This window comes from Panthera onca, chromosome A1 (genome assembly GCF_046562875.1).
Source record: "Panthera onca isolate mPanOnc1 chromosome A1, mPanOnc1 haplotype 2, whole genome shotgun sequence".
Classification (NCBI taxonomy): Eukaryota; Metazoa; Chordata; class Mammalia; order Carnivora; family Felidae; genus Panthera; species Panthera onca.
In genome coordinates, this window is record NC_138339.1 from 42,218,051 (window position 1) to 42,632,430 (window position 414,380).

The 414,380-nt window shown below is 47.4% G+C and overlaps 4 protein-coding genes, 1 long non-coding RNA gene and 1 other non-coding gene across 17 annotated transcripts; 2 read left to right on the forward strand and 4 right to left on the reverse strand.

The window, feature by feature from the left end:
• Positions 1–31,849: 31,849 nt before the first annotated feature.
• CSNK1A1 (casein kinase 1 alpha 1) lies at positions 31,850–79,444 on the reverse strand. Of its 6 annotated transcripts, none has more exons than XM_060634662.3 (11): positions 78,744–79,440; positions 78,021–78,127; positions 59,933–60,059; positions 55,346–55,444; positions 52,859–52,942; positions 48,469–48,608; positions 47,025–47,103; positions 45,955–46,029; positions 42,762–42,868; positions 41,652–41,764; positions 31,850–34,396 (listed from the first exon to the last, which is right to left on the reverse strand). In XM_060634662.3, the coding sequence occupies exons 1-11, from the start codon at positions 78,864–78,866 to the stop codon at positions 34,389–34,391; spliced, it is 1,062 nt and encodes a 353-aa protein (XP_060490645.1). In that variant the 5' UTR covers positions 78,867–79,440; the 3' UTR covers positions 31,850–34,388. The 6 variants fall into 6 exon arrangements, with proteins under 6 accessions (XP_060490645.1, XP_060490642.1, XP_078301848.1 ...); XM_060634659.3 differs by having other exon boundaries at positions 41,616–41,764; positions 78,744–79,438; XM_060634661.3 differs by lacking the exon at positions 31,850–34,396 and adding an exon at positions 39,266–39,868 and having other exon boundaries at positions 78,744–79,444.
• On the reverse strand, positions 36,351–38,437 carry LOC144616135 (uncharacterized). Its single transcript, XR_013555126.2, has 2 exons — positions 37,565–38,437; positions 36,351–36,807 (listed from the first exon to the last, which is right to left on the reverse strand). It is a non-coding gene; the product is annotated as an uncharacterized LOC144616135 (long non-coding RNA).
• A 21,645-nt stretch (positions 79,445–101,089) lies between the features above and the next one.
• On the forward strand, positions 101,090–204,275 carry ARHGEF37 (Rho guanine nucleotide exchange factor 37). 3 transcript variants are annotated; one of them, XM_060634669.2, is made up of 13 exons: positions 101,090–101,518; positions 118,048–118,244; positions 119,766–119,889; positions 128,424–128,571; positions 138,167–138,366; positions 139,642–139,772; positions 140,474–140,578; positions 142,547–142,657; positions 143,453–143,782; positions 145,894–146,022; positions 148,336–148,531; positions 150,047–150,204; positions 152,703–154,963. In XM_060634669.2, the coding sequence occupies exons 2-13, from the start codon at positions 118,059–118,061 to the stop codon at positions 152,910–152,912; spliced, it is 2,028 nt and encodes a 675-aa protein (XP_060490652.1). In that variant the 5' UTR covers positions 101,090–101,518; positions 118,048–118,058; the 3' UTR covers positions 152,913–154,963. The 3 variants fall into 3 exon arrangements, with proteins under 3 accessions (XP_060490652.1, XP_060490649.1, XP_060490650.1); XM_060634666.3 differs by lacking the exon at positions 152,703–154,963 and adding an exon at positions 203,982–204,275 and having other exon boundaries at positions 101,102–101,518; XM_060634667.2 differs by lacking the exons at positions 101,090–101,518; positions 152,703–154,963 and adding exons at positions 101,625–101,719; positions 203,982–204,275.
• Positions 204,276–224,009: 19,734 nt separating this feature from the next.
• Positions 224,010–224,117, reverse strand: LOC132682528 (U6 spliceosomal RNA). Its single transcript, XR_009611715.1, has one exon. It is a non-coding gene; the product is annotated as a U6 spliceosomal RNA (small nuclear RNA).
• Positions 224,118–226,316: 2,199 nt separating this feature from the next.
• PPARGC1B (PPARG coactivator 1 beta) lies at positions 226,317–338,722 on the forward strand. 2 transcript variants are annotated; one of them, XM_060634673.3, is made up of 12 exons: positions 226,317–227,259; positions 305,947–306,120; positions 311,711–311,932; positions 315,248–315,364; positions 316,574–317,729; positions 318,960–318,996; positions 319,588–319,652; positions 320,809–321,613; positions 324,727–324,802; positions 327,112–327,236; positions 329,994–330,148; positions 331,124–338,722. In XM_060634673.3, the coding sequence occupies exons 1-12, from the start codon at positions 227,182–227,184 to the stop codon at positions 331,222–331,224; spliced, it is 3,111 nt and encodes a 1,036-aa protein (XP_060490656.3). In that variant the 5' UTR covers positions 226,317–227,181; the 3' UTR covers positions 331,225–338,722. The 2 variants fall into 2 exon arrangements, with proteins under 2 accessions (XP_060490656.3, XP_060490657.3); XM_060634674.3 differs by having other exon boundaries at positions 226,319–227,259; positions 327,115–327,236.
• A 2,539-nt stretch (positions 338,723–341,261) lies between these two features.
• PDE6A (phosphodiesterase 6A) lies at positions 341,262–404,897 on the reverse strand. 4 transcript variants are annotated; one of them, XM_060634675.3, is made up of 22 exons: positions 404,259–404,896; positions 396,441–396,593; positions 395,752–395,841; positions 395,012–395,152; positions 389,607–389,681; positions 383,307–383,371; positions 376,055–376,121; positions 373,330–373,381; positions 369,713–369,858; positions 369,070–369,213; positions 367,362–367,427; positions 367,002–367,148; positions 365,621–365,728; positions 363,845–363,954; positions 362,278–362,365; positions 361,994–362,094; positions 361,467–361,574; positions 347,886–347,949; positions 347,525–347,599; positions 345,402–345,485; positions 343,732–343,879; positions 341,262–342,240 (listed from the first exon to the last, which is right to left on the reverse strand). In XM_060634675.3, exons 1-22 carry the CDS (start codon positions 404,730–404,732, stop codon positions 342,161–342,163), a joined length of 2,586 nt encoding a protein of 861 aa, XP_060490658.3. In that variant the 5' UTR covers positions 404,733–404,896; the 3' UTR covers positions 341,262–342,160. The 4 variants fall into 4 exon arrangements, with proteins under 4 accessions (XP_060490658.3, XP_060490659.3, XP_060490662.1 ...); XM_060634676.3 differs by lacking the exon at positions 365,621–365,728; XM_060634679.3 differs by lacking the exons at positions 341,262–342,240; positions 343,732–343,879; positions 345,402–345,485; positions 347,525–347,599; positions 347,886–347,949 and adding exons at positions 360,588–360,955; positions 361,056–361,114 and having other exon boundaries at positions 404,259–404,897.
• Positions 404,898–414,380: the final 9,483 nt, after the last annotated feature.

A 414,380-nucleotide genomic window follows, 5' to 3' on the forward strand; every position in this document is an offset into this window, starting at 1 on the left:
AATCTACTCCTGAAATCATTGTTGTACTATATGCTAACCAAGTTAGATGTAAATTATACAACAAATAAATTTTTAAAAAAAGTCCCAGGGATGTCATTTAATGGCCCAGACTTCACTATGATCCAATCCAGGAACCAATCTCCATGGCTCCAATTAGCCATGCCTGGGTACTGTGCCCTCCCCCTGGAGGAGAAGAAGGAGTGGACTGAAAGAACGCCAGGGACTGAAAGCACCAGAAGCTTCTGAAAGCACCAGAAGAACGCCATGGACTGAAAGCAACAAAAAAGCAGGTGATGTTACCATAGGGGGAGGAGGAGCTATAATGCCAAGAGGGCAAACAGAGTGCCACTGCATTATGCACTTTGTTAACAGAGAAAGAAAATCATATGAGCTCAGCTGAAGATAAGCATTTTCCTGATTCTGAATTCCAGAATAGATCTCTTTGCAGCAGTTAAATCCAGTGCATTTCCTGACATAGTAGACAACAGCTTCACCTCCATTTTTACATAGATAGGGAAATATCCTTCACGTGTGCATTTCATGAATTGCCCAACCTGTGAAAGTCAAGGACAGAACAATCCATTGCCCCAAGGAAAGGCAATTTTGTAGGCTGCTGAGCTCATGGGCTCCCAGTGAGAAACTTCCAAATAACAGTTGGCGTTCAGTCAGCCTGAAGAACAGAGAGGCTGTCCCCTCTCTCAGGGACATTCTTGCATTTCTGCAAGCCTTCCCTGCCTTCCCTCAGCCATCTCGATGTGTCCTGCACCACCCAGATACCCACTTTGGATCAAGAGCAAGGGTTCAGACTTTGGCTATAGTAATGGAGGGTCAAGAATCACAAACTACTGAACTTTTAGAGCTGAAAAAGATCAGAAATATCATGCTGATGGTTCCATTCTCTCCTTCCGCAGAGATGGACTTATTAGCTTGAACTGTGGCTACCCATAATAAAGACTACGTTTCCCATCATCCTTTGCCACCAGTCATGGCCAGGTGACTTAGTTCTGGCCAATGAGATGCAAGCATAAACATCACCTAGGAGCTTCTGAGGATCTTTTGTCCTTTTCATCCTATTTTCATCCCAGTCCCTTTATCTTTCTTTCCTTTTTTTCTGTTGTTTTTTTTTTTTCAAGTTTCTTTAAGTAATCTGTACACCCAATGTGGGTCTCGAACTCACAACCCCAAGGTCAAGAGTCATACACTCTACCAGCTGAGCCAGTCAGATGTTCCTTCCTTTTCATCTTTCTGATTCTTTCCTTTCTTCCATCTTCCTGGAATGTAGGTATGATGGCCACCATTTTGTACCATGAGGAATAGGACCACACCACAGCGAAGGCCAATGTGAACCAGAAGGATTTAAAGCATAGCCACTGCATCAGCGATAGCCCACCCATCTTTGCACTTTCCTGGAGGGATAAATAAGCATCCATATTCTGTAAGCCATTATTGTTTTTGCACTTATGTTTCCTGTAGTCAAATCTAATCCTAGTTGATGACCTGACCTCTTCTGACTTTCCCATGTCCTTTACCACCAAATATACAGAATCCTCTCCCAACCATTGCTTAACGCGTACTTGTACAACTCACTCAACACTACCCCTCAAGGTCATTTCATCTCTGGAATAGAATGGTTGGGGATGTGTTGGAAAATTCTTACGCATCTTCATTCGTTCCATCTGCATAAAACCAAGTTCTCTCCCTCAGAAGGGCCAACCAGAGTCCTACAGATGGTGCTCACAGACTTCCAGGACTTCTCTTCCCTGGTTCCCTTCCTTCCTCACAGGGCCTACCTGCTTTCAGAGCATCCCTCGTGCCATTCCCCAGAGCCCCATGGGAAAAGATGCCCATGTCCACAGCTCCCTGGCCCATGGGTGAAGTTTTGGGCTTGCAGAGAGCTGTGATGCAATATATTAGAGATCAGTACAGCTGGAGACACTTGGAATGTGTGATAAGAATTCCTCACCTTTGCATAGCAACTTACACTTGAAAGCGTCCTCCCACACTTTCATTTTACTACTATTATTATTAATAATACCAATAGTATAAGGTGCCTGGGTGGCTCGGTCAGTTAAGCGTCCCACTGTTGATTTCAGCTCAGGTCATGATATCATGGTCCGTGGGATCAAGCCCCATATCGGGCTCTGAACTGACTGCACAGAGCCTGCTTGGGATTCTCTCTCTCCCTCCCTGTCTCTGCCCCTCCCCTGCTCATATGCTCTCTCTCTCTCAAACAAACAAACAAATAAATAAATAATTTCTTTAAATCGTAAAATAAATAGAAATACTAACATCCCCTTTACAGAAATTTAAAACAATACATACAATGTGGGAGTGTGTCACCTTCAGTCTCAGGGTTGTGAGTTCAAGCCCACATTGAGTGTAGAGATTACTTAAACATAAAATTTTGGGACGCCTGGGTGGCTCAGTCGGTTGGGCGTCCGACTTCGGCTCAGGTCACGGTCTCACGGTCCGTGAGTTCGAGCCCGGCGTCGGGCTCTGTGCTGACCGCTCAGAGCCTGGAGCCTGCTTCGGATTCTGTGCCTCCCTCTCTCTCTGACCCTCCCCCGTTCATGCTCTGTCTCTCTGTCTCAAAAATAAATAAACGTTAACATAAATAAATAAATAAATAAATAAATAAAATCTAAAAAAAAAAATTAAAAGCAGAAGAATAAAGAAAGAGGACTGCCATAAAATATAATCAGACCGATAGATATCAATCGTATATGCACAGAGCACAGCCTGATACTTTACTGCCATTTATTGAGTGCTTTTTCTTCCCAAGGTCCTGAAATAAACAGGGGGCGCTATGGGATTAAATTCTCACAAGTATCTTGCAAGTTAAATATTACTGCTAATTTGCAGGTGTCGATAAATCTCGGAGAGATTAAGGGCCCTTCCGTGGGTGCCAAAGGAGGAGTCAGCGCCTCGATCTCCGTGCTCCCTACCCAGTCTTCCCTCATCCCTTCAGGCGGACTGGCACCACAGCCCGGAACACTCCTCCCTGCCCCTTTCTGGTTGATACCGGCACCTTCTCCTCCACATCTCACGTCCCGGATGAGTCCTCTCCTGAGCCCTGATCTCTTCCTCTCAGGTAGTTCATTCATCAAAACTCTCCTCGGCACACAGCACGGTTTATAATCACGTGTGTGACACCTATCTCCCCCTCCCGTGAGGTCAGGGATCCCATCTGTCTTGTTTGCTGCTGGGTCGGCAGCATCTAGAACCGAGTTGGCACATTCCGGTGCTGAAACCTTGTTGAATGAACCACAGCCTGTGCTTATGGCCATCACCCTGCCTTTCCAGGAGGCCTCGTGGAGGTTCTGACTCCCAGGACCAAAGGGTCCCTCAGAGCTCACTTCACCCCATCCCTGCATCATAGAAAGGAGAAATGGAAGCCAGAGAAGACAAGGGACTTGTCAGGGCCCCTCAGTGGCTAGACACAGAGCTGGGCGGGGGAGGGGGTGCGGAGATCGGGGTCCAGGCTCCAAGCCGAAGGCCTGACACCAGTGGGTGGCCCTTCCTGGGTCAGGTTTGTATCTGTGAAGGGATGAAGGAAGGTGGGATGCCCCTGAATGTGGCTGGGAGGAAGGGCTGCCGAAAACAATGTGGCCAGCCCAGGAAGGAGGTGGAGAGGCCTGCTGGCCTGGCTGGGAAGGATTCCAACAGGGGGCCTTGCTCGGTTTCCTCCCAGCACAGGGGGAAGTAAACACATTCCTAGGCTGTGCAGGCATTCCCCGGCTCCCACCACCCCACCAGCTGCCAGGGCCTCAGGTCCCTGGCTAGTGGCCTGTCGCCTTTCGGAAGGGAGGGCCCAGAGAGCCAACATGACTCGCTCAGAGTCAGAGCGGCTAATACGCTTTGCTGGGCCGCCTCCTGCCCCAGAGCACAGAAGTGAGAAAGGACATCGTGTCTCCCCTCCCCAGTCCCAGATTGGGCTGCTCAGAGGCCCGGGACAGTTGGGCTAGCTCCCAGCCAGGCTGGGCCTCTCTGAGGATCAGCATCTCGTCTCCTCCACTGGCAAGGACTGTGAGGAGGAGGGCACTGGGGACCCCTTGACAAGGCAGGAATGGCCTATAGCGAGCACCTGGCCATAGCTTCTTACCAGACAGATAAGGAAAACGAGGCCCAGAGGGCAGGGACTTGCCCCAGCTGCACAGCAAGATAGTGACGAAGCAAAGACCAGAACCCGGATCTTGTGGACCATTGGCTTTGTGTGTCCCTGCCACCTCCCATCCCCTTCAGCTCTCATCGCCACCCCCCCCCACCCCCGCCCCTTCTCCCTTCAGCCCTGTCTGGGCCTCTGCACACGCTCATTCTTCTGCCCAGGATTCCCTCCTTGAACTTTCTTGACCAGGCAAACTCCTACCTGTACTTCAAAACCATTCTGAGCTTTGCCACCGAACAGACCAGACAGCCTGGGGGGAGGGTGGGTCCCGCCACCACCCCAGCAGCAGCTGCAGCGTCAGCTGTCCCGGGAGGCCAGTGCCAGCCCCTCCTACAATCACAGCAGCTGCGTAACTTAGCTCTCGGCAGCAGGCAGGACGGCGTGGGTGTCACCCCCTGTGTAAAAAGTCTGTGTGTCATGAAAAGTGCCTAGGATCTGGCCTGGGAGAGCTGGTCCTGACCTGCCTCTCTCCAGGCCGTGGGACCTGGAGGGAGCCCTTCCACCCCTCGGGGAGATATCATCCAGGCACAGAGTCCTGGTGCTAGAAGCTAGAAGCACAGGGCAGTTGTTAACTCTTGGGCCAGCTCCGGCTGATGTGCACCTGTGTGGGGTGCTGTGTTAAGGAGGATTCAGAGGGAGGGAGTCTGGTCATAGACCCACCACTTATTTGGTACCCCGGGACTGGCTGTCTCTGGGGGCCCTCCCTGCCCTGATAAACATACCCCTGTGACCTGAATCAGCAGGGCCCCAGGACGGACAACAGGGCCCCCCGTGCTCCCCCCCACACCCCCAAGCACTGCAGGCCTCTGGTCACCACACACAGGCGAGAGCCCAGCACCTCAGGGGAGATAAGGGCCCTTCCCAGGCAAGTGGGCCTCTGGCTGTGGGCTCCAGTTCTCCCCCCCCCCCCCCACCCCCACCCCGTGTTGGCCCCAGATGAACATTCTTTCCAGCACGTTCCAGCCACTGCTTTTCTTCCCGAGCTGCTGCTGGCTTGTTCTGGCCAGGTCAGCACAGCACAGGCCTCTGCAGAACATTCAGCTAAGCTGCTTCCTGCCTGCCGCTGGGAGGGGCCGAGGGAGAATCGGGCTGGAGGAAGAGGAGGAGGGCTGGGAGGCTGAAGTCCGTCCTGGCCCGATAAGCAGCCTTGGACATTGCCCCCGAGAGGGAATTTCCTGTTTCTGCTCCTTCTCCCTCAGGAGTGCGCCTCCCGGCCCTCCTCCAGCGCCACGTTGTCTGGGCATGCGTCGGAACTCTGAGGCCCTCAGTAGGTCAGAGAGGCCGTTTGAAGTTTCTCATCTGTCAAATGGGAGAAAGAGCACTGAATTCATTCTGATAGGTGATGGCTAAGAAATTTTGCTGGGTTGAATGGTGTCCCCCTGCCCTAAAACTCATATCCACCCGAACTTGTAAATGTGACCCTCTTTGGAAAATAGGGTCTTGGCGGGTGTAATCAAGTTAAGATGGGTCATGGGGGGGCCCTAAATCCAACATGCCTGGTATCCTCATGGGAAATTTGGTCACAGAGACCAAATAGAGACCCCCACAGAGAGAAGCCATGTGAAGACAGAAGCAGACCGGAGTAATGCTGCCACAAGCGAAGGTATGCCGGAAGCCGCCAGAAGCTGGAAGAAGCCAGGAATGATTCTCCTTCACTGGCTTTGGAGGCAGCAGTCCAGCTGGCCTTGATTTTGGACTCTGGTCTCAGGAGTGGCGAGAGAATACATTTCTGTTGTTTTTAGCCACTCAGTTTGTGGGGATTTGCTGCCGCAGACCCGAGAAATGTCTTCCCCCAGGTGGCCACTGGTTTCGTGCCTGGCCTGCCTCCTCCATCCCTGTGCCCCCCTGAGCACAGCGGTCTTCCTGACTCACAGCCCTGACTGTCTCCCCCGCCTTGGGCACAAGCTCTGTCACGGCCACGCCTGGCCGGCACGTGTCAACCTTAGCTGGGCAGAAGGCTTCAGGCAGGTCTAGACGTGTGGCGGCCGATGTCGGTCTGACCGAGGTCGGCTGAGATCGGGTCCAGAAAAGACCAGTTTCCCCACAGCGTGGAAGACAGAGGTGGGCAATGGCCCTCAGTGGTCTCTGAATTCTAGACTCTGCAAGGGCAAGGGCCAGATCCCCTTTGTCCCTTCAGCACCTGGCACCGGGCCTGACGGTAGCACTCACTATATGACGCGCCCCGTTCTAAGTACTTCTATTCATCCCTCACAACAACCCTCTGAGGTGCCGGCATTGCCCCCATCTCACAGCCAAGGCAACTGAGGCACACACAGCTTACGTGACTTGCCCAAAGTCACCCTATTGGTAAATGGCAGAGCCAGGCCTCAAACTCAGGTGGTGTGGCTGGCAAGCCCAGGCTTTTATCTCCTCACCATCGATATTTATTGAAGTAACAAAAAGCTAAAGGCGGCTGCAGCCCCTGATGGATGCACGCTCGTTCTCTGAAGGCCCAGTCCCCAGGGAGGACGCCATGTTCTACCCGAAGGGGCCCAGGAGTGGGCACAGTGCGAGTTCTAGTTGAAGATGGCTCTTGCTTTAATCTGGCTCATGCCACGATCTGGCCAGCAGGCCCCCAGGAGCCCACCCTGACATCCCCAGCTGGTGGCTGAGACCCCTGCAGGGCCTAGAGGGCCCAGGCCCTCAGCGCAGGAAAAATCCCTTTGACCAGAAACCGAATCAGAGGGTCATGGGCACCGATTACTGGTTAAATCAGCAAGCAGGCTTTTGCACTCCCACATCCTGGGCCAAGGCGACTCCTGGGAGGTGCTGTGTTGGGGGCAGGAATTGGCGGTTTTCGCATCATTAACCCCACTCAGCTCCTGTTCTCTCTCTCTCTCTCTCTCTCTCTCTCCTCTTGTTTATTGATCTTATCGCCTCTGTTTTTATGAACAACTGTTCTACTCTTTGCCTTCCATTCTCCTTCCCCAAGAGGATCTGTTAATATTCCCACCAGGTCACCTCAAAGGCTGGTGAATCAGCCTCCGAATTGGGTCCCCACCTACGGTCCATGCAACCAGAGAGGTGGGGGTCACATGGTACCAACATGGCTGCTGCTGAGGGAACCATGACAGCGGGAGGCATGCTGAGGTAGGCTTGGATGGAGCCCAACCAAGATGTCTACTATTTCCTTCATGCCTCAACTCCCTCTACAAACTGCTCCTTCTCATGGGCTCCCCTCAACCCCAGGAAGGGCCTCTGAACCGACCCACCGACTAAAGCCAGGATGTCATTTGGGGACAAACCCACTATTCCTTCCTTTCCAACCATGGCAGCCATTGCCTCGCTCATGTACCATGCCACCCTTTCGTTGCCTGAGCACAGAATCAGACTCAGAATCAGCAGTGTGCTCCAGGGAGCCATTGCCAAGCAATTCCAGCTGACATGAAAGAACTCGACAGGTCTGGTTGATCTCCGGAGCTGTTCCGGGCGTTGGTGTGGCCATCTGAGTCAGCACTCCCGCCCCAGCAGGACACACAGCCTGGGAGGGGCTGGGACCCGTGGTCAGTGGTCCCCAGACAGAGGTTCTAATTACTTAAACCTGAGGACAGGAGCCGCAGCCGGGCTCGTGAGGGGACACCCAGGCGGAGGGCAAGGCTAGGGGCCGGACACTGATTCATGGGCCCTGGTTTGAAGTTCAGCACCTGATCGTCTTCCCTTCTGTGAGTCAAACAGGCAGCTTCCCCCACATCACAGAGGTGTTCCTCAACCAGTTCCCTGAGGCCTGCCCCGTGCTTTGAGATGATCCCAAAGCATCAGCTCAGGAACCGCACCAAAGGCACAGGAACAGCCTGGGGAGGCACCCGCTATATCACATGGGGACCATTTTGCCTCCGGAAATCACTGGACTTCTCAGAGCCTTCATATGGTCTTCATGTGGTTCATGTGGTCTGTGAGTCATGAAGAGCAGGACAGGGACGCCTGGGTGGCATTGGTTGAATGCCAACTGGTTCAGCTGGTTGAACATCCAACTCTTGAATTCGGCTCAGGTCATGATCTCACGGTTTGTGAGTTTGAGCCCCACGTTGGGCTCTGTGCTGACAGCATGGAACCTACTTGGGATTCTCTGTTTCTCTCTCTCTCTCTCTCTCTCTGCCCCTCCCCCACTTGTGTGCGCGTGCTCTCTCTCTCTCTCCCAAAATAAATAAATAAACTTAAAAAAAAAACTACTTTATTAAAAAAAAAATAAGAATGGGACAAGTGTGCAGGCTTTCTCAAATCATAGGACTTATTTTGACCGATGGACTATATAGGCGTAAAAAAACTTCATCCAATAGAATCAATTATTGTACATAAAATAGATTTGCATATATATAATAAAAGAATGTAAGACCAAAAAAAAAACCAACCCAAAAACAAAACCCAAAAAACTTTATCCATCCATGGAAGGGGACAGAAATGAGGGAAGGGAAGGGGCACCTGGATGGCTCAGTCAGTTGAGTGTCCAGCTTCAGCTCAGGTCATGATCTCTCATGGTTTGTGAATTCGAGCCCCACGTCCGGCTCTGCGTTGACAGCTGGGAGCCCGGAGCCTACTTCGGATTCTGTCTCCCTCTCTCTCTGCCCCTCCCCCGCTTGCACTCTGTCTCTCTCTCAAAAATAAGCATTAAAAAAATTATTAACAAGAAATGAGGGAAGGGGGTTGGGCATGAGGAAAATGGGTCATGGTGAAAAGGATCCTGAATGAGGAGCTCAGGGCTAAGTCAGCACGAGGACCCGCAGCTCCTGCCAAATTTTTCCACCCAAGAACACAGGCCCCGGTCCCGCCAGGCTTTCCGATGTTCTCAACAGAAAAATCCAGATTTCTATGTGAAATACTTTTAAATTGTAGCAACTCGGTCAGCGCATTCATTTTTGCTTGAGGCAGGTGATTTGTACACGTGCTTCATATCCTGGGAGGAAGAATCCCAGGCTTTTCCTTCCAGTGTTTTCCATGAGCTTCCCTCACGGTGAGGGCTGAAGCTGTCAGCTCCATGAAACCAAACTGCCAGAGGGTGGCCGATACTCACACCCTTTGCCCAGACCTCCAAGTTGTGCAGGGCATCTGGGCTGCTTGCCATTCCGCTTCCACGGTGAGGACCGGAGAGGTTTTCCTGGAGCCGTGCCCTGCCCGGTACACGCTGTCACAAATACCACCTGTTTATCACCAAAGAAACTGTGTATTTCCCGACCAGCCCAAGGGGCCTCTTCTGTCCTCTGCATTTTCAGAGCCCTGAGTGAGCAGCCAGGATGCCCATACATCCCCTTGTGTCAGTGGCTCCAAGAAGTGACACGGGAAGAGGGTGACACGGGGCCAGCACAGACAGGGCTGGTAAGTTAAAGTATTTCATAGAGTGTTTGCTAAGTCACGGTGTGAGCCAAGCACCCAGGAGCCTGGGGGCGCATGGAGGGCTCAGTCGGTTAAGCCTCCAACTCCTGACTTCAGCTCAGGTCATAATCTCACGGTTCGAGCCCCGCATCAGGCTCCCTGCTGACAGTGCAGAGCATGATTGGGATTCTCCCTCTCTCTCTGCCCCTCCCCTGTTCATGCTCTCTAAATAAAGAAATAAATAAATAAACTTAAAAAAAAAAAAAAAGCTGGCTCTAGACACAGACTGTGGAATCAGCTCTGGCCGACCTGTGGAACCCACTGCCGGAAACCTGCTTCAGACGGACTGACCGGTGCAAGGCCACACACCAGGCACACCCCTGAGCCAGGCGGGCCCTTCCAGAAAGCCCACATCTGATGGCATTAGAGGATATCAGGGGAACCTGGTGGATGAACCTGGCATCAGGCAGCGAAGGTGGCAAGCGGGGGGCTGGGGACCCATCTGGGCCTCATTCCTTGGGCTGCCTGGTCGTGGGAAAATGGAGCATTGGGCTGACCATGGTCCTGGGAGGGCCCCGGGTTACAGCCAGAGATGCGTCCCTTCCCACTGGTCTGGGCTGTGGCCAGGTCCTCACAGCAGGGTGGGGCCGCGGAAGGGAAGGAGGGGGCTGGGGTCTTTGGTGAGGCAGCACGCACCCCCTTGACCACCTTCTTCCATGAGTCTGGCTTTGGCACAAGTTCGCTTTGCTCCCATCGCCGTGTTCAGAAATCAGTTGAATAGGAAGCACTTGTGGAGAATGTGTTCAGGGGAATGACATGGAGGAAGGTGGGAAAGAGAATCCGGAATTTTATCACTGGATGGCCAGAGAGGCAAAGGATCCCCAAGCAAGTCAAGGGTGAGCCAGGCCCAGCGCCCGCGTCGCCTGCCAAGCCCAGCCCCTCCCACCACACCTCATCTGGAGAACAAGCCAAAAGCCCAAACCTTCCGGCACCCAAAGGAAAGCCTCTGCATCACACGAGGCTAGCAGCCGCGTCGCTATTCAGAGCCCCGGGTGCCCACGTAGCCCTGGCACAGGGCGTGCACATTCAAGAAGCAACCGGGGGGCCCTGCCCTTCCACAGATGACGTGTGTATGGTCTCTCGAGGTGGTCATTAGGAGCGAGGCTGGAGTCTGCTTCGGGTTCTGTGTCTCCCTCTCCCTCTGCCCCTGCCCTGCTCACTCTCTGTCTCTCTCTCTCTCAAAACTGAATAAACATTTTTTAAAAATTTTTTAAAAAGAAGGTTAATAGACAAAAACGGCAAGAGGTCAATATGTAGGATTCCCATGAAAGCCCATGAGTAAGACACATCCCTGATCCGCGGTCTCTGGGATCCTGAGCTCAGAGCCCCGAGACCCCTCCCACACCACAGTCCCTGAACCTCAGCAGGTCGGTCCTTACCATTGGTGAATTCCACCTGCAGGTGCAAAGGTGATGCCTGCTTGGCTGTTGGCCCTGCAGACCATGGGAATAAAGGAAAAGTGAGGCTCTTTGAGGGGTGTCTGTCCCCCCCCCAAGACACTCTTGGTGTCTGTCCGGCAACTCCTATGAGAGCGTTAGGGAAAAAAATCGGAGTATGACCTTGGCCACAGACATGAGGAAGCACAGTAGACCCAGAATTGAAGACTCTGCTCCCCTTGGCATCTGACGGGTGCGGAGCAAGCCAAGGGACTCCATCCCTGCCCCGGACACACACTTGCTGGAACACCATCCTTCAGCTCTTGGAAGTCAGTAAGCAAAGGGTGCGTGGTCCAGTTAATAAGCCAGAGGACTACCTCCATCTTTAATTTGTTGACTCCTTCACAGCGGCGTACCCCCAATTCATTTTCACGTGAAAGAGAGGAAGATGGCACCCCTCTCCGTCATATCCACCCCGGGGGCACCCTGACTCCTGGACACAGCAGGCTATGCACACAGTATGCACACAAGGGAAGAGGCAGAACATTGAAACTTCTTTCATGTTGGAAAGGACCAGACAGAAGGCTAATGCATTTCTAGACTGAAGACGGGGCATTAGGATCAGGGGGTCACTCAGTCCATGGGTTGCCCCGAGAAGTCCTGGGGGGCTGTTGAGTGGCAGGCATCGGGGGGGGGGGGGATGCCCGGGAGGGGAGGATTCTGGAGCCCTAGGCCACGTTCCCCTGGCATGCTGCCTGTATCTCTGTCATCTACTGGGTTTCTGCCCAAGATTGTTTTTGGACAAAGAGTTCTGCTGCTGTTAAAAAAAATAACTAAAGGAAAAGAAAAAGTCAAAAGTAAAGCTAAAAAGAAAAAAGAGAGTCACTAATTGGGTCCCCCCACTTGGCTAAAACCACGTCCCCAGTCCAGGCCCCCTTCTTCTCCCAGCCTCCTGCTGCAGAAGCTGCAAAAGGCACACACTGGCTCCCGTGAACTCCCTCAAGTTCACCCAAGGAAGTTGTGCAGAGCCAGGCAGGGACCCGGATGCCTCTCTGTACAGGGCACACAAGACCTTGCTCCCTCCATACCGTGTTTCTTCTCAGGATAGCCCAGGGGCATTCCCATAACTACAATGACAACCAGTGACACATATCGTGTCCTCACTCCACATCAGGGACTGTGCTAAGCGAGGGCTTTTAGAAATTGCCTCTGCTTTCTAAGAGAAGGCCCTATGATTGTTTTCTTTTTTTTTCTTTAATGTTTATTTTTGAGAGAGAGACAGAGCGCTAGTGGGGGGGAGGGCAGAGAGAGAAAGAGGGAGGGACACACAGATTTCAAAGCAGGCTCCAGTCTCTGAGCTGTCAGCACAGAGCCTGACGTGGGCCTCGAACCCAGGAACTGTGAGATCATGACCTGAGCCAAAGTTGGACGCTTAACCGACTGAGCCACCAGGGCGCCCCGCGATTATTTCTGATTTACAGATGGGGAGACTGAGGCCGAGGGAGGACAGACCAAATTCAGCAGCCAGCGAGTGAAGAAAACATAGCGGGAACCCAGGCACACCTGATGTCAGTGCCCCAGCTCTCTCCCCCACGCCACACCCTCTGCCCTGGCCACCCTTTCCTTTCCTGCTGGCCCCCTGCTGACCCACCCTATGGCCTTGGCTGGGTCTGCACCTCTGCCAGGGGTACTGCAGGGCCCATGAGGGAAGGGGGGGCACCACTTCCAGGCTCTTCCATCCTCAAGCTAGCACCCCGCCACTCCCACTCCCCAGCCCTGCGTGTGTGTGCGCGTGAGTGCGTGTGTGTGTGTGTGTGTGTGTGTGTATGTGTGTGTATGTGCACGTTCAGGCGCAGCCCCCTGCCCTCCCCTCTGCAGCCTGGGGCCTGTAGCTGCACCTGCTTTCCTGAGGGGCCACTGACTCAGCACTTAGTTCTCTAGGCCTTTAAGGAAAGGAGGGAGTGGGGGAGGCCGCCAGGCTGCAGCGAGTGGGAGTGGATGTGGACGTCCCCAGCCGTGGAGGGCACCCGCCCACCTGTCAGGGAGCAAGCAGCCTTCTCGGGGACTCTCCTAGGCCCACCTCAGCTACTCCCTCATCCCAGCGGCCCGGGTGCGTGTCTCAGTGTCCAAATCTCCCCTTTCTGTAAGGACACCAGTCCTGCAGGATAAGGGCCCACCCTCACAACCTCATCTGAACTTGATCGTCTGCGGAGACGAGACGGGTTCCAAGAAGGTCACACTCACAGGTCCCGGGGTTGGGACTTCAACTTCTCTCGGGGAGGCATGCAGTTCAACCCCCGAAACCACCCCACGGACCTGCTGAACAGATTAAACAAGCTAATGCATCAAGTGCGGGCCGCAGAGTAATCCCTCGACAGATGTCCTCACAGGCAAAGTGTTATCTCATGGCAAGGTGGTGGCAGTGCGTCCTGTGGGGTGACTGCCGCGAGGACAGGGCATCCCTGCAGTGGGGCCGGGTGGAGGGACGCTGGCACTCACTGCTGGGCCTGACACCTCACCTCACCCATCAACAAAGGCGGCAGTGGCTCCCCAGAGGCACGGAGTCTCACTTAGCGTGGGACCCACAAACTGTCCATCGTCTGCCCATATCCGAAACTCCCGCTGCTGTTATCAATCCTCCGTGACGGTTTGAGGGGAGGTGATGCTTGTCACCGGGGTCGCTAAGTGCTCCCCAGGTGCCCCTTGACACAGTCACCACACCTGACACGTCACTGGGGCCTGGCCGGTAGTCCTGAGGGCTGAGTCATGGGGTGACATTGGTGTTCCCATAACGTGCCCAGGCCCCCGCGGTGGGGCTGTGTCTCGTGCGTGGCCTCATCGTGGGGATGGCAGCTTTCTCGCTGGGAGGCAACAGACCATGAGGAGTGGGTGTGAGTGGCTCAGGCTTCTCCATCTGGGAGAGCAGATTGAATCTCAAATCGGTGCCTGCCTTCTGTGCCTAAGCTACTTCTTCACTCAGCACTTTGTAAAGCTCAAGTTCAAAGTCCCGAACGAAGGTCTCTTAAGGAATCCTCTGCAATGAGGATACAAGACTTTCGTTATGGTGCTTGTAAATGGTCCCTGTGTTCCGTGTATTTCTTCCGTGCTCATTCATAAAATGTTAGGCGAGTTGAGGAAATTGAGGCTTAAGCAGGCAGCACTGTGGGGGTGAGGGGAGATGACCAGGAAAGAGCTATGGGTTGGCCTATTGGGCAAAGATCCCAATAAAGACAATTGTGGAGGCGTGTCTGATGGTCTAAGCTGTCACAAAAATAACCAGCGTTTGTCCAACCTCGGCCAGCCCTGAGTACCAGACTCATAGATCATTTTCTGTGATATTCAGAGCAATGCCATATAGTCAGTAGTATAATTATATCTGCATTCTATAGATGAAGACAAGAAGTAAAGGCTTAGTGACTTGCCCGGTCACCTTCCCAAGAAGTAACAGATGAGCAATTTGAGCCCAAGCCGGATTCTAGGGCCCAGCCCTTGCCCACGATGCTGGTCGGCCTTCCAAGCACTATGATGAGGTACCCAAGTCCGGAGCGGAGCAAATGAGCTCCTCTCCAGCCTGTGCGTCCACAAAACGCCAGAGACCGGAGGGCTGAGCGAGTGTGGGGGCTCCCCCAGGTTCTCCGTTAGGCCTGACGAAAGAACTGGCCTGCATCATGTAATCCTGACTCGAGAAGATGTGAGGAGGAATCTGTACGGCAGTAAAAAAAAAAAAAAAAAAAAAAAAAAAAAGAGCAAACTCCTGTGCTACGTGGAGAAACTTCATGAACACAATTCTGAGCCAAAAAAGCCAGGCACAGGGCCACCTGGGTGGTTCAGTTGGTTGAGCCTCTAATTCTTGATTTCGGCTCCCGTCATGATCCCCGGGGGCGTGGGACCTGAGCTTGGAGCCTGGTTAGGATTCTCCCTCCCTCTCCCTCCGCCCCTCTCCCCTGCTTTTGTCTCTCTAAAATAAAAATAAAAACTAGCCACAAAAGCACACATACTGTGTCAGTCACTTAGGTGAGGTTCTGAAACAGAGATAGCCAATTCTGTGACGATAAAGTCGGGAGCGTAGCTGCCTTTGGGAAGCCCCCCGGGGGGGTGGGGTAGAAATGGCTCACATCTTGGATTGGGTGGTGGTTACCACTATGTAAAAAGTCATCAAGCTGCATGCTTCGGACTTGTGCCTTTTATTGTATCTCATTTATACCTCCAGGGGATCAGACAGATGTGAAGAAACCAGAGGGTTTTTGACTGGGGCAAGACGGGGGGACTCAGTTCTCTGAAAAATAAAAGACGGGATTGGAGGAGGGGGGTGGGGGTGGGGGGTGGGGATGGTGATTGCCTGGCGGCGCCCCCCCCCCCCCCCCACCGTTTGGTCAATTCCCTCTTACAAAGTCTGTAGAGTCCCGCACTTTTCAGGAGTTCCTGAGCGGGGAGGGGGCACACCCTCTGCCCAGGAGAGCAAAGAAGCTTCTGTTGCTCTCTTAATCTATTTAGTCGTTCCCTCATTTATCCACTCAGTGTTCACCAGGGGTTCGTGGGGGGCCTGCTATGTGCCAGGCGCTACGTGACATCCCAAGCACCCAGCAGTGAATGAACAGAGCGACAAAAACATCTGCTCTCATGTTGCTGCCTTCCTGGTGGGGTGGAGATGACGGTTACTTTAAAGTAACAGGTGAAGTATATAGTATGTTAGTTGGAGAAAAATGAAACAGGGAAAGAGGTGAGGACTGAAGGGCAGGTGGCATCTTCAAACAGGGGGATCCAGGAAGCCCTCCCTGAGAGGGGGACATTTCAGCACAGATCAGGAAGACTCTGGGGGACGGCCCCAAGTGCAAATGTCCTGAGACCGGTGGGTGGTCACGTTTGGCAAGAGGGAAGCAGTGAGGGGTCAGGTTGGCCAGAAGGGGTGATTAAGGGAGAGCCACAGAACTGCAGTCTGGGAGGTGATGGGAGGGGGGGCGGTAATGAGAGTCAGAACTTGCTCAGACCTGGGCGTTACTGGACAAGAGGAGGAGTTTGGGACCTGGCTGCATATTTGTGAAGGATGACTCAGCAAGTCCCGTAGCTCACTCAGGGCACTGCGCCTCTGCTCTCCCACCTGAGCACCTCTGCACTGGAGAGAAGGGGAAGGGGCCCAGTGCCCTGGGAGAGGGGGAGGCGCAGCCCCGAGCCTCTCTGGACAGGGCACGCAGGGCCTTTGGAGAATGCAGCTGCAGACAGGGACTGCTTCCTTGCAATGCCTCTGGAGGCTTTCCAAGGAGGCGAAGCCTGCCCAGCCCGGTTCATTAGAAACTCCTGCCCGGAGCCAGGGAGGGAGAGGTGAGGCAGAGACGGGATCATCCCAGGCAGGGCGGTGCCTCCTCTCGCTGCTCCCAGAACTGCTGACCTCATCTCCTCTCCCTGACGTGAGAGCCCACATCTTGGGCCTGGGGGAGGTGAACAGGGCCCTGTTGGGGCACGACCGAGGTGTCCCTCCCTGCCACAAGGCCCTTTCTTCAGGGGGAGGGACGGAGTGAAAGGAGGAGCCCCACATCCGTAGGCCAGCTCTCTCACCACCTGCTGTGTGGCTTGTGCACGTGGAACTCCAGCTCTGGGCTCTTCTCCTCCCTGTGAAATAAGGGGCTGGCCCAGGGGCTCCTGGTTTTCGTTTAAAATTTTATATTTAAGTAATCTCTACACTCAAGCTGGGGCTCCAACCCACACCCTGAAGATCAAGAGTCACATGTTCCAACGACTGACCTCCTGATTTTTCTTTCATTCTACAACGGGAGCCAGAGCGAGTGCTGCACCCTGACCTCTCTCTACACGGGGGCTGGGGCCTCGAGGAGCTCAGATCAAGGGGCTCCTAGAGCTCTGCCTCGGGTCACTCCCTGGCTCCTGAATTCTCTCAGGGTGAAGCACAAGCGTGTCCCAGGCAGGCTGACGTTTTGCCTTGTCCTCATTGCCTATGTCACCTCACCGAGGAAACGTGCCAGGCCTTACGCTGGAAGACACGGTATAGCTCTGCGTTCCAGAGACCTGAAGTCACCCCTCCTCCCGCAGACACAGTCACAGGCCCCCCGTGACTTATGGAGCCAAAGCCTGCCTCCATAATCTGGTCTTCGTGACCCTCACAGTCGAGGAAACTCCCGCCTCGCCGCTCCCCTCTCCTGCCCGCACTGACTACTCAGCAGCCTCCTCAGACCTCAGAAGGACCTCACTTTCTAGTCCCAGACCCTCCTTTTGGCTCTGGCTAGAGTGCCCTCACCTCCTAAGGTGCCCTCACCTCCATCAGCTAGGCCTCTGCTGAGTCCTTCATATGGACCTTTGTTTTAGGAGACATTGAGGTTTCCCGAAAGCCCCGTGGGACAAGCACCCTCGCCTCTTCTGGAGTTGAGGGGAGTCATTGGCCTGGAGTCATAGAGCTGGTGAGTGGCCCGGAAGCCACACCCAGATCCTCTGAGACTCCTGTCCCCCGCTCGGCCTCCCCGAGGACCATGGCTATCTGCCGGCAGGGCCTGGGCCTCCTCCCGGCTGTGGGCCATGGCTGCCTGGTGCAGGCTCTTTCCTTGCTCCCCCGGGAGCCTTTCCTCTTGTCCAGCTCGGGGCTGGGGGAGCCGGCTCCTCCCGGCGGCCGCCACAGGCCAGGGCTGGCCCTCCCAGGTGCCCCAGCACTCCGTCCGCGAGGCAGGTAGGGCCAACTCCTGCCCAGACAGGCAGCTACCATGACTCACCCACCGCCTGGGCGGTGCCCCACTCGCCTTGAGAAGAGCTGTGGAAACCAGCTGGGTGGCTGCGAGCTGGCAGAACGGCCCTTCCGCCCCCTCCCCCTGCCCGCCCCGGCCCTAGGAAGGCCCTGGCTCTTCCTGCCTGGACAGGGGTGGGGGGCGCTTAAGGAGACAACGCTTCAGACCTCCAGATCTGCTCAGCGCCTAGCGTTCTGTCTTCCTCCGTCGGAATCTACTGGATTCACCATGTGCCCTGAGATCACGAGAAAGATTTCCTCCCGAGACAGGCCTCGGATTCTGGGGAATAGCTTCCTCTCGGATATTCACAATGGCCACTAACATTCGTCAACAGCTGACTGTATGCTTGGCACTATCTAGACAGAAAGCTTCTATTGAATTCCCCGTGATCCTGGGTAGGAGGACACGACCGAGAAAACATTCGTATCCAGTCGTTGAGGTGCAGAACTGCGTGTCCCTGGTAGAGAACAGAGCTAACCTGCCTCGCTGTCGGTGACAGAGTGAAGCCTAGTGAACTTGGCGTCTGTCGCCACCAGCTTCCGTGCTATTTCCAAGCCATCAAGCTGCCTTCCAGGAGCAGAGAGGATTCTGTTTCCGTTTCAGAGGAAAGGCTAACGATGCAAGAAGTCACCGATCTACACGGCTCTGAGGTGGCGAGTCCATCCTCATTAGAAACGGGAGCAAGCCGAGGAAGAGGGTCCTGGTGAAACCTGAGATAATTAATGTGGTCAGAAAGAGGCAAGGATCCAAGCAGGCCCAGATCCGAAAGCAAAGTTGATGCCATGAACTAAAATGCTAACGGAGGCGAGTTGGGGCCAGTGCCACACAATTTTCTAGAGTGGTTTAGTGAACTGGGCAGAGCCTGCTCATTCCCTACGTTGTATAAGAGCTGATTGTAAATGGCCCAAAAACATCATTTTAGATCACTGGATTGATTGGCTGATGACACAGGGTGAGTCTTTGTCCTGCGGAGACAAACAGCTCAAGGAGAGGAGTTGACGGAGTGGGAGGCAGAGAACAATCCCGATTTTCAGCTCAAGAGACTCTCCGGCCGGCACCAGATCAGAGATTCCAACCCGGAGAGGGAAAGGGATAGGCCCAAGCTGGCAGAGAATGGAGGCTTCCTGTGGACCTCGGAGCCTGCAGAAGTCGGCTTCTGTTCTCACGGGCCTCCAACCAGGGGTCATATTGTAAACTGCTCCACCTCGTTCTGGAAGTTCCTTCAGGGAAACAGCCTTAGCAAAGAGAGGCTTCCATGGCACAGCACTGAAGGAAGGCCTAATGGAATTGTTCGTTAATTTTTTACAAAAGCTCCCCGAGTAATTCTTGGCATGTATCTTGGAAAGAATTCAGAGAAGCGAGTGGTACTGTAATAACCAAACCCCTTCCAGTCCCATATAATTGTGTGAGCAAAAGGCTTCAAAACTCAGATGTGGATGAAAATGAAAAGCAGGGGGCAGGGCTGGTGGCGACGCCTATCTCAGCCCGGGAATAAATGGCGTTGATCAATGTATATATACGTGAGTACACATTGTAAAAAATCCATCTCATTAAACAAAATTAAATGCTCCATATTCAAATCGCTACCCAAATTTCTAATGCACGTGGGTGGCTCTGATCAAGGAAGTATCATAACCGCAATGGCATCTCTAGCCAGAGGAAATGACACGTCAAGGTTTATAGTCACAAGAAATTACAAATTAAAATTGGAGGGGCGCCTGGGTGGCTCAATCAGTTAAGCGTCCGACTTCGGCTCAGGTCATGATCTCGCGGTCCGTGGGTTCGAGCCCCGCATCGGGCTCTGTGCTGACAGCTCAGAGCCTGGAGCCTGTTTCAGATTCTATGTTTCCTCTTCCTCTGACCCTCCCCTGTTCATGCTCTCTCTCTGTCTCAAAAATAAATAAATGTTAAAAAAAAAAATTTTTTTTTAATAAAATAAAAAAAAATTGGAGGAGGCGCCTGGTGGGCCTCCGTCAGTGCAACTTACAACAGCTCTTGATCTCGGGGTCGTGAGTTTGAGCCCCATGTGGGGCTTAGAGCTTACTTAAAAGACATCAAAATTGGAATTTAAGTGCGTATTTTTGTTTCAAAAAAGGCGCAATAGGGCAGCCATGAAAAGACAGTAGGGCATAAAAATGAAGAGCGTGTATGATAAAGTTCTGTGATGAAGGTGAAATGGAAAAAGAGGAGTTGGAGGGAGAGAAAAGAATGATGTAAACTTTCTGGCCGGAATGTGTCCGTGAACTTTTTTCAGAGGATGAAGGTGGGCAGGGCTGCCCCCAAAAGGTGTGTCTCTAGTTCCTCAACAAGTGCCCCAACCCAACGTAGCTGCTTGGAAAGAGGCCAGGCTGTAGATGCCTTTTATTGACCCCCTTTGGGGATATAGTTGAAGATCAAAATTTCAAAACTGGATTGTAATGGTGTTCAGAAAAGAGGAGCCAATGTGCTGCACCCTGCCAACACCTTCCAAGCATACCCTTTGCAACTACTTAAGGTTATAGGGGAAAAAAAGGGGAAAAAAAATTGACGTCCGCTTAAAAGTATACATTAATATATACCTGAAGGTGGTGCACCACTTTTCAAACGTCTTTTAGCAGACATGGGAGCAAAAGAGTATGAAGATAAAAGTCTAAATCAGCAGTGACAGCCAAGGTGACCATCCACACTCCACTTTTCACAAGAAATTTACCTACAGGGGGCTGTGAGTTTAAGCCCCAGGCTGGGCATACAGATTACCTAAAAAAAAAAAAAAAAGAAAGAAAGAAAAGAAGAGAAGAGAAGAGAAGAGAAAAAGAAAAGAAAAGGAAAGAGAAGAGAAGAGAAGAGAAGAGAAGAGAAGAGAAGAGAAGAAAAGAAAAGAAAAGAAAAGAAAAGAAAAGAAAGAGAAAGAAAGTGGGGCACCTGGGTGGCTCAGACTTTTGGTTTCAGCTCAGGTCATGATCTCAGTTTGTGAGTTTGAGCTCCACATTGGGCTCTGTGCTGACAGCAGGAAGTCTGCTTGGGATTCTGTGTCTCCTTCTCTCTCTGCCTCTCTCCACAAAATAAATACACATAGGCAGAAAGAGGAAGGAAAGAAGGAAGGAAGGAAGGAAGGAAGGAAGGAAGGAAGAAAAGGAAAGAAAGAAGAAAGAAAAGAAAGAAAGAAAGAAAGAAAGAGAAAGAAAGAAAGAAAGAAAGAAAAAGAAAGGGGAAATGTGTGTCTGAATAATTGCAGAAATACAACAGCAAACACAGTTAGGAAAGTGCTGCAGTGAGGGCACCAAGGAGGGAATGGTCAACCTTTCTGCTGGAATTGGTGAAACTTTCTAGAAATACTCGAATTGAATTAGCGGGCAGACTGGAGGGGAATGTGGAAGTCATCTGTAAGCACAGGGAAAGTACATGGAAACACGATGGGACAATGTGTCCTGGGAAATGCGTGCATATCTGGAGGGTAGAGGGTTGGGAAGGAGATTGGGGCCCGGATCGAAGTCAAGAGATTAGCTGGGTTAGGTTGGTAAGCAGGAGACAGATCCTGGAGCTCGGTCAGCATCTTGAAAGGAGGGGGAAAAGGGTGTGGCACATTCAGGAAGAATGATGTGGAGAATGGATTGGAGAGCTTAGACCCAAGGCAAGGAGACTAGAGCAGAGTGTAAGGCAGGAGTTCGGATAAGAGGTGACAAAGGCCCAGAGTAGGCAAAACCAGTGAGGACAGTGAGTAATTGGGCTTGATAAGAGAGCCAAGGAGGCTCTCAGGTGTTCTGCTTACAGTTGCCTTCCATTCCCCAAGAGAGAATCAACTGTAGGAGGAAAAGCAGGTTTGGGGAAGCAAAATAGTAGATTCATTGGGAGACATGGTGAGTCAACTCTGATACTTGGGTGCCGGTTGTAACGCATGGATCTCAAATCCCGGGGTACACAGCATAACCAGCATAACTAGCCACCTCAAGCGTGGGCTCTAGAGCCAGCTAGTAAGCAGATTCAAATACGTGTTCAAGTCAGCTTCCATGGGTTTTTAGGAAGCAGAAGGGATGGCAGGTTCTTAGGCACTAGGGAAGTGTAAGTCTTCTTGAAGGGTCAGCACGGAGGAAGAAGAAAAATTAAAATGGTCAGATTTAGATAGACCTGCAACACTGACCTTTTGAAAGCACGTTGTTGTTTTTTTTTAAAGTTTATTTTTATGTTTGAGAGAAGAGTGTGAGCAGGAGAGGGGCGGGGAGGGGGGGGAATAGAGGATCTGAAGCGGTAAGGAGAGAATTACAATTCTGTTTTCAAAAAGCTGAAAACAGAGCTTTTGCTGATCTCTTTAGGGGGCAGTAACATTGGATGGAGGAGCCATTTAAAAGCTCTGAATCTAGGGGCGCCTGGGTGGCTCAGTCTGTTGAGTGTCTGACTCATGTTCTCTCAGTCATGGGATCGAGTCCGCACTGGGCGTGCAGCCTGCTTAAGACTCGCTTTCTCTCTCCCTCTGCCCCCCACCCCCTGTAAACAAACAAACAAACCCACATTTTGAATCCAAAATCAGCAGGTAGACAAGGCACCCGGCTGGCTCCTTTGGTGGAGCATGTGACTCTTGATCTCTAGGTGTGGGGTTCAAGCCCCAGGCTGGGCGTAAAGCTTACTTAAAAAATACGTATAAAATCAGCACACAGACCCCAAAACGTGTTTATTATTTTATTTATTTATTTGCATAGGTTCAAGATAGACGTGGCCCTGGCAACAGACGTCCGATGAATCAACAGCACGCGAACCACTGCTGAAAGAAAGCGAACGCTATCCTGGATTCGGATTCTAATGGCAGTTTAACCGGTCACCTTCCTGTGTTAGGCTCCCGTATACAAAGGACAAAAATGATTATGCCTTCTGCTTGTAAAGAAACTCTGCTCCCAGCAGGAGAGACACACACTCTTCTCTTCCTTATTCCTATGCCAACACACAGATACAGCCCCCCGAGAAGGTCAAGCAGCTGTGGGGCATCGACGGGCGAGTGGCAACGCTAAGGCCTCGGCAGATAGGCAGATTATTTCTTGCCGTGTTTACGGGTTTCCTAGCAACAGCGACTGCGTGGCTTGTTTTCCTATGTGACAAGCCCTGGAAGAGAGACCAGGAGACTGTGCCAGAGGGCCATGGGAGTTTACTGGCTCCAGGCTTTGCCTTCCTGGAAAACCTAGCCTGGATACGTGAGGGTACAAACAGCCAGGGGCAGTTTTCTGACATCCAGCTTCCTGTACAGCAGCACTTGCCAACAAGCCGTGACCAAGAAAACTAGGTACCTAAATAGCTATCCTCTCCCCTACGTCAGTGAGCCTCCTTTGCAGATAGAATGGGCCTGACTGGTTCTGGCCAACGGTTTATTTAAAAAAAAAAAAAAAAAAAAAAGTGATACATGTTTGTCCCGCTCAGGCAGTTCATTGCTGACACATTTCCCTGCAGCATCAGCCTGGAAGGCCGAGGTGGAAGGCTAATCCCTCACACTAGGGAGAAATACATGTTGCATAAAGCCATTAGTCTCAAGTTTGGCCATTGCAGCAACTGGCATGAAGCGTCTTGACTCATCAACCACTCAGCTTCCTTCTCGACCTCTCCATATGGCACTGCTGAGTTCCCGGACGTCCTTTGTGACAATTCCCGATCTTCTTTGCTGGTTCATTTTGCTTTGCCCTTGTACGTCCCGGGGTTCTGTGTTCAACCTTCTTCACATCCAGCTGGAAATGCAGTCTGGAAAAACTCCCCTCGTCCTGGGATTTCAACTATCACTCCTATGGTGACAGCTTCCAAATCTACATCTCTGGCTTGGGGGCACGTCTGACCCTAAGCATTAGTTATTCAAAATGTGGGGTTTCACAGGGCTCCTAGAAAAGTGGTTTTGATTGAAAACGGAGTCCTGTTAAGATGTACAAATCGGGTTTCCCCCCCTAAATTTAATTTTTTTTAGAGCTAGCAACTTAGGGGTGCCTGGGTGGCTTCAGTCGGTTAAGCGTCAGACTCTTGGTTTTTGGCTCAGGTCACGATCTATTTCGTGAGTTTGAGCCCCTCATGGGCGTCTGTGCTGACAGTGTCCTTGGGATTCTCTATGCCCCTCCCCTACTCACCCTCTGTCTCTGTCAAACTAAATAAATAAGCTTTAAAAAAATAAAATAAAAAACAAAACTTTGCAACTTAAAGGGACTGTATGTCAGTCATTTAATTTTAACTCAAGTTCCGAGGATTACAAACTAGGACAAAGAAACAGGAGTTTTGCAATCTGGAACCACTATATGTTAAAAAACCAATGGGGGTGGTGGTGATGGGAATGGTGTGGGTGTGGGAGGAAAGCCCCAGATGCAAGGTTTTCCCCATTTCCCACTATAGCTAATTTCTACTTACCAACTACTTTTGGCCTCATTCTCTTTTGCCAGTGTTGCTCAAACTTTAGCGAGCATGAGCAGTATTTGAGGGGTGCTAACACACAGATTGCTGGGCTCCATCCTGAGTTCAATTCAGTAGGTCTGGAGCAGGGCGTGAGCTTGTATCTCTAACAAGTTCCCAGGCTATTGGTGCTGGAACTGTACTTAGAATCACTGCCCTGTGCCTAGAGTAGCAGTTTAGTGGCAAAGGGCTCCAGCTGGATTCTTTCCTAGATCTGCCGCTCATCAGCTCTGTGACCTTGAGCAGGCTATTATTCCAAAGGGAGACCACAGCTTCAAGTTTCAATGATCTTATTGTTTACTTTCACGTAATGCTGTTCTCGTGCTTATCCATCTTAGCCTGCTAACGTGCCATATATAGAATTCAAAGACAAAAAAGCAGAGCATTGGGCATCTCCAGATTCTGCAAGCAGCAAAAACCCCCAATGAGGCTTAATATTCTCCTGGGTGACAATACACACCCGGAGTAAAATTAATGTATGATATTGTCCTTCCTGATGTCAATTATTAGGATATTTTTATCTAAAGATAGAAATTGAAGATTGACAAGAGCCATTTAAAAAGACATTGAACACATTTATCCCATAGGGGCACATCATCAGCCTTAAAACCCAACAAAAGACTTGCCTTGATATATGTAATAGAATCCAAGGACTCCTAACTACCGTCCCTAATTTATGAGGTTATGGATGCAACTGTTACCAATCTGTGGACATGCTAGAAAGGGTTGGAATTGGTGCGAGATGAGGATATTCTGCTGTCTGCTCTGATAAGCACCGCTCTGCCACCACCCAGCCCCACCAAAGGTCCAATCCGTTTCATTAGTTTAGGCTTGCTGCTTGGATTTTGTCACACCTTACCATTCCCTCCCCCCCGCCCCGCCCCCACCACTTGTCATTTTATCTCATGACCGTTCTCAGATCTCTTCCTACACTGAAATCCTAGGGCTTGTATTCCAACTAAACTGTCTTTACTTCCAAATTACTTCAGCTTTTTGTAAAAACGTCCGTATGGCTTACATATTATTCACATAATCTCATTATAAGAGGTGTGAACCTCCAGCATTCACTGCCTGAAGCACTCATCTGGCTCTAAGCTGAAGGAGTGGGTATTCTGCCCGATTAAATTCTTCACATGGGTGTGATCTGCTACCATTCCTCCGGGATTAGCATCAAGGTGAGGAGTCTCCTCTGCTCGGTGAAATCTTACTCTTCCTTCAATAGGCAATTCAGAGATTATCTCCTCTGACCTCGGTCTGCTTCACCAGTATTGCACCCATTCTGGTAACATCCCACATTGCATAGTCTCATACGGTCACTCCTGAATTCCCAGGGAGTAGCACAGGGCCTAGCACTTAAGAGACTCAGTAAATGCTCTTTAGCTACTAATCTACTTAACTATAATCTATTCTAACTACTGAACTTGCACTTTTCGTACACAGGCTTAAAAAAATCATGCATGCTTGTCATATGAAATTGAAGACAGAGAAGCAGTAACTTACACATTCTTCATTTTGCAGGGGTTAGGGCGGTCAAGAACATTTTCATAATTTTGGTGTCTTTATTCGCCCTTTTTCTCTCACACACACACAATCTAGAGGCTAGTTTTACTGTGTTTCTAAATCTAGACTAAAACGTTATACTCTTAATGGAGTTGCAATGTTACCACAGTGCAAACCAGCTTTGCAATTAATAAAAAATATTTACTTAGCAACTGTTGAGAGCAGCTTCTAAAAATACCCACCTCCCCTTTCCCAAACCTAAATATCTAATGCAACACTTTATCACCACGATTTGTGTTAACTGTCCACTGGCAGAAAACCAAAGTGTTTGCCCGACAGCCCCCAGAAATTGTTTCCAATGGTTATTCAAACTATTTACTTCCCTGAATCAGTAACGTTGCAGCCTTAATATGGTCATGTTGAGAATGGACTACATTTTTTTCTACCTAACACATTATACTCCTTATATAAATGTTACTCTCGGGCTTGATACTACAGTACAGGGCGGGGGGAAGAAAACCCCTTCAGTGAATGTACTAGCATATCAGAATAACCTACACAAACCTGGCCACATGAATATGCTCCAAAACCGTAAATGAAACATTCCCCCCAAGGAAAAATACCTTGACCAACCATCGAACAGAATGCGATTTTATTAATGCATCTCATTCTTGGATTAGGTATGAATAACTGATCAAGAAACTGATGTCAATGTCTAGTAAGACTGGTTAATAGCAAAATTGGCTGACATTTTCTTTTATTAGCACACAGATGGGTACTTGGTGGTAACTAGGTAAAAGTTGGCTGATAAAATGCATTATATAGAATTCCTCTGGCTTAACAGCAAGTACCACTAGGAAAAGAATGTCTTGGTGTGAGTTCTAGTCTTGGTTGTGGTAATTTCAATACATCTGTACGTCTTTTGGGGCTTCATTTTCTTTTTTAATTTATTATTTTTTTAATTTTTTCAATGTTTTATTTATTTTTGGCAGAGAGACAGAGCATGAGTGGGGAGGGGCAGAGGGAGAGGGAGACACCGAATCTGAAGCGGGCTCCAGGCTCCGAGCTGTCAGCACAGAGACCGACGCGGGGCTCAAACTCACAAACCATGAGATCATGACCTGAGCCGAGTCGGACGCTCAACCGACTGAGCCACCCATGTTGAGCCACCCAGGAGGCCCTTTTGGGGCTTCATTTCAATCATCTTCGAAGAGACTAAAAACAAAAACAAAAACACCAAGATGTAGAATTTGGTCCTAAATGCGGGACTCAAGTATACGAACAGCCAAAATTGAGCTATGTTTATGAGGAACATTTTATGGCATTGTTTTGCACTTGGAAACTCTTAGACTGCCATCCTATTCGATATGCATTTAAAGATACATAGACTAGGGGCACCTGGGTGGCTCAGTTGGTTAAGTGTCCAACTTCGGCTCAGGTCATGATCTTGTGGCTCATGAGTTCGTGCTCCGCGTCGCGCTCTGTGCTGACGGCTTGGAGCCTGGAGCCCGCTTCGGATTCTGTGTCTCCCCCTCTCTCTCTCTGCCCCTACCCCACTTGCACGGTCTTTTTCTCTCAAAAATAAATAAACGTTAAAAAAAAAAGATACATTGACTATGTAAATTAGAGGAGGAAAGCGAAGTTCCTGAGAAACTACGAGAACATAAAGTACCTCCTGCAGCCCTGTGCCTCAGGATCTCCTAAAGTAAACAGGAGACAGGACTTACCTCATGGGAAGCTGTGACAATCAGGCAAATTAGTATCAGAAAGGTGCCTGGCATACAGCATTCAATAAATGGTTAATATTACTAACCTCTGGGTTTCAAATGGTGATAAAATTTTAAAAGGGCACCAGGTCTAACCATATAAAAACTAAAGGAAACCAGGTTTAGGTCTTGGCTTTATAAAACCTAACAGCTGTCACATCTTGGGTAGTCCCACCTTTCTAAATTCTTTTCTATCGGGAACAACAGTAACTGTCATGATTAAGGACTGACATGATGTCTGTTGGACAGCTGTTAAGTTCTAGATGGATTCAAATTCTAATTCTGCAAGATACGCTATGAAACCTAGAATTTGTCTTTAAAATGGAGATGATCGCACCACCCTTCCAATGGAGGATCCGGGCCAGGTATTTTTTAGAATGCTCCTTGGTAAGTAATGCGTATTTCTACTTGGTAAGTAATACTTTTGACAATGTAAATGTTCGTGCTTATCAAACTTGCACTTGCTCCCTTTAGTAAAATATTGACTTTTCAAATGCAACATTACTCTTATCAGCATTCTTTTAAGAGCTTTCCTTTCTCCTCCTTTTATACAAATATGGAAACCATGGGTATTTAAGTTACATTGTCATCAGCATTTTCATATAACTGATACACTTTTGGCCAGTAAGAACCTTTCAAGTGGCTCCAGTGTCCTGACACGTACTCATCATTTTTTTGTGATTTCCTTTCTTTCTGGCACAAGAATATTCCAGGTTCACCTTGTATTTATTTTCTCTACCCCAGCCCTGAAGTCAGACGCTTCTCCAAGAAGCCGTGGTTCCTTAGTATTTAGAAATCAAGACCTGGGCGCCCGGTGTGCTCACTGCTACTTTAGTAGCATGAGTTCCAGACCCTCAGTGAACACAGCTGGAAAATGAAACCATACACATGCACATGTGCACACACACACACACAACATTAAGGTCATGAAAGAGGAAGGGTGAGGAACTGTTCCAAACTTAAAAACGTAAGGTAAATGGCTCTTTTGTTGGACAACACAAATTGTCCTGGACAATTTGAAAGAAGGGTTATGAAAGACACTGGGACTACAGACGGAATTGGACTAGAAAACTGGGTCGATCTTAAAATGTTCTGATTCTGATTAATTGTACCATAATTAATAGTTTATCTTTGTTCTCAGAAAAATTAAAATACTTCCGTAACCTACTCTCAAATGGTTAAAAAGTGTATGTTTAAAGAGCGATGTGCAGGGGCACCTGGGTGGCTCAGTCAGTTGAGCGTCCGACTTCAACTCAGGTCATGATCTTGCAGTTTGTGGATTTGAGTCCTGCATTGGGTTCTCTGCCCCTCCTCCGCTCATGCTCGCTCTCTCTCTCAAAAATAAAGATGAAAAGAAAAATAGATGTGCAGATTGAATGGGCAAAATGTAAACAACTGTTGAATCTCCTGAGCATAAGGAAGAATCATTGCACCATTCTTGTAATTTAAGGTGAACTAACTCTATGCCTGATGTGGGACCCCAACTCATGACCCTGAGATCAAGACTGACATGTTCCACTGACTCAGCCCGCCAGACACTCCTTAAATATCAAAAGAACAAAGCGTAAGAAGCACCTCGCAGACTGAAGGACGTTATTTCCACAGGTATCGGCTCAGTTCAGAGATGACCTAGCTCTGGACTTGTTAAAGTTTGAACTAGGAGATTTAGTAGATAAACGTGCACAAGTCACTGTGTCATCGATGAAAAGGGGGATAAATTTTTTTACCTTAAGAATAAAGCTAAAACAGTCTATGTAACAGATTTTTTAAAGAAGTAAACTCTGCGGGGGGGGGGGGGGGGCACGTGGGTGGCTCAGTAGGTTGAGCATCTGACTTCAGGTCAATTAACTCAGTTTGTGAGTTCGAGCCTGCTTCGGGCCCTCTGTTGTCAGCAGACAGGCCGCTTCAGATCCTGTCCCCCTCTCTGCACTTGCCCCGCTGGTGCTTTCTCAAAAATAAACATCAAAAAACAAAAACAAGTTTTACGTCCAGCATGGGACTTAACTTCACAACCCCAAGATCAAGAGCTTCATGTTCTACCAACTGACCTGACCCGCCCAGGTGGCCCTGTATTAACATCTTTAATGGCATCAAAGAAATGTTATAAACACCTAAATTTTGCTATAGGCCAAGGGATTTTTGAGGGTTAATAAACGAAAGTAGTTTCATACAGCTGTTAAATTTCATCCTAATATGGAATCTCTCCCCACTTCTTCCAAATAAGATACCATGCTGGAAGACTGAGATTTGGACCTGAACCATAAATTCCTCTAAAGTGTCTCCTTCAGTAAATAAGATGCTTCAGTATTTTTCAGGATTTTGACAAATAGGGCATACTCTGCAGATTCCACAGTCCTTTTCCCACTGCCACTGGATGATCTAATCCTTTCCACAGCTTTTGGGTCTATGCTAAAATGTAGAACTGTAAAGGTCTCTTCAGTTGGGAGCCTCAGTCACAAGTTTTCCACACTTTTTTGCTTTCTTGGAATGGCCCTGGTCTCCCTACAACAGCTTCAATGGGCCGCCCATACTTTGTGATCCTTCCAAAGGGCACCTGAATTTTATCCGTACCTTTAATGGTCCTGCAGCTACTTACTACCTTCCATAATTAGTCCCATCTTTATTTCAGATTTTTCATGTGCTGCTCCATTTGTCTACATTTCTTTGCTAAACGCCTTAAAACCCTAAGACAGTTGGATGTCTCTATTAGGTGCTCTCCTAACACCCAAATGCTTCCTCTTTAGCAATGGTTACAGTGATACAAAATTGCTATTTCTTCTCTTATACTGAGCTGTTAAAAAGGGATGGTCTTGGGGCACCGGGGTAGCTCAGTCGTAGCTCAGTCGGTTAAGCGTCCGACTTCGGCTCAGGTCATGCTCTCACTGTTAAGAGTTTGAGCCCCACATCAGGCTCCACACGGACAACTTGGGAGCCTGGAGGGTGTTTCAGATTCTGTGTCTCCCTCTCTCTGCCCCTCCCCTGCTTGCCCGGTCTCTCTCTCCCTAAAATAAACAAACATTTAAAAAAAGGCTTGGGGGGGGGGGGGCATGGTCTTGGTCACTTCTGAATTCCCTGTAGCTGGCATAGTCCCGGACAGTCTAAAATCGACTTGGAATGTGCGCTACAATGCCAAAACAGTCCATTTTTTCAAACCCTTCTGTATCCAAATATTCACCTATAAAAACATGCATGACTGGAGTGATAAATGGCCAAGTAGAGTAAGAAATCCTGAATTTAAACACAAGATGAGTCACTACAACCCCTACATGTCCTGCTTGGCCTCCTCACTATGAAGGACACTGATCTAATCTACTGGCCACTTCAACACTCTCTCCACCTCCACTTTACTGTTCTTCCCATTTAGGGAGTTATTTAGGGAGTCAGAAGTTCTTTAGGGAGTCAGGTGCTGTGGCTCAGGTCTACAGTGGTACGGACACCAATGAACTCAACACTGCCCCAGCACTTCAAATCGCCATTACAAACATTTCTTCGCGATTTTGATCCCGACGGGTGTACACAGTAGCCAATGGTAGCAGTTCCCCAAAACACTTCTTTAAGGGATCTGATCTGGTACAGGCAGAGGTAGAAGGAACCAAGTCACCGTGCCAGGCTGACAAATAGCAGAGACCAAACAACAGAATGAAGTGTGAAGTCCCAGGAGGGCTCTCCCAACTCACAAGGAGGAGGAGAATCTTCCTTCTCATTGTGGACTTCTAGTCACCGTGGGTCCACAGCCTCAAGCAACGGACACAATGCCATCTGACCAACAACGTGACCGCGGCCGTGGACAGCTAGTCTGACAGCTCTCCTACTGTTCAACATTTTCACTACTTTTGCATCATGTCCTCATAACGGGTCTAACAGTCATTTCAGAAATCAAGCCATTTTACTTCAACAAGGTACTGTTTGATGATTCAAAGACCGATGAGATCAACTTACTCTTGATTCATCACCATCTTTGGCCATTTTAAAAGATGAGAAGAGCATGTAAACAACCCTGTCAAGGTACAGTCTCACAAGGTCTCACTTTAAAGGGGACGGCAGATCTGAGATAAATTTTTGTTCATGACGCTTTGCTATATACCTCGTAGAGACCCACTCACATTTTGGTCACATGCTTATCCGTTGAAAAACTAACAAGAAAACGTAAAACATGGCTACATATCCATCTGGCTCAGGAAGAGCCCTGGTCAGACCACTGAATTTTCGGAAGCTGAGATGAAGAAAGTCCAGGGGCACCCTTCTTAGAAGTCCTACAGTTCATTCTACTCAAGTCAGAAGAACCCATTCTCTGTATTTCAGCAAATGGTAGGGAGAACTAGCTTACTGGCTTGGTTTCTAAAATCTTGATTGCTATGTTTATTATAATGGAATTCAGTTTATAGCCATTACAGTATTCTCCGCTTGAAACATTTTAATAGCACTGCGAGCACTAATAGAAATAGGAAAATCTCTTGCTATTTGTTGATGGAAAATAATAGAAAACGCAAACCTCCCAAATTCCATTTGTAGGCCATAGGAGCATGAGCACAACCGTATGGGAGGAGATAACCAGTCTCTCCCTTCATATATATTCTTTTTTATTTTCTTGTTATACCTTCCCAAAACAGAGACATTCAACAGTAGTTAGAATGGCCATCTCCCGACATTTAAAAAAAACTGCACCCCCCAATGGGTGAACAAAGTAGAGTAGTAACCTAGAGTTCAGCTGAGTAAGCCACTGCGGAGCCTTAAGTGGTGAGGTCTTCCAATTTCAGAGTGATGTGTCTTCAACTTGTATCATCATTTTAGTGGAAAAACATAATTAAATTTTGGTGAAATGAGATTCATCTCCCGACAGGATTAGGAACAGCATTCACTGAATTTCACATTCTTCTTTTGTGAACTGTGAAGAAAATGAATGGTAGCTAGAAGATCAATGGGATTCCAGCTCCAGCTGCAGATGGAATGAAGATATACCAGGACAGAAACACCTATATTTTGATTTACAAAGCTAACAGCAGTTTTAAATCTGCAACTTAATTACAGACCAACTACACCACAACCTTTTCAAATGGCAAAAATACAAAAAAGTTAAGTGTTACAAAAATATTTCAGAAAAAGTGCATAGTCTAAGTGCATAGTAAATAAAAGCACTGAAAAATATCTTGCTAGAGGGAGTTCAGCTCGGAAAAGTTATTACCAAAGCTAAACATTTTTATTTTACACAAACTATACTCAAAAATAGCTTTATGAGACTGATTTCTGGCTAAAAGTATCAAAGGGTTTATTAGTCAAGAAACAAATACCTTAACTCACATGGGTGGATAGAAAAGAAACAAGTAAGCTGCCTACCCCAAAAGTTCGCACTCATTAAGATTTCTGCAGTGGGAGGGTGCTAATATATTCTGTAATAGCAGAATGTGGTGATCATGGAATTAATTATTGCTAAAGTAGATTTAAAAAAGAAAGAGAAAAGAAATAAAACAAATTAAACCTGACACAATCCGAACAAACCTGTCAATTTACAGTTTCAAGGTTATTTTACAAAATACCTACATTTACAACAGGCTCCTGGCAGCATTTTCAGACAAAGGTTCTTTTAATTAATCCTGACATGCTATAGATGAATAAATTACGCTATTTAAAGAATTACTGTCAATAAATTTTTCTTTCTATTGGGTCAGAAAGAGGAAAGAGAAGAGCGCATTTAAGATTAAGAGGAAGCGCACAGAGAACTTAGGGGAAAGAATGGGGGCTTAGGGAGGGTCAGGAATCATAGGAACCTCACCTGGCCACCTGGCGGGATGCTCTCCAAAGTTAAGAATCAATCTGCTCAAAGCCAAATTAACCAGGAATTTAAAGAAAAGCTACAAAATGGTAGTTAAACCCTTTAACGCTTTCATTCTTATGCACAATCAGTCCAGCGGTTAGTGCGAGGCCGCAGGAGTTAGAACACGGAGTCCCGGCTGCTGCGGCACTAGGTACTGTGCCTGTAAGTCATTATAAAAGGAAAAATAAAGAATGCCTTTCCCCTTCAGACCAAAAAAAAAAAAAAAAAAAAAAAAAAAATTTTTTTTTTTAAATAAAAAAAATCTGAGGAAAAGTTCTAACACTAAATCTAAAATGATTCGCAAAGGAACTGTATGTAACAAATGGCTTGAAGTAGTCTATTAAAAAATTGGGGAGATTTTGATTTCATAGTGAGTCAGCAAGGCATTTTTGTTGTTTAAAAAAAATCTCATTTCCTTACAGAAACAGTTTTTAGTTTTTAATGAACTTGTAAACAAAAAAGCTCCCATTTCAAAATAAAAACAAAATCCCAGATCATATAGATGTTTACAGTGATTACATTTATCTAAGCAACATACATACATGTTCAGTTGTAAGATGTTAACTAAATTTCTGTGACAAATATGTTTTTTTTTTTTTTTTAATACCAAGAACATTATAGAGTTAATGCAGAGTCCTAAGGATAATCTAGTAGTCACTAAGTTTTTCTTAAGTCTTCACTTTAGATGCTGTTATTTCTAGCACAGGTAAGCAGGCAGTCTTCCGAATGCTCAAACACTGGAATCTTTGGTTGCTACCGTATCAAGCTGGCTTGCAAACAAGAAGCCAACCATTTTAAGAATGTTTTAAGTGAACAACTTGCAAACCCCAGGGGTGGATAAACCCTAAGAACGCACAATTGTGAGCATTTACAACCATCACAACTGTGGCTGAAGACTGTTCATGCCGTTCTTCTGAAATGAGATCTCAAAGCAGTATAGTTCAAAATAAAAGATTTTAACAAAAATTGGCATATGCACAATTTCTCCACCAATTTGTGTGTGTCAACCATTTAGAGTTAACTTTTCCACTTGAAAAAATGCAATAGAAAACTGGACACCATGTTTCACTATCTCAGTTAATATTCACAATTACAGCGGCTACAACTCAGGACACGGCATCACCAATGCTGCCCAGAGCCAGTTTATACTGAAATTAAGTTCTTTACACCAAGTAAATGGTTGTTCACAACCACTGTCTAGTGTACATATGAACTAAAATTCCTAGATTTGGGGAGAAACAAATGCTGCTCCGATCATCTGCTCTGCTTCTTCTGTTCCTTGATTCATGCTTAGAAACCTGTTTAAAAAAAAAAAAATCGAAACAAAAAAAGAATGTTACAATTCCAAGTTACAAAAGATTTTTAAAAACCACACCCAAAACTGGGAAATTGGGTGGAACTGGGCCAACAATTACTTTATTAGAATGGTGACTCAGAATATTTTCATCTATTTGAAAATCACGGCTCATCTTAAAACTACATACAAAAACTTTTCTGTTCTAGGTGCCTTTACGTAGGAGCGGTACACAGTGAATCAAAGCCTTCCCAGTCAGCATACACTTTTCAGGCCCGAGAATTACTGGGAATTCCAATGAGCCTGTTTTATTTATTTCTAGACTTCTAGTACCTAGAGCATAGAATGTGTTCAAATATTTATCAAACGAATGAAAAATAAGACGGGTTTGCCTTAAAAATTACAAACTATAGTCTTAATCATACTATATGCAGGAACTTTTCTGCACATTATTTCTGATCCAAATAAGGAGCAATAAGCTTTAATAATAAATGTATTCAAGACATAATTGAGTTATTCCATAGAACACAAACCTGGTCAGTATGATTTTTATCACAGAAACCTTAAACCTTTAAAAACGTTGTACTTCCACCAATAATACATTAAAAAAGTTTTGCCCTGGATTTGAAAACCCAAACAAGTGACGCTTTTTTGTTTTGGCTTTATTTACTTTGCAAGCCTTCCCACCCTGTAAACACTACCTCCCTCTGCCACAATTAGACTCTTAAGACTTCCACACATAGGCAGGTTTGAATAGAAACCAGCCTCAGGTAGTAATAGCTGCATGTTCCATCTGTGGCAAAAGACCACTAAAGCAAATGCTTTTTTTTGCTCTAACATAAACATAAAAAACATAAAACATAAAAAAATGTTTATGTAACTATTACCTACAAGGCTTTATCTATGGCTCAAGGCAGAAAGGAAGTATGCCCATTCCTCAGCCAAAACACGAAAACCCCATCAGTACCACCTTTTCTCAGCAAAAGCCTTCCCTTGAGGTGACCATGCCCCTTGGTTCATCCCCTTCCAAACCCCTATAGCTGGCCTCATTATAGCTCTTTCTAGCCCACTCTGATCTCTCACTTCTAAATTCAGCATGGAAACCATGTTTTTATTCATCATAAACTTCTCCCTTCTTTGTGCTTCTCAAACATTCGCTGGACCATTTCCAATGGGCTCTGTGGGACAAATAATACGCTTCTAAAATCTATGCCTCCCCACACACCCCTCCCCCCCCCACCCCGCAAAGATAACACCAAACATTTATATATCATTTTTGGGGAAATATGGGCTCACTCGTTAACTAGGAATTTGTTCATTTGAGGACTGAAAGTCATCTTAATTCATTTAAAAACATATTGTGCTAACACTGTGAGGACAGTGCTGTACACATTCTTTCGCTCTCTATGCCGACTAACAGAGTAGACACAAAATAAACCTCTGTTAAAAAAAATAAATAAAATAAACCCCTGTTGCCTGCCCAAGTACTAAATTCATAAAGGAAATGCCAAAATGAAAAATTTTATGAAGCTTTCTGAAAATGAACTTCATCACAAGGAATATTCTATTTGGTATGTATGACTAAAGAGAATTAGCAAAGTAAGCACAAAAAGAAAAGGCTGTCAGATCAAACCTGAATTAAAAACCTTAAAATTAAGACCATATTCTGTAACGTAATTCCAATGTTAAAATACAGAATACTGTGAAGCAAATTAAAACTATGAATTAGCTAATTAGAGATGACCCTTACCCTGATGAGCATTTGATTTCAAGTCCTGCAATTATTCTTAAATATGATAAAGAAAAATGTTTACACAGCTACAAAAACTGTTTACCACACCTTGCTATGTGATTACGTTATACTGAATAATCTAATTACTACGTTGAATATCCCAACAGCTTTAAAATAGAAACCGCTATCACTAACTAAAAAGAAAACGTAAGTTACAATGTCAAAATATTAGAACACTCTTGTGTCTTTAATAGGGATAAAAATTAGATCTAGGTAAGAATTGTATCTGTTCATCTGATATTTGAGAAATTACTGGGTCAGTTAATGATTACAATTGCTTAGGAATCAGACAGAGGCTAGCCTAAAAATATTCCTGGAGGAATAGAGCAGTCAGATCCAGATGTAACTCTTCAGATGGGCCAATGGTAGGATACTCCACCCAGGGATCAATGTTTCTCCAGAGAATTGTCCTAAGATGTTACTCAAGTTTATGTAGGAAAAATCTCAATGGGAGCATTCAGCAAGTATTCAACATTCAATCTTCAAGTGCATTCCTTTTTCCAGTGTGCATTGATTCCTTGGTTTTTATCTTGTAATTTAGGTGGTGTCTCCTGGCTTCTAAAAGTCCAAACACCCATCTTCACTGCAACAACAGTTAAAATAAGGAAGGGATCCCTTTGCTCCTAAAAACAAAAAAAAAACAAAAAAAAACAAAAAAAAGGGAGCAAAAAGCAAAGTCAAAATTGAGTTGGACCATCACTGTAACTACTGAGTTAATAGCTACATTTAAGTTTCTTTTCAAATCTGCAAAAGGAAAAAAATGTTTATGTAACTAGTGAGATTCTACCCCTTAATCCAAAATCTGAAAAGTATACATTGGCTCTTATTTATGAATGCATTTCTGATGTCCCTGATTTTTTTTTTTTTAAATAGAACCACAAATTAGTTCAAAGGGATATTTATATAATAGTAAGGCTTGAAGTTTGTGATGGGCTTTTTACATTTCAGTATCCTTTCCTAGTGGAAGACATAACTTTTTAAAAGTAGTTTGAATGCAGTATTCACATTCATGATGTAATGCCATTTATTATTAGTTAACATGTCTGTGTTTTTTCTTTTTTGGTTTTTTTTGGCTGCACAGAAATCATAATCAAACTTGGAGAATTTTGAATCAGATTGGCACTATAAAAGCTCAAGAATAAAAACACAAACAGCTACAATAACTTTTCCTATGCTAAACTAAAAAAAAATAAAAGTTGGGAAAGATAGATTTTTTATCACTACAAATAAGATAAATGACGACTTAAGTATATAAAGTACACACATTACCCCTTCAACTGCCTTTAAAAAAAAAAAAAAACCAGACTGGTATCTCTCTTTTTTTTTTTTTTTTTTGGTCTTCCCTATTACAGAATTCTGAGGTTGTTGAACTTGAAATACCTGTTACAATTGATTCCTTCCCCAACTGGTAGATGGTCTGCATTATACACCACTGAGTCACAGCAACACTGTACTCCTCTAGATCTTCTGACTGTTGTGGTATCGTCCAGATTTTTGGACAAGTTCATGTTTGGTAAGTCCAGCCAGCCTTGGAGATGTGAGATTCATTCAGATGACCACAAATCAATTCTTGCACACTCGTCTTCGTTTCCTGTTGGGTTACTGAGCTCTTTTCTCTCCAGTGGTAGTGTCCATAATGAAAAAAGCTGACAAAAATTTCAGCAAGTAGATGCAGCTCCCTGGCACTTCTTTAGATTGAGTGTATTCAGAGAAGATCAGTCTCCAGATTATTTCAAGGTCTTCCCCTGTGATTTGGGTTACGTTGCTGAGTGACCAGCCACGTTCCTAGCAGCAATTGGTGAAGTCAGAAAAAGTTAAGCTAGACATAAATGGTAGGTGAATTCCAGTAAACACTGGAAGCTAATTCAAGGAAGACCATGGACATGGTAGGAGAATGTGATAGAAAAATTTTCTATTTTTTGACTGTCAACAATCTGACATCCACGTATGTGATTATGATAAAACTATGCTTAATATCAACGGCTTGGAGTAGTGAACAGAGGGACTAAGATGATAATAGAATTATGTAAGGATCCAACTTTGGCTTCACTACCTTCTGAAATTCTCCCCATCTCTGACCTCAACTAAAGAAATGGTGAACTTAACTGGATTCTGAATGTCCTAAAAAGATTTCCTTCTCCCTTTAGTACTTCTTAAATGTCTTAAAAACTACTTTCCTGATAATCACATTCAGTTGAATAAAAGGAAGCGAAATGAATTTGGAAGTGTCTCAGATGTGAATCTTTTATTTTTCTCTTTTTTTGTTTTTTTTTTTTTTTATTATTTTTCTCTTTGACATGTATAAAAACTAATTATAATCTTGTAGCATAAGAGCACCGAAAATTAGTACACATCATAGTGGGCTTTACAAGAAACGAGAAACGCCTTATTTCTTAGTCTTTTGATGGGCCTTGGAAAGGAGTACTTCAAAAGATCTTTTCTTTAGAAAAGTAATTAGGATAGAAGTCTATTACACATAATAAACCCATCTTAGCTGAGTAAGTCAGACTTTAAAAGACTTTTTGGACATTCACAGTGAACTGCTGAAACAACTTATTACACACACACCTTTCCATGGAAGAAACATCCCATATACAATTTTCAAAAACTAAAACTAATAATGTAAAATATATTAATATGTCAACCAGTTCGGGGGATTTTTCCAGGAATAGATATCCCTGCAGTATACAGTTTCATGTGCTGAAGATACATTTAAGAAACCAAATTCTCTGCTTTGGAAAACCTCAGCGTATAATTCCGTGAACAAAAACTGATAGGATGTATTAGGTAAGTGCCTTCTAAAGTTTTAACCAGAAAAATGTATTATACGATGTTATCGTCACTGAAAGGATTTCTTGGAATTAGTGAAGAGTTGAGCTGCAGGAGAGCTCTTCCTTGAATAAAAAAAATGACTGTAGTGGACCCTAAGAGAATAACATGCTTTTAAACACCCTTATTACATAGAGATTGAAATAAGGAGTAAGTCACCTAAAAGGGACTGTCTTCAAACTCCAGACTTCATAGGAGATTTCTCAATAGATGGTCTGGATAAATACGGCTGGGGTTAGGGAAGTAGGCTCCCCAAACTTATTTCATGCCACCTTCAAACCTGCCGTACACATTCATGGCTTTATACTGAGGGGATTTCACATGAGATCTGCCTGGGGCACTAAGTTCTAGATCCAAGACAAAACAAACGTTTCGAGAAGCCAAAGATCAAACACAATTTTGTTGTTTGTATTCCGGGGCCTGGCATATTTTAGTAGCAAGCAGTATTTTGCTTGGAATCAAAATATACCACCTGAAAATGTCTCTCTGAAAGCAGTCAATGGTAAATGATGCATTTTATGAAAAATCCAATTTTTCAATATTTTACAAGTTGATGTTTATGTAGTAATTTATATAAACCCTGTGTCTATGATTGCTGTGAAAATTTTGTAAGATTTTTTATTTTTTTTAGGTAAACTCTACCCCCAAAGTGGGGCTAAAACTCAGGCCCTGAGATCAAGAGCCATAGGCTCTACTGAGCCAGCCAAGTGCCCCGCAAACTGTGTAAGATATTTAAAGTTGCTTTTATGAAAAATAGTTACAATACAAAATTAAGGATTAAACTTAAGTTTAATTACAATTTTTTTTCCAAGGAAACATACTAACTCACTGGATCCAACTTCTCATCTTTAAGACCTAGATGAGGCAGGACAAAAATTCTGCTTGTTTATTGAGAAAGAGACACACAGTAAACTAACAATGGAACTAACTCAAAATAAGGGAATTCTTTCTGAAGGCTGCTGAATGCCTGAAGTGAAATGTTCTAGGTCAGATGAGATTTCAATCTAATTTTAGTTCTAGAAACTGCAACTCGTGATGATCCTATTATCCCAGCTAGCTTTAGGCAAAAATTGGTTTCATTTTATGAAAAAAAGCAAATACCTTAATAGATGTCAGGCATAACAAGTCCTAAGTTTAGAGACGTTACACTGGTAGGACCGTTTCTCAGTGATACCAGCTAGCTACCTAGCGCATTAAGAGTTTCGCACTCTGATTAGCTATATCATGATTAAAACACTCAAAAGGGACAATTAGGTCCCAAGTGAGATGCAGAAGCAAGCATCGTTGTTTGTTATCCTGAGCGGAAATTTCATCATCTAAGAACCCCCGTTACGCTAAGCTTTCAGCTGTGAATCCTCCCCCAATACAGAAATGTTGAAGAAAAGAATCTCAACTTCATTCCTAACAGATGAGCTGCTGGGATGAGGATGACACCAGTGAATTCTCCTTCTTGAAAAGTAACCTCAGATCGGAATCTGTTTTTAAATTACCAAATTGTTCAGATACAATACTAAAAATATAGCCCAAAGAAGGCTAGGTTCAGACTAGAGCAGTCATTCAGAAATGAAATAATTAGAAACCACAAAAACCAAACCTTACCTGCCCACCCCTTCCAGAAAGTAGGCAGGTATCAGGAGGTAAGCCCCAGAAAGGGAACAACGGGGGTAAAGAAAAGCAAACAAAAACCACGAAACTCGGGAGTCAAACTGTATGGCAACAGTGACAAGAATGTGCCCCAACAGTTCTACTCCTTAGTAGCACCAAGAGTGCCAGAGACAGAAAGGAAAGAGACTAGCAGTTCAGTGGCATTTGCCCCAGTTTTTTCCAATTTGCAAGGCCTAACCACAGAGTTCAATTCCACAACGAATTCCCAGACCCTGAGTATTTGCAAGGTTCCATAAAAGAAAGCCCAAAACAAAACAAGCGTTTTAAAATTAAGAACCTAGGTAGTTAAATAGCAACCAAAAGAGAGATCTGGTTCTCGAGTAGGAAAGATGTGTCGAGCTTTTCAGTTATTTGAGCATTTAAGAATGTAAATGAGATGCTCCGCAACCGAGAAGATAGACACTTTGGGGGCAATGCCAGACGCACCACCTCTGGAAATCGGACCATGTGCACCATTTTTCATTTTAAATGCTACAGCATTAACATGCAGAAAAATTCTTAACACTGTTAGTCTGAAAGTCAAAATACCACGGCTAACCAGATTCATTATTAAAAATCAACAAGTGTTAGGTCTAGGATTTTGGATTGATTGAGTATACCATATTCCCAACACCAAATGTTTATTTTGGAAAGGGTTAATGAATGAGTAAAAAAGATGCAGTTGTTAAAAATGACCCAAAATCCCAAGAGAAATGATATAATATATACACACATATATGTATATACAAATACATATACATATATATATGAACAAGGACATTTGGGTTTAAAGTTAGTAGTCAAATTTTCCAAGGACGTCTCTTTGTAAAAACACAGAGCCAAATTTTTACTTCTTTCAAAACCACTTCCTCGATCTAACACTGTTAGAAATGAAGGAATTACCCAATTTTGTGTTCAATTTGTTCCCTGTCACGTCACTTGGTTCTTGGCTACTAACCTTTCATGTTACTCTTGGTTTTGTCAGTTTGCTTGCCTGTGGGGGTTTGGGCCTGCTGACCCTGCCCACTTGAAGAGGCTGCCTGCTGTGCTGCTTTCTGCTTTAACATTGTCCAATCAAATGTGTAGTCATACTGGTGGTTCAGAGTCCTGGAAAACAGAAAATGATGTGTTAATCCTTTAATAATAGAGTCTGGCTAAACACTCTACTGAACCTGCAAAACAGGGAGGGCACTTTTTAGAAAAATGGTAGTATTTTCTCTAATTATGGTAGCTCCTAAAAGAATTCTTTCCATACACATGACTTTTTAACTCTTCAGTTCCACTTTTTACAAGTCACAACTGAAGGAAAATGATGTCACCACACTTCAGTCTGATGTATTCAATAAGAATAAATCTCCTTTTTCAAAAAGAAACTGACTTTTGAACTTTCTTGAAAGAGGCAGGGGAGTGGTAATGAACAGCGCTCAAGCTGTCAATTATCTAGGGAAACATCCAAATAGGAAGCACCTTCTAAGAACAAATCAGAGTAGGTATGAGAATGTAAGCTTGGGGGGGGGGGGGGGGGGGTGGTGTGTGTGTGTGTGTGTGTGTGTGTGTGATGTGTATGCTGGTGGCTTGGAAAGTAGACTTTCCTGGACTTAGAGAATTACCCCAATTCTTCTTCTCTTCCAACTAAGATTTCCAGCAACATGCACTCTATCTCCCTCCCCCATCCGCTCAAGACCATTTCTGGGTTGCACCAGGGAACCCTAAAGTATGAGGCCTGCTCCCACACCATCATACACCCCATAACTATCTAGTATGTAAATTGCTGTTAATTTTGATATTAAATAGGGTTCCATAGCAAAGTTAGTGTTCCAAGGACCACAAACAGTCACTTGAATTGCAACATCAGTTGCCATTATCATGGAAAGGTTAGATTCTTTGAGTTTGAGTCAACTGTTTCTCCATCCCAAGCTAAAATAATTTCAAGCACGTTTGCATCACAATGGAAACATGCCAAACGAACTCAAATTTCTTAATATTTTATTCATATTGGCTAGAGTCACTTTATTTCGCTACTTGTCAGAACAGATGTCTTGGGTGGATTTGACTAATTTCCTTCCCTGGAGTCTCTAGTCTTAAAAACACCTTAAAAACTGACCTGAAAAGAATGCGGAATAGCTGCCTCAGATACATGTAATCCGGGGCTTCCTCAAAGCGCAGCCCACGACAATAGTTTAAGTACATGGCAAATTCTGCAGGAAACCCCTACAAGTTCAAGAGTTAAAACACAAAGTAAAAAAACAAAACAACTTATTTAAGACAGAAAAATAAATGCATTTAAAAATGCAAGTAAAACTTGTTTTTGAGGACAGTGCTTTATTACTACTTTGCCATAAGATGTGAGAACGCAACTAATATGACTTGGTATCCTCATAAATGTAATAAAGTATCATTGTTCTGACCACTTCATCATGTACAGAGAAAATATGGTTCCTTTCCCTACAGTATTATGTCCTTAAATAACTTGGAGAACCCACTTGTTAATTTATTACTTTATCAACGTCTAACAACTCAATGGAAAACAATTAACAAATGACAAAATCGAGGCCGGTAATGGTATTTGCCACAAAGGCACAGTGAACAGGCACTTTCTCTCAGACTCTGAAATTACTTTCTTTTTTGTAGTAGAATATACTTACATAAACAGAAAAGTAAAATCACCGAGAGTGCAATCATACAAAGCAACTACTATTGTGATACGGATCAATCCAATGCTTTGTCCTACGAAGACTGGGATTGCCTTTTCTTTTTTCCGCAACTGTTATTTTATTTACATAATTTACATATTACTGTTCTGCCACCAACATTATATTCCAAGTATCTTTCTGTGTAATTTTCCAACCTCTTCATAAGCTTCTGAATGGCTGTACAATATCCAAACGAGTGAATACATCATACTTAACTAGTTCCCTGTAACTGGCCATTCAGGCAATTAAAATCTTTCTCTTTTCTAAACAATACTAGTAAGAACACCTGTGGGCATAAACTTTTTCCATTTTCAGTTTCTTAGGAAAGATTCTCAAAAATGTATATCAATATCTCTAAGCCTGTATTTTTTGTTGTTGTTGTTGTTGTTTACTGATTTTTGAGAGGGAGGGAGGGAGGGGCAGAGAGAGAGAGAGAGGGAGGGAGATGCAATCAGAAACAGCTCCAGGCTGTGAGCTATCTGCACAGAGCCCAATGTGGGTCTTGAAGCCACGAACCATGAGATTGTGACCTGGGCTGTAGTCTGATGCTTAACCGACTGAGCCACCCAGGCGTCCCTGAGCCTATAGATATTAATCACCAAAGAGATTTTGCCATCACCAATGTGGAAATGCAAAATACTAAAACAAAAATCCCTGCAGCCTTCCCCTCAAATATAAGTGAAGAGCTTTACGTTAAAAGAGACAGTCTCTTCCCACAACCTTCCAATTTTGAGAAATTTCTCGTATCCAGAAAACTAAGGTAGGATAAAATGGATATACTTGTAACATTCATCTTTATTGACTGCATTTATGTAAACAGCTTTCATTCTTACATTATTTCACTGTTCGAGAATGGACAGCTGAAACTAATCAGTATATTACACATTTTATTTAAATTCTTAACAAGACATTAAACAGCACATACCAGATGAACCTGCATTTATGTATTCCAAATAGAGCTAAACAACCAGAAGTAAAAGTCAAATAGTATACTTCATGCATTGCTATCTTATGACAGCAGGCAAAACCTTCACAAAAGAAAACTACCAATGCCGTAACTAATACAGATATGAAGTAGTTACCACCGTAACGAGACTGAAAACAATCTCACTACTTTTTAATAATACTAATACTCTGTGTTCACTGCACCCTGACAATTATATGTGGCTAATCCAGAAAGTGAGACCTAGTTCACAATTTCTAGATCAAAATTAATACGTAACCCAGAAGCAGACGATGTGCTAACACTCCCTTTCTCTTCCTGAAAAATGGCTGACTTTCCCGGTAAGCCAAACGAATCATTCTGTTGCATAGAAATAGTAGTGTACAGAAAATATGTTTTGCTTCCTGAAGTATACAGATTTTAAAGTTGGGGGGGGGGGTGGGGGAGAGTGCACCTGGGTGACTCAGTAGGTTAAGCATCCATCTGACTCTTGATCTTGGCTTAGGTCATGATCTCATGGTTCGTGAGATCGAGCCCTGCATCAGGCTCTGCCCTGACAGCACGGAGCCTGCTTGGGATTCTTTGTCTCCCTCTCAAAAACAAACTTAAAACAAAAAAAAGTTATCTGGGGGCACCATAAGACAAGAACATTTTATTCATGGACCTACAATGTATTTATTAATTTAAAACAAATCCCGAATCTCAGAAAAGAACATAGTCTCTTACCCACCCCAATCCCTCTTTTAACTGTAGATCTGGAGAAGGAAAAAGGAATTTGCGGATAGGGAGACATAAAAACACCACTTTCCCCCTTCCACAAAGTACTATTTCAACTCCATGCTGACTTCCCAACACCCAACTATATAATTATATACGGTCTTCTAATTATGTCGGTTACACCACTGTTGTCTCAAAGATGACCAGGTGGTTTTCTTTCTATGTAAGAGACCACGGTTATCCAACATGAAACCGACAGCTCTCCATTCTCAACTCCTAGGCTTCTCTACAAAGCTTGAGATTTAAGAGAAATGAGCCTGATTCCAACTGTCGCCTATATTGTCCACCATTGGCTATTTTTGGAATACTGTGATATGCCTTTGTCTCCCTACTCCTTGATATGCCTGCCAACTGCCGATATCCATTATTTTCTGGCACCAGTTTAGGGATGAGAATATTTATTTTCTCATGAACTAGTGAGGTTCCACTAGACAACTTTACATGCCCTTTTTTCCCCTCTAGTTTTTAACAGATTACAGAACCCAAACAAACGAGAAACATAAAATACTTATTTGAAATGATTCCTAAAGGGATGCCTGGATGGCTTAGCTAGTTAAGCTTGGGTATCAGCTTGGGTCGTGATCTTGAGGTTGTGGGATGGAGTCCCGCATAGGGCTCTGTACTTAGTGTGGAGCTTGCATGGGATTCTCCCTCTTCCAATCTCTCAAAATAAGTAGACATTTTAAAAAAATAAAATGGCTCATATATTCAAGCTACTCTTAAAGATACTTAGAATCATCAAAAAGTAAATTAAAAATGGTAGTAGCTAGCTACCTCATAGGATGTTTAAGTTCCAGGACAGGCAAATAAAATGCTCCCTCTTCTTGGATTATTTATTATTTAAAAAAAAAAAAAAAAACAAAAAAGGCCTGAAGCACACTTGCCTTACATAAAACTTCAACAGGAGTGGACATCTTCTTTTCACTTATTTTTTCATATTTTTGCTTTTTTGTCGCAGCCTGTGGAAAATAAGAATCAAACCACATAGACATAGTCAATACTATCGAGAAGAACCATGTTAGTTTAACCCACTAGACATAAATGTAAACATGAGATTCAAGAGAAATCATACCTTAGAATTAAAACCAAATCAAAGTAAATAAAACACACTCAACCCCCACCCAAACTGATAGCTCTTTACAAGTGTTTCTACCTCAAGAATATTTTTAGCTATTTGGAAAGGGTAAGTCTAATAGGAACATGATTTAAGTAAAAATGGGTGAAGTCAAATCTGAAATGTGTTTTCATAATCAATACTCAACACAAGGGCAAAAGTAAAGGCAGCTCAATACCAACAAAAGTGCTCATCATTTAGTAACATTAGTAAGTTACGTTATGTCAAAATATTTCTCCAGTGTAAAAATTACTCATTTTTGATAGAGCTAGTCACACAAGCACTGAGCAATTTATCTAATTCACAGATGCTAAATAAACACAGGGACCATTTTCCTTTAAAGGAACAATAAAGTATCAGAATAGTCATTACATTCTAGGACACAGTGATTTTATCATTAACAGACACAAAAATCAAGGTGAAACTCCTAATTAATAGGAGCAAATGTTAGGATAATTAAATAATATAGCTAGTAGTACTACTAGACGAACCAGTTTTACTACACATAAAAGTCTTCCTTTTCAACACACTGGCAACGCATCAAAATCAGAAAGCCTCCACCTTTAATTAGCCCACGTCAATTTCCATTCAGATAAAGCTACTGGTTACCAGTGGGTATCTGCTTACTGTCCCAAAGGAAATTGTTCTTCAGGCCTGACAATGGGATTCTATTAATTCTTGCTGAAGCGATCAGATTTTATTTTCCCAATAAAAGGTTAAAATAAAGTTAATTCACTCTCAGAAAGCTTTAGGTTTCAAAGGGACCTTAAAGTTCATCTCCAATGTGTATTTTTATTCTTAAAACAAAACAAAAAGACTGGTAATGGAAGTCTGGTTTACCTTTAGTCCTTGCCAGGGCAGGCTGGTTCTATTAAAATACATCAAAACATATCCTAATGATTCCATGTCATCTCGGCGACTAGAAAAGAAAATGTAAATTTACGAGCTGGAATTATTATGGAAAGCATCTGGAAAAAAAAAGCCAGGTACACAAGAAGTTTTCCCAAGCAAAGAGAAAGAGCAATTTGGTGGCTTGTGAAAGAAGATACTTAAAGTAATAAGAAAGTTCGTAACGAGTTACTTCTAAACAAAATTTTCTCACAGAATACAAAATTATAAAATCCAACACAGTCCTGCAATTTAATTTCTAAAGAGCAAAAAGGATTTAGCGAGACAACTTTCTAAATGAGGTTAATGAAGAAGACAGAACAAAGTACAAAGTAGCAGGACACTTTTAAGTTTTGCAGAAGCTCCTAAAAACTAACTTGAGGGATGCTGAAATAAATTAGCATTTCATTTTTTTTTTAAGTTTATTTTTGAGAGAGACACACACACAGAGAGAGAGAGAGAAAGAGAGAGAGAGAGAAAGAGAGAGAGAGAGAGAGAACACAGCAGAGTAGGGGCAAAGAGAGAGGGAATCCCAAACAGGTTCCTTGCGCACCAACAGCGTGGTGATGGGGCTCAAACTTATGAACCATGAGATCATGACCGGGGCCAAAATCAAGAGTCAGATGCTTAACTGACTGAGCCACCCAAGCTCCCCAATTAACATTTTAAAGCCAATTAATGATGCATGTGAATACATATACACATACACACTGAACATTTCCTAAGCTTAAGATCCTTCTCTTGAGGTTCCTGAACCTAGAAGCATATCATTTATCATTTCTATGCTGGTTTTAAGGAATAAAAATTGATCGATAAAAGAGGAAGGGAAGATGAAAGACCAGAAAAAAATAGAAGATAGAAAAAATCGAAAAAGCACCGAGATCATGACAATGTTTACTTCAAATCAGATCCTATTAATTTATGTAGGAGTGAAGAGCAGAACATGAGATGGCCCACCAACCCCCTCTTAGTTCATTAGGACTCAGGTAACATTTTCCTTGTAAAACTAAATAACTAAAACATTATTTTCCAAACTCAACTTGCATCACTAAAATATAAAAATTCAAGATCAGCATGAAGAAAATAAGTACTACTGTCTTCAGTTGCAAGTAAACAAACAAACATCAAGATAAAATTACATTTATGCTTCTAATTTTCCATCACGGAGTATTTTCTCCCCAAGAGACAACCTTCAACAAAGAAACAAAAGGTCTCTCATTTAACTGGCATCACAGCACTGACTAAAGCTCAACAGGTAAAAGAATTAATAAGCGTCCTTCAAATCTTCAGCCAAGAGACATCTTTAGGCATCATAAGAAACTAGTTAAAATATTTCCAAAACCCATTAGTGGCTTTTCCTATGGATCTGAGAAACACATTCATTTCTCAAACTTACCTCTGTTCAATACCGAGATGTGCATTGATGCTAGCATATCGGGCGGTGCCAGTGAGATTTTTATCTTCTCTGTATGGTATGTGTTGCCTTGTCCTGTTGTCTCTGTACTTTTTGGCCAAACCAAAATCAATAAGGAATAACTTTAAAAGAAAATAAAGGGATGTTAGGTTTCCAACCTTGCTCAGTTGAACTGCTGCTTACTCATTCAACAGCATCTATTCTATCTTGTTCAACTATATCAAAATAAAGTATCGTAAGCGAAACAGATAATGAACAAACTTAACATTCCAGTAAGTTTTTACTAGTTCTCGTCAATAAATCAAGTTAAAGCAAATACAGTTAAATGGTTGATCCTTGTCAGCTGAACCAACTTCACAGGCCCAGTTTATTACACACTCGGGAGCCTGTCTTTAGAAAAGTAGTGAAGAAATATATATATACATGCTTCATAGCAGAGTTGAAAAGCGTGCTGTGTGCCATAATGAAACCTGACATCCTGTTACTGTTGGTAAACAAGCATGAGGTTTCAAAAACTGAACGTAAGCTATCTGGAATTCTTCCATTTTGCAAAGGCTATTCTTCCTTCAGTATAGCAACAGAATGTTCATTATCTAAAATAAGACAACTTGGAAAAGTTTGATATTGACAACAAAACCAAGATTTGTATTAACAAAAAAATAAGCATTTTTAAAACAAGCATGCATTACATTCTACTACTTCCCACTGATATTTATCCATTCATCAGGTTAAACTTCTGGGAAATATAAATATGGATCTAAAATCTTAAAAAAAAGCACTTAGTATCTATTTACACCAAGATAACTTACAATTAGCAGTTTAAAGGAGCTAACTAAAAACAAGACTAGTATTTTAGAACAAAATAATGTTTAGTGCTATCATGTTTATATGGGACACATGGGAGTAAGATATGTTTATAATGTAGCTAATTTTTGAAGGAAAAAAACCCCTATTTTTGACAAAAAAGAAAAAAAAATCCAGTATTTATTTACGTACCTTCTAAAGCAAAATAAATAATCTTTATTTCAAATTTTAGTCTTTATCATAAATTCTCTTACTAAAGTTATGTCTACAAAGATTATCCAACAGGCAGGTCTAGGTGCCCTTTTAGTACCTAGCCCTAGACCTTTTGTTCCCTAGTTGTGCCTACGTTTTCTAGTTTTTCTTTCCATTAGGCAGACTTTGGGTCCCTTCTGTCCAGTTTACAATATCCTAAGAAACCCACCACCTAGCCTCTTAGGGTGTGTGTAAGAATAAAGTAATTGAGGGGGGCCTGCATGGCTCAGTTGGTTAAACATCTCACTTCAGCTCAGGTCATGATCTCATGGTTTGTGAGTTGGAGCCCCACATTGGGCTCTGGGTTACAGCTCAGAGCCTGGAGCCTGCTTCAGATTAGATTCTGTCTCCCTCTCATGTTCTGTCTCTCTCTCAAAAATAAATAAACATTAAAAAAAATTAAAAACAAACAAAAAATAAAGTGATTGATTTGGGTGAAAAAAAAATCTGATCAAGTGCCTCTCTTAGGAGGGTAAAAAACACTTCTATGGAAGGGCACCTGGCTGGCTCAGTCGGTGGAGCATGCAACTCGTAATCTTGGGGTTTTGAGTTCGAGCCCCACGTTGGGGGTAGACATTACTTTAAGAAAAATCTTAAAAAAAAAAAAAAAAAAAAAGGCAGGCCTTTTTTATACATTGGATGGGAAAAGACATTGAGGTTTGAGCTTATTGTCACCAAGGTAACAAGGACATACCTATTTTCCCCTGGTCTACTATGAAAGAATGAAGAGCAAATTTTTAGTAAAATTTAACTGGATAATGAGACCTATCTAGTAAGATTAAATTCACTTCCTCGGCAATCGCATTATTATACGATCAAGAGAAAGTCTTAGAACACACAAAGAGAAACAAAGCTCACACTCCTACTTTTCTCTTGATATGAAAATGGGTTCAGTACACAAATATTAAAATAAGCAAAATACATTTCTGTTAAGCAAACCAAAAAGCATGACTTAAGTTCTGCAGATTCACACTGAAAAGAAAACAAGGCAAAAACAAACACAAAAAGACATCCAGCTCCACAGTATTTTTTTAAATGCCCGTAAGAATTACGTGAGTTTTAAACAAAAGGCAATTAAGACAAAGACTCTCCTCTAAAGGACATTTCCTAGGATTGCTTCTTTTAGTACTTCAAAATGGAGGAGAAAATAAGAGTAACTCTGACAAATTAGATCTGATAGTGTCCTTCATGTCCAAGTGTACATTCAGTTGCTCCATTTGCAACTCAATGACCAGACATTTTCTCACAACTTTTTAAAAGATTGTTCCATGAAAGCTCAATGTTCTCTAGTGTTCTTTCTTTCCACAATGCTAAAGGATGAAATGTAGTTTTAGAAAACAAAAAATAAATACAAACACTGTCTTCTCAAATATTTCAATCTTTAATATCAAAACAAAAAACTACAAAGCAAATAAAACAACTTAAATTTTCTCCTCTTATAAAAACTGAAAGTAAGTCAGGAAAAATAATTTCACTGCTAAGCAAAGGTGAAAATAAGAACAAATAACTGAAAAAGAAAGCTACTTAACATAAAAAAATTTTTTTAATCTCTTGGTAGTTCATGATCTTCTGGTACCTATCAAGCTTCTTTAGTAGTTCTCTGCTTTGAATTTAAAAATGAATATACACAAAATGGAAGTGTTTACATGACACCATGTTTCCAAGGATACAACCAAACAGCCGCAAATATGTAAAGGGAGAACCAAACAAGGAAAAGTCAATGTTCAGTAAGTCATAAGATAATATATTTTTATACATTTGCATATGCAAAAGAAGTCTAATTTCTCTGGTGGGTCAAGCTGCTTTTCTGTGAATTTTTGTTTTGTGTGCTAGGTAAAATTTGTGCCTGTTTTACAGAATGCAGTCTATTCTTCAAAGGCATGTGGGAGTGAATTAATGTTGGGCATAGTGGGATAACTTCATTCAGCAGAGGTGCATTTTATTTTAGCAGAGGTGTTTTTAGAAACACTATCGGTAATTTTAGTTTTTAGCTTAATCTGGCAATTTTTCACCTAACGAGGGTCACAGTTCCTTGCCCTTTCAAAACATTCACAGGATCACTTTTCCTCACAACCCAGCTAATCTGTATGTAGAAAATATAATCGATCCAATGTCATTTTATGGAAGTTGCTAAATGATTATGTTACAAAATAGAAGTTGTGTGAATGAATGGATAAGCAAAAATGGGGAACTAGATGCTTTACAAAGTACCTAATTACCCACCATCCTCTCTCTCTCCCCACCTCAGATCTAGTCACAACAATTACTATTTCTCCGTGAATAAAAATAAGTTTGAGTTTCAGAAACCAGTAACAGCAGAAGATGATCCCTGGAATAATGCTGGGCAGTACAGAAAAGGATTAAATGATTACTCAGATGATGCATGTGGTACAAAGTATGGAACATACTTTGAAACTATACCAAATTCAACTTATCTTTTTTGATTACTCATGCCAATACTTCCTTCTCAGTGTATACTAAATTGAATGATTAACATTCACTTCTTTGCTCAAGAGCTTAACAAAGTTGGCCAACTTCTATGAAAAAAAGAAGTGGAGACTTCCACTTACATAAAAAAATTTTTTTAAGAAAAGTACTGGGGTGTTTATTACTTAGCCTGCCAAACACTAAATCATCAGGTTATGCATTAATTTACCTTACATGTCATTAATGGTAATTGTTTGCTAAGTGCTTCAATTATGTTACTGTTACATTGTTAGACTGCAATGTCTCCTAGTTCCAGAGCACATGATGCTCTTGGAGCATTTTATGCCGTTTGGCTGAAGTCGGAGAATTCACATATTGAGGTACAATCAATTCTAGACACACTAGATCTGAAATCTGGTCTACACTTACCTGAAGTTCACTAGGGAAGGGGAAGAGAATTGAGGCAGAATATATTCATCATACAGCACTGATGCAACTGAATTTAGATATATTTCATGCATTAAAAGTTCTGCAACTCCAAATACAGTCTTAAAAACTAAAGTCTAGCTCAAGTTTACCATTAGATAAAGAATTTGAATACTAGACCAACATATCATTTCCTCATGTGGACGTTACAGATCTAAACATAATCCTGTTTTCATTTAGGTTTTCTCTACACTTTACAAGCTTTAAGCAAAAGCCACAAAAAAACATCTTAGTAATGTTATATGTTTGCCAAGTATGTCTGAATAATGCCAACGTAAGAGATGCTTGAGCAAGATCTACATTCTCCAGAATTAAAACAAAACAAAAATAATCAAAAGAAAACAATAAAAAAGAAAAGCACATGAATTTGGGATTGAGGTTGGAATAGGAGACAGTTTCAGACCTGGTTTAATCCTGAGAAAGATGGGTCCTGAGAAGTACTAACAGTCATGCTTCTTTTCCTCTTCCCCACTGGAGATTCTAAACACTAAACAGACAATAGAGGGTGGCAGTGCATCAAACAGTATTGCTTACATTGCAACAATGGCCGGCGCAGACAGGCAACACCGAGGCATTAGAGAAAGAACAGGGTAGCCAAATGCCATCCTTCTTCCACCAAGCACTGTAGCTTCTCAGTTTTCCAAATAAGAATCACATGCTCGAGAACATTTGAATTCTGGAAAATACTCAAGTTTTTAATGCCACTATATTGTGTCACTGCCTGAATCAGGGATAGCAATGGTGACATTTGGCTCTTTAATATTTTCATCAAAAATGGGGAATTTGGCTCTGCAATATTTGGTACCACAATCTGCCCTTCCCCCAAAAAAGATTGTACAGGGGAAAAAAATCTTCAGTAAGGAAGAGGTAGAAGGCATTTAGTCACCTCAAAATTGGTTTTCATAAGCATGCAGGGCTGATTACTGGAAGAGATGAATAAATTCACTAAGATCGGAGTGGTCACTCCTAAATATCAAATTCAGAACAATTTTCCAAGTAAGAAATTTGACTTAAAAAAAAAAAAATCAACCTCAAAAGCCCCCCATTTGTTCCCATGAATGGAAAACTACTAGAACAAACTAACCAAAGACTCCAGTCTCATAAAACTGGCATGTTTTTCAAACTACAATACAGAAAGAAAACACTAAAAACCAACTACAGAAACAAAACACTAATCTAAAATGTTCAAGAACAACATTTAGAATTTGAATCTTAGTTAAGTGAAACACTGCACTTCTACCCTAGGGACTCTCTGAATCTATTAACAGCAAGCAGCTCCACAATATTTTTTAGTATCTCTAAAGAGGACACAAGAGCCTAAAAAGGTTTTCATCATGGGGCAAACTGGACATCCTAACACAACTATGTAATTAACAAAGCTATTTTTAAAAGGGGGGCAGAGAGCAAAGAGTTATTATCTAGGTCATCATTTAATTTTAAGACAAAAACCATGTACTGCAATGTCAACATGCAGAACACAGATCACATGAGGATAGTGGGTCTTTATCAGGAAGAAAATAGGGAAGGGGGGGGGGGCTGGGAAATGGCCAAAGATCAGGGTCAAACTAACAGAATTGCCCCAAAAATTAAGACCAGTAAAATTTTTTTCAATTAAACCACCAGGTTTTACAATAACAATTAAGAACCTGGATGCTTCAGAGAGAGAAGCTACAGAATATTTAAAAATAAACAAAGATGCAATTTGGGAATGGCAAGGTAAGTTATATGTAGATATACACACCTTTCATTATTTAAAGGTTAGCTTACAAAAAAATTTAAATTCCTAAAACTTGGTCAGACCAACATCAATGTCTCACGCATTAGCAAATAACACCAGTTCTAATGGTAATGGCTACAAGTTGGCATTCATACAGGCAAACAAAGGTAAACATTTATAGCCAGACCTAAAAAAACACCAAACACTTCCTAATGACTTAATAAAACAAATGGGAATCTTCCTTCCAAAAACAAAACAAAAAACCCCACAAAAACCAAAAAGCCCCATGTTGTCCTGAAGTTGAGAATTTCTATCAGATCATCAGATCATAACATGCTTAGTGCATTGCCAATGCTGCCTGTCTGCCCGAGCTCAACATTGAATCGATAAATAAAGCAATTCACTCAATAAAACTAATCATTGCAGAAAAATTTCAACACAATTAGTTTCTAACTGCAATCATGCGTCACTAGCTCAAACCCAATCACCCCATACGTTCAACCATTCTGAGACCCCAATGAATACTAATTTTGTTGTATGAACATTCATTTCACTTGACTATATTTTCCTTTAAAAGGGGGAGAAGGGGTAGAGAATCCACCCAGCTTGGCACCCAAGTAAGAAACTGTCAACTACTTTTGAAGCAGGCCCAAAAGTTAACCTTTTGAATACACAAATCCAAGGACTGAAGAATTCTCATTATGATCATGCTCAGTCAGCAAATGTTAACGCCATGGTGACAGATGGGGTCAGTGGTTCCCACGCTGGCACAAGCACATATATTGCAAAAACCCACGCTTCAGTGACAAAGGTTAAAATCTGATTTTAGCATTCAGGAAAAAATGTATATGGGGTTTTTTACTATTTCAACGAATGAAAAATAGATACAACTTTTGAATAGTTAAATAACAGATGATTACATTTCATTAGAAAGCCCTTGGGAATTTTGTATTTCCATACAGATAATTAACCTGGGTTGGGTAAGTTGGAAGAAAATTTATTTCAAGTTGCTAAGTTAATAAGAGTTAGCTGATTACCCTTTAGCACAATCTTTTAAAGCAATCATCAACAGCAAATACAATTTCCTATGACTTTTTAAAGATTCAAAGTTTACCAAAGCAATTTTTGGAGTTTTTACTCTTTGCTCTTTCATGCAGAGAACATTTGACTAACCTTATTACAGTGACGCCCAATACCCATTAGGAAGTTATCTGGTTTAATGTCTCTGTGTATAAAATTCTTTGTATGCACATATTCAATTCTACTGATCATCTGGAAAAAAGGAGGGGGGGGAGGGAGAGATAATCATGTGATTTGAATTGTGAAAAAAGAAAGCAACACATTTCTCAATTATTTCAGTATCTCAATTATTTTTCAAGATCCCAAGTATTAAATTCACAAAAACAGTGCTAGACAAAATTAAATGTAAAGGGCAACCAGGCTCCCCATTTATCTCTAGACTGATGAATATCTAAGCATAAACCCGCCCCATTCTTTGGCATGTTCTAGTATTAATGATTATAAATATGACAATCATCTAACCTAACAGAAAGAACTGATGTTTGCAATTTTTAAATTACAAAATAGTAAGTTTAGGATTGTTTCAGTTAGGAAAAGCTAAATCATCAACTTTCTACCCCAATTCTATGCCACCTGAGGTAACCTGTGTTCGAATAGCCTGGCATTATCCATTTCCGTGCTCTTACATACATACATTCACGAACTCAAGACACACATATAATTGGGAACAGAAGGTGTTGACCAACTGAAAGATAGAAGTTGCTACTGTTTTAAATTGGAATGGAAGCATCCTATTCATTTTATTCTTGTTGGCTTGTTTTTAACTGAACAACCCAAACATTCTCGGAAGTCAGTAGCATATACGACATAAACATAACACATAGGGACATATACATGCTGGGTTTTACTTCTTAGATGCTTTTTGAACTCTCCCATGTTTTTTCTCCACACTTCAGTAATGACATTCAAATCACATTCAAAAACTGAATAGGAAGCCTGTCATTCCAACAACCTCTTCTTAATTGCTTGGACATTCTGCCAAGTTGAATGGTATAGGTGTTTGGTATTAGGTTCTCCCCGATCATCCCAACTTAAATTATTTCCATTGTTCCCAGTATCTTCCCACTGTAAACAATAATGCTATTAATACATTCAAATATATCCTTATCTGGGCATCTGGGTGCCTCCGTCAGTTAAACACCCGACTTCGGCTCAGGTCATGATCTCATGGTTTTTGAGGAGGAGCCCTGTATCGGGGTCACTGCTGTCAGCATGCAGAGCCTGCTTTGGATCCTCTGTCCCCGTCTCTCCCTGCCCCTCCTCTGCTCATTCTCTCTCTCAAACCAATTGATTAAACCAATTGAATTTAAACCAATCAATCAATTCTTATCTACTGGTGCTTTTATTCCTATGGACTATAAACCCCATACAATTAATTGTAGGGAGAGTCGGTTGAAGCAGCTATCATTTTGATAGGTGGCATCAGAATGTCTTTCAACACAGGCTCTAACAATTCATTTCCCAGCAGTACTTAAGAATATTCTTCTTCCCACTGGCAAACTTTAATTCTTTCTAAATTCTGTCAATGGCAGGTACTGACCTCACTTCTACTTCCCTAACACTTGGTTTAAAAGTCTTCTCATTTACTATTTTATGAACTATCAATCTATACTCTGTCCATTATTTTTTTGGCTTGTCCTAGTCTTGTCGATTTTAAGAATTCTTTGCACATAACAATCTTTTTATTTACGTTTGTTATGTAAATAAATTTTAATTTTAAAAAACTGTCTTGTAACTTTATGGCATCACTTTTAATCCCTTCTGTGTTTTAATTTTCAAATTATCAAATATGTCTAAGTGCCTATAAGATACTTAGAAGCATCTGAAAATGTTTTCAATATCCAAAGACTATTACCTTTCTACCCATATGTTCTTGCTCTTCTCAGTAGTATGTGTCAGGATTCTATTTTTTATTTGTCCCCATTTTCCCTAGAGCTTTTATTACCATACAGATTGTGAACCTTGACAAGTGTCTCTTGAAGCCAAATTTGTAATCTCTAGCTTAAACTATTTATACTCAAGGAAGGAGCTGTATACAATGTCCCAACAGTACTTTTAGTTATAGCAGCAACTTGTACTTTATTAACGGAACTAAAACAAAACATTCAGCCCACTTAATGTACTTATTTGTCCTAACTAAGTGATACCCATCATTAAATCAGGATTATTAACTTGTTGGGAAAAGGTTCGGCAAAGATAATAAATGGCACCAACTACTTACCTTCAAGTGTTATTAATGGATCATATACACAGCAAGACTTAGCAGTTACCTCCTTAAACCATTGCTTTCTTGCAACACCCTTCCTTGAATTACTTTTTTTCTATGTTAACAGTGTACCCAATATAGACTTCTATCACAGAAATCTTGAACATCGTATTTTTTGTTTCTCTAACTTCTACACTCCTAGAAGAAAAGGACTAGAGTTCTTATTCTTCTTTGCACCCTCCAGTGCTAAGTAAAGCAGCAGCCCCGAATAAATGTTCTCTGTATGAATACCTCTGTGTTACTGAACCTACAGCATATAAACTCTTTTACTAGGATTCACTCATGTTACTTAAAACATAGAAGGATTTTTACCTTTCAATGTTTGAATTCTTATCGTACCACAAATAAAACAATGTAATTTGCTAATATTGGTTGAGCCCCTCAGTTTTATGTTAACCTTACTGGAAATGTCGATGCTGATTACAGAGACTGAACACTATTTTCTAATCCTTTGGTTTTATACTCTTACCATCTCATTTTACTTTGACATCCAATCTAAATTTTAAAAATATTCTCTTCCACAGCACTGAGTTTAACTTGAAACATTTCCATCATTTTCCTGCCCTTGTTTCTTGACCAAAATTTAGAATCATAAATTCCTTGGGGCGCTTGGGTGGCTCAGTCGGTTGAGCGTCCAACTCTTGATTTCAGCTCAGACCATGATCTTACGGTTCCGTTGAGACTGAGCCCCATGTTGGGCTTTCCCCTGACAGCCTGAAGCCTGCTTTCGGATTCCCTCCCTCTCCCCGCCCCACCCCCACCCCTCCTCTACTTACATGTGTACATGCGCTCTCTCTCAAAAAGATAAACTTAAAAAAAAATACTTAAAATTACAAATTCCTTGACATTTACCTATCATCTTTAACCATATTATCCACTACCTGAAGGCTTGTTCCTGATATCATTCCCCAATCTTAAAACTCTTTAAAATCATTTTTCTTATTTTGTTAAGACAAAAAAATAGAAGTTCTGGCTTTATGTATATTATATATATATTACACACATATAATATATATATACAATATGTAATATATATAATATATATGTGTATGTGTATATATATATTATATATATATATTTTTAACAAAGTTTATGTATTTTGAGAGAAGAGAGAACCAGAGTGGAGGGGCAAACAGAGAGGGAGACAAAGGATCCAAAGCGGGCTCTGCTGACAGCAGAGAGCCCGTTTGGTGGCTCAAACTCCCAGACCACGAGATCATTCATGACCTGAGCTGAAGTCGGACGCTTAACCTACTGAGCTACCCAGGCACCCTGGCTTTAAAACAATTTAATCTTCAGCCAGTGCATGAATTTAATTCATGACATTTTCAAAATTTCCCTGGTTTTGCTTAAATACTAGCAATGGGTGAGAATTCATTATCTCAAGAAACATTTACTTGGTCAAAAATTCTTCCTTAGGGGCGCCTGGGTGGCTCAGTCGGTTGAGCGTCCGACTTCAGCTCAGGTCACGATCTTACGGTCTGTGAGTTCGAGCCCCGCGTCGGGCCCTGGGCTGACAGCTCAGAGCCTGGAGCCTGCTTTGGATTCTGTGTCTCCCTCTCTCTCTGCCCCTCCCCCGTTCATGCTCTGTCTCTCTCTGTCTCAAAAATAAATAAATGTTAAAAAAAAAAAAATTAAAAAAAAAAAAATTCTTCCTTAAATTATTTCAGTACTGTTTTCCTCAAAACTATAGCTTTCAGGGGGCGCCTGGGTGGCTCAGTCGGTTAAGTGTCCAACTTCGGCTTAGGTCATGATCTCACAGGTTTGTGAACAGGCTCTGCCCTTGTCAGCAGAGCCTGTTTCGGATCCTGTTCCCCCTTCTCTGTGTCCCTCCCCCACTCATACTCACTCTCAAAAATAAACATTAAAAAAAAGTATTAAAAATTAAAAAAATATATATGTAGCTTTCCTAAGGGCCCCACACACAATGTACAACATCCAATTCACTTATCCAAAACTTCTACATATTTATATTTCTCTCCATATATACTGAGCCCTTTCAAAAATCTTATAAAGAAACCTGCTATAATCTACACTGAAACAGACTGCATCTGATGTAACAGCTTGAAAAGTACTTTTCTACAGGTGAATAACAAACGAATATAATCCATTTCTATCCTATGACCACAGGAAAACATCTTTAAGTTGTTAGAGAAAAGTATACTTGAGTGAGCACAACCTACGGTTTTATATATATATACATATATATATATACACATATATATATACATACATATATACATACACATATACATACATATATACATACACATATACATACATATACATACATATACATATACATAGAACATAAGATTGACACACAGGATTATACACACTCTGGTTTATGAAAATTTACATTACAGTTAAATAGTAGTATTCTCAATTTTTATTTTCATCTAAATTTCACATACCTGGTCAGCTAACATAAGTACAGTTTTCATTGTGAACCTTCTTGAACAGAAATTGAAGAGGTCTTCGAGGCTGGGTCCGAGAAGATCCATGACTAGCACATTGTAGTCTTTTTCCTGACCATACCACCTAACAAAAGGGGAAAAGAGAGGGCTTTATGAAAAGCTGATTATCATTTAATGTCACTAAATTTTCAAAATTCTTAAGCCCTAATAATAGGATAGTTTTTACTTCTCCGGATGCCCGGGTGACTGATTATGGCTCAGGTCACGATCTTGCAGTTCATGGTTAGAGCCCCACATTGGGGCTGCAGTGCAGAGCCTGCTTGGGTTTCTCTCTCTCCGCCCCTCCCCTTCATGAGCATGCTATCTCTCTCTCAAAATTAAGTAAACATTAAAAAAAAAAAAAAAGATGGCTTTACTTTTCTAGTTAGGTTCCTCAAAAAGTTAAAAATAGAACTGCCCTATGACCCAACAATTGCACAACTAGGTATTTACCCAAAGGACACAAAAATACTGATTCATGGGGGAAACACCTGCACCCCAATGTTTACAGCACCATTATCAACAATAGCCAAATTATGGAAAGAGCCCAAATGTCCACTGACTGATAAAGAAGATGTATGTGTGTATACATATACACACATGCGCACTGTCTCTCACACACAATGGAATATTACTCAGCCATCAAAAATAATGAAAGCTTGCCATTTGCAATGATGTGGACGGAGTTAAGAGTGTACTGTGCTAATAAGCAAATGAGTCAGAGAAAGACAAGTATGATTTCATTCATATGCAGAATTTAAGAAATAAAACAGATGAACATGGGGGAAGGGGGCAAAGAGGGGAGAGGGGAAGACAAGCCATAAGAAACCCTTAACTACATGGGGCGCCTGGGTGGCTCAGTCGGTTGAGCGGCTGACTTCAGCTCAGGTCATGATCTCGCGGTCCAAGAGTTCGAGCCCCGCGTCGGGCTCTGTGCTGACAGCTCAGAGCCTGGAGCCTGCTTCCGATTCTGTGTCTCCCTCTCTCTCTGACCCTCCCCCGTTCATGCTCTGTCTCTCTCTGTCTCAAAAATAAAATAAACATTAAAAAAAAATTTTTTTTTTTAAAAAAAGAAACCCTTAACTACAGATAACTGAGGTTGGATGGGATAAACGGATGATGGGTATTAACAGAGGTCACTTGTAATGAGCACTGGGTATTACATGTAAGTGATGAATCATTAAATTCTACTCCTGAAACCAGTATTATACTATATGTTAACTGAGATTTAATAAAAACTTTGGGGAAAAAAAGAATTTGCAGGTAACCTTAACCATGTGAATTCTATACCTATCTGCCACTGATTCCTATGACCTTTGGCAAATTCCTTAACCTCATCTGATACTACTTCCTATTTGAAGAAATGAAGGAAACTATACTGGTCTTACAAAGCAAAGATCTCTTTTATTTTAGAACTCCTGTCCCATTTACTACCATGTTGTATTTAATCAATAATTACTTGCTCTTTTTTTTAAAAAAGTAGTCACATTTTTGCTTAATTACAGAAAATAACCAGTATTACAACAAAGATGACATTTGCTTTTAATTGGAGCCGTTTTAATTATCCAATGCTTTATTACTGTGGATAAATATACAATTTGTCTCCAAAAACTCCAGGAATATCTACTTTTAATTTTAGAGATTCCAAGGGCTAGGAATCACTATAATAAATGATTTCAAGTTCCTATATGCCTGTATTTCTGGTAAGGGTACCTTCCTAAAAATAAGCACTACCATTTAAATTTTAAACTTCTCTAGATTATTAATTCTGCTTGAAAAGAAAATTGGCCAGTATAAAAGAAAATTTTTTAAGAACAAGTTATTTTACAACTACACTGGAATAATTTGTTAACTCCAATAAAAACTGATACCACACAGATTAGGAGCCAGGAACAGTCTACTACTTATCTAAAGGCTACTTACTCAGTTTCTACTGTCACCTCCATGTTTCCCACTTCTATCTTTTTTTAATGTTTATTTTTGAAAGAAAGAGAGGTTGGGGGGGAGGAGGGGCAGAGAGAGGGAGACAAAGAATCCAAGCAGGCTCCACGCTGTCAGCACAAAGCTTGATGCTGAGCTCAAACTCACGAACCGAACCGAACCATGAGATCATGACCTGAATGGAAGTCGGGACACTTAACCGACTGAGCCACCCAGGCGCCCCTCCACTTCTATTCTAAACTAGCTTCTAACTCTCTACTTTCAATTTCAAAATCTTAATACCCAGATACCAAAGAAGTCTTCCTTAAGTAGTCTGTTCCACACTGGTCTCCTATTTCACAGAATTCCCATAGCCACTGGGATACTACTTATATCCACAATCAAACCCTTCGACAATACAATATCCTGGTGCCTTTTTTATGTGAATATAATATATGTTGCTAGTAAGTACACTATGATAAAGTGATGTACACAAAACAATGTAGGTACTCAAATACCTATTAGATTAAAAAAAAGAACTGATTTGATTTGGACCTTATTCTTACTAAGTTTCAAAACATGAAGAAAAAAAAAAAGCAATAGATGAAAAGTTAAAAAAAAAAAAGTGCAGGAGTCTCATTTTCCATTTGTTTCAAATCAATGCCTTCAGACTCAGTGTTGCCTGAACAATCAATGAAGTAGACTGAAGGAGTTTGAAATTTATATAACCATTTAGAGCACAAAAAAAATCTACCTTAAGGTCTGAAGAAGATGCTTAAAGAAGGCAAAGTCCACCTCTTTGCTCTCATGTCCCTTCCTCCAAAACCAATATCTAAACTAAACCTAGTTAAAAAATTAAGACAATAAAAAGCAGAAATGTAAGAAAATACATGCACAAGTCACTGAGGCTGACAAAAAAAAAAAAAAAAATGCCTAAATAATTCAGAAAACCAAAAGATCAATAAGAATTAAATCCTTCCAAAGAAACCTTGTGAAACAGTCTGTTACCAGTTAGATCCTGACAAAGGGATAATATTTTGATAGGGAAGGTAGAAAAAGGGCATCCTAGGCATGGGCAAGAAGAGAGACAAGGACATGGCGACCAGTTAGAAGTGTTATAGTTGGAGGGTTGAAGCTAGGGTTTTCTTTTCTCTGAGAAATCTCTTTATGAAAATAAAAAAACCCTTAGAAAATAAAATGACGAACATTTTTTTTTTTTAAGTTTATTTAGGGGGGGGGGGGGAGAGGGAGAGAGGGAGAGAGAAAGACAATCCTAAGCAGGCTCTGCACTGTCAGCATGGAACCTGACATGGGGCTCAAACCCACTCAAACCATGAGATCATTACCTGAGCCAAAGTCAAGAGTCTGACGCTTTAACCAACTGAGCCACCCAGGCGCCCCATGAAATAGGTATTGCTACAATACCTAAGGACTTCCAAGAACTATAAATCAGTATAACCATCATAAGTATTCAGTTCAGCTTAAAGCAACCAAATACGTTCTATCTCTACGCCTAGGACAGTTAATAACAGAAAACTTGTTTCATGTAGGTCTTCCCCTTTAGACTATTAGTTTGATTGGTGTGATGGTTAATCTTATGCATCAAACTGACTGGACTAAGGGATGCTGGGATAGCTGGTAAAACATTATTTTGGGGTGTCTGTGAGGGTGTGTCCAGAGATTAGCATCTGAATCAAGATTAGCATTTGAATAATAGAATAAGTAGAGATCACCTTTCCTAAAGTGGAAGGCTTGAATAAAAAAGGGAATAAAACTAAGGCAGAGGAAGGGAAAATTCACTGTCAGAGCTGGGACTTCTTCTACCCTTGGATGTCCATGCCTCTGGTTCTTGGGCCTTTAGGCTTGGGACTAAACTACACCGCTGGTTTTCCTGGGCCTCCCAGCTTGCACACCGCAAACTATGGTACTTCTTTGCTTCCACAGGTGTGAGCCAACGCCTCATAATAAATATTTCTGTATATCTATATATAATCCAGTGGTTCTCTTTTCTGGAGAATCCAGACTAATACATGGGCAGCCACTGTATTTGTCCTGTTCAGAACTCTACATTCCCAGTATCCAGCACAATGCCTTGCCCGCAGGGAATGCTCAGTAACATTTGCTGAACTAAAGAATGAAAAGCCGTATTACAGGCTCTAACAGGCTAAGGAGTGCTTGATGTGGCAGATGAGGAAAACAAAACAAGGAATACAAAAACACTCTGTACTGCAAGTATAAAATCATCAGGAAGACTCTACTCATCTTTGATTCAAATTAACCAAGTAATTACAAAAGTTTAAAAGTTACATTCAGGGCGCCTGGGTGGCTCAGTCAGTTAAGCGTCCAACTCTTGATTCCAGCTCAGGTCATGAACTCAGTTTGGGAGTTCTAGCTGAGCGTGGAGCCTGCTTGGAATTCTCGCTCTCAGGCTTTCTTCGCCCCTCTTCTTCCCCCACTTGGAGGTGGGTCTCTTGCGCACACGTTCTCTCTCCCCACCCCCCACCCCCCAAATAAATAGGGGCCCTGGTGTGGCTCAGTTAAGTTTCCGACTCTTGGTTTCGACCCAGGTCATGATCTCACGGTTCAGGAGTTCAAGCCCCACGTCCGGCTCCACACTAATAATGTTGAAACCTGCATCTCTCTCCCCCTCTCTCCAGCTCTCGCTCTCTCTCCCTCTCTCTCTCAAAATAAATAAACTTAAAAAAAATAAATAAATTAAAAAAAAAAAATATATATATATATATATATAAATAGATATTTAAAGGTGATATTCTTAACTGGTACAGGTCTCTTCCTGTGCCTTTTACCTTCCCATCTTCAGGTCAATAATCTCAAGGTCTCAAAGTCTTTACTGAACACTAAAAAGTATGAGTGTCGAATCAGTGCTGTAAGATAGCATCTCCAGTCTCAAGACATGGTTTATCAAATTTATTTTCTTGCCAACTTACCATCACCCAATCTTTATGTTCCTTTTTGTGAGGGTAGAAAGTAAGATCTAATCTACGGATGGTATACCTGGGTGCTTGCTCAGTTGGTTAAGCATCCAACTTTGGCTCAGGTCATACTTCACGGTTCATGGGTTCCAGCCCCGCATCGGGTTCTGTGCCGTCAGCTCATAGCCTGGTGCCTGCATCAGATTCTGTGTTTCCCTCTCTCTCTGCCCCTTCCCTGCTCATACTCTCTCTCTCGAAAATAAACAAACATGAAAAAAGTTAAGAAAGAAAGAAAGAAAGAAAGAAAGAGAAAGAAAGAAAGAAAAGGAAGGAAGGAAGGAAGGAAGGAAGGATGGATGGATGGATCTGGTCTAGTACAATCTTTCTGATTTCCCTCCCCACAACCCTAAATTACCAGACTCTAACAGAGGGGCACTCTCAACCACAATACAACCCCGCTATTCTCCATTTAAATACAAGAGTCTCAAATCCTTCTGGTAGTGTGTTCATTTGATTACTTCTGGAAGCTGCAGGCATCTGTGAACTTGAGTCAGATGCTGTAACTTCTAACCTAAAACTGTCAGTACTTATTAAGCTCCATCTTATTAATGGCATTCATCACGAAAACAGAACCAATAATGCAAGACAGGTTCGACTACATTCTCATTCATGGTAACTCTTCAGCCCTTTCTGAAACAGAACTAGACACAGAACTAAATATGGGTTACCTCTTGGTTTTCTATTAATTCTCAATAAACAAGATTGCTGTATAATTCTCATTCTCCTTAAGCTTCCCTGGCCATAAATGCTCTGTAGATTTGTAGCCTTTATTTTTCATACAAGACACCTAGAATTTAATGACCTGCCACCAAAAATGTAAGAGCATCCATCTATTCCTTCTCTTGCAATTTCCCATTTAAAATGCAATCCAGATTTTAAAAGGCTAGCAACACGTAATTTTTATCCATAATCCTTTGGATTTATAACTTGCAGAAATACCTCTAAAATGGTTTGAGATCCAGGGCATTTTCACTAGAGAAAAGACACTCAATACCATTTGGCTACTGTAGAAAACTGAAAAATCAGGTTTAATAAAGAAAACACTCGGAATACACAGAACTACAAACACACACAGATTAGATGGATTTCTCCATACTGGCAACTTACTTAGACGTGAAGTAACTAAAGTTTTAGTTGTAGGGATGGCAATCAAAGTAGTAACTGATAATATCATGATCTCAAGAAATTTTAGATATTAATTCAATCTTTCAATTCTTTCTTAGAACTGTTCAACCTTTTTTAACTGGCTGATTTTCCCACCTTTACAGTCTCACAAGCCTGGGGAGGGCATTAATAAACATGGAACTAACTGGGAATTAAACAAGGCTAAAAAGGGAAAAGAAAATAAATATTGGGGGGGAAAAAAGGAAATACTGGAAATCTACCAAATGAATGACCAAACTTGCATTAAATGTTATTTAGCCACAATGACAAAGAACTTGTCCAAACAAGTTGGAGAATGGAGGTGGAACAACTCGTTCTATACCAAAATTTTTAAAACTTTTTGGTGCTGCGGAGCTCCCACCTTTGCTAGTCTGATAGTCTATGGACTCCTCAGAATATTTTAAATGCAGAAAATACACAGCATTAAAAAGGAAAATTACGGAGAAATTTCACTACAATGAAAGTACTTAAATTTGACACAGTAATGTATCTTTATTAATGCATTAAATAATGATATACAGGCAAATCTAATTAATACTATAATTCTGAAGCAGCAATGACTGTAAACAATATTCTGAGATATCTGCAACAATAATGTGTTATGGAAATATGGTGATAAAGCCGTAAGGCACTGCTAAAGATAGTGAAGATTTCTTGCCTACATTTATAATAGAAACAGATCTTCTCCAATTTACCATGGGGTTATGTCCTGATAAACCCATCACAAGTTGAAAATATCCTACGTCAAAAATACACCTAATACACATAATATACCGAATACCATAACTTAGCCTAGCCTACCTTAAACGTACTTAGAATGCTTAAGTTTAGCCTAGAGCTGGGCAAAATCCTCTAACACAAAACCTATTTTACAATAAAGTATTCAACAGTTCATGTAATTTGTTAAGTAATGTATGGAAAGGGGAAACAGAACGGTTGCATGAGTATAAACAGTTGTAAATGTACCAGGTGTTTATCCTCACGAGCACCTAGCTGACTTGGAGCTACCTCATTGCTGCTGCCCAGCAACCTCCTGAGAGAGTCATACCACATACTGCGAGCCTGGGGAAAGATCAAAACTCAAAAATTCAAAGTATGGTTTCTATTGAATGCGTATCACTCTCACACTACCGTAAAGTCTAAAAATCGTAAGTCAGTCAAACGGTCTGAAGTCTGGGACCATCTTACTAGATTCGGTTAGAAGTTCATGAGAATAAAGATGTCATTGTTTCCCCTAGCTACCACTTGAGAGGGTAGAATGAGGAATATCTGTACCAGATTAAGAATCCCTGTTTCAAGACCATTTTGGGTTCTTTTAAATTTTATTAGGTTTTTTATTTTAATTCTCGTATAGTTAACATGCAGTGTTTTAGTTGGTTCAGGTGTACAATACAGTGATTCAACAATTCTATACACTGTCAATGCTCATCGTAAGTGTACTCTTTAATTCCCATCCCTTGTTTCACTTATTCCCCTCTTCCTCAAAACCCAATTTTTAAGGTAAAGACACCGCAGAGTAAGATCTGAAAAGTTGGGCATCAAATGTATGTTGTGCTCAGCAATACTACTGTCAACTAAGACGCTTTTGTTCTCCATCCTAACCCTCCTAACTGCTACTACTAATCCCTTGCAGACAATATCGTCCCCAAGATCCTTGAATTAATGCTATAAAATTTTCATATTTCTCAGTCTCCTTGTTCCCTGCCCTTTGCCTTCAAAGATGCATAAATGTTCCTTAACCCAAAAAATTATAAAAACACAAAACCAAAAAATGTGCTTTGGTACATATCATTACCCAGTACTAAAGGTACCATTTACTGATACAAGCAGTATTTATGGTATCTAACAAGACAAAACCAAGTAATTCCTGCTTTCATAGCTTACAGCAGTGTGTGTATGCAAATAAATAAGTAACACATTTGATGGACAGCCCAGTGCTGAGAGGGCCCCAATTATGGCAACCCAATCTATCTTTTCTGACAAGCATTTTCCGACAAGCATGGTTGATCCCTGAAGTGTAAAATGGCTGATGGCCAGGTAAAGAGATGGATGGGAGTTAGGAGGGTGCCTGAAGTTTGGTATTCACAACAAACTGGAAGTAGCCAGCATGGTCGGGACACAGTGAAACAAGGTCACCTTTTTTCTTGCTTACCAGTTAACTTGTTGAAAACCTAGTTTCCATCTGCCATCTCACTCTCATTTTTTTTCTTGATTCCCAGCAAAATAGTTATCATTCTCACCATACTACCCAGAATTATATTTCAAAGATCACAAATGGGGGTGGCCTGGGTGGCTCAGTTGGTTGAATATCTGACTCTTGGTTTTGGCTCAGGTCATCATCTCATGGGTTCATGGGTTGAAGCCCCACGCTGGGTTCTAGGCTGGCAGAGCCTGCTTGGGATTCCTGGAGCCTGCATGGGATTCTTTCTCTCCCTCTCTCTCTGCCCCTCCCCTACTCATACTTGCTCACTCTCTCTCTCTCACTCTAAATAAATAAATGAACTTAAAGAAAAAATAAGATCACTAATGATCTGATTTCTGTCAGTCCTCACTGTCACTGCTCTAATATCGGTAGTAGTATTACTGGAAGACAGCATGTGGAGAAGTGGACAATATACCTACAGCTTTCATAATACCAATTATAAAGGCTTTATCAAATTTTTAAAAGAGCATTCTAAGTAGAAACAAAGTGGATCAGTGGTTGTCTAGGGCTGACAGGATATGGCCAGTGATTGTTAGTTAATGGGTTCAAGTTTCTTCTGGGGATGATGAAAATATTCTAAAATCAGGTTATGGTGATGGTTGCACAACTCTGTACATACACTAAAAACCAATCAACTGTACACTTGAAATAGGTGATTTATGTATGTAAATTACCTCCTTAAAGGTTCTTTCTCCAGGGGTATCTGGCTGGCTCAGTCAGTAGAGCATGAGACTCTTATCTCCAGGCTGTGGGTTCAGGTCCCCACAATGGGCATAGAAATTACTTAAAATCTTTAAAAAAAAAAGTTTTTCCCCCAAACCTGTTCCTCCAATGTCTGATTCAATACTTATTAAGCACCTACTATGTATCTGAAACTGAAGTGCTACAGGCATCTTTAACAAGCTCTGTAAGTAATAATTATGTATGGTTCAGGGTACTATTGTGGGCTAATACTCAAGATACCATACCTTTGATGTTAAGGAAACATATCCACACTGAGACGTATACATTTCCTCTTAATTTTCAGCAAGAGAGACAAATTCACAACTATATGCCAAATGCATGGCATATGCTCAGGAAGAATGGAAGTCCCACAAAATTTGTCTCTAACTGAAATGTGCCCAGTATTTTAAACTATGCCTGGCACATAGTAGGTACTCATATGTTTCTTGACTGAAAGAAATTCTTGCTTATCCTCTAGAAAATACTGTAGGAGGTGTTGTGAAATTTATTAAGTTCACCAAGACACTTTTGAACATTTGAGCTTTCATTAGAAGAGTAGAAGCTAACCTTACTCTCTTCTTTAAGAGGGATACAATGTTACTCTGTTCTTTAAGAGGGATACAAAGTATTAATATCATGGAGGTTTGAAATGGGAACACCAGAATTTCAGTAAGTGGAACTCTCTGATAAGAATAATTATAACTGGGTGCCTGGGTGACTGAGTCAGTTAAGAGCTGGACTCCCGATTCAGGCTCAGGTCTTGGATCTCATGGTTCGTGGGTTCGAGCCCCACCATCGGGCTCTGCACTTACCGATGCGGAGCCTGCTTGGGATTCTCTCCCCCCTCCCCCCCACCCACCCCCACTCCCCCACTCACTCTCACTCTCTCAAAATAAATAAACTAAAAAGATTCTCTCTCTCTCCCTCTGTCCCCCCCCACATGCTCTTAAACAAACAACGAAAAAGAATAATTGTAATCAAGTGCAAACAGCCAAAAAGGAAACAATCTGACCTCAATACATAACGAACAGCAGAGTAAAGGAAAGGAAAAGAAGGGTATTTATGTAAAGGTATAAACTCCAGTCTGCTTAGGAGAATTTCATTAATTTAGTTGTTACCAAGAACAATGTATTAGACACTTCTAATACAACTAAAAGACCTGGAAATTCACACTTAAAACTTACAATAATTTCATGCTATTACCTTCCAACAAGCAGCTTATAATCAGATCTTACACTCTCCTTTCCGTGAAAGTCACATTAAGGACAGAATAGTCTGGCAGTCTAGGCAAATACAACAGATTAAATACTTAGAGTAGCTTCCAGGTGAGGTGAAATATAGTAAACCTCAATTTCAGGTTAATTTGCACATCTTTCCACTATACACTTAATGAAGGCACAAATGAACAAATGAAACGTATGGATGACCTATATGATGTGTGCTTAGCCACTGTCACCATCTTGTCCCCCTTAAAAATCCTCCAGTACAAAAGTTGCAAAGTCCTTATGTTGATCTAGAACCAAAAGAAGTTGCAAAAGGCCAACACCACTAAGAAATACTAAGAGATGTTAATAGATACTTAACTTGATAAATGTCCACAACAGCAAGACTTCACTGTGAAATTCACGGACATTAGCATTTAATAACATGGTAGTAGTTTTACACACCATTCAAAGCTGAAGGAACTAGTACAATCACATTTCCATTTGTAAATTGGCAGCCAGCTACGGAGTTCAGCTGAATACTTAAGAAATACTAAGTACTACAGAGATAATAAATACTCCCACTAGGAGCTATGCATGCATCAGGTATTCCTGAAGTTTTATAAATGTGTAGAAGCAAACTTTCTACAGGGTTCCATTAAAAAAGGAAATGCACATAAATAAAATAAAAGCAGAATTTCATTATTATGAATCATTAGTGCCTTTTTTACCCAACACTATTCTAAGAAACGTAAAAGATACCTCAGTCAGCGAGACATGGTTCTTTCCCTCCAGAAATTTCTAGAATGCTTTCTTGTGGAATGTATCTGAGACATGTGAGCACAAAAGTGATTTCAAATACTGGTGTTAGATACTTTTCAGAAATCAAAGCATTTGATTGTACAGGATTACAGTGTATTTTCCAGTGCCATGTTTCTTAGTATAGGATTTCCCAAATTAACCCAATTCACAGGAGGAGGTAAATAAGTCTTATCAAATTGTAGTTCTAGAAAGATGGGACTTGGTGGGTTGTGAGCAGGGAAGCACTATAACCTTGAAATATGGTGCAGTAAAATGGTTCCAAAAACTCTGTTGCACATCAGAATTACCTGGGGAGCTTTTATAACTCTTGATGCTTAAGGCATACCCCCAAACCCAATAAATCAAAACATGTAAGTGGTGCCTGGGTGGCTCAGTCCACTAAGCATCGGACTTTTAAGATTTCAGCTCAGGTCATGATTTCACAGTTCAAGAGTGTGAGCCCCGCATTAGGCTCTGCACTGGTAGTATAGAGCCCACTTGGGATTCTCTCTCTCTCAAAATAAATAAACTTAAAAAAAATTTAAAAATAAAGAAATAAAACAAAATATGTAAGGTTAGGAGCCAAATGTCAATTTTTTTTTTTTAAAGCTCTCCATGTAACTCCAATGTGCAGCAAAGTTTGGGAACCAATGGCACAGTCTGAAGAGGCAGTAAGATCTATTTAAACAACACATTAGCTGTGTGACTTTAGGCAAATTAACCCCTCACTCTCACACTTTGTACAAAACCCCCATTACAGGACTGTTGTAATGACACAGACCATGTACAACGTCCAAACAGTCGATTCTACTTTTCTTTCTTGCACACAGATGGAAAAGGAATGTTTAGCCAAACTGAATTCAACAAACTACCCAGTTGTTTCAGTAGTATGTATCAACATCATAAATTAAGACAACTACATATTAAAGTTAGAGAAAATTATTGCATCAGAGAATAGAAGAGCCGTATTTTAGCCTACTGATCCCATCAATTTATACAATGCATTAGAAAACTTCTTAAGACCTAGTTAATCCTACAAAATCCCTTTTATAAATGAAAGCTGACATTACAAATTTTAGAATTCATTCTAGGTTTAAACCTAGATGACATCACAGACAGATCTCTAACTCTTGACTCTCATATAGTGCTCTTTCCATTTCCCTTTACCTTGAGGATCAGAATGTACTCTACATCTAAATCTTTTTGTGCAATACTTCCAAGGTCCCCATTAAAACATATCCCACCGAGGACTTTCAGAAAAGGAAGAGGCAGTATTCTGGTTCCTCTAAGGAGAATAAGGCTAAGATCTCAATTGCCACTCAGTGTTCATCACTCCCACCTGATTATCTCATTAGACAAGTTGTACAGCACACTTCGTGGTGCTAAAAAGATTACTAACCTGTAGTCTTGCATGTGGACAAATCAACATCATATTCAGAAAAAAACTATGTAAAAATAATCCAAAAGACCAACTTAAAAAAAAAAAAAAAAAACCTACCCTGTCACAAAATGTAGTTTACCAAGGATTAGCAGTATTAAAAAAAAAATCAGGGGTGTCTGGGTGACTCAGTGGGTTACGTGTCCAACTCTTGGTTTTGTTGGCTCAAGTCATGATCTCATGGTTTGTGGGATCAAGCCCCGGCTCAGGCTCCATGCTGACAGCACGGAGCCTGCTTGGGATTCTCTCTCTCTCCTCTCTCTGACCTTCCCCCCACTCTCCCTCTCTCAAAATAAATAAACATTAAATAAATGTTTTAAAAAAATCAAATATGTTTTATCTCAATAGGGAGTGTGGGTTATACCAGCGTATACATTTGTCAAAACTCATTTGATGGCACATTAAAAGCTACGCATTTTACTGTATATAAATTACATTTCATTTTCTTAAGTTACATCTCAGTTTTTTAAAAAATCATTAAAACATGCATTAGTCCATGTTATGTGATTACTGATCATTTAAATTTCAAGCCACCTGACATTGTTTTGGAAACAAAAACAGTGACAAAACCCATCATTTTAACTAAGTAGTCATTTTTAGTTTGAAAGCTACTCACCTAACCTCAGAAAAACTGTTAAAGTTAAGGACGGATAATAACATACCAAAATAAGCTTAAATGATTCCATTCGTAACATTTGTTTCAAATTCAATTTATAACATTTATAGACTTCTGGACATTAAATCTTCTTATGGGGCGGGGCGCCTGAGTGGCTCAGTCGGCTATGCGTCCAACTTCAGCTCAGGTCATGATCTTGAGGTTCATGAGTTCAAGCCCTGCATTGGGCTCTGTGCTGACAACTCAGAGCCTGGAGCCTGCTTCCGATTCTGTGACTCCCTCTCTCTGCTCCTCTCCTGCTTGCTCGCTCTCTCTCTCTCTCAAAAAATGAATAAACATAAAAAAAAAAAATTTAAAGTTCCTTACTATACACTGACAAATCAGGAGAAAAACCTCATTAACTGATACTTTAGGTACTCTGAAACAAAATGATCTAGCTCTAAAAATGATTAAAGCCAAGGTAAAGTACATATTCTATACATGGGCTCACAAGTATTTACTCCTATTTAAGCTACAAATCAATACTGTCCAACAAAAGTTCTCATCCTGCAATCCATGAAGCCAAAGAGGGCAATAAAAATTATTAGCATCTAGTTAAATAATACAAACAATAAGTAACCTGTATTTACAGAAAAGATTTTCAGTTTCTCTGAGACCAAATGCCATAAACTGAAGGAGGCAGAGTATGGCTCTGTAGCATCACATGAAAAGGTGTGAATCAAGTATGTGAACAGGCATGATTTGACCTTGACATAAAGGTAAAAATGGCTCAGAAAAATTAGGAGTTAGGAGACTCTAGTCACCTTTCTGAGAATCAGTAGTCTAATTTGCATTGAGATATCAGGCTATATCTCTCAGGTTTCATGCAGCTCACAAATGCTGCTACTTAATGCTACTTAAGCATCATTACATTATTCCATAACTAGAAACCCATTATAAGCCACCATAAAGCATGTTTAGTATATTGTGGATTCAGTTACCTTGAGTTAAAAATCACATTTTTCATGCATCCAGTGATCTGTAACAAATAAAGACCTATCCAGTACAGATGGCATCTTTGTTCTCGGACAACAGCATTAGAACTTATTTGCAAGATATATGCTCAGTGCCAAAAAAGCTAAGATTAAAATTTAAGCTGCTTTTAACACTGAAGAGTAAGGATTAACTAGTATTTTATAAATATCTTCTATAATTCTTAAGATTCAGAGAGAGCAAAAAAACAAAATGGTTAAAAAAATAAGGCAACAATTCTCCCATGCCCCTTCCCATCTTCTTTATTTTCCAAGAAAAAAAAAATATATTCCATTAATTTACTTCCTTCTAAATGGTACTGATAGTTTATCTGATGCAGATGGCATTTTTAATAGTCTTGAGTGGGGTTTCTATACTAAATTAAGATTCAAAGGTAAAACCTACATGACTGAAAAGTCATCGTAAAATTTCAGAGCTGGAAGTTCTGAGATCAACTAGGTCAACAACTTCTATTTAGGTTGGGTACCTTGTTCAAATAAAATCCTACCCAAAAGCTCAATTTGCAAAATTGTTTTTCTAGAAGAGTAGGAAACCCTAAAACTTTCTGTCCACTATTTTCCTTTCCTATTCCAACAGAATTAGAAAATTACTAACTTGGTAAAATCCTCTTTGCATGTCCTAGATGAGGAAACTAACTGGTAGGCCCAAAGAGGTTAAAGGATTGACTGACCCCAGACCACTCTGTCAATATCCCATGACAAATCTAGAGCTTGATAGCATAAATCCTTCTTTAAAGATCATGTTAATTCAATTCAAATTGAGGGGCACAAACAGAAGGTTGTAAAAGAAATGCAGTAATTGTTAAATAATGTTTTAGATGTTTATTTTGAGAGAGGGAGGGGCAGAGACGGAGGGAGAGAAAAATACAGTAATTTTTAACGAGCTTCCAGAAGTCAATTAACGATTTTAGTTTCTCAACTAAAGAATGACCCTAGTTTCTTAAAAATATGGAGAGTGAACACCACCCTCATTCCTGGTCTTTACACCAGCACTGGATGCTATGCTTCGGTAGAACAACAGTTCCCTTACTATTTTTTAATTAGGTCTGCTATGTGGGCCAGGTAATTTTGAGCCCTTGTTTTAGGATATCCCGAAGTATCTTAAAATAAATTGGTGCGGAGGCTGGGAAGAAAATGAGTTAAATGTAATTGCAGCAAATTCCAAATTTTTTAAAAGTAAGCTCTATGTGCAACATGGGACTTGAACTCATGACCTCGAGATCAAGAGTCACATGCTCTACTGACTGAGCCAGCCAGGCACCCAAAATCTAAATGTTTTATATTTATATCCATCTAAAACATAGGATAACACACAGACTACTTTATTTCATCTCAATAAAGTAATGTCAATTTACTTTAATATTTACCAAGTAAATATTTATTGTATATATGCTATATATAGGTAACATGGAAACAGTGGGGAACAAAATGAAGGGGTGGGAAGTTATAACCACCCAGAAAAAGAATTTATGTAAGTCTTTCTTACCCTTTTCACTTCAGCAGAAAAAAATTCTCTTACACTTTATAGCTAATGAACCACTACTGTTCCTATGTACCAGAGTCTACCACTCCTAAAACAAATTTACTCTTTCCCCACCCTCATCCAATTACTACTTTTGCATTAGAGACTACTCCCAGAAGCCACCCGGTATTCTTGGATGCCCTCCCCAACCAGTTCAACCAAGCTTTCTTCCTTAAAGCCAGATCCTGAAATACCATCACCTCTCCCAGGAAGCGTTAATTTGAAAGCCAGGTTAATCTCTCTTTAGCTCCACCCAGTTTATAACTACAACTCTCTCTGCACTCAACATCTTATAATAGATGCCTATTATTTTGCTCACAGTTTCATTTATTCACGTGCTTATTCAGTATATTAAGCATTGCTCTTGTCGGTCTATGTCAGTACTGTTCTTAAAAAAAATTTTTTTACATTTTATTTATTTTTGAGAGAGAGAGAAAGAGAGACAGAGCACACGTTGGGGAGGGGCAGAGAGAGGGAGACACAGAATCCAAAGCAGGCTCCAGGCTCAGCTGTCAGCACAGAGCCCAAAGCAGGGCTCGAACCCATGAACCCTGAGATCATGACCTGAGCCGAAGTCGGACGCTCAGCCGACTGAACCACCCAGGTGCCCCAGCACTGTTCTTAAATAAAGGCTACCAGATAAAAGGGTTTAGCACTGAAAATGCCAGATGCTTAATGCTTTTTGAAAATTATTTTGAATATGTTAAATCCAACCTGATTTGTGAAATTTATAAAACCTCCCAGCATGGATGAATCTGAAGAGCATTATGCTAAATGAGAGATGTCAGACACAAATGACCTCATACTACTGTATGACTACGTGTATGTGAAATTCTAGGTTAAACTACAGGGATGGAAAGCAAATCAGTGGGGGCCATGAGTGGAGAGGTGTGTTTAAAGGCAAAAGGAAAGGAGTTTAAAACTTTGGGGCTAATGCAATTGACTTTTTATTTTGAGGGAGAAAAAAACTAGACGATGTAATAAAATTCTTTAAAAAAAGGAAGGGAGGGTGGGGAATAGGAATCACTTAAAATCTTCCATCATGTTGGATTTCACATTATCTACCTTATAAAATAAATGATTTATCACTTACAACCAAAAATATCTACCAGCATTGGAGATTTTTAAGGATAGTATTACTCTGATTGTTTCCACATCTGAATTAATGTATGCAATCCAGTCCTTAATTCATAAGAAATATAAACTGGGATAGAAAAAAAGGTTACAGTGACTCTGATACCACTCAGCTTTTAGCTCTCTCTGGTTCTTTTTGCAAATGTTATTTTTGAGTAATTGCTGAAAAATGGTTTGGCTTTAAACAATCTGGCCTCTGTTCTAGGTAGATACTCTTTAATCTCAAAGTCAAATTAACAACCTTTAAAGTTAACCATTTTAAAAAACCCCAATGCCTGGTCATCTTGTATCCTGATCACTATTACTATTTGCCTTCGCCAGTATCCTATCCCCCAAAAGACTACAATTTCCTCGATGTGAGGAGTTACCGACCAAGTAACTCAACAGGTTAAAGCTACTTACCGCACTGTGGTTATGTGACTAATGTTCCTTTTAATACAACTGATCTGAGTCAATTTCAATACAGTAGTGCTCAAACTGCCTTTGCCATTACTCATAAAAATCTAGTGCACAAACTGAAACGCGGCTAACATTATCCTTCGTGAAAGAATAATTAACACTTTTAAAGGGACTATGAGGGATTCCGCATAGTATAATTGAACAATTTCACGTCGCATCTGCTGCAGAGATCACAAACAGACTGTCATTATGCCATCCCCTTCCTTGGACCCCACCGCCGCCTGCAGCTTTATTCTTGGCTTTTCAAAGGTTTAATCCACTCAGGGCTGCTAAAGGGGGAATCAAGGAAGGGTCACTTGTGAACCCCAGCATAGAAAAGGGCAGGAATATGTGGTTGAGTCACGTCGTTCCGCCATTTTCTAAGCGGAGGAGGAAGACATGTTGGAACAAAAACACAACAAAAGAGCAGCCATTTCCCAAGCCAGCTCCAATAGCAACCCGAACTGGCCGAACCCGGTCACTTGGCAGCTTCAAATCCACTTCCCTGGATAAACCTAAGAACATCAGAGGTGCCGGCGCAAAGAAAGCGGCAGACAACCCTTCCGCGTAGGGATCAAAGACGACCCGCACACTTAACTGCAAATGAAAGCCTCGGGAAGAATGACGGAAGCTAAATGGAGCACAGTGTAACAAAGTGAAATTCTACGCGAAGTTGGCAAACTAAAAATTTACTCAGTGATTGTGGCGTCTCACGGTTCACAGGAAACCACCGGCTATAGTAAACCCAGGAAACTCAAAGACCAAGGCCCGGATCCAGCCGGTGCTCCTACCTGCCTCTACCCATTTCCCCCATTTCCGTACTTCCCTCCGTGCGCCGCCTGTTTGCTTATGGGTTCTTACCGTATGTGGGGGATGCCCACCCCACCTTGAAGGATCTTATAGAGTTTGCTCTCGTACAGCAACTGGGGATGCCTGGCCTTCTGAGATTCTAGCTTCACTGCCACTTCCTGCAGGGGAGAGAGGGGACGATGGCATCAACATCCCTAAGGATTCAATGTCACTGGGGAAAGGAGGGGACACATTGGGAAAGCTCCGACTCGAGACTACAAGGGGAAGTACGGGGCCCAGAGAGAAAGCTCTCTTTCAAATTATAAAACGAGGCAACCGGCCTCAAAGGCCTCTTCAGGGGATAGTGACGAAATCGGCACGTCCTCGAAGGTGCAGGAAAATGATTCATCCAGAAAACGTAATGAAAGGTTTAGAAGGAAACTGACGATCGCAAGCAAGAACCCCAACAAAATAAATCCATATAGAGAGAAAAACACGGGGATCACAGAAATAGGGTTTTGCCGTTCTCACCTTAAACGACGGCTTAAAAAAGTTCGATTAAGGTGCATTTTCAACAAGCTGGGAAACTTCATAGTTCTCCCAACCTTTCTATCGGGTTCTTTGCCTTTTAGGGAAAGAGAGCGGGGGAGGTTCCTAAGCCGGGAAAACTGGCTCCCTCTGGACTCCCCTCCCCAGTACGTGCGTGCGGTGGGGAAAGGCCCGAGCACTTTGGGGGTTGGGGTGGGGAGTGAGGGCTGGCGCAGCGTGGTCGTGAACCCCACCCCAGGTGATTACCTCGCCGTTGGTAATGTTGATCGCCAGATAAATGTCCCCGAAGGAGCCAGACCCGATCTTCCGTACCAGTTTATATTTCCCTCCGACAATGAATTCGGCCTTGGAGCCGCTGCTGCTCGCCATCCTGAGAGACGAAGATGGAGGCTGGGGCCAAGCCCCGACACCTCTGAGGGGAGAACAGAGGCCTCTGGGGCTCGTCCACTGAGCAGGCTGCGGAGGAGGGCGGCAGGAAACGGCAAGCGCTGGCTCTTTCCAGGCGTTACAGGGCCCAGACTCGGTCAAGGGGACCCTGATCACCGCCGCTCAATCCGGCTTCTTTTTGCCAGGCCGCAGTTTATGAGGGGGTTCTCGCGGTTACCGGGCTGGGCCACTTGTTCCTGGGCGGCCGCCGCTGCCTCGCTTTCACGGCGACGTCGCGGGCTGGAAAAGGGGCGCGGTGGTTTAGGGCGGCGATACCGCTGCCACCACTGCCGCCGGCTCCCGCCCGGAGGGACTCCTGTCACTCCGCCGACGCCGCCATCTTGTTACTCCGGCTCCAGCCAACACAAAATGCCCCCAGTCCCCGGGAGCCGCTTCTTCACAGCGCAGAGCACTCTGGGAAAGGGATCTCAGGCGCTAGCCCCGGAGGGTCGGCAACCAGAGGGAGGGCGGAACCGGATCCGTGAGAGTCGCGGCCCACGCTTCGAGCGTCACCCCGTCACCGCCCAACTGCGCATGCGTAATGCACTCCTGCTGCTTGCGCAGGCGTGCAACGGGCTCTCCTCACCCCCGCCCGGGGCTCACTTCCACTTCCGGTTGTTGGCTCTTCCAACCTTGCTACCTGTTAAACAGTCACGTCGGACCCGCCTGGTGTCTGAAAGGTCCCGTGGCCCGCGGCCTCGAGAGCTTGTTAGGGAGGAGTCACCTTCGTTTTTCGTGGAAGATGGGAACTTCTGGCCTCCTTGGGAGTTGGATGCTGACCTTTGCTCCTTATCTGAGGCCCTTTTTTAACCTTCGATCTTTCCTCCGACCACTCCCTGAGACCGGCTTATTCCAGCCCAGTTCTGTTTTGCGAGAGGCTGTCACCTCTGGTGGAGAAGAAGAGCAAAGCAGACGTAGCTGGGCTGCGTTTGTTCAGGGTTCCCGGTTTTGGCTGAGTCTGTCTAGCTCTTTAGTCTTAAGAATTAGAGTTCTGCGCTTTATGGAGTGTTGGAGAAGTTCACATTACAGAAAGGGAAAAGAAGGAAGCAGGAGTTACCCTGCCGCCCTATGTCTTTGTTTTGTTTCTCCACTGATACAGTTGGTTCCCAGGGAAAAAACCAATACCCGACTCAATTTTAGTGGCAGATCAGTCAACAGAATAAAATTTACAACTGTGGGAAAACTGCATGTAGAAGTTATTATTCCACCGTCCCCCCCCCCCCCCAAAACAACTCCGTAGTGACTGGTCAAATTCAAAACTGCAGTACTGATCCAAAAAATATAGGGTGGAAATAACTATCACAAAAATAAAATTGATAACGTGTAAAACAGCAAACTGTAATGTTACTGTTAACGTTTATAGAGGAAAACCTTTTACTATAAGTTGATTTTAAAAAATGTTGACCACATTTTGGTTTATAAAATTTGACCCGAGAAAACGGCTTAGTTGTAATGATCACAAAAGAAAGCTCCGTAAGCTGATGCTATCAACTGTAATATGAATCAAACCCTGATGAATGAATCCAACCCCACTTGTAAAAGTTTAAGCGAAATCTCTCAAAATAGTTTCATTAAAATGGAAATGGAAAAAAAATGTAGACCCGACTGCAACCTTGAAAGCTGATTAAGTGATTAGTAATGGGGTTCATCCTGAAAGGTAACTAAAATTTCTCCATGTGATTCTGATTCCTACTTAAATACTTGTATTCATAAAGCTCTAGTCCAAATATGTTAAGTGTGGAAACAGATCCCCTAAGGTTTAGAATGAAGTTTTGATGCACTACCTAAACTCACGCTGCCTGTCTCCCAAATCAGCACTATTAGACATTTTCCTTTAGTGACTCTAAAGCGCGGTTGGCCTACTTAAAATTCCTTGCTATTAGATTCTGGTCTTTAAAAAAAAAGAAAAGCCAGGTGTAAGCATCTTGAAATTTCCAGAGATAGCTACTATTCTGCTGATTTTCTACCACAGACATCCAAAATTTAATGGATTCCACACCTTGAGGAGATCCCCACAGGGCAGATGGGGCATACATTTAGAGGGATTTTTTTTTTTTTTGGAGGGGGGAAGGGGTCTGGTGAGGATACAACTCCATTGTGGAATGGGAGATGGGATGGGATGGAGGCAGAGGTGTGCATGGAATGGACTAGATTAGGGATTTCCAAAGGTCGGTGTAGGGACAAGGGCAAGTCTGACAGTTTTCCATAAAGGTATTAGGAAAATAAGAGCAGTATAATGCATTTTTCTTGGATTTTATTTAATTTCAAGTTGTACTTTATTCTTAGATATTTGTCTTCCTACACATGTCATTAAAGTGCCCTGTTAGGTGCCTGGATGGCTCAGTTGGTTAAGCATCCGGCTTCGGCTCACGTGATCTCACCATTCATGGGTTTGAGCCCCACATCAGGCTCTGTGCTGACAGCTCAGAGCCTGGAGCCTGCTTCAGATTCTGTGTCTCCCTCTCTGCCCCTCCTCAGCTTGCACTCTGTCTCTCTCTTTCTCAAAGACAAATAAACATTAAAAATAAATTTTAAAAAAGTGAAGTGCCCTTTTATAGGAGCACGTGGCTGGCTCAGTCATAAGAGCATGCAACTCTTGATCTTGAGCTGGTGAGTTTGAGCCCCACATGGGGTGGGGCTCAATAAATAAAATAGATAAATAGATAAAATGAATAAAACATTAAGAAAAAAAAGCTAACAGTTTTTAAAAAATAAAGTGACCTTTTATAAAATGGCCCTAATAGGGGATGGTTGTTTTGTTCTTTTGTTCATACCCTTATCAAAGCTAAAAGTCAACCTGTTTATGCTTGCCCTCCTTTTCTGTTGTTGCTATTTATTTTGAATTTTTATAGGCTTTCAAAATCAAACACTCTAGTACTCACTAGTCTAAATGACTTTTAGACGACCTTCCAACTCTGAGATGTGATGATGATTTTATGTATATATTTGGTGAGCCTCCTGATTTGTCTCCTGCCTGTCATAGTCACTATTCCAGCACTGACAATTTCCAGCAAAATGCTCTAAAATGCCGTATGCGTAGCTGTAGCCTCTTCAAATGTGATTTCAGTTGATTCCATCTAAAGATTTAAATGTGTCAGATTTAAGAAGGCAAAAGCTGGGGGGGGGGGGGAGTTTAATGTAGAAAATAAAAGCTTTTAGGTGTTGGCTATGACTCAGCCTTTTCCTTAAAATCATGCATCATTTGTGGTAATTTTCAACCTCAGCAATTGAAGAATTACCTGTTTTTAGTGCTACTATTAGAGTTACAAATCATTCTGTACTTACTGAATCAGCAGCAGCTTTGGTATAATGGAGGGAGACTTCCAAAACGTGCCAAAATGCAATTCCTGGATCACATGAATCCACTAAAAATATAACGAAAAATATAGACTAACAAAAAATTTGAGAGCTTCAGAGAAATTTAGAGATCATCTAGTTCAGTAATCATATTGTTAAATGCTTTGCCATGGACTGTAGCTTCACACGTATCACTTGTGTCGCACTAGGACAAAAGTGGCTTGTCCAAGATCACACAGCTCTCAATGGCAAAGAAAGCACTAGAACCCGAACGTCTAACCAAAGGAAAGAGAAAAAGGAGGGGTAGAACGAAAATTGGAACAGTTGTGCCCCAGTGATTACTTTTATGTTCATGGGTCAAGATGAATTGAAAACCTTTTTTTGTAAAGCCCCAGTGTTTACCCAAGGAAAGGGCACTGGTAACCAGAGTGCATTTTGAGTAAAATGTTAAAGACAAGCACAACAATTATAGATGGATGCCGTAGGGAGGAAATTAAAAACAAGAGTGGTCTGCCTATCTCCGGGGTGTTTGGTACAAATACACAGAAAAAAAAAAAAAAAAATGAAATGTCTTAGAAGACGTCAAACACTGTCTCAGGTGTTGTTTAACTGTTAAACTGCCTTGTGCACAATCAGTATCAGATGAGTTAGTGGAGTGATTGAAAAAGAGACCATCAGAAACGTCCTGTTGGGTCAGAGTGATAATCCATTTAGTCTCTTTTCCACTCTTTGACAGTGACAGCAATTTCTGTGTCCCTTTCGTATCTCAGGTCCCGTTTCCCCCCTCTGCATTGTTCAGGAGGCTTTGTAAAAATGGATTGCTGCTTCTATGGTAGCTACTTCAAACACATTCTTATCGTGAACATTTCTTACTTTCTATGGAGTCATTAGCCATAATTTCAATTAATTTCATTCTTTGAGTTCATTTATGCTTTTGACCCATATGGCTTCAAGATTCTGAAGATTGATAAGTTCCTATGTACGCAACCCAATGACTTTTTAATAATCATATACACCTATATAAGTATTTTTGTTTGTTTATTTTTGAGAGAGAGGGAGAGACAGAGCATGAGCAGGGGAGGGGCAGAGAGAGGGGGAGACACGGAATCCGAAGCAGGTTCCAGGCTCTGAGCTGTCAGCACAGAGCCTGACGCGGGACTCAAACTCACGAACTTAGAGATCATGCCCTGAGCCGAAGTCGGACACTCAGCCAACTGAGTCACCCAGGCGCCCCTAATCATATACACCTATAAATGTTCACTGTTCTTTTTCTTATGTCAATATTTATTTGAAAATTTTAGAAAATTTAGATAAATCACAAAAAAAACAAAAATCTCTTAAGAGACAATCACCAAATGTTAACATGTTGCTGTATATAAATGTCCAGTCTTTTTCTATGCATATTGTGTGTTTGCGTGTGTGTGTGTTTTAGGTGTATGTATAGCTATCAAATATGTGCATGTATACGTATATTTAATTTTATTTTTTTGTAAATTTTATCTCTTAATATTTACAAGTAACCATAGGGCACATTCAGTTTTGACACCTATTTTTTTTCACTTCATAATTTATTGGAGACATGTGTCCTTAGGTTAAAAAGAAAACCACAGGCCCAAAGTAGCCTCACTTGAGTTAAGGCCCCAAGTCAGTAGACCAGGGCTTAATACCTAATCTAACTGTAGTTTCAACCTCCCTCAGAAAGGTAAGTCTTAACCCGTCAGTCAGGAATTTTCTGATAAGCACCAATGAGATCATCTGTCTCTTGGACCTCCTCTACCTCCCAAAGGAAGATGAGGTAATCTGTATAATAAGACCCCTTGCCCTTCTCCCTCGGGGAAGGTGATGTTCGCGGAGACAGTCCTTTCTTTGCTCTTGCTTGTAATTTTCTTGCCCCACCCTCCTTCCTATAAAAAACTTCCGTTTTGTACAACTCCTCAGAGCTGCCCTCTACTTGCTACATGAGATGCTGCCCAATTTATGAATCATTTAATAAAGCCAATTAGATCTTCAAATTTACTGGGTGGAATTTTTTTTTTTTTTAACACATAACTAAGTAATCTTCCAAAGAATCATTAAAAACTTTTTTTTAAATGTTTTTATTTATTTTTGAGACACAGAGAGACAGAGCATGAGCAGGGGAGGGGCAGAGAGAGAGGGAGACACAGAATCAGAAGCAGGCTCCAGGCTCTGAGCCGTCAGCACAGAGCCCGGCGCGGGGCTCGAACTCACAGACCGCAAGATCATGACCCGAGCTGAAGTTGGATGCTTAACCAACTGAGCCACCCAGGTGCCCCCAAAGAATCATTTTTATTGTCTACCTATAAGTATGTGTTGTGTTGATGGAACAGCACTTGACCAGACCCAACTGAGTATTTTGGTTATTTCCAAATTTTTGCTAGTATAAACAATGTTTTAATGAGCATTTGTACAGCTATATCTTTGCTCACATCCAAAATTAATTGGTTAGGGTATATTTCCAGAAATGCTATGAGTTTTAAAACCTCTTGAATGAGGGCACCTGGGTGGCTCAGTCGGTTGAGTGTCTGACTCTTGATTTCAGCTCAGGTCATGATCTCGTGATTCGTGGGATCAAGTCCTGTGTCGGGCCTTGTGCTGTTAGGGTGGAGCCTGCTTGGGAATTCTTTGTCTCTCTCCCTCTCTCTCTGCCCGTCTCCTGCTCTCTCTCTCTCTCTCAAAATAAATAAATAAACTTTAAAAAAAACTGTGTCATGAATAACCACTTCTAATTGTTTTAGTACAGTCTGTGATGATTAAACCCATATTCACGGGCTATCCTCACATTTCTTAAATTTATCTACAATTAAATCTTAATTTTTTTCTGTCTACCTTAAGAAAGTTTGTTAGGGTTTTATTTTTCCTGATGACCTGTTGTTGTAAAGCCTAATAAACTTAATTAGAAGATTTCTTTGCAGCTGTCCCATTCGCTTCCCCACCCCTTTCAAAATCTCAAGAATGTTGCAAGTCTGTGGTTTACAAGGATGTACTCATGCAATTGAAAATGACCCTATTATGGACGCAGCTAGCAAGACACTTCTGTTGGCCATTAGTGAAGCAATTGCATTCTACAGATATTTAGATTTAGTGGAAGGAGAGGAGGGGACAATTAATTTCCGGTAAGAAAGAATGAGGTCAAAGGCCTCTCAAAACCAAGACTGCCTGCAGTAAACGAAAGAGGAAAAACAGGATAATCTCATATGTGTTCAAATCTCTCATATTTTGCACGAGCTCAAGTTTTCCCACAAAACTAAGTGTGCAGAGTCTTAGGGATGGGGGAGAATTCGACTTACCAGTGTTCTAAAACTTAGATTGACCCAGAGTTTACTACAGACATTTTTGAATGCTTGAATTAGGCATCTCAGGGTATTTTGTTAAATGAGAACATGTCCTTTTTCACCTATGTGGGTAAATTGTTGCCACCTACATTTAGAGTAGCCGAGGACCTGGAAGTTTTCCTAACTTTAAGCAAAAACCCATGGAAACAATAATAGAGTAATGGAAATTAATTTTATTCTTAAGAAGTAGTTGAGGCTCCTGGGTGGCTCAGTTGGTTGAGCATCCCACTCCGGATTTCCCTTCAGGCCGTGATACCCGTGTCGTGGGATTGAGCCCCTCGTCAGGCTCTGAGCTCAGCACAGAGATCCTGTCCCTCCCTTTCCCCCATTCACAATTGCTGGCTTGCTCGCTCTCTCTCTTTCTCTCTAAATAAAAAAAAAAAAAAAGTTTTAAAGAATTTTAAGAAATAGATAACAAACAAAATATGTTGTCAAAAACCTTGGGGTGGGAGAGGAGAAACAAAGTGCCCTTTTACTTGGGTATTTGAGGACTAGGTTAAATGATGCGGGGAAATGTATCCGGACCTCAGTAGTCATTAAAATCTGAATTTTTGTTGTAACTCTACCTTAAATATTTTCTAGGCTTCAAGGTTGTAATCTTTTAAAAGAGAAGTCAGATTCTAAGGTTTTTTCTAGCTTTAAGCATTGTGCTATATACCGAAAATGCCTTCTATATTTTGAAGTAGAAAAAGGAAATAAACATGCTGTTTCTCTTTTACAACTTCTTAAAATTCAGATAATAGATCAAATTCTCACGGGAAGGTCCTTACCCGTGCCCCTTAACACTTGTCAGGAAAAGCAGACTCTTTAACAGTGAAACACAGCAATCAATATATACAGTAGTTGGAAATTAGAGGAGACTCCCAAATCACGGACTGGGAAATATCTTCTTTTTAAAGTATTTTAAGAAAGGCAATAATTGAATCTTGGGTTTAGGTATGGCTCTTCCTAGAAGTGGGGGCGGGGCCTCAGTGAAATGACCTCTGGCAGTTTTTCTTTTTCTCGTCTGAAAAAATCCTTGCTTAGATTCTCATAGAAGGAAATCATGAAATGATTTGACTCTTCAACATAGTCTTATTCTTGGCAAGGAATGAGATTCACCAGTGAAAATCAAGCAAAGCTTGCTTCCTGTCTTCTTAAAATACTGTTTCCACTAGCCCCTCCCCTTCCTCTCAGAGTTGCTTTGAAATAATGCCTGAGGCTTTAACTCATTTGTCTGCAATGAACATTCTGCAGTGTCATATTTAAATGTTAGAGATATGTCCTGACAGGGAGGAAATTCAAATCAGTGATGTTCCCTGATACTCCTTGAAAACCATACTAGCAGCAGAACTTGAAAAGATGAAATGTCTGAATTTCTCCTGGGTTCCTCCTTGTACACGGGTTATATTGTTTGGGTCAGTTGGTCTGACCTGTCGATATTTTGATAATCAAATTACATTTTACATTTTCTTTTTTAATCACACGCACCATTAATTCCTGGAAATGTGCTGTTATACATCACATTTGGGGATATTTGTGTTAGCCATTTTTATTTGAAAAAATTTTGTGTTTTGGAGTTTCTGCCGTTTGTAGGTCCGTTCCCTTTCTCAGCCCCTCTTCTCTTCCTCTGCGTTGTTCATCGGCAAGGGCATGAAAACTGTGCTCCCAGTGACTCATTATTACTCACTATAGTAATCTACTCTTCTTTGTGAGACTAAATTTGGAAGATGCTTGAGTTGCCATTCCTGAGGAGAGCGGGTCCTGAAACACATCCTGTTAACTCTCAACTCCCCACGCTGATGCCAGGATGTACTGATACCGATCACACAAAATGGGTAGCTGTGCCATTTGATCCTGGCCAAGCTCAATGCTGCCAGGAAAAGTCTTCTTGCAGTGAGCGGAGTCAGGGGCCTGATAGGTGAAAAAAGAACTCCGGATTGTAGGGCCCTAATCCACAAAGCAAAACAAGTCAAAATATCTTTATATAGCCCTTTACAGTTCATCAAGTATTTGGTGATGCATTAACTCGTGCTTTTCATAACCTGTATTAGGGCATCTATTGTTATATTCATCTGGAGAGGTATGGCGACTTATCCAACACCACCAGCCTTTGAGAACTCCTCACAATCAAAACCACCGTTCTGGGATGTAACTGTTCACTCTCACAGTTAGCATGTCCTGTCCAGACCTTGGAGCCTGCTCTACATCTAAATGGGGAGCAGTTAGCAGTCACTACCTCAGTAGATCTAAGTTTGACTTAAATCATCCCCCTGCAGCTGGCCGGCCCCGGGCCATCTGCAGCTCAACTGATCTCGCGCTGAAGTTCTGTAGCTTGGGTCTGGGTTCTGACTTCCAGCTGAGCCCGAACTCCCACACTTTTGAGGACTACACTCATCTCCTCCATGCTTAGTAGTCCCTGGCTCTCTAGCTGATTCCTTGGTCCTAGCTACCTGACCTCAGTTATTTACCTCTATCCTCCTGTCCCCACCAGCGATTCCTCTTAGACAACACTGTTTATTCCTGCCTAGCCAGTGTTAATTTCTTCTGCCTCTTTCCCTTTCAGATTCTCAAGCCAACAAACCTATTTAAATCTTAGCTATCTACCAGACTTTCCAGCCCCTCCTTACTTCCTGTTGGACCCTGAACCTGATCTGAACTCCTATGACTGTTTCTTTTCAGTGTTCTCTATGCTGGGATAGTGATAGATATAAGACCCTTTCTACTCACCTTCTGCCTCCTTCTAACCCACATGAGACTTATATATATGTATATATGCATATATATGTACATGTATATATGTATACGTATGTGTATATATGTATATATATGCATGTACACATACATGTATGTATATATGCATGCATATGTATATATGTATATGTGCACACATAATACATGTGTATATATGTACGACATACATACAATATATGTATATACATGTATGCGTACACATTTATACATATACACATACACATATACACATATATATACACACATATATATGTATATATACATGTGTGTATACATATGTGTGTATATATGTATATACACACACATACGTATATACATATATATATATAGATTTGTTTAAATAATTTCTACACTTGACGTGGGGCTCCAACTCACACCCCCGAGATCAATCGCCATACGCTCTTCCAACTCAGACTCAAATATTTTATATTTTCTTTCACTGCTTAGAATTTCAAATCCTGGGGCACCTGGGTGGGTCAGTTGGTTAAGCGTCTGACTCTCTATTTCAGCTCCGGTCATGATCTCACAGTCTTGAGACTATCTCCTTGCTGAGCGTGGAGCCTACTTGGGATTCTCTCTCTCTCTCTCTCTCTCTCTCTCTCTCTCTCTCTTTCCCTCTCTTTCTGCCCCTCCCCCACCCACTCTCAAAATAATTAAATAAACTTAAAAAAAAAAAGAATTTCAAATCCTATTGACCTTCCTAGCTTATATTTTCTTGTCTCACACTGTATCATTGATTGCCATAGCTTCTGCCCCAGTTGAAATAGGATACGTAAAAGCACTTTGTTTAAGCCATAAACCTCATACAAATATACCCTGCTGCTGTTATTATTAGGTAATTCAAGCCAGAGGTGACTTTTTCTAACCTTCCTGGTGGAAGGAGATAGGCTGTCAGCTGAAATAGGGACTTCACAGTTATAGTCCAAAGCCAAAAATAAGAAAAGTGTAATAACTGTGACAGTACCACAACTGATCTCTTTATGTAGATGATTCCTTCTGACAAGGTCACCATAAGCTAAGATGTGTCACAGGAAACAGAAATCAGATACTCTAGGCTATTCTGAAAGCCTCAGAACCTTTCTTCTAATCAACTTGAAGATACTGAGCTTTCAGATGACATCTACCCTGATTGATTTTCCAATGCTAAGATAATAATTATTTTTAACATTTATAAGAAATGTTATACAGTAGTATTCTTACCTGTATTATCTCACGTCGTAAAAAAGATTTCACGGGGAAAGTAATTTCATTGTTTTAAATTTTTATTTTTTAATTTTAAACATTTTGCATGAGGGTTTTTTTTTTTAAAGGTTTATTTAGGGGCGCCTGGGTGGCTCAGTCGGTTAAGCGTCCGACTTTAGCCCAGGTCATGATCTCACGGTTCGTGGGTTTGAGCCCCGCATTGTGCTCTGTGCTGACAGCTCAGAGCCTGGAACCTGCTTCAGATTCTGTCTCCCTTGCTCTCTGCCCCTCCCCCACTCACGCTCTGTCTCTGTCTCTCTCCCTCTCTGTCTCAAAAATGAACATTAAAAAATAAATAAATAAAATAAAGGTTTATTTCTTTTGAGAGACAGAGAGTGCTTATGTGCACATGTGAGAAAGGGGGAGGGGGAGAGAGAGAGAGAGAGAGAGAGAGAGAGAGAGAGAATCCCAAGCAGGCTCCCCACTGGCAGCACAGAGCCTGACAAGGGGCTCAAACTCACAAACCATGAGATCATGCCCTGAGCTGAAACCAAGAGTCAGATGCTCAACCGACTGAGCAGGTGCCCCTAAATTTTAATTTTTTAAAAATAAGCTCTATGCCCAACATGGGGCCTGAACTAAGGACCCTGAGATCAAGAGTCACATGCTTTACCAACTGAACCAGCCAGGTTCCCCCATGTTTTAAATTTTTATTTTTATGTATTTTCTTAAGTTTATTTGTTTATTTTGAGAGAGAAAGAGCACGAGCAGCTGAGGGGCAGACAGAAGGGGAGAGAGAGAGGATCCTAAGCAGTCTCTGCATGGTGTGTAGCCTGCCATGGGGCTTGAACTCACAAACCCATGAGATCATGACCTAAGCTGAAATCGAGAATTGGAAGGTTAACCAACGGAACCACCCACACACCCCATTTAAAATTTTTAGATAGAGCAGCTGAAGCACAGAAATCTCAGTTAACTTGCCTAAGTTCACGAAGTAAGCCAGGGGTGTATCTTGTACTTGAACTCAGACTTTTCTGATTCCAAGAATCCTGCTTTTTTTTTTCTCCAGTCTAAACATCTAAGAACTATAAAACACCCTAGGAAGGTTTAAAACACTCTGCTCATTTATTTCAAGAATAAGTGAAGTTACAAAAACAGACATTCATTTAATAGATCACATAATATGCCACAGAAGGGTATGTTCAAGAGCCCACGCTGCATCATGGTTTTCAATAGTTATACAATACTGCCACCTTGTGGATTTAGCTATTTTCTGTTACTTTAGCCGACTTCTGTAGCCTAGCATAATGCCTGACCAGAATTACCTGGCAGGATCTGAACAGTCAAATGTTAAATGCCCAGAAAAGAGCTGGAGTCAGGGAACTTAGAAGAACACTTGAGGATCTAAGTATTGCCAGGAGTTTGAGCAAACCTATGGTGCTTTCTAAACAAGATCAAACACTGCATTTTGATTAACAAAACTTGAATATGACAATATAAAGTCAATGTATCTTTTCTTTAATGTTTTTATTTATTTTTGAGAGAGAGACAGAGCCGGGGAGAGGCAGACACAGAATCCGAAGCAGGCTCCAAGCTCTGAGCTGAGCTGCGAGCGCAGAGCCCAATCTGGGGCTTGAACCCACGAACTGTGAGATCATGACCTGAGCTGAAGGCAGCCGCTGAACCAACTGGGCCACCCAGGCGCTCCTAAGTCAATGGATCTTATGTTACATGATAAGGGGATAAGAAAGGGAAGGAAACAAATATACCATAGTAACAAATACCAAATAATAAATAGAAAAAGACTATAGACTGGGTGGCTTAAAAAACAGAAATTGATTTTCTCACAGTTCTGGGAGCTGAGAGTCTGAGATGAGGATGTCAACATGGTCAAGTTCTGGTGAGAACCTTCTTCTGGGTTGCAGTCTTCTTGTATTGTCACATGGCAGACAGCAGTAATTAAGGAGACGTGTCAACATTACCCAAGGACTCTGTATTGTCTTCTGGAGAAAAGAGTGTGTTTTCGTTTTCAGTTGTACACAAGATAGTTGTATCATGTGAGATGGAAGTGTGACCTTGTGACTGTCTATTCAGAGACTAAGTGTGGCTTAAGGAGATGCATTTGGGTGCCAAGTTGACAAGGGATGGACTTGTGATGCTTAATTTTTTAAAGTTCATTTATTTATTTTGGGGCAGGGGGAGGGACAGAGAGAGAGAGGGAGAGAGAATCCCAAGCAGGCTCTGCACGAGCCGCACAGAGCCTGACTTCGGGGCTGGAACTCCCAAACTGTGAGATCATGACCTGAGCCTAAGTCAATAGCCCAACACTTAATTGACTGAGCCACCCAGGCACCCCAGAGATGGTTCGTTGTGTGTGTCAACTCAGCTGGCTGGGCCTTGGTGCCCAGATATTTGCTCAAACATCATTCTGAACGTTTCTGTGAAGATGTTTTTTGCATAAGATTAGCATTTAAATAGGTGAACTTTGCCTAACACAGAATATCTTCCACAATGCGGGTGGGCTTCATCCAATGAACTGAAGGCCTTCATAGAACAAAGACCGACCTCCCCCAAGCAAGAAGGAATTCTGCCAGCAGACAGCCTTTGGTCTCAAACTGCAACTCGTCCCTGGGTCCCCAGCCTGCCACCTCCACTGCAGAATTTGGATTTACTGAGCTTCCACAATCACATAAATCAATTCCTTAAAATAAATCTCTTTATCTACACACATACTTCGTTCAGATCACGGCTGAGAGGTTCTCTCCCGAGCAACACGTTTCCTGACCAAATTATTTAAAATAACCATTTACCCACATCCCCTCACCATACCTAGCTACTCATCAGGTTTTTATTCTACTTTATTTTCTTTCATGGCACTTATTAGCATCTAAATTTATATATTTATGCTTTTACTCTTTTTGACTTAACCTCCTTCCCTAGAACGTTTGCTCATTGAGTCAGGATTTTTTTCTGTCTTGTTCACTAATGTATCCCCAGAACAGTGCCTCACTCAATAGCATTTATTGAATGACTAATGGATTATATATATGCATTATATAGATTTACCTATGGACATGTTAAGCATATGGCTCTGAAACCTGTTTTTTTCTCAGTTAATATAACAACATCTATAACAATATTTATAACACGGACATCTTTACAGGTCCATGCCTATAAATAAAACTTTATTCTTTTTGTATTGGCTGCATAGCAGTACTTGGTGTAGACACTCTGGAATTTATTTAACTATCTCCTGCTGACAGTTATTTGGGCTATTTCTAGCTCTTTATTTTGATTTTTTTTTACTTAAAAATTTTTTTTTTAAATTTTTTAGAGGGAGAAAGAGTGCAAGCAGGGGAAGGGCAAAGGGGGAGAGAGAGAGAGAGAGAGAGAGAGAGAGAGAGAGAATCTTAAGCAGGTTCCACATTCAGCATGGAGCCCTACAGGGCTTGATCCCACAACCCCAGGATCATGACCTGAGCAGAAACCAAGAGGTGGATGCTCAACCGACTAAGCCACCCAGGTGCCCCTACTTTGATTTTTTTTCTTAAGTCACAATAAACAATCTTCCCCATGTGTCTTTGTGCACTGTGTGGATTTCTATAGGAAACAGATGTGAAATTGCTGAGTCACAAAGGTTGTATCAACTTCCAGTCTTACAAATTATTTACACCCTTGGCCACATTATTGCAGATCCTTAAATGTGTAGCAACAAGACCTTGCCAGCTGTATTCCAGGACAGGGAATGCATATTACATTGAGGAAGTTTCCCTTCCTCACCAGACCTTTTTTTTCTCCTGCAGTTTCCAGCAAAGCATTGCATTGATCAAGCGGACTTTCAACTAGAAACCAATAAATAAAAATCAGATACTAAAATAATTCAAACAATACTGGCCAAGAATTTTAACCGTAGTTTGTCTTGGTGGTGTGGGACCAGACTGAAGCACAACAGTTGAAAGAAATTGTCCCTAAGGAAGTTTTATAAAAGGCTGGCTCACCTCCCCACTCTGTCTGACTTCCCCTAGCCTAGCTTTTTAGCCAGCTTCTCCGTCTGTCCCTTGCTTGTGCTCACAGGTCTTTGTCCTTGGTCTTATTTTCTTCATGTCCTTCCCGTTTTCCCAGGCTAATCTCGTTCACTCTTATAGGTTCATGTACAACAGTTTGCCAGTGACTTCCAAAGCTGGATTATCAATTTCCCTCTTCCAGAACCTTACCTCCATCTTCCCACTGGACGTCTTCACTTGGACATGCTCAGGGTGTCAGCTGGTTTAAAAGTGATCTCACTACTTCTCCCACCCCCAACCTTTGCCCCAAACCTGTTCCTTCTCTAGGATGCCCTTTCTTCAGCGAAGTTTCCCACCATGCACCTAGCTGCCCAAGACAAAAATCTCAGAGTAGGCCTAGGCCCTCCATCCCCTCACATCCTGTAGGTCATCAGATATTCCCTCAACATTTTCCTCTTATCCTTTCATTCTCTACTTCACTATTACTGCAGCCTTAACCTGAGGCCTTATTATCTCACCCCAGGCTGAACACCACAACTTTCAAACTAGTCTCTCAGCCTTCAGCTTTATATTTTTCCGGGATCCATTTTTCACTAGGTGATGTTTTTAAAATTCAAATAATATGATGCTGTCTCCATTCTCCGACGACTCCCCCATTGCCTACAGACATAGTTTAAATTCCTTAGCAGGACATATGTGCTTTCCAGAACACGGTGCCTGCCTACAGCTGTCACTGCACACTCCGATGTATAACATTCAATCTAGCTATAATGAAGTGATTGCATTTCCTGAAAACACAAGCTAGTTGCATATTTTTTTAATGTTCATTTATTTTTGTGAGAGGGAGAGAGACAGAGCGTGAGTGGGGGAAGGGCAGAGAGAGAGGGAGACACAGAATCCAAAGCAGGCTCTAGGCTCTGAGTTGTCAGCACAGAGCCCTATGCGGGCATGGGGCTCAAACCCACAACTGCGAGATCATGACCTGAGCTGAAGTCGGACCCTTAACCGACTGAGCCACCCAGGCACCCCTAGGAAGTTGCATAGTGATATGTATGCAGCTTTTTCTACCTGGCATAACTTTCCATGCCTATCTAGTTGGCAAGAACTCTCTCTTTAAGGACTCAGCAGGAAGGGTCACCTTATCTTTGGCTCTCATCTTCCTTGTAGAATTGCCCACTCCCTCCTGCAGCAGACGCTGTTGGATGCCTACCCAAGGGCATTCCCCCTTGTCCTTCCTCCTCCCCAAAAGACTCCAATTGTGTTAAGTCTACATAACTAATGGTTTAGAGGCGGCTGGCCCGGTGTTGGGTCTTCACCCATCTAAGCCAGTCAGCAATTGGTTTAGGTATGGTTTGGTATGGACATGTTATTGTACTCAATGAGATGGGAGGAAAAGTCTGCTGTAGAACTTTTAGGGGGGCTTGTTCTCTTTCTCTCTCTCTTTTCAACGTTTAATTATTTATTTTGATAGAGAGAGAGAGAGAGAGAGATGGAGTGAGTGGGGTAGAGAATCCCAAGCAGTCTCCGCCCTGTCAGCACAGAGCCCAGTGCCAGTAAGGAACCCAACACGGGGCTTTCGATCTCAGCAACTGTGAGATCATGACCTGAGCCAAAATCACGAGTCGGGCACTTACCTGACTGAGCCACCCAGGTGCCCCAGGAGGGCTTGTTCTCTTGAAGAGACACATAGGCAGAGATGGTCTTTTCTCTAGAGATGTCTCTAATGGACATTATGATTTCTAGATGAGTTGGATTTCTGGCACTGGGACCAAAGGAGTACTGACTAATACGAGGAGTAAGGTAGGGTAAACGCAAGTTTCCCAAACCTGGGCTAAAAAATCATGATTGTAATGTGTTAAAGTCAATTTCTAGAACTGAGGCACTTATTCAGGGATGGGATTCCAGCAAAGTAGATTTAGAGGGTATCTCCTAAACTTCAAAACTAAGTTTTCACATCTTTCTGCACATTAAGAACAGGACTATGACAGAGCTCAGGGCTGAGTCTGTGTGAGAAGGTTGTGCCCTTGGGGCGCCTGGGTGGCTCAGTGGGTAAAGCGTTGGACTCTTGATCTCTGCTCAGGTCATGATTTCACGGTTATAGGATGAAGCGCCACCCCACCCCCATCCCACTGGGCTCCTGTGCTGAGCATGGATCCTGCTTGGGATTCTCTCTCCCTCTCCCCCACCCCCCCTGCCCCTCCCCCACATGCTCTCACTCTCTCTCTCTCTCAAAAATAAAGAAATAAACATTAAGAAGGAGAAGGAGAAGGAGAAGGAGAAGGAGAAGGAGAAGGAGAAGGAGAAGGAAAAGGTTGTGCCCTTGACTATGGGAAGAGGGAGCTGGGAAACTTGGAAGGGAACAGGGAAGAGCTCTGTCTTTATATGGTGATTATACCCACGACAAGTTGGGAACACAGATGGAAGCCACTGGAAACCAGGAGGAGAAAGAAACAGAAGAGATGCTAGGTGGTGTTTCTCAGTACAAATTATAGAAGTGGCCCAGAAAGAGTGTGACATCGCGGACCAAAGGAGGCTTCAGAGTCCCGGCTGCTGCGGCTGCGGTCCTAGGTTTGCCCCTTTGGAGCAGCGAGGCCCCTGGCGAGTTTCTGTCGCTGAAAATCTCAGGTTTCTCATTAATAAAAAAGAACATGGTTAAACTCATCTTTTAGGGCTAACTAGCATAGTAACTGGCTTGTAATTTGGGCTGAATAAAGCAGACACTCTTGTTATAAAAATTTTTATACATTAGTAATGAGGTTATTAAACTAGCCTGTTAATGTGATAAAAGCTTAATTCTGCTAAGGACACGCAACCGATAATTTCTTGACTTGTCTTTCTGACGATTTAAGATCTCCGAAGACAGGAAATCATTACATTCAGACTTAGTAGAATTTAAAAAAAAATTTTTTTTAACATTTATTTATTTTTGAGAGAGAGAACATGAATGAAGGAGGGGCAGAGAGAGAGGGAGACACAGAATCTGAAGCAGGATCCAGGCTCTGAACTGTCAGCACAGAGCCTGACGCAGGGCTCGAACCTATGAACTGTAAGATCATGACCTGAGGCGAAGTCAGATGCTTAACCGACTGAGCCACCCAGGTGCTCCTTTAGTATGATTTTTTTTTTTTTTTTTTTTTTTTAAATGGCGATGAGAATCTTTGGAGAAAGCAGCCATCTGAGACACAGAATTGTGTACTGGATAGACCTGGCTACAGATGTCACCTATGAGCCATGTAACCTTGGATGGGTTAATCTTCCTGAGCCTCCATTTCCACAATTATAAAATGCAAATCATATAGGGTGGTGGTCAGGATTAAAGATCATCCATGAGAAATTTCTGACATGTATCAGGCATTCAGTAAACAGCACCTATTTTTTTGCACCTATTTTCTAAATTATTTTTTTAAATGTTTATCTTTGAGAGAGAGAGACAGAGTGCTAGCGGGGGAGGGGCAGAGAGAGAGAGACACACACACAGAATCCAAAGCAGGCTCCAGCCTCTGAGCTGTCAGCACAGAGCCTGACTCGGGGCTCAAACCCGCGAACCACGAGATCACGACCTGAGCCGGAAGTGGATGCTTAACTGACTGAGCCACCGAGGTGTCCTGCACCTATTTGTAGTATCGGTGTAGAAATTAGAGTGGTGGATTTAACGAAGGTGAACGAAAAAATCACTATGGTCTCAAGACCGAGACTCTAAAAAGAGGGAAGCAGTTTGAACGAAAACACAAACTGGTCAGAAAAAACAAATCCGATTCATTAGGCTCATGGCACTGCCTGTGTTGTGCTGCTAAGTACACATTTGGCATAATTTACCTCTTCTCAACCTTTCTTTGCTCAGCCATGCAATTATGAGTGATTCCACAGAGAAAGAGAAGGAAAGGCTTGGGAAGAAAATACTAGTGCTATAAAGAAGTTCTTAGATGGATGAAATTTTAAAAGGTTGGGAAATGGGCACCCGGCTGGCTCGGTCGGTAGAGCATGTGACTCGATCACGGGGTCATGAGTTCAAACTACACATTGGGCGTAGAGCTTACTTTTATAACATTTAAAAAAGATTGAAGGTTCGGTAATAACTGTAATAGCCACCTCGTCTGGTTTTGCGAGTTCAGCTCAGATGCTGTATTATGCAGCCCTTTATACAGATTATACTCTTTAATTCTTTCCCTTTGGGGCCTACGAATTACCAGAACATAACTACATGGTGGACATTTATCATTTTCCTGATTGCCCAGCCTCCAAACTGCCTTTGTAAGTTTGGAGAGCAGGGCCCTGCATCTCACTCAAGGAAGCCAAAAGCATTCCCTGATCGCTGACTGTTTGGGACTCAGGCATGACCGATCAGCCAATCCCACCTGGATCGCGATTCTAGAGGTAGGAGCCAAGAGAAGCAGGCAATGTACAAAACTTATTCCGGTAGTGGTGGCACGCGATATCTGGTGGCAGCAGTGACAGCTGGGTCAGTTGTAGCACCCATCCTCAGTACATTGCCAATGTCCAGAAGCAGCGTTTTTCCTGTCGTGTGGTTTCCTCTGCGGGTCTGGCCCCCCAGCCTCCCTTCACGCCCATCTGGTTCTCCAGCCTGTCCTTTGATTCTTTGAGCTCAGTACTATTCAATAAATTCCTTTGATGCTTCAGTTAACCAGAAGCAGTTGAGTATCGCTTGCAGCAAAAAGACTCTGGCTGGTACGTAATCTTTAGATCGTGCACCATCCAAAAGGGTCTAATGCCGCTGCTTTTTTTTTTTTTTTTTAAAGATTATTCATTTTAGTAGTAAATAATATTTTTTCAAGATTATTTAAAGATTTTTTAAAGATTATTTAAGTAATCTCTGCACTCAACGTGGGGGTTCAATTCATCACCCCAAGACCAAGAGTCACATGCTCATCGAACTAAGCCAGCCAGGCGCCCCTGAGGCCACCGCTTTTAATACAGATCTCTAGATAAAGTCGTGGTCAAATTTGCAACTGGTCTGGGAGTTGTTGCAACTGGCTCCTTTGAAGCCCACGCATCTCAGGCAAAATGTTTGCTGCCCCATCCTAACTAAACCACTTCTTCCTCTGTCTCCCACAACTTCTTCATCACACTCATCCACCCAGTCGATCAACACTTATTCAGCACCTACTGTATGCAAGGCAACACGGCGGGCACTGAGAGGCACCCAAAGATCAATAAGCTGTAGCCCTAACGGTATACTTTTGAATTTTGAGCTAGGTAAATACATTTTCTTTTCAAAAAAGAAATTTGAAAATTGATCACTGTTGAGGATAGAAGAGAAGAGGAACTTTTAATCTTTGAAGTAGTGTCACTGGGAGCAAGGTGATGTCCATTCATTTGTGTATTTTCTAGAAACCAGTCCCAATCCTCCATTCGAGGTTTCCAGTTTGAAAACAAACAAGTAGCTGTCTAGAGCACCGAGAAAAGAATGCCTCCTCCGAAGTTGGCAGTTCTAGATTGCTGCGCATCAAAGTATTTGTGACCTAGGATAAGAAATGGGATATTAGTGTTAGTACCTTAGGAATTTAACTCAAGATAAATCCAGAGTCTTCAAACAGAATCTAAGAAACATCAGTTTCAAATGAAAATACTATCCAGCTTGTCTCCTTTTTCCTTAAATTACCAAATAAGTCCTTCTTGTGGAATTGGGACCCCGCTACACCTGAGACCCCAGTGATACAGCAGTTGCTCGGGGAGTGTTGACACTTGTGTGTGAAATCACAGAATATTCAACACAAGCAAGGAGGAAAGGTGCACATTAATAATATAAAGCGGAACAGAGAGAGCAGCTGATTCCATACTCCCAAGAAAAGACTGGTCACACACACACACACACACACACACACACACACACACACTTTACAGGAGCAGAACTGAGGTGTTGAACATGCAAGACTTTCCCCACAAACAGAAAGTCTGATTTATTTTTTATTTTTTAAAATTTTTTTTTTTAAATTTATTTTTGAGACAGAGAGAGACAGAGCATGAGTGGGGAAGGGGCAGAGAGAGAGGGAGACACAGAATCGGAAGCAGGCTCCAGGCTCCGAGGTGTCAGCACAGAGCCCGACATGGGACTCGAACTCACAGACTGCAAGAGCATGACCTGAGCTGAAGTCGGACGCTCAACCGACTGAGCCACCCAGGCGCCCCAGAAAGTCTGATTTAGAAGTCAGCCTTGCTTTGGGGTCAGGTCTTCACTCCTGGGGGGCTTTGGGTATGTCACTTAAGCACTCTAGGATTCCATTTCCCTCCAGAATTCCTTCAGAATGGGAAGAAAACTTAGAGATTCCTAACCCAGTCTTTAACTTTTACAGGACTCTTCTTTGAAGCATTCCTGATAAGCCTCTCTGCTTGAATGTTGACTATTTTAAAACATTCTTTTTATTACTGAAATATAGTTGACATGCAATTTTATATTTTTTTGTTGTTGTTTTAAAGTTCATGTATTTATTTTTAATAATCTCTACACCCAACGTGGGGCTCAAACTCACAACCCTGAGATCAAGAGTCACATGCTCTTCCAACTGAGCCAGCCAGGTGCCCTACAATGTTATATTTTGAAGGCTGACCCTTATTTATATATATAAGGCACTTTCTCCAGGCACTGATACCACTTGTGAAATGTTCTGTTGGAGAAATTCTGCCTTATGTGTTGCAATGTGTCTGTCCTTCATAGATTTCCCCATGCTAGTGACCTCTCAGGTCATACGCACCAAGTCTAATCCATGGACAGCGCTTTCAGAAAGCTCTCACCTTCCTTTGCTTTTCTTGTCTACAGAATAAACCACCCTCTCCCCTTCCGTTTTTCTCATCCATCACACTGAAGACAACCTCATTTTGGTCTTCATGTTTTTATGGGTGTAGAGTAGAGAGGAAGCACCCTGAGGCCTCAGAGAGTCTGAATTTGAATACTGGTTCTGTTGCTTTGTAGCTATGCCATAGTGGACAAGTTACTTTTCATTTCTGGCCTCAGTTTCTCTCAAAGGAGGATAATATTAACAACAATGAGAAGTATGCCTATTGCATAGAGAAGTTGTGAATGAGGTTAATGAAAAAAATACAAGTAAAATGTTTAGTATAGTGCTGGGCACTTAGTAAGCAATACTACCACTGCTGTCATTAATAATAATAAAAAATAATAAGCCCTAATAACGAGAATAAGAATAAGGATTAGGACCGAGAAGATTTAAGAAAGTTAATCTAGTCGATTCCTAACCCCACAAACAAGGTTTGGTTGTCCTGACGGGAACCTTTTTCAAAGCAATTATTACATTTTTTTTTCTTGCAATTATCATTTCAATGTTCACTGACCACCTTCACCCACCACCCCCCTAAGAGGACGGGGACCTTTTCTGCTCCGTGGACTGCTGAATACTTAGTGCCTAGAACAGCGTCCCATTTCACAGCAGGGAGAGAATGGAGAACACCTTCAGATCACAGAAAAGGAGACTCGGGGGGCAGGGAGACTGGCAGATTTGTCTAACACTGACTTCACGGGAGGCCTGGGTAAGAACCCAGAGGTCCTAGGCAGCGAACTCTCGGAATGAAATCGAGGTCCAGCCCTAATGTCCAGTGCTTCGGGCCGGGGCACAGATAATACAGATATTCAGTGATCCAGGGGTCAACATTCCCACCGGGTGGCCTAAGCGCTGGCCCGGGTGTTGGGGGTGCCGTGCCCCTGGCGAGAAGACGGCTGAACTAGAAGGCAGGGTGGGCGGGCCCCCGGGCGCGCTAGGCGCTCAGCAGCTCTCCGCGCTGGCGGCGGGCCAAGGCCAGGGCCACCCCGGTCCGGCCCGGCCGGGTCCCGGGCGCAGCGAGTGGAAAACAACCTGGCCGCAGACAATTGACAAAGGCGCGAGAGCGGGCCGCCCTTCCGCGGCGCACGCACGCGCGCAGCGTGGGCAGAGCCGCGCCCGCCCGCGCCCTCCGTGGGACCCGCGGCGCCGAGGCCCAGACGCGGCGCCGGGCAGGGGAGCCGGGCGCCCCTGGCGCCCCCGCCGCTGCGTCGCCGGAGGCAGAGATCCGCGAGGTGAGGGCTGCCGGCTATTGGGGCGGGGTGGGCGCGGAGAGGGGGGGCGCTCGGATTCAAGTGGGGAGGTGGGGAGCGCGGAAGCCGCGACGCCCGGTCCCAGGTGGCGCGGTGAGCTTTGTTTGCGTCACGGGTCTTACGGGCATGCTGGCAACCTGATCCATGTGACCTTTTACAGGTGGAAAACTAAGGCCCAGAGAGGTAAGGTGGCCTAAAAAACAAACAAACAAACTTAACCCCTGCCTGCTTCAGTGTAGGATTTGGGGTGACTTTTAATAAGAACCCATAGGTTAAAACAATGGAAAATGCAAACAATATTAAAGAATCTTTGAGAAGGAAAATATAATTGTGACTAGTCAGTCCAGGCCAGGGGAAAAGGGAAAGGAAATTTGCCTCCCTGCGGTGAGCCGCCTTGGCCAAGGAGCCCCAGAAGGTTGTGCCAAAGCTGGGACCGAGAGAGCCCCGGGGCTGTCCCGCTCCCCCTACAGTGCTCCGTGCACAGTGAGCGCTCAAAACTTGGAGGGGAGTAGAGAAACTTGACAGCAGCCTGCCCACATGCTTAACCTTCTGGGGATCCCCGACCCCTTAGAAATCTGAGTCTCTCCCCGCCCCAAGGTTCACACATAACCTTGCACACGGTTTCAGGTCTGAATGAAGCATTCTGCTGTAAGAAGTGACTGAAGGCTGACATTCAGGCTGTGCTGTTCAGAGCATTCTTTTGCTCCTTTAAAGGGAGGCAGCTGGGAAAGAAGTGAGTCCAATTGGACAGTCAGTCCAGTGTCCTGACCCTGCTAGCTGTGTGATCTTGGACCAGTAGTTTAACCTCTCCAGGGCCCAGTTTTACCTGTGAAATAGGGATAAGATTGTCTGCTTCATCCTTCAAGTTGTATTCAGACTTAAGAATGAAGGCTGAGCCCTTCTGTGCTGGTGCACAGAATCCAGTGGCCCGCTGCTGTGCCAGTTAGGAAAGGTGATGCTCTGGGAGAAATTGGGCTGTGTCTGAAATAATTAAAAAAAACTATAAACATGAAACTCTAAAGTGAACCCTGTTATGACTTAGAAGCAGCTGCACATGTTGTAATGACGATAGCCTAAATAAAACCACAGCAATGCCTGGCATCAGTATTTGGCCCAAGGTGAAATGCTGAGAGTAGAAGCTACCAGACATTCTTTTTTTTTTTAATTTTTAATTTTTTAGTGTTTATTTATTTTTGAGAGAGAGAGAGACAGCATGAGCAGGGGAGGGGCAGAGAGAGAGGGAGACACAGAATCCGAAGCAGGCTCCAGGCTCTGAGCCATCAGCCCAGAGCCGGACGTGGGGCTCAAACTCACGGACCGTGAGATCGTGACCTGAGCTGAAGTCCGATGCTCAACCAACTGAGCCACCCAGGTGCCTCTGAGAGAGAGAGAGAGAGAGAGAGCCCCAAGCAGGCTCCACACACAGTGTGGAGCCCAACTCAGGGCTTGATCCCATCAACCCTCAGGGATGATGACCTGAGGCTAAATCAAGAGTTGGACTCTCAACCCACTGAGCCCCTGGGGTCCCCTGAAGCTACCAGACATTCTAACAAGGACGGTTTATTGGGCCTCGCTTGCCTTTTTCGGATGGAGCCAACACCTGTATAGCTTGGTTTTCCATGAGAGGATAGAGGAGGGCATACATGAGGGCCTGGGCAACACACAGTCTTACTAGGTGATGGGGGCTCAGCTGAGTCCCTGCCAGGGGACAGGAGTTGCTGGCAGCTGGCTCTCATCCCTCTTCGATCAGCAGCTTGCCATGGTAAACAGTGCTTCCGTTGAGTCTATTCTAGATCAAATAAATGGCTTTTTATTTAACTCCCGAGGCGGGTGTTTGAGCGCTGTAACTGAAGCAAAATGGCGTTTGTTGAGCTTGATTGTCCAAAGCCTATTGGTTGTTCATTAGGAGTTTTAAAGTCTGTGGATCCAAAATTGTGAGGACAGGGCCTGGGCAGGCCTACTTACCTATAAAAAGAACTGCTCTTACAAAAGGCTGTGTGGTCTCCTTTCTCTACCATTTTAGACCTTGCAAATAGAGTCAGGGAAATATGGCTTAGGGCAAATAGCTGCTATTTAATTTGGATTAAGACACACACTACCTGTCTGGTGGCTTACATTCCTCTCTGGGTATTTATAAAGGAGAGTTTTTCCTCGGAAACAGAGAATGTGTATGTGTGCGTCTGGGATGCCTCTTGCCTCCTCTCTGTCTCAACTTCAGCCAGTCATTTCTCAACCTTTTTTTTTTTTGCAGGCTGGGGGACTTTGGCAAGTTCCTTCCCTTCCCGGCTCCATGGCCTGATTTTGTTTCACAGTAACTCTGTTACAAAGTTGTTTTTTCTCTTAAAGTAAGTGGTACACCCATGGCGAGGCTTGAACTCACAACCCCAAGATCAAGAGTCACCTGTTCTACCAACTGAACTAGCCAGGCGCTCCTACAAAGTTTTTTCTGTAAAAAAAATTTTTTTAATGTTTGTTTATTTTTCGAGAGAGAGAGACAGTGAGCAGGGGCAGGGCAGAGAGAGGGAGACACAGAATCTGAAGCAGGCTCCAGGCTCTGAGCTGTCAGCACAGAGCCCGATGCGGGGCTGGAACTCACGGACTGCGAGATCATGACCTGAGCCGAAGTCGGATGCTCAACCGACTGAACCACCCAGGTGCCCCTAGAGTTTTTTCTAATTTGACCTTTAGGTTCCAAACATTTGGTGCCGCATAGGACGACATCAGGCAAATGTGCTCACTCCCTCAGGCCAAGGTTCTTCCTTATTTGAACACAGCCCACGCAGGCCTTTCCAGACTGGCTGTCTTCATTCTTTAAACAGTTCTTTAGTAGGAAAAGCAGAATTTCTCAAGAAAGGATCTACAGACTACTTGCATCAGAATCACTTAGGGACTTGCTGAAATGAGCCATCCCTGACCTCCTGAATCAGAATCTTCAAGAGTGGGGACAGGGCACCAGGGTGGCTCAGTCAGTTGGGCCCTTGGTTTCGGCGCAGGTCATGATCTCATGGCACAGAGCCTGCTTGGCATTCTTTGTCTCTCTCCTCTCTCTCTGCCTCACCCCCACCCCCGCCCCTGCTCCTGCTCTTTCTCGAATGAACATTAAATACGTACATACATAATAAACTTAAAAAAAAAAATCTTCAAGAATGGGGGCAAGAATTTGCCTGCCTGACCAGTGCTCCTGTTGGTTCTTGTGCACCTTTGGTTATCAGTGTGTGTGTTGGAGGTGGGGATTGGTAATGGGGGACTACATATTCTTTATAACATTCCACATCGTTTGTCTAAATTATGTAAGGAGTGAGAGCCTCTTTTGTAATTTGAACAAAGCGTAATGTCCAAGGAGGACATATGGGTGGCAAGTAAGCACTTGAAAAGATGCTGCAGATAATTCATCATTAGGGAAATGCATGTCAAAACCATAATGAGATATCACTTGCTACCTATTGGGATGGCTAAAAAAGACTGACTAGAGGATAACTGATGAGGATGTGGAGGAACTAGAAGTCACATACACTGTGGGTGGAAATGTAAAGCGGTACCACCACTTTTGAAAAGTTTGACATTTTCTTAAAAAGTTAAAGGGGCGCCTGGGTGGCTCAGTCAGTGAAGCATCCAGCTTCGCTCAGGTCCTGATCTCACAGTTCACGAGTTCGAGCCCCGCATCAGACTCTGTGCTGACAGCTCAGAGCCTGGAGCCTGCCTCAATTCTGTGTCTCCCTCTCTCTCTGCTCCCCACCCCCCTCCTGCCCCCCGCACTCATGTGCACACACACTCTCTCTCTCTCTCTCTCAAAAATAAATAATAAACATTAAAACATTGAAAGGTAAGTCATGTAAGCCAGACAGTACATCTCTCCATCTAGCTCTGTTGTAATAAATGGAAAACAACCATTTGTTTATCCAGTGTGATAAATAGAAAACAACCATTGTGCTATATCCATGCAGTCGAATACCACTCAGCATTTAAAAAGTAATGAACTCTTGATACATGCCACAACATGGATAGATCTCAAAAGAATTTTGCTGAAAAGAGAAGAAAAAGGCCAGACCAAACAGAGCACATAGTCTATAATTCCACTGATATAAAATTCGAGGGGAGTTGCTATCTCTCACCTGACCTTGAGCTTTTTGGTGGCCCCTGAGAGTTGTATATGATTATGCTAGTCTGACTCCACTTGTTACAGTGCCATTGGCAATTTGATCATTATTCTGCTGGTTCATCCGCATCATTCATTCATTCAGTTAATTGAGCACTTACCATATGCTAGATCTGGAGTCGGCACTAGGTGATGTGTTGGAAAACAGATGTGATCCTCCCCCTGGCGGGGCTTACACTTTATTGAATGAACCTGTAAAACAAATAGAATAAGAAAAATAATTACTGGGGGGGAAAGGAGTAGTTTTTTGGAAGGAGGATGGGAATCAAGGGAAAGCTTGTCTGGGTTCCAGGCAGTCAGTTGCATGTTTTTGAAAGACGCTCCACTCTGGTGCTGTGCATCCAGTCAGGAGACTTAGCAGTCGTCCAGGAGAAAGGTGGTAGAGGTTTAGACTTAGGTGGTCTTGGAGATGGAAAGCACTGGAAGGACTGACAGCTGGCCTTAAGCAAACTGAGCAGATCCCAGAGGTTGACACTGATCAACATTTTTGAATTGTGTAGTTTTATCAGTTTTTAGTTCATATTATTGTCCTATGGTTCCCCCCACCCTCAGTCCCAGCCTCCATCACCCTTGTCTTACTCCCTAGAGAGACTCCTTAAAAGGGGCACCTGGGCAGCTCAGTTAGGGAAGCATCTGACTCTTGGTTTCAGCTCAGGTCATGACTGCACAGTTCGTGAGTTCAAGCCCTGAGTTGCTGACAGTGCGGAGCCTGCTTGGGATTCTCTCACTGCCTCTCCCCTGCTCGTGTTCTCTCTCTCTCTCTCTCTCTGTCTCTCTCAAAATAAATAAACTTAAAAAATATATAAATCTTTAAAAAAGAGAGAGAGAGAGATAGACAGACAGACACTCTCTAGAAAGACGTCATCACCTTGTGGGGCCAGTTACCCTAGCTTACAACATTCCTTTGATCCACTGGCCTAGTTGCCTTTCAGTAAGAGAATGAGGATAGTCTGGTATGACCTGTTATTCTGTTTTTGTTTTTTCTTAACCTATGCTGGCTCCCAGTGATCTCGGTTTCCCTTTCTAATGGCTGGCAGGCCATCTGTTTTACTCAAGTGGCAGAAGCCCAGCTCAGAGTGGCCAAGTCTGAAGAGGCATGGGGAAAGAAAATGTACTAGCTCAAAAAAAAATCCAAAGTCAATCAGTGTCCATCACGGCTGGACTGAGTAATGTCATCAAGGCTCAGTCTCACGATCCCTCCATTCTCAGCTCCATTTCTTTGGTGTTAGCTGCATCCTGAGTCAGGCTCTGGTGTATCGTTCCTATTACTTAGTATTGTCATCATAATCAGCTGTTCTTGCCGTCTGCTTGAATGTGACCAGCCAAGTGTCCTTAGACATTTCTTGATCCACTGGATCCATGGTGATGCTATCCTTTACAGTTTGACATTAAGAGTAACAAAAGCAACTGCTACAATTACTGATAACTTACCTTATACCAGGCACTCTGTTGAGACGCTTTACATGGATGATCTTATGAAACCTTATAATCACCCTACAAAGAAGGTTATATCATTATCCCAGAAAAGCCAGCCAGTTGATTGCAGAATCAGAATTTGAAATCAGGTTTCCCCGCTCCAGGGTCTGGGCACCAAGCTTTCACACTGACTGCCTCCTAAGTCCCTCTTTAGGGCTAAGAAGAGGAAAGCAAAGCCATCAAATAGTGTGCCTATTTCTTTCTTTTTCTTTTTTTTTTTTTTTAATTTTTTTTTTTAATGTTTATTTATTTTGAGACAGAGAGAGACAGGGCATGCACGGGGGAGGGGCAGAGAGAGAGGGAGACACAGAACCGGAAGCAGGCTCCAGGCTCTGAGCCATCAGCCCAGAGCCCGACGCGGGGCTCGAACTCACGGAACGTGAGATTGTGACCTGAGCTGAAGTCGGATGCTTAACTGACTGAGCCATCCAGGCGCCCCTATTTCTTACTTTTTCTGAACATGCATCTTAAAATATACGTGGCAGTCATAGTAGGGGCAGAGCTTTGGAAGTTATTCTTATAATTTTATCAATCCCAGCTCCTTCTGGGTGTTTAGAGTTTTGGAAGCTCTTTGTAGAGGACCTTCCTCTCTGACTGTCGTGTATGTCTTTGTAATTTTTTTTAAGTTTTTTTTTTTAATGTTTATTTATTTTAGAGAGAGAGAGAGAGAGCACGTGAGTGGGGGGACAGACAGAGAGGGAGACATAGAATCTGAAGCAGGCTCCAGGATTATCAGCACAGAGCCTGACGCAGGGCTCGAACTCATGAACTGTGAGATCATGACCTGAGCCGAAGTCGGACGCTTAACCGACTGAGCCACCCAGGTGCCCCCCCCCCTTTAAATTTTTATTGTGTGTGTGTGTGTGTGTGTGTGTGTGTGTGTGTGTGTGTGTGTATGTTTTTATAAACCAGGCACCAGGTTAGGCAGGATCCTAGCATGGCTACTCTTGGTTCTATAGGTGTTTCCTTCCTTTGTTTTTCAACAAAGTCTTTTGCTATCATGATGCTCGAACTGCACCTTTGACAATCTTCCATGAACCCTTATCTTTACAGTCTCAGACCAGATGCACACGTCTTACTTTTTTTTTTTAATCTTAAGTATTGAAATTGATCTCTGTCTAAAACCTGGGGTGGGAGGCGCATGGATGTTGGACTTTCTCTTCTGTGACATTTTACCTTCTGAAAGAACTTTAAGGTGACAGTTTCCCTTTCCCCAGGGATCTACTTCTTCTGTTCAGTTCTTTGGACTGGTCTGACTTACATATTCTTTAAATTATTTTTTAAATGATCTCTAAACGTGGGGCTCGAACTCACAGCCCTGGTATCAAGAGTCATATGCTCCACCGACCGAGCCAGCCAGGGGTCCCTGGTTAGAATTAGATTTGATGCATCATTTCCCCTTGTCACTTCTTCTGTCTTGAAAGGGATGAAATAATCAGGATGTCCATAACATTTACCTAGTTAGTCCTTCTGCTTTTAGTGGAAAGAAACTTGGGGCAAATGACCAGATGTTTTATTTTTTTAATTATTTTTTTTAATCAATTTTTTTTGAGTCTGAACATTTAAATTTTTTTTTAATGTTTATTTATTTTTGAGACAGAGAGAGACAGAGCATGAGTGGGGGAGGGTCAGAGAGAGGGAGACACAGAATCTGAAACAGGCTCCAGGCTCTGAGCCGTTAGCACAGAGCCCGATGCGGGGTTCGAACTCACAGACTGTGAGATCATGACCTGAGCCGAAGTCGGAAGCTCAACTGCCTGAGCCACCCAGGCGCCCCAATAACCAGATGTTTTAAATACCTTGTCCTTATTGTAGAGCTGTTTCTTTTCTTGATCTTTATATCCTCAGAATGTAGGAAAGTGCTTGGCATAAGGTAGCTGCTCCAAATATTTATTGAATGAACGTGTGCTGCAGAAAGAGCCGTTTTACACCATCCTGGAGTCTGAAGCTGTGGCTGCAGAACATTCAACAGGCATTTAAAAAAAAATTTGTTTTTTTAGTTTATTTATTTATTTTGAGAGAGAGAGAAAGCGAGCCTGAGTGGGGGAGGGGCACAGAGAGAGGGAGAGAGAGAATCCCAAGCGGGCTCCACGCTGTCAGCACAGAGCCCAATGTGGGGCTCGATCTCACAGACCGTGAGATCATGACCTGAACCAAAATCAAGAGTTGGACGCTTAACCAACTGAGCCACCCAAGTGCCCCATGAACAGACTTTTTTTTTTTTTTTTTTTTTTTTTTTTTTTTAGCACCGCCTGTATGCTAAACTGATGTTAGTTCTTAATTGGCTTTTACAGGGCATGAAAGAGATCTCAGGAGTGAGCATGATTGGACTGTAAGAAAAGCCATGTTTTCTGAGCATGTTCTCTGAGACCAGAGTTCTTATCAGGCCAGACCAGGAAATGGAACAGGGACACCCAGCCTGCTCTCCCAGGCTTTTGAGTTCCACTTGTCCAGAGAGAGTTGTAATGATAGTGGAAAACGTAAGCTATGTAATATTTTGTTTGTTTTTAACTTTTTATTTTGAAATACATCCAGGCAGGAATAAGGCGTACAGGCTTGTTTAACGGCAAGTTGCAAGGACAGTACCAGGGTTTCTGTATGTCCTTGGCCAAGTTCCTCCAGTGGTTCTCTCTTATTGAAATATAGCACACTATCAAAACCAGGAAATTGGCATCGGCACACTATTTGTGAATGCTTGTTTTATGTTCTTATATCACATGGCAAATTTGTGTAACTATCACTTCGATTAAGACACACAGTTCTTCCTCGTGTTCTTTCTTTACAGTAACACCCCCATGCCCTTCCCCCTTGTCCCTAACCAGGTGACCCCTATCTGGCCTCTGTCTTTATAATTTCGTTTGTTACATAAGTGGAATCACACAGTGCGTGACATTTTGAGACACAGTATAATACCTTCAAGAGCCATCCAAGTTATTGCAATGTATCAGTATTTTATTCCCGGTTCCTTCTGGGTGATCAGTGATATTGGATCTGCCACAGTTGTTGTTTTAAAGCATTCACCTATTAAAACAACATTTTGATTGTTTCCAGTTTGGCTATTACAAATAAAACTTCTACGAGCATTTGTGGACAGGTTTTTGTATGGACTTAAGTTTTCTTTCTCTGGAATAGATGCCCTGAGGTATGATTGCTGCTAAGTGTTTCTTTTTCTTTTCTTTTCTTTTCTTTTTTTTAACATTTATTTATTTTTGAGAGACAGAGAGAGACAGAGCACAAGTGGGGGAGGGGAAGAGAGAGAAGGAGACACAGAATCCGAAGCAGGCTCCAGGCTCTGAGCTGTCAGCATAGAGCCTGATGCGGGGCTTGAACCCGTGAACCGTGAGATCATGACCTGAGCCGAAGTTAGACGCTCAGCTGAGCCACCCAGGTGCCCCTGTGTATGTTTCGTGTTTAAAGAAACTGACAAACTATTTTCCAGAGTGGCTGTACCCCTTTATATTCCTGCCAGTAATATATGAGAGACCCAGTTTGCCCACATCCTTGCCAATAGTTAATGTTATTTTGGTGACAGCTTTATTGAGATATAATATGTATCATATAATTCACCCATCGAGGATGCACAAATCAATGGTTTTTAGTATATTCACTGAGTTGTGCAACCATCACCACGATAAATTTAGAACATTTTCATCATCCCTAAAAGAAACCCTGTACCCCATAGCCACCAATATCCCTATCCCTTCAGCCTAGGAAATCAATCATCTGCTTTCTGTTTCTACAGATTCGCCTGTTCTGGACATTTCACATAAACCAAATCATAAAATAGGTGGTCCTTTATGACTGATTTCTTTGACTGACTTCTAGCATAATGTTTTCAAGATTCATCCATGTTGGAGCACGTATCAGGAGTACTTCCTTCCTTTTCATTGCCAAGTAATATATTTTTAAAGAAATAAAAGTGTGTTCCTTTCCATTACACAGACTATAAGAGGTAACAAAATGCTGTTCCAGAGAGGTTTTGCCAGGCCTGCTTGGAGGTCTAGATTTCAATTAACCTAAGTGCAAATTAATGCCATTTTAAATAGTTAGCAGTTCTCTATAAAGTATTATTTGTGCTTTTTGTTTATTTAGCAAGAGTTCTGAGTAGTAGAACCTGAGTAGTTCTCCTGAAATCCTATTGGGATCTTTCTAGAGAACCTATGCTCTGGGTAGTGAGTGTCAGCGGATCAGGCCGGGGACAGGTCAGCAGGCCACAGGCAGTGTTCAGAAGCTGGAACAGAACTGTGCACCAGACAGATGCATTCCGAGAACTTTCTAGGCCCATTGCTCTCTGCAGTCAGTTTACATAATATCTGATGGCCCAGGACAGAAATTTCTGCTGCTACTCATGCCTCCCAAAGGACCACTGACATCCGCAAGTGTCTTCAGTATTGTGAGGCATGGGGGGGGACACGAGGTGAATGGGTGTTTATCTTGTCTCTAAGTGCTTAGTGTCTGGCCAGGAAGATGAGGCCTGGTCCTAAATGACCCTAAATAACCAAGTGCAAGTTTAAATGGGATGTGTGCCATTTTAAATATTAGGAAATATTTTAACCATCCAGAAAAAAAAACAAAGAACAGTGCAACAAATACCATGTTCTTACCATCTATCTATGTTTAATTTTAACATTTTTGCCATATGTGCTTCATTATTTTTAAGCAACTAGAACCTCTCAGGTCCTCAGCAATAAAAAGGAAGGAACTGTTGATACATTCAACGGTTTACAGGAATCTCCAGGGAATTGTGCTGATTGAATAGTCAGTCCTAAAAAGCTTACACGCTATAATGATTTTGTTTACATACATTCTTAAAATGACAGGATTATAGAAATGGAGAACTGATTTCTTTTAATTTTTTTTTTTTGATGTTTATTTTTGACAGAGAGAGAGAGAGGCAGAGCATGAGCGGGGGAGGGCAGAGAGAGAGGGAGACACAGAATCCAAAGCAGGCTCCAGGCTCTGAGCTGTCAGCACAGTGCCCGACGTGGGGCTGGAACTCAAGAACCGTAAGATCATGACCTGAGCCAAAGTTGGACGCTTAACCGACTGAGCCACCCAGGCACCCCAAGAGAACTGATTTCTTGGGGGCCAGGGGTTAAGGATGGGATGGGGTTGGGTGAAAAGGGACCCTTGTATCAATGCCAGTATCCTGGCTATGAGATTGTGTTGCAAAATGTTACCATGGAGGAAACTGGGTAAAGGGTACCTGGAACCAATGTATTACTTATTACAACTGCATGTGAATCTCTATCTCAAAATTAAAAGCTTAACTTAAAAAACCCCAAACCCTCAGATGCCATTAAGTCATTTTGGATACTGTCTTAAATTCTGTTTCTCTGCTTCCCTTTCCAGAGGTTACTACCATTTGAATTTATTGCTAATCACTTCCACAAAAATTTAAAAAAATTTTTTAAATGTTTATTTATTTTTGAGAAATGAGAGAGAATGTGAGCCGAGGAGGAGCAGTGAGAGAGGGAGACAGAGGAGCTGAAGTGGGCTCTGTTCACAGAGAGCCCACTGTGAACCCACGAACTGTGAGATCGTGACCTGATCAGAAGTCGGATGCTTAACCGACTGAGACACGCCGGTGCCCCACTTCCACAAAATTTTTAATAGTGGTGTTCCATATGTATATATCTCTAAACACTATCTAGCATTGTTTTACGTATTTTAAATTTTAGAAAATAGTATTATAATCTATGTGCCCTTCTGGAACTTTCTTTCAACCCCACCCCCCTTCTAGAACTTTCTTTTTTTTTCCATTTCTTTACAGTGTTTGTGAGGCTATCCATGTTGATACATGAATTTATAGTTTGTTCATTTTCACTGTTGTTCAGAATTCCATGATATGTATCTATTACAAGTTATTTACCCACTCTCCTGTTGATGGACATTGAGATAGTTTCTAATTTCCAGTCATTATCAGCAGTGCTAGAGTGAACATTCTTGTGTCCATTTCTTGTGTATATGTGAAGAAGTTTCTTGAAGACAGGATATATCTAGGAGTAGAACTGATTGGCCTGACACTGTGAGCATTTTTAACTTTTCTAGTCATTGCCAAATTGCTCTTTGCAGTGGTTGTAATAATTTACATTACCGTATCAGTACGTGAGACTTCCCCATTCACCTACAGTCTCACCATTTTTATATTTTGCCAATCTGATGAGCATGAAATGGTATCTCATGGCAGTTTTAATTATTCATATTTGCCTAGTTACTAGGGAATCTTTTATTCTTTTTAAAATGTTTATTTATTTATTTTGAGAGAGAGAGAGAAAGAGATTCCCAAGCAGGCTCCACTCTCAGCACAGAGCCCGACTCGGGGATTGATCTCAGGACTGTGAGACCCTGACCTGAGCTGAAATCAAGAGTTGGATGCTTAACTGACTGAGCCACTCAGGCGCCCCACAAGTGAGTCTTTTCATTCGTGTGTTAGGCATTAAAAAAATGTTTTTTTAATGTTTTTTCTTGAGAGAGAAAGAGAGAAAGGGAGAGAGACAGACAGAGCCTGAGTTGGGAGGGGCAGAGAGAGAGGGAGACACAGAATCCGAAGCAGGCTTCGGGCTCTGAGCTGTCAATACAGAGCCTGATGTGGGGCTCAAACTCATGAACTGTGAGATCATGACCTGAGCCACAGTCGGATGCTAAACGACTGAGTGACCCAGTTGCCCCGTGTATTAGGCATTTTAATTTCTTCTTTTGTCAATACCTATTCACACCTCTATCATCCGCAGTTTAGTTGGAGAGAACACAAGTCATTCTGTTTTAACCAGTCGGGTATTTAAGAGTGTATTAGGTGCTTACCATAGCAGCAGAGCGGCTGGACAAGCAGACCACAGAAATAGGCCACTAGGAATGAATCCCAAGGCCATGCTACAGGAACGCCCCTCCAGAGGCATTGCTACCCTCTGCAACAATCAGGAAATTAGAGAATTGGGATGCTGCTGGCCCTACTGCTGGCTTCAGAATTCCATGACTTTAGCCACAATCTTTTGCCAGAATTGATGACTTTAAATCGTGCAGTACCTGCCCCATTAAATGGATATCTCAAGCATCACCTCTCTTCCTGCTTAGCTCAGTTCTAAACTCAGTGCTCACGTGAGACCATCTGATTGGTGGGGCTGAAAACGCGTGTTGGAATGTTAGCTGCAAGGAAGCTGGGGTTTAGCTGTCCAATTTCAGTATTACAGGATGACTTAATAGGAGGAGGTTAACATTGACATTGAATGAACCAATATATTGTATGTGCAACAGTATGCTTTGCTTTTCTTTTAAATTGCCTGGCTTTAGTGATTCATAGAAGGTTCTTTATGTAGTGTAGATAATTCAACTTTTTGCAGGTTACATTCATCACAAATATCTTCTGGTTGGAGGCATCTCTTTTCCTTTTGATTGTAGAATTGTTTGATGAACAGAACATTTCAATATTACTGTCATCAGATTTATCAGTCTTGTCCAATCTTTTCTTTTGGGGTTTCTTTTATGTCTTGTCAAAGAAATCCTCAGCATAAAAATATTTTCCTATGGGAGCGCCTAGGTGGCTCAGTCTGTTAAGTGTCTGACTCTTGATTTCAACTCAGGTCATGGTCCCAGAGTTGTGGGATCCAGCCCCGCACTGGGCTCTAAGCTGAGGTGGAGCCTGCTTGGGATTCTCTCTCTCCCTTTCTCTGTGTCCCTCCCCGCGGGGCACACATGTACTCTCTCCCTCTCTCAAAATAAATAGACAAAAATATAAAAATATTTTTTCTATGTTTTCTTCTAAGAATTTTAGAGTTTCATATTTGACCTTTAGGTCTTTAACCATCTGGAGTTTATTTGAGTGTGATATGGGATTACATTTGTTTATTTTTCTATATGGGAGGCCGCTTATCCTATGACCATCCTTTTCTCAGTGACTTATACTTACGTCATATAAAACGTTTCCATTTTTATTGTGGTCTATTTCTGGGCTGTCTAATCTGTCCTACTAATGTGTTTGCCCTGTATCAACACCATCGTTTTTAATTACTATTGGCTTTCAAGTAGTTCTAGATAGCTCATAGGACAGGTCCCCCACCTTGTTCTTCAGGATTGCCTTAGCCAGTCTTAGCCTTTTACTCTTCCATATATGTTTTAGAATTATCTTGTTGTGTTTTAGCAAAAAAGCAAAAAGTGAAACTCTGTTGGGAGTTTCATTGGAACTGGAATTGAATCTGGTTGGGGAAAATTTTTTTCTTTTCTTTATGATATTGAGTCTTCCTATCTATGAACATAGTGTATCCCTACTTACAATTGTTTCTTCAATTCAGTAAGTTCAATAAAGTTTTATAATTTTTTTCATGAAGATCTTATATATCTTTTGTTAAATTAAGATATTTCAGAAGGAATAAATAATATTTGTCTTTATTATATTATCAAACATTTTTATCTTTAAATTGCATTTAAAATATATTGTTGGCATATACAGTAATATGCTTTATTTTTGAATATTAATGTCCAGCAAAATTGAGGAGCTCTCACTTTTTCTTACATTTAGTTTTTAGTTCATATTAAAGCGATGAAAGCATATAATCTAAAGAGATGGGTGGTTGTATATTTGTTATGAGAAACAGAAACAGATGATTCTCCAATGTTTATTATGAAAAACAGCTTATTCTATTTCCTTCCTGACCCAGGCATGACCAGGCAATTCCTTCTATCATTTTTCACTGATTATTTAAAACTTTATTTCCTTGTTTTTTTGTTTTGTTTTGTTTTGTCTTTTTACTTCCTTGTTTTTAAATAGCATGTATGTACTGTTAATTCTTGAGCTTTTGATTTAGGTATTGTTCTTTGACTTTCTGCTATGGAAGATGAGGATTTAGGTTTTTGGTTTTTGGTTTTACTCCCCTGCCACTACACATGTATACCCCTCCCATTATCGTATTCTCCCAGTATAGTTATACATAATATTAATTACATCACTTGTATTATAATGTGTGTAAATTGTATTTATAACTGAACCAGGCGGTAACATACAATTACTTTATTTTTTCTGCACAGTTTTTTTTTTAACAACTGTGTTGTATTTGTTCTTCGGTTTGCCTCTTAGTTTTGTATGTATGATCTATGTGATTATCCCCTAAAGAAACACCATACTCTCTACCAATTCAATACATCTATTCTAAAGATATTCTATTACTTTCTAAAATACTCTAATTTGAACTGTTTGCCATCTGCCTGTAGCCAACAGTCAATCCTAGGATTTTCCTTCACCTGTCTGCGGATTTCCTTGGCTGCTCTCACATTTGATCACCAGAATATCTTCTTTATCCATTCATCCATCGATGGACATTTGGGCTCTTTCCATACTTTGGCTATTGTTGATAGTACTGCTATAAACATGGGGTGCACGTGTCCCTTCGAAACAGCACACCTGTGTCCCGTGGATAAATGCCTAGTAGTGCAATTGCTGGGTCGTAGGGTAGTTCTATTTTTAATTTTTTGAGGAACCTCCATACTGTTTTCCAGAGTGGCTGCACTAGTTTGCATTCCCATGGAGACATTAACTTTCCATGGGCACTCAGAATAGCATTGGTCTACAACTGTTTCTGTTAATTTCACAGCTTTGGGTTACTTGGACCACATGTGTAATATCACTTTGAACCTAAAGCCCAGTGAAGGCAGGGCTACTTTTACGAATTTTCAGAGGGGATTTTTTTTGGTCTTCTGTTGGACCCAGACCAAGATGACCTCATCTTCTGTGTGAGTGGGAGACTTTTTTTTTTTTTTTTTTTTTTTTTTTTTTTGATGCACCATTTCATTGGAGTCTTTTGGTGTCCCAGTTCTGTGAAGAAGCTTGTCTCCTGCTCCGGCCTGAACACCAGCACCTAAGTCCCTGGTTCACCGAGTTTGGCTATGCCCTCTTCCCTGCCCGCCTCTCCACTTTGGGCCCCAGCTGCTCCTGCTCTGGTTTCTAGTTCCCTCTATTTGGGGGTCCTGCTATTCCCTTTATTCTCTTGCAAGCCCCACCAGGCCATGAAAAGGAAGTTGGTTATACCTGATCCAGCATTTCTGCGTGTTTTGTAGTAGGGGGTTTTCAGGCCGTGTTGTCCACAGTATTGCCATTTGTACTTTTAAACCTAGAGATAAAGGGGTCATGGGAGTTTCAATGAGGGAAATTCCATCTGGCTGGGAGGATCAGGAAAGGCCTTAGGGAGGATGAATGTCCAAGGATAGTGTCCTGGGAGGGGGGCACAGCAGGTGCAAAAGCACAGAGGCAGGAAGTGAGTGTGCACACATGGAGGAAAGCACGTAGCTCTCTTTTGCTGAGAATGTCTGTGAAAGGGAAAAATGAGGTTGGAGCCGGACCCCAGAGCAGCAGGGAGCTGCTAAAGCCTCACAGCATGGAACGCCGTGATCACAAGCTTCGATTCAGGAAGTTTAAACTGGAAGCACATCCAGGATGAATGGGTGTGGGGAGCAGCAGGAGGGAGAGGGGTTTGGACTTGGAAAGGTACTCCTAGAGGCTGTGGAGATAGCCCAGGGGATGGGTTGTGAGGCCTGAATGAGGTAGTGGGGGTAGAAAGGAGGCAATCCCTGGGATAGAGGGTGCGATAGACTTGGCTGAACCAGATAAATAAATCTGGGTCAAGAGCTGGGGGTGGAGGGGGGTGGAATAGAAGAAAAGCTAGGCAAGCACATTATCTGGATCCTGGAAAATGTCAACAATGATCTGAGCTGCGTTCTGCCTTTTAAGATTATTTAGATACTGCCCACAAATGCTAACACATAGTTCATCTTGCAGTATGTAAGCTAGAGATGTTTTTAGGCCACTTGATGAATAGTTGTCTTTGGATTAGAGACAGCATGTTCCAGCAGAGCTCCTGGAAGTGAGTTGGGATATGTTTGCCTTTCCTAGAACCTGCTGACATGGCTGAACATGGGACTGATGAGCCGTCCTCCAGTACAGGGAGTCCCAACGGAGAAGGTCGGGACTCTGGGGACAGATTGTTGCTGCATCAGAGGCTGGCTGTCAGAGAGCTCATTGACACCGAGGCCTCCTACCTGCACATGCTCCAGCTCTGTGCCTCAGACATCAGGAGCCGCCTGCAGCAGGTACCTGGGTGGGGCTGCACACAGCCTCCCTTTACAGGGGCAAACGTGGGTCCTGGCTTCTGAGACCGCACGTCTCTTCCTGGGGCAGGCTTGATGGAGGGGAAGGCGTGGCGGGCGTGAAGTCACCTGGATGTGAGCCCCGGTACTTCCCTTTATGCTGGAGGCCATGCTACCTCCAGCAAAGCCTTTAACACATTGAAGCCTCCGTGTATTCATCTGCTGAACGGAGAGGAGTAATCACCTCAGAGAATTAAGTGAGCTAAGGATAAAATAGCCCTTTATCAGACTTAGAACAGATTGCTTAAAGTGACCTATACTATTTTTAAAAAAATGTTTATGTGTTTATTTTTGAGAGAGAGTGTGTGTGCATGTGAGCAGAGGGGAGAGGGCAGAGAGAGGGGGTGGGGTGCGGGTGGGGGGGAAGGTGGAGTGGCAGAGAGAATCCCAAACAGGCTCCTTGCTGTCAGTGCAGAGCCTGACAACGGGCTCGAACTCATGAACTGTGAGATCATGACCTGAGCTGAAATCAAGAGTTGGATGGTTATCTGACCGAGCCCCACCAGGCGCTCCCAAAACTGACCTATATTCTAATTGTCTCATTTAGGAGATGGTAACCTGGAGAAGTTTTCACTATGATGGGTTTTTACATCTTTTTTTCTCCTGATTTCAGAAATAATACAGGCTCTCTTTATAAGATTTTAAGAATCCTTTAGCATGTAAGCTCAGTTAGGGCAATGCCTGTTTAGTTCAATATATCCCCCAGTTCTGGACACATAAATATTAGGCTTCAGTTCATTTTTTCTTGAATGAATGAAATACTCAAGTAGGAAATATGGAAGGTGAAAAGCCTCTCATATTTTACCCTCCAGAAATGAGGGTTTTTCTCTGTAGGCATTAAACAAAAAATATAGAATGTTACTTACTCTAACAAAAATAAGAGCCTACTCTAGATATTTTTCTACAGTTAGCTTTTCCTCCTTGATTTTGCATTCAGGATAGACACACACATGCACACACACACACACACACACACACACACACACACAATGTCCTGTATGTGCCTGTGCACATATATATATAGATGTTCTGCATTCTGTCTCACGGTGGTACCACCAGTTAATAGTGGCTGGAGTTCAGAATACATCTCAAGGTAACGGTGGTGGGGGCCAAGTATATCAGAGCTGGAAGGAAGTCCAGCTTCCCACCCTTATATGACAGATGGGGAAACTGAGAGCAGAAAAATGATAGCCGCCAGCAAATCTAGGGGGAAAAAACCCAGTTCAGCTTTCATTCCATGCTGAGCACTCCATCCCTTCCTGTTTTCCCAGAGTGATAAGAGGACCTAATTTATACCTAATTTATAAAATTTTTCTAAGCCTTGCAGACATTCCACTGGGGCGGTCTCCCCAAGAGTCGTAGGCCCCTAATGGTGTGAATGTTCTGGACTGCTCTCCAAAGCCCGTGAATAGAGCCACTCAACCCAAATCCCAGAGACTCCTATGGCTCCTTTGTTTCTTCTAGCTGCCCCAGGGAGACCTGGATGTCCTGTTCTCAAACATCGATGATGTCATTGAAGTGAACAGCAGATTTCTTCACGATCTCCAAGAGACAGCATCCAGGGAAGACGAACAAGTGCACTCAATTGGTAAGCAAAAGACAAGGCAGCTGTCAGCCTCAGATTCCCACGGAATTGTCCTCAGCATGTGGGCATTGCTGAACTGCCTCCAGAATTCCAGGGAAATGCAGATCAATGGGAGCTTCTTTTGGGGATTCCTGAGACACAGCGTGTCAGAGCTGGTAGGACTCTCAGATAATATCCAGCCCAGTCCCATCACTTTACAGAAGAGAAGACCGGGGCCCAGAGACAGGGAGGAACTAATGGGTCAGTGGCCTGGCTGAGCTTTTCATTATTTACTAGACGCAGTTATTTACTGAGCACCTGCCAATTCCTGTGCTGTGTGCTGGCATCACAGTATCAACAAGCGAGTCCACGTTCCCACTCTGAAAGGTCTGGCAAGTTAAAGTGACAGACGATAAACAGATAAATAAGAGAATTTTAGGTAACAATTTGTAATTTGAAGAAAAGAAACAGTTGTAGTAACTTTGGGGCATGAGAGCAGTCCTCCTGAGAAGGGGACATTTGAGCTGAGACCTGACTATTGGGAAGGAGACAGCTCTGAGATCTGGGGGGAGAGCAGAGAGAGTGGCTGTGCAAAGGCCCTGAGACAGGGACGAGCCTAGAATGTTTGGAGGACGGACGGAAAGAAGGCTGGTGTGGCTCCAGGGAAATTTGTGAGGAGTGTGTGTTAGGGGATAAGGTGGAAGAGGCAGAGAAGGACCAAATCACGTAGGGCCTTCTAGGCCATGGTAAGGAGTTTGGATTTTACTCCGAGTGTGATGAGAAACCATTGGCCAGTTTTGAGCGAGAAGGTGATATGGTCCGATTCATGCTTTTCAAAGACCTCTTTGGCCCTTGTGGACAGTGGGTTGTGAGGGGGTGGCGACAGTGGAACCATGAGACCAGCGGGAGCCTTCCTGTCGCCCAGCTGAGAGATGGTGGGAGTGTACTCATTCTGGAACGGTTAGGATGACTGTAGGGCATGAAGAAGGAGGGACAAGGGGGTATAAACCTCACACCCGTGTCCCTCATTCTCTTCTCATCTGCTGCCCTGGGGTCACTTGACAAAACTTGTAGGTCAGGGGTTTTTGAGTGGAGTTGGGGGAAGGCAGAGGAGAGGAGGAGGGGGGGGACACCCAGCACCGTGACCACCCTAGTGGCCTTTTACATCCCCAATCTTCTACCCTTTCCTAGACATGATGGGGCTTAAAAATAACAAACATCCAATTTTTTAAAAATGTGTTTATAATTATTTTTGTAAATGTTTATTTTAGAGAGAGAGTGTGAGGGGGGGAGGGGCAGAGAGAGGGTGGTGGGGACTGAGGATCCGAAGCACGGAGAGCCCAGTACGGGGCCCGAACTCACAAACCGCGAGATCATGACCTGAGCCGAAACCAAGAGTCAGATGCTTAGCTGACTGAGCCACCCAGGTGCCCCACAAATATACAAATTTTGTAGAAATCCTACTTTCTGAGTGTTTACTAAATGCTTAGCATTGTCCTGATGTACATGTATTAACTCATTTAATCTTCACAACCACCCCGAAAGGTAGCTGCTGTCATCTCATTGTGCAGTTGAGGAAACAGAGGCACAGAGAGAGGAACTAACCTGCTCAAGGTCATTTGGCTAATGACGGAGCCGCGATTTGAATTCGGGCAGTTGGTCTCCAGAGCCAGCGCTCCCAACTACTGCCCCTAATAGCTTCAATGTAGCAGATATGGGATTAAAGCCTGTGTGTCGCGTGTTTATTCTTCCCTTGAAAATAGAGTTCCTGGGGCGCCTGGGTGGCTCAGTCGGTGAAGCGTCCGACTTCGGCTCAGGTCATGATCTCACGGTCTGTGAGTTCGAGCCTGTGAGTTCGAGCCCTGCGTCGGGCTCTGTGCTGACAGCTCGGAGCCTGGAGCCTGCTTTGGATTCTGTGTCTCTCTCTCTCTGACCCTCCCCGTTCATGCTCTGTCTCTCTCTGTCTCAAAAATAAATAAACATTAAAAAAAAAATTAAAAAAAAAAAGAAAATAAAAAAAAAGAAAATAGAGTTCCTTATTAAAACAGCAAAGTGAATGAGTTACTATTTCCTAAAAAAGAAGGATGAATACAAAATTAAAGAACAAGATTTTTTTTTTTTAAAGTACCTGGGAAGCTATTCTCAACTTTTATCATTTTGTCCTTGTTTCTGTTACTAATCACCACCTGCTTGAGTGGGAATCAGTATAGCCTCAGGCCAAAGACACTCTTAAGGGGCTGCAGACTCTGAGGTTAGGTTCTTCTGTTGCTATGGGCTTGAGGTTTGATGTGGTGCCTTGTTTAAGGGTCCTTGCCTGCCAGTCTCTGCCTTCCTGCTTGACTGGCAGCAAAGAGTCAGAGTCAGGATGTCACTTTGTTTCCCGACCACACCTGGTGACAACTCCATTCCCTGCCTTCCTAGTAGAGTCGCCAGATAAAATACATGTGCCCAATTAACATATCTTTTTTTTATACTTACATATTTATATATTTGAGAAAGAGGGAGAGAGAGAAAGAGAGCACACTCAAGCAAGGGGAGGGGCAGAGAGGGAGGGAGAGAGAGAATCCCATGCAGGCTCCATGCTGCCAGCACAGAGCCTGACGCAGGGCTCGAACCCATGAACCGTGAGACGACCACCCGAGCCGAAATCAAGAGTTGGGCACTCACCCGGCACCCCTACAGGTACCCAATTACATTTGAACTTCAGATAACCAGTGAGTAATTTTTTTTAGTATCAGGATGTCCCATGCAACCTTCGGGATATACTTATACCAAAAATTTATTCATTGTTTACCCGAAATTTAAATTCCACTGAAATGTAGTCCTATATTTTTCCCCCTCTAATTTGGCAGTCCTATTTCCTGACTGTAGAGTCTACACAGAATAGCCTCCTCGTCCGCTGCCCGTTGTGGTTAGCAAAAAAAGAGGCACAAAGAATCCATGTGGCTTTTCTTCTCTTTGGTGCATTATGTGCAGGGTCAAGACTGCCCTGGCTCCTGCCAACTCTTTATTCCCAGTCCAGCCCCCACGCCTTGCTATGCTAGGATCGCCTTTCTCGCAATCCTGTAGCCACAGCATTTTAAGAGAGTTTGGGCCTCAAGCATGACTGTCTTTAACAGGCTTTTTTCCTCGCAGATGACTTAGGTCCCCTGTCATTACGAACGATTCCAACGCAACTCTGACGTTCCCAGGGGGCCCTCCCAGGGTGGTCTCACGACAGGACACCATGCTGTAGCTCAGTGCAGTCCAATAGAAATGTCATTCCAGACACACATTTATTTCAAAACTTTTGAGAAGCTACATTTGAAAAAACTTGAAGAAGCAGGTGCAGTTACTTTTAACGATATATTTGATTTTATCCCAGTATGTCCGCAGACTAACATTTCAACATACGATCAATATAAAAATTATTCATGACATATTTTACTTTTTTTTTTTTGGTCCTAAGCCTTTGAAATCGGTGTCTTTTACGTTGACAGCACATCTCACTTGGGATCCTGAAATTTCAAGTGCCCAAAAGCCACATGTGGATGGTGACTGCTGTATCTGGGCAGTGCAGGTCTAACGGTTTGGAGTCTTGACTGGCAAAGCTGTGTCACCCACAAGTCCCTTCATGTCTCTGAGCCTCGGTTTTTGCCTCTTTGAAATGTGCCAGCCGAGACTCTGATTACCTAACACGTACGAGCTCTTTCATTTCACATTGTTGTTACTTGCTGATGACTATTTTTACTGTCCCCATCTTACTAAAGAAGAACCTGAGACCCAAGTGACAGGGCTTGTCAAGGCAGAACAAGAGTCCTAACTCTTGACCATCCTGCCTCCCTTTTTTTTTTTTTTTTCCTTTCTGACTGATCCTAGGTCTCGGCAGAGTATTCTTTTGATACTGGGAGGAACTTTTTCACTACCGTGACTTCTTTGCAATCTGTGACCACAGGACAAGAGGGAAAGAAGTTAAGTCTTTACTTTCCTATTCCTGGCATTGCTGCTCCTTTGGCTAGCTCTGCTTTCTGGGAGTTTGCCTTCCTCTGCCATTCAGTTACTGGAATGCCCCTGTCCTGGTCACACTGGCTCTGATACGGTTTCTTTGCTCTCAGTCACATGCCTGCCGACGCACCCAGGTTCAGGAGAATGTGGGAACCGCCCTAGATTTTAAGGCTACGCCCAGGCTGTCTCTTTGCAGGGATGATCTCTGCAGTTGGCTGATCTCCTGGCATGCAGATTCTCCCTGGCTGCAGCTTTGTGTACTCTTTCCCCTGTTCCCCCTCCTTCTGGGGGTTCTCCTGAGGGAGTTCTCTCTGGAGATTGGCTGGACCAGCATTGGAGAGGAGGACCGGTCCTGGGTGGCAGTCTCACTGTGGGCGTCTTTGCCGAGGGCTGGACCACGCTGGGCTAGGCACCAGCCCGTGTGTCCCCATGTGACCCCGTGGCGGGCTTGGTCGAGGTCAGGGGCCCAACCTGTACCTTCAGCAGACAGTAGGGTCAGCTGGGCTTCCTGTGGTCCACGGCTCCCCACCCACTTTCGTGGCTAATACATTTGTCTTCGTCCTCGCCACTTCCCCCTAGATGGACAACCAAAGGCTCTTGTGGGTACTTGAGGTAGCTAGCGTTCTCACAGCCATTCCTATCACCGCTTTTAACTCCTAGTTTAGTCTCAACATACTACAGCTAGTATAGATCTTTTTTTTAATGAATAGACTTTACTTTTTAGAGTACTTTCAGGTTTGCAGAAAAATTAAGTGGAACGTACAGAGAATTCTCATATAGTCCCATTCCCCCAGCCCCAGAATTTTGTAGTTTCCCTGCTCTAAAAATCTTCCTATTCATCCCTCTCCCTCCCCTCCCCCCTGGGAAAAACACTGATCTTTTTACTGTCTCCATAGTTTTGCCTTTTCCAGAGTGTCCTATGGCTGGAGTCGTGCAGTACACAGCCTTCACAGAGTGGCTCCTTTCACTTAGCAATGTGCATTTAAGCTTTCTCCTTTTCCTGTTTAGATAGCTCATTTCTTTCCTTTTTCTTTTTTTAATCACTGAATGATATTCCATTGTATGGACATAGCACAGTTTATGCATTTACTTCCTGAAGTACATTTTTAGTAACTTCCAAGTCTAGGCAGTTATAAATAAAACCGTTATAAACCTTTCTGTGCAGGGTTTTTTAAAAATCACTTTTTTATTTTTTATTAAAAAAAATTTTTTTTAACGTTTATTCATTTTTGAGAGACAGAGAGAGAGACAGAGCATGAACAGGGAAGGGGCAGAGAGAGAGGGAGACACAGAATCTGAAACAGGCTCCAGGCTCCGAGCTGTCAGCACAGAGCCTGACGCGGGGCTTGAACTCACGGACCGGGAGATCATGACCTGAGCCGAAGTTGGACGCTCAACCAACTGAGCCACCCAGGTGCCCCATTTTAAAACTCACTTTTAAACTTTTTTCTATAGTGGTAAAATACACACAGCATGAAATGTACCATTTTACGCATATTTGAGTCCAATGGCGTTAAGTACCTTCACATTGTTGTGCCACCATAAGTACTGCCCTTCTCTGGAACTACTTCCTCACCCTGAACTGAAACTCTGTACCCATCAAATAATAACCAGCCCCTGGTCACTTCTAGTTTACTTTCTGTCTCTGTGAATTTGACTACTCTAGGTAACTCACAAAAGGGGGATCCTACAATAATTTGTCCTATCGTGTTTGGCCTTCAGCATAATGTCTTCAAAATTCTTTTTAAACTTTTTAAATCTTAAAAAATGAATCTTAAAATCAGCTTAGACTTACAGAAAAGTGGCAAAAATAATGCAGAGGTCCTAAATAACCCTCGATACAGCGTCCCCTAATTTTAACATCTCAGACAGTTACAGTACAGATGTTGAAACCAGGAAATTAACAGCATTGTAACACTATTGACTCTCCTAACCTCACTCACATTTTGACAGCATACCTATAAACGTCCTTTTTCTGGCCCGGGATCTAACCTAGGGTACCACATTTCATTTTATTGTGATGTTGCCTTAGACTTCTTTAGTCTGTCTGTCTTTTGGGACCATAACACTTCGGAAAGTCCAAGCCAGATTTATAGTATATCCCTCAATTTGAGGTTTTCAGTTGTTAAAATTAAAAAGATTTTATAGATTTTGTAAAATTTTATATATGTATCATTTATATTTTATAAATTATAAATATTTTATAAACACTTTATATTTCATTCTTAAATTGAGGTTGGACATTTTTGGCAATAAGATCATGGTTAACGTCCTGTCCTTCTTAGTGGCTCAGAACAGGGGCACATGATGTTTCTATATGTTATTACTTAAAATATTGTTAATTTTGATCACATGATTGATAGAAGATAGTGTCTTCTGTGTTTTTCCTCTACAAAGTTACTAGTTTTCCCTTACAATTAGTAAATATGGAGAAAAACTTTTATATTATACAAATGTTCTATTTCATTTCAAACTTAATTTTAAGTAAGCATTAATTTTAGCATCCATCAGTGGTTCTGCCCTGCAGTAATTACTACTGGTGTTCTTGTGGTAATTTTCTATTTCCCTTATTCCTTCTACATTTATTAATGGCAATTTTTCTATAAGTACAAACTGTCCTTTCTTGCCCACTCATTTATTCAGTTATTTATATCAGTATGGGCTCTGGGACATTTACTTTATTCCACGAGTCAGAATCCAGCACCATCATGATTTTCTTGCTCAGATTATACCAGTGCTGGCCATTGAGAGCTCCTTCACATTGGCTCCTTTGTCCTTTCTGTATGCCTCCAACAATTTTTGAGTACACCCTTACTTTCGGACACCACAAGACGTTCCAGGTTCACCTTGTACTTCCCTGTCCCATCCTTGGAATCAGCCATTTCTCCTAGGAGCCCTGGTTCCCATTTTGGCGGAATGGTATTTAGACACCAAGTTCTAGGCTCTAGGTATGCTCATTGCCCCTGGGGTGTCATTACCCTCTCAACTAATAGAGCTGGGAAATATAAGTGTGTATACTAATGTGTGCATATGCACTTATCTACATTTCTTTCTATCTCTATCTTTTCTTTCTTTCTATCTATCTATCTATCTTTATATATTTAAGACCATGAGTTCGTACCGATACCTACAATTCCAGTCCATCCAGTCCATGTTCCCTCTCATCCCTACTATCCTATCCTGTTCCCTCATTCTTTCCACCCCATTCCATCCACCTGCTGCAGTAACCAACCTCATAAATTTCTGATTTAAAAATTTGGAATGCTTCACAGACTTGCCTTTTATTCTTGTGCATTAACCTTCTCCATATTATTCCAACTTTGGCATATGTCCTGCTGAAATTGAGCACTATAGTAATCTATTTAAAACAGAAAGCAGATCGCCCCTGTTCAGACCCCTCTGGTTGCTTCTTACCACCATTAGAATTAGAATAAAATCCAAACCCCTTATCCCACCTTACCTACTTACTTTGAGGCCCTCTGGGATCTGACTTGTGTTTTCTGTTTATTTTCTCTGCTTTCTGCTCTCGTTCACTCTGCTCTGGCTATTCTTCCCCCTCTTGCTCTTGCCCTTATGCCAAGTGCTCTCCTGCCTGAAGCCCTTTGGATTTTTTCCCCCTAAACCTGGATTGCTGTTCCCACCACACACTCCCAGGGCCATGTGCTTCTGGTCTCTGATAAGCATGCACATCTTCATGGAGGCCTTCCTTAAATAGCTCTCCTACTACTTTCTAATGTTTTGTTTTGATTCTTGGTAACAAGAATCAGTATAACGTCATATATTCAATGTGACGAATATAATATATTTATTTACTGTCTCTCTTCCCCACTAGAATATAAGCTCCATGAGGCAGGGGCTTTGTTTTGTTCACAGAGCTTAGAAGAGTGCCTGGCATATAGTCCATAAATAAGCAGTCGGTAAATATTTGGTGAGTAAAGTTTGTGTCAGGTGTTTTTACATGTGTTATTTGATTTAATCCTCATAAAAAGACAATTGGAAGTGAATGCTATTTTTATTCCAATCTATCGGTGAAAAAATGGAGGGTCCAGGAGGTCAAGTACTTGCCCTAAGGTATGCCCTTGGGGAAGGGTTGACCGGAGATCTGGCCCTCGTTCTCTCTGACTCCAGAGTCCATGTGTATGCTCTGCTTGCTATAGTGTGTCTTTGTAAACTGGGGGTTTGAAGTTGTACTTGCCACACACAGTAATTGTCAAGATACAATTGTAAAGCTGTAACACGAGTGTGTTTTATGAACTGTAAAGCACTGTACAGATAGGGGAATTATTAATATCGTTGCCATAATTATACCTACCATTTATTAAGACTCACAGTGTACCAGCCTGAGCCCTGTATCACCCTGTCACTTAATCCTTCTAGCAGCCTTTTGAACGTGAGATGAAAAAACGGAAGCTCAGGAAGAAGCGTGAACGTGCCCAAAGTGACAAAGCTGGTTAGGCCTGGCAGCCTCACTCCCGAGCCGAGGGCTTAGCTGTCTCTCTCAACACCTCCGTGTCCCAAGCAAGGGTGCGGACAGACATGCCTCTGAGGGTTTCTTGTCGCTCTTTCATCACCAGGCAACTTATTCCTGGAATTCCAAGAGGAGCTGGAGCGAGTCTATAAGGTCTACTGCGCCAGCTACGACCAGGCCTTGCTGCTGGTGGAGACCTACCGGAAGGAGCCAGAGCTGCAGCGAGAGATCCAGGGCATCATTGAGGCAGTGGTGTAAGTAGCATGACCAGTGAGCACTCGCTTCCGCTGCCATTGACTCCAAGGTCAGGAGCCGTTAAGGTCTCACCCCTCCTTGGTGCCGCTCACGCTGCTTCAGGAGTGTCTCAGTCAGGCGAGGCTGCAGAGACAAACACTCCCACCCCCCCACCCCCCATCCCCCACCCCCGCTCTTGGCGGCTTCAAACAGCAAAGGTTTCTGCCTTCCTTATGCGCCACTGCAGTTGACTTGAGGCCCTTGTTTGTGTCATCCTCACACTGGGGCCCAAGCTTGATGGGAGCCACTCTCTGGATTATTGCCAGTAACTGTGACAAAGGGAAAAGAGCTCTGAAGGGTCTAATGCTGGTAATTAAATGCTCCCGACCAGAAATGGTCTCTATCAGCTCTCGTGATCCGTGGGCCAGAACTAATCACGTGGCTTCATCCGACCACCAGGAGGCCAGGGCTTCTACCCTGCCATGTGTCCAGAGGTGGAAGAACAGAAACATGTGGCGAACAGCACTCGTGTCTACCGTAGGAAGGGCAGTGAGACGGTCGGAATTACGGGCTGTGGGACAGGATGGCAGTGGCATGAAGCTGGTTTGTATCACCCGGGAGGGCCTCTCTCCAGATAGCTGAAGACTGTCCCACGAAACAGGATCAGAACTGCCCTGGGTGGCTTCACTGCCCAGAGCTGGCCCCAGCGGGTGGAAGCTCTAGAAGGAAATATGTAGAGAACAAGTATTTTTTTTTTTAATTAAAATTTTGGATGGATAGCAGTTATGGTTCAGAAACTTAAAAGCATCCACATTTAGGCAGCCAAAAATTCTTCCCAACCCTGTCCCTTCCTCTACCCAAGTCCTACTCCCAGCCCCAGCGTTAAGGTAGCCACTTTGAAATTGCTTATGGATCTTTGCAAAGTTCCTATGTGCGAACACAAGCAAATACAAATATATACTATCATTTTACTGCCTTTTTAAAGAACGTTTGTATTTTTTTTCACTTACACTGTATCTTGGATAGCTTTCCATTTATTTGTTTAATTTTTTTTTAATGTTTATTTATTTTTGAAAGACAGAGAGAGACAGAGTGCAAGTGGGAGAGCAGCAGAGAGCGAGAGGGAGACACAGAATCCGAAGCAGGCTCCAGGCTCTGAGCTGTCAGCACAGAGCCAGACGCGGGGCTCGAACTCACGAACTGTGAGATCATGACCTGAGCCAAAGTCGGATGCTTAACCAAGCGGGCCACCCAGGTGCCCCAATATCTTTCCATTTCAATACATACACGTGTGATCCTGTGAATGGCATATCCTTCACCACATGGCTGTTTCCCAGTTTATTTAACTGGTCTCTGTTTTGTTTTGTTTTTTTTTATGTTTATTTATGTTGAGTGAGAGAGAGAGATGGAGTGAGAGAGCTCTGAGAGGGGGAAAGACAGAGAGAGAGAGAGAAAGAGAGAGAATGAATCCCAGGCAGGCTTTGCTCTGTCAGCACAGAGCCCGACACTGGGCTTGATCTCACAAACTGTGAGATCATGACCTGAGCTGAAATAAAGATTCAGACATTTAACTGACTGAGCCACCCAGGCGCCCCTAACTGGTCTCTTATTAACGGACATTGGTTCACTTCTTTTCTTTTGATGTTACAGGTAGTGTTGAGTAATTATTTATGAGCATATGTCATTTTACTCAGGTACAGGTATTTCTGTGAGGTAAATTCCAGACATGGGTTGCTAGGTCAAAGAAATTATGTATGGATAATTTTGATACTATTGCAAAATTTCCTTCTGTAGAGGCTACACCAAGTTGCATTCCCGTGACCAAGGTAGGGGTGTCTGTTTCCTCATAGCCTCACCAGACTATGTTATTAAACTTTAGAATATTTGCCTCTGAGACAGGTGACAAATGGTGTCTCAGTGTAGTTTCATGTTGCATTTGCTTCTTGTGATTAAAGTTGGTCATCCCTTTGTATATTTCCTTGCCTGGGATTGTCCTGCTTCTTTTCGGTTTTACAAAAGCTTATGTCTTCCCCAGGACAAGCTCACCAAATGGAGAGAGATGAAGGTTATTTTCTGGAAATCAGAATAGTGCAGGAGGAACAAAGGTTATTACCATTTCATCTTGCTTAGATATTCCCTTTACACCCAAGAGAAACACAGTATATAGATTTAGATCTCTCTCTCTCTCTTTTTTTTTTTTTTTTTTTTGAGAGATAGAGAGCAAGCAATAGGGATGGGTAGAGAGAGAGGGAGAGAGAGAATCCCAAGCAGTCTCCACATGGTCAGCGCAGAGCCCAACGCAGCCCTCGAACTCACGGACCATGAGATCATGATCTGAGCCAGAGTCTGGAGTCGGACGCTTATCCGACTGAGCCACCCAGGCGCCTAGATTTAGGTCTTTGAAGATGATGGTATCTCATATGGAACCTCCTGCTACCTCCCCTCCTCCTCTCTCTTACCTTATGCCCTCAACCCCCCTGAAGCCTTCTTTTCAAGTACCCATGTCCTAGCCCCTCTCTGCCCCTCAAAACCTACATTCACTCCCTCCTTTGATCCATCCTTCCACGGGTCTTAACAAATTTAGGCTTTTGTAACGGTCACTAAATACATTTCAGTAGGAGAGAGGCAGATAACAGAAATGAGGGAAGCAAGGTGCCTGGTGCGAGGCAAAAGGGAGCAGCGGAGACTGAGGCCAACCAGAGCCAACAGACCCTGTGGAGAGAGTGGTTGCAGCCCACCTTCCACTGATTGTTGCTCTATCAAGTAGTTTTTGCTATGTAGCAGACCATCCCAGAATGGAATGGCTTAAGACAAACATTTGTTTGGCTCACGTTGCTGCCTGTTAGCAATGTAGCCGGGCTCAGTAAACTGTTCTGCCAGCCCTGGCCGAGCACCTTCACGTGCCTGTGATCGACTGAAGCTCAGCTTTGCTGATCTTGGCGGGGCTCTGTCGTGCATCTGAGACACGTGAGCTGACTCAGCTCTGGCGGTACAGCCTCTCATCATCTGGCAGGTGGCCCAGGCTCGTTCACACGGTGGTCACAGGATAGAGAGAGGGAGAGAGCAGGAGGGAGGGAGAAGGACGGTGAGAGGGCAGGGCAGGCTAAGGCCTTTAGAGGTCTTGGCTGGGCGTTGGCATGCTGCGACAGACCCAAGGGGTGGAAAAATAGAATAGAGGAGCTTCAAGGTCATATTCAGAGGGTGTGGATACAACCACCACCACCACAACAAAGGGTGCAAACACAGAGAGTAGAATGATTACAGCCCTATTTTACAAACCGTCAGCCTCAAATGCCATGTAGGAATGAGATCCTTTGATTTTTCCAGAGAAGTCAGAAACTTTGATATAACGTCTCCCAGGCACCAAATGCTGGCATCTAGCTCTGACATGTTAGAAGCACTGTTGGGGGGCCGTGGTTGGTACAGAGGCTGCTGTTTGTCGTGCCTTCCACACTCTGGTCTTTCCCAGCCAGGCCAGTCCAGACTTTTCTCATGGGCTCCAGTGCCACACTGCCCAGTAGCGGACCTGGCTCTGCTCCTAACTCACCTTGGTGAAGCCATTTCATGAATCAGAACCTAGTTTCCTTACTTAATGGGGGAGTAATAACTACACCTCATGGGGACTCGGACTCATTGTACCCAAGTGACGCTCTATGAACCCCAGCTCTCATCCTTGTCTTGGCTATCCTTGTCCCTTGAAACCACATCATGGCTCTCAGATCTAATGGTTCCAATGCTCCTTTTTTATAACAGACATTAAATTATTATCCTGAGGGGTGCCCGGGTGGCTCAGTCCGTTGAGCATCCAACTCTTGATGTCAGCTCAGGTCATGATCCCAGGGTCGTGGGATCGAGCCCCATGTTGGGTTCCACACTGAGAGTGGAGCCTGCTTAAGATTCTCCCTCTCCCTTTGCCCCTCCCCCCCATTAATATCCTGAAATATATTCTCGAAATCTACATATATATGCTACCTATATACAGAACTTAAAAAAAATCAATATAATGGCTCAAAATAAAAAGGAGAAGTAAAAGGAAAATAATGTCTAATAAAGTTAAATGTATTTCAGTGTGCAAATACTTGGGCACCACTACCCTAGAAAATCTAATGAAGCAATCAGATGCTGGCACCTACTTAAAATAAGTTTGGATTCAAGGAAAGGAAAGTCAGAAGCCATTCTGTATAAGAAAGAAGTATGGGAAAAGGAGAGAGCAGAGAATGTGCGTCCCCTAGAATGACAAGTAGCAACGATAGCAAATTTAACTTCCCTGTGTATGATATGAAAAAGAAGGAAACGACATAGGTGATGTAGGGATAACATCAGATCTGGGAGGGGGTGGGGGGGGCAGTGGAAGTGAGGAAGTAATGATGTTCTTGCAGATAATCTGGGTCTTGTTTATGAAGGGTAGCATCGTAATAATTTCCAGTGTTCTGGTAAGTGACTAGATGGAGTTCAGATCTCAGTTCTTGAAATCACAGCACATTTTGAGGCATTCATTCAGTCTCTGAATGTTCAGAGGGACGTAGGAGACATAGCACTATTCAGCACAGTGTGGGACTGTCGTTGGCAGATGTCCCGCTTCCCTGGTCCCTGCCCACTAAGTGCCTGTAGCTGTCTGGTGCTCGAAGGTTTCCACAGTGCCCCTCGGGGAGAGCCTCTGGTCCAGTATTGCACCAGGGATGCCGTTCTTCCTGTCAGCATTGCTGTCTCCTCTCTCTTGAAACAATAATCCTGGCTTTCTTGTGCTTCTGCAGTCAAATGCTCTACCAATGAGCTATACCTGCTCTTGGCTTTCTTGTGCTTATGATCATGAGACTCTTTCCAGAGCTTAGCCAACCAGAATCCCCACACCGACCATAAGTGGTTCTTTCTCGTCCGGATAGGATGGACCATCTGATCAGATTCTTTGTGATTCCAAAATGCATGCTGTCTCCCGCCCTTTATTTGGGTGGGTGAGTGGGTGAGGTGTTCAGTTTATCCTGTCTCTTAATGCAGCTCCCACCTTGAGGGCCAAGGGGATCAAAGGCTCGCCCTTGCAGTATGCAGGAAGTTCTGCCTCTGACTGTACAGCTGTCAGCCGGGGGAGGCTGCCTTGCAGAGGCACGAAGCACTCAGAATGATGGCGGAGGCAGTTTGCAGAAGGCAGATAAACCTTCTTTGTTTTCCTTTATTGGCAATCTTGGTTTGTTTTATTTTTATTTATTTGTTTGTCTATTTTTATTTTTATTTTAGACAGAGAGAGAGCACGTGAGCTGGGGAGGGGCAGAGGGAAAGAGAGAATCTTAAGCAGGCTCCACACTCAGAGCAGAGCCTGACGCAGGGCTCAATCCCATGACTGTGAAATCATGACCTGAGCTGACAGATGGCTCAGTCAGTGAAGTGCCCAACTTCGACTCAGGTCATGATCCCACAGTTTGTGAGTTCAAGCCCCGGGCTCTCTGCTGACAGCAGGGAGCCCACTTCAGATTTTCTGTCCCCTTCTCTCTCTGCCCCTCCCCTACTCATTTTCTCTCTCTCTCTCTCTCTCTCTCTGCCCCTCCCCTACTCATTCTCTCTCTCTCTCTGTCTCTCTGTCTCTGTCTCTCTCTCTCTCTCTCTGCCCCTCCCTTGCTTGTGGGCACAGGTGCATGCACTCATGCTCTCTCTTTCTCCCTGTAAATAAATAAACTTTAACAAATAAATAAATATAAAAGCAATGTATGCTTACTAAAAAAAAAAAGGAATATTTAAACAATACACAGATATATAAAGTAAAAGGTAAAAGTCCATTCTCCGTTGGTCTCACATTTCCCCATCTCTCCACCTCATAGTTAACCTTTTCTATCCAGGTTTTCTTCTGTTCATTTAAAGACAGGCAGACAGACTTTACACGCAGAAGTCTAAGTGTTGGATGGATGGATGGATGGATGGATGGATGGAAAGAAAAGTAATGAAGGAAGGAGAAATTTAAAGGGGCTCTGACTTACCTGCTTTTCTAGAACTTACTTTTTCACTTAACCACGGTCATGAATATCTTTTCACAACACTAGGAATACTTCTAGCATGTTCTTGTTAATGGCCCCACAGAGTTCCTTTCCAGGGCAGCTCAGACTGTGGTTTATTTAACCAAGCCCCTACTGATGGATATCTGGCTTGTTTCCAATTTTTTACTGCGATAAATAGAGTTGTTGGTAGCTCCCACCTTTATCTTTGCTCGCTTGAGTTGACATTTCTGTGGGCAGGTATCTGGAGTAGGATCGATGGAACAAATATTTGTACATTTCACAAATTGCCAAACTGTTCTTCAAAATAATCTTACAAATGCTGCTACCACCAAGAGAATGTAAGCGGGCCTGTCTCCCCTTCCCACACCCATTTTCTTTTCCTTCCTTCCTTCCTTCCTTCCTTCCTTCCTTCCTTCCTTCCTCCCTCCCTCCCTCCCTCCCTCCCTCCCTTTGGATTATCTTCCAGTTTTTGTTGCCTGTCTGAAAGGCTACTTAAACATTTTCTCCAGATTACCTTAGAAAAGCCATAAACATAAAAGGCTGCTGTGATTCTGTCATGACTGCTTGATAATTCTGGAGAAGAGCTGTGATCATTTCTTTGAAGACCCCCCCCCATCCCCTTATTTGTGGAGTGACAGCTGTCCCCAGGAGGCAGTTGGCCCTTTCCCATGGAAAGTAAGCTCAGAGGATAGAGTATTGCAAATATCTGGTGACTTTCTCCATCTCCCCTGCTCGTGGTCAGCCAAGTGCTAGGAAACCCGTGGCGAGAGCAGATGGTTAGCGTAGGCATGTCCTGACAGGTAATTCTACCCCTACCCACCCCCCCCCCAACCCCCTGCAGCTAATGAAGGGGCACCCACCTGCTCTGCCTATTCTTAGCCTCATGACTGATCTTTGCTGGACATTTGGTCTGGAAATATTTCCTTTGGAGGAAGAGCAAGAGGCACAGGTACCATGGAGAGGGGGGCAGAGAATGGCTGTGAGCAGCGTCTGTGAGTCTTCTTGGAGGAGGCATGCGTAGACACTGAGGCTTGAAATCCTCGCGAACTTCTTGAAAGGCAGGTCTAAAGGCTGCTGGTCACGATCAAGGGAAGACTGTTGGAACCTCTTCCCAGATGCCACTGACTTGAGCATTCTTTCTGCAAATGCCAGACATCATCAAGGAAGGGACTAGAAATGGTCATCCATTCATCAAATAGTGCATCTGGAAGGGGTCTTGACGCCAGTTGTTCATGTGTTTTGTTTTATTTTTTAGCTTTTTAGTGAAAATTTTCACACCTGTAGAAAAATGGAAGAATGTAATAAACGTATGCCACTTCCTAAAATTAACCAGTGTTAACATTTTGTTTCATCTATCTTTATACTAAACTATTTAAAGACAAATGTAGACATTATGACTTTTTACCCTTAAATACTTTAAATGCATCCTAAACATAAAGTGCCTGTGATTTTTTTTAAATCTTTTGACTTTGATTTTTTATTTTTTTAAGTTTTATTTACCAAGTTTTTATTGACAAATTTTGTAACAGCGATAGCATGAGCTTATTTTAGTAAACCTGGGTAGAATAAATATTTCATATTTAATGTTGATGACTGTAGAGATAGGTCTTTTTAAAAAATGTTTATTTATTTTTGAGAGAGAGAGGGAGGGAGGGGCAGACAGAGAGGGAGACACAGAATCTAAAGCAGGCTCCAGGCTCTGAAGTGTCTGCACAGAGCCCGACGTGGGGCTTGAACTCACAAACTGTGAGATCATGACCTGAGCTGAAGTCAGATGCTTAACTGAATGAGCCACCCAGGTGCCCCAAGACAAGCCTGTTTTAACTAAACTGATAAACTAGCTTTATTACCAAATCTTGTCCCAGATCACATAAACCTGAAATTCCCTTTGGTTGTTTTTATTCTATTTTTGAGAAATTTTAAAGAAGTTTTACTTAAGTAATCTCTACACCCAACATGGAGCTGGAACTCATAACCCCAAGATCAACAGTTGCTTGCTTACCAACTGAGCCAGCCAGGCACCCCCATTTTTGAGAATTTTTATGAATACTAGGATTATGTAAGTACTTAATTTTCTTTAAGCTGGTTAAAGAGAATTGTTTTACCAAGTAATTTTAGCAAACCTTAGAGGTAGAAAGTGCCATATATTCAAAATAGATGCAACGTATATAAATATACAGACAGATCCGGAGATTTTGTTGTTATTAGTATTTGTGAAGAAGGTTTTTGAGATTTGTATTTGTCCTTGGAAGAAATCTTGAGGCTGAGGTCTAGAGTTTGGGCAAGCGAGTCTTTTTAGCAGTTCATTTTTAAAAAGTATTTATTTCTTGATTGATTGATTTGATTTGATTTTTTTAAATATAGTTTATTGCCAAGTTAGCTAACATACAGTGTATACAGTGTGCTCTTGACTTCAGAGATCGATTCCCGTGATTCATAGCTTACATACAACACCCGGTGCTCATCCCAAGAACTGCCCTCCTCAATGCCCATCACCCATTTTCCCCAAGTTTTATTTTTTTTGAATTTTCATTTATTCATTTTGAGAGAGAGTGTGTGCATGTGCACAAGCAGGGTTGGGGCAGAAAGAGAGAGAGTCCCAAGCAGTCTCCCCACTGTCAGCGTGGAGCTCGACAAGGGCTCAGATTCACAAACTGTGAGATCATGAGTTGAGCCGAAATCAAGAGTCAGATGCCTAACCGAATGAGCCCCCCAGGCGCCCCTACAACTTTTGATTTAAAAATTGTTTTAAATGTTTTATTTATTTTTGAGAGAGAGAGAGAGAGAGACAGAGTACTGGTGGGGGAGGGGCAGAGAGAGAGGGAGACACAGAAAACTTTTGATTTTTAAAGCAACAGAACCATTTTAATGAATGAAATATAAAATGGATGTCCCGCATACGGAGTTGTGCTTGAGACATTGCCAAGTGGACGTGTCAAGCAGGCAGTTGACTGTGTGAGTCTGGAGCTCTGGACAGAAGCTGGAAATGGAGATCTGGGTTTGGGATGTGCTTAAAGCCACAGGCCAAGAAAATGGCCCATGGAGAAGGAGAAGCAGGACAATGGGCATCTATGGGGCCAAAAGAAGAAACTGTTTTAAGAGCAAGGAGCAGGGGCGCCTGGGTGGCTCAGTCGGTTAAGCGACCGACTTCGGCTCAGGTCATGATCTCACGGTTCGTGAGTTAGAGCCCCTCGTTGGGCTCTGTGCTGACAGCTCGGAGCCTGGAGCCCATTTCTGATTCTGTGTCTCCCTCTCTCTCTCTGCCCCTCCCCCGCTCACGCTCTGTCTCTCTCTCCTTCAAAAATTAATAAACATTTAAAAAATTAAGAGCAGGGAGCAGTGAGCTGTGTCTGCTGCTGAGAGGCCAAGGAAGCTGAGGACAAAGAACTAACCGTTGCATTTAGTACAGATGGGGACTCAGGGCCCAGAAAGAGGTACGGAGAGAAGTAGCACTGCCTATCTAACATCTAGACCTCACGCGTTACAGATGAGGAAACCGAGGGCCATGGAAGGAGGGTGACTTACCTGAGAGCCCACGGCGAGTTAAACGGCAGCTCTGGGACCAGAGCCCAGTCCTCCTGGTGCCTGAAAGGGTGGACTTTACCTACCTAACGCCAGCCTTCTCCCCCAGGCCACAAGCTGGGCCCTCAGGCCTCAGTTTCTTACTGGTAATCCCTCTGCAGAGGATTACCAAGTACCCATTGCTGCTGCAGAAAATCCTGGAGAACACAGATCCTGATGCCAGTGCCTACCCTGTACTTCAGAGGGCTGCCTCTGCCCTCCAAGACGTGAACACCAACATCAATGAGTACAAGAGGCGCAAGGAAGTGGGTAAGGACTGGGGAGATTTAGGGGCTGTTATCAATGAGAATGCTTCCAGATCCAAACCTCATCTCAGACTGTCTTCATTAATAAAGGGAATGTAGCAGCTCACGTAACCACAAGTCCAGAGATAATATGGGCTTTTGGTAGGGTTTAATCAGGGGGCTGGCTCCATTTCCCATAATTCTCTTATCTCCGGTCTTTACTGTGTGTCAGCATCATCTTCAGGCTGGCCTCCCTCATGATAGTAGTTCCAAGACTCACATCTGCACAGCAAAGCCTCTAGGAGAAGACAGGGCCTTTCTCCCCTTAGTCATAAAATTAAATTGGAGCTTCATGCTGATAGGATCCACTTGGGTCATGTGCTCCCCCTGAACCAATCACCATGCTTAGGAGAATGCCATGAGCTGATTGGCTTGGGCCTGGTTTATGTTTCATTCTTGAGACCAATCACTGTGGCCAGGGGTTTGGGATTACATGAACTGGCTTATGCCCGTGAGCCCCCACCCCTTGAACTAAAGTGAGATCAGTCCCATCCGAACCAGGAGGCTGCTCTACTGTGGAGGAGACATGAATAGGGGGAGGCCAGGAGCCGTGTATATATACCTTGGGAAGAGCAGCTAGTGGGTGGGGAACTCTATCTCTCAGGTTGTTGGAACGGAAAGACTTGGAAAAGGAAGCAGTGTCCCAAGCAGGGAGAAAACGCAACCGCACGACCTAGATGGTACAGAGGTGCTAGTTTAGCCAGCTCACGTTTCCCAGGGCTGACCGCGACACGTCTTTCATTCATTATCTGGGCTGAGCCTTACAATCTACACTCCAGGTAAAATGAGAGCGGACAGAGCTGGGAAGAGGCAGAGCTGGGTGTCAAACTCAGGCCCGGGGGCTGGGTGGCAGACCGGTCCTACACCAGGACTGGGGATGTGTGCGCCCCAGCCTGGCCAGGCTAGCACTGGCCACGGGGCCCCAGGCAAATCACCTCCCTCTTCTTTAGAAAGTGCCTTCAGACCCACTATCTTATGTGACCCTCCCAGCATGGTCTCATGTGCAAATGAAGAAATGGGCCCAAGAAGTGGCGACTTGCCAAAGTCCCACAGCTCCTGAGCCGGGGCTCACACCTTGGAGCGAGGGGCGCCGAGCCCTGTGCTCTTCCTCGGCAGCCTGCCATCCTAATGGACGTGATGCTGATGTCTGAGAAGAGGGCTCTGGGTGGGTGCGTCAGGGATGCCTGCTTTCCTGGGTCCGCTTTGGTTCCCATGCCTTCTCTGTCCTCTGTTGGTGCAGCCTCCAAGTATACCAAAGTGGGGCAGCTGACGCTCCGGGAGAGGCTGGCCCGGATCAACACGCACACCCTCTCCAAGAAGACCACCCGGCTGAGCCAGCTGCTGAAGCAGGAAGCTGGGCTTGTGCCCAGGGTGAGCTCCCAGGGCGGGGGCGACGGAGGAAGGGTTGCATCCCAGCCATCCCAAGGAGCAGGACTATGCAGTGGGTGGGGCAGGCTTAGACCCCTTTCGGAGATGAGGAAGCTGAGGCTAAGCGGGTGAAGGGAGTGCCCAACACGGCATAGCCAGGAGGAGGCAAAGGTGGTCCCCTCACGTGATTCTGAAGAGCCAGGGTAGGGCTTTCTCCTCTGCCTCCTGTGCTACTCTTTCTCTGAGTATTTTTTTGTATGCAGACAGGAGAGCTGATCTCTGGGTTTGGGCAAGGAACCAGCTGTGAATAACTATCAGCAGCTCAGGCTGATCGAATACCTCCTCTGAACCAGGCATGGTTTGATCCACCCGGTGAAGTAGGTGTTTTGATTACCCCATTTGCAGATGACAGAACAGGCTCAGAGAGGGTAAAACACTTGCCCAAGGTCCCACAGCTAGGAAGCAAGTGAACCAGGACTCATACGCTCGCTCGTGTATCGGAGTTCATGGTCTGAGTACAAATCCATTAGGCTGCACTCACTGCCTCTAACTGTCCCACTCCACTTTGGGGCTGTAGGAAGTGGCTCTCAGGGGCAGGGCTGGGCGAGGTGGTCCCCCGTGAGGATTTGGGATGCGGTGTGGGTCTACACTGCCTCACTGCCTCCCCCAGGGATGTTCTCAGCTCTCACAAACTCTCCTCTCAGACAGAAGACAAGGAATTCGATTACTTAGAAGAGAGGTTGCACTGGGTGTCGCTGTGTGTGACCGAGACGAAGAACAACGTGGCTGTTTACCTGGCTAATCTGGAGGTGAGGATCTTGCAGTTAATGACGGGTGGGCTGGGCTGGGCCCCCCCCCAGGCAGGAGGCACGCAGGGCTAATCTGACAAGCTGGCAGAGGCGGCAGCTGCAGGAACCAAACGGAAGAGGTCACCTAGTCACTGGCTGTAGGTCAGAAGAAGGCCCTGGGCAAGCACTCCCCAACCCTTAGCTTCCAAGCCCATTGAGCGGCTAGGGAATGAGCTTGGTTAAAATTCACTGGCGTCCGAGCCCTCTAGAGGGACCCTGCCATTCTGGCACCTAGAGCAGGTGACAGACTCAGGTGCCTGAAGGAGTCAGGCAGGTAATATTACCGAGTGAAATGTGCAGGTGTTCAAGGCTTAATATCTAACAGGCTATTTATGAGACTTTTCAGGAGCGTTAAATACATAATAATATTTAGAATTTGACTGACTGACTGGATGGGCGGATGGTTCCAAGCTAAAGGGGTAGCTGTTACTTGGCTCGGGGAAGCTGTTGCTATTTGGGAGTGTGGACCCAGAGTAGCCAGTTCTGATTTTAAGGGGGAAAAAAAGACAACAACTGAAAATTCAGACTTTTAGACGAAATCTCCTGATGTGTCCATGTGAACGACAAATGAAAATTTAAATGCTGTACAGGCCCAAGAAAAAATATTTCTAGAGGCTGAATTCAGCCTGCAGGAACCCCAGTTTGCATGCCTTCCGACACGTCATTTGCCTCGTGCCCAAAGCGTCCTTCACTTTTGTTATCGATGCTGACTCATTCCATCCACTCTGTCCCTTTCCTGTGGTTTCGCTCTCAGTCATGTCCATTGGTGCAAAGCAGTCTGGTCAGATGATCACAGGCTCTTCGTACAGTGGGGTTTGGGGTGGCCTTACGGGAAGTGTGTAAAATGAGGGAGGCCACAGTTCCCTCTGCGTGGGGCAGATCCCCCTGCTCATTCCTGCTCCATCCCGGGCCCCCCGGCGGAAGGATCCGGCAGCAGGATCCTGTCACAGTACAATGAGCTGGGCGCGGAAGGCTCTTAAGAAAAAGGATGGAGAGGCCATGAGAGAGAAACGAGAGGCATATGAGAGACACATGTGGCTCTGCAGGTAGGACAGATATTTGGAAGCATTCGGCTGCATTTCCCCAGACTCAGGCTTATGTGACAGACACAGCATTGACATGCAATCCCATAACAAGCACGTAACTCCCTCTTGTAATCCCCAGTCCAGGAGAACCTTCTTTTGCCTGTGTGTCTTTAACACAGGCAGAGCGAGGGGCACCTGGGTGGCTCAGTCGGTTGGGCGTCCGACTTCGGCTCGGGCCATGATCTTACAGTCTGTGACTTTGAGCCCTGCGTCGGGCTCTGTGCTGAAAGCTCGGAGCCTGGAGCCTGCTTCCGATTCTGTGTCTCCCTCTTTCTCTGCCCCTTCCCCGCTCAAGCTCTGTCTCTGTCTCTCTCAGAAATAAACATTAAAAAAAACAAACAAAGATGGGCAGGGCAAGTCTCGGGCTGGGAGCCTTCTGTAGGCAACGATGTCCAGACAGAACTTAGCGACGTTGTTTTTATTGCAATTACTCTTACATGCCTATTTATGGCAGTGATGGCTGGTTTTCCTCTTATGGTGGTGTCATCAGTGGGTTGTTTTTTTTTTTAAATACTTTGATACAAATAGGCATGGTTAGTTGATTTCAAGTGTTAATAGAATGCGTGGAACATGCACATGGCAGTAAAACCACAAAGGTGATTGGCAAAGGCATGAAGTTTGGAAAGCGCTGGAATAGGGAGAGAGATGTTGGTTCAGTCCAAGGAAGAACTTTCTAATCACCCAAGTTGTGCAAGGATTGACTAGGCTGTGTGCTTCCCTGTCACGGTGGGTGTGCAGAGAGCCTGGACAGTCTCTTTGAGGGTAGAGTTGGGGGGTGGGGATACAGGTGTGAGATGGCTGTGATGGGCCATGACTGACTGTCTCTCCTTTGCTCGGGGTCCAGGCTTTCCTCCGCTTCAGGCCGCAGGAATCCGAGCTGGACATCCCTGGGGGGCCGGTGGTGCAGTACTGCAGCCTGATGGGAGACCTCCAGCTCCAGGCCTTCCCAGACTTTGTGAGTGCAGCCTCTCCTTTCCCCTTGCTTTTCAGGCAGGCGGCAGAGCCTATTAGGAACGATATTTAGGGGGCGCTTCGCAGGCTCCATCGGTAGAACATGCAGCTCTTGATCTCGCGGTTGGGAGTTCGAGCTCCACGTTGGGTGTAGAGATTACTTAAAAAAAAAAAAAAAAAAAAAAAGAAGAAGAAGAAAAAGAAGAATATTTAGAAGTCAGGACCTTTACACGATTGTCACATCCGCAACCGCCCAGAGTTGTCAGCAGGGCAGGGATTATTATTAATGCATTTTACTGATAAAAATAGCCCCCGCTAATGTTTGTTGTGCCTTGCTGTCTGCCAGGCACATAAGCTGCTGAGCCCTTTACAGTCTTCATCGCATTTAATCTTCACAATGTGGCTCACGGGGTCGATGCTATTAAGAGCCCCATTCTGCAGATGAGAGCTGGAGGCTCAGAGAAAGTGACTTCCCGAAGTGACTCAGATGGTCAATGGCAAGTTGGGATCTGAGCCCCCAAAGATTGTGTTTGCGATCACCACTCTATACAAGATCTTTTCAGACCTGTGCACAGATGCTGGGAAGCGCCAGGCACTCTGCTAAGCTCGTATGTGCACCGTCCCCGTTTTTCAGATGGGCACGTGGAGGCCCAGGAAGGTTACATAACACGCAAGAGGTCATGGCTAGTCTGTGGGGGCGGGACTAGAGCCCAGTCCTACCTGCCTCCAAAACCCCTTCTCCCAGGTGCCTGTCCTCTGCCACTTCCTTGCCCAGCCCCCAGCTCACCTCTCCCCACAGAAGCAGCGGCTGGAAGGCCTGGTATGGCAGCCATTGTGCAGCCTCGCTAAAGCCCTGAGTGGCCCTCAGAACCTGGTCAAGAAGCGTCTGGACAAACTACTGGACTTCGAGAGGGTGGAAGAGAAGCTGTTGGAGGTGGGCAGCGTGACGTACGAGGAGCAGGAGGCCAGGCACACGTACCAGGCCCTCAACTCCCTGTTGGTGGCTGAACTCCCCCAGCTTAACCAGCTGGCCATGCGGTGGCTGGGCCAGATCTTGCACACGTTCGTGGACCTCCAGAGGGACCTTGCAAAGCAAGTGCTGCAGAGGGCAGAGGGCAGCTTGGCCCAGGTAAGGCCTCTGTAGGATAGCCAGGCAAGGCCTCTTGGCCCCTTCAGTCAGCTGTTTGCGGGGGCTGGGATGGAATGAGATGGGGCCTTCCAAACAGGCCATCAGGTGCTTGGGAGGAGCCCAGGGGGACCTTCTGGATCTCTCTGATGCCGGTTCTCCTTCCATTAATGGAATCAGATCATGTAAACAAGGGTAGAACTGGGACTTCAGGCCATTCCTGGGCTCTGGGATTCAGAAGTGGAAGAGGCTCTGCTGGGAAAATAGCAGACCTTGGGGCCAGGCCTTGGGGTGTATTAGACTTTGGTGAAAGAGGCCAGGACCCTTCTACACAATCAGGAGTGAATGTCCCAAGCCTCGTTCTGCTGCTACTATCCTTCTAGCAGCCGCCTCCTCGTGAGCACTTAGTGAGTACCTCCCGTGTATTGTCTCACCTAATCCTCACAGTGGCCCTGTAGAGTAGGTGGTGTTATTGTCCTCATTCCAAAAGGAAGCCCCTGGCACGGAGGGGTTAAACGGCTTGCCCAAGGCCACCCCGCTGATAGCAGGATGCAAACCCCCATGCATTTTGTTGCATGAAATTTCCTCTAAATCACACATGCTCCACCTCCGTGGAGGCTCTGTGCCTCACTGCACCCCCGCAGCCCCTTCCAGCACACCTCTTCTGAGTGTGACCACGGCCCTTCGCACCGACTCCTTCCTTGGCCTGGAACACCCCTACCCCATCGTCCCCCATGCCTTCCACAGTGCCTGGCGTATGGCGGGAACTCCCCAAACATGTGAAGGATGAACAAGTCTCTCCATGAAGCCCTCCGAATCCCCTCTCCCAGCTGGGAGAGCCCATCTCACCGTCCTCTGCCCTCCACCAGCCCTTCGGATGTGCTCTGTGAAGCACTTAGCAGAGCCTGCCTTCTGCTGGGCTGCTGGATGAAGCTATTTCCCCTTATTGAGGAGGGCTGGGACTGTAGGCTTTATTCTTTTTGGCCTTCCAAGCATTTAATACAGAGTTCTATCAGACACTCTTTTTGAATTTAATTAAGCCTGAACCATCTGCAAAAAGAAGCATTTCTCTTTCCTGAAGGCAGAGGGTAAATCTGATTAGATGATCTTGTCATTCTCTTCCCGCCCTCTAGTTTTCCCTCCAAGGCTGCCAGGCCCCTGGTGTTCAGACCGGGATGTGTGGGGCTGGGGAGTATTACAGGGTGCCAAGAGCGGGAAGGTCAGCTTTATAAAAGCTGAAAGGGGACATTTCCTGGTTGGGCCTGTCAGTGATTGGTGCCTGCTTCCTGTCTGTGGCCCATGGCCCCTCCTCCTGGACCTGTCCTGTGGAGCCCAAGAAAGGCCTGCACGGTGGAGCCTCAGTCTGTCCGCATCCTGGGGGGCAGGGGGAGGGCTCTAAGTCAGAGCCAAGAGCAGTGAGTTTGGTGACAAGCAGAGAGAGGACATGTCTCTGTTAGCTGTGGGGTCTAACTCATTCCTAGGTCGTGTGGTGAGAATGCTGGAGATGGCTAGCAGGGCCAGGGGCTCAGCGTGGAGCATTACTCAGAACTCCTTGGGCTCCAACCCAGTTTAGGCCTAAAGAACAGCGTCGTGACTTGCATAACTGGGAGGTGCCGGAGGGGATGAGCCCCGGGCAGGCTGCATTCAGTACAGATAGTGTTGTCGGGGCTCTGACTCTCGCTCCCCCTCCTGGCTCTGTGTCCCTCTCCGGGTTGGCTTCATTCTCAGGCAGACCCTTTTTCTGCACGGTGGGAGAGACAGCTTCACATCTCAGAAGCTAGGGGAAACGTTATTCTGTCGTTCTCAGCCTTCACATACTAAATCTGCGGGAGGACTCCTCTGAGCCTTGCGCGGGCTGCTTGTCCAGTCCGTGGGCTGATCACGGTGGATGGGAGAAGGGTGGCCGTGCCTGCCAGCCGTGTGGCTGCAGTACCACGGTGGGCAATCCCGCGAGACCCTCCCAGAGGGATGCTTTCTTGAAGGCAGGCAAAAATGGCAGCTGACAAAGATAGAAACACCCATTGTAACACATCGGGGCTGGAGTGTAGGCTGCCAGAGTCCTTCTGTCCCCTTTCTCCAGAGCGTGCTCTGATGACAGTGTCTGCCCCACCCAGCTGCCTCACCACCACCTCTCCGAGCCAGCCTTCAGGAAGCTGGTGGAGGATGTGCTGGGCCAGACTGGTCACCAGCTTCGCTCCTTTCAAGAGAACTTTGAGAAAGTGCTGCCACCTCCCACCATACAGGTAAGTGTCCCTCCTTGTCCCGTAGACCGTTCGGTCCTTCACCTGCCAGTGGGGTGCAGCTTTTTTTTTTTTTTTTTGTAAAATATTTTTCTCTAAAATATAAGGAAAGGGTACCTTCCAGTCCACTTGAAGGAGATACACAGATAATCTATTTTGTTTAAAAAAAAATTTTTTTTTATGTTTTATACTTGAGAGAGAGAGAGAGACAGAGAGCGAGTAGGGGAGGGGCAGAGAGACAGAGACAGAATCGGAAGCAGGCTCCGTGCTCTGAGCTGTCAGCACAGAGCCCGACGAGGGGCTCGGACTCACAAACCATGAGATCATGACCTGAGCCGAAGTCAGATGCTTAACCGACTAAGCCATCCAGGTGCCCCTAGGTAGTCTGTTTTGTAAACAGAGCTGAAGTAGCTAAAGGAGAAAGAGTCCCCAGAGGAGGACGGGTCTGGATTTGAGGAAATTGAAACTGAGTGCTCAGTCGTACGTGGAATTGTGAAATTAAGGGTCAGGAGACAGTACCAGGATTCCCCAGAAGGGAGAAGGGGACACAGAGGGACAAGTAAAGGAGCCCAGCAGAGCACACCCATACAGGTGGCCTGGGCATGTGGCTGGAGTGCAGAGAAGGTCAAAGACCATCAGAGATGCATGGCTGTTCCGAGGGGTGCTGACTCCTGCTTGGGCCACAGCCGTCCCCACTTCCTCCCCTACGCTGACACTGCCCCAGCAGAGGTCTCAAGGGGGGTGTGGCAGGGGCCCTGCTATTCGGGGAGAGGAAGGTGCAGAAAATCACAGAGCAGGCACTCGTATGGGTCCCGGGGCGTGGGAGCCTCCTCTCTCTTTCTACTTAAGACACAATAACGTTGTTATCGGAAAAGCATCCCAAGCTGATTGTAGAAAGAAGACACAGAGAAACAAAAAAGAGAAAACGAATGGGAACATCATAACCCCAGTATGTGTTGCAAGTCAGTAGAAGAGAAGGGAAGCCCCTTCTTTTCCACCTTTGTTTCTGCCCCACCGCCCACACTCCCCCTATGCATTCCAGACTTCTCTGCCTGAGGGTGCAGAACCCACAGAAGCAAGGTGGTCACCCAGGAGTGCTTCTGTCCCATCACTCCTGGTGATATTTTTCCCTGGCTCCCCTCGGCTCCTCCAGGGAATACTGCTGTTCTCTTCCTAGGGCCTCTCTCAGACTTGAGAAAGGAGGCAAATGTTTCTACACCACTGGCTTTTATAGTCGGGTTAACACCAGCATTCTGGGGCGGGGGTGGGGGGGGGGGGCGCGGCGGGGAAAGCCACCCTGTCTCCACTTCCATTTAAGGGCCTATTTAGAAACACCAGGTCCTCCTGGTTCTCGATCCTGACTAGCGAACCCTCTGGAGTAGGGCTAATGGCAGAGTCTGTGCCCAATGCCCCTGAAGGGCACCTCTGCGTGTTTTCCCTACACCAACACCTCCTCTCCCAGAAATAACCATATAGAATATGATACATAGTCAGAGAGTATATGGTAGACCTATATTGAACACCTTAAACTTCTCCTTTGTTTTTCAAAAAGGGGACAGTCGTCCCTGAGTCCCTTCTTGCTGATACTTCTGGAAACCATGAGCAAGAAAACAAAGGCAATGCCAGGAGGCCGTTGGATGGGCGGACAGTGCCACTGAGTCATTCTTCCCAGCTGGGTGGCAGTTCGCATCAGGGCAGAGCTGTCTTCTGTGTTCCCACTACCCCATTCACAAGGCTTCCTGGGCCTTGGAAACAGTAGGTGCTCAATGAACACTTGTGGAATAAAAGATAGCACTCCCTTCCTTCGCATGTGAGGGAGGGTCTGTGCGTGTCACCCTGTGCTGGCTGTCACAGCAGCCACACGAGGAAGGCCAGGTGGCCGTGGGAAGCTCACAGCCCTGCTAAGAGCCCTGCCGGGCTTTCTCCTGTGGGATGATTCAGCTTGAGGCTGGGGCCAGAGTGTAGGGCCCAGTCCTAGAGTGCTGTAACTGAGAAATTTCAGAACCCGAATTAGGATTTTAGAAAATCCCAGAAGTGTAGACCTAGAGGGGTTTTAGGGGTTAAATTAGAGGGTTTTTTGTTTTGTTTTGTTTTGTTTTTTCTGAGATCCCTTCGGCTGCTAAGAGTGTGTGTTCTTCCTGTGGTCCAGCCATCTGTTGGTGAGGAGACTGTTGCCCGGCTGGGATGCCTGTTGGCAGCAGAGGTTGGATCAGCCCAGGTCCCCTGGCCGTCGGCACGTGGGCAAACACCACACCAGCTTTGACACGCCAACTCAGGCCCCCGTGTCTCTGTCTGTCCCTCCCTCCCTCCCCCCAGCCGCTCCTTCCAGGGGCTGAACGCCAGGTGCAGGCGCTGCTAAGCAGATATGGCCCGGAGAAGCTGTACCAGGTGACAAGCAACATCAGTGGGGCTGGGACTCTGGACCTGACGCTGCTGCGGGGCCAGATTGTGGCTCTCCTTCAAAACAAGGACACCAAAGGCAACAGCAGCCGCTGGCTGGTGGACACTGGGGGTACGTGGGACTTCGTGGGCTCTTCCCCTTCCTCTGGGAAAACCACCCAACAGGAACCAGCGGGGAGATCCGGGCACTAGTGTGGGCCAGAGCCTGGTTGTGCAAACCTAGGATGGGGATTGGCACGGGAAAATGCAGGGCTTGGGGCACAGCCAGCTGGTATGGTAGGTGACATGCCAAGAAGAGGAAGGCAGTCTCATGTTTCTGCGTCCGTTATCAAGCACCTACTGTGTGCTGAGCACTGTGCAGAGAAGATAAGGACCCTGCCTGGAGGCTTCACAGACACCGGGGTAGACAGAGATGTATGGAGAGAACTCCAGCCTCGCTCTGAAAGATGTAGATTCGCAGAGAGGGGACGCTTGGATCCCAGCCACATGGGAGACATCTGACATCCAGAATGAGGGAGATGTTGTCCTGTCTCCTGCGCACTGGTCCCGCCCTCGGGTGTGCTGCTCAGGTCTGGGCGCCCCAGTGTAACTGGGCAGGAGGCGAGGGGCACTTTGAACCCAGGACAGGATGGCCTGCAATGTCTTCCAAAAAGGGGCACGTGACCCACAAGGTGAGGGTTACACAGGACCCGGTGGGGATCCACAGACAGTTTTTCCCCTTCAGACTGTTTATTGTAATTGTTACTGAAATGTTTTTCTGCGTTTGAGAAAAACTAGAACCAGTACAGAAGCCGATATTTTCTTCAAATTATTGATAGAACAGGTCTAAGGTTTAAAAAGTGAGCCTATCAAAAACTTAAGAAAACGATACAATCGAGCAGAAATCGTGAAAGGGCACTCTTCATGACCCAGCCGCCTGGGTGTTCAAGCTGGCCCCTGGGGTCAAGAGGATGGAGCCGGGATCCCAAGCCTGCCACTCTACTAACTGCGTGACCCCAGAGAAGTTACGGAGCCTCTTAAGCTGTGTTGGCTCAGCCATCAGATGGAGACAAGAGTACTGACCCGGAGGGTGGATGTGAAAGCTAGACAATCGAATGCCAGTTCTGGCACCCCGTGGGCCCTTGGGAAGTGCTGACCATGCACAGCCATAGCAGCCAGAATGGCACTGGAGTAGTTGTTCCTGAGCAGGAACTGGGGGCACTTGGAGAAGGGAAAGGCAGTTTCTGCCTCCTGGAAAAGGCCGTCCTGGGGTGAGGAAGCAGCCCTGCTCTGGGCCTCTGCTAGAGGTGGAGGGGACCCGTGGGCCCAGCGCCGGAAAAGCAGTTTTCATACCAGCCCCAGGAAGAACTTTTTAATCTCTGTCAAAGCTGTTCAAAACAGAGTAGGCTGCCTCAGTAGGGAATGAGCTCCCTGTCAGTGAGGGTGTGCAAGTAGAGGCTGGAAACAGTGAGTGGGAGTGGGTTGAGGATGGCTTTGTGAGGTTCCTGCCATGACCTTTTCAGGTCCTCTTTAGGGCTGGAGAGCTGTGTCGGAGGTATTCACTTCCGTGAAATTGTGGTAACTTCCTCTACCCCTGAAGGGTGGGGAGGGCGGTCCGCAGCCCGATAACGTTCTGCATGTCCTGTAGGGCATCGAGGGTACGTGCCAGCTGGGAAGCTGGAGCTGTACCGTGTCATCCCCGGTCAGGAGGAGGTCAAAGAGCAGGTGCAGCCTCCCAAGGACTCCCATCATCTTACACCAGAGCCCAGCCCAGCCCCAGTCCCCTCCGTCCCAACAGTGACCCAGGTGAGTCTGGGAGAGGGGTGGGATCTGTCTCTGCATGGCCACCCAGAATGGGGCTTTCATTTTCCTCCTGTTCCAAGAGGCTACCGTCCCATGAGGCCAGGGCCTTGGTCAGTGGCCACACCGGTGTCCTGGTCAGGAGTGGACCTGGAAGAAGGAAACCCCCATCCCTGCCACATCAGCAACCCCTTGCTCCCTATCAGCAGGACAAGTGGGATTCATTCATTCGTTCGTTCATTCATTCATTCAATATTTGCCAGGCAGTGTGCTAGAGGAGAGACCTAATAATGAGCACAAGTAAATCCTGGTCCTTGCCTTCCTCAGATTTATAATCTGAGCAAGTTAATAAAATAATCATGTGGATAATTGTAAAGTTAGAGCAGTGATACATGCCAGGGCCCCAGGTGTGGGAGAGGTTCAGGAAAGGCTTTTCTCGGAAAAATGATGCTTTTTTTCAGACTTGAAGGGTGAGCGGGGACTGATTGGCTGAAGGGGGTGTGCTGGGATGTGGAGGGGAAGAGCTCCCCAGAAAGCGTGCTCTGGGAATGCAGAGGCCCAGACAGGGGCTCGTGAGGAACTGACTAAAGCAGGTGTGGTCCGGAAAGAGGAGGGCAGGGGTGAGGCGCTGCTAGAGAGGTGGGCAGGGCCAGGCCAGCAGGGCCTGGTGGTCTTGGTGAGGGTGTCAGCCTTTACTTAAAAGCAATGGGAAACGTACATGCACGTTCACTGCAGCACTATCCATAACTGCCAAAAATTAGAAACAAGTGAAATGTCCACCAGTAGATGAATGGGTAAACACAATATGGCATATCCGTCCAGTTAATTATTACTCAGCCATAAAAAAGGAGGTGCCAATACCTGCCACCACATTCAGTGTGATACGAGAGGCCACGTGCTGTGTGATTCCGCTTATATGAAAAGTCCAGAACCGGCAAATGCAGAGACACAAAGTGGATCAGCAGCTGGCAGGGGCTGCGGTTGGGGGATGGGACGTGCTGCTGTCTGGTATGGGGTTTCTTTTTGAGGTGATGAAGATGTTCTGGAATCAGTAGTGAGGGTTGCTCAGCCTCTGAACGTATTAAGAACGATTGCATTGTACGCTTTAGAAAGATGACTGTCACGGTATTTGACTTATATCTCAAAACACAAGACAGTGATGGGAAGCCATGGAAGGGTTTGACTTTGCTGGGACAGAGTTCTGGAGGGAGAGCAGCTCAGTGGGGTCGCCGTGAGGGCTGGATGGGATAGGAAAGCCGGGAGGGCATATGTGAACCTCAGTAAAGGGAGGCCACGCTCCCAGTTAGAAAGGAGGAGCTTCACAGGTGACAGCTGAGCAGCAGAAAGGGCCTGGGGGGACAAGGGGTGGGGACCCAGAGGCTTGCAGTGAATAGCCAGGGGGTGTCTCAGGCCAGAGACGAGCCTGAAGTGGGCCGTGTGGGGGCTGCACGGAAGCCTGTGGAATCTGACGTTTGCGGCTTGTGGCGCGTCCCTGGGAAGGCTCCAAGGGCCAGTGCCTGGAGCACCAGCCAGAATTAGTGCATCAAGCCTGCCTCCTGCAGGACGTTCCCACCTATCAGCAAAGGACCCACAAGGATCTCACGAGAGGGCCTGGCCCCCCAGTTGAGTCCCTGCTCCACCCAGGGTGGGCAGTGTCTCTGGGTCCATCTTCCCAGACACATCAGCTGCCTCCCTGTTCATGGGTCCACACATGTGGGGTCCTCCCAGTCTTCCCTTGCTCCTGATTGTTCTGAGGCTTGGCCACAGTAACAGTAGGAACGGTAAAAATAATCAGAGCAGCCTGCATTTACTGAGCCCTTACTGTGTACCAGGCACGGGCCTTCATCATTCATTAAATTCCCACAGCCACCAGGCGGGGAGGATAATATCACGTCCATTTTGCAGATGATGAAACTGAGGCCAGGGAGGTGAAATATTTGCCTGATAAATGCCCTTCCCTCCAGTTTTTCCTCCAGCTCAGTGCTTTTCCCGAAAACATGACCAAGTCACCCAACCTCTTTTCTGTACTCCAAGCTGGGAAATGGGCCTGAGCAGATGACACCTTTAGACAGGGTGGGGTGGGGGGGAGGTGATGAGGCAGAGAAGGCCATGCCCTCTAGTCAGTGAGATGGCAGCAGTGGGCTGAGGCCAGACAGGCCTGGCTTCATTGCCATGTGATTTCTGAATAAGTTGTTTGACCCCTTGGAGTCTCAACTTCCGTATCTGAAAAATGGGCCAACTGGGATTATATAATTGTGAGCATCAACACGAGGTAAAGTGCTGGGACGGAACCTGCCACATAGTGGGTATTGGTGGCGGAAGTAGCAGAGGTAGCCTTCATCTGTAGCACACAGGATGTCCTTGGGAGGTGGTGACAGCCCAGCAGTGGGGACTGAGTCGGGTGGGAGGGAGCAGGACGAACAGCCTCTCTGGGTGGAGTCTGTCTGTCTCCTCCCCTCCCCCCACCCCCCGACCATTTCTGTGTCACTTTCCATGTGTTTCAGGTGGTGGCAGCGTACCCCTTCGTGGCCAGAAGCAGCCATGAAGTGAGTCTGCAGGCAGGCCAGCTGGTGACTGTCCTGGAGGCCCAGGATAAGAAGGGGAACCCAGAATGGAGCCTCGTGGAAGTGAACGGGCAGAGAGGATATGTGCCTTCCAGCTTCCTGGCCAGGGCCCCAAGCCCAGCTCCGTGGGGCTGGAGTCTGCCCTCTTAGGGTGCCCTCCTTGGAGCCCGTGTTGCCAAGGGATGGGGAGGCTTAGATGCCGTGATCCCGCGAAGGAACAGAAGCCAAGAGAAGGCGGGGCTGGAAGGGGGGGATCAGGCCAAGGTTGGGTGAAGGGCAGCCAGAAGAGGTGGGTGGACCTTGCAGAGTACCCGGCTTGGCTTGGGTGAGCTTGGAAGGCTCCAGGCAGAACCACTGTTATGCCTGCAAAGAAGGTGTTTCCCATCTGAAGTCACAACAGCCTGGATGGCAGGTCAGATTGATAAGGACTTGCTGTAGCTTATGGCCAATCTTACCTGTGCTTTCATCCAGCCCTGCCCATGGGAGTGGGTCACCCAGGTGAAGGGTACCTGCGTGCGATGGGGTTACGGGGACACACTGGAGAGGTCCAGGACGACCTGCCCTGACGGTTCGCTTCCTTCATGTGGCATCAGGAGACACCACAGCTGACCGGTCGTCTTTTATTTCTCCACGCTGGGAGCTGAGCTATCCTGGGCATCAAACCCCTGGGAGCCCTCTCGAGCAGGGAAGCCAGGCCGTGTGGGGCCCGTGGGAAGGTTCTCAGGAGACCGTTGGCCTGGCCTGGGAATGGGCGTGGCCACGTCACAGTTCTGGAATGTGTTTAGGCAAATTGAGAGGCTGTTCCGGGGAAGGGAGGGACTTTGAAAGCGTGTTAGGTGGGGCCTGTGAGACTGTTGCACACTGCCTTGTGTTCGCTGGATTAGGGAGCAAAAGGCTATGCAAATGGCAGAGGCAACTCTATGTAGCAAGTGGTCAAAAGCCTGGTGGGTGGGGGAGCTTAGGCATGGCTTGGTTTCCAGTTTCTGGAAGTTGGGAGCCAGGGGGAATCCCTGGTGGTTTCAGGGCCTGGAGGCAGCAGTGAATGTGAAGTCAGTTGGCCGTGGAGCCTTAGACACAGGACACAACCTGTTTTTCCCTCCCCGCCACGAAGATCCAACTCACAGGGTTGTGGTGAGAATGAGCTGAGGCTAAGGTTGGGAAGCTGCTTGTAAATTGCGAAGTGTGGTATAAATGTAAATTGCCTTTGGTAGCAGGATGTGCCCAGCATCACCTGACCCAGCTGCAGCTAGGAGCGTTCCGCTCCCCATTCCCCGGGCCCGGGCCAGACATTGTGAATCAACGTGGCGGCCTTTTCCATAAACCCAGGGTCTACTTCAGGATCCTTCTCAACACTGCATTCTAGGCAGCCAGTCAGTCTCTTGAACTTGGTGAGATCAAACCCATTGTCAACCCTTTCTTGAACCTGGCAATTGAAAAACAGTTCCTGTTCAAGGAAGACTGGCCCACTGGGGCAATTTGGGGTGCAGCCACTGTTGAATCATCATCTCTGGGTTGTCACTTTGGCTAAGATAAATCTCAAGGTCCAAAGAAGGAGATGGTCCAGCGTGATCTTTAATGCAAATGATCAATTTTGGAACGAACCCAAGTTAGAATGTGTGTAAAAACTGGTGGCAGTTTTGGCTTATTTCCAAGAACATCTCCATGTTATTATAACTGTAGGGCCTAACGCCGTTAGCTCTGGTTTGGGGAGGGCATTTGAGAAATATGCATGCCTGTGTGAGAGTCTGCACCTCACCCCTCAGCTTGTGAAAGCAGAAGATGCATAATGCAAGAGAAACTCAGTCCCCGCTGGCCCTTTCCCAGCACGAAATCCACTCTGTAAGATGCTCTCGGCTCATTTTCCTTTCTCTTTCCTGCTCAGGTTTCTAGTACCAACAGGAAGCCTAGGGGAGCAGATAATAAAATAGAAAATGCATTTGTGTGTTCCTCACTACCGAGAATCTGCCGTGGGCTGGAATCCTAGCTCAGGGCTTCTCAACTTGGCTACTTGCTGTGGTCCCTGGGCAACTTTCAGCTGTGACTGATGCCAGGATCCCACCCAGAGATTCTAATGGAATTCATCTGGGGTGTGGCCAGGGCCTCAGGAACTCAGAAAGCTCCCGAGGTGCTTCTGGTGTGCCATCGGAGCTGGACGAGACACTCAGGGGTGGACGAGAGGGGTGTGCTGTCAGAAGTGGCCAGAGGCGGGGCGCCTGGGTGGCGCAGTCGGTTAAGCGTCCGACTTCAGCCAGGTCACGATCTCGCGGTCTGTGAGTTCGAGCCCCGCGTCAGGCTCTGGGCTGATGGCTCGGAGCCTGGAGCCTGTTTCAGATTCTGTGTCTCCCTCTCTCTGCCCCTCCCCCGTTCATGCTCTGTCTCTCTCTGTCCCAAAAAAAAAATAAAATAAAAAACGTTGAAAAAAAAAAAAAAAAAAAAAAGAAGTGGCCACAGGCTATAAGCTAGGATGTACCCCATCGGAGCTTTGTCCTAGCTCAGATGTTTGGAATGGGCGGCTGTAGAGGTGGCTTGAAATAGGACAGCCTGTTCTGTCGGGTCCCAGAATGTATATTTATTAAGTGCCATTAACAGGGACCTGAACAAAAGTGGATGTTCTTGGAGGCGTAAGGGAGAAACCTGAAATACACTTGGAACCAAATCTATCTCGCGAGGGGAAAATGAAAATGTGTTCAGTAGCACATGGGTTGTGGTGTCTTGTAGATAAGAGGATGAGATTAAAAGTCACTGACAGGTAAGAAATTGCATGTCGAGAGAGAGAGAGAACGGCCTGAGCTTTCTCCAGGGGACTCTGGGTAATGTGCCTTTCCCCCCCCAAATGCCTAGATCCATTACACTGTGTCTTATTTATTTCATGGTGGGCTCTCACCTATTAAACTTGCTAAGGTTACTTGCCTGTGAACCAAACAAGACTGATTCACGAGGGTAGCCCTTGCTCCCTGCGACAGAGTGGATCCTCCTTAACCTTTTGGGCCCAAACCCAGTTTTGAACATGAGGATAAGATTACAATGTCAAGGGAAGATGAATGAATTCTCGCGTACGATATGGAGGTCTGGCTTGGTGAATCAGTGATGTGACCTGCTGAGAATAAAGGACTTCACCGATGAAAATGTCTCTGGGGTTTGTGGGACTCTACCCATTGGATAGTCTGATGCCACAGTGTGACCTGTGCTCACTGGATACCTGCTGTTCATAAAAATGGCGCCTCATCTGCTCCTGGGTTCGTTTAATGAGTGTCTAACACCCACCCCTTGGTGCCTCCAGGAGCTGGCCTCAGCTGCTGGGATCCGGCGAGAAGTCAGACGGATGGGGGCCCTGTCCTCCCGAAGCCCACGGTCTGGGGAGGGAGACAGACAAATCAGTAGTCAGTTACCGTGCAGTGTAAGTGTTCAGGTGGGGCAGTACCAAGTGCCAGCGGAGGGGTCACCCCCGAGACTTGGCAGCTCAGGAAGGCTTCCTGAAAGAGGCGCTGTCCGAGCTGAGGCTTGATGGGTAACTTGGGTGAAGGTGGGAGGGAGGGCACATGCCAAGGCCCAGGGGCAAGCATGAGCACGTTTCATCGGGGACCTGAAAGGCTGTAGAGCTAGGACACAGCGTGTGTGGAGGCGTGGTAGGTGTCGTGGGAGACGGCTGAGAGAGGGCAGCGTGAGAAGGAGCTCTGGGTTGTGTTCTGAAGGCAATGGGGAGCCACCGAAGGGATTGAAGTAGAGGAGTGACATACCCAGGGTTGTATTTAAGGATACAAGCTCTAGTGCATTCTGGAATTTCCCCGAGGTCCTGTCACACTGCTCAAGTAATAGATTTTCCATGCGTACTGCTTACATAAACATCCCAGAGGGGCTGGGAGGCCCTGCCTCCAGGGACTCGATCTCCCGGCCAGCTGGAGAAGCAGGACGTACAGGCATCAGGCTGTTACCTGGTACCACAGGGCAGGATGCCGTCAGAGGGGTCCTATGGACCAGGCTTGCAGGTGCTCAGATAGGAGGGAGTTCTGGGGGAGTGGGGGGCTGAGGTGCCCAGGGAGGCTTCCTGGAGGATGCAGGGCAGGGGCCGGGCTCTGTGGGATAAGTGGGATTGGGGGACGCGAAAGGGAAAGAGAGGCCCTCTCAGGCCTGGGGAGCTAGCGTGGTGGTGTGAAAAGCTCCTGGGCCTGAGAAGGTCTCTCTTTCCCTTTTGCTCGGCCTCAGGACTCCTGAGTTCAAGGTCTCCTTGACCACAGGCAAGTAGCAAGTGCACTTATCATGGTTTCTGCATGTGAAGAAATTTGGTGAGGCCCCCCAGCCAGCTGCCCTGTCCTCTCCACTCAGCCCCAAAAGTACTCATTGTTGAGTCCTGGTTTATCCCAAGGAGTCCCTGGCTCCCTCCACCGGGACCTAGCTTCCAGCATGGAGGTCACTGTAGGGCCTGTCATGACAGGGCAGAGCCTAAAGTACCCTGGACCGGGGTTACGGAAAAAATTGGATTCCACTTTGGCAACATCAATCAGGAAGAGCAGGTAACCCGTCCATTCATCTCACCTTGCTTGTCTGTTTTTGTTTGTTTGTTTGTTTTTTAATTTTTAAACATTTATTTTTGAGAGAGAGAGAGAGAGTGGGGGAGGCGCAGAGGAGACAGAATCCGAAGCGGGCTCCATGCTGTCAACGCAAAGCCTGACATGGGACTTGAACCCACAAACCGTGAGATCATGACCTGAGCGGAAGTTGGACGCTCAACCGACTGAGCCGGCCAGGCGCCCCTCATGTGTTCTTATCGTAATTTCTGAACTTGTCTTTTCTGTCTTCTCATCTGTAAAATGGGCCCAACTCCTGGTCTCACAGGGTGGTGGGTGGGAGTAGTAAATGGAACAGTCAGTGTGACAGCTCATGGGTCACACATCCAGGAGCCTCACTGCTGTGCCCTGAAGGAAATGGTGAGCTCTGGCCACCAGGTGGCAGCAGGGCTCTACCCGTCCGCTGCGGGTCCTCCCGAAATGCCCTCGGGCTGGGCAGATGGCGCCGTTGAGAGGAAGGACCGGGTGAGAGCTTAGGGAGTGGTGGGGACTGTGTTGGACCAGAGCACTCCCCCACGGTCCAGATTTGCTGGCAGCTTCTCGGCTGCAACCAGTGTTCCACAGAATGAGGGCCCAGCGATGCCAGACATTCTGATTCTTCAAGCCAGAAACCAGGGTTGTGTCTGTTTTTATTTTTTGTGTGTGAAATCCATGTGGAGATTGTATGGGCCACAACAAGCCCTGCTTTGCATCTTCTGCCTGAGTGTGGGTGGAGAGTCTCTTCTGGAGAATGAGTGTCATTTCTTTATAGTTCCTCTGAAGTGCCTTCATGTGTCCCCACTTTACCCAGACATTAATCCCCCTTCCTTGGATCTCTGGGAGCGCGGATTCCTTTCATACTCTTGTTACTATTGCCATCTTCAAACTTACTGGATGGTGTCCCATATTTTCTGACCCACCCATGAGGATCTCCACGGTACCTATCCCACAGATTTCTTTTAAGTTTATTTATTTATTTGAGGAAGAGAGAGAAAGACAGTGCCACTGGGAGAGGGGCAGAGAGAGAGAGAGAGAGAGAGGGAGACCGAGAACCAAGCAGGCCCCACACTGCCAGCACAGAGCCCAGCTCGGGGCTTGGAATCACGAAACCGTGAGATCATGACCTGAGTGAAAACCGAGAGTCAGATGCTTAACCGACTGAGCTGGCCAGGCACCCCTCCTGCAAAATTCTTTTAAGGAATAAATGAGATACTGCTATAACACCACTTAGCCCGGCACCCAGCACATTAGTGCTCAACAAACACAGTTATCATCATTATGGGGACCTCAGCAGAGACGGCATGACATGGGGGGACAGGTCCGTAGGGCCTGTCTTTCTCCCTTGTACATGGGAGAGTGATGAGGCCTGCTACTTCCCTACGGGGAGGAAGCCGCTGATCCTGGCTCCTGAGAGCGTGGCTGTAGTTGGACACAGCCCCTCCCTCAGAGGCTGCCGTCACGCCCCGAAGGCATCCCTGGAATCTTCCCTCTTCTGCCCTCTGTGGTGTGGCCAGGGTGGGCAGGTTTCCCGTCCAGGGCCACGCTCGAGGGCACCAGTGGCCCGGATTCTGCTGCTTCTCTCCAACGGTATCCTTTCTGCTGTCCTGCTCCCGGACAAGTGGGACAGGCACCCAGGCAGCAATCAGCATTCTGATTCTGCCGGAGCAGCAACTCCGGTCACAGGCTTGGGGCCTTCTGCACCCGGGGGCGTCTTCTCGGCCTATTCCCTGGAACCAGAGCTTGCTGGGGCTCCCGTAGCAGATTAGGGAGCAAAGGTTTGTCCTCCCGGGCTCTGACTTCCGGCTGGGCTCAGGAGCACCGGCTGCTGCTGTCCGGTCCCTACCGAGGCCCCAGGCGGCCCCTGTGCTTCTAGCACATCTCAGGTGGTTCTGGGTTCCCCGTCTTGGGCCCATCCGCCTGTCCTCAGGGGACGGGGCATCCTTGGAGCCTGTGAGTGGAAAGAGGGCTCTAAACAGTAGCCCCAGATTCGGAACAGCCCTGGGCCGCGGGAAGTTTAAGCCGGAGCGAGTGATGGGGCCGCAGCCATCCCCTCTGGGCAGCTCGCACCTCCAGAGGTTGGCTGTTGGCTTGCTCGCCCTCGCCTTCATCCTCGGCCCTGCTCTGCTCTGTGCTGCGGGGAACTACATTTCCCAGGCCTCCCGCCCTCTGCTTTCCTGGCAGGGGCGAGGTGGGGAGAACCCAAGGTATTTCTCCCTCTCTCTCTCTCCATCGCTCCTTGTGGCTGGTCTTCTCCATGGTTCCAGCCCCTACGGGACAGCCCCTCTCTCCCCGTGGCCTCAAGTCTCGTTGAACAGACCTGGCTATGCTTCCCTGTTTCTGTCAGTAGCTTCCAACACCGGACACTAATAACACTGCCTCTTCCCTGCGTCCCTCCAGCCAAAGGACTGGAGTGTCTTTTTTGCTGTTGTTAACCTCTGGGGTGCTCCTTGGATCTTCTATCCTCTGCGTAACCTCCTCCCTATATTAAGTTTTTCTGTTCAAAATGCATCGGGTGGTTCTCTTTCCGACCAGACAGTGACTGATAGGTTGCTCAGTAGCTAGGGGTGCAGGGAGGGACCGGGCAGTGGAAATATGGGGCTCCCAGGTGCCCCTGCGTGAGGCTGCCCAACCCTCAGGGAAGATTGGGATCATCGCCAGGTCTGCTGCACCTTCCCTGGGGCAGGGGACTGTCCAGCCCTCCCATCTGGAGCTCTTGGAAGTGTCTTCAGCAGCAGATAGCAGCTGAGTGGGTCACACCCCGGGGTCAGTGGCTGTGAGAATCTGAGCGGCCCCTAGTCTTGGCCAGCTGAGGCTGTGCCTGCAGGGCTCTAAGCAGGCAGAGGCCCAAAGGCAGCTGTATGAGAACAAAGCCAGGCTGTGGGCAGGAGACAGGGTCACCTCCTTCCAGCCATAGTGCCTGGAGTCTGGTCCTAGCTCAGGAGGGGCAGTGAGCCCCAGGTCAGGGAGATAGGGAGTGGAGGTGGGGCTTCTGGCCAAGGCGGAGCCTGCTTGTCTTGATTCTGGGGTCTCAGGGTTTCTGGGTGTATCAGCAGAGCCTCTGACCTGGGGAAGGACCAGTGCATTAACAGTGATCACCACAGCGTCTTGTCACAGCTCACAGGGCTGCTTGAGGGTGACATGAGGGAATCCACTTGACATGATTAATTCAGTACCTGGCACATAGCAAGCTCTCAAGAGCTGCAGGCTAAAAAACAAACAAACAAACAAACAAATACAAACACAAACACAAATCTCACCAGCAGCCCAGCACCGTGGAACTCATTCTGCAAGCATTTCACGAGCCATGCCGATGTCCTAGTTAGGATTGAGCCCCAGGCCTCTCCCCTGGGACACAGCCAAGGCTGGGAGCACAGATCCAGCGGCCAGGGCAAGGAAGGGGGTTGGGTCAGGTGAAGGAGTTGTGAGCTTGGGAGGGCACACTCCCTAGGGACGTGGGGGAGGTGGCAGGTGTCCAGCAGGGGGTCAGAGCCCCCGTGGGGCACTTGAGGACAGCTCTCTCCTAGTGTCCAGGAAGGAAGAGATCGAGGCCAGGTCAGAGAGTGAGCAGTAGGGGCCCAGTCTTTGGGTTGAAGTTCAAGTCCCAGGCCCTGAGGACCCGGGGATCAGGCTCAATAAGGACACAGAGATCCTGGCAGGAGGCAGAATTGAGAGCTGGGCACCAGGTTAGGAGGTTCCAGCACAAGGGACTTCATCCAGCACAAGGGACCCATGAGCCCTGGGACCTAGAGCTGCTTGGAACCCACCCACTCCCACCCCGTACGAGGGCAGAGTTGAACCTGGTGGGTACCGTGGACCGGATCAAAGATACAGAGGTGGTGGTAGTCAGGAGCCCAGGCTTCGTGTTGCAAAATGCTCGAGTTCAAACCCCGGCTCGACACTTACCCACTGTGTGACCTCAGCGAGCAAGTTGGTCCATCTCTCTAAAACCTCACTTTCCTCTCTGTGGGCAAATCAGGAAATGGTCCTGCCTCAAAGGGCTGTCGGGATGTCGAAAGGGGATAAGGTAGGGAAGCGCCTGCTGTATCTGGTGATGCACTGTATCGAGTGCTTAATAAATGATTGATCCTTGAGCACGTAAGCCACCCCCTCCACGGGATCCCTTCCAAACGTTGCAGGCAGTGACCCTGCACCCGAGTTTTCTTACCTCTGGGCTAACACTGCCTGCGTCTTCACCATTCCTCCAACGTCTGTGTCCCTGACCCTCGACCACCTCAGACTCTGAAAAAATACCCCCTCACTACAGGGCCTCTTTTCGAAACTGAAGACAAGTAGATATCTTCAGAGGCCAAAGGTTGTTCCCCTGGGAATGTAACTGCGACCACGTCCTCGAAGACTCTCTGGAGATTGGAGTTGGCCATCTTGAATTACTTCACTCTCCGGAGAGGCCTCCCCAGCAGCCGTGGGCCCGGTGGCAGATGGCCTGGCTGATACGGCCAGCGTTCGAGTGTGCCTTCCCCTGACTTTTTCAAATTCCCAAATGTTTCTACCTCAAATTATTTTTCATACCCCCCCACACCCCCAAAATCCATGGGACGGAAGAGCATGCATAAAATAAAAACACAAGCACAAGGATCGCTCCCCCCCCGCCACCTCGCCACCCACACATACCCCTCACGTAACCCCTGCACCTACCCACACACACCCGTAGCCGCACAAACACGCATCCCCAGTGCACACCCCCACCCCCCCCACCCCCCCCCCCACACACATACCCAATTGAAAAAATCTCAACATCCATTTTCTTCTCCTTTATATCACACCCCTGGCCACCTCCCAGGCCAGAGACTCTAAGCTATGGCACGTCCCTTAGGAGTCATGTGTCCCCACCCCCACCTGGAGAATCACAGCCACCAGCTGGAAACTCTGGGCGCAGCGTTCCTTTCTGTAGTCCCACTGGAGTGATACTGTGTTTTTGTTCATGTATTACTATATGCAGGTACCACGTTATGTTTAACAAAATTGAATATGGAATTAGAATTGTGTCACTTGCTCCCCAAGGGACGGTCACACTTCTGTGCCTCCTCACAAGGTACGGCAGCAACCAATACCTACTCGGCAACCGCCACCCCAAAGCCCCCAGCCTTCTCCTCTCCGTAAATGGCGCCAACCGTCCCTTCAGTCATTCAAGCCCCCAACCTGGCATTCGGCCTGCTTCCTCTCTTCCTCTCAGCCCCTCACATTCAACCCCTCAGCGAGGCCAGTCAACCTTCCTGCTGTCACCCCACTCCCTGCCTCCACTGCCTCCTGACGGTCACTCTGTTCCCACCCTCGTCCGTCACCCGCAGCCCACTGGCCACAAAGCGGTCAGAGTGACTCTCCAAACACGCAGAGAATGTCCTGCCCCTGCTCGACACTGAACAAAACCCCAACTCCTCACTCTAACCTAAAAGACCCTGCCTCCTTCCCACCACATCACAGACCTTCCTGACCTTTGATCACCATATGAGGCCACACTGGCTTTCTCTCTTTCTATTCCTCGTGACTCGAAGCTTGTTCCTGACTTCGGGTCTCTGCACTGGCCCTTCCCTTCTCTGGCCGCTCTACCCCCAGATCTGCCCATGGCTTAGCTTCTTGCCAGGAAGGTCAGCTCCTCAGTGATACCTTTGCTGACCACTCCACCTGGGTAGCCTCCAACCCTCCCCACCCCGACCCCAGTCACTCACTATTACATCACCCTACTGTCATTGCAGACTATATCATTTCCTCTTATTTTCTTATTAGTTAGTTTGTTGTCTGATTCTCCCTTTAGAAAGTAAGTTCCTTGGGGCGCCTCGCTGGCTTAGTCTGTAGAGCATACAACTCTTGATCTTGGGGTTATAAGTTCGAGCCCCACATTGGGTGTAGAGATTACTTAAAAATTTTTAAAAATCTTGGAGCGCCTGGGTGGCTCAGTCGGTTAAGCGTCCAACTTTGGCTCATGATCTCGTAGTTTGTGAGTTTGAGCCTCACGTCAGGCTCTGTACTAACAGCTCAGAGCCTGGAGCCTGCTTCGGATTCTGTGTCTGCCCCTCCCATGCTCATGCTCTGTCTCTCTCTCTGTCTCTCAATAATAAATAAACATTAAAAAAAATTTTTTTTTATTTAAAAAAATCTTAAAAAAAGAAGACAGTAGGATCCTCAAAGGTAGAGATTTTATCCATCTTATTCAGTCCTAAATTAAAATATGTGTTAGTATGTCCCCAAATGAGATATCCTTATAGTAAAAAATTATTTATGGTTTATACTCAAATCAGATTTAACTAGGTGCCCTGTATTTTCGCTGGTAACCCTACTTAAGCTCCATGGGTCCACATCTTGGGAACCTGGTCCCGTGAGAATGAAGCTGGCACAGGAAGGGAAGAGAGGAAATGTATAGGGATTTGCCGAGGGCCACATAGATGTTAAGCAGATTAGATAGAACAGGTTCTACACCTAGCTTCGTCTGATGCCCGGTCCAGTCTCTTGTCCCCTGTACTCACCCGCTGACCTACAGAGAATTCCCACAGAGCAGGACATCTCTCAGGTCCTCCAAAGTCACCCACTCCTCTTCATCCCCACTGCCAGTGAACTCGCAGCTTGGGGTTCCCCAAGCGCTCACCTGCCATCTTTTTTTTTTAATTTTTTTTTTCTTTAACCTTATTCACTTTTGAGAGACAGAGACAGAGTGTGAGCGGGGGAGGGGCAGAGAGAGAGGGAGACACAGAATCCGAAGCAAGCTCTGGGCTCCCAGCTGTCAGCACAGAGCCCAACTTGGGGCTTGAACTCATGAACCGTGAGATCATGAGCTTAAGTTAGACACTTAACCAACTGAGCCACCCGGGGGGCCCCATCACCTGTCATCTTACAACAGCCTCCAGCTGTGTCTCCAACTGTGTTCCTCCCGCCTTTCCTCTGTTTTTCACAAGGTCACTGCCAGGGAGAGCTTTCAGAGACACAAATCTGAATCCAGGCTTTGGCAGGACCTTCCGGGGTTCCTGACCGTGGCTTTGTGGTGTGGACCCTGTTTATTCCTTCCCTTCCTTGACCTCTGCACACTGCAATGCTCTCTCTGGCCTCCTTTGCACTCTCTCTTTCATCTGGGTGGTAGGTACACCCTCCCGCAACCTCCTCCCCCTGCTAAATCATCCTTCAAGTCTCAGTGATACATCACTTCCTCCAGGAAGCCTTCCTTGCTTAGTTCAGGTCCTTTTCCTATGTATATCTCTACTTGGGGTCCTTCTCCCTCTTTGAAATTGCCTTTTTACTCGAGGGTCTCTCCATGGAGTTAGCTCCACGAGGGCGGGGGCTGTGTCTGTTTGCACTGCACCCCCGAGCCCGGCAGGGTGTCCGACATGGTTGATGTTCAGTGGAAAAGCTGGGGAAGGAATGAGGGTTCTCTGAGGACATTATGTTTTACTAAACTAAGCACCAAGGTTCAGTTTCCTGGCACACAGTAGGCTCCCAGGACACATCTGTTGAATGGACGGTGGATGAATAAATGAATAAACAACATGGCTCAACCCCTCCCCCGCCAGACACACGCTGGATGCGTTCACCTCTGCGCTTTGCAGTCTCTTGCAAAAGAAAAGGCATCTCGACTCCCGGTTTGGATACTGTGGGGTTTTGAGTAGGAAAAAAAAAAAAATAGTGCTCCTTCCACAAGAAGAGTTTCAGGCCATAGAGGCCTTTCTTCTTGGCAAAGGGAGGGGGGAGGGAAAGGGCCTCAGCCCAGTTTCCGGATGGCCTTAATTGGCCCCAAACAGACTAATAAGGTGTGAAATTGGCTTCATCCTCCACCACATCTCCCCAGCCAGCGTGTCCCTGTAGCGTCTCCCTCTGCTACCACGGATGCAGCACTGTCTCCAGCCTCTCTGTCCCCGGCAGACAGGCGGGTCATGACGCCCACGCAGCCCATGGCACAGGGCTCTGCAGAGCCCATGAGGCCATTTGGCCTCGGGCCAGGATGGGCTTTCAAAGCCAGAAGCATCCGATGTGGCGCGTCTGACGCACCTCCTAAGCCAGCCCCTGGCCTCTCCTGTCCTGATTTGCTCCTCTGGCACTGGCTTCTAACGCAGGTGCGGGGGCTGGAGGGGGGGGCACCGCGTTAGGGGAGCTCTTTGAGACTCTCCCCCGACCCTCCCCCCGCCACCGTTGCACCAAATGCAGGGCTGGAGAATCAGAGCCAAAGGGACCTCAGAGAGCAATGAAATTGGGGAGCTCAGGGGAACCCCTGGGGTGCCTTTAGGGCTGCTCGGGGGATAGCTGGAGGCTTCTGCGCCCCTCCTTCCACTAGGACAGGACCATTTTTGCATCAGTCTTGTTTACTGGCTCCTGTTTAAGAGTTCCTAGGAAGAAAGGGATTCCATGGCTGTAATAAGTCCTAAAACCAGCAGTCATTCCCAAACCTGCCTGTGAATCCGAATCAATGGGTGACTTGGTCAGAAATACAGATTCTGAGCCTTGTAGTGTGTTTGCCCACTCAGCCCCCATTTTCTCTCCCCCCCCCCCAGGAGAGCCCCTATGTTAGGTTACAAAGCTATGCCCCTCCCCACATGCGACCCAGTGTGGTTCGGGTGGAGACCTGCCCCCGGGTCTCTAGGAGTGAACATGTTCCCCAGGCCCGGCCAATCACAGGCATGGTCAGCCCAGGGTCAAAGCTCGCTGCAGTGGCAGCCCCAGGATTTTGGCAGAGCTTTAGGGGAAGAGATGTTCTCTTTTCTCGGAGGCCCTAGGCTGTAGCTGTCAGCTTGTAACTGCTAGCTAAGAATGAAACCGACACAGAGGCCGACCACGACAAGGGATCAGAGAGAGAGAGAGGCAAACGGACATTCCTCGCGACATGTCAAGAGCACCTGGACCCAGCCATGTCTGAGGTTTATCCCCCTGGACTGTTCAGATACACGAGCCGATAAATCCGATAAATTGCCTTTTTTTTTTTTTTTTTTTTTTTTTTTTGGCTTTGGCCAGTTTGATTTGGGGTTTCTGCTACTTGGACGCGAGAGTCCTGACTACTACATAGATCCCCGTCTCAGATCTCCTGAATCGTGGTGTCTGTGGATGGAGTCCAGGAATCTAGAGTTTTCAAAAAGCTTCTGAAGACATTCTGCTCAAGTGTCAGCACCTCGTAAAGTCCTTGTGTGGACATCACCGAGATCCCGGTCCAGCGATGCACAGATAAAAGTGATCCTTCCATAAATAGCCATCATAATCGTCTGTCAGAACGCTATTCGGGATCTCAATCCTCACCACGCCTCAGTGAAGAACGCGTTGTTCTTCCCATTTGACAGAGGAAAACGCTGAGGCCGAGAGAGGTGCGTGCGAGTGTTCAAGGGCACACAGCGAGTAAGTAAGGGATCTGGGAGTGTGAGTCTCTGAATGAAGCTCATCCACTTTCCAGGATTCTGCACTTCCCAGAATAGTCCCTCGGCTTGCCTACAGCCTCAACAGCTGGTGTGGAAAATGTCCTCTGTCTTCAGAGACTCTCAACAAGCCAAGCCTGTCTGAGTCGCTTCGTGTGCTGCGGCTACCGGAAGGGAGGGCTCCAATGCGGCTGACGGAAACAAAAAGGGACATGTATTATATTACCTTCTAAGATGCCCCAAAGTAGGAGGCCTCCAGCATTGGTTAACTCGGAGGCTCGGTTGTCACAATCAAGAGCTCAGGTTCCTTGCATTTTTCGGCTCCGTCCTCTTTGGGTGTCAACTGTCCTTCACGCTGGCTTTCTTCTTGGTCACGAGGTAACTGCTGGACTTTGAGACATGACGACGTCCAGCGAAGGGGAGGCGGTCTGTTTCTTCCGGCGTGTGTCCTCTCATCGGTGAAAACATGGTTCCCCAAAGAGCCTCGCGTCACTGGTCAGAATTGCATCACGTGTGTATTCCTAGTCCAGTGGTTGGCAAGACGGGTCGGAGCCTCACGATGGGTGTGGACCACTCACGATTCACCCTGAGGCTGGGCTGAGTGGACACGTGAGCAGCACAGGGCTCTTCAAGAAGGAAAGAAGGAAGGGGACAAAGGGTGTTGGGTCGTGTCTGCCAACGCAGTTCCTCTCCTGGCCCAGAATACTCTAGAATGCTCCAGAAGCGTCTCTCTTTTCATTAGGCACGATCCTTGCGGGACGGTCCATTTTCAAAGTTCAAAATCCTTCACGTGGCTTCCTCAACCATTTCTCCAGTCCTCTCCCATAGCCACTAAGACGTTCCAAAGAAACACAGGACTTTCCCTCCAATATCCAGAGCTGCTCTACCTGGCTTTAGTTCCCTCACTGTCTGTTGGACTCATACCAGTGGGCTGGGTTGCTGGGAGGACTGATCGGCACGTGGGGCGGCGGGCATGCGGTGTTCCCTGCCCATCCCCTGTTTCCCCTGCTTCTAACTGCAGAATGCACGTTGTTCCTTAGGGACCCACCCCCTCCCACTCTCAAGCCATGTGTCATAAGCGACAATGACCCTCGTGCCAAGCCCAACCCCTACGAGGCCTCTTCCCCTGCATCCTGGGGCATGAGACTTAGGCCGATCCAATCACTGCCTTCGGTGCCTCTTGCCACAGGACGTGGTTTAGGATGGACGATAACCCCAGTCTGCTCCGTGAAAGTCAGTTCCTGGGCCTTGGGCTCAAACTCCTGGGAGGAGACAAATTTTATTTCCACCAGGCTTGTTGCGCTACAGGCTTTCAGCGACCGTTTTTGCAACTTCCCGGGGAAAGCCCGTCTGAGGGCGAAGCTAACACGAAGCCAAGAGACCGAGACCCAGAGACCCTCGGCTGCGGGACCCAATCGGGCCTGGCGCCAGACACGGCGGCACATCTCACTTTCCTTTCTTGGTCAACCTAGTCTCACTGGGCACTCTGCCCCTTGTAATCAAAAAACAACTAATATAGCATGTGTTTTGGAAAAGCTGAACTGTGCTCGCCTTTGGCTGAGTCGTATGTGTGTAAAGGGGAACAACGGGAGATCACATTGGGAAACTTGGCTGGAGACACGTGGCACAGGGCCTTGAGGACTTTGAGACAGCGCCCCCCACCCCCAGCCCCACCCCTCTGTCTCTGAGCCCCCTGGGGTGGGGGTGGGGGTCGTGCAGGATCTCCAGAGGCCAGGTGGGGAGGTCCCAGGAGTTGCCAGGCAGGCTAAGCTTTGCCCTCGGGATCCGGCTAAATGTTTTTGCAGCTGCTGATAAAGTGGGATTCTTGACCTGCAACAGGACTCAACCTCCAGGCATGCTTTCTCCAGGGGACAGTTGGGAGAGTCCTGCAAAGTTGACAATGCTTGGAAGAAAGGAGCTGTGACCATGATCAACTGCTCCGGGAGGTGGGGGCGGTGGGGGGTGGGGGGGCAGGGATGGTGATGGTGAGGAGAAACCCAGTGCAGCTGATGAGAAGGTCTGGGGATGCCACCAATTGTGTCCACATCCCTGTTAAGTCGCCTGGAATGGGACAGTGGGCTGGCCAGAGTAGGGGCAAGGACATCTCCTCCCTCCTTCCACAGACCTGCTTCTATTAATGCAGCCGGAGATGGCACACACTTTGGGGACAGCACATTAGGCTTTGCATTTAAATGGACATCAGCTGCTGCTACCATGTTATATCCCCCCCCCCCCCCCCAGTGGCTCCAAGTCCTCCAAACTGTCTCCCCGCTGAGGAGAACCGCCTCCACCCTCAACTCCTTTTCAAGACTCCTGGAATCAAAAATCTGACCCTCCTGGTGAGGTGGGAGTTCTCTACTACCATCTGCAAGAGCCTGGAAACACCACGGGCCCAGCCCCTGAGGCAGTGCCTACTCCCTAAAGAAACCACTTTCTTGATCAAGGCATATTCCATTCGGCTGGTCCTTCAGGTGTTTCTCGGGAGGATTCGGGGAAGGAAAAAGACAGCTCTCACACAGCTGTGGCCGCTCCATGACAGGTAGGCCCGGACGTGGGTGTTAGAGCTCTTTATCGATACGTGGATACTCAAACACAATTGATTTATTTCCCCAGGTATACCGACAGTGTGCTAGGGGGTGGCTGGGTTGGAACCGGTTTCCAGGCTCCACTACAAACTGTCCCTAGAAGCAGCAGCAGCCCCAGGGGCGCCTGGGTGGCTCAGTCGGTTAGGCGTCTGACTTCGGCTCAGGTCATGATCTCACGGTTCGTGGGTTCGAGCCCACACATCGGGCTCTGTGCTGACAGCTTGGAGCCTGGAGCCTGCGTCAGATTCTGTGTCTCCCTCTCTCTAGCCCTCTCCCCCTCATGCTCTGTGTCTGTCTCTCAAAAATGAATAAACAGTAAAGAAAAAAAAAGAAAAAGAAGAAGCCCCAAGCTCTTGCCCTCTCTAGGCTCACTAGAGGGTAGCTCTGGGTTTATAGCTGTATCTGGAAACTGGGAAACCATTTCCCTCCCCGGTTTCATTAAGGAAGTTGCCTCCCCCTGACCGTCTTGGGCAGGGGTGGGGTAATTTTTGGTTCTATCCTCCTATGCTGGCCTCCTCCAATTAAAGTCAAAGAGGTCATTCACCTGGGTAAATCAGCGGGGGAACATGCTTTCTAAAGTGTTCTTTCTCTGGACTTTGGCTCTGGCAAGGGCAGTGGCAGTGGTAGGGTCATTGACAGCATCTAGTTAAAGGCAATGGTTGCTTTTCCTGCTTCCTGCTTCCTGGCCCTCAGAATTTCCTTAATTCCTGCTGACCCAAGCCTGCTCTTCTAGTCTTTCATCAGTTGTGGAAGCTTCCATTGGCCTTCCCCCCCAAACCCCTGTTCTCTATATTCTGGAGCTTGTACCAATCACCCTGTGTGATACACCCCCCAAGGGTGGAGTATCTTTTTCCCTCTCTTACTTCCAGGACTCACCCGGATTCCTTCCTCAGAGGATACTTTACATTCCCCAGGACAGATCCCCACCTTGCTTCTTATGAATCCTCGCAGAAAAAGCAAAAAATGCAAAAGAATATGCTTCCCGAATGTTGTCACTATTCGTGCAGGGTGGTGAGATACCCGGAGGGCTTCATTTTCCCCTTCTAGTACATCTTTGTCTCCTGAAAAATCGTTCCCTATGTCCATACACTCTATTTATGATCTTTATCATAACAATGATGCAAACGCGTATGCTTGTTGGATTGCAACTGAGATACTGAGCAAAGGGCAATGAAGCCCTTTTTCGTGCTGAAGGAGTGAGCCCCGTCCCTGCATGGGTGTCCTTGAGCGGGGGCTCAGCACTGGCGACTGTTATCATCCCACTGCTATGGGTGAATTTATTAACAGAGTCAAGGGCTGACATCCCATTGGCTTTGTTGTACGCATGACTCAGGACCAGTCCTCGCCCTTCTTGGTCCCCAGGTCACCCCACATGAACAAGGAGAGGATGGGACTAAATGACCCGTTCTGCTGTTCAGTTCCGGGGCCTTTTGGAAGGGCATTGCCAGATGGAAGCAGCAGCCGGGAGAGAAGCTGGAATCCTACTCTGGGCAGAAAGGCTCTTGAGGTGTGCTGTGTTTCAGACCCTTTGAGTTCCACACGGCAAACACCCACCTCCATTAACTCAAGCGAAAAAGAATTGGTTGGCTTATCTAGCTGAAACATTTAGGCCGGGAGTCAGGTGTGGCTAGATCTAGGGTGTAAGAAGGCGTCACAGGACCTGGTCTCTATTGGTCTCTTCTGCTGTCTGTTGCCTGCTTCGCCATCAGACAGGCTCTGCCCCTGCAAAGGCACGGTGTAGCAGCCCCAGGCTTACACCTTGCCAGCCTAGAGCCTCTTCCCAAGCATTCTGGCAAAAGTGATAGGGCTGAGTGTCACTGGGCTCTATTAGGTGACATGCCCGTCACTGAACCACTCACGGAGCCAGGGTATAGATGCTGTGGATTGGCTAGATTTTGTCATGTTCCTGCTCCTAAGATTGACAAGCAAGGTAAGGACCACTCACACCTGTGGCCTAAGCGGTGAAGAGGGGTAGGGTGGTTGACGAAAGACAAGTCAGGAGCTATTACTAGAGGGGAAAGGATGCCGGGAAGGAAAGGCCCTCCCCACTCGGGTGGGAAAAGCCCACTCGGGTTCATCTAGATCAGCTGGTATCAGGGTGTATCCTCCAGATGGGCAGCATCGACGTCACATGGAAACTTGTTAGAAACACAAGTTCCCAGGCCTATGGGCTGGGCGGGGCCTGACCCTCCGGGAGATATGGACACACAGTGAAGTTTGAACACCACTCACATAAACCAGTGGATCTCACGTCTGACTTCAGTTAGAATCCCCTGGGGAGTTTTTAAGCTGCTGACCCCACTCCCAACCAATGTGATCAGGGTCAGGGAGGGCATGGGGTCCAGCCCTTGGCATTTTTTGAAATGTTCCCCCAAGTCATTCTCGTGGCAGCCAAGGCTGGGAAAACTTTGAGCTCAATGGAACTCTTGTTCTCAGCTCCTTCTACCTTACGCAGTGGTGATCAACGAGGGTGTGTGGCCTGTCCCTCGACAGTTTATTGAAGCGGGACTCAGCAGGGGGCAAGTCAAGCCAAGCCACGTGGAAAGACAATATGGAGGCGACACGTGACCCAACCAAGTGCGTGGATTCTGAACCAGGAATCCCCTGCCCGTGATAAATGAATCTTTACCACCCACCCACCCACCACCGAGTCACCCAAGATGGGGAGAACTAACTGGAGGGGAAGAAATAATAGGCACAGTTTACTTACTGGGCGCTCACTACATGCCAGGCAATGTGTTTGGCTCATTTCAATCTGATATAAGCCTGTGAGGTGGGTACGTCAGACTAAATGGGACCATCACCCTGTGAGGTAGGGAAGATTAACTGTCAGAGAAAAAGACCCTGAGGGTCAAAGGGTAAAGTAAGTAGGCCTCAGAGGGCTGAGCTGGGATTGGAATCCAGAACAGTCTGGTTTGAAAGCCAGGGCTCTAACCCCTGCTCTCTATGCTGCCTTCTGGGGAAAGCCGTGGTATCCAGTTAGGAGAATAGGAGCTTGGGTCAGGGTTTTGAGGGGAATCTCAGATTCCACATTTTTGTTTGTTGATTTGTTTGTTCATTTATTTTTCTTGGTTTTAAAATTTTTTAATGTTTATTTCTGAGAGAGACAGAGTACGAGTGGGGGAGGAGCGGAAAAAGAGGGAGGCACAGAATCCGAAGCAGGCTCCAGGCTCTGAGCCATCAGCACAGAGCGTGATGTGGGGCTCGAACCCACAAACCCTGAGATCATGACCTGAGCTGAAGTCAGTCACTCAACTGACTGAGACACCCAGGCGCCCCTAGAAATGAATCCTTAAAACCTCAGAACAGTACATTTGGTTAAAAACACACATGCCCCACTTCTACCCACCGGGATGGCTATAATGAAAACAAACAAACAAACAAACAAAAACCCCACCAGATAATGGCAAAGGTTGGCGAGGCTGTGGAGAAAATAGAACCCTCATGCATCGCTGCTGGGAAAATGAAATGGTGCGGCCACTTTGGAAAACATACGGACAGTTCCTCAAATGGTTAAACGTAGAGTTACCACGTGACCCAGTGCTTCCACTCCTAGATACATAAACAAGAGGAAAGGAACCATATGTTCACACAACAACTTGTGTATGAATGTTCACAGCAGCATTCCTGCTAGCCCCAAAGTGGAAACAATCCAAATGTCCCCCGAGCTGCTGAATGGATACATAAAATGTGGTATCGGCCGCACAGGAGAACATCACTCTGCAGTAAAAAGGAGTGAAGGGCTGACCCACACTGTGGCCTGGATTAACCCTGAAAACCTCACACTAAGTGAAAAAAGCCGGCCACAAAGACGAAATATCTTATGATTCTATATACATATCCAAAATAGGCAAGGGAGATAGAAAATAGGTGAGTAGTTGCCCACGGCCCAGGGGAGTGATGAGGGATGGGGATGAAAGCTAAGTGTGAGGGGTTTATTTTGAGGCAACGACAATGCTCTAAAATTATGCTGCTGTGTCACAGCTCTGTGGATATACGAAAAGCCTTTAATGGGACACCTAGAATGGATAAATTGTATGACATGTGCATTATATCCCAAGAAAGCTCACAACACATACACACAAATAAGTGATTGGCTAAGGAAATTGTGATAAATGTATGTTCACGGGCTGGGGCATCTGGGTGGCTCAGTCGGTTAAGTATCCGACTCGTGGTTTCAGCTCAGGTCATGATCTCACGGTTCGTGAGGAAGAGCCCTGCACTGGGCTTTGTCGGAGCCTCCTTTGGATTCTCTCTCTCCCTCTCTCTGTCCCTCCCCTGCTCGTGCTCTCTCTCTCTCTGTCTCAAAAATAAATAAATAAGATTTTTAAAAAAGGTTTTATTTATTTTTGACACGAGAGAGAGAGAGACAGAGTGTGAGTGGGGGAGGGGCAGAGAGAGAGGGAGACACGGAATCCGAAGCAGACTCCAGGCTCTGAGCTCTCAGCCCAGAGCCCGACGCAGGGCTCGAACTCACGGACCGCGAGATCGTGACCTGAGCTGAAGTCTGACGCTCAACTGACTGAGTCACCCAGGCGTCCCGATAAATAAGCTTTTTTTTTTAAAAAAAGAATGTATGATCATGGAATAAAATATAATATTATGACAAAGGCAAAAATGAAGACGTTCCGTATGAAATGATGTGGCATGATCTCTAAGACATATTGCAAAATGAGAAAAGTAAGGTATAGAACAATGTGTATAGTATGCTCTCCTCATGCAAGAAAAAGGGGAAGCCATATTCGTTCTTTATGTGTGTAGGCCAGGGTTGGCAAACTACGGCCCAAGGGCCAAATCCAGCTAGCTGCCTGTCTTGGTGTAGCCAGCAAGCTGAGATTGGTGTCTAGATTTTTAAATTAGTTGAAAAGCAATCCAAAGAAAATAATATTTCATTGCATGTGAAAATGATGTAAAGTTCACAATGCCACGTCCTTAAATAAAGTTTTATTGGCACACAGCCACGCTCATTCATTTATGTGTGGTCTATGGCTGCATTCTCAGTACAATAGCAGGGTTGACGAGTTGTGACAGAGACCACAAGCCCACAGAGCCTAAAGTATTTGTGATCTGGCCCTTTATAGACAAGGTTTGTTGACTTCTGTCCCAGCTTATCTGGAAGAAAGCACTGGAAGTTGGTGAACCCCACAGGCTGTTCTGGGAAGGCACCGAGAAGCTGGGGGACGGAGTCAGAGGGCGTCTTCACTGCGTCCTCTTTTGGATTTACTTTTTCAATGTCAACAAAGCAAAAGCTGTACGTGTCTGCACGTGAACATATTGGGATGCACATATGCAGAAAATATTTCGCCAGCTGTACATCAAATGAATAATGGAGGTAGCTTTGAGGGAGGACCTGGCTGGGGAAAATCAAGTGGTCACGGTAGTAAATATATTGTTGGACTACCTTCCAAAGAGAACCAGTTCGTGCCTAACTTGTGCAATTAAAAACAAAGAAGGCACACTTTCTAGATCTGCACATTCTGTGAGCTTGTGGGCGATGCCTGCCTGGGGATTCACTGTGGCTCCTGGCACAGGGTGGGGACCATTGTAGATGCTAATCTCGCTATTGAATGAATGAATACAAGCGCCCAAGAGATGTATATCTGGGGCGGAGGAATACATTCAAAGGAGGAACGCATAGTTCAGAGGGTGCTGGGGTGGGGGTGGAGGGTGGTCTGAGAAGAAAGGAGGGGACAGGTAAGGATGGCTGAGCAGGGACATCATCCCCGATGCCACTCCAGCCCGAGGCTGCAGCTTCCCACGGTCTTTGGGCAACCTGGTTGAGGGGTCCTGGCCTTCCGGAGACAGCTGGGGGCATTTTAGCATCTCTCCCCTCCCCTCCTCCGATAACATCCCCCAATCTTTGTCGTTTCCAACCTCTCTTGAAGGACACTAGGAAAATACAGCTGGGGGGCTTGGGCAGACCAGCTGTGCCTGCTGCCTCCTAGAGATGCCCTTTCAGCGAGCACCATCTGTTGTGTAACCACCCGGAGGGGAGAGACTCCTCCCACCTGCCGCCCAGAGCCGCCAGAATCCCCTTGCCCAGGGACCAAGCCCGTGATGGCTGTGGCACACCTACATGGATGGTCAGGTGCCCAGGAACTTGGCCCCAGGGACAACTGGGCCACAGGGATGTCTCACACGGACAGACTGAGGACATCTCTCGTACTGGGTCCCGTCCCTTCTTCCAGAAACAAGGCCCCTATTTTATCCAAGGGACTCCTTATGTTCAGCCCAGGGAGTTTGGATACCAGACTGCACACATGACACAGGTCTGGCCAATCGGAACGTTCCATTTTCCTGGCCACACTGATTGGTTCACTGATGGGCGTGTGATCCAAGCCAAGCCTCAGGATTTTTGCCAGGGCGGGAGCTGCCACAGAAGAGATGCCGCCTCTCTGCTGGGGTTGCCCCATGCACAGCTATGCTTGCAGCGGCTGGTTGCCTTTTCTCCACAACAAGAGCAAGCCTGTCTGAGAACAAAGCCAAGACAGAAGGAAGTCAAGCCGGGAACTGGAGACTGGTTGATGACATTATGTAAACTGGATCCATCTACCTTCCACCCTTTTCAGTTCCGTGAATCAAAAATTCCCTTTCTGGCGGGGGCGGGGCACCTGGGTGGCTCAGTGGGTTGGGCGACCTCCTCTTGGTTTCGGCTCAGGTCACGATCTCCCGGTTTGTGAGTCCAAGTCTTGCGTCAGGTTCCGTGCGGGCAGCGCAGGAGCCTACTTGGGATCCTCTCTCTTCCTCTCTGCCCTTCCCTGGTGCTGTCTCTCTCTCAAATAAACAAAGTTAAAAACAAATCCTTTTTTGTGTTGACGCCAGTTTGGAATGGCAAGAATCATGACTGCTACCCGAAGTTGGCGGAGCCAAGATCCCCATCAGATTCTCCAAACATTTGATGGACATTTCATTTCCACCCCTTTGGGCTGAGATCTTTCCCTCAGCACCAGCCCCCTCTTCTGGGTGTGTGTGTGTGTGTGTGTGTGTGTGTGTGTGTGTTAACGTGTACTCTTCACTGTGTACTCTTTTGGATTGACTTTTTAAATGTCAACAATTTATTTATTTTTTGAGAGAGACAGAGCACGAGCAGGGCAGGGGCAGAGAGGGTGGGGGAGACACAGAATCTGAAGTGGGCTCCGGGGTCCCAGCTATTAGCCCAGAGCCTGATGTGGGGCTCGAATCATGAGATCATGACCTGAGCCGAGGTCGTTTGCTTAACCGACTGAGCCACCCAGGCGCCCCGATCTCTGGGTGTGTTCAATGCTAGACCCCAGCCCTTGATTATCCAGGCCTGTTGCCGTTAGCCCCTATGCCAATTTATGAGTCAAATGGGGTCCAGGACGTGACTGTTTTTGTTCTTTAAACTTTACTGAGCATTCCCCGTATGCCAGACTCTGTGCCAAGTACCTTGCCTGCGTAATCGTGACTACTTCTCTCACCAACCCTAACAGGCAGGCTTTATGATCATTTATCCTCCTTTCTTAAAGTCTATTTACCTATAAATAAAGTCTACTTATTTAAAGTCTATTTTTGTAATCTCTACACCCAATGTGGGACTCGAAGTCACTAACTGTGAGATCGTGACCTGGGCTGAAGTCGGACGCTTCACCCACTGAGCCACCCAGGCGCCCCCACTGCACCTGTACTTCTAACCTGAGTGAGCAGCGGGGTCCCCTGGGACCCTGGTGCCCATTCCAGGGCCACCCTGCTCTGAATGAGGAGAGCGCAGGCCTGACATGGGATCTGGGGATCTACCTCTTTAACAAACGCGCCAGGGGATACCGATGCCAAAGGTACCCAGGACCTCACCCTGAGAGTAGCCACTGTCTTCCCCTCCAGGGCTTTGGCCCTAGAAAGCAATTTGGCATTTCCAGGCCTATTCTTGCCAGGGCTAAAGCTCTGCCCTAGCTTAGGAATGATTACGGGGCAAGACAAACTTCTCTGCTGACGGAAGGAAACAAGAGACCGAGGGCATGCGGGATGAGCAACTCGTGCCTGGGAGGAAAACAAAAAATTAAAGCACAGGGCGTGTGTGGCACAGGAGGTTGGTGCCAGGCTATGGACTTCAAGAGGGAAAGGTGTAAGCCAGGGCCTGGGGGAAATTAAAATTCGAGGGGGTTTCTTAATTTTTCCCCCTGAAAAGAAATGGCTCTCCCTGCTCTTAGCGGGGTGATTCAAAATTCAAACAAAGCTTAAAGCCCAGCGCGAGCTGGTTGCACTCTTTTGACATCCGGCTTTCAGGCACGCTGCCCCTTCTATCTGGAAGGCTATCGCTTCCCTTCCTCTCTGCTTACCAAGTCTCTACTCATCCTACGGGTCCCAAATTTGGTTGCATTTCCTCTGGGAGGTCTTCTCTGACCACCAAATCTAGCTCAGGTGCCCCCCCTTGACAGTGCTCTGTTAGCTCCCTATAGGAGGTCATGATCTTACCCTCGGATTTTATGTGTCCTCTCACTAGACTATGCACGGGTTCCTGAAGGAAACACTGTATCGATACTGTTCCCTATTATATTCTCAGCGTCTGGCACACGGTAACAATGCATTAAATGAATAAGTAAATGAATGAAGACGTAATGAAATCAAAACAGAAAGCTCAGGGGCGCTTGGGTGGCTCAGTCGGTTAAGTGTCAGACTTGATTTCGGCTCAGGTCATGCATGATCTCACGGTTCCATGGGATGGATCCCCCACTTCGGGCTCTGCACTGGTTGTCTCTCTCCCTCACTCTCCGCCCCTCCCTCTCGTGCGCTCTCAAAATAAATCAAGAAACTTAAGAAAAAAAAAAAAGAAAAATTGAAAAAAAAAAAACCCAAACCAGAAAGCTCACCGCAATTACTTGCAGTAATCATTTTGACCACTAGATGGCATGCCACCATGACATCTCAATTGCGCTGGGAAGGGAGTGGGGGTGAAATTGAAGGATGAGCAAGTTGATGGGGGGAGGCCAGACTTCCCAGGGGGCATCCAGTCTCCTGCAGACTAACAGCTGGAGACTTTTGCAAGCCCTGCATTTGTATGTGTGGCGGTCTTTGCTCAGGTATTTGCATGACTCCCCATTTCCATCAGGGTTTCCATCTACACGTCAAATGCTTCTTCCAATTCTCTGCAGTGTCTCCTCTTGCTTACCAAAGAGTTGTTTTGTTAGTGTTGTCATTGTTGTGGCTGGTGATTTCTTGAAATGGTTTTGTAAATTGTTTTTTAAAGCTACCATGTAGAGGGGCGCCTGGGTGGCTCAGCTGGTTAAGTGTCTGACTCTTGATCTCAGCTCAGGTCATGATCTCACCCACCTCAGCCTCTGCTGATGGTGTGAAACCTGCTTGGGATTCTGTCTCTCCTTCTCTGATTCTGTCTCTCCTTCTCTCTGCCCCTCCCCCGCTTGTGCTCTCTCAAAATAAACAAAGAAAAAACCCCACAAAGTTACCACTTAGAGAAGGTGAACTTGGTCACTTTTAGGATCTGAGCCCCCACTGGGTCCAACTTTCCACTCTGCAATTTATCCAGAACTTCTCTTTTCTGGCATAGGGACCAACATGAACTTACACTTCTCTTATTCTTCCGTTCTATCACCAACACAGGTTGGCTTATTTTTCAAGGAACCGTATTTTATAGAAAGTCAAAGATCTCTTTTTTGGTTGCTTTTTTGTTTTGGGGTTGTTGTTTTTCTTGTTGTTGTTGTTGTTGTTGTTGTTGTTGTTTTAACGCTACCTCCTGGGAATTTCAGGAGATGTGACAAGTGACAACAACAAAGCAATGCTGAAATGTAGCCACTGGGCCGCAGGCTGGGCTTACTTACTGGCTGTTAATATTTCCAGTACACCAGCTTCCCAGGGCTGCGACAGAAATTTGGGCTCGAGCAAAATGCCACATCCGTACTTGCCATGAGCGTTCTGGTTCACGCAGTAATTAAAACCAAAAATTTAAACTGAACACTGTCAAGAATCCAGAATACCGAGCTGATGACTACCTGGTCTGATCACAAGCCCTCCGGAAGGTGGTGAAAACCTCAGTTTGGCAGAAATTCAGTAACTTGGAGAGCTGAAGAAGTCAGGGATTCGCTATTGGCCTAATGGGGTTAATTCTTGACTAACCCACTGATGTTCACATGACTATATTAACCTCTCCGTCTTTGCTTCCTTATCTCTCCAGTGGAGGCAGAGAGACGGCCAGCCCTGCCCAGTGAGGTGGGGTTCGAGCCTCCTCTTTGTACATATATTTGACTTGGAGCTGGTTCCAGACCTATAGCCGCAGAAACACAGTCACAGAGTCTGCTGGCAACCTTGCTTTGCCCGCCTGCCCCACCGATGCCAGTCGCTGCCCATTACAACCTTCATATCTCAGCAATTTGGGAATTCTTTAGAAACGGCCTTATTTATACTTTCTGCAGTCCAGCTAGAATGACAGCCATAAAGATTGCTTCTCGGTTCTTTGAGTTGTTGATTGAAGGGTGTGTTAGTTAAAAGCTGACTTAGTTAGTCAAGGGCTTTTCCCCAAGGTTGTTCCAAACACATTGGTAGTGGGGGCCAGGCTAAGGCCCAGGGCCCAGATATGGCTTGCGCCCTCCCCGGGGCTGTTTCCAAGTGGGGGGTGTGGTGGGAGGGAGGTAGATATGAATTACTCAGTCACCATCGTCCCTCAGTGATGATGTCATGAGCTGCCCCCAAAATGGATTCAGTGCTCAGCTCACTGTTATTGGCGGGGAAGTGGGGCGTGAAACAGAAAATGTGAGACCCAGTGTCTACAGTCTAGTCAGGAGTGCAGAGTGTTAGCAAACAAAAAAGATACTATAAAGCAAGGTTCCTCATCATTCTAATGTTAGCTGAGGTCATATGTCCTCTGAAATGAAATAAAATTAGCTGGAGTCCTACCCCTCCTCTGTGAAGAGTGTGATGCCCTCTCAAGGTTTCCACAAATTCCCAGGGGCCTCCGTCACCCCCATGTCCCCAGGCCCCGGGTTCCTGTTCTTTCTGAGGCTGTTTGGATTCCAGGCAATTCAAGCTATCTTTCCTTGTTTGACCCCAAATCTCTCCCTCCAGGGCTTTGAGTGCAGCCAACTCTACTGAAACCTTGGTGTAGCCAGTAAGGCCGATAATAGTAATGTCGATCCTGGCCAGCTCTGGGCCCGGAGGCCCTCAGGCCACCCGGCCCTAAGACCTCCTCTCTGGACACCGCCTTTATGGACCTTGGAACTCCATTCGAGGGCTTGGCTCCTTTGCTCTCAGCGTCTACTTTTCTACCCCCGGGGGCTCCCCCAGGCATGCAGTTTTCCTTACTGTATCATGTGGAGCCAAGGATTCTCCACACTCACGGATCCCTACCTCCTTGCACACTCAAAGATTCATTAATGTGGTGTGCTAAGGAGAAACCATCCGCTTTTGGATCTCATACCATGTGTAGCCGTGATTTATTCCCCCAAACCAAGTACCTTTCCGAAAGAGGCCTTCTTCTCAGGCCTTCACCTTTCTTGCAGAGAAAATACAGCACCACCACCCGAAACCAAAAATGCCGTGTGATTTCAGCCTGTTGTCTCCCCTCTCCACCAGCCTCTCCAAAGAAGTAAATAGTTTCAGGATTTCTTTTTCCACCGATAGGAATTATACTCTCCCTCTTAGAAAACAGAAGTCATGGCAGCGAGCTTGAATTTTAAGTGACGTTGTTTTCTCGCGCCGTTCCATTTATAAGATGTCTCATTCATCCGTCCATTCATTCGTGCAACAACTACACAGATGTTGTGGGGGTTCAACGGAAGAGAATTCTGTCTGGGCTAGAGTGATCAGGGATGACTTCATGGAAGAGGCAGGAACTGACCTAGAATATCAAGGCTGGGAGAGGCAGGATTTAGTCAGATGAAGACAGAGGGGAGAACGGGGGGAAAGTGGAAGCGGAGATTGATATGTGCAGGGGATCAGGAACCCTCCATTCGATCCACGAGTGGTTCCGTGACTCCGCGCACAGTTCTGATCCTGTGCCAGGCATTGCACCACAGCGGCAGGCAGACGTAGGCAGTTCCTACGGAGCGTGAGGGACGGGAGAAACACAGGGCCACCGAGGCCCGGGGTCAGGGTGGGGGGACTGCCTCAAGGGAGACTAGGGGAGGCCGCCCAGAGAGAGTGACATTTGCACGGAGACAGGTCGAATGTGTGGGTAAGCAGAGGGAACACCGGTTATGAAATCGCAAAGTCAAGGGGGGGGCCTGGTAAGGAAATGAAGAAGCCCAAGATGGCGAGCTCCTACGGCTGGAGCTGGAAGCGGTGAGGAATGAGGCTGGGAGATGTGTGGGCAGGCAGGGCCTCGTGGGACCTCGAGGGAGGAGGGACAGGATCCCGAGGGCTGTGGGGGACATGGAGAGGTTTTCGGCAGTGACGTGGCTTTAGAAGGCACCTGGGTGTGGAGGATAGATTGAGGGGGGCCGAATCGGAAGCAGAGGGAGCACTTAGGAGGGGCTGTGGCAATATGGCGGAGCTCTGGGGGGTGCCTGGCTAAGGCAGCGGGTGGGTTAGAAGAGGGGTCTCGTGCTGGGGTGTGAGCGGGCAGTGATGGAGCCTGCGACCTCACGTGAGGAGGCAGAGACCAGAGGACCCGCAAAGGATAGCCTCTGAGACAGCCGGGGGTGACTGTAGGGGTGGTGCTCGGGGGAACAAGCCTGGGGGTCAGCAAGGGTGAGGCCTCTGGTCTGCGCCCAGGTCTTCCCAAGAGCCAGATACACCCTACTGGGGGGCTGCTGCCTATGAGAGAGGAGGGGCATGGCGCTGTCACAGGGAGGAAGTTCAAGTTCTCAATCCTGCCTCAGTCCCTCAAGGAGCAAGCCTCCACTGGGAGGTCTTTAACACCTCTGACACTCGCTACCCTCCCTTTTTACAAAGACAGATCAGGCCTCAGGCTCAGAGCCATGAGCGGGCAACAGTGTCTAACTGGGATGTGATAACATTTCCTTGCCTTTATTTTTACGGCTGCCTTCCATTTATGGTAAGTGACACCAGATTTCCAAGTAGGGCAGTGAAATCAAGTTTCGTTTTGAAGCAAAGGCCTCTAAGCTAAGGAAACAAGATGGGCCACCTTTAAAAGAATACTTCTAATGAACGGTGACGGGTGGCATAGGGACCCGGCGAAAGTCAGGTGGAGGACTTGAAGGATGGGAGGTTGGGAGACCCTGTGACAGCAACGGGAGCACTGGGTTTGGAGTCAAGCAGCTGCACAGTAAACGCCCGGCCCTGCTTCTCAAAATGGGGGTGATGATCTCTGGCCTCTTCCCGGCCGTCATGAGGGCTGGTTGGTATTGTGGACGGGAAACCAGCTTCGGGACTCTGAGGTGCAGCCAGTGACAGACGGCTCGTGGGACAGTCCCTGAGTCAGGCTCACAGAAAGAGGCCGCTGTCCCTGGCCCCGTTCGTCCTGCCAGGTGGTGGTCGGGCAGGTGCAGGTGGGATTAGAGGCCTGGGAGGTGGAGACTAGTGTCATTTTTATTCCGGGGACTTCTTTGGCTCCTTGAAGACGTTTTGCCCCTGAAAACCAAATCTCCCTGGAGATAAAATATTTAAGATAAGTTGTCCAAACACTACCAGGTAGACTTTGCTCTCCCAAAGTCATGTCAAAAATCAAGCCACACGGAGGTTTTGAACGTAAAGCTCTTGCTGGTGTCAACTCAGTACAGTTCCCAGGCACCGAGGGCAGGGTGACCTGTGCGTGGGTCAGCAGGGGAAGCGGTTCCTCTGTGGCTGGGGAATTGCCTTTGTTGCAAGACTGAGCACTCTGTGCCCCCTGGCTTGGGGCCTTCCTCTTCTAAACTTTCAGTTTCAGGCAGGTGGGTGTGTCCCTGCCCACCCCCCAAGCCCCGATGGCCGGGAGCTGTACTGGGCACTGGCATTGCCAGGCTGCAAGATGGGATTTCCTTCTGAGCACTGGTACAGTCCCCATGATTTAATTCTTCTCTCTGTTTCCCGGTTTACTGTCATCACCCCCTGGGGGGTAAGCCCAAGGAGGACGGAGCCTTGCTCTCTCTCTCTCTCTCTCTCTCTCTCTCTCTCTCTCTCTCTCGCCTGAGTTCCCAGCGACTTTCAGGGTCTAGCACTGCATTAGTAAGTGTCACGGCAAATGGGAAGGGCCGGAAACATGATCTGCTCCCTGACAAGGTCCCACGCAGACCAGTTGGAGCATCCTGAGAAATACAGGGCTGGGAGGGGATTAGGACCTGGCCTTTTCTTGTCCCAGGGACCCCGTCATCTATAAAAGGGATTAAAGAAAGAATTCCTTTAAAATGAAATTTCAGGAGCGCCTGGCTGCTTCAGTTGGAAGAGCACGCGACTCTTGGTTTCGGGTTGTGAGTTCGAGCCCCACAGTGGGTGTAGAGATTAGAAAAAATAGAAACAACATAAACAGACTTAACAAAATAAAGTAAACTGAATATCTGAGGAGTGTACAAGTGCTCTGAGCTCAAAATCTAAAGCTGTATTTTAGGAGCGTTGGTGAGCTTTTATCAACCCAAGTCACAAAAGTGTCCCCGTTGTGGTGGGATCTGGGAAGAAGAGGGTGCTGTGTGGCGCGATGGGACGATGGGGCTCGAGAAGGGGAGTTTGCTCTGTTTTACTTAGAGGAGGGAACGTAACTAAGGGCAGGCTGACCGGAGCCTAATTTTCATACCAAACCACCCACTGTTTTGCTCTCAACCTGCGTTCAAATCCTGATTCTGCCAATTTAGTGGCCAGGGGATCTTAGGCGAGTCATTATGCTTCCTTAAACTTAGGTTTTCTCATCTGTAAAATGGGGATAATAATAGTGCCTATGTTATGGGGCTGTTATTGGGATTAAATGAATAAATGAGTGTGAAGCCATTAGAGAAGTGACTAGCTACCACATAGTAGGTGCTCAATAAATGTCAGCTTTTTTTTTTTCCCCTAAAGTGTATTATTATTATTACTATTTTGAGAGAAAAAGAGACAGAGAGAGCGAGTGGCGAGGGGCAGAGGGAGAGAATTCCCCAACTCGGGGCTCAAACTCACGAGCTATGAAATCATGACCTGAGCTGAAACCAAGAGTCGGAGGCTTAACCGACTGAGCCACCCGGGCGCTCCAATGAATGTCAGCTTTAATAATCATTTCTCCAGTTTTCCCTTTCTGTGATCTAGGGAGCCCAATTCCAAGCACCTAAAAGCACTGTAAATTACTCTGAGGGGGAAAAAAACCCTCATGATTTACATTCGCTAGAAAATAAAACATACACTTACAGTGATGAGATAAGTTTCCGAGGTCAAATGTTGTCATCGGTGAGTTGGAGTTTTTCCTCCTACACAGTCTTGGCAAATTTCTTAAAAGATGTGCAGTGTCTCTTTAGAAACCCTGAGCTCCCACACATTAGAGGCTTTATTGGAGTCCGGTGCGAGTTCTCTGCGTCTCCTCAACAGGCAAGCTGAAGAGATTCCGGAAATTTAGCAGCGACACCTCCGTTTTTTAAAAATTCAATGAATTAAAAGTAAATCACAGATTTAGAATTACTGCCTGACAACAGGGATTATTCCTTGACATGTAATATGCTGATTGTGATTGCTTGCGGTGAAATCAGTTTATACATGACATATTTTTTTATGTCCCTAAATTAACGAAATGACTTTTGACCTAAAAAGGGGTGGTAGGTGTTTTGCTGTCCCCCTTTCATTTTCATCCATCCCACCCCATCTCTTCCAAACGCGGCAGAATGCTTTCCCCGCGGCGTCAGTATCAGAGGAAATTTCAACTTCTACACTAGAAGATGTTCCACTCCCTTTGGGATTTGTTTCCCACGGCTACCCCAACATGGGCCCGTCTCCTCTCTAAAATTCAGCTTCCAGCTGCAGAAACCAGGAGAAACCAAGGTCCCAGGATGTGCGGACATTGAGGCTCTGGTCTGGGGATCTTCTAGGAATGAGCTTTAACTCTCTCCCCGGCAGAGGCACTTCCTAGTTTTTCTCCTGCAACGACCAGCTGGGCTCCCCTCTCGGAGGAGGGGGAGAGAACTTGGTACACATACCTCCCTCCCTTTCTGCCCATTTGCAAGAACAAGCCTTACTGTGCAAAATGAATTCTAGAATTTGGATGTCCTGCGTGTGTCGTACAACATCAATCCCCACTCTGCTGGTGAGGAAAGGGTTAAGTGGCCTCCCGTAGAGGATTGCACTGTATAGGCCATTCCTTTAAAAGGGTTTTGCTTTGTTTTGTCTTGAGCCCCTGCTCCATGGGCGGCAGCACAATGGTGAGCAGGACCCATTGTGCTTTTCTGGGACTTGAGGATCTTCATCTGTATAATGGGAATAGTGATCATGTAATCATGACTTGGCCCTTTCCAAGGGGACTGTGTGGGGAATCAGATGAGCTAATGGATGTGAAAGTGCTTTATAAAATATTAAAGCATCCTATAAATATAAGACTGATCAGGTATGGCATGAGAGAAGATGTGAGAAAAGAAGGCGTGGTTTTCGGCCCCACTTCTTTCGTGATAATAGAACAACTACCAAGTATTAAGCACCTACTATGTGGCAGCCGTTTTGCTCGAAGGCTGGCTCGTCATCCCAATGACCCCACTGAGAGCCATACACTCTCTTGCAGGGGCAGACAGGGCATCTTGCCCTGGGTCACAGCCTAGTAGGAGGTGGAGCCAGCTCAGCCAGATGGTTTCCCTCTTGCCAGACTCTCTGTGGGGCAGCGCCTGGGCATCCAGGAACGAAGGGTCAAGGGAAGCGCGAAGGTAGAATCGACAAAGAACGGGTACGTGCATTTCCCCCTGGATCACAGAGGCAAAGTTGAGGCCGAGGGGCTCCAGGCAACTTCTCAGAAAAGAGACGGGAACTAGCAACCAGGGACAATGACCTAAGGGTTTTGTAAGTTTCTAAACCACGATGACTTCCTCTTACTAGTTCTTATATTTTTCAGGGTTTTTGCCCATGGGGAAGAGCAGTGAAATCCATCCTCGGTCCGTGCGTGTTTAGTAAGCGCCTACTCTGGTGCCAGGCAGGCCCAGGGGATGGGCCTGGGACATCTCTTCAGAGGCAGGAAGAAGCGGTGGTGTTGAGGGGTCCTGTTCTGCACTTGCTGTGGTTGAGTTCGCAGAGTGCAGGAGTGGCCAGAAAAGCAGAAAGGCCATGGGTCCCTAGGGTCTTCAGGACAGAAGAAAAGGGGAACACGGGGACATGGGGCCAGGATGGTCCTGAGATGGCCTGGCCCAAGAAGGGAGAGGGACTTGGCCTTGTCCCTACAGGAGGCTGTCACAGGGCTGAGCTCAGGACCTGTGCAGGGCTGTGTCCTCCCTGGCCTTCCAGGCCCCGAGGTTCCTCTTCCTCCTCCCTCCTCCCTTCCCTTGTTCCGAGGGGCCCACCCGCATTCTTGGGGAATCATGGGCTAAAAATAAACAGCTGCCACCAGACTCTGGGCCCAGGGAATAGGTTCAATGGGGATCCTGTGGACAGCGGGTTGGGGCTGGGCCAGAGGGTGGAAGGGAGGGCAGCTGAAGGTCCTGAGCCCCCCATCTGGTGATGCAAGTAATCCCCCGGGCCCCCCCAGCTTGGCCCCTTGAGAGCCAGGCCTTCTAGCCTTCAGCTCCGTGACCTTCTATGGCTGGGGCTATTTGATCCCAAGCAATGTCACTGTGCCTGCCGGAGAGATAGAACATGTGGCAAAAAATAGCTTCACCCCCTTGCAATATTCCTACCCATAACTGGACAGGGTGAGTCTTTATCAGTCCAAAGGCACACTCCCACTGAAGCAAAGGTGCTTTTCTGGGAAGGCAAAACCCGTGACTCCTCAGCCCGGAGAGGACTTCGTGGGGTTCTCATTACTGACAGCATAGTCGGAATCCTTTGGACGGGAGTCCAGCTTTGGGCTGGGAGGCAGGGGTGGGAGTGGGCTGATGTCAACCAGCAGCACCAATCTGTCATCTAAGGAACCTTCATGGGTCTTAGCTGTCCTCTACCCTCCAGCCTGTGGGACAAATGCAAGTCTACTCCCAAAACATACTTGATGTGTTGAAGGATGCATTCAAGGAATGTCATTCCAACGGTGTCATTGCCCAGATTTTTGTGGACAAGAATCCAGAGGCTGGGAAGAGCCTCCCTGGCTCCGTGTGAGCTCCGTATTTAACTCTAGAGAGGCTGCGCTTCCGGGACCAGGCACCCTGGTGCCTCTAATAATACTAACAACCCAAGCTACCAGGAACCAAGTGCTGCTGAAGTCCCATGCACCGTGAGGATGATCTCATTAAAGCGAATGCGTTATCGTTTCATATCCATCCGATAGGCGGGAAAAATGGCCCAGAGAGATTAGGCTGTTGCCCATTTTCGCACCCATAGGGAGCTCATAGGAGCCCAGGTCTGGTGCGTTTGCATCAGTCTGACTTCAGATCCGATACCCTGAGCCTTCCAGGGAGTGTTCGGACTCGAAGGGAGGATATACAGGGCTCGAAGGGAGAGGGGAAAGGAGCCACAACGTGGTGAAAGTCCCCAAGACATTTCCTCGGAGAGCTCTCATCGTGTCCTGTGCACCGCTGTGACCCCAGGACCCGCCAGTCCCCACCATGCGTGTGAGCCCCCCAGGCCCTCGCGGATGCTGTTCCCTCTGCCTGGAATGGGCTTCCCTCTCCTCTGAACCCCGCCGGCTCCTGCTCACGTTGCGGATCTCAGCTTCATCCCTTTCCTTGGGGAAGCTGGCCTGGCCAGCTTTGTTCCCACCACCCCAGGGGCTTCTGTTGTCCAGGCTTCAGCACAGATGCTGTGAATTAAATGCGCGGTAGAATCATTTTGCGGTTCATCGCTATCTCTAGATCGAATGGAAGGGCCGGGAGGGCAGGAACTCTGTGGATCTCGCTCACCAAGGTATTTCTGCGACTTAGCGCAGTGCCTGGCACATACGAGTGAGGAAGCAGGGAACAGACGCGTGAATGATTTGCTGAGTGTCGACTAAGGTGGTCCAAACAGGGGTTGCTAATGGAACCAGCCGAGTGGGAAGCGGCTTCCGGGGGACCCAAAGCCTTGCCGGGCGGGCCGGGTGTCAGAGAGGGACAGGAAGGGCCTGGATGACCTTTGACGAACCAGGCCACTCTAAGGCTTGGCCTAAGGCTGTGAAATGCTTTGACGTGGTGGGAGGCTGGGCTGGCATCCCGGATGTTAACCTTTCAAGGTCATTTTCCCCAGGGCCCTCCTCGTTTCCTTGAACAATCAATCAGAGTAAATCCCACCATATGGGTTCTGAACCTTGTGAGGAAACAACTGTACAAAATTGCTCTGAAATGGTTCTGGTGGAAGCTTCTCTCCGTGTTTAATTCTGGAAGGTGGGATTCCTGAGGACTTTCACGTCTACACACATTTCTTTAATGATTGAATTCTTCCTCCCTCCCTTCCCTACTTTCCAACAGAAATGTGTTATCTTTGTGTGCAGAGCAACAAACCAAGGTTACTAAGGATGCCTTCAAATATTTAGGGGGTGGAAGGTGCCTCCTCTTTTTTTTTTTTTTTTAGTATTTGTTTATTTTTGACAGAGAGAGAGAGAGAGAGAGAGAGAGGGTGGGGGAGGGGCAGAGAGAGAGGGAGACACAGAATCGGAAGCAGGCTCCAGGCTCTGAGCTGTCAGCCCAGAGCCTGACGCGGGGCTCGAACTCACGGACCTTGAGATCGTGACCTGAGCCGAAGCCAGATGCTTAATCGACCGAGCCACCCAGGCGCCCCTATGCAGCTTTCTAATTGAATGGACCTGCCACAGTTTGTTTATCTCTTCACCCCTTGAAGGACATTTGGTAGCTCCTGGTTTTTGGCGATCGTGAACAGAGCTGCTACGCACATTTGCGTACAGGTTTCGTACGACCGTCAGCTTTCATTCCTCTAGGGAAACCACCTAGGAATGGGGTGAAGTCAGATATGAAGTGTAGGCTTAACTCTGTAAGAAGATGCCACACTGTGTTCCAGAGGGCCCGCACCACACTGCACTCTGGCCAGCAGTGTATGAGGACTGCTTTCTCCCATCTTGGTAGCACTTGGGATTGCCACGGTTTTGGGAACCATCCTAATGAGCGTGTCTCAGCGTGCTTTTATTTCATATTTCTCTAATAGCTAATGTTGTTGCATATCTTTTCATGTGCTTGTCTGCCACCATGCATTCTCTTTGGCGAAGTATCTGGTCAAGTCTTTGGTCCATTTCTTAATCGGGTTGTTTTCTTGCTGCTGAGTTTTGGAAGTTCTCTGTCCATCCTGAATATAGGGCTGTTGTCGGATACGTGATTTGCAAATATTGCCCCCAGAATGGCTGTTCATTCTCTTAACAGTGTCTTTCACAGAGCAAACCTCTCTCTAACGAAAAAAACGCCAACAAAAATATGGGGCGGGGGCAACTGTGTGGCTCTGTTGTTTGAGCGACGACTCTTGATTTAGGCTTGGGTCACACTCTCGAGTTATGTGAGATCGAGCCCTGTGTCAGGCTCTGCACTGGCAGTGCAGGGCCTGCTTGGGATTCTCTCTCTCTCTCTCTCTCTCTCAAAATAAATAAATAGACATTGAAAAAATAAAATAAAAAATTGTGATTGAAGGAGAGTTGAGATACAGTGCTATATTAGTTTTAGGTGTGCAACAGAGTGATTTGACAATTCGACAATTCGATATTCACCACCCGTCAACATACAACAATATTACAATATTACTGACTATATTCCCTATGCTGTACTTTTCACCCTTGTGGGTTATTTATTTTATAACTAGAAGTTTGTACCTCTTAATTTCCTTTCTAATTTTGAGGAAAATTTTTATCAGTATTTTCCTGTATAGAGTGTATGTTCCTCTTTCTTTCTTTTCTTCTTCTTCTTCTTCTTCTTCTTCTTCTTCTTCTTCTTCTCCTCCTCCTCCTCCTCCTCCTCCTTCTTCTCCTGAAAGAGAGAGAGACAGAGCACGAGCAGGGAAGAGGGGCAAGGGGAAAGAGGCTGGCACTATTTTTATACAACCTCATAAAATTCCTCCTACCTATTACAGGGGGAACAAACTGAGGCAGCATAGAGCTTAAACGATTTGCCCAAGGTTCGCTCAGCAGAGCTGGGATTCAAACGTATGTCTCCAGGACTTCAGAGCCCGCCCTTTTCACCACTTGGATCAGGTTAAAACTCTGCCTGTGGAATCTCTCGTTGGAACATCATCAGAGCAAGGAAACCAGTAACATTTGCTCCTACTTGTCATTTGGTTCTTAGCTTAAATGTCACCTCCTGAGGGACAGCTTCGTTGGCCACTCCATCTAACATAGGCTCCCTCCCCATGTCCCCGCTTCTTTCCACCTCTCCTCCCTCGTCCCCTCTCCTGAGAATGAGTGTCTTCAAGGCACGTTCCATTATCTGAACTTTGTTAGTTTTCTTTAATTATTTGTTTTCTTCTACCTAATTTGTTTCTTCCCCACCAGAGGGTCAGCTTGGTGAGAGCAAGGACCTTGCCTTTCCTCTGCTTTCTCTCCAGCTTCTAGCCTAGCACCTGGCACAGAATGAGTGCAGACAAAATACTTGTTAGACAATGTAAGTGGGGTGGATGGATGGACTGCCTCAGTTGGGAAAATTTGGTTTTTCAAGAAGGAGAGAAATGCACCCTTGGAACTAATCAGGTTCCAACTAGAAGAAATCGAAAGGCATCTCCCGTATGAACATACTTGTTTGTGTATATAGACACGATATGGAGCATTTGCTTTAACAAATAGAATTTATACGTGCATATGCTAGTATATGCCTAGAATATCTCTGGAAGGATACACAGGAAACTGGTGTAAAGCTGGGTAATCAGGATACTGGAGACAGAATGAGGGTCACCTTTCACTAATACACTCTTTCGTTCGTTTTGATTTTTTTTTTTTTTTTATCATGTGCATGTATTGCGTATTCAGAACATATATTTCATTTTAGAATCACATCAGATTTCTTCCTGGGAAAGGCTGAGGAGCAGAGCTAGTCAAGAGGTTAATCAGAGGAAGCTGCTCCAAAGGCAATTAACACCTTTCTCCAACCAGCAGCTTATTTGTAGGAACTGAAGCAAGGTAAGTGTTAATGCAGAAAAGGTTTTATGAGAGTAGGCAGGCAGGCAACATGTATTGAGTCATTATTAATGAGCAGGGCTTATTAATTAATTTTTAATAAAATGCATGTTCATTGCAACAATGCAAACTTAAAGACGTATCTGAAGCAAAACTAACGCCCTCCGATCCCGCTCCTTTGACACACTGTAATTAGAAATTTGATTTTCCTACTTTTTCTTTGCTTAACCCTGTGTTCGGGGTGATTTGGATATGTTTCTTCTGCTTTCCATGAAATTAGACATTATTCTTTACCATCACCTGCTTCATACATTTTAGAGAGAATTTTAAGTTGGCACACAGAAATCTACCTCATTTGTTTTAAGAGCCACATACTATGCAACTGTATTGATACAATCAGGGCGTTTCTAAATTCTTGTTACAAAAATGTGATGCATATTCTTGTGTCTATTTTACTCTGTGTTATTGTTTTCATTTCTGAAGATGGTCCCACTTTTTTTTTTTTTTAAGTAGGCTCCACGCCCAACGTTGGGCTTGAACTCATGACCTTGAGATCAAGAGTTGCATGCCCCACCCACGGGGCCAGCCAGGCATCCCACGCATTTTTTTTTTTTTTTTTTTTTTTTGTGATACCATTTTTGAGAGTTTTTCCTAAAAGACTGTAATTTTTTACAGCCGGGTGTAGCAGTGTTGGTTCTCTGATGCCTTCAGAAGTGTGAATGTTATCAATATTTTTCATGTTTGCCAATATGAGGAGATATGTGGGGGTTCATTATCTAATTTTCACTTCCCTGCTTATACATATGTATGCTGCCCATTTTAATTTCTTCTTCTGTACAGTATTTACAGTCTTTGCCCATTTTCCCACTGGGTCGTTTGTATTTTTCCAGTTCATCTGCAGAAACATGTTCACGCCGGGGATGGTAAGCCTTTGCTTTACGAAGTTTAAATATTTTCTCCCACATTTTGACCTCATTTGTGATGTCTTTTGTTCTACAGAAGTTAACATTTTTCCTGTAATCAGATCTTTCTATTTTTTTTTTCCTTCATAGTTATTAATAACCACAGATGTTTCCATAACCCAGTGGTTTTTGTACTGCACTCCTGACCTTCGGATTTCGAGGGGATGAATGGACGTCAGGGGTGGGACCAAGCCGGCTTGCGCTGCTGGGGGCTCGCGCCCCTGCTCCTTCCTCTCTTGTCACTGATTTTTCACACGCTACCCTGATACTGCTGTGGCAGAGGGCCTAGGATCTGGAGCCAGAATTATTGGGCAAAATATTCAACCTCCCTAGGCCTGAGTTTAATATCCTGAGGATTTAGAACAGTGCCTGCCTCTGGGGTTATGCTGAGACTCAGTGAGCTGATCCGTGGAAAGCCACTGCTTAATGAGCAATCGCCATGTACCTGACAATGCATTAGGCAATGTGTGTATGTGTATTGTTACCCTGTCCTTCGAAGCTGTCTGAGAGGCCCGCAGGATTATCCCTGTCTTGCAGAGGAGGAAACTGAGGCCCGGAGAACTTAGGTAACTTGCCTAAAGGCACAAGGATGGTGAGTAATGGAGCCAAGATTTGCTCCCTGGTTTCTCTGCGACTTCAAGGTCCTGCTTCTCCTCTTATCCCCTCTCTATACCACATCGATATTGAATTGAGCATCTACTCTGTTCCTGCCTAGTGGTAGGCACTGGGGAATCCAGCAGTGAACATGACAGTGTCAGTCTCTTGCTGACAGTCTACTGGGTGAGGTGGTCATGAACTAGACGACTTCAAATTATGGGTCCCTGAAATTATGAGTTTTGCAGGGAGAGACAATATGGTAATTGCTCTTTTTAACTGAAGGATCAGGAGAGGACCTCCTGAGAAAATTCTACTTGCCCCGAGACATAAAGAGCAAGTAAGAGCTGGCCAGTAGGAAACTGCACCATATCAAGTGGGTTGGCTCTTTGGCGGGCTCCAAGAATGGAATGGAAGGTCTGTGCAGGGTTTGAGGTAGAGGGGGAGAGGTCAGGGGATGCCAGAACATGCAAGGCCTACATGGGTTGAGATGAAAAGTTTGGATATAACTCTAAAGGCATTAAGAAGCCATGGAAGGTCGAAGCAAGGAAAGGCTACATATGACCGTGCTTTGAGAATATCGCCCTGTAGACCTATGCATACTCTGTGACGAAGTAATTCTACTGCTAGGTAGGTACCCACAGAAATGCATGCTGAGACAAAAAGACGCCAAAGACAAAAATATTGACAGGCACATTCTTTGGAATAGCTGCAAATTGTAAACCACTGAAATGCCTCTCAGTACTTGGCTGAATAAATATTGATATAGCCAGACAACGGAATACTATACAGCAATGAAAATGAACACATTAGAATGATAGGTAATGATATGGATGCGTCTGACAAAAGCAGTGACGGGTGAATTAAGGCAGATATAAAATGGTACCTATGGTATTAACCCATGTATATCAACTTCCAAAGCAGGCAAAGCTAATCCAGGGTGCTAGAAGTCAGTAGAGTGGTTATCCCAGAGGAGCAATGCGGGTGATAGGGAGGGGGCATCCAGGGGCTTCTAGGACGCCAGTGATGCCCTGCTTTTTGAGCCAGGTGCTGGTTACACAGGTGGGTTCGGTTCATCAAGCCTAACACTTAGGATTTGCGCGTGACCCTGCAAGTATGTTCCACCCTGGCCAGTATGTGAGCATTGAACTTGGAAAGGGGCAGGTATGGTCTGCGGGAGATGAGGTAGGGCTATCGCAGCAGGATCCAGGTGAGTGATGGTTGGTCTGGAGGGGCGGCAGGGGCGCTGGAGGCCTGAGATCCGGGCGGACACCCACCCTGGAGAAGAGGCCACGGGCCCGGTGATAGTGGGGGAGTGGTGACCTGGGAGCACGTGTGTGGGGGCAGCAAGGCTGACCCTCCAGCTTCTAGCACGAGCACCTGGGTGGCAGGAGGCATCAGACTAAAGGTGGAGAAGGTGGGGAAGGAGCAGGTGTGAAGAGAACGGCAGGCTCCGGGGCTTGGTTCTGGACATGTGAGATTTGAGATGCTTCCCAAAGGCGACATCACAGGAACAGATGGATATACGGATGTGCGGTTGAGATTTCATTTGGAAAAAGAAAAGACTTCTGCTGCTTTGGAGAAGGCCCTTGTACAAAGCACGTTCAGTTTCCTTCTCTCATTCCGCTTCCTGACAAAAATCCTTTCATTTTTTTTTTTTTATTTGAGTAGAGTTGACACGTAACGTTACATTAGTTTCCGATGTACAACGTAGTAATTTAACTTCTCTATATGTTATGCTACGCTCCCCACGCTCACCACAAGCACAGCTACCATCTGTCACCGTGCAACGCTGTTACAATATCACTATGTTCCCAATTCTGTGCCTTTTATTCCCTTCAAAGTCTTATCTGTATGGGAGGCGAGGTGGGGTTGGGTGGGGGGGATGTTTCTTTATGTAGAAAGTAGAGTTATATTCATGTGTGTTTTGTTACATGAACGCGCCATATTTATCTGTTATAAGGGCAAGCCCTGGGATAGGAACCTGGGCTGACCTCCAGGGGGACTGAGTTCAGAGGTCTAAGACCCAAGTGTCATGGAGAGAGGAACTTTCAGAGAGCCCTGGGCCCCTGGGACAGAGAGCCCCGGGCACCCTGCCACAGGTGCAGAAACATGGGCCTTGTTACCCTTTTGATTCAGTCTCTCCCTGCCTCCCTGAAGAACAGGGGTCACACCCTTCCCTTCCCGGAACTTCCAAAGCTTCCCGTTGCCCTCGGGATGGAGCTCTTGGCATGGGCCACTAGGGCTAGCCAGCAAGAGGCCTCTCATTCCTGCAGCCTCAACTTTCACTCTTTTTACCGGATTCTCCCATGTTCCAGACACAAGGGACTTTCTTCCCTTCTGCTGAATGCTCTCCGTTCTTTCCTGTTCCAGGCCTTGGTGCCATCTGTTTCCTCTGCCTGGGAACTTGGTCACTCTCGTTCACCCTTCATTGGGCTTAGCACTGCATAGCCTTCGAGTCTCAGCTTCATCCATTTTTGTCAGGAAGGCTTCCCCATTGTCTGAACAGGATGAACCCCCGACCTGTTCACCCAAGGCATCCAGTACGGCCGGATGTGACCCGCACTGCCCTTCATGGTAGGTCTCATTCAGTGTCCTGCTGTTGCCACCGGACTGTGAGCTCCAGGGTGGTGGTGACTGTGCCTTGTCCCCTGTACCTGGGAACTGGCTCAGTGCTCAGCACGGGGACAGTTGGCTGATTTGTCCCCCAACCTCCCAGATCAAAGACCGTGACCTGCTCCCTGGCAGGAGATGTCAGACACGTTCTCACAGGTATGTTCTTCCCTTGCCTTCCGGGATAAACCTCAAGACTCAGCCAGTGACCATGAAGCTGGGCATCCTTCATTTATACCCCTAGGCCCAATGAGGCCCAGTGTCCCCCGTGTTGTCTTTGTGTTTACAAAATCCTCTGAAAGTGCTCGTGACCATGACTGACCCCACATCTACTGTTTTCAATAGAAATCTTGGACACAGTTTATAAGCGGATTGGAGCCCAAACCTGGACCCGTCCCCTTGCCAAAACCGTTGAAGGTCAAACTCACTGGGGCCAACGCAATCTGAAACCATGAAAACCATGAAGGCGTCCAACAGCAGTGTAGATGGTGACGCTGGAAGAGGCAATGGTCACCGAGCATGAAGGCAGTAAAAAGCTGGGTCACAAAGCCTTAAGAATTCGAATTCCCTTTGCTGTAGCGATCTCACCTCTAGGAGTGCTTTGTAATGAAATAGTGCATGGAACAGAGACGAAATCATGAGGATGTCCACTACAGTGTTGCTCATCACGGTGAAAAACATGGGAATAATCTAGATGGCCAACAACAGGAGATTGGTTAAAAGTAACAATTCCGACAGCTGTCTGCCACCATTACAAATGATGTTGTATGTGGACGTTACTTACGAGGAATTATGTCCATGACGTGTGTGTGTGTTAAGGGCCGATGGGTGGCAAGAGACAGAGATCCATTTCAAAATGGAAAAAGCAAAGGGAGGACTTATTGGCTTATGGAATCTAAAGGAGACTTGGACAACCAAGGTTCAGGAAGGGCCATGGTGTGGCCAGACCTTAAAGACGACTGGAATGTGGGATTCAGACAGCTCCAAGATTTCCTCTCTATCTGCTATCTTTGCCTCTCCCCGTGTCCAGACTCCCTTTCTCACTGCAGACCAGATAGTGAGGAAACAAGGTTTAGGCACAGGAAAGACTGCACCCAAATCCAAAAACTTTTAAGCAAGGATTATATTGGCCACCTGTGGTCAAGGACCCAAACCAGAACCAGTCAGTTGTGGGCAGGGCAGGTTGGCACTGTGGTTGACCCAGTTGGGGTCAAGACCTGCCACTGAACCAGTCAACTAAGACCAAGGGAGGGGTGTCCTTAACCTAACATGAGAGTTCCAGAATTAAACAGGGAAGAAGGGAACCGGCCGATAATCTCAGTTATCCTCTACTTAGCATTAAAGGAAATAGATAACAAAACAGGAAGCCGAGTGATGTTCCATTTCTGTAAAAATGATGGGGCAGGGGGTTGGTCAACAGGAGAAAGAAGTCCAACAAGGTATTCTGAAGTGTTAAAAGTGATTTTCTCACAGCACCTAGGTGGCTCCGTTGGTTACGCGTCCGACTTTGCCTCAGGTCATGATCTCGCGGCTCGTGGGTTCGAGCCCCGCTTCGGGCTCTGTGCTGACAGCTCAGAGCCTGGAGCCCGCTTCGGATTCTGTGTCTCCCTCTCTCTCTGCCCGTCCCCTGCTCGCGCTCTGATTTTCTCTCTCTCTCTCAAAAATAAGTAAACATTAAAAAATTTTTTTTTTAATTAAAAAAGTGCTTTTCTTGCAGCCGGGCTGTGTTTTCTACAATGAACACCAATTCTTTGTGAGATTAAAATAATTTTAAGAGAGAAGAGTTAAACGGACTCCCTGAGTGTTCAGCATGTTGACTCATCAACTCAACCTTCCCTGCCTCTCCCTGCCTCTCCCCTTCAGCTAGCCCGCGCTGGATTTGAAACACAAATGATTCTGTGAACTGCCGACCTCATTTGTGTCTCCAGTCACCCATCCATCCAACTCATCGGCATCAATAGGGGTCCAGTAAGTGCCAGGCCACAACACGTGCTGGAAATGCAGTGCCGAGGAAGGGCCCGGCCTGTCCTCCAGGAGCTCCAGCAGAAACAAAAGAGTGCATATCAGTTATGCCTTAGGAAGCTCAGCACAGAAGTGTAAGCAGCGTGCCAGGAAAATATAGACCTAAGAACAGCACCTCCTGTTTATGGGGATCTTGAGAGGTGGTTTGAGGCACTTGAGGTCTTGGGGCATATGCAAAGGTACAGGGTTCACCAGCAACTGGCAGGCAGCTGGGTGTGGCAGGAAGTCTGAGGGGGCAGGCAGTGAACTCCATTCACTAAGCACTGAGTGCGTATCTATCACGTGTCGGGCTTTTGGCTGTGGGCTTGCCGATGAGATAAGAAAAGCATTTGGGATTCAATTCCAGAGGATCCTGAATGCCATTCTATCTCTTTTCCAATAAAACAAAGCTGAAATTAAAATGTGGGCTTATCACTTCCCCACCAGGAGGGACAAAGATCTCGCCTATCTATCCGTGGGTCCTCTTAAGTATCTTCAGCTTCTGCAACTGCACATTAAGGGCGGGCCTGGGTGTGTGTATGGGGTGGTGGTGAGGGCTTCCCAGTACCCTGCTTCCTGGCTTTGTAATCCCATCCAAGTGCCAGGGATATCGGAACGCGGTATTCGGGGAATTCTCCCAGGAAATGTTACAGAGGTTGAGCTGTGTTCAGGAGGTCCTCGCTGGGCATTGTATTAGGGGCCTGGAGTCACCATCATGGCACTACTCTCCAAGCTTTGGGTCTCCCAGAGGGGCTCTGGGGAAGGGGGGTCGTTGTCTCTGAAGTGCCTTTCATGCACTAAGCCGAATGACCTTGGCCTGAATCGCTGAGGGTTATGTAAGATTAGGTAGCCACTTAGTCAAAAATAGCTCTCATGCTGACTCCAGCCTACAGAACAGCATCCAAGCGAAGGGGACACAGATGGACCAGAGCTGGGCACGCACGGGGAAATTCCCTTCCTGGTCCTCACCACTGGAAAATTGTTTGAGAGTGTCGGATGGAACTTCAGAGCTGCCGACAGGTGATGTCCCATGCTTGTCTATTTGGCTGCAGCAGTGTGGCTGTTATGGGCACAGAGACCTTGGGCACAGAGACCAAGGGACCATAAAGACGGTAACTCAGTGCAGACATTTGAATAATTTAAGTAAGAGAGTACAGCAGGCAGAAGAAAGAGCACCGAACTAGGAGTCTTCAGATCTGCTAACTGCCAAAGACACTCTAGAGCCGGGCACTTTCATTTATTCAGTCAACAAATACAGACCAGTCACTATGTGCCAGAGAGTGTGCGAGCATTGGCGACACAGAGGTGGTGACAGAAGCCATCCCTACTCTCACAGAGTTCCAGCTTGTGGTCAATTGTCTTGTCCCCCATCCTACTGAGAACTAACATTTTCTGAGATCTTCCCTGTCCCGGGTGCTTTACAAGACATTGGAATTCACGTGAACAAGACAGACACTGTCCCTGGCTGCATGTAGCTTCTAGCCTAGAGGAAGAAACAGACAACAGACAAGCCAGCATCAATGAAACCCAAACAAAGTATCTTTATAATGACAGTTCGGCGGGCTGCTTCAGCGGGCCCCTTCCGCATCTAAGAGGAGGATCTCTCTATTGAACGAATGAGACTGTTCCTATTTTCTTCAAGGTTTCTGCCCAGTGAAGGAGCATGCCAGGGGCCCTTACACTCTCCCTCTGGAAGTTACGCTGGCGGAAAATCATGTGGACCATGTTTGAGGCAGAAACCCTTTCCACTGCTGTTCAGAGTGGGTGTTGGTCTGATACTTTTGGAGGACAATTTGGCAACAGTCATCAAAGCTTTAGAAGTATGCCTCTCCTCCGACCTAAGAAGTCCACTTCTGGGAACTTACCCAAAGGAAATAATTGGATAAGTGCACAAAGATGTACATTATAATGAAGCTCACGGCATTCTTATTTATGATAGTTAAAAATTCGAAATAACTATGAGAGACGACATTGAGAGATCATTGCAACAAATTGTAGTATAGCTGTAAAATGTGGTAAAATGATTAGGCGGTCCTCGATACCACAGACACGGAAAGATGGCCATATGTGAAGTTAAAAAAAAGTTGTAGGTTGGGGCGCCTGGGTGGCTCAGTCGGTTAAGCATCCGACTTCAGCTCAGGTCACGATCTCGCAGTCCGTGAGTTTGAGCCCCGCGTCAGGCTCTGGGCTGATGGCTCAGAGCCTGGAGCCTGCTTCCGATTCTGTGTCTCCCTCTCTCTCTGCCCCTCCCCCGTTCATGCTCTGTCTCTCTCTGTCTCAAAAATAAATAAAACGTTAAAAAAAAAAAAAAGTTGTAGGCAGAGAAATTAGACCCCTGTGCACCGTTGGTGGGAATATAAAATGGTATAGCCCCTGTGGAAGACAGTGTGGCAGATCCCTAAAGAATTAAAAATAGAATTATCAGGGGATCTAGCAATCTCACTTCTACGTATATACCCCCAAAGAATTGTCGACAAGTTCCTGAAGAGACAGTTGTATATCCGAGTTGATGGCAGACAAAACACGGAAACAACACGTGTCCGTTGGCAGGTAAGTGGAGAAGCAAATGTGGTGTGCGTCTCTCCAATGGAACATTATCTGACCTCAAAAAGGAAGAAAATTCTGACGTGCGGTACAACATGGATAAACCTTGAGGACATTACACTAAATGAAATAAGCCAGTCACTAAAAGAAAAATACTGTGTGATTCCACTTACATAAGTCACTCAGTGTAGTCCAGTCATACAGATAGAGAGTAGCATGGCCGTCGCCAGGGGCTGTGGGAAGGGGACAATGGGGAGTTACCGTCTAATAGGCCTAGAGCTTCGGTTTAACAAGGTGAAAAGAGTTCTGGAGTTTTTAATGCCACCGAAATGTACACTTAAAAATGGTTATCATAGTTAAAAAATGGTTAAGGCGGTAAATTTTAAGCCAATTTTGCAATTCATCGGGAATTGCAAGAAATCCCAAAGAGCCAAAACAATCTTGAAAAAGGAAACTAAGTGTGAACACTCACACTTCCTGAGTTCAAAGCGTGCTCTGCAGCTACAGTAATCAAAATAGCGTGGTATTGCATGAGAACAGTCTTACATATAGGTCAGTGGAATAGAATCGAGAGTCCAGAAATAATTCTACACATCTTTGACAACTGGTTTTCAACAAGGATGCTAAACCCATTCAAGAGGAAAAGAATAATCTCGTTAACAAAGGGTGCTGGGACAACTGGGTATCTGACATGCAAAGAATAAAGTCGGACCTTTAGCTCATACCCTATGAAAAATAAACTCAAATGTATAAAAGTCCGGGATATGAGGATCTAAAAGTATAAGAAGAAAACATAGGAGCGAGTCTTTATGACCTGGAGCACAAGTGAGGAAAGAAAAAAAAAACCAGATAAACTGGAATTCATAAAAATAAAAATCCTTTATGCATCAAGGGATACAACCAAGACAGTGAAAGGAAACCCACAGAATGGAAGAAAACAGTTGCAAATCATATATCTGTTGAGGGTCTGTATTCAGAATATATAAAGAAGTTGTATAAGTAAACCACGAAAAGACCCAACAGCCCAACTTTTTTTTTTTTTAATTTTTTTTTTTTAAACGTTTTATTTATTTTCCAGACAGGGAGAGACAGAGCATGAACGGGGGAGGGTCAGAGAGAGGGAGACACAGAATCCGAAACAGGCTCCAGGCTCTGAGCTGTCAACACAGAGCCCGACGCGGGGCTCGAACTCACGGACCGCGAGATCATGACCTGAGCCGAAGTCAGATGCTCAACCGATTAAGCCACCCAGGCGCCCCCCAACAGCCCAACTTTTTACCTGGGCGCAGGACTTGGATATATCTCCAAAGAATACATGCAAATGACCAACAAATACATGAAGAGACACTCAATGTCATTAGTCATTAAGGAAATGTAAATCAAAATGGCAACGAGGGGGCGCCTGGGTGGCGCAGTCGGTTAAGCGGCCGACTTCAGCCAGGTCACGATCTCGCGGTCCGTGAGTTCGAGCCCCGCGTCAGGCTCTGGGCTGATGGCTCGGAGCCTGGAGCCTGTTTCCGATTCTGTGTCTCCCTCTCTCTCTGCCCCTCCCCCGTTCATGCTCTGTCTCTCTCTGTCCCAAAAATAAATAAAAAATGTTGAAAAAAAAAAAAATTTAAAATAATAAAAAAAAAAAAAAAAACAAAACAAAATGGCAACGAGATGCCACTTCATATCCATGAGGATGGCTGTAACACAAACAAACAAGTGGAAAATAACAAGTGTTGGGAAAGATGTGGAGAAATTGGAATTTTCCTACATTGCTGGTAGGAATGTAAAATGATGCAGCTACTGCAGAAAATAGTCTGGTATTTTCTAAGTTAAACATAGACTGACCATTCGACCCAGCAAGTCTGCTTTTAAGTATATACCCCAAACTGGGGCGCCTGGGTGGCCCATTCAGTTAAGTGTCCGACTCTTGATCTCAGCTCAGGTTTTGATCTCAGGGTCGTGAGCTCAAGCCCCGTGTTGGGCTCAGCACTGGATGTGAAGCCTACTTAAAAAAAAAAAAAGGATACACCCCAAAGAATTGAAAACAAGTGTTCAAACAAAATCTTATGTGTGTGTGTTCACAGCAGCCAAAAGGAAGAAATAACCCAAAGGTCCCTCCACTGATGAATAGATAAACAAAGTATGATATACCCTTCAATGGAATATTATTTGGCTATAAAAGGGAATGAAGTTGCTGATCAAGGTCACAACACGGATGGACCTTGAGGACATTATGCTCAGTGAAAGAAGCGACACACAAAAGACCACATATTACATGATTCCGTTTCATAGGAAATATCTAGAGTAGGCAAATCCGTAGAGACAGAAAGCAGATGAAGGGTTCCTCGGGGCTGGGAGAGGGGAAAAGGGATGACCCCTTGATGGGTACAGGGTGTCCTTTTGGAGCAATGAAAATGTTCTGGAACTAGGTAGTGGTCGTGGTTGAACAACACTGTGAATGTAGTGTCACTGAATTGTACACTCGAAAATGGTGAAAATGGTGAAAAAAATACATACATTCCTAAAAAAATAACTGGAAAGAGAGACACTAAAATGTTCACGGTGATTATTTCTGGATAGTGGTAGGATTGACTTTTTTTTTTCTTTTTTGGTACTTTCTGATCATTTTACAATTAAGCATGTTTTACATTAGTAATCAGAGTAGATAAAAGCCACGATGAGCTGTTTTCATTTTAGAAAGCAGGAAGAAAAGGAAAGAAAGAAGAGGGGGCAGTGGAGGGGGAGGAAGGAAAGAAGGAAGGAAGGAAGGGAGGGAGGGAGAGAGGGGAGGGAAGCAGGAGAGGGAAGGAGGGAAGGAAGGCAGGGAGGGAGGGAGTCAAGGGAGCTCTGAACCACCCCACTCCCTGTCTCTCTCATCTGCTTGGGGCTGCAGGCCTGAGTAGAGGGGCTGAGAGTTGTCAGGGTTTCTGGTTAGACACCAAGAAGGACCCTTTAGGTCAATAGGGGCGAGGTCACAGCCAACCGACTCTTTACATGTGCTGTAGAAAGATCCTCAAACTGTACTGTGTAAAAGGCAAGGTGTAGAACACAGTACTTCGATTACTGTAAACACACACACACACACACACACACACACATCACTAAAAAATGTAAACACATACAATTGCAAATGCAAAGATACTCTCTGCCAACATGAATAAAAAACAGTAAAAACCCGTTTTCCCCAAAGAGGGGAACTGGGTGGCTAGGAGGCGGGAGAGGGAAGGAAGGGAGCTGATTTTCACTCTGGACCTTTTGAGTTATATCATTTTCAAAGACATATACTTTTTTCTTGAGTATTTGCTTTGCATCCTAAAAAACAAAGTTTCCCAAACATTAGATGAAAGATATTCAGGTAAAAAAAATATACTGTTTCTGCCCTATTTTGTGTTTACCAAAGTAACAGTAGACATTACTTAACATCAATAAAGTAGGTGTTCCTCAAACATTGAAACAACACAGGAAAGTTTAAAGGAAACACAGAACACTCCTCGCTTACTTTCAAAGGGAAAGTATATTTAATAATAAAATGCATTTGAAAATAAAAGAAATGTATCAGAAAAATGGTCATTTTTTTTTACTTCTCTTTTTTTCTGCATTTTCTATAATGATATCTATTATTTTATTTTGGAAAAAGTCTGTAATTAACCAAGTTCTTAAACATAAAGGCACTGGCTTTAGGCGGCTGGTAAAGCATGTGCTGGTCTGACCTTGACCTCTGAGCAGCCCCTGACCGTTCCCTTCGGCCCTGTGCACTGTAGCCTCCTTGGCCCAAACCCTGGGCCCTGTCTCTCCAGCTGCCCTCAGATGGCCTGCCCTGCCTGCCAAGGCGTTCATTCTGTCCCCATCGGAAGCCTCCTTAGCCCTCACGACTCCCTGGTGGAACCGGTGCTTGGCAGAGGGCAGGGGCTTCTGGATTCCTCTCTAGGAGCGGCGTGGGGGCTGTTTCGAAAGGTATTTGTCCAACAAACTCAGTATTTCCACCTTGATGGTATGTTATAGACAAAGTTTTCAAAATAAATTTTTATTCCTCTTTTACATTAGGTTGAGCAAGAATTATCCATTCTTAAAAAGTGGGTGTGCATGTGTTGGGAGAAAACTGATGGAGAGAAATGGGCCTGCCCTGGGGCCATCTTCCCTGGCCCCCTTGGTGTGGCCACAGCGGGGAGAGCTTGCTGTCTGCCTGCTGTGCAGAAGACAGAGGTAAGCCTAGATGCCTCCAGCTTCCTTGTGCCCAGGCGTGTCATTGAAAAACCTTCCTGGGCTCTCCCCCATGGTCTGGGACCAACATTTGGAAGTTTTCTCCCGGGATGTGTTTTCTGAGCCTCACCCCTACTTGGCTTCTCTGCTCTGCTGTCCTTTGCATACTCTTGAGGTAATGCTAGGTCAGACCAAAGAGGGCCAGTCAGAAACTTCCCGGGTTCTCTAGTGGCTACTCTGGCAAGGTCCTTTTACCCCGGATAATTCCTCTGTTGCTTAAAATACTTCCATTTGAGAACCATCCTTTTGCAGTATTAATTCTAAATTCCTATTTAAGAACAAACAAAAGTTCATGTCTCCCCTGAATTACAAAAATATGTAATTGTGTAAAATAGGGAAAGGTGGACTCTTCCCCACCAAAAGTCACAAAATATTCACACACCGAGTGAGTACCTAAAGAGGATACTATAGATATTATAGTATAGAAATACTATAATATTTTTTTGAGGTCTTTAAAAATAAATCTCTGAGGAGCACCTGGGTGGCTCAGTCGGCCAAGTGTCTGACTCTTGCTTTTAGCTCAAATCACAATCTCACAGTTCGTGAGTTCCAGCCCTACATCAGGCTCCCTACTGACAGTGTGGAGCCTGCTTGGGATTCTCTTTCTCTCTGCCCCTCCCCTGTTTGCTCTCTCCCTCTCAAAATAAATAAATAAACTTCAAAATAAATAAATAAATCTCTGAGTCATCATTATTATTATTATCATTGCTTTATATAATTGTGATCATTCCATATATGAATTTTGATCCTTTTTAATAAAAACCATTTCAACAGAAGCATTTTTGTTGTTGTTGCTGGAAATCCTGGCTCTGCTGTGTTATTAATGATTTTATCTTGGGCATCTTCTTTAATCTCTCTGTGCCCCAGTTTCCTTACCTGCAAAATGGGGATAATACCAGTATTTACCTTCCAGGGTTCCTGCAAGGATTCAGTGAGACAATGCAGGGAAAATGCTTCGCCAACAGTGAAATGCAATTAAATGTTAGCCATTCATCCATTGCTAAGCATAGGCATGGTTGATTTCATTTTTCAGCTGTCATGAATAATACTACGATGAACACCTGTCTGTGTGGAGTCTTGTCCATATTGAGGATTTATTCCCTAGGAGCGATTCCTGGAAATGGAATTGCTGGACCAAAGGGTTAAGACTTTTCTAAAGTTCCTGATACAGATCGTTACTGCCACTCCTACCAGGAACGAAAAAAATCCTGGCTTGATTTACCATTTATTTACTTGTTTGTTTACTTATGTATTTATTTCCAGCTTTCTTGAAATACAGTTGACATATAACATTGTGTAAGCTTAAGGTGTACAATGTCATGATTTGATAACGTATAGATTACAGAATATTTTCCACAGTAAGGTTAGTTAGCACATCCTTTACCTCACATAATTACCGTTTTGTCGTTGTGAAGAATCCTGGTTTTAGATATGAATCTGTCCTCTGCAGGACAGGACACGGGGCTCCCTTCCCCTACCCCAGCACCCCCAACTTTAGTGGGTGTGATTTTATTTATTTATTTTTTTTTTTTAAATTTTTTTTTCAACGTTTTTTATTTATTTTTGGGACAGAGAGAGACAGAGCATGAACGGGGGAGGGGCAGAGAGAGAGGGAGACACAGAATCGGAAACAGGCTCCAGGCTCCGAGCCATCAGCCCAGAGCCTGACGCGGGGCTTGAACTCACGGACCGCGAGATCGTGACCTGGCTGAAGTCGGACGCTTAACTGACTGCGCCACCCAGGCGCCCCTGGGTGTGATTTTAGAAGCCTTCTCTCTCTGGGGCACCTGGGTGGCTCAGTCAGTTGAGTGTCGGACTTGGGCTTAGGTCATGATCTCATGCTTCATGAGTTCAAGACCCACATGGGGCTTCCTGCTGTCATCATAGAGCTGGTTTCAGATCCTCTGCCCCACCCCTCTCTACTCCTCCCCCTGTTTGCGCTCTCTCAAAAATAAAACATTAAAAAACAAACAAACAAGAAGCCTTCTCTCTCTGAACAAGCCCCAAGCCTGCCTCCAAGTCTGATAAGACATCTCGGCATCATGCAGGGACCTGGTAGAGTAACTCTCAGTTGTACTCTTTGTGAGACAGGGGCAAGGATCTTGCCCAAGGCGTGGTGAGGAATAATCAATGGCTAATGGCTGGAGTGGACTTTTGTCCTCCTGGTCATAAAAGACCTTTGATTTGCTTGGCCACTTTTGAGTTTCTCAGGAAAAGTGATAACACTAGGCCAAAGTTCGTGCCAATTGGTCAGACTGCCTCCCTCCAGTACCCATGAAGCTAGGGAGAGAAAGGGAGGATCATGGTCCCACATGAGCTGGGCCAGGTTCACTGGGGCTGGGGTCATCGGGGTAAGAGACACTTCCCCTTTGATCCTCCCACACATCACACCACAGGAAATATTCCTGTGCTTTGTCAGTCTACCACTGACCCCTGACACGTCTGAAGGAAGAAGGTTGGATACACAGTAGACAGAGGACTTAGAATGAAGTGAGGCTCAGCCCTGATTTGAGGGACTGATCAAAGCCAGGCTTGTCCCTCCTTCCATCACCACCCAGCCACTCACCAATACTCCCCAGAATTTGATTTGACTAAATCAAAATCCCCTGTACCTATGTAGGGGCAGCTGGAAAGCCAGACTACAGGGAGGACAGAGCTATCAGGTGGGACATTTGAGCCTGGTGGACGATATAACTTTCCCCTCCATGGCCCACAGAATCTTCAGGAAATCTATAGTGCCTGCCAGTGCTTTGGGGATTGGATGTGTTTTTGAAGGGTGAAATGAAATACAGAGACTAGCCTCAATCGGAGAATACCCATGGGTATCCAATCACATGTAGAAGAAAATTTAATGACATGGAAAACTGTTCACAACATGTTGTTAAAGAAAATAATTGGGTGCAGGAGGAAATGTGCAATTGCAATACCATTTTGGTCAAAACAGAAAAGCATTTGTTCTGTTGAAATGTGAGATTAAAGGATATATCTACATAAACATAGACATAGGCATAGACATAGACATAGGCATAGAAATATAGATGATATAGATATAGATATAGATATAGATATAGATATAGATATAGATAGATATAGATACATACGCCTGGGTGGCTCAGTCAGTTAAGCATCTGACTCTATTTTTTTTTTCAATGTTTTTTTTTTTTTGGGACAGAGAGAGACATAGCATGAACGGGGGAGGGGCAGAGAGAGAGGGAGACACAGAATCAGAAACAGGCTCCAGGCTCCGAGCCATCAGCCCAAAGCCTGACGCGGGGCTCGAACTCACGGACCGCGAGATCGTGACCTGGCTGAAGTCGGACGCTTAACCGACTGCGCCACCCAGGCGCCCCAAGCATCTGACTCTTGATCTCAGCTCAGGTAATGATCTTGGGGTTCATGAGGTCAGCCCCACATTGGGCTCTATGCTGACCGTGCAGAGCCTACCTGGGATTCTCTCTCTCCCTCTCTCTGTGCCCCTCCCCCACTCATGCTCTCTCTGTTTCCTTGTCTCTTTCTCAAAATAAGTAAACTTCAAAACAAGAAATATATATTTAATTATTCGTGCTTTATATTTTCTTTAACGAACACGTATCGCTTATGAAGCTGGAAATAATCTGAAATGTTTGATGAGATGAGCTGTTCTTACTGTGCTGGATTAGTTGGCAAAGGAATGAAGTAACATCGTCCAGGTCAAGCCAAGACTGAGGGGCCCATTGATTCATGGCCAGTTTAGCGACCTTTCCATTTGACTGGAAGGAAACACCTCCCCAGTAGTGTACTGAGCGCTCCGGACGCACGGCATCGGAAAGATCTGATAGACTGGACCACTCTGTCTCCCACTCACTTCCTTTTACTGGATTCCAGGGAATGAGCATTGTCTGGAGAGTGTGGGTGGCTATAAGTGCATTCTTTCTCCCATTTCTAAGTACACTCACCAGCTTTTCTTCTGCACTTCCGGTCAGTAACATGACCCTCGAGCTCTTCTGGGCAGAGAATCATGTCAGCAGGATGGGCTGGGAAGCCTCCTGCAGATTGAGCCAGTTTTAATCTGTGACTCATAGCCACACATAATAATTTTCTACAAAGGTGTCTGTTGAGTGAGAGGGACACACGGAGAGACAGAGACAGAGGGGCAGCCAGGCAACGTGCCTAGACTTACACCCCTGGACGTGAAAGGACCCTTCCAGATCACCTGTCTCATCGCTGCATGATCTGGGAAAGGGAGGCCTGGGTGGCACAGGCCAGCAGTACAGCCAGGCCACAGCCAGCTGGGTTTGCTTCCTGATCATCTCTCCTTGCCATCCTGCTCCCCGGCCCAGCCCACAGGGATACCCTAACTCCTCCCTGGCTGATCTTCCTTCCACCTACAGCTGTGTCACTGGGGGTCCTATGAACCATGTTGAGGGGTTTGGACATTAATCTGGGTCCATGAAACAGCATGGGAGAATGTTGTCAGGAGAGTAGTGGGGTCAGATCTGGATCTCAGGAGGCCGCTGAAACCCTCCGACTGCTGTGGCCAGACTGGGCCCACGGAATGGGTCCACGAAAGTTAGAGTGGGCTCAGGGAGACAGGTCAGGAGGCTGCTGTGATTGTCTGGGTGGGAGGCAGGGTCAGCCTGGACCAAGGCTGAGGCAATGGAGACGAAGAAGGGTGGGTGGTCTCCCTGACTTCTTGAAGCCCTCGTTGATCTCCTTCCGCATTTGCAGTCAGTATCAGCCAATTTAATACTTAGTTATGGGCTTACATTTGTTAGGGCTCTTCTAGCTGTGATTGCATGGAATCCTGACTCGAACCAGCTCAGGCTCAGCACGGTTGAGCCGTGTAGGGCACATGGGAGGTGTTCAGTAAATGATGAATGAATGAGCGAATGAATGAATGCGTCTTGACTCCTGGACCATTGTTCTTTCTACTACGCGTTAGGCAATACTGACCTTAAGCCTAAATTTTATAACCCTAAGTACTCCAAGGCCATCTATCTGGGCTTGCACCCAACTCAGGAATCCCGTCTACTACATGCCTGACAGATATCCATTTGGCCTATCTTTGGAATCCTCCCGGGTCAGGACACTCACTACCTCAAAAAGCAATCCATGTTAACAAACAACGAAAGAGATATGTAGTTTAAAAATCAGCTATATTGAAGTGTAATTTATATAAAATAAAGTGCACCAACTTAAGTATAACATTCAATCAGTTTGGCAAACATAGACAGTTATGTAACCACCACAATGCAGTCTAGAAAATTTCTATCATGCCAAAAAGTTTGCTTGTCTTAATAACACTTTCTTTTCTCTAGCTTACTTTAATGTAATAATATGGTAGGGGCGCCTGGGGTGGCTCAGTCGGTTGAGTGTCCGGCTTCGGCTCGGGTCACGATCTCACAGTTTGTGGGTTCGAGCCCTGCATTGGGCTCTGGGCTGACAGCTCAGAGCCTGGAGCCTGCTTCAAGTTCTGTGTCTCCCTCTCTCTCTGCTCCTCCCGGCTCATGCTCTCTCTCTCTCTCTCTCTCTCTCTCCTTCAAAAATAAATAAAAACATTGAAAAAAATTGTAAACAAAAGAATAGTAGACAATACCTGTAACATACAAAAAATGCGTTAATTGACTATTCGTGTTATCAGTAGGGCTTGTGATCAACGGAAGATTATTACTGGTTAAATTTCAGGGGAGTCAAAAGTGATATGTGGATTTTCAACTACACAAAGAATTGGTGCCCCTTACCCCTGCATTGTTCAAGCATCAACTGTATACACTCTCCAGTCATTTGAATCTGGCATATGTCACTTAGAATAATGCACTTAAGATTCATCTATGCTGTTGCCTGCATCAGTCGTTTTTTCCTTTTTATTGCTGAATACTAGTCCATTGAATGAACGTTACCACGATTTGTTTATTTATTCATCACTTGCTTATTCATTCAATTTGTTTATTCAACCCACCATTGGGTTGTTTCCAGCTTTTGGTTATTGTTAACAAAGCTTCTATGATAATTCACATGTGCATCCTTATGTGGACGTATTTTTAAAAACATTCTCTTGTATAAATACCTAGAATGTGATTTCTGGCTCATATGGGAGGTATATGTTTAACTTTTTAAAAAACTGCCCAACTATTTTCCAAAGTAGTATCTCGCATTTGTTTTTTTATTTAAAAAAATTTTGTTTAATGTTTATTTATTTTTGAGAGAGACAGAGACAGAATGCGAGTGGGTTAGGGGCAGAGAGAGAGGGAGACACAGAATCCGAAGCAGGCTCCAGGCTCCGAGCCATCAGCACAGAGCCCGATGCGGGGCTCGAACTCACAGAGCCGTGAGATCACGACCTGAGCCCAAGTCAGACGCTCAACCAACTGAGCCACCCAGGCGCCCCGTAGTATCTTGCATTTGTATCATCTTGCCCTCCTATCAATATTGTAGGAGAGGGGCACCTGGGTGGCTCAGTCGGTGAAGCGTCCGACTTCGGCTCAAGTCATGATCTCACGGTTCATGAGTTCATGAGCTCTCTGTGCCCCCCTTCCTTCCCCGCTCACACCCTGTCTCTCTCAAAAATAACTAAACATTAAAAAATGTTTGTAAAAATATCGTACGAGAGTTCCAGTTGCTCCACAATGTTGCAAGCACTTGGTATGGTCGGTTTTTAAAATTTTCATCACCGCAGGAATGTATAGTGGTCGCACTGCATTTGTTCCCATTTGTGTTGCCCTGATGACTCACGACACTGTGCATCTTTCCAGGTGCTTTGTATGCTATACACATGAAATAGATGAGGTAGGGAACTTGGGAGAACTTCCGTCTTGGCTCTGAACTCTTTCTTCACGGAGATACAGGCTTGTTGTCACTCACCCATCACACAGTTGTTGAGCGTCTATTGTGGACCACACGCTGTGCTGGCTCGAGGGGTGGTTATGAACCAGACAGGCATGGTCCCTGTCTCATGGATCTTACGGAGTCAGGGCAACACATTCATTTCCTTCCCTCGTGGCAATCTATATCAAAAATATGTATCTACTGTCAAAGAATTGCTGAGTGATTAGGAAACATCAAAACAGATTTATGCTAATTGTATATATTATATAATTTTAGGTTGATGTCTCATTAAGGTGTCTCTCACTTAAGATATGTGTACTTATTAAACATTTGGTTCTTTCACGTGGGTTCCCTTGGAGAGTGTCGCATGATCATCCAGGGAGATTAGGATTGCAACCATCTTCGAAACTGAAAGTCAGAGAGCTAGAAAACTGGCCCAAAGTCACTCAAAAGCAGAACCAGTCTTTGAACTCAAATCTTGGCACTTTAAGTCTAGATGCTGCTTGGAATAGTAACTGAGTGCCACTGGCATATTTTCAGTACAATTTTAGGACTAACACACTAGCTATAATCCGTTTAAATTAAGGTCCAAGGGATTATGGTCTGGGTTATTTTCCTAAGTTTCCTAAATATCTATCCAAATCCCTCATTCAGCCTGTGAGACCAAAAAGGTCCAGAGGAATGGCCACAGGGCGAGTCAGAATCCAAGTCCCGGCCTCCCGACTCCAAGCTGTTGTTTTGTGAAAGTGTTGCCCCTCGGTTCTCCCTCCTTTGCTTGGCCAGTCTCCGTTTATTTAGTCTACAAACATTCAAAGCAGTCTGTGCTGCTGTGGGCAAAGGAGTGAGGGAAGGTGAGAAGAGAGACTCAAGAGACCTGTATTCAAACCTCAGCTTTGCCACTTCCAGACCAAATGACTCCGGCAAGGAACTCAACTTCTGAGTCTCAGTTTCCTCATCTGCGCAATGGGAATGATGATAACGGCACTGACGCTGACGTTAGAGAGCTTCAGAGAGGCATCAAACTCCAAGTGCATGGAAAGCCCTCCCCTTGAGCTCTGGATTTTACTATTTGTTAAATAAATGAAGGAATACAAGCGCTTCGCTCCCTGCTGAGCTTATAACAGCACTGGATGAATCACTCGATGGCCAGCTTTTCCATTTAATAATTGCACTGAAATTATGTTTTATGAAGATTGAATTAAAGGAAGTTTTAGTAGAGAACATTTTCACTGAAATCAGAATTCAAGTACACGGTTTCATTTCTCCATGTTTTCTTCAAACTTTTATCCCCATTTGGAAGTTGCATTAAAGTGATTTATTGTTAAGAAGCTGACAACAATGAAAAGAAAATCCTAAAGGTACATTTTTATATAAAACCCATGACTCAAAACATTAATGGTTTTCATTTCTCTACATTGCCTTCCAACTTTTATTCAGAAAATTTTTACCTCATTAGAATGAGAATGGCTGTCTTTGGGTCACTCTTTTTTGAAAACATTTTATTATTTAATTTTTGCTTCCAATTGTTTAATAAATAAAGTTGTTCATGAGCTTTATGCTTGTGATTTCTAATGGTTCCATATGATTCTTTTTTTAAAAAAATTTTTTTTAATGTTTTTATTTATTTTTGCGACAGAGAGAGACAGGACATGAGCAGGGGAGGGCCAGAGAGAGAGGGAGACACAGAATCAGAAGCAGGCTCCAAGCTCCGAGCCGTCAGCACAGAGCCCAATGCGGGGCTCGAACCCACAGACTGTGAGATCATGACCTGAGCCGAAGTTGGACGCTCAACCGACAAGCCACCCAGGCGCCCCAGGTTCCATATGATTCTATCCAACAGAATTCATGCACTAACCTACAGAATCTCAACCCTGCAGGAAATTATATCAGATTATCATAGCTTATTATATTCCACAAAATCACTAAACGTTTGGATGTCACCACAACCCTATAAGGTTAAGTACTAAAATTACCCCACTTTAGGGGCTCTTGGGTGGCTCAGTCGGTTAAAGCGTCGAACTTCCGCTCAGGTCATGATCTCGCAGTTTGTGGGTTCAAGCCCTGCGTCAGGCTCTGTGCTGACAACTCAGGGCCTGGAGCCTGCTTCAATTCTGTCTCTCTCTCTCTCTCTCTCTCTCTCTCTGCCCCTCCCCCACTCACACTGTCTCTCTCAAAAACTAATAGACGTTAAAAAAAATTTTTTTTTAACTTAAAATGATCCCACTTTACAGATAAGGAAACTGAGGCTCGTGTAATTTTAATGATGGGCCAAAATTCATACGAATAGTGTCTCAGCGATCTATTGCCGTGTGGCAAACTGCCCCCAAATGCAGCGGCTAAGGCAATGACACCAGCTTATTTGCTCATGATTATGCAACACGATCAGTTGGTGAGTTGGCTCATCTCTGCTCCACACAGATACTGACTGAGGCAGCTTCCCTGTAGCTGGAGGATCCCGGGGTGGGGGTGGGGGGGGGTGGTTATTGAGAAGCCTGGTGTCTCCGCAGGGGAGGCTGAAATGGCTGGGGGCTGGCTGGTTTCTCTCTTTGTGGTCGCTCATCCTCCAGGGCCTCTGTGTCCACACGATGTGTCTGGCGGGTTGGCTGGACTTCTTTCTGGGCGTGTGGCTTCCTAGAGACCGAACGCAGAGACCCCAAGGCGCCTTAAGACCTAGGCTGGGAACTGGCACGATACCTTCTCTGCTGCATTCTTTTGGTCAAAGCAACTCCCAGGGTTGTTGGTCTAGAATCAAGGGGAGGAGAGTAGACCCTACCCCCTGCTTGGAGGAGCGCCAGGCATGAGGATGCCGGGATTGTTGGCTACCATCTTGGTAGCTATGGAACAGAACTCCAAACATAGGCCTGCGCGACTCCGACCTCCAACTCAGCTTCCCCGTCTCCATTCTACCTCAACAAATCTTTTTGTCTCACTAGCTCTTTCTCTTAGTTTCATTCACGTTTAAGTGGAATTTCCAGGAACGGGGAGACCTGGTCAAAGGGCAGGCACGTTGCCGTGCTCTATGCTGAGACAAGTCGGCATCGGCAGAGCAGAGTTATCTCGCGAGCTTCTCCTTAGGCCTGCTGCTCAAGCCCCTCCCCCCCCTTCACAAAGGAGATGTAGGTTTAATTTTATTCAGCTAATTTATTCAATTGTATTCATTTAATTTGTTCTGTTGCCGCACTTACTTTGACGGAGGAAATCTGGGTTCCCGCTATGGAGAACCTCTTTGGGACTTCTGGGCAACAGCAAAGTTAGCGGAGACTTATGAGGATCAGCTGATCCTGAGCTAGGCAGGATAGTGTTCCCTGTGGGACAGGGCACTCGGGGAAAGTAATTTGCTGACCTTGACTTTTTATAGAACTTGGGATGCGACAGCAAGAACGTGGCTTACACTTGCCAGAGTTTAGCGCCCCTTCTGAAGTGTGACCGTGTGTCTTTGTTTGCTGTTCGAGTTAGTTTACACCTGTTGTCCCATATTCTGTCCAGGTTAGCTTTTGTCCAGGGCCCAAACCTCCCAATTTGGGCAATAAATTTTACGCGTACCCTACCTGTCACAGAAACTGGGGTAAGTCATTTCTCCTCCCCGAGCCTCAGCTTCCTCATCTGGACAACAGGCCCAGCTACCAATTTCAGAGATGTGGATCACTTTTCATTTAATAGCATTCTTCCACGTGGCAGGAGCTGTCTCAGGCTCTGGGGGGATACTGTGGGTAACCAGACACTGTTCCTGCTCTCCTGTCTTGCTTGGGCTTCACGTAGACAAGCCAGCTAATTTCAGAGGTTCAATTTAGATCAGATAGCCAGGGAGGGCTTCTCCGAGAAGGTGATATCTGGGCCAAGGCGTGAAGAATGGGAGCAGAGCATAAAGGGAGGTGAGGGCACAGCACTCCAGGTTAAGGGAACAGCAAAAGCAAAGGCCCTGAGTCAGGAGATAACTCACTACAAGGGATAAAATGGAGCTCACGAGCAAGGTCATGTTCTAGAAACTGTGAAGAGTCCCAACAGTAATTATTTTACACTAGAGGGCTTTAAAATACTCTCAACATCCCTATGATCCTTAAGCGAGCCTTAAAATGATTCCAAAAAATGTTGGAGAGGTGGGGCCGAAAAGTATTATTAGTCCTGCTTTGCAGAACAAAATATTCTTATGAATTGTCTTTGCCTATCTTTCCAAAATGGTCCCACTATACGTCTATGCTTAAATTTAATTTCGTGTATCACCATTATCTTTTATTGCTTTTGAGGATGGGAATCTTCTGGGAACCAGAGACATCTGTATAAATCTCTTCCCATTATGGTATTTAATTCTGTGGTTAAGTCCTCGTGTGTATTGCTTTCACATCTATATTCATAAGAGATATTGGTCTGTAGTTTTCTTTTCTCATGATGCCTTGGTCTGGTCCTAGTGTTCGAGTAATGCTGCCCTCATAGAATGAGGCGAGAAGTGTTCCTTCCTCTTCTGATTTTTGGAAGGGTTTGTGAAGAATTGTACGGATTCTTCTCTAAATGTTTGGTAGAATTCACCAGTGAAACCATCTGGACCTGGGCTTTTCCTTGTGCGTAGTTGTTTTTTTTTTTTTTTTTTTTTTTTTTTTTTTTTTTTATTACTAAATCCATCTCTTGTTTCAGGTCTATTCAGACATTCTATTTCTTATTAAACTAGTGTTGTGTCTTTTAAAAATGTTTATTTATTTATTTTGAAAGAGAGAGAGAGAGAGAGACCATTCAGGGGAGGGGCAGAGAGAGAGGGAGACAGAGAATCCCAAGCAGGCTCTGCACTGTCAGTGGGGACCCCGATGTGGGGCTCGAACTCACGAACACAGAGGCCATGACCTGAGCCAAAATCAAGAGTCAGATGCTCAACCGACTGAGTCACCCAGGCCTCCCTATTTCTTATGAAATTAGTTTTAAGAGTTTGTGTCTTTCCAGGAATTTGATCATTTTACCTGAGTTCTCTAATTTATTGGCACACAGTTATGTATAGTAGTCACTTATAATCCTTTTTATGTTTGTAAGGAAGTAATGTCCCCTTTCGTTTCTTATTTTATTTATTCTTTTAATGTTTATTTATTTTTGAGAGAGAGAGACACACACACACACACACAGAGTGTGAGCAGGGGAGGGGCAGAGAGAGAGGGAGATACAGAATCCGAAGCAGGCTCCAGGCTCTGAGCTGTCAGCACAGAGCCCAATGTGGGACTCGAACTCACAAACCGCGAGATCATGACCTGAGCCGAAGTTGGATGCTCAACCTACTGAGCCACCCAGGCGCCCCTCATTTCTTATTTTAATAATTTTAATCATCTCTCTTTTTTTTCTAGGTCAATTTAGCTAAAGGTATGTCAATTTTGTTGATCTTTTCAAGAACCAACTATTGGTCGTTGAGTTTTTCTATTGTTCTTTGATTTTGTTAATTTTGATTCTAAACCTTATTATTTCCTTTCTTCTGCTTGCTTTAAGGCTTCATTGATCTTTTTCCAGTGTCTTAAAGTGGAGAGTTAGATTATTGATTTGAGGTCTTCTTTCCTAATACAGGCATTTAGTGCTTTGACTTTCCTTCTCTCCTGTGTGCTGTTGTTTAGCGTCAGGAGTCTGGGGTTTCCGTCTCAACTTCTCCACTGCCCCTGGAGAGGCCAGAGTAAAATAACCAGGTGTAGAGTCAGGGAGCCTTCCCGGGTCCTGAAACTGACACTTGCCGGGTGACCTTGGTTAAGTCACTGCCCCTCTTGGGTATTAGTTGTTTCTTACCTATAAAATGAAGAGGCAGGGGGCACCTGGGTGGCTCGGTCAGCTGAGCGTCTGACTCTTGGTTTTGGCTCAGCTCACGATCTCACAGCTTGTGAGATTGAGCCCCACATTGGGCTCTGTGCTGAGAGCATGGAGCCTGCCTGGGATTCTCTCTCTCCCCCTCTCTCTCTGCCCTTCACCTGCACATGCTCTCTCTCTTTCTCTCTTTCAAAATAAATATTTAAAAATAAAATAAAATAAAATAAAATAGGCTGCACCATAGCATGTCCAGGGCTCTCTTCTAGTCTAAATGGCTTAGAGAGCAGGCTCACATCTGACACATCTTTATATGTGTCTTTATATATCTTTTTGGAGTGGGCGTGTGTCGTTTCTACTCAGCATTCTCTTCCCTCCCCTCCGACAAGGCACTTGGTTGTCCTTTGGGGAGACACCACTCTCCCACAATATATCTAGACCTTTTTGTGTGTGCCATGGACCCCTCTGGCAGTCTCTAGAAGTCCATGGACCCTTCTGCAGATGGATGTTTTTAAACGTATACTATAGACTGCATATGATTTAAAAGAAGTCAATTATATTGATATCGTTCTCAAATAATTAGAAACACGAAATTTTGCTATAGTCTTATACATACACTTCTTTTTTTTAATTACATTTATTTATTTTTGACAGACAGAGAGAGACAGAGCACAAGCGGGGGAGGAGCAGAGAGAGAATGAGACACAGAATCCGAAGCAGGCTCCAGGCTCCGAGGCATCAGCACAGAGCCTGACGCTGTGCTCGAACTCACAAACCGTGAGATCATGATCTGAGCCGAAGTTGGAACCTTAACCGACTGAGCCACCCCGGCGCCCCCATACACTTCTTTATTAGCACATTAAATAATAAGATCTAGTTGGTCCGCTACCTACCATATTTCAAATAGTGAGGAACATAAACGATACTTTGAGATACCGACAACTGTGATGTAATACGAAACACCCGTGATTTCTATTGGTGACAAAGTTGTAGGTATTTTTAATGCTACTGTGATGCGTTTGCTACATTTGTAACAGAAGGAAATGCTAAATTTCAGGTAGAAGTCAGTGAAAAGAGAGCCATAATTTTTTCCTATGTAAATCAACCGTCCCTTGTTAAGAAACCTTTGTTTAGAAACTGCTTGACTCCGGGGATTCCGAAGTAAGCGTGTAACCCAGTAGCGGCCAATGAGAGCAGAGACTGGCTTAGCTATAGGCATTTAAGCCAAAGTGGTAGCATCAGAGTGCATCCTGGGCCTTTGCTGGAAGCCTGGGGCGGTTCTTTCTGGTGGGTTTGCTAAAGAGGATTGGGTGTAGGCCTGGATCCTACATACCTTGCCCTCACTGGGGAAAACCGACCTCAGGATGAAGCCAGTACCGAGGAAAGCAGAGCTGAGAAGTGATCATTCACAACTTCCTGGCAACATTCCTCCTTTTAATGTGTTAATTATGGAAGCCAATACATTATCTGTTGAAGCCAGTTTGAGTGGGGTTTTCTGTTCATTGAAATCAAAGCGGTCATAACTAATACAGTCCCATAAAGCTGGCACAAAGTAGGTGGCTCATGAAGGAATGATGAATGAATTTCAAACAATGTGGCAACGTGATTAATATTGTTTGCTAGACTCATCTGTACAGAACTGGCTTGATTGTGTTTTAGAGGATGAAGGTATACTTAAAGCAAGCATTCCATGGGCTTTTGGTTGGCTGAAGGAATAAAAGAACTCATCCATTGTCATTACTTTCTATTTTTAGCCTCGTATATTCCTCAGTGATACAACCAAGACCGCATAACACAAGTCTAGAGTCATTTGGGGCCACAGTTACAAACTAAGTCTGTGGCCCACTCACCCTGGGGAATAGCATGCAGTGATATAAAGGAAGAAGGTAGGTCTATATGTGCTGATATGGAAGCACCTCTAAGACTCTTCAAGAAGGAAATTACAAAACAGTAATGACAGTAAGGTTCCATTGTCATTAAAAACGAAATCTCCCAAGCAAAACTTTGAGTTTCTCTGTGAACATAGTGAGTGTATAAATCAAAGAAAAAAAGTCTGGAAGGTCACTCACGAAACACTAACAGTGGGCACCTCTGGGGAGGGAGGGGTATCGGGTGGCCGTGGTCACAGGAATGTCCTTTCTCTCTATTGTTCCCGTTTTTTTTTTATACAAGGATAAAATAATTATGGATCGTTTGTGTAATCTAAAATAATTTATGATGAAAAAATAAGAACTCTGGCAGAAAGTGGACTATTCCCTTTTAGCCTGCTCCCCACCCCCTACCGAGGCATCTGTCAGTATTCTCAGGGAAACTGAAGATAGCAGGGATGTGTCCATGATGCTCTGCTGCTCCCCTGATGCTGTGCCCATGATGCTTTGCTGCGCCCATGATGCTGTGCCCATGATGCTTTGCTGCGCCCACGATGCTGTGCCTGCGATGCCACGCTATACTCTCTGTACCTTGCCATGCCTATGAGGCCATGCCCTTTCCCTGGGACTCTCGTTCTGGCTGCTCCAGGAGCCAAGGAGATTCCACCCCATATAAAATGCTCCTGGGGTGGCCTACTGACCTGGATTCTCTTCTCAGTATCCTGACTCCAGCTGCCTCTTCTGCCAAACTACACACGGCCCAGATGATTTCTCCTGCAGATGGGAGAGGGAATCAGAGCATCTCACGGTCAGGGCAGAGGCCCCCAGGGAGACCCCTATCCCACGAACGTTTGGGGTGGCCAATCCAGTCTATGCCTGTTGTGCAGACTGGGAATTTGAGTCTTAGAATGGGGAAGAGGTTTGTCCAAATGTGAGTTTAGTGCCAGAGTGAGACTCCGACCTGCCTCCCAGTTCAGAGCTCATTTTCAGGAGGGTGCCAAAAGTTCCCGCTGTCACAGCTCTCCTTTACGTAGAGATCTTGTCTCCAAGATGTCCCTGTCACAATGCGCATCTGTTACTTAAATCACACATTCAGCACTCAGCAACCTAGTTTCCCAGAGGAGCTGGGTTTTAGCATAGAAAGCAGATAGCAAGTTCCATTTTATTTTACTTATTGTAAAAAACAAAATTGTAGGGGCGCCTGGGTGGCTCAGTCGGTTGAGCGTCCGACTTCGCTCGTCGATGATCTCGCTGTCCGTGAGTTCGAGCCCGCGTTGGGCTCTGTGCTGACAGCTTAGAGCCTGGAACCTGTTTCAGATTCTGTGTCTCCCCTCTCTCATGGTCATGAGTTCGAGCCCTGCATCAGGCTCTGTGCTGACAGCTCAGAGCCTGGAGCCTGCTTTGGATTCTGTGTCTCCCTCGCTCTCTGCCCCTCCCCCGCTCATGCTCTGTCTCTGTCTCTCTCTCTCTCTGTCAATAATAAATAAACCCTATGGGGCGCCTGGGTGGCTCAGTCAGTTAAGCGGCCGACTTCGGCTCAGGTCATGATCTCGCGGTCCGTGAGTTCGAGCCCCACGTCGGGCTCTGGGCTGATGGCTCAGAGCCTGGAGCCTGCTTCCGATTCTGTGTCTCCCTCTCTCTCTGCCCCTCCCCCGTTCATGCTCTGTCTCTCTCTGTCTCAAAAATAAATAAACGTTAAAAAAAATTATAAGAAAATAAATAAATAAATAAATAAACCCTAAAAAAACAAAAAAAACAAAATTGTAATGACACAAGTGAACATATTAAAATAATGTATTTCTGCCATCCTAATCCTGTTTCGTGTGTGCAGACGTCTTACGTTGCTCTAACATACATACTTTGCACGCGCGTTTATGCACACAGCTATAATCATTTCATAAGGATTTTTTTAACTTTGTTTCACTTAATATTGTACATCTTCCCCATTTTCCACATCGCTTTCTCCTGCCTTCTGCAGAGTATTTCATCATGTAAATAAACCATATTTACATAAGTACATCTTCATTGTTCTTCTAAAATATTCCAAACATACAGGAAAGCACAGGAACGATACGCGACACAGGTTCACAAATACTGATACTTCACAAATATTTTTGAGACCTTTTTCAAGAAAATAAACCATTACAGGTACAGCTGGAGCTGTCTTCTGTACAATGGACTCTAATCTCCCAGGACAAGCGACATAACTTTCAAGGCTCAGTGCAAAGTGAAAATGCAGAGACTGGTGTTCAAAAATCATTATGAATTTCAAGACAGTGACAGCAGAGCGTTCCAAGAAGCATGGGGCATTTCTAAGTGTGCGGCCCAGGGTGACCGTGCAGGATGCACACCCACGAAGCTGGCCCTCAGGCCCCCTCTCCTGTCACATTCCTGAAAGTGATCTGTGTCTTTGCTGTCCCATGTTTACGCTTTTCCTTCATACACATGCATTGCCCAACATTATGGAGTATTAGTTTACATATTTTAAAATATTACGTAAGTGGCATACCAACGTGTATCCTTAGACTGCTTGCTTGTCTCGCCTATTGTTTTTGGGATTAATCCATGCGGATTCATGAAGATGTTATTGATTTTCACTATCGTCTAATATTCCATTATGAGATCTCACCACAGTTCATTTTTTGTAGAACCCTTCTCTTTTTACCATAATTACTAATGCTGCAGTGAACAGCCTTGGACACAGTTCTCTGTGCACATGTAAGCTTCTGTCTGCTCTCTGTGAGGAGGTGTGGAATCGAACTGCTCTGTCTTACCACATGTTGGGGTTGTTTCCGATTTTTTCCCTGGCATCAATGTGCTCCCCTTACGTGTCTCCGCTTGGAGATGCCCCACAGATATCCAACCCCCCTTGGGAGACTTCCCTCGAGTTGTGTTTCCTCTAAGACTCATCACCTACTGAATCCAGAAACTGGATGTCCTGTAATCCTCCGCCCCGCCCCCATTTCCTACCTATGACCAAAGCCTACTGATTCCCAGTCTAAACTATGGCTTCCACTCATCCACTCCTTCATATCCTTCTTGCTACCTTCATTGTCTTGGCTTAGCATCCTACCTCTCCCCTGGGCACTTCTCCCAGCCCCTCCAGCCTCCAGCCTCCCAACTTGTTGCAGAACCTATGACTCTAGTGAACTGCATTTTGACTAGTCTCTCTCGCATGCATGTGGTGGAGATCAAAGCTGTGAGTTATACAAGAGCAAAGACTATATCATGGTTCCCATTTGGGGGCCTGTAGCACAGTATCTGACACTGGCAGGTTCTGAAAATATTTGTTGAATCAAAGTGTATGTAAACATCATGCTGTAGTTTCCCCATCTTTTGAATCAGACCCCTAGGATAAATTCCCAGAGGGAACGTTGTGGATGACTTAGGATAATGACTTCGTAAGTAAACTTGACCCACAGAAAATTCTAGGTCAGGTAGGGTAGATAGGATGATCCTCACCAAGGAGTCATTTTCCCAAGGTCCCAAAACCAGAAAGTGACAGAGCGTCAAGAAGAGGTCTTCAAGTCTTGCCATCGGCTTGTCTTATTTGATAGGGATACTAAATTTAGATGGTGCCCTTTAATGTCAGGTGACTGTCTCTTTAAATGTTGCTGTTCTGGTATACATGTAACAACCTGGTAGAATTCACATCTCTGGAAGAGCAAAACAGAACAAAATAACCCTCACATCTATGAGCCTTTGTTTCAGTATCTATCAAATGGGCAGACGATCTCTTTGCTCTGTGGACAGATAAGGAAGAAGCACCTTTCTTTTCCCCTACCCCGATCCATCCTTCCCATGCTTAGTGCACAGTTATTTATGAAACCGAGGAGGGTGAATGAAAAACAGCTCTCTGCAAAAGTGACTTAATGCCCCTCACCTGCTGATCTGGAAGCCCTTTAATCATTAGCATATGAAAGAGAAATCTGCTAAGTGTATTCCCAAAAGGTACTGGTGATTTCATAGGCTAACCCTCCAGGAAGAAAAGGGCATTGACTAACACTAGAAATGCCTTGCTTATGATGGATTTTCAAGCGCCCAAGATCCCCACCCCCCAACTCTGAGACCCTAGAATGACACCATCTAGTGCATCTTTCCAAAGGCTCAAGCCCTGCACACGCAGCCCTGCACACGCCTGGCTTGCGGTCCTGGCTCTGCCCCTGGAGGGCTGCGTGGCTTTGGCCACATTCTCCTTACCTGTACGGTGAAGGGGTAGGTAACGCCTTCTCCCCTGCACCTCTGCAGCTCTCAGGTTCTGTGTTCAGCGAAAGGTGGAGGTGGCTGTCAGAATTGACAACACAAAGCAGGTGTTTTTTAGTTCCTCTTGGCTCGAATTTCTGCCTCCTGGACAGAAACTGGGAAATAGGTGTGTTTCTGACTCCCTGGCATGGGTCACAGAATCCGAGTTGTGGGTGGCCGGCAGGAAACCCAAGTGACTCTAAAGACCCAGGTCCTAGCGCTCTCCCTCCCTCAAAGAAAGTTCACCATGCCCTGATCCGTGAATAGAATACAGCCCGGTCGTCAGCCACCGTGTTCTCTGATTTATCCATGGCACCTAGCGCAGCGGCTGGCACGTAGTAGGTGCTCATTAAATATCGGCTGAACGATGGGTAGTTTCTCGTAGGAAGCGTCATCTAGGGGAGCCTCTTAAATGCAGATTCCTGGGCCCACTGCAGAGCTACCCGATTGTAATCCTGGTAGCAGAGCCCAGGTGGCCGTCGTGCCCTCCAGAGTTTGAGAGCCACAGTTATAAGCGTCTGAATAAAGTATGCTCCTAGGATCAGAAGGGAGAAAATGCTGTTGTTTTTAATTTTGAGCATTTGTCAGTGGTGACTATAATCAAGTGAAAAAGGTTCATATTGCTGTCGCCATTTCTGTGGAACCTGGAGGAGTCTGGGCTTTGCTGGGTTTATGTGCAAAGCAAACTTTCACTAATCTCAGGAGAGGCGAGGCCAATAAAAAGGCAGAGCAGATAGGAGCGAGCCACATGAAGTCCAAGTTTGGCATTATTATTGCCCTTCACTTGGAAGTCATAAAACAAGAAATGTGCCACCGTTCCGGCTTCTTGGGAGTGGTTAGCTGGTGTGAGGTTTTTCTCAATTCCTTTCAAGGGTCTGTGGCTTGGACCAGACACAGACCTGGGTTCGAATCTCGGCTGCGTCTCTAACTGCTTGGTCTTGGGCTAATCACTTTAACCCCTCTTAAGCTTTAGTTTCCTCAGTCATTACGTGGATATCATAATGCCGACTACTCAGGGTTGTTGAAAACAACCTGAGATGATACACATTCAGGTACCTGGCCCATGTGTGGTATGGAAAAGCGAAGTTTTAGCCAGTAACCTATAAACGGCTATCATATTGGAGCTGCAGGGTTCAGGAAAGGGTCGTTTAGTTTAGCTCCTTTGTTTTATCTTTGTGCAGGGGCCATGCTAATCTTCTCTGTGTCGTTCCAATTTTAGTATACGTGCTGCCCAAGTGAGCACAGCTCTTTTGTTTTAAAGGCAGGGAAACAGCCTGACGGAGGGCAAGCAAATTGCACAAGATCACCTAGCACCTTAGGTTTCTTGAGGGCTTCTGTTCTCAACGTAGATCTTTGAGTTTTTCCATGGACCAGAGAGGGTGAGGAGGCTGAGCTCTGTAGGTGGCTTGTGATGGAGGCATTTTGAAATGTGCTTTTGAAAAGAAAGCTACATATCTCAGGTGGGGAGTCTTATCACCTGAGTTGTTTGCCAGCCAGAAGCCTGTTCTGAGGACATAGTGATTGGTGAGAAAGTCCTTGAAGCTGCTCAGTTTGTGGCTCTTCTGTCGACACCAGAGTTTAAGGACACCAGAGTTTCGAGCACTGTTGAGGCCTTCCCTGGGAGGCCCTGTCTGGTACTGTGGTTGTGTAAGGCCAAAGCCTGGAGATGGCTGGCCTTGGGGACTCCCCAAGTCTGGCCTCTCAGCTGCAAGGGGCTCAACGCCAGTCACAGGCCATGCTGGATCTGGTAGGGACATCTCTGGAAACTTGTCCTGCAGGGTTCTGACTGGGGTCTGTGGGCAGCAGCAGCAAAGTCCTTGGTGCCAATGACGCTGACCTTGGTGACGGTGATGACGATGAGGGAGGACGAGCCCAGCTATCTGCCAGGTGCAGGGCCCAGCAATTTCTTTTACGTGCACTGATTTGTGCAACCCTCACAAGAACCCTATGGGGAGGAAACTGTGGCTCAGAGAGGTTGAGTAAATGACCAAGGGCACACAGCTAGCGAGCACAGGATTCAAATCCGGATCTACAGGAGTCCAAGGCAGCCAGCAGCCTGTGAGTGCTGGAAGAAAGGAAAGTAACACCGGCCCATTCCTTCAAGGGACGTGTATTTTCTCCCCATTTTTACAGATGAGGAAACAGAGGACCAGAGTTTAGTGTTTTTCCCCATGAGGTCAGGCACCGTGCCAAGCACTTTACATATTTTACCTCTTCACTCATCATAACATCCCTATGAAGTAAGTAATTCTATGATTTCCACTGGTGTAGATGAGGAAACCAAGGCCTGACACTAGATGATTGGCAGGGGTTCAGAACCAGACAGTCTGACTGCGGTGGTGGTGGTGGGGGGTTGCCCATGCTCTTGATCTCCTGAGTTGCCCAATACTGAGACAAGATGTAGCAGGACTGGACCAGGACCCAGGACTCCTGAATCCCAGACTAGTGCTCCAAGGCTAGATGGAGGCTCTCTGTTGGGATTCTTTATTCCTTAAAAGCGCGCTGGCCTAAAGCCCAAAGAGTGAAATCACGCCCTGCGGTTCTGGGAACCTCAGACTGGAGAAGAAGGAAGCTCTTGCTCTGGTGTTCAAGTCTGAGCAGGTGTACTGAGAACTCTCCCTGTTTCCTCCTCTGGCTGGGAGGGAGCCCACGCAGGGTGGGCAGGGTGGGCAGGGTGGGGCAGCCCTCCTGAGTGCCAGTGGGGGAGGAGAGCAGGAGGCAGGCGTGCCCAATGAAACAGGCCTAAATCTTCCCTCCTTAGGCCTTTATCCAGGTGGTGCCCTCATGTGCTGCCTGGCAAACAGCAGGGCATGATGATGAGAGTCCAAGGTTACAGTCAGGAGGCCTGAGTTCTGGTTCTGGCACCATCGGCTCCGGGCAGTTTCCTTATCTATTCAACGGGTGGTGGGGGTGTGGGGGGTATCAAAATCCTCTGGGTTCTATAGTTAACACATTATTTATTAAGCACCTACTGTGTGCCAGGCCCTGGAGATATAGCAAATGGGAAAGCAGATTTAGTCCCTGCCTTCATGGGTCTTAGGGTCTAGTAAGGAGAGACGTGAAGACCAAATCTTCACTGAAACAAATGTAAAATGGCAGCTATGGCCAGTGTTTTATTTTTATTTTTTTAAGTTTATTTATTTATTTTGAGAGAGAGAGAGAGAGAGAGAGAGAGAAAGGCACGGTGTGTGTGTGTGTGGGGGGGGGGGGGAGGGGAGAATCCCGAGCAGGCTCCATGCTGTCAGGGCAGAGCTCCATGTGGGGCTGGAACTCAAGAACTGTGGGATCATGACCTGAGCTGAATTAAGAATTGGATGCTTAACCAACTGAGTCACCCAGATGCCCCTAAAGGAAAGGCCTGTAGAGCTAAGGGGGCCCATGGCGGTGGGGGTGGCGGGAGAAAGAAGGGGTTGACAGTGTGAAGGGCAGTGGGGACCCAGCCGCTGAAGATATGGTTACTAGGTAGATGGCTGCTGGTCAGTGGAAAGCACTGTGTGTGGGTGCGGGTATTGAGAGGGTTCATCAAAGGAACTGGGAGGCCAGGGGGCCTGGGGAAGCGGGCATGTGAGCCATGCATGGTAAGAGAAGTCATGGAAGTTTATTCAGGGGTAGGGGAGTGAAGACAGACCGGAGGGAGATGGTCAAACTTAACAGAATATGAGTCAATGCATTTTTCAAGGAAAAGAAAAAAAAAAAAAAAAGGCCACCTCCTTTGAGGAGCCTTCCCTGATTTCTCCACCTTTGACCTATGGTTTTCCTCCCTCTCTGGTGTTGCAGCTCAGGCAGAAAACCTCAAACCTCTGGGGCAGTCGGACCTGAGCTTATGTACTGTGTCTTCCTGCTATTGAAATGCACAGTGACTTCAGACCAAGTCCTCTGCCTTCTCGGGCCTCAGTTTCCCCAGCTGTGCAGAAGCAGGTTGTCTCAAAGGACCCGCCCAGCGCTAACGCAACGTGATTCGCTCTGGCAGGAGCGGGGGGCTGCCCGCATTGCTGCGCAGGCACCGGGCCGCTGGCTGGGGCATCGTCACCGGGCTGCGGGCGCTTTCCTCCGGGCCGGGGGCTGCGAGCGAGGACCCCGGCGCCAGACGTGGCGCAGGAAAGTGGGGGCGCGACCCCCGGCTCGCGCGGGCACCGCGCGGCCCCGCCCCCGCAGCCAGCGGCCCTGCGGCAGCCGGGCCCTGAGCTCCGCCCTCCGCCTCCCGCCGGCCTCGCTCCCTCCTCCCGCCTCCCTCGCTTGCTCGCTCGCTCCCTCCCCCCGGCCGGCTCGGCGCTGACTCCGCCGCACGCTGCAGCCGCGGCTGGAAGATGGCGGGGAACGACTGCGGCGCGCTGCTGGACGAAGAGCTCTCCTCCTTCTTCCTCAACTATCTCGCCGACACGCAGGTACGGCCAGCAGGGGCCGCGGGCCGGGGGCCAGGGGTGCTGAGCTGCGGGGGCTGCCGTCGCAGCCGCGGAGGCCGGGAGGCGACGGTGGGTGCATCGGGGGTTCCCGGCTGCGGAGCCCCCCTTTCCTTGCACCCCGAGAGGATCTCTGTTTCGGAGGTAGGGAGCTGGGGGCTCCCCCCGCGCAAGCCGGAGCGTGGGGGGAGCTACGGCCGCTGGGGAGGGTCTGGCCTCGGGTGCTTGGAGTCTGCCCCCCCGCGCCGGCAGAAGTGGGGGTTACCGCGTTTCCTTGGGGAGGTGGAGCCGCGCCAAGGTGTGGGGGACCCTCAGGCTGGCCCTGGGTGCTGGAGGCGCGCCCTCAGACTGCCGGCACTTGCTGCCGTACTTTCACGTGGACTTGTGGCCCCGGCTCAGGCGCCTGCCCCGGTCCCCCGAGTGCCCTGGTCCTCCGGTCTCGGGTACCCGGAGTGCTGCTGCTGGCCCCCCGCGGCTCCCCATCGGCGCCTGCAGCGCAGAGTTTCCTGCCGGTTGCCGGCTAAGGGCTTAGGGGGTCTGCGGGGCACGTGGACATGCGGCCGGAGATAGCACCTTCCTGGTTTCGCTACCGGCCGATCCCCCGGGGGGAAAAGCACGGCAGGATGGGGGTGGAAAGGCTGTCTGGGGGCGCCTGGGTCCCCCCTGCGGCGCGCGGCCCCGGTGCGCGCCCGGCGATGCTGGGGGAAGGGAAGGCGAGGCGGCGTCCCGGGCTCTGGCTGCGCCTGGGAGCCCCACCGGCGACACGCGCGTGACAGGAGAGGGTGCTCTGGTGTGCCGGGGCGGGGGGAGGCGAGAGAGCTGGTGACTTGGAGACGGGGAGCGGGGGGGGGGGGGTGCTGCTGCTGGGACGAGCCGCCACCGAAAATGCCTGCACTAGGCGTACGCGCCCCCCACCCCTTCCTTGGTTTTCCCCACCCCATGCCTGTTGCAAGCATAAAGTTTGGCCCCATAGTTATGGCTTTTTCTCCCGGCGCCCGGCTGCGGGTAGCGGGGAGGCTGGGGATGCGGCGGAGGCGAGAATGAGACCCCGGATGCGGGCGCACGGCTGGGCGCGGAGAGGGGGCCGCCGGGCGGAACCGGGCGCGGCTCGCGAGGGCTGGTTTGGTACCTGGAGTCGGAGCGCCGGTGCCGGCTCGTTTTGCATAACACTGGAAGGGAGGGGGAAGGCGGAGGGGGGGCGGGCGGTGGGAGGAGAGAGAGGGAAACTTTGCTTCTTGTTATAATCTGCCTGTCTTTGGGCGGCAGCAGCTGTCATGGGACCGGGTGGGCGGGGAGAGGCTTGCAAGCTGACTCCTAGCCGTGAGACTCGACTTGGAGGGGACGCGCAGCAGCCGAGACGTTCAGCTCCGGGCGGCGACTCCCGGCTGGCGGCTGGGACGGCGCGGCGTGGCGGGGTGTCGCGGAGAGGAAGCCCGCCGCGCGCGGGAGAAGGCCGACCCTCGCCCGCTGCAGACATCCATGCGTCAGGGAGCCGCGGGGCCTCGTGGTCGGTGGCGGGCGTGCTGGGGTGGTTTCGGGGCTGGGGCCGAGGGGGTGGTGGCGTGTGACCGCGCAGTCTTAGGGCCGGGGGTGGGGTGGGTAGTGTGTGTGATGAGCGGTCTGCGCGCGCGGGTGTGTGTGTTTGTGTGCACACGCCGCGCGCGCCGGGCGCGTACCTTTACCTCTGACGAAACTGCAGTGGAGCTCCCGCGGCGGTCACCGGGCGCCGTCGCCCGCCCCGCGCCCACGTCTACTCGGAAGGCAGATCCCAGCCCCAGCACCACCGCCGCCCCGTTACTGCCGCCCCCCTCCCCAGCCCCAGCCGACAGCCTGGGCCTAGGAGGACTGGGTGCGGGCGGGACAGAGCTGCCCCCGGGAAAGTTCTGTCCTCATCCCTTGCACTTGTCTGGGGGTGCCTCCAAACCTCGCGACTGAGACTCGGGTGAAGGAAGCCTGAAATAGCAGGAGACTCGTTCGGTGACCCAGAGCAAAAACCGTCCGTTCTGGACCCTGGTTTTAACTCCATCTTTAGTGTTCTTTGGCTCACCAGTGATTCATTATTTGCCCTTTAGTCTTGTAGTGGGCCTACCCTGCAGGGATATTTCACCCAAGGAAACTAGAAAATTGGGTAATCGGGTGTCAGCAGAAGCAGTGCAGTGAAAGTTAATCTGGGACGTTTGCTTTTTTTATTTAACCACGTGACAGGCAGAGGCTCCTCTGGTGATCTTTGCCGGCCCAACTTGGGAAATGTAATTGATAGGGGAGCTTTGCAGCCACCCCTAGAAGGTTCATAGAGCCCAGCCGGAAGAGGACCTGGGCGGGCCATCGCGTGCCTCCTCATTTTACAGTTGGGGTTAGAGGCTGCGAGGGGTGAGCGGCTTGTACAGGACCACGCAGCCAGCGGGTGACAGAGCCACCCAGGGCTCCTGACTCCAGGTCCTGTGTGTTACCTCGAAATAGCACTGGACTTGGAGTCAGAAGGCCTGAGTGGAGTCGCCTTCCCCACTCTCTGGCTGGGTGACCCCAGAGCGAGCCATTTGAACTCTCTGAGCCTCCTTTCCTCCATCTGTCAAATGGGGCTGGTGTTGCAGGCAAGAGAAGAGGAGGTCGAGGTGGTGGGGGTGAGCTCTGCTTGCATGTGAGATGTCTGGTTGTTCCTGCAACTCCCTCTCCTCTTCCAGACCCTCCCTGTCCCTCCCTCCATTCCCGACCCCCCCCCCCCCAAGGGGTGGGGAAAGCGAATAAAAAGCTAATTTATTGTCTTTATCCAAAAGACTTGTCTTTGGTGGCTAATCCAGAGTTAGAGAGAGGGAGGACTTGTGTTTAGGAGACTTAACTTTTACCCATTCGGGCCAAAGTTCAGAAATTCTGCAGACTGAGGATTGTGAAAGTCTCTTGGAAAGGTTTGGGGCACGTATCCCAGAGGACTTTGGGTTGGCTTCACCTTTGCCCAGCCTGTGCCCCTTGCCTCCAGTGCCCTCACCCACTGTTCCTGCATGGCCCTCTCGAGCAGGCCTTCCTTTCCTGGCTTGCTCTGCTTTGTGTCTCTTTTGGTTTTCTTAGTCTATGTGATACAACCAAGCATTTTGTGTGTGAGTCCTGTGGCCCAGTAAGATTCTGGAACTAGAGTTGTGCCTTTCATCTCTTTGTGGCCCCGTGGCACCTGCCACCGTGCTGAATTCCTTTGCTTGGCTCTTGGCTAGGCACGTGAATTACAGGGGAAGCTCCTAGGCGGTCCCTGAGACAGCTGGGCAGTCAGTATGGGTAGAAAGGAATGCAGAAAGCTACAGCTATAGGCCATGACTTAGGCTCTAAAGGCCACACAGTAAGCTCACACTAAATATGGGTTGTTTGAAGTCACTTGGGACATCAATCATAGATAGATGCCCAAAATGTCAGAGCTTTACAAATCATGTGGTCTAATCTCTTACCACTTAAAAATATTCAATTATAGAATTGTTAGAAAATACTGGCAAGCATGAAGAGGAAATTGAAAATAGGTAATCTTACCCAAAGGTAACCCCTGTTAATTTTTATATATATTTCCAGACCTTTCTTTCCCACTGATTCCTATCGATTATATCTTTTGCACAAAAATGGAGTCACTCCTATCGATTATATCTTTTGCACAAAAATGGAGTCACTCATTATATACTAATTGTAACTTGGAATCATGCTGTTGTAATATGCTTTTTTTTTCTCCTCCAAACAATATGCTGTGATTGTCTTTCCACATTAATAAATATTCTACTTAATATCATACTATCTGAATGGTTATATAGTATTTCATTGAGGGTTGAACCAAAATGTATTTAATGAGTCCTTTATTGTTAGTCATTTAAGTTGTTTACAATTTTTGTTGTTCTTGTAAGCCATGCTGAAATGAATATCTTTGCATATGTCTTCTTTCCTTCATTTAAATTCCTAGAAGTGAAATTACTCTGTCAAAGGAACTATGCAGGCGTTTGGGAAACACATTTCTGGATTGCCTTCTAGAAGGATTGTGGTAATTTACACACTTACCAGCATTGTGTGGGAATGCCTGGTTCCCTGTAGCCAGAAAACTTGGTATTTTAATTGGTTTACATTTTTGCCAGTCTGTTCATCAATAAATTCTTTTAACCTTTTGTTTTAACGTGCATTTCTTTGATCACTTGTAATGCTTCCCCCCTGCCCCCCCATATGATGATTTTTGGTTCTGTTCTGTAAAATGTCATGTTTATGATTTGGCCCATTTCTCAATTGGTGTCCTATCCCCTCAGTGTTCTAAAATTGGACCTGAGTACTGAGAAGGGGCCCCTTCACATGGAGATTTGGGAAAGTGGCTTGAACTCCTAGTGTTCACCTGTTGGGTATGCAGTGTTGCAGCTTCCATAGCCCCCCAGCTTCCATGGCCCCCCATGCCAGGGCTAACTTCTTTTCCAAGTCAACATTGCAGGCATCTAGAGGGGAAGGTTGGAGTGCAGCCTTGGCTGGGTGCCTTTGCCCACCCCTCACCTGTGTGGGAACAGGGGGAGTAACTTCTTCACCTGAGCCCAGAAGGGGACATGTGTGCTGGCTTTGTTTACCTGAGGGCAGGGCTCCACTTTCACTGGGGCTCCGTGGCTGGTACTAATGATCAGGATGCCTGTGAAAGCCAGGAAAGGCAATGGCCCAGCAACTGGGCCCTGGGGGGCTCATATTTCCCCTTCACCTTGGGACTCTCCTCTCCCCAGCTGCTGCAGGCCAGCCAGAAGCTTCACCATTGCCAGGGTATGAGTCACCCTTTTCCCTCTCTCTCTCTCTCTGGAATAATAGAAGGAATACTGGCTTGAGTCAGAAGCAGCCTTGCAAATGGGGACTTGGGCTTAGAAGTGAGGTCATAACATGAGCACTGCAGTGCTAACAGCTAACTCCTCCTTCATCATCCTCAACGACATCTGTCGGAGCATCCTTTAGATGCCGTGCACTCTGCCAAGCATTGTTTTTGCATTGTTGTGTTTTGTCCTCAGGGAGAGTCTACAAAGGGTAGGTGCCATTATATTACCATTTTACAGATGAGGATTTTAGTTTCAGAGAACTGGCTGGCTTGCTGAAGATAATCTACCTACGCTATCTTGGAGTGAGTAGAAGAGCCAGGATCAGAGGCGAGGTTCCCAGACCACGTGACTCCAAGCTCCCGAGGCAGGGAGAGGCAGGGACGACTTCTGTGCAGTGTGTTTCTAGCACCTCGAGCGAATGAAGGCACATTGCAGAGAGAGAGAGAGAGAGAGAGAAGACAACTCATCAGGCCCTCTGCTTCTCTAGGCCTCAGTTTCTCAATCTCTGAAGTGGGGATCGTAGTCCCTAATTCCCAGGGGTGAGAGTCAAATAATATAATGTATATAAAATGAGTTGCAGCCTGCAGCTCAGAACACTTCGAATTCTTTTTGAAGCACTTTGGAAGGGCAGGATTAAGTGTAAGCAAACTCCCCTTCATGCAGTCCTTTTTTTATGCAAAAGAGGGAAACATAATTCTTATGTGAGGGTGAAGGAGACCCAGATAAAGTCATTTGGAAGAGAATGAGCAGGCCCATTTGCTATTTCTTCTCCAAGGTACTCCAGTGCCTCGCATGGGTCCTGTGGACTCTCGGTTGATGTAGAATCGATTGGATTGGATTGGATTGCCCTTTCTGTTCCTCTCCCCCTCTTCCGGTCTGGGTCTTGTCTTTTCATGACTATGGGATTCCTGCAGTTGCTAGAATGCACGTCTGATGCCATTCCCTCGCTCACACATTCCCCCCGCCCCCCCCCCCCCCACGTGGCTTCCCAGGACTTTTACACTAAAGCCCCAAGTTTAAATATTCAAGGGCCTCCAAGGACTTGAACTTGGAGAGCCAGGCCCCTGACATTATCCTGCTTTGTCTACTTTCCCTTTCGGTATGGGTGTCCCCTCCCTCCTCCCCCAGGGTATGTCATGAATCTTCTTCCTGGAAGTGTAGTCTATCTCCTCTGCCACTGTTTCTCCCATTTCCATACTCATCCTTCCAGATCCAGCTCCGATGCCATTGTTTTGGTGCCACCTTCTCCCCGCTCTCCAGGCACAGCTGCTCATCCCTGGTGTGGCCACTGCACTCACTCATCCTACGTGGGTTGGCCTTGGCCGGTTGCTGGCTGTGAGACCCCTGGTGGGTCCCATAACCTCCCTGCACTCCTGTTCCCTCCCGTATAAAGATAACAATAAATAGTACTTGCCTTATAAAGTTGTGGCAAGAAGTCAATGAAAATCAAATGCAAATGGATTGAAAGCACCTAACGCGATGCGTGCCGTATAATAAGCACCAAATCGTGGGTATGTTTTTTTTTTCCTAATGTAGGTCACATTAAGTTTACTCATTTAGGAAATCACTCCACCCCACCGTTTAAATGTATTCCAAGCCCACCTGCACTTCAGGCTCCTCCCACCCCCACACCTGTCCTCCAGGGGAAGCCTCTTAAGTCTACCACTCACATGGACGGTGCTACCTACTGTCCCTCTGGTGTCCCTACTGTCCCTCTGCGTGTTTTTGTCCCTACCGCTAGGTTGACAGATCTGGGAGGGCAAGAAATAGTATTTTTATCCTGAGCTAGCTTTCCGGTTACCTGTTACGTAGATGATTTTATTTTATTTTATTTTATTTTTTTTTGAGCAGAAGAATGTTTTATGTGATTAGGTGTCAGGTTCTCTGAAGAGAAGTTTGTGTTTTAAACATTTTACTCTGGAAAATGTCCAACACATACAGAAGGGGCCGGCCACGGAATGGTATGGTGAATCCCCATGTTCCCATCAGCCTCATTCTGCCATTTTGGACCCATGGCCATTCTTGTTCATCCATGCACACACCACATCCTGTCGTCCGTGACTGTTTCAGTGTGTATTTGTGAAAAGAGACTTTTGAGTACTATCACATGGTTTCTCCCAGTAACGGTGACGTGGGCTCTGTTGTCCCCATTTTGTAAGTGCACAGGGATTGGGTTAGTCACTTAGGGGCTTGCAGCTCGTGAGGGTCTAGCCTGGGATTTGAACATTGACCCCTGAGCCCTGTCCTGCCCTGCCATGCTTGGGAGGGTCATTGGAGAGCATCCACTCTTTCCCTGCCTTTTCCAGAAGAGGAATACGGAGCGAGGCACAGAAGAAGCCACTTAGCTGGAAGAGGTCCAGGTCCCTGACTCTCAGACCTATTCTTTTCCAGTATCAGGACTTGGGGAGGGGGTGTCTTGGCTCTGGGGGACAGACAGGTGGATAGTCCTCAGAGAGACACTGTTGCCCAGGTGGCTGGGCTTTGTGGTGGCTGTGGGATCCTGGGGTGCATTCCACTGCCACCCCTGGACAGGCTGCATTTGTTTCCTACTCTTACAGCTCCTAAACCCCAAAGGCCCCCCCATGCCCCTAGCAGTTAACCCTGGGTTTCTTCATTAGGTGCTTTCATAACGATTACCCAGTGAGTGAATCAGGGGGTGGCGATGGGGGGTCAGAAGCCTGGGTTCACAGGGCTGAGGGAGGGTCTGATCTGAAGCATACAGCTGGGCTGGGCACAGGGTCTATAGGCCCCTGATGGCAGCTAGACTCCTGGGCTCCCCACCCTGCCCTTTCTTTCTTTTTAAATTTCCCCCCCCACCCTGACTACTCTTTAGGGCAGAGACAGATTTGCTGCCCAGGAGTAGGGTAGGAGACCAGAGAGACTTTTACAAATGGGAGGGTAAAGTCATTGATTAATTATCCCCAAAGACCTGTCATTACAGCTCCCTCTTTTAGGTAAGAAAACAAACATTTGCCCCGATTACTTGTTTAAGTGGCTGAGAGACCTTGAGCCCTAGGGTTGGGCTCTGATTCTGGGAGCCCTGTGACCTTGGCACAGGCTTCTTTGTGCCTCAGGTGTTTCACCTGGGAAGTGGGACGGATAGTAGCACATAGTTTGGAGGGTTTTAGGACTAGTTGACATGATGCCTGTAAAATGCTTAGGAATATTCAGTGAGTAGGAGCCATTGTTAGTAATAAAACAGACAAATCCAGTGTAGACCCCGCCTTTTGCCGTCCCACTGAGCTCTGGGGCCTTGATCCCATTGAGGCCCTGAGGTTTCTCTTCCAGAGTATTATGTTTTCCTTCCCCCTCTGCTTCCGAGGGAGCTGAAGAGGAATCCCACCCAACCTTAGCAAGGACTGCAATATTGACTTTTAGAAAACTGAATCCAGTTAGATGCTACTTGAAGAGAGAAGAACCAGGTAGTGGTTAAGAGCTCTCGGCTTTGGAGTTTCGCTGCCAAGGGTTTAAAATCAGGGGCCTACCACTTACTAACTGTGTGACTAGACACTTGAGCAAGTGTCTTAACCTTTCTGGCCCCAGTTGTAGAAGCAAGCTCCTGGATATGGCATTCAAGGCCTCACGTACACTATTGGGGAGAATCGTGGTGTTTTCTTTGGATAGCTACAGCAGAGAATGGATGACGCTCGCAGCATTGCCTGACATAGAGTAAGCACTCAGCAAACAGTTGCCACTAGGATGATGACAATGACAAGGATGTATAAACACACCAGTGGAAAACAGCTTTCGGGGAGCTGGAGTGCCTTACAGACCATCTTACTCAGTGCCCTTACCTCGAAGTGAGGAAACAGGCTGGGAGCTGACCAGGGACTGGCTTCGGGTCACCTAGCAGAGGCAGGACAGGACCCCTAGCTCCTGTCTACATGGGCAGGGCTGGCTCTGGATAGCAGACGCTCGGCTGTCTGGGACCCACTGTCTGGGAACTCAGCCGGGCGAGCCCTGCTTGGCTGAGAGGGATGTTCCCCAGCAGCCCTGCAGCCGTGTTTTCTCCCTTGCTTGCCTGGCAGAACACAGCCATTTAGCAGAGGGAGAGCGAGGAGACGTTAGAAACCAAGCCCTGAGCAGTTGCGGCAGCCGGCCCACGAGTGGCTCCCTGAGGTTGCCATGGCAAACAGCCTTGGCAACGTGGCTGTTGGAGCCTTTATTTCTGGTCTCAGCCTCCTCGCGGGAAGCGTGGTACCCAGGACGCTGGGGAGGAGGGCCCTGTCTTGGCTCCTTGACACCATGGATGACCCGGCCTCCGCACTGCTCGTGATCCCGGAGGCTACAGCAGCCACTGTTCAAAACATCTGCGGGTCCACCCTGCACAGCCTGCAGAAGTGAGCTCCTGGTGATGGCATTCAAGGCCTCAAATGCCTGCCTACCCTTCTATCAATTTGTTCCTCAACTAGTATGAGACTATGCCATGCTGGATCTGGTGCTGCAGAAACAGAACAATATAATAATCTTAACATGGGCCTGGTGTCCGGGGTTCGCAGTCTGGCCTCAGGTTCCTCGGTCAGGTCCTATGCCAAGTTAGTCATGTAAATTATTCACAGTCACATTAATCTCTGAGGAACCCCATGAAGGAGTGCCCATCGGTCTCCCCATTTTACAGTTGAGTAGGCTGAGGCTGACTCCGCAGAGTTTGTGGTGTTGGTGCCATTCCTTCCTGTGCCAGGCAGCCGCTAGGACTGCTAGCATGAGGCGTCTGTCTCCTCTCCCCACCTCTGGCTGCATCCTTCAAGGCCCAGCGTGAGTTCCACCGCATCTAATTCTCCCTCTTGCAAGTGGGCCCTTTCTGCTCTGTGATCCCCCCGTCTATTACAGACCTCTCATGTGCCCTGCCCCACTGTGTACTCTACCACCCTGCTGAGCTTATCCCTGCCCTCCAGTCACCCCAAAACAAAACGGGGAAGCTGGCTAAAGGGGAGAGCTTTGACCATCCAGGACTTTGCACTTGGCATGCAGGGAGGAGTCAGCAAAGGTTTTCTGTTGTTGTTGTTTTTCTTTTTAGTAGGCTCCATGCCCAGCGTGGGGCTTGAACACATGACCCTGAGATCAAGAGTCGCATGCTCTACTGACTGAGCCAGCCAGGTGCTCCAGCAAAGGTTTTCATTAATATTGTTATTAATAACAGTAATCGTAGAAACAGCTAACGCTTAATGACCACTTGATTCATGCCAGGTTCTAGGCTGGGACTTTCGGGTGCATTATCTTGTTTAATCCTCAACCATCTGGTGAGTCTGGTGCTATGACAGACCAGAAAGCAGAGGTTGCAAGTTCAGTGGCTTGCCCCTCATCCTTCAGGCAGATAGTGGAGAGGCTGGGACTTGAACCTGGGTCTGCCTGGCTTCAGAGCACTTGGTCTTAACCACCGCAGTGTGGGTAATCTGGCTGAGCACAGAGAAAGGACTCCAGTGTGGGTGATGGGCTACAGGAAGGAGGCATCTGCACTTGGCTTCAGCAAAGGTGGGGGGGGGGGGGTGCTAAGTGGAAGTGAGTGGGATGTGAGAGAGAAGGCCCAGAGTGCAGGGGCCTCAGTGAGACAGGGGTGCTGAGACAGGGGTGCGGAAGGGGAGTTGCTTTGGGGGAGGATTTGTATGAAGAGTAGACATCCATTTATTCAGGGCCCACTGTGTGCAAGGTTTGTCCCCACCCCTGGCTTTCCCTAGAGCCTTGTTAAATGCAAAACTCTGGTCCCAGCTTGTGATAACCTTTGTTTATGTGTTTATTCTTCACTGTTCTCTCCTCTACCCACTCAGGACCGGAGATCCCTAAGGAAAGGGACCTCATCAAGCTGGTTCACCATCAGATCCCCCAGTGCCTTACCAGATGCAGGTACAATGTAGGCCCTCAATAGATGTTTGTTGACTGACTGTCTGAACAAATGCTATTTGAGCTTTCAGGAAATTCACCAACCCATTTGCTTGGCCCCAGAGGCCCCTTCTCTGCTTGGAACTATGTTGGAATGTGTGGGCGAGGGGACTGGGGGAGTTGTACCTGTCTTCACAAGGGGCCTGCTGCCCTTGTCTCCAAGATAGGACTTGCACACAAAGGAATCAAGGACAAACATTTTTTGGAGCCTCCAGAACCCCGCTATCAGAACACATCTGTAGTGGACATGTCTTTGTAGAACATTAAACCACTGCTGGAATCCAGTCTGTTACAGGGCATTGCTCTGGCCCCACTGTGGAGGGGCTCAGGGCTTCAGGAGTCTCTGTGGTTGCAGGGAGGTGTCTGGTCTAATATTTCCACACCTTCCAAAGAAATCAAAACCAGCACCTTCCTTTGGGCCTTCTGGCCATTGCCCGTGTGCTTATTCCGGAGGAATGGGGCAGACTGGCCTCCACTCTGGAGGAAGAAAGGGGGGAAATTCAGGCAGGAAAAGGAGAGAGGGAGCCCTCAGGGTCCAGTGACCACACTCTGTAGCCTGAGACAATTAACTCCACGTGGTGTCAATCTTGCCTTGCACAGAATCCACTCAAGACTCTGTTCTGCATAGTATCACACCCCCCCCCCCCCGCCCCGCCCTTCCTGCTCAGGACCAACTCACTCTTAGTTTACACACCATTCTTACAAGCCTGGAAGTCCTGTTCACACCTCATGACTTCAGTAGCAGTAAGCCAGTTCAGTTAGTGTGTGTGTGTGCAGGCATGGGACAGGTTGGGGGTGGGGACGCGGTTCTATCAGAGGTAGAAACACGTGGACATGTTTCTGTTTGGTAAGGGGGCAAGGAGGCCTCTCGTTCCGGAATACACCTTACAGAAGTTACAAGGTTAATGGGCCATAGAGACAGAAATTTTCCCAAGGAGAGGTATATTCTGTCCAGTGTTCTCTGTTCGAGGAAGCAAGGAAGAGTGAAGTACAATTTGGCATTAACCACCTAAAACAGGAAGTCGATCAAAAGCAGGAAAAGTTCCAAAGTTACCTACAAACTTGCCTTATGTGAACACACGTTATTCCCCGATAATGCCAAGTGAGTAAGGAGTCGGTCCTGCCATAGAAGTTTCTCTGAAAGTTAATGCAGTTAACTTTAACAGTTTAACTGTGAATGTGAGGTATTGGTTTTTGTATTTTTAGGGCTGCACAGGAGTATGTATGTATAGATGCGGTAGGAGTCTGTATGACTGGCCTCAAGAAATTGTGTAGCCCTGGAGCACCTGGCTGGCTCAGTCTCTGGAGCATGCGACTCTTGATCTCGGGGTTGTGAGTTCGCCCACGTTGGGCGTAGAGATTACTTAAAAATAAAACCTAAAAAAAAAAAAAAAAAAATGTGTAGCCTCATGATTAATGAGAGCAAACTGTCTGGTTCAGATCTTAGCTGTGTGATCCAAGGAGTTAGACAGCTGCTCTGTGCTCTAGTTACCCAGCTCCCAGATGGGAATACTAATATGTCCTACCTTCCAGGGTTGGTAGAACTAATCAGTGGTTCTCAACCATGAGTGCATATCGGAATCAACTGTGTAATTAAAACAATAATAATTACACGTCTGGGGCTATCCCAGACTCAGTGAATGAGAATCTTTGAGAGCCGGCCCTTAAGCTTCTGTGTTTTTAGAAGGCTCCCTCTCATGGCACCCTGCTTTCGTCTTGAACAATCAGATACTGTTCGTAGAGTATCTGGCATTAACTCTGTCATTCCCTCCCCTCTCTGTCCTTTCTGCCTTAGTCCAGAACACAGGGTAGCACTTAGGATACAAAAGACCCAGAAGCAGATAGAAGCCCCTTCTGTATAAAGCAGGGTAGCTTCCTTATGTGGCATTTCCACTCGATCTTCACATCAATTCTGTGTTGTAGGCAGGGGCGGGGGGATACTATTCCCATTTTACAGATGGGGAAATGGAACCGAGAGAGTGCAGCAGATCAGTTGTCAGCTATTGCCTTCGTCTCTATATCTGTCTTCCTTGATCCTCAGTCGCCTCCTCACTTACGGGGCCACTCGGGAGGGTTGGGGGAAATCAGGATTACTTCAAGAGGTGGGTGGATTGGAAGAGGGGAAAAGGAAGGAGCTTGAGGGAATGCAAGCCATTTACAGATCCTCAGATCAGGGATCGTTGGATTTATTGGGACCCTTACAGATCAAAGGGTGTTTGTTGGTCATGGTCCCAAGCCATATGGTGGTTTAGGGGAAGCAAGGGGATTAGAACCCTGTTCTCCGGATGCCCAGCTCACTGTCCTCCCAGCTGTATGTGCCACTTCTATGGAGTGGACGGGGTGTGGCTCAAGTGATCACGAAAATAGTCTTCAAGTTAGTGTAGTGAGGCCTTTGCACGTGCTGTTCCCTCTTTCAGAAATGCTCTTCCCAGGCATCATGGTTTGCTGTTCCCTTTCCTCCTCCAGATCTGCTGAGACATGTCCTCATGAAGGCTTTCCCTGACCTTCCTGCTCTGACCCCTTTCTATCCCAGCACCATATTCTCTTTTCTTTAAGGCACATACCATTCCCAAATACGCTCATGTTTCTGAATTTGTACCTCGTTGGTTGCCTGTTGCCCCTGTGGGAATGAAAGGCTCCACAAGGCCTGTATATTGCCTGAGTGGTTTCCACTGTATCCCTAGCACCTAGCCCAGGGCCCAGCACATGATTGGCCTTCACTGAATCTTCCTTCCTTCCTTCCTTCCTTCCTTCCTTCCTTCCTTCCTTCCTTTTCTTCTTTAACATTTATTCAGTTTTGAGAGACAGAGACAGAGTGTGAGCAGGGGAGGAGCAAAGAAACAGGGAGACACAGAATCTGAAGCAGGCTCCAGGCTCTGAGCTGTCAGCACAGAGCCCGACACGGGGCTCGAACTCAACTGTGAGATCGTGATCTGAGTCGAAGTCAGATGCTTAACTGACCGAGCCACCCAGGCGCCCCTGAATGTTTCTTGAATGAATGAATGAATGAATGAATGAATGAATTTGCTTTGAGCCCTTAATCTGTACTGGCCACTGGGGTGAGCTCGCTTAATTCTCCTGGCAGCCCCCGGAGATAAAGCCCCATTCTTCAGGTGAGGGACTCGAGGCTCAGAGGGTGAGTGGTGGACTGGGAGGATATGGCTTCTTTACTGACCAGCCCCCCCATCTGGGGCCCAGCAGGCAGGTGTGACCAGGGACCTGTCCCCCAGGAATCATACCCCAGTGTCCCGGGGACCTCACGCCACCTTCTCCCCAGGGTTGGGCAACAGCCCTTCCTTGTTGCATGGGTACGGCCCCGTGTCGTGCTCAGCAGCACCCTGGGCCTTCAACTTCTCCAGCACTTGCTCTTTGTCCTAGTGGCCGAGGATATGGCCGCCTGCTTTGTACTTTGCAGCCCAGCCACCAGCAGGAAGGTGGCGGTCTCCCACCTCTGGGGGTGGGGGTGGGGTGGTCTGTAAGCTGGACACTGTAGCAGGTGGGCCTAGAGGACAGTGGTGATATTTTGCCCAAGATTCCTCTCCCTCGAGCCACAGTTGGCCCAGATTAGTGGATCAAGTCCTGGGGAGAGCAGGATGGGCTCAAGGATGAAGTGAAAAGTGTGAGGGGGAGGAGGGAGATTTAAATTCCACTCCAGAATGAGGAGAAAGGTCTCCTTTGCTCAGGTGACCTCGCAGTAAGTTTTCAGTGATCCAGTTGTGGGACAGCGAGGGAAGGAGAGCTGTCAGCTGGCTCCAGTGGTAGTCGTTAGCCTGAGGTCTGGATTTCGAGGGCCAGCACAAGGCAGGCTTGGATAGAGGTTAGTTAAGACTAGAGCTTTCGGCCAGAGTCTGAGTCTAGGATCTTTAGCAGCTGAGTGACTTAGAGCGTGTTACTTAGTCTGCCTGGGTCTCAGTTTCCTTACCTGAAATGGGATAATAATCAGTATTTCAGTGGGCGGTTGAAACGAGAAGATAATAATGTTTGAAGAGAGTGCTGTGCCTGGGTGTTGTTATTAGCAATAGTTACAATCAGTGACCGCTTGCTTTGATGACACATTGGTGGAGGAGACTGGAAGACCCCATGAATTACAGACTGTAGGTTAGCATTTGGTGCCTCTTCCTTTTTCTGTCCACGCAGCAGTCACTCCCTGGGTGTGGGAAGCGAGGATTGCAGATTTGCACAAACCCTGCTCCTTGGCCCGGGAAGAACCCATCTGCAGATGGCCATGGAAAGTGGCCGGTGCAGAGGGAGTGTCCAGACAGTCTGTGTAGCAGACGGCGTGTGGAGAGGTGAGCTGGAGCTGGCTGACATGGTGGGGAAGGGCATCGCAGGGAGAGACCAGCCTGTCACAAGGCCCTGTTCGTCCTGTGGCTGGTGAACGAGCCGTGAGTGACTCAGGGGAGACGGGAGCTCCCGCCCCAGGATGGAGGGTTTGCGCTGCTCCCAGGATTCCCGTGAGGGTGAAGGACGTAGAGGATGATCTGAGTATCTGGAAGAGATACAAAGAGGAGCGCTGAGATTTCCAGCCTGGAAAGCTAGCTGGAGGCTGCTCAGGGGAGTGGGGAGGTCTTAGGGAGGGTGACTAGGTTTTTCCCGGGCCTCACAGGCAGGGTGGGTGAGTGTCATCACCCTGTGGTCTGTGCAGGCCCTAGACATGGAGACACAAGGCTGGGGCACAGCTTCTCACCTGCACTCCAGACTGAAGGCCTTTGCCCAATAAAGCAGCAGGCCCCGTCCCCCCACCAGGTCCTTGCTGGACAGGGGAAAGGTTGGTAGCTTTACAGAGTAAATGCAGTGATGATAATGATAGGTGTTGCCGTGGTCTAACTATTGTTATTCCTCTTGCCACCACTGTTACCCTTTTAGCACATTTCTGTGAGATTCTCAGCGCATTCCACATCCATAATTCACGTCCTCAGGAGGATTTTCATTTCCATTTTACAGATGAAGAACCTGAGGCCAGGCGTGTTGAAATGTCTTGCCCAATAAGGTCACTGTTGCGGGAACTTGGTAGGAATGTGAGACTTACGCTCCACCCCCCCCACCCCTTGCCCCCAAGTGCAAAGTGGACCTGGAGAGGGGCACAAGACCCACCTGGTCAAAATGGGGTAGCCTTGGAAAGGGCCTCTCAGTCATTCCTGTCACTGCCTTGTCTTAGACTGAGTTCCCAGGATCATTTCGAATTCTCCTTGGAGCAGTGATCCCCAGTCTTCTTGAGGTTGCGACATCCTTCCATTGTGTGATTTTGCAAGAATTGCAACTCCCCCTGAAAAGTGTAATTTCCATTTATCCCTCTGAGTTAGAGTTAGGGAAGAGAGTTGTTTAGAGAAGTTTGTAGCTGCGCTGAGGACCGAGTCCCATGGTGGTGGCAGCATTATCCTTGGGAGCCTGGGAAGAAGATCTGGGTTCCGGTCCTGCCTGTCCCTTGTCCCTCTTTGCTGTGTGATCTTGGACAAGTCTGGCCTTCTCTCTGGGCTCTGGCTTTCCCCAACTCTCTCATCTCTGCCATTGGTGACTCATTATTATTCCACTGTGGGGGCTGTCTGCTTGGGGCGGAACCGCCAGGTGCTGGAGGGAAAGGGAGGTAAGTTACTGGAGCTGGAGGGAGCCAGATAACTCTCACATCTCAGTTGGGCGACATCATTTCCCTCCATCCAGTGAGCAAAGCCCGTCGCAGGTTCTTACTTTCCAGGTTGTGTCCCCTTTCCCGGTGACAGGTGCTGACTTCTCTTTGAACTCCAAGTTGGAAGAAATTTGTCGTGGGATCATGTGCCTGCAGTGAGTGGGTTTGGAAGGAGGAGAAGGCAGAGGAGGAACTCTAGGCAAGAGAATCCCCGATTTCCAACCTCCCCGGTGAATCACGGAACATTGGGATAAGTCACTCATGGGGGTGGAAAGATTGGCCGCAATTTAGGAACTTCGGGCCAGGTTTTTTTTTTTTTTTTTTAAAGGAGCAAATTATTCAAAATCCTCTGCGGATTATACCTAAAATTGATTTCTTCCTTTTTTTTCTACAGTGCTGTGTTATCCATCTTGAATCATTTTGTAATCTTTAAGACTGTCTTTCAGCCCTCGCTGTTTCAGCGAAGAAATACTTCAGTAGGGGAGGGAAGGTGTCAGTGAGCTCTGAGATACTGTGGGAGTCTGCAGACTCGGCCGTGGGTGCTCTCTGAGGCTCAGATGGCCATCCTCGGGGCCCTGGTGCCTTTCACGCAGAGCTCCTGCCGGGTGCAACCACGAGGTCTGCAATTATTTAAGGAAAGCTCACATCAAGTGGAAAAAGAGTGACCACACTTACCATACCATGTGGCCAATAGGCAATTCAACACCGGAGCTACCCAACCCCCTCGGGCCCTTGCCAGCTGCTGGATTTTGCAGCCGCATGGATTAGGCGACTACGCCTGACAAGCAGGTCCATGTGTACGTGGTGGGTGCCCGAGCAGGCAGCCTGGCCCCGCTTCAGCCTGGGAGATGGGATCTGCCTGCATCCAGGGGAAGTCTGTTCTGAGCCTCACGGAGCGAGTTAATTTCAAAGCAGTTCTTTCGGGTAATAGAGGAAGCTAAAAATGATGAGATTTTTAAAACAACAGTTTTACATTACTATAACTCAGATGTTTGTTTAATTGCTCTATAATTTGCCATTAACCCCAGAATGTTTTCGAGAGATGACTTACTGCCTTGAATTCTTTCTTTCATTTTAGATTTTAGTTGTTGGTTCCACATATGCAATATATATACTTAGGTATTTAAAATGAACATGAATTAATTTTTTTTTTTTTTACTAGAAAGTGTTTTTAAATAGTAGTTTAAATATTTTTTAAATATTTTAAATATTTAAACTATTAAATAGTTTAAATAGTTTTTAAATAGTAGTTTAAAAATTTCCAATGTTTGGAACTAATAAGTCAAAAAAAGTGAGGTTACCCCCCCCCCCTCCACACACACCCACCCATCCTATATAGTCTCTTACCCTTAAGAACCAACCATTCTTGGGGCATCTGAGTGGCTCAGTCGGTTGAGCGTTCGACTCTTGATTTCGGCTCAGGTCACGATCTCACACTTTCTGGGTTCGGACCCCACATAGGGCTCCGTGCTGACAGCACAGAACCTGCTTGGGATTCTCTCTCTCTGCTCCTCCCTTGCTCTCACCCTCTGTCTTTCAAAATAAATAAACATTAAAAAAAAAAAAAAAGAAACAACCATTCTTTAACAGTTTGGGATGTTTCAGTGCCTTTCAACGAAGTAGCAGATTATCCATTTTGTTTTTTTATATAAATATATTTGCTTGTTATGAATAAGTGGCAGATATTAATTTATTGAAATTTGAGAGAATACAAATGGGCCAAACAAAAAACAGAAAATAATCCAGCACCCAGAAATAACCAGTCAAAAGCAGTGCTTTTTTTTTTTTTTCTTTAAAATAACACTGTAGGTCCCACCTCCAGCCAAAAGTTGCCCTGCTTGGGCACACTTTCCCTGCCTCCCCGCTGGCATTTGTGAGCTGATTTCTGCCCGTGACCTTGACAGGGAGAGAACCTCAGCTCCAGTCCTGGTGTAACCTGTCACTCACCATGTGACCTCTTTCAGCCTTTTTTTTTTTTTTTTTTTTTTTAACATTTTTTTTTTTTTATTTTTTTTATTTATTTTTGGGACAGAGAGAGACAGAGCATGAACGGGGGAGGGGCAGAGAGAGAGGGAGACACAGAATCGGAAACAGGCTCCAGGCTCCGAGCCATCAGCCCAGAGCCTGACACGGGGCTCGAACTCACGGACCGCGAGATCGTGACCTGGCTGAAGTCGGACGCTTAACCGACTGCGCCACCCAGGCGCCCCAGCCTTTTATAAATGGGAATAGTCCCTGCTCTGCTGTGAAAACGCACATATCGTGGGTTTCAAAGCTAATTGCAAATTGTAGGGTCATAAACAGATACAAGGCCCCCACAGCAGCTGCTAGTGTTTTCACTCAGGCAGTACCACGTTTGGACAATATCTGACCACCTCCAAGTATTTCACATGACCGTGGGCCATTGTACTTCAGGCTTTGACCACTCCTGAAGTTTGGCTCTTAGTCCACACAATGTATGTCGTATCTATCTAAGTGTATGTTTCTTTTTTATATTTTTATATTGTTAAAATTTTTTATTTTATTATTAAAAAAAAGGTTTTTTTCATGTTTATTTTTGAGAGCGAGAGAGCAAGCGAGAGAGAGACAGAGCACGAGCTGGGGAGGGGCAGAGAGAGAGGGAGACACAGAATCTGAAGCAGGCTCCGGGCTCTGAGCTGTCAGCACAGAGCCCGACGCGGGGCTCGAACTCACAAGTCGGAGCCGAAGTCGGACGCTCAACTACTGAGCCACCCAGGCGCCCCCCCCACCACCAACTTCCAACATGTTCTTCCAGAGATAAACCAGGCAGTGGACATCTTGTGTCATTTTGTACGTGTGTGGCAGAGGTGTAGGAAAAATACCTCCCAGAGCAGTTGTCCAGTGAAAGGGTGTATGCGTTTACAGTGTTGATGGCGACTGCCACAGTCCCTTTGATGACATTTGATCAGTTTTACATTTCCACAGAAATGCACGAGAACCGCTTGCTTCCTCAACACCTTCACCAACACGGCGTGGTATTAAATTTTTTTGATCTCTGTTACTCTGGTGTTTCTTTGGAGTTTTAATTTGCAGACTTTCCTTCCTGGTTAAGGGTTGCTTGTGTTTCGTCTCCAAAGAACTGCCTATTGTGTTGTTAATTCTTTTCTTACTGATTTTTTCGGGGGTATGCTTGTTTTTCCTTACTTTCCCTTCCAATACCCTGGCGTCTTCTGGGGCCCCAACCTTCCTCCAGCAGGCAGCCCAGTTGGAGGAAAAAGCCTACTGGACTAGGTAGGGCCGGGATCCAGATCCTAGTCCTGTTACCTACCCGCTGTGTGACCTTGGCTGAGTCACCTAAACTGAGTCACTGTTTCCCACTCTGTAAGTTAGGATGTTCGTTCCACAGGTGGGTTATTGGATGGGTGAGATCATCAATGTAAAAGTGTTTTATAAACTGTGGAAAGCTGTAAAAACATAATACTGCATTAATATTTACTAAGGTTCAAGGGAGCGATAGAGTTGGGATTCCTAGAGCTCCAGAGGCTCGTCACCTGGTTAAACATGTGGGGAAACTGAGGCCCAGAGAGAATGAACCTGCCAGAGTCCTAAGTCAGAGGCAGGCCTGACTAGGAGTGGGGTCCTGAGTTGTCTCGCTGTAGCAGGAGCCATGGGCAACGTGTCGTTTCTTCGAGAGCATTCTGATTTTTATAGTAAATTATCCCAGCTTCCGTGACAGCCTCTCCCTTCCATGGGAGTGCAGTGTGGCTGAACCCCAGGAGGCTGTACTTCAGAACTGAGAAATCTCTAGATCGGACCCCACTTCTGCCAGCTGTTAGCTGCAGCCTCTGCACCAGGTGATGTTACCCTTTTGGGCCGTAGTTACCTTCTCTGTGGAGGGCAGAGGGCTGCTGGAAGGGATTACTGCGACCACAGTGGTAGCGCCCTGCCCGTCTGGCACATGATGGGACTTGGTAAATGGTGTCATTATCGTTGTTTGGCTTTGCAGGAGGCGTGGCGGCCGGGTAAGCAGGGAGCCGGGCTCTGGCGCCTGACACCCTGGGGTCAAGGCCTTGTTCTGCCCTGCCTTGTTGGTAGGACCTCTTACTTCACATCTCTGAGGTCATCATGGGAGTCCTAGCCACAAAGCTTTGTGATTTGGAGAATCGGTGGACTTTGAATACCAAGTACTTACCACGTAGGAGGCATTTGTAAAAAACAAGTTATGAAAAAAACCACAACTTACTCAAGTGCCTGTATGTGCCAGTGCTAGCCCAGATGTTGGGGGTGTAGCAGAAAAGAAGCAGGGTCCTGGCCTGGGGGAGTTTATGTCCTAGATTCTTGCTTATGCTCATTGTTGTTCTTGGTCATAGTAACAGCTGCACAGTCTGGTCACTGTCACTAGATTCTGCCTGGCCTCTATCTAGAAGCTCTAGGACACACAACTCCGAGGGGACCTGGGGGTTTTCCCTGCCCCTATAGACTCTGCACATGACTTGCTTTCTGTGAGATGCTCCTTTTCCATAACCTTAGGGAACTTGACTCAGTCTGCCACCCTCGTTCCCCCCCCACAAGGACTGAGCGGCTGTAGCCTTGTGGTCCAGTGGCTTGTTTGATATCCCACCAAGACTGGACCTGGCTTCCTGACCCCTCAGCCTGGGTCTTATTGCTTCATTCATTGTTTGGCCGTGGGATGTTTCCCTCTCATCCAACCTATGTTTAAGTTCATTTCTTGTGTGCTTGGGCCTGGGGACACAGCTACGAGCCCAGTCCTGCCCACAGGGAGCTGGGCACAGGGCGGCAGAAAACAAGGTGACTTCAGCTGAGGATAAGCCCTGAGAAGAGAATCCGTAAGACAAGGACATGTGATGGGGGGTCCGTGAGCTCCATGAGAAAGGGTGGTCTGGAAGCCCCTGTGGGATGACGGAGAAATCATAAAGAAAGCAGGTTTCTGGGGGCGCCTGGGTGGCTTGGTCGGTTAAGCGTCCGACTTCGGCTCAGGTCATGATCTCGCGGCCCGTGAGTTCAAGCCCCGCGTCGGGCTCTGTGCTGACCGCTCAGAGCCTGGAGCCTGTTTCAGATTCTGTGTCTCCCTCTCTCTCTGCCCCTCCCCTGTTCATGCTCTGTCTCTGTCTCAAAAATAAAAATAAACGTTAAAAAAAAATTATTAAAAAAAAAAAAAAAAAAAAAAAAAAGAAAGGTTTCTGGAAAAAAGGTGTTGTAGGCAGTTAGGGGCAGCAAGGGCAAAGGTCTTGTGTGGCAGGGTTTGTCACTCACAGAACACTCGTCTGACTGTGTGGACAGGATCGGGGGGGCGGGCAGGGGTCGTCTATATCAAGAGATCTGGCATATATGAGCATCTTTTCAGAGCAGATGATGAGCTCATTTTAAATCAGAGCTGGCCTCGCCTGAGGGGATCGCTGTGTCCGGCTGGGGGAGGTGAGTGAGTAAATGCATTTTAGGCTGTCGCTGGAGCTTCCGCACTAGTTTGGAATGAGTAGGGTCCACAAGGCCTTCGGAAGTGGCAGAATGGAGGCCTTCCTGGATTCAGAGCAGCTCTGGCAGTGCCCTCCTAACAGATGAGGGCTCCCTCGCCGGCTCGCCACCTAATGGTGTCAGCGCCCACAGCCACCATCGGCAAAGTCAATTTCCACTCCTGGATCTGCGATTTAACGCCCGGCTGCGCAGGGAGTTGCAGAGAACTGAGGTCAGGGAGCTAATTGGGTTGCTTCATAAGAGGGAGGTTCTTAGAATTGGAATATCTGGGCCCAGGGCAGGGTCACGATGCAGAGAAACCAGCAAGGCTTTTCTGGGGGCTGGGCTGGCTGGAGCCACTGGTAACAGAGCTGAAGTGACAGGGAATAATGTGGAGGCCCTGGACTCCCAGGGACACCACTGCTCTGGGAGGGAGTCCTGGTGCCCCGGGGGTTTATGTTCTAAAAAAAGGCCAGGTGGGCAGCTTGGGGTATTTTCTGTCCTGGATTAATCTCTTCGTAGCAATAGCCTGGGTGGTAGGGACCTCTTCTTCTTGCCCCCTTATACCAGGACCCTCATCCCTCCATCCCATGCGTGTACTGTCTGTGGTCATCGGCAGCCACTGTTGGCCCTGTGAGGGTAGAGCTCGTGGTAAGGCTGAAGGTCACTCGGCCAACTCCTGTATCTCTGCAGGGTGGACTCTGTCTGGCCAGATAATTCGCCCCTTATTCTAGGTCAGAATTCACTTACTCATCCGTTCATTCATCCATTCGTTCATTCACCTATTCAGTCATATATTTATTCATTTGTTCATTATGGAGCCATAGTCCCTGTTCTGCATTGGGTGCTAGGAGCACAGACTCAACAGGACAGTCTGTCCCCGTTGTCTTAGAGCTGAGAGTCTGCGGGGATGAGAAGGAAACAGACCTGTGCATTGCGTACATCATCACCGTTATGATTCTACTTGTCACTGAAGCTGCATGTCAGTTACCGTTGTGAAATACACCTCAAAACACAAGTAGCGGGACCTGCTTGAGGGATCTGATCCATGTGAGATCTCCTGTGTGGTCACGTGCCAGGCCCGGTGCTGCCTTTTGGGAGCAGGGGTCCTATCTGGGAGCTTGGCCATGGGATTCAAAGCTGACCTCAGGCCTGTTCTGCCCATGTATGTTCTTGCACCTTTTCTTTCCAGGTTCAATGGCATTTTGTGTTTCTGCTGTGAACTTATATCCTGCTTTTAAAAAAATTCAACAGATATTTAAGAACTATACAGTTTTTGCATTTTACTTCCAATTTTTACTTTATTTTTTTATTTAAAAAAAAAATTTTTTTTTTTAACTCTTATTTATTTTTGAGACAGAGAGAGACAGAGCATGAATGGGGGAGGGTCAGAGAGAGGGAGACACAGAATCTGAAACAGGCTCCAGGCTCTGAGCTGTCAGCACAGAGCCCGACGCGGGGCTCGAACCCACGGACCGTGAGATCATGACCTGAGCCAAAGTCGGCCGCTTAACCGACTGAGCCACCCAGGTGCCCCTCCAATTTTTACTTTAAAGCAGATGTAATTAATTAAAGAACGGGCCATTAATTTTACACATTCACAATTCCTTTGGTTCATGTAGGGGGTAACTGCTTTGTTTTTTATTTTTGTTCTAAGTTTTTAAAAATTTTTTAAAAGTGTATTTATTTTGAGAGAGAGTGTGCACAAGTTGGGGAGGAGCGGAGAGAGAGAATCCGAAGCAGGCTCCGCACTGTAAGCACAGAGCCCGATGTGGGGCTAGAACCCACAAACTGTGAGACCATGACCTGAGCCAAAGTCGGATGCTTAACTGACTGAGCCACCCAGACGCCTCTCCTGTTTTGTTTTTTAAGTGTAACACAAAAGTTTGTGTAAGATTTTTTATTATGAACGAATTACATCTTTATTGAAGAAAATTTGAAGATTGAAAATTGAAGAAATGGACACACGCCTCAAAAGGAAATAGAAACCACACCTAATTTCACTCTCTAGAAGCGACCACCATGAACATGCCTTTTTTTCTTTCTTCCCCTGTACGTTTTTCCTCTAAAAAAAAAAATCAGATCTTATTGTCCGTGACTTTTTCATGGCGTTATATTGGCTAATATATTTTTATTAAGGACTTATTAATCTTTATTAAGGTTTATAGAAGGCGTTTTCCATGGCCTTAAGTTTTTTAACTGACTGTTTTGGTGCCGGCAGGTAATGTTTCTCATGGAGGTAATGTGGCTTGAGATTCTGTTTTGTGGTTTCTTCTGTCTTAGCCGGTTCGGTTTTACTCACAACCTCAGGAGACTCACTGAGTCCCGCTTGCCTTTTTCTTTCTTTGTAAAAGGGAGAAACAACTGTCTCTCCCTGCTGGAGTGCGGGTCCTGGTGCCTGGAGTATGCCACAGCCGCCACTCGGGAAGCAGGTGAGGAGGGAGGAGGGCTTGGTGGCCAGGACAGTGAAAGTCACCGGCCTTAGGCGGCTGCTGAGCAGAGTTGAACGTGAGCAGCATGGAAAAGGAAGTCCAGCGTAAGGATGGAACTCCTGTACCTCCCCTTGTCCTCACAAACTGGAGGAAGTGCATTTGGTTAGGAATAACCCACATCCTCCACCAGGCATGCTTCCAGCAGCAGTGTGGGACGGCGGCTAGGCTGCTCCTTGCGAATTGGTGAAGGGCCTGGCCTCCGAGAGCCTCCCCCAAACCCAGGGCCACCCACCCCTGCCCTGCATACTGAGGCTCAGAGACACTGAGCCATCTCAGTCAGACAGTATGTTAGTGGCAGAGCTGGGACTTGAACCCAGGGCTTTTCCTACCACGTCGTCCATTTGAGACTCCTTCGCCCAGGGGGATGACACCCCTCCGACCTGCAAGGAGCTGTGGTGGGGACAAAGAAGGGGTGCGGTCCTTGCTGAACTGATGCATATGCGTCATGCAGGAGACACTGCGGTGGTCAAGGACCCAGTAGGGATGTCCACTGGTCGATTCCTTCAGCATATGGCACGCCAGGCCCTGTGCTCAGCTCCATGCCCAGAGCTGTGAGCAAGCAGACCACACTGACCAGCAAAGAGTAAACTGTCGGCGGGTGGAGGCTAATGAGCCCCGTGAGGGAAAGACCACTGTATAGATGGCAGAAGGTTCTGGGCTGCAGTCCCTGAGAAGAATTGCTGGAGGTGGAGCTTGAGCTTGGGGCACCCCAACAGCAGTGCCCTAGCAGCAAGGGTAGGACTTTGGCATTGAATGGTAACCAATGGTAGCTGGGTCTGAAGATTCTGCCGATTAACATGCTGTGTGACCTTAGGCAAATTGCTTGGCTTTTCTGAGCCTCCTACCCTGTTTTCAAAAAGGCGCAAGAATGAAATGATAAGTGGACCCAATGTGTCTGCAGCAGCCTGTGGTCATCGTCACCGGCTTTGTTGCCATTGTCCCTCACGGCAGTGGCAGCAGCTGTGTGGAATCTGGGACACGCTTGGGACCCACACTGCTTGTACACTGTGTTGTGAAATGTAAGTGGAGCCCCGATACTATGCAGACGGGATAGATAGTGCCCTGCTAATGATCTCATGTACCTGCCACACAAATAAGAGAGGGACTGAGGCCTGCTCTGCCCGACTGCCCCTTGAGATGAGGAGGAGTGGAGTCATTTCTGGAATTTGCCCTGAGGTCTAACAGGATTCCATTTGACCTGGTCCCACAGTGCACACTGAGCATTCCAGGAGAGCCTGACCATCCTTGAAGTAAAGGTGAAAGGAAAGGCTCATGCCCTGAACTGGGGGTCGGGTAGGGAGAAGCAGGAAAGCTTCTGGAGTTGAGCATGCTTCCTGCTGCTCTAGTTATTAAAGCAGCACGGGGCGTCTGCGTGAATTAGTTCAGGGACTGAAGCTGGCTGTGCGTCCGGCCCCTCCTCACACTCCACGGCACCGTTCTGGTCTTGTGGGCCTGGGTGGGACTGCCTGGGGCCCAATCCTGCTTCCGTGGCTCGCTCATGAACTTGACAGGCTGCGCGTCCCCACTGTCCTGTCTCCTCATCCACCACCCTCATCAGGGCACTGTGAGGGCCAAAGATACTCTGTGCTTCGAGAATAGAGCACAGCGCCTGCCCCGATGAGTGCTTGTTTTTGCTCTCACAACTTGGATTTCCGCCTCCTCTACCCTGCGGTTCCCTCCTTAGCTCAGCCTGCCCCCCACCCTGTTGTCTGGCTAGACCCTCGTCCTCCTGTGAAGTTCCTGTGAGGACTTATGTGAGGGGGCGGGTGCAAAAAGCAGGGGCAGTGACAAGCAGGGGGCAGTGGGATGACTTAGGTCAGGAGACCCCAGTGGTGGCCTGTGCATGCCTCCCTTCTGATCCTGGCCGGACTCACCCACGGAGGCCTCTCTCTAGCCGTCTCCCCTGCCTTCCCAGGCCCCAGTCTTCGCTTTTGTCCTGAGGAAGAATCCAAGGCTCTCAGGAATGGAAGAGATTTTTTTTTTTTTTTTAAATGTTTATTTATTTTTGAGAGAGAGAGAGAGAGAGTGCATGCACAGGGCATGGAGAGAGGGAGACAGAGAATGTGAAGCAGGCTCTGGGATGACGGCAGTGAGCCCGTTGTGGGGATTGAACTCACGAACTATGAGATCATGACCTGAGCTGAAGTTGGATGCTTAACCGGCTGGGCCGCCCAGGTGACCCAAGGAATGGAAGAGATTTTAGAGGACGTCTTATCCAACATCCTCCCAGGCAGGGCTTGGACGTTTTAGCGGCTGCGTGGGTGCTGAGCCAAATCTGTTTCTTTTGTCCTCTGGCTCCCTGTGGACTCTCCCCCAAGCGTCCTGTGTCCCTCCCGATCCTCCCTCTGGTCCTCCCTCTCCCTTTCCCTGGCCTTGCAGCCTCCCTCCCTCTGGCCCTTGGCCCTGGTCCTGCCATTCCTGTTCTGGGTTCCCGGGGGAGCCACCATGGGGTTGAGAGCTCGCTGTGGCCCCGGGGTCCTGGGGTGACTCTTGAAGTTTACCTTCTTTCTCCTATTAAAAATAACTCCCTTTGGCTCTTAAGTTGAGTAGAAGGCATCGAACCCTCGATGTGATTCTCTTTCTTTTCTTGTTGCAGGAGATGTTGGTCATGAAGGTTGGGGTTCAGGGAGAGATGAGGGGGCTTTAAGTCTCTCACTGAGGCCAGTTGCGCCCTGGGTCCCAAATGCGAGGATTCCGAGGAGGTGAGTGAGAGCTGGAAGGCTTTCAGAGACCATCTACTCCTGGGGCTTTGACCAGTTTTTGGCCAGAGCCCCCTTCATTCTTTACATAAGAAAGTCAAAACACGAAAAGGTTTGCATGTGGTTCCATGGACACTGAATGCCACATACGGGCCTGAAATAAGAATTTATTTGCGTCTTTCCACCCTCATTGTACAGACAGGGACCCTGAAGTGCAGAGAAGCACCCCCATACTTCCACTTATTGGTAGGCAGGAGGAGGGGGCTGGGGTAGCAGGTGGCACTGGGACCAGGAGAGTGGGGACCGTGAGTGGAGTGCTGGGGGGCTCGGCCAGAGGCAGGGCTGTGAGGCTTGTGCACATAGAGAAGCAGGGTTGGGGGGAGACGAGCGAGGGGGGAGGACCCTGAGGGATGGGGGTAGGGGAGACTGGGTCAAACATGGAGGCTGTGGTGGGCTGGTGGATGCTGGCTAAAGGTAGGGAACCTGTGACTTCGTGGTGGGATCAAGACTGGCCCCAGTACAAGGATGACGTGATCCTTGGCCGGTGAAGGTGCCAGACCCAGGGAGACCAGGCGTTGGGTTGGAAAGACCTCAGATGCTACTGTTCAGAATTTTCCAGGGGAGGAACCCAGGCCAGCAAGAGCGGGAGGCTGGGATAAGGTCAGTGCCTGTGAATGAGTGAACTCAGGAGTCTCCCAAGTGTGGTCTGCTTGGTGAATTGGGGGGGGGGGGGGGGGCATGAATCAAGTTATTTCATTTAAAAAAACAATTTTTTTCATGTTTATTTTTGAGAGAGAGGGGGGTGGGGAGGGGCAGAGAGAGTGGGACAGAGGATCCAAAGCAGGCTTCCCGCTGACAGCAGAGAGCCCGACGTGGGGCTTGAACCCACGAACCGTGGGATCATGACCTGAGCCGAAATCGGATGCTTAACCGACTGAGCCACCCAGGCACTCTGAAGTTACTTCATTTTAATAGCTAAGTACTTAAGTGCACATTTGAGAAAATACAGCTAGTATGTATACCTAAGGATAACTCTAAGGAGAAAATGAACAGATTGAAAGACAGATACTGGGTAAGAAATAGAGAGGCACAAAGATAAGGTGAAACTAAGGCGGCCGGCATGGGAACATGACGCTCTAGGCCCCACTGCACTAATGACTGACAGATTTGACCCAGGCTGAGCCCTGAGCCCTGAGGATGGGCTCCCCTCGGGACAGAGAATGTAAGCACTCATGCCCCCTCCTCCCCTTCTGGGTGGGGTGCTTCCCAAGAATGGTGCAGAGAAGGAGGGACCAGGGAGGTTGGAGCTGTTTAGAGGCTTTTCTCCAGGACCTGAGCTTGGGCCCCTTCCAGCCTGATGGGGCACAATGGGCTCCAACCAAAGACACGGGGTTGGGGTCGTCTGGGTTGCTCCTAGCTCTGTGACTGGGAAGAACCCCCCTGCTGATCTGTGAGATATGGTGGCTGGAGGAGCTGCTTGGGCGGCCTGTCCAACGATGGGCCAGTTAGGTCTACACTGTCTGGGCATGGAGGGCGCAGGCTGTCCGCTTGGCGGCCGAGGCACCTCAGGCCACCGCTGTAGAAATAGCATGAGAAGGTGGAGCTGCTCAGCCCGATGAGGTCCGCTTGGTTCAGGTTTTTTTTTCTTATTAAAAAATTATTATTATTGGGGCGCCTGGGTGGCTTGGTCGGTTAAGCGTCCGACTTCGGCTCGGGTCATGATCTCTCGGCCCGTGAGTTCGAGCCCCGCGTCGGGCTCTGTGCTGACAGCTCAGAGCCTGGAGCCTGTTTCAGATTCTGTGTCTCCCTCTCTGCTCCTCCCCTGTTCATGCTCTGTCTCTCTCTGTCTCAAAAATAAATACACGTTAAAAAAAATTATTATTATTTTTTATCATCATATTTTGGTTTTGGCTTGAAAGGGGTTGGCTGAAAGAAGGAGACCAGCTGGAAAATCAAAATCCATATGGTTACAGGGTAACCAAGAAGCATGGGCTAAGGTATCTTCAGCAGGTTAACTACACAATAGCAGACCTGGCAGACTTAATGATCCACTGATCTATATACTTCAAGGTACCACTCATTAAGCTCTTTCTTAATAGGCCAGGCAATTTGATTTCAATTTCCTTGGCTCTAACGCCCCCGCAGAGAGACCTTCCCGGGCCATCCCTACGCACCCTTGATTCAGCTGCATCACCCTGCTTATTTTCTTCACTGCTTCAGGATGATGTCTGACTCACTTCTGTGTATACTGCTTTATTATCTCCCCTCCCACCAGAATGGCAACTTGATGGGGTGCTGGGGGAGAGAGACATGAGAAGAAGCAGGTGGAAAGTGCCTAACACTGGAATCACAGTCATTGATAACCAAAATGCAGGCAAGGGAGTTTCCCTCTAGGGATCTGATAGAAGGAAACCAAGTCAAATCTTGATTCAGGAGGTAGGGAAGGGGTGTCTGGGTGGCTCAGTCGGTTGAGCATCTGACCCTTGATTTCAGCTCAGGTCATGATCTCGTGATGGTCTCTTGGTCTTGGGATCAAGGCCCGAGTTGGGCTCTGCTTGGAGCCTGCTTAAAATTCTCCCTCTCCCTTTGCCCCTTCCGCCTCTCTCTCTCTCTCAAAAACAAACAAAAACGAAAAGAGGTAGCGGAAGTATTAAGGGCATGCCCCAAGGTAATTCAGAAATTTCTTTTTAAGGCAAACTAATCCTATGGGCCAAAAGGAGGGAAGAGCCCTCTTCTTCACCTCTATTTATTAAATAACAGAAGACCTCCTTTGGACTAGGGAAGACACACTGGAGGCGTCAAATCAGCCTGGCCTGTGTCACTTCCCTTCTGGAAGGCACTGAGATAGTCCACTGGCATCTTGTCTCGTAAATGGTAAAATGAAGACCAGAGCTGCCTGCCCGGGGCCATGTGGGACTGGAGCCACCCAGAGTTGAGGGCGAACCCTCAGGGCAGAAAGGGGAGAGGTGCTCATTCTTACCTGAAATCCTTCCTTTAAGACATAATAGGCTGTGTGGCCTTGGGCAGGTCACTGAGACTCTCTGAGCCTTTAGTTCCTGATTTCCAAAAGTGGCCGTAATATGTCAGCTTCTGCAGGATTGTTTTTTAGGATTAAATGAGATTAAGCACCTGGCAGGACCTGCCAATAAATTGCTGAATTTATTTAAGGCTCTTATTTTAATAAAGATATTTTTTAATGAATGCATGAAGAAATTTCATGATTACTAGCCTGTGCTACATGAGCAGAACTTTACCTCTGAATCTTTAGGCAAAGTTTGGACTTTATAATAGACCTTGCCATTCAGAGTTCTGCCACCTAGTGGCCGCTTATCCAAATTGCAGGTTCAGGGGTTTTTTTAGTTTAATAAAGTATTTATTACAATTATTATTATTATTACTACCACATTTTGGTTTTGGCTTGAAAGGGCTTGGCTGAAAGAAGGAGACCAGCTGGAAAATCTAAATCCATATGGTTACAGGGTAATCAAGAAGGATGGACTGAGGTGTCTTTACCAGGTTAACTACAGAATAATTGACCTGGCAGAGATGTAATGATCCACTGATCTATATGCTTAAAGGTACCACTCATTAAGCTCTGTCTTAATAGGCCAGGCAATTTATTTTTATTTTTATTTTTTGTAGCTTTTTCTTTTTTAACATTTATTTATTTTTGAGAGACAGAGACAAGGTGTGAGCAGAGGAGGGGCAGAGAGAGAGGGAGACACAGAATCTGAAGCAGGCTCTAGGCTCTACGCTGTCAGCACAGAGCCCTATGCAGGGCTCGATCCCACAAACCGTGAGACGATGTCCTGAGCTGAAGTCAGATACTTAATTAACTGAGCCACCCAGGCGCCCCAATAGGCCAGGCAACTTAATTAGCACTTTGCATACTTTGTATAGCAAAGGACTACTATCCTTCCTAGTCCATTCTGCATAGCAAGATCAATATTAGTAGTACCATATTTCAAAGGGGGGAAACTGAGGCTCACAAGTAACTGAGTCACTTGCTTGATGACAGTACATAGCCAGCCCATGTATCAGAGGAATTTGAACCAGGCAGTCTGATTTCGAAGCCTGTGTGTGATCTTAGCCTTCTTACCATCTCTCAACCAAGGCCAGGCCAAATATCTGCTCTGTTCCTGGACCCTAGAGAGGTTAGTGGGTTACGTTCTTGGTTTCTGCCTGCAGCTGACCTAAAGAAACAGTATGTCACCCCAGAACCCGAGTTTACACCCTATAGTCCTGATTACAGAGCACCCATCATTTCACTGGATCCCACTGAAGGCAAGTATAAGATGATGGAATTATCTGTTCCTCCCCTTGCTCCCTCCCCCCAAATCAGGTGGCTGGCCTCTCTCTTTGGGAAGGTGGATGTTCTCTGAGTGGCTCTGAGAGAGAAGCAGGTTTTCTGTTTGCACTTTGAGAACATGAGTGTGAACCTACCCACCATCAGCAGGGAGGTGGCTGGAGCGTAAGGAGGAAACAAAACCACTGTGTTTCTTTCCAAGTCCATTTGGCTGACGGTGCAGGCCTGGCATGACTGGTGTGGAGATGAGGACCGGTCCCCGCATTGAGCGGGCAGAGGGCTGTCCTAGCAACTCCCTGGGCCCCGGCGAGGATATCCTCCTGGGCCAGGGGAGGAAGTCTGCCCCACGCTAGGAAACAACAGGCTTCTTTCTGTACAGTTGGACGCCTCTGCCCATTTCCCACGCTGGCTTGGCTGGCAGGGAAGGGTGTGGGCTGGGGTGTAAAGTTCATGGAAGCGGGGCTGGGACCTGAGGGGGTGTTTGTGCAGAGAGCTTCAAAAGCCCGCAGATGCAATCCTGTACCTCCAGCCTTTTCCCCTGCTTCAGGAGATGTGTCTGGGTGAGGCCAGCTGGAAAGATTCCCTGATAATAAAATAATTGTTTAGAAATGATAGTTTATTCAGGGCTCCCAAGGGAAGCCCTGCTTTTCCTTCTTCCTGCTTTTCTCTCTGAGCTCATGGGACACCAGAAAACTGAGGATGTGTGGAGAGATGGTGTGGGGTCTAAGACTTTATTGAAGGGGAGAGTCAGGTTTTACAACTTCAGAGGGAATCTAGAGCCTTGTTTTCAATGTAAAAAGTCTAGAAATCTAGAACCCTCTCAAATCATCAATTTATGGAGATTCTTTGGTTTCACATTCCTCCCGAAGTAAGGAAGCTTCTCTCAGCATCCCCAGAAAATGCTGTACCCACTTATCGGTGCACCTCCTGAGACAGAACATTTCATTCCCACTGCGGGGTATCCCATTGCGTTTGGACATCTGACAGCTTAGCTGTTCCTTTTGTTGAGCTGAACTTCTCCCTGGAACTTTCTAGCATTTGTCCATATTCTTCTATGTAACATCTTGCATTTCCCCCTTACAAACGGTAATCAAGGTGGCTAAATGATAAAGAGCAGGAGAGGTGGGTTCTCCCTGGGACAGGAAGCGCATCGAGGGTGGAGGAATTTGCTTTTCCCCTCCTTGGGTCTTTGCCCACAGTGGAGGGACCCCTGGCCACTTCCTTCTTCTTTGGGCTTTAGTTTCTTTACTTACACATTGATTGGGGGCTGTATTAGCTTTTCTATTGCCGCTATAACCATTTCACACTAACATAATGGCTTAAAGCAATACAAATTTATTGTCTTTTAGTTCTGGAGGTCAGAAGTCCAGAACAGGTCTCACTGGGCTAAAATCTAGCTGTTGGCTGGCCCATATTCCTTCCTGGAGGCTCTAGGACAGAATCCATGTCCTTGCCTTTTCGAGCTGCTAAAGGCTGCCCACACTCCTTGGCTTGTGGTCGCATTGCTCTAACCTCTACTTATATCATCGCTCCTACTTCTGTGGCTCTGACCCTCCTGCCTCCCTCTTATAAAGACCCTGTGATTACATTGGGCCCACCGGATAATCCAGGATAATCTCCCATCTCAAGATCTTAGCTTAATCCTATCTGTAAAAACGCTTTTGCCTTGTAAGGTGACACATTCATGGATTTGGGGGATCAGGATGTAGGCATCTTTGGGGGACGTCGCTTGCTGTAGGGATGAACTCCATGATCTCTGGAGCCCCCTCAGCCATGTGTTAGCTCAGCACTGCCCCTCAGATGCACCCCCCCTCCTTCCCTCTGGGTTGCAGGACCCCCTTCCTCTTGCAGAGTCTGGATTCCTAACAGGCAGAAATGCTGAGGTCCTGGAGGTGCCTACTCTGGCCGTCAGATTCTGTTCAATTTTCTTATGACTCAAGTGAAAATGCACCGAATTTTTTTACCTTCCAGGAGCCATATTTCTGTTGTCCAGTAGTACCCCTCAAAGTACAGAGAAATATGACCTTATCTCTGCCCTCAAAAAAAAGTTGATCATTCAGTTAGGAGGAGACATAGGCAGTCAGTAGCTCTGTGCCCTTAGCAAGTAACTTACCATCTCTGAGTCTCAGTTTCTCCATCTGTTAACTGGGAATAGTAGCACCTTCTTTTTCCTCCAAGGGTTGCGTTAAGCTAAAAATCAGGAAATATTATGGAAATACAAGGGTTTATTGGAATGGTATGAGATACCTTGAGCAATACCAGAGCAGTCATAAGGACTTACGTGATTAAACATGACCCAAAATTATTATAGGGTAAGGCCGGCTATGGCTTAAGTTGGTGGGGGCCACTCTGGAAGAGTTGAGGACCTTGGGCTTTGGAAAATCATCACCACTGCCAAATCGCATGTTCTAGAACCTCGAAGAAATGGAATGGCTGGTTTATTGAGGCTAAGACAAGAGTACAAATGGAAATTCCCAGCCTGCATAGTGTGGGGTCTCATGCACACACACGCAGGTGCCCCCAGCTGAGTGTCCAAGCTCCTTCTGCCTTTTTCCCTGCAGCCGACAGCTGCTCAGTCACCCCTTGAGCCTAGGAGTAGAGTACGTGTACCCTGTGTGTGCTGTGCTGTTGTCCTGTGGATGATGGACCTGAGTGGGGGCGGCAGGGGGAGGTCTGCACAGGGTCTGGGAACAGGCTCAGCGCCATTTAGGCATTTGGGGTCTGGGGGAGGGCCAAAGCAATGCCCTCTAAGATGCAAAACCCAGAGCGAGGGCCCTGATTGACCAGGTCTAAAGAGCTATTCAGGGGGCAGGGTTGTGGGCAAAGGCACGGAGGCGGGATCTAGCTGAGTGTGGTCTCAGACCTGTGAGGTCAGATTTTGGGGGTGGGGAAGGCATGGAGTAATGGGTACCACATATCATGTTGTACTGTGTGCTACAGAAATTTTAGTAGAAGTGTTTTCTTTTCCTCTGCCAATTTTATGTAGAAAGATATAGCAAACTGTATTTCTTTTTCCTTGTTCTATTTGCCTATCTGGTAGCACCAATTATTATTATTATTATTTTTAACGTTTATTTATTTTTGAGAGACCGAGCGAGAGAGAGCAAGAGAGGGAGAACACGAGTGGGGAAGGGGCAGAGAGAGAGGGAGACACAGAATCCGAAGCAGGCTCCAGGCCCTGAGCTGTCAGCACAGAGCCCGACACGGGGCCCGAACCCACGAACCCTGAGATCACGACCTGAGCCGAAGTCAGACGTTCAACCAACTGAGCCACCAGGCGCCCCTGGCGGCACCAATTAAAAAGCCTTACCCATGGGGCGCCTGGGTGGCTCAGTGGGTTAAGCGTCCGACTTCGGCTCAGGTCATGATCTCGTGGTCCGTGAGTTCAAGCCCTGCGTCAGGCTCTGTGCTGACAGCTCAGGGCCTGGAGCCTGTTTCGGATTCTGTGTCTCCCTCTCTTTCTCTGACCCTCCCCCGTCATATTCTGTCTCTCTCTGTCTCAAAAATAAATAAACGTTAAAAAAAAAAAAAAAAAAAGCCTTACCCTACCTTACTTCTCATGGGTTTGCTGGTAAATGGGTAACAACCGGCTGCGGGGTCGTCTGAGGAGCCCGGAATTTTAGGATTTGCCAGGTTGTGTGATGTAAATTTCCCTACTGTGGCCAATTTCACGCCACCACTGTGATGCCACTGAATACCTCTCCAAGCTGGCTCCGGCTTTCATCTGCTTTACATTTCATTTTAATCCTCAAACGATCTTGTGATTTGGGTGCATCATTCCAGATTTGCAGACAGCAAACAGACTCAGAGAGGTGAAGGTTTCCAACCCAGGCCTGCCAGATTCCTAACCTGAGGGTGCTATACTGAGCCTTTCTCCCTCTTGTGGACTTAATTCCGTCCCGACCCCCCCGCCCCAAAACCCTGCCCATTATTGTATTGATGCCCTAAACCCCAGTGTGACTGTACCTGGGGACAGGACCCTTAATGAGGTAAGGTTAAGTAAGGTTAAGTGAGACCCCGGAGAAGAGGCCACGTGAAGACACGGCAAGAAGACAACTGTCTATGAGCTGAGAATCCTCACCAGAACCAACCCTGCTGGCACTTTGGTCTTTGGTCTTGGACTTCTAGCTCCCAGAACTGTGAGAAAATACATTTCTGCTGTTTAAACCTCCCAGTCTTTTGTTCTGGCAGCCCTGGCAAATGAATCCATTCTTTTTTCTTTTTTTACGTTTTTAAAAATGTTTGTTTTTTTGAGAGAGAGAGAGAGAGAGAGTCGCGGAGGGGCAGAGAGAGAGGGAGACACAGAATCCGAAGCAGGCTCCAGGCTCTGAGCTGTCAGCACAGGGCCCCACGTGGGGCCCGAACTCACGGGCTGTGAGATCATGACCTGAGTGGAAGTTGGACACTTAACCAACTGAGCCACCCCAGGTGCCCTGCAAATGAATCCATTCTAATAGTGTGGCCCTAAAACCCCAGGGCCATAGGCATTGTCCTGCCAGCTTTTTTGCAGGAGATTTGGCCTTGCAACAGGTCCTGGGGAACGTCTGTGCAGCAGGACCTTAGAGGTCACCCCTAAGGTCTCTTTCCCGGTGACCGGTGCTGTCGCTGCCAGACCTCACGTCGCCTCTCCCCTCGCCACACCAAGGTCAGTGAGGGCTAGATAGAGCCCCAAAGGCATAGAGGGTTGCAGGGGCATTTCTTTCCCCCAAGTGCTGGTGTCAGCTGTACTGTAGGGATTCTCAGGGGGTTGGCATTCAGTGTCAGAGCCCTTGGGAGCTTTGAAAAACTCTCACCCTTCTGGTCTACTAGCAACTCCCTGTGAGTTCAGCCAGGGTGACTGATCTGGAGAATGTGACTGAGAATTGGGGTCGGGGTGGGGAGGAGGGGAGACGGTAGGTCCCAGAAGGGCCAAGAGGAGAGTTGGGCGGGCAGCCGGACTCCCACGTGGCTTCTGATCTGTGGCTGCGGGGTGTGGTCAGGGTGCACATCATACAGTGAGAGGAACCAGCGGAGTCCAGAAGCAGGTTGGGCGTACCACAGCCCCACGCTGTATTGGGGGTGGAGAGCCCTTCGAGGGTCCGCTCTGACCTACCACGTGACCTTTAGATAAGCAGACCCAGGAGCAACGTTTGGTGTTGGGTCAGAGCAGCTTTGGTGGTGAAGGCCTTTGCTGTGAGCGTGCTGGGCTGGTGGTGATGATGTTCTAGGAGGGAGTTTGGCAGGGACATTGTTGGACCCCGTGGATGGTAGGTTAGGGTGTGGCGGGTCTGTGTCATGCTGGCTGTTGGGGTTTGTGCTAATGACGTCGCGACGTTTGGTAACACGGACGTGGCTGTGGGGGCTGCATGGTGTTGCCGTGACCTTTGTTGTGTTTTCTAGAACTGAGCGGTGGAGGTGGTGCACGGGGCGGGGGTGGAGGGTGGGAATTGGTGGCACAGTGCTTGTGACCCTGCGAAAGGCGTTGTGCGCCGGCTGTGGTGCTGTTGGAGGATGGTGTTTTCTCCCGGGCTGTGGTGCTTGCTGTTTTTGGTTACCAGTGCCGGCTGGGCTGGTGCTTTCAGTCTGTGACTTCTTGGTGTTTGGGGCGGCCACACGGGCTTTGACAGGGTTGGGGGACAGAGGTTGCTAAGGTGAGGGCTTCAGCAGTCAGGTGAGACCTACCTGCCTTTGATTAATCAAAACAGCCCAGAGGAAGCACAGCCATGCCCCCCAAGCCTGATGCCCCCAGTGCCCCCCTAACATCCTGTCAGTGTCTCTGGCTGGTGTTTTGGGGAGTGTGGCTCATGACTGAACCTGGCAGTTGGTTTTTCTCAGCCGATGCCTCCCGCCCCCACAGAGGGAAGCCGGCTGTGGCTCCTTGTCTGGCTCATGGGCCAGGATAGGGCGAGACAGCTTCTACTGTCCCTGCCAGGCTGCTCTCCTCCAGCCTGACCCCTCCTGGTCCCCTCCCTTTGAAAGGAAGCCCCCACCCCCCACCCCAGCCCTGTGAGGTTCCACTCTCTTGAATGACTGTTGAACTCCTGCTCACTCTTCAAAGCCTAACTCCTCTTCCAGGAAACCTCCCTGATTGACTTTCTCTCCCCAACCCTGAGTGATCTCTGCCCATTTGGGCTTCTACCGGGCGTTGCTGTTGGGACCACTTACTCCCAACTTTGCATGTTGCCTCCCCACTGGATTTTCTCCTTGCTTAAGCAAGCATTTATTGGGTACCCAGCATTTGCCAGCAGTGGGCAAGTGAACACAATAGCATCCTGTCTTTGTGGAAAGGGATGAGGTTGGGGGAAGACAGACATTAATCAAGGATCCAAATCAGTACGTGGCTGCACACTGAGAGAGTGCTACGAAGCTACCAGATGTGGTGGTGGGGGGGGCACTCAAAAGCCAGGAGGGCCCCTGAGGTGGCCCAGGCAGGGTGGCTTTTAGCCTCGCTGGAGACCGAAGGTGGAAGCAGGTAGAGCAGCGGGGATCGGCCTTTCAGGGAGGAGGTGAGTGTGAACTTCTGCAGGAGACCTGATTGCCTGGGCTCGATGGTGACTCTCTGGGACTGGGTGACTGTGGTCAGGGCCCAGGGTGCCAGGCCCTCCTGCACATTCCTGGTATTTCTCCAGGATGTCCGTGCTCTGTCCCCAGGATCCCACCCCGCCCTGCGTGGGGCCCCACGGCAGCCTGCATGGCCAGTCCCTCAGAAAGGAGGTATCTGCTGGTGTGCCTCAGGGTCCCAGCCGGAGCCCTGCCTGTTTTGGCCATTTTATAATTAAATTTTTTTTTTTTTTAACATTTATTTATTTTTGAGACAGAGAGAGACAGAGCATGAACAGGGTAGGGGCAGAGAGAGAGAGGGAGACACAGAATCGGAGGCAGGCTCCAGGCTCTGAGCCATCAGCCCAGAGCCCGACATGGGGCTCGAACTCACGGACCGCGAGATCGTGACCTGAGCTGAAGTCGGACGCTCAACCGACTGAGACACCCAGGCGCCCCTGTTTTGGCCATTTTAGCACCAGTTAGGAGAGCAAATGAGGCCTTTGTCCTGAGTTCAGCTCTGCCCTGATGCCCTTCGTGGAGAGGCCAGGATGATAACGACATCTGAGCCCCATTAGGAAGTCGAGGGCTTGGTACCTCGTAGCAGCCGTGAGGCAGGGAGCCTGGCGAAGCCCCCTGCCCCACTCTGTTGAGAGGGCACAGGAGGGTTGCCGCTAACTAACTGTGTGCAATGAGCCCCAATTTCCCCACCCACAAAATGGGGCTAAAAATATAACATAGCTTTATATCCTTACAAAGTGTAACTGGGGTGATACAGGTAAGGCACTCAGCAGTGGGTGTGGCACGGAGTAAGGGCTCAATAAAGATTCACTGCTGCTGTCGTCCTGCCGGGGTCTGGTCCCATGACGAACTACTTGACCACAGGGATCACAGCTGAGTATTAAAGTGGGGCTTGGGACGATCTCTCAGACTCCCAGCTTTCACATTGGTTCATTGGGCATGCAGGCTGCGTCGCCTATAACCCAGGCCTTTCAGGGAGTCAGGTGTTCAGGGATACGCATGACTGAGTGGCTGCCCCAGGTGTGACCTACCTGCTGGGCAGGGTCTGAGCCTCGCCCGATCTTCCCTCTGCCTCTGCCCTGCACTGAGCCCCATACTGTCCTTTGCTAGGCCCCGTTGGCTTGCTCAGAAAATGGCCACAGTCCTCCAGGACCCGCTCAAGGGATGAGGTGGCAGGTTTGAGAGCTGAGGGCCTTGTGCCCAGGGGTTGGGTTCTATCCATAGAACCCCCAGAGTCCTCTGGGGAACTGGTTCACAGGATGGATGATACCAGGCCCCATCCCCGGTTTTCGCTTGGTCCGGGACTGGGATTGGTCTATGGGTTCTGGAGTCCTCGTGCGTGGGTAGCTCTGACATAGCTAGCCCACAGACTGGCGTTTGGAGGCCATGAATCCACATTGAACAGAAAGGAAACTGAGGCCCAGCATGGGAAGTGGAGACTTGGCCGAGGCCCCAAAGTGGGTGATTGGCAGAGCTGAAACCTCAGTCCAAAACTCTGGACTGTACATCCAGTGCTCCTCACTGCCCAGCATGGCCTTTTGTGGTGGTCCCTCCACCTCAGCTCATGTGAGACTTGGGACCAAGGCCCAACTGAACAACATGTCCCCCAGCCAGAGAGCAGGGCGAGTTGTGGCTTGTGCTGGCCGCGGTGGGGTAGGCACCAGCAATGGGGCTGGTTACACAACTTCACCTGGACTGGCCTCCCTTTCCTCATTTGGTGGGCGTGTTCATGCACAGTGATGGGTGTGTGAGGGGTGTGTAGGGGTGTGTAGGGGCAGCTCCCTGCCATGAAGGCCTCTGGACAGCCTCACGTGGGTGAACTCTCACCCCTCCTCGGGGTTTTATTGCAATAGCCATAACTGTGGGGGTAGGGGCAGGGGCAGGGACATAGCAGCAAACCTGTCATCCGCCAACTCTCTGTAACCTTAGACGGTTTCCTTGGCCTTCAGTTCCTTCTCTTCGAAGGAGCTCATCATTCTTGCCCTGCCCACTGCCTGGGTTGCTTGGAGGGTACAGTATAGTGAGGCATGTACAGGCTTCCTGGAAGGGAGAAAATCATGTCTGAGATGTCACACAAGCGGAAACTCCCCTTACAGCGCCCATGGCAGACAGAACTAATCAATCACCATACTCTGTCCTCTGAACCTGGACAGATTCCTTTGCCAAAACAGGGCTTCGGGCAGACTTCCCAATCCATTGGAGCTGGCACTCGAGACCAACATTTTCTGAGCGATCTAGAAAGGGATGCTGAGTCTGCATCTGGGCATGTCTTGTATTGAAGGCTTCAGCTAATGATACCTACTTCTCTCCGTGTCCTAGGATGGGAGCCAGGAAGTACTCAGGGCTCTGGGTCTCTGGCTTTCGGCTCCGCGTCTGTCTTTTGACTCTCTTCTCCCCTTTCCCCTTTCCCCCTGCCCTGTGCCTCTCTCCACAGTTGGCACGGAAGGGAGTTGTGGTGCTAGGTGCTGGATGGTCCATAAGGAAAGTAAATCAAGTGAGATAGAGATCAGTTAATGGATAGAATCCTCCCTTCTCCTCCCTGACCTCCCTTTAACTGGCTTCCAACACAACCAAGCTGTCTGAGGCCAACATTGCCCCCTAGTGGTGAGCACTGAGAGCATGCTGACTGTACCACGCACTCTCCATCGTTCCTTTTCTTCCCTGCCCAGGCATGACCGCATCGCGTTGCCTCCGTCTTGGTTACGAGCTTTCTTTTCCACTCCTACACTTCTCTGACAGGTGTCATAGGAAAGACAACAGAGCATAGGGATAAAGGTCATGAAGGGGCACTAGGCTGGGAGCAAGAGGAGTTGACTATAGCTTCCTTCCCATTGATACCTTACTGTGCGACCTTACTGTGCGACCAAATTCCTGCCTCTCTGTGGGCCTTAGTTGCCCCGTCTGCACTGTAAAATTGGCCTATGTTCAGTGTGTCCCGAAAGGGGTGCCAAAATCCTTTTAGTCTGGACAGCTTTTCACCGCATGTAGGACTGCCCGTGCAGTCGGGACAGTTAGCATCTCAGGCACCCAAATCATTGTACCAACTTGGAGCTCGCAAATGCCCCGTAGCAGTGGTACCGCCCACGGTTGGCATCCCGAGACCAGGGGGCCTTGAGATCATGCACGAGGTGGATGCTTCCTCCTAGGGTGCGGTGAGTTCACCAGGTGGCCCGGGGAATGGTCCACCCAGAGGGACCGGGGCCTCAGCCTTTGGACCTGCGTTTGTATCTATGCTCAGCCACTTGCGAGCCCTAAGCCTTCGGACAAGTTTGAACAAGACTGTGTGGTTCTCAGACGAGGATAGAAATAGCCCGGTAACCCTTTCCCTCTAGCAGCAGATGGGGTGAGGTGCTCTGCGTGTACTCGAGGGCACGCACCCTCGTACTCCTGACTGGCTCCTGGCCCCGACTCCTAACCCCACCCCCTGCCCCGGCCCTTCCACCACAGGAACAACCGTTTCCTGCGCCTTGCGCTTTTTTGTTTGCAAGAGGGAGGCTGTTAATCTCATTTGCGGGTGTGGGGCCTGCGGCTCAGAAAGGTGGTGTGACTGGGCTTAATTAAGCATCAGGGTCAGGGCTAGGACTCCGTCTGCCTCCATTTCTGTCATTGTCGCTGTGTGTGCTGGGTCTCAGCTACTGTTTATCGAGCATTATGCTGTGTGCCAGGGCTTTGGAGAAATGTTCCCAGTCATCTCAAACACACACGCACACATACACACTCTGCCCACTTTACAGATGTGGAAACTCGTCCTCTGAGAGAAGTCCCCAAATGTGTGCCAAGGCTGCCCAGGTTGGCACAGCCAGGATCCAAGGCTGCTCCCTCTGTCTCCAGAGCTTGCCCCCCCCACCACCCCACATCTCTTTCCACTTACCTCCCAAAGCCCCCCACCCCCTGGGCCATTGCCAGGCCATGCTCAGTGGTAAGGCCTGGCCTGAGTTGTGCTAACAGCCAGGAGTGGGAGGGGGCACACTGGGCTCTGTGCCCAGGAATGTGTTGGGAAATTCCACTGCCATCCCACGCTACCCTCCCACGCTGGGAGGGAAGAGTTAAGTGGCTGCCTCGTCCCTTATGGATCACGGAGGCCTCTTCACTCCTTTTACAGCCTGGGTCTCCTCAGGAAACTGCCTGTGGCGCCCCCCCCCCCCCACCCCTCCATCCCAACTTTTTGCCTTCTTTGGTCCTCTCTCCCCATGAGGCTGTACCGCCCCACCCCCTCCCAAGCTCTAGCTTCCCAAGCAGGCAACACTTGGAAGTAGGGATTGAAAGCTCTCTTCTGACAACACACGCAGAGTGGCCGGCTGCTCACGCGTACGGACCAGCATCAGCTGGTTCTCGGCACATACCTTGTGCTCTTGGGGAGGGCATGCGGGAGGCTTCCCCCGGACCGAGGGCAGTGAGGGGGCCTGTGTCCCTGGCAAGAAGATTTCGTCTCTCTCTTACCCCCAGCCTACAACTGGGCAGGAGGTGAGGAGGTTTGTGAGGCTTCTCGACTCCACCTGGACCTCCAGTGGCCAGAGAGAACCCCGACGGCAGCGGAAGGAGGCTCTGAGCAGCGCTGCGGGCTCTCTGGGTCAAGGGGATTTTCAAGGCTATCTATCTCCTGGAGACCACCCACCATCTGGTGCTTGCATCCCCCTGCCACCCCACCACGCAGGCTGTGTTTGCACACGCCCAGTCTCAGAGCCCTCACTACCTCCAAGGCCGCCTGGAACCATCTTTGGGCGGCTCTGGCTGTCCCGGGGCTTCCTTAGGATAAATGAGCTACAGGCTTAGCTTCGTGGGACCTCACAGAGTGAAGCTCACCCCTCCCCTGCAAGTCCCAGCTCTTCCCACCCCCTTCCGCCCAGGCTCTCCCGCCAACACAGGAGACCAGACATCCTGGATCTGTAACTGTCTGGCTGTGGCTGGCTAATCTCAGACAAAATCTGGCGCTTATGGCCTCAGTTTCCTTATTTGAAAAAAAGGAAGTGGGACTGTGTGATCTCAGAACCTCCCCTCCACCATTTTCTAGGAGTCCATGGGAAGCAATTATCCAGAAGGTTCTAGAACCATCACACGGGGGAGAGATGACCTGTGTCTGATGTCTTGTGTTTGACAGTGAGTTTTCTGGCAGACCAGTCTTAGGGAGCAGGTGCCCTAGACTAGGTCCCAACAAGACCTGGTTTTTGAATGTCACAGATTGAAGGGCCCTCCTCAGCCCCTCCTCAGAAGGGTCTTCCCTAGATTTCTGTTGACTACTAGATAGTTTCAGGCTCCTCCTCATGACACCGAAGCCCCATTATGATCTGATCACAGCCAGGCTCTGAATCGGAGCGCAGCTGCGGGAGAGTCCTGAGTTTTGAGTCCCACCTCCGCTGCACCTTGGCCACCCACCATGGGCGGATCAGTAAGCCTCTCTGACCTCGAGTCTCCCCATCTTTTAGACAAAAGCAAATTCTGGTGCCTCATAAGCGCTCAGAAACAGGCACTCCTGCGTCTGGGGGAGGGGCTGCCTCTTCTGCCCTCAAGGTCAAATTTTGGTACGCCCCCCCCCCCCCCCGGGGTGTGGCAGGACCGCCTCGGGCACCACACGACACTCCTGCCTTCAGGTTTTTATCGACCATCTGCTGTATACCAGAAACGGAGGGTACAGTGATGGAAAGACGGACAGGCTGCTGCATTCACGAGCTCTCTAGAGGCACAGAAATGAGGAAGCAAATCAGGAGACAGAATGGGGGCAAGCGAGCGGCTGCTGAGGGGTGCAGAAGAGGAAATAATGGGAGACGGGGCCGTCAGGAAAGGCTTGTGCCAGCATCGACTTTTGAGACCTCTGGCAAGAAAGAACATTGGAAAGAGCCTGGACGGGCCCTGATTGGAGGCTGGTGGGGTGAGGGCACAGACCTGCAGAGGAGGGCGACACGAGTGGAGTATGCCAGGTGGTGAGGTCAGGGCAGGCACTGTCTCCCCCCCACTCCCACCCCCGCCCCCGTGTTGCTGTGCCCTGGTGCTTTGTTGCTCTGTGATGTTTGATAGAGTGTTGACAGAGTCCCTCCACGTTGGAGTTCTCTTGTTTCCGTTGGCATTTACTAACACCCTCTGGCTGGCAGCAAGGGAGTGACTGTTTCCCTGTCCCCAGGCTGAGAGGAGATGTGGGTGAAGGGCCTTGTGTCCTGGGTGGGGTGGAGGGGGAGGGACCGGCAATGAGTGCCTGGGCCTCCAGGTGGAAAGGCCGCGTCTGCTGCAGAGTTTGGGGGTGGGCAGGAGTGGGGGAGCAGAGCCATTGTCAGCCCACAACACCCAGGAGGGCGAAGCCCCAAGCACGGCTTCTGATACGGTGATGAACCCTGAGTGGACGGCAGCCGGAGCCAAGTGTGGCCCAAGGCCTGGCCCCAGGCCTGCAGGGTTCAGATTCTCATCCTGACCTGTCAACAGTCCTCAGTATGACCCAGGTTGGCTCGCCTGACCTTGAATTGGGTGCAGGATTTCAAGTCAAACATTACCTAATGTTCGGTGGGCAGAGTCCAGCGCTGGGAGGACGGGATCTGGGTTCCGGTCTGGCTCTCTATCATCTTGCCACTAAAGCTGAAGAGGACCCTTCTCCCTACTCTGCACCATGAGAAGCTTAAACTACGAGTTTCTAAGCCCCTTCTTGCTCTGACAGCTTGTAATTCTGATTTATCCTAGTTTTACAGGACATTGGCAGGAGGGTTTTGTGGGGAGGGGAGAGTGAAGGATGAAGCATGATGAATCTCAAAAACTGATGGATAATTCTGAACATTCAGATATCTTTTTAAATTTTTCTTTTAATGTTTATTTTTTGAGGAAGGGAGAGAGAGAGACAGAGCATGAGCGGGGGAGAGGCAGAGAGAGAGGGAGACACAGAATCTGAAGCAGGCTCCAGGCTCCAAGCTGTCGGCACAGAGCCCGATGTGGGGCTGGAACTCACGGACCATGGGATCACGACCTGAGCTGAAGTCGGACGCTTAACCGACTGAGCCACCCAGGCGCCCCAGAACACTCAGATGCCTTAATAGAAGTCGGAGGTGTAGAACTAAGGAGGAGATGGTTCTGTCACCACAACAGGCAAACAAATATGCTCTCAGGGAAGGAGGAACAAAAAGCCAGATGCCTTTAAGCCATGTATTCTTCCAAATGGTAGAGGCTGTAGCAGCGTGCAACCCAGAGGAAACCAGATTCCAGGGAGGGCGTGAGATTTGCCTGCAAATACTTGACGTTGGAGAGGATGGCGCTGGCGAGCGGAGGTCGCAAGGGGAGGTTCCCACTCAGGCTCTGGAGGACCTTCCCGTATGTCCAGAACTGCCCCCAGATGGAATGAGCTGGCCTGCCTTGGATGATAGGGTGTTTCCTGTCATGGGAGATAGGAGAGGGCAGGTGGGACGGTCACCTGGCAGGCTGGCTGGTCTTTGTCCTCTGGAGGACCGTACTGGATGATCCCTGCCAGTTCTGCGTGGATGCCATTCCGTGAGGCGAGTTCAGGTCCGAGCCTGCCAACTCCTGTCGTGGGCCGCCGGGATAGTCACTCAGCCTCTGTGTGCCTCAGTTGACTCACGTGACAGGAGAGAGAATACCTGTGTCTCTCTCGGGCTTGTCGTCGAGATCAGTCGAGGCCACGGCTGCGGAGTCCTTTGTGTGGGGCAACCCCAAATTTGAGCAAGAGATGATTATCGTTTTCTCTGCATTGTCTGCTTGGCACCCATGTCTGCTGATGTTTGGGTGGCGGGCTGGGAGGAAGGAACCCCTCTTCCCACAGCTCGAACTGATGGGTCTATATAGTTGAGTTTCTGCCTTTAGGAATCTAGTCTTTGGGGGCAACAGAGGGAAGAGTAAACCCTGAAGCAGGGCTAATACAACCTGGCGTGAATGTTGCCATGGGCACTGGCCGAGACAGACATCACCCATCAAGCACCGTATTCATCCTGCTGACTTCGGATATGGCTTAAAATCCTCAAACACATGATGACTATTAACTGTTAGGATTTGGCCTATGAGAGAAACTCTATTTGCTACCCCTAAATAAAGGGAAATTATTAATGCCATTCGTGGTCCGTGCAAGCAAGCGACTCAGTAAATGCATGACGGGGAGTGGCTGTGCTGGCAGGGAGTAGGGCTTGGGACAGCTGGGAGCTAAATTAAATTAGGCTGGGATGGCTTCTTGGTGGAGGTGGTGGTGGGCTAAGTCCAGGAGCGGGGAGAGTAAGAGAAGAAGAGAGAAGCAGCAAGGGCATTCTGGGCCATTGGTATGGCGTAAGCAGGGACTCCGGGTGGCGGTGGGTTGGGAGTAGGGCTTGCGATAGCTTAGGGCTGTGGTGAGTGAGCACTGGGCTGGGTGTCTGGTCACTGATCGCCACCCTTTCACTCTGTGGCCTCGGGTAAAGCCCCTTCCCTTTGTGTGAGGAAAGGAGCGAGCATTCGTCTGAGATCCTGCAAGCTCTTAAGAAGCTCTGAAAAAACCATTTCTGCAAAGACCAGCATCTCTGACACACACACATGCACACACGCACCCCTCTCCTCAAGCAGTGGGTTCCTAATGAATGCCTTGTTGGTGGCAGCATATTAAAGTGTGATCCAAATGACTCAGAAATCTGGGGGCTGGAAACAGTAAGTACACCAGGGTAGTTACCGGGGATAGAAGCAGGATGTGGGCTGAGTGGGGCTTGGACTTGACAGATCCCTGGATTTCCAGAGGATGGAGTATTTTCCCTGAGGTCAGCAGCAGGTTGAGGTCCAGAGCAGCCGAGCTGGGTATCCGGGCCTCGGCATCATTTCAAGGCGCCCTTTCATTCTTGGCCAAGAGGGAGGGGAGGCTGGGCAGGGGCAGGGGGGCTGACAGGTTCTCATCTATTTATAGCTGGGATTTGGGGTCACGCGGTTCTGGGTGCTGGGGTGGCCTGATGCTTGGCTTTGCCAGCCAGTCACAGGGCAGCTGGCCCCAGGGTCCTGCACATTAGCAGGTGCCCTAATGTGAACCCACAAGGCTGGCCTGGGCTCTGGCCAGATGCTCAGCATTCCCTCCTGACTCCCAGCAGGCCTCTGGGGGGCTGCCAAGTGCCGGCTGGGATAGAGGTAGAGAGTGTGGCAGAGCAAAAGGGAAGAAAGGGCTTGTGTGAAGGCGGCTGGGAGGGCTGTCCTGGCCAGTGGTTCTGAGCTTTGCGGGGTTGACAGAAAGTCAGGGTGCTGAGGGCAAAGGTCCCAGAATGGGTACTCGAACTCCTGGGTGCCGGCGTCAGTGTCACACTGGAACGAGAGAAAGAGAGTGGGAGGGAGAGAGAGCGAGCGTGAGCGAGCACCTTGGCCTGCCCAGGCCTTTCTCATCCTCAGGACACATCTTTTCCCCTCCTGCAACACTCAGCACCTCGGAGACCAATTAGTTAATTTCCACTGAGATGCACAGCCACGAGCAAGCAGGATTAGGGGACTTGTCCTGACCGATCAGCACATCTGCTCCCCTTTTGCCCTGTTGGAAACTCAGTTAAGGCTGTGCAGGGCTTTTCATACAGAGGGTGGCATGTCAGGGTAAAGAGGGCCAGTGACCTTGACAATGACTGCGTGGGGCCTGGGAGGCAAAGCGTGGGCTGGAGTCATGACTTCGGAGAACTCATCCAATTTTGGGGGCTTGTAGGCTCCTCATCTGTGAAATGGGGAGAACTCACCAGGATGCTAGAAGGGCCTGATAAGAGAGCCTGTGGATCCGTTCTGTAGCTTTCCACAAACGGGAGTATGGTAATAGCCGTATTCCTACCCACCACCCGCGTGCACCTGTGTATACGCGCACTCAGGTGCCGGCCTAGCCTGGACGAGGAAGGTGCGAGAGACCCCCCGACTTGCCTGCCTGACGCTGGCTGCACTGCTCCCCTGTTCTCAAGTACCCCAAACTCAGCATGTCCCAAGTGAAGCTCCTTTCACGTTTCACTCCCTGCCTCCAGCCCTGAACCAGGGAGCCCTCCTTAACTTTTCCTCCTTCCTTACTCCCCACAGCCCGGCTATCGCCCAGTCTGTTCACCAGAACAGAGATCACAATAGGTCCAACATTTTCTCCTCTTCATTTTACTTCCTTCTGCCCAGAGGCCACTATGTCACATTGGCCTGTGGGGCAGCCACTCATTGGACCTCCTGCTGCCATTTTGTCCCTATCTTCACGTGGCAGCCAGAATGCAAATCCGACTTGTCACTGTCCTGCAGAAATCCCCCTCAGTGGAGCCCCATGATCTCAGGACAAAGGCCACCCTTAACACAGTGGTTAGAAGTCCATTAGAGGCCCTGAGTACTTCCTTCTCATCCTTCCTGGTCTCCCCGAACCCTCACTCCAGCCAACTGTCTTTGTGTTCCAAATCTCCTGGGCACAGGTCTGGGAGCTCCCCGTCTAACTAGATGGCGGGGACCCTGCCTTTCTATCACTGCTATATCCCCAGATGCATGGTGCAAGTTAGCACTGAAATAACTGTTCGGGGAAAAGGAAAGTGTTTATATACTCTCAGGGCAACAGGGAGTTCTCCATACTGATATCCAGGCTCGGGAGGTCTGGAGAGAAACCTCACCCAGGGCAGCAGGAAGTCTGGGTCCCACACAAGCCTCTTCCTCTGAGGCCTCCGTCTCGTGTCTGTACAACCAAGGGTCGGACCAGATCTCCTCATTCTCATCTAAGGGCCCTTTTACTTCTACTGGTAGGACAGGAAAAAGGCAGAGGCTAGTGTCATGGGCATTGCAGCCGGACAGGCCCAGGTTCAAATCTTGGCTTTTATCCCTGGTTGGCCAGTGATCTTGGGCCTCTCTGCACCTTGGTTTCTTCATCTGTGAAGGGGACGGAGATCATCATTTCTGTTGTCTCAAATGGCAGTGCCCGATACTCAGCAAGCACACAGTAAGTGGGGGCCCCTTCCTTTTTAAAAAAAGTTTACAATCTGACAAAGGAACGTGGCAGTTCAAATGACTCTTTAAGAAAAATTCATTTCCCCCCTTATCTTTTAGTGCTGAGTACTTGTAGAGAGGTTGCCGGGCGTTTGGTCTGGCCTTTTACTCTGCCTCTCCTGACATCCCAGTCTACCTTCTCCATACACAGGGCAAAAAGACTTTTTGGTTTCTTTACGAACGGTCCAGGCATGTCTGTGGAGGTTAGTGTTGTGACTCTTGGGACCTGGTGCCACCCCAACCCAGGTTGGCACTAAAAGAGGCCAGAGAACAGGATCATTCCCTAACCCTTTGCCCACAGCTACGAGATTATCTGCCCATGGGTCTGGGCCAACCTTGGCTCAGTGAAGGCAAACCGAAGGCTGAGCATGACACCCATTCTTTTTTTTTTTTTTTTTAATGTTTATTTATTTATTTGGGGGGGAGAGAGCAAGGGCAAACAGGAGAGGGGCAGAGAGAGAGGGAGAGAGAAAATCCCAAGCAGGCTCCGTGCTGTCAGCTCCAATGAGGGACTTGATCGCACGAACCATAGATCATGACCTGAGCCAAGATAAAAAAATCACACGCTTAACTGACTGAGCCACCCAGGTGCCCCTGACACCCATGTTTAAAAAAATATTTATTTTTGAGAGAGTGAGATAGAGCATTAGCAGGGGAGGGGCAGAGAGAGAGAGGGGGACAGAGGCTCTGAAACGGGCCCTGTGCGGACGGCAGCGAGCCCCTGCAGGGCTTGAACTCACCAACCACGAGATCATGACCTGAGCTGAAGTCGGATGCTCAACCGACTGAGCCACCCAGGGCACCCCCCCCCCCCACCCATTCTTAATGGAAAGATGGCCCAGGGGCAGGGGCCAAGACCCAGAGGCAGGTATCCGTGCAGACGCCTTCCCAGACACCCTGTCACAGGGTGGCCTTGTGCCCAATCCCGGCTGCATGCCTGCTGTAGACTACAGAAACTGGACCTGGAGGTCCTGGACATTCGGGGAGGAATGTCTTCCGTAGTAGAAAAGGTGAAGGAGGATTCAGAGGGTTGGAATGGAGACCGTCAAACAGCAGTGAATGTCAGCAACATGAATGAAGGGATGAATGAGCAAACCAATGAATAAAAGTATTCTCCTGCCAGTAAAAGCCGAGTCTTTTCCCAGACCTCAGAAGCACAGCATTAGCCCCCTTGGCTCAAGCCTTGTCAGTTTTATTAGGTGCTTAGAGTAGAGAAAAAAATCACTAGGGAAAACCATAGCGTTAAGCTCAGTGGTTCTCAAACTTTTTTTTTTTAATGTTTATTTTTGAGAGAGAGAGAGAGAGTGGGGGAGGGGCAGAGAGGAAGACAGAGGATCCCAAGCAGGCTCTGTGCGGACAGCAGCGAGCCCGACGTGGGGCTCGAACTCACTAACTGCGAGATCATGAACTGAGCCGAAGTTGGATGCTCAACCAACTGAGCCACACAGGTGCCTGTCAAGCTTTTTTTTTATCCTACCCAACCTGCATGTTAGAGAACCCAGGCTTTCTGCCCTCTGCATATCCAGGGTACTCAGGATTGTTTGATTATAAGCAATGGAGACCTGACTCAAAGTCACCCCCTAATAAAGGAATTTATTTTGTCATGTAAATGAAAATGTGGGGTTCAGGTTCAGTTGGCTCTAGGTGCTCTATCTCTCAAGTCGACTTTGTGGGATACCAGTTTCATACAGGTTCTTCCCAGTCAATGGGGAAAATGGCCACCAGGCTTCTCATGGATCAGCATAGTAACCACAATAGGAGAAGAGCATTTCTTTTCCAATAACATCAGCCAACATTGTGGGGCTGACTCATGTTGTCTGGATTGGGGGCACAGGGTCAGCTCTGAGCCAGTTATGATGGCTGGGAAACGAGGGCCTCTGATTGCCCAGCACTAGGTCATGGGCCCACTTCTGGAACAAGAGTGTGTATGTGGGTTCAGCATCACTGACCTATGAGGCCTCAAATGGGAAGGGTATTGTTCTCCAGAGAGATGGCAGAGGGATAAAAACTCCTTGTGCTCATTGAACAGTTCCTCTTTACATTAAAAACCAATCGTCCTCCACATTGGGATTTTAAAATGTGATAATAACTAATTATCTACCACACCTTTCACCGGCATCCTTTGCCACACAGGGGAGACCTGCTGATGTGGAATGCTTCCCCACTAGCTGACATGACTGCCAGTCAAAGGTGAGGCTCTGGGATCGACTCTCAGCAGGACATCTGTGTTGAGCAGTTTCTTGGATGTGGGGAAAGATGGATGCTGCTGTGACCACATTCTACCCACCGGGACACTACAGTCTCTGAGAGGGATCTGCGGGGAGGTTGACATGTGTAGTGATGTGATAGCTGTGGGCACCCCTGTCTCCCAATCATAACTGGGTTTGGAAAGGACCCAAGTTTGGATAGAAGATTCCATGCGATGGAAGGGTTGGGTTTGATTATCCCCCATCTGTGATCGATTGGTAATGACTGCCAAGAGTGCGGTGTTGGAGAGTCCGAAGCTGTGCTCCGGCTCAGCAGGAGGGAGGCCTGTGATTGATTAGCAGTGTCTGCCACGGGCAAAGGCACTGAAGTGGTGAAGTTTGTCATGGGAGCCATTCCCGGGAGATATTTTTTTAGCTCTCTCATTTCAGACATGAAGCAACAGAACCAATGAGAGCAACATCGGGGCTCAAAGGAGAAACAGATGCAAATGGGGGCCTGCCTGGGAAGTGACTTGAGAGTTAATTCAGAGACCTAGCCTTTGACTGTGTGTCAGCCGTTTTCCCTGCCTTTGCCTTTTCTCATCTGCAAATGGGACAAATGGTCCAGTCCTGTGAACCAAGCAGGACTGTTAGGAGGATCAGTTGAGGTGATAAATGGGAAGTCATTTCATCATACGATTATAACAGCAAGCATTAAGTGCCACTTTATGTTCCAAGCACTGTTCTAAGTGCTTTACTTTAGCCGCATTCAGTCCTCAAAACAAGCCATGAGGTAGTTACTGTTATCCTCATTTTAAAGAGGACAGCACTTAGGCTCAGACATTAAGTCACATGTCCACACAGCAGGGCAGCCTGGGGCTGTGGCCTGCACTGAATCCCTTCATTATGGTGCTTCTCACGGTAAACTGTAAAGTGTGCTGCACCTGAAAGGGATTACCTGAAGCAGCACCTCTAATTCCTTTCTTGCTCAGGAAATGTCCCACTAATCCACTCCCTCATTAACACCCATGGAGGTGAAACTGGTCTGCTCTGGTCTGTGTGTCAACCTTTCAGGCGTCGATGACACTTTTCCAAGACCTCATAGGCAGTAAGGAAGGGAAAGCAGTGTAAACCTAAGGGTGAGCCCTTGATCCCCAGTCAAACTGCCTGGATTTACCTCCTGGCTCTACTGTTTCCCAGCTGGGTGACCTTGGGCAAGTTAGCTAACCTCTCTGAGCCTTGGTTTTCTCATCTGTAAGTGGAGATGATAATCATACCTGCTGTGTGGGATTATTGCAGGCACTAAAGAGGATCGTGTAAGAGAGGTACCTGGTAGCATATTAAATATGCAGTGTGGGTCATGGGGATGGGGGTGGGAGTGTGGGTGCAGAGGTTAAAGGGGCCTGAAATGGTAGGGAGGGGGGCTGCTCTTCTCAGGACCAAGGACTTCCTGCAGCCTCATTTATGATGATGCCCTGGACAGCTCTGAGCAGATAGAAGGAAGCTAGCACCCTCTACCCTAAGCCCCCAGACCTGGGGCTCGCTAACCCCTCTGGAGTGTGCCTCTGCTCTCACCGGCTCTCCCGCCGCACACAGATGCTGCTTCCCTGGTCCTTGCTGCCTCAGCCCCAAACCAGCCAAATCCAGAGTGAGCTAGTCTGCAGCCTGCACTTCCTGGGGGCCTTTGAGGCTTAAACAAGTCTAATAAAAGGAGCACAATCAGAAGAGATTCTGATACTAGGGTGAGGCATCTGAGAGTATACAAGTGCCCTTGTTTTGGGACCTGATGAAATAAGCAAAGGGACAAATGACAATGCTCCTTGATGGTTTGCTTTCCTGTCATTTACTCTGGGTACTTTGCCATTGGGAATGGGCTTCAGTAAGCCCACCTGTGAAATGGGACCCGGCAACCTATGGGGAAATGAGTGAAATGTATAGATTCCTGGTCTGGGGCAGTATTCTGGACAGTGGACTTAGTGGTTGCATCATCGCTTGGGGGCTTGTTTAAAATGTACATTCCTGGGTCTCCAGGATGGAGAATCCAAAGATGGATTCAGGGCCTTTGGGGTGGGGCCCAAGAAGTTGCATTTTTACAGGCTTCCCCAGGAGATTCTGCAGCAGCGGCTAAGTGAACGAAACCTTGGAAATACCGTGTCTCTTCTTAAGGATATTCTTTGATTCTCTTAGATTTCTCCTAGGCTCTCCTCTGAGAGAGCCTCCTCCTGTCGGGCAGCCAAAAGACCCTGCAAGATGCCCAGGGCTTCTGCTTAAGAGTTTCTAGAGACGAGTCTGTGCTTGTGCTTGAGCTCCTCATCTCTGGAGGTGTGCAAGGAGCTCCTGAGCGTGCCTGCTCCGGGTTGGGGCTGGTGAGCCAGCCAAGCTCAGAGCCTCCTTTGGTGACTCTGTGATTTCAATGCCTGGAGAGGTTTGTCTTACCTAGCAGAAGTCAGTTGCTGCAGAAGGGGGTGGGAGGGGGGTGTGATTCGACAATATCAGAGCTGGAAGGCAGTCCTTTGCTGGAAGGCTCCTCTTCTCCCCTCTGCGGGCAGGATCTTACCCACCGGTTCAGTGAGTGGAGACGAGCTGAGCTGCTCTGATGGGACTGGCGGCCGGCAGCCCCCTCCCCCTTTTCACAGCCTTCCTGAGATTACTGTACCCTGCGCCTAGGTCTAGGTGCTTGTGGTTTTTCTGTTTAGATATAAAAGGATATATCGATAAGAGTTTCGTTCAACAAACATGGGTTGAAGGAGCACTTGCGGGCCCCCAGGGGACCCTTGGGCACACCCTGTATCCCCTGGCCTTGGGTTCGAAGGCTCCCCATGGGGACGTGATGCTAGGGCTGTAGGAGTGTAAGTAGGGCAGAGGGCATTCTCAGGCGAAACTTGGAAAAACAGCATCCTGAAGACGTGGTGCAGAGAACAAAGTCGCCTAGCCGGGAAGGCTGGGAGCAGGGTGGAGTGGGGGAACGCTGTGTACAAAGGTGCGGAGGTGGGACCATTCAGGGTGCTTGGCACAGGGGGTGGGGAGGGGCAGGGCAGGAGGCTGTAAAATGGCAATGAGCAGATAGGCCCCGCGTGGAGAGTCCTTTTGCGAGCCAGATCCTTCAGGGAAGAGACGGGGAGAAGCCTTCCTCCTTGGGGCCTCTTCTTTAAGATGTGGGGTCCCCCACTCCTCACAGCAGCTCCCCAGAGGTGGGAGGGGTCAAAGAAAGGCCAAGACACCCTCCCGAAAGGCATTCACTCCACTTTTGGGATGGGACTCGGATTCCAAGTGTCATTTCAGGAATGCGACTGTATGGAGAGCCTGGCCCCTGGGAGCCGGACTCTGCTCCTGGCTGGCTGCGTTGCTCTTGCTTCTCTGTTACAGCCTTTCTGAGCCTGAGTGTTCCCATCTGCAGAGTGGGATGGTATGAATTTCTACCTTGAGGATTGTTGCGAAGCCTGAAGGACATGCTGATGAGGGCCATCAGCAGCAGAGGACACAGGCTGGGCACATAGTCCTATTGATTCACCAAAGCCGCGGGCGCTCCTGGGTGCGCGAGTCCCCTTTGCAGTGCACCCTGCCAGCCTCTGTGCGAATCACAGCCTGGGGGAATATCACCGCCTTCATTAGAACATTCTTCTTTGTGTGGGGAAAAAAAATGGGACTTCCACCCGTTGGTGTCTTGCATCTGCCCTTGGGGCCCCACGGAAGAAGTCTGTGTGTCTTCTCCTGGAACACCTTCAGAGGTGTGCGATGACATTGACCACAGCCTTGGGACCAGACATCCGCAGCTACTTTATCCAGTCAGGGCCATCGCGGAGTCGGGTCACTGGGTTTGGTGGTGGGTGGGCCCGTCACGGTTGTTGGTTGCTGGTCTGGTGGGTGCCCTGCAAACAGCCTGTGGGGATTGCGGCTACTGCCTGCCCTTTCCCCTTTGCCTTCCAGAGAACTGGGCGGAGGCAGTGAGGAAGCTCTTCGTGGGCAGGAGGAGCCCCTGACTCATAGAAGATGTTTTCCTGTCAGAAGGGAGAATTGGGCATATCACAACTTCCAGGGGAAATGCAGAAGGAAGTTGGTTCATCAGAGCATCCTCTGTCTTCCCAAAATCCCAGTGTGCTGTTAAAAGCAGTGTGAGCGGACCCCTGTGTAAGAGAATGCCCTTGCACTGCCTAATTTGAAACCCATGCCTCACATGTTTGTGGGGAGGTCAGGTCACACCCTGGTTTCCTCCTGACCTCAGACGTATCTCGTCTAGCAGCCTCTGCCTTCTGGAATCTCTCACTCAGAGCCAGTGGTAGCCAAAACCATCATGACAGAGGCCAGGCACCGTTGTTCCCAAACTCCTTCTGGTTTTAGAGCTAGCCTTCAGCTTGGAGACCCCCGGTTGACCAGTTCGCTGCAGATGAGACACGGTACCTAAGCGGAGAGGAGTGGAACTTGGTGAGGACAGCAGGCCCACTTTAGGAAGATGGCGAGGCCAACACCCTACTGCCCAGAGGAGATGGCTGTGGAGGGCAGAGGCACGCAGCTCTGGAGACACCGCACCCCAAGGGGAGGGACTGCCGCGCATCAGAGCAAATGGCCCCTTTGAGGGGGCAGTGGTGGAGGTGATGGATCCAGGGGTGAGCCAACTAAGGCCCCGAAGGCCAAACCAATCAGCTCTGTTCTTGTCAATAAAGTTTTATTGGCACCCAGCCACGTCTATTGGTTTATGCGTCATCTGTGGCTGTTTTTACATTCCAACCGCCGAGCTGAGCAGTTGACTTTATGGCTCCAAAGTCTGAAATATTTACTATCTGGCCTTCTACAGAAAATGCTTGCCAGCATCTGATGGTTCGAGCTATGAAGGAAGGGGTTAAAATTCAGCCTCTGTCAGAGCAGGACCAGGAAGTATGAAGTTTCTTGGAAAAGGACTTCCATGCAGACTGGCTTCATGGTGGTGGTGTGCCTATATTGGTGCTTCAACGAAGGGAAAAGAGTCATTTTGCTCAGGAGCATATCGTGGCGGCTCTCTGTCTCAGATCCAGGCCAGAGCACTTGAATGGCACGTGCGTGTGCATGCGTACACACGGGCACAATTCTCTAAGCAGCAACACGGCAAAGAGATGTGTTTGCCTCTAAAGGGCAGTTGCTTGTTTTGTCTCCTCTGGGGCCATTGCCTTAGCGTTTGGAGAAGCCGGGCCAGGATTCCTGCGTTGCCCTATATAAGGAGGCTGTCGTCCCAGCCGGGCCCACCCCATGGCAACAGGGCTAAAATGGAAACAGGGAGTTCTGTTTAAGGCCAGCCGCTGCCCAGCAGCTGCCTCCCGCCCGCTGCGGACTGAGCATTGTCTGCAAGCACCTGCCCTTCCTGCTGTAACCAGATTGGAATGCAGGCTCTGGGGGCTGCCGTCCTGAAGCGGGTCCTTTGTGGGGTCGGTACCCCTGGACGCGTGCCACCGGTGCACCCTGCCTTGTGTCCAGGGCCATGAGGGGTTCACCAGAGGCAGCTGGACGCCGTGCCGGCTGAGGGTCAGACTTTCCCTCTCTCAGCCTCAGTTTCCTCCTGCGGAAAATAGGAGGTTCAGGGCCAGTTCTGTCCAAGGATTCTTTTCATTCTGTTGTTCTGTAACTCTGGCCCCTGTGCCTCCCGTGGAGAGGCTCTGAAACAAAAAGGGCTTTGTTCTTATTCTAGTGTAGAGGTGAGATGTTGTGGCTTCGGGGGTCAGGTTTCTGGGTTCCCATCCCAGCTGGAGGACTTAACTTAGCTGGGTGCCTCCAGGGGAAGTCAGCAGACCTCTCTGGGCCTCAACTTTTCTCATCTGTAAAATGGGGATAAAAAGGGAACCTCCCCCACGAAGTACCTGTAGCTAGTGTTTGGTTAAAGCATAGGAGGGGATGGGACTAAATGGCCGTCAAGGCCTTTTCCTACGTGGGGTTCTGCGTGGTTCTAATTCCAGATTTCCAGCCTCTCAGGCACGTGTCCCACTCTCCCACTGTTGACTGGGGAATTTCCAAGCAGAGGACACTTCACAGCCCTGGAAACCTGACCGAGAGCTTAGAGGCCCGGAAAAGGGAGTTGAGGAGAAAGGAGCTGTGGGGAGTTTCCAGGGTGTTCCAGGCCTATGTGCGTGTGGGAGCCACGTCCCTGCCAGCCAGCTCCCCTGGGCGGAGCGGCCCCAGGCCCGGCATGGCTTCTGAGCAGGACGAGGTTACGCCATCGGCATCGTGAGGCCTGGGATAGCATCCCTTCAGCCCCACCCCTCTGCATTTTTCTGCAGAATCATCGTTCTCTTGTCTTCTGTTTGGAGATATTTGGAAGGGATGGGGGAGAGGGAGGGAGTAATTTTTTTTGGAGCAGTAGAATACAATGATTAAGAACCTGGCTTTGGAGTCCGTGGCCCTCAGCCAGCTAGGGAACCTCACTGGGCCTCCTCAGCTTCCTCCTGTAAAATGGAAATAATAGCAGCTGTGAGGATTAAATGGCAGAAAGTGTATGAGCTCAGCCCATTTTCTATGCAAAATAAGCTCACTCAGTAAAATCTAAAGAGTGCCTACTATGCACCAAGATCCAGTGGGAAACAAGCCGGACTAGTTTCTAGCAGTCAGGAGCTTCCATTCTAGTGAGGGTGGACAGATAACAAACACACGGCCAGAACGGACAAGATCTTTTCAGACAGTGAGGTGGATCATGAGGAAGATAAGACAGAGCCACATAACGGACAGGGTGCCGAAGTGGGGAAGGGTAGCCACTTTAGAGTGAATGGTCAGCGAAGGCCTCTTTGAAGAGGTGACATTTGGTCAAAGTGCCAAGAAGGAGCCAGCCATGCAAAAATGGCTTGTGCAAAGGCCCTGGGGCAGTGACGAACTTTTGAGTTCTAATATATAAAAGAATGCCAAGATGTGGGGGGCATGGCGATTGAGTCAGAAGGTGGCCAGAGAGGATGCTGGCAAGGTAGGTGAGGACCTTATCAGCCATGGATGTTTGGACTTCATCCTAAGTACAAGAGGAGAGTCTTTGGAGAGTTTTGAGTAGGGAGGGAGTGGGGCAGCATGATCCGATGTACATTTTTTAAAGATGATTTTTGGCTACGGTGGGAGAGACCAACGTGGAGTGGGATGGGCAAGTATGGAACCGGGAGACGTGCTAGGCAGCCTTGTAGGGATCCAGGCAAGGGACGATGGCAGCATGGGCTAGTAGGGTGAGAGCGGAGATGGAGAGAGAGTGGACAGGACCAGCTGATGGACTGAGAGGGAGGAAAAGAGAGGTGTTCTGAGCGTCGCTTCTGAGCCGCTGGGTGAGGGTTTTGCCTCTCACTGGCAGGAGGAGGACTCGAAGGAGAAACTGGCTCGAGTGGAACTAGAGCTCCATTTGAACATAAGGTTGAGGTGCCAATAAACCAACCCAGTGGAGCTGTCAAGGCTACAAGATTTGAAAGGGCTCCTTTGCTGGAGTAGCCGAGGACACAGCTAATGCAGGGAAGGAAGGACATGGCATGTGTTGAGCTGAGACAGCCCCAGTGCGCGTGTAACTGGGGCTTAACCCTCTTCCAGCCCTAAGCTTGTGGATTTAGCTTTAAGGACCTCCCTTACTCACTCAACAGCCCTGCATGACCCACATCCCGCCCGGGGCCCCTCATGGGCTCAGGGCTGTTCCAGCCACTCCCCGAGGACTCCCCACGGCACGGCACGCAGGTGGGCCCTGTTCTGTGTGGGGACAGAACCTGGGACGGCTTGTACCAGCGAGGCACTGTGTGAAATGTTTTATGACTGAGCTTCTTAACCTTCACGTTCTCCAGCCCCAGGGGTTAGAATTTAGGGGCTCTGTGAACTTGGATAGAGAACAAAAATGATCTCTAAGCTCTAAGTGAATGTTTTGCTAACCTCTGAGTGAAATTTAGAATTTCCATTCATTATGAACATAGATGACAAACCGTGAAAATATTAGTGGTGGCTGTGACTTTGTCACCAATGGAATCACAGCTGTTTTCATATCACATTACAGTTATTTCAGTTATCTGGGAATATTTATGTTCATCGCTCCTTTGAAATTATGGGTAATTATTATACTTGCGCCGAGATCTTATTTTTTAACATTGCAGTGAGGAAGCATGTGATGTTACTGTAACACAAATTTATTCTTCCTAATATTTTGTAAGTGTATTTTGATATCATTGGTTTCCTTTATAATGCTGTTTTATTTTATGCGCTTTGAAACATTTTACTTAATTTTATTTGTAAACATTTTGTAAACATTCTGAGAAGCTTGTAAGCTTCACCAGTGGGACCCAGTCACTCAAAAGAGATTGATTTCTGCTTTAAAAGCATGATCTTATCATTTTCGTTTTATAGATAAAGAAGCTAAGTCTCAGGGAGGGTGAGTATCTAGGCCCGGGTCACACAGCTGGTTGAGTGAGTGAGCTCAAATTAATGCAGATCTTTCTGATTCCAAAGTCAGTGTTGTTAACAGTTTCCATTGCTACTTCCAAAGTGGCCCCGTCAGTTGGACCTATGACTGATTTAAACAGAATCTGCGGCACAAAAACCATTCATATTTTATCTGGAAAGATTAATATGGCTTTTGCGTTACAGTCCCAGCGTACCCTTGTTTTTTATAATAGAAGAAAGTTTTTCTTACCAAGTGAAATGATTTAATTTTCCATTGTGCCAGATATTGGGGAGTGGGGAGAGGGCCTGTGCGTTTGTATTTCTCTGCCGACCACTGCGTCCCCCGTAGGTATGTGATCAGAGACAGAGAAGCATGGCCCCAGCTCAGTAGATTCTCATGCTGCCCTGTGAGCAGGCAGCTCACTAAACAAATGAGAAAACTGAGGCCTTGGGCCAATGGGTGGCTTCCTGTAGTCACAGAACTCCAGCCAGTGGAGTTCTAGTTCTGGCTCTTCCCCGTGCTGCAGCCTTGGTCCAGTTCCAATATCACTAACTTTGCTGCATGATCTCCAACATATTACTTACCATCCCTAGGACTTAGTTTCCTCATCTGTAAAATGGGGTGGCCAGTGTATCTACCTCTCTTTACTTGGTGGTTGGATAGTACCAATGACATGTCTATCAAGTGTGACCTTTGCAGAGGTCCTCAAGCAGGGGCTGGGTACTGAGGAAGGCAGGGACCCCCTCGCTGCCTGTGAGGTGAGATGGGACCATCCCTGAGCTCCCACCAAGGCCAGGAGCCAAGTCCGATATCTGGGTCCAGTGTCATTTACAGCCCAGAGCTTCCTGGGTGAGCAGTCAGGACTGGTTGACAGGGGACAGACTCCTTGCCTCCCATCTTTGTCTCTCTGTCCCTTCCTCAGAGCCCCGACACCAGGCGTGGTGGCTTTATTTCACGCTCCTCTATATTTAATAAGCAGGACCATGACAAGATTTGGTGACCTCAGGGCCCAAATGGACCGTCTGCTGGCATAAGCAGTGCTTGAGTCATTTCCCAGGGATGAGCACTGGGCAGGATTCCAGGAGCTGAATTTACCCTCCGATTCTCTGCTTTCCTCCTTCCCTGCCTGCCTCCAAGCTCCATTTTAGAGTTTCCAACTTCCTTGGCTTCAGGAGGCCATGGACCAAGATAGATAGAAAATGAAACAGTTACTCATTCATCGAGGCTCTCCATGCCCCTACCTTAGCTGAGGCTTGGCCTCAGTGTGGGGAGACCCTGACCCAGGCCCTGGGGCTCCTGCCTGCCTGGGAGCTCTCATATCTGTATGCACTGGAGGACACAGGCTCAGTGGCCTATGTGCCTGAGAGATAGAGGCAGCAGATGGTGGAGATTGAGAGGAGGGACAAGCGGGGACAGTCAGGGCAGGCTCTACAGCCAGGGTGGCATATGAATTGGACTTTGGAGGAGGGGTTGAGGCGTGTATGTGACCGAATAGAAATAAAATCCTCGAAGAGTAAAGAAGGACCTAAATAGAAAGTAAATATTCTGTGACCTCCCCCATCCCCAACCAACTCCTTGTGCCTGTTTCCAAACTCTTAAATATTTTCTCCTGTCCTCCTAGCGAGGATCTCTGAATATGTGACCTGTGCGTCTACTTTCCATCCATGCTGCATCTTTTATTAAAAGCACAGACAGGATCATAGAATGTCAACTTCCCCCTTTCACTTAGCAACCCACTGTGGCTACCTTCGTGGCAGTGCCCGTGGGGGCAGGGGGCTTCGACTGGTGGTACGGTCCTTGCAGGTGGCTGGATGAGAAAACTCCCAGTGTGTACGATGAGCTTTGGTGGGGGCATGAGGTGGGCAGTATAGCCAAGTGGCTAGGAGCTGAGCCTGACTTTTGGATTCAGCAGATCTGGGGTTGAATCCCAGTTCTAGCACTTTCTAGCTGTGTGACCCCGGGCAGGTTTCTTCACCTCTCTGAGTTTCAATTTCTCTGTCTTTCAAATGGAGCTAGTAATCCTTCCTTTTTGGGAGTGTTGGGGACTTTCGGTGAAAGCACTTACCGGTCCCAGAGGCACCTGGTAAACAAGAACAGCCACCCGTTTTTGTGGCTGTTGCCGTGGTGTATCATATGGGGCAGGGGCAGCCGAGCCTTGCCAGGTAGGGCCAGGTGCATGTTGGGTGTTTCTGAAGCGGCGTTTGGAGAGAGGAGGGCCAGCAGATCGATCTGAAGCTTAAAATAGCCTGGAAGTGCAAGAACAACAATAAATAAATGGGTTCCGGATGCTTTTAAATCTTGGCATTTCCTGATCTCAGCTCAGCTGGTCCAGACAGCTTCATCAGCGTTTACTGCTGAGGCTGGCGGTGCACGCCTCCCCTGGCCACGTCCCAAAGCTGCTTTCAAGAAAATCAGATCTAGAAACGTTTGGATCTCTGGCGCCGGGCCAGCGGGTCATGGATGTAGGTTGAGGATCAGGCAGCACTGGGGCTTGTTCCATGTGTGTGGAAAGCGAAGGCCTGGGGCATGAGGGGGTGGGTGAGGTGGTTGCTCGAGAATGGGGTTATTCATTCGCGACCCCGGTGTTTATTAAGCACTTACTATGTGCCTGGGGCCGGGGATATAGCAGTGAGTGTTAATAAAATGCCCATTCAAAAAAGTGTTTAGTTAGTAACTGTGATGAGCCCTGGAAGGCTCAGGACCTCTAGAAGGCTGCGAGAGGGTGCGGTGGGGCTCCTCACGTGCTCCGTGGGGCTCAAGGAGAGCTTCCCCTGGGAAGTAGGCTAGCGGGGAGAGATACGCAGGCAGAGCAGGGCTAAGCGTGGGGATGATGTTCCAGGCAGAGAGAACAGCCCGTGCATAGACCCTGTGCAGGGAGAGACCCTGGCAAGCGCCAGAGGTGAAAAGGAGGCCAATGGGGCCAAAAGTGGAGGAAGGGGTGGGTTAATACGGTGACACGATACGGGGCAGGTAGGCGGGACCCAGATCACACGGGACCTTCCAGGCCTCAGGAAGGATTTTGGTCGCCATCTGGGAGCAAGCAGGAGCAGGCTGGGCATTAAACAGGGCCCGGTGGGGTCAGATCTGCATCTTGACGGGATGGCTGTGGCGGCTCGTGTCCAGAAGCTCGGAGGGGGACTGGAGGGGAAGCAGGAGCCTGTGTGAGTTGATGGCGGTGCGCACCAGGGTCAGTGAAGGGTTAACTCAGTGATGGGGGTGGGGGTGGTGAGGAAGCACCAGCAGTTCCTTCTGGACCTTTCGGTGTAGTCTCACTAATGGCCGTTGTCTTTTGAGCACTTAACTCTGCACCAGACGCTACGCAAAGCCCTTCTCCTTCCGTCCTCTTAAGAACCCTAAGGTGGTCGGTAGGGCTATTATTATCCTCTGTTTGACTGAGGCCCAGAGGGGTTAAATCACTCGGCTAAGATCACATAGCTCAGCCTCCCACTGTCAAGCACAGTCCCTGGAACCGTGTCCTCCAGTCAAGTCTGACCCTTCTCAGGGCTCAGCCGGAGCCCCTGGCTTCTGTCTGGTTGCTCCAGTGACCCTTGGGGTGGTGTCATGTCTGCCCTGGCCACAGAACCGGTTCAGAGCCAGCCTGGAAAGGCATTGTCACGTGTTGGCCCGAGGGGACACGGTGTGTGGCTCTTGCTCCTCTCCTCTCTCCCTCCCGGCCTGGTGGCTTCTGGCAGTCCTTGATAGCCCTGGTGCAGGACGTGAGCTGAAACGGCTGCTGGCTGCATCTCTGGGTTTCACATGTCGCCTGCCTCCTGGGGATTCGGACGGTCTCTGCTGCTTGTTTTTAGTTTGCTTCTTATTTCCTCTTCTCTCCTCCTCTCCCTCTGCTCCCACCCTGTCCCCATCTGTTGCTGCCCCATGGGGGTCTTTTCTTCGCTTCCCAGATGTGCAGGCAGGACTTGGAATGGAAAGGGAGGCCTTCCAGGAAGGGAAGAAGCTAGCAGTTTGGGCAGCTGTTACCTGCCGGGCACCGGGCAAGGCTGCTGGCATGCGTGACGTTACGTAACCCTCGCAGCCGTCCTGTGAGGACGTCCTGTGAGCACGTCATTATCTGTACGCCACAGATGGGGACGCTGGGGCTCGAAGGATTTAGGTGTTGAACCCGAGATCACATGCTCCAACCCGACTCCTCATTTAAACATTTTTGCTTCCCAAGCTTTAATGTGCTTATGAATCATCTGGGGATCTTGTTTAAGTGCAGATTCTGAATCAGGAGGTCTGGGGATTCAGCACGAGAGTCTGCAGAATTTAATAAGCTCCAGATGAAGCCGATGCTACTGGCCCGCGGACCACACTTGGAAGGATGCAGCCAGGAGCTTGCAGATCTTCCCCACGCCCTCCCGTGACGCCGGTGCAGACACGCACCACCACGAGCTCCGCCTCCGTGCTCACTGCTCTGTATGCGCCGTCTTTCCCCCTTGTTAGTTGCTGACGGGGCATCTGAGGCTTTCCCGCCATGCCCAGGATGTCTTGGGCCGACCCTGCACGTCCCAGAGCCCCACTTGACTGACCGTGGTCTCCAGTGCTGGCCAGTGTTGGCATATGGGGAAACTGAGGCTCCGAGAAATGGAGGGACTCATTCAAGAGTCCGTGCCAATAGCGCGGAGAAGTCAGGGTTGGGACTCCTGGTCAGCGTTCTCCATTATTGCTTTGACCAGGAGTCCACGGTCTTGGGGTTTCTAGTCCCGCTCCTCTCTTTAATTCTCTGTATGACTCTAGGCAAGTTATTTCCCCTCTCTGAACTTTAACTTCCTCGACGGGAAAATGGCGTAACCTTTGTCTTATGAGGATCAAATGGGAGAACGTCTAGGTCACAGCATAAAGGATTCCTATGAGCCCGAAGACCTCCGATTCTAATGGGGCGAGGGAAACCTCGCAGGTTCAGATGGCACTTATATGCAGGCACGGTGGGAACCCCGCTCCCCGAGAAATCTCACCGTTCTGTATCTGAGAACTCCCCACTTCCTGCCTCGTTCCCATCAGGCTTCGGTGATAACCAAGCACTGTCGGATGGTTTCCCTTTCACAGTGTAGGCGTCCGTTACTCCACTGTTAGTGCTTACTAATGACGCCCTGCCCTGCCCCAGAAGCCTGGGGCAGTACCACCTCGTGGGACACATGAGAAGGGGGATTTGTTGGACACGGATCCACGTGATGTTCGCAGGGAACACACTTCTACGGAAGGCAGGTCCACCCGTGGCTGGAAGGAGCCCAGGCCTCAGGCGTGAGTGAGAGGGGGTCTGCTAAGCCGGCCTTCTTGGCCTCCCTTCTCCTCTGGCCCTCACTGACCCCATGACCAGGGAGGGCCTGCTGGGGCCAGAGAGAATCTGTTTCCCACCAGCTTTATCTGGGAGCCCGTGGGTCTGGGTTTCTCATCATCTGACCCACTGGAAAAGGAAAGGCAGGAGTTTCCTTAAGGGAATAAACGGATATGGAAGGAAATCACCCCCTCCCCAACCCCAGGAAAGGCTGGTGGGGGAGGGGCGGTGAGCGTGAGGGAGACTTTGCAGGGATCACAGTAATGTGAAGCAGAGATGCCAAAACTGTCCTGGGAAGTGGGGGCTGTACCCGCATCCCCGGCTACCCCACCTATCCCACAGAGGTTTGGTGAGTACCGACTCTGTGCCAGCCACGGTTCTAGGAAAGCCCAGCCACTTGCCCTTGTGCGGTGTGCATTCTGGAGGGGGGACAGACAGTCCCTGGCTTTGTGATGCGGATAGCAGGTGGGGGTACGTATGGTTCACTGTGACCAGGTGAGTTCCGTGTTGGGAAGGGCCTCTCTCACTGAGACTGAATGCTGGCAGAGTGGCCAGGGACCCAGGGAGGTGTCCCAGGTGGAGAGCCCAAGCCGAGAGGTGGGGGGAGAAGGCATTCCGGGCCACACTGGGCCTCATAGCCACGTGAGGACGTTGGGGGTTTGTCAGGGGCAGGGAGGAGTCAGGGAAGGCTTTCAAGTAGGAGAGTGAGTGACTAACCCTAGTCTCAGCTCTGCCTCCTGCTCCCTGGTGATGGTGGCAGTGCCCGTGCCCTCCCGGAGGGAGCCTTGGCTCCCTCGTCTGTTGGTCTACACCAGCAGCTTGTGACCTGGGCCTCCTGAACACATAAAGAATCTCAAAGGTGCTAGCAGGGCTCTGAGAACATTTTCCCTTCCCCATTATTTTAAAGTCTAGTAGATAAACTTGCACAGAGCGAGGGAATGAGCCCCCCAACTGCCCGTAGTGCTATTGACGGCAGTAGTCACCTAAGGAGGGGGGTGAGGGTGCGGCAGCCAAGTACTTGGGAGCTAGGTCTGGATTCACATCCTGCTTAGCAAAGTCATGTCACCTCCCTGAGCGTTACCTTTCCATCTGCAGGGTGGGGGATACCCGCACTCATGTGCCACTCAGGCGCTCTGAGCGGGGGATACCGCCTCCCCGGGGAGTGGCTTTTTAGTCTGAGGATTCAAACGACCCTCCTCAAGCCCTTCGATTACCCATGAAACAGCGTGTGTGAAGATTAAGGTATGGGGAAATCGAGGATTCATGTGCAAAATATAATGTCACCCTATTTCTGATATGTAAGAAAGAAACACAAGTTTGGCTTTCCGTGTAATTGTGTTGGCCCAGCTCATAATGTCGAATTCACTTAGGTTCCACAGGAGTATGATGGGTTGCCACTGCGTGGTTTTTCGTTAATAAAAATGGAGAAACCAGTGAACGAACCCGCTCATAATCTCTCCCACTGCAGAGCCCAGGGCCCTGGTGGGCTGTGGGAGAGATGATGCAGGGGGTTCCCCAGGGAGCCCAGCGTGGGAACCACAGGACCAGATGGGCTGTGAGGCCCCTCCCGGCTCCCACGCTGCACAGCAGCCCCAGCAGGGGCAGTTGTGGGTTGAGCGTTGCTGAGTCGTCTCTCCCTCAGCGGGTCGGTGTGTGTGTCGGCCGAGGGGCTGGGGATGGTGTGCCGGTGGCCGAGCCCTGGCCTGGGTTCCTGGGGACCTGACTTCGGCTTCTCCCCGCTAGGCCGGGGGTGGGGGGCTGATCCTCAGTTACCCAGCACCCCTCCACCCACCCAGCGGCCCTGTCTCTGCTCAGAACCGCCAGGAGCCAGCCCCCTGGGCGCTGCCCTTCCTGGGGGGAGCGCTGCCCCGTCGGGTCCCTGGCATGAGGGCAAGGTCGCAGTCAGCGCTGGGCAGCGCCGGGCTGGAGATGTGAGCTGGCACCTTGCTGGCCTGTGGAGCGTGACATTTCCTCAAATGCCACAAAGGGGCTGCCTGACCTTCACTCCCCTGCCAGGACCCCTTTGCTGCCTCCTTCTGGGTTATTTATAACGGTGCTAACAGGCAAAAGGGCTTCTCAGCCGAGCCCTGGCCCAGCTCCCTGTCTCTCCTGGCAGCTGGGGGAAGAGACACATAAATAGAACCAAAGAACACGGACACTGTAGGACCCCAGAGAATACCTCCAGACGGAGTGTGCTGGCTACTTTTTTTTTTTTTTTTTTTAGGTCTCTGGGACTTTTTTATGTTTGTTTTTATTTTATTGTGGTAAAATATACATAACCTAAAATTAAACATTTTTTAAGTGTACAATTCGGTGGCATTCGGCACATTCACGATGTCACACAAACGTCACTGCTATCCACTTCCAGAACTTTCTTTGTCATATGACCAAAGCCAGGTGCTTTTTCATCCATCTCCCAGCTGGCACCTGCTAGCCACCGCCCCCCCCCGCCAATCTCCTGAGGAAATTCAGATTTTGAGGAAACCTCACAAAATGTGCCGAGGAAGGAAAGCGGCAGCCAGTTTAGGATTGCCACGACTTGATGAGAATGTCAGCGGCCACCCCTTTCAGCCACATCGGGTGGGCACATTTGCCAGGGCGAGCTGCAACCCTCTGCCTTTCTTCCCATTCAGGAATGGGATCAAGATGGGAGGGGATGGCTTGGTCGCAGGGAGAACCATGAACCTGCTCTCATCTCTTTCTCTCTCTTTTTTTTTTTTAATGTTTATTTACTTTTGAGAGAGAGAGAGAGAGTGAGAGAGAGCAGGGGAGGGGCAGAGAGAGAGGGAGACACAGAATCTGAAGCAGGCTCCAGGCTTTAAGCTGTCAGCAGAGAGCCGGACGTGGGGCTTGAACCCACAAACTTTGAGATCATGACCTGAGCCGAAGTCGGATGCTTAACTGACTGAGCCACTCAGGCGCCCCTCATTTCTGTCTCTTCTTAAGCAAAATCTATTCATTTAGCAAACTTCCCTCCTTCATTCTAAATAGGGCAAGTGTTTTGCTGAACTGAGTGCTGCCTCCCACTCAGTCGGACCACTCACTACCTTTGGTAAAAATTTAATAACAGTTCCGCATAATGCAGACAGCACCTCAGAGTTTTCCCAAGCATTTTTCCGTCTAAAATAGCACACTGGGCTGGTCTGGGATAATTCCACAGCAACCAGAGGGTTACGGGTCCCTTTGTAGAGATGTGCAAACAGAGGCCCGGAGTGACGTGATCTTGGACGTGACTGATCTCATTTGAGCCATCTGCACATAGAGTAACTCAGCATCTCATCCAGGCTGGCATTAGGGGAGGCAAAGGAGACACATGGTTCAGGTACAAAATTAAAGGAGATGCCAAAAAAGTCAGTAATCAAGACAATTCATAGGGTTTTGCGGTTTTTTTTCCCCCTTGTCTTTCTTTCTCTCTTTTTTTCTTTTAAAGTAGGCTTCAGGTTCAGCATGGAGCCCAGTGTGGGACCTGAAGTCGTGACCCTGAGATCAAGGTCAAGACCTGAGCTGAGGTTAAGAGTTGGACGCTTAACCAACTGAGCCACCCATGGCACCCCTGCTAATCATATTTTCAGGCAGTGTTTAAAAATAATAAAACTGGACGCCTAAATATCCATGCAGAACAAAATACCAAATCTTTAAATAAAGGCAGGAACAGTAAGAGTGCCATACAGAGCCATATAGATGCCTGAAGCAAAAGGAAAAACCAGTACCACTGGCCTCTCTTTATTTAGAATTTTGATATTTTGCTCATCATGGGGTTTTTGCATTAATTTTGATTTTTTTCAGAGTGTTGCACTAGAGACAGTCTGTTTTGATTACTGAGTTTTTTGGTGCCCAAAGCGGGGGGTGGGGGCTGGGTGCCTCCCTCACCTCATCCTAACCCTGGCTCTGATTCCACCTTCCAATTTCTGTGTGCTACTGTGACAGAGGACCTACCTCCCGGGTCCCCAGGCCTCGGGTCACCGTATGCCAGAGCCTTTCAACCGCCGCCGAGGGTGGCATTTGCTCTCCACAGTCTATTTTTGTGCTTGCCCTTCAGCGACTGATAAAATGTTGCTCTGGGTACAGCTGATGTGTTGAAATGGTGAGTGCTCGTGTCAGGTGGCTTGTGTGATCGGATATCTTCATTCTTGACCTCGCAAAGGGGCCTGGAACCAGGCAAGAAAAGGAGTTCTTGGCGGGTTTGCCCCCACCGTGTTGGATAAAACTCGAAATCATTATCTGGTAACTGAGGCTCCCAGGCATTTTGGCCTCGTCTCGGGGCTGTATGGAAAAACATGTTCATGCTGCTTTCTTCGTACTGTCATGCACAGTTTACAAGGCACGTCCACCTTTAGCTCGTTTTGTTTATTGAGCACCTACTATGTGCCGAGTATTGCGCTCGGCACCAGGGAGACAGTTGGGGGAGGCGCCAACGTGTAGGTGGATACGGGAAAAACGGGGTCGGGCTCTGGAGGGGCTGGTGGCCGGTGGCTGCACAACAGGGTGAATCTTCTTCATGCCTCTGAACTGTCTGCTTCAATGTGGCCAAAATGGCAAATTTTATGTTATGTATATTTTACCACAAGTTTTAAAAATACCGGGGGTGGTGGGGGGAATGGAAATATCAAGGAATAGAGTGCTAATTGAGGGCATTGCCGCAGAGTGGTGTTACCGTAAGAGGGAGACGGGGCTGTCTGTAGGATACAGTGCTCAGGAAGGCCCATCTGGGAGGGACATTTTAATCTGCTGCGGGGATCGTAAGAAGCAACCAGCCATTCGAAGATGCAAGAGAGAGGAGGCGGTCCGGGCGAAGGGAGTGCCAGCACAGAGAGGCCCCAGGCTGGAAACTCAAGCCACACAACAGTTCCACAGGGGAGTCTGGTCTCAGGAGATGCCAAGAGGCTGGGTGACGCCCTGCAACTGGTAAGTGACGAGCCGGGGCCAGCTCTGCCTCAACAAATCAACAGATACCTGCACATGCTTTGCAGTTTGCCAAGCACTTTTCCTGCCACTCTCCTTTGAATTCAAGAGCCCTTGAACTCAAGTGCGTGAAATTGACTGCAATTGCAGGCAGACGCAATGTGCAGATCGCACTGTGCCCAAAACACCTTCACTCGCTCCCTCACTCGCTCAAGTGGCAGAATATAGTCCAACCTTTTACTGTTTTAAAATAAATCACGCAACGTCCACCACTCTCCTGGCCTGGGGCAGCCTGGGCCTTCTGAAAGGCAGGCCTGATGTGCCAGTAGGGGTGCGATGGGGCTGGGACACAGCTGATGGCACCTTCTACAGCCTTGCTGCCAAGGGAGGGGCATCTGGGCTCTGCACAGCCACCTGCCAGGGCATTCAGGAGCCACTCCGCCCCAGGTAGCTTCACCTGGGCATAGCTCCAAGAGACTTTGCAGATCTCTGTTTGATAAGGGGCCGCTTGAAGGCAACGGGGAGGGGGAAGGAGATGACTGAGTAAGATAACACCCACCCCAGGAGACATACTGCCTCAGTTTCCTTATCTGCAAAAGAAGTCTCTCTACAGAATCTTCCAGCACCCAAGCCCCTGGTTTCTGTGCTGTTTGTAGTCCATCGTAGGTATTTATTTCCAGTGCTGGGCAGGCTGCAATCCATGTACAATAGGCATCTTATCTGATGAGAGTGGGAACAGTAGCGGGGTGGGGTGGGGTCTGGAGAGGGGAATTCTTAGGAAAAAGTCAGTGAGTAAGAGCACAAAATCATAAAACGTAATAATGAAGCCGCATGACATGTACATTATTTCCAGTCTTTTGCTATAGAGCTGTTTGGGTACCAGCTGAACCCACTTAGGGTTCTCCCAGCTCATCTCCTGTATAGGCCACACCCACTGTACCAGGGCTCCTGTTTCCAGATTGGGGATTCATTCAGTTGGATCAAGAATTTCTAGTAACAAACAGGTTTGAGAAGAAGCAGAGCTGACCCCAGGTACACAGGCAACCCAGCCAGCGGGAGTTGAAGTGTGGATGCCCTAGGGGGTCCTCCCCGTGGCTCTGGGGCACCGTGGGCATCAGTGAACACTGATGTTACGGGAGGAGATTGACAGTGTTAATGAACCTGGCCGGCTGGTGAGAAGAGCTCCATCCAGTCACTGGTATCTGGTCACCCTTCCTGGTTAGCTGGGTGTGGCTTGGCATATAGCCCAGTTTGGAATTGTAGAACCCATTTTGCTCTCTGGGCTGGAGAACTCACTCTCACCAGACCTGATGATCTCCCATTGGGTCGCCTTTACATTAAACCTTAAGTGGGCAGCTGTATGGCCAGAACTTGGGCGCCAGTGAAAAGGGCTGAACATCCCTGAGTTTTGCTTGGCAGGCCTGGGGCCAGATGCTTCCACGTGGAAAAGGCCTTGAGTGTTTTTGTCAGAGAGCCTTTCAATGGCCTGGTTTATCTACTCTCAGGGTGTTGGTCCTTTTAGGCTGGGCCCAGAACCCTTCCATTTTCAACTTACTCTTAGTGGAGCTTAGCTTTGTGTCTGTGGCTCCCGTGTCTTATTTCAGAGGATGCTGTAAGGATTTCTGTGTGGACTAAGATCAATTACTCGTCTTACTGTTCTCCTAGAAGTCTCCTTAGGAGTTTTGTACTAATTTGGAAGACAGTGGGAAGATTAGATTTTTTTTTTTTTTAATGTAAGAGAGATGAATTAGTCATAACTTTTTCATTGATAGGTGACAGAAACTCCAGCTGGCATGTAATCTGAAAAGGAACTTACTCACTCATATAACTGCAGAGTACAGAGAATAGACTGGCTTCAGGCACAGCTGGATCCAAGTGTTCAAATTATTTTATCAGGACTCTCTGTCTCTCTTCTGCTTCTTGGTCTGCATTCCTTACGCCGGCTTCCTTTTCAGGCAGGCTCTCTTCCCAGGTGGTGGCAAAGATGGCTGCCAGTCGCTCCAGAATTAAATTTAATCAGCTAAGCCCCTCTGTCTAAATGAGCCGGCAAATTCTTGGGTGTTCACTCTGATCCACCTCTGAACCCATTGAAGCAGTTGTGGTGGTCACTGGACGAAGCATTTTAATTAGCTAGACCGTGCTTACCTGGACTGTCTGGGTGGCAGGGAGGGGCGGCTTCCCCAAGAAAAATCAGTAGGCCGCCACCATTAAGAAGGGGGGGTGGGTGGGAGGCCAGCCAAATCAGAGGTGGGAGGGGAAGAAAACGTGTGCAATGAAATGGCTTTGCAGGAACTTTATGAATACCAACCTTACTTCCTTCGTAGAAGGCGAGGGTGGGCCCAGAGTTCTAGATCTAGACCAGGCCAGTTCTGATTCATGAGTAGTGGCTACTAAGGCTCCATTCTGAGTAGGCGTGGGGCTCAGCAGGAGATATAGTTGTGTTCAGTTAGTGGTGTCCACCATGGTTAGGAAGGCAGGAAAGGTGACCTCACTGCCAGGTACCTGCCACCGTAGCAGCTCTCATGGCTGGGCTGGGCATTCCCGATTGCAATTTAAAAGAGAAAACTTGGGGCGCCTGGGTAGCTCAGTCGGTTGAGCGTCCGACTTCAGCTCAGGTCACGATCTCGCGGTCCGTGAGTTCGAGCCCCGCGTTGGGCTCTGGGCTGATGGCTCAGAGCCTGGAGCCTGCTTCCGATTCTGTGTCTCCCTCTCTCTCTGCCCCTTCCCCGTTCATGCTCTGTCTCTCTCTGTCTCAAAAATAAATAAATGTTAAAAAAAAAATTAAAAAAAAAATAAAATAAAAGAGAAAACTTGCCTCAGACCATCAAAGACAACTTATCATCAGTGGAGGAGGCTCTGAGCTGGTAGTAGGGTGCCGGCCTAAGTACTATCTTGTACTTAGAGCATCCAAGATGGTGGTCAACAGGTCTGTCAGGCCTGGGTAGGGGCTCTGCTCCCCACCATCCCAGGCAGGCCTGGAGACAGCCAGTGTAGTCTGGCTGTCAGAGCAAGGGTGTTCCTCCGGCAGAAACCATGAGTGATGAGAACACTGGGATCCAGGAGCTCGTGGAGGTGGAAGGAACCCAGGGTTGGAAGAGCCATTCGGTTTAACCAGTAGGTTTAAGGACTGAGGGGATGGGTAAGAAGACAAGTTCAAGCATTGATCCTCTGAGAGCCCCTATTTTTCCATCAGTTAAGTGGAGATGCTGACCACTGACCACTGCTGCATTTGGGAAGGTGTCAGTGAGAGCGTAGCTGTGAATGTCACTTGAAAGTCAACTGTAGGTGCTGTATCTCTGACTACCATTCATGGGGTGTCTGATGCATGCTAGGCTCCCAACCTATGTTACTTTATCTTTGTAAGAACCCTGTGAGGTAGGATGCTTTTTATTATCCCCATTTCTTCAAGAGAAACTGAAGTGGCCAAAGTTATGTCCTGACCTCAAAGGATTAGCATTAATAGCAAAGCCAGGGCCCCCGACCTTTGTCTAAGCCTCTTTCCATTTCAAGACAGTATTTCTCGCTCCGCCTTTGTGTCCCCTTCGGTAAATTCATTAATTCATTTATTTATTAGTTAAATGCCGAGTTTTAACCTAGATAGTTCCTGAAAGCCTATGTGGATTTCAGAGACTAGATTAGTACAGAATTGCATCAAATGCTTGATTGAGCAAGAGGGGTCATAAAGTCTGTCTGTTTGATGTTCTGTTTAATAGGAGGGGCAGTGGGAACTGAGAGGGGAGGTGACATAGCGAAGTGCACACATGGTAAAGGACACATAGTGAATGTGGACAGACCCAGAACCCGAGCTCTGTCACTGCTGCCTCCCTCTTTCCCCCTTCCTGCTTCCTTCTGCTCAGTAACTCGGAGAATGTGCTCTGGGCCAGGGACGAAGCTCGACTATTTGCTGATTGTAGTCAGGAAAGTGGAGTCACCAATTTTTCCTGAAGATGCATTCTTTCTTAAGCAGGGAATCGATTTCCAACAAGATACACAGGCTTCCAATGAAGCCACTTATGTGAATCTGTACAAAACACCATTAATCCACTGCTAGGGCCATTTATCTCCCTGGCTTAGGGCAGCCACAGCCTTTTCAGATCAGGGGTGTGATGCTGCTGAGGGAATGGGTACAGAGGGCTCAGCGACCAGAGGGGCATCCCGCGGCAGGGGTGTGAACGGACCAATAGTGGAGACCAGAGGGGGCCATATGCGCGAGATGTCCTGTGTGTGGCCCCACCCCTGTTCCTGTGCAGCCGTGAACCTGCCACATGACTTGGATCTTTCTCAGATCTTGTCTGAAGCTCCACCTTCCTATCTGTAAATGGGAATAAATGGTCTTGAATGTTCCTTCTCACTTTCAGAAGTAAAAAAAACACAGGCTTTGCAGGGAACAAAGAGACTTGGCTTGGAATCTCAGCTTCACCTTTCTGGGACCCTGGGTACTGTGGGTTGAGTTGTGTCTTCCAAAAGATGATGTTTGAATCCTAACCCTCTAGTGCCTCAAGAATGTGACCTGATTTGGAGATAGGGTCTTTACAGAGGTCATCTAGTTCAAGTGAGGTCATTAGCATGGACCCTAATCCAACATGGCTGGTGTCCTTATCAAAAGGGGAAATGTGGACACAGAGACAGGCACCCACAGAGGGAAGGAGCGGTTGGAAGACATACGGGGAGAAGGTCATTCACAAGCCAACAAGAGTGGCCTCAGAAGGGGCTGCCCCTGCCAACACCTTGAGCTCAGCCTTCCAGCCTCCAGAGCTGGAAGAGAAAACATTTCTGTTGGTTAAGCCACCCAGCCAAGGACACCTGGGTGGCTCAGTCAGTTAAGCGTCCCACTCTTGGTTTCTGCTTGGGTCATGGTTTGTGAGATTGGACTCTGTGCTGATGGCACTGAGCCTGCTTGGGATTCTCTCTTTCTCCCCCACCCCCCTGTCTCTGCCCCTCCCCCGCTTGCTCTGGCTCTCTCAAAAAGGAATAAATAAACTTAAAAAAAAAAAAAAATGAAGCCACCCAGCCTGTGGCGCTTGGTTACAGCAGCCCTGGGCAACTATGAGAGTGACTCCCTCTCTGAGTTTCCTGATTAGTAACGGGACAATGACATCTGCCCTGGAGGGTTATTTTAGGAATCTGATGAGAGGATGTGCATAAGGTACTTAGTGCAGCCCTCGGCGTTTGGTAAGCGCTCAGTAATAGCAGTGGCTGTAGTCAGTCCTGTGCTGTGACCTCCCAGCTCTGCTAGTGGGGCCCGCAGAAGATGGCTGGTAAGGAACAAGGAGGCCTCAAGTCAGACCTTTCCAAGAGAACTGGGTCACCCAAGGCACCCCTTCCAAAAGCCTCTCCAAATACGGAGAGGGCCAGAGAAATCACTATTAACGCAGAGCTTAATGGTTTTTAGCTAGAGAGTGGCCTCAGCCCTAATTGCCAAGGCCGCGAAGCTGAGGTTTCTTTATTTTTATGTCCTGGGTATACTTAGGGTATGCCGAGCTGCTGTAGCTAATCGATAAGTGCAGCAGTCGCTGCCATTTTATGGGTGTTTTGTAAAGGAGGTGGCATGGTTTTGATGGGAAGGACACTCCCTGGATGACCCTGAGCAAATCTACTATCCTCTTTGGGCCTCAGTTTCCATATCTGCAAAGTGAAGGAGGGAGGCCAGCTGGCCAGGAGTCCTTACGCTGCGTTCGTGAAGGCCTAGAAGTATGACTTTCTTGCACGCACACGCGTTGCTCAGACATATTTCACGGGTAACCTAAAAGCTGTCCATAGCTTTCGTCTGGTTCTTGAAGGGGCCTCTGACTCCCAGATTGTCCATGGTAACTGTCCTGGACAGCCTCTCAGGGCGGCTGGTTCCTCGCCAGTCTGGGTTTCTAGGCCTCAAGAAGCAAGTCCTACAGATGTGGCTTCTCTGAGTTACAGGGATGAGAGGGATCCGGGACATAGAGAGAACTCCCCAAGGGAGCTCATCACTGAGGGCTTTGCCGGCCAATGAGACCCCAGGGGCAGTGAGACACTAGCCGTTCAGCACGTTCAGCACTCACGTGTCTCTGCTTTGGCCCTCCCTCCCACTCCACAGGCCCTCGGTGTGCCCGCCCTGCCTGCCTGAGTGGTACCTCCCAGCCCCGCCACCTGCCCCTGTCCTGGATGCCACATCCGCCTGCTTCCCTGCTGGCCCCACCCCCATCACGCTTGGAGTAAAACCCAAATCCCTTCCAATCCCCACCTGATCCGGCCTCCACCTGCTTCTCTGAAGGCATCTTCCCCCATCCCCCCCCCCCCCCCCCCCCCCCCCCGTCACTCCCCAAGCTGCCACCTCACCAACCTTTGGTCGGTGCCTGGTGCTCTAGGCCTGGCCCGCACTTGGGTCTTTGCCTTGCTGCCCCTCCGCCTGGAACGTTCTTCCCCACGTCTTCCACTGCCTGACTTCTCCAAGTCTCAACTCGGATGTCGGCTCTCCCAGGAAGTCTTTCCTGACCCCCCCACTAACAGAGACTTCGCCTCTCTCTCTTATCCTCCGTCAGCGCACCTGGCCTATTTCCTTCGTGGCACTAACCCAACCTATAATCAAATATGCATGTGTTTTCTTCCCCGCGAAGATGTCAACTTGTGAAGGAATCAACTGAGGCCTCCATGTCCCGGCGCCTGGCTCATAGTAGCATTTAATAAATGTGGGAACGCACTCACTAGCGTGGCTAAAATTAAAATGACTGTGACAACACCCAGTGCCGGGGAGGGTGTGGAACAGTCGGCGCTCTCAGCACAGCTGATAAGCATGTACTGTGGCACGGCAATTTGGGAGAACAATTTTGTCGTTTTATCAAGTCACATCCATTTATGACCCAGCAATTCCACTCCGAAATGTTTGCCCAGGGGAACTAAAAACGTACGTCCGCGCAAAGGCTTGTGCACACATATTGCAGACGTGTTCGCGGTAGCCAGGGACTGGAAACAAACGGATCATCTATCTAGAACAGGCAAGGCTGCTGCATCCGCACAGTCTGACGGGACACAGAGGAGAAGGAAGCTGCCAGAGGAGGCTGAGAGTCCGCCTGAGTGTTCCCTGCGGCCAGGGCAGCTGAGCGTGATGACCAGAAGTAGTAGGGTGTTGGGCGGGGCCTGGAATGATCCTGGGGGGGGGGGGGGGATGTCCCTGGAGACAGAGGCTCGCAGGGCACCATGGTCCCTAGTCTGAGCAGGGGACCAGCCACTTGAGAGAACCTGGCCCTGGTGCTGCCTGTGGATACAGGCTTCTTGCAAAACGCCAATTAAGACATTTGACCCAAATTCGGATAAAAGCCTTTTTCCTGTGTCAAGTTGAGCTAATAATATACATTTGTTCATAATTTATGAGGCTTAGTAAGTGGGAACAATTAAGGAAAAGGCCTGTGCAAAACCTATTTCTTTTAAGTGTCACATAGGCGTTTTTTTGTTCTCTAAGGCAGCTCCACCCTCTCTGCCCACCATGAGACACTGTTGTCATTATTATTATTATTATTTCTTTATCTTTTTTTAAATTAAAAAGATTTTTTAAATGTTTATTCATTTTTGAGAGAAAGAGCGAGAGTGGGGAGGGGCAGAGAGAGAGGGAGACACAGAATCCGAAGCAGGTTGCAGGCTCCGAGCTGTCAGCACAGAGCCCGATGCGGGGTTCGAACCCACGAGCCACGAGATCATGACCTGAGCCGAAGTCAGACACTTAACTGACTAAGCCACTCAGCGCCCCTGTTCCTTCCTCCCTCCCTCCCTTCCTTCCTTCCTTCCTTCCTTCCTTTCTATTTATTATTTTTTTAGTGTTTATTTATTTTTGAGAGACAGAGAGACAGAGACAGAGCTCGAGAGGGGAAGGGCCAGAGAGAGAGGGAGACACAGAATCTGAAGCAGGCTCCAGGCTCTGAGCTGTCAGCACAGAGCCCGATGCGGGGCGTGAACTCACGAACCGCGAGATCATGACCTGAGCCGAAGTCGAACGCTTAACCGACTGAGCCACCCAGGCGCCCCATATTATTATTCTTACTTGCTATTATTACTGTTAGCTACCATTTATTGAGCCCCTCCTGAGCCAGGCCATAATATCACCTTACTTCACCTTAACTGTATGAGGCAGGAGGTGTCCCATTCTATAGGTAAGGCAGTTGAGTTTCAGAGGGAAAAAGAGAACTTGCCCCAGGTTTCACAGGGGGCGAGTGGGGATTATGACTCGGGTCTGCCGGACCCCAAGGCCTGTGCTGTGCTCTTTCTGTCCACCTCCCAGCTTGGGCCGTCTCTCTGTCCTATAACTGGTAGTTGTTAAATGTGGGAGCCAGGTGAGAAAGCCCTCACCTTCTGATTCAGTGAGTCTGGGGTTAGGCCTGAGAATCTGCATTATTTCTAACATGGTCCCAGGTGGTGTCGACACTGCCGGTCCTGGGACCACACGTTGAGAAACGCTGGTTCAGTCAGTGCTGTCGCCACAGTCCTCCCTGCCTCCCTTCTACCCAACCCACCACTGTCAGGTGGCTTTTAGCCTTGGAGACCTTTTCCGGTATATTTGCATATGCACTATTGTACGGAAAGAATTGCGTCGTTCGATTTTTCTCTTTATGGGCTAATATTCGATCTGCTATACTCTATGATTTAGTTTTCATGATTTAGTTTTAGTTTTAGATTTTTAGTTTCTATGATTTAGTTTTCATTTCTATTTAACGTGTCTTGGAGAGCGTGTAGGTCTGCCTCGTTCTTTTCAACAGTTCCATGCTACAGGTGATGATAGTTTTGTTTCCCTGTTGTGCACGGATGAGCAGTCTTCCACATCTTAGACATGACACACATCCACCTGTAAAATCCCTGAGACTGTGGCTGAGTATTTCTCCAGAATATTGTAATCACTCAATAATGCCAGCCATTATTACTGCTGTTTTTTGTTTCATTATTAATATCGCATCCCAGAAACCCCTTTCAGCTGGGGACAGTAATGCAAATGAGTCTCTGTTTGCAGCTTCTAATGAAGTTTTGCACGCAACGGTTTTGGTAAGAGGAAGGAGGTGCTATGGGAAAGAGGCGTTGAGGGATGTGTAGGAGTGCAAAGGAGGAGGGGAGAGAGCAGCGGGCAGGATTTGTATTGCCAGGGCCTGGCTTGGTTCCTGGTACTTTCAACAGCTGCAAGAGTGTCGGGGCCTACCTTCACATTTCTTGGTCTCATGGCAAAATCAGGCCTTGGCCAAGGGCTGCCCGAGGCCCAGGCTGGCAGCACCATGAGCAAGAGGGTCTGTGCTTGGATCCAGCTCTGACTCGCTTCCTTCCTTCCTGTCTCCTCAGGGTGGGGGGTCCGGGGAGGAGCAACTCTGCGCTGACTTTCCCGAGCTTGACCTCTCCCAGCTGGATGCCAGCGACTTTGACTCAGCCACCTGCTTCGGAGAGCTGCAGTGGTGCCCGGAGAGCTCCGAGACTGAACCCAGCCAGTACAGCCCCGACGACTCAGAGCTTTTCCAGGTACGTTCTCCGAGCCTCGCGGTGACTCCCTCTACTCCTGAAGGCCTGGCTCTGCCCTGCACCACCTTCTTTTGCACTTGCTCGTGCAAAGAAGTCTCATCTCCCACCAAAGCTCTTGGGACCCTGCCTCTCGTCCTGGATCTGCCCTTGATCTTGGGCAGTTCTCATCCCCTTGCCGAGCCTGTTATCACCTCTGGACGGTGAGGGCTGGGAAGAGCCGCTCTTGCTGTGCCGCCCAGTCAGAAATGAGCCGCTCTGTGGGCCTGGGTGGTTTCATGACCTCCCTTTCCTATAGTATCTCACTGAATTCTCATCCCTACCCTGTGAGGCAGGTGTGATTCTGAACCCATTTTATAGATGAGGAAACTGAGGCTTGGGGAAGTTAAGTCACATGCCTAGGGCAATTTACCTAGTCAGAAGCTAAGCTACATGCAAACCCAGTCTGCCTGCCTCCTGAGCCAGGGCTTGATAACCACGGCGATGCCATAATGGAGGTGACTCACATGTATTGAACAACTGCTCTGAGGCAGGACTGCCCCTGTTGTGTGTTAACTAATTTAATTCTCCTAACAACTCTTAGACCAGGTACAGTTATCTTCATTTTCCAATTGGAGCCTAGAGACTTCTTTAAAAAAAAGAGGCGGGGCGCCTGGGTGGCTCAGTCTATTGAGCATCCATCCGACTTCAGCTCCGGTCATGATCTCACAGTTCATGGTTCAAGCCCCGCCTTGGGCTCTGTGCTGACAGCTCAGAGCCTAGAGCCTGCTTCAAGTTCTGTGTGTGTGTCTCTCTCTCTCTGTGTCCCTTCCCTATTCATGCTCTATCTCTCTCTCTCTGTCTCTCAAAAATAAATTTAAAAAGTTAAAAAAAAAAAAAGAGGCAGTGCTGAGAATTGCTGTGCATTTCAATGCCTCTCTCCTTGTGTGCTCTGTGTCCAGTCTCGGGCCACATGATGGGTGACATTTCCTTTAAGAAGCCCTCTCATATGGAATAATAATGATGTCTGGGATTTGCATCAAAATAAAACGAGTTCTGCATGCATTTGCGTGTGTGGGTGTGTGGCCTGGAGGGTAATATGTGAAATAAGATTGTGTTGTTGGGGCGCCTGGGTGGCTCAGTCGGTTAATTATCGACTCTTGGTTTTGGCTCAGGGCATGATCTCGCGGTTCAAGAGTTTGAGCCCCGCATCGGGCTCTGCACTGACAGTGTGGAACCTGCTTGGGATTCTCTGTCTCCCTCTTTCTCCATGCCTCCCCTGTTCGTGCTCTCTCTCTCTTTCTCTCAAAATACATACGTACATACATAATTAATAAAATTGACCACGTTGAAGTGGAGTGATGGGGACATCCAGATTTATTATTCTTTCCTTGAAATATGCTCCCCTATAAAGACTTGGGGGAGAGGCTCTAGCTCCTCATGCCTGTCTGGCGATATAATAATAATAACGACAATAATGTGCTGGGTGTCAAATGCCATGCTGGCATGTCACGAGCACCATCTCATAGACTCCCGGCGTGTTGTAGCTTTCTTTCTAGAAATGGAAACTCCTTCTGTGCATCAGGCACTGTGCTGTGTACAGTGTAGAGAGAAAACTGACCCCAGATCAGTTAACACAGAAACTGTGGTCATTGTGACATGGGCATGAAAGGAATGAGCCAGGTGTGAGGAAAGGATCTGAAGACTGGCTGGTCAGGAAAAGCCTCTCTGTGTGCATGAAATGGTCTTGGATGCAAGTGAGCCTGATGTGGCCCCAGGGCTCCCAGCCCAGCACGGAAGCCAGAAAACCCTCACAGACAGATAGGGCTCTGGCCAAATTCTGCCCACCCAGCCCCTCTCCCTGTCATGGTCTGCACACCCCGCCTGCTCTCCCAGTCCCAGGCCAGTTCCACCCACTGCCCACCGATGCGTCCCTATGGGTGTGATTCTGTGATCAGCACCTGACCCCCCTGCCACACACACGTCATAAATCCCATGACCGTGGGGGCCACGATGGCACCGTGCATTTCTAGCACGCTGCACAGAGCCTGGCACTTTCTCAGGGCTTAATAAATGCCGATCAGATGAGTAATTCCTTCAATGTCAGCTCTCATGTCGCCCCCTCGGTGAGTTACTTCCTCTCCTGGGCTCCCATCTTGTGTGCGCCTGTGCGGGCACATGTCTGCTAGTGTCTCCATGTGTCCTTTAGACTCTGAGCTCCTTGAGGACAAACAGCATCTGATTAGTCTCTGGGGCCCTCGTGCATTGTAAGGACTCGATCACGTGTGTTGAATGAATGAACCGATTGTGATACTTTCTTTCCTGCCAAGGGCCGGGCGAGGCCCATTCCAAAAACCTCAAGCTGGCATCGTGGGTTCTCCATCGGCCACAAGCTCAGTTTTCTCATTTGACCAGTGGGAATCCTAGAGCCCTGCTCCTGTGTCAGAGTTGTGTTCCCTCCAGTAAAATGGCGCCATTTCCATGGAAATAGACAAGGAGTGTGGAGGACAAGCCACTGTAACAGTGTTAACGGCAGGGGGGTTGGGGGCAGAGATGGTGTCTTCCATTTTTCTGTGTTCCCAGAGTCCTAGGGCCAGGGCCATAACCATCACTAATTAATTTTGGAGGAAGCAAGCATTTGGTTGTTTTATCAGTTTGCTGCGTGATCTTGGGCCCTGAGGCTGGGCCTTGGTTTCCCCATGCAAGGAATAAAGAAGGGATGTGGATTCCATCAGTAATTCTTCATCTGCTGGGGAGAGGGTCACCAGGTCCTTTTAGGCTCTGGTGAAATATATGGGCCTACTGCTGGACAAAAAGGCGGAAAAACTGATACCCTGGGTTTTCTGCACCCTAGTCGAGCCCCCTGGACAGGGGGGGGATTTTTGAATGTCCTGTGGCCCTTGTGACAGAAATCCTGTTCTGTGTCATTCCTTCCAGGCTCTCCTGGGCCTTCAAAGTGAAGCACTTTCCCCTCAGATTTCTTGAAGACTCCTTTTCCTCTAGCTTGAGAGCTGCTCAGGAAGGCTGGGGTGGGGCTGAGTCTATTAATATCCTTTCCTCCGCTGATTAACTCTCCATTAATTTGCACTCTACTTCCAAGCAGAGTGGGGAGAGCCTGGCCAATGGGCCTGGGAAGAGGAGAGGGTGGCACGGCCCCCAGTGATGTATTACCCTTAGCACTGACGGATGCTGCGGGCAGAACGGCCTTTCCCGGAGCTGGAGCGGCCCAGGAAGGGCTGAGGAGGGGGAGGAGGCCTTTTGTCACTCATTTTGATTTCGTCCAGCCTGTTGGGTGCTTCTTGAGGTCTTTGCCTTGTTGTATTCATTTTTGCGCGGTGCCCTGGCACGTAGTGATAGTGAGTCCTTGACACGCCCCCCCCCCCCCCCCCCCCCCCCCCCCGTCCCTGCTCTGACTTGCTGTGTGACCTTGACAAGTCTGTTTCCTGGACTTTCATTCCCTGCCTGCCCCCTCAAAATGAATAGCGAATAGGTTTCCTCAGGAGGAAATGGGGAATGGTAGTCATTGCCTAGAGGGCCGTGTTAAGAAAGATTTTGGTGTGGAAGGAACGAAGGCCACAATTGGTTAGTGATATGGGGGGAGGCGGGGCATGTGGGCCACATGTTTAACATTTCTGGTCATCACTACAGGAGCCCTGAGGGATCCAGCTCTGATATTTGTGATAGTTCATAGTATCTCTGGACATTTGGCCGTTGTCCCTGTGAGAAAGGGAACTCTCGCTCCATCCAGTGCCGATGACATCATTTCTGAATAACTTCCTTCTTAGAATCTCTCCTTTGAGACGAAGATCTGAGTCTCGCCCTGTGGCCAGAAGTCATTGTTTGGTGCAGTCATTCTTCTCCTCCGTAGATCTGCCTGGGAGCCACCTGCCCCAGGCGCTGAGCTAGGCTTGGGAGCGCCCTAGGGAGCATTTCTAGCACTGCTTCCCAGCACGGCCTTCCTAAGCAGACAGTTAGGGTGGGGGTGGGGGCAGGAATCATGTCTTCCCATTTTGCAGGAAAAACAGCAAGGCTTAGAAGAGAGAAGCTGTTTGGCCACAATCACCCTATGGTGGCAGAGCCCCAGGTGGTCAGCCCCAAGAGTGGTCATTGGGTCCCCGGTTGCAAGGTCTGAACTCCCTGCTGGGCTAGACAGATCACTCTGGGAATACGGGGGGCTCTGGCCTGAGGGTGGTGGCAGCGGGTGGGGGGCATGGGGAGCAGTCGAGTGAGCCCCATCACATTCTCAAGCCAGAGTCCACGGGCCTGGATCTGCCCTTGTGTGTCATTTCCCCCACCCCCACACACACTCCCCAGGGCCTGGGTCAGGCCCAACGAAAACCTCCTTTTGACCTTTCTTTTATTTTAGCTCTGTTCCAAAAATTACAAATGCGCTTGTTCTCTCTTTCCCCATGTCCCCCCTTCGAGTTACTCAGCTGCTGCTCCAGTTGCAAGGGCTGGAACAGATTTAGTGCAGCCAAAGGGCCGTCACGAGATGCATATTTCAGATGCACTTCCTGAAGAAAGGATAAACAGCCTGACCTGGGATGGGAACGAGTGCTGGCGGGGGCATCATGTGACAGAATGTGCCTCCTGCCAGAACAGGCCCAGCAACCAGGGTTTACTAAACGAGCGAGGTGCCTCGCTCACCTAGAAGCAGTGTGATGGCCACACGCCAGGGCCTCTGGGCATGGGGGCCGCTGGGCTGGTGTCTGCGGGTGGTCTGGGAGCATCCATGCTGACCCGTGTCATTACAGATCTTAGACATCAGAAAAGCAAGAGTCTTGGCTCATGTATGTCATGGTGGAAGTCCTGCCTCTGTCCCGGATCTGCTATGTGACCCTGGACACCTTGTTCAACCTCCACGATCCTCAGTTTCCCCAATTGCAAAATGGAGATTAGAGTAGCGCTCCCCTGGTAGAGGTTATTATAAGGTTTACCTGAGGCAATGTTCACGAAGCCTTTCTGTTCCTCACTCTGGCCTAAGCACCCACAGCTGGTAAGTGTGGGATCTGGGATTCAACCCCAGCTCCAGAGCGCAAGCTCCTGACCGCTCTTGAGCGGTGAGCAAGGCCTGGAAACCCTCTGGGCAATCGTAGTGGTTTTCTTAATGCTGTGGTTGTCATTGTCATGGCCAACCCTGAAGGTTCCAGCGTATCCACTGCCTGCCTGGACCCCAGAGTCAGAGGGGCTGGGACGCTGTGGTGGATGCTGTTCTCAGAGGCAGAGAGATCAGCTTCAGGGGCTGGGGGCTGCATCCCAGGAGTTGGATACGGGAGGCTGTGGTGTAGAGCTGCTGTCCTTGGTAAAGGGGCCAGGTGTCTCAGGTGGACAGCCCTGTGCCCAAGGTTGCACACTGATGAGCAGCAGAGTTAGGAGCAGGGCTCCCAGGGCAAGGCTCCTTCCAGCATCACCTGCTGCCTGCTCACAAACTTCTGTGATTCCTGAAGTCGATAACATATTTCTTCGGCATCTGCTATCCCAGCAACGCTGAGCCATCTGATGACTGGGGAAGGATGGGAGGGGATTGGCAGGGGGGTGACGGTGCTGCGTGTGCGGAGCCCAAGGCATTGGCTAACTGTGTCCCTCTCTGCTCCACCCGTGCTCCTCACTTCAGATAATCGACAGCGAGAATGAAGCTCTCCTGGCAGCGCTCACCAAGACCCTGGACGACATCCCCGAAGATGACGTGGGTCTGGCCGCCTTCCCGGCCCTGGACGGTGGAGACGCACCATCCTGTACTTCGGTTTCGCCTGCCCCCTCATCTGCACCCCCCAGTCCCAGCCCCTCCCTGGAGAGGCCCCAGGCCCCAGCGCCTGAGGTGGACGAGCTCTCACTGGTGAGAACCTGCTTCTAACTGAAGTGATGGCAGTGGCCTGGGATATGGCGTGTGGTTGCAGGGGTGGTGGGTGCAGGGGAACCAGCTCCCGATCCGGCAGGGGTGTCCGTGCATCACGGACAACAGGGGTGCACAGCGGGCAGCCTAGACAGGGCCTCACCTTTCCCACCTGTACGGCTGGCCTAACCATGGAGGCTCCACTTGCACCCCGTAGGTCCTTTGGCATTTTATGGATTGGCCTTTGTGATTAGTCAGCTCTTGAAATTACGTGTGAAAACGTTTTCCTTAAGGTTATACCTGCATACACAGTAAAAATTCAAGCAGGAGATGTGGAGAGTTAAAAGCAAAACCTCCTTACCCATCTCACAACTGCATTTCTCCTTTCCTGGAGGTAACCATGGTTACCTATCCGTTTGGTGACTTTCCTCTTCCACTTTTTTTTTTTTTTTTACTACAAAAGGGAGCCTACGTTATATGCTGCTCTGCACCTTTTCTCAGTGAACTGGGTGTCTTGAAAACTCAGATGAGCACAGGTGGCTCTGCTCCATACTTTTTGTTAGCTACCTGATGTTCTTTTGTGAGGATGTGCCACCGCTTACTTTACTCGTCCCCAAGTTGGTGGAAACTGACATAGTTCCAGCTCTTACTGTTAATACTGCTTCGGTCAGTGCCCCGGTACAGGCCTTTGCCACGTCCAAGTGGATGAATTTCTAGAAATGGAATCTCTGGGTCTACAGATACCTGATTTTTCAGTTTAGACAGATATTTCCAGATGGCCCTCCATACAGTTTGGACCGGTTGACGTCCCCCCCTCCCCCCGCCAGCAAATTTAAATGCCGTCTGTGAGAGTATACGCGGAATGTGGGAATGTGCACATGAAATTGCAGTTTTCCGGGGAGAAGGTCTCAGCTTTTATCACCTTCTCGAAGGAGTCCAGACCTCACAAGTTACTGAAAGCAGTTGTCCCTAACTCAGGCTGAGATTTCATGGGGTGTGTGAAGCCCAGCTATGCTCACCTATCTTGGGCTCCTCACCTTGGCGCTGAGGTTCCTGGGCCTGACAAGACTCAGCTGGAAAATCAGAGCCTGTTGAGCTGGGGAGGGTCTTAGGTCGTCGAGAGTTTGAGTAGAAAGGCCCGTAGTGACCGTCAAGTACAACTATGGGGAAACTGAGGCCCAGAGCAGGGAGGGGACTCTCCCATGGTCACACAGCAAGTTGGTATTCAGACCCCTGGTCCAGGACCCCTTTCCTCCTTTCCCACTGTCTTCAAGTTCCCCCAAAGCAGTGTGAAACATTTAGTAAGCACCTGCTGTATGCTGGGCACAAGACTATGTTCAGTCCCACGTTGTGGCTTCTGCTGATAGGGGTCCTGCTTCCTGTCAGACTGAAATCAGACTGGGTTTGAATCCCAGCCCCACCGGTTAGTTAATGCTTTCCTGTCCTTTAGACACCTAATCTCTCTGACTCAGCTTCCTGGTCCATAGGTGGGGTCAAATAATAGTGCTTATCTCAAAGGCTGATAGGAGGAGTAGTGCAGATAATGCATGTAAAGCACTTAGAACACTGCCTGGTACTTAGAAGTTGCTCAATAAATACTATCTAAGTAATAGTTCTGGCTTGACCCGTTAGTACTAACGAGAGGAAGTCTCAGTGCAGAGGGCTCTGGAGAGGGATCAAACCCCAGGGAGGCAGAGAGCGGCCCCTGCTGGCCACAGGTAGTTTCCCCTCCCACACCTCAGACTGCCTTCATTCCACACAGGTTTACTGAGCACCTCTGTTTCAGGCACTGTGCTAGGCACACAGGAAACAGACTCACCGTCTAGACTCCAGCATACCGACAGAGTTCAGAAAGGCCCTGAGAAGTTATCTAGATGCCCAGTTCTTAACCTGGAGCCATGGATCCCAAAGAGTCCACCAATGGACTGACCGGGACCCATGAACCTCTACATGTCCCTGCAGTTTTCTGAGGTCAGCAGCTTCGGTTGTATTCTTAGAGGGGCTCCTGAGTCAAAAAAGGTTAATAACCAGTCATTTAGTGTAGTTTTCCCCCATTATGCCAATGGAGAAACCAAGGCCTAGGGAGGGAAAGGACTCACTCACTGAGGTCTCATAGTGAGCGGGGCTGAGCTGGGCCAGAACCAGGCCCCTTCCCACCAGCCCAAGAATCTTTTCCTGTCCATGTCAGAGAATCACAGACCTGCGTGGTTTGGGGTCTAGGTAGAGTGGTGGGAACCCTCCAGCTCATGGTGGAGTGTGGAATGGCCTTTTCTCTGGTGCCTGAGCCTTTGGCACTCCTTGCTGGGGTGACCTGGCCGGGGTAGGGGCTGCGGGCGGCCATATCCCTCAAGGAAACAGTGCCATAGTGAAAACCCATCATGCTTCCCTACTTGTTCTCAGTCTCACTGCGATAGGATCCCTGGTGGAACTTGCAGGTGTGCTGAGCTCCCTGCTCTCCTGCTGGGATACACTGTGCACCTGCCCTCTGGGTGCAGAAGTGTAAGAGTCTCAGCAATTTTTACAGAAAAATTAGAGAAGCCAGACCAGCTTAAGTCCAGCATGCTTCCACTTGTGAAAAAAATAAGCAGGTGTGTTGGGAGTTGGGACGTACGTATATTCTTGTGTGATTAAATTCCGCCTCGTGATGGGGTCACAAGAAGTTGGTTAATATCAGTTGCCTCTGGGAAGGAAGAAGGAGAACATCGGGCAGGAGGTCTTCCTGTTTCCAGTTGTCTACCCCATAGAATTTGTGGTATATATATTTTTTTCACCATTCACAAGTATAATTTTTTAATTTAAGAAATTAATTTTTACCAAAGCAGTATGGGGAAGCAAAAAGAACAAAAAGGGAAATCAGCTGGAATCCCGAACCAAAGAATCACTGTGGTGCCTGACTTTCCAGATTGTGTGCGTGCATGCGTGTGAGTGCTACAGGTGTATGTGGAGCGTCCCAATGAAGTATACACGTCATATTTTAACAGTAGAATGGGAAGACATTATTACCCAAGATCTGTTTGGATTTCTCAAAGTCACAGATCTTCCTCTTGGGTTAGTAACTCTGAGAAGGATTTACATCTCGTTGGGATACTTGTGTGGGTCTTTGTTGTTAGACAGTCTGCTTTCTGTGCTTAGTACATTGGGAACATATTCTCAGTCATTAAATACCCTCTTCCCGTGGTCCTGTGATGACCCAGGCTCAGGGCGTGCTCAGTCCCAAGAAGCTAGCTCTGGGCTCAGGCATCTCCCCAAGATATGCTTCTCCGTGTCCCCCCGCAGAGCTCACCCCCAGCTCCGCTCCTCTCTCTGCTTTTCCTGCAGCTGCAGAAACTCCTCCTCGCCACGTCCCACCCGTCCTCAAGCTCCGATACCCAGAAGGAAGGGACCACCTGGCGCCAGGCAGGCCTCAGGTCCAAGAGTCAGCGGCCTTGTGTTAAGGTATTTCTGCCCCCAAATCTCCCGAGGCCCCCAGGTGGGCTTTGAGGGGTATAACCTTCAGCTCTATATCAGGGGGTGTCAAGTTCAGTCGACTTGGGGTTTTCCTCCTTGTGCCTCACAGAGCCCTTGTAGCTGGTGTGCTGGGCACTTTCCAGTTTGGGGTTCTGGAAAAAGCCCTGGACTTTCTCATACACCTCAATGTTTCAGGCACCGTGTTATACGTTGGGTTAGAGCGGGGACTGGGAAGGTGTGGCCTGCTTTCAGCGGGCTGATTCTAACGGGTGATACACAGAAACATGAGATCCTTGCAGGTTGTGGAGACCACAAGAAGGTGTTTGCCTTTCTTCTGGGGGAAGCCCTTTGAGAGTCGAAAGCTCTGTCGCAAACACCAAGGAGTGAAGCAGATCCCTTTTCCTCCTTGGATTCCATCTTCCAAGACTTTCAAAGAGCGATTTCATAGGTGATCTCCTAGCATTCCTGTTGCTCAAAGCCTACACTCCGTCCTTCCCCTCTGGTCCCTGGACCCTCCTGCAGGGGGCTCTTGAACACAATCCCATGCCCTCGGGCAGAATCAGGATTTTTTTTTTTTAACGGCTTTATGGAGGTGTCACTTAAATATCATAAAAGGCACCTATTTTTAAAGTATAATTTGATTATTTTCAGTAAATCTGCAGAGTTGCGCAGCCATGACCACAGTTCAAAGTTGGTGGATTGATTGATTTTTTTGAGAGAGGGAGAGAGAGAACGTCAAGCAGGCTCCACGCTGTCAGCACAGAGTCCGATGTGGGGCTCGAACTCATAAACCATGAGATCATGACCTGAGCTGAAACCAAGAGTCGGACACTTAACCGACTGAGCCACCCAGGCGCCCCATCCATGACCACAGCTCAGTTTTAGAACATTCCCATTATCCCAGAGAGATCTCTGGCACCCTCATTTACAGTGAATCCCTATTCCCAGGCCCAAGTGCCATTACCGAAGGGTATAGCTCAGGGGAGCGGGTGGTCAGAGGAGGGCTTTGTCAGTGAACCCACGAGGGCGAAATCTATGGATGGGAGGCCTCTTAGGAGGCTGGTCGCTCCTTTGTTCCTTATCACCTGAGCATTGCCAGGTGCCGCGCTGGGCCTGGCCAGTGGCTGCAGGAGGGGGGCAGAGTGGAGGGGGGCAGTGCGGGCCTCCCTCTTCACTCTGGCCTCTCTCTGTCTCTAGATGGACGGCACCCAAGACAAGAAGGTCCCCACGGTGCAGTCTCAGAGCCGGAGTTGTACGGAACTGCATAGGCACCTCACTTCGGTGCCGTCCTGCCCCCAGACTAAAGCCCGCTCCCCAGACAGGGGCTTGCAGCCGCCAGCCGCTCTGAGCCCCCAGCTCCCAGCCAAGGAGGATGAGGAACCCAGTGAGGACTGCCCGAGCCCCCAGCCGGCTCCAGCCTTGCCCCAGGACTCCCCGGCACCGGGCAGGGCGCGTCCTGGCACCCAGGTTTCCCGGGAAGACATGCACGCCGTGGTGCAGCTCATTCGCTACATGCACACCTACTGCCTCCCCCAGAGGAAGCTGCCCCCACAGGCCCCAGAGCCAGCCCCCCAGCCCTGCAGCAGCCCCTCCAAGCAGGTCAAGCCCCAGCCTCGGTCCCAGCACCCTTCCAAAGCCTCCTGGGCTGAGTTCTCCATCCTGAGGGAACTTCTGGCTCAAGATGTCCTCTGTGACGTCAGCAAACCCTACCGCCTGGCCACACCTGTCTATGCCTCCCTCACGCCCCGGCCAAGGCCCAGGCCCCCCAAAGACAGCCAGGCGTCCCCTGGCCACCCATCCCCCGTGGAGGAGGTGAGGATCACAGCTTCTCCCAGGAGCACAGGGCCCAGACCCAGCCTGCGCCCGCTGCGGCTGGAGGTGAAAGGACGCGCCGGCCGGTCGGCCAGGCTGCAGCAGCAGCAGGAGGAAGAGGACGAGGAAGAGGACGAGGACGAGGAGGAGGAGGAAGAAAAAGAGGAGGAAGAGGAGGAGGAGGAATGGGGCCGGAAAAGGCCGGGCAGAGGCCTGCCGTGGACCAAGCTGGGGAGGAAGCCGGAGAGTTCCGTGTGCCCCGTGCGGCGTTCCAGGAGACTGAACCCGGAGCTGGGCCCCTGGCTGACATTCTCCGATGAGTCTCTGGTCCCTGCAGAGCCCCAAGGAGCTCTGTCCTCACTGCACCTGGCTCCCGAGGCCTACGACATGGAGGGGGCGCTGGGCAGCCCCACGGATGAGGACAGTGGTCAAGACCAGCAGCTCCCACGGGGACCCCAGATGCCGGCTCTGGAGAGCCCCTGTGAGAGTGGGTGTGGGGACACGGATGAGGACCCCAGCTGCCCACGGCTCCCTTCCAGAGGTAGTCGGAGTTGGTGGTCTGTAAGAGAGGGGGCAGGGATGGGGTGTGGCATACCCCACTGCGCTGGGAGCCAGGAGCCCTGTGTTGGGCAAGTCCCTTCCCCTCTCCGGCTGTCGACTTCCCTTTCTGTGCAATGGGCTAGTTGGGCGGATCTTCAGAAATCACCCACACATCTCTGAGTTTTTCATCACGCATGGGCCAGGCACCACTTAATGAACACGGAGCGAGATGCCTGCCCTCATGGGGCTTTTGTTTCAGTGGGGCAGACAGGCAATCACAAAGTAAATAAAAAAGGAAGATAATTACAAATGGTGCTAAGTGCTCTAAAGAAGACGTCCTGGGTGATGGTGTGACGAAAGGAGTGAGTCTATAAATCTAGCTCCATAATGACGTTAAATTTTATTTTATTTTTTTTTAAGTGTATTTATTTATTTTTGAGAGAGAGAGAGAGGGAGAGAGAGAGAGAGAGAGACAGTGAGAGCACAAGCAGGGGAGGAGCAGAGAGAGAAGTGGGGTGGGGGGGGGCGGCGGGGAGAGACATAGAATCCGAAGCAGGCTCCAGGCTTTGTGCTGTCAGTGCAGAGCCCAACGCGGGGCTCGAACCCACAAACCGTGAGATCATGACCTCAGCCGAAGCCGGACGCTCAACCGGCTGAGCCACCCAGGCGCCCCTAATGACGTTGAATTTTAAATGGTAACAATGGTAGAGCTGGCAATAACAGGTATCTATTGTGTATTTGTTGTGCCAGGCACTGGTCTCAAACTTGACACAGCTTATCCCCAGTGACTCCTCACAGGGGGCCTGTGTGGCAGGTACTGTCATAATCTCCATTGCACACACAGAAACTGAGGCACAGAGTTTGAGCCGTCCATTCAGCCCTCCAGTCCTACATCCATCTGTGGACCAGCCCTGAGCCCCTGGCCTTCCCTGGGGCTCCCCGCCCTGCTGTACTATACTGTTTGGCCAGAAGGGGTCACTCTTGTACCTACCTGCTCTTTCCCAAACCTTGAGTAGTCTGCCAGGTGTTAATGTTGCTGAGACCCTGCGAATGACGGTGACTTTGAGTTGTTCCTGCCCTTCCCTAAAAATGACAGAGGATTTTGGGTCACATGCTTGAAGGGAGCTCTGCCTGGTACCAGTGGAAGTTCGGGGTCTCCTCCAGAGGGAAACATCTGGTAGTGATGACGTGTTGGGGAATCTTATTTTCTTCTTTTTCATCTTCTTTTCAGACTCTCCCAGGTGCCTCATGCTGGCCTTGTCACAAAGGTAGATTTTTGGAAATCAGTGGTTTATTATTTCATGAGTCTGTGTCCTGTTGGGTGTGTGTATGGTGGTGGGGGTTGGGTGGTTCATCAGCCTGTGAGCCTGCCCCTGCCCCCCATTCCCCTGCCCTCATTGCCGTGCGGAGCCCTTGGTAGCTGGGCTCCCTTAGAAGGGAGGTCTCTGCAGGCCCAGGAACGTAAGGAATTAAGGGTTCAGGCCATTTCTTAAGCTGCCCTCTTCAGAACCAGGAAAGGAATTACTTTCTTCACGGGGGAAAGGTGATAATGCTCCGTGGCGTTGGGCAAGTCTCCTCCTCACTCAGGGTCTCAGGTCTGTAAAATAAGGAGGGTGCTGATGCTTGTCCTGTCTCCACCCTCCAGCAGATAACTCCTGTGTGTCCTCCAAGAGCGATAGGCTGCTGTGAACTCCTCTAAGCCAGGATGGGGGTCTCCCAGAAAACTCCCCAGCACCCACCTCTGTGGGCAGTAGAGCCGGGATCTGTCATGGTGTCCCCTTGCCCTCCTTGCATGCTGGGAGAAGTGGAGCCTTCTGCTGACTGGCATCTTTCCTTTCTGTCCTCCCCGCCCCCACCAGTGACCCTCCTTTTGGCAAGAAGAGCTTTGAGCAGACCTTGACGGTGGAGCTCTGTGGCACGGCAGGTGAGCCAGGGGCTCAGCTGGTAGGGTGCCCTCGGGGGAGCTGGTATGACTTCCGGCAACGAGTCCCCCACCCTGAACAGCCCCTCGGGCAGTTGTGGGGGGTGCCCCACTGAGCCCTCCCTGCCACCGCTGCTCGGGCTGCACAGGGTCTTGGGATACCTAATGAGGGTGCTATAAGGGGGAGAGTCAGCCGGTCAGCTGCAGCAAGCCGCACATGAGATAAGGGAGAGACACACGTCTTCCCCCGAAGGAGCCCACAGCGTTATGTGGGAGACAGGCTCCCACCATGACGGGTGCTGTTGCAGACGCGTTAGTTCAGAGTATGTACGAGAGTGCCGGAGCATGGAGGAAGGGGCGAGATGGGGCAGGGTGGGAGTGTGGCCTGGAAAGATCTGCAAGGCATCCAGAGCAGGGGGCTTGTGAGCTGGGCTCACAGGATAGGCAGAGGCTGGAGAGAGGAGGCAGCGAGAAGTAGATCCCTGGCAACCGAATCTGCAGGAGCAAAAGGCACCCAGGGTGAAAGCCTTAGGTGCTCCTGAGGAGAGGTGCACCTGGCATCACCACATCGCGGAAGTGGAGGAGGGGCCGGAAGGAGCAATCACAGAAGGCCGAGAGGGATGCCAGGCTGAGTTTGAGCTTGATCCTGCAGGCTTCAGGAGCCCCAGACGGGAAGAGATCTCGGGCATTTAGCAAGTTCCCTCTGCACTGGGGAGGATGGAGGCCAAGGTTAGATGCAGGAGCACTAATGGCACCGTGGGGGTCCAATCCAGGTGGGAGGTTTGACCTGCGGTGCCTGCCTTTAAGCTCCCTGGGGAGACATCAAAACAGTAGGGAGAGCTGGTCGAATGACTGGATGAAAAGCAGGAGGAGATATCTCGAATGACCGGGAGGCTTTGGCTACCATTGCCGGGCTACAGAGGGATGGCAAGTGGATTTTATCACATGCCAGCTCAAGAACTAACCTTGGGCTGCTTGAGTCCCAGGCCACATTCAGGCTCAGCCACCAGTGCGGTGTTCGATTAGTGATGCCTGCCATTCATTGGGTTGGGAATGTGGTGGTACATACACTGCTTATCTGCCATCCCAAACCAGACCCTCTATCCCTTGGAGGAGTGACCCGTTTCCACCTCACACGGTTCTCCTCTTGCTTGGCTAGGACTCACCCCGCCCACCACACCTCCGTACAAGCCCACAGAGGAGGACCCCTTCAAGCCAGACATCAAACACAGCCCAGGCAAAGACAGAGCTCCCAGCCTTCCCAGCTTGGAGGGCCTCCAGCTCGAGGCCGCCGCGGGGGCTGCCCACAAGCTGCCAAAGAAGCACCCAGAACGGAGCGAGCTCCTGTCCCACCTGCGGCATGCCACAGCCCAGCCAGCCTCCCAGACTGGTCAGAAGCGCCCCTTCTCCTGTTCCTTCGGAGACCACGATTACTGCCAGGTGCTGAAGCCAGAAGGCGCCCTGCAGAGGAAGGTGCTGAGGTCCTGGGAGCCGTCTGGGGTCCACCTTGAGGACTGGCCTCAGCAAGGGGCCCTCCAGGCCGAGGTGCAGGCCTCCAACAGGGAGGAAGACAGAAGCCGTGATGCCAGCGCCCCCGCTAAGGACAGTGTGCTACTGCGAGACCACGAGATCCGCGCCAGCCTCACCAAGCACTTTGGGCTCTTGGAGAGCGCCCTGGAGGATGAAGACCTGGCCTCCTGTAAGAGTCCTGAATACGACACTGTCTTTGAGGACAGCAGCAGCAGCAGTGGTGAGAGCAGCTTCCTCCTTGAGGAGGAGGAGGAGGAGGAGGAGGAGGAGGACGATGAAGAAGAGGACTCGGGGGTCAGCCCCCCTTGCTCTGACCACTGCCCCTACCAGAGCCCCCCCAGCAAGGCCGGCCGGCAGCTTTGTTCCCGCAGCCGTTCTAGTTCCTGTTCTTCCTCCTGCCGCTCCCGGTCACCAGCCGTCCGAAGGACCTTCAGGTATGGATGGGTGGCCTCAAGAGGGACAGCGGGCAGACGACAACCCCGGTCCCCAGGGTGCCAAGGGAGGGAGGAGCCCTGAAACTGGGGCTGAGTCTCTCCGTGTGGCCTGTGTCCTGGTCAGAGGCCCCGGAGGTGGTCTCCCTGGGAGAGTTGTGGGGCAAGTCCTGGAGGCAGGCAAAGCCTGCTGTGTGGCAGTCAAGAGTGACCCAAGTCTCTTGGCCCCGGGAGAGGAAGAATACCCACTTCCTGGCTGCTTGTGGCTTTATGTCTAAATGAACTTGTCCCTTATTCATCCATTTCCTGCTTTGGACCCAATTTAATGTCTATGTGACCTTTGCATGTCAAAGGCAGATTAGCAGAACTCTAATCTTCGTTCTAAAAATAAGACCCGGATTTAAAGCAGCAATAAGGTTATTCCCATCTCTTGGTCCTGCTGAGCTGTGCCAGGACTTCCAGCCAGTCAGCTGATCCCCCGGGAGCCACTCTACCTTCGCATGGGGATGATGCATCATGAGCCTGTTTGCTCAGACCATCTTGGCTCAGTGAACTGGTCTGAAAGAAGGAGCTGGTCCAAAAGTCAGTGGGGAGCTGGGCAGAAAGAATGGAAGTTTGGCGCATTTTGGTGGAGTCAGGTTGCTTCTCTCCCTGATCACCGCAGGACCTGACCTGACCTGGGGAGGCCTAACCCCGGTCAGGGCATGTCCCAAATCCTCTGCCTGCCATGCACCCGAGTGACCACTAGATGGTGCACTTGGGTCTAGAGCCATGCAGCAGCCACCTGGCGTGCTTGTTACCTTGCAGCTGCATGGACCCCACCCGCCTGGTGTCTCAATCTGTACATGGAGGGGGGGCGGGGGCGGGGAGAGAATCCGCAGTTCTAACTAGTTCCCGGGTGATGATGTCACCAGAGTGCCATACTCTGAGAACTAGAATTCAGGTAATAGAAAAATATCTTCTCGTAGAAAAACTCTGCTTTGTATTTATGTATCTACACCAGTAGCTCTTAACTGCCTGAAAATCTGATTAAAGCAAACGCTTCTCTTCCCTTTAAAATGTATGTAGACCTGTAACTGGGCATTCAGTTTGAGGGGGGTTGTAGACTCCCCTGACACTAATGTTAAGAAGCCCTGAACTACCTGTTAATCAAAATGAGTTTCCCTAGCGATTTCTCTAAAAGCCCTTCTCTGTAATAAGCCAGGATGATTGGTCAGACCTCTCTCTGGCTCCATTCTCCTTTTCCCAAGGGTCACGGGGACTTAAGTGACTAGGTGTCCACATTAGGCAGTTTCCTCTGCAACATTTAGTAGCTCAGAAGCTACGAAAGTTTCTCTTCTTTTTGAAACACATCCTCCAAGGCTGGAGCTGGGGCTTCCTGGCCTCCTTTCCCTCCTGACCGGCTCAGGGGTGTCAGGGCAGGGCCTGTATTCATGAACTTGCCTGCAAAGAGCTGTGAGCCTCTCTAGAAACTCCCATGGATTCGCCTTTTCCTCTTCTTGCTTTTGGGCCAAGTTCAGGGCTGGCTTTTTCTGCTCACTGGAGAAAATTAATTGGTTGACTCGGTTTTTGCTCAGCTGGCAGAGCTTGGTGCCTGGCAAGCCTGGTAAAGGAGTCATCAGCCTTCTCCGGGCTCACATTTTTTTTAAAATTTTTTTTTTAACATCTGTTTATTTTTGAGAGACAGAGAAACAGAGTACATGTGGGGAGGGGCAGAGAGAGAAGGAGACAGAATCCAAAGCAGGCTCCAGGCTCTGAGCTGTCAGCATAGAGCCCAATGCGGGGCTCGAACTCATAAACCATGAGATCATGACCTGAGCTGAAGTCGGACGTTCCACCAGCTGAGCCACCCAGGCGCCACCCCCGCCAGGCTCACATTTCTTAAACCTGTGCTTCCGATCCCGGCTCTGAGCTGGTGTCACAACACAAACCCCACAGTACCTTTCGGTCACTCTCAACAGTTCAGGTGGGCGAACTGCCAATGTGTTACCAATGGATGATGACACTGCGATTTGTTGCACTTTAAAGTTTGCAAGTCATACCCCCTTCTATTACCCTGTTTAGCTTCGCAGATGCTCTTGGAGGGTGCATCTGCTTCTTACCCCCATTTCATAGATGAGGAAGCTGAGGCTCAAAGAGGTTCAATAGAAAACCATAGTAAGTAATTATTGAGCAGGTCTTGAGCCGAGCATTTTCTGATTTGATCCTCACAAATGGCCAAGATGGCAGTACAGTCAGTTCTCCCTGTTTGCAGTTGAAGAACTCAGGCTAAGGGGAGGTGAGTAACTAGCCCAAGGTCACCCAGCAGGAGGTGGCAGAGCCGGGATGCGAATGAACACAGGCTGTCTGACCGGAGAGTCTGTGTTCTTATCCTGTGTGCTGTATTTCCCAAGGACGCAGACAGTATGTGCAGAGCCCGGACTCCCCCCTGCCTCCCATGCTGTGCTCCTTCCAGTCCAGCAGCCTGGCTCTCTGGGGGAGGAGGCGTTGTGCAGACAGGCGGGAAGACGCAGGCGTGTGGCACCCAGGGGTCTGCCCCGGGCGGCGCATGCGGGCTGCTGAGCCTGGTAGCCAGACTGGACGTGGGGGCTGTGAGGGCCGGGTTGCCTTGTGCCTGGGCTCCAGCCACTAGACAGCAGTGGGTCCAGGATCAGCAGAACTCCTTCTGGCTCTGGCTTCCCCACGTTCCAGCCTTAGGCAAACCCATATTGAACCTGAGCCTCAGGGTTTTCATCTGGAAAATGGGGAAGCGTAAGACCTCAAAGGTTGTTTTTCCCCCATCAGGTCCCAGACAGTGATGAAGTGAGAGGGCCTTTCCACCCTTAATGGCATAAAAAGGCGAGGTTCAGACGGGTTGGGATTTCGCGACACGGTGGTTCCCAGTGATCTCGTCCCAGAGGCTGGCCAGAGGCACTGGTCACATTATTCAGAGCCATGCCCAGCCCCAGGCTGCCACTGCTGGGGACGGGGCCGGGGACGGGGCGTGCTGGGCTCCTTCTGCCCTCACGAGCGAGTTCTAAAGAAGTGTGCCTCGCTTCCGGGAGCAATTCCACCCGCCCACCCTGCCGTGGTCCCTCCTGAGAGTGAGTGCCTCTGGTTTGCTTGTTCACTGACAGATGTGAGAGCAGAGAGCCGTGTTCAGACGGAACGCCAAGTGTCCGGCATGCCAGGAAGCGGCGGGAAAAGGCCATTGTAAGTGATCTGGGGCCCCGGAGCCCGGAGTGAATGGGGAAGAGCAGGGGCATCAGGACGTGCAGGGACTTCATAGACCCGAAGCTTTTTGAGGCCAGCTGTGGCCTGCAGAAGATAGTCACGTTTCTCTCACTTAAAGAAGCACCAGGGTCACCAAAGGGCATCAGAGGTGGCATCGTGCAAAGTGTGGCCGAGGGACTAGCAGTGAGGCATGTAGTGGGTGGTGATTTTAGGGCTGAACGTCAGAGGCTTAGCAGGGCCCAGAGGGCAGGCTGCGGTTGGGGGTGGGGGGCGGGGAGCAGAGCAGGGCCAGCCAGGCCACAAACCAGCCCTGGTACCACCCTCTGTGTGACCTTGGGCAGGTCTCCCAGCTTCCCTGAGCCTCAGTTTACTCATCCATACACAAAGGAGTTGGGCCTTGTCCTTCCTAAGCGTCCCCCAGCTTGATCTGGTCTGAGGGACCAGGAGAAGCCTGCTTCTTGCTTCTTACTGACCCCCCTGATCTTCCCCCAGAGTTAGTTTATGGGCCCAGGCTATGCCTGGTGAACCCACTGCAAAGCACCTAGAGAAAATTCATCAGGAATCTGCAGTGGGGAGCCGGAGCCAGCCCCTCCATGTCACTAGAAAGAAGGGAAGAGAAGGTAAGACAGATGCTCAGAAAGACAAACAGGCTTGCACTTGATTGCTTTCCTGCATAACTGGCACTTCCGGGCAGAAGCAGGGAGGACACATGAGGTGTGTATACCCCAGAGGTACCCAGCTGCCTGCAGGCTGGTACTTATAACCACAGGCTGTGCCTGGAGCATCACCTTGGATTCCACGTGTGACCATTCAGCAGTGGGGCCGTGCCTGGCATGAGCAAGACAGACAAGGTCCTCATTCCCGTGGTTGGGGCAGAAGGGAGAGAAAGGCAACAGACTCGTAAGCAAGGAATAAACACTGTAATCAGAGATTGGGAGAGGCGCGGTGGAATTAATCACATGAGGCTAAACTCTCTGAAACAAACAGTCGTGTTTTGACTAGTGGGGAGGATGTGTTTACTTGGCAGTCTAGGAAGGACATCTGCAAGGAGCTAGACCCTGACAGATGAAAGGAGCCACCACGTAGTTTCAGGAGAACCATGGGGCAGAGGCAGGAAAGAACTTACCAGTGTAAGGAGCTGCAAGGAGGCTGGGGGAAGGGATGCCTACACTGAGCAGAACCCAGTTCCCATGGTTGACAGCAGAGGCCTGCTGTGGCCCCTGGGCCTTGCTTTCCTCCCTGCCAGCTGGGAGAGGAGAGTGGGGTGGTTCCAGATGGCTTTAACCTGTTCCCGGAGAAAGCCTGTCCAAACCAGAACCTGTCACTTTCACCCACGAAAGCACAGGTTTCCAGGATGCAGCCGGAGTTTCTCCAGTGGGTCAGAGCAGCGATGGCATTCACTGGATCCAATCACAGATTGGAGGGGAGGGCACATTCCATCCTGGGTTGCTCCCCACCCCTCCCTCTGCTGGGCTCTTTTAGGGGCCCGCAGCATGGCACCCGGCTCACCTGAAGTGACCCCTTAGTCACAGTGTCTGTGCACTGCCCTGGCAAAACTGAGGATAGCGGTGACCCCAAGACCTGTGTCCTGGTCCCACTGCCTTCCTCCCAGCTCACTGTGACCCCCACAACGACCTGGTTTCCCATGCCTGCCCATTCCCATCCTCGGCAGTTTGCCTTTCTTTCTTTCTTCTTATTTTTTTTTTAATGTTTCTTTATTTTTGAGAGACGGAGTGCAAGTGGGGGGGAGGGGCAGAGAGAGAGAGAGAGAGAGAGAGAGCTCAGACTCCACACTGTCAGCACAGAGCCCAGCATGGGGCTCAAACCCAAGACCCTCGAGTTCACGACCTGAGCCAAAGTCGGACGCTTAACCGGCTGAGCCATCTAGATGCCCCAGCAGCTTGCCTTCCTATCCCCTCCCCACTACCCAGAAAAAATCCCAGACTCCAAACACAAATATGAGTAAGCAGTTATGAGTAAGCAGTTAGATTAATGATGATAAACTCCCCCCTCCTGCCTCTGTCCATTCTCTGCTCATTTCCTTCAAGTGAGCATTTGCTCCCTTTAAAGCCACTTCCCCATCTGACACTTAGCAGTCCCCTCCTCCAACAAGGCAGGTCTTCCGGAGAGGGGTCGTCATTGTCCTTTCTCTGATTCCGGCCCCAGTTAGTGTTACCCACTCAGCCGGACATCGTGGGCTGAGGCCTAGGACTCCATAGAAGCCCCCCATCAAGCGGGTCCCAGGAAGCCAGGAAATGACTGGGTTTCTGTGTGTTTCCCTCCTTGAGCAGGGTGAAGGCCGTGTGGTATATGTTCGCAATCTCTCCAGTGACATGAGCTCCCGAGAGCTGAAGAAGCGCTTCGAAGTGTTCGGTGAGATTGTGGAGTGCCAGGTGCTGACGAGAAACAACAGGTGAGTCCGGTCAAGCTATTGCAGGAGAGGGGAGTAGGGAAGGGCAGAGGTCCCCGTCCAGGGCCGGCCACACAAAAGATGCCGGAGAAGATTCGCAGAACAAATCTGATGAGATCCGCAGCCTGGACCTGGAGAGCCAGGTCCCAGAGAAGGTCCAGTAACAACTGTGTGGCCCAATAATAAGCAGTAAACTCCCACTGATGGTTTGCTAACTGCCAGGCAAATCCTGTGCCTTCTCTTAAACGTTCTAACCTGCCTGTGACATATGCACTCATTCTTTCTATTGTTTTCCCTTCCCAGGCAGCTCAGACAGATTAACTGAGTAGCTAGTTAGTAGCAGAGTCAAATCTGCAGCTCTCATAGCTGCTTTAGGTCTCCACTCTGATATAGGGCAGCAAACAGCCCCCGGGGCTTAAAGGGACACTTACACAGGAACCACACTGCCCTGCAAGGACCCGTGCCACTCATGCCCCTCTGTTCCTCCAGAGCAGCCAGTTCAGACCCTTTATTCTGCTGGGAATCTTTGTTTCTCCTCACTCACCTGGGGAAGCAGTGTTCATCTGTCAGGGAACCCGCATGCAGGAAGCATAGGTTGCACGTAAACGCACGACTTAGATGTCAAAACTTTGTCAGTTTTGAAATAACTCTAAAGTATCTCCCATCGTATTTGCCAACTGAGCTTTGAAGGTTTTTAAATTCAAATTTAATAATCGTTTTAAAAACTTCAATGAGAAACTTGTTTCTACACACGTCACATCCATTAAGGTGGCTCCAGAAAATAACAAGTGTTGGCAAGGATGTGGAGAAATCGGAACCCGGTGCACTGTTGATGGGAAGGTAAAATGGTGCAGCCACAATGGAAAATGGTATGGAGGTTCTTCAAAAAGTTAAATATAGAATTACCATCCGATCCAGCAATCCCACCCGTGGGTATATACTTAAGAGAACTGAAAACAAGAGATCTCAAAGAGATATTCGCACGCCCCTGTTTATAGGAGCATTATTCACAATAACCAAGAAGGGGGAACCACCCCCATGCCCATTGGCTCATAAATGGGGAAACAACATGTAGTACATGCAAACAAAGGAATATTATTCAGCTTTAGAAAGGAAGGAAATCTTGGGTGCCCGAGTGGCTCCATCAGTTAAGCGTCCAACTTCAGCTCAGGTCGTGATCTCACACTCTGTGAGTTCGAGCCCCGTGTCGGGCTCTGTGCTGACAGCCGGAGCCTGGAGCCCCCTTTGGATTCTATGTCTCCCAATCTCTCTCTCTGTCTGCCCCTCCCCCGCTCATGCTCTGTCTCTCTCCGTCTCAAAAATAAATATTTTAAACATTTAAAAAAAAAAAAAAAGGCAGTCTGTCGCATGCTGTAAGCACGGATGAACCTTGACAATCATGGATAACCTCATTAGGCTACGTGGAATAAGCAGCCACGAGGGGACAAATGCTATATGGGTTCCACTTCTGTGAGGTGTCGGCAGTGGTCAGATTCCTGGGAACAGCAAGCGGAGAAAGTGGAGATCCGTTCACAGCAGCGTGAACACACTTAACACTACTGAATTGTACACTTAAAAACCATAAAAAGGGTACTTTGTGTGTTCTGTGTTTTTGCCACAACTTAAAAAGAGAAAGTCGTTACACAAATAGGATGGTTTTAAGTTCTGTGCAGTCTTCAGGACGTCAAACAAAGAGAACGTGCAAAAATAAAGCAAGCCGGCTTGGACGTTGAAAGAGGCAGAAGGGGTCCAACTTTGGCCTGGTTCAGAGAGGTGTCAGGAAATGTGAGCCAGCTGAGTACTTACTAGGCGCCTAGTGTCGGTAAGCCTGTCGTGGGCCGTAGCAGAAGTCCACATTGTCTCTGCCCTGAGGAGTGCACGCAGCAGAGGGACAGATCGGTCAGGATTCTTTTTCTTGCTGTTTGTGGAGCTGAGGAGCTGGGGAAAGGACCGACCTCAGGCCCCCCTTCGCCTCAGCACCCTTCTCAAGCAGGCTTCCCTCGGGTGACAAAATGGCCGCCTCCATGCCTAAGCTTACGTACCTCCTACCAGGGGCAGCAGGAGTCTCCCTCACAGTTGGGGCCAAGAGCTGGGATGCACTCTTTGAGGCTCTGCTTTGGGCGACAGGCTCATCCTTGAATGCATCACTGTGGCCAGGGAGGGCCACCATCGTGTGACATCCCCTGGTGCCCTGAGCCCGGCTGAACACGTGGCTCAGTTGCTGAGCAAGCAGAGAGGTGTTCACCATAAAGGATGATGTGTACAGAATGCCAGCTGTACTAGGGAAGAGGGAGGCTAAGTCAGCAGCAGCCAAGGTGCTGGTAGCTGAGGCTGGCTTTGAAGGAGGCAGGAGGGAAGGGTGGGGGCCTAGGTGCCACAGGTCCAAGAGAAGTACATCAGCTTTCATGGTGGGAGGCCTGAGTTTAAATGCCCTGCCTGCCATTGCCTTGGGGCAAATTCTGAACTCCGAAGAGCCTGTTTTCCTCATCCCTGAGCGGGGAGAAAATGCCAGTGGCCACTGGCAGGGTGATCTGAAGAGTGAGGCGCCCGGCAGACGTTCTGGGAATCACCTGCTCTTACTGTTCTCACACAGTAGAGGTCAGCCTAGCGACTGCCCTCATCCGTATTGGGGCGGGCGGGGGGCAAGCGGCCATGGTTACTGAATCAGTGTGGCTTTCTGCTCTGCCTCTGGTAATGGGTGGTCTGAGGGTATGAATCAAGCTGGCCCAGTAACATGCTCCCCCTGACCTCTCCCCACAGAGGCGAGAAGTATGGCTTCATCACCTACCGGTGTTCTGAGCATGCTGCCCTGTCTCTGAGGAATGGCGCTGCCCTGCGGAAACGCAACGAGCCCTCCTTCCAGCTGAGCTACGGAGGGCTCCAGCACTTTTGCTGGCCCAGACACACTGACTATGGTAAGTACACAAGGCCCCGCCACCTTCCAGTGAGACCCAAGGCACGAGGGGCAGTGACCTCCTTTAGTGAAACCCAGACCCAAAGCCCCCTCTGGACCCAGTTCCCACACCAAAGCTCTAATGTACCGATTGGGTAACTTTGCAGCCACTTCGCCTGGAGGCCACCATCTTGCTTTTCTTCTGGTCTCTGGTCCATCTTGTCCTCTCCCAAGACTGGTACCAGATTCAAGCCTCCTGTGGCCACTTGGAAGGTCTAGTCTTGTGTTCACAGCCGGCTGGTAGAACGATGGTTACTGTCTCTTTGACCTCACAGGGCCAGTGGCTGCACTGCCACCTTGAGGGGCATTCCATGGTGACCCCAACAGGCAGCAGGTAGCCTTGTCCATTAATGGGCCACAATGAAATAATATTGTCACCGTGCTCTCACATTTGGAGAGGGGTTGGTGAAGAAGGACAAAGAAGTACAATTTAGGAGAGAATTATCTGTAGAGGAGAGTCTGACACGGGCTCCGTAGTACGGGGCTGAGTGTGAGTAAACCGAGGAGGGTTCCAGGCCGGGCAGTGCTCCACCTGGCTGCACGGCCACCCATGGGGACCTGCTTCCGTATCTCTACAATGAGGGCATCCTAGCTCTGGTGGCCACCTTCCGTGACCTCCGCAGCGGTTTACTAACCAGCAGGAAGCTCTTAGGGAAATAGATTAATGGGATATCAGAGCTAGAAAGGAGCTCTAGGGTGCTCTGGTTCAGGCCACCGCATTCTAGAAACAGGGCAGCCGAGGCCGAGGGACACTGACGACAGGGCAGAGGTGTCACGGTAGAATGGCAAAGGTGATTCTTGCTGTCTGGTGTTCTTGGAGGCCTGGGGCCACATGCACCCCATGGAGCTGACCCCAGTGGCAGATTTTCTGATCGCCTGGCCTTTCTGAGTGGCTCACTGCCTTCCCCTCTCCTTGACTCCTCCACCCCCTGCCCAGATTCCAATTCAGAAGAGACCCTTCCTGCATCCGTGAAAAACAAGTACGAAGCCATGGATTTTGACAGCTTACTGAAGGAGGCCCAGCAGAGCCTGCATTGATAACAGCCTTAACCTTCGAGGAATACCTCAATACCTCAGACAAGGCCCTTCCAATATGTTTACGTTTTCAAAGAAATTAAGTATATGAGAAGGCGAGAGAGCGAGCGCGTGAGAGAACACACGTGAGAGAGACACTTGAGACTGCTGTCCTTTTAAAAAAAAAAAAAAATCAATGTTTACATTGAACAAAGCTGCTTCTGTCTGTGAGTTTCCATGGTGTTGATGTCCCACTGCCACTTAGTGTCCTCGCTTCCGGCGGGTGGCCCCGGGTGCGCCTCCAAGTGCTGGGTCAGTCACCCATCTCCCCCTTCCTTCCCAACCGACTTCCCTCGTAGACGTGCAGCCGTGTCCACCATAACATTTCTTGTCCGTAGTATGTGATGATGAAATTGTTACTCGTGAATAGAATCAGGATTATAAACACATTTTTAATTGAAGAAAAAAAAAGTATATCCTTCAAATAACGTATTTATGGCTCAGATGTACTGTGCCTGGGATTATCGTATCGCTTCCTTGATTTTTTAACTATGCACTGTTGCGAGGTGTTTGCCACTGAGCTGCTCCGCTCCCTCTGCCAGAATGCTTGAGAGGCGCCAGGCGGCCGGGAGGCTGATCCCCAGGGAAGTGCGGCCTGCAGCCGCAACGAGGAGCAGAGGGGAGAGGTTTCTGGGACTTCTCTGCCATGCTCTGCCCTCGGTGTCTCACTGAGCAAGGGTGGGTCCAGTTAGAGTTCAGAACCCTCATCTGGTGCCAGCTCGTGCCCGGAGCTTGCTCCTGGCCTGGCGCACTCGGATCCTGGCGGACCTCGTGAGGAAGGCAGGGGTGAGCTGCACTGTTCTTGTTTTTCCAGGTGAGGCGGGCAGTGCCCCAAGAGGTGAGATGACGGGCCCGAGGTCCCACGGCCAGTGGGAGGGCAGAGCGGTGCCCCAGCCCAGGCCTCCTGATTCCTGGTCCCATGCTCCTGCAGTAGTGGGGTAAAGATACAAAGTTACAGGGACTGGTAGAGGTGAGTTGAGTGACATTGGGCCACAGACTACAAGTCTCCGGGCTCACTTTGAGGGTTAAGTCACCAACTGCCTTGCCAGGATTAGGCAGGTTTAGACTTGGACCTGCGTCTGGATCCAGAGGGCTCTGTGGACATGCCATGAGAGCTTCAGTGACACGCCTGGGATGGCACAGGCAGGGTGATCCAAAAGCAGCCGTCCTTGCTGGGGCCAGCCACCAACCCATCCCACTCCGGCCGGCTTGTCTTTCCCTTTCCCTCACCTGGAAAGTCGCTTCGGTGGATGGGGCAGGGGTAGCAGGAGGGCATGTGAGGACCGAGCGTGGATAAGACCATCTCCAAGGTCCTTTGCCATCCAGACAACATTCTGATTGGGCTTTACCGTAAACTTGATGTTCATGAGTGATGTCAAGCCATGTCCAGCTTGGATGTTGTGCAGGTGCCTTGGGAAAGCGTGGCCAGGCTGGGTGTGAGCTCATTGCTTCTGCCTCAGACAGAATGGCTCCAGTTTAATCTCGTTCATATATCAGGGTCCCTTGGGAAGTTTCTGTCTTAAAAAGAAAAGAAAAGGAAAGAGAAAAAGTCCTGCTTGCTTTAACAGTGTTTGAAATTGACTCATTAAACTAAACAAGCTAATTTAATCTTTTGCTACTGCCAGGCTTTAGAACTTTGAGAATTGGTAGTTGATTTTTTTTTTTTTTTAAGATTATCAAGTACTTTAGTAGGTATACTGGGAAAGTGAGCTTGTCCTGGGAGGTGAGAATACTCCCAGCCCACAGAGAAGACCGGAGGAAACAGGCTTTAGAAAGAATAGGGAATTTGAGCTCCTGGGGATCAAGTCACTTGACCGCTCTGGGCCCCCACATTCTTTTCTCTGAAATGGACTGAGGGGAAGTAGGCAAGTTGATCTCTAAGGTTCCTGCCGGCTCTGAGAGTCTTAGCTTCTGTGAAGGTGGTATCTAGCTTGGGATGACAAATACATATATGGCACATATACCACTACTCCCACCTCCTTGGCCAGTGGCAGACATAACTAATCGACCACAGCACTCATGTTCTTTGAGCTTGGTCATACTAACTATTAGAATCCTCAACACAGTGCTCTGGGCAGCCATTTACTAATGGATCAGAGTTTAACCTGGTCTGATCTTCGAAAGGTTCCCATTATACAGAACCAAATGGTGGCTGGGTTTCACGTCGGCCCATCCCTATCGTGTCCTGATCTGTGAGAGAAAATTCCCCTAAGGCCATTCGTTGGCACAGGACTCGCAATAAAACCGTGACACATGACCCCCACTTGAGTGGGGGGAGCGAATGGAATAGCGGACATGAAATGTTTGAGGGAGGCGGGGTTTGTGAGGATGAACCAAGAAAGGGACTATCCACAGCGCAGACCTGAACATTGTAAATTCCTTTAATAGCTATTCACTGCCTAGCATACAGTAGGCACATAATAAATGGTTATGGAACGCAATAGAATAGAATTTAAATCTGTCTGCTGCCCCCACTGCGTCCTGATTTGCACCAAGGAGTATACTGAGGTTTTATCCTGTGGAAGCCTATAGGAAGGAACTCTAGATTCAGAGTCTGGAGAGCTGGGTTGAGGCCTGGCTCCACCAAGAACTTGCTTTGTGACCTTGCTAAGTCACAGAGTCCCTCCCCCACCCTTCTGCACCAGGAAGAGTTGGCCTAGAGGTTGCCTAAGCCGCTCCTACATACAAGACCAGTCTCTCTCTCTCCTCTCTTCTGGGTCAGCCGAGGCTGCCCTTCCCAGTCAGGTTAACACAGGACCCTTGAGGTTACTTAGATACTGGCCCTTGAGCAGAGCCTGAGCAGAGATCTGCGCACGGCGTTGGGAGGTAACGTGCCTAAAGTCAGGGCTGGCCGCTGGCGGGAGAGGATGTCTGCCGAGAGCATCCCGCAGGGTTTCTGCTTGCCATCCCGTCCACAAAAGGCTGCAAGTTCTTCTAAAATTGACCAACCCCGCAGATAACCTCTATCTGGACGACTCATTCGGTGCTGTGTATTATTAACCAAGGAGACTCCGGGGTTCCTCCAGGAAAACTAGGCAACCTTGGTCTCTTGCCCACCACATTAAGGAGTAACCCAGAGGGAGCAGCTGCTTTTGGCAACCATCTCATCGTAGCTCTGTCCTCGTATTTGCTCTGGATGATGTTTACATGTGATTGCCATAAAAGCTTACTGTAGACCGTGTCGACAGCTGCCCACGCCGGGCAGGTTGTACTGTCCGTCCCTGTGCTGTGCTGGTGTTTGCAAAAATGTCCGATCCAACCGCTAAGTGGAATTCTTCCATCTCCTTCCTCAGTCGGTACAAGGCTGAATCAGAATCCTCACGCTTGGGGGTTCTGGTGACCGAAGGAAAATGCATCAAAGAGGTAAAGAATATGAGTGGATGGAGTGCAGAGAAGGCCCCCACCCCCCGTAGCCCCTCACACCTTGCTCCCAAGCCAGGAAACTGGTCCAAGAGTACGAGTTAGGGGGCTGCGTCCGCCGTGAGGTCTTGCAGTGCTGCGTGGTGACTGTGCTCAGGGGAGAGGCAGGGCTTCCGGGGCTCTGGGGGCAGGAGGAGGAAGGGAGGAGAGCTCTGAGCTGCAAACACTCAGCGCCCAAGTCCTGACGTAGGAAAAGATGCAGTAAGAGGTCACTTGTTGCATCAAGCCTCTGCTTGTTGATGTGTTGAGAGCAGTGTCTTCTAGGCATGTGCAACATGCGTGCCGAGGCCACCGTGCAAGTGGCGGCTGGGGGCGGCAGGGAGGGCGTTGACACACGGTCCTTCTGCATGGACGGGTGAGAACCTCATCCCAAGCCTTGGGTTCAGTTGAAATCACAGCTGAGCCTGAAGCTTGAGAGATGGGCCGTCCCGGCTGTGAAGCAGAATCAGCCCTGGAGGATTGGTTGATCTGACTCACGTCAAAACGGCAGTGTTTTTCTTAGCATTGAGATCTAGCAGCTACCCTCAGATCTAAGGGAAGAAATCGCGTGTGCGGTAGCAAATAAAGTGAACCTCATGGTTTTGTTGGCCAAAGAAGAGGGACCCCCTCACCCCTTCCCACCGGGGCGGAAGGAAAGCAGCTAGTGCTTATGTGCAATATGTTTAAGCCGGTCCCCAAGTCAAGTCCCCGGGGTGTTTGCCCGCGGGGCAGACAGGGCTCTGGGGCTGTTTGCTGAGTCCGGAAGTACAGGGTAAATGGAGGGAGAGCTCAGGAGCTGGGAAGCCCACAGGAGTGCCCGTGGCCCAAAACAGACGCTGGGTGTGGGGAGACCCCCGGGAGCCGGCTGCAGGACGTCCAGGAAGTAGGCAGAGGCTGACTTTGCATTGAACCAATAAAAGCACTTTGAGAAAACCACAACCCTTCAGCGTGGCTCCATGTTTCTACGCTGGCAAAGATGGGTCTCCTTTGGCTTGAGCGAGGTACTCTCCTAGGGATTGGGATGGGGTCGGGAGTGGGGCCGGTATGAGGGAGGGGAGAGATGCCTTCCTAAATAGCAGCAGGAAAGGCCAGCCCTTTGCTGGCCCTTTTGTTGGAGGACCTAGAGATGGGGAACGGTGAGTTTAGATCTTGGTACCTATTTTTATATATGTATAAAAAGTTGAAACAGCCCAGCTGACATCAAATGGGTTTACAGAGCAAGTCATTCAACTATAAGCCATCTCAGTGAGAAACCTGATGTTTCTTACTTGCTGTGTGATCCGGGGCCTCTGTTCCCTCATCTAACGGATGAGACTATTGGATGGAATGAGCACTCAAGTCCCTTTCGAACCCGCTAGGCTCAGGTTACCAGCCGGGAGCGTCAGGAACCCGTCACTCACCCGTGAACCGGATCCCATTCTCTGGCCGCGCCCAGCTCGTGTTCAGGGTGCGAGTTCTCTGCCAGGTAACCAACCAGCAGCAGACTCGAACCCACATGGTCCTGGCCGAGTTACCTTGTATGAGGAGGCCAGCTCCCCAGGACAGATCTAAGCCATAGTTTCTCATGGGGATGGTGAGAAGTTCAACCCCGACTTAGCTGGGTGGCGATGTCACATCTCCCATCAGCCTCGTTGTCATTGTCCCCGCGGAACAGCTTTTAATCCAAATGTTGTGACCACTTGGCTGTTTCTCTCTTGCTCTCAGACAATACTAGCAATACACTTGTTTTTTCAAAAGAGCTTAACTTAGGCACTTTTCACACGTTTCCTTCAAATGATTGTAAAACATACGGGGCGACAGGAGGCATCGATCACACTGCATGTGTTTAGGGCAGCTTCTGCTTTTTGTTTCTCTAGTGATACAGCAGTGGTGGCTGAGGCTTTGAGACCTCGGGGGACGGATTTTCAGATATTCTGTTTCGTCAGAATGCCTTGCACATCTGGAAGCAGCAGGGCGGTCCGACTGCCCCACCCGGGGGGGGGGGCGCGGAAAATACGGTTTTGTAGGTGGTCAGTCCCCGGGCAGAGCAACGCCACGAAAGACGTGTTTATGTAGCTAGAACCCGCTCTGTGCTGCGTGTTTTGTCAAAGGAGCCTGCAAGGGAGCCTCAAAGAGCCTCTTCTTCCCCTTTGCCAGCCTTGCTTTATGGGTGACTTTTGAAGGGATTGGTCGGCTTCCACCTCAGCACTTTGCCTTATCGACGTCTGGTCGCCCTCTAGTGGCCAAAGACTGTACCCACCAGCTTCCCAGATGGAAGGCAAATAAATCCTTTCGGCCCCCTTGCTGTGCAACACCAACTTTGGGAATTCTGTGTAATGGCCTGAGTGAACTGTCTATGTGTTTAGAGCCCAGTGTTACGCCAGTCAGAAGACTGCAGAAGCAACCGCTTAGCAGACTCTGGCACAGACCGAGAAGCACACTAGTTATCCTGTGGGCAAAGGAGACAGGAGTGGACCCTGTGTCCGGGTGCCCGGGAGGGGTTTGCTGTAACTGCAATACTGGCATCCCAGCTGCTGACCTTGTTAAGCGAACCTCTGCTGGGTGGCCCGCCCTGTACCCTCGGGACAAGCAAAGAGGTTGCGTGTGAGGAGACTGGGGGGATGGGGCGGGGGGGGGGGGGAGGGGGCTGGCCATGGCCTTGGATACGGTCCACTGAATAGCCAAACAGGTTTTTTTGTTTGTTTGTTTGTTTGTTTGTTTGTGTTTGTGTTTTGTATTTCAAACTCTTGTCGAGTGTTTTTGTGTTAGGAATAAAAAGTCATAAACTCTCCCCAACTTTGTTTCTTGAGGGGTGTTCTGATTCCAATGGAAACAGGTTGGAAATCTCCAGGGGAGTGTGGTCACGGTGGTCAGCGGGACAGGGAGGTGGACCGCTTGGATTTCCGGATGGTTTCTGGAGGCCATGACCATCCAGAAGTCTGGCTTGGTGCCTTCCGCTCTGGAAATTCACACCCACCCCCTCGTTCCACGGTATTAGCATTGGCTTTGAGCGTCGGCTTCCTCCAGAGGCAGCTGCTAATGTTGAAATCAACTCAAGATCCCTCTCCCTGACCCCAGGTTTCTAAAAGACTGTGTCTGTAGCTAGCCTTAATCGACTGGGCGAGGTGGTCCCTATGGTCCCTTCCAGCATTTCCAAATCTTGGACTCAAATCCTTTTCTCTTGGTGTGACCATGCAGCCTAGAGAATTCTGAGCAATAGGGAGCCAGGGCTTTCCCCGGCTCTGTGACAGGGTTAAACCAGGGAATGGCTAAACTTGTCAGGTTTGGGCATCCCCAGGGGTACTACCGTAGGGGGCATTATTTATTAGGAAGCTCAACAAGGTAACTACAGCCTGGGGTGCGTGAGCGCAAGGCTGTGTGTGTGCGTATAGGTGTGTATTTGTGTGTGTGTGTGTGTGTGTGCGTGTCTGTCTGCACGTGTGCACGCCTGTGTGTGTGTGCATGTGTGGAATTACATTGATGCATTTCTTGAGAAAGGTGCAAGAATTTCACCTACACAGAGGGACACATCTGCTTTGTTATTTATAATAGAAAGCTAAATTTTAATTTTTTAAAGGACACTGCTAATGATTGAGAATCGAGTTTTTAGTTTTGCTATTTTTTTTAATTGGTAGAGGATTTTTATATATTTTTTCCATTTCGTTGGGTTGTGTCCTTATTTATATAAATACTTTATCTGTAAGAGGCAAGGAAGAAACCTTCTTTGCTTTTAATTATTGTGGTTGTCATGGTCCCTATTTTATTTCCGGTGTGATTTATCTGTCTCACCTTCTAAATGAGAAACTGTTTTCCTGTATTTGTACATTGTCAGATTCTATAGTTTCATAGATAATTTAACCAAATTGCTCTATGTATTATTCTTTCGTGAGTATAAAGTTCTATTTTAACGTCTGTAAATACTTCAGAACTGGCTTCTTTTCTCAGACTCCTACTATGGAGTTATTGTTTACATCACAAAAACTGTAGAATCTCTATGCTCATGTACTGTAAATAGTGAAGTGATCTGCTTATAAATAAACTGAACAAATACACTATGGAGATTAAAAAGAAAACACCACCCACAGCCCCAGTGAGATGTGTCTTTATTTGTGTGCTCGTTGAGGGACACCCTGGCCACTAAATGGGAAAAGGATTCTAGTTCCAGGGTCGCTTTCTCAGAGAGGACCGGGGTTAGGTGTGCCCCCCAAACCCCCCAAAACTCTCTGGGTTCACGTTTCCTTCCTTCACAGCACATTTCATTGAACCATTCAGCTATTGGCTCTTATGAACCATTCAGACTCAGTCTCCCACAACAGTCATTCCAGGACCAGCTTTTTGCCAGGACTTTTAGAACGCTCTCCCGCTTTCTGAACAAGGACCTCCTTGTCTGGCTGCATCAACATTTCCACACAAGCTCACTAATGACACATGCTGAAGGAGATACTTTGACATTACGTTTTCAAGCAAAAACCCTCACCGACGGACGACAACAGTACGGTTTCTGGTTTAAAACAAAGTTTCTGGTCAGAGGATATGAAGAACAGACTCGAATTGTGTGCTTCATTTGGGTGAGTTTGAAATGTTTTCCTTTGCTCACTTCCAGCAAGGGCGGTGAAGAAACGGCATCTTCTAAGACCCTCTGTCTTGGATGTCCTCCGTTTCATGCTTTCTTGGGGTCGCTTTTATTTTGCCCGAAAACTGCTTTACCTTTATTTATTCTTTTTTAATAATTTTTTAATGTTTAGTTATTTTTGAGGGAGAGGGAGACAGCACGAGTGAGGGGAGGGGCAGAGAGAGGGAGACACAGAATGGAAGCAGGCTCCAGGCTCCGAGCTGTCAGCACAGAGCCCGACACGGGGCTCGAACCCACGAGCCGCGAGATCATGACCTGAGCCGAAGTCGGACGCTTAACCGACTGAGCCACCCAGGCGCCCCTTAACTTTATGTTTTAAGTGCAGTTTAAGTACAAGATACCCGTGGATATTGATGTGCCCCCAAAGGGTTGAGACGTTGGTGAAGAAAATCACACGTACCCAAGACCAAGTACAATCAGCCATTCCATTCTATGTTATGTGCAAACTGGTTTCAAGTTGTTTGTTTCCTGCATAAACTCGCTCTCGTTTTGAGGTGATTTATTTTCTCCATCTGGAAATGGTTTGGATTTCTGCAGTCGGAAAGGAACACATCGCAATTATTTCCCATTCAAATGAATGGGGATGTTTCCCCTTAGCAGCAGGCTTCTGTGACTTGAGTTAGTCTTTAGAGAGGTTTTCCGTGTGCGTGATCGCTCAGAAGCTGTCGCCGCCCCCTTGCTGGATGGTAAAATCCAGGAAAGCAGGGCTGCTTCTCTATTCATGGCAGGGTGCCCAGCCCTATTAGTCAGGAGTTCCTGAATGGACACGTGAGTGGATCCTATCCATGGCCTGATGACTGCACACACAGCTAGGGAGGCCCCCGAGCCACAGAGTCACGGAAATAATGCCCTCAAGGATGCATTCAGTGGTGCCAGAAATAGCCCGGAAGATTTAGAGGCTCGAGACCTACGTTTGAGACGCAACTCTGCCACGTCTGTGTTGTGCAAACTTCGACAAGCCACCTCTTTGGCCCCTGGTTTCCCTGAGTATGAGGCAAGATGAATTGCCTAGGTGAACTCAGGTCCCTTATGTTTTAAAGGAGCTGATGGTCAGAAGCAGGATGGTGCAGGGAAAATGGGTTACAAGCCAGGAGGGTGGTGACAGCTGTCTGGCTTTGGGTCTTACCTCCATCTCGTACCAGCTGGTCGTCTTTGGGCAGGTTTCTTAACCTCTCTGAGTGTCTTCATCCTGTGATAAATGGGGCTAGTGATCGTCTCTACCCTGTAGCGTTGGGAGGATGAAATTGGACCGTGAACAGTACCCAGGACATCACAGGAGGCACTTAATTCAACATAAGGTGCAGTCCTTATATGTGGTTCCCTTGGTGCTAACCAGAGCCCTGTGAGAGGCGTGGTGAGGACTGTGACCCTCAGTTGGCAGACGGGGAGGGCTGAGGCTGAGAAGAACGGAGGGAACCTGCCCAAGGAATAAAGCCAGGACCGGCAGCAGCGTGTGTACTTCCAGGGTGACACCTCTCCTCTTTGCCCTGCCACTTAACCACTACATGTGGCCTGCCTAGGGACATGTCTCTTTAAAGACCTCTGCTCTGAGAGGGTCAACTTCCGGAAAGCAGAACATCTAGCTTGAGAGTTAAAAGATGAGGATTCAGGACCCACCTGTCTAGTGACATCTAAACTTGAAAAGTGTGAAACTTGTGGGGCACCTGGGTGGCTTAGTTAAGTGTCCCACTCTTGATTTCAGCTCGGGCCATGATCGCACAGTTCGTGAGTTTGAGCCCCGCATCGGGCTCTGTGCTGACAGCGTGGAGCCTGCTTGGGATTCTCTCTCTCCCTCTCTCTCTCAGCCCCTACCCTGCTTGCACTCTTTCTCTCTCTCTCTCAAAATAAATAAACTTAAAAAAAAAAAAACTTAAAACGTGTGAAACTTGTTTGGACAAACCAACTAATAAAGACGTTTGTGCGACAGCGGGGGAGAGGCAATGAAGGATGGGTGTGGTCAGTTGGGTTCCCCAGAAAGCAGCCTCCGCAGTGGTCTTTGCAGGATGTTTATTAAGGGGTGCCCACGGGACCAACACCTGGGGCAGGGAAGGGAGTGGGGATGGGTAGAGGGAGAAGCCGAGCTGTGACGGAGCCCCGGCGACGGCCGTGGTGACCCCACCGAGAGTCCTGGAACTGGAATGGCCCTGTGGAGTTGTCCTGGGTTGGGCCAACACGGCCAGGCCTTAACACCTGGCATAGGTCTGTCATGGGTGTAGGCCATCTGGGGAAGGCCGTGACCTTGGGTCAAGGATCTCCCTGCAGCTGTGGGAATCTTCGAGGGACAGCTGTGGGGACCGCACGTCCTTTACTCTTCAGGAAAGGGTCTGCACAGCTCATCACAGCATCGACCACCCCTTGATATGAGGTGTTCATTCGCTGCATGTGATAATGATGGGGTTATATTAGAAAACGCCCGGATGTTTTTAAAGATGTGTAAGGGAGGAGCGAAATGATACGTCTGAAATGTGCTGGTAAATACTTCAGGTAAGGGGCCCCTGGCTGGCTCAGTCTGAAGAGCAGAAGACCCTTGATCTCGGGGTTGTGAGTTCGAGTCCCACATGGGGTGTAGAGATTACTTAAATGAATAAACTTAAAAACAAAACACCATCAAGCTGAAAAGAAAAATGACTTCAGCTAAGGGAAAAAATGCGAAAGAAATGGAAAAGGATGGATGATTGGTTTTCTCGCAAGAGAAAAGTACTCAAAACTGAAAAAAAAAAAAAATGATGGAAAGAAAAACCACTAGATAGGATGTAAGCTAAATTCTCGTTCCGCTTTCAAGTCCTAGGACTCTTTTACTTCTCAAGAAGGTTTTTGGGTTTCCGCCGGCTTGGGGGAATCTCTTTCCACGAGGGTGGGACCATTCTGGTCAGCTGATGCCGGGCTGGGCTACTGGATGCAGCAGGACTTGGATGCTGGTGCGCCCCCTGCTGGACTGGGGTTGCCCCCGGGCTGATTTCCCGCCGCCGCTGCGGACAAGAAAGAGAATACACCGGGTGAGAGGAGGCGCGCGCTTCCCTTTCGCCCTGGTTTAGACCAAGAGTTGCAAACTCGGGGGCTTTCGGAGGCCAACAGGTAACCAACCACACATGCAGAAGGCGAGCCAAGTGTCAGGAGAATCCGAGGAACCAAGGCCGTTTCTCTACACTAAGAAAAAGGGAACCACTATGGTGATGATAAATGACCCACCAACACTCGGCACGCTGTCTGGGAGACAGCAGTGGGTGGTGTCGAGGCGGTGGCAAACCAGAGCGATCCCCTATCCTGTCTAAAGGGGGCATTTGCCACTCAGCTCCAGCTAATCGTTGTCCTGCAGAAAAGCAGACTGGCGTGGCCAAATACTGATATATATATATATATATATATATATATTTTTTTTTTTTTCTTAAAGAAATGTTGGAGATTTGGATGTTCAAAATCGGAAATATCCCAGTTTTAAAACGCGGACAGCAAATTCACGCGAACAGAATGCAGGCCAAACAAAAGACATCTGCAGGCTTCGAGTTTGCACAGAGCTGCCGCTAGCCCAAAAGACAATTTGCAAATGAGAAAAAGATGCCTCGTCCTCCGGACACTTTACTGCCATTTCTGGAAAATTGTAATAACCGTACAAATCTATGATGACTGTCACGTATAGGACACTGGGGCCGTGCAGACAGCACGGCTTGCAAAACGTAAATGGTAGCCCCACATTTGCAGCCACCAGGTTGGAATCACCCCACGATGCCCCGAGCAGAACTGGAGCCGTGACAGTGTCCGCGTTACCAAGGTGGGCAGAGGGGCAGGTGTGCAGAGGAGGGAAGTCAGAGGGGGGCCAGGACTACATGTCATGTCCCACGAGGGAACTGGACCCACACAATCAGTAAAAGAAATGACTGGAGGGAGGGAGAATGTGCTCTCAGTTGGGAAGGGCTGGAGCAAACATCCCACTTGATTCTGGAAGGCAGGGCTGCGGCCGCCAGGTGGAGGCTTCCACAAGGAGAATTGTGGTTCAAGGAAGAGCTTTCTAACACTGATACGGAATGAGGATGTTATGCATGGTAGTGAGCCCTCCATCACCGTGTGTGCAAGAAAGGGCTCGTGCTGGTATAGACACTACTCAAACATCAGACAGTCAGAAATAGGGCCCCTAAAATTCCTTCAAAGGTTTTCTCCCTTGCCCCTGGGTAGGGCTCTATGTCCACAGCCCTGGGATTGGAATCTGTCCTACACTGGTTGGGGGGCAGCCGGAAATCCTTGGTAGAAGGTTCAGTCTTGGGAACTAGGCTCTGCCGCTTACTAACTGTATGATTTGGCCATGGTACTTCATGTCAGCAAGCCTCAGCGCCCCAAAATGCAGAATGAGAGCGATCAGAGGAGGTGGGGACGCCTGGACGGGCCCACACGTATGGGGCCCTGCGACCAGGCTGTGAGTGTTTAGTGGGTGGGGACAGGGCTCCTCGTCTCCCCTGTCCACAAACCTTGCGTGCCTGCCTGCTGCTTCTGCTTCTCCTCCTCCAACGCCTTCATCTTGGCATCGTACTCATCCGCGAGCGCCTTCCACTCCTTGCGGTTGTTGGTGATCCCATCCAGCATGGGAGTGATCTCCTCATGGAAACGGGAGAATTCCTGGAAAAGAGAGAGCCTCTGGCATTGGGGGCGGGGCATGGCCCAGGGTCCAGCCGAGGGGGAGGCACGGCTGAGAATGCCCAGCATGGGAATGAGCTGCCTGGGGCGGTGGGATGCTGATACTGGTGGGGGGAGGGCTGCAGTGCAAGAGCCCGTCCATCCCTCTCCTGCTTAAAACCCTCCTGTGGCAGTCCCCATGTCCTTCACCTGGCTTCCGGACCCCTCCAGATCTGCTGCCCTCTCCTCTTCACCATTTTGAACCCTCTGGGTAAGTAGAGTCCCCTGTTAGAAGCTCCAGAAGCCTCTCTTCCACATTTCATTTCATTGTAATGACTCCCTTTGCCCGTCTCCCCCAGGGGCCGTGAACTTGGAGAGGGCAGGGACAGCGGCGCCTTGTTCACTGGGGTGAAAAGACAGTGTCTGGGGGATAAAGACACCAGAAAACATTTGCTGAATGAAATTGGGATTTGCGGAGGGGATTCTGAAAGTCTCTTAGCTCCAAGAATACAAATAATGCCTTGAGCACACAGTACATTGCAGTTTATGGAGTGCTTTATCTCCATTGATCCCCAGATACTCCTGGGAGGTGGGAAAACGGGATGCATCCCTCTGGGATTTTCAGGTGAGGAAATCAAAGTGCAGGTTGATGGAGTAGATTTGCTCAAGGTGAGAACAGCAAATCCAGGGTCCACCGTGGAGTTCCGGCCAGAGTCGGCTGTGCTCAGAGCTGCCGGGTTTGGATCCAGTTCTGCCACAAACTGTGTGACCGCGGGGCGGTGACCTACAGAGCTCTGCCTCAGCCATCCTCGCAGGGCTGTGATAGCACACGGAGGGCACTCGGCCTCGCCTACCCGGTTTAATAATATTGCTGATGATAGTGGGGAGCACGGCGACTCTACCTTGTTGCTCGGAGCACCCCAATTAGCCATGTTATGACAGAGTGGCCCCTGTCTGCTCTGAGAGCATGTGCCCTTCTCCCTAGTGCAGCAGAAAGAGCCCTAAACCAGGGTCAGGGTCAGGCATCCGGCTCTAGTCCCGGCTCGAGGCCGCCTCCAGTGATGCTGGCCCTGTCATTTCTCATCTCTGACCTCTGCCTCCTCATGTGTAACATGGCCGAAATAAAAATGACTAATGGGCGGTGGGTGGTGGCACAAATAACACAGAGTTGGGAGCATTGGGTTTCCAGGAGGAGGACTTTACCCATGAGCATCGGCTCAAAGAAATTCCAGATTATCTTTTGACAATTGGGCTACTTTGACCTGTCACATTTCCACCAACCAGGGAAGTTAGGAGGGCGTGCATCCCATGGCCTCCCCCCTTTCCTGACTCTGGCCTGGGTACATTACCACTCAAGACCCCCGTTGGACCGTCCTGAGGACCAAATGGCATTGCAGATGAGAAGCTCTTTGTAAACTATCACCCGCTGGTCACCCACCTGCCAGGGTTTATTATTCCTGATGTTGTTGGGAATCCTGGGTTTATCAAGGACACCTTGCTGAGCCTGAGAAAGCAAAGGACCTACCTTGTAGACAAAGGTGCAGACAAAGTCAATGAAGCCGACCTGAAGCTTGGGGAGTTCATCCGCCTTGTTTCTGTCCATCATGGGCTGTCATGGAGGAGAAAGAGTTAACTGTACCCGGCTCCTCTTGGCATGATGCCAGGACCTACTCTACCTAAGAAGCATTCTCTTTTTTTTTTTTTTTTAATTTTTTAATCTTTATTTTTGAGAAAGAGACAGAGTGTGAGTGGGGGAGGAACAGAGAGAGGGAGACACAGAATCTGAAACAGGCTCCAGGCTCTGAGCTCCCAGCACAGAGCCTGATGCGGGGCTCGAACTCACAAACTGTGAGATCATGATCTGAGCTGAAGTCAGCTGCTTAACCAACTGAGCCACCCAGGCGCCCCTACCTATGAAGCATTCTTATTCACAACAAAACAAAGCAAAACAAAACAAAACACCCAACTAAACCTGAACTCATCAAGTTTCCAGATCTGACTAGCAGTTTGCAAGAAATATGGGGATAAAGGAACATATTAAATAACACCATGAGGGTGCAATCAACCAAATCCAGAATGTGGGCAACTACACAACAGAAGACCCACGGTCTTCAACAAATAAATACATGCCACGTATATTTTTTTTTTTTTAATTTTTTTTTTTTTCAACGTTTATTTTATTTTTTGGGACAGAGAGAGACAGAGCATGAACGGGGGAGGGACAGAGAGAGAGGGAGACACAGAATCGGAAACAGGCTCCAGGCTCTGAGCCATCAGCCCAGAGCCTGACGCGGGGCTCGAACTCACGGACCGTGAGATCGTGACCTGGCTGAAGTCGGACGCTTAACCGACTGCGCCACCCAGGCGCCCCAACCACGTATATATTTAAAAAAAAAAAAAAAGAGGAGAAAATTGCTATGTATTGAAAGAGATTCGAGAGACATAACCGGAGGGAATGTGGTCCCTTGACTGGATCCTGATTTGAACAAATCAACCTAATTATTTTTTTCACTCGATCAGGGAAAATAAACAGAGATTGAGGATTGGGTGACCTTAAAGAATTATTACTAATTTTGTGAGCGTAATAATGGTAGTGTGTGTGTGTGTGTGTGTGTGTGTGTGCTTGCATACTGTGTGTGTTTCTTATCTCTCAGAGAGGCAAACTGAAGTATTTAGGGGAGAAGTGATAACATCTGGAATTTACTTTAAAATACTTCAGGCAAAAGATAAGAAAATGCCTGAGCTGGGGGCATAGATAAAACGAGAATGGCTGACTCTCACTAGCAGTTGAACCTGGCTGGTGGGGTCTCTAGGGTTCTTTCACTGGTCTCTCCACATGTGAAAACCTGGGAAAGAAAAAAGAGAGATCCAAACCGGTGGCCCCCTGCTACTCAGGTTGGGACGCTCCCTGCCTGCCCGCCCTGGGGCTTACACAACCCTCACTGCCTGTACCCCCCCCTCAGTCCCTGTCCAAACCTCACGTGGGTGCCCCAGCGTGCCCTCTGCTCTGCCACAGGCTTCCCCCGCCCCCATCTCCATCAACGGCTCTGTCCCCAGAATGTCTCTCCCTCCTACCCCGCCTCTACTTCCTAGCCCCGCCCTCACTTGGCTAACCTCTCATGGGAGGGGGGGGGCGCGCCCATTTCAGGTGGGGAGCCCACCGGCTGTCCCTGCCACGCCTGCTCTCAATGTGGATGGGTGCTCAGCTTGACCAGGTCCTCCCCTTGTACGCTCTGGACTGTTAGAACAGGGCCTGGGGAGGTGGTCCCCTGGACTGTGAGAAATGAAAGGAACTCTGTTTTGGGGTTCACTTGTCAATCTCTACCTGGCTGAGTGAGCCAGCACATTAGAGCAGGGTTCTCAGACTTCAGGAGGGCTTGTCGGTTAGGAGGGCACACATCTGCTGAGCCCACATCCAGAGTTCCTGCTGCGGTAGGTCTAGGATGGGGGCCGGGAATTGGCATCTCTGACATGTTCCCTAGCAACGAGGTTGATGGTGGCCTGGGGACCATGCCTGGACGACCAGTGTATTAGGAAAAGATCATCTCTATGGTAAGATCACACATGTCTGTGTCAGGGGGCCCGTCTGTGTGTCAGGGTGAGATCACACACACCCCACATCAGGCTGACGCCCCATCCCCTACTCACGATGGGGTTCTGCTGCAGCACTGTGCGCTCTAGGTCACCTTGTTCCCAGAATTCGGCAGCAACCAGCAGAGCTACCTGCAACAGACAACCCCCCCAAAAAGTCAAGCCGCAGCCCCCATCCTCCTGCCCCTGCTGCCACCCCTCCTGGGGGCCATTTCCAGCTCAGCAAACGCTTCAACCCCACCCCTGCCTCGCCACCCCCTTTGTTGTCATCACTGGAGAGGGCACTAAAGTGGCTTCCATGTCCTGGCAGAGGAGGAGGAGACAAAGCAGGGCTGCCTCTGGAGCTGGAGTCCAAGCTGCACCGGCTGCTGTCGTGATGCCGGGACTCCCCTCCTCTCAGGTCAGGAGGGCTCCATACCTTACTCTGTACCTCCCAAGGCTTGGTGATGGCTGAGAGATCGCAGGCGGTCATCATCATGGCCCTGGACACAAGGACACCATCCATCAGCCCAGAGCTATTGAAGGCTGGAAGAGCGGGGCACCTGGGTGGCTCAGTTGGCTGGGCGTCCGACTTCGGCTCAGGTCACGATCTCGCGGTCTGTGAGTTCGAGCCCTGCGTCGGGCTCTGTGCCGACAGCTGAGAGCCTGGAACCTGCTTCGGATTCTGTGTCTCCCTCTCTACCCCTTCCCCCTCACCCTGAGGCTGTGTCCCTCCCTGTCTCTGAAAAATGAATAAACCTTAAAAAAAAAAATTAAAAAAAAAAAAAAAAAAGGCTGCAAGCGCTGGTTAATTTTAACAGTCTCTCCTCCCTCTGTGCGGGAGAGTGCTCCCAGGGCTCACCAGGAGTGAGGGGCTCACTTCTGCGAGGCATCTGGAGGGCAGGCTTTGAAGTCAGACGGAGGTTAAAATCCTGCCTCTGTCAATTACCAAGAGTTTGGCATGGGGCAATTAAACCAACCTCTCTAAGCCTCAGTTTCCTTATCTGTAATAATAATGGTACATGAAACGGGGGCAAGGTTAAATGAGATCATGAGATCTCACCTGAGAACATGTGTGTAAATCTTGGCAGAGTGCCTGGACCTGGCATGTGCACGATAGATACTGGCGATTATCATGAACGTATATGGGGTTTTTATGATGTGACACAGACAGTTCTTGGCCTTTGAAAACATCCATTTCATTTAGATCTCAGCACCTCTTCGGAGTTCTGTCTCTCCTGTTTAGGAGAGACCGACGTTTCTCAACCTTTTTCTGGTCATTCTCCACCGTTCACATCAGAGAGCCTTTTCAGACATTTTTTCTGTATTCCCTCCAGCAGGAAATGTTAATACCATGGACACACTGTATATCTGTTTGGAGGGTCACAGATCACTGTAATATCTGAGGTTTTTTTGCTCTTCCACCAAGAACCACTTTTTGCCCTCGGTGGGGTGATGATCACCCCCATTAAAAACGCCCGGCATGCCAAGTGCCACATCAGTCATTTCAAGGAAGCCTTGTCTTAAGAAGTAGAGGGAAGGATTAGAGAAGGAAAGGATTGAAAATTAAACTCTTTGGGACTCCTGGGTGACTCAGTCGGTTAAGCGTCCGACTTCAGCTCAGGTTATGACCTCGCGGTTTGTGCGTTCAAGCCCCGCGTCGGGCTCTGTGCTGATGGCTCAGAGCCTGGAGACTGCTTCGGATTCTGCGTCTCCCCATCTGACTCTCTCTCAAAAAGAAATAAACATTTAGAAAAAGAAGAAGAAAGATAAACTCCTAAAAGAGTTTCACAAGAATAGGAAGAAGGTTAAGACAAATATTATAATCTAGGTAGGCACAATATAAGACAGACAAGGAGGGACACGGACAAAGCATTGGAAGACGGAGGGAATTTGCGAAAGTGTCCCGGAGAATGGGGGCGGAGTGGCATGAATGTCCGGGATGGGCATCCAGGGCCATGTGGGGTGGACATTACATTCCAAGCTGGGAAGTGTAAGCGGTAGCCGATAAGCAATGGAGAGCTATTGAAGGCTGAGGGCCCAGCCGTGGCCTCTTCAGAGCCGTGCTGTAGGCAGGCAGGTTGGCAATACCTGGAGGGTGGAACAGAAAGGAGAGGGTGGGAAGGAAGGAGGGGGGATCTGCCGCAGTGATTCGGGCAGGTGGGCCTGGTCTGCAGCCGTGCCTGCTGGCTGGGAAAGCCACCTTGGCAGGGTCAGCCTGATCTGGTGAGACTCGGTGGGCAGGGGTGCGGGAGAGGGGAGAAGGCTGGCGCCCTTGCTATTTGGACAATTTTACAAGTAACCAGCTATATCTGGCATATTTTACAGAAGCTGGTCTGGGAAGCCTTCAGAATTACTCAAGGAACAATCTGATGCTTGCCAGAGGAGGGGGGCTGACGGAATGGGCAAAAATGGGTGTAGGGGAGTGGGAGATACAGGCTTCCAGTTATGGAGTAAGCTCTGGGGATGAAGGGCAGCATAGGGAGTACGGTCAATGGTATTGTAACAGTGCTGTATGGTGACAGATGGCAGGGACTATAATTGCAGGGAGCAGGGCAGAGGCTATAGACCTGTCAAATCGCTATGTTGTACATCGGACACCAATGCAACAGCGCGTGTCGGCTATACCTCAATAAAGAGCCGTTCATGAAATATTAACAGGTTTAATTACATCTCATTAAGCAAACCCTCCAAAAGTCGTGGAACTCGTTAAGTAATTAAGCTTTCAGAAATGCATACATTCCTTTGAAACCCCTTTATACTTTGGAATAGCTTCAAAATATGCACCCTATGCTTAATATCAAGTGTTGTAGACGTGTTATCATCAAATAAGCCAAGCAAATGCACGTTCGGCCACGCATACGAGAGTCACTGGCTCCTTGTTACCCGTCAGAGGTTAGGTGTCCCGAGAGCACGGGATGTTTATTGTCCCTGGCTGGAGAGATCATGTGAATATCACTCCCACAGTTGGGGAAACATAACCTAAGTGTTTTACAGACAGAGACTGTGTGCCTGGGAATGGGGGAGCAGGGGCGGGGGGGGGGGGGTGACTGAGGCCACCTGAGCGCCAGAGAAGCAAATCCAAAGCCTTGTGCCCTAAAGACAAGGCACTGTATTCACTTCAGCACCACCTCCTTAGGTGCTGTGGGGCCAAGGTGCCGCGCTAGGTTTTGGGCATCCAGAGAGGCTGGCAGAGAGCTCACAGTCACTCAGAGAAAAGATAGTAAAAAACCGTCATCACAATATGCTAAGTGAGATGGCAGAAAGAAGTACAAGGTGGAAGAGGAAAAAAAAAATATCCAAAGGTGAGTGCAACTGGCCTAGCTCAGGGGGCATGCAAGATGGTGGAGCGGGGCCCTGAGGGGTGCATAGGAGTTCTCTAAGAGAGGGAACAGTGAGCAGCGATGTGGTGGAGAGTATGCGAGATCGCCACAGGGCAGGGTGTCCTGCAGGAGGTAGTTCCCTGCTCCCCAGAAGGTAGGAAGCCTCCATCTATCCACCCTGTACTGGTATGCAGGGGCCAGGCGGGGGCTGGTTCACAGGGTCCCTGCTCTCAGAGACCTTACAGACAAGTTGGGGAGTCACACATTCGCCACACAAACGAATGTAAACGTGTAAACAAACAGGTGCTCTGAAAGAAAGGAATTCTATTCTAGGAGAATAGGTCTGAAAAGGCAGGGAGAGCTTCCTCAAGGAAGTGACCGGAGAGCCGATGTCTGTAGGCAGCGTAGCCGCGAATCTGGCAAAGAAGCAGGTGCGGAAACACATTCCAGGTGGAGAGAGCAGCCAGTGCAAAGGCCCTGGTGGAAGGAAGCCGGGCACATTCAAAGAGCTAGAAGGTGGGAGGAAAGAAGCAGCAGGAAAGAGGGTAAGATGAGGCCCAAGAGACAGCAAGGGTGGGACCGCAGATCCTGGGCCTTGGCGAGGGACCCTCTTCATGCCTACAGCAACAGGAAAAGCCGCTAAAGAGTTTGAACAGAAGGGTGAAGCAATCAGATTTGCATTTTACAGGGATCGCTGTGGCGTTAGTGTGGAGGGGACGGGGACATGGCAGGGAGCCCAGCCAGGAAAGCCTACAGGACCAGGGCCAGAAACAGAGGTGGCAATAAAAGGAAGTGCCCAGATAAGGCATTTAAGAAGTAAACTGGACAGGGTGTGGGGATAGATGAGACATGCAAAGTCCGGAAGAGGGAGGTGTCAGGATGGGGGAGAGCAAAAGACAGCGAGGCTACCACGCAGAGAAGAGAGCACAAGTAAGTCACGAAAGCTTTGTGTATGGAGACACGTGGGCCTCAGCCTCTGGGTAAGCGAGAGGCCTCAGGAGGAGGGGGGCGTCGAGTTGGCGGGAGAGCGGTCTATAAAAAGCCACGTGGGGCTGTGGAATCAGAGCAACTCGATCTCAGCTCTTCTCGACTTAATGTCTTTGAGCGTCTGTCTGTTCCCGTGTAAGGGGAGATAAATCGTATTAGATGGGACCATGAAATTCTGACTTTGTGGGTCAAACACGATCAAAAGGCAGCGATTTCACACGGTTCAAGGGCATATATTCACCCTGGGGGGACTGTGGCCATCACATAAGATGATTCTGTCAAGTGCACACATTGGCCTCATCTTCATTAGCATCAGCTTGATCACATTAACCGTTTTGTTTGGGGTTGCGCAGGTGTGTGGGGCAGGCTGATGGAAAGAAGCCGAGCTCTTGCTCACCGGGTCCATCCTCCAGGCAAAAATGTCCCTTCGGCTCCTCTGTGCGGCCCAGTGGCACTTGTCCCTGACCCTGGCTGCCCCTGCCCTGGAAAGCATCCCAGCCCACCCAGCCCAGGTGTTCAGACGCTCCTGGAATTGCACCTGGCCTGGAGGGTGTGGCCTGCGGGGGAGCCCCTAAGGAAGCCTGGGAAAGCTGTGGGTGTGCAGGAGAGGGGGAGGTGGCAGGCTCCAGCCCTCGACCCTCCAGTAACGCTCGTGGGACACGAGGTAAGTCACGCAGTCTCCCAGGTCCTCACTCTCTCATCTGTAAAACACTAGCCGGAGAGCCGGCTTGTAAATGATTTCCGTTTTGCAGACCACGTGGGCTCTATTTCAACTACTCAGCTCTGGCATAGTGATGCAAATGCAGCCATAGGTAAGTAAAGGCAGAGTGCCTAGGGCCCAGGATACTTTAGGGGCCCATGAAAATGTTTGAATTTTAATTCCTTTTACTTAAAAAAAATTTTTTTTAATGTTTACTTATTTTTTGAGAGAGAGAGAGAGACCGACAGACAGACAGGAGCGGGGGAGGGGCAGAGAGAGGGAGACGCAGAATCTGAAACAGGCTTCAGGCTCTGAGCTGTCAGGACAGAGCCTGACACGGGGCCCGAACTCATGAACCAGGGGATCATGACCTGAGCCGAAGTAGGACCCCCCAACCGACTGAGCCACCCAGGTGCCCGGAGTTTTCATTTCTCTTAAAGCCAGAAGAAAAAAAAAAAATAAATACAATAATGCTGAATATGTAAGAGTGAATTCAACCTGCATTATGTGTCTTTATACCAACACAGTCCTAAAATATCATTTTTTAAAAACTTATTTAAAATTTTTTAAACGTTTATTTTTTGGGGGAGGGGGCAGAGAAAGGGAGACAGAATCTGAAGCAGGCTCCAGGCTCTGCGCTGTCAGCACAGAGCCCAACCTGGGGCTCAAACTCCTGGACCATGAGATCACGACCTGAGTTAAAGTTGGACACTTAACCGACGGAGCCACCCAGGCGCCCCTTAAAAACTTATTTTAATGGTGGAAAAAGCCACGGAGGCAACAGTGCCTAGGACCCACCGAAGTCATTATGTGGCCCTCTGTGGAAAAAGCAAGTGTTATTTATGGTTTCTGAAATTTGAACTCCTTACACTTTTTATCTGTCAGGAAATAGTCTTCTTCTTTTGATTCGTTCCCCCCACATATTTAAACACGTACGAGGCCCTTTAGCTCACGAGGGGAATGAAAACAGGCGGGCAGCTCTCACACCCCAGCACTAGAGAGGACCCCGAAGCCCTCCCAACTCATGGTTTGGTCAGGCTGCGAGGAGTGAAACCGGAAATTCGGGGGAGAGGGAAAGACTTTCATGAAGAACGGGCGGTCGTGCCCTCAGTCTGGAGTCACTTTAACACCTCGGCCCAAAGTAAACCTACCCAAGTAGGGTGGCCTCAGAACTAGCTGTGCAGCTAGAGGAAGTCAGTTGGTTTAGGATGTGTCAAGGGGTTAGGTGTGGACCTCAGACTAGAGGGGGCGGGAGCATAGGAGCCCTCCAAGGTAATCAAGGCACTTGGGGGTTGGGGGAGCATTGAGTTTTTTCCTCACCACAAACAATTCTGACACCAACTTCGTGTCCCACAGTTCAATCCTGACGTGAACTGTCAGACTCCAGGCGGTTAAGGGCTCAGTCCCCACAAGACTGCCCTCACTTCAGAAGTCAGTCACAAGTATCACGTCCCCAAGTTACCTCGCACGCTTCTGTCCAACGAGGGTACAAAGTCGGGGGCTCCCACAAACACCGCCTTCAGATTCAAAAATTTGCTGGGACAGCTCACAAAATTCAGGGAAACTCTTATATTTACCAGTTCATGATGAAGGATACACTTCCGGTATAGCCAATGGAAAAGAGGCCTGGGAGAAGGTATGGGGTGGGGGTGGGGCGCATGCAAAGTTTCCACACCCTCTTCAGACTTGTCACCCTCCCAGCACCTCCATGTGTTCAGCAACCCTGTAGCTCTTTGCGTTCTTTTGTCCAGAGGTTTCTGCGGAGGTTTTTATCCTATAAGCACTGGCCATCGGTGACTAACTCAATCTCCAGTCTCTCTGTTCTCCCCAGAGACTGGGGGTGGGGCTGAAAGTTCCAAGCTTCTATTCATGGCTTGGTCTTTCTGGTGATCAGCCCCCATCTTGAAGCCCTCCAGATCCCACCCAGAGTCACCTCATTAGAACAAAAGACGCTCCTATCGCTCTTACCACTTGGAGAATTCCAAGGATTTTAGAGCTCTGTGTCGGGGAACTGGGTACAAAGACAAGTACATACATCTTATCAAACCACAGTAAGCTCCCAACACCACTGCATGCTGTGAGCAGAACAGCACAGCACTCCATGCCCCAGCTCAGCCCCCATGATAATCCATAAGCGAGGGTTATGAGGTAGGGTCCTTCACGCTCTTTGAGCAGATGAGGAAACTGAGCCACAGAGAGGCGAAGTTACCTGTTCAAAGTCACACTAAGCAATGAGTGAGAGAGCTGAGACTTGAACCCTGGTGCCGAAGCCCTTCGTGTAACAGCCACACTCTACCCAGGTATGAAGCTCTAATTATATGTCATGTATGGACCCCAAGTCTGCTTCAGAGCTGTGGCTTTTGGTCAGGGACTATTTTTGTCCCTAGGGGTTATTTGGCAACGTTCGGAGATATTTTTGTGTATCGCAGCTAAAGAGGAGGTTGCCATGGGCATCTAGTAGAGAGAGATCAGGGATGCTGTTAAACATCCCACAATGCACAGCTCTTTGCGACACAGAGTTGTCTTCAGACGTCAATAGTGTTCATAACTAACCGTAAGGTTGAGAAACCCTGCTTTACAAGTCTTCAAACATTCTACTCGGTGCCTACCTGAAGGATTTTGAAAACTGCTTACTTTCTTACGCGTTTTTAAGTTGATGACTATTTCATCATGAGCTTAAATATTTGCAAAGGGTCTAATTTGCAGCACATTGTAAATATTGGCATTTTAGAATGAAATTGTTACATCATTCTTTAAATACAGAGGAATCTAAAGGGCCTCGTAGTTTCGTATCAACCATCAACCCATGATCCACTTAAAAATACACAAACAATGGCACACCTGGGTGGCTCAGTCAGTTAAGCATCTGACTTTAGCTCAGATCGTGATCTCTTAGTTCATGAGTTAGAGCCCTGTGTCAGGCTCTGTGCTGACCGCTCAGAGCCTGGAGCTGCTTCAGATCCTGTGTGTCTCTCTCTCTCTCTGCCCCCCCCTCTCAAAAATAAATAATAAAACATTAAAAAAATTTTTTTAAAAATACACGAACAAGCTTTTCTTTAAGAGTCTGGGGTTTTACATCTTTCCTTTTCACCATAAGCTTGTATTTCCCCTTGACTGCACTCACAGATTTTATCCTAATATTTTATGCATGTGTGTATATGTACATGTGTGTATATGCAAGTATATATGTGTCTGCATGTATATGTGTATATATGCATACCAATGAAAGACTCTCAAGCATGTAAATACACGAAGTCTTTCACGGACCACCATTTCATACTTAATCTGCAACCAAATGTGCCCATTAATTGGAATGATATCACTGGAGATATTTTCTTTGACCATAGGCCTTCAAGTATCAAAACCTTTTTAAAATCTATTGTATTACACAACTAATCAATACAACAAAACATATTACCTGGCCTTAGAAATAATTATTAAATGCTCGAAGTAAATTTTTTTGGGAATTCATCTCTTAATGAGACGGGATGGGGCTATTTTTGGAACATCAGTTAATGAATGTTTCTTATTGCCAGACTAAGATAGGACTTAGCATGTGTTTTATGCCAATTTTTTTAATTTTTATAGACGCAAGTAATCAGAAGCCGTGGGACTGGAAGTTTTGTTACAGTGATGTCACCCAATTCTTTCAGATCAACTGTGAAAAAAAGTATACTGTGATCATTATTCTGAATGATCTATCAGCTGACAATTCAATTCGGTTCTCCTTCAGTTTTGTTTGAAGCAAACCTTAGAATCATTCACTTCGTCAATTTCTGGGAAGCATGCCATTAAGATTTCACAAAGGCTCCTCGTTATGACTATTAATCACACCGCTGGCACTTTCTCTGAGGCATTCTGGTTAAGCCAAGATACTCAGAATGGGTGAGGTCAATTAAAACATTATTAATTTAAATGTATCTTCCAGGGGCACCTGGGTGGCTGAGTCAGTTAAACATCTGACTTTGGCTCAGGTCATGATCTCGCGGTTCGTGAGTTCAAGCCCTGCGTCGGGCTCTGTGCTGACGGCTCCAAGCCTAGAGCCTGCTTCAGATTCTGTGTCTCCCTCTCTCTCTGCTCTTCCCCCGCTCATGCTCTGTCTCTCTCCCCTTCAAAAATCAATAAACTTAAAAAAAATAAACAAATAAATATATCTTCCAGTGTTATATTTTTTATAAAGTGCTTTTATCCTATAACAAGTTTTTTTAAACTTTTTAAATGTTTTTTTTTTAATTTTTAATGTTTATTTATTTTTGAGAGAGACAGACAGAGAGACAGAGCATGAGCAAGGGAGGGCATAGAGAGAGAACCCAGAGCAGGCTCCAGGCTCTGAGCTGCCAGCACAGAGCCGGATGCGGGGCTCAAACTGACAAACCGCGAGATTATGACCTGAGCCGGAGTCGGACGCTTAACCGACTGAGCCACTCAGGTGCCCCTTTAATGTTTATTTTTGAGAGAGAGACAGAGTACAAATGGGGAAGGACAGAGAGAGAGAGACACACAGAATCTGAAGCAGGCTCCAGGCTCTGAGCGATCAGCACGGAGCCCAATGCAGGGCTTGAACCCACAAACCATGAGATCATATCCTGAGCTGAAGTCGGATGCTTAACTGACTGAGCCACCCAAGTGCCCCCCATCCTATAACAGGTCTTAACTGTTCTCCTCAAAACTTAGAAGCTGCAGATTTGACTCATTGAACTTAAGGAAATGTTTGCCACATAACATAATTGGAAATGCCCGTCAGTTACTGTCCACTAAAGCAAGCAGATCAGACTTGTTTTTGTTAGAAAGAATCTGATTTGCTTTTCCAACCCGAATACGCATGACTTTATTTTGTAAAGAGGGAGAAGAGTAAGAGAACTGACAGTGTTTCACCTCCGGGGCTTTCTTAGGAAGATAATATTAAGAAAGAGAGTGCTGACTCCCTTGAGGCCATCAGAGCCCCTGTAATTCTTGGAAGGCTTTGGGCTGGGAGTGAGGGTAGGAGTGGTTCATGTACCTCAGTTTGAAGACTTCCAATTAAAACTACCTTGGCTTTTGCAATCAGTGAAGTCCTGTCTCTGGCCTTTTTTTTTGTTTTGAAGGGAGAGAGGGAGAGGATGAGTTGGGGAGATGGGCTGAGGGGGAGACAGGGAGAGAGAGAGAGAGAGAGAGAGAGAGAGAGAGAGAGAATCTTAAGCAGGATCCATACCCAGCGTGGAGCCCAACAAAGAACTCCATCCCATGACCCTGGGATCATGCCCTGAGCTGAAATCAAGAGTTAACCGACTGAGCCACCCAGGTACCACCCCCTTCTGAAAATATTATTATTATAATTTTTAATGTTTATTTATTTTTGAGAGAAAGGGGGACGGGCAGCGAGAGGGGGACAGAGGATCTGAAGCAGGCTCTGCGTTGACAGCAGAGAGCCCGACTTGGGGCTCGAACTCACAAACCGTGAGATCGTGACCTGAGCTGAAGTCAGACACTTAACCGACTGAGCCACCCAGGCACCCCACCACCCCCTTTAAAACAAAATTAAATATTGGGTCTTGGAAACCCTCCCTATCATTCTTGGTAACGTCTGTATGACATCCCATTTGTATAAAAGTACTGTCACGTGGTTAACCCGTTCCCCCATCAGTGGTTATTTGTTTCCAGTCTTCTCCATGATTAAAAATAGTGCTGCAGTGAGGAGCTGTGTACAAAGGCACACACGGCTGGCACACGTGTGGGAGACTGTCTGGAGGGTGTAACCCTGCACGTGGACTTGCTGGGCCAGAGGCTGAGCATTTACACATTGACAGGAAGTGCCCTCCACAGAGGCTGCCTCTGTTTACGCTCCCACCAGGGAATCGGACTGCCCGGTGCCTCTCACTCGGTCCAGCACGGTGTGCTAGCAGACGTTTTCATTCTTTGCCAGTAGGAAGGGTGAAAAATTATAGGTCGCTGTGGTTTTATTTTGCATGTCTCTGATTAGGAGTAAGGTCATCACCTTTTCATGTTTATTTCCCTCTGTAATTCCTTTGCTGGGAAATGTCTCGGGAAAGCGAGCCTTGTGCCCACTTTTCTAATGGATTAGTCTTTTTCTTGAATCGTATGAACACTGTGTTTCCTAAGGAAATGAACTCTTCTTCTGTCAGCAGTTTCGTCGGATGTATTTCCCCAGCTCACCGCTTGCATTCTGACATCGGCTGTGCATTCTTGCGTGTGTTGTGCAGAAACCCCTCATTTTTATGTAGTTGAATTTATCAATCTATTTATGACTTCGGACTTTCACGTCACACTTTGGAAAGCTCACTCTGAAATTGTTCCTTTTAATTCTACCATGCTTCCCCCCCGCTCATTTTTTGGGTTTGTTTTCTCATTATTTTACAATCCTTGATTCATCTGGAACTTATTTTGCTATGGGAGTGAGATAGCGATCCAGGCTTGTGATCACCTGTGGTATAATACAAAATTGCATTGGTCTTTGTTTCTGGTTCCTGGAACAAAGCTTCCCAAACTCTTGGAATTTCCCAAGTGACAGGAGTGTCCTTTATAGAGAGCCCACTGTGGGTTTAGGTTAATGACCATGATTTAGTGTGGGGTCCCTAGACAGGCTCAGGTGGGACTGGACACTAGCAAATCCAAGCAAATGGAGGCCTGGAACTTTCAGCCCCACCCATCAACCTCTGTGAAAGGGTGGGGGTAAGGGAACGATAGACTGACTCTATAAAACTTGGACAATGCAATTTTCTGAGCCTCCAGGTTGGTGGAGCACCTCAGTTCCATAGAGACAGAAGCTCCTGGGTTAGTGACCTTTCTGGACCTCGCTCCGTGTATCTCTTTGGCTGTTTTTCTGTATCCTTTATAATATCCTTTATCATCAACTGACAGATATTAGCAAATGTTTCTCCGAGTCCTGTGGGCTGCTCTAGCAAATTAATAGAACCCAAGGAGGGGGTCATGGGAACCTCCGATTTATAGCCAGGTGGTCAGAGCAGAGGTAGCAACCTTGACCTGCAGTTGGTGTCAGATGGGGGCAGTCTTTGTGGGACTGGCCCTTAACCTGTGGGCTCTAACGCTACCTCCATACAGACAGTGTCAGAATTGAGTGAACTCGGTAGGACACTCAGTCTGGGTGTCCATTTCACCAAGAAAGGGAGGAAAAAACCCATCAGACTGCCTTACGGTCCCAACGTCATTTATGAACTTGTCCCTTTCTTCACTGGTAAAAGATCACTTCTAACACAGGCATGGTCTTCAGAATCTGCCCCGTGGACCTGTCTTACTAATGCCTAGGACTGAACTGCCTTTAGTCCTTCTGGTTCCTATCATTACTCTTCTGTTTCAGAATTTTCTGGTCATTCTTGCATACTTATTTTTCAATAAGAATTTTGAAATTGCTTCCTAATGATCCCCCAAATAAAGTAGATGTATTTTCCTTGGACTCGCCCTAAGTGAATAATTAATTAGGGAGAATAGGCCACATTTAATATTAAGTGCCCCTAACCAAGAACAGGGTGTTCTTTCCATTTGTTCAATTTTTCTGCGGCGCCACTTTGAAATGTCCAGTCGGGCAGCTCCTGGGAGCAACCATAGCCTGAGGGTGCCCCCTCGGTCACTGGGAACAGGTCACACAGATCCCCAAGATCAACGGGTCTGCCTGGTTGGACAGCTGCAAGGCTGAGGGAAGGACATCTTGCGATTTGCCCCTCCTCCCTGAGCCTGTCCCAGCAGCCCCCTCTTCTCTGTTTTAGGGTCTTGCAACATTTGTGATTTAATCAAGCCTCATTTCCACAGGGGCATCTGGGGATAAAGCCTGATACTTCCTTGCGAACTGGTCAAGCCTTGTGTTCCCTGACCATCGATACCTAGGACTCATCACACGGGAGCCAGGGGATCATTTGGCTTGGGCCACATCATCACAAGAGGACTCAAATTTACACTTCTCACCCCAACATCATTTGAGGTGACTCACAGAGGCACACGGAGGGAATTGAAAGAAGGCATTCATTAGAAAACTTAAATGTGAGTCCCATTACCAGACTTCATGCCAACCAGGCACTATAAATCTGACATAAATCATGTACCTGATGTGTGAATAGCAGAGTTATATTGCAGGACATTGCCATATATAAAGGAATGCAAAAAAAAAATTGTCAGCATATTAAAAAAGATTTTAACGTTTATTTATTACTGAGAGACAGAGAGAGACAGAGCATGAGCATGGGAGGGGCAGAGAGAGGAGGAGACACAGAACCCAAAGCAGGCTTCAGGCTCTGAGCTGTCAGCACAAAGCCCGACGCGGGGCTCGAACTCACAAACCGTGAGATCGCGATCGGAGCTGAAGTCGACACTCAACTGACTGAGCCACCCAGGTGCCCCTAAGCCTACATATTTTTATTGACACATAGATATCACTCAAATCATCATTGGTATAATGCTTGGTGTTTTATCAAAACCTTTAAAGTTATATCACCTTACTACCAAAATTCTGACTCTTATGATAGAAATACTTCAAATGTGATGCTTTTTCTATACAGAGAAATAAAACGATAATATTTTGTTATAAAATACAAAATATTGTTAATAAAATACACTGGTTTGTAGTTTAGTGCAAAAATTAAACACGCACCATAATATCTGCAATTCTGTCTTGGCAAAGCTTCAGTTTTTTCCTGGGTTGGAGGCCTCCTAAGTGGAAGCGTCCCAGGGGTCTCTTGACCCCAGGCCTTGACCTGTCAGTGCAGCATCCCACTTTAGGACCCTGGACTTCAGAAAATCAGGGTTTGGGGTGCCTGGTTGGCTCAGTTGGTTAAGGGTCCAACTTCAGCTCGGGTCATGACCTCATGGTTGGTTAGTTAGTTCCAGCCGCACCTAGGGGTCTGCGCTGTTTCAGATCCTCTGTCTCGCTCTCTCTCTGCTCCTCCCCCCATCCCATGTGCACATGTGTGCACTTTTGCTCTCTCACTCTCTCAAAAATGAATATTTAAAAAAAAAGAAAGAAAGAAAAGAAAACCAGGGTTTAAGCCCCATCTTAACTCACATAACAATTTCCTTCCGGGTCTGCTCCAGCATCATGTACTGTGTCCACTCCTGTTCAGTTTCATATGTCTTAGACTGATCCACGATCTTTTGGAACATTGTCCTCTTCCTGCAAAATAGACCAGTTTGTTGAAGGAGCTCATCTCAGAATAAGGCAACACCCCGGCTTCTAACACTGGCTGTTTCAGACAGAGGCTTATTAAAGCAACGTAATTAACTACAACAACAACAAAAGGTTTAACGAACCAAGGCCCGAGAATCAACACCTAGGTTCTAACCCAGACCCTGTCACCAATTTGTTGCCTGATCTCACTCAGCAAATCTCTTTCCCTAGATTTCGGTGTCCCGTGGATACAACGGGGGTCATAACACCGAACTCCCGGGGATGTACTCAGAGTTAATGTTCCATAGCACAAGTGTTGCGCCTGGCACACAGTACATGTTAAATGAGTTAGAACTACGGTGTTTGTTATTATCACGTTCATTGTTATTGTTATTCTTGTTCTTAAAAAGGAAAGAAATACCAACTTGAAATACAGGGCAAGGTCTGTGGCGATGATTGCAATGTCCATCATGTGGATTGCATGCTCGTGCTGCCTGCGATTGAGGTTTTGAAAGATATTCAGGCTCTAAAGAGAAAATCATAGAAGAGATGTGATGCTGGCGGGCCAGCCACGCAACTACTGATGATGACCCCAGCTGTTTGGAGAGGCAGCCCAGGCCAATGGGAAGAGTGCTGCTCGGCCACACGGAGGCTTCTTGTGAAATGGGGGCTCACGGCAGCCAACGCAGAGGGCCCCCACCCATCCTACCTCATCTCTCAGCAACGTTTTGCCAAACTCCAAGTGGTGTCTTTCCAAGATGGAGGACCCATGGAGCTTGGCCAGTGGATTCTGGGATCTGAATGGGAGAGAAAGAGAGAGAGAGACACACACACACACAGAATCAGCACGGAAGGGCCAAGAAGGAGGTTGAGCACATCATCCAGTCCCATCCCCTCCTAATTCTGCAGGCAGAGAGGCTGAAGGCCAGAAATGAGAAAGAGCTGGTCACACAGCGAGACCGCATCAGGTCTCCTAAGTCTCAGGCTTTAGTTTTCCCCACAACTGATTCCGAGCCTCTTTCAGTTACGGTCTGTTGAATAGCGTGTGCCCCCAAAGCACAAACATACAGAATACCCCATGCAGTTTCAGGGATTTATGGATTCCCTGTAATCATCCATGACATTGGCACTGGGCCGTACTTTAAAGGTCACCAAGTCCTAGATGTGATACTCGGAGTTTTAGGGGAAGCCATTGAATTCCCACAAGCAATGTGTTTATGCATTAAATATTTGTTGAGTGCTTACTAAGTGCAAGCACTGAGCTCAGTACTTAGCTTCCCGCAAGGTAAAATGTACACACAATCTCTAGCCTCAGATTGGACTGTTCTAGCGTCTATTTATGATTTATAGGCTGTGGGCCCCAGGCCGATCCTCTGTTTCCCCACCCATAATATGAGCATAACACTAGTCCCTGCTCTACCCAGCCTACACGGTGGTCGTGAAGGTCTGCCAAGGCCGTGGTTCAAGAACCACGTTTCAGAGGCTGTCTGGAGTGTAAGCTCGATGAGGACAGGGGCTAGGTCTGTTTTGCTGCCATGGTACCTCCTTTGCCTACCTCCTAGGGCCTACCACACTCACACTAGGAGCATTACAAAATACAAAGTGAATGAATGAACCAGCATCAGTTCATATTCGTAACATTTGGGCTTAAATGAGTTCAGCAGCTGGGGAAGGAGGAGAGGGAGGGAGTTTAATATATTACCACTATAACAAATTACTATAAATTTATTGGCTTCAAACAATAAGGATCTATTATCTTACAGCTCTGGAGTTCAGAGTAAGATGCATCCACAGAGCTACTTTCCTTCTGGAGTCTGTAGGGGACAACCTGTTCCCCTTGCCTCCTAGATTGTAGAGGCCACCTATATTGCTTGGCTGTGGCCCATCCTTCTCCTCTCTGAGGAGAAGCATCCTCTCTCTCTCTGACCTTCTGTCTCCCTCTTACAAGGACTTTTCTAACTACATGGGGCCCACTGGGATAATCCAGGATAACCCCTATATTTTAAGATCTTTAATCACTCCTGTGAAGTCCCTTTTGAACACAAGGCAACATAGTCCCAGGATCCAGGCATTGGGTCATGGACATATTTAGGGGTCATTATTCTGTCTATCACAGGAGTTTACGCAGGAGGAAGAAGGGCAGGAGGAAGAAGGAAGCTGTGAACTGTGGGACTCCCCCTTAGCCAGTGAGTCAGTCTGTCTGAGAGCCTTTCAGATCTGGGTAATGAATCCCAGGAGTGGGAGGTAGAGGGGGCGGGCAGTAAGGGCCAACTCACTTCATCTGGTAGAGGTTGTTGGTGCCTCTGTGGTCAATGTCATGGCAGAAGGCAGCGGTGACCATGGCCAAGGCCTCTAAGTCCGTGAAGTATCGCTTCAGCTTTCCCGTCTGGAAGAGTAATCAGAGGGTGCCACTCACTGCTTCCTTGCAGGGGTGGGGAGCAGAGCAGGTGTGAGGGCCAGGGCCTGGTGCTTAGAAACCCAGGCGTAACCTTCACTCTCCCCCTGGCACAACAGCATGACCAGATGTTTGGCTGGGACTAGGGGTTTTTCTGGGATGTGGGACTTTCCATGCTCTAACTGGAACAGTCCCAGGCAAGTGAAGATGGCTGGTCACCTTACTCCTGAATGACCTTACATGGTCCCATCTCCCCCTGGTCCTCAGTATCCCAATCTGCACACTGTAGGAGGAGGGCATTGGACTAGATGGTTGTTGAGAAATCACAACTGTCAGGTTTTAGGATCCAGACAGTTTTTGAACATGCCCGGACTGGCAAAGTAAACCATCCAAACCGGTCTATAGTTTAAGCACAGCCCAGGAGAATCCTCCCTCACATACTTCTTGTTTATGCTGGGTGTTAGACTAAAGGGTGGGGAAGAGCTCACGAGACGTGATGCTGACTCTGTGACTTTAAGAAATAAATCAAGTCTCTGTGGTATCACTGTCACCTTCTGCGGTGGCCTGGCCAGAATCCCTGCCTCCAGGCCCCAGTGCTTACTCTGGCCTGACCGTTCCAGCCGTGAGAGAAGAAATGCGGATGAGTGGGGCTGGACAAGGGCAGAGATTTGCATCATAATCTGAATGGGACACACTTTTACATGAAATATCTCTGAACCGTCTGAGCCAAAACGGCTGACACAGGTACACATAGGCACGTCCATCCAAGGACGCTGGGGCAGTGTCTGTAACCGTGAATGATCAAAGACCACCCCTGTGTCTAACAATAGGGGGCTGGGCACAGAAATTATGGTATATCTGAACAATATAGGATACTATGCGGCCATAAAATTCTATCGTGGAGAAGCCTCGAAAACATTATGCTGGGTGAAAGAAGTCAGACACAAAAAGCCTAATACTGTACGAGATTACTTACCTGAGGTACTTAGGGTAGTCAAATTTATAGAGACAGAAAGGAGAAAAGAGGTCACCAGGGGCAGGGAGTGGGGAACAGGGAGTGGTGGTTTCATGGGGACAGAGTTTCTGTTTGGGAAGATGAAAAATTCTAGAGGTGGATTGTGGTGATGTTTGCACAACACTGGGAACGTGGTTAATACCACTGACTGATCTGTACACGTAAAAGTTGTTTAAATGGTAAGTCTCCTGTCATGTATATTTTACCGCAATAGCACATTAAACATACGAAGAATGGGATTGATATGCTTATATTTTTTCAAATGAAAAAAGCATTTTAAAGGATATTATTATTCAATTGGCTGTAAATAAAATAAACCGTGTGTGCGTGTGAGTGTGTGTGTCTGTGTAAAAATACATCTCGATGCTTCTAGAAGAAAACGCGGAAAGAGTTGTGCCATGGTTCTCTCTAAATAACTGGACTGGGGTTGGGGTTAGCCTGCAGCTTTCCTCCGCTTTTTATTTTACACGATTCTCTGTGCTCGGAATTCATAGATGCTAAGCATGTACTCTTTTTGCATCAGTTTTAAAAAGCAACAAATCGAGAGCAATGCTGCGGCCGCCGGGTGGAGGTGCAGAGGTCGTCTGGTGTGACGGGAGCCCCAGCTGCCACCATCCTGCTGCCATCCTACCGCCGCCGTACCACCAGCAAGGAGAACATGGTCTGCCCCACGTTGAAGCCGTGCCGCCAGTTGTGGTAGGTGATCCTGCGGTAGCCCTTACTCAGCGAGTACATGAATCGCACCAGCGCCTGCGAACACATGCGCAAGAGTGAGGTCTGGAGCCTCGCCTCCTGAGGGAGTCTCCCCAGCAGTGAGGCCTGGGGTCCCGCCTCCTGAGGGAGGTCCCAAGCAGTGAGGTCTGAGGCCCCGCCTCCTGAGGGAGGTCCTCCAGCAGTGAGTTCTGGGGCCCCGCCTCCTGAGGGAGGTCCTCCAGCTCCCACACTGGACAGGAGCGGGCCAGCAATAGCTGCAGTCCTGCCATGAGAGCACTTTGCAAGCTGCTAAATCCTAGGAAAATGGATGTCGTTATGAAACCAGGTAGATGTAAGTCACTCCACTTACTCCACTAGTTAACCTTCATCAATGTTTCCCAAACTGTGCCCCGGGAGAGCTACTGTCCTGGGAGATGCTGTCAGGAGCTTTACCCGAGAGGAAAACAAAAGGAGTCTCTAAATCAGTAGGTCTCCAACTTGAGTGCCCATCAGAATCACCCAGAAGACTTGTTAAAACACACAATTTCTGGTTCATTAGAACTGGGAGATAGTGTGTGTGTGCGTATGTGTGTAAGAATTTGTGCTACTGGGGCCCCTGGATGGCTCAGTACGGTTAAGCTTCCAACTTCTGCTCAGGTCACCATCTCACGGTTCGTGAGTTCAAGCCCCGTGTTGGGCTCTGTGCTGACAGCTCAGCCTGGAGCCTGCTTCGGATTCTGTGTCTCCCTCCCTCTCTCCCTCTCTGCTCCTCCCCTGCTTGTGCTCTCTCTCTCTCTCATTAATAAATAAACATTAAAAAAAAAAGAGAGAGAGAGAGAGAATTGGCGCTGATACATTCTCAGGTGGTGCCGATGCGGTTTGGGGCAGCACTTTGAGAACCACTGTTTTAATCAAACAAATCCGGGAAATTCTGCAGGGAACACACCCCAGCCCCACCTTCACTGTCCCTCCCCCAACCACCTAGATTCCCAGCACACTGAAAGGAATCCTGCAGGGGAAGAGTTCTGTTTGAACTGGTTTGACCCGCCTTTCCCACCTTTGTTTGATTATAAGTAGCCATTGATTCACAGCCTCAGAACTCAGTGCCTTACAACCCACCTCAAGAAGCGATGCCCCCAAAACACCACAGTTCAGAGGAACTGTAGGTCTCTTTTCTGATACATGACTCATCTGTGCAACATGACTAATGCGTTAAATCCTACAAGCTGAGGGCGCACTGTTTTTGAGGCTTTACAGATTGAGTTAAAGAAAAAAAAAAAGCAAGCAAGAAAAGAAAAAAGGAAATCAGAGAGGTTTATTTCGACCTTACCTCCTGAGGAATGTGAAATTTATCTACCACTTTGAGCTCATAGTACATCTGTATCCCACATTTCACTAGCTCCAGCTCTGTCAGGGGCAAGTCGCTGAAGTGGAATTTATTAATTTCATATTTCTCCGCATCTGGCAGCTCTCCTTGCTGGGTAAGGAACAGAGGCAAGTGGTTGGAGCACATGAAGCGTTCCTGGGTCTCTCCCCCACCCAGCCCCGTCCCCATCCTGCGTCTGCCGGGAGGATCAGAGCAGAGTGACAAGGGTCCTGCTTTGCAGAGACAGCCCCCCACCACGCGCATGCTCAGGGCGCACCCTGCAAGAGTCACACGCGAGGGCCAGCGCTGCCCTGCCCTGCTCACCAGGATCTCAGCGAGTTCCTCTTCCTCACATTCCCATGGCTCCTTCCCGTACACCTCTCTGGTTTTCTGCCGGGGCCCAAAATAGAGAGAGAAAAAAAAATCAGTTGCTATATCTGGGGTCTCCATATCCCTCCGCTTTCCATTTCCATTCCCTTTCCTCCAATTCATACACAAAGCATGCAACTAAACTAAATCATGCATGTAAGTCATTTGGTGCAGTGCTACTAGGCACATCGTAAGCACTAGAATTAAATGATGTTGTTGCTGATATTCTTGTTATTATTACTGACTTGGAGTCAGAAGGTCTTGTTCATGGTTCTGGCTTTTCTTCTGGCTGCGTGACTCAAGGCAAATTTCTTCCTTCCCTGGGCCTGTTGCGCCATGCACGTGCCAGAGGAGGCCGGGTGGGGGTGGGAGTGGGGGTGGGGGTGGGGGGTGGGGTGGGGACCTGGACCCAGTTGCTTGTTTCTGATTAACTGGTTCACTGAAGCTATGCTTGCGTAGTGCCCACATACCCATCACTTGTCTGAAGTCATGAACTGAGACAAGCGAATTGTGAGTCAATTCATCCACACTAGATGTTTTCTCCTTTGAATGTATCAGTTATTGAGATGAAATTATCAAAGATGTTGTGATAGGTTCCCAGCTTAAGAAATCACTTCTGAAAACATTGGCCTGTCTTGTTTCAACTTGTGAGGTCTATAAGCAAGGTCTTGGGAGCTTAGCTGGGCATCCTATCCACTGCCATTTGGCTAACTCAGTTTACTTCTAAGATCATGGTCTTTTTCAGAACAAAATCCCAGTAATGATGAATCACTAATTCCCACGTATCTTTGAAAGCGCCTCATCCAATTTCCTACCCCAGACAGGACTCTCCTCTATAGCATCCCTGGTAAATTCACATCCAGCCTCTACTTGGATGCCTCTCTTGACAGGGTGCTCACTACCTCACAAGGCAGTCCATTCATAAGAGTGGTAGAGAATTTGCTCATTATTTGGACAAAGGTTGAGTGAGACCTATTTAATGAGTGAGACCTATTTAATGTCCCCTGGGTGATTAGGGGACAAGTTACTTCCCCCTTGGGGGCCTCAGTTTCTTCATATCTACAGTGGGGATAGAAACCCTTACCCTGCCCACCTTAGTGGGCCATTGTGAGCGTCAAATAATATTATAAGTGTAAAATTGCCTCATAAACTGCAACGTGGTTAAACTATGTGAGGAGTGCCTGCTAACCTCCAACTCCTGTCATACTTCTTTGCTCACCCAACTCCTCTGGGATCTGATTGTGTTTCTACATGAGTCAACCCCCTAGAGGGAGTCTCTGAGAAACTGACCATCGTCCACTGGGCTGTCAGATAGAGATTCCTCTCAGAGTAGAGGCTGTGGTTGGGCGACTCTATCTCTCCTACCAAATCAGCCCTCAGCACAGTGAAAAATGGAATTTCTAGAGCTGTGAAGCCAAGATCTGGCCCTACGACTGAGGTGATGCGTGAGGGACAGCTGTCCCCAAGCCACGCAGGGCAGCCATTTTGTGTGACTTTCTGATATGCATGGATCCATCCATCCATCCGACGTGAGGGGCCAGGGGCATCCCTGTGGAAGGCAAGCCTACCTGTCTCTGCCTTCATGGAGCTTTAGTATTGCTCTGGCCACATCTCCAGGATGCGGTGGCTGCTAGAGCAGAAACAATAGAAGAGCTTTACCCACCAGGATTGTCTGGATCTCTTCGTTGTCACACTTCACGTGGTATTTTACCATGTCCTGGAAAATGTCCTTCCTGTTTTCAAGTTTGTTCATTGACTCATAGGTGTCAGGATTTAAGACGGACCAGCCCAGGAACTGAGCCAAAGACTGCAAGGAAGGAAAAAGCAGAGTCAGAGGCAGAACACCCAGGCCTCATCCTGCCTCTGCAGTTGAGGCCAAGGCTTGAAGGTTCCATTTCCTCGGCTGTGAGGTGGGTTCGATAAGCTGGGCGCTGCCCTCCTCAAAGAGATGTTGTGAGGATAAGAGAAAACGATGGACGAGAACGCGCTTTCTAATAAAGCACCAACACACATCAAGCACCTAATACCTTCGCACAAGGGGAACGTGTTGGGCCTGTGTGGGGGCAGGAGGTATTCTCATTTTGACTGTGATCCTAAAAACGCTGAAAGGTGAAGTTTGTTAATTCAAAGTGGTTTTAAGGGGAGTGTGGATTTCTCTGACGACACGGGCAATGCGGAAGTGAGGGCGAAGAAAGCAGACGTTGAGGCAGAGTCGGGGGAGCGGCTACAAGGGGTGAGGGTCCCCCAGCACGCTTGCAACAAGCCACCTCGGAAACCCCACAGCAAAGGCCTCCTGCAAACCATACCTCCATGAGGGTCTCATCCATCTCATCAAAGGGTTTCCCATCTTTGCGATTGTAAAACGTGGCCACCCCAACAATCTCTTCCTTCTTGTTCACAATTGGCATAGAAAGGACATTCTTGATCATCCATCCGGACTCATCCAGAGGCTCTTTCTGCAAGAGAAGCCAGAGTGGGTTACACATTTGTTGCTCGGGAGGACCTTTCATTCAGAAGTCTGGACAGAACTGGGCCTAGAAATGGCGGTCAGAGGGGCGCCCGGTGGTTCAGTCGGTTAAGCGTCGGGCTCTTGGTTTCAGCTCAGGTCACGGTCTCACGGTTTCGTGAGTTCGAGCCCCGCATCAGGCTCTGTGCTGACGGTGTGGAGCCCGCTTGGGATTCTCTGTCTCCCTCTCTCTCTGCCCCTCCCTCACTAGCGCTTTCTCTGTCTCTCTCAAAATAAATAAATAAACTTAAAGAAAAAGAAGTAGCAGTCAGAAAAGGACAAGGGAACAATAATTCGGTCTGCTCATTATCAACAACATGTGCAAAAGAGAGGAAACTAAAGATAATCAAAGGGGTTCAGATGTGTTTAAACAGGCAATGTAGTTCACGTGACTCTGGGCATCACAACTTTCAGACTTTCTGCCGCACAGGCTATTTAGGTATATTTAAAAAGTGCCTGTGCTTTCCATGTAATACGTACAAAATGAAAACTGCAAAACAGCTAGGGACTCTGCGGGTAGGTGGGCAACAAGCTTATCGAATCAGATTGTAGCTGTGTAAACAAAACCTTTGGCTCCTCTCGGTGCTTTGTTTTTCACCTGTCTATTTTGGCAACAGATTAAAGTCGTCTAGAGTGTTTCACCTGCTTCTGATTATTCGCAGATACAGTCTCTCTCTCTCTCTCTCTCTCTCTCTCTTTCTCTCTCTCTCAAGCCACCAAGTGCCGGAATGTGCTTAACAACGCCACAATTAAAGGCTTTGTTTGTTTGTTTAGCTCTTGACTCTTGACTCTTGACGTGACTTTCTGTTACTCTTGGCATGTCATTTTATCTCGGTGGGTCTCAGTTTCCTCATCTGTAGATGGGGACGGTAGCAAGAATATGTGCCTCGCGGAACATACGAGAAAACGGAGGTGAAATTTCTTGCTTAATCTCAAGGTGCCCTTTGTGAGTCATTTTCCATCTGTCAGAGCCTCATTTTCATCATTTATAACAAGAGGACGACTGGACGAGGTAATTTCTAGACTCTTTTTCTGCCAATTCATAAAATATCAGACATTTTATAACGTGCAAGAAACTGACCTAGAAGCTGAAAATAAAACAAGGCGAATAAGGCACAAAGGTTGTCCTCAGGTTGCTTGTAATCTAGAAGGTCAAGGGGCAACTGCACTACACGTGGGGAGTTTGTTATGATACTGGGGGAACCAGAGAAGGGAAGGAAATCAAGGAAGGCTTCCTGTACTTGGAGAGTCTTCTAGTTTGAAAGTTCCAAGATTCTTTTTTTATTGTAATGTTTATTTATTTTTGAGAGAGAGAGACAGAGACAGAGACAGAGCACAAGGAGGCAAGGAGCAAAGAGAGAGAGACACACAGAACCCAAAGCAGGTTCCAGGCTCTGAGCTGTCAGCACAGAGCCCCACGCAGGGCTCGAACTCATGATCCGCAAAATCATGGCCTGAGCCGAAGTCGGACGCTTAACTGACTGAGCCACCCAGGGGCCCCAGAAAGTTCCAAGATTCTTAAGGTGGTGAGATGATGACGAGGACAATGACCACGACAACAACGACAGTGGTGATGATTTCAGTAACGCTGGAAGTCAGCACCTGGTGAAAAAATGACTCCCAAGGGGTGCAGATTACGGCCCAAAGAGCAAGGGGCTATTGGTCAGGAAACATGAGTTCTAGGTCTGCCTCCCCACCCCCACCCCCCCCCCCCCCCCCGGCTCTCTACTTAACCTTTGGGGAAGTTCTTCCTTCTGAAGGCCATGATAAGGAGACAGCTTATTATTAAAAGTGAAATGAGAAAACATTAAAATTTCTTAAGCAGAGAAGGTACTTGATGCAACCCATGTTTCCAAAACTACTCAAACTACTTTGTAGAGAATGAGTTGGAGGAAGAAGACTAGAATCTAAAGTTGAGATCAGATTTTATTTTTTCATGTGGGTACGTGCAATTAATTGAGTAGAGACCAAGTTCTGTACGGATATCATCAGGTTAGCAACACGTGACAACAGTTTGGGCTTGTCCCATGGTCACAGTCAAAACCCTAAACCAAGATGTGCAACTTTAGCTTTGGAAGGATAGTCTCACGAAGCTCTTTCAACATGCTCTTCAAGGAGTAAAAAAATAATTCATGAATTTTTCTAAGAGACATTTTTATTTTCTTCTTAGTTCCTGATTGCTAATGATTTGTTTTTCTTATATCGAGTGTGCTAACGTCAACAAATATTTACAGGAGCTGGAAATATCAAGAAAGATAAGGCCCAACCATTGGCCAAAGGAAGCTGATATTTTGCTGAGGAGAGTTAATCTGAAATCAAGGAAGGGTAATAAAAGATAAGGAAGGGAAATATAGTAGGAGAGAACTCCCCGGCATGGTTTTCCAGGCCATGTGTCATCTGGCCTTAGTCTACTTCTCTAGAATCTCCTCTTGGCACTTTCTTTTTTTTTTTTTAATTTTTTTTTTAACATTTATTTATTTTTGAGACAGAGAGAGACAGAGCATGAACGGGGGAGGGGCAGAGAGAGAGAGGGAGACACAGAATCGGAAGCAGGCTCCAGGCTCTGAGCCATCAGCCCAGAGCCTGACGCGGGGCTCGAACTCACGGACCGCGAGATCGTGACCTGAGCCGAAGTCGGACACTCAACCGACTGAGCCACCCAGGCGCCCCCTCTTGGCACTTTCTGATCTGCCTCTGACTCAAATCCATTGGTCTACTGTAGGTCCTTCCAACAAGCCCTCTCCCTCCTGCAGTCTTCTCCCCTTTCTTTGCTGCCCAAACATAATTTCTCAATTATTATTCCTTGATTAATTCCAGATTAAGTCAGGTCTCCAGAGAGATCCCTTCCTCTGTCCCTCTGTCCTGTGACCAGCACTCCATGGCCTTTCTCCCCATATAATCATGAGCCCTCTTGAGATAATGACCATGTCTGCCTGGTCCACTATGGCAGCCAGTGTAGCACTGTGTCAATTCCTGGCACAGAGGGTGCCCTTCATAAACATTCGTAGAAAAGACGGGCAAAATCAAATGGAGTGTTAAACAACGTTCCGTGAAAAGCCCAAGGAGACAGAAATGAAACAGAAGAAACAGAATAAAACTCCATGGGAGTTTCATAGCGTTTGAGGTTGTATTGAAGGGCAGAGAGGATTTGGGCAGGACACGATAGTTGGGGGGTAGGGGAACACCATAAACAAAGGTCCTGAGGCCAGAAAGCAAAGGGTGTGAACATTAAAACCAAACGGGACCTTGGAATTTACCAAACTAGCTCTCTCCCCACTTCCATGGGCACATGACTTTTTTCCATCCACATTTTCACTTTATCGAGACTGCCTCCCAATAAATAGACGGATTTTAATGTATTCTACTCCTCTTGGGGGGAAAAACATCATATGACTAAGAGATCAAACAAAAAATGACTTGCCTGGAATTCGAAAAAGTCCTCCGCAGGCGCATTCATGATGTTGCAAATCTAAAAGCCACGAGGAGGAATAATAGAGCTGTGATTAGTCGCGATAGCAATACCTAGTGAAGCCCTGCTTTCAGAAATGCTATGTCCTTGCCCAAGGCGTTCACATTCTTTTCATTAGGTACACATGTTCAAGATGGCTTTGAATGATTAACTGAGGTTATTGGACAGAAAAGCTACCTGGACCAACATTAGTTCTTGCCATTTGCTTCCTCAGTCATTTCTAAGCTTTGAAAGAAATTAAGGCTACAATTTGTCATTGTTAACAGCTGCAGAGTAGCTCATTTGCTTGTCCCCCTTTTGCTGAATGTTTGGGTGGTATCCCGTTTTTGTTACTATTAATATAAGTAATGCTACTCTAAGCATCTTTCAGTCCGTTACATTTGGGTTTGGTATTGTTTGTTTTGTTAAGGAAAGAGTTTTTTTCTGGGGTCATAAACCCCAAAGTAGAATGAGAAATAAAAGTGTTGTAGCTCTGGTTTTATATTGCCACATTCGTCTCCTGAAAATTGAACTAGTTAACCCTACCATATGGATGGGACGTACCTCACCCCTCCAGAGCCCTGCCCTTGGGGCCACTGTATACAGTTGCATGGTGTGCACACTGCACAAAAGCCCACCACAGAAGGGCTGCCTGGGAGTTAAACTCCAGCTTGTTCTTGACTTGCAGAGAGACGCCCCTAGTCTTTCTCTTTGCACCCACTGAGAAGGCATGCGTTTTCCAAGTTCTCAAAAAGGCACCCAAAGGATTTGAAGTGACCCTGCCTGTCCCATTGGCCATGACCATCATGTGGTCTCAGAGGGTGAGCTGTCTGTCTCTGCTCCTGTTCAAGAGCTGCTTACCTATTGCCGCATCCCTCTGGCCTCTCTTTGGACCATTTCCATCAGTTGCCATTGTTCTCCCCTGACCCCTGACCTCTCTGAGGGCTCCTTCCCTTAGCCATGAGCTTGCTTGAGTCTCTCCCATCCTTGAACGTGAAATCTCTCTTCACCCAAACATGGTCCCAGTAGCAACCCACCCAGGCTTTTTTCTCTTCTTTTCTTTTGTGATTCTCTACCTGCTTATCATCCATCCACCCCTCCGCAGACCCCATGCCAGCTTCCACCTCTGCCTCACCACCAAACCCACTCTCATCAGGGCCGCCAGTGACCTAATTGCCAAACTCGATAGGGTTTTCAGTTCTTATCTCACTAGATCGCTTTTGCTGCTTGGCCGTCTCTCTCCTTGTTGAATCGCTTTACTTCCTCGGTTTCCATGACACCTACTCCCGCCTGGGTCTCCAGATACCTCCGAACCCTCCTTCTAGCCTTCACACGCTCCTCTTTAGTCTTTAAATGCTGGCACCCAACAGCATCCCGCCCCAGGTCCCTCTCACTCTCCCTGGTGACTTCATCCACACACATGGTTTCCAGAACCATCTGGTCCTGATGTCTTTCAAGTCCCCTGTCTCCAACTCTCCTCCCTCTCCACAGCTTCAGAGTCATCTCTTCAGCTGCCCACTGGACATTTGCTGCCTAAAAACGTCTCCGTGTCATCTTGTCTGAAACTGACCTTATCACCTCGCATCCAACCCTCTGGTCAGCACTGCTTATCCAGTCCAGAAGCCTGAGATTAGCCCTGACCCTTCTCTCTCTCTCCCTCTCTGCCCATGATCACGAAGTCCTGCCAACTTTACCCTCCTGATATTAGATCTGGGCCCTGGTCTCCCTCTCTTCATCTTGTCTCTGTCAGACCTGCGTGCGTATTGAATGAGCAAATTTATTTACTGCGCGGCTCGTAGGCCCTCACTGGCTATTGCTGCTAACGAGAGCACTCCTCGCTGCCTGTGCCTTTCTTGAGATGCCCGTCTTCTCTTGCTTGTAAGGATGTGCTTTTTGCTCTGCCTCTTAGTATCTTCAGATCTCTCTTCCATGGAGCTCTCAGAGTTATCTTTTTAAAATGGAAATTGACCGTGTCAATCTCTTGCTTAAAAACTCAGTGCCTATAGGTTGAAGTCCCATCCCGTGACCTGGCATCCAAGGCCACTGCTGTCTGGCTCTTCTTTCCCTCACGAGGCTCATCTGTTGAAGCCTTCCTATCTCAAACCTAATACTCCAGCCACACTCAACTGCATACACCTTGCTGTTCAAACCTCCAGGCCCGTGTTTGCTCACGTCACTGCCTCCACCTGAATCCCCTTTCCTGCTCTTATCTGCCTAAGACCTATTTATTTTAAAACTCAACTCAGACCGACACTCTAGGAAGAAAAGGCTGGTTTAGACGCCCCCTACCCTGTGCTTCTGGTATATCTCTATTGTGCCCTTATCACACTGGAGTAGAAGAATCTGTTTAAAATATCTCCCCAGTTGATTACGAGCTTCAGAACAGAAACTGTATCTGGTGCATCTGTCTTTCCATCCCCAGAGCCAATTGCAGTGCCTGGTACATTGAAAATGTTCAACAAGTAAACTTCTCGCTACAGGAGCAGCGTTGTGTAGCGTGTGCCTGGGGAAGGCTAAAGAGGGGTGACCGGGCTCAAATATGGGGTGATGTGCACCAAGGGTCAAGCGAACTGAGGAATGAGACTCAGGCTTTTAGAGACTCACTTCCCGCCGTGTTTCCTACTCTCTCGATCTGAAATCCTTTTACACTTCCAATGATTCAAGACCCTCCCCCTTCAAAGGTGCATTACTTACCAGGCCATTCTGGGCAACATAAGTGGGGAGACCGCTTACTAAAGCCCAATGATCAGGAGGTGGGTTCCTGTAAAGGCCAAAGACAACTGGTAACTTTTGATATAGGGACAGTTGGACTAAACCCTTGAATCTGGGTCTTGTCCCCCCTCTATTCTCTTGGGGGGTCCCAGTCCCTGCTTACATTCACTACGCCTCAATGACCCCCAAATCTTATCTAAGCATCTTACTATTCAAATTTAGACATGGAAAAAAGCCTGATGAATACAACATTTTATAAGTGCATGCTGAGTTTGACGATCCAAGAAAAAGGACAAGATTCATTCAGCATATTGTTATTGACTGCTGAGCAAAAAGAAGCCCATCATTTCCATTAATACTTATACAGAGAGAGGTAGCTTAATACCATCGAGAGAGAGAGAGAGAGAGAGAGAGGAAACACATCTATGGTGAACTCCTACCATGTACCAAGCACTAAGCTGGGTGCTTTACATACTGATTTATCCCTCACGATAATATTACTATTTTTGATATTATTATCTTTTTAAAAACTTTTTTTAACATTTATTCATTTTTGAGAGACAGAGTGTAAGCAGGGGTGGGGCAGAGAGAGAGGGAGACACAGGATCTGAAGCAGGTTCCAGGCTCCAAGCTGTCAGCACAGAGCCCAACGTGGGGTCAAACTCAAGAACCGTGAGATCACGACCTGAGGGGAAGTCGGATGCTCAACCGACCGAGCCACCCAGGGGCCCCAGTATTATTATCTTTTATTTATTGTAAGATTATGCTTGTTTGTTGTGAGAAAAAAATACAAACATGGAGAAACACATTAAAATCTTCATGAATCATTCTGAAGTGAACATCCATAAAACCACACCCAGGTCAAGAACAACCTTGTCAGCACCTTGGAAGTCCCTGACCTGTCCCTGCCAATGGCAGCCCTCTCCCTGACTCCAAAGGTAACCATTGTTCTGACATGATTAGTTACACTCTTGCTTTTCTGTAGAGTTTTACTACCTAAGTATGCTTTCTAGTAACCTCTAGTTTAATTCTGCCTGTTTTTCAGTTTCATGTGGCTGGAATCCTACGGGGTCTATTATTTCATTTGGTCTCTTTTTCATGTCGCTGTAATCCATTTGTTTTACTGACTACAGTTTTTTTCTTGTAAAACGATAGCACCAAGTATCCATTCAATGACGGATGGCACTTTCCCTCCGCTTAGGGTTAATGTGAACAATGATGTATGAACAGTCTGATGTATATCTGCTCTCGGTTCTGTATGTTGTGTACCTAGGAGATAGAAATACTGAGTTATAAGATGTGCATGTCTTCAAGTTTGCTAGATAAAGCCAAACTTTTCAGAAGTGGTTGTTTCTAGTACAACAGAGTATACTCTAGAGGATACAGCAGTTTATTAGACTTTTCCTTTCTTCCATGTCTCTGTTGATACTTAGTATTTTCAAACATTAAAAAAAAATTCTCTTTGCAGGGTGAGGGTGGGGGGCGGCTGGGGGGCTCAGTTGGTTGAGTGCCCAACTCTTGGTTTCAGCTCAGGTCATGATATCATGGTTCGTGAGATAGAGCCCCGCGTTGGGATCTGCGCTGACAGTGTGGAGCCTGCTTGGGATTCTCTCTCTTCCTCTGTCTCTGCCCCTCCCCTGCTCACACACACACATGCTCTCTCTCCCTTTCTCTCAAAATAAATAAATAAAACTTAAAAAAAAATTTGTTTTAATTCTCTTTAGAAAGCCAAGAAGTTCTCTATGGAGATAATTATATCATGTTTCTCTTAAGGTAGCCACCTGTATTGATGGATGTTTCGAATGTTAAAAACCAACCCTGCCTTCCTGGGTTAAACCCAATTGGGTCATGATATAGAATCCCTTGTAGTTATTATTTGCTTAAAATTTTAAAAAGTAATTATTTTTTTATCGAAGTGTAGCCAACACACAAGATTCCATTAGTTTCAGGCATACAGCAGAGTGGTTTGACAACTTTATACGTTATACCCCACTTACCACAAGTGTATCATCTGTCTACAGCACTATTGCAATACCATTAACTATATTCCCCATGCTGTACCTTTTATCCCTGTGGCTTATTCATTCCTTGGTTGCTAAAATTCGTTTAGGATATTTGCATCTATGTCCACAAGTGAGCTTAATCTGAATATTCCTTTTTTACGTAGCCCTTGCTGGGTTTTGTTGTCAAGCTTATATCACCCACTTCTTTTTCTATTCTTCTGGATGATTTGCATGAGGATTGCATTATTTCTTCCTTAAATATTTTGTAGAACTCACCCCTGAAGGCATCTGAGCCTGGAGTGTCTTTGTGGGAAGGTTTTGATTTATTTTACTGCTCTAAGACTATTATGGCTTTCTATTTCTTCTTGATTTGCATTTAGTAGGTTTTCCTTTTTTTTTTTTTTTTTTTTTTTTTTAAATTTTTTTTTTTCAACGTTTTTTATTTATTTTTGGGACAGAGAGAGACATACCATGAACGGGGGAGGGGCAGAGAGAGAGGGAGACACAGAATCGGAAACAGGCTCCAGGCTCCGAGCCATCAGCCCAGAGCCTGACGCGGGGCTCGAACTCACAGACCGCGAGATCGTGACCTGGCTGAAGTCGGACGCTTAACCGACTGCGCCACCCAGGCGCCCCAAAATTTAAAGTATTTTTGGCAAATTATCCTCTTGTCTTTTTAATGTTTGTGTTACTGTGGTTATTCTCAGTTTAATTTCTGACACAACTCATTTGATGTTCTCTCTATTTTTCTTGTTCAGTCTTGCCAGAAATTTGTCAGTCACATGAATCTGTTCAAGGAACCAACTTTTGGCATTTGTTCATTATTTATCTTTTTATATTTTATTAATTTCTGGGCTTATCTTTATTCTTTGGGTTTGTTGTTAATTTCTTGAGATGTTTTGATAGACGGCTTCTGTCTGCCCCTCCAGCCCCCTCTCAAACCTGCTCCTCCTGTGCCACCTCTGGACTACATAGGGCCTTTGGCCTTCTAGCTTCTAGTTGAGTTTGGCCCAGTGGGGAGACCTGACCAAAGACTAGAGGAAGATAGAACAGTGAGGTCAGATTATTTATTTCCCTGGGCCCCCACTGGCAAGGTTGCTTTGGGCTTGCTCTGTTCCTTGACTAAAGGGCAATGCTTCTCTCAAGGTGGTCTGTTCTACAGGACCCCTTCTTTGTCCAAGTTCTAGAAAACTCTTTATGGGGCCAGGAGTGCTTGTAAAAACATCACTACTAGTACATTCTCTTGTGGTTTTCTTCATTGCACCCGCACCCCTGTAATTGCCCCTTTGTAAATAAGCCCTCCTTGGAATTATCCTAATTTGAACGTGACACCTACTATTTGTTGGGACGCTGACCTATACAGGTGGCTACATAATTCATTACTTTTTCAGCTTTTGTTCTTTTCTAACATGTATACTTAAAGCTGTAAATTTTCCTTTAAGCATGATTTCATTGCATCACATAGGTTTTGGTGTGTAGCGTCTTTGTTGTTTTTCAGTTCAGAAGTTATACTAATTTCCACTGATTTATTCTTTTACCCATGAGTTATTTGCAAGTGATTCCTTCTTTTCAGAAGGGTATTTCTAGCTTCCCTAGTTGCATATGAAGATTATTCTAATTAGCTTTTTGTTATTGGATTCTAGAATATCTTTATTGTGACCAGGGGACATTCCATATATTATTTCAATCTTTTGAAATACATGAAGTTTACTTTGTGGCCCATTATATCACCAGTTATTGTAAATGTCACATGTATGCTTGAAAAGAATAAGTATCCTATAATTTGGGGGATGGGGTGCCATGTTTGTTCTCTCTCTCTCTCTCTATCTATAGATAGATAGATAGATAGATAGATAGATAGATAGACAGATCCATTAGATTAAGTTTAATTATGTTATTTGAATATTCTATATCTGTTTTAGTCTGATCCTCCTATCAATTAGCAAACATGGATTTGTCTATACATTCTTATATTTCTGTCAGCTTTGCTTTTTTTTTTTTTTTGAGGCTGTGTTATTAAGTGTATACAAATTAAGAATTATAATATCTTCCTGTAATAACCAGATGAATTAACCCCTTTATCATTAAGAAGTGACTACCTATATCTCTACTTATGCTCTTTGTCATAATGTCTAATTTTACCTGATATTAATAGAGTTATATCAGCTTTTTCTATTAGCATTTGCATGGTATATATTTTTTTCATTCTTTTACTGTCAACCTCTCAGTATTCTTATCTTTTAGGTAGATCTCTTATAAACAGGATATATAGTATTTCTTCATATCTAGAAAGCCAAACGTTCCTTGACAGACCATATCTTACATGGAAACTGAGAAAGGTAAAATGCTGCCACTTAATCTGAAACATAATGCAGTTTGAACTTGTAATTATTACTTTATTAATATCAACAGACCTCTTTTAGAATTCATTAATTTATTTATTTTTAGTGTTTATTTATTTTTGAGAGAAAGAGAGAGAGAGAGAAAAGACAAGATACTAACTCTTAAACATCCCTTTGGAAGTGGCCCCCTTCACTTCTTTTCACATTTCATTGTTGTGATAGACAGCTTCTGTCTGCCCCTCCAGCCCCCTCTCAAACCTGCTCCTCCTGTGCCACCTCTGGACTACACAGGGCCTTTGGCCTTCTAGCTTCTAGTTGAGTAGGGGGAGGGGCAGAGAGCGAGGGGGACAGAGGATCTGAAGTGGGCTCTGGGCTGACAGTAGACAGCCCGATGTGGGGCTCGAACTCATGAACTGTGAGATCATGACCTGAGACAAAGTTGGATGCTTAACCGACTGAGCCACCCAGGCGCCCCTCTTTTAGAATTTAGAAACAGATTTTTATATTCCACACCTTTTCTTATCTTTTTGTGCCATTCAAAACAACTTTTTGTTTCAGTGCTGTGTTATAGTATATACTCTCTTTTAGTTACTTTATATGGCAATTAAATTCAATATGGGTAAAACCAACAGTGCACATAACTCAGCTGAAGTCCCAGCAATATGAATGGTCATGGCCAAGTTCATGCATAGACAGTCAATAACAACTACATCATGACTGCCATCCGGCTGATAGCAATTATACAGTGTCATTGATTCTGTTTCAGAAATGTCAAAAAGTAGAAAACTATACATCTTAGAACCAATGAAATATGATAGATTTCTCTCTTATCCAGGTTGGCAATCTTTGTCATTCAACTGGGACATTTAACTGACTTATATTTAAAGTAATTATTGGTATATTTTGATTTAAATATTATCTTAATGTGAACTTTTTACTTTTTTTCCACCTGTTCTATGTTCTTTCTAAACCTTACTTTGTCTTCTTTTGGTTTGATTAGCCATTCACTTACTATTCAGTTTTCCCCTCTCTTAGTTTAGATGGCACATACTTTGGTAGTCAGGATATTTGCAAGTATTCTGGCTCTCACTCCTGGGCACACAAGAGGGTTGCATTCTCTGTCTGCTTGAAGTTAGGTGCAGCCATACGCTAGCTTTGGCCAATGAAATGTGAAAGAAGTGAAGAGGGCCACTTCCAAAGGGATGTTTAAGAGTTAGTATCTGTTTTGTCCTGTTCTAGCTTCCTTCTGGCAAGTTAGTCAACCTCCCAAGGTTCAAAATGGTGGCTGCTCTATCAGCTGTGGTCCCTGCCCGACTACAATCCATGCATGATACTCCACCAACCAACCTCACACCCACCAACCTCAATTTACATGTAGTGGGATGATAAACAAATTTTTACTGTTTATACAACTAAGGTCTTAAGGTTTTGTTACCATAACATAGCCTGGCCTATCTTGATACAAAAATTGTTATCAGAAACAGGGTGCTGCCATAACAAAGAACCTAAAATATGTGACTTAGCTTAGGTACTGGGTGGAAGGTAGCAAAGTGAATGTTTTCAAAAGCTAGAAGGATATGATGCTTGATGAACACTGGTACAACACGGGGGGAAGACTATGACCTATGGTAACTTATAACACAGATAATGAGTTTAATAAACTTATACCTCTAGAAAAGGAGTCAGAATACAGAGTGGTTGAAGAGTATGCATTTGAGGGGCACCTGGGTGGCTCAGTCAGTTAAGCATCCAACTCTTGGTTTCGGCTCGGGTCATGATCTCATGGTCTCATGAATTCAAGCCATGTGTGGGACTCCACGCTGACAGTTCTCTCACAGTGCGGAACCTGCTTGGGGTTCTCTGACTCCTTCTCTCTCTGCCATTTATGCTATCTCTGCCTCTCTCAAAATAAATAAATAAACTTAAAAAAAAAAGAGTACGCATTTGATAAGGTTGAGACAACAACAGCAAAAGAAAGGGATAAGCTTAGGAAACAATCAGTTTTTACGCAAACAGGAATGAGCAGAGAAAACCCAGAAACTCAAGACCTTGAAGCAGTGTCTCATCCCCAACCAGTCAAAGGTAAACCCAAGAACTGGGTTATCTGAGTGACAGGATTATTATAATTCAACCTAGCGACCAGGATGGACTCCATTGTGACCTTTTGCACCCACTTGTTTAAGGGTTAAGGTGACCTACGGTAAATCCCACAGGGTCTGATTTTGACCGAAGATGTCTGCCATTCAGTGAGAAAGTGAGCCGGTTTCAAGACAGAACTGTGGGTCGTGCCTCTTAGCACACAGAGAGGACTCAAATGGATAACAAGGCAGCTAAGTTTTGGTAGTGAACTACTGACCAAAAAAGTACAAGCTTTTACCTTTTTAAGGTTCTTGACTGTTAGAATCTTAAAACGGCCTTTGAGTCCTTACCACTTACAGGGAGGTGAAGGCATTGCCCTCTGGGAGTTCTTTCCTTCTCATTATCCATTATCCTCCAAGGCCAGGCAAGAGAGGACAATAGAGAATAAACTTTCCTTGGGGACTGAGTTGCTTTCCTTACCAGCTTCTTGCCTTTGCCTCACCCTCCTGTATGGGCCGCAGATGTGCCTCCACAGAAAACCACTGGAAATCTCTGACCAGATCCCACGGTCGCATTCTGTAGATGGAGAACTGACGCCTGGGACTGGAACTACCAGAAGCTGATTCAAAATCCAGCCTCTTTTCCCAACCTGTGTGGTCTTTCAACTCTTCCACACCGTCTCCTTACTGTTCTACCTGTCTCTAACCAAGTGCGTGGCCTTCTTGGGTTTGCTTTAGTGTTGGTCTTGGAATGAGTATCTATAGATATTGATAATGTGCCTACAATTCTATATGTTTTGAAGAAACTTACGGGATTACTTTGATGTCTTCTTTGCCATGCAGGATGTAGTCAATGACCTTGTAAAAGTTGATTTCCTAGGCAAAAGAGATAAAGAAATATATAACTTGACAGCCAGAGACAAAACTTCAGCTTGAGTGTGTCCATGAGACAAGGCTTGTTTTCAACCATATGCCCTGTGGTTTTCTAGAAACACCAGCCTGGCCCTCTAAGGGCGTAGCCCAGCTGCCCCTGAGCTCACTGTCCTCAGCTGACTCATGATTCAGCATGCTTAACCTTGGAACCAGTTCAGGGTGGCCAGGCAGGGGCTGGGATCTGGGAAAGAGGGATAGGAAGCGGTTCCAAAGGGAGCTGGGGGTTAAGTACAAGGACAAAGAGTGAAAGACTGCTTTCTGGAGTCCAGGGAGAGAAGGAGGTGGGAAGGAGACTCCTGTCTCAACTCAGCCATCCCTGCAGGGCTCAGCTCCACAGTCACGGCCCCCTTTTCTCCTTCACACCCATCACTCAGCTGCTCTCTTTGCTGTGTCAGCTCTTCCAGACCTGTCTTCCCAATCTTGCTTCGTGCCCCCCAACTCACTTTCCACCTCTTCCATCCCTCACACCTCCTTGCACCATGAGAACTCCCATTCTCTAAAGTAGGTGTGTTCAGTCACATGACTTCCTAACATGTAATGGGATATTGGCACATGGCTCCTTTCCCTTAGCTCTCCAGGGAAAATTCCATCACCTTATTAGATCCTCTCAACACCCACCTGTGATGAGCAGGTTAGAAACCATTCTGCAAATGGGAAAACTGAGACCCAGAGAGAGGAAGGGACTTACTTATAGTAGACAGTGAGCCAGGACCAGAAGCTAAGCCTTGACTCCTATGCTCAGGACCCTTTCTGTGATGCCACTTAACCTTATGTTAACCTAAAACAGTGTTTTACTCTCTGCATCACTCTTACCCAGGGCAGGGCTATTCACAGTATAGCCCCTGGACTGGGACTGTCTGCAAACTATTTGGTACCCTTCCATGCTGAGATAAAAACAGAAATTGAGAGTGTTTAGAAACTTTTATGGCAGTTTGACTGAGTGAAGTTAGGGCTGTTGACACGAATGAAAAGGGGGAGGGGATTTACATTTTATATGTCTTAAAAAATTTTTTTTCTAGTTATACATTATCACATTTTGAAAAGTATCAATCCAAAATGGGTTGGAAATTAAAACAACAACAATAGTAACAACAAGTGTTCCTTGCCTGCAGTGCCTGCTCTAGAGATTTCAGTGGAGACACCTAAGCCCTATCTTGGTCTCCTGACTCAGAACCTCCACAAAGAGAAATTCCTGATCCAGTCAAGGGTGTCTGAATGTCCATTTGGTTGACAGGTGATCTTGATCTTCTTCAGGCTCCAGAGGGAGAGGCTCTGCTCATGCCGATCAGCGGCTCCCAAAAAGAGTCACGTTCTGGTCTTGGGTCTACTGTGTGCTCTCTTGGGGGCTCAGTTTCCCCAGCTGGAAAACTGACGGTGTGTGCTTCTTCCATTTGCCCTGATGGAAGCAGAGCTGGGCACCTGGAGATCCTGCATCTGTCTTTGTTCTCTCTCATGGCCTTTCCTGTACCTCTCCCCCATTACTCCCTGGCCACGGCAACCACTGTGGAAGTGGAGAGGGTCTAAAGACATTCAGACCATTTTAAAACTGACACTAGATGATCGCCAAAGTTCTTCCCAACTGTGCTTCTAAGATTGTTGTTGGGTGGGTAGCCATATCCCTCGTAGATTACAATGCACGTCTTCTTTGAACCAGCAATTCCACGTGTGGGAATGAATCCTACAGTTACACTTCTAAATGGGGGTCAAAACATCGTTTGCCCCATCCGGGGGCCTCAGCCAGACTGCTTTCCAAAGTCTGGACACAACATAATGTCATCATCAGGAGACTGGCTAACCAAATTGAGTGCCTGCCTCCAGCAGATATGTCGCCTGTCTCCAGAACAGTGTAGCTGTATCTGTGCTGACAGGGGAAGATCCCAAGCTGAGAAACGAAGGCACAAAACAGAATCATCCCATTTGTTGAGGATGGTGCTGGTGGTAGAATTCGAGGAGTATCTGGGTGTCCGTAGACATTCCTGGAAGGACAGACTGCTCACACTGGCCAGCTCGGGGGAGGCTAGATTTCTGTGGCATATCCTTTTGTAATGTGTGAGCTTTTCATCAGCTCATGTGTTACTTTTTTTTTTTTTTTTAAGTTTACTTATGTATTTTGAGAGATTGAGTAAGAGCAGGGAGGGGGCAGAGACAGAGGGAGAGAGACAGAATCCTAAGCAGGCTTCATGCTGTCAGTGGAGAGCTGATGCGGGGCTTGAACTCGTGAACCATGAGATCATGACCTGAGCTGAAATCAAGTCAGAGACTGAACCGACTGAGCCGCCCAGGCGCCCCTCATGTATTACTTTTTCAATAAGTGCAAACAAATTGTGCTAAGGATATTTTTTAAAGTGAAGTTGTACCCTGGAGGCAGTTCCTGAAAGCAAAGATGGCCACCTTATCTACTGAGACTTTGGTGTAGCTAAATGTCCCCCTGTGAGGAAAAGGAAGTCAACTTCTATGACCTTCTCAACCTTCCTCAGGTCTTTGTTTTAAGCCATCTGTTCTCGGGTGTGGGCTGCTTCCTGCTCACAGAGGCAAGCTGTGGGCTCCCTGGGCCGCCCAGGCTGTCCTATCCATGGATCTCCACAAGGCTCCTTCAGAAAGGGTAGAAATGGACTTTTTTTCTAAAGCCCATGGAAGAATCAATTTGCTTTCACAGAAAGCAACAAAAAGATCAGTGTGCTTTAGGTAAATAGAGCTGTTTTCACGCACTGGAGCTCAGCTGAGTTGCCTTCAAGCAACATATTCATGTTAAGAATTCACCAGCCGTTGGAAAGTCAAAACTGAGCCGTCAATGAGCTCTTTTGTTACCTACCACCTGAGCAGCGAAGGCTTTAACACAAGGGTCTTTGAGAGAGCCACAAATACAGCCATAGCAAAATTATCCTCCGTGGAAATATACCAGTTTTTAAATGAGTGCTATTTTTTTTTGTTTTTTCCGTGAAGTCTAACTAGCCTGTATATGTTTTTAATAACGAAAACACACACATGTACAACATTTTACTTTTAAAAGGAGATGAAGTGAGGTGTAGCTGCTGTTGGCGATCTTTAGACCCGTGACTTGGGGAGGCTAATTGGTCAAAGTCCAGACAACAGTTGTATTTCTCAGGTGAATGTGGCAGAGAAAGTGTGAGGGCGTTACGAGGTGAGAGGGAATGCTAAAAAGCATGGCTGTAATGAGTTACCAGGAAGAAAAGCACCCTGAGTTTGAATTCAGGCAAATGAAGTGACCCTTCCTGACTTCAATCTCTTCAACCATGAAATGGGGATAATGATACTTCCTTTATAAACTTGTTGAGAAGAGTAAATAACATACTCCAGGTAAAGTACCCTGCAGATAATAAGATTCAACCCAGGTAGCCATGATGATTGGATGCCTAGTGTATGTCAGTGTTTGATTTGCTTTAGCCACCATGGTCCTGCCGGCCATTTGGATTATCCAGGCATTACAGATGAGGAAGGTGAGGCTTAGAGAGGTTGCCCAAGGCCACGCAACTATCTGGTGGAACAGGGGTCTGAACTCAGGCTTGTTCTTTCCAAGCCCAATCTTTCTAGAAGATTTACTTTGGGCCAGTCTTATCATGTTGTTTCTGTGCCCCAGTTCAGGCCTATGTGTGTCCCCTCACTAGCTGTGTCCTAGACCTGGAACTGACTATGGAGATGAGTTTAGTAACAGTACCTCATAGATGGGAAAATCGAGGACCCAAAGGATTTTTTGACCGAGTTCACCCTACAGGTTACCAACCAACCAAAACCGTAGTTCTTTGCCTTCTGACCTTTTCCATCACAACCTAATACCTTGTACTCTTACAAGGACTGAGCCCCTGCTACCTGAGATGTAGGAGGGTTTTGGGAAAGGAAAGTCTTAGCCATAAGTGTGCTGGTCACTTCAGTGAAACCAAAACTTCTTGAATTGATCAAGAAGTTGATCAAGTGACTGAAGAATTGACGGAAGTTGGTGGTGTCTGAAAGCTAGGGTGATCACTATTCCAGTTCCTCCACTTCTAAATTTCCAGAAGATACAAATCCAGCTCAGGTGACTTGGAGATAAAGCTCAGGGGTGACATGTCAACCGTGCCAACACGAAGAGCTGAGCTTAAAAAGAAAACGGTCCCCGAGTTATTTTCTGACAGCAGCACATGATGTAATGCTTGAAGACTCAGTCTTCCCAAATGAAATCATGCCATTGTGCGGGTGGAAGAGGAGTTTGACACAGAACAACAGCAGGTTGAAAGGTTATTTTGGATGAAGCAGGGCAGATGATGTAGATGTCCAGGGGGCACTCTTTTCTGGTGTGTTCGGGAAGCTCATAGGCAAGGGTGTTAATTTCAAATTCCTGGAGTTTGAATGAAAACTAAATAAAGTCTATCATTCACACACATGCACACACACACACACACACACACACACGTGGGTGCGTGCGTACACGCACATTTTAATTTGGGGTAGGATTAGTGTTGGCTGGGTGGGATCAGGTCTCCTAACAGAAACTGATACACCATTTCAGACAGGCTAAAAGATCCTGTGGGACGAGCATGAGACTAAAACTCAATTCAGGGCCTGACTCTGCTGCTTACTTATCCCATGTGGCCTCAGCTAAGGTCATCCTGTCCTTCTATAGGTTCTGCAGGCTGTGTGAGTGACAAATCTGGTTGCCCTGCCTCATCTCGTCCTCCCCACATACATCATATCAGCTTCTCTCTGTTTATGCCAAATTATGGAAAGAGCCCAAATGTCCATCAACAGGTGAATGGATAAAGAAGATGTGGTATATATATATATACATATATATGTGTGTGTGTGTGTGTGTGTGTGTGTGTGTGTGTGTGTGTATTTACATACAATGGAATATTACTCGGTGATCAACAAGAATGAAATCTTGCCATTTGCAACAACGTGGATGGAACTAGAGTGTATTATGCTAAGCAACATAAGTCAGAGAAAGACAAATACCATATGACTTTACTCACATGTGGAATTTAAGAAACAAAACAAATGAACATAGGGGAAGGGAAGCAAAAATAAGATAAAAAGAGAGAGGAAGACAAACCATAAGAGACTCTTAAGTACCGAGAACAAGCAGGGTTGCTAGGGGGTGTTGGGTGGAGGGATGGGCCAAATGGGTGATGAGAATTAAGGAGGACACTTGTTGGGATGAGCACAGGGTGCTATATGTAAGTGAGGAATTATTTAATTCTACTCCTGAAACCATCATTACACTATATGTTAACGAACTTGGATTTAAGTTAAATTTTTTTTAAAAAGTCAAAAAAAAAAAAAAAAAAAAAGAAAGCAATGATATGCAAGCAGAGCTCACAAACTCAAGTGCCTGGAGAGGCCTGATAGAAACATAAATGAGTGCGGACTGGGGAGCAGGGGTACACCAGGGGAATGGCGAGGACTTTGGCAAACTAGAGAGCTCTGGCCATGTTCCAAGGAGACAGCTGCCCCTCAGCTCCCATCAGACTTACCCTGTGAGGGGGACCTGGCTGGCTCAGTGGCAGACCATGCAATTCTTGATCTCAGGGTTGTGAGTTCAAGCCCCATGTTGGGTATAGAGATTACTTAAAAATAAAATCTCAAAAAATAAAATTTACCCGTGTGGGACTGTGGGTCCAGTTTTGGCTAATCTTTCACTTTTTTAAAAGAAGCTGAGAATCTATGTATTTATGGGAAATATCTTGATTTTTTTTAGATGTTAAACTATCAATTCCCAAAACTTTTTAAGTAAGAAGAAAAATTTTAAACGTACGCAGCCAAACAGGTTTATCTATTGGATGGAAATGACCTGCCAGCTACCAATTTGTATAATCTCAATTAGATATTAAGGTTATTTCCAGCTCAAATTGTCTTCAAGTCTAAACTTTTGCTAGGTGAATATTTAAGCAAGTTGCTCGATCTTTCTGGAGCTCTTTCCTTATCTGTGGAATGAGAATATTAATTCTTCCTTAGCCAATCCCACCAGGTTACTATGGAACTCCAGCAAGATATTAAAAATACCTTGCAAGTTACAAGATGTGGTGGCAATTATGAACAATTATCATAACTTCAAGGGGAAATGACCCAACCCAGAGAAGATAGATATCTAAGTGATAAAGAAATGTCAGCAGGTTCTACAGTGCCTTAAATTTGCATTTCATTAAACGTTAGATCATACTAAACAGTCCAGAGAGAGACTTACCCTTCCATCCGGAGTCCTGGGACCAGAATAGGGTGGAGCCTCACCCATCAGGACTGGCCACACGTCAAAAAATTCCTAGGGATGAGAAAGACAATAATTACACGTCTTGAAAATAGGTCAAGGAAAGGAGATTGAGAAAAGAGGACCCACCTCTGTGAGTCATCTATCGTTGAAGTTCAGAAGGTGGGAAGAGCTCACTGAAACCTAAGCTTGGAAGGGGTGCAAAATTCATTAGCGTTAGGGGATGTCAGTCATGTCTGTGCTTCAAGATATTGATGAACTAGGGTTGTCTAATCATTAAGTAAAAAATAGGAGCTGAGTTGGAACACCCTTATACTCCCCATGTTGTGGGAGTGGGACATGAGAGGGAAACTGGGGTCTCCAGGTCTATGAAATTGACCTTAAAGACATGCTAAGCATGTGACTGAAGGTTTAGCTAAAACAATGTCCTCTGCAGCCTCATTTATAGTAATGAAAAGTTAGGAAACAACCTAAGTGTCTAATAAGAGGGGACTTATTAAATGAATCATGGAACATCTATTAACAATAATGCTACAAATGTATGTGTGTGTGTGTGTGTGTGTACACATACATATACATATATATACACGCATATATATATACATATACATATACATATATATATTTATGTTGATTAAAAAAGTGTCCTTGCTGCACTGATGAGTGAAATATGTGAGGGGACAAAAAATAGAGATCATATAACCCCAATGTTTAACTAAACATAGAAAATGCCCTCAAAGGATTCACAACAAAACACTAACAACTGGTTTTCTCTGGGTGATTGTAGTGAGACTGTATTTAGCAATTTTTCTGTCATAAAATGTGTTGCTTTTGGAATCAGGAAAAAAAATTTTTTTTCCCAAAAAATAATGGTGCCATAAATACACAAAGAGACCCATATCAGGGATCCGTCAAGAAAGGACCCATAAGACAACCGGCAAAGATACAGTCAAGGAAGAGAGAAATGACCAGCTAAGGCACTGCATGGGCACACAGCCTCAGAAGAAGAAACTAACTGGGACACCGCGCGAGTTCTTCTCTGCCACTTGTCTACTGGCTTTCCTGAGGCACAGGGAGCCACACAGCTTGGGCTGGGGCTGAGCCAGGGCCTCGCAGAGGAGGCCTCCATGCTTCATTGCCCTCTCTGTTCATTCATCTATTGCCATCTAGGGACAGTGATCCGTTAGCACTAGGTCATCGTGGGTAGGATGCTAAGCCCTTCTGCTCTTGGCTCTTTCTTGTTTGAACTTGGTGGTTTATCATGCAGAGGACAAGCAGAAGAGAGTCCACATGAAATTCAAACTCCGTGTCCTCAAGCTTCTGCCCAGTTGGGCTCTTTGTCTAGACTACACACCAGGAAGACATTCAATTCTGGGTGAAAATACAATAGGGAGTCTACCTGAGCCCCATAACGTGTTTGCTGCCAGATACACAGAGATGAATAAGACAGAGTTCATGCCCTGGGGGAACTTGCTGTCTCTTGGAGGGGTCAATCAAGTACTCAAGTAACTATAGTAAGGTAGACAGGGCAAGACCAAAATGAATCCATTGGAATGGAGAAAGAACACAAATGTTAGAAGAGCCCAGAAGAAAGTCAAGTGCATTGAGCTGACACTGTCTGTGTCAAACACTGAGTGGCTTTGAAGATTGTCCCAGAGAAGCAGCAGCTATCAACGAGGGGGTGGGCGGAAAGTGGGGCATATTTATGCTTGCCTTTCTCCCTCTTTATCTCTCTCTCTCTCTTCTCTTTCTTCTTTCTTTTATTTTTCAACAGCTTTATTGACATATGATTCACATGCCATATAATTCACCCAGGTAAAATGTACAATTCAGTGGCTTTATTGACTTCTTCATAATGTCAATAGCTCAGATAAGAGCTTAGTTACCTGGGGGGGATGAGGTAGAAGGGGGGGTGAGGCAGGTCATTTGAATGATTGTAGGCAGACCAGCCCATTTCTAATTGCTAGATTGTTCCATCTTTTGGGGATGACTAAGTTAGAATATTCGTGCCTGGGGTTAAGCATCCAACTCTTGATTTCAGGTCAGGTTATGATCTCACATTAGTTTTGAGCCCCACATCAGGCTCCAATCTGTCACATGGAGCCTACTGGGGATTCCCTTTCTCTCTCTCTCTTTCTCTCTCTCTCTCTCTCTCTCTCTCTCTGCCCCTCGCCTGCTCTCAGTCTCTCTCCCTCAAATAAATAAATAAACTTTAAAAAAAAAAAAGAATATTCTTGCTTAGGTGTCATTTTCCCTTTTGAGAGGGAGCTCAGAAGAAACAGAACACAGCCACACACAGCAGCCTATATCTGGGTTCAGATCCTTTAAGGTGTGAACTGGGCACCTTTTGAAATCAACGACTCAGAAATTCTTATTAAGAAAGAACCATTCATTTGTATGAATTCATTCATTTGCTACTTCCTGAAGGTGTATCAAAGGGCTTGTTGCTGGACTTGGCAATAATTGGCAAAATATTTGGTTAAGGAGTATGTGAAAGTTAAATGGATGTTTGTACTAGAATCAGAAGTTCCCTAAAATCAGTAGATAGCTGACGTGCATCAGAATCACATATAGAACTATTTTAAATTTTTTTAAATTTATTAACATTTATTTATTTTTGAGAGACAGAGACAGAGCACAAGTGGGGAAGGAGCAAAGAGAGAGGGAGACACAGAATCCGAAGCAGGCTCCAGGCTCTGAGCTGTCAGCACAGAGCCCAACACGAGACTCAAACTCACGAACCACGAGATCATGACCTGAGCTGAGGTCAGATGTTTACCGACTGAGCCACCCAGGCGCCCCACATACAAAACTATTTTAAAAGCAAAAATCAGAATACTAAATCCATGAGTATATGGAAATCTGGTATATGATAAAATAGCATATCAGAATGGCTGCATTTTAAAACAGTGGAGAGGGGCGCCTGGGTGGCGCAGTCGGTTAAGCGTCAGACTTCAGCCAGGTCACGATCTCGCGGTCCGTGAGTTCGAGCCCCGCGTCAGGCTCTGGGCTGATGGCTCGGACCCTGGAGCCTGTTTCCGATTCTGTGTCTCCCTCTCTCTCTGCCCCTCCCCCGTTCATGCTCTGTCTCTCTCTGTCCCAAAAATAAATAAAAAACGTTGGAAAAAAAAAAATTTAAAACAGTGGAGAAAGGATAGATTATAACTGGGGAAGGAGTGAGAGATAAAAGTTATCCCTACCTCATACCGACACATTCATAATTTCAAAATGAATGAATGATTAAAATATATTAATCAAAGCACATCAGATTATCTCAGATTATCTTTATAATATTAAGGTTGGGGAAGTCCTTCTTGAACAAAATCTCAAACTCAAGCATCCAATATATATGGACACTTGATAGATGATAGAGGTATGTTAGGGAAAGATGGTATTTTCAATAGGACAGTGAAAAACGAGTGGTCTTTTCAGTAAATGGCGCTGGGTCCATTGGATATCCACATGGAAAAAGTTAATATTGACCCTACCTCACACTGCACATTAAAAAATTTCCAGGTAGATTATAGAGCTGTGTGTGAAAGTTAAAACAATAAAATTTGAGAGTTAACATAGCTGAATATCTTTATTAACTTGGGGCCAGCAAAAGTTTCTTAAGAACAAAAATCATAACCATTAAAAAAAATTGATAAATGAAACTACATTGTAATTCAGAATTTTCATTAGTTGAAACATACTATTAAGAAAATGAAAGTACAGAGTGGGGAAAGATATTTGCAATGAGTATATTCCACAGAGAACCCATATCTAGAATGTGTAAAGAACACCTACAGATCCTAAGATTAAAAGAGACAATAGAATTCTTAAAAATGGGAAAGAGACTTGAATAGGCACTTCTATTAAAGATATACACATGGTCAAAAAACAAGAAAAGTCTCTAATCTCATCAGTCATTAGAGTTCATGTTTAAGACCAAATGAGATCATACCACATGCCTACCAGTGTATGATTCTGTTTATGGGAACTTCAAGAGTAGGCAAAACTAACGTGGCATTAAAGGTCCCGTAGTGGTCACCCTCAGGGAGGAGGGTATGGAAATTAATGGAAAGGGATAAGCAAGGGGATTCTGAGGGTTTAGTAATGTTCTATGTCTTTATTTTGGTGGTGGTTACATAGGGATGTTCATTGATCTACTGCCTGTAATTAGTGCTTGTCTCTGTGTGTATGTTATACTTCAACATAAAGCCTTATTAACAAGATTCCACATGTACTGACATGGAAAGATGTTCAGAAAATATTAAGTAAAAAAAAGCAAGAGTATCAGGAAATGTGGCCTAGTGTTTATTAAACAGTTCCTGAGAAGATTCTGATTCAAGCCTGGGAGCCCCTGGACTAGACTTAAGGTCTTATCCAACCGCAGATTCTGCAGTGTATTTCATCATCAAACCAACTATTTGAAGGGTCTGCAGAGATCAGCGCACCACTCAGCACAAGGCCCTACAAAATGAAACCGACAGGAAACCTGGGCCTTGGCTCTTTGGGATAAGAAATCACAAATCTAGATAACTCTGGAACTCTATTCCAAGGCAGAAAGTGATTAGCTGCAGGAAGCGGCGACAGGTAGAGAAAGAAAAACGGGGGAGTTGGTTTGGGAAAAACCTCGCTGAAAAATATTGTAGGAGCCATATTGTGTTCTGCTTTCTTAGCCTCTGCCTCCTTAGTCTCTGCAGATCTGCCCCCAGAGCATTCCCAGGGACCAGATCCCAGTAACTTCCTTCACTTCAACTGCTCAGGTGGGCCATACACTTGATAAACCATGGGGAAGGTTTATACCCACCTTTGTGTGAATTCTCTGAGAACTCCTGAAGTTGGCAACTTTCTTCTTTCTGGCTTTTACCCTACATAGAGCTTCTTTATCACTCACCTTTACCTCCTCATCAAGCCTTCTCACACATGCTTTCTTTTCCAACTGACCAGGGAAGACCAGGTTGTTTTCACTCACCTGTGCCCTAGATTGACTTTTCCACTTTAAAGGTTGGTACTCCACTCTTCACTATAAAAGACCTGTGAGGGGCACCTGGGTGGCTCAGTCAGTTAAGCTTCCGACTTCAGCTCAGGTCACGATCTCGTGGCTTGTGGGTTCAAGCCCCACGTTGGTCTCTGTGCTGACAGCTCAGAGCCTGTATCCTGCTTCAGATTCTGTCTTGGTCTCTCTCGGCCCCTCCCCCACTTGCTCTCTCTCTCTCTCTCTCATATAAATAAACATCAAAAAAATAAAAAAAAAACACAAAAGACCTATGAAAACCTGTTCACAACCATCCACATCTTCCCTGCCTCTCCCCTGTGAACTGAATGTGAGACACAAGTCTGGGCCCCACTGTATATTGATCCTGTTCTTGGAAATGTCTGTTCTGAAGCCTTCTCACCTTCTGCTTGGTCATGTCTAAGAGCCCCACAGAATATCTGTCGCAGTTGAGGAAGGCTCGGACTGTGTACAGGGCTTTGTGGAACTGCCGCTCGATATCCGTAAGCTCTTCAAAGACTTTGCTCCCAGACCACAGCAGTATCTTAACAAAACAGGAAAACATTGTCAAACTTTTTGAGTCACAAAGCAGCAGCTCACAATAACCCAGAGACAGAGACAGGACAATTATCCTCCTTTTACAGATGGAGAAACTGAGGTTCCGAGAGATGAAGTAACTGACCAGCTTATAATGGGTCCAACTCTTTCCATTTCTTTTATTTCGGAGATCGTTAGTAAGAATGATAATAACAAACATGGATTGAACACAAATGTTCCACATGCATTTTCTCATTTACTATTGACAACAATCTTTTGAGGGTGGAACCAATCAATATTGCCCCCATTTTTCAAAGAGGGGGACTAAAGCTCAGACAGGGTAAGTGATTTACTCAGGGTCTTAGAGCTAGTAAATGGTTTAACAAGGATTCAAATCTAAGTTGCCTGACTTGAAAATTGTGCATATACAGCTTTACAAACATCGGCCACCTCATCAACACTAGGGATGCTGGGCAGAGACTATGATGGTTCCCAGGCAATTTTATTGCCACTGCCTTTCTAGTCTGACCACATCAATGCTTCAGTAAAAGGACGCGTCCAGGCCATTCCCTTAAGCCACACCCCTTACCTGGCCACACCCCTTACCTGGCCACGCCGAGTCTCACAGTTGTGCAGGTAACTCAGGTGGTACACCTTCATGATTATATTTGCAAAATTGAGGTACTTGAGAAGAATCTGGGAATCAAACAGCGTGAGGGGAACTAGATGAGAAGAAAGCCCTCCTCTGGCCCCCTCAACCATCAGCAAATATTTGAATATTTCAAAAGCATCAGAGGCCATTTGAGTAGATGGATCATGGAATGCTGACCCATGAAATGTTGCATTGTAAGAGTGTAAAGCTCATAGAATGTAGAATGTCAGTGTTGATGGATTAATGGAAAATTGCTACTATTTATTGAGTTTGCAGTTCCTGTGATAAGTCATTTTAGGTATATGTTATCTTATCTGCTCATCACAAGTACCCCGAGAGATGGATACTATAAAATTAGGCCCATTTTACAGATAAGAAAGCTGAGATGTAAAGAAATTAAGTAACTTGACTGAGTCAGCTAAATATTAGCAGAGCCAGGACAATTACCCCTGTACCCCAGGCTCCAGGGCCCGACATCCTAACCATTACCCCTGTCCTGTCTCCCTCAGAGGGCATCAGCCTAATCCCCTTGTCTTACAGATGAGAAAACCAAGGCTGGGCCAAATAGCAAGGTTCAGGGGACTTCACAAGCTGTAAGAATGCGCTCGCATGGCCACCCCAGCAATTTCTAAAGCGTTTTTACCTCTTCATCTCTCTTGGTGAAATGGGGCTCATTCAGTTTATTCACAGCCATGAGTACGGCCACCACGTCCTTCCCATTCATTATGGGGGAAGCCAAGATGTTCTTGGTCTGGTATTCTGTGAGGATGTCCACGAAGTCACAGAAATGCTCATCCTGAAGGAAGGCAGACACAGGCAAGGGTGGGCAGAGGAAGAACAAAGACAGTAAAACAGGCCAGAGCCCCATATGCCCGTGGTAGGGAGTGGGAGGAGGGGGGGCCTCTATGATTTTGTTGACAAGAAAATGAAGACATTTCCATCTATGCCCCTTCAGCAAGGGCAAAGCAATCAGTGGTGATTTCTGCCCTGGAGGCCTCCAAAATCGAGTAGGAGAAAGTCTGAGATACAACTTACCAAGGGCTGTGGGGGAGGTGTGAGCAAAGCCCTGCAAGGGCCCGAGGATGAGGGGACTGTCTTCACCTGGGGAGGGAGGGTTAGAGAAGGCTCTCTTGAGGTGATGGCAAGTAAGCCCAAAATAGAAACTTGAGTGAGGAAAAGACTTTAGTGAGTCTAACAACCACAATTGCTAACGGGTATCACATGCTTTATCTGCCTCAACTCGCTTTAATCCTGTGAGGTGAGGACCGCTAGTGGCCCATTCTACACAAAGGGAAACTGAGACTCAAGAAGGAACCTTGCCCTCAGCTTTGCTGTCTTTAGGAGAAGCCTCGGTAAGGTTAGATCTGGATCCTGGTCATTGAACAAAAAGAATTTGGTACTTCTAGCTTTTTGAGCAATTCGGTTCTAGCACCACACAGTGAGTCCAATGGATATCCACATTCCATAGGTCTTAATGGAAGCCCCATGGTGTGTCAGGCCTTATGCTGAGCGCTGGGGACACAAGTGAGACCAAGGCTCAGGCCGGCTCACAGACAAATCAATAACAGTAATACATGACACAGGGTTTGGCTCAAAGCTATGGGAGTGCAAAGGAGTACACACCCCCAGGCCCCCACCCCTAAAGCAGCTTGGGAGGCCAGCACAGTTCAGTGTGGTCTATGTGGTCAGAAAGAGGAGACAGAGCCTGAACTGTCGTCTTAAATCCAAGAGAATCCACCTTTCTCTTTCTTGGTAGCACTGTGAGTTTTTCCAACCATAGGCATTGCTTGGGACACAAGCCAGCCCAGATATGCAGTTCATGCTGTTCTGAGGAAGGAAGTGTATTTCATAGAACAGATTCCCACCCTTTTCTAGAATTGAGTGTGCAGAAACTTTCCCACGACTGAGAAATTCAGAGTGTGATGCTGTGCATCTGTGGATTTCTCCCGGTTGGAGTGGGATTAGACAAACAGGCAACGGCATTGTTGTCGATGAAGGTGTCTCAAACCAGGTAAAGGGTACAGGAATTAAGAGAAGGCTGTAGGGCTCTACTTGAATTAGCATCAGAGGATTAAGCAAAATCTCTAAAGAGGCATTAGCCATGAAGGGTTTTCCATGTCATTCTCTAAGGACACTGATAAATCTCTAAACACAGGTCTTGGTGGGGCATGCTCAGATTCATTTCAGGAAGTCAGTTCAGCCTTGCAATATTCACTTCTATCAGGGAAAACGATACGTGAGTCTTACCTGCATCTGACACAGATGTTTACTAAATCTACCAGAACTTTCTTTTCCATTGAAAGACCCAGAACTCTCTCCCGAATTATACAGCTGCCAACCGATGGTGTTCGCACAATCATTGCCATCCTTATATATTCAGCATGTGAAGTGTTCTACACAACTGTGTCACAGAACCTCAGATTATCAGAAGCAGAGAGGGCCTTAGAAGGCTTTTAGCTCAAGCTGTTCTTTTGTGTGTGTGTGTGTGTGTGTGTGTGTGTGTGTGTGTGTGTCTGTATGTGTGTGTATGTGTGTAATGTTTATTTATTTTTGACAGAGAGACAGAGACAGAGATATAGAGACAGAGCACGAGCGGGGGAGGGGTAGAGAAACAGGGAGACACAGAATCCAAAGTAGGCTCCAGTCTCTGAGCTGTCAGCACAGAGCCTGATGCAGGGCTCGAACTCACGAGTGGTGAGATCATGACCTGAGCCAAAGTCAGGCACTTGACCCACTGAGCCACCTAGATGTCCCTCAAACTGTTTACTCTAAAGCCCGGGAATCAGATGCCCAGCTTAGGGAAAGCCCAAAGTCATTCACTCATTCAGTTAGCATTCATGGAGTGCTTTATGCCAGGCCCTGTTCTAGACTCTCGGGTTATAGCAGTGAACGAGGGAGGCTTCTCCCTGTGAACGAGGGAGGTGAAGCTGAGAGCTGAAGCCTCAGAGGAACCAGGTGGGTGAAATGCATTGCAAGCAGGGAGCACACCCCTCATTCTTGGAAACCCCAGTTCCTCTTTTCAAACATTCACAGTGCCAATTCCATGGTGAGATCTACTGTTTATTGAGCAATAATGATGTCCTCAGCCAGGAGCCAGACAACTTAACATCTATTATCTCATTAACTCTCACATCAGCCCTGTCACATAGATCTGTCACCTTCCTTGTTTTTGTTTTGGTTTTTGAGCACGGCGCACGTGCGTGTGCGCCAGAGAGAATCTTAAGCAGGCTCCATGCAGAGCTCAATGCCACAGGACTCAATCTTATGACAGTGAGACCATGACCTGAGCTGAAATCAAGAGCCAGACACTTAACCAGCTGAGCCACCCAGGTGCCCCCAAACCTTCCCTGCTTTGCAGAAAACTCCCTTGCTGGTAAGTGGCACAGCCACTCCATTCATTCATTGATCTATATATTGATACACCGATCGACTGATTCGCGCATTCATTCATTTACTCATATTTACTGAGAACAGGCTCTGGGAGAGGTGTTGGATATGCCAAGACCAATAGGAAAGATGAGATTGTCCTCATTAGGTCCTCACAGTATAGTGGGAGCATATGTAAAACACGAACCCACAATTCAAACCATAATGAGAGGGATGTCCCCACAGGATGGGTGAATGGAAGGGAGGGACTTGTTCTCTGAGGCTTCAGGGGCCAATCAGTACATTATCAGTAGTTGAAGATACTCTGAGCCTCAGTTTGCCCTTTGGTAAAATCAGAGTGTTGGACCAGGTCCTCCTCGAGGCTTCCTTCCGGTGTGGCATGCTGGGTTCCGGGTCTCACACGCAGGGAAGGACGGCAGCTGTGAGAGTCTCTGGAAATGGCAGTGCTCTCAGGTGCAGTCTTTAGAAATAGGAATTGTCATGTCTTGGAAAAACTCTCCTTTCCTCTCACACTAGTACCATGCTTACACTACTCTTACACCAGATATGTAGGTGTATCTGACCAGTTCTCTGACACCAGCTGACTGTCCAACAATTCAGTTCAATCTTCCTGGAGTCAATGTCAGACCCCACAGGGCTTTAGTCCCACAGGACTGTCCCTGCTTCAGATGCCAATTACAAGTCCCAGTTTGTCACTTATACTTCTGACTGGCTATAAAGCAGGGTCCCAAGACACCCTCCTCGGGTTTGGGAATTTGCTGGAATGGCTCACAGAACTCAGGGAAATACTTACATGTACAGGTTTATGATATAATGAAGGATATAATAAAAGATACAGACATACTGTCAGATGAAGCACCCTTCCTGACAGCAGGCGCTTCTGTCCCCTAGAGTTGAGGTGCACCACCCTCCCAGCACATGCGTGTGTTCACCAACCCAGAAACTCTCTGAGCCCTGTACTTTGGGGGATTTTTATGGAGGCTTTGTCACATCTGCATGACTGATGATTAGCTCCATTTCCAGACCTTCTCCCCTCATCAGAGAATGGGGAGGTGGAGCTGAAAGTTCCAAGTTGCTAATCATAGCTTGATCTTTCTGGTGATTGGCCTCCATCCAGGAGCCCACCAAGAGTCATCCCGTTAGAACAAAAGACCATCTACCAGTCAGGAAATTCCAAGGAATTTAGAAGCTCTGTATCAGATGCTCCTATCACTCAGGAATTATAAGAGTCTTAAGAGTTCCGTGTATGGAACCAGGACAAAGACTAAGTAAGTATCTCTTTTTATAAATCACAATATCATAGCCAACTGGGAAGAGTCATCATTTATTAATTCATGCAATAATCTGTAATGAGTACCCACTCTGTCCCAGGCACTGACTACGTGCTGGGGCCAGTGGTTTATAAGCCAGACAGGAACAGGCAGGCCTTGTGGGCTTTCCTAAGGAGAAAAGGTAAAGAATAAAACACACACAAATATTGAAGGGCTAGTAAGGTTGCCAGATTTAGCAAATAAATACAAGATGCCTAGTTAAATTTGAATTTCAAGTAAATACTTTTTAAAGTATAAGTATGTCCTAAATATTGCATGGTACATACTTACACTAAGATATTATTCTTTGTTTACCTAAAATTCAAATTTTGGGGCACCTGGGTGGCTCAGTTGGCTAAGCATCCCACTCTTGATTCTGGCTCAGGTCACGATCTCATGGTTTGTGAGTTTGAGCCCCAAGTCAAACTCTTCCTGAGGATATCCCAGGGTATGAGCAGGAATTTGCTAGGACGTGGGAATTTTATTACAACCCTGGGAAACTTCTCCATTCATGGTTTCACATTTCAAAACTCCACTGATTGTAGCCATTTCCCAAGTTTTTTGAGGGTGCTGAGTCACCAGCCAGGGAGACTGCCCCAGGCTTGCCCCAGGGGAATGCAGGCATTACTCGCATAGTGAACTTTGGGCTTAAAGTGGGGGGGGGGGGCGCGGAATAGCAGGCCATCCCTTAGCACAGAGGCTCAGCCAACTCTTCAACAAGGATACGTTAGCATCAGAGCATCTGCCTAAATCCTCAGTCACTTAACACCAGGATCTACAGAACCTCTTAGCGCCTCTCTTCTGTTTTTCCCACCAACAGAATCTAAACTGAAAGCTCCGGAAGGACCTTCTTATCCAACTCCCACACAGACCTGGTACAGCATCCCTCCCTTAGAATAGAGCCTTAACAACAACAAAATAATAACAATAACAATAAAGAGCAGGATCGGCCAGTAGGAGCCATAACAATGTGCTAAGAACCTTGCTAGATGAGAAATAATTCTCTCCTTTAATCCTACAACACTGTGCAGTCGGTATTCCTGTCCCATTTTATGAATTAGGAAGTGAGCCCAGATAGTCTCAAAAATACGCCAAAGCACGATTCTTAAAAAGTCACAGAGTCATGACTCACATCCAGATCTGACCTCAAAGTTTAACCTCTTTATTCTCTGCTATACGATTTGAAATGACCAGTGGTGAATAGCATCTAGTCCAGTGCCCTCATTTTATAGATAAGGAAGAAGAAGAGAATAGCTGAGCAATGAAGAGTGTGGGCACAAGGCCAGAGTGCCTGAATTCAAATACCCACTCTGCCACTTTCTATCGGAGTGGCTCTGAGCAACTTACTAACCATTCTGGGGTGTTTTTGTTATTGTTGTTGTTGTTATGTTTTGCTTTGTTTTGATTTTTGTTTTTAAGTAGGCTTCACACCCAACCCAGAGCCCAACTCATGACCCTGAGATCAAGACCTGAGCTGAGAGCAAGAGTCAGATGCTTAAGTGACTCAGCCACCCAGGTGCCCCATCCTTTCTGGGTTTTGGTTCCACCATCTGTGAAACAGGGATAATCAGTTACGTCTGAAGACCGTGGCAATCTATGTTGGCTACAATAAAAGTCTAGAGAGAGTTGAAGGGAGAACAGTCCCCAGTCCAGCTGAAAGTCCCCTGGAGGCAGAAACACGACCCCCACCCTTGGACGTCCAAGGGGAAACAAGGGAAAGACGAACCCCATGGGAGATCCAGCCCAGTGTATTTCCAAGAAAACTATCGCCCCAGAGGCCAAAGTCTGTGCTTCTTATCTTGTCAATGAACCCACGTCAAAAAAGATGACCTGGGGCGCCTGGGTGGCTCAGTTAGTTGAACATCTGACTTTTGATTTGGGCTCAGGTCATGATCTCACAGTTTGTGAAGTCAAGCCCTCCATCGGGCTCTGCGCTGACAGTGTGGAGCCTGCTTGAGATTCTTACTCTTTCCTTCTCTCTCTGCACCCCCCCCCACCCCCCGCTTGATCTATCTCTTTCTCTCAAAATAAATACATAAACATTAAAAACAAGATGACCCGTTTGAATTCCTGCATTTGTGGATGGGAGGGCCTGGCTCTGCCCTAACTCCTTGGTGACTTTGGACAAGCCCCTTCTCAAGCTCTCATGGCTCTAGGCTCCTCATCCGTTAAATGAGACAGTCAGATGACATCATCTGTGAGACCCCCTCTGTCCCCTTTTAACCTTATGACCCTTAATCTGAACTAAGACCAGAAGTCAGGTGAGCAAAATCACATAATGTCCAGGCTGCATCTTAGAAATGATTGAACACAGGCTCCTGGTCGGGTCAGTGCTGCAATACGTGAGACCCACTTGGGCCCTGCTCCCACGGGGCAAACATTGTTTTGGGCAAGGTAGGTGTTAAAGGAATTAAGCATAATTACTTGATGGTGAATCTTTTATGCCAAGTATTTGCTGAGCATCTGCTTTGTGCCAGACATTTGCTGGGATAAAGTGGAGATTAAGGCAGGCATGGTCCCTGGCCCCCAGGCTTATTATGAAAAATGGTTTGGGGAAGGAGCCTGTAACAGAGAGATATGGGAGGGCCTCCATGAAGAAGTGACCTTTAGGCTGAGATCTAAAGGATAAGTAGGAGTTGGCCCTGGGGCAGAGGGCCATGGGGAGATCTGCATGAAGTGCTCTGTCCCCGGTGATCAAAGAGGCCTACATCAGAGCTGCCAGTAGAATCTCACAGAAGGCTGGACTCACAAGTGAGAGCCAAGGGGCACCTGGGCAGCTCAGGGGGGTTAAGCATCCGACTCTTGGTTTCGGCTCAGGTCACGGTCTCTCAGTTTCATGAGTTTGAGCCGCAGGTCAGGCTCTGCCCTGACAGCGCAGAGGCTGCTTGGGATTCTCTCTCTCCCTCTCTCTCTCTCTCTCTCTCTCTCTCTCTCTCTGCCCCTCCCCCACTCGTGCTGTCTCTGTCTCTCTCAAAATAAATGCATAAACTTAAAATTTTTTAAAAAAGATGAAACGAGAGCCAAGGGCTTAACCAAGCAGTACCGTTAACATTTCCAGTAACGAGGCAGGCTGCCACCAAATGTCCCCTGATGGAATGCGCAAAGATAACCACGACGTCCCCTCTATGTTACTCCTGATGGGAACACACGACCTGATTCTAATGAGGAAGACACAGATCGGCCCAAGTGGAGGGACATCTCTGCAAAGTATTTGGCCTGTATGTTTCAAAAACATCCGCGTCATGGAAACCAACACAGTCTGAAAAACTGTTTCAGATTTGAGGGGACTAAAGAGCTGGCGCTATTTGGGTGTAATTGAGGCAACTGGCAAAAATTGAATACGGACTGTTGATTAGACGATGGTATTGCATCAAGCTTACATTTCCTGGATCTCGTTACCGTGGTGTGCATATGTGAGAAACGTCCCTGTTCTGGAAATACACAGCATGTCTGGAAATACAGTACAAGCTGTCGACTCCCATAGGGGTCCGAAAAAAATGGAGATAAAGCAAATGAGGCAAGGCATGACCAACTGATGCATTTGGATGAAAGGTAGATAGTTGTTTGTACTGTATTTAGATTCTTCTGTTAGGTTTGGATTTTTTCCCCCCCAAAATAAAATGTTATAAGCCGATAAATAAAGAGAAGTGCCAAACCATCACCAGCCCAGTCTGGATGGCCAGCAGCTCCCCGCCCCACTTGTACCCACCGGGACTCCATGGAATAATGCCTCCCCGCCCTCCTTCTTGTGGGGAAGAGGGTACCTCTTCTGTGTTGAGGACGTTGGCGAGCTTTTTAGAGTGTGCGACGTGACCAACCACACCCATATCCAGGGGGAACACGATCTCCGAGTCGGGCACCACGAGGCATTCGTCAAGGACAGCATCCTTGTGAACATTGAAGAGCCGCGTGGCCAGCTCCCCGATGCCGTTTCGGACCCTGTACATGAACAGGCTCATGCGGTCTGCCTGCAGAAGGAAGCACAGCTTCTTCATGACGTTGAAGATGCATTTCTCGGTCTGCAGATTCTCCTGGAAGTCCCGCAGGAGGTCAAAGATGATTTCACTCTCCTCCACGCTGTTCAGTGAGTGGTAATTGCTGAAGTCCACCGCGGCCTCCTTGGCCCCCAGCATGTCCGAGATGACCTTGGCCCGGTAGCGGAGGTTGTAGTACTGCTTGGCAAAGCTGACATTCGAGTCCAGGAACTTCTCCACCTCCTCTGCTGTCACCTCACCCATGGCTGGAATCCCTCTGGCCGCTTGCGTGGAAGGGCTGAAGCTGGCCTTCCCAGGGCGGTTTGATGGTCCGTGGCAAAACTGAGTCAGGAAGCGTTTTGTTCCAACCTGGGCTTCTGTGGGTCTGGCCCGTGGATTTCAGCTGGTATGGCTGCAGAGGTGAGGGAGGGAGGGAGCTCGGGAGATTAAATCATTAATATTTCCCGAGAACAAGGATTATGAGGATCAGTGTTCCAGATGCTGCCAGGCCCCAGATGGGAGAAGGTGAGAGTTTCCTTTTCACCTTGGCCTAAGAGCAGAGAAGGGATTTCTAAACAGAGCAGGAGGTGGGCAAAACTAAAAACAACCCCGAAGCAGAGGCTGCCAACAGACAGCACAGGGACACCTGCTCTAGGTGTGTTTTCACCTACACACAGGCAGCACACCTGCTCCTGTAGGTGTGTTTTCTCTGCCCTGTAGGGTGTTTTTCTGCAACGTTCGACACAGAAGTCTGCATTTGCTATTTAGGAGATTTATTCAGCTTCTCTTGGAGAATCAGAAGAGTCAGCAACTCTGTGCCCACTTTCCTCCCTGGCAGGGATGGCTAGAGCTGAGAGGGACTTCCCACCCAGCTCCCATCCCCCGACCCCTCACCCCACCCTTCTGTGCCCTGTTTCCCAGGTCCTCCCCAGGATGGCCTCACTGCACATGCTCACAATTCAGCCTGCTTCCCTGTGTACATCATGAGTCTGGCACTTACGGGTCTCCCGATTTAAGAAGCTGCACCTTTCCCAGGCTTAGACTTCAACGATTCTTTAATTTTATTTATTTTTATTTATTTTTAATTTTTCTAATGCTTACTTAGTTTTGAGAGAGAGAAAGAGAGGCAGAGAGAGAGAGTGGGGGAGGGACAGAGAGAGAGGGAGACACAGAATCCGAAGCAGGCTCCAGGCTGAGCTGTCAGCGCAGAGCCCGATGAGGGGCTCAAACCCACGAACTGTGAGATCATGACCTGAGCTGAGGGCCAACGCTCAGCCAATTGAGCCACCCAGGTGCCCCTCTCTTGGCACTTTAATGTGGTTTTTCTGGCTACAATCCGTACCTTTTTGGACTGTCAGTCAGAAATGTACACAACAGTCTAGATGCTATCAGCTCTTTTTGAATCTTGAAACACCTGACTCTTCACTGAAGTATCCTCCATCCAGGACACCTGGGGAGAAAGAGAACATTCTCCTTCTGAGATGAAAATGTGCTTTCATTTCCATGAACGTGGGTGCGAGAACCTGGTGTCTCTGTGTTGTAAACACTGTGGAATGCAGGCTAATAGACTGTTGCTGGCACTTTGAACTTTGCAAATGAACTTTAATGGAAAGCAGATTACTTCCTTTATTGTAGCGTGTGATAAATTCTCGGGGTATTGCGTCCATTCCGCACTGTATACACAGGTGGCCCCTTGGTCTGGCGGGCCATGCAGCGACCGGAATTTCTCCAAACGTCCTCACCATAAATAACGTGAGTCCTCTATCTGGAATGCTCTTTCCCAGCTCTCTGCACACCACCTCCTTCTCGACCTCAAGGTGTCAGCTCACGCTAATCATGCCTCGTTGTCTTATCCCAAGTATGTGCCCTCCCCAGGTCCTGCCCGTCACATCATCCTATTTATTTCTTCGATTGCATTTATTACTGTTAGAAATTATCTTGTTTGTTTTTTGTTTCTTTGTCTTTTGTTTGTCTTCACATCTCTACTGTGACTTCCGTGAGGGCGGGACCTGCCAGGGCTGATTCCCTAGGCCTTGTGATGCTGCCCCACATTCTTGATGCTCAGTAAAAAAGTGTTTTAATTGTAAGTCTGTGATGGTTAATTTCATATGCCAACTTGATGGAGCTAAAGGATACCCAGAGAGCTGGTAAAACATTACTTCTGGATGTGTCTATGAGGGTGTTTTTAGAAGAGATTGACATTTGAATTGGTAGACCAGTGCAGCTGGCATCATCGAATCCGCAGAGGGCCTGAAGAGAACAAAAAGGTGGATGAAGGATGAATTTGCCCTCTGTCTGAACTAAGACATCCACCTCCTCCTGCCCTTCGATATGGGCATCCTTGGTCCTCAGATTCAGACCAGGACTTACACTGTTGGTCCCCTGGTTCTCAGCCTTTGGACTCAGACTGAATTATACCAATGGCTTTCCTGGTTCTCCAGTTTGCAAACAGCAGACTGTGGGACCATAACCATATGAGTCAATTCTCTAGAGAACCCTAATACAAAATCAAAACTCTTATATATTCTTGAGTACAACTTAGAAAATACAAGAAGACACAAAGGAAAAAGTTGAAATCAAATGTAATCCCAGATACTATCATTGCCAATATTTTTTGGATATTTTTAAATATGTGGAATACACACACACACACACACACACACACACACACATACACTCTAGGAAAATATTAAGATATATATTATTTATAAGATTTCACATATATTTTAAAGATTTATATATAAATCTATAAGTCTATGTATATATAAATACATACATATTGTCAACCTTGGCACTATCAACATATGGGCCAGTAATTCTTTGTTGTGGAGGCTGTCTTATATATTGTAGGATGTTTATTTAGCGGCACCCCTGGGCTCCACCTACTAGGCACCAGTAGAATTCTCCTTCAAGTTGTAACAACCAAAACTGAATCCAGACATTTCTAAATGTCCCCTGGGATCCAAATCATCTCTGTTGAGAGCCATGGCTCTACAGTTAGATATTTAGGTTGTTTGTATAATTTTCTAGTATTGTAAATAATGCTGTAATGAACATCTTTATATTTTTAAGTAAAAATACCTAGCAGTGAGATCCCAGGCCCAAAGAGCTTATAGTTCTGTAAGGGTTTGGATAAATAATGCTAATTTTGCTCTCCAAGGCTCTACCAGGGTATATCAGACCGTTCTTACACCACCTCCTCCCCTCAGTAAGTCAGCAACTTTTCTTAATCCTGGCATTGACAGATCTCCAGAAGGTGGCCCCAATACTGTTTCTGCTTTGCTTTTCACAATTTCTCTACAAGGACTCTAAGCTCAACCCTAGTGTTTGTCTTTTTTTTCTGGGTTTTGCACCTCTGTTCTTTATGTGCCCTCTGCCTGTCCCTTCTACCCAGTCCCAATGCCATTCCCTCCATGGATACTTTGATGTCCCAGCTAGACTCTTTTCCTATTTGGAATCCCCAAACTATTGGTTTCCTTCCATCCTGATGGGAGTTTCTTTATTCTAGGCTGTATTACTTCTGCACATCTGCACTCTCCTCAAACTCAAGCTCTTTGAGAATAGGAGTAAAACTTCATCTATTTTCAAAATCACAAAAGCTCAGCCCATGTGCTTTCCCATAATATACCCACCAGGCTTAGTTCTGGTGGGAATATAAGCCACTGTTCCACAAGAAATCTACTTTTACCTCATTTTTCAATATGCCCAAATGAAGAAACCAAGCCTTTTGAAAGACTTCAGTTCTAATTATTGGGTAGGAACAGATAAGCAGATATTTGCAGCAGGTGACCTCCTAGCATGCTTGCTAAATGGGCCTGATTTCAGAATATCAGCAGAAGGAAATCTGAAGCTTCTTTTACTAGGAGGAGGGGCTACCTGTAGGGTCAGGAAAGATTTTTCTGTGTAATCTAGTCTAAAAAAGAACATGTACTACTAGAAAGAAGAAAACAGGACTGTAGACCCAGCAATGCCACTGATTCATTCTGTGACCTTGAGAAAGTCTGTCCTCAACAAGGCTTTGTTGATTTCCTTATCCACAAAGCAATATTTCCCTATCCACAAAACATCTAATACTGTATCTACAACACGCCTGGACCCATGATTCCAGATGGGCTCAGAGTGGAGGAGGGCTGACCAGGAACGGCTGACCTGTCTGTTCCCGATCATAAGCCTTCCTAAAGGATTCTCCAGAAAGACTAGCTGGAACTGTTTATTTAGAATAATCTTTATTCCGAGGTCCACATTTCACAGGTGAAGAAACTGAAAAGTTTTGAAAAGTCAGGTGACGCTAGTCATAAGTGACTTGAATTATTTTGAATTGAGATATATAATTCATATAACATAAAGTTCACCCTTGTAAAGGGTATAAAGTGTAGAGTTCAGTGGTTTTTAGTATGTTTGTTATGGTACACCCCCACTAATCTACTTTCTCATCCCCTGGTGACCACTAATCTATTTGCTCTCTCTAATGATTGACCTCTTCTGGACATTTTATATAGATGGAACTATACAATATGTGGCCCAGACTATTTTCACTTAGCATGATGTTTTCAAGGTTCACCCACGTTGTAGCGTGTATCAAAACTCAATTCCTCTTTATGGGCATATGTTTTCAACTGTAGTGGGTATATACCCAGCAGTGTAATTGCTGGGGCCATAGGTGATTTTAAGGCTCCGAGTTTGGAGGTAAAAAGAGGGAATAAAGGAAAGAAATAGGACAAAGCAAGGCACCAACTGGGTCAAGGAGAGGCATTTGTGGAAAGGTGTTTGGTGAGGCGGTTTTTTGGAAGGAATAGGAATGGTCAGCATATTAGTGCCATAAATTCCAACGTTGGGTGAAAGTTCTCCATAGGCTCCCCATCGTGCATCCTTCCTGTTAATAGCAATAGTAAAGGAACCAGGGACATTCGATTGGGAGGAAGCTCTGAAAGACTGTTGGGGGTGGAGATCATGCCAGTTTGTTCAAGGGGGACCCAGAGAGTAGCACAGAGGTAGAGGTTATTATAAGAAGGCAGTACCCAGAGCACTTAAGAGGTAGAGTTCAGGACTCAGACCTGGGCCTGTCATTTACTATCTGTGTAAATTATTTAATTTCCCCTGGCCCTCATTTTGCTTTTTTTTTTAATGAAATTTATGGTGAAATTAATTTCCATACAACACCCAGTGCTCATCCCAACAGGTGCCCTCCTCAATACCCGTCACCCACCCTACCCTCCCTCCCACTCCCCATCAACCCTCAGTTTGTTCTCAGTATTTATGAGTCTCTTATGGTTTGCCAGGACTGTTGGGGAGATTAAGTGAGATAGTATATAGTAGAGTGCAAAGCTATGTACCCAGGGTATATTAAGTTGAACCCTATGAAATTACCCCTATTTGACTATTTTTGTCCTACACAAATGGCAATCTCATACAGCTCAATTTAATAGTAGTTATCCAATCATCATTAGCTAACTAAGTGGGCATAACTTTCAAAGATTAACTGGATTACCTTAAAGATAGTGTGCTCCCTGTCACTGAAGGTATGCAAGCTGAGGATGTGGCAAAGAGGTTTCAAACACCAGCATTAGGAAGATGAATCTGGGGCTAGTAAGTCAGTAAGGAGGTGGTTGCAATCTTCCCAGAGCAAAGGAACGGGTCTAGGATGGGGGTAGAGAGAGTGGAGAGAAGGGAGTGGGCATAGAAGCAAGGAGAGTGTGGAAGACTTTCCTTTCTGGCTGACTGGGAAAGAGAGACATGAGAAAGAGTGGTGTAGGCCTGGGTAATTCACGTGTTATCGGGCCCCCCTAGGAAACTTGGCACTGAGTATTCCCCTTCTGCACATTTCACTGGTGTCAAATGTTGACTGGGCCTCCATTTCCTGGTTGAAGGCCTTTTCTCTCCTGGCTTGTCAAACTCCATGTCCTAGGTGAAGCCACAGAAGGGAAGGCAGTTCCCGGGCTCCATCCTTATAACTGCTGGAACAGCCTGGTTGGTCTCCACCCTCATTTATACTTACCTTGGCTCATTCCCATGTTTCACTTGTTCTTACCCTTGACCTACAGTTGTTATCAGTTCCAAATTGTTCGGCCATGTGTTGGCTTAGTAACTTGATTCAACTACTTGGCTTACCTGTTGGTCTGTCCCTGAAGCTTGGCTAGTCTGTGATGTTCTCTTTGTTTGAACTCTGAGGGTCTAAGATGGGTTAATGGATGAGCCTGGTAAAAGTTTGTCCTATGTGCATTTTAACTGTCTGTGCATTTTCCTAAAGCTCAGATTCTGAAAGGTATCTGTAACTCAAAAATGGTTAGGAACTCTGCGGACTCCTGAAAAGACCGATAACGTTAGGTCGTGAATACCTGCCTTGTGACCACAGCAGTAGACAGGGCAACACGCAGGAGAGTGCACCTGGGCTTTGGATCCAACGTGGGTTGAGTTTGAATCCTCTTTCTATCATTCACAAACTTTGACATTTGGCAAAATACTTAACATTTGGTCCCAGTTTTCTCGTTTGGAAATTGTGGATAACAATAATACTTATTTTATAGAGCTGTTGTGAGGATTGGAGGTAGTGTATCTATTGAACTTCATTGATGGCCAGTTCTCAGTAAACGTAACGTTTAATAATGATAATATAAGCTAAGTATGAAGCAGTGGTATTTGTAGAAAGCAGAAGTAATGCAAATATGTCTATTTTCCTATTTTTTTTAAACAAAAACTTTTATTATTTTTCTCTTTATAATGTTATACATCTTGGTGTTGTAGAAAATTGAGAAAATACAGGCAAATAAAAAGAACATAAGAATTACCACCCAGAGAAAACATTTCGATGTACATCTTTCTTTTATACTTATATAAATATAATTTTTATGACAAAGCTGACTATGTAATATGTATTTTTTTTGTGTAATAAAATTTGTAAATAGCTTTCTGTGCCATTGAATACTCTTCTTTAATGGCTCATAGACTTCCATTGTGAGGCTGTACCATAATTTGTTTAACATATTTCCAACCATTGGTTATTTAGGCTATTTCTAATTTTTTGGTACTCCCAGTGAATATTTGCATAGTGAAATCTTTGCATACTTTCTTGGTTATTTTCTTACCTTGTTAAGAAAAAACTTTCCCAGAAAGACAAAACAACCTCACTGTTAATCCTTGAAGATATTGTCTTGGCTATCCAAAAATTCAAGAGTTTAAGTAAAGATATAATGGAAAAGTCAATATTTTAATGCAAAGATCATGTTGTATTTTGAATGATCCTCTCCCATAGCACCTAGCACATATCCCCAGAAGAACAAATCTGGGATTCTGGGGCTTGTGATCACTGTAAAAAGTCAAATAACAGATCATTTTCTGTACCTAAATATTTGTACTAAGAGTGACTTGTGCTCCTTCATCTTGGTTAAGAATCACATTTCTTTTCTTTCTCCAAATCAAATGTTATATGTTCCAAGTCCCCATCCCACAGTGCTGGCAAGATATTAAATCCTGGTAACTATTGTGACTGCCGTCCCACCGCAGGTTCATGTGAAGGTATGTTGTTCTAACTCGATACAGACAGAAAACAACCCTCTGGCCTTTTGTTCACACTGCTACCATAAATGTACCCTTTGTTCAAGTTGGTATGGCCCCTGAAAGGTCAACCATTCTGCTCCTCACAAGGGTTCAGGAGTCCTTGCTATGACTTTAGCCTCCCAGGGCAACCCATATGGGAGGCTTTCCTACCTGCCCAGGGCAGAGAGAGGCCCAGATTCTTGCCACTCAAGCATCCTGCAAAGCCTAGCCCATGTCTCAGCTGTGGGGAGGCTTTCAAATCTCCCTTCCCCCGACCACTTGGTTCTCCATTCTTTCCTCATCTGGGACAGTTTAGCATAATTTTCCTCAGAGGCCCAAAGTGGGAAGGGATCTCTTCCTGAGCCTGAGAATGGTTACTTCGTGTTGTACCACACAGTGGCCCTGAGGGGCAAGTGATCAAAAGACCAAGCCCCTTCTAGGGAGTGGGGATAGAGGGCACAGGGAAAGCATTATAATAGGTCAAAGCACCATTTGTACAATTAGAAGAATGGAAACAACAACAATGTCCCTCAATGCTTAAATTAACGACAGTGAATGAAACATTGAAATACTGTTCAACTGCTGTGACCAAACACAGCCACGATGATATTTCCCATCCCGCATGTCCTTCTTACAATGTGACTTTGACACTTCTCCCATGGAGACTTGGGGTCTATTGCCCACCCCCCCCCCCCTTGAAATTGGCCAGGCTTTTATGACTTTCAACCAACCAAGTGCAATAGAAGTGAAGCTATGTGGCTTTCGAGGCTAGATTGTAAAAGGCTGTACAGCATTCTCTTTATTCGCTGTAACACTGGCTCTTGAAGCCTTTAGCTGTCATTTAAGCACAGACTGCCCTGAGACCGCTGTGGTGTGAAGAAACCCAGGCTAGCCCACACAGAGAGCCCACAAGGAGAGGTCCTGAGACTCCATGAAGACGTCCATACGTCCTTCATTTGCTTCATCCCCATGCACTTTCTGCAATCTGGCCACCATCTGACTATAGGTCCATAAGAGACCATCCAGTTCAGCTCTTACCAAATTCCTGATCCACAGCAACTGTATGATTTAACAAAACGATTATTATTTTAAGCCACAATAAGTGGCTTATTATTTTAAGCCACTAAGTTTTGACCGATTTGTTACTCAGCAATAGACAGCCAGAAAGCATCTCTTGACATAAGGGAAAGGAAGCAAAAATAATATAAAAACAGGGAGGGGAACAAAACATAAGAGACTCTTAAATATGGAGAACAAACAGAGGGTTACTATTGGAGGGACTTTGCGGGGGTGGGCTAAATGGGTAAGGGGCATTAAGGAATCTACTCCTGAAATCATTGTTGCACTATATGCTAACTAACTTGGATGTAAATTAAAAAAATAGAAAAGAAAAAAAAAAAAGAAAGGATCTCTTGATGCACTGATACGGAATAGTCTTCAATGTATCGTATTAATTTCTAAAAAGTGCAAAATGTGTATATTGTAGGCCCCTTTTGTTTAAAGAGATTTGGTCTTGAAAACGCATAGATCACTGGTTTGCCAACCCTCTGTGTGCATTAGAATCTCCTGGGATCCAAACATTGTTATCTTTTATTATTTTTTTATTTTTATTTTTTTAATATAATTTATTGTCCAATTGGCTAACATACAGTGTATAAAGTGTGCTCTTGGTTTTTGGGATAGATTCCCATGGTTCATCCCTTACATAGAACACCCAGTGCTCATCCCAACAAGTGCCCTCCTCAATGCCCATCACCCATTTTCCCTTCTCCCCACCTCCATCCACCCTCAGTTTGTTCTCTGTATTTAAGAGTCTCTTATGGTTTGCCTCCCTCCCTCTCTGTAATTATTTTTCCCCTTTGCTTCCCCCATGGTGGTCTGTTAAGTTTCTTAAGATCCACAAATGAGTGAAAATATATGATATCTGTCTTTCTCTGATTGACTTATTTCACTTAGCATAATACCTTCCAGTTCCATCCACATTGCTGCAAATGGCATGATTTCATTCTTTCTCACTGCCAAGTAGTATGGAATACTACTTGTTATCTTTTAAAGGTTCTCCAGGAGATTCTGATGTGCAGCCAGATTTGGAAACTGCTGCTATAGAATAACCAGAAGGTAACACAGGAAACTGGTGCCGTGTCTGCCCCCAGAAGGAACAGCGGGGTAAAGAATGGCTAGTGTAGGAGAATTACTTTTCATTGAAAACTCTTTGATTTTTTGAACTTATTTATGTGTACATGTTACCTGTTTCCAAGGACAATCAAATTAAAAAAAAAAAAAAAGGTACAACACCCATCGCAGTGAAAATAAATCAGAATAGCAAATCGGGAATAGCCTCTCCAATGATGGGAGTCAGTTTGGGGCCCACTAGAGCAA

Coding starts and splice junctions, on each gene's coding strand:
- PDE6A (XM_060634675.3), bottom strand. CDS start 404,732: ATGGGTGAGGTGACAGCAGAGGAGGTGGAGAAGTTCCTGGACTCGAAT. Junction 369,859..373,329: donor CTTTTTCGAATTCCAGGCAA/GTCATTTTTTGT, acceptor TCTTGCAGAAAG/AGCCTCTGGATGAGTCCGGA. Junction 362,366..363,844: donor AACAACCTCTACCAGATGAA/GTGAGTTGGCCC, acceptor TCTCCCATTCAG/ATCCCAGAATCCACTGGCCA.
- PPARGC1B (XM_060634673.3), top strand. CDS start 227,182: ATGGCGGGGAACGACTGCGGCGCGCTGCTGGACGAAGAGCTCTCCTCC. Junction 315,365..316,573: donor GTCAGCGGCCTTGTGTTAAG/GTATTTCTGCCC, acceptor CTCTGTCTCTAG/ATGGACGGCACCCAAGACAA. Junction 324,803..327,111: donor AGCGGCGGGAAAAGGCCATT/GTAAGTGATCTG, acceptor TCCCTCCTTGAG/CAGGGTGAAGGCCGTGTGGT.
- ARHGEF37 (XM_060634666.3), top strand. CDS start 118,059: ATGGCTGAACATGGGACTGATGAGCCGTCCTCCAGTACAGGGAGTCCC. Junction 140,579..142,546: donor TTTACCTGGCTAATCTGGAG/GTGAGGATCTTG, acceptor CTCGGGGTCCAG/GCTTTCCTCCGCTTCAGGCC. Junction 142,658..143,452: donor TCCAGGCCTTCCCAGACTTT/GTGAGTGCAGCC, acceptor CTCTCCCCACAG/AAGCAGCGGCTGGAAGGCCT.
- CSNK1A1 (XM_060634659.3), bottom strand. CDS start 78,866: ATGGCGAGCAGCAGCGGCTCCAAGGCCGAATTCATTGTCGGAGGGAAA. Junction 78,128..78,743: donor TCAACATTACCAACGGCGAG/GTAATCACCTGG, acceptor TCTCCCCTGCAG/GAAGTGGCAGTGAAGCTAGA. Junction 42,869..45,954: donor CTGTTGAAGTTTTATGTAAG/GCAAGTGTGCTT, acceptor TTGAACTTGTAG/GGGTTTCCTGCAGAATTTGC.